At 40.4% G+C, this 576,716-nt stretch overlaps 1 protein-coding gene across 48 annotated transcripts; it reads left to right on the top strand.

Moving 5' to 3' along the window:
• Window positions 1-92,501: 92,501 nt before the first annotated feature.
• ZBTB20 (zinc finger and BTB domain containing 20) lies at window positions 92,502-571,231 on the top strand. 48 transcript variants are annotated; one of them, XM_038148570.1, is made up of 13 exons: window positions 117,602-121,820; window positions 121,917-121,961; window positions 167,934-168,014; window positions 180,488-180,547; window positions 214,365-214,486; window positions 254,898-254,973; window positions 337,016-337,079; window positions 405,720-405,820; window positions 453,699-453,753; window positions 537,550-537,646; window positions 544,365-544,552; window positions 563,223-564,833; window positions 569,940-571,231. In XM_038148570.1, exons 12-13 carry the CDS (start codon window positions 563,243-563,245, stop codon window positions 570,356-570,358), a joined length of 2,010 nt encoding a protein of 669 aa, XP_038004498.1. In that variant the 5' UTR covers window positions 117,602-121,820; window positions 121,917-121,961; window positions 167,934-168,014; window positions 180,488-180,547; window positions 214,365-214,486; window positions 254,898-254,973; window positions 337,016-337,079; window positions 405,720-405,820; window positions 453,699-453,753; window positions 537,550-537,646; window positions 544,365-544,552; window positions 563,223-563,242; the 3' UTR covers window positions 570,359-571,231. The 48 variants fall into 48 exon arrangements, 47 of the variants coding, with proteins under 47 accessions (XP_038005193.1, XP_038005515.1, XP_038004749.1 ...); XM_038148002.1 differs by adding an exon at window positions 487,775-487,916 and having other exon boundaries at window positions 117,602-121,961; XM_038147668.1 differs by adding an exon at window positions 408,642-408,757 and having other exon boundaries at window positions 117,602-121,961.
• Window positions 571,232-576,716: the final 5,485 nt, after the last annotated feature.

Genomic DNA, 576,716 nt, shown 5'->3' with positions numbered 1-576,716 from the left:
AAAATTAGACCAGGAGGTGACTAACTTATTTGCAAACACAAAATTCAAGAGAATTGTCCATTGCTTATGGGGTCTTCAGTATGGCAGAGAAAAAGAAACCAACAAATCCTAACATTAAGCTAGACACAGACAAATTCAGACAAGAAATGGGGCCTGTTTGGGTTTTTTTAACAAATCTAAGAATGGAGTACAAAAGTAGGCTGACTTTGGCACATTTTTAAATTTTCAAATCAAGATCAGATGCCTTACTGGATGATGCATTTTTTTAAGCACACACAAGTTATTGGACTCATTACTGAAACAGCTGGATAAATGTCTCTGGCATGTGTCAGATTAGATGATAGTATGTTATTCCCTTCTGTCCCTTAAACTGTAAGTTTGTGAGTGAAGAAATTACTTAATCCCATAAATGTAAAATAAAGCCTTTATTGTTTTACGGAAAAGATGTCTAAAAAACAAACAAAAAAAATAAACAAAAACCCCCAGGCAAACACAAAACCAAGTGACCCTTGTATAAAATGATGTTGTAGGGAATATGGTATTTTACCCATATAGTATAGGTAACATTTTGTGCAATGGGAGTTATGCCTTGAACTTCAAAAGGATAAGGTTTATAATGCCTCTGCCAGCAACTGTCCATTGTTGTCCCAGTTCTGAGAAATTTGCAACTATTCTTCAAGTAAATTCAGCCGTGCCCTGCCTGCTTGTCACCTAGCGTCAGATGGACTAACAGCAAGTGGAAGCCCCTCAGAGAGCCCAGGAACAAACATTCAAGGATGGTCTTTCAGTAACCTTTTTTAATTGTACCATCTTACAAGTTTCTGCTGATATTGATCCTAGAGAAGACTTTGACTGCATTTTACAGATTAAACAACCATTTTACAGATTAATTTTTATTTACTTGGAGAGGATTTATCAAAGGAGCTGAGAGAAAAAAAATCTGTAGAGTAAATAAACAATATGTGTCTCCTAGGATTTTATGTCTAGACCAGACAGTAGGTTATGAAATAATAAAAAAGAGAAAGAGGAGGAAAAGAAGGTGTTGTCAAAGGGGATAGAGGCAGTGTTATACCTAGAAAGGTCTGAAAGAAAAATAATGATGACCTAATGGTTCAGCTGTTATAAGACAAGGTTCAGAGAGGGGAAAATGCCTGAGTTACTGAAAAAAATGATTAAATTATTCTCCTTTTTACTGGCCTAAGGAAGATGTGAGTGAATATGCCACTCTTCAAGCCAGATTCAGGATAGTGGTGAGGAACAGTCCTTTCCAGCAAACAGTTTTAGCCACAACATAAAAAATAATCTGCTGGAAGATTAAATCAATAAAAGGCAGTTTTAATAAGTGTAGTATATTCATGTTATTTACTGAAACAAGATGAAGCAACTCTCTTGCATATTATGCCTTTTATTTCACAGGAAAGTTCTCATCTTTGATGCAGGGAGTGATATTATTTTACTTAAGGGTTGTGGTTTACTTTTCATCAATGACTTGGGTGAAGGAGCAGATGCCTCCTCAGCAAGTACACAGATGATACAAAGCTGGGAGCAATGGCTGATACCCCAGAGGGTTCTGCAGCTCTTCAGAAGGACCTTGACATCATGGAGAGATGAGCAGAGAGGAACCTCCTGAAATTCAGCAAATGCATGGTCCTGCATGTGTGGAAGAATAACCCCCTGCACCAGCAAAGGCTGGGCTGACCGGCTAGAAAGAGCTCTGTGCTGAAGGACCTGGTGGTCCTGGTGGACAGCAAGCTGTCTGTGAGCCAGCAGTGCCTTGGGGGACAAGAAGGCCAGTGGGATCCTGGGGTGCTTTAGGAAGAGCATTGCCAGCAAGTCAAGGAAGGTGTTCCTGCTACTCTGCTCAGCCCTGGTGAGGCACATCTGCAGTGCTGTGTCCAGTTCTGGGCTCCTCAGGACAGGAGGGATATGGAGCTCCTGGAGCCAGTGCAGCAGAGAATGAAAAAGATGATTAAGGGACTGGCTCATCCCTCTTAGGACAGGCTGAGGGAGTTGGATCTGTTCAGCCTCCAGAAGAGATGACTGAGAGGGGATCTCACCAGTCTGTCAGTATCTGAAGAGAGGATGCCAGGGGGATGGAGCCAGGCTCTGCTCAGTGGTGCTGAGCATGGGACAAGAGACAACGGGCAGAAACTGATGCACAGGAAGCTCCACCTGAACATGAGGAACAACTTCTTCACTGTGCAGGTGACCAAGCACTGGTACAGGTTGCCCAGAGATGCTGTGGTGTCTCCCTCACTGGAGATATTCCAGACCATCTGGACACATTCCTGTGCCATGTGCTCTGGGATGACCCTGCTTGAGCAGTGAAGTTGGAGCAGATGAACCACTGTGGTTCCTTGCAGCCCACCCACCCAGTAGTAAGACCTGTACACCTCCAGACTTGGGAGTTGTTCTTCCTGTTTGTTTTCATACTCAGAAATTAACCATCAGAAGAAAACATACAGGAGTTGTACATTGTCCAGATGCCAACACCATACCAGAAAGGTCCAGCTGGCCGTCTAAAGACCAGAACCAGTCTTCCTTCAAGCCCACTGTGTGTCCTCTGAGGAGGTAGGAAACAGCTGACTGAGAAGCACACTTGAACCTAAAAATCACACTTGGACCTAAAAATCAAACATCTCCCCCCATGACTGTGAAAAATTTGATGGTTAGAGCTGTGCATGTAGAAGGGGATGATACTGGCACCAAGCCTTCTTCTTTCCTCATAGACTCCTACCAGCAACCTAGGAGTTCCTCTGAGAGACCATGGAAGATTTCTGTGATCTCACCCTACCAGCTGTGGATGTAGGTGGCCAGTTCTGCTAAGGGGTTTTACAATGTTGAAGAAAACCTTGAAGAAAAAGCCAAGATCCTCCCTCTTCAAAAAAACCAAAAAAAAAAACCAAAAAAAACAAACAACAAAAAACCCCCCAACAACTACAAACAACTACAACAAAACAAACAAGTAAAAACAAACTAACAAGCAAAAAAAGAGCATGAAAGACACCAAAGACAACTGAGCAAAGACACGAATTAGTTACCTTTATACTAACAGGTAGTATGGGTAGATTTTATCTTAAAAACCCTTGCTGACCAAGACACATTACACAGGAATGTGTAGCTGTTTGTCAATGAAGCCATGTACCTTCAGAGTAAAATAACTATTGCTTTGCAGTAAAGCAAATAGCACCATAAACTTTACTATTACTGAAGCACAGGTTGGTAGCCATCTTAATCCTGTATCTCATGGAAACTAAGAACTTTTTTTCACATCTTGGATACCAATAAGGGCTCTCTCTAGTGTAGAGTTTCTGATGGCTAATAAGGGTTGAGCTCCCGTTGTTGTCCTTTCCTTGTTGAGATACTGATATGGTCTTTGAGTGAACAAAGTGAACAAAGCTTGTCTTTGAGACCTGCCATCCCCATAAAAGAGACAAGAGCTATCTGAAAGATACAACAAGGCAAAGACAGGAGCGAGAAAAACTAAGAATAAGTCACTGGAGAGCACGGTGTGTTTGGATGGTTTACAACAGGCTGCAGGGTGTAAACTGCAGACTGCCCATGACACAAGCTCCTCAAGTATCCTTAGAAGAGTGCAGGTGCAGGTCACAGACAGCAAAGCTGTAGAGGTCCACTCTGCTGCTGTCTTGACGTAATCTTTGCCAGTTCAATGGACAGGTAAATCCATCCAGGAAAGGTTTGTCCATGAAAAAGAAGATGAACATTACTTTGAAAAGCTAGAATGGAACCCGCTGTGATGGGAGAAGTGTCAGTGGAGGTGACAATGACTTTCTCACCAGGTGACAAGACCATAAATGTCAATGGGCATTTAATTAGAGGAAAGGAAGAAAAGTACAGACTAATAAAAGGCACAATGCTGACAGCAGCTTCTCCTCAGCAAACATTTCCGGCCCACTCCTCTGTCATACACACAAAATTTATTGACACTATGCAATGCATTAACCCTTACTATGTTAGCTAGGGTCCAGGGAATAGCCATTTCCATGAAAGCTATGTCCAGCCATAGGAAGACAATATTTGGCTGCAGAAAGAATGCTAGTCATATCCTGCCCATTCTGCCTGAAATCCCTCTTTGTCTGCTTACCCAGCATGATCCAATTCCTCCTCCCCACACCTGCTGTTATATTCTGCAAACCTAGAACCCACTTTGTACACAGAAAGTGTGTTCCTGGTCCTCACAGCCAGTCTCCCATTGCATGTGTTGATAACATGCTGGCTTCCCCAACCCCCAGCTCTACTTTTCACCTCAACCTGATACTAGATCAGCAATTGAGCAATTTCTCAGGCACTGCACTGCAAATGAGGATACCAAGTGAGAGAATTTGCTTGTAGCCCACAGCAGACCTCATAGCCTGAAGACAACCATGCTGTAAGCATGCAAAGATCCACAAACTTGGGAACTCTTGATATTTGGAACAAGAAAATCTTTCCCCACCAGATTTTCTTTGGGTTAATTGCAACCACTTCTATTGTTTTCTTGATGCCCTCCAAGAAGATTTGCAGGTGTGCAGTACCTTTAAAAAAATCTGTTCCAGTTTGTGTTCATTGCTCCTTTTTGCCAGTTTCCCCCTCCTCTCTGGGGACTTCTCATCTCCCCCTCTCCTGCTGCACTGGGGAAATACTAAAGCTATCTGCTAATTAAAGTGGTTGCAATTCCCCACTGGAACAGTGGCACCAGAGGCTGAAACCATCCTGTGTCTGTGTCTCCTAGAGACAGCCCGGCCGTGCTCAGACACCTTGCTGCTCACTCCTCCTATCACAGATTTTCCCATACTGGCTCCAGCAGGTTTCTTCTGTGTTTTCTCATTTGTGCTAATCTCTTTCCAGTGCTGCAGGCAGGGAATGGGAAGGTCACTCCACAGATAAAGTGAAGATCTCCCTGCCCTGAAAACAATGAAAGGGAAAAAGCCATGGGAGACAACATGAAGAACTAAAGCAAAGATACAGCTCTGCCTTGTGCTGTGTCCACAACAACCGCATTTCTATTGGATTTTCTGTTGTCTTTTGTGGAGGTCCAGCACACAGAACAGTGGCTGCCACCCAAACAACACCAATCTTACTGCCCAGATTAGCAACTTGCAGGAGCCATGTCAGCATGCACAACATATGGCCTGCCCCACAAAACAACAAAAATAAAAAGCTGGCCTGTGTTTCTCCCCATGCATGTTCTGCCCACCACATCCACAGTCGTGGCCCTCACTAGTGCAGCATAGAAGCATGAGAGCATCTTTTGTGCAGCACTGAAATGCTGTCACTGAGCTGCAGCATCACTTGTCATTCACAGCCACCAAACAGAGATCATGTTGTGTGACTGCACACACCACTTCTACAGCTACTGCCCACCATGACAGTGATGCCCTAAGTTTTAGCTTTCATATTTTTCAGATTCTCTGCTGCCTAGGTGTGTAGTTTTGAGTGTCATATTAAGTATTGGTAAGCTCTCTTCACAGAGTAGGTAGACAAAACAATTCCTTTCCTAGCTTGGGACCATGGAAAACTGTTACAAGTTTCAGGCCCAAGAGCATAAAGAACAGTGGACTGAAGAGAGAAGACAAGAAGGATGGGACTTCATGATCTGAAGCTGTAATTGGACAATTAACCCCAATATGCAAATGGACCAAAACATTAAAAGTGTAAGACCTTGTGACCGGTCATCCATTTTGTGACCATTTTAGGTTCATCTAGCGTGTAGCCCTGGCTGGGCTCTTGTACTGCTCAAGGTGTATCCATTGAGGCCTTTTAATAAAGACCTACTTTATTCTTTAACTCTGCCTAGCCTCTGTTCTAGGTTAGCCTTCTCAAGGCATCAACAGTATTATTACTCTGGCTAGAAATGTCCACCTCCAGTGTCTCTTGGAATAGGGAGACTCTTCATCAAGAGAAGACTTTGTAGCTGCATCATATACCTGCATCATCTTTATTAGAACCAGCCCAGGCAATGCACCAGAGGTACTGCAGTGTTTAACCACGGTGGACATCTCATCACCTGGCATGTGATACCTCACAGCCCCTGTCAGGAACTGGAGGTGCTCCTCTGTTAGGTGGGAGCAGGCAACACAGGCTTCAGGACCCAGGGTTGCCCCTCGGTTCTGTGAACTAAGCAAAACTCAGCTACAGAGTCACACAATCAATTTGGTTGGAAACCACCTCTGAGATCCTCAAGTCCAGCCTCTGACTGAACACCATCATGTCAACCGGACCACGGCACTGAGTGCCACGTCCAGTCTTTCCTTAAACACCTCCAGAGATGGTGACTCCAGCACTTCCCTGGGCAGTCCATTCCAATATCTGATCACCCCTCCTGTGAAGAAATTCCTCCCAATGTCCAGCCTGAGCCTCCCCTGACTATGTCCTCCCATCCCATCACTAATGGCTTGGTAGAAGAGGGAAACCCCCACCTGGTCCCAACCTCTTTTCAGGTAGTTGCAGAGAGTGATAATGTCACTCCTGAGCCCCCTCCTTTCCTTTGCCTACATAGAGGTGTCTATCCATAAACTTCAGAATATAACCCCAGAATCTGTGTTTTAAAACTTTTATGTAAAACATCATCAGACTCAATCAAATAAGCACACACTTGGTCAAAATCATGCTCATGCACAAATACATGTGTACAATATATATTCCTCCCATCAGTCACACACACAACACACAACTGTACACAGGGATCCAAGTGGAAAAAAGTTCAGAGGCAAATAACTGTTTTCTGAAGGCACCAAGGCTATGCCTGACAACCATTCAAATGACTTATGTGTAGATACAGAAAATCCAGTGGTAGGAATATTTTGTGCAGTAATGTTTTCCAAAGAATCTGAGAGTCTGAAGACCACGATCCTCATTTATAAATATAAGGCAGAACATCTTGCACAGCCCAGTTCAAAGCCCTTTTTTGGGGTAAATGAAGTTCAACTTTGCCACCTTACGGAGAAGTAGCACAGACAGGCTCTCTCTGCCTGGGGATGGCAAGCAGAGGGCAGAACTGGAGCTGGGAGAGCTCCACCCTCAGGGTGATGCCAGGAGAGTAGGAGGAAGATGGGCAGCGGTCACTGCTCCCAGGGAGACAGCGCACACCCAGGCATAGCCACTGGCTTGCACACCTTGGCCCGCGTGCGTGGAGCAGCCCCATCTCAGTGGCTCTGGTACAGAAAAGAAGGCAGAGGAGCAGTGACTGTTCTGCTGCCACCAGCAGTCTGCTGCCCTGGGCAACTGTCTGCATTAGCTGTGCTTAAAGCTGGCACTAATCAAGCTGGCCTTGATAAAGCTTAGGCTGAGGGGACTTGGCTGCTTTGGACATTGTTAACCTGTATTTTTCTTTCAGCTGTGACAGACAGTGGGGCAAGGAAACAAATAAAAACATTATCACTGAAGTTGCCCAGATGTTTCCATTCAATATGCAAGAAATTGATATGGGAAAGTCAAAACAGCTGCTTGGAGATTCAATTTAGCAACATCAGAAATTTAATGTCAGGTGTTTGAATAGAAAACCTCAATGAAAAGAAAAAAATGGAGGAACAATGTAATCAAAAGTTTCAATGAAAAAGTTTGAGTTTTCCTTACTGATTATTGCAAACCAAACAATTTTATGCCAAAATGGTCTAATTGACAATAAATAATTTTGAGATTAAAGAGCCATTATTTTTGATATTGAGGTGGTTTATGGGAAATGTCTTATTCTCCTATTTCATGTTACCTCATGGGGTCTTCAGGAAGACTTCCTATCCCATGAGACACTGTGGTGTCAATCCAAGAGATTCCATCACAGCTGTGTGCCACAGTCTCCATGAACCATGAGTAATGGTTGACAGGGGTGCTTGGCTCTTCAGGGAAATGAGACAGCCTGCTACTTCCTCACAAAAAAAAAAAAAGCAAATGGAAAAGAGGTGCAGAGACATACTGATAGCAAGAGGCATGGAAAGATCCTTGAGAGGATCTTGGGCTCGAGACCTTCACACAGTTCCACTGAGGAGTGAGTTTGCAGACGAATACTGGCTCTGCTAAACTGGGACCATCAACAAGTCTACGAAAACAGAACAGTGTTAACCAAAAGCCTAAATAATAGCTTATGAACAAAGTAATTGAAGATTAAGCAACATGACTATAAACAAACTTTATAAGCCAAGGGTACTTAAGGAACAATTAGTTGTTATTTCGCCAATAAAGAATCATAAGAACTGACAGGGTTAGGTAGAAGTAGTTGTTTCATGTAGTGTTTAAATACATTTATATCTTTTTAGAATCAATTGTTTGGGTAAAAAGAAGAAATGCATTCAGAAGGGATTCTGATAGTTGCACTGCTGGTAATAATGCAACTTTATTGTTTATCTGTGACTTTCAAATTTCCTTATCTGCTGATGATTGGGACTTTGGAAGCTGGCTGTAGAAAAGATTGCTCACTGCTTGCTTACTGCTTTTAACTGGTCATGCTAAAAACAAAAAATGGACAAGGCAATCTTACCAGCACCGAGGTGTCAGCTTTTAGGTTCTGTCCTACCACACAGCAGGACACCACATGGGCTGTCTTACACTGGAGTGAAAATGTCATCCAGCATCAGCTCAGCCAAGTACATCCAACTGCTGGTAAGACATGCAGGGATGTTCCCAATAATGTCTGTCTCAACTATCATCAAGCAGTAACTATCATTTCTTCCCAAATCAAAACATAGTCTGCTCAACAGGGAGCTAATAAAAAAAAAAAAAAAAGGAAACAAAAAATAAAAAAAACCCAACCAAAACCAATTCTGAGGGGAAGACTGACAGGGAAATTTTTAGGCATATAAACTATTAATATAAAAAGATGTTGTTGTTGTTGTTCAAAAATAGCCCAAGCTGCTAATACATAGTTTGGAGTTACTCTTTGGGCAACAACTGAAGCAGCCTGTCTAGAAAGGGATTCTAAACTCATACTTTCATTAAAGTCATGAGTAAGAAAGACTTACACCAGAGATTGGAGCAGATTTGTTACCTTTTTCTGGCTGAAGCTGTGCAAATGAGAAAAGAAATATCCACTTAGATACTGAATAAGCAGTCAAACTAGAACCAGATTTCTTCTCAAAAATAATTCTCCTCCTATGCAGAGAATCGCTCCTCTCAACAACCTACAGTCAGAAAACAAGATAGATTACATCAAGCATGCTAAAATATCTCCAAATAAGCAATTCCTACTGTTAGGCTCCTCAAAAAACCACACAGATATTTTGCTGGAGGCTGCCCATTATTGGAGCCACTTCAATTTGCAGATGGCCGAAGCAGAGAAGTCTAAAGCAAACAGACTGACATTCCCAACCTGACGCCTCTGTCTCAAGTTTCTGTGAAGTCTCATGCAGAAAACTACATGCAGTAAGAGGATTAAATTTTCAATCCCTGTATCAAAGCATATGGGACTAAATAATCCCAAACCTCTTTTTTTCTCACATTCCCATGCTGAGGGTCATGACCAGACTATAAAGAAAGGACAGAAAGGAGCTGTCATGATTCAAGGACTAATTCTACCCTACTTTCCTTGTGAAAGCACAACCCTGAGCAGTAAATTCACCACTGGTTTGCTTTTTTTCCAGCAATATTGACCAAATCAGGCAGTGCTACAGCACCTTCTGAATCTAAATCCCTAGGAAGCTGCAGAGTCCATTTCTATTTCACAACTCATCAAAGGGACTCAGACACCATGGTGCTGTGCCTGCAGACTGTAATGGGCACCAACACCCCAGATTTTCTCGGAGTTTGCTGAGATCTTGTTTGGCCTTAGACAGCCCATCTTAATCCATTGCCATGGAAACCATCTCGTTCCTGGGCACAAAGCCACCTTTCCCTGGGACAGTCTGGGTTTTCTCCAGCTCAAGAAGAAGCCATTATTCTAGCAAAAAAAGCAGGTATTAGTGGTGAAACACTGGAGCAGGTTGCCCAGAGGTGTGGCAGATGCCCTGTTTCTGGAAGCATTTAAGGTCTGGTTTGACACGACTCTGAGCAACCTGATCTGGTTGAAGAGGTCCCTGCCCATTGCAAGAGGATTGGACTAGAAAACCTTTAAAGGTCCCTTTCAACCTAAACTATTCTATGACTCTGTGAATAGTCTAAGTAACAACTTAGGGACTATAAACAGATTCCTCTCTCCTGTGTTTCAAGGAAGCATTCTGAGATTTATTGGCTGTTGCCAAGACAAAAAAAAAAAAAAAAAAAAAAAAAAAAGCACAACCAAATAAACAAAGGGAAAAAAATAAACAACCAAAACCAAATCAAACCAAACAAACAAAAAAAAACAAAACAAAAAAAAAAGAGTGGGCTTGCTGAGACATTGATGGCTTGTGGGATATTGACCTTACTATTTCTCACCAGATGTGAGACAAGAGGGATATTGAAGATCATAACTTCTAATAGTAGCTACAGGGAAACATACAACATGATAAAGAATTCACTGTACAGTAAAATACACCATAGCCATTCTGTCAGCAAGGCTGATTTTGTCAACATAACAACTGCCTTGCTCACACAGAGATGTGCCATATGTTTTTTACAACCAATTATCTTCTCCACAGCTAGAACATGTTCCCCTACTAAGCCAAACCCTGCAACTTCTGCTTGCTATCAAAGTCCTGAATGTGAAGCCCTGTTACAACTTTGTTCTCAGGGCTAGAGATCTTTGCCCAAGCGACTTGAAAACCCCAAACAGCACCTATGAAAACCCCAAATCAAACATGCCTGAAAGGAGGGAAGGGGAGAACGAGCTACCATCTCCTCAGAAAGATCCACTAACCAGACAAGGAAAGCAAGGCAGCGCTTTGCCTTCCTGTAGCTTCCAAACGGAGCATGTCATGAGTCCCATGACAAGGAGCAGGCACCCACACAGAGGAGTGGGCTCAGGGTCACACACTGCATTCCCTGATATTCCCATGCCATCAGGACATGCTAGTCTCACTGAGCTAGTGGTCAGCTGGAGACAAAAATACTCTGTCAAGAAATAGCCAGAAGGCTCCTTTTGCTTCTCAGTTTTGGAATCAAACCTAATTTTTAAGAGTGCAGATCTGCTGAAAAATTGAACTGTTGCTTTCAAAACAGCCACACTAAGGGCTGCAGGCATGGCACAAAAGTAACCATGTAACTCTTAATTTTGGCTTGGGATTGTGAATTCATTTGTTGTCTTCACTGAAAGAAAGAGAAATATAAACACACATATGCACACCAAAGCTGAGACAGAGTGAGAAGTCCTCTTCTCTGTATTCTCCACACATAGTCCTTCAGAGTCAGTAACAAGCACCCTTGGGATGCAGCAATGGTGAAAGGGAATGTTTTCAAGTGACACTGTAACCCAAGTGTGCTGAAGGGAGCATTAGTGGCTCACAAAAGGTGAACGCAGAGTGCCCAGCAGACCACACCAGGGCTGATGTGCCACCCAGCACACCACAGAGCAGAGCTCTGCCCAAAATACCCAATATAATAACGTGTTGCAATTTATTGCATGTCTTGCATGGCTTTAAAAGGCTAAAACTTTTGTCACTGAAGTCACCAGGAACGAGTGCAGCTCTGGGGAGACAGTAGTGAAATCCTTTTATCACAGGGTCACCACAGAGGGATGTCAGGCATAAACCTTGTGAGTGTTTCTGCCATCTTCTGATTTGCTCTTCTCTGGATGCTCAAGGGAAAGCAGTTTACTCCAAAGGGTAAGCAGGGCTGGAGCTAAAAAAAGATAGATACAACTGCTAATACAAACTAACTTGAAAGGCCAAGGGTTTCTTTTTGATTTGTATTGTCTCTAGTGATCCGTAACCCACTCTGACCTCTCCCTCTGACACCTCACCTCTGGCAGTCAGTGGAAAATTAGTCACTCCAAGTAAGGACACAGACCCTGGGTCTCTGGTCCATGCTGGTTTCCTTAGGATCAGGGAACTGTAATCCCCTGCAGTACGTGCTGCAGCTCATGGTGCTCCTCCCATTGGAGCACCAATGGAAACATTGGAACCATGCATCTTCCATGGTTCCTCAGCAGAAAGGCAATTTGCTGAAGGGTGCTCCTGTCAGAAGAGTTCTTGTCATATGGTGGGTGGGTGGGTAGGTAGGTAAGTTGTCCAGAATTGGCTGCCTGCTTATGCCTCATTTTTCCTGATGGGCAACCCAGCTTTGTAAGTTTGCTTCTCCAGTGCTGCCAGAAGGGTGAGTCACTGTCCATGAGTCGTATGCAGAGCTCCAGAAATTTTGTTCTGTCTTGTGACTGAGCCTTGGCTAGCCCAAACACAGCTGGGACGTATGACTGGTTTCTTGTGAAATCAGAAGTTAACCTCATCAGAAGGCTCAGTCAACAAATGCTGACTGCATTTCCTCAGGATCTGTCCTGGTCCCATGGGAGGGACAACAGGGACACAGAATTTAAATGGATGGCTTGCTCCCACTGTAGCGTCTCCAGATTTGCAATTCAATTCAACAGAAGTTGGAGCAGGCTGCTGAGCTGCCTTTGAAGGGGTCAGGGAGTTCAGAAGCAGCAGGAAAGGAATGGAGGCAGGATACAAGCAGCAGAAGGGCCAACATTATTCTTCTTCATTCCACAGTAAATGCTCTGCTCCTGAGGCAGAAGACAGAGAACACCTCTGACTGAATTACCAGCAGGACTAGAAAAATAAGGAAATGCTAGATAGCTGACACCCATACCATTTAGCAGACATACATGTAGTTTAAACTGGTGGTAACACCAGCTTACAGTGAGAAAACCTTTGCCCCAGGTGTACTGAAAACAACTTTCTTTCACTTTAGGTCATACCTCTGTTCTACAATCGTCAAAGCACCCAAAGCTTTCCATGTTACAGTCAAAGACAAAACAAGTGTGTTATATCAAAACATGAGAGACTGTTGATTTCTCTATGAGTTGCAAGGGGCTGGAGAGACCTGCAGAGACACAGAAATATACACTGAAGTGTGCTAGGAGACCATGGTGACGTCCTCATTGCCTCTAATCTCTCGAGAGGATGAGGTATTGCTGTAGGCAGCACTGCCTAATTGCTTGCATGAATTACATTAGGATGAGAGCAATCCAGTCAGACAGAAGAGGGCCTGACAAACTTGTGGATTAAACACCCTGATCTAACCACCAAAATGTACAAAATTTTTAGTAAGCAAGATCTCCTTCTGCAGTTTTGATTTGTCCCTGTCACTGAAGTTCAGATGTCACTAGTCCCAAGAAGTCACAGCAATCTAATGCAGTCTGTCACATGAGTTCGTACAGTCCTGTTCCATATCCATGGTGACAAAGCCATGGCTGCAGGTACTCAGCTCCAAGCCTGTGCTAGACTGCATGATGAGGACTTTCAAAATCCTGCCCTTTTGTTCAGATATGTGTCTCTGGATGATGCAGGGCACTTGGTGGATGTGGCTTCATGCCTGATGTTGGGATGGACCTCAGGCAAGATCATACAGATGGATCTTTCTGTCCTTCAGAGCTGCATCTTCCCCAGGTTCATTTCTCCATTTCTTTCTCACCCCTAGATCATGTATTAACATAAAATGATTTAAGGAAAGGAGGAAAAGGAATCACAGGACTTGTTTTTCTCCAGTTGTTTGTTCTTACAATTTCCCGAAACAGGGGAAATTATGACTAATTATAACCAATCATGGCCAAACACATGCCTGTTTTACTCACTTCCTCTAGCAAAACTGGTGCACTTTTTCTGCTTTTATCTTCAGAGCTTAGCAATGCTAAGGCTTGATTTCTTCACCACTTCTTAGTGTGAGCCTCCTTCATACAGCAGATTGTAAACTGTTGCTTAGATTTCTACTGAAATAACAATTCCTGAGTAAACTAATTCCATGGAACTAGACCTCTCCTAGCCCCACCACACTTCTACTTAAAGTCCAAAAAGGCAAGATGTTATTTCTCTTCTTGTATGCACTGATTTACCTACTTCTAGTGTATTGCATGGCAGGGTCTACCCAAATATTTAGTGGGTAAGTTTCATCTGTATTGGGAAACCATTTAGGCAAGACCGATGCCTTCACCAAAGATCAAGGGTAAAACCAGGGCCTCCTTCATTCTTTTCTATTCATCAGGATTTAACTCTCATCTTTTCAGATCATTCTGGCTCAGGCAGCTTCAGCAAAGTGTAAATTTCAGCTGCTCTGATCTCATGGATTTAAAACTCAACTATTTCCATTTTCATGGCTACATGTTTCCTGTACTTTGAACTTGCTTTGAACTTTGGATTTGAACAAACTTAGGAGCTTCCAGTCATAATCAGTGAGATTTCATGTAGGCGAAAAAAGAAAAAAAAAGAAAAAAAAAATGTTCTCTATGGATCAGACAAAATCAGCCTTGGGTTCAGTCAGAAAGGTCAGATGAACTTCCTAATGAGCCCTACCTGAGTTTTAGGCTTGTACCGACCGCTGAAACTAGTCAAATTTCACTCCATTTCAGGATTCATTTCAGATGTTCTTTGCACTTCTAGACCTCACCATTTTCAACATATATAATTTGGTTATTACTCCTGATTTGTAGAGTAGATGTAAATTATATCTGAAGAGAAGGAGGTGGCCAGACCAATAAATCTCTCCTCTGTTACTGAACTTTGACAAGGCCATTTTTTTCTGCAGTATGCCGAGGTTGTTTCAGTTGGATGTGAAGTCACAGATGTCCACATGGGAAATGTGTTTCAGCCACCCTGAATGGAGGGCCCATGGCTTCATGGAGGTTGCTGTAAGTGTCCACAAGAGCTGGGGCCTCCTGCAGGGTGAGACCTTGTCCTCGCGGTCTTCTGACCCATGCAGAAATTGTGCTGCTTTTTGGGCAGCAGCACATCTACCCCCTGAGACCCTGTGGAGCTACAGAGCCCTGCCTTAATGGGTGATACAAGAGTCTGACCTCATTTTCCTGTGACCTCCTGAACGGGAGACAGCACTGGACTTGCACTCACACTGTGAGAGGCCCATGGTTGTCTGATGCCAGCAGCATTCCAAGCATCCACCCTTCCTGGGTGCTGTCCTTCTGCTTGGCCTACTGAAAGCATCAAAAGCCCTAAAGCTGCTTTCCCTCACTGTTTCTACCTCACCTTACACCACCCTGATGGAATCAGTGAGGGTTTCTTTATCTCCTTTCTTTCTGAAGAGTATTGCACGGGATCATGTGAGCTGTATCTGTTTAGTTTAAACCTGAATGACGCAAAGTAGAGAGAGGTCGAAATCAGCATAGCTTCTCTGATATGCTTCAAGCTGAGGGATGGAGAAGGCATGAGTGTGTCGCAACAAAAAGAAGGCCAAGACTTAGCCCAGTGTTGCTTCATGAACAGCGCCCCATCCATGGAAGTGTTCATGGCAGGGTAGGATAGGGTTTTGAGCACCCTGGTCTATTGGAAGGTGTCCCTGCCCATGGCAGTGGGGTCAGAACCAGATGATCTTTAAAGATCCTTCCCACCCAAGCCATTCTACAGTTCAGTTCTCCTGTCCAGACCCCATGTGCAAACCAAGCTGAATTCCACTGTGTCCCTTCAGGCTGCTGCAGGTGCCCAAAAAGATGTGGTGTGATCTCTGACCATGGGCATACTGACAGCTCGCCTGGATGAGATGCTGAGCATCCTGATCTGCCTGGCCCTGCCCTGCTGAGGAGGTGGGTCTAGAGACCTCCAGAGATCAGTTACCACATCTCTTATTCTCCCATTCAGTGATTTTTCAAGTTGTTTCACCAATACATTTTTGGGCAGAAAAATAGAAGTGGAGTGCAAATTACTCATTCTAAACACATAAATATTAAAAATAGATGATTTCTCCCATATAACAACCTCTAGTCCTTATTAGAGAAGAGAATGTGAACTCTTATTTTAGCTGGCGGTGTTGCATCCCCTTTCCACTTATACAAATCAGGTAAAAATATTCAGCAATGTCTCATGTCTACCTTTTTTCTTTTACTAATACTTTTTAGCTACTTCAAAACAACTCAGATATGCCGTGGGTCTAAAGTTCAGCTCCAACTCAGATATTATTAGGATCATCTACTACCTAAGAGGTCCACTACAGAAAAGGTGAAAGAATTGGAAAGAAGAAAATTCCAATTAAAAAAGGAAGTGTGGAGTACAAAGACAGATTGTGAAATGGTGGCAAGTGAGTATAAGAAAGACAAGCAGAGACTGTCAAATAAGCAGCAGGAATGCAAAGAGATGGAGATTTTAATAAAAAAAACATGATAACTAAAGCTAGTCAGAAGCAATTGTATTTTTCTCTGGAAACGTTTTTTCAACAATATGAATTTCTAGGGTTTGGGTTTGGTTTTTTTTCCCTAGAAGCCCACTATAAAATAAAAGAGCTTTCATCAAACACAAAAGGGGTTTCAGTACAAATAGGAAAAATACCTTTTGAGATTTTTCGTATTTTTTTCTTGTAAGAAAGTACAATGTAAAATATTAATTATATAATTGTAACTACATCTTCCATTTTATTTTCCACAGAAAAAAGTTTCAGACACATCATGGAGTAATATGCGAGGTGATGGCAGCCTGGGACGGCTTGGCTGCTGTCAAACCAGTATCTTTCACTGGTTTTTCACATTTGATTGTAAGAATATTACACATGCCTCAGAGTCTTTGGGAGAAAAACTGTACCACAAGCAAATTATTAGGGAGAAATAATTTCACATCTCAAAAAGTAATTACAGAGATCTCCAAAACTGCAAATGAGAGATTTCCCTTCTTCCTCCGGTTCTTTTCCTCCAGTCCAGATAATTTCCAGTTTTCACTTCTGTCTTCTGCAGTCATTCATGAAATCTTTCTGTCTACTAAACCCCCAAATGAGCTCTTCTATGCACAGCAGACAGGGCAAATAATCCATCAGCTTGCCCATCTGCAACTCTTGATATCATGAGCAGCAGGCAGTTTTACAATATGAAATGCTGGCTTTTAAAATTTCCTAATGTAAGACTATAGATACAGGTAATGATATAAATATTGAATCAGTTCCTCTGCACTGTTTGCAAAAAAACTATTCTGTGAAATGGAAAATCTTGGGAAACCCCAGGTCCCAGAACACCAGCTTATCAAAAGCCCCAACTTGTAATGGTTATTGGTCCAGCAAAAGTGTTATCTGGAGTAGGAGGGAATACATGAAATTAGGATCTAGCTTCAGCCAGAGTTTCCTGCCTTCACTCCCTATTCTCTGCTCTACTTCTAGCATTAACTTGATTTAAGATTCTGCTATTAAAACACAGGAGCCTAAGGGAATGCCCAGAGCAAACATACAGATTCTTCTCACAGTTTTGCAGTATCATACACCAAAGATGTGCTCCCCATCTTTGCCTATGCAATCTTTTATGGAAACAGTTGCCAGGATTATTCCTGTTATGGTTTTCTTTTTCCTGGGGGTTTGTCCTTTCCATGTGGAGCAAGTCAGCTGGAGAAGCTGGCATCAGGCAGCCAGAAAGGTGTGTGGGGAACTACAGGCAATGTCTCTGGGGACAAGGAGGGAGAACAGTGGCTTTGCTCCTGCACTTTGTTTTCACACACCTCAGCCTTACTCTCTCCAGCTGAAGAACCATCACTGTGCCACACCCCCGGTCTGCATGATCAGAGCTGTCCTATCATGCAATCACACCCTCCCTTACCCAGTCATTCGGTACTCTGTGCCTCTGCATCTCATTTCCAGCAGGCCTCTGTAGGGAGCTATTGTTGCTGTTTGGCAGATAAGCATGAAAAAGAAAAAAGACAAAATGTTGTAGTAGTCCTGATCTCAGCCAAAATTCAAATGCTTGGGGGACTTTCCTTGCCAAATCAGTGAACAAACAAATAAACAAACTGGTTTTTTCCCCCTATTTTGGCTCCAAGAAAATATGTCATTCAATTCAAAAGGAATGCTCCCTTTCCATTTTCAGTAAGTTTAACAGAAACAAACAATGGGAATAAAAGACTGAAGGCAGACATTGCTTTATTCAGCGGCACAGTGTTAAAAAACACAAAGCACAGAGGGGCAGCTTTCTCCATCTGATGGGACTGTGAAATATTCATGTTTCCCCATTTTAAGTTTACCTCCTCTGCTATAGGAGGTTTACATGTAATTTAAGGTACATCTTCACATTTCTCTTCCCAAACCTAATCACTCAGTTCCTACTGATTATTTTATACCTATATTCTTCCCAGTCTGTTTATCCCAAGTTTTTTCATTATGCATAGGAGAGTTATTAGTCAAAATGATACTGACATTTGATAAATGTGGGTTAACTGATATTCTAAACTCAAATGAAAATCTCAGCCTTAGGGAAAGGGAACGGCAAAAAATAATCACCTTGGGAGCCTTCAGCAATATTAAGACTGGCATCCTGAGGCCCTGAAAATGGCTGGGGAGCCAAGCACTGGCAAGAGCAGCATCTCAACCACAGCTCACCAGCACTAAGAGGCAAAAATTCAGAAGGAAACCAAATACTGTTCAATGTAGCAAAACTGCAAGGCTAAGTGAGAACCACTTTGTGAGACTCTGCCAAGTCAGTCACCACAGACCCTGGTGAATCCAAATGCTCTCCAGTTACCTTTCTTCTACCAGGAAAAAAGCTAGGTGGGATCTGTCCAGGCAGTGCCAGCTATCTCAGAAAGCAATTTAGCCGCACCAACAGTGTGCTCCCCCACCCCGACACAGATCATCCTCTGCCTCTGCACATCTAGAGAGGTACATGCTGTGTGACCATTCTTTGCATTGGAGTTCAAAAAGCAATGAAATCCATTGCAGTTTTGCTTGTAACTGTTTAATTTCCACATTGTCCCTGTTTCCTGCGATTCTGGCTTTTCTCACTGCACTTTGCTCTTTAATGACTTCTTTCTGGATCTTAAAAATAGCAGTAATTACAGGAAAAGTTCTGTTAGGCTATTCTAAATAAATGAAGGCCCATTAAAAAGAGCTGTTATGAAAATGAAACAAAAGTATCATCTGTCTTGCTGTCCACACCCCATGCTTTCTAAAGGTGTTTTAGCCAACCTGCAGTATTAACTTTCTGTATAAAAGAGACTTTACATGACTGAATCTGGCCATGTCAAATTATGCAATCCACAAGATTTGGTTTCTGGACGCTGCATCCTTAGATCCCCAGGAGTGTGGCAGAAAGGATGTAATGAACTTTAGTGTAAAGTCAAATGCTCTTTTTTGCTTTCCCCGTGTGAGTTAAACTAAAAGTCGTTAAGCAGTGTTTCAGCATGCACACAAATACAGCAGGATGCTGAGCTATATTGCCAATGCTGTATGCAATGGCTGTGTGGGGAGTAATTAAATCAATGAAACCTGTTTGCAGTGCCTGGCCAGCACGTGCAAGGACACTGCCCAGGTTTTGAGAATGAAAGGTGAATGACTGGGAATGCCTGTCCTACGACCCGCGTGCGTGGAGCAGTGCGAGCTTTGAGCTGTGCCAGGATCAGTGCTTCCCAAATCTAATTTCAAGCAGAGAATTCCTTGAAAAGGAAAAAGAGATTTTCATTTTGCAGGACTCAAGTAGTCCCTGAGCTCTTCCCTGATACTGGCAAGCAGGCTGAAATACTGCCAGTAGAATTTTAGCTTGGTTTCTAAGGAAACAAGGCCTTTGTAAGCACACAGGAGTGTGTGCCTCTGTGTGTGTGTATGTATGTGAGCTTCTCAGATGCCCTTCACCTCCAAAAGCTTTTGAGCTCATTGGCTGATTTCAAACCAACTTTGCTGAAGCTATTGAAGGTACAGTATTCTTACAAGAGCCCTGAAAATAGGTGATCACATAAAGGCTGTGCTGTTCATGCTGCCACTGACAGAAAGGCTAACAGAACCACTCTTTCCAGACTTCAAGAAATCCAGGATACTGGATACTGTACTTCATTATTTCCGAACATCAGATCATGAATCTGGTTGTTGTCCCATGAAGCATTAGCAAACACTGGATTAAGCCCCATCAAAAGCCCATTCTAAGAGCCACTGAACACTGGCCCACACTGGATGCAAACTGATGCTGACAAAGGGACTATAGGGATAAACTTGATAAAGCCCTGCATTGTTAGTGCATTATGTTTTGCAAGGAGCAGAGGGCCTGAGCACGCACTTCAGTCTCAGCTTCAGGCAGCCTGAGCAGGCTTCAGGCTGTTGTACGGGTGGAGTATTTGACCAAAGCACCAAAAGTCCCCCAACTTGGTTGCTTTTACTGTTGCTTTTCGTCTTTGTGCTGACTCTGCTCTCTAAATGTAGCCAGAGAGTGTCTCTAGGAGAGAGGGAATGGAGGGCGCCAATGAAGCGGAGATGTACTTAATGCAGACACCATTAATAAATCACTGATAGTTAAGATATAGATTGGGTGATGGGTGGCAGATGGGAAGGAGGAATGTCAAATTGCTTTTCTCATATAGATTATTGGATTAACAAGGAAGCAGCGGGCATGTGGCAAACCAGTGTAACAAATTACTATCATAAAAAAAAAGATAGAGCTCATCGCAGGCTGGTAATAATGCCATGTTGGCCATTAGCTCTCTGGAGAGGTACTTAGAGCACAACATCCGTCTTCTGGAAAAGAGACGGCCACTGCAACACCAGAGTGAAGGAGATCCCCATTTGCTTCTCCTTCCCCCTCCCCCTGCCTCTGACACTAGAGCCCGAGCTGTTGAGGCAGGGTGGCCTACAGCAGCTGTAATGAATAATCACCATAGCTTTTAATAAGCGCTGCTAATTATTCCCCCCCCCCCCCGCCCATGACCAGGCATTTGCATTCCCCTGCACGAACACAGACAATATTGGCATGACATCAGTAGGCAAGCAACAAACTGGCAAATTGACTCTGTTCTTGGGTCCCAATCCTGCTCTGTCTGAAGTCAATGACTAAAATCCCATTTGCTTGCAATGAAAACAGATCAAGTCTTAGTTTTCCTGCTACTCCAGCCACCAAGCATGTGTACCTACCTACAATGAAAGAATTATGTACTTTTGTGCTGCAAATGATGGTCCCTGATACTCACTGGAATAAACCTCAGGCTGGTTTTAGTGCCTTCTGACAGAGTCCTCATTGCCTCCTATCAGGAACTAGGTATTCCTGTGTGCAGAGAGCAAACACAGCAGGGCTGTGGGCTACAGGTGTTATGCTGTTAGCAAGTATATCTCCTAAAATTAATAAATTAGCAGTGGGGCAGCTGTGAAAGTCCTATGCAGAGAAAAGAAGGAATGACTAGGATAGTATGTCATACCATAGCCCAGACAGTCTATTTTGGTCAGTAGTAAGTTATTTGTGGGTTCAGTCACTTGGTCTCACTGACTTCCATTTCAGCTTAGGCTGGGTAAAATCATGTTTTTCTTCCCTCCCCAGGCATGTCTCCATGTTTTGGTTTTGGACACCCTGCCTTGATATGTAGGAGGCTGCAACCCTCTCCCTTTAACAGCCCCTCCAGCTGCCCCAGCCCAGCAGAGCTCCTGATCCCCTAGCTCTTCACACAGGCTCCCTCCTTCCAAGGAGAGCAGCCAGTGTGACTTAAGAAGACAGAAATTGATTTCCAGACTTGGAGTGTTTTTCTTAGCCTTGAAACGTGCTAGAGCAATAGGGCTGGCACAATAAAGCTTTCCTCCCACTTAAGTGCCTTTCTCATGTGAGCAGGGAATACTGCTGCTGCAGCAGATTCCAGCTGCTGGCAGCTCTGGGTGTTCACCACCAGTGAAGCCTGCACGCCTTTCAGAGCACAGGCAGCAAGGTGTGTGTGGCAGGCTGCAAGGCAGAGCCCACCTTGCGCATAAAATCATTGGTAAACACATAACCACACATGATATTTTAGCAGCTATGTGTTGCAAAGCCTAGTGAAGGCTGCCCAGATGATACTTGGCTTGCAGTTGGTTTTCTCTGAGCCTTGTATTCCTCCTCACTTGTGTGTGTGATGAAGCAGGGTTAGAGCAGAGTAAGGCGCAGATCCCCTCCTGTGGCACCTTTCTGGTGCCTCAGACCCACTGCCGAGCTCCAGCATGAACCCCTCCTGTGCCATCCCTGTGTTTCCATTCTCACTCCTTCCTGCTGGTCTGACCTCAGCCTTCCCTTTCTCTCCTCTCCTCTGCCAGCTCCGAGTTCCATGCGAGGTCACTGTCCCTTGATCTCTGCCCCATTTGTTTCTCTCCTCCTTCAAACTAGGCCTTTGCCCAGGCAGCTGGGCTCTCTAAAAGCCTTGTAATTTCATTCAGGTGCTGACCCTTCAGCTCCAGGCTGATTTTGGCCTGAAGCCTTGGAGACTAGGACACAGAAAGGCAAGAAACACCAGGAAGTTTGAAGAGAGTGGTTTTCTAGTTTCAGTGGTCAACCTCCACATCAGAAAAACCACGGGTCCTGTTGGTACTCAAAGGTCATTTTCTTGAGACTGAGACGTCACAAGTGCCTTGTTGGTGCCACTCAAATCCCATACCAGATCTATGATCAATCAGTTTCTGCTTCCAGGGTGGTGATCTGGTGCTTCCCACATGCACAAAATTAAATCCCCATTAGAGATGAAGCGCGTGCATTTCTCCATGTGCGCATTCGTGCGTACACTTAATGTCTCAGAACTGGTGGCACCGAGCTGGGACTGTCATTACAGCCACCCCACAACCCACCACAGGCACCAAGGGCTACAGCTCTCCATGGAAACTCTAATCCCTGGAAAATGGGATCTTATTTTGCTTTTGTTTTAAGAAACCCTCAAAAAAATAGCCGAGAGATTGCAGAGCTAGATAGAAAACTTTACGAAGGCAAGAACGCCAACACCTTATCACACAAACTGCCCCTAGCCCTATCCCCCAAACAGTCAAGCTGGCTTTTAGGGTTTGTTTCTGAAGACACAAGTTTTTTATGATTTTCACCCACCTCTCAACATGCACTTGGTCTATTGTATCTCCTTTGTCATTAAAAAAAAAAGAACCAGATAAAAATGGAGTGCAATTTCATCACCTACACATTTTTCCTATATAATTTACCCTGGACAGATGAATAGAAATTATGGAAGTGGTTTAAATGTACAGTGGAGAAGCTGTTTGTCCATCATATGCTTAAGGGGAAAAAATAGCAACACCACCCACTGATTATGCAGCCAGTATTATGGCTTTACATATGCTTCTGTGTGGAATGAATTTTGGAATGACAGTATTGAGGATTCATTTTCTGGCTAATCTATAGCTCAGATCATTACTCAGAAAGCACAGCTCTAGCCTGGCTTTCTCACTGAGCTATAATAAAGTTAGAGAGTGCTAAATTTCCACACCCCATTTCACTGCCTGCATTGTGGCATTGGTGCCACAATTTCTGGGAGGGATGGAATAACAAACCCTCCATTTCCAGTTTCCTGTTTGGTTTCTCAGGATAGAACTTCATGTCCAGTCTGTCCAAGCAGCTGCACATCTGCAAAGCACTTTCAGGTCCCTGTCCTGGGAGCCAGACTTGCCCAACAGGTGTTGTCACCTCCTGTTAGCCAACATAGTGAGGACATCACCGACTAGGTGCTCTCAACAACCAACATCAGGCTGTGGCACGGGCTGGTAAAGTGCTGAAGTGCTAAACTTGGCCTGATTTAAAGGAATAAAAAAAAACCTAACCCTAAAAGACCCAGAAAATGCCCCAATTAAGTTCTCCATAGAAAACAAGGGTAATTTTCAATGAGGAAATGCTCCTGCTTTGAGTGTCTTTATGGTGTATGGCCTCCTGAGTTACAGGGCAGTGCAACATGGCCCATGTATAACACAGAGCAGCAGACTTTCCATGGGAAACAGAAAGGGCCACTATAAACATTTGATTCATGAGATTAAATAAAATGTGTTTATCAAGCCAGTGAGCTGCATATAAAGATAAGAAATTCTGCCAAGTGTAAAAGAAGTCCATCTTCTAACACCCTGGTGGGTTTCAAATCAAGACTTCAGCAGCAACATTTGGCAAAAGAAAAAGAACGCCAGGTTCTCTAGACATCCTTTGAAGGCTGTTTGTCGATCTATGGACCATGGGTTGTCCCTGCCCTCTCAGGCCACTGGGACAGGTGGTTCCACATCTTCTCTGTATCTGTTAAAGTGCCAGGTGCACCTGCAGGATTTAAAGCATATAGGTCTTTGTGCAGGAAGCTAATCTCCTGAATTTTATCCATTAATTAACTAGATGCCAACTGGAGAGTACAGGTGTTTGGCAGTTTCATGAGACACACACCACAGAGGCAGCAGCTGCTGTTGTATTACCTGAAAGTGCCAAATGTTCCTCACTTGTAGCCCAGCACAGAGGACTGTACTGGGGGTGACCCAAATGCTGTGACTCTCTGTGCTGCAATGAGATTTTGGTCAGCTTTAGCTGCAGAGGAGACTCAAGTCTCAGACTGATGAGTCCCAGCAGATCTAGCCATTGGATTTAGGATATTGCAGTCCCAGCTGTGTTTCTGCCTGAGGTCTGACATGACAACAGGAATGCTTCATAGGATTTGTGTCAGTGTCTCTGCTCCCACGGTGCTGGTAAACCCAGGGAGAAGCAGTCAAGAAAGCAGAATGACTGGCAGTGTATGGCAGCAGCAAAGGTCACAGCCCCCAGCTGGAACAGACCCAAAATCAGGGATGCGTAACATGGGTCATATGGTGGTGAGGGAAAGGAGCTGGAGGATCATTCATACTCCACAAACTAACACAAAGGTCTGAAAGATGACAAAGCATCCCCATATCTCATCCCCAGCCCTGCCAGTCCCTGCTCTATGCTTGAAGCAGAGGTTGGCAGCCCACAGAAGTTGAATGGCTGGGAATGGATCTAAATGCAACAGTCCTTGTAACTTCATGTCCAGAAAGTGAGCTGCCAGGACTGGCTTCAGGTGAAAAAAAAACAATCCAAGTTTTAACACAAACAGCCTCGCTTCTCTGAGGCCCCCCTCTCCCTTTCCCCTCTCTGTGTTGCCTTGGTTTTGTTTATGGTGGGGTTTCTGGTCTGAAGATGGGAGGTAGCTGCTGGGTACTCCAAACTGGAAGCAGTTCAGGATCTGTTCCCAGTCCTATGTCCCAGGCTACCATCTATGTCCTAGCCAGAGTTTTAAGAGGAAGGAGTTTGGAGGTGGTGTAACAGGGATAACTGGAGATGCCCATTGCCCTGCCATGAGCACGGGACAGCGATGGCCGCAGCTGAAGGGAAGAAGTGGTGAGACCCTGAGAGCATATTCAGTGAGCATCCAGGCCTGATTTTTCAGGGGATGCTTAAGATTACAATGCATCCAGCTCCCATAAACTTCCTCTGAAAACCCACACCTCCTGCAGGGTTGAGATCTAGCATGCACCCACTGAGTTTGTCTGCAGGAGCTGCAGCGTGCCTGACGCAGACACAGGGATGACAGAACAGCAGGGCTCCCTGGTGAGGCCACCAGAGCTGTGAACAGACAGAAAGGTCTCCCCCCCACACTGCTCCCCAGCTGATTATCATGCTTCAGGAAGGTTTTGCATGTGCAAGATATCTGTAAGGCCTGCTGCCAACTTTTTGTCAAAGCACTGATTTCTCGTGATGTGAGTTACTGCTTTCTTCTAGTAATTATTGATAATGCTCTTGGATGAACTACAGACATTTAAAAATGAATTAGACTGTATATGTGTGTCTGTCTCTCCTGTCCCCTTTCTGTTTCCACACCGCAGAATCTACGGCTTTGAAATGTTTATACATATTCATTACAGCTTCTAAGACTTGAAAGGCATAGCTAAAGGGAGAGCTCAGATCAACAAGAATGTGAAAGCAGCAATGAAAGCAGGATCCTGGCTGTAAGCACAGTGAGTAAGCAGCATTTGAGCAGTCAGCACAGGGGGCAAGGTACCAGGTCTGAATCCTGCTCCTGATTCTGCTACTGTCTCTGATGGCTGCAGACAGGACCTTGTGTCCTGGCTCCCTCGGCCACAGCACTGACGTGCGGATGCTTACCAGGCCTCTGAAGCATTTTGCGCCATAAATGCAATCTCAAGTGACAAATGAATCCAGCCATCACCTTTTCTGCCATTTCCGCTTGACAAAGCAATGAATCCAATGAGAAATTCTTTTGGGGAAATAAAAAAAGAGCCCTGAGCATGTACAAAAACCACAGGTGAGAGATCCTGTGCTTGTGGTGTTGAGAGCAGAATCCCAGTGGCAGATGGTGCACACACTTTTTTGTACAGGAAGGCACACATTGGCTCACGCGCTCCATGCTTCCACAGAGACACTCTTTGTTCCATCTTGTTTTGAAGAGTTCCCAACACAGAAGTTCAAACAACTTCGGATGTCTCTTCCATACCTGTTCCTATAGTCTGGGGTGTGGTGAGAAAAGGCACATGAAAGATGGTTGTGCTAGGGTGGTTGCAGTGGTGCAGGTATGAAGAGAAGCAAACCCTCTTTGTACCAGTGGAGTGGCATGGTATCAACACTTTCATCTGGCTCTTTTTTCTCCTTTTCCACTGCAGCTCCCTAGGTGAATTTCTTTGATGTGAAGGTATGTCTAGCACCAGAAGGCATTTGGCTAGTCATCTCCATTCAGGGCAAGACAGAAAATCATATTTGGTAGGAATTAAATAATTAATCTGGAAGAAAACCTTTCCAACTGAATTTTAACTACAGAGAAGTTTTGGATTTTAGCAACCTGGTGGGTTTTTTTCAATAAAATCAGTGCAGCTGGAGAATTCCCAAGCAGACATTGCTGTGACCTCTGAGCAGTTCTGCCTCTCCCTGGCACAGCTTCAGAATGCAAAACTTACATTTGGGAAATCTTCAAGCTCTTGTGTGAGGGCACATTCACCTGTTAAAACTCTGTCTAGATTATTCATTTAGTGCCTTTATAGTCAAGGCACCACCTGCAATTTTTTTTATTTCTTCCTGAGAATCACTTTATGCTTGTGTTAAATGCCAGGCTGGTGAAAAGTTTCATATTAACAGCAAAAGGCCTCAACACAGAGCAGGCTGAGTACCAGCACTACTTGAACAAGCTTTTTCCTTACAGATTCTGATGCTAATGTGTCTCCAATATTATCCCCAGAGATGAGAGACTCGCTTCCACTTCCTAGCCTCTCTGCCAGGCTTGCCAGTGAAAAAGGGAGACAGTTTCCAGCAGTGATGGTATTTCTGACATGCACTGATCAAGGAACTGGACTGAGACTAAGTTCATTTCCTATCGGCTGACAGCCAGTCAGCACGTGATAGAAATTTGCAGTCCCTGCTGGTGTGGGGGCTGGATTCGTATTGGCAAACTCCACATGAAAAGGCTGTCTAACCCATTACTAAACTGTTGATGCCAAGACATTTCTCTGTCTCCTGTGAGGATTCATTTTATAGTCTTTCTGATGAATAGCCCTTGATATAAAATAGTTGGGGATAAAAAGGTACAAAATAGAAAAAAATCATATACAGGAAGAAAGCATAGCTCTCTGTTTCTTGATGCACAAAGATCTATCTCTGAACTCTAGAAATATGCAGGCTGGATAAGAGATGCCATTAGATTTACAAAGGAGACTTTCTTTTGTCCCTTACACAAAGGTCACATCTGGAACATAGGCTCAAACCATCACGTGAGAAGAGGGATGCAAAGCAGGTTTGCAGGAACCCTGACCAGCTGCAGTCCCCAGGGATGCTCTGTGAAAATGAAATGGGACTTACCGTAGTAGAAGCGAAAGCACCTCCTTCCCCTGGTGCACCCAGAAGGGAGGTGACATTAGGAAACAATCCTCAGATAAACAAACACAAGTCTTACACTAGAGTGCCTGGGCTGAGCACTTTGCCATCCACAGCAAAGCACAGGGTATGAATTAATACTCTGACTCACCTTATCATAAGTGCCTTGTAGGAAACTCAGTAAACCCAACACCCAGCAGAAATCGCGTGTCAGCCCCAAGTTCTGCTTTCTCTTGGGTTTCTTTTGGGGTTCTTCCTCTGCCACTGCCATACAACTCCCTCTTCCCAGGGTAGAGATTGCAAGATCCTCTTGCTGACATGGATCAGGCAGAAGGCACAGGCCAGGCACTTGGCAGCATAAGCTGACTTAGTACCATGGGTCCAATGTCTCTGTCCCAGTTTTACACTGGGAAAGAGCATGGCCAAGTGCGGTGTCAGGTAAGCTATGAAGTGTGTGGCTTAATTTACATGCACTTGACACTGTAGAGGGCATTGAAGTGCTGTTCCTTAAGGTGTTCAAGAAGCAGCAGCTGGAGTGAAGGACCAGTAGTTTGGGGAGTCAGCCCTGCTACCCAATTGATGGGATGCATTAGGGCAACACCATGCCAGGTAAGGCACAGAACATGTATTTCCCCTTTACTGGAAGGGATGAACCATGGCCCAAGTGCTACTAGAAACTTTCCTTTCTGTGGTCATGCAATGCAGCTGATGTACCTTCATAAACCACCACAAGTAGGTCAGGCTTTGGCTTTTAGTGATGGTTCTGTTTGATGGCCAGGATTGTTCTGTTTGATCACTGACTACTTTAACGTAGCCTTCATCAGCGCCTTTCTCCCAAGATAAGGAGAGTGTCAGAAAGAGATCAGCAGTGGTTTAGGGGTAGCTGGATGCTGCTGTTCTGAATTTAATAGCAGGACAGCCTCCATTCACATGACCTGGTGTGAGGCAACCACAAGGACTGCAGTTCTCATGACACCAGTGTATGGTCTCCTTACAAGTAAACCTATCATGTCCATCAAGTTCCTTTCTAAGGGTAGATGAGGCTCCAAGCAGACTGCATATCGCCCTTTGGTAACAGGCTACTTGGTCTCATGCTGTCTCTGTCTGTCACCTCCCTCGGCCAGGCCACTCAGGAGAACAAACCACAACTGAAAGCTTGGACAGTAGAAGGACACATAATGCTGGGGGTTGTTTCATCCAGAAAGCCAAGACGTTTCATAACGTCTGCAATTTGAAAAAATCTGTGTCTCTAAAAAGACAACAAGAGGTTTTCGTGGACTCAGCCAGGGGATTTCAACGTAATGGCATGCCAAGCTCTGGAGCTGCAGTGGACTATCGCCGACCTAACAGACCAAGGCTGGTATAGACCAAGGCAGATACAGGCCCACACAGAGCAGAATGCAGGATACCAAAATACTTGATTCAGTCTTAAAACCACAGCTTCTTGCTGATATTGGAAGAAGCGATAGGCACATTAAGGATGGGGGAGCAAACTCCAGGTCATCAATAACAGGTCTAGTAATTGCAGGCTATGTATTAAAGGAGCTAGATGTTATGGGCACTGTGACACTATATCAGCGTGGGCAAAGAGAGGTGTCTAAAGAAGAAGTAAAATAAATCCATATTAAAGGAGTTCATTGCCCATGCCAGAGTGTATGCATATGTCAGAGCCTATATCTGTGCTGCTGGCTGCCTTCCCAAACCAATGGACAACACAGCAAGAAGGAAACAACAAAATCTATTTCCCTGAGATTCTGGAAAGGGAAACATTTTTTTCCTCAGAAGGGGAAGTCCAGCATGTTTTTTTTACCTCTTCAGTAAGCCACAGAACCAGCAAAGACACCAGTCTTCTCCCTTGGACAGAGTCTCTTCCTCCTTTCACTGCCAATGCCTGCCTCTGGCAGGCTGAGGTTTAGAGCCTCATGTGAGCTGAGGGACCCAATGCTCCAGTGCTTCTTCTTGATAGCACCTCATTTCATCTGTGCAAGAGAAGAACAGCAGGTATCTGAGCTGGAGCTGCCTTCAGCCACAGAAGTTGAGTGGTGTCTCACACTCTGTGCATGCACAGGTAGATGCACCAACACACTGTCACCACCCCCAGCCTCAGGAGGCCACAAGCTCTTTCCTCCTGGCAAGGGCTGTGCTCTCAATGTGTGTCAGAGGATGCCAGTCTTCTGCATGTCTCTCCTGCCATTCCAACCCCAGAACATGGAAAATTGCTTTACTGTCCAGGAGGTACTCTGTAGGAATAGCTATGGTTGCAAGACTTCATCACTTAATGCCTCAAGTTCCTGTCATTGCAGCTACTTGAGGCACATGAGTGGTCTTGACTGTTTCAGATTTCAGTGAGATGCATGAAAGAGCCTTTAAGCTATGCCCACAGCTCTCCTTCTTCATAATCCAAGACAGGTCTCCTTTCTTCTTTGGGGTGGATTAGAAAGCTGATCTGTTAATTTATCCTTATATGTTCTTGGATTCATCTATATATGTAACAGCTGTATCTTGGAATTGCTAACACAAGATCAGTTCTCATTATACTAAAGAAAAAGTGTAGGGGTTCATTCCTATTCTCACTTTTAAAATCAGACAAAGAATTCTTATAATGACTGTCTTTGGGCAAGAAAGTCATCAGCAAAGAAGCAGAGGACTGTGACTATCTATCTATCTATCTATCTATCTATCTATCTGTCATGTGTGTTTGTGTTTGTGTGCAGTGCCTCTGAAAAACAAACCCTTCTGTATGCTAATTTTTCCCTTTGAGTTTCCAAGACAACAGTTGCTTTACTCAGTGCTGTCCCCATATAACTCCCTGGTCCTCCCTCTTTAGAGATGACTGCATGGTTTGTAAGGACACTATTTTTTTTCTCCATTTCTGTACTTTTTCCATTTATTTCTAATCATCCATACTGAACTATCCTACCCTGGTATTTGTGGCTATGCTTTCATCATGAGGAGAGCATCACCCACTCTGGTGCAATGGCCCCATGTGTATATTCTTTCCCCATGTTGCATGTGGAGTCACTTATCCCATTTTCAAATAAACTATCTCACTTGACTGTGGGGCAGAAGTAGGTCCATGGGAAGATTCTGTGCTGTCACACTCTGAAGATTACCCCTTAACCTGAGAAACCTTTTGTCTGGTATAACTTGTTCTGCATCTACATCCAAAGGCGTTCAGAGGCATGAGCTTTCCTCATTAAATTTGCCCTCTGGGAAGCATCTCAGTAACAGGTAGCAGTGGTTGTGCCCACTGCATGCAGTAGGATTTAGCTATATTTTTCCTAGGCTGGCAGCCCCTCAATAGATGTCATTTTTGCATAGACAGGTAGCAGAAGTAATGTAAATTTATTTTTCCACTGCTTATGCTCTGCAGTTTGGAGTTTCCTGGTAATGCAGCTATGCAAGGGAAGCCCACAAAGTAATGCAGCAGTGCCTGTTTCTTTTTTCACTTTCCAATGGGTACAGGTCCTTCTAGAGTCTGAAGTGCTCACCTACTGTGAAACAAACCTGAAGGCTTGTCTTGCTATTCCCTTCATGAGAAGATGGTTCTTCAACTCTGGGATCTCACCTGTGGGAACACTTTCCTAATTTTCAAACTGTACTCTTCCCTATTGTTCATTTCCACGGAGAGCATCAGTCCAGCTCCTCTCTTCCTTGGCTGAAAACTCAAGTCATTTACCAGTTGCATCACTGCCTTCTCCCATGTATCTCTATTTCTGTCCCACAGCAAACATTACCATGAAAAACCTTGATTAGTAGAGTTTAGGAAACTGCAGATTTCTAAATACTGCTAAGAAGTAGTGGTTCAGACTGTGATTTGAAGGAGGCTTCTTCTCCACTATTGCTAGAAATTCTCATTCCTTATCAGTCCAGAAGACCAAACTTGCTCTCTGCCTAATAGGACATGAGTGCTGGTGGGATATAAGCAAGTGCTTATGAAAAGCAGCATGGTTCCTGGGGTGGTACTTGGAAGCAAAAGAAGAGAACTGAATAGGTGTATAATCTGTGAAGAAGCTGTGAATCAGGTGTTCCTGTTTATCGTTTCTCCAAACTTCATTTTTCTGCTCTTTAAAATAAAAAGCAGCAGTAAGACACATCCCAGGCCCAGGCCTGGTTTAGAGCACTTTGTATTTGGTGCATTCAGAAACTTACCCAAGTTTGATAGGGGCATGTGCAGCTCTGAGAAATACCCTGGAAAATGGATTATCCCCTCCAGAAAGTTGGAGAAAATGCTCATATTTATTGTTGAGGTAAAGTGAACACAAATATGTTCACTTGACATTGTGTAAAGTTTGTTTATCACTGCAGAGGTGGAAGGGTGCTATGAAGCACTGCTGGCCTGCACTGATCTGCCCATTGAGATGTTGTAGGATATAGGACAAAGTGTGTTTCAGAGCTCCATCCCTGAAATGCACATGACGAGACACATGAAACCTGAAAGATATCACTTGTATTTTTAAAATCTGTTGAGATCTTCTGCAGAAATTTTTAAAAGTGGACAAAACATTTTTTAATCTAAGTGTTATTGCTCCAGGCAAGTAGAAATACTGAGAGGATGAAGAGAACAGATCTATTGGGACATTCAGATTTCATTCTGATCTTGAACTTGGTACATATATCTTTGATTTTTAAAGTTGTTAACTTGTGAATGTGAGAACTATTTTAGGACCTTAACAAGGTTCAAGGAGAGCAAGATTTTTGACAACAATACATATAGGTAAATGCAGATGCCCCTTTCAGTCAGACGCTTCAATTATTCAGTTATAACTGAGAATTTTATGTGTTCTTAAAAAAAAAAAAAAAAAAGAATTCCTATAGGTAGCTAGTGTCATGCCACAATTAAAGGAGCTTGGTAATCAGGTGTCCTTAGCTATATTGTGGCCTTGGCCACTACAGAAATCACTCTGGCAGCCTCCATCACCCTAAGAGATCCTTGATCTTCTAGCACAATAAGCAGGTTATTACAGCTCTCCACTGTTCGTGCAGAATAGCAAACAATCAGATCAGCTGAGAAGCAGCCTGTACTTCTTCAGTTCCCAGAAGTGCTCTGTGCAAGATTAACAGCAAAATGCTTTTGTCTACAGGAGCATGCCTTAAGATCACACATCACAAACATGTGCTCTAGCTTAACTTTGATTATGTGCATTTATAAAGTACACACGATCAAGTACAAAGGAAAGAGGCAAATAATAGCAAATAGATATTAAATAAATAATAAAAAATTGAGCAGTAGAAAAAAAAACCCTCAATCAATCTGCAGCATTATTGCACAGCATGGACCTAACTGTTGAAAAACTGCTAATGGAAGCAGTCATCCTTGACTTGTCCAGGAATATCTGAGGAGATCACAAAGGTGACAGCTTGATTCTCAGCTTGTGACAAACAACACAGCACTAGCTATTTGCCTAAGATTAAAAAACTGTGTGTGAAAAGCCCCTTCCCAAAGAGGGCAAGTCCCAATCCGCAGACATTCCTCCTATGAAGACAAGTCATACCTGGTTCCTACAGCACACAACTTTGTGTGGAGCATAAGGGCTTACAGAATATTTCCCTTAAGTGGTATCAAAGTCAATTTTCATATGTCAGGCTCAAATTTTAAGAGAGCTAGAGATTTTTACATAGCTCTTTAAGGCATTTTTTAGAGTTCAAAAGGAGGTTAAGCTGCCCTATAGATATGAAAAATGATTTGTTTTGGCTGCATTTTGTCTAATCACACTTCAGAGGAGGGTCAGGCACAACCCAAGTCCTCTGTCAGTTCTGTTCACACCTGACTGTCACTAGCAAGTGCAAAGGTCTTTAACAACACCATCAGGCAAGGGAGGAAGCAATGCAGAGTGCAAAATGGCTCACAGTGAGTCACTTGCAGCTCCATGTACAACTGGCAGCCCCAAGAAGGAAGCATGTGCTTGTTGAGTGATCCTGAATTTACTACTATGAATTAACGTATTTTTTCCCCTACTCTTGCAATAGCTCACTGTGGGATTTACAATGTCATGTGAAGGCCCCTTTTATAAACTGCTGCCTGCAATGGCTGAAACAGTGAAAATCACCAAAGACAAGCCGAGATCTGGTTCAGAATTTTAATGCATTTTACAGGTGGGAGTTTATATTTGGAGCAGATTTTTGTAGTCCATATTCAGAAATTGCAGTTGAAGCTTTCACCCAGCTAAACCAAACTGTGTCATCTTTTACGCTAACTTCAGCTCATGCCAAAAAATCTGATGTGATAATTACAGATCAAGTTGACATAAGAAATTATGGTCAGCTATCCTTGGTTACATCAGAGGTCCATCTAGCCAGGACCCTTCAGTCCATCACTGAAGGGAAGAAATTACTTGGAAGGTGCTTGTTCTTAAGAGACCAAATATCAAATGTATATCTGGAATATCCAGAAAACCTCGATAATTCCCTCCAACACACTGCAACCGGATTTTCACAAGCCGTCATTGATGTCTCTGTAACCTTCTGTGGGTTTCCCTTCTCTAAACCTCAGAGTCCAGAGCCCTCTGAAGCCTACATGAGCAAGCACATAGCACCTACAACATCTGCAGCAAAGATTTTCACATGTGAATCACAGATTCAAAGAACCACATCCTTTTCATGGCTCTGTATCAGCTGTAAGTTTAATTTGGTGCCCCTGCTTCTCCCACCGGTGAGCAACAATTCTCCGTGCCATTAGTAAGAGCACAGAAACGGCCCTGGCTCACCTCTGGGCACAGCTCTCCAGTAGACACTAAACCATCCACATGCACCCCAAAAACAGGAGCTCATCTAAATTCTGAGTCACAACCAAGTCTGAGAGGTGTGAATGTGATGAAAGGGTAGAGCCAGGATATCTGGGTCCTGACTGCTGGTCTAGCTCATGGCAACTCTTGGCCATCCTTGTGCACTGACACTGCTTCTTTAACCCCCTCTGACACTCTGTCCAACCCTGGCAGGGACCCAATGTCCAAGGGCCCAAGGCCATTACAACAAGGGATCCTGGTTGTCAGCCACTGTCAGTGATGCACTATGAGGTTACAAATGTACCTTAAACTCTATCGTATGCTTCAAAATCAAAGGCCCCAAAGATATTTGCCTTGTCCCCTGCCTCCTTTCAGCCTCAACGTGCTCTTAGTTTGTGCTATAGGTTGTTCACTCAGAGCCTGGTGGGAAGATGTCCCAGGCAGGCATGTCCCTGGAAAACAAAGTGGAAGCAGGACACATCTCATGTTAGAAAATATCAAGAAGCGTGGTGCAAATGTTTCAGTTGTGGCTCCAAGGCTAAATAAGCTGAGCCGAGGGCTGAGCATTGAACTCCTCTCTCCCCACATCTCTATTCATAGATCATCACAACAGGATCCAGTATCTACAGTTCTGGAATAATTCTAAGCCTAATTTCAGGTGTGGTGTAGGAAGAAGTTATGGTCAGATGTGCTGAAGAAGTGAAATAAACCTTAGCCTATGAAGCTCATCTTATTCTCGCTGATACCACTTCTGCCCCATTAACCTAAGGGTAAATTAAAGTCAATTAAGGCAATTGTTTGTTGGAAAAGGGGAAAAGATAGCATTCTCTCACACAAACATCAGCTGCACCCACACATACTCACAAAAACACAGAGCATCTACTTAAAAGGAGGGAGCACTGTGAAAAGGTCAGCAATCTGTACCCATTTTCTGCCCTCAGAACCATAGGGAAAATAAGCTCATTGAGTGCTCCCCCTGCCCTCGAGCGTTGTTAGTGCTTGTATAAACTTTCCCTAATGATTGTCAGACTCTTCTGAAAACTCCCTGGTGCTGGCAGTTCCTGTGGTATTCCCAGGCCATATATTCCTGACCTCACATACATTTCCGTCAGCCTAAAAATTTGTCCTGGCGCTTAGCCTAAGTCTCCTTTACTGCAATTTAAACTCAATATTCCTTTTTATACCCTCAGTGGAAAAGAAGACTATTTAATTTCCTTTGTCTTAGTAGCGATTTCCTATATATTTAAAGACTTGTTTTCCTACTGCTTCCCTCTAGAGCCAGTCTTCTTTAGCCCAAACAACCACAAATCTTTGTGTCTTCCCTCACAGGTTGTGTTTTCTAGACCTCAGATCATTTTTATTCCTCTCCTCTGCTGTTCCCACCAAATAGCCTGTGTCTTTCCACTCTGGCTTCCCAGTGCTTCAGCAAGGCTGTATGTACCCCCACAGAGCAGACCATGGCCTCTTACATGTCTCTTTTTTATAGCCTGAAATGAGGTCTGATGTCTGCCTTTTTTTTTTTTTTTTCTTTTTTTTTTTTTTTTAGGCAGTATGGCATTTACAGAATACACATAAGGATCTTCAGATCTTACTGGATAGGATAAATAGTTCGTATTTTAAGAGGAAGAGGTGACAAAGTATAGAGACCAAGTAGGAAGAAAGGCAGAGCTTGGTTATTTATTTCTTGATCTCAGGAAATAATTATCTCCTTGTACAATTTTCTGGCATAAATAGAAAATATTGTGTGGTGTTTTGAACACTGCATTGTATTTTAAATGTTGGAAAACCAGGCAGAGATTGACAACATTAGAGAGAAGCTCATTGATGAACAATAAAAATGGTAAAGAAGGGAGAGAAATATTAAAAAGAAAGTAATTCCCTATAATTTAATCAAGTGATAATTTCAGGAGAGGATTAAAGGCTTAGACAAATCTTAAAGATGGAAACACAAGCAATGCAATGATTTAGAGTATTAAAGGACAACAAGCAGATGGTCATAAGAGAATGCATTGACATGAAATTAATGAAAATACTACTTCAGAGTAACCTGTGAGAGCAGGATTTTCTAGGCAGAGGAATAATGTCCAGAAAAGGTGACAGAAACTTTCCCATTCACAGCATTTGAAGCCAGACTGGACAAAAGAAAGAGTCAGTGGACAGGAACGGAAAAGACACTGGGGCAATTAGGGCTGGATCATTTTCTCTTGGATCTACCAATCCTGTTTTCAAAGAGAAAAATGTACAGATTATTTGCATTTCAACAGAAAGACCTCCCTACTACATCTTCAGCCCAGCTGATGGGGAGTTCATGCAATAGATTTTGGGGGTGTCATGGTAAGGAAGGACACTAATCTGTAGCCCCAACACATGAGCAAGAATCCCTCTTATGACTTTGGTGGAATTAGGGAAAACCCAAAGAAAATTGCCTCATGAGACAGAAAACCTCCTAAGGCAGATGGCAGCTTTTGTGTTATGTCTAACCTTGTCACAGACAAGAAGAATTTGCTACTGATACATCAGCAGCTGAGTAGAGCAAATGTGACAGGAAGAAGGCAGGTGAATTTTTTTCTCTGCTTTTGCTGAATCATTTATTTCCTACGAGCTGCATTTTCTGGGACGCCAAAATGATCAGCAAATTAAAGCTGAACTTGCTGAATAATTTCACGTGAAATAAGACTAAGGGAAAAGAGGCCATGTCAGTAGGGGGAAGAGCGATACACTTCCAGTTTTTACTGGTGAGCTCATCTCTTAAACAGGACAGTGAGGGAAGCCTGGAGGCACTGAAGTGCTACGGCGGGAGCAGCCAGCCATCCTCCTTCCACAACAGCATCCCCTTGGCACTGACACAGCATCAGCCTCGGGTTTGAACCCACGTTGCTTCCACTCCCAAAGCAAAGGGCTGAGCTACCCTGAACTAGGCTACTGTTGGTCTTCCTGGCTGAGGCTGTCCCACTTTGCACTGACATGCAGAGGAGCAGAGAAAGAAACCTTTTAGTCACTTGGCCCTCATGTGACAAAGTTCTCAGCAGCAACGAGAACATTAAGTATTCTTGCTTTCTCACAGCTGGCTCTTGTACTTGCACCATCACACTGTGAACCAGGGCAGAGAAGCAGAGACCCAGCTTAAAAATAACCTGCCAGAAGATAAGCTGTGCTTTAAAAGCCCCACAGATTTTTTGACATGCTTTCTAACCCAGCTGCCCAGAGACCTGTGCCATCACAAGCAGGAATGGGGGAAAAAAGATGACAGAAGACCAAGATAAGACGCTATCAAAGATATGGGGGAAGAGGTATTGCTGTTTCATCACTCAGAAAAAAAAAGTTTAACCATGGGAATAATAAGGCAAAGTTATAGGAACCCAGGAAACGTGATGACAGAAAAGTGTATGGTCCAGCAGGCAGGTGTAAAAAGAGAAGACATTGTCCCCTCACACCAAGAGCCCTGATGATATGGGCTGGTGCTGGAAAAGGGTGATGGACATCACAAGCAATTAGGTATTACACATTTATATTCCTCTTATAGCTGAGCAAATGGTCTAGTCTCCTTTCAGCTTCTGTAGCCTTCTACCAAATTTCAGTGTGACCCCCCGCCCCCCCCCAGTCCAAGTAAAATGCTTTTTTTGGTAGGAGTGGAAAAGAAAATTAGTATTTCCTGAGGAAAACCCCAATCCCTGCTGCTTTGTGTTATATTTTTTATATATGCAGACTCATGTGCATACTTCTCATCTCCTGACCTGCAGTAAAGACTGAATGAAAAGTCACGGCTGGCAGTCAGGGGTGGCAGCCCTTCAGAGACAGGCCAAGCCAAACTGTATTAAACCAGAGCACAGAGCACCCTGAGCCTGACCTGTCAAGTGTTATCACACTCATCTTCCTGGAGAACGGCCGGGCTCCATAACTCACATCAGGTGGTGGCTCTCAGGTCCTGTACATCTATGCCCCTGAGCAAGTGAGCTGGTTTCATTTTTGTCACAGGTCTTTTATTTTTTTTGGCAAGAACTGCTGGAGTAAAATTCTGTTAGCACATCAGCAGGCTTGTCACTCCCTCCCTGTCACATCAATCAGAGTCTCTGTGGACCCAGGCTGCCTTGCCATGCATCTCAGCACAAGAACAGCAAGTTCCTTCCCCTTTCACGGCTCATCCCCGTTGTGAATGAGTTGTTCTCCTACCACTGCAGGAAGGCAGGGGACAGGAGCCACTGAGCCCCACCATGCAGAGGAGAAGCTTGAGGTGCTGCAGAACAAGGGGGTCACCGAAGCCACATCTTTCATTCTGTCTGGGTTTGCAATCAAGGCTGATTCCAGACAGTATTGTTAATCTATGCTCCCTGAATCTCAGCTGGAAGAAAATGGATTAGCTTTACTCACTTGACTGAAGCCATGGCAATTTACCCTTGCTGAGCATCTGACTCTTATCCTGGCCATCAGTTACGTCATGTGTTTCAGTATATAGCACAAAAGCATCATTTTTCAAGCTGACCAGGCATCAAACATGGCTCTTTGGATGGAGGGAAGCAGCAGAGACAAATCCAGGAAGTAGCATTTCAATGTGCTGTGAGAAAAAGGGGGGAAAGAAAACCCTGTGTAACCTCATGTGTAAAACATTCCCCATCTCCCACCCCAGCACCAGCAGCTGAGGCACCTTTCCAACCAGCACAGCAGGCAGCTCCCTCAGTGAGGGCAAGCCAGCATAGATCCTGGCTGTGGCAGAGAGATGATAAACAGTACTGCAGGGCACACTGCAGGGAACATGGGAGGTTGTAAATTAAGGTCTTCCTAATTAGAAAGCAGTCAAAAGCACACAAGCGCACACAGCTTGCTGGTCTAGGGTAAGCTTCTCTTCTACAGGTTACAGTAATGCTGAAAGGCAAAGCATCACAAAGAAGACGGCAAAGAACAGAGCAGTGGATGAAGCAGCAGGTGCTTGCACGGCACTGCCAGCTGCAGAAAGCCATGAGTAAAGGCCAAGGAAGAGGCCAGAGTCAGAAAAAGACAGAAATATAATGGCAAATGCTCTTGAAACTACAGGAGCAATTCTGAACTGTGACAAAGGTTATTAGGAAATGGGGGAAGATGTCAGGAGATGAGTAAAGTGTTAGCATATTGTGCCTAGAAAGTCCACATGTCTGGGACTCTGTGAAATATAAATGTGCAATCATCAGGTTAGAAGGAAGAAAGTTTTCAGTGTGGTAAATCCCTTCAGCAAAAGAACAAAGGAGTGGAATTATGGAGATACTATGCTTCCTAGCTGGAGGCACATTGCTAAACCAAACTCGACACCCTAGTGGGGCCAGGGAGGAGGGATGCACATATCTTTGTGGTATTAAAAAAAAAAAAAAAAGGCAACTTTAGCTGCAAAGGTGAAGATGTTTTCTGTGATGTGCAGGTATTAAATGTTCTAGTGGAAAAAGAAGAGTGTCCTCCCCAGACACCCTTCTTGGGAATGCTGTGAATAGCTGTGATGCTGCACTCTCTCCACGTCACACCTCACATTCAGCCCTCATGAGGACTCAGATGCAAAGAGAAGAGAGTAAAGCAAAATCTCTCAGGGGAAATGGCAGGGATCCTCTGACATAAAACTGGCTTGGATAAAGTATTCAAAAGTGCTCGGTAGAAAAAGACCAAATAGGACCTAATATTCTCCTAATGAGGCAATTTAACTGCCTGTTATTCTATGTCCTCTGCATTGTGCTCTCCCAGCATAGAAGTTCAAAGGGTTGTCACAACAGGCCCTCAAAGGATGGGTTTTTTAATGAGTGGGATTTCTTAGGGACTCAGTATGGGGCAGATTTGCTGAGGAGAAGAGGAAAAAGGAAACATAGGACACACTGAAAAACTGGTCATCAAGCTGGGTAATTCACTGAGCTATATTGCTGCCTACTGTAAAGCAGCACTAAAATCAGTGACGTTCTCCCAGAGGCTGTGGTCAGTTTTGGTTTAAGAGCAGATGCAATCCAAATTTAGTTTGACATCTTCAGCAAAGGGACTTTGGAAGGTTTCATCTGTTCTGCTCCCCCATGGGCAAATGTTTCCTCACCATGAAAGTGCAATAAGGCTTTTCCATTGTAACTTGAAGGGAAGACCTGAATTCAATTAACTGGGAGAGAAAATGTTCTCTCTCTCCCCCGCTCTCTCCTTCTCTCTCCTATTTCCTTAAGACAGTGTCTGTCCTTAGTGCTGAAGGTCACCTGCAGAATGTGAGTCAGGGGGAAGGTACAGAGCAAGGGAGGCTCACACTGTGGTGCTGCCACCTTGGCAACCTCCACAAACATCAATTGTGCAGAGAACAGTAACTGGTTTAAATAGGTTAAAAAATAAAGCCTGGTTATTTAATTTAACAGACATGATACATGGGTCAATATCTATCACTCTATCCCCATCTTTCTTCCCCACCCCTCAGGTGTCTAAGGGCAGAGGTTTAAGTCCCAGCTGAGAAAACAGGGCATGCTTCATTTAGTAGCACTGCAGCAGGGCTGCTGGGGAAGTCATGCTTCTGATGAGACATTAAATCAAGGTAAGCACTAATCTCATAGACATCACTGCTTAAGAAGCACAGGAAGAAAAAAAATCACAAAATTTTCATGGCTCTTGTGCTTTGACCCTCACTACAGTGTATTTCAAAATGTATGTGGGATGGGAGGCATCAAGTTTTCCGACTGCCTGCTTATGCTTCTTTTTTTATCATTTGCTCTAGGGGAGATTTATTGTGTAGTTACGAGTTCTGTTAAACAAAATCTCCATCAACAAGAGCAAGTAGGCATCATGCCAAAACCCTATTAATCTTCCAAGCCATCAGACCACCCTCTTTTGTTCTTTGCAGCCCTCACTCCCTTCCTCTTTGCCTTACAACCCCGTCTTTCCTCCCGCTGCCCCAGCACGTGTGTCTCCCCAGTACCATGCCTCAGCCATCATCAGCCATTTGTCCTGAGTGGTGATTTCAAATCCTACTAGAAGGTCTGCAGCTCAGGTCAGGCTGAATCTGCACATCTGAGCAACAGCTTACTGCTTTTAGGAGCAAGAAACAACAAAGAAGTCAGCTGCAGTATTTCAGCCGATTCTCCTTTCTTTCCCTACCACCCCCAAACCCTCTCCCTGCACAGGCATTATTTTCTCTTTGAAACAGTCTTGATGCACCTGGTAATTGCTGGATCCTGAGACTAATGGTTCAACAATAATTACCTTGTTTTTCCATGCTTTACATTAATTCTTGTTTATTAAAATTGCTGCTCTGTGAGAGAGACTGAGCTGTCCCAAAGACATACAAGGAAGGCAAGTATTTACTGCCTCCAATGTCCTTACAAAGGCTTCATCATTTTCTTTTAGGTATTAAGCAAAGAGAGCAGAGGCTAGCAGGTTAGATCCTGTCTGGATAAATAAACAACTACTTACTTGGGTTGTCCTCCCCAGTTTCCCTTGTTTTCTGTTTAAAAAAAAAAAACCAACAAATGAACCAAATAATCAAAACTCCAAATAGCAATTCAACCCTATTTTTCTGTTTTATTTACAGCTTCCAGGCAAGAAATCATATCCAGGAAATTCTGTAATTGATTATGCTAAAAATAGAGATGAAAACATTACAATATTAAGTCCTACGCTTCATTTAGTCTTAGATCCAAGGACTCTTCCAACAGCCTTTTCTGCCCCTGGTGTGGTCCTCCTCTCACTTTGATGCCAGCAGGTATCATAGTCAAAATGTGCTACCCAGACATGGTCACTGGAATGAGCACCAGTTGCACTGGGAAGGAGGGACCTGTGATTTCCCAGGGGGATGAAGAACCCAAATCCAGATCCAGTTTGTTCCTTGATGATGGCTGCAAGATGGAGGCAAGCTACCACACAGTGTCCCACCTCTTTGCCAGGTATGTGTGCAGTGACAGGGCACAGGTACTGCTCTGGCCATCCCGTGTGACAAAGATCCACGTGTGACAGCGCAGGCACAGCTGTGGCCTCTGACAAGCACCACCCCAATGGTGGGCAGGCAAAAGGGCCACTTCCCCTCATTCTGCCTCCACCATGGGGAATTAACAGACACAGCTAAAGCCAGAGCTGCTGAGTTCATTAGACTTAATCCAGGCATGAGTTTCTCTCTGCATGCCAAGTAAGTCATTGTACATATTTAAAAGTTCCCTTTGACTAAGTCTCTTCACAAGTCCTCATCTCCCTAAACTCCTTGGATGGGCCATATTAATCTCTGAAGGGCCTTAGACTTGTTCCTGGCGCCCTTCCATCTGGCTTTTAGCACTTTCCAGCCTCACAAATTGCTCATGCAGAAGCCCTGCACTTGCTATTTACTGAGTCCCAAGACTTCTCTTCCTGAAACCTTGCAGATACCACAGGTACATCTACTTCCTGAGAGACTCTCTCTGCTGAAGCCCTCACAGCTTTCACCTTAATTCAGCTCTTTAATTCCCTTTTAACTTAACCTGCAGGGGACTTTCATGTATACAGTTCAGGGACTTTGAGATATCGTCCTCCATTCTGGACCTCTCCAAAATTTTTATTCTCATGTCTGTGTCCCCCCCCATCTCTTTAAGGTTGGTTTATGTTCACCAGGCTCCATGCCAAAATTTTCTCCAAATTTTTTTCTCCACGACTTGTGTTACTAACTTACCCTTGTTAATAAGGCTTCTGTCCTCACCTCATCTAAGCCAGGCACACAAGAGTCACCCTGGACACTCTCCCACTGCAGAATGTGGCTGATTTCTTTAGCAACATCCTTTATCCTTTGCATCTGCCACTTCTAAGTCCTTCCCAGATCCACTGTTACTTGCAGTAAAATTATCTCACATCTTCATGGTGAATTTTCAAGTTTTTCCTTCCTTCAGTCAAGCCAGTTTCTCTGAAGGTCTGCTCCAGGACATACAACTGTGTTCTATCAGTGTAAAATGGTGTCCAGAAGAACCAGAATGTCAGGGAGGAGAGAGCCCAGTGGGATTTTCTGACAAGTTAGAAAAAAACACAGGGAAAGTTTATGAAACCCCTGAGAACCCTTGGGAGCTTTGAGCATCTCTTCAGTGACTCCTCCTGCCTGACTGAGCAGTCAGACGTTTGACTGAGGAAAAGCACTGACCGATTCCCTTGGGATCCATGCCCAGGTATCTCAGTACAGAGTACATGCTCTGTGGGTCCAAGGGTACACACATGTAGAATTCATATGCCTCTTCATTCCCACCTGCCCCTGCCAGAAAAGGACACCATGAAATGACTTTGGCTGGATTATTTAGTGCTGCAGAAGTCTTTTCTCCAAGGTTTGCAACAGCAAACTTAATATACACTCCCCTTTCCCTCCATTTATCCGCCCCTTTGGGACGCCAGTGCCTCTGAGGCATTACGTGTCAGTGGCTGACTTTGCACAGATGACAGGACTGAATGTGAGCGAGTGTCTCCACGCAGCTCTGCGTGACGTGAGCCCGTTCTGCCCGTGCCTGTGCAGGCGCGCTCTCGGAAACAAAAGCCCGGGCAGCCGAGCGTCCCCTCTCTCATCCTAGGGCGGGCACACCCACGCTCCGCTTCGCGGCTCCTCTGCCGGCAGCTCCTCTCCCATTCACATTCGTAGCCATGCCCACGGACACGCTCCCTGCACACAGATCCGCTCCTTTCCTCACGGGCACACCCACTCCCTCACATGCGCTCTGCCTTTGTCTTGCCTTTCACAGCCACAGACGCTCTTCATCTCAGAACTACCACACCCCACTCCACCGCCCCCCCCCAATAGATCTTCAGCCCCCGAGATTAAATGAGCATTTCCTACCTAAGAAGAAAGGTTACTGCTCCTTTTTAAAAATATAATTTTTTAAATCTTTTCTGTGAGCCACAGAGGGGCAGAGGCTCGGGTCGCCTTATCGTGCCGACCCTGCCCGTGCTGAGGCGGTCCAGAGCACTTTTACCCACCAGAATAGCAGCAGATCCTTCTGTGAAAGATCAGGATCGCCGTTCATTAGGGGAATAATAAAACAGCCCCAAAGCTTCGTCACTGCATTGCAGCAAGGAGTGAGCAAAATGGGGATTCGGAGCCCTTTTCCGCTACGAGAGAAAAAATGTGCCGGCATTACCTCCCAAGGGCTGCGGATGCAGTTGCCGTAGCAACGCTACATCTGAGTCAGAACTATTAAGGATCACCATGGCAACAAGTGTCTCAGTTGCCATTTCCAGAGATCTGACTGGGTTTGGACTGGAACCATCACACCACAGGAAAGGGGCAGGGTGGGAACCATAGCCTGGCGGGTCTTGGGCGAGGGTAACTGCTCTGAGCCCTCCGAGCCACACTCGCTCCCGGGCGCATCCTCCCACATCCCGAGTCCCCTGCCCCGCCATCGCCAGGTTCGGCGGAGCCACAGCGTTGGTGCAACGGCCTCTGCACTCCAGCTGGAACCTGCTGGTGTCGTACCCAAGACGGGGCAGAGACTGGGTTCAGGGCGGGTGCGGTGGGCTGACATCCCCTGCAAAGCCTCGCGAATAAGCAGATTTTTTTAACCCGTCGACTCCAGACAAAGGAGGAAACAAAGCTCCCCGCTGTCTGCCGGCTCTCACCCTCCCCTTCGCGCAGGAGCCTTCATGCTCCTGTGAATATTGAGCGGAGACAGAAGCCCAGAGGGATTTGCATTTCACACTTGCCAGCAAATGAGCAACAGGAAGATCACACCGAGACCCCGGCACGGTGCTATTACCAATATGTGCGCTAGTCATCCACTCACTGCAGAGCCTGAAATTGCTCCTTTCTCTCCTGCTCTGCGGAGAGAGAGCGGGCGCTGCCTCAGTGGTCACGATGCCAGCGCCGTGGGAAGGCAGGTGCGCTCGGAAGGGCTGCGGAGAGCGGCGCATTCATTGCTGGGGCGGCAGAGCAGCCCCGCCGTGTGTGTGCCACGGCCGGGCGCTCAGACACACAGCGACGTGCGGAGAATGGCTCCGCACTGCTGCACAGGCTGGCGCTTCAGGCTCGGGCAGCCGGCAGAGAGAGGTGCTCTGGAAACGCACAGAGAGCTTTTAGCACCACCGTATATCCCTGTGGGAAGTTAGGTGAGAGGGGCACAGACTCCGGCCCGCATATAAGGAAAGGAGGCATCCCCGAGATGTTCGTGAGCAGTTCTCTTCCTTGCTATGTCCAAAGTGGTTCTCACCACCCTGCAACCATCAGAGATGCTGACATCACAGCTCTCACAGAAAATACATGAAAATCTCGTTTCTTAGTCCATGCAAAGCATTAAGCACATTTCAGTACCTGGAGTTTGCCTGCCCTGCCTTTCTTTCTCAGCACTGTCTCTGCTCTACCCTCCTCACAAACACAAACCCAAACCCTCTACACACAACACCTTTACACTAGGGAGTGCTTTTTGTAAAATGTACTCTTTTTGGAATAGAACAGCAATAAGGCAGAGAAGGCATAGTTTTATGTGACAAAGGCTGCCCAGGTGTATGGGGTCTCCAACTGGTCCCTGAGGCTGGTAGGAATGCCTGCACATTCCCACATCCCTATGGCCTGCATTGAGGGTAGATGTCTATTGATAAGGTCTGCTGAAGACCAACCTGCATCCTTCAGAAACCAGATGTGTCAGAGCCAGATGTGACAGTGGGTCCCTAACAACTATGACAGTGCCTGGTCATCTCTCACTCTGTTTTGAGCCAGGGGGACAAGCACAGCACAGGACATAGAATGCTGCTTCTTACAGGACCAGGTTTTGTGATCCTGGCACCCCTGGTGTCAGATTTTTCCATGGCTTACACAGCTCTGGCTGATTCAATGATCTCTATTCTGCTGCCAGAAAAGAGCAGCAATACTGTTCCACTTCCGCCTCCTTGCATCATCCTGCCTCTCTGAGTTTTGGTGTACCACCCTGCCAGTTGCTCTGGCACACCACTGACCCCTAAAAGGCCTAAACACACCTGCTCCACTAGAAAGGCACCTTTTTTTTTTCCTTTTTTCTTTGTGAAAACATTATGGTTCAGGAAACAGGAGGCAGAGTGAGGTGCTTGTTACTCCCTGTTTGTCACTACTGAACCTGCCTTTACCTTTGAGCTCTTTCAAGCCCAGATGTGAGGCAGCTCCCTGCTGGCAACCCTCTTGCCTGCAGCTATTGCAATTTGAGTGAGCTATCTTTTAAGATATTTTCCTACTGGGGTAACTAAATTAACAGAACACTGGCAAAGCCATAGTTGCTGTAGATCAGAGCACTGGTTGGAAGAACGAGTAGCAAACACTCTCCTGCAACTAAGACTCCTCTTCCACTTGGGACTTTGCAAATAGGTGAGCAGGGAGCAGTTGATCTCACAGTTGGCATTGTGAAATGAAGCAGATCTTTAAGGTCCTTGAACGACTGCCACCTGCTTTCCTCAAAACAAGATACAGGAGGAAGCAAGGTGGGGGTGGGGCTAGCCAGGGCACCAGGGGATTCCCGTCTTCAACAACGTTTGTCTGCTTGTTTCTTGAGTGCTATGAGCCAGACCGAGCTGTCAATTTCTTTACCCTGAAAAAATGGGAACTTGCTTCTGGAAAGAAATACCAGTGTAAAGCTTGCCTTGCTCTACTGTCTCCAAAGAGATGCTTAGCTCCTGCTTCTTCATATTTTCTGATTTTTCATAAACTTTTTTTTGTGACTGGTGTTTCTTTTTCTTTTAGGAGAAGGGAAGAAGTAGAGTAAAGTCCTAATGAAAAGGTAATGCCCTGGTTTTTCCCCCAGCAGCAGTGCCAGGGAGTGAGCAGGGAACTGCGCCATCCCTTCTATTTCTGCAATCATCCTGGCAGAGCTCTAGGCTTGGATTAGGAGTTTACAATCCTTCCCCATCCAGCTTTTTCACATTAATTCATTCATTTTGTCATTATTAGATGGTGTGCACACTACTGGCAGTAGAGCTGAAGAGTTCAAGATGTGTGCAGATAGTTGGCTTTAGTTCTGTTTTTAAAAAAAGCCCCCACTAAAATCTCTGCTGCAAAAAGCCAAGAAAAAATATAGCCTTATGATGAGATTTTTCTAAGTAAATAGGTCAGGAGATTTAACAAATGGATCTGAGGCTCCTAAGTCACTTAAGAAAATTTTATTTCATCACAAATCACTTTTCCTTCAATAGGGCAGAGGTGAAAGACGTTTTCAGGGTAAGAAAGATTTTTCTTCTTTATTTAACGGTGTGGTGAGTTGACCTTGCCTGGACACCAGCTGCCCACCAAAGCTGCTGTGCCACACCCCTCCTCAACTGGACATGGGGAGAAAAATGCACCAAAAGGCTTGTGGGTTAGGGATGAGGAGAGGTCACTCACTAATTACTGTCACAGGCAAAACAGGCTTGCCTTGGGGAAAATGAATTTAATTTACTACCAAACAAATCGGGGTAGGGGTGGGTAATAAAACAGAACCTTAAAACACCTTAAGTTCACTCCCAATTTTTTCTCCTTCCTCCTCACAGTGGGGCAGGAGCACAGGAAGGGGGTTTGCAGCTGGTTCATCACACGTTGTCTCTGCTGCTCCTTCCTCCTCATGGGGAGGACTCCTCATACCCTCATCCTCCGAGTGTGGAGTCTCTCCCACAGGCTGAAGTTCTTCATGAACTTCTCCAGTGTGGGTCCTGGCCTACAGTGTGCAATCCTTCAGGAACAGGCTGCTCCAGAGTGAGTTCCCATGGCATCACAATTCCTGCCAGCAAACCTGCTTCAGCTTGGGCTCCTCTCTACATGAGGCCTCAGGTCCTGGCAGGAGCCCGCTCCAGCATGGGCTCCCCACGAGGTCACAGCCTCCTTTGGGCATCCACCTGCTCCACTGTGGGGTCGTCCAGGGGCTGCAGGTGAATATCTGGTCCACCAGGTATGTCCATGGGCTGCAGGGGAGTCTCCGTTCCAGCACCTACAGCACCCCCTCCCCCATTTCCTTTACGCATCCTGGTGTCTCTTTCACAGAGTTGTTTCTCTCACATATTCTCACTCTTCCTTCCTGGCTGCTGTTGCACAGCAGTTTTCCCCCTCTTAAAGATGTTATCCCAGAGGTTTTACCACCATCATTGATGAGCTCAGCTTTGACTGGTGGTGGGTCCATCTTGGTGCTGGCTGGCATTGGCTCCACTGGACACAGAGGAGGCTTCTACCATCTTCCTACAGAAGCCACTCCAGCAGCCTCCCCCACTCCCCCAAAGCCTTGTTACACAAACCCAATACAGTTACTGGGTTATCATTAATCCTGAGGGTGAACACACCTATATAGTTGATCCAAGACCATTCACTTTTTGTCTGAGATTTCATTTAAGGTAATCTTTTTCCTGACAGTTCTGTGTCCAGCAGTAATACAAAAAGCTATTCACATCATTCTCTACAAATCAGTGCACACATGCTGACGTAACAGGCCTATAAAACATCAATTTCCTCCATTTTAATGCAAGAAAGAAAAGGCCAAGCTCTACTCAAAGTGTCAAATCACTTCCTGGGAGATTCAAGGCCAAGCAGCAGGCCTCTTCCACTCTTCAGACAAAAAATAAGAAATCAGGGTCAAACAGCAACTGAATGTGGCCTCTCTCCTGCTCCCCTGCTACAGGTGGCTGTGGCCACACATGCAGCCCAAAGCGTGTGACAGGGCAGTGTAGCTTTGTGCAGACATTTGCAATATTGATACATGTATGTGGCAAATTATCCTCCTCTAATGACAAAATGAGGCTACTGTCACTTATGAGTCACCTGTTTTTTCATATATATACCCCCACATGTTTGTTTTCTTTTATTAGAGGATTAACAGCATACCCACTGGCCAGAAAGCCAAGTGCCACAAAATAGCACCGAGATGGGTCTGGCTTGCTCAGAGCCTGCTGCTCCTTCACTTGTTCCCAGATACTTTTGATGAGCTGAGAAACACTGTGCAGCATCTAGGGGCATAACAAGCAGTGCAGCTGTCTCCCACTAGGTTTGATATCTGGATCCCTGTGCAACAGCACAGGGGTCTGGGGGCAGTAGGCATGGCACTTTGTCTTTCCTGCTTTCAGCTGCTTCATCCCAAAAAGTGTACGCTTTGCTCAGCTCCTAAGAAATGAAATACTGCAGGGACCAGCTGGCATTCTCCCCCTCCTCCATGGACACAGCCACCAGAGAAGCAATTTATTTCATGTGCCTATGCCAGGACTGAAGGAGGCTGCAGAGAGGCTCTGTGCCATGGCTTGGGCCTCTCTGCATCCTTGAAGCTCACCTTACCTTCAACTCCTGTTCATCCCAGAACAACTTTATAGGAACGTGGAATAACTGTAGCATGAGCCCAAGCCATCTCTGTAGATCTGACCCTCTTCTCTCTTCAGTCCTTGCTTAGCCCTATGGAAAACTCTGACACAGGGATGCCCTTGCCCTCTGTTCAGACTCCTGGGAAGCTGTTTTTGGCTCCAGGATTCCCATGTACAAGGATCCCTGCACAACAGTTTCTCAGAATGGACCCTGGGACTACAATGAATCATGACTCTTGGGTGTCAGATTTTTTTGCTATGAGGGAAGAGAAAGAGAGGGTCAAAAAAATGTACTGATCAGTGGACATTTTTGCTGCCGTGGCTGAGTCCTTGTTAAGTATTGACTAAGGCAGGCAAGCTGGAGGATTTTCGAAGGATTTACCATTCAAATCAGTACACAAAAGCTTTATTACCCATCCCAAGGCTGCAAAATCATGACAGTGGCTTAAATCATGAGTTTAAAAATAGATGTGTTAGCTTATTTGAAGTATGGTTTCTGGATCATTAGGTTAAACTGGCATCAAGTTCTTTGTTTTCCTCCATGTCGGAAGCTCTAAAAACACTGAAAAAATATTAATAAACCCTCTGAGATCCTCAAATAGTCACATTTTTCTAGAATATGATATTTGTGGGAAAAAAGCGCAACATATACTGTCATAAGAACTGTGCTAAAGCCATGAGAACTGCCAGCTTCTTTCTTCTCCTCAAGGGTTTCAAATATACGTTTTATCTGCTCATGTCTGACAGCAAAAAATACAATGCTGTGACAAAGCAGCACAAAGGCCAGGTTTACTTCTAGAGGAAAGTAACACTTCCAGTTATTTAGATGTTGGCAGAGAGCCCAAAGATGCTGCTGGTAGCCCTGCTATCAACAAACTTTCAAGCTACCATATTGTTTGCACACTGCTTAGGATCCCTCTTTTTAATAGACCCAAAGGACCAGAGCCTGAAGTACCTCTACTGGTACTGGGTGAGTGGTGTCCAGACCCAGAAGCAGCACAGCCTCTCATGGCAGAATCACAGAATGCCTTGGGTTGGTAAGGACCTTAAAGATCACGTAGTTCCAGCTCCCTGCCATGAGCAGGGACGTTGCTATGGGCAACGCTGCTTCTCTGCTGTGGGAAGGGGCACCTTCCATAGGCCAGGTTGCTCAAAGCTCCTCACTGACAAAGCAATGCCCAGGGATGCTGCCTCACCAGCAGCAGCCAAGCACCCTCCTTTGGGGCACTCCTCGCCTGAGCCAATACAGCAACACGGTTTCAGGGCATCAGATCAGTATTTAATCAGAACAAGTGGCACTTGCTTCTACTCTCCATTACTCCTCATGGCCTTGAGCCACTCATACATGACTTTTTTACAGTCAGCCATGGAAACCATCCTTTCCTGTAAGACTGGACAGAAGTCTCATACAGATGCATCATAGTGGCAGGGAGGGAAGGGAAGTAGGTTCTGGCTGAGGACAGAAAGGAGCAACAGAGACACACAGATGGTGGACAGCAAGTAGGGATTTTTTGAGTCTACCTGCAGCATTTTTAGCTGTAAAGCCCAGAGGGCTGAATAAGACTCAGACAAGCCACTAGCTGTGTCAGCAAAGCAAAAAACATAGTGACAGTGGTGAATGCCTCAAAAGGAAAGACAGAAAGCAGATTTCAGCCTGCTGTCAGACATGGAGCTCTGTCTCTCACGAGGCCATGGATACCCATGCAGACATTTTTAAACCCTGGATACACATGCTGGCTGGCTTCTCTCTTTCATCTGTAAGAGAGGGGGACTGGAGCCTTTCCACATAAATTGGGATTTCAGCTCTTGCCTCCTATTGGGTTGTAGCTGGCTTACCCTGTCCTTTGGCTATGTTGCTTTCTCCAGGCTGCATGGATCCCATTCAGAGTCCCTCAGGCAGCAACCTCCCTGCCACCACCTCTCCTGACAAAGCAGCCCTGAGGAAGGATGGTCTGGTGTTTTCTGTCCCCAGCAGATGTCAGGCTCACACCTCAGTCCTGAAGGTACATTTCAGAGCTGGGGCTGAACAACCAGGCTCTGGTTAACTCATTGCCACCTAACTTTCCTGCAAAGTGGGGAAACATGAATGCATCCAGATGCACCAGGCACTTGCTGCTCCTTCACACCAGCCAGCACTGGTGCTCAGGTGTTTGTTTATTTTTAACATAGCCCTTTTAGTGATTGAAAATAGAAAACAGTCAGGGAGCAGGTTACCTTTCAAACACAGGTCTCCTGATCTGAGGCAAATCATACACCCATTGCTGGCTGCCTGGGGTTTGTGTGGGCAGACATCAGAGACCTGCCACCAGGTTTGGTAAATGTCGGTGGAGCGGGCTGGTGAGGAGACTTCAACGGGCGCCGACAGCTGGTGCAGCTAAAGGAAGGACCCCGGGGAGCTCAGAGACACAAGAAGGGCTAAGATGAGCTGCTAGGGGATGCAAGCACTGGAAAATAAGAAATGCTGAGAGAGCCAGCTGGGGGAGGTTAATAAAGCCTGCCTGTCAGGGGAACTATCTGACAGGCAGACAGCCAGAGGAGGGGAGAAAACAGCTCACTCGAGTCCATGGACCCATAACTGGGTTATGCAGCTATGTAATCCACTTAAGCTCTAAAACTGTCCTGCCCCCTCCCCCAACCTCTACTCTCCTCTTCTGTACGTCTAATATTCAGAAATGTTTCCTCGAAGCTTTGCAGGAAGTCTTGACAGTGGTGCAATTTGATTAGCGCTGGCTGGGGAGTTTTCCCAGAGGGTCTCGGGAAGTACAGAGATGCATACCCCGGAGAAACCTGCAGGGTATGGGCGAGCTGAGCTTGTACACTGGCTGCAGCACTGGAGAGACCAGCTCTGTATGAGGGGCACGCACACCAGTAGAGACACAGGGGTGGGGGTTTTTTAACCTGCATTAGGAGATACATGTGGACACTTGATGCAGTTTATTCAAAACAAGCTGTCTTCATTATATGTCGTTCACCCTGAGAGAGATTAGAGAAGCGCAAGATGCAAAAGGCCTCTTAGATCATCTAGCCCATCACCCCACAAATGAAGGTTTAATCCCATTAAGGGCCACTGTTGGTTTCAGTGGCTTCAAGATTTGGTTCTAATTGCACAAACACAAAGCCATTACAAGACTGCGGTCTGACAGAGAAGCTTCCTTTTTTTACAGGTTATATAATTTCTTTAATTAAAGTGACTTATTTGAATGCTAATAATTAGAAAAATATTGTCCACTTCTATTCTCGTTTCATTCTGCTATCCTGGTGCGCTGGATATAAAGCGGGAGATGAGGCGCGTATGCACAGTGAGATCAACAATGCACAGGCACATTGTAAAGACAGGTCCTTCCCCATGAGGGGATTATAATCTAATTTATTATACAGATTGCAGCAGCGCATTACAAGAAAAAAAAAGTTCATTTTATAGGAGGGATCAGGAATGTACTATCAAACCTTGATCAAGAAGGGAGGGGTCCACATTGATTTTCACATGCTTTGCATCAGCAGCCTACAATAGCTGAACTCATTGCAGGCTATGTACACATTTTGTTTGCTCTCTAATTATTAATTTAGAAAGGACATTCAGTCAGGGAGGGGACTGGATGAGAAATGTCCCTGAGAGCTCTCTGGAAAAAATGAGCAAGAATGGATTTATGGAATGAGAGGGAGAGAGTCCAGAAGGTTGTCTCCTGTAGCCAGGGTGGTGTGGGAGAGGGTAAGAGGGCCATAAGGAAGAAAAGGACAAGGCTGAATGCATTGACAGTGCCAAGGATGCAACTGGCAATGGACCACAGGGCGGGAAAATGTGCAAAAAAGCCCCTTAAGAGAAGATCAATATGAAAGCAAAATGCAAACCTCAATGAAGGAATACATAGCCGGGAAATCAAGCTACCACCCCTGTTTCTTCCTCCTCCTGCATGTTGCAGATATCAACTAAAAGCTCAAAATCTTTATGTATTGATTAAACTTATTATGAAACAACAGTAAGAACAGAAAAAAAAAATATCAACTTGCATTTGTAAGATTTTAGTGGATAAACACCTTGGTCATCTTTCTTGGTAAAAAAAAATAGTATGCACCATTGATCAATGCTAATGGCTTTCAATAAAGGCTAATTAAATTATGCTCTAAGATTGGACAGAGCATTAGCCTTGTCCCAAGCATGCCCCAAAGCCAGTCTGAAGGGAAAAGAGAAAGGGAACTTACACGTATGAAGCTACAGGGGATTATTTCACCTACTGCAATCTTTAATATGACTATCAATCAGCCTGGAGGGATGTTTATCCCTGTCTCCCAACATATCATAAAGAGGCGTTCATTCCCCAGACATGAGCAAATTATGAATTGTTCTTTGAACCAAGATGAGGCCCATCTAGTCACCACCTCAATCAAAATTGAAAGCACCAAGCAAAAAAATATAACCCAAGGCACGACAGGAGAGCAAAACAGATTAAATATATGTATAAATATTCATACATAATAAGAGATGGGATTGGTACAAAAGAATAAATCTTAACAGACCTATAGAACAACCCAAGAGATGTCTTGGAGTTACTAATGGGAGAGACAGGTAAATTGTTACTGGCATCTTAACTTCTGCTGAACATCAGTGTAATGAGTAAAGCAAGGAGTGGGAGCCAAGACCACAGCAATCAGAACTGTCTCTGCTGCCTCACACTGCTTAAACTACTGAGACAGGAGACCCTCAGCTTTCTCTAAAAAAAAATTTTTTGAAAAAGCATCTGTTCTTCCTGTTTGCAGATAAAAACTTGGAAACACAAAGCAATTGTACCCTAAAAGCACGTGAAATGAACTCACACCTTGTTATTTCAAAATACATTATTAGCTTAAACTCTGAGGACTGATCTCTGTGGAGACAGTCATAGTCTGTGCATAGGACTGAGAAAGAGGTGGTCAGAGGTGGAAACAGGAACACTTCCTTCTGCACAGCACTTGGACCAGGTAAGGAGAAAAGGAGAAGAAAAGATGGAGGTGAGAGACAGGAGAAGGAGACCTTAGTCTTGTTAAATACAGGTGACTGTGACATTTACAACATCCTTAATATTTGTTTTGGCTCTTTTCAGTCTCTTCCACACAGCAATCTACAATCCCCAAAGGGGGTCATACTACCCAGAAGATCTGTAGTAGCTTGTACCTATCTCTGTGTGTGACTTCAGATCATTCTTCAGAAGCCTCTATATGCATTGTATTCACAACCACATTAGCAAAGATAATACCTTGACTTTGCTGATTGTGAAATCATTGAAACTTACATTTAAAGAGTGGCATATGAAGAAGAAAAGAATAATAATTTTCAAGCAAAAACAGATGAAGAGTGATGCAACTCTTGAGCTTCCTAGTACACGCTCTCCTACTTCAAACTGCAAAGAACAGTGGCCATTAGTGGTGCATTGCATATTACACTAGGAAAACGTGCTTGAGACTCAGACTGAGTTATTTTACTGTTCAGTTTATTTTTGGTACTGATCTTTACTTTTTAACAATTCTAGCACCTGCATCTTCATGTATAAATCGATGGTTCAAACCCTGAAGTGACAAGCAAGTATTTAAATTGCCTTTACTCAAATGTTAATTAATCTTGTTTGCTCCCTTATCCTTATGAAATGTGGTATGCAAGACAAGTTATTTAAATGGGTGTCAGTGGAGGTGTGCACTTAGAATGAATGCAGCTCTTGGTCCACATAAATTTTAACATAGGGTCATTGAAGTAACAGAAAAGATGGTCACAACAATCTAAGGAAATCAGCAAGACAAGCTGTTGGGGAAAGTAATAAATTTTTTAGAATAGTTGATAAAATTAAGAAAATTAGAAAGCTTTCAGGCATGCACACTCTTCTTATTGTCCTCCCTTCTCCTGCCTGCAGTATCAGCCTGTCTAATAAGAGATTGCAACTCCTTACAAGCCTTTATTCATTTACAGAGAGATGAACTTGTGATCAGGTGAAAAAAATGAGACAAGCAGGACTGGCCATGCGAGCAAACCACATCCTGAATTATTGAAAGGCAACCATGTGGCTGCCACCCGAGCAAACATAGACGAGCAGTGAGAGAGGAAGTCAGAGGAGCAGCATCTATGGTCGTCTGTCTTTCAGCCCAGGTGCCTGTCTTTCATTTGAAGCCATGTTTATTAGTGGCTTAATAAAAGAGATTGTTAATGTACACAGTCTCACATGCATTGCCTCTGTGCATGGGCTCACTCCCCCTCATTTTCTGCTGTTTGTCAGCTACAGCTGGGGAAAACAAAATTGAGAATTGGTTAGAATTTGGCCTGTGTTTCTACCCACATCCAGGTTAGACCTCTGGATGATGTAAACTAATGGAGAGCCACCAAACTTAGGTGGGTCTGCTGAGTTATGCCAGTGAAGGATCCAACTAGTTTACTTATCAGCTGCTTATGTCTTACATGATGAATTGGTCCTGTACTGACAGCTAATAAAAGATGTGTTTATATAAATGAGAGAGCACGCATGCTCTCCAATGTTAGAAAGGACTGTTTTCTCCACAAAATATATCAGTTGAAAGACAGACACACAGGTGTCACATTTATTTTGAAATACTAGGGCTTCCTGACATGAAAAACAACACAAGATTTTGTTGGGTTGTTTTTTGTCTGGGTTTTTTTTTTTGGTACAAAAAATGCAAACTTGTTATTAAAACAGAATTTTAATTTGGTGACAAAGCTGTCTTTTCAGGTTCTGCTAGAAAGCATTCAGCTTGGAGAAAGTCTTGGATTCCCAAAGTTTTTTCTTCTTTGGGTTTTTTTCCCTTCAAACATGTCAACTCATCTAATGAAGGAGACTTTCCCACCTAAAAACCTCACCTCACTTACACCTTGAAACATTCATGCCACCTCTATAACAGCTTATATCAGCCATTCACTAATGATGGTTTATTAGCAGTAAGTGGGGTCTAATATTTACCATCTTCAGATATGTGAGAATTGCATGTGTGTGTTGCAAATACCTGAGAACATTCAAGCTTGTGTTCCTCCCCAAAAGGGAAATTATGAATCAGTCACAATTCACAGCTGCAACATAACAATAACTGTTGTCCTTTCATTTTCTGTGACAACTGGAACACTGACAGGGAACAGCAGGACAATGGAGTTGTGTCAACATGCAGGAGGATTTCAGAGTGCTTACAGATGAGTCATCCTGGTCAGTTATGGAACACTAAACCTTTAGCATTACAAGATTTTCTCAGTGGCTTGATTCTCTTTATTTTTGTCTTAATTGCTTCACCCTGTTATTTCAGATGGTGTGAAAGGAATGCATTCAATGCTTGCAGAAAAAATGGGGCTCTCTCAGGATCGTGGAGAATGGTCAGATTTCCCCAGCTTCTCATTTGATTTATTAATTCTTACTCCCTGCCATATATACACACAATGTGCACTTAAACATAAAATCTTCCACTTGTGTTACAGATGAGAAAAATGTTGTCAAGATACAGGACAAGAAAAGCCTTTGGCATTAGTTATGGGTATGTACATTAACACAAGCATCTTCTCTGATTAAGGCTTTCCAGTGTGTTTAGAGTTTGACCTCTTCTATGTATTCATTCATACACTGCTTACTCTGTAGTGCCTCTTTCTTTACTACTAGGCACTTTTCCATTATTGTCTTTAACAAAACATTTTGTGTTTCTCCTCATAATTAAAAGAAATACTCATCTACCTTCCCTGGCCTTTTGGGACTTGAATGAGAAAGTGCCGCCCTACTTCTTTTCCCCATTCTTACTCTGGGTACACTTTTGTCATCTCTGAATGCAGTTTAAGATCACTGATTCTGTATTTGGTAACAATCTGGCAGAATCTGGCACACTGCTCAGGGGTGAGGTCATTTGGTAAAGCAGGGAATCCATGGGGATCTGTGACGGTCTTGTTTGTTATCAATCTGTTAATAATCTGTTCCTCAAAAGGAACTCTTTTGCTGTTTTAGCTTTTAATCTAACAAATATTTTGAGTGCCATTCCTTTTCTGGACAGATGATTTTCTCCATTGCCATAATTATTTGTGCTACAGCCTCAGAAGGACTTGTAGGGCTGGTGAGTGGGACTGTGCTTTCATTTGCAAGCTGTGTTTCCTGTTAGAGAGAGCACATCCAGCTCTTTGTGGGCTTAATGGTGGTGAGAAACATTTGCAACATCAGTCGTTTTGCACTGGGGTGTCCTTTCCCCTGTCTTGATAACACACAGACTCTCCCTCCTACCCATTCACCTCCTGCACTGCTCATCTGTCACACCTAGCTAATAAACTCGAGGCACCTCCTGCCCTGATCATGGCCTTGCATATTTAAGTCATTAGAGCCCGGCTCTTGGCACACACTGGGGCTGTGGTGAAAGCTGATCATACAAGAAATGCAGCAATCACTCTGCAGCCAATGCTGCCTAGATCCCCATCTCGCTTTTATTTGAGTCAGTGCCACGGGAGGTATTGACCTGAACTAATACACAGCAGAAAGTAAATGCTTATTGAAGAACTGCTCAAGTTTTATCTAGCCACATATTAAATGATCTTGAATTTGGGGCAGAGATGGGCAAGGCAAATGATCTGTCAAAGGAGCAAATGATCTGTCAGACAGGGCTTTGGAGTCGAGCCGCACCAGACAAGTCTCTCCATTCTCATGTATGCGTGCTGTGGGGGGAGAGGGGGGTGCACAAGGGGTGGGGCAGCCAGGCAAGGGGAATATATCTGTATGAGCTAATCTCTTTCTCTTGCTTTTGTCCTCCCCTCCCCATCTCCCTTTTCCTGCATCTCTCTCCTGGGAGATGACTCACACCTGCTCTGCCCTGATACTACCATTTCCCATCAGAAGCACACAACCACTCTGAAGTCACCCAGGCTGCTCTGTGTTAGATCCCTGCATTGCTTACATCTGCTCTTTGGAGGTGCAGGATTCAAACACTGGGATAGGTAGCATGCCTGTAACTCAGCACAGACTCATGAAATCCACCCACCTGCCTGTGACACACTGATGTCTTGATGACACCCTGGGCTTCTGAGTGCTCCATCCTAGTGGGAGCCCCATTTTAGGGCCAGCTGATGAATCTTCTCTTTATCAGAGAGATGGTCTTTATAAGGACTCAGGAGAAGCATTTATCAGTTGACATCAGATCCTCAGGTAGACAAATGACTTTTCAATTCTAAAGGTCTGAGTCATTTCATCTGCATCTGGCCTTATTCCACCTACACCTTCCACCTTGGTAACACAGGCTCTTTCACCTGCATATAAACCACCACAGTGGTGTCCTCTAATGCTTTCTATGCAGGATCCCAAAGTACTTTAAAAACATTAATGGATGAAGAGTCAGGACCTCACCACAATGTGGCTAACCATTATTTTAATTTATGTTTTAGGAAACTAAAGGCATAATCAGCATCTTTCCCAAGGCTACATTACAAGTAGACACAGAATATTAGAAAGGAATGGAGAAACATGGTCCAGCACTGTATTTGAGAGTCAAAACCATTCTCCAGTTCAGTGAAAAGGATGAGCAGGCATGTTGCACCTGTTAGTTCTGCAAAGTTTTGCATCTCTAAGTCTCTCTGTGAGTTTCAGTTTCAAGTGAGCCTGTACACTTTAGGGACATTCAGTGATAATAATTGAACTTGGCCACCTTTGTGGCTCAAAACAAGGCTACAGACTGAAAAAAAGCTCAGGAAATCTCAGAGGCTTCTGGGTCCTGATATCCATGGAAATATCCCATGGGACAAACTGCACATTATTTTGAAAGTAATCAAGAAGGTATTATTCACCCTTATTATCTTGCAATTTGTTTTCCTTCTTTGTTGGATACACATAAAATACCAATCATGATAGTATCCAGAGGTGCTTACAGGTATTATCAAAGACAGGAAAGATGGTTTGACTTGAGCTGTCAGCAGCAAATTCTCTATATGCATTGATACTGCACATATCCAGCGCACACTTCTACAGCAGACAGCTAGAATTATCTTAAGAATCTGACAAATAAAGGTGTGGTGGTTTTCCATAACTAGAAAGATGTTTTCCTTCAGATTTGATCCCTATACTGTGCTCTGACAGTTGCCAGCTTAAGGTTGGTCTCCAGGAGAAGCCCGATCTAAGATGTAGCCTTTTGTAGTGGCAGTTTAAGTTCCTAGAAGAGGCTCCCTGGGAGCATAAGTGTCCCCTTCAATCAGAGTTGTACCTCCAACTTTTAGGGAACCTGGTGGCCAAGCCAGCTGCCCAAAACAGCATGTATAATCTAGGTTTTGGAAGTACTAAGAACCTTTACTGACATAGATACAGACTTGCAAACAATCAGGAGAAAGAGGAATTTCCTTTCTCCTCAACACGAGAAAGGAAGCCATCCTTTTACAACTAAAATAATCATGAGCATATGTCTGACTTCTTGCATAAGGCAGTAAAATTACATCCACAGTTATAATTCACTCTTCTTTTCTTTGGGAAATATAATCCTGAAATAGAGCCTTGCCCTTTCCCAGTGATAATTTTTCTGTTCTGTTACAGGAGAACAACAGTTCAACACAAGTTTCCAAGAGGGCTTTTACATCTCTGTAAAGGGAAGGATGCATACTTTTCTTTCTAGAGATTTTTATCTCTGTTTGGTTCAGACATTCATTGTTCCAGATGTCACTGGAAGTCCCAGTAAAAGGCCTCTTTTTTATATACTCCAGAATTTTTCTTCAAATCGACAGTCCTCTCTGAGGCCCTGGATTTATACTCTGCCTTCTCCTCTGCCTCTCCTGGCTGTCTGTCTTCTTTATACCACTTTGTTCAAACTATCATGTACCTACTTCCTCAGATTTCTACCTCCTAAAATGCTGCTTTGATTCATCTGGTTTTGCTTCAGCTTTCACTCTGGCATTGATCAGCAGAGTGTCATATTGCGACAGCAGAGCTATTTGGGAACTACAATATCTGCCCCTTCTCTCCAGCTTAATAGTGAGCACACTTAGTAGATGGATCTTCAGCCTGTCCTGGTTTTACCTGGCACGGAGTTAATTTTCTTCCTAGTAGCTGGTACAGTGTTGTGACTTGGATTAGGTATGAGAATAATGTTAATAACACATGGGTGTTTCAGTTGTTGCTAAGCAGGGCTTACCGTTAAGTCAAGGACTTTTCAGTTTCTCATGTTCTGCCAGTGAGCAGATGCACAAGAAGTGTGATCACAGAGCACGTACAGGAAAACCAAAGGATAAGCTCCAGCCACCATGGGCTTAGCAGGCAGGTCCTGCTTGACCAACCTGATCTCTTTTCATGATCAGGTGATCTGTAGCAGTCATATTTTCTGGAAAATTCCCCTTACCCAGTATTCTTCTCTTGGGAAGCTGAGAAGCCTCAGAGAAAAAGGAAAACATTATTATCTCATTTGCTTCTCCTGTGTTTTGCTGCTTTGCAATGTTTTTGGACATTGTTTACCAACAGGTGGTTGCTTCATTGGTTTCATGAGAATTGTTTTGACTTAATGGCCAATCGCAGCCAAGCTGTGTTGGGGCTCAGGAAGGAGTCATGAGTTTTCATTATTATTCTTTCTAGTATTTTGAAAGTATCTTTTCTGTGTTATTTAGTATAGTTTAGTATAGTATTCTAAATATAAAATAGTATAATAAAGTAATAAATTGGCCTTCTAAGAACATGGAGCCAGATGCATCATTCCTTCCTTCCTCGTCTGGGGAACCCAGCAGATACAAGAGTGATCCACCTGGTTAATAAGTGAAAAGCTGTGGGTGTTGTCTACCTGGATTTCAGCAAAGCTGAACACCATCTCCCACAGTACCTTTGACACTGTCTCCCACAGCACTCTCCTGGAAAAGTTGGCACCATGGCTTGGACAGGTGCACTCTTTACTGAATTAAAAACAGGTAGGATGGCCAGGCCCAGAGAGTAGTGGGAAATGGTGCTGCATCCAGTCAGCCATCTGATCACTAGTAGTGTTCCCCAGGGATCAGTGCTGGGCCCTATTCAGTATCTTTATTGATGATCTGGATGAAGGGATTGAGTCTCCTCTTAGTAAATTCAGGGGCAACACCAACACCAAGTTGGATGTGAGTGTTGATCTGATGATTTGTTGATCTGCAGGGTAGCAAGGCTCTGCAGAGGGATATGCACAGGCTGAATTGTTGGGACAAGAGCAAAAGCACAAGGTTCAACAAGATCAAGGGGTGGGTCCTGACTTTTTGGCCACAACAGCCCCATGGAGCACTATGGGCTTGGGGCAGAATGGGTGGAAAACCAATGGGTGGAGAAGGACCAGGTGGTGCTGATAAACAGCTGCTGAACGTGATCCATCATATACCCAGGTGGCCAAGAAGGCCAATGGCATCCTGGCCTGTGTCCAAAACAGTGTGGCCAGCAGGACTACCAAGGTCATGGATTGTCCCCCTGTACTTGGCACTGGTGAGGCCACACCTTGAATCCTATGTCCTGTTCTGGGCCCCTCACAACAGGAAGGACATCGAGGTGCTGGAGTAAGTCCAGAGAAGGGCAACGGAGCTGGTGAAGGGTCTTGAGTGTGTTTCCTACAGGGAGTAGTTGAGGGAGCAGAGGGTGTTTAGCCTAAAGAAGAGGAGGATCAGGGGGACTTTATCACTCTCTACAACTCCCTGAAAGAAGGCTGTAGCCTGGTGGGTGTTGGCCTCTTCTCTCAGGCAATCAGTGACAGGATGAGAGAACACAGGTTGTGCCAGGGAAGGTTTAGGTTGGACATTAGGAAAAATTTCTTCACAGAAAGGGTGGTTAGATGTTGGAATAGGCTGCCCAGAGTGGTGGAGTCACCATCCCTGGAGGTATTTAGGAAAGACTGGATGTGGTTCTCAATGCCTGGGTCTAGTTGCCATGGTGGTGTTTGATCATATGTTGGACTCCACAATTTCAAACGTCTTTTCCAACCTAACTGATTCTGTGATTCTGGAGTCTGTGAGGGAGCATTGCTGAGACAAATGATCCACACTGGCCAAAGGGATATTCCTCACCACACAATATCATGCTCAGAATATAAACTGAGGGGAGTTGGCCAGGAGGGACTGATGGCTGGTCAGGGATAGCCTGGGCATTGGTCAGCAGGTGGTGAGGAACTGCATTGTGCTTCACTTGTTTCTTTTGGGTTTTATTCCCCCCTCTCTCTCCCTTTCACTACTACTATTATTATTATCATTAGTAGAAGTTTTATGTTTTACTTTGTTTCAATTATTAAAATGCTCTTATCTCAGCCCACGAGTTTTACTTTTCTCTGATTCTTGTCCCCATCCCATTGCAAGGGAATGGGTAGTGAGTGAGTGGCTGCGTGGCACACAGCCCCGTTTACTCAGCAGCTTCAAAACACAGTGGAGAATAGTCAGGCATCACCTCTCAGGGAGTAGTAGGGAATATGACAGCCAGGAAAATAACCTTTTGTAGTCCTGGTTTCCAAATCTCTTATAGATATTTTACATCTGGATTGGCTTTTATCAAGTTCCTGGCTATACAGGTTGTATCTCAGTTAAGAGAAACAAAGTCTTAAAGAGCTGCTCCAGGTACTACACGCCCAGTACTGGGACAGAAAGCACTGGCCACATCTATACTTAGCTAACTCTCTGAGTCTCTGAGGCACTCCCAAAAGCACTCCCACACAGCCTAGGACCTGTTCACATTTTGCTGCTAAGCAGCATGGACCTGAGCTGGCCATGCATTGTGTCCCCTTGCAGTCCATGATACTGGGGGCCTGCAGGGAAGCATCCTACTCTCTTTCTTTTAAAGGTCAGACACTTGATGTCATCCAAGGCTCCTGTGATAGGTGGAGGCTAGCAGTGCAAGTTGGGGTGACTGCAGCAGACTCACCGCATGCTGGCATGTGCTTCAAGGCATATGCCCCTGTCCTAACTTTGACCCTCCTGCTACCAGCCATGGAGGTAGTCAGTGATAACCACAGAGCTCAAACACACCAAACACACAGGTAGGCATTGTTTCTCAGCTGTCCCACAGGGCTCTGCTGTCTCTGTTCTGTGTAAGTCTAGAAAGCACCATTTTGCTTTGCTGCAGCACTGAAATTCTACTGTGCAGCAGCAAGACTGCCTACCTTGCTGCCTGACCTGACATGGCCAGATTTTACTGTCCACCTGCTCCACACAAACACACTGACATACACACATGATCAGTCCCTCTAAACTCCTAATCAGATGTGGCTGATTAACATTTAAATACCAGCACCAAAGCCTCTTTTGACCTGCACTTACACTGATCAATCTTTCCAAGAAAACTAAAACTCCAGCTTGCAGGTGAGGGAGCCTGGCCTCTGAAGGTTCATTTCTGATGCTCTACCACATCTTTTTGGATTAACACCTTTGGACAGTGTCCCTGTGGCTCAGGTGGATAGCAGCACTGCACCTGGTCCCTCTTTGAAAGACCAGGAATGAAAAAGCTCGTTCAGAAAGCACAGAGAGATAAAAGTCCTTGAATTGTCTGGGATCACGGGATGGCTGAAAAATAAGGGTTCCAATGGTAATACAAAAAAAAAGTATTAAAGCAGCAGGCTTGTGCTTTCTACTGAGTGATTATCTGGTTTTGGTCTTATGGGGCTAAAACAGGAAGGGGAGCTCTAATGCCAAGGTCATGGAATGCGTTGGCATTGTCTAAAGACCCTGTCCTTTCTGGCCACAGTATCTGAGATTCCCTCTAGGAAATACACAATTTTTTAATCTACTTTTGTACCTGTTAACCTTTCTAGATCACCACATCGCCTTCATTTGCAAGCTGCTCATGACATCAGCTATCAGCTGTGGCCAAGTGATCCTTACAGCAGGACTCAAGACAAAAGTCAGTGAACAAACACATTGCATCAAATGTTTACACATGGTTCTTATCTTCCAAAGTTGATCCATTAGTGTATGCTCCTTCTCAAAGTTTTCTTTCAGAGAATGAAAAGTAGTTTCAAAGCCTGCAGTAGTTTAAAATGTTAGTGCTTCCTAGGAGATGAACCAAGCAGAAACTATGGACTATCTGCAGTCTATTGTAGAAATTCACATTTTGTTCCCATGTTGGAGATTGTCTGCTGCTCTGGCTTGCCCATCTCAGGAGGGGACATAGCAGAACTGGAAAGGGCTCAGAGAGAGACAAAAAGGTTGTATGGAAAAGCTTACATATAAGGGATGACTAAGTCATCTTTAGCCTAGAAATGAGAAATCTGATAGGTAGACCAGTAAGTGATGTGAAGATGGTAAAAACACACTGACTGTGACCTGTCTTACCTGAACCAAGAATCTTGAACACCAAATTAAGCTGGTAGATAGCAGGAAAAAAAAAAACAAAACCAACAAAACAAACAAAAAAAACCCAAAGGAGGCACTTCTCTTCAAACACACAATTGAACAGGGGAACTCCTTACCACAAGGTCTGCAGTGACTGCAGTTAACATTTGGAAAGCAGCTGGAAAAACTGGTAGATAATAAAATTCACATGGACATAAATGGCGCCTGGTTCAGGAAGTCCCTGAGTTGTAAACAGAGCTGAAGGTATAGTCAGAGGTAGTGCTATACGTACTTTCTCTAGTCTTGACACGTTAGTTCAGCTATCGGCTTTTGGCCAACATTGCTCTAAGCCAGTACGGTTGCTCTTACATTCCTCTGTCATATGTGAGCCCCCCAAAGGGAGATCATCAGCTGCCACTCCACTACCAGCACCTTTCCCTGTGTCAGGCAATATGTGAGAAAGAGCCTGACAGAGTTAAAGGCACCATTTTCAAAAGCAGAAAGAAGATGAAGGGAATGGCGACCTGGTACAATGCAAGGCACTATGGAGAAACCGAAATATTGCTTGAGATATGGCTCACATACAGGAAGAGACATAACCGAGCAGCACCAAGTAAACCCTTGCAGCCATCACTATCCACCTCCAACATGACTTTAAAAACAAAAAAGAAAAAAAAAATAGAAGCTTGTTTTTGCTGGAAAAGAAGGGGATAAGCATCCATATCACAGAAAAGCAAAGCTTTTGGTTGGAACAATTTTAGTTACAGCTCCATGGGAGAAACTGAGACTTGGAAGCCTATGGAAAGAAATCTACAGCTCGATAGGAGAATCCCTGCAGCTGGGAAAGACAGCCTGTGATAAAACCCTTGGGTGTCCCATGTTTTGGTACTTTGGAGGGGCTGAAAGGAGACTGGATCAATAGCGTTTGCATCATATTTGCATTGTATTAATTCCATACGTCTGTCTTCCTCTGGTGGCCTTCTGGGCAAAATGTAGGAATTCTCTCCCCACTTTTCGTATTAGTTGTCTGTAGAATGACAGAAGAATTAACACTGCCTGTAACCAGTGGCTCAATGCAGGCAGGGCATGTTGTCATGCCTACATGCACTGAATTTTCTATTACCTGGCTGGTTTGTTTTCCACACACACACTCAAGGTTAAACTGGTCTCTGGATTCAGGAACAGGGGATTCCTTCCACTGGTCAGACTGCTTAGAACCACCTGGTGTGGGGCATTTGGTTTTTGGCCCGTAAGTTTTCTTTCAGTGTTCTTATTTTGGGTAAGAGGTTATTTGGTTTTTAATAAATGCCCTAGTGTATCAGCAATCTAGCATATTAATGGTGGTGACCTGTCTCCCCATCATCTTCTATGGAATATTTTAATACATTTTTTATCTTATAATAGGAAGGGCATAGGGATTTGTGTGATTGTTGTGAGCAGAGCAGATCATAGAATTACAGAGTTGGAAGGAACCTTTGATATTATCTCAGTCCAACCCCCCTTCATGAGCAGGGACATCTTCCACTAGAACAAGTTGCTCAGACCTCCATCCAAACTGGCCTTAAAATGTTCTATAAAATGCTCTGTAAAATCTCCTGAACTAGACCTTTAAGGCATGGTGGTCCTTCCCAGGTGTGTTGCTGGAAATAGACACCCTTCTCACATTCATCCACATTCTGCCATTTGTGACACAGGTCTCAAAACTTTCTTCTGTGGTAGCTAAGGTGGCTATAACCAGAAATGGAGAAGAAATAGAGAATTTTAAAACTACAAGGCCCAAGTCCTCTTCCCCATTTGCTGAGATAAGAGACAGTGTACCCTAACTTTGCTATTTCTTCTGAACAACCACAACCACCAGTCCTGGAGCTGTATTTGGCATCCCCCTCATGCCTTTTTCCACCACTAGAATTCCCTCCTTTCCCTTCAATTTTCCCATTATCTCCCAAGTATTCTGCCTGTTCTGGCCACTCCTTCAGTTGAAGGCTGTGACTTTGCTTCCCAAGATTCAAACAGGCTGCCACCTTTCATCAATAACAATCTCCCTTTTTTCCTCTCCAGAAAGAATTGCCTCTCTGGCAGACAAAGGAAAGCACCTCTCACATAAAAGTGGAGCAGAACTAATGTATTTACTGTATTTGCCTATTTTATTATTCCTTGGAGATGTATTAGTTTAACAGGTTTATTTATGGTACGTGAAAAGTTAAATATTCCTTTGTCCTTGGGATTTACATAAACTGGTGCAATGTGAGATTCTGGGGGTTTTAATGAGGTATTTGTCAAAATACTCTCCCTGGAAGATTTTTTTTTAATACCTCTGAGACCATAAAAGATCATTTTACTACAATACTCTGCTTCTATCAGAGCATGTGTGAGGGGCTTGGAATATCCTGTGGTTGTATTCCCTCTAGATGTCTGACTTTCCTTTCAGAGCAGTAAGAGACAAGAGGAGCAGAGCCTGGAGGATGCCTGCCAGAACCTCCCCTGAGCCAGGACTGAGTGGGGCAGCACAAGCTCCATACATCCTGCCCAGGTCCTTGGGGTCAGACCAGGGGTCCTGCAGAGCCCACCCAAAGGCCACGGGCCCCCACACCTGGAGTTAAGATGCACACCAGCCTTCATCCAAGCTGTTAGTGTAAAATCCTACAAACCAAGGTGTCTTCCTTACTGGAGCTTAACATCAAAAAAGACGTGGAAGAAAAGGGTGGTGTGTAGTTTTGCTCCAAGGAAAGAGCAGCCAACATGTGATCTCTCAGGTTTTCAGCATAGGGCAGCCCTTATCTTTACCATAAGGATATTATCCATAGGAGCTGGGCTTTACCATATGGTCAGTACCATAGGAGCTGGGGCAGACCCACCACTTCCATGGATTTCAGTGTTGGCCCCAGGAGGCACAGCACCCCTCCTGAACTAGCATGGCAGTAATGCCCAAGCTGGACAAGACATGGGCTCCAGGTGGAGTCAGATAGATGACCCATCCCTGATCATGTCCAGGAAGATGCAGCACAATTGCCGAAGCAGAAACAGCCCCTGTCTCACCTGCCACCCAAAAACACATGCCAAACCCTGCACCCACCAGACCATAGCTGGTAGCAAGCCCCAAGGGAAGGGTCACCTCTGCTGGGACACGGCCAGGGCAGGAGAAACAGGAAGGGTTGAAGGAACAGGCTCTGTCTTAAGACTGAAACCAGAAGGGAGAGGGAAATGGGAGTGGGTTATATAAGTGGTGCCAGTCTCTCTGGTTAAGGACACTGATGGAGATGGAGAGAAGGAGGCAATTATGTAACAGCAGTATTTACAGGTCTGCCAAAATCCTTCACAACTTCTGAGCATCCTTTATTGTGCAAAGCAAGCCAATTACAGCTAGTTAAGGCTAACTTAATGAATTCATTTTACTTCAGTAATTCTTCTGCAAATTAGTGAAACCCAGAAAGTTCTTTAAAAAAAAATATAAAGGAAAGAAAGAGAAACCAAAGTAAACAAAAAAAAAACCCTTCAAACAACAAGGAAAAAAAAAAGATGCAGAAACTAATCCCTAATATTCAACTAAGTAAAGTGAATCAATATTTACCTCAAAACACGCTAGCAATAACATACTATGTATAAACACATCCTCATTCTTTCTCAGTCTGTGTCATTGTTGATCTCAGGCTGTGGCTCAGTAGAATAATGTGAGTAGTTCTGAACCCTGGCTGATCCCAGGAAGAGATCGCGCAAGCTCAGCTTGCACCAGTCAATTCTAAATCACATGAAATTCCCAGGCACTGGGGACTGGTACAGAAGCCTTAGGTACAGAGTATTTCCAATTTGAAGTGCAATCCCTAAAGACAAGCAGAAAAAAGGCTGCACAGGTTGGGATAGGTAGCTCCTTTTTGGGTCTTTTTTCACACTGGCATGTAGAGAAATCACTGCACAGGACTGACAATGTCAAAGCTGTGTTAAGGTCCTTTCTTTGGCATGGTTTTGTTATCTTCTGTCTGTGGATTCCTTTCAAGCAAAGTGATCAAGAGCCCAGTGAAGATGGTCAGACTTTCCACTGGGCTTTAATGGGCTTTCTATCAAGACCCACAAGATCAATTCTGTGAAGATTTAACTTTTAATTCTGAGTACCTCCAGGTCTCATTGAAATGATAGTAGTCAGCATCTCCAGAGGTATCTTATAGATTTGGGCTCTAGAACCACTATGACATGCAGTGAGTAATTTATTTGTTTTTCAGGTGACTTTTCCAAGTCTCATCTGAATCACATGTGACTGAATGGACAAGACAGGCCATCTCCATGGGCACAAATGCCTCCTTATCCTCCTGTTGGCAAGAGAGGTCAATCATCAATGTCATAGTGACAGACAACCCTGCAGGTGCAGTAGTACAGCCAGGTTTCCAATGTTATAGTAGGGCTGTTACAGCTCCTAAAATATTAATTCATTCTTTAATAGGTTATCTGTTAAACTAAAAAAAAAAAAAAAAACAAACAAAAAACGGGGTGCAATTCTCTGAAACTAAACAAACACATTTGTTGATTGGAAGCTTTAAATTTCAGAGTGCATAGAGAGCTTTAAAAGCTTAAGAGTATCATTCATCATTTATCACCACTTACAAATTTTAAGTAATCTGCTAAGAGTTATTACCTAACACTTACTTTTCAGTGTCCAAAACAGACTTGCGGTGTGTACACAGTTACTGAGACTTTCAGTGGGGCAAAGAAATAAATCTGACTGTAGCCATGGTCTTCCAAGCATCCAGGCTCCCGCTGGCCATCACTATAGTGAAGGTGCAGTGCTTTTTACAGCAATTACAGCCTTTCCATCTAGAGGGGATGCAACTTGAAAGCAAAATAGGTCTAAGCTACCCCCTAGGTGCCTGCTACAGTCAAAAGAGGCAGTGAACAAAGCATCTTTTGAGAGTAGATCAGTCCATCTGAGGAGAAATAGATGAAATTATTTGGGGATGACATGGGGATGCAATGCTCTCCCATCTCATTCTGTAGATTGTAGGGGAAGCCTGGACAACTCATTTATTTCCCCCTCTGTTTTTTTAGGCAAGATTAGATTGTTCATAGCCCAGTCTAAGTGATATTCTTAGCAAAGACAAATGAAGAATAACTACAGTACACAAAGACAAATGCAGAAGAACTACAGTGCACAAGGCCTCCAAATATCTCCATGCTAGGGATGAGTTACTGGGATGGCATTTATCCAGAGATGCTAAAGCTCCCATCCCTCCCTGTCTCACCTCAGACAATGTGCAAGTTGGGTTGATTGAGACAAAGGACTGCAGCCCTGGACTTGGGCTTTTGCACATTCCTCCAGTCCTCTTCACATTTTTGAACGGTTTTTGCCAGTGCTCATTTAATCTCAAGGGCTGCCCCTTTGTCTCTAAAGGAGTGCAAATGTGAAGCTGCTCAGACTCACAGGGAGCTGCACTGCCTTCCTCGGCTGAAGGCCAGCACTCACATTCCCAGATTTGCCTTCTTTGCTCAAGGGGAAGGCTGGAGCTGTGTGTCTTGGAGCCATGTGCTAGGTGCAGTAAGTAGATACCTTAGGGGATTAAGAGTAGACATAGTGGGAAAAAGAAGTTAAGATCATGCATATCCTCACATCTTCCCAGCTGTGTTTCAGCACTTGGCCTGAAAGACTGAGACTTGACTGAAATAAAACAGAGCTGTGACTGTGTGAACAACTGTAGCAACAACCACACCAGGTTCGACAAAAGGTTCAGTAGTGAGGGGTTTAGCATGCAAAAAGGAAAAAGCAGTGCCTAGGAGTTAGCTACTTCCATCCACTATCCTCTTTGGTTGCCCTTCAATCCTCAGAAGTATAAAGAATATTATCTCCACAACTAAGTTTAAGAAATGAAGATAATCTCTTCCTCTCTCATGTGTTCACTCCCTGCTATTTCTTTCTGCCTCAGTCAAAGATGTGAAAACAAGCTTGAACTGCTGAGGAGAGAAGCAGCTGCACTGATGTCAGAGCTTCTCCGAGGACATTTCCCAACAGGCCTGGAAAAGGATTACACTGTAGCTGGTAGCAGTAGGGGATGTTGATTTTCAAATCCCTTTTATTCAGCATTTGTGTCAGCGTTTTCATGCGTGTTACCTCTGGGCTGAGCCAAACATAAATCTGTTCTTACCAGTCTTCTCATTAGCATGCATGAAACAAACATTAGCAGAGAGGGCATCGGCACCAAGCGATAGCAATCCATTTATATCGCTTTGGGAGGCAAGCAGGAGGTGGGGAGCAGTGGAGTCTGACACATGGGCATGGTAAGGCTGCTGCTGAAGCCTGTCCATGGTGCAGTGTCAGGCTGCTGCCTGCAAGGTGGGGCATGAGACATACAGGGAGTCAGAAGCAGGTATAGTACCAGAGTTTTAGACTCAGAGAACAGGGGAGGTCCATTGTTCGTTGATGAAAGAAAAATTCTTTCATAACAGGTTTGTCATCTGCTTTTACATCCACAGCCAGAGAAGAAATTATGTGGTTTTTTCTCAGTCACTGCCTCAAACCAGGCTCACTAGAAGAAGGTCCCAGATTTCTTTCAGCATTTTGATGGTGGATGACTTATGTATTTAAACTACATGGATGTCCTACATCCTCAAAAGCAGGAGGGATCACACGCAAAACACAGAACATTGAAGATTGTGAAGGTTTTCTGCTGTGCAAAACCCACTATGCTGGGAACAAATGTTGCTTCATATTAAAGATGTATCTTTACCCGTGAGCACATGCTCTGTGTTAAGAGTCCTGCTAAAGAACAAGCATTTCATACATCCCTCAAACTGTGGTTACTGGACTTTCTCTTTTCATGCAGCAAAGCTAATGCAAACAGCAGATTCCATATCGCTAATAACATTGGAAGGCTGAGAAACTGGTGTCTATCAACAACATCCCTTATGTTAAATTAATGACATGTACCAGAAGCAAAGTAGGAAGATTGTTATTTTAGTCCCATCTGGGTCCTGTGCTGGGGAAGGAAAAAATGATGGCATTTGTGGGGGGAGAAACATTTGGCTATCCAGTCAACCTTTTTTTTTTTTTTTTAGTAAGTCACAGCATCAAGCTCTGGTTGCTTTCCAATTCTTCTCCAGTCCTTTTGGAAATGCTGTAGTGAGGAAGCAAAGAATATTGCAAAGAACATTGCCTTGGCATGGAAAAGGCAGTGTTTTCCTACACAGCTGACCTGAGCATATGGAAATGGAAAGATTGTATCTCCATTCTTTAGTGAAGTAAGGGTTTGCACATGGGTGGAAAATGCTTGAGATGCAGCACCTCAATTCAAAGGTCTCACTCAGCTTGTCTGGAGGATCAGTGCAAAGCCTTCTACCTGAATGCAATGACTTCATAACTCCAGGAATCTTGGAAAGAGATGATAGAACAGGTTAATAAGGCATCCCTATTTATCCTTTCTGTGTTGTGGACAGCAGTGAAGTACTCCATTAGGATCTATCAAATACTTGTGTCTGTGATGAACACTGAGTCCCTTAGAGGTGTGATGGCTGTCATTTGACTTTCTTGCTCCCATAAGCAATGTTTGAGTCTTTCTCCAGGGTAGTGTCATACCCATACACCCAGCAGTAAAGTACCTCAAAATTCAGAATGCATTTTTAAAAGCAGCCAGGTCTAACATTAGACAAATATGTCCCTTAGTGTTACTGTCTGCAGAAACTTGTCCATCCCAGCACACTAAGCCAACAGCTTCGCATTGCTTATTTCATCGAGCTTCTGTAATGAGGATGCATCACAATCCTCCCACAAATTTTGTCAGCTAAATAATCAGCATTTAACTCCCCTCTGTCCACAAGTTGAGAACAGAGCCTTACCCTTTCATACCTGAGCAGATTCTCAGTTACCTTACACTCACAACGTTGAGTCCTTCTAGCACATCTATCCCATATTTGGTGGAAACATGCTTGCCTTATTACTCCCCAAAAGCATCTCTGGAAAAATGCAGGCCCCCAGGCTGTCTGTTTAGGTTGACCAGCACCCCATGAGCATCTGATTTTGCTTTTTCTAAGTCATGTGCAATAGTCCCATTCTCCTCAGAGATTCAGGGAACTTTGTGGTTCTGGTATGCATGCAAGTGTCATAGTTCTGCTCCCATTCCTCCAGTGGATGGCACTGGAGGAAACCTTCAGGAACTGAATGTTTTCCCTCCCCTCTTGTTCCCTGGCTGAAAAAGTACATCAACCTGCTGTGACTTCACCTACATTGGTTTTAGGGATTTTTGCCTAAAAGATGTTTAAAGTGGCTTACAGTGTATATTTTGTGTTATCTAGTACTATTCTAGTTATGGGATTTCTTACTCTAGGAAATTGCCCAACATCCCAAAGAAAGCTGCTTTATGGCAGATATGGATACATCTGGATTTCACCAGTGAAAGGTATCTACTGCTGGGCTAGGAATAGGAAACTTCAATCTCTCTTTCTTTCCTTCATTACAAATAAGTGATCTACATCACAAATAAGTGGTGTACATCACATACCACTACTCTTACTGCACTTTTCTGGCTTCCAAACACTGAGGCATCATCAGACTGCTGAAACCATCACTTTCCAATAACTTAATTGGTCAACAAGGTCTGCTTGTATTTCTCTCATGAATTATTCTCCTCCTTGTACAATGAATACATTCACTGCTCAGGACACATTGACACAGACTCCAACAGCACTTTGTTTTAAAGAACTGAGCTTGATGCTGAGAAAGCTCAGACTCTCTGTGGCAAGGTGCATTCAGAACGCAGCCTTTCAGAAAAGGCAACACAGGAGCGCTGTCTTAGTTTCAGTTGCCCCAAAAGCAAGCTGCTGACAAAAGGAGCAGCCTTAGCCTCATTTATTGGTTTTTTTCCCAACTCCATCCCTTGTTCTGTACAAATGTTCATGGGGCATAAGGAAGCTGGATCACAGGGCTGACCCAGCTGAAAATCAACCTGACCAAACACAAAAGCTGGCTGTATAAGTGCTTGCACTGGCGCAGGGCAGGCACTGAAACATGCTGCCGGGGTGTTAGTGAAGGGAGGAAAGGCTTCCAGACTCGACTTTGTCCAACTTCACCAATTAGGAAACCACAGCCTGACAGGAAACCATTCAAAGGAGCTAACAGGAAATGCTGCAGGAAACCTCCCAAAGGACTAATAGAAAATTTTGTGATTAAAGGCTTTTAACTGGGCTTTAGCATGAAAGCAGAAGGAGGAAAAGAGGGCTTTTATCAAATGATTAAATGCCCATCTCAAGAGTAGCTTCTGCTCTGTTCCTTACCTGAAAAGGGAGTCTGGGCGCCTCACATAATACTGAATATCTTAAGTATTGGGTACAAATCGGCCTATGAGAGCAAAGGCAGGGCCCCATGCAGCTGTGCTGTGTTACCCCTGTGTGACTTCAGCACCCCTGCCAGGTCAGGCCCCGCCAAGGAGGCAACTCTTCCTCATCACTTGCAGTGCCAGTACAGGGCCAGGGTCTGGAAGGCATTGAGCAGCTCACTGGCTTTGAGTTGCTGTAGTGAACAGCAGAGGTTTGAAGTTTTACTGATACCTCCACAACTATGGTGAATGTAAGGTTATTGTGAAACATCTGTAAGCTGTGAGTAGTGTGTTTCAGCATTGATAGTCTCCTTGTTTGACTGAGATTTTTGTGATTATTTAATTCTACTTCTGGTTTTTCAATCTGGAAATGTTTCGCTAATATGTGTAGATCTAGCAACTGAAGATTAATATGATGCATGCCAAGAAAAATCTAATCTCCTCACCTATTACAATTTTATAATTCTAGTCTTGGCATGCATGTATGCATAGATCTCTTTCATTGGGGGAGAGAAAAATATATCCTTAATTGAACAAGAATCATTCCTAGCTTGGTTGGCGTTAGATTTCTGGGTTTCCTTTTCTAGTTGACTCTTTTTTCTGTTTCTTATGTCTTAGTAAAATATCAATATGCTTGCCATGGAATGCATGAGTCTTTCTTCAGAGAAAAATTAATAACCTTCTGTTAATCAAAACAGAAACAAAAATATCTCTCTAATATTAATGTTTATAATCTACCTTTAAAAATACATCAGTCCCCTCCCACATACACTTCCTCCTGATTCTAAATAAATTGCTGGTGCTAACAGTGCCATCTCTTGCATGAAACATAAAATGGAGTTCCCAACCATGTACAGTCATTGATTCCTGTAGGTCTCTTATAAAGCATTGGCACTACAAATCTACACCTTTCCTTTCAGTTCAATCTGTTATGAAGTTATTTGTCAGCTTTTATCTGAAATTTTATAGTGTTAAAACTGTTGAGAAAGTGTTCTGCTTTGGAAGCAGCCATATTGCAAGGTGAGTAACATGGCTTCCTATAGAACCCCATGGAGAATTTTGGACTTCTTTGGGGAAAGATGGCATTCCACAGACAAGAATTAGGTGCTACAAATATATTCTGAGGAATAGAAGGGGTATTGCTGCTTGCAACTGATGAACCACCATTACACCAGAGATCTTATTTTAAAATAAAGTTCAGTAATTATAATGAAAGGTGAGTGGAAGTGAAAACATGTAAAGAAATGTTACTAAACTGGGAACTGCCTGGGCTGATGTGTAGGAGGCTGGAAGTACTCATTTAGAGAATAGCCTTCCCCTAAGTGCTAGGCATGCTCGAGCAATAAGCCATCAATGTCCTTTTTGTCTGGAAGTATTAACTAACAACACAAGATGTCAATATTGGAACCCGCAGGCAAAACTGATGCCTGAGTCTGTGCTTTAGTCGCCAGACCATGTGGCTTACCACTGAGCAGATCCAGATCCCATGTAGGAGGATGTTTTTCCTAGGTGTGGGTAAAACAGCTCAGAGTTTACGCTGTTTGCAAAAGTTACCAGCTGTGCAGAGAGAATAGGGTTCATGCTGCTTTTAGTGTTGAAGAATGCTGGGACCAGCCTGACTCATCAATCCCAGAGTTAAACTCTCTGAGGAAGAACATAGTTTCCTGACAGGAACTGGCACTGGCTCTAGTGGGTATTGATAGTATTGATAACTTATGGAAAGCTGTTGAGTTGTCATAGCACCACAGCTGGCCTAAAGACCTAACTGATATTCACTTTGCACTATAAAAGCCCAGTCCCACTTTTTAACAGTAGGGTCTTCTAAAATATCCCTTCTGAGTGTGTGTGGAGGTTCCTGCATGACATAGAGTTGTCCCTCAAGGTAACTCCTCAATGAGATTTGCCCCCTGTCATTGAAATGGGCGAATGACATCAATCTCTAATAATTATTTTGCTTTGCAAATAGGGATCTATACCAGCATTTTTAGCTATCCTATACCTTGAAGTAAATAATTCTTATTAATATCTTTTGATCTAATCACTATAATGAATTTAAATCAATAATTAATTTTATTTATGCAAATATATTTGGGTTGCTATCCTTATTCCTGCAGGACAAAGTCAAAGACAGGATCAATTACACCTCCCTAATGCTTTAGACAGAAAATGTTGACCAAGCCTTGGACTAAGATTGTATTCAGGTGCACCATAGACTCATCCCTGAGAAGGAGTTTAGAAAGTAAGGGGATCTTTTTTGCAGCTCATGATTCAATAGGATGGCCTCCCTGGTAAACTTCCTCTGAAGCTTCCATTCTGCCCATGACATCCCATAAAATGTGGGTGCTGCAGTGCTTAGTTTTTGTGGCCCTTGGAGCCCAGGCTCCTGGCTTAGTCTCCCTGTGCAGTGTCTGAGGGAAGATAAATGGCACAGAAAGAGATCTGCAGAAAGCTGCTCATTAAGCAAGGGCATATCTCGGGGTCAGCTGGCAACTGGCAAATCCCAGGCAACTGGGAAGTTCTGGGCTGAGCAAGTCCTCATCCCTGCCCACACAGTCATTACACACAGTGAGGCCCATCTGCTTGTCTAGGACTTGCTGCTCTGAGAGTGGGATTTGACTGTGGGGGAGTAACAGCAGGAATACTGTGTTGTGGAGCTTGCTGCTCCCTCAATACTGAGTGTGGAGCTTCTGCAGGTGTGTTGGTTTAAGGGCTGGACTGGTTTGTCTCATGTCAGAAAACAAAAAGTCAAGGGTAGGAGAGGGTTTAAGAGAAATGCAAACAGTTCCTTCATGGCCCCAAAGAAGACAGTCCCCCTGTTTTTAATGAGGGACAAATAAGTTGTGGCAGAGGGCAGGGCCTGTCTTACATATGCATAGCTCTCAGATCCTCTGCTGTTTGCAGGTGTGTATTGCTGTGCCTGTCAAAAGAATAAGCAAGCAATTCTTGTCCCTTAATGCATCCCGAGGGGAGCCTCTCTAGAACAGCACCATGGTCAGCAGTTGTGCATGATGTGGGGGAATCCAGGTTTAAGTGGTTCGTACCTACTACTTCAGCTCCAATCAGGGAGAGGCAGGAGCTCAGCACAGAGGTGCTCCCATCAGGCACACAGAGAAGCACAGTTTGGAAATCCATCATGTGCAGGTGTCACCTACACAGGAATGCAGATATGTTCCCACTGTTCATTCCCTCTATGAAAAAAGCAGTAGGATGGACTTGTCTGTGGAGCGGTTTATCAAGTCCATAGCTTTGCACGAGCGGCACTGTGAACATCCTCTGGGCTAAGGGTATCTATGGATTTGAAGCCTACAGTCTTGGTGAATGGGGGAGGGTGGGTGTATGATGGGAAGAGAGATTAGGGGTATTGAATTGCATTTTTAGATCTATGCACTTGTCTAATTGCCACTATAGGTGCTCCAGCCTATTACTGGATCTGCCTTGTCCCAAGTCCGCATTTCAATCCTTCTGGCAAGTGTTTTACTGCTGCTCTGTATTCTGCCAAAAGCTTATTGGATATTAATGGGCCTCCCTCTGGCTTGAATGAGCTGGGTCCCTTTAGCCCATTTAAGAAATACAGGAAAATGACTGATCACATTTGCTTTCAGCAGACCAGACGTCTTTGCTTCCCACTGAAACAGGTCTGAGAGCTGCAAATCCTCACATGTCTCAATACTTCACAGGAGACAAGCATATCAGATGACCTCTGTTCTGACCATGGGCACAACTGGTACAAAAGTTAGTTAATTGGGTGTGGTGTGCCTTTTTCCGTCTTCTTCCATCTTTCCATCAACCAGTCAGGGTCAGAGCTTCAGGTAAAGACAGACAGCTGAGTGTGGGTTCTTTTCTTCCCCCAGAACTGAGAGCACATGCGGCATCCTCTGTGACCCCAGCATGCACAGGCTGCAGAAAGCACTATTCTGCTCATACTCAGCTTTTCATGAGACCAAGCTCTGAACGCTCCCGGTTGCTTTTCAGCTGTCAGTTGTCCTTCAATAGGCCTGGTCAATAGATCATATCAAGCTTTTGCTAAACTCACATTTCATGGTTTCCACTGGGTTTCCATGCTGGGTTTGTTATACAGTGACTGTACTTGTCCCAGAGATATTTCCTCTTCATGCTTGAATCCAGCATCCAATGTCACAGCGACATTGAAGCTGAGAGCCATGTCTGTTCCAATAAATAAAAGTGGAAGTGCAGCATGTGCTCAAATCCTAGTACTTGCTTACTATTGGGACTGTAAATGTCTGGTTATGGGTTATGGTGGAGATGTGACAGTAAGACCTAGTAGACAGCACAAACTGGTGCCTGGCCTTTGGGCACAGTCTAGTGGCTAGGGCATTTTTATCCATAATCATATATTTTCACTGCTCTTTGGATCCCTCCTGCTATCTATGGCATGGTGCTTTGAGTTCTGCTAATCTTAAATTTATGGACTAAATTGGCGATTGTACTGGGAACCGTATGTCCCCAGTACAGTCTGACAAATGCCAATATTGTTGGCTCTTGCGTGTATATTCAGGGCTTAAGTCCTCCCATGTGGCTCTATAGAAGGATTGGACTGAGTCAGAGATGATTCTGTGAACTGTGCAGTGTTTGAGTGCATTGGTGCAGAGTGGCTCATCCTGCCTTTCCTTTGAAATTATTCTAATCAAAATGGTGAAAACACTTGCCAACTTAAATATAGCAGTCCTCAGAAACTGAAGGATTTGAACTTCTAACAACCCTTCATTTTCTTCTCTCTGTTAGGATAATTATTAATATGTAGCTTAAAAGGATCTCAAAGCATAATATAAAGGAGGTATTCCCATTTTTAAAATAGGCTGGCAGCAGGGTGGGGGGAAGGGCTGCGTGTCAGGACAATAGCAGAGATTGCAGTAAGACTTTCTTCTCTAGAACAATGACTCAATGTTCTAAGCACTACATCCAAGCCACCCTCATCCACCACTGTAGTTAAACTCATCTTCAGTGAGAAGCTCACATTCATAAAGGTTTGCAACAGTATAAATAATATGCCATATTAGGGCTGTAAATCAAATGCCATTTCCTTGAAACTATTTCAAGGAAAAACTTCTGCTTTTTTTCCCAGCATAATCTAAAAGAGCTTTATTGATGTCCTGTCTACCATCTGTTTTACATATGAACCTTGTGACTCCTAGTCTTTCAAGCTTGTTAATTAGACCAATAAGAAGCATACCACAGGAGCTCTGAAATGCAGCTCTGAAATTAAATGGTGGTGGAACATTTCTATTCCCAAGTATGCTAGTGATGGGGAACACTTCTGTGATCAGTCCCCTTTACTTCAGGGAGTGGTGCAGCAGTGTAGCTACTTACATTTTCTCTTTCCTTCTCACCTGTTGCAGAAGGAACCTGGGAAAAGAAAGGCTTTTGTGTATTTTTATCCCTTGCTGCAGCACAGGCTGGATTTTTCTTAGCTGCACCACAGCTCCACTGACATCATCAGGAGCTCAGAGCTTGAAGGCTGCCAGATGTAAGAGTATGAGCACCTGGGTGGATTATGCAGGTAATTGGAGGAGATGCAGCTCTAAGAAACAGAGGGCCCCATTTGGTATGCAAGCCACTGAATAGTGCTGGGGTCTCCTCTTATGTTTACTGACTGCTCTTTCTGAGGTCCAGTTTTGGTATAACCTATGCAAGAATATAAAACAGTAACAAAAGTGTAGGAATCTGCTCACTTGTTCTTCTCTTCTGCCTCCTTCTTCCACCACCACCTTGCAGTATAAAACCATATATTGTGAAATAGAGATGCAGTTGCCTTTCCCACTGTGCCACCACCTGTGGAGGGATGCTGGTTACCAGGAGACTGCCACGCCTTCTTGCTGGAGTAAAGGCAGGAATGGCAGCTGAGGATGGCACACCAAGAATTGGCTTGGATTTTACTTACAGGCGTGCAATAAATTGTCCCTAACAAATCTAAGGTGTAAAATCAGTTGTTATCTCCCTAAACAAATGCACAAAGTCTTAAATTGAAAGTCTGTTCTGAAATGCCATCTGACAAAGGTTGTATATTCCTAGAAAGAGACATGAGGTCAGGCAGCTCCCTCCTCCCCGCCTTCCCAGCAAAGGGAGAATGCTGCCCTCTCTTGGACACAAAGCCATGTTTGCCACCAAACTACCCCACAGGGGCTGGTGTTTCTGCCACCAGAAGGACATCAGCTTGCTGCCAAGGTGTGGCATCAGGATGTAGATTACAAGCTCCCAAGTAATGCAGTCCAGGCAAGTCATGTGATGTGCTGTACAGGGTTGGTGGCAGAGTATGGTATCCAAAAAGCTTTGGTGGGTTTCCATCTAAGTGGTCAGTGGAGTGGCATTTAAACAGAAAACACTTCTTATTTTTTTTTTTTTTAAACAAAAAAAAAAAAAAAAAAAAAAGTCTTTATATCCTCCATTTACACATAATTGCCTGGACTGAACTCTGAGCCCAGAGCCAGGGTGAAAGCTACACCAGATCAGTTTTCCTCCTATAGGTGAAAGGGTCTGGGACTCAGCTCAGGTCTACTGGAAAGGAAATGCTTGTGTTGTCTCCACAGACCAGTTGTGCAGGGATGAGGACTGGGTAAATTTCCTACGTCTTCCTCCACTGTGTGCAAAAATGTGCCGAGTGCAGGCACTGAAGGGGAGAGGTAGCTCTGCCATACATACCAGTGCAATGCTGGGGCTTCCCAAAGATTCACTACCAAGGGAGCTGCTCTTACCTTCCACTTTACAGAAGAGTCTATGGTGACAGGATTTCTGTCCTTCAGGTATTTAGGATCTGTTTAACCCTACCATCAGACTTTCCTTCTAAATGATTGCTTTCTTGCATTTCTTCATTATGAGGAGTTAGAAGTCAACCAGTCAACCATGCAACAGTTTGAGCACTGTTTTGCTCTTTACCTCTTTTCTTTCTCTGAGCTGCTCTCAACTTTCACCGTCCCTTCAACCTCAGCTGAAGAGTGCAATTTGCAGTTGCTTTCTCTCCTAAAAAAGTTGCTAAATCAGTTGGAGCCTTACTTTGAGGACAAAAGGGGGCAGACCAGCACAGTTCAGAGAGCTAGCAGAAGTTAAATTTATCACTAGATGTGAGCAATCTTGTATTTCTTGTACACTTGTGAGTGGACAGAGCAAGCTCAAATACAAAGCTGTCAAAATTACTTACTCCTCTCCCAATCTGCAGTTAGATGTAGTTATTCCTTGGTAAGGTGTGCTGATTCAAAGCATTCCCAGCATCTCCCAGAGTTAATAACTCCTTGGCTTCACACTGGAAAGCCATGTGTTACTCAGAAGTTTTGAATTTGCATTAATACATCAACAAAGCCCCTTCTCTTACAAAGAATCCAGAGCACAATACAGACAAAGGATCAAAGCTGCTATGGGGAAATTGCTGCAAAACTTACTGTTTAAACTCAGTCTGAATGAGATTAAGGAATATATGAGCTATAGCCCCTGTGTGCTGGAACACAACTACCCCTTGGGTCCAGTGCTAGCTCTGAGGACTCAACAGGAAGAAGCAATAGTGCACAACTGAACACAAAACTTTCGTAAGAGGCAATGGCAGAAGGGACTCAAAGATGCAGTTTTTCGCCTTGAAAAGACACCAAGTTTGGTGGTTTGGGGTGGAAGACACCCCAAAATTTGGAAGAATACCCTGGGAGTGAAAATGTCAACAATTGTTAGGGCCTTGCTTTCTGAAGGAGGTGATCATGGTGGAGCAGTCGCTCTGCAGCGATTCAAAAGGAACACTGCCATCTAGTGCACTTTGAACAGACAATTTTCATACTAAAAAAAAAGCATGATTTGCATCTGTTTGTATAAAGGCTGGAGGCACTGCCAGGTAAGAGAAGGCATTGTATTTTTGTCGTGTACAGAAACAGCATTTTAACTTGCAGGTGATCACTAAGTATGAAGATGAAGAGGAATGAACAAACCCTTTCTAACACTCTCATTAAGCATAAGAAATTATTTTAGCTGAAATCTGGGCTTGATCTATGAAATAGTCTTTCACCAGCTGCCAGTGCATAATGTGTCAGGAGGGTGGCGTGCTCATCTACCTTGTTTGCTCACTTGCACCCAGACTGTTCCATGTCCACAGGCTTTCTCTGTGTAAGAGCAAGATTCATGGTTGTAAGAAACTCCTATTTGTAAAACTGGATCACTATCTTTTTTTTTTTAGGAGAGGTGGCATGATAGACTCTATTAAAGCAGGAAGTGGGACAGCCCTTCCCCTGTTTGGGAATAACTCTTTTGCCCTGGCACTTGAGATTCCCAGATGCTGAGATGCAGGGTGGGAAATGCCTGTATGTGGCACCAACAGCAGATGTCTGCCTGGTGGCAGATAGCTGAGCTCTGCACTGTGCAGCTGCAGGGGGCCAGTGGGGAATGGGGCTCAGGGGCTGGCAGAATGAACTCTTCTCAAGAAGGAGCCACTCAAGCTCATTTTCAAACCTGTCAGAAACTACCCCTCGATTACTTCAGTGCAAGTGAAAATAATCTGCAGAGATCTGTACAGATTGTTGTCTACTGTCACTAGGGTGGTTTGTGACAAGCCCTGCTCACCTGACCTGTTGGAGAACAGTGCCTTCTTTCAGGTTAGGACAAGTGAACAGGTTTTGGCTCTGCAGCCTCTTCCACGGAGGAAGAAAGGCTATCTCACTCTCCATCCTGCCTATGAAGCAGATGAAAGTTCTTTCAAGTTGGATCATGATCCTTATGGGGCTGTAGGGGGGATTCAGAGGGAATTGTAAAGTGTTTGTTACCCTCAAAATGGCTAATTAGTTTTAATCATTGGCAGCAACTCAGAAATTACAGCTGGTTCTCATGCTGATGCCCTGGAGCAGCAAAGCTGTTGCCCACAGTTAAAGGTAGCCAGTTGTTCCTTCCTAGTGCAAATGCCTGACATAAGGGTAAACTTTCAGACTTAATTTTATGTCAAGAAATTCACTCAATCCATTCTGCATGGGGTGAATCACTACTGTGAGCGTGCTGTGTGAACTGCCTGCATCCTGACAAGGCTGATAGCTCTGCTCCTACACTCACAGCAGAAGTATGTGCTTACTTAACAACAAGCAGCTGATGAATTCATCTGATCTCTCCACTAGATGGGATGCAAGCACCATAATTTCTAAGCGTTTCTGGTTGAAATGTGAAGTTCCAGCACAGCCTGCTGAATATAACTGGCTACCATGCCAGACACTACTAGCCAGGGGCTATGAAAGGCAAAAGTGCTTAGTTCCAGTTCCTCTTCATCAGAATGAGCACAAAAATGAAAATGATTCAGTGTCCCAGAAATATGATACATGAGTGATTGGGGATGACATCATTCAGCAATCAGCCAACATGGTGTCCTGCAACCCTCTAGGTCCTAACCTAATGTGAACAGAACTGACCGAGCAAGCCAGGGCTAAGACTTGTCACTTCAGCATTGTCACTAGATACAGCAAGTGGTGTCATCTGTCCAGAGAGACATGAGCTTATTTTTGGGAGCAGTAAGAAAGTTAACATTTTTATAGATCTCTAACCTTAAGACAGTACACTATCACTCCATTACTGCTAGTAAAGTAATGTTCACTATACCACCAATTGTACTTACTCATTATCCTAGATTAATGATTGTAGATACTATGAGTAATAGCTCTATCCCTCTTCCTTTACACATTTAATTTTTTGTGCAGAAGTTAGGAATATTGTTATTATTACTTTCTGTTGGGGGTGGGGGATGGGGGTGGGTGTGGTGGTGAAAGACACAAAAAATAAATAATTTGTCCAAAAACTCTGAGCAAATGTATAGCACAAACAAGCAGTACCTGCATGTCCTGGTTCTCAGCCTCATGAACAATGTTGTGCACTATCAGGGCCCTTCATCACCACGAAATTCACAGGCAGCTAGACACAGTCCCTTTAGAAAGCCTCTTGGTTTTTTATCTTGACAGTGCAGCAGACTAGACATTTGATTGTGTTGACTCTAATCTTAAAGATATATGTTTACCAAAATTAAATGGGAAAATAAATACAATCTCGAGGTCACTAGGTCACGTGGTATATTTTAATAGTCAGGTTTGTTTCATCTCTTTACTTTCAGTTTTCAGAATGCCAAACATTTTCATCCACTCAGACGGGACTCATGTATTGTCAGTCCAAATTGGACAGCTGAGTAGAAAGCAACATGAGCTTGTGGGATCTGGAAAGGTGTAAGGAATAAGTAAGAATTCTAGTATGAGCATGAGTTGATTAGCAGTACAATGATTATATGCTTTGTAATTTAATGCCTAGCATTATGTTCCAGAGTTAATGTCCCCTGGAGAGGAACTGAACGCTTGTAATTCCTCCCAAGCTAAAGCCTTGGAGGCCACTGAAGCAGTTAGGCAATACTGCATCAGGTACGTTCAGCTCATGCTTTCAGTGCTTCCCTAGGAAAGACTTGCACTCCGAAGCAGTTTCATGGCAAAATGATGGATGATATTCCAGGGGAATCAGTGAATACCCATGGCCCTTTAGGTTATGTTTACTTTGAGCTAATGGCCTCTCAACTTCATTTTGGTACAGCTTTGTTTCATTTATCCCTAATGGTGCAATTGCAACCACTCTAACTGTTGCTCCTTTGATATCCGGAGCATTGTCACATATCAGATACCACAGGCAAGGCAGAATCTCCTTTGTTCTGCATGACAAAGGAATATTAGAGGGTCAGAAATGCAGGTACAAGTCCCCTGGAAGTTCCCTTGATGTGCTTACACCACTCACCTTTCAGCAACAAATGCAACTGAAAGGGCAACACCAGTGCCTAGTATATGCCTCTGGTATGCCTGGAAGCAGCATTTTCTCACACTATTACTTTTGACTATAATTGCTGTTGTTTCCCCACTTCCCTTCTCAAGAGGTTTGCAGGTCACCTTTGTGTTCTGCTGTCCAGCTATTGCTTCTTGAGATGTGTACCATTCATGTGTATTACGGCTTTCATATTTCACTGGTGTTGGCACAACTGTAAGGGAACTGCATTTTATTCTCATTGCAGGCTTCCCCTGGCTCAGGTGATACCCACCTTGCCTGTGGTGATTGACCAGTTAAGACAGATGCCGGCCACATTGCCTGTTGGTAATATTTGTCTGTGTTCAGAAGCTGTATTCCACAGTGAGGTCCTCATTTAGCAGACAATAACAAACAGATAGTTCCCACCCACCGAGAACTCGCTGCCTAGGGTTATGGAAAAATATATCAAGTGGAGGTCAAAGAATAGTAGAGGGCAATAATAAAACACTGGCCACCCTGCTTTCCATGGGCCTCTTGCCTCAGGGGTAACAGTCAACCTTGCCTGTGTAGGACCAGCTGTCTCTTGCTTAATACATACATACACACATGCACACACACAAAGCCTGAGCATAAATTAAACAGCCTGTGGAGGGCTAACAAAGAGCAAATGCTAAATTCAAGCCAGATGTGACCCACTCCTTAGACACCAACAAGCAGCTTTGGGCTGGAGTTCCATGCTCTTGGAGGTGGCTGGGATTGCAGGTCTCATGGAAAGCTCCAGCACTTAAAATCCAGTGGGGTTCTTGAAGGTCTCACCCTTCCTCCAGGATTCCTCCAGGATTCCTGCACCCAGACTATCCTCCAAGAGGTAGGCTGGCTGTCCTGATGTCCCTGCACCTTGCCTAAACACCATCCTTCTTGGAAGAAAGCAGGTGAGGCGGGGTTTATGCCAGTAATGTCAGTTTAACTATGTTCTAATTAGATACTTGGAAAACATATGGAGTAAACCTTTAGAGCCTAGCCTGAAAATCTAGAGGATCCCATTCCTATGTATCCTATTCAGTATAGGCATCTTTTGGGGCCTATGTAATCCAAACCTTTCCTGCTAATGTTGGATCCGAGTCTCTCACATCCATCGTAGCAGACAACTGAGTCAATGCAGGGCTGAGCAGGCAAGATGGAGCAGAAACCCTGCTGCAGAGTATCCTGCTCCATGGCTTCAAAATGCACAGCAAACCTTGTGAAAATATCAGTGGCCTTGGTGCTTAGAGAGAATGCCTGTAGGAAAAGAGCCACCAGAATGGATTTGTGGATTAGGAAATCTCTTGTGAACAAGTCCAAAGCTGTCCTGAAAATTACATTTTTAATTTCAAAAGACAGCTTCTTCTGAATTTTTCCTTTTTGATTAACTAGGAATTGCATCAGCATCCCCATTATTTTTGCTAAATAAATCTCTGTTTGAGTTTCAGTCCATAAAGCTTGATCAAATGCATTTTACTATTGCTGTCTAAACAGTTCATCTGGTTAATGTCTAACTTCAAATATTTTTAATATTTGTACTTACTAAATTATTCGGAGAGAAGCTACTGATCCTAGGCCAAATGCTGATGTCATTTATACCAACAATTAGCCCAGCATTGCCCAACTCCCCTCAGGTGCTGGCAGGGCTGGAGGCTCTGCTGTCCTCCCTCGTTCCTCCTACAGATGGCAGCCTCTTGATTTGGCTTTTTCCTGCTCAGCTGCTGGGCAAAAGGCGGCAGGAAAAACGGCCTGACTGTATTTTTGCCTTGAACATGAATGATTTTTGTCCTTCTTGATTTAACCTTCGCTTGTCAGACTAATGGTGGTGGGGGAAAGAAGCCAATCTCCAAAAGTCCAGAGAAGAAGGACAGGGTTTCACATTAATGCATGAAATATCAGGGGCAATCGCACAGTCAGTGTGTCATGAAATAGCTGTCAGAAAAGTCTGAGTCAAATGCCAAGTGAAATCTTCAAAGGAAAAGGAAGCAGGCCCAGCTGAACACACCCCGATATGGCACGTTTTGGGGTACAGCTACCTCTTGCAAACACTTTTTAGAGACTTAAAAAAGCTCTGTGACTGGCCAAAAATAAGCCTTGGCATATTTTGCGCAGACTTTGCAAAGCCCTATCGCAGATAGGAACTAAAGGTCACCAACCCTGCAAGGTGAGGTCTAAAAGTCTTTTCTAGATGGAGGAAAGTGAGACAGCAAAGGTGGGCTATGCACAGTTCAGTATTAGGCAGAAGTATTTTGGCAAGGGGTGAGATTTTTATCTTTTTGTTATAACAGTGCTCCCTGCTGTGCCAGCAGTTGTAATGGTACAAAGGTGTGTTACAGTGGTAAGATTTGCCCGACATGAGCACATTATTCTGATAAAAGTACTTGAATGCCAATATAGCCATGTTAATGCTAGAGTTTGTGTAGCTTTATGAACTAAAGTTGAAGCAGTACAACCTTGGTATATAGATAAGGACTAAGTATCTTATCCAAATACATGGAGCAAGTAAATGACTGATCTGAGAATAGCTCACAGCAGCCCTTCTTCCCAAGCTGCTTTTCAGACTGCCCAAAACTATTCTGTTCACATTTCTTCTCACCCAAGGGTAACACAAAGCATTGTTTGTCAAAATGTCATGGTTTAAAAAGAGATGTCACACTCTTACTTATAAAACCAACTGAAACAAAACACTGGAAAGTGTTTGTCTCCTGTCTGTCCTCCTTTCAGTGACACCTGTAATTCTTGTGTGTGCTTCTAGAGCAGTGAGTTCAGTCGAGCCTGGCAAACTACAGATGTTTCTGTGGAATCACTTGTGGTAGTTTGCATTGTTTGGGGTTTTTTAAATGTATATTTACCAATGTAAATTTATGCAGGGACCAGCATACCCATCTGTCAAGTGAAAGTATGACAGTGGCTTAACAGTATACATCTAACTATTTGTAATTTGTTCATTATTGGAAATGGCTCTGTCCCTGAGGAATTTCATGAAGTCCTGAATCTCAGGTTTCCTCTCCATGTAGGTGTGGCACTCAGCTCACGGAGCCCTGCAATGGAGACAGCCTTAATAAGAGAGCAAACAAGGAGGAATGCAGTCTCCAAAGGGAGAAGGAAGCGAGGGGACAGGGGACAAAGAAAGGCTTGGCAGAGCTACCCAATATGATCATCCAAAAGTATAATGGGATGTGCAGTAATGCCAAATGAAAAGGAAATGACCCTTTATTGGGGGAAGCAGTAGGGCAGATTCACCACTGCACCCCATGTGAAGGTTGTGTTTCAGTTGTGCTGTTCTCCATTTGAGCTGCTTTATTTCCATGGCTCTGCATTCCTGTCTGAGCCACCACATACCTCACTTTTGTAGCAGTTCAGATAATGGACCTTCCTGTTACCCTCTTCAGATCAGCCTTTGCGAGTTGTCTTCCCTGCATGTTACACCAAAACTTATCTTCCTTGCTCCCCACTGAAAAGCTGTATGGGCAAGATGGAATGGCTATGGAGCTGTTCTCTCCAAGGAGCACCATGAAGCAAGACCACAGAGCATTGGTCATGTGAGAGTCACTTGGGGCAGCTGGAACAGGCACAGATGGCTCTTCAGCTAAGCCAGACTGAAAAATTTCAAGACAGTTATCAAACCCAAATTAAATATTTCTGAAGTTCAGAATATTTTCTTTTTCTTTGCGAACTTCATTCTTCTGTGGAAAAACTCTGTTAATTCAGTATTTTGGGACAAAAATTAATTTTGAATTATCTGGATTTCCCTCAGGAAGGAAATTCTGCTTTTCTATGAGCTGGAAGTGATGTATCTTAAAATTCCCAGGCAACAATCTTATATTGGTATTTTTAATTCTGAGGACCATTCCCATGAGTTTCTAATGTTTTTAAAGTAGGTCAAATTTGGAACACAAAAAAACCTTAAGAGTTATGCCCCTTTCATCTTTTCTTAGGAGCAATAAGCCTTTTTGGTATTATTGCTGGCTTAAATATTAAACAGGAAGCAAATTACATTTCCAGTCATTAAAGTACAATAGAACAGCTCTATTGTCTGAATCAGAGCAATATTAGGTCAGATTGTCACAAAATGCTCAAAAATGAAGTCATATTGAAAATATGCAATAAATTAGACTTTTTATGCTTTTACTATGAGCTCTACCTGATGAGGGACTATTTCTTCATTCCTGCCAATTAAGGCATTCATCCCCCAAAATCTGAATTCTGTAAACATCCATATGGAATTTGATACTCACATGCATAAAGCTACCACAAAAACCCAACGTGTTGTAGCATTGCTGTTTACAAGAGTCCAATTTTACTTCACCAATAAAGGCATTTGCTTGCAACTCTATTGGTGTGAAGGGAATTGTTCCCTATGCGATTTGAGCTCAGGCAGCACAGAAATGTGGATCTACAGAGTGGCCTTTTGTTATGGTGCTCTTCTAGTCAAACTCCTGCTCACAAGAATGTAATGCTAGGACAGACCTGAAAGGTCTTGTAGGGAAAAGCATAGACACTCAAAGGGATCTGACACCTAGTGCATGGCAGCCTCCCAGAGTGCTGTCCTGACTGCAATTGTAATCTTGGATTTGCCATGAAGCTAAGCAGAAGCTGGCACATGTGCTTAGAGAGGTGACACGCTACCATGGAGCTGACTGGTGCTATCATGTCTTCAGGAGGAGCAGGAAGCCCTGGGAAGGTTTGGGTTGTTTCTTGCAGATGCTCTGTTTCCAGTGTTGAAGTTCCCTGCCTGTCCCAGCAAAGCAGCATGCCACTCAGGATCTTCCTGTTTTGCTGCCTTGGGCAACTGCCCAGAGGGCAGTTGACCCCAATCTGTTGTAATTTTAAAAGCATCCGCCATCAGGGATCACACAGCCTCCAAAGACTATTACAGTGCTGAACCCACAGAAGCTTACTGCCAGAACTTTGTACTGTTCCCCTCATTCATTCTTCCCTTTCCTAGACTAAACAAATCTAGGTCCTTTGTTCTTCTTTTGTAGGCCATGTTTTCTAAGACCCTTACTGTTGCTACTTTGAAGATTTTAGACTCTGATCTTTATAACCTCTTTTAAATGCAGTGTATGAAACTAAACACAGTATTTCAGCTGAGGCCTCCTTGGTACTGGCTATAGAACTATTTCTCCCTGGGCTTAGTTCTGGTATGACACTTGTGTTTGGATACCCTAGCATGAGATTTGCCCTCGTCTCCTTTGCTTTTTATTTCACTTGTGATTTAGCCTGACCTCTCTAGTCCTCTTATGCCACCTTTTTGCCTCCTCAAGGAGGAAATTTCTTAACTATAGTTCTTCTGCAGTTGATTTATATTTCTATATCAGGCTAAGCAATTCTATTAAATACCAGGTTGTTGGTTGGATTGCTTCCTGAAAGTAACAAGTGGCTCTCATCACAGCTTCTGAGATGTTTGTAACATATTTGAACATGATTTTTAACCATAAATTTTAAAAGCATGCTCGCTATCCTACATTTTTTAATGATAACATCACAAGAAGCAGACCCACATCACCACTGGAAACGCTGTTCCCTCTTGTGTGAGGAAATCACCACTAACTTGCTGGGCATCACTGATACAACTGCAATTCCCACCAGAAATGTGGCCTTATGAGCCATGGTGGACAATAAACGGTGTCTAAGGAGAACCACCTCTTCTTCTGCATCTCTTTGAAATCAGTGCCCTGTCCCTCCACAGCATGCCTCATAAATGCACATCCATGTATTAATTAATTGCCACCTCACACGGTGTTACCTGGAGTTACTAGCTGGGAGGTATCTGCTCCCTAATGGTCACATCATTTCTCACTCAGTGGAATAGCTCAGCTACTGGAGCCTTCAGCTCATTCTTGATACTTAGCTACAGACTGTGAAAGATTTAAGTATACGAAGTGTGCTCAGCTTTACTGTCATGCAACCTTGTTTTGACAGCCCAGATGAAGTTCCAGGTATGACATTATCAAACAGAATATGCCCTAGAGAAATTATTTTTCTGAGCATTTCATTTCACACTCTGTCTCATCTTAAAAATGCAGAACAGGCCACAAGAAATGAGAAGGAAATTAAAGCTTTGATTCAGCACAGAACCTCAGCATATGCTTATGTTTAAACAGCTATGCAGTCAGAATATGCCCATGGTTAAAATCCTAGTGCTTCACTACAATACTGACCTGAGTCTGATGGGAGTCTTTACCTTCCTTCTAGTACTAGATGAGATGTAATCCATGTAAGTGGAATAAAAATATAAAGCTAATGCCTTGTTCAGGGAGGTAATGGGGGAGGAAGAGAGATGGCCTTGTTTTTTATACACCAGTTTTGAAATTGAATGTATGAAGGGAGTGAGGGCTGCTTCAAGAGACGGTCCTGAGAATGAGGAAAGAAGCTAGGCCCTGTCCTGGCAAGGACCTCCCACAAAGCCCAACTTACAGACAGAGGAGTTTTCTCCAAACAGGTAGTGGAACCACCCAGGCTCACAGCAATGGGACACGTGGTTGTGCAGGAAAGACCACAAACAAGGGACGCTTCCTGGAACACCAGTGACAAACTTTGGCATGGAAGATGGAGAAACCATCTGGAATGCGAGCGCTTCCCTGCATGGCTCCAAAAGACACATATAAACACTTGTGACGGGAACGTCGGATGAACCTTGGGTAAGGGTGGCAACTTTACATTGGATGGTTCACGGTAACAGAATGACAGAGAAAAGCAAACAAAACCAATCACTAGGGTGAGGAAATTGGAGAAGTGTTATGCTTGATCACATGGGAATAGTATGGCAGGAAAAAAAGGCAAGTAGGAAGCTCAGCGTTCTTCAGAGAAATGACAACTACCAAATCTCAACTGACTTGGAGCACTGAAAGGAAGGATAGTAAGCAAATAGTTTAGATAAAGTGTGAGTTTAATTTGATCAGACATGAGAAGGAAGCATGCAGAAAGGGGAAGGTAGGTCAGATGGGCAGAGCTCTGGAAGAACAGTGCAAGCATCAAGGACTACAATCACAAAGACCTGTAAAACCCAAAAAAAAAAACCCCAAGAGATGTTGAGAACAGTTAAAAACTCTATAAATACAGTAATGGTGCAGCAACAAAGGAAGGCCTGGGCCTTCCCTTTAATGGGAAAGGAGGGAGACTGACACAGCCCACTGCTCTCCGGGCGCTCCGGGAGGCACCAGCGCTCTTGGGGCTTCCGAGAACGCTCCTGGGCCTCCTCGCTCCGGACCTGGCTGCAAAGCCAGCACCTACAAAGGCCGCCTTTGCTGCCAGAACACCCGTCGGCTCTGCCGGAGGGGCTCTCTGCCCCACTCCTCCGGACAGAGGCCCCGCAGCGCCCAGGCGAGGGATCCCTGGGCCAGAGAAGGGGCGAGAAGCGCTCCTGGGAAAACGCCTTCCCCTCGCTTCCCGGCGTGAGCGCATCACACAGGCTGCGGGGCGGGGGCGCTGCCGCGGCTCCTGCGTGCGAGGAAGGAAACGATCCTGTGTCCCTTCCTCCGCCCCCGGGACAGCGCGGCCGCCCTCCCTGTTCCCCCTTCCCCGTCCCCGGCCCCCCCGGCCCCGCCGCGGGCTCCGGGTGGGGGCGGGGGCGCCGCCCCATTGGCCGAGCGCGGCCCGTCTGCCGCGCTCCCGTTGGCCCGCGCCGCCGCCGGCCCCGCCCCACTGCCGCTCTGCCATTGGTCGCCTGGCCCGGGTGGGTCCCGCCTTGGCCCCGCCCCCTCCGGGGTCATTTAAGTTTATGGAGGAAAATAAATAAATAAAGCGGGAAATAGAAATGCGTAGAAGGCGGGGGGGGGGGCGTGGCGGGGGGGGAGCGCAACCTAACTTGCTGCCTGGCCCGCGGCGGCCAATCGGCACGCGAGTGCCGGCACGACTGACACCTCCGACCAGCCAGTCAGCGCTCCCGAGCGGCGAAGACGGCCCCCTAGCGTTCTAAAATCCGGCCAATGAGAGGCGCTGCCCGTGTGACCGACGTTTGCGTTTTCCAATAGGAGGGGCGCATAGCGGACCGGCTTCGCCTATCGAGAACTAGCCGTGAGCCGCGAGGAGGGGGGCGGGCCCACACGGAGGCGGGAGGCGGGGTCCGCCTTGAGTGGCGGCGCTACGAACCAATACCCATTGGTAGCGAGCCAACGGGGCGGGGGGGCCGGGGGCCAATGAGGGGGCCCTGCGAGGCGGCGGCGGCCGCCTCTGAAAGTGCCGCGAGCCGGCGGCGCCCAGTGCGGGGCAGGGGAAGATGAGAGAGGTACCGGCGCTTCCGGGGTCAGCGCGCGGCCGGGGGCGGGGCCTGAGCGTGCTCCGCCCGCCGGGGGCGGGGCGGTAGGGCGGGTGAGGGGCGGTGGGGGGCGAGGGGGGCTCTCGCGTCCCGGCGGGGAGGGAGAGCTCGTATTCCGGGAGGGAGCGGAGCTAGTAGTCCTGGAGGGGGAACGGCTCGCATCCTGGAGTTTTTTTTGTCGTCCCGGAAAAGTTTGGGAGCCGGCGGGGCCACTCCCCTGAGGGTGCGCGCGGCCGGCGAGGGAGACTTGGCACCGACTTTCCCCCCGCTTGTCCCCCCCACGCGCTGCTCCTCCTCCTACTCCAGCCGCGCCGCTGGGAAAAGTTGGCGGCGCTCGTTTGTGAGCGAGGGTCGGGGAGGGAAGAGATGCCCAAGAACCATCTGGACACAATCCCGTACAATGTGCTCCGGGATGACCCCGCTCGAGCAGAGAGGTTGGGCCGGATGACCCAGTGTGGCCCCTTCCAACCTTGCCCAGCCTGTAATCCAGTGGTTCTGAGAGGGCAGGTCGGGGTTATCCCCCGGGAGAAAGGCAGTGCCGCTGCCCGGGATGCCCCGCGGGATGTGGGCTGAGAGCCGGGCTGGGGAGGAGCTGCTCGTCCTCCCGCACTGAAGAGCTCAGCTGCTTGGGTTTTTTGGGGAGTTTGGTTCGTTTTCGATGCCGTCCCCGAGGGCTCACGGAGCAAATCGGCTGTTGCCCGTTTTGCCTGCGGAGGCTCTGGCAGCGCCGTCCCACCCGAGCGCCCCGCGCGTCCCACAGCGCTGCCAGAGCCATCGGTCCCTTGTCCTTCCTCCCGGCGCCGGGCAGCTGCCTGTGCCGAGGGGACAGCGTCGTGTGCCCGGCTTTCTGTGTCCCTGACAGCAGGGAGGGGGCTCGGCGTTTGGCACTGGGAGCGCAGGAAAGAAAAATGGATTGGCAGGTTGAGAAGGAAACAGGCTGCCGTACTGCCCGTCGTGTTCCCAGACATCACCTCCTTTTTGTAGCCGAGCGAGCCGGTGCTTCTCAGGTTAAAAACCCTCCTGTCAGCCTTGGAGCCCTCTGTGCTCAGTGGCAAATAGGAAATTGTGAGAAAGTAAGACTCATTGTCGAGTAAAGCAAATTAACGTGCAAAGCCTGAAGCTCGGCTCTCCGAGCAGAGCAATTATTTTAGGAGCAAAAAGTATCTCCATAAAAGCTGTTATTGTCTACAGCTGCTGGATCACAGTCCTGAAATCCGAGCGCCTTCCTGGGTCTTCCTGAATGTCTGGGATGTGCTCTCATACAGAAATGATGTTTTTGGAATTTACGGGGCTGAGGTTGTAGAAATCCATAACCATTTCGCATCTGGGAGTCTCAGGGTGCTTTGCAAGAACGGGTAACTCAAGACAAAAATAAATCTGTGATAGGAAAGTACTGTGTCCTTCTCTTACACGCACAAAAACCCCTCAGAGGCAAGAGCTCTTTCAGCTGTTCAGAGGATGCAATGAGGACACAGTATTAGAGCTGACTGGGAGGATCCTTCCCTCCCCAGTGGAAAATGTGGTATTTGTGAAGTTGCAGTTTTCTGCAAGAAAGTTCCAGTTTTACTGGGGAAAAAAAAGTTACATTATTCTGACCGGAAAATTAAAGTGATGGTTCATGGCTACCTGCCTTGCAGACTTCTGTCAATTCTGTTTTCTGCTTACAGGGAGAAAACACAGTTAAAATCTTGCCCTTAGAGACTTCCACCTTTTTTTTTCTCCCCCCCCCCCTCCCCCCCCGTTTTCCTGTTTTCCCTCCTTTAAAGGAATTGCTCGGAATTTTTATTCCGCAAAGGACGTGAGAGTTTTACTCCTTATTCTGAAACAGAACTAAATATTTTTTCACAGCACAAAAATTCCATTATTTGGCCAGCCTGATTCAAAACTTCTGGAAACTTGGGGCCAGATCTTTGGCTTGTACAAACTGGCTAGTTCCATTGTGTTTAGTCCACAGAGGATTTGGTCCTAGTTAATTAATGGTTCACCCGAGGTCATGCAGCGAGTTGATTTTTAAAGCTGGAAACTGAATCCAGAGCTGTTATTATTCAATCCTGTCATATATCTTGAAGTTTACTGCACAACATTATATTTTTCTTAGACAAGCTGGATTAATAAGAGGCAGAATCCACGAGGCTCTGATTGCAACTTTTCTTAAAAATCACGTTCTTAAAAAAAACCCTATTCAATCGTGATCTTACTAGAAAAGCGAGTAAATATGTTGTAATTAGTGCATAGGTGACACTGACTACTGAGGGAGAGAGAGGCCTGAAAAACTGCTTTTGTTATTTAAACCTTTCTTTCAAAGTACAAAAGCATTTGATTGGCACTTCACTGATTTAATAGTCCATTTGTAATGCAGGAAGAACATTACAGAAAATTTTAGCATTATTTTAAATCTCATCATTTAATCTGTAGGTGTTTTTTAAAAATCCTCATTTCTAGGAGAAGAAAACTTTCTGATCGCATGTGGAATCTGTGACTAGTCAGTTGTTAAAGATATGAATGCCTTGTATCTTCCAAAATGAAATAGTTTATGAGTCTTAAACTATATCGTATCCTGTTTGTTGTGGTAGCATAGAAGTAAGATACAAGAAAAATTCTTCTGGCTGAGGATTTAATGTTTGGCCTTACTATGATGTAACATTAGGAATGGAACCTAAGCACCCTGGTTTAAAATTAGGGTTGCCAGCATTCATATTAAAGTGAAGAACTGTTCAGATCCTGTGCTGCAGCAGTACCAGATGTATGAGATACCAGCTTGCCCATTTGATCGTCTGAATTTACAGAGGTGGTCTTTCACCTGTACTTGCATAAAGATGCATTGTGAACGTAGATTTTTTTTTTTCCTGTTTTACACAGGGGGAAGACACAAAGGCCAGAAATCCAAACAGACTGGCTGCACACACCCCTTTCCCCCAGTGCTGCTGATTTTTCAGGGGAAAATAAGATTTCATAAAGTTCATAAAGGCTTGTTTCTGCCTACCAAATGTTTGAGGAGTGACTTCATTGCTAAAATGTTATATGCTAGAAAGACTTTGAATTAAACAGCAGTGAAATGGCTTTCCAATGTCAAAAAGCAGGAGTTTGAAAAGACCTTCTGCCTCCCAGGCCACAGCTGCACCTATTGGCTTCATTGTCCCATCCCTCCTACTCACATGCATGCCTGGCATTGTTTTGGAAATACAGTAGAAATTTGATAATTCAAACTGATGACTCGGATAGCCACTTGTGGAATTAATTTATTGGGTAAATTAATGACTAGATATGCAGGCAGATTTTAAAATATTAATTAAAAAAGTAGTGTGTCATAGTGTATGGTTTGTTACTTCAGTGTGATTTATTGGTCACTGAATGAATTCAGTATCCTGGAAAATATTTTGTTAGAAATTTTGTAAGTAAAGTCTTAAATCTCAGCATGGTTCTGTTCTTGTTATGTAAATCTGTGAGGGGAATTGGGTTTTCAGTTCTTCAATGATGAGTTATAATTTGGGATTAGAAATTAATCCATAGCACCTTTTTTGTGGCACAGGATTTATAGCATGCCTCAGAGGTTAAACCATAGCCTTAGTATACTGATCTGTGCTGTAGGCTTATTTGATTTCGGCTGTCTGCCTAAAACAAATAGGATTTGATCCTTGCTGGGTAACCTTGGTCAAATTCCAGGCGGCCCTCAAGACTTACTATTTCCATCTTGGTATTAGAAAATAAGTGTGTTCATTCTGTTTATTTTTCACAGGACCTCAGTATTGTTCAGTATAGTTTGTCATGTGAGGCTGTAAATCCCTTCAAGCGAGGTGGAAGTTTAGATTTGTAAACTGTTCCCAAATGATTGCATGTGTATCATGAAGGAGAAGGCAGTCCTCTAGCCCAGAATGGACAGAATTTACTGAGTTTAGCTCATTAAGATTCCAGAGTGACTGCAGATATTAATGTAGAAGATGCTATGGAGAAAAATAATTATTTTTAATTTGCTCAAAGTACCAAATTGATGTTAAGTAAGCAGAATTCATCTGTAATTGCCCAAGAAATCTTACCAGCAGTTTAGGCTCTCTGAAGAGGTATTGCAGAGAGTGTGCACAAATCATTACATTATTGATAAACAAACAAAAAAATACAGTGTCTCAAATTGGCAGCTATTAGTAAACTTTGCTTGTTTACCTGTTGCCCTGATTTTTTAAGATTTTCTAAGCCTTCTGATGTTTACATTCTTGTAATGAACTTTCTCACACATTTTCTGTAAATAACTCATTGTTTTGCATTCCTTTATGGAGGAGGAGAAATTTGATGGACTGTTGGTTTGTCCAGTGTCATTGGAGAGGTGGCACTGTCACTGTCACATTTGGAAAACTATAAATGTTGGAGTGAGAAAATAAACGTCCCTTTTTTCTTCACCTTGAGAGCAGCAGTGTGCATTTGTGTTCTTTTGTGTCCTATAGTGACATTTACCCTTACATAGGCGTGCTGACCCTTGATCTTGGGTATCAGAGCAACCCAAGCAAGTCAAAATTCAGTTCATTAATTTTCATGAGCAGTATATTCACTGAGAGGAATCATTGAGCATATCTGAAACAGAAGAAAATAGTTGTCATTGACTGGTTTTCACAACCAGAGGTGATTTTGGAAGGTTTGTGTTGCTTTGGGAAGTCCCATGTTTGTGGCCTGAGTAGGGTGAGCAGGAAATAAAAAGATTTTGGTGTGTAGATAATTTTGTGCTTACTGATATAAATGGATCTCAGACTATACTCTGATTTTCCCAGATACTAATGAAAGATGCCTCGAGGAATACCAGAATAAGACATTTTGTTATCAAATATCTTTGTAAGAAGAAGTTCTGATTTTGACTCATTAACAGCATATTCAAAGAAATAATTATTCCTTCATCATTCCTTATTTTTTAAATCCAGTATGGGGTCCAAGCCAGTTATTGCTTCTTTTCTTGAAAGCATATTGAAGAATGAGTACTTGTTTACTGGTCTGGGTTCCTGGCTTAAAACTTGGACCTCATGAAGTTCTCTGCCACGAATAGCATATTTGACTTTAGGGAAAAACTGCGCACTCCTATCTGTGCAACAAGAATATGTGCTGTCATCACAAATATTTGCAAAGGTATGTACGTGGAGAATTCCAAAATGCAGCCATCAGGATTATAAATAATATCTAAAGTAATAATTTCAGATGGTAGGTGCCAATTTTTCCATTGGCTGTTTGGTTTGACAAGAAATGCCAGTGTCAGTACTTTTATAAACTTTGCTGTAGTTATTCTGGGTTTACATCAGAAAACAGAAGGTGGCTTAGACATGAATTTCCTCTTTGAAATAACTGAAGTGACATCAGTGGAATTATACAGGAATGATTTTGGCATTGATACTGCTGAAAGACATAGTGCTCTCTGAGTGCTTTGGCCTCAAAGTGAGCTGTATTACTAGTACAGGAGTTCAAAGCTCCTTTGGAATTGTAGTCTCCTCTTTACCATTTTAAGTTTTCAAGTACTGCAGCTAGCAAGTACTGTTTCTGGAAGAACCTCCAGGATACAAAAATGTGTGTCTCCCACCCAATAGTAATTGTGCACACGAATTGCCTAATTTCCCATATGACTTTTAGCATATCTGTTTGACTAAAGCTTAACAAAGTGGAAGTTTTAAAGCATTTCTGTAGCAAACTCCAGTCAGACATCTAGGCTGCTTTTCTTATACATAACACTTTCTATTTCCAGACACTGTAAATATTGGTCTTTAGAATAGCTTTGTACAGTGTTTACCCACATCACTTTATGGAAGATGAAGAAAGCAGAAAATACCCACTGTTTCCAAAACGGGTGATAATTTTTAACTGCTTGTATTTTTGTATGCATCTTTTGAGACCCTGAGGCTTTATTTCCACAACCACTGGTTCTGTACACTTCCCTCTCCCACTGGTGCTGGTTTTAAGTTGCAGTTATTAAGCATAAGTACCTCAAGGTAGATATTAAACACTGTCAAAACTTGTGTAGAAGTTACAGCTTTTAGGTACAGCAAAAACAAGGCAAAGTTCCGGGAAACAGGCTGGAAGTGCCTGAAGTTTGGTGGGCCTCTAGAAAAACTGTCATTCTTCTCTATTTTTAAATGTACCAGGATGAAATTAGGGATTGAAATGGCAGGTGCTGCTATTCTTCTGTTAAAAGCAGCAATATCTGTATTGTTAAGCAGTTTTCTGTTTCGTAACTATAAAGTAAATAAATAAAATCTTTGTGCTGTTTAGGTGGAGTTTAAATGTGGGTTCCAGACTGTCTCCAAAACAATTTGTAGGACTTCTCCCCATTGTAGTGTATGAATAACACCCACTGAACTCAATGTGGGGATTTTTTTATCGTGTGGCTGAAAAGAAGAGTCCCTATTTATAGCATTCAAACGTTGGCAGGTGCAAGACTGGTGAGAAATGTTAGTCTCACACATACAAACTAGTTGTTTAGGAGAGACTTCTACATGGTGGGAGCTGCTCCTCACTGGGCCGCTAGAATCAACAGCATTGCTCAGTGGCTGTCTTCTTGTTGAGATGAATCAGCTTGCATTTCCAGGAGGGTGTGTAACGAAGAAGGGCCTGATGGTGCTGATTGCAGAAATATACTTAGCTATGGCAGCCTTAGCTATTATTTATAGAAGTGCTAATTATATCAATAGAAATAGCAATATTAATACTGTTAAGTGTCAGAATCCACGCTTGACAGCATGAACTAAACACAGCTACTGTGAAACAAAGCAGCCAGCTTGTCTCCCTTGTCAAACCACCAATATGCATTTCAGGAAGAGTACACACCCACCTTAATTGCTTGGGGTCTCACCATTTTTGCTCATCTTGTTATATCACTATCATTTCAAGCTGAAAACTCACAAGACCGGCTGTTCCCATGAAGTGTAGACTGTATTCAAAGTCAGTCTGGAAAATTCAAACTGTGACTAAAAGTGTTACAGTGGATTCCAGTTTAAAGCTGTCATCCTAGAATGCTGGAGACTGCTAGTGTCTTGAAGTTCAGAATCTGACCCAAACCTTTTTTTTTTTTAGTCTGTATCCTACCACTTCTTGTTTACGACATAGTTGGTGTGGACTCACGTAGATTTCAGTACCCACAGTTACCTTCAGACTACGTTACAGCCAGCCTTAATTGGCATCTTTTAAAGGGCAAAAATCATATTACCAAAAAATAAACAAAACTAAAAGAAAACAAGAGCATGTTGAGACTTATTGTCTGGCTGCTTTTTTAACATTTAAAATATGCTTGATTTCCTGTCACAGCTCTTGTTGCATCTGCCTACCTCTTGTGACAGTGTTTTAGACTGACTTCCCACAGGAGCTTACAAATCAAGCAGGTTAATGTCTTCATTAAAACTGAATAACAGTTTACTTTGGGAAAAAAACATATTAAATATTTCAGGATATCGAACACCAAACTACTATTAAGCTTTAACTAATGCATTTACTTTGCTGACACTTGCTCTCCGATGGGACATGTAGCTCAAGTTAATGTCACTCGAAGTGATGTTTAAGACTTCATGAGAAAGTGTTTCCAACCCCTTCTAGATGATTTTACTCTAATTCTATCACTCTGTACTTGAGAAAAAGTTTTAAATAAGTTATTTCAGCAACTTACCATCCTTATTTTGGAAGTGTACTGGGTATAAATGTCTCCTTTAGAGTTTTAAATAATGCTTTCTATGTCCTAGATACATGTGGTGCATTGTGTAAAGAGAGTGACAGGCTGTTGGCCTCTGGACATACTATGAATGTCCTTAGCAAGCTTTGCCTTTGGGAGGAAAATACAAGGACTGTTACAAACAGAAAAGATTTGGGTTTTGTCACCTATGATTGCAATCTACCTTAAGGCATGACTGATCTAGTGGATCAGGGGGATAGAAATGGAGGCACATGGCCAGTAGGTCAAGGCTTCTCAGTTGGCAAGTGGAGATATTCTGCTTGGGCTGCTGTTACTGCAGAACTGTGGACTTGTGTCATTCTCACTCTCTGTAGAATCCATTTGCAGTGATACCATGTGGAGCACAGGGGCAGCCTATCACTAATAGGAATGGGGTTTGTTTGGGTTTCTTTTGTTCATGTTGCACTGCAAATTCTGTTGATGTAATTTGCTTTATCAGCTCTTTTGTTTTTGTTGGGATTTTTTTTGACCTCTTCATTTGGCAATCCTACAGTTTACTTATCTATTATCAGAGCTATGTCAGACAGTGATGCGTCATTCTTTCTGGATCCGACTGCAGCAGCATCCCAGTACATGATGCAATCAAACTACATTCCTCCACTGGTGGATTTAGACCAATCCTTTTGAAGTTTGTTAATGTATCCAAAATCAAATCCACTTTCAGTTCTGCGCTGAGTAAGAATACTGATACTGTGTTGTAACCCTTCCCACCCTCGGTCTGTAATAATCCTGGAGTTCTTCTGACATCTATTTAAACTCTGTGAACAGGTGATCTGTGAGTAAATCTCCCTGAGGAGTTACAAATTTTCTTGAATTATTTACATCTACTGTAGGAATTCTGTCTTGCATTGCATACTGGGCTGATGGCATAGATGATACAATATGATGCAGAAAGAAATGGTGGATGTGCCTAGCACATAAAGATATGCCTGAGACTCATGAATATATTGCATAAAAATAATTCCTACTGTAATGCTGCTGGCTTTTGCTGTGTTAACTTCAGGGAAAAAAAATTGTCCGCAAAACTTAGGATATTGGTTATAGCCAGAAAGAAATTGTTGAGAAAGATGAATGGCTTAGAGAATAACTTATGTAATAGGTCGAAAATAAAAAGCCTGGTTTAACTACTAGTGGGTATCTGAAAGACGTCATTGCTCAGTGGTGATGTTCTGGAATATAATGAGCACTAGCTCATCTCGTTTGGCAAACATGGTAATTCCTGGTAGGACGGGAGATAATTAACAAGTACACATGGAATATTAATTGTTTTGTTTTTTTTTTAATTTTAACTCGTGGTCACAATGCATTTAAGTTTGTAGAGTAGAAAAAAAATTAGTTTTAGTAGAATAATTCTGTGGAGCACTCCACTTTTTGAATAAACAAATACAGATCAACATTTTCTTGAATTTACTGATCATGCACATTTATTCAGTATATTGTCATTCACTCCCTTTAAGTATTCCATATGTCACATTTTTGGGAATTTTACATTTGTGGTTTGAAAACAAAAATTGTTGTGCCTAATCTTGTCTTGCAAGATAAATATGACAGACCTGTTTTTGTTACCAAAAAGTGGTGGCTGAGTACTTGTACTCTTGTGGTGCAAATACATACTCACGTTCATGATTTGCTTTCTGAAAGGCCTTGTGGATATTTGTTAAAGCTTTGCATTTTGTTCCAGTGAATTGTAACATTTTGGTCAAAGGGTGTTGACTTAAATAGAACAGAAGTTACCAAAAAGCCAAGGACTGAGATGAAGAGGGTTAAAAATTCCCCTTTTTCAATGATGGCTCTTCTTGGGGCCACTGGGAGACATTCACCGAGCCTTGCTGACCGGCCCCAGTCCTGTGGATGCCATTCACTTGGGCTGACAATGTGGTGCTTTTTACCTGAGCAACACTGCTCCTAGACAGCATGATAACCTGGACCTGACCTGAGAAGCACATTAACTCCCGATTCCCAATTAGTATTGATGTTATTTGCATGTGTCCATTCTAACAGGAACTGGGGAGTCCCAGATGAGATCAGTGCTCCATCCACTGCTGCTGGGTTTTCTACATGCTGTAAAAGCAGTGCTGCCTCAGGAAGCTTTTAGTTAAAAAGGCAAGTTAGGAGAGAGGTGAGGGGAACAAAATGTTAGAATTTCCACTGTTGTGGTTGCAGACCAAGACACAGGGAAAAATGGGATGATTTTATTGGGATAATCCAGGGAAAGGAAATAGAGGTTTTCAGAGGCAACTAACTCCCACTAAAGCAAGTATGGTAGTGATGTGCCAACCTGCCATTTGTGCCTTTGAAAATGTCCCCAGGGAGTCTATTGTAGAGCCAAGCATTGAACTCTGATCTTCAGTCCCCCATGAGACAATCATTCCTTTCTGCTTTAAGTGTTTTTAATTGAAAAATACCATGTGAACAGTGTCTGTAAAGAATTACTTTTCCTCAGAACCTCCAAAAGAAAAGCAAAATTATGTGCTGCAGCAATAAATTAACCAGGGATCAAAATAAAAACTACAGTCTTGTTATGAAAACCAGAACTGGTGGGTAAATACTGTGAATTTACAACACCATTGGAAAAATAAATCCACTCTGGTAAATGTTAATACTTTTAGAACTAAAGATTTTTGGTTTAATTATTAAACTATTCAAAACTCTTCCAAGCAGACTTTACATGCAAAAGCTAGAGAATGTTTAAAAAAAACATACAGAAGTTCACCCCTTGCTTTTCTGCAGGCACTATTTATATCTCTGTCGGTGTTTGTTTCAGAGAAGAGAATAAAACTCCACATGACACTATCTTACTCCCCCCAAATAGCAGTAACACTTTTCCTTTTATATAGGGTTGTACGTGTATTCACTCACACGTTCTCATCACTTTGTTAGGAGGTAGACTCTTCCCATTTTGCAGGTTGGGAAACCCTGGCAGAACTCAAGGTTACACAAATCCAGAGAAATCGTGAGAGTCAGATTACTCAGCTGGAGTGACCCATGTTCAGGCCACTCCAACACGTCCCCTAATAATATTTTACAAGCCTGAGCCATCTGTGTGTGATGAGATCAGAAGTAAGGAAGTCTGTAGTTGCCAAGAGAATTTTAGGAAGCAGAATTGTACAGCTACAAAGAAATCATACAGCATCAACAAAGCAAGCTCAGAGAAATATTCACATTTAGCTGGTGTTGACTCTTTTAATTGGAGAGTGTTATTGTTAAATTTTAAGGGTTTATTCTTCCTGTTGCATACCAAATTATTGATCATATTGTGAGCATGGAATACATTATTAGGAGTCTTCAAAATGGCTAATTCCATATTTTGCAAAAGCAAGAAGACACTACTGCTGCATCGCTCAGTGCACATGGAGGTGTAGTCAACCCCTGCATCTTGGCTGCATCCCAGGGGTTTGGCTTCCTTCTCCTCACAAACACACACACAAACACATAAGCTCAGAAGTACCCCAAACAAGAGACCCCCTGAGAATTCCCCACCTACTTCTGATCCATGGACTTCTTGCCATGTGTGGACTTCACATCAGTGAGATCGGGTATTACTTATGTCTTCCTTCTTTTACTTTGTGTAAGATGAACTTCACAAAAACCAATAAATACAAAGTATAGGCCTTTCAAATGCTCTCAGCATCAGTTTCACTCTTCTCCCTTTGAACACAACTGGGACTTGACTTGAATAGAGGTGGAACTAAGCCCACATTGAGCATTTTCAGCATTTGCAGTCATAGAAGAATTTATAATCTTACAAAAGAGATTCTGAAGCTCATCAAAGGATATGAATCTTTAGCTTCCAAGAATGGTTTTGATTCTGCAACAGAAAGTCCCTTGAGCTGCTTTCTTGGTTACTATGGGTTAAGTTAAGCTAGGCTTTCTCCCAGTTTGTTTTATTAGAAAATGGTATTTATTTGACTGTGGTATGCTACCTAAAATTGTTATAATTTGTTTCTTTATTTCCATAAACATTTCTCTGTTTGTTTTGGAAGAGTGGTTTCTTAAGGAAAAAAAAAAAAAAAAACCAACAAAGCAAGCTTACCAACAACAAAGTTTGCTTGACTCCCATATCAAATTTTCTCTTGTAATCAGTGTATATACTTTTCCTATAGCACCAATCTAAACAAAATAAGGCAAACAAAAGAAAAGAGAGGGAAGAGAGGCATTAGAATCTATTTTCAGGATGGCATATCAGACCACACACACTTATGGGGTAGAATAGATTTATTATTTTGGGCAGTACAGTGGAACTTATGAGAAGCTTTCTTTTTTTATACAAAGTTAGTTCAGAGTAGATTAAAGTTTATTTCAAACTCAGCATATTTGACCTCAAGCATCATAAGAGTCATGTAGAATTGGCTCATGCTATTAAATTCCTACAGTGAACTGCATAATAATGATTAATTTCTTTCATAAACTCTCTTCATAATTAATACAGGTTTCATTGTGAGCACTGCTATTCTCATATTGATTATCTCTACAATTTAGATTGGACTCGTAAAATGATGTCTTTGTTTACTCTGATGGCCAGACATTTATTTTACTTGGATAACTCTCATCATTTGCAAACTGGACTGGGGATATTGCTATCATAGAAATTACAAATATTTCAGACCTAATCCATGCAAGAGCAGGGATAATTCTTTGGCACCTGAGATTAATAATACTTTGGTGTTTTCTGATGCTTCTCATCTGAAAATCTGAGTTCTTTATGAACAATTAATTAAGCTTTAAGATACCCTTCTGAAATAGGAAAGCATTAGTAGCCTCCTGCACTGGATAACTCATATTTAGGGATGTTGACTGACTTAGTTCAAGTCACCTGTCAAGTTGTCTACCTTCAAGCTGGATATAACCCATATTTGCTGATTACCGGTCTTATCCTTCAGTTCTGAGTTTTTCTCACCTGGCATGACAATGTTTGATGTGGCATAGTTCCCTTTGGCAAAATATGCATTTTAAAAAATTGTAATAGCTGGATGTGCTTTAGCTGCTGAAACAAGTGTAGACCTTTCTTGTTACTTGTTTCTTTCCAAAAATAATTTAATTTTATTTCTAAGAGTCTTTTCTAAACTATAGTAAAATCAGTATACTTCTAAGACTCTAGTAATCCTTTGTGAAAAGCCTCAAAACACGACTTTTACGTTTCAGACTTCAGGAGAAGCAGCTTTAATTGGAAAAGCAGAAAATAGCAAATGATGGTATGGAGAGGGTAAAGAGCCACAAACCAGATTTTGTAACATTACCCTGTGCACTCCATGTAATGTTGTGCAACAGGTAAGACTTTCTCTTGGTCAGTCTTGTGTATGTTAATAATGTAAATCCACTTTATTGCAATATTAGAGGAAACCTTTCTCATGTAACTGAGAGATCTCAAGGATGGAGGCAGTACATTTTGTTTAGTTCTGTTGCCCAGACCCTGGAGGGTCCCGAGCCCCATGGGAGCTGCTGAGCTCTCCTTGTTTTCTTAACTTCAGAGGGTGCTGGGGGGAAGTTGCAGTCACTGGGATAAGTTAATCTTTGGAAAGCCTTGGAGACAAACAGGAATTCCATTTTTTTAGTTGAATTCCGCCATCCTGCAGTTGCCAAACCAACAAGCAGAAGGAAATGTGGATGTAAAAAGCAGCACGTATATACATATTAATGCTTCCAGTACAACATCCCCCATGCCTGAGGACAGTAAGTGCAACTGAGGACATGGTGAGGTTTACAAGAGTACCTCACATGTTGAGATGCTTTATAGTCCCCCCTGTGAATAGCCTAGCGAAAACCATATGTGAAATATAAATATACTGGGACTTAAAAATGGAGCTGCATTCCAGCCTTTTAAGTTAATTTTGTAACATGCAGCATCTGAGGGCTTAATGTGTGTTGTATCCAATGCTAGCTGAATACTGCAGGGCTTAATAAATGCAGTGTGTACTGGAGACACCAGAGGGTCTGATGGAAGACGTGAGAGGAGGAGAAGAAGATGGCGGAAATAGCACATTTTAGTGAAAGAACAAATCCGGTTCGAACCAACTGCGTGCTTGCTTCCTTCAGTCCAAAGGCAACAATGAACTCCCGTTGTCATGCTGAGTCAGTTGGCAGTGACTCATTTTATCAGTCTCAAAATTGTCCAGCATTTCATCAGACCTGGATTACACAATGGGTTTTTCCTTTTCCCCCTTTTTTTTTTCCCCAATACACTTTTAATATTAATAGGTAAATCATCTGATGTTAACATGTTTCCTCATTAACTTCTACTTTTTTAATTATAAGATTAATAATCATACAACTTCCCAAAGGGGGGAGTACAGTAATCCCAACTTGACTTGAAATTCTCAAGGAAAAACTTTTGTAGTTATGTGATTCTCTCAGTTAAAAATAAGTTAAAGCCTTTTGTTACTTTCCACAGGATATTGGCATAGCTAACATATGCTGACAGTTGTTCAGCTGAGGTATGTGTTCTCTCTTGGGTGTGGAGAGAAAACTCGTATGTGGAAACAGCAGCCAATGTATCAAAGTTGATTTTTTCTCCCCAATATGACTTTTTTGGTTTTTTTCTGCAAAAGCCTATTGGAGGAAACACTCAAATGCAGCATATTATCCACTGAAAAGCACACACAAATGATGTGATGTATTTTATGGGTGTATTTATCCCTTGAACACAAAAAGACACGTTACCTAAAATGCAAAGTGTGTGATTCTGTACTTAAAAACAAGAACATCTTCATAGTCTCTGTAGTTTGTGAAAAAATTTAGGCCTATGAGGCTTTATATCTAACTCTGCATATTGGTGCACTTCACTAGATTCTTTGATTTTAGCACCTATGCTGTTACACTGTTTCAATGAAAGTGACATGAATAAACTAAAAATGTGTAAAAAGTGATGCTGAGTTGGCTGGACAGCAATGCATCTGTTCTAAAATCCAGCAATTCTAAGTTCAGCCATCTTGTCTGCCCTAATTTAACATCTGTATTTTCCACCTGCATGATAAAATTAATTGTGTTCAATCAAATCAATTTTTAATCACATATTTGAGGGCAAAATATGTTTCTTCAGTTTTTAATCTTAGAATGTTGGAGATACCTGGAATATATTCAATGATGTCTTATCCTGGGTTTAATCCCTTCCGTCTGTGTTTTGAATCCATCCTGGTGGCTATGAAAGGGAAAGCTTCCAAGAGTCTTTGAATAATTTTTTAATTTTGTTCTTCAGTGGTTCTAGTTCTTTGTTGTTAATTAGATCAAACCACATTTCCACTGAGGCTGTAATGGTAGTGTCATCAGCCTGTAATCTGTCAAGTCCCTCTGAAACCTCCTTCAACTGCTTTTGTAAATTTAGTACCTCTCTGTAAAGTTCCTTGCAGAGAAAAATGTGTGCTATTTTTTGATCAAAGTCCTTCTTGTTCTCAGTGCAAATTTCAAGACACTTGTTGATGCAAATGCAGAATCACGTGTTTCTGAGAGGAACACTGAGTGTCTCTGCGAACCAGGGGCACTTTTTCACCCAGGTTACCCTTTTTCACTGGAGTTATCCAGCCTGCTGGTAATAGCAGATTTGTCTTTAGGCTCTGTAGTATGGGTTTGGAAGAGTTTGGCCTTCACTTTTTTCACTTAGTGTGGCTGAAATATAGCACTGAGCAGCCACATATCAGAAGCAGAAGAAATAGTTTTAAACATTCTTGTTTCAAATTTGGTTTTTTTCTGTCTAACCAAATAGTAAGGACAGCTTTCTCTTGCATTTCTCATTGCTGGATGATATCTTTGGTAACACGACACCAATATCTGTGATTTTCATTTTATAATAGCAGCATACAAAGACATACATTTCATCGTCCATAAACTCGTGGTCTTTAGGAGATCATTTGTCATGTTCAGATAGCCAATCTGCACTAATGTCCCTGTTCAATGCTGTAACTTTTTCTTTTATTATCCTCCTGTTTCTTCTCTTGGAGATTCTTGTAGTGGACAGCTGAATATACGAGTCTCTAAAAGAAATGTTTCAATCATTGCTATCAGTTGCTCTTTTTTGTGTTCCACTGAAGGCAACATCATTAAGACAAAATAAGGTTGTATCTGTCTTGTTAAGCAGAGATTTTCTTTACAGCTAATCAACTGGTAAGCTTATTTCTGGGTCTTCAAGACACAAAGGTGTCTAATGTTTAAGAGCATCTTGGAGATTTGGAACACAGATTTAAATCATCATTGCAGCTACGTTTAATAATGATAATGACAGCATTAAAACATCTCACTTTCAGGATCATGAAATTCATCAGAGTCCTGCATCAGTAGTTTCATTTAAAAGAACCTCTCATCTTGAAGAATCTACAAAAATGAATTGTCTGCATTTTTTGAGATGAATATGAAGTCATCCTAACTTCTTGAACAATTTTGACAATGCCTACACTCTACTGTTAAAGAATTATCTTGGGTTTTGTTACTTTGGTACATGCATTTGGTACTTGTTGCTTTCTCCAACTTCTCTTGAAGTTAGATAAATGAAAATTTTTACGTGTCTTAACCATCAAGCTCCTGTTTCTAATATTGGTATCTTTAATATTAACAGGAGAGCAAGAAGCCTGCAGTCTGGTTTTAACAGTTAGGATGGAAAACCTGTGTGAGAGTGCTGGCTTTTGTTAGACTTGTTACAGAATACTCAGATTAGTTAATGGAAGTTTTTAGATACTAGAAGTATTGTATGTTCATATTCAAAACTTGTTTTGTTTATTACTCTTTTTTTAGCATAATTTGAAAAAATATTCCATTGAGTAACAGCATCTCTCTCATCAGGCCCTGAAAGTGTTATTCCCCATGTAAGTAGGAAGGCAAGAGTTTATGTTTTTGCTGTCTTTTAGGAGGGACAGAACTGCTTTACTTGTGTCACTTTCCTGTTGAGTCTTAGAATGTTTAAATTTCTCATTTGCAGATAGAAAATAGAGCCTGATTTTTCAAGCATCACTTCTTCCTATTCTTTGTTATTTTCATGTAAACATTTCTAAGTGTCAGATCCTGAAAAGTCAGCACTGGATTGTTTCTGTATCTGACATTGTAAATATAGGTAACATGACTCATGGACTCTTTGCCAAACTATATATAACCAACTCCTGCAGCAAAATGTTGTAACATCTTCCCTGGGTCTATTGTGAGGGGCTGAGCAGGCCATCTTTGGACAAATGTATTTCCGCTTTTGAAACACCTCTAGCTTTGTCTGTCAGGGCTTTGTCTCACCAATCACATCGGTGTGAGTTTTGGTTTGGTGTTTTCATGGGAGAGCATGGGGAGCACCCCTCTAAAAGCCAGTGCCACTCAGATGCTTTCAGTTGCTGAAAAAATAAAAATATGCTAATTTACCAGTACCACACAATTTGTGCTGCTTTTGTTCATATTTCTCATATTTAGTGATCCTCAATAGTTCATGCCTTTTTTTTTGCCTCTGGGGATTTGTTTGTTTGTTTGTTTGTTTTCAGTCTCTCTCACAGCTGTAAAGTAGTGTGCATCCATGTGCCAGTAGTGTGCAAAGCCAGGTTGGGTGAGGCTTTGAACAACCTGGTCTATTTGAAGATGTCCCTGTCCAAGGCAGGGGGTTGGAAGTGGATGATCTTTCAGGTCCCTTCCAACACAAACCATTCTATGATGCTATGATAAGCCTCTCTGTGCAATCTTAGCTGTAGTTCTCTTAAATGAAAATCCAGCTATCAGTTTTATAAGTAACTATTTAAACTGTTTATTGACGTTTTCTCAAAGATGGAAGTGCATATACTGCTTTAAGAGTGAGAAGGATATATCGGGTACCACAGGAAATTCCAAGGAGCTTTCTGTGGGTTGAGAGCATGGCCACAGTGGGAGAAATGTGTAGAGTGGTAACTGTGTGGGATGGTTGGCTCTTTATCCATCAAGTCCTTCCCTGTCCCCACAGGGATGGTCTTAGGCCCAGAGCTCTGCTTAGAAATTCCCAGGACTTGATCTAATCTTGAGTGCACATGATATGAGTGAGGACTGAAAGGCTGAGTTAGCAGGGAGGAGTTGGAGAATGAAGGTGATAAGAGGAGCAGGGTAAAAGCTGCAACTCAGCCAGGGTGTTTTACTGTACTTTTTTAATTACATGCCACAATCCACTGCCCATCTCAGACATGTGCAGATTTCCATGATAAACCTAAAGACTGCTGTTGGAAATACTTTTTTAGCCCAAGTAGTATTGCCTGGAAATATTTTTTTGAGTAGAAGGATTTCAGTTCAAAGTAAAACCTGTGATGTTAGGGGTGCTTATGGCTACTCCTGGCTACTCCTACTCGAGCAATTTCTGGCCATTTAATTGTGACAATTGAGTAATTCATGATACAATGTTTTACTTCCAGCTTTATGGTCTGTCTTTGCCATGATTTTTAATCAGCTTCCTAGTCTTTAATATACACTTCTTTTTAGCAGTTAGAAAACAAACTTGAAACATCTTCTTTTACTCTAGTAGGAAGTTTTGGTTTTTTACTCCTTGAGGAGATTGAGATAACTTTATGCACTTTTTCCCTTACTTTATTCCCTATTTTGCCCGTCTTGTTCCTTGATGGCTTTCACTCTTTGATCAATTCCACCAGTTTTAATTGGAATTTTTTTTCCTGTCTTCTCTTGTGATACAAAGATATTTTCAAGTAATATCCTTTAGGCCCAGTGGTAAAAGGGCTGTCTTTGGGAATTTGGACATCTATTTTCCATTAAAATGAGTGGAATGAAGTGTTAGTGTCTGGCAGGGATTTGAACACCTTTGAGCTATTGTGAAGCAAGTATTCTCATTCCTCTGAAAGTGAACTCTTGTAGATAGGGATGGATAATGTTAAGCTTTGAGACCTGTGGATGATGTGGTAGCATGAATGTGGATACAACCTGTAAGTCAGATTTTTGGGCTTTATTTGTCTTGCACGTAACTTTTCTCGGAGGAGCAGCCGTAGTTTTCCCAAAGAACTTCCAGCATCATTAAGTACCTAACACTAAAAATCCATAGCAATTGTTACATCTTGTCTGCTCTAGAAAATGATGTAATTTATCGCTTATCTTCATATTTTGAAACAGAGGTCAGACTGAGTTGACTTTTAGCAGTATGGTGAACTGGTGCTTTTGTTCCCTGGTGGTTGACTTCTTGTGCTCCAAAATCACAGCTTTAATTTAGGACGTAAAAAGCTTGCAGCTTGCCTGACTGTGAGGTTCTAATTAAAGATTGCATTAGATGTGAGCTGACACTTGTTTGTTTCCAGTCAGTCTCCTAATACAAGAATTCTTGGATGTGTCAAGCAGTGTTGACTCTGAAAACTATTGTCAGTCATTTCAATGTAGAAACTATTTACTGCTTTACCGTTTTGTTTTTTTTTTTTCCCTCAAGAAATAAGGCAGGAAAAAGAAGAGATAATAATGTTACATAGACCTTCAGCATTGTCACATTTTGATACTTGGAGCCCAGAGTACTGTTTATGTTGAAACAGCAATGTGGGAGAGTAATGCCCCATAAATTCTCTTCATTATAACCTTGTGGCTACTTTTCTCATACCTGTTTTAAAGATGCTTACATGAGCTGCACATGGTGCCTAAACAGGCAGTCTCAGGTCTCATGACAGAATAGCTGTGCTGCACCAGGTGAGCATTAACAGCTTGCTAACAGTTTGCCCCCATAATCTTATATCTGAGAATCCCCCGTGAATTTTTATGGTACATTGTAGCTTTACTCTGGGAATCCCTAGGAATTTCAGGCTGAAACTCATTTGCTTACTCAGTTGGATGGATGTATGATGTATAGCTCAATATTTATGTGGGGTTTCTATCAGACATGATTTTCTTTCCTTGCTTGGTGCCTGGCCCTCAAATGATTTCCTGAAGCTGATGAGAATTCCATGTAGCTGTAGTGGTAGTACCTTTGTTTCTGAAACAGAAAGCATAAAGGTATACTGGCATTTGTGGTTCTAACATCTGTGATACTATCACAATGTGTTAAAAACAAATGTTGATGCATTCTGAGACTACAACAGAGACTCCTTACAGTCATATTTGTATCCTGATTCTTACCAATATTTTGTTGGCTTCAGGACAACTCAACAAATGGAACAGTAGGACAGCAAACTACCAGTTAATATGAAGTTATCTTTATTGCAACTTCTGTTTATTTTGCTGAATTTTTTTGTTGCATATTATCAAATGGTTTCACAATATGACCTCTGACTTTGAAACAAAACAAATTAAGTGTTAGTTAGTACTGATTAGTGCAGTGTTAACATTGATTCTTTATTTACTCAAAAATCAGGAAATTAACGTTCCTCTGACAAACTTAATTATGCCTAATTGCACAGATATTACAAAGGGGATCTCTCATTATATAATCATAGATAATCCTGGTAGCAATAAAAAATCTTACAGTCCTAGTAATATTTGCAAAGAAAGTTATAGAAGAGGAGCCCTTTGACCATAAAATAGTATCTGACTTGGGCTTGTTACAAAACCTGACTGAAGGGTGGCATTGAAGTTGGTACACTTTGTTTCTATTATATAATTTTGAAAATATTATGTCACCTTGTTCTGTATGTTCTAGTTCTGTAGTGAAAGGCCCTTTTGTTCAAACACAGGCAAAATAAAAGAGTTGTTTGTCTATAACATACCAAAGCTGATTTCTGTCAGACATACACCACCACTAACCTTGCTAGATCTTCCAATTGTTTGACAGGTTTGATTGAGGGAAAGGTTCTTATCTCTGTTCTTGTGTAAAACAAGACCTGAGGCTTAATTTTCAGTTATTACAACTTTTTGCTTTTAATTTCTTTGGCTTTAAATAATAAACTCTCTCATCTATTCCTTTCAAAATGAACCTCAATTAATACTTCAGGAAAGGAAATGCGCCTCTAAATGTGTCCTTTAAATCAGCTGAGCAAACAGTGTTTACTTTATCAAAAATATTCTCCTTTAGGCTAAAACAAAGGACTAATTTGACCCAGTCTAGTTTTTTCTAATAGAGCTTAGCTTACATAAAGAAAAAAAGAAAAAAAAAAAAAAAAAAGAGAGACCAGGATATTCCTTTTCTTCATTACATCTAGTGCATCTTGGTTCTTTATTCTTCAGAAACATCTTTGATTAAATGTTTCAAAGCCAAAAAATCCCGCCCACATACACACAAATATAATCCTGAGGTGGTCTACTCATAATCAAGGTTTGTGAACATGAGACTTTTTTACCTAGAGTTGGTGGCACTGCTTTTAGTAAAAGGATTACATCCTTATTAGTGTTTCCTGTGTGTTTGATACAGGGCTCAGCAGTTGTTTGCTGTTGGAGTGGGCTTCTGAGGCTGTCAAAAACAACCTGTGCTTGATGTTTTACTCATTTCCATTACTTTACTGAATGGCCTCACAATATTTAGTTAGCCCTGAAACAGAATCAGGCACATTTTGTACTCACAGGTCAGAGCCACGTGGCCTAAATGCCCCTAAGTCCCTGGGCTTTATGTTTTCTGTTAGCTGGCAGTGGGATTCTAGGGGTGCATATCCAGAAACACTAAGCACAGGGACTTAGCAGGAATTTAGGCCAGCTGACACTGGGTGCCACGGTGAAATTTTGGGTGCCACGGTGAAATTTTGGGCTGAACTGCTTCAAAATGAGAAACAAGCCAAAGAGGTTTGAGTGAAAGTCCAGACTTTTCAGTAACTTACAACTTCAGTATCCTGGTAAAAGCATTGGTTTAACATTGCCTAGAACAGATGGAGAAAAATCTTATTTAGGAACTTTCTCACTATATGACTGTGTTTGAGGAAAATAATCCTACATCCATTGAAGGGATGTCATGCTGAAGTACTATTCATATTAGATTAATAATGCCACTTAGTGTTGCTTCTTTCAAATATTATAGCATTATTGTACATACTATAATTTTTTTGGTCATACATCCTTAGCTTTAAGAAAATACATAAAGAAATTTCTAGTTTTAATAATTGCATAGAAAAGTTTTTAAAATGCTACTGATCATAACAGAGATTTTAAAAAAATCCCTGGCTTTTAAGAGAATCACATTACTTTTAGAGCCTACTGAAGAGTTTTTGAATGTTTGACATTCCAACACTCTTTGTTATTTTTTTCTGTAGAGAAGTTTTTGTCCACTTCATCTATAGTCAATAAATGTTGAAGTATGAAATTTCCATCTTCATACCTCTGATACACTTACATTACATTTCTGTTTTTATTTTTCCAGAAATGGCTATTCATCTGGGGGACAGTATTCTCAGATGTGATATTCTAAACTAGGAGATAATTACCTCTTGAATGAGTAGCATCTTTGAAAATGCTGACATAAATATTTTCCAGGTAGAATGGATTCATACTGACAGGCTTATGAAAATATTCAATTGCACCCAGAGGGTAAAATAACAGCTTCCAAAATATTGCTAGTGATGTGTCTCACTTATTTCCCCCATCTAGATCAGATCTTCATTCATGATAAACTTAGTGCATCTCAACTGCTACGACAATCACTAGAGTTGCAGAAGTTTGTGTTGGTTTGTTGGCAGTTTTTCCCCCTACTATTTAAACAAGGTAAAAGTAGAAATGCCGGCCACCTTGAGCTTCAGAATTTTCACTTCTGAAATTGTTATGACAGCAATCAATAGTCTGCATGCTCCTTAACTTTTTGTGGCAAAAATAGAAATCTTTCCTGGTTATCCTGGATATCTGGCAGAAGAGAGTCATGAATGTGCATCCTCATCTGTTTGTTATCAAAGCTCCTTTCATGTGATAGAACTACTTTTTACTATTTGTTGTTCTGTTTGGGATTCAGTGTGGATTTTCATAAATAATTGATCAAATTTCTACTCCTTAAATGTTGGCTGAACTGCAGCATGTCTCTATACTGGAATCATAGGTAACCTTTGGGAACCATATAGTTATATAATAGAGGGTGCACCCCCTACAATGCAGTGGGCTATGTAACAAGATATGCCTTCATTGTAACTGCCCAGCTTGCCTGAGGGCCTGGCATGTTAGCTCAACAGCTAAATTGGTCACTAATGGCCTGCCCATGCAAATAAAGGTAATATCCCAGCACCCTGTAAGTGGAGAGGATGAACATATATGTATAGCCAAGGCTACAGATAATTGCACCTTGTTAGGAGTTAAATAATTGCAACACAATCTACACAGAAAGCTAAATTAGCTTTCCAGGATGGAAAGCTAATAACACATGGACATGCCAAGTTCATGTGCATGTATGTCTAAAGGCTTTTGTATAGTTTTGGTTTTTGAATTGGAAAGTGATATGTTGGTATGATAGTGTCTTCTGGAGTTGATGAGGACTCTCAGTCCTTGTAGGTGGTGATTGATGTACACCAGTGTTAATGAATATAAAAGCAAGGGATTGGCCTTGCTGGGACAAAAATTGTTATGTTGTGAGGTCTCGCTCTCACAATTTACTGATGTAGCAGTAACATTTGCCCAACACAGCATTAGAGAAATGTATGACATGGGATGATTATGCAACAGGAACACCGTTTTGCAGCCTTAATACAAGGTGGCCTAGGGAAACAGTCATTATGCAAAATGTTCCTCCACTGAAGTACAGGTAATGTCATCGCAAAGGAAAGTGGGTATTTGGTACACACTACTTGCACACAGATTTACACAAATCTAACTTAACTGTTGGAGACATGTCAGCTTTGCTTCTGGTTTATTATTCAGGACATTCTGAGATTAAAAAAAAAATAAAACCAACCAACCAAAAAAAAAAAAAAAAAAACCCACAAAAAAAAACCACACCAAAAAAAAACCCCCAACAAAACCAAACAATAGAAAAGCCAGTTCTGGTTCAGTAAGTGCATGCCAGTCTTGTCGATCAGCTGGGTTGTCTGAGTGTCTGAGAGTCTGATCCAAGGAGGCAACACAGACTGAACTTCTGATCAGGAAAAATTTTACTTTCTGTTCTCAAATGGGTGATTAACTTTTTCCTTTTTTTTTTTTTTTTGCTATCTGTAAATTGAGAATGACAGAAGTTTTGTTGCCAAAAGAAGTTGTGAGATTTGATTTGTTTATGATTACGTGCACCTGAAATATGGTATGATGGACTAAAGTTGCTATATTAAAAGAAAGCATTACTTATTTGGCTGAGATGGGAGAATTGAGAATCTTTGCATATTGAAAGGCCCCAGAAGGGCACTGTATTTCCCCTTTCCTGTCCTCAGCATCATCATGAGTAAATCTGCAGGAATAAAGAGCTTTGTGTGGTCCTTCTACATTTTTTGTTGGCCCCTGCTGATGTAAATCAAACATACTGTTCTCCTGTTATCTTCAGGTTTAAAAAACCTATTTTTAATCACTTCATACAGGTATCTAATTTGAATCAGCCTGCCACACTGCAGGACTCTGGAGCTTTTTTAATTGGCATTTCTCTCATTACATTTGCACAAAGTTGCAGAGACACTGCAGGACACCAGTAGAGACATGTGAATCACCAATCTTGTTGGGCTGGCAACAAGATACTGTGATACACCAGGGGAGTCATGGAGACCCGTGGATGTGGTTAAGGGGATGGAGTGGAAGAAATCAAGTTCAGACATGTTGCTGTGACTGTTTCTAGATCCTGCTTATATTATCTGAAACAGAACTGTCATGGAAGCTTGCCTGTGATTTTTAACAGCAGTATGGTGTTAAACCAGCCTGGTTTCTAGGAAGAGTTCCTGGGATTCTGGAAATGCAGAGCCCCCTGAAGGTTTTAATGGAAATGTCATAGGGCAAATATGTGAAGTACATCAAAACCAGTGTTTTAGCTCATCACAGGGATAGGCAAGGTACCCAACCAGTTCATGGAGTCAGTCTTACTTAAATTTCTTCAGCATTTGAAAATCAACCCTTAGGTATCTGCTAAGAGGCTAATTCTTTTAGGTTTGGGTGGTTTTTTTTGGTTTTTTTTGTTTTGTTTTGTTTTGGTTTGGTTTGGTTTTGTTTTTTTTTTTTTCCTGAAGGAAGTAGCTCTTATCCTCAGACATGTTTACATGATGCCATGACTCCTTTTCCAGTTCTGGCTGCCAACAAGATATGTCTAAACTTAGCATGTTGGTGCACCTGGAGACATAAAGTGGAGAGAAGAGACTAGAGCAGTCTAGAATATGTTATTTGGCACTGAAGTACCTTCCTTCCCTCTCAGTCCATCATCCAGAATCTTGTCATTTGCAACAAAGTCTTTCACAGTTCTGGTCGGCACTTTGGTTTTCCCTATCTTCCCCTTACTACTGAAAATCAGGGCTCTGCAGCTCTCTGGCAGAACTGGAGATGGGTGCTCTGGCTGCACCAAATACGCTAATCTTTCACCTGCCTTTATGGTGCTAGTAATTTTTTTAAATTCTTTTGGAGGCTTTGCTAGAGGGATTAGGGCTCTTTTGCCTCCCTAATGACAGTTGCTAGAAACTAACTCTGAACTGAGAAGACAAGTTTGCAGAAAAAGAAAAGCAGGATTATCATCTACCGGGTAGACCAGCATTGCTTGTTTGTGCATTCAGGATGGATAATGCAGCATTTTACTAAGCCAGCCGGGAACCCTCTGTTCCAGCCCCTTTCTCGTGGTGTGACTCCGTGCGTGGCTTAACCAAAATTTGATGTCTGTGCCATGGGAGATGTATGATCCTGGCACATGACAAGGCTTGCTTGCCTGTTGTGCTGCATGGCCAGGCCGTGTGACTGCCATGCAGGCCCTCACTGTCACACAGCAGGTCTGTGTCCAGTCCTGTGACAGAGCTGAAAGCTGCCAGCAGCCACACGTTCTGCTTCTGCTTCTTGCAAATTATCCAAGTGCACAGCCATTGACCTCCTCATATAATGGAGAGGAGGAATTGCAGGCCCACAGGAGGTGTGGTGTGGTGGTGAGCAAGCTTTCATTGAGCATTTTGAATCAAGCAAATGGACAGTTTTATGTTGGCAAAACAATTAATCTGGAGTCTCCATTCAAACCACACCACTCAGGATTTTTTTAAATGGTTTAGATGGACTAAATGATTAATAAGACAACCCAGAATCAAGCCATTGATGGTTAGGATCTAAGTCTAAGAAAGACTTTAAGGCAAGGAACAAGTTGTGCAAATCACATCTTGTGGGTTTTTTCATTTAGGTCAAACATATATTTGGATTTTATTAAGATTATGGTTAATTTGATTAATTTCTGATTGAAGGCCAAAACTAGCTTAAGTTGGAATCTACTCCATATTTGCTTTCCAACAGTCTTGAGGTTTGAAAGTGTTTGGTTTAGTTCTATAGCTCTGTGAGTACACAAACCCCATGCGACTTTGGAAGGGGTGGCTTTGGGTTTCAGTTTGGGTCTGGCCTTAAGCATTGTTCTAAGTGAGTGGAACTGGGCTCAGTTCTAGTGTTCTTGAGATTCAGACTTCCTCAAAACATAAGGAAATTTGGCCTGTTACCCCATCTCAGATGCATATATGACATCTCTAGAAAGTTAGAGAAAAGTTAAGGATCTAGATGCCTTCCAGCTTACAGGTTGGATCAATTCCAAGTCTGAACATTTTTCAAACTTCAGTGTTTCTGACTCAGTACGCAGATTTCAATCTGAATATCTTAAATTTGAAGGGTTCAAGTGTGTTTTTTATGCAAAGTTAGTATGTTTTAAATATTTCTTCAGATTTGTATGTGTAAGATTGGTAGGACAAAGGAATTAATGTTAGTTTGGGGTCATATATTCCAGGCTTCTAAGAACTTCTCACATCTGATATTCTCATTTTGGTGTAGACCTGGTTTTTAAATTTTAAATTTCAGAGACTATTCCTATTATTTGAATATGAGGATATGAAAATTTGTGATTTTCATCAGCTGGCTTTGATACAAGTCCCCTTGACAAAGTATTTATTTTTTCCCATAATATTTGCCATAATAAAACTGAGAGATGCCAGGCCAATATGGGAAGACTCTTCATGTATTTACAGTACCATCTACTCAAGGAACTACAGTTGATTCTGTTTTACGGATGGAAAAACTGAGGCAATGACTGCTCAATTGGTACTTACACAGCCCGATCGAGTTACCACAGTTAGAAGCAAAGTCTACAAATGCCCCTTCTGCTTTCCTGACCTTACATACCCTCCAATAAGGTGATTATGGTCATAAAGTCCAGAGAAGAAAATATGTAATATGACTAAATTTTTGTAATATATATTTAGAGTAACTTGGAGAGCTGCCTCTACATATTCCAGGTGTGTATGTAGCTAAATATTACAGAAGGAGTTGAACTAAGTCATCTATTAGAGCTTTTTACTCTTCATATTTAACCCTAAGGTAAGAGAGCCTGTGTTTTGATGAAAAAATTAATGAAAATTAACCTTTTGAAATAAATTACTTAATCCTTCTGTATTTACTGTACATGTGGATAAAACCAGAATGTTTATAAGCGAAATACAAAAATGTGTACCAGTGAACAAAACTAATCAGATTCACCAGTCACCAGGCTGGTTAATATTATAAAGACTCTGTGAATCATGAATATCCAGCCAGCCTGAGGGTACAAATCCATGAATCTAGGGAGTTTACCTGTCTCTTTTAGTCAGTAGGCTGTCCCTTTGCCATCACTACAATTTAGGCATATATTGCCTAATAATAAATGTGATAATAAAAATGTAGTTTGGGAAGCAGGATGTTGTAATAGAGCTTTAGATCAAAAGAGAGATTCATTTTACTTAATATAGACAACTACAAGCTAGCTGCTTAGCCTAATCTAGTTGTGTAGGCTTCCTCTTTAGTGGGGAGACAGAGAAAGCTGGGATGAATTGAGTTTGGGAGGTGCCTGTCTCTCCACTGACAATAGAGGGAGCCTACTCAACTGGCTTAGACAGGACACTTAACTTTTACGTGGGTATGAGTTACTCCAGGAAAAGTCTGTTTTGCTTCAGGAGATTTGAGTTCTCATCTGTTTTTCTACTGATTAACAGCATAACCTTGGTAATATCACTTAATTTTTTTTCCTAGTATCTCCATCTAAAAAATACCCTATGGATAAAGTTCTTGGAGAACATTTGCCAAGGATGAAACACAGGTGCAAAATGTTTTTTTTTTCCCCCGGTCTTCCTATTTTGACATGTCTGTAGCTGTCATTAAAATAAATAGAATTTTTGTGACAGCATAAGTTAACGCATGATGAGAAGCAGAGCTGAGTGAAAATTATTTTAGAAGCAGCATACATCTTCTTCAGATGTGACAGATTATTGTAAAAATCAAAATATAGTAACTGGCTACATGTATTGTTTCTCCTATCTTGGCTTCTCCTTCGCACCTTCCACCACCCGTCCGTCCCCTCTCCTCCCCCCAGCAAAAATACAGAGGGAGTGGGGAGAACATTCTTCAGATTAGACCTGTATTTTAAATAACCTTGGCCTGTTTGCAACTGGGAAAATGTTTTTTTACTTGAGAGATTTATTTCTGTCCTTGTAACACCATGTACTATATGCATTGCACCTGTTCAGACATAAGCACAGCACATTATTATAGCTGTAGGGGCAGAAGCTTCCCAATATATATATTTTTGAAAGGAGGGAATGCTGGGGAGAATAGCCCTCTCTTTTCAATTGTTTACCGAGCAGTCTCTTAGGAAGACTTCTTCCTCATCAAGATCAATTTTCCCTGCTCCCCTATTGTCTGGGGAAACCTATCTCCAGGAGCGTCTTTCTTGAAAGATCTCATGACTTTAAAATCATCAGTGGGCTTTGTGTAGTCTGCCTGTCAAAAGAGATATGTTTACACCTTCCCTGCATGTGTTAGAGCTATAAGGTTACAGAGCAGAATGGCTGATACGTTTCAGCGCTCCATGCTAATATGCACAAAAAATGTATTTATGATAATCATATGGACTGTCTGAAACAATGCATTCCAACATCCTGTAACATAAATAAGAAAGGTGGAGCCAGCCGGCACCGAAGTGTTTATTTGCCAGCAATCCTGCTCAGCCCCGTATACCTTTGCTACGCTGCCTCAGCCTGGCAGTATTGAACCTGTTGCTGCATTAGCCGAGTTGTATTTTGCTAGATAGGGGAAGGAGGGTTGTCTGCTGTCTGGTAGGAGGGCTTTGTCTGCGAGCGCCTTTCTCTCTCTCCCTCTCTCGCTCTCCCTGTCTCTCGCACTCTCGCTCGCTCTCGCTCGCTCTCTCTCGCTCGCTCTCCCTTTCCCGTCTCTGTGGTTTGTAAGGTAGGTTGCAGTGTGTGTATATACACAACATCAAGAGCAGGAAAATGGACTCATTAGGGAGGCAGGCAGTCATTACCACTCACACTGTACTTCCAGGGAGACAGCGACTATGAGGAGACAAACTGAGGACTGGGGAGCAAGGTAGGCCAGTCAACTTTTATAAAACATAAAAGAATAAAGCCTCTACTCTCCTTAAACCACCACCAGTTCTTTATCCCCCCCCCCTCCGCCCCCCCCCCCTCGATTTTTAATTTAGAGATGTAAGTTTGCCAGACCCATTTGCTAGCTTAAAATTCGGAACATCTATAGAAGGCCTTACCCTCTGCAAATGTTCCCCCCCTCCCGACTTATTTAAGGGTGTGCCCCCTTATGATTCACTTTAATTACTTTTTTTTTTTAATCGTGAAAGAAACAAATACGTTTGTTTTCCAACGCTAGTTCCAAGTAAATCAATATCTTTCACTCTTTTAAAACAGCTCTCTCCGTATGTTTATGGGTCTCTCTGCTTTTTCTTTTCTGTTTATGCAGTTCCATCTGTCCGTCCATATATCATGTTTTCCTTATTTACTGCTAAATGGGGGTTTATTAGTATTCGCCAATGACTTTTAACTGTAATGCCGGTGACCAGGGTTAACGGTGACTCTCGTTCTTTGTTTTCTACATATATGCACACTGTAAGTTTGAAGTCCATGCCTGGCATACAGTAAATAAAAGCAAAAAAAGAGAAAGCAGGTTCCACTCTTTCTGACAGGATTTTTATTCAGAGATTTTGCTGTTTATCTGTTTTGGTGTGGGGGCAGAGTGGGTTAATTTTGGTTATTGTACATGTACTTTTTCCTCCTGGATATTTTTAACATCTATTTTTCATTATTAGTGTTTTTTGCAGTTTCCTTTGCTGAGAAGGAAGGAGACATATATTCTAACTTTTATGTTGCTGATCTAATGTAACATTATGGAGGCATCACTGGGTTAATAAGAATTCAAACTTTCTATGAGGGAGTTTGTATCCTTGGCTGCCCCCCACCCTCCCACTTTATGCATGGTTATGCTTGTGTTTCCGTGTGTACTGACGGGGAAGGGAGGGGGGGAAGGGAATAGATATTTTTTATGTTTTTTACAGTGGTGGCAAATTATGAAATCTGTTGAGCCGTTTTGTCCAGAAATAGCAACTATTTATTTACCATTTTTCATTCTGCTTATTTGTATTTTCAAACATCGAAGCTTTTCTCTGAATTGATTTTTTTTTTACCTTTTTTTTTTTTCTTCTTTTTTTTTTTTCTTTTTTTCCTGGGGAGGGATTTGTGAATGCATTTCATAGCCCATTTAGCATAGTCGAGTTTTTGGAGCCCAGATTTATCATGGGTTCTAAAGACTGCTTAAACTGATCCATTTGAAATGGTCTTTTTATCTGAGCTCTTGTCATTTCTGTTGGAGAGCAAAACTGCTACTCTGCTGGTAACAAAAAAAAAAAAAAAAAAAAAAAAAAAAAAGAAAAAAGGAAAGAAAAAAGAGAAGGGATAGTGGCAGTGAGTTACATAAAGTGTTCTGGAGAATCCTAAGTAATTATATAAAATGGACGCTGATTACTGGAGATCTCTGAACACTAACAATCACCTTTTTTAACAGAAAATTATTTATTTAATAGCAAGAGACAGACTTCTTCAAAACATGCATTAGGCCTTCCTTTTAGCACAAAGAAGTCCATAATACAATATTCCTAACCCACCTGAGACTGCCTAGGAGATTCTCCAAAACCTTCAAATCCTTTGAAATGTTTCTTAAAAATCCATTATTTTGCAGCCAGAAAGAACTTTTGCTGCCAACAGGTTTTTTTGCTGTTTGGTGGTTTTTTTTTTAGCTGTTCTTTAACTTGCGAGTCCCCATTTCTACAGAAGTGCCTCCTCGCTGAACAAACTAAGTTAATTGAAATCCAAAGCAGGAGATCTATTCACTGGCACTGTAACTACAGAAACTACTTGCTCTATTTTATTAGCAGCTTTTCCAGAACATGAGTGAAACTTTTCAAGGTTTTATATATCAGTGTGCCAAAAATTTGGTGGCTCATCTCTTAGCTGGAGAGTGACATTTATTGTTTACTATCTTTTTTCTCCTTATTTTTATTCAAACTTTTAAATTAATATTTTGTTGATAGACTTTAAATATGTATGTTGCTCTGAATGACCTGTTAACTGCAGCAAGGTATTTCCTCCGCTCTTAAAGTTTGAATCTCAGGCTTTGAAACTCAGATTGGTTGTAGAGGGGATGCTGAAGTTACGTCAAAAAATGTAGAGGTCTTAAAGGTGGATTTGCTGATGCCTCTAGATGGTGGTCAGCCTGGAGTGAGGCAGCAGGAGTGTTTTCAGCCATCCTGCTTGTGGTGGGATGGGTGAGGGGTTTTCAGGCACCTGTCATTTTCTCCTGCACCAGTGCAGGTGTATGTTCCTCAACAGCTCAGGTTTTTTGTAGGAGAGCACATGGACCTGTTTTCAGGTCCTTGTGCATGTACTTTTAGCAGAAGCCCAGGCTCATCTGAACATTTTGAAAAACTTTAAAAATGACTATGAGATACTGCTTGATTTTATGAAAACTCCAGGCAAGAAGAATTCAAGCAGAGAGAGAGAGTCACAGTAGCAGAAACATTTTTTCATTATCCGGTAAGATTTCTTTGTTATAGTAAAACCTTTTTCACTAGGAGGATATAATTTTCCTTGAGCCCCAACTATATTCTATCAAAAAAAAAAAAGAAAAAAAAAAGAAAAGAAAGAAAAGAAATAAAAAGAAAACAAAAAAACAAACAAAAAACCCAAACAAAACAAATCTTAGCTCTTTCAATAGCACAAAGTCCGTTTGCAATCTGGATACAGCAGCAAAGGGTAAAGTATGCCTGAGTAAACTTAAATCCAGCATATGGTGATGTAGCTGGAACTCGGGGAATGCCAAACCCGTTAGCCAGGGAGGTATGGCCCGCTTTGCTGACACGGGGCAGCGCGGGGTGCTTGGGGTCCCCTGCCTGCAGCCTGGGCAGCTGTGCGGGGCAGGGCTGGTGCTGTTCGTTGGGTCACACTGTGCTTTATTTTAGTGTTGGAGCAGACAGTTATCTAACACACCCACATGAGGAAGTGCTCTGGAGCAGTTATTTTATGCCTTGCCATGCCCTGTAGCTAGAGCAATTTTGGGCTGAATGGCGTGTGTATGTGCCGCTCTCACTCCTGGGAGACGAGAAGCAGTGCTGTTGGGGTTTTTGTGTGTATGTTTTTGTGCTGGGGTTTTGTTGTTTTGTTGTTTGGTTGGGTTTTTTTTTTTGGTTGTTGTTGTTTTGGTTTTGTTTTTTGTTTTGGTTTTTTTTTTAACAGGACCAGAAATGGGATATAAGACAGTTAAATTCAAATACCAAACAAATAGCAAGTCAAATTATTTTTAATAGTGGAGGATGTTGTTTTTCTCTTAAAGGAGGAAAAAATATCCATCTTGTTTATTTTGATAAAGACAGTTGTAGCAATTTCCTGAGTTGAATATATCATTATTATAAATATTACTCACAGTTTTCCTATTTTCACATTTTCTTCATAGGCCCAGCTTATTCATAAGGGAAAACAGTTGCAGAATATTAAAAAAATTGTAATATTATTTATATAAAACTTTGATCTAAATAGGAAATAGTGTCTCCTGCTAGAGAATTTTGTGGGATGGCTTACAAATCCTATACAAGAGAGATTACAGTCTTAAATAAATTGTTACTTAAATAGTTTCAAGGCAACCTTGCTCATTTTTGCAGACCATATGAGGTTTTAAACAGAATAATTTGAATAGAAGTTCTGTTTAGAAATTGATGGCATGCTGTGGCCTTATAGATTTCAGTTGGTTTCACTCCAGTCTGTTTTTATAGGTCTTCTTTAAACTGCGATCTCTATGGTAAACAGCTTCTGCTGAAAGAGATTCATAAATGTTAATGGGAATTTAAAGACTGAAATTTAACTTCAAGTTACTTACATTTTTTAACAAAACTTTTAGAAAATCCAAATCCTTTATAAAAGTTTTTTTTTTTTTCTTTTACTTGAAACAATGCACTGGAAATAGTTACTGTTAAAGAATAACTTGTTCCCTCTGAAGGGTCTAACATTCACACTGTGGTGCAGAGGGAAAATGATGGCAAATCACAGGGAAACAGACTTCACTGTTCTGGTTAGTTTGGTTCAATAAAATTTTAGAAAGTAAACAAACAGTATCAACTGTGAAAAATAACTTGGCTTTTTAATAATTTATCAATGCTGCTTTTCTCTTGGTGAAAAGTAGTGTTTGACCATACACCAAATTTTGAGATACTTTTGTAAGATCTGTACTGTTTTAACTTGAAGAGATTTTCACAGATGTATTAAACTTTCAGTGAGGAGTAAATAAAGGCAAAGGCTTTTGTCCAGGTGGTTTTTCCTTTGATAGTGTTGACTATATTCTTGGTTAGTATTTATTATAAAAGTTAATGTTTAGTTCTAACGGCACAGATCCAATTCTCCTCTAATAGGAGCATTTCAGAATGACTACTGCTTATGTCTTTCATGTTTTCTTACACTTCTGTACTTAATCCTCCGGCACCATCGAGTGCTATTACGGCATTTTGATCGCCCAGCGCTAGTGGGAGTTCTGTTTGCAGATGGGTCTTGTTAAATGGTCACCAGAGGCACAGGGCCATGTGCCACCTCCTCTTCCATCGCTGCTGGGGCAGCCAGAGCTGCCGGTACCACAGGGCAGGTTGCTACACGTCCCTGACGTTTGCAAGAGGAAAGAAGTTCAGCTTTTACCCCGTGCAGGGAAGGCTGTATCTTGAAGTAGATAGAATACAGGAATGGGAAATTGGGCTAATGGGATAAAGCTGTCTTTAAAGAAAAAAAAAAAACAACACTGCTTTTCTCACAGCTGGATGTTGGCTTTGGAGAAATGAGTGTGGAGGGTCTCAGATTGTTTGAGGGGGCAGATGTTCACCTCCCAGAGAAGCAAGCTGCTGGCTGAGTTGGCACTCGGTGGCACTATGGGAGGAAAGGCCATGGACTATTCCAGAACAAAGGCTGAAATCCTTACATGCCAAGAATGGCCTCATCCCATCAGTGACAATCTGCCCCGCCAGCCTCATGGAGGGTGGATTTGCAGCTTGTGCTATACTTGCTGTTCTCAGGCACTGCTGCTCAAGATCTTTCATGGCAGATAGGGACTCTTAACACAAACTAGTCCTACCTAATCAAACCCTGTCAGCGTCTGTAGGACTTCCTTCTACAATACCTCGTTCTTTCCTTGTGCTTTTCTGCAGTGGGTGGACACAGGTCACTAGGCAACATTTTATGCCCAGTTTGCACAAGTGTAAATGACTGTACCAGAGGTAAACCAGAACCTGTAGGATTTTCCAAAATATTTCAGCTACTAGCAAACAGTGGTTACAAAAGTCTGAATTAAAACCGGTTGCTAACTACAGCGAAGAAGAAAGGAAACCTGAGTAGGCAGTGCTTCCAGCCCTCTGCAGAGCACCTATGGGAAATCCTCTGCAGGACAGACATGGTGCTATTCTGTAATTTACACCGGTAGATGACCTTTTAATGTTACACTTTCAGATTGAATTTATCTTGGGGTTATGGTGGAGCTAAAAATGCAAGCAGGTATAGTGTGTCATTTGATTCGGAGGGAAATACAGCATGGGAATTACTGATTTTCCTTTTTTTCCCCCTTCTTAACTAAAACACATGCTTTCTAATATATTATTTCTAAGGTCATCAATGCTGTGTGATGAATCCCTTGAGGATACAAAAGTAGGACTGGGAAAGTTGTGTTATGGACTTCAGAGTTGTCCTTTCAGCTGACTGAAAGTTAATTATTGATTTTTATTTCCTTCCTAGAGATCCAGATGCCTCTCTTTCTGACTAGAAAGTTAGTGGTCACAGTGCAGGAATATGAAAGTAATTGTCATGTGGCAGTACAAGATTTCATGGGCAGGATGTCAGAAATGTGTAAGATGGAGGTTGACATGGGGAGAAAGTGAAGAAAGACAACTAGGTAACTTGTGTCCACTGTCATTTCATGTGGGTTGGATGTGGAGCCTGCTATTCTCCATGGCTCTGCCTCCTAAACTCCCAGAAATCTGAGAGCTAAGTGAGTCACAGGCATTAGTGACAGAGGAATGCTGAGAATAAAAACAAAACAACAACAAAAAAGCCAACCAAAAAAATCTCATTGTTTAGGCACAAACACAAGAAAACCATGGTTAATTGCTGATGTGCTCCCTCTGCTGGTTCTCTAAAACTAACAAATGCTATTCCCAGGAGGCCGGGCCACACCCTCTGGGAGACTGCCTGACAAAAATTGTGCCAAATGAATGGCTTTGAGCTCTCTTGCAACGAGCAGTAGTAACAGCAAAAGAAGTGTTCTGATGAAGAATGTTAAAGCCTTGGATGCCAGGCGTGACTGCTGAGAGGTCATGAAATGTTCAATCTGTAATTCCGCCTTTTTTCCCCCAGTCTTACATTTGAGAGGTGTTGCTTTTCCTATGATTTCCCAAAGTTTGTATTTTCTGTTTTGCTGTGGCAGCTTCTAGGATTTTTCCCATCTGAAGGTGTTTTATCAAATGTTCTCATTTATGCTTTTAGTTTCAATTTTAGTGTGTGTAGTGTCTGAAGAAGCCCTAATGTAGCTTAGGCTTTGGCAGCTTCCAATTTTTTCTGCCACTGTCAGTTAAATCTGCTCGTCAGCTTTATACTGTTGTGCCCACTTCATCCTGTCCTTTGGCTTGAATACAGGCTGTTTTTTCAGGATACTCTTGAACATCCTTTCTCGTTGTGATGAATCTGTATTTCTTTTCCAAACATAGACTGAATTGTTTAATATATTCCCTACACAGCATATTTCCCCAGTAGATAAGCTTTTAAAATCCAGCATTTTGCTCTTTTATGCCATGAAAAAATGTCTGAGTCCTGGGTAAGATTGAGTACTGAAGAGAAAAAAAAAATGAAAAAAGCTGTATTAATTTCCATAGAATATTTTGAATGTATGGAAGATTTCTGATATAGTCGTTATTCAATAAAAGATGGTCCTGTGTTTTCCATATTTTCCACCTATGTGGACTGTCATGAAAAAGAGCTTCATCTTGCAGCCATTGACACACCAGTGGGAATCAGCTGTGCAGAGCTGTTGCAGGACTGCGCTCAAGTTTTCCGTGTAGAGTAATGAAAAGTTTCCTTTCTGCAAGTCTCATGTTTCCCATCTAGGTGACTGCTTATTAAATCTTTATCCAGTAGGGACAATAAACCAAACAGCCTGGTGGGTAGCTCATTGTCTGGAGTGACTCAAGCCACGTATAAATCTCATTTGTACTCAGTACGTTGACTCTCTCTGGCCTCGTCGCTCTCTCAAGTATTCATTCATTTTGAGACATCTAGAATGCAATGCAAAGAAAAGGATCCCTGGTCCTTGTTTCTCAGTGTCTCGGAAGATACTTGTAGACTGATGCTCCTCTATTTCCCTTTCACAGGCCCTGCAGTTTGGGATCCCATCCTTCTGAAACGTAGTGCAGGGTCCTGGCCCCTGTGGGGGCAGTCACAGCACTGAGACCTCATCACCTTCCTCTCACCAGGTCCCTGGATGGGAGGAATTGTAGCAGGGTTTGGCATGTCTGTGATAGCCTGCCATCCTGCTGTACCTGCTCTGGGGATAAATAATGAGTACAGCGCCTGGGGCTACCAATCTGGCACCTTTTGCTGGTGCTAAACTAATACAAGTGATTAGAAGCGACATGAAGGCCCAGTCTGTCTTGGCGGACCATTTGAAATCCTAGCCCTGTTTTGTAATTTCCAGCATTTCATGAAAAAGCTGCTTTTATTTTCCTCTCCAAGCCATGGCCAAGTTTGGAAAGCTTCAAAGCTTGCTCCAATTGGGTAGAAAAAGTGTTCTTAAGATGGGTGATATATCCTAAAAGAGCTGTTTCCTTCTTGGCTATACCGACCTCAAATCCTTTATCCACCAAGTCAGTTAGGCTCATCCTGAAACATTTCACTGCTGTGAAAGCAGCTGCTCCTGAATGAGATTAAAAGCCAGTTGTGCTTTTGCAATACAATCAGATATGCACAACTTTGTGTCAAGCAAGAGAAAGCTCAGGAGTTTTTTCCCTAGTGCTGGGCATTTCTGGATTCTCGAATTAACTTAAAAGATGCTTTTTCTGCTAGTCTCTGAGTCCCTTTTTACAGGGGACTAGATCCAAATCCAAGCCTTTCTTAATACTTTGATAGACAAACTTTTTTTATCCCAATGTGTTTACAGGGATCTTAAGTATTTTTGTAAGCAGAAAGTTATAGTGCAGTATCACAAGTTTTAATCAGATTGCAGTGCAGTCACTGCTGTGTTCAAGGTACTGGTGAGGATACGGTGTGCATTAGGGAAGCCAGATTCACAGTTTGTTTCTAGTTTTCTGTGCTATTTTCAACCAGTCACTTCCTTTCCTAGTGTCTCAGTAACCTGTCTTCAGGACAGAGATAATGATGTCTATCAGTTTCTGAAAGCAGATAGAAGGGTGTTAGCTATAGCTGTACTAGCAAGTTTTATCCTTCCCTCCTGAGTTTGTGCCTTGTTATCACCCTGAAGTGCATTGCAACTTCTTTCTTTACTCTAATGGCTTTCCTTTAGCCTCCCCATGATGTTTTTGAATACTTGTGGTCTTTCTCTGGCATGTCAGACTAGAACTGACACCTGAAGTCTTGGGGTTTGGGTTTTGGTTGGGTTTTTGTTTTCTTTTTGGAAAGGTTTTTACCACATGGAGGTTAAGAGCTAGTGTTTACTTAGGTAGTTTAGATGACAGTGAAACTGTTCTGCCCTTCTCATGCAGGTTGTATTATGTTGTATCTCGGGTGAATTTAGCATGTGTTTTTTGAGCCATGTAATTTCACAGCATTCAGCCCTAGGTTATCTTGACCAAACTCCTGTTAGTAATTGAGGTATCTCAGTTAAAACTGTCTCTGTGCTGGAGTGAGAACCCTCTTGTCTAGATTACATCCCTATCCAGCCTTGTGATAATTTATTCTGCTACCAGAATTTATTTAATTTTCATTCCTTATCTTTTGCAGGTAAAAAAAGGTTGAAAGCAAAAAGGAAGTGAGCTAAAATGAACTTTTTTGGAGTTTCTTGGGGAAGTCTGCTTGTGCTGGAACATAGTTTAATAGACTGTCAGCTGTTTAGAGTCCATAGTAATGTTACTATGGAACATTGGCTTCAGTGTGGTAGAAGGATACAAATGGAGCATTTAGGAAGAAGGTTTGTGAAGAATGTGAGCAGCTAGAAGAAATAAAAGCTGAGACGCAGGCAGGGGGCAGAGCTGTTCAAAGAAAATGAGGACAAGAAGTCTGAACTTCACGCAAAAAGAGAGGCTAACTTAGGTCCCACTGGCAAGAGAAGGAGAAAATTTTAGCAGCAGGGTTCTGTATGAGTAGGACCAGAGAGGGGTGGGACGAGGCCACAACCCTTTCCTTTTTCATTAGGAGCAGTGGGCTGGAATAATCATCATAGGGTAATCCTCTTCAGAGGACTGTACTCTTAGGATAAGAAGTTTCACGTGAAATTTCTGAATGTCTGTGTATCTGTTAAAATGTTTATGGGTCGTTTTTTGCCCAATGTTACATTTTCATAAAGGTGGACCAATTCCATCAAATTTAAAAGAACCAGCCTTGAACCAAGAGCTGAATTTAGCTTTGTATTTATCCCTACTGGCTGCAGCTGGCATGTGTCTGAAGCACTAAAGATGATGCATGGTAGTCCACAAGTGATTTGCGACCAGGAGACAGTGTTCTTTAGGACAGTGCTGCTGCATTTGACCTCATTTCTGCTGTGTTAGATACTCTCTCCCTTGTGGCAGCATACATAGATGTATTAATAAGATTCTTCCAGATCTCTCCTTGAAATCTCAGTTTATGCACTTGATGAAATGGCTTGCTTTTATGAGGTGTTGGTGATTATTCTCATAATGCTCAGGCAAAGGCAACAAAGAATTTAGCATTCAAAATTATGCTTTTTTTTTTCATCTGCAAAGGTTTTATCCTGAGACCCTGTGTGATTTCTTTTTGTCATTGTTGTTGCTGGTTTTGTTTGCTTTGTTCTCATTAACCAAAAAAGTGAGGTGCCAGTTCTGTCTAAGTCTTTCCCAGGCTTTTTTAGATAAAGGAGTTACACATGTCCTTCAAAACAAAGAACAATTATCAGCTGAGTTCAGCGGAGGAGAGAATGCTCACAAAAGGTTCTAGGACAGTTTCGCCATAGATAGCTGCTGATATGGATAAATAGCATTTTGCATTTCTGAAGGAACTTATTCAAATATTTTACAGTGTTTGATGAAAGTAGCTAATTTAGTTTTGCCTAATTTCAGTAGCTGAATCAACATTATTATTTCCATTTTTTAATCATAAACAATCGAGGCATAGAGAGAAGAAGGAAGTGAGGCCTTTCTTTCTTCCTTCCTCATTGTATTGTACATGCAGATGGGAGTTGGTGAAGTAAAGACCATGTTCCATGAACAAAGGAAGCTCAGATGATTCTTGGCTATGTTAAAAGACTGTTAGGCTTCTTCTTTTTTTTCCACACCATTGTGGTATTGTAGCACATAAGTGACTTCTTTGCCATTAAAGTCTTATTTCTACTTCCAAAATGAGATATAAAGACTCTACAGTAACTGGATATTGAGGCCAAATACATTTAATATACCAACATGTCAACAAAGTCTTTAACAGCAGAATTTTAAAAGATAAAAACATTTTTTGGTGTTTTGTTTGCTTATTTTTTGTAATTACTCTCTTAACTGAGTTAAAGTAACTTCAATTTTTTTGTTTTCCCATGGTTGGATTTCTCTCAGCTGGATATATCCTGATGAGCTCCAGTGTTACCTTTGTCCAAGAAGTAGATATTCAAAATCTAGACCAGTCTAGCAAAAACTGGACCAGTCTAGCACCTCTTTTGTACAGTAATAATCAAAAGGCAAAGTTATATCTGGCTGAAATACATAGTGGTGTTGCTTGATCCATTAAACATTCATCAAGAGAAGACAGGAGCTCCCTATCACATATAAAGACAAATATACCTTCAAATAGTTACGTTGACCTGAACTTCTTGTGCATACGTCTGCAACGGCTGTTAATGTCTGAGAAGTGGACATTAACACTTGAGGAGAGGACAAAACAGTCCCTAAGGGTTCCTTGGGCATAGGCGTTTAAAGAGTGTTGTTACTTGTCTGTTTAAACTCGTCACTGGGGACAAAGCCTATGGGAGCCTGCAGGTGCTGGATCTGGGCAGAGCACAGGTGTGTTGCTGCTGAGGCATTTCTCAGAGAATGAACAGTGGGAGGAGCTGAGTTGCTTGTATATTCAACCTGAAAACTGTACAAGGAATAGCTGCATTTAACTTCTTGTTCCTCAAGAATGAGATTCTCAAGATCTTGAGATCTCAGTTCCTGAAAACTTGCAAACAAGTTTTGGGTTTGTACAACTCTCTGGTATTTTTTCACTTCCCAAGAGCCAGTTTAATGTCTGTTGATGCTTAGAAGACCAGATTGGAAGGACAGCAACAGAAAGTTTTATTAGCCAGCACAATTAATACTTTGTTCTTTGAGAGCCAAATTCATCTAGTGTAGTATGTTTACAAAAGAAAAAGCTGGAATGCACAATAAGGTTTTGCCTTTATCAGAGGCATATGGATTCACCATCACTAGATTTATTTGTGAGACTATAATAAAGAACATTCTTCAGGCATGTCTCACATTTCAGGAGTCGAAGGGCAAATTGGATGAATGTCCCTCCTAAAAACTGGATGAGCCAGTTTTTTTGTGTGCAATTTCCAATTTCAGTAATCCCCAAGAAGCTTATAAGAGCTAGGATGGAGTCAGTAAAACCTTGTCTTATTAACCTCCAAAGAGACACAAAGGGGTTTGGATCTTGAGGCTGGTCGGGATGCCAAGTGCACCTCTTAAGTACTCTCGTACTGTGTCAGCCTGCTGGAACTTTTGGCAGGTTCACAAAGTAGATGAATAGAGTAGATGGAGACCAGGTTTACTGGGATAGTTCCCACCTGAGAAAGGCAAGTCAAGCTTCTTTGTACAGGAAAGGCTGTAAATATCTTTCCCCCTCTATATCCCCTAAGCAGACATCTTTCCCCAGTTCCCCCTTCACACATATATGACCTTTTTTTTAGATTGAGTGGTCTCTCAGATTCGTTCTGCTGATAAGTCCTTTGAGAGATCCTCAAGTTGAATTGTATTTTAGTCCTTTTAGTCTTTAAGATATTGTGTCCACTTTACATGCAAAATTCAGACATGGGGATATTCTAAAAAAGTTCCCTATTGCACAGTTACCTCTACACACTGTTGTGGTAATAAAAAGAGTTAGCTTTTTTCTGTCATTAAACACCTTCAGTGTTATGCATTTACTTTAATAAATCAGTTTCTGGATTTGGTTTTTAACTTACTGAGGCACAACATTTACCATATTTAATTCAAATGTACGTCGTCTTCAAAAATGCCAAAGCAGTGCTTTATAAGATACACCATTTTTCCTTCTGGGTCCCATGAACCTTTATGTATCTCTAAGGGTTTGGGGGAAATATGGGTTAAAGAGTCAACAACTATGTAGTCATTAAGTCAGAAAATCTAGAGGATACTTACTGAACCATTTTATTGAACTCACATCTTTGTGTAGCCCTTCCTTGGTTTTTGATGGGGACCGCTGATGCGTTTAGGGGGAAATTCTGCTTGGCTGTCCTGTTTTCCTAAGTTTCAATGTGCCTAAAGATCAGCAAGGTGGGAACACAGTGGAGAGTTTGGAATCTCTCATTTGGATAATCATTCAAATGGCTAAACAGACCTCTTATTTGAAAATAAAAACAGATTGATGCAATCACAAACAAGTTCATTTGGAAGAATGACAGGCCACGGATTTCTCCAGACTTTCTGGGAAGCCTGAGCAAATGAGCTGAACTTCTGGGTGAACCTCTCTTAACCAGAACTGTTGAGGCTCCTTGCCTTGTCAGAGGGAATCTTGCCTCCTCTCAGAGGAAGTAATTCGGCATGATTTGAGAGAGACTTTAATGGTCTATACTCTCTCGATTTTTTAGGAAATATGCAGGAAAAAGCCTACTTTATCATATGCATAAAACTGTAAAGCTTCAAATCTTTATTGCTCTTTGTTTATTTTATAAAGCTTTTGCTTTTCTATATCCTTATTCTGAACACCTGCATATTTAACCTTAACAAAAGAAGCACAGTAAGCCAAGCAAATGGAGTGGTGTTCAATTTGCTTCCTTGTTTTCTGCCTCAGCAGGTCAGGAACCCACTCCTTGTGGCAGAAAGGGCCATATGCCATGGTTCCTGCTCTGCAGTGTAATCTCATCTGCTGTGTGTGCACAGTAAAACCGAGCTGGGCAGAATTCGGGCAAGGTGCACCAAGCTTACCACTTGTGTGCAAGACAACAACTGTAATAATGCCCATGTTCAGGAGCTCCAAAGCTTCCTAGAATCACCGGGTTTACTGAGAATGCACCATAGTTGATCTGGATGTTTGGAATACACCAAAGACGTCCCAGACTTGCTTGACTGAATTCATGGTAGTTTTCTCAGCAGCTGTGCTAGATTTGTATGGGAGTAGGTTCTTCTGGATAAAGCAGCATTAGGAGAAAGTCATGAGTGAGATATGTACAAATCAAGGATCCTGAGTACAATCTTCAGATTTTTAAATTCAGGTACTGTTTTTAATGACCTTAGATGTGGCATGTGCAAGAAGAGAAGATACGAAAAATATAAATAAGAGGATGTTTTGTGTCTGCTGTAGACTTTCATACTAAACTGGGTATTTCACCTCTGCTCTTCTGTTCCCTAGCAGTGAACTAGAATGATGGGAGAACCTTCTGCATGCCTTGAAGTTTCATGAACAGCTTGTGAAATGCTCCAAAACCTTTAGGTAAAAAAGGCTGGGGATAACACAACAATTATTGCCATATTTAACTTCTCTTGATCTGAGAGGAGTGAGCAGAAAATGCAAACACATATGTTACCATGAGAAATTAAGATATGTTCATTTCAAAAAAATTCCCAATAAGGAAACCATCTTCCTTGGCTTTAGTAATTTCCCTCCTTATAGTGTTTTGCCTGATGATGTCATCAGTGGAAGAATACACAAGTGGGAGAAAGGGTAGTAGGGCTGAAAGACAAATTTTGACACTTCTAAGCCTTGTATCCTGCTGATGTCTATGAAAGTTTTAATTCCAGTTCATGGTTGCGGTTCTTTTCAGAGTTGCAGAGGATGAGCAGAGGTGGGTATTTGGCTAGAGAGGAAAATGACCAGCAAGTGTCCACCTGGGTTCTGCAAAGTTCCCAGTTGAGAAGCTGATTCCCCAGTGATGGATGAACATGGCTTTGGCACAATGAGCAATGCTGATGTTGTTTGTATCTTAACCCCTGGCAGAGAGAAGGGTTCAGGAGGATGAGATTTAGAAGTAGGATAGAGGTGAATCTAAGTTAAATGGAAACAAAGGGTGAGGAAGAAGAGGAAGGCATGATTCCATAGTGCTGCGTAGATGTATATTCCTGTGTTTGTTCTGGAGTTTATGGTGGAGCTGAGTGTCACCAGCAGCACTGCTGCCTTTAGTGGGCTCAGTGTAAATAGAATCCATAAACAGTTTTGTAAAGTGTCAGGGCTTTGCATGTGAAGCCACGCTTATGGTGACTCTTGCCTCTGCCATTTCTTTCCTCACCTTGTTGGTGGGTGAAGTTACTATTGCTTAGCCCAATTTCACATGTATGGATATGCTTTCATCTCTTTCTCTGCTGCTTCGTTTATCTGTCTCTGTCTCTCTGTGCGCCTGCTGCTTGTCTGCCTGCCAGTTTTTTCTTTGTCTCTATCACTTCATCATTGAACCCATCTGTGTAGAAAATGGGATATTTGGCTGTCTCCTGTATTTTTTAATAATTTTTTATTATTTTTTGTCATTTTGTTCCCTCAGACTTATGAGGATGAAACTCACACTCCTGGGGGTGCCAGGCATTTTAGATCTTGCATTTAGGAGGAGCCGGAATGCTTTTTGCGTCTGTTTGTCTGTCCATCTGTCTGCTGGTCTATAATAAGCTGTGCAGCGAGACAGCAGCTTACTATCTGTGTGTGTGAAATTAGCTAATTGGTGTTAGCAGCAATATTTTCACATGTTTTATAAGCAAAGTGCAGCAAGGTATATAAATGTAGATATGATCCAGAGACACACACATACACACACACACGCGCACGCAAGCCTGTCGCTGCTCATGCATAGACGCTCAGAAGTAATTAATGTTAATAAGATTTTAATGTGCTTGTGAGATCATAATGAGGAGAAATGAATGCTCTGATTAGAAAAAGGTAACTGTGTGTGTGTTTTGGCTTAGAACAAGATTTCCTCTCTTTTTTTATAAATCACTATTTCAGAACTTGTTTGTGATTGCATCAATCGGTTTTTATTTTCAAATTAGAGGTCTGTTTAGCCATTTGAATGATTATCCAAATCAATGGGTAAACCCCCTGATCATAAGGTATCGTGCAGATTTTTTTTTTCCCGTTAGAAAGCAAAGCTGCTACATGACAGGGCTGGGCAGCCTCATCCTTCTAGCATTACATTTTTTGATGCTGCTTTTAAAGTCTCATCAGCAACTGCTCTCAGAGATGGTGCTCATTTTTTACAAATAGAGATGTTTATCTATAGGTGTCTGCAATGCATAATCATCCACTGAAACTATTGTGCCAAGGCATATTCCTGTTCATCAGTAATGATGAATCCTCAGAGTCCAGGTGATCACATGATACCTTGATTATATTTTGAAATAATTAGTTTAGGAAAGCAGAACTGTATTTATATTTTTTTTCATCAGTCAATTTCCAAATAAGAAGGATGGGAAAGTGTTTGCAGGAAAGATTTTACAAGCTGGGATGTTTTTTCATCCTGGATGCTGTGTAGTCACCAGACTCCAGGCTGGCTAAAATCCAGCTGGACACTAGGGGTCCTTCTCTCCAGCAAATCAATGAAAATATTGTCCAGAGGGCTTCACTTCCATTTGCATACTTATTTTTGTTATTAATCCCTTTGGGATTGGGATTTTTTTTAATTGACACTGAGAGATTAGATACTTTATTTTAAAAACATCTGGAATTGAAAATACAAATTTGAACAGTCCATGTTCCAGTGCATCCCGTGTTTCCTACTACACACTGGATTCTGGTGATGCCTGGCTTGGGTGGTGTTTTAAAGTGTTAGATCTATGACTGAATCCATGGAATATGGTTCATTTCCAGAAAGTGCTGGGGTACCGCACCAGCGGTCGTGATGAGAAATGTTAGAGCATGGTGGTAAGACTGCAGTTTCCAAGTTGTACTGAACAAAAACCAATGTCAGCAAATAGAGCTTTGATAGGATTTGAAGTCTCTAAAGATGATGATGTGCGTTTATAATGAATGAATTCATTTTGAGCAGAGGAAATGGCAGGCATTATGTATATTTGTTTATTCCTCTAAACTCTCCTTTCAGCTAGCTGCTGTACAGTTGGGCCTCTAACGCTGTTCATCATTATGGTAGCTCAGTCCATGAACTTACTTTTATGAAGTGCCTTGGGATATTGTCTGCACAAGTGTGTGCACAAGTGTGTCTGTGTGGGTACACTCAAAGCATCCCTGAAACGTGTACATCCATGCAGTAAGGCCAAAACAAAGTATTCCCCAACTACTGCCACCATCCAGGTAAGTTTTAATGACCATGGATGGAAGAAGGGCATCTTTGCTTTTCCTAGATGCTTATAGTCTGAGAAGTGCTTTACATTTTGACCTAAATAAAATGGCAGTCTGAGCTCTCGCAATAAGGAAGCAACTAATTTGTTTCAAAAATAATCGATCATTTCTATAGGTAACTTTATTAGAATATTTTGAGAAATATCAGCCCCAGTTCAGGATTAGTGTTGAACTGAAATAGTATTGATTGATGGGATATGATTCATTCCCAGAGAGTGCTGAGGTACCATAGCAGTGGTTGTGATGAGGAACAGTAGAACATGGTGATATGATTGCCATTTCCAAATCACGTGGAACAAAACCAGTATCAGTAGACCATGACTTCAACACAGTTTGAAGCCTCTGAAGAAGATGATGTGACAGTTCAAATCCCACTTTGGAATTAGTGTCCAGCTGCATTATTTTCATTGCCTGTTTATGTTTTTTTTGTGTCTGTGTGAACATGCCAGTCTTCAAGAACTGGCTTCCACAAAGTTGAAGACTGAAAGTAGAGGAACCAGGAAATTATAGACTACAAGTCCAATGGATTGTCACCTTGGAGCAGGAAGCAGCAAAGCAATGCAAGGAATTTCTCTTTAAATTTGGGTGTTTTTTTCTGTGTTCTGGAAGTAATATGTTGAGGAAAACATTCAGTTTGGTGTTCCCAGCATTGGAGATGAAGTAGCCAAGATCCCTTCAACTATGGGCTGAAAACTCCATAAGGCTTGGGGAGCTCAGAAAGAGCTGAGGCAAATTGGTTAAGTGCATGAAGTTAGTATGCAAAAATAAGTTGTGTTGAGTCCTTGGGGGACTGCTTTAATTCAGGAGTAAATTAGTCTTAGACCAATCTAGTTTAACTGAATAAGGAGCTGCAGGGAGCTTTGCTGTTGAATTAGAGCATCTACTCACAGCTTCAAGACAATTAAATGTGTGCACATTGGTGTCAAACCTTTAGTTGATTTGCCTTAACATTCTCAATGTCTCCATGAAGGCTTGGCTTAAGAGATAGATAAACTGTCCCAAGCAATTAATTCTGTACTGGGGATCCAAAACAAAACAAATTTCAATAGCTTGTTTGCTTTGAGGGAAATATCATAATGCCAACTACTGCACTGTTTTGACAGAGTAGTTCTGATTGCTCTGCCTCTCCTTGGACACCATTGTTTTCCTGTGCAGTTCTTGAAAGGTCCACAGATACTGAGGATGGGTTTCTGTTACAGTCAGTTTGTACGTAAAAAATTCCAATGTAAAACTGAACAAAGTTTGTGTATTTGGTACCAAAACATAACAAATACTGTGTATTTGCAATGAATTCTAGAATTATTACAAGAAAAGCAAGTGTATTCTCAAGTTCTGTTTGTGCTTTACTTGTATTTGACTACTCCAGGGTAGTTCAAAGATGGAGAAAAGGGTTTTGGGATAGGTTGGTTTGGTTGTGATGACAGAACAGAACATGGTGGGAGCACAGTAATGACAAGCTGCTTGGGAGAAACGCGTTCTCTCTTGAAGAGGCCTATACACAGTGTGCAAACAGGAGCTCATAACTGTAGGTTGAGATTGTGCTCTGAAGAATCTTATAGAGTACATTTGCCAACCTAACTTGTATTACAGCTATTTAATTTGACTTTGTTCATCAGTACATACATAAGGTTAAAGCACTGTTAATTCAGAAATTTCATAATTAATGAATAATTGTGAGTTAGTTGATAAAATCTCCATACTAAACAACATTGGATTTTCACAGTGAAAACCCTCTGCATAAAGATGGATTTTGAAAATATCTGTAGGTTCTAGTTTGGTCAGGCTAGTACAGAAAGTAAGTAATCAACTGGAAAGCTTCATGGGAGATAGTCCCCTGCTAGCATCAAAGAGAGGGTGTTTGTTCAAGTATGTTAACTCTTCTGAGATTTTTTCATATGAAGACATATGTCCTAAAACTGTCAAGACTTAAGCTCTGAAAGAACTAATTATCTCATCCTGCTTCCCCAATTCCGTATTTATGTTTCTGGATAAGTAGCCACTTTTCTACCAAAGTTCTTAATGCCCAGAAGCACCTGCTGAAGCTGCTGCATACAAAGAACTTCTACTGATGTATGCATTTAAAAGAGCAATTTTAGATAACAGTTGGCCAAAAGGCTCTTTGGTCTAGCAAGCTTAGAAATTCTGGATAAATGGTGTGACATTTCTGCCAAAAATGTTGTTTTAAGAAGTTGTGTAATTGCAGATTGTGATATTTACATGAAAGTAGTAAGTATGGATACCTGTAGGAAGGCAGGAACTGTTCAAGAAATCAAGTTGTGTGCATGCTTTGGTCCCCTCAGCTTCTGAAAGTACCAAACACTTCTGAGGTAGATAAGGAAAGCCTTCTCATAATAAGACTGGAAAAAACTAGCCATGGAGGAAGTTCCTACCTTACTCTGTCATGGCAAATTTGGCCAAGTCTTTGAACAGTGTATGTTTTCAATCAGTTTGAGTTCTGTTTGACTTAGTAATGGATATTCATACTTAGGTATATGAAAGAGATTTTTTGTTTGTTTTTTTTAATAAGTTCTTCATCTTGCTATTAATTTGCACTAGATATTATGCAATCTACAGGTTGATTCACACATGAAAGGAAATGGCTTCATTTTTCTGAAATTTTATATGTGGATATTGGGAAAGCTGTTTGGATATTTGAGGCTTCCAGTCATGTAGAAGCCGACAGCACTGAGCAACTAGACAGAGTCAGAAACATGAATCACTGTGGCATGCATTTGCTTCCTGATATTTCAGTTTTGTTACAATGTGGACGTGTCTTGTCATTAGCAGAATTTCAGTGGCTTCGAGGTTAGCTGCAGTCATCACAGAAATACACAGAGTAGTTTATATGTGTGCTTACTCCTACACTTAGGCCCGTGTTTACTAGTAGTGCATTTGGAAAAAGTCTGAATGTATAAGTATTTGTATAATGAGTTTGGGTAATGGTTCAATTTCTTAAAATGTTAAAACTTAATCTTGTTCTCATTCTCCAAATTCTTCTGCCACCACATCAGTAGTAACTGGTCTTTATACCTATGCCTGTATTTTGTTATTCAGCAAGAATTGCAAACTTCCTTTGTTTCCTGAGGCAATAGATACTATGTATTTACATCTCTTTGAGACATTGTCATTGTTATTTTATAGCTCCCTATCAAGTAGGTAGACTTTAATCAATGGGAAGAGTCTTTGTGTTCTTTTATGTGAAGGCCTTTCAGATCTGCAGGGCAGTGGGAGGTTTGGGACTTGCCCATAGGGTCACTGTCTGCATTACACTTCTCAGCCGTATTGTGTGCAATCCATGTGTTGGCAGAAGCAGCACAGCAGCATCTCTTCTGCTCTGGGTCTCCAGATTTGAGATGCATCAGACCACCCTGCTGGCCAGATGTGTCTTCTGTGTGTGATCCTGGGAATCAGACACCACGGTGCTTAGCAGTATCTGCAGGGTTTTGTGCCTCCAAGTGAAGTCCTGAGCTCAGGGAGATCTATGTGCCAGCAGGCATTTTGTCAGGAGTGACAGCACAGGTAACATGAACTGCTGTGTGAAGTCTTATACATTGGGACAGCTGAGGTGCCTGTCTACTAGGCAGGCAAAAAGCTATGAAGTCTGACTTGGGAAATCATGTCTCTGCAGTGTTCTTTCATGATATTTGCCACAGACTGGAGCAATGCATTGAGACATTTAAGCCACTCAAACAGCTAGAAGCTCCCAGCCCTCCTGCCAAGATTCTTATCTGACCACATGATAAACATTCTTCCTCAGGTATTTGCCCCAAACATCTGAGAAGTGGAAGTGCTTCAGGCAAGTAATGTGGCAGGTAGTGACTTGGTTCTCTTAGTGGTGGTAACCCAGCCTGCTCCACCCCAGAGATGCTGCCAAAACACTGACCCTGGCAGGGTCTGCGCCTTCTCCTCAAGGCACGGGAGGAGAACCAAGGCAATGGGGCAGGGGCCGTGGGGAACAGAGCAGGGAGTGGGATAACGGTAAGAGGAGGGAGTGAGGAAGGCAGGGAGGGAATGAAGCAGGGACCAGTGCCATGGGATTAGCCATGGCAGAAGGGCGTGGACAGTGATTTGTGTAAATAGCTGGTGTAAGTAGAATCTGCATTAGGAGGATGGGAAGGTGACAGGGTGTAGAGGTCTGTTTTGAAGGGAAAGAAGGAACAAAGACTTGTCTCCACCTGACCACACTTGGGATTCAACACAGAACTGGGATATGTCATTGCCAATGTGTTGGTACCAAGAAACTTCATTGCTTTTGGAAGAGTTTGAAAATATTGAAAGTAAATGGAGTTGAGACCCACTTATTAGATTTTCTGCTCTCTTAATACAGTACTGCAGTCTTGATGAATGTGCTAACAAACTTGTCAAGTTTTTGTTAAAAAACCAAAATACTGCACCCTGATGCAATTGATTTCCAGCACTCTACCTTTGTTGCTGCTTTCAAGGAGTTTCATAACTTTTATTCATTTTTCTTTCCCTGATAGTGAGCAGATGACCAATATTTTTGAATTTTCTGCTGTTTCTTTGGTGAGACTTGTTGCTGGCATCAGGCTAGTGGAAAGGTCTAGCAGGTATTGGATTCTGTTGTAAAGACTCTGTTAGTCTCTAATACAGGGGTTTTTTAGTGGATGCTTCACATCTAATTCAAAAGCACAACCCATAATTTGTCTTCTTACATCCTGAAACTTGCCCAAATTACATAGAGCTGAAAGATTACTTCTTCTGTCCTTGGAGTTACAAACCTTAAAAAGATGATTGACTCCTTGTTTGTCAAATATTGCTAACGTATATAAAGCTTATCATTTGCTGGAACTCTAAATCTTTTTCTGAAAAACTGCTGCCTGCTCAGTTATCACCATCTTGTATTAGTGCCATTAATAATTTCTGCCCAGGTAAATTACCTGTAGTCCTGTTGAATCTCATCCAGTGCCTCTTGAGGTTTCTTTTATTTGCCAAGGTAATTTTGAATTTTATTCAGCTACTCATTGCCCTCCTAGGCTCCTTTTTCTACAGGTTTAATAAAAATGTTTTCTATTTCATCATCTAAGTTATTAATAAAAATGTCAAATAGAACAAAACTTAGGGCAGAAACCCAGCTGATGCATTCTTGTATTTTGATAATTACTGTGTGGATTCCCTTACCCAAAATAGATCTGCATTTGTGTGATACCATAGATATGCTTGTTTTGCTCCTAGCTTGCATAGAAAAATATATAATATGTCAAAGGCCAAAATAAAGTCAAAGTATGTGACAGTTGCTTTCTACGAGGTTTCTTTTCCTGTTGAGAAGGAAATTAGGCTGTTTTGGCATGATTTGTTCTGAAATCAGTGTTGAGTGTTACTCATCTTTTATACTTAGGTACTTAAAAGCTGGTTTGATTCATTGTTCACTAGCTTTTCTGGGAATTAAGCTTAAATTTTGTGGTTTGGAATTTCCCCATTCTCCTTTTTTTTTTTTTTTTTTCTCTTCCCTCTTTGCATAGTAGGTACTAGATTTATTCTTTGACTCTTGTATTGTGTTGTACAGAGTCACAAAGTCTGCTTCAGACAATACCTTAAGGAGACCAGGATGAATTCATATACAAATGACTTGAAAAATACTTAACTTAGCTTAGTACTCTCTAATTTATTTGCCATTTCTTCTGGAGTAAGACCATACCCCTCTTTGTGGTTATTAAGTTAGAGAAGAATTACCCATGTCTCTCCACTTGAAATTTTGAATGAATGGTGGTAAAAAAGGTGTTAAGCATTTCAGCCTACTTATATCATCTGTCAGTTGAACTTCCTCTACAATGATTAACAGAGCCACGTTTTTCCTCATCTACCTAAATGTGCTAATAGAATGGTTTCTTTCTATTCTTGTCATTCCTTGTTAATTTTGTGCTTTGAACCATTATGATTTTGTCTCTACATGTTTGTGTAATTTTTATATTTATGTATTCTGATACCCTGTTTGCTTCAGGATTTTTTTCCTGTCATGGTAGCAGTAAAGAGCTTGTAATTTAGTGATGTTAAAACCCAGCTATTCTCTTTATTTCCTCTTTATTAGGATAGCCTGTGCTTATATTACTCGTATATTACATTATTGTTGTTGCTGCTGTTGTTATGTTTCATTACAAATTGTTGTTTATACTTAGCTGTTGGATTTTTTTTCCCACCTGCCCCTTTTAGTCCTTGTTAAAAGACCTTCCAGTAGGTTGGCAAGTTAGTGCCCAGGCATTCTCCTCCTTTTGTGAGAGGTGAATGTCCTCTTGTCCTTAACCACATTTCCCATGGTCAGATAAGTAAAATCTCTCCTTAGAGGTGCCGGTTGTATGCATGTGTGATGCAGTTATCTCTAGTCTTTGTGTCCTTGCCTGATCCCTGCCTCTAATGAGGAGCACTGATTCCTTCAGCCTTGCTTCTAGAAAATGGTAGTCACATTTGAGCCCTGATATCCTTCAGGAGTTTTTTTGTAGATTTTTTTTTTTTTTAATTCCTTATGGTCTCTTTGTTGTACTTTCTTCCTGTGTTGCCTCCCTGAATTGGAATGTTCAGAAGAGTACCCTGACCTCACTTAAAAGCCACTTAATTCCTTTGTAATCTAAATTTAGTGACCTATAAGTAGTTTCTATTGTCAATTTGTTATATTTCTTTTCTTACGTTTCTGGTTTCAATTTTCTTTTTAAACCCCTCCTTCTTTTATTCTTTAAGATTATTTCCTTTCTCTTAGCTTGCACATTCCTTGTGGCAAGTGTTTGTGTTTTCTCATGTCAGCTATGTCTTACTAGACTCACTCTTCTTCTCTCACTTTTCCTCAGACATAATTTTCTGGAAGTTTTTGGAAGTTTTGCAGATCAGTGCCATTGCAACCATATGGTTTCCTGTAATTGTCCTCTAAAACTTAACTTTTTTGCCCGATTTCTGTCCCAGTTTTGTGTGAGTCTTCTCTATTGAGTAACTTTGCTCATGTTCATTTTCTGTTTCAGCCTTTTGTGAACCAGATGAAGGTTGAATGCTCTTTCCCAAACTTTAGTCACTTAATAGCTACTTCAGAGCATTAGAACCCTTCCTCTAAAGGCAGTGACAGATTTCTGTCATCCTGATCCTGTCATGTTGCTGCAAATGTTCACAGGCTTGTACGGAAGGAAATCGTCCATGCAAGCAGATATTCGGTAGTCTTTGATTTAACACTTGGAAAGTTGGGAGGACATCTGAATATGAATCTTTAACTTTTTCTTTTCTTTTTGTTGTTGTTGTTGTTGTTTAGTTGATTGCTTGCTTTATAATACCAAATAATTGGAAAATTCCAGAGAAGATAATATTTAAAATGCCTGCACAACCTGATTGCTTACATTAATTCCTTTAGAGACCAGCTGCTATAAATGATGTTTGGGTACAGGTTACTTAACTTTAGTCATCTTCAAGGAAAATGCAGTCCAGACAGCTATTTATTCTCCCTCTGTTATCAGTGGAGAGGAGGAGAAATACCTCTAGAGAACTATTCATCCTAAATATATTACAGTTTTAGGATGGGATTAATGGCTCTCTGGAGATGACTGTGGTTGCTTCAGTTAGATATCTAACTTTTTGGAAGATAATAGTTAGATTACATGTGTCTTGGTCCCATGTCTGATGAGATTTACCTGAAGAATATTTCTACAGTCCCAAAATACAACACAGAAAGCTACCATGCTTTCTCTTATTTTGTAGAGATTTTGTGGCTTTAATTTTCCAGAGTTTGGAAGAGTTGTATCTATTTTAAAATATTTCCTTTTTAAAATGTTGCTTTGTCTCCTGAATCTTTGACTGTAATTTGCTTCTTAGTTTGGTTTCTGGTGAAGAAACTGTTTGGATTCTTTGTTTCTGTGTGGTCCCTTTTCTGTGGGTCCTGTCCTTTGAGACTTCCTTCAGCCGTTGCAGGTAAATACAGTTCTATGTCACCTTCCTCACAGATTACATGAAGGCTAATTAAACACAGGTTTGAGTATACTAAACTCTTGTCTCTGAGTTAGTATTTTTAGGTGGATATTTGTACTTGTATTTCAGAGTATTTCATGATGCAGCCACTAAAAATAAGTGATCCTGAACAACAGATTAGACATATTTGTTGATTTTTGGGGAAGAGCTAATGTCATTTTGGTGTTGCACAAGTTTCCGTCTTCATCTCTGTACAGCCGTGAGGTGTCCATGACACTATTATTCTGGCCACTCTGTTGCCAAAAACTTGTCAAGAATTTAGTGGAGAATTCAGAGAAGAGCAACAGAAGTTAAGAGGCTGAAGAGATTGAAATATGAGCAAAGATTACAAGATTTTAATATGTACAGTTTGGACTAAATGATGACTAAGACATATGATAACAATCTACAAGTATTTGAAGGGTGTAAAATATTAAGACAAAAAAGGAATTATTTTTAAGTGTTCAAAGGGGTAAAACTCAGCAAGGAAATATTTCAGCATGAATCATGAAAAACTTCCTGAGACTTGCATGAGCTGAAGTTCTGGAGTGTATTCTGCACAAAGGTGGTAAAAAGCCTACAGTCTCACATAGCCCAGAGATCACACAAGAGCATACAAAAGCTCTCCAGTGTGGTGCCACCCATTTCTGAGAGCTGCCGAGACCAAGTGATCATTCAATGGTGGCTGTTGGGCTCTGGGCAGGTGGGTTCACCTGTGTGAACAATCCAAGTTGGGCTTTCCCACGGGCTCCTGCAGGATGAGCTGCAGCTTGGAGGGTTCATTCTGGTGGCAGCACACTGCCCTCAGCTGCTGTTCTCATGAAGAAGCCCTTTTTCCATCATATGGCTGTACATGGACCCATTCATTTGATAAGCATAGGCACAATAAAGCTGTCACTAACAGAATATATGCAGAAGACTTAAGGAAATGTAATGAAGAATAGCATTTTGGAATATCCTGGCAAAGGATTAATATGACATCTTAGGTGTTTTCTTTTTCCTTTTATCCTCTCTTTTCATCTCTGCAATCACATTAAAAACTGTTTTTTTCGTAGACTTTTCCATGCAGCTTAAGAGTCATCAACACATACTTATTCATTCTGATAAAAGCTGGAAATTTAGACTGTATGTTTAGTTTAGTTAGGAGGTTCTAGTGAATTGTAGTGGACTAATTTAAGTCTAAAAATATTAAACTGTCATGACCACTGTATAATTGGAATAGCATTTTTGCTAAATACGGACTTCTTTACTGTTTACAGCTGGTTTTGCACTCGTAACAGATACAGACAGAAGGAGTGAGGACTACAGTTCTTGCTCCCCCCTTTGCCCTCTGTTCCTCATTTTTATTTTCCTGTGTGCAAAACCATCCTGCATGCCAGCTTGGGAAGCTGGCATGCCTCCTGTTAAGACCAAACTTGCTCTCTGTTGCAGTATAAATAGTGTTTGCTTCCAACTTCAGAGCAGCACCCAGCATTGCATGCATACTGTAACTCACTGGGAAGCAGTAGCTCTGTTAAAGGGTTTTCTGTGCATTGAATGAGTTTGTATTTGTGGCTTTGAATTCACTGCACAACTCTGAGCAAACATCTGGGCTAGGCCCTTAAGCTTGTGTGATATTAGGTTACTGTAATATTTCGGTTGTGGAGTGACTGACTATAAAGGAGGTCTTACTTCACAGGTATGTACAGGAGAAAGCAAACCAAATGCCATTCTTTGTAGTACTCCAGACAGAAATCTGGGAGCACGCCCAACTTCAGTAATTTTTAAACTTTAAACTGCTGGAAGAGGAAGGAGAAATTGCACCAGGTGAGCCAGATATGTTTTGAAATGTCCTCTAGTATGCTAGACTGGGGATTTTGATTTCATAAAAGCACATTGTTTGCTTTGTAAAAGTACCTGGTTGGGCAAAGCGGGAGATCGTTTTGTAAGACAGAGGTCACAAAGGAAGGCTGTCGAGGGAAGGCTGAAGGGATGGGCCATTTTCAATTACAGAAGAGATTTGTTCTGGGAAACCACTAGAGTCTTTACTGATGGCAGGTGAGGTGTTGCTGTGACCTGTTTAATTCTTCTGCTATTGAGAAATGTCTTTGAAGAAATTACATGCTAGAAAGCAGTTGCTGTTTTCCTTTGGTTCACTAGAGCTGATACCTTCCCAGCTGAAAATGCTAGGCTGTCTGCTGCAGTCATACTCTAGGGAAGAGCCTTTCCATCCCTAGCTGTCTGGCACATGTGGCCACCTACAGTCTAAAATCTCAAGAACAAGAATTATTTTATCCTTCTGTCAGTTGTATAATTTTCTGAGTGTGGATGATCTGCTTGTGCACCATCAGCCGCTGTGCAGCTTCAGCCTGGGTGCACGAGAACAAGCGCTGCCGAGAGGGATGCTGGGTTTTGGGGTTACACTGTGTTGCTACAGATCATGTCACCTCAGTGGGTAAACAGTCCAAAAATAAAACCAGCAAATGATACAAAAAGTAATCCAGTTATATTTTTATATCTCATTAAGTTCCGCTCCTCCTTCTCCTTTTATTGGCAGAGATATCGGGGGGAGTACATCTCCAGTGGAGAAGAGGTGAAAAGATTTGCAGTATCTGTGTGGGTGAACACCTTTTCTTTTTTTTTCCTCTGGGGATTAAGTAGGAAGGGATTTAGGATCTCCCACACCAGTCTCATTTAAGGAAATCCTTATTTTATCATGTTTGGAAAACGAATGCTGATTTCACGTTTGTTACTAGTGGCCTGCCTGGGGGTTCTTTATTTAGTTACTCGGCTCAAAGAGCTGCTGTCCCAAGCTGTCATTTAACAGAGATGATTACTTAATGTTGCTGGGAGCCAAAGCTATAGGTGGGTGGACTGTCTTTTGAACCCTGAACTTGCTCTGTGTCGTAGTGACAGATGAGCAGGGGTTGAAATAAGGTGAGATTCCACCATCACAGGCTTTGGGGTTAACATGTGGTCTGTCCCCAGAGCTCTGCATGACCTTAATTTATGTCTGCAGAATACTGGCTGCAAGAGCCTCTTCTCTTCAGTCCCCATGTTTCAGTGTTCATTTAATAACTAATCAGTAATATTGTCTTCTGTCATTTTTGGGGTGTCTCCGACTGCCTACTTGTCCATTCCAGGGGGATAGCTGAGATGTGGCTGGATAATTTTGTTGGAACTCAGCCTTCATTCTCCATCCAAACACTTAGTGCAGCCTAAGTCAAGAAAGGCAGTAGGAAAGAATATTGCATACCTTTGGGTTTAGTACACCTGGGTCCACTGAGCATTTCCTTACTTACCACGGGGCGTTTGTTGTTGTTTTTTCCTAGCTTTATGCTCCAGCATGCTCAGCACCTATGTGGTTTTTCTGGAAGTGAATTATGTCCATCAGGATAGCTAAGCTGCTGTCCTGGATATGTTTCCACAACATGTTTGGAGCTCTTTCTCAGATTATGGTCCAGCCAGCTTTTGTTGCTTGTAAGTTGTAATGGAGAATCTTTGTCTTAGGTTCATCTGTAATAATTTTTTTTACCTCTGTTCAGACTTAGATCTTGAAAACGCTTGCTTTTCAGATGGTAGCTATGGGTTTCATAGAGTGAGAGTTATTATAATGGCTATAACCATAACCCTGTGCTGTAAGAATTCTTTTTGTCTCATGTTCCCTACTTAGGATTTTTATATAGTTATTTATACCATGCCTACTGGACTGGGATGCATGCAGAAGGGGCATGACTCCCCAGTGTTTGGATCTGCAAGCATGATGGTGCAGGGAAAATTGTATTTAATGAACTTCTTCTTATACTCAGTATGAAGACATTGCTGAGAATAGAAGCCTTGACAAGTAGAAGTATCAGCTTTTTTGCTTCTTTTTCTTAAATACTCAAAGCATTGAACTTAAACCCACTTGAACTTAGTAGCTAGAGGAAAACATGCGATTTCCCTAAAGTAATTTCTGTAAGTTGATGTTGTAAGATGGCTTTGCAAAGGCCAAAAAATTAGGTATTCCCAGTGAAGGAGTTACCCCCCCCCCCCCATAATTACAGAAATCCTTTGGTATGTAGAAGTTGTGACTATTTTTTCTCTGAAAACACCACTGTTTCTGTCACTTCACTACAGGTTTCTTTGTACAGTAGACAAAGAAACATAAGGAAAATAAAGCACATTGCATCTGGGATTTAAAAAAAAACCAGTATTTTCTTTGTTCCAGCTAATCTATACTGCTAATTCTAAAAGTTAAATAGAATATTTTTCTAAAAACTTAGGATGCAGTTCATGCATTTTCATGGAATGTCCTTAACTATTCACTGACTCACTCCCTATTCATTTATAGCTAATATATGGCACTTTTATTGTGGTTTCTAAAGTATGGAGGTTATGTGAGTCAGATGCAATTTAGAATAGAGATTATCTTTAAATAATCAAAAACGTACTTTGCCAAAAATACTTAAAAAAAGGAAAGAAAGCATCCAGTGTTCTCAAAATATGAAGTGCTTTCTAAAAAGCCTTTTTTTTTCAATAAATAAGGGAGAAGAAATGTTGTGTAAACCTAAGTGTTTGGCAGACATCTGTTTACTTCATCCAAGGAGACAAGGGGTTTTAAGATTTTCTGAGCTCATGAGAAAGGCACATCCTTGAGTTCTTGCACCAAGGACGTGATGGAAGCATTTTTCCTTGAAAATTTTAAATCAGAAGACATAAGGTTAGAGGTGGCATGAATGATAACTTTATTGAAGAATTTAATCAAGGACATTGTGGAGACATTTGTCGGCATTTGAATCTCTCCTTCAAAAAGGGGGGGGTGGGGGGGGAACCAACCAAATACCCCTCTGCTTACCCTTTTTTTAAAATTATTTTTCCTTCTTAAGATGTTTCTTGTTCTTACAAAGTTTTTCATTAGTGATACAGTGTTAGTAAGGGCAATTGTTAGTTTTTTTGCTGTGACTTTTAAGTTCCTTTGTTGTGACAGCTGCTAGGCTGGCATTTCCTGGACATCAGTGGGATATGATGATAGCTTGCCTGCTTCCCTTCTTTCTGATGGATTTTCTCAGAAAGGATAGCAAACTGGCAGACTCAGATTCCAGTATGTAAAAAAGCAGACTTTGGATGATAGTGGGCTAGAGTTGAGAGAAATATGGCGATCCAAAGAATTATCTTCTGTTTTGTAACATAATCAGCAGTTTGATCTGCAGACAGGATCAAAAATATCTCAGACTGAGGAAAACATTTGTCCTCCTGCTTACATCCCCCACTCCTCCCCTCCTATCCCCACTCCCCCCGCTTTCTCTTTTAAGAGTTTAGTGCAGCAGCAAGTGGTGCAGGCCTGTCGACCTGATCCCAGCCTAAGTAGGAGCCACATTATAATAAATGCATATTTTCACTATCAAAAAATACCATACTGTTGGCTTAAAAAAATTCCCAACAGCCTTGCACAGAGGGCTTTTTAACAATATATTAAGCCTCATATTTTTCAATTACAACAGGGCTTCTTTTCCTCTGCTGATCTTTTTGAATAACCCAAGGAGCAAATATGTCTTGGTTTTGAGCTTTAATCTGGTGGTTTGTGTACTCTGATGACCTCCTAATCACACTCTCCATGACATGTCAATCTGCTGCAATGGAAAGTGAGTGATTTGGGCTGTCATGAAGGAGTTGATATGCTCATATATCCTCTGCACTTAGGACAGAGGAGTTCAAAGAAATGCATTAACCAAAGGAATGAAATGTTATGGGAACCCATAATTCAAATATCTAGTGTCCCTTTCCCAGTTCATGAGTGGTTCTATATCTGTGTTGTGACTTTAAATGTGAACACCAGGTGTGAAGATTCCTGTTTATTTTTATTTAAGCAAAACAAACACAAAATATTTCAGAGCTGATGCAGATGATGAAATGTAAAGATGTGTCATGTGTTTTGTAAATAGTCAGGGTGCATATGTCTAAACAAGGAAGGAGTTTGTAGAATGTGGTTTTAGTTTACAGTGCTCCCCTTTCATAACTATATAACCATCTGCCTCTGGCATGTTCCTTAAAATCTGGTGAGTCTAAACTTCAGTCTGTAACCTTCGCTGCTACACTGGTGTTTCCTTTGCTGAGCTAGTGGGATCATCGAGATCCCACAAGCTGTCAACATCTGCCATGTTATTCTTCATAAAGACTGAAAGGAGTGACCTTTGTTAGCACATGGAGACTGGCCTGGTGTGCAGTTTTAGAGGCACGATGTGAATGTGAGTCTGACGGTCTGCTCCCCTGGCTCCTGATAGGACTTGCCCTATGGTCTGAGGTGTGTCACCCAACTGTACTGCCTCGGATTTCCCATCTGTGGTGTGCAGGTAATGACATCTGCCTTCCTGGTGAAGTCTGTGTGTCACCATTAAACTGAAGACTGTCTAAGGGACCACTTCCACCTTCATAATCCAGCACCTTTTATGCTATTGTTTAGTGAGTAAAGCACAGATTTATGACTCTGTGGTATTACTTCCTCTGTTGTTTGAGGAAGGCATGGTCCAACATCTGAAATACACTTTTCTGGTTTTCCCTGAGAAACAACATCATCATTTAAAACATTATTAAATCTTTCCTCTGAAATGTTTTACTAAGGTTTTTCATCAGCTGTTATGTTTCAGCAAGAGATTAAGAGATGTAGATTTCTGGGTCTGCATCACAATCCATCGATGGCTTGGTAGAAATCCTGAGCGAGTTAATTCGGCTGCCATGCACTGAATCTTGACAGATCTCCTTGAACCTGCCTTTTGAATACTGTGGTGAAGAAAGCTGAAAACTTGCCCATGGGTATAAACTTGAGGCCTTAAAATTGCTGTTCCACTTTTCCTGTCCATAAATTGTTTACAAGGGTGAAAAGAGAATAATGATCTATAAAGTGTTTTATTCATTTGCACACCTCAATGAATATATAATGTGGCTTTAAGGGTTGTGAATGTTTCTTTTTGATGCATGGTCTTGGAAAAGGGGTTAAAGGATCAGGAAGGCTGAAATCAGATTAGTGGTTCTTGTGGTTTTGTGGTCCTTTTGTTGCTGAGACATTTTTTTATTTTGTTGTGAGGTTGGGGGTTTTGTGTTTGGTTTTTTGTGGTGGTTTTTGTGAGTTTTTAATTTTTTTATTATTTTTTTAAAAAAAATTTATTTTAGGTGCTTTTTGAAGAAACTTGAAGCTCCTTGTCTAGGCTGTTCTTGCGTTGTGGTGTAGATGCTTTGAGGGTATAAACCACAGAGGAAGTTGGGATAAAATAGCTACTTAAAAAGAGATTAAGGGATTTACTTCAGTGCCTCTATGGTTTGTGATTTAAAGGGAGAAGAACCTAATTTTTCATATTACAGCTGGTTTTATTAGCTACAGGTTTTAACTTTTTGGAAAGATTCTCACATCTTTCTATCGGCCAATTTTGGGAGTTAATCCATACCAGTCAACAGAACTGTATGTTGCACTTGATGTTTTGGTAATTTTAAAAGCTTTTCAGTGTCTAATCTGTCCAGTAGAACTCCCTAGTCCTTTGCTACAGATGGTATTGATCAACAAGAATAACAGATAACTATACTTAAACTCCATTTTCCAGAGTAAAAAATAAATAAATTTGAAATTGGGCTGTGGAGGGAAGAAGGCATTACATAAACCAGAATTAAATACAGAATGATGATTCCCGATCAAAAAACTTCAGACTTCTACTTGTGGTTAGTTAATATTTTCTTTTTCCTGCAGAGTTATATCTGGGACAGGAGCTGAACCTTGTCTTCCAACTTGCTTTGCCAGTGTTGATCCCAGCTTTTTCAGGCTTTGATTTGCTGGCACCCTCAGAATTTTATGACCACAGTTCTCAACACAGTATTTTTCTAGAGGTTCTTTACTGAAAACTGGTTTCTGTGTAAGAGATAAATTGAGGATGGCATGACATTGGTCAGTTGAGATGGAAAGCTCAGTACTATTATCACTTTAGTTAGTGGAGGATTTTTCAGTAGTCCCAAAAGAACAAAATTATATGCTAGGTAGTTGATGTTTGCATTTGAAATTGTTTTCTCATTGGTTCTTATTCACTTATATCTGCCTGTCCTATATGAAAACCACCTTGAACCTCCTTAAATTTTCTTTCACAAAAGCTTCACTCTAGAATTGGTATCCATTTGTACACATTTATTGTGTCTTTTTCACTTTTTCAAATGTCAGCTCAGTATTTCAATAGTAGATTCAATCATGCCTGAAGTTCTTACAATCCATTTTCAGTAGTGGATCATCCATTAGAAAATAATGTCCTATGCTTTTTTTTTTTTTTTTTTTTTTTTTTTTTTTTGTTCAGGCTTGATTTGTCTTGGGATCAGAAATACCCAAAGTCTCTTTTAAAATGAGTTCTAACTGGAATGTGAGGTTTCTGTGCTGGCCTATGTGCATCCCTCCTGTTCAGCTGCGTTTGGGCTACTTGTCTTGCCTGGGAAAGAGAAAAGAGAATTTGATTGATCCAGTGAGCACAATTGCTTTCTTTCCTCTTTGACATATGGCTATTTCTTAGACTAGTTGGAATGTTCTTTAGTGGGTTCCTGTGGAAGTCATTCAGTGGTAAAAATGTTTTCTTTCTTGGGGAATGTTTAATAAACGTGAACAGAAATCCAACACAATCCAACCCCCAGTGGTTTCTCTCATGTAACTTTTCCTTATTTCTTACATTTCATTGAACTTGCTTTTGACCAAAACCAGCTAGCTTTAAGTCTGTATTAAGTCCACATTAAGGTCTAACTTCAAATTTTGGTCTAGAGTTTGGAAATAGGAATGTCTGATGTTCAGAGAAATATATTTTTTTTTCTGTATAAATTAAACCCCACTTGATGGATTAAGTGGGGGTTTTTTTAAGGTAAATGGGATAGTAATAATGTTGGAAAACAAATGGAAAGGACAAAAGCTTTGAATTCAGGCTGTAGTCCAGAAGTCTTAAAGATTCTTTCTCATTTTAAGCTTCTGGAAATCTTTGGTTGAATATGAAAGCTCAAAGGACAAATAAGAAAATAAATCAAGAAGTTTTTCAGGTTAAATCTTTTCAATCTGTTTTTCTCCATACTGCCTTCCAGCATCCTGTGTTTTCTCTTTGCATTCCATTCCCTAAAAGCCTCTTCTAGTTTCAGGAACTGTTTAAATGCCTATTTTATGACTAGCATAATATTCAAAGGTCTTACAACTTTTGTGGCATTGAAACTATAGTATTCCTTTCACTGCATTTGTCTAAAAGAGAGGGAGAGGCATAGATGAGAAAAGTAGCTTCTGTGCATGTGTCCTGTAGGTTTTTTCCAATACACCATAAATTTAATCCTAACCCACCCTTGGTTTTCAGCATGGAGAGCCCTACCAGCTAGGCTGAAAACAAATAATTCAGTCTTCAGCAACAGGGAGTCTCTTACCTCTCTTACCGTCATATTTGCTAACAGAACTTTAACATGGTTGGTTGTGCAGCACTGATGGAGAGGCAGAGCTGTTGTTTTCATTTCTTAGATGATGAATTGAAGCTTGGTGAGATTGCCACTTGCCACAGCATTTGTGCAGAGCCTCTGGGTGAACCTGATGCTCCACAGCCTATGGCTGGTGCTCCAGAGCATTGATCATCCTTTTATGACAAGCTATTAGTACAGACAGCATGTGCTAAGCCATTGTGGAGAGATCTATCACAGCCACTTAGGAAATCTTTTGTACAGTTCTCTCACTCCTTTTCTTCCTAGGGAAGAAAAAAACATCTTAAGTCTTGTCTGCTTTGAAGTGAGGTTTCTGTGTTTATATGTTAAAACCCAACCTGTTTGTGTTGTGGAACTTCAGAAAAGTTCTAATCTCTGCAAAGATTTGAACTTCAGAGGTCTGTTTGGCACCTTTACAGAATCCCTTTCAAGCATACACCTTCTTGAGTGAAAATACACCATGAACTCACTGTAAAATGGAACAGACCGAGATTGAGAGCAGTAATTTCCTGCCCAGGTGACACCTAGAGGGCAAGTTCCGGATACGGACAAGCATTGTTCTTGGAAGCACCTTATGCCTGTGAAAGAAGAGGGGAAACTGAAACCTATCCTCTTACTATCTTTTATGAAATAAAAATACTGGAAATCGGTAAGATTTTGCCAGCTGTGGGTGCAGAAGTCACGGCAGGATGCATTTTACTGGAGGTGTCTGGTCCCCACATTCTCATTATTCTTCAAGGTGCGAGACAAACCAGGAATGCAAAGCATGCATGCTTCATTTTCTCCACTTCCCCTTTGCATCCCAAGGCTTTTATTTTCAAGAAACCAAAAAGAAATTGAGATTTCAGCTGTGTTGTTTAAAGACTAAATCAGAAAACTTGATGTCTGATTTGTTCCGCTATATCCCTCTGAAATGCATGTATGGTGAAAAAATTAGATCTGGTAAAAGTCCACTTGTCCAGTCGTTGTAAACTGGTGAAGGGTTGGCTCTGCAACTTCTGAATTTGGAACCAAGGCCTCATTGCAGAAGTGAAAACTTCTGAATTAGCTTTAGTAGCATTGGGCCCAGTATAAACCTTTGTGGTACTTCTGAGATGCCTAAAAGTTCTGGTGATGATTTGTTATGGCAGCTGGTCCCCCCACTGCTCCTTTCGTGTTCCGTCTCCTTCAATCTCCCCGTGTTTACAAAGGTGCTAAAGAAAGCTGGGCCAATCCTGAGGTCTCCTGGGCCACCTGAAGGTCTGTTTGGACCTCCCTCCTCCATTGGAGTCCCTTTCTTGTTTTAAAGAAAATTATACTTACTTCCCTAAAGTTTCATCAACTTGCCAGTGAAGCCTAGTAGCCAGAAAAAAAGGACTTGCAAACAACTGCATGCAAATACACTTAGAAAAAGTGATCTCCTCAGAGGAACTGACATTTAATGATAATATATGGTAGTACTGCCATTAGTGAAGATTGAATTTGGTTTCAGTGGGGTTTTTACTGGTTGGGTTTTTTTCCCAGTGTTTTTCTAGATCTTATTAATGATTCCCTGGCTTTTATAGCATTCATCAAAAAAAAACCCCAAGAAAACCTGCACAAACAAAGCCAACAAAAACAAAACAAACCAACCCAAGACAAACAAACAAAAACCCACCAAAAAAACCCAAAAAACAACCAAAAACCCGAGAACGGTCAGCTGCCATATGATCAAGTCACTTTACATGAGATGGGTACCAACCATGTACAAGTTCTCCTTTTAAATGAGACAGGAACAAAGTCTCTTGAAATAGGGGGAGAATTCTGCTCTGGTCTACGAAATGCTAAAGCAATGCTTTCAGCATAAAAGGACAACAAAGTTTCATAAAATGACTGTATTTTAAAACAAAATAGAGAATCCCAGCTTCTACTATACTGCCCATGAGGAGCAGAGTCAACATTCTTTAAAAAGCAAGATTGTAGTGAATAAGGACTTTTGTTTCCTCCAACACTAAGTTAGAAGTAAAAGAGAGAGAAAATAACTAAGCCCTTGAGCTTACACATATTTCTTGAAGGGAGTCTATAGGGAACTGCACTGAATTCAGTTGAGTGCAGGGTGTGAAGAGACAGACCTACCAACAGGACTGGGACCTCCAGATTTCATGGACAAGCTGTGAATCTTTTTATTACACAAGCTCTGAAATGCTCATGCACTGAAAATTGAATAATGGTTTCTCCCACTAGCATCTTTCAATTCTGTACCTTTTTAACCATATTAAGTACAAAAACTTGCAGAGAAATTTTTATTTTTCTGAGTAAAAAATAAAACCTCTTTTTTCAATTTTTCAATTATTTTAATAATCTACTTCTTAAGTACCATTCTGCTTGTTAGCATTACTTGGGCTGAGCAGGTGGCAGTGCAGTTTTCTGATAGGGAATTTTACCCAAAGTTCAGTGTCTGTAGTATACATCCACTCTCCATCTGTCCTTCCTGCAGTCCACAGTAGGACAGTAGTACTTTTTGCAGGATTGTTTGTTTTTGTTTGCAGTGATGGTCTTAGAGAAAGGTCTGTCAAGTAAGGTCCTGAATGAGGCTGAAAGGATGGGAAGTATTACCGAGTGATGATGGACATTTGCATGCTTCTGAACGGATCTGACTCTTTCTCCATTTTCTTTTCATAATGACTGCAAGCAAAGGCACAGTTAGGCTTCTCCAGTGACATTTATTTGATCCTAGTTAAGTAGGGATTTTAAGAATTGTTCTTGAAATCACTGTCTGTGCCAGAAGAGCATGAATTTAGACTGAGCGATGAAATAATATGAAAATATCCCTTGGTCTTAGCAAAGTAGAATATAACCTATCTAGGCACTGTTTGCTGATAATTTGCTTTTTAAGGTGTGCTCATAATCCATTCAAAAATACAGTTGAGAAGTTACTAGAATTGGAAAGAGAAGTATTTAGAGTTTAGGCAGTGGTGAAGTCAAGACTGGACATTTCATTGCCAAGGGGAGACTGGCAGCTTAAAATCACTTTTCTCTCCTTGCTGTTTTTAATTGTGTGTAGTGCTTTTATAGCTGAGTGCTGAAGAAAAGAATGTGTTGTGTATGGTAGATCTTCAGGAGAGGCAGTTTACCCCCTTGTTTTATGTATTTTACAGCATACCTTGATGTCTCACAGAGCTGTAGAAGAAGGCAAAAGCAATAAGAAAAGTGGTAAAATATTGATCATGGAAGGAAAAAGTAAAGACATGCTCATAAAACTCTGAACATTCGTAGAGCATCTCAGGACGTGCATTAAAACCAGACCTCTGTCTAGCTAATTTCATAAAAAAGGAATAGATTTCACATGGGTGGTACATCAAATGGCTTTATGCTATGACTTACGTGGATGTTGCAGTGGGATGCATGATATCTTGCAATAGTGAAGGAGCATATATTAGACTTTGTATTTTCTGCACCTGCTAGAATTTCTTTTTTTCATAGGTATTTGGCTTACCTTGGCTGACCCACACTTTTTAGAAAAGTTATACCTTTGCATTATGTCTCTTGGAAACAAAGTGGCATTTTTTAATGAAAAGACATTTATCTGCTATTAGCATTTTTTAGATTCAGAAAAAGGAAACCTTGAATTAAATATAAAAGGCATGTAAGTAAGTGGTCTAATGGTAAACTTTCTGAGCTATATTTTATCCTGCACCATGATTCCAAGTATTTTAGCATCTTTTTGAGGATTTGTTCCTCAGTTGTATCTGGTTATTCACATACCTTTTGGCTATACTTCAGTATTTCATCAGTCCACAAGGCATCCATAGCAAGGGCAGAATTGTAGAAATCCCTACAACATCCACATGTGTGGGCATGCGGCATCTTGTGAGGAAACAAGGATGTGGGTGGGAAAGAGAAGAAGGACTGCTGCATGTTCACTTTGGTTTGGGATTGAGATGCTCTTCTGAGTTTTTTCTTAGGAACTGTAATGAAGACCTGGGATCTGTGCCACTCATTCTAGCTCATATCCCTGTGGCCTGGGAAAGTCTGGCCTCCCCATTCTAACTTTTAGGAGCAAGCCAGCAGGAAGAAGAGCATTCAGCAAAGAGATGCTGGTTCAGCCTCCGAGACTGAGGTGGTCACCCTGTGTGTGAGGCATCCTCTCACACATCAGCTAACACAAAGAAAGGCACTCATTGGTCCTGTTTTGTGGAATCCCAGAACTCAAGAGCTGCTGTGTTCATCATGAGCCAGTGCCCAGCCGTGCATGCAGTGTTGGAGGGTCCTCCCTGGTGCTCAGTTGCCTTTCTTTGAGTGCTGATGGAGACAGATCTTGTGTGTGCCTTCCTCCACAGGGCAATCCCATCTTCCACCTCTGCTCATTTCACCACTACCCCAAAGGCAAAACCTCAGTTTAGTTACTATTACTGAGTAGGTAGTTTATTATTACATAGATTTTCTTTGTCTGAAGGTCTGCTATTCGTTCTGGGTGGAGGTGTTTGGCTCCAGTCACATTTATCTATCTGTGTCCACATTTCAAGGATTTCCATGGTATTGACATTTCCAGTACAGGAATTTGAGGAATGTTCAATTATATACAGGCCATGAAACATATTTACTTTTTTTTCCTAATGTCTGCCAACTGTTCTCTGCCAAACTTTAAACTAGGCTGCCATGGCTCTTAAGACTTAATTTTAATTTTTTTTTACATATTTGCTATGTTGTTATATACACGTAGTGCACGCACATACTGTGGTATTAGAAGACAGGACCAGATTTTATCTGGAGGATTATTGTAGGCCTGTTTCTAATTTATATAATGTTTTTTGTTAATAGCAATACCTCTTTTAAATGCCCAATAAAATACTGTAGCATTAATTTAAATAGAAATTTCAGTAATTTTAGTTATCCCCCCATTGTAACAGGTCAGGCTTTTAACAGATGTCTCAATAACTTTGCTATTAGCAGGAATATTTCATGAATTAAAATCAGGCCTCTTTGTCTCTGTCACTCGTTGAAATGACCTACATATTTGGCAGATGGAGAGGACTTGCTTGTGCATTAGTACTGCTATGGTAGGGTTTTTTCAGCTGTGTATTTTTGGAGAAGAGAGGAGGATTTAACATAAGTTAACATAGTTTATTTTTTATTAATACGATACTTCAGTTGCTCTTTACAGAAAAATCATATTAGGCACATCTTGCCTTTTAAGCATAGAAAACATCTAGGACATTTCTCCTGGGCACCAGACTCCTGTCTTAAATGTAAACCTTTCAGTGGACCAGTGGACATCTTTTTGCAGTCGTGCGGACTAATGGGGCTGGAGCAGAAGGTGCAATAACTCAGCAGCTGCAGAGATCCTAGAAGAAATCTCCTCTGGAGACCTGAGCACTTTCCAGGCCTTTTTGGGGTGTTGATTTTTGTGATTAAGTATTTTCATTCCCCTTCCTGGCATAGAGTGAGTTTTTAAGCAGTATGTGAAGGGTTTAATCTAATATGGTTCCCTGACACGTTGTTGTGCTGGCACATGACTCTGTTTTCTTTGAAGAATCAAAAAGGACCTCTTGACCTGAATGATGGCATCAGAGCCTGAGTCCTGCTGTGAAGAGGCGGACTCTAGAGACAGATTTAGTTGTAAATGTGGCCTGTTTATCTCCTGCAAAATCCCTCTCTGGCATCCTGTGTACTAGCGCAGGTAGAAATGATTTCTTATTATTTTTGTTGTAAGTTTGATTGAAATGTAACTAATTACATGAGCAAATAGAAAAGCTCCACACATGAATGTGCTGCCTGAGCAAGCAATATATCCCACAGTCTTCAACCGAGAGGTAAAAAACCACATGGGATCATGGGTAAGGGTTACATTTGACCCCCCAATTCTCTTTATTCTAAGGCCCAAGTCAAGGAATGATACTAAGTTTCTACAATTTCCATTGACATCAGAGAGAGCTGCGAGCTTTTACCGTTTTTCAAATTAGACTATTTGCTGTCAAGGATATCAGAACTGTCTGATCCAATTTAAGGGCATTTAGCCAACAAGTTCAGAAAACAGCAAAATTAGTATTTAGAGCCATTACAATGATATTCTCTTGCCAAGGATTCTCCCTGTTTGCAAGGAAATTTAACTTTTCCTGCCCAGTGAGAACAGCCTGTGGTCCAACTGGCAGCCAGGAGTGCTTTACCAGTCATCTCTCAAACCTTAAGGATGCTCCAGGAACTAAAGAGGCAAATCAGGAATGGTGTTATGTTATCATAAACCTGTCATGACATAGTACTGTTCCCCTAGCCTGGACTCCCTAGGACTTCAAGTGGGAATATCATTTGAATTGGTTATCTGGTTATCATGGTGGTGGTGATGATGATAGCAATGAATACCACAGTTTTCAGCTCTTAACTAGTCGCTTAGGAAAATATGAATAAATTCATACAAGAGACCTGGTTCCCCTTCTTGGAATTTTAGGTCTTTTTCTTCTTTTCTCTTTTTCTTTATTCAAGTAGAATCTTAAGTCTTATATCTGGAGTGAGATGGCCTAGCTCATTTAAACTCAAGTTGTACTATTTTAAGGAGTTTTCAGGGATATAGGAGTTGCCTTAATTCCACCTGGCCTGCTCTGTTATATGGTTTGCACCTGGGTGCTATCAGAGGAAAGTGGCTGAAAAGGAAGCATGCACCTTTTCAAAGGGAACATCAATTCTTGAGGTGAAAACAGTAAATCATTGGGTTAGTAATTGTCTTGCTGGGTATTGTGCTGTCTCTGAAATGGGAAAGGAGGTTTCTGATTTATTACAGATTTTCCTGTAAGAGGGATGGAAACACAGCCCCACAGAATATCACTGTATGTTTATTATTTGTGTGTCTAAGTAAAAGTGTTGTCTTTTAACTCTTTTTCATCTTGTATAAAGAAAGGCTGTAAGGACTGTGAAAGACACTTGAAGACAACAGGGGAAAGGATGTGGTACATCCTGCGCCCATTAACACTTTCAATTAGCATCATTTATCTTGAAATTTGTCCAGCTTGGAACACAAAGTATGTAGATCAGAGTTTGGGCCAGACAGAAACATAGAAAATGATGGTATTTGTGGAGACACCAGCCAATGTGGGGGAGAGAGAAAAGGCACACAGTAATTCTAGAAAGAGCTGCATTTTTTTTGTGTGTGTGAAAATTTGATTATAAGATTATTCTTTCAACATAAACACAATTCTCCAAAGACTTATTAATGCTTCAGTAGCATAGTGGAAAGACTCTAGTGCAGTCCGCTTTAATAGCTTTCTGGCTTGAACCCCAATACATAATGTTCTAGTAATAGTTTATGGGTGACTGCAGTAAATTGGTAGCAAGTGTTTTCCATTTTTTGGCTCTCCTTATCAGTTCTGCTGGTGGAACATTTTGTTTTGAGAATATTGCAAAGGCAATTGATCTGCTTTGGATATGCGCTCTAGAGTTTTGTGTCTTTTGAAATATATGTATAGATGAGCTTTTCCTCCATGTCCTGAGATGTACCGTGTAAAGCTGGGGGCCACTAAAATGTTACAGGGAATCTGACCAGTTGGCTAGACCCAGCAGTTCTCCACCTACCCTAACTAATGCTCTGCGAGTACTGCCGAAAAGGCAGAGCTTTGCTCCCCCCTCCCACTTCCCAATACTTTCATTGTTCTAGTCTTTTCATGCGGCAGTGGAATATTTGTTCCTGTCCATGCAGGAATGAAGATCTTTCACACAGGTTCACTTTAGATCCAGATGGCTTTTTGAAGTAGAAAGAAATGTGGAGTATTTTACAGTTAGTGGTTAGGGAAAAGAGCCACTTTTGATTAGAGGTGGGCCTTATATGGTCACCTTTCATTTCTATTGTATTTGGAGTTGAACTTAACTGTCATTACAGACTGAAATTCCATGGCCTCTGTTATGCAGGTGCTGTCCCTCTTGGTCTTCAAATTAATTTATTCACAGCTCCAGATCCATCTCTATAGCCAAGGTAATTGAAACAGCCTGCTTTTGTCTCCATTCCCAAGATAGAAGAAGAATGGGTAGCTGAACCCAGACTGGAAATGTCTAGCTGTTTTCCATGTGTAAGAGGCCAGACAAAACCCACTAGCCTGATTGCCTCTGGATTCCAATCCTCTGGCTATGATAAATAATATCAAAAGTACGGAGAGAGTAAGCAAACCTTATCCAGTGGATGTTGCCACTGATCATCTTGTGCTTGTTCCTGGCTCCATTTTATTTCTTTAAGCAGCTCTCATGCTGACTCTTTGCACCATCATCCAACATAGTTTGTAGATCAGATTCAAAATGAAAATAGGTACATTTCTCCAAGATAACATTAAACACATGTAAAATTAAAGGACAGCTGAGTGTTTCCTTTATTCCTTTAATCTTCTGCATGTACTGGAACACTTGTTTAATATAAAGGTTATATTATAAAAATATTGGACTTGGGGAAAAAATCAAATTTTAAAGAACGTAAACTAAAGTCTGGACATCACTAAAGCACAGAGTCAATAGATACTCGAGAAATATTTAAAGTAACTGAATGTGGACTTTGCCCAGTTAAAGTATCCCAAGTGACAGCAGGGGAGTCAGTTTGTCATACAAAGCTGCAGACAGAGAGCTGGAGATGAACAGAAAGTACTGAAAATCTGGCCTTGAGACAATAAATGGAAGTGTTAAGTGGATAAGAGAGAGCATTGACAAAGGAAGTTAGAAATAGAGAAGTGCAAAATGAGAGTTGTCATACCAGAACCACTTCTAATGGTGTTTACATTGTCATAAGTCTAATAAATGTGGATATTTCTTCTCTGATGCATGCTAGCAATATTTTAAAAACGTATTATGGTCTCACAGGAAGGGAAGAGCATCTGAGTAAAAGGGTATGCAAGTTGGACTCTGACCAGAGAGCTTTAGTGCTACTTCTGAGCCATTCCCATCCTGCAGCTCTGCGCTGCTTTCTCTGCCTGTTGTGAACTTGGATCTCTTTTTTTTGTTGCTTACTTATTTAACCAAGTTATTAAGATAATCCTATCAATTACTTGGGAATGCTGCCTTAAACTATTTGGTTTCCTTATTTTCCAAGGGGAAAAAACTCCGAAGCTGTGTTCAGATACAGTTCTGGGAATCTGTTGCATATTTCATTAATGTAGGATCTGCAGTTTTCCATCTTTCATCCTTTGTAACAGAGGACAGCTTACAAGCACTGCTGCTAATGATGCCCTAGGCTGGCTCTTTATCTCCACAAACTGAAATTTGTCCTGCTTCAAGCTAAGGATTCTGGGCAGCATTGTCCAATAGGTAATTTCCCAGGGTAAACATTATGGTAACTGGAGTTATCATTCCAGAGCACTGAACTTTCAGTTTCTTTTATTAGTGCATCACAGAAATCATGCAAGAGGAAACAGCAGTCAAATGTGGCCATTGTTATTATTTTCCCCTTGCAAAAGCAAATATACAATGTGAAAATTCAGAAACTAGAATGGTCCTGTATTTGTAATAATTTATATTATTAATATGCCCTTAAAGTAAATGTGCAAAAACAATCATGCAATTTCAAGAACAAAGAGGGTGATCCAAGAAGAATAGTTAAAACCCCATTTCCACAAAAAATACTGCTTTTTTTGTGCTTCTCTTATTTATTAAGTAGTTTGTTTATTTTTATTAAGGATCAGGTTTGCAAGTATATGTTTAGAAAGCTACTCACATTACAGACAATCAGTAAGGCCTAGTCTAATAGCTACTAAAATCAGAATAATATTTAAATTAGTAAAATTCAGAAATGTGATGATGTTGAGAATGAGCAATGAGTAGCCCTGCAGGAAGACTCAGTGAGTTTGACTTTGGGTTTGTTTTTTTTTTTTTCTTTGATAGGTCAGAAGCTCACAATTTGCAGGAGAATGTTCTTTTCTTTATGTGTGTTCCTTTTACATTAAACTGTATTTCTTCACTGCATAAAGTGGACTACTTACAATGCCATGATGTGTTTGGAATAAACAGCAGAGTGCTATATTTCACTCTAAGTTCTGTCTATAGAAAGTGCTGGCTCTCAGATCAGCTGTTTACATTTTTCTGCAAAAGCTTCCATCTGTTACGTCAAACTTGTTAATATAGGTCCTCAGGATACAATAACACTAATGCTTTAAGTATCCAAATGAAATGTCAGAGTCCAGTTGCAGATACCAATTTCAAATGTGTCAGTGTCCTGAATCCACCTCTTTTTACTAACAGGCCCTTTAATAATCCATGTAAGTATCTATGGATGTCTAAGTCTTTGAAGGGCTGTGGGGGTCCAGATGTACAAATGCTGTTACAGCAGCAAATCCTTACAAAAGCTTTTCCACCACGCTAGCATGACCACATAAAATTTGGCCTCTTTTTTTTTTTTTTTTTTTTTTTCCTGGCTTTGCAGCTACAGCCATCAAGACCTTTTTAGAGTGAAAGAAGGCTTGGTAAGGGAGGTCTCTGAGCTTCATGTTGTTCCCAGTGAAGTCAACAGTAAAGTGATTGCATCAATATAGATAAACCTTACTTGCATGTATATTTTGCCCCTCATTAAAAAAAAAAACAAACTGAAACCCCACAGACTTTACAGTTTGTTTTGTTTATTTTTTCTTGTTATGGTTTGCATTCCTTCAATTTAAAACATAACTGAATCCTTCATATTTTATTTCTTGTATGAGCTACTGTAATTTATTATTATAGTGGCCATTCGAGTAGTATGAAGATGTATGCCCCTCTTTTGATCCTTGTAAAGATGAAGGGTGAAATGTAAGTTTGTTTTATTACCTTTCTTGTTTCTACTCTTTTGTATCCATGGTTTTTTAATTTACATTGCATTGTGAATGAAAACCCTTATCTTCGGTAATGTTTTCTTCCTGCCACTCAAATTTTGCATGAACACAAAGGGTTTGTTCTTCACTTTCTGTTCAGTATTTGGTCACGTTCATTATGAGGTGTATCTAGAATACACAGATCACATTCAGAAAATATAATTTCTCACTGTGTTTTCCTTGATATCTTATTATTAAGGGCGGTTTTTTAGTGGATAGAAATCCATTCTATGCATAAAACTGCATTCAAATGAGGCTTACACATCTAATCATACCTATTTTTATTCTGAAATGCTCAGTGATCAACAGTAATTTCAAGTACACTGGATGGTTATAGATCATTTGAGTAGTAAACACAATGGCATTGGTTAAATAGGACCATGCAGAGGGTTAATGGTAAAATAATAATTAAAATAATCCTCTTCAATTCCGTAATAACTTTGGCCACATGCCTTCATCCAACCCCCAGCACCACCCTCATGTACTCTTTAAAAAATATTCACATTACAGACAATCTTGTGTAACAGATTAACATAACATATCTGGAACATTACTCAGATTTTTGGGCAATGGCAAGCTGAACATGTTCATAAGTTTAGCTTTTTCTCCTCAGCATCCTGCTGTTAACTCTTGACTTTTTCTAATTGGGCATGACTCTACGTAACTGGAAAGCGCTTCCTGTGTTGTCACAAGGAGGGTTGTTTAAGTGTGGGCATTGGAGGGACTCTGCTGAACAGAAATACTCAGTGTTTTAAGGGGCTCACACAGGTAAACAATATTGTAAGGACTGAAGTTTTAGACTCACATTCAGATTTGAATGGCTGTGATACCTATCTGATGGATTATTTTAATTGTGATAGTGGATATGAATGCAAAGGTGGATATACAAGAGAGATGTTAAAAAGGCAGGATTTTTTTTTCTTTAAAAAATAAGATGATGTAATGTCTCTGGGTTACAAACAGAAATTTAATCATTTCTTGCAAACGACTGGAAGTTAGGAAGCCTTTTATTTTCTTCTGTTCTTTATCTCACCCCAACTTGTTTTTCTGATCGCTTTTGCTCTCTTGTAAAGTAGGAATCCTGCCAGTGAGATTTGTGGTGGAAAGTGTTTGGGGCACCAGTTATTATTGTTGAAGTAGGGTACAGCCTTCAATTTAATGTCCCTATTTTTTTTTTTTTTTAGGTGACCAGACCTAAAGACAAAATTTTCATTACAGATTTCATCTTGCCCATTGGCAAAATAATTGGCCTCTGTAAAGAATCAGTAAGTAAACAGCCAAGCAATTTTTGCTGGTACATATTGTAATTCCCATTTTAAAAATTACTTAATAAAGATTGCCTTTTATAAAAGCTATTTTGGTATATCAGAGGCATGTTGTACTAAACGAAAAGAGGAAAAAAAATACCTCTGTCATTTGAAAAAGACCATTTAGCCTCTGAACATATTTGCTCCACACTAAATAATAGATGTTATTCTCAGAGAAATAGAAGATGTTCTATAGAGTTCTATGGAAACTGTTTTGTTTTTTCTGGATCCTTCACCCACTCCATCTGTCTGCCCCCAAAACAACAAATAGATTTGGCTGGTATGTGTTCTAGGTAAATTTTAGGTGTGTCATATAAATTATTAATTTAATAAAGTTAATATTTAATTAAGTATTTAATCATTAACAAAGGGGGAAAGTTCAGAGTTGAGGTATTCTTCCTCCCCATAAAAATAAACATTAACAATCAGTCTAATTCCTAATGCATAATGTTGATTTAGAAAGTTAACCGTAGTAGATGGATGTGAAGATACTACTCTGTAAAGTCTTAAGATGACTTTCAGGCCCTTAAAAGATTGTCCAAAGGTGTTATTGTACAGGGTCATACCTGCAGGAGGAATTGTTAGTGTTATGGATATAGGCATCATGTAATCACTGAGAGCTTTTCCTTTTGTTTTCTCATCCTGTTACCTGGAGAAAGACTCAAAGGCACTGTGGTTTTTCCATAGGTATTTTTTGTTGAGCACAGCTCTGTTTACAATGGGTAGGTCAAATGAATAAATTTTGCATGTACGCAAGGAGGTGGTAAGGTCTGCAATGCAAGTTTATTCCTAGGGAAGGCCATTTCACTACTCTTGCACTGGAAAATCCTTCTGCTCTTTGACAAATGAGCTGGTGGGGTGCTGCTGTGCTTCCCAGGGGCAGGATCTGCAGCTGGAGCCCAGCTCCTTCCCATCCCTCTGCCTTCTCTCCACTCAGCAGTGAAACAGTGAGAGTTCATCTTCAGCTGCTGCTTTAAATGCTGATTGTTCTCTGCTGATGAGAGATGCCCATGGCTGTTAGCACCTTGCTTTCGTTTTAAACTGAGGGGCCTGCTGAGGCAGGGAGGCCGGAGCGTGGTACTGGTGTTCCTAGCACTGGCTCCCTGGGAGCTGCCCTGCTTGGGATGAGCTTGTAGGATTCAGGCCCATTCGCCACGCAGCAGTACTTGTTTAAAAGCAAGACTTTAGTGCTTTTTCCACGTACCTGACTGGGTGCTTTTTGCCAGTAACTGAACAAAGAGAAGCTTGAATTTGCAAAGTCTGACTCTCATTCCCTTTGGAACTTAGAAAGTGATTGAGTGAAAGTGCTGGTATTTTTTCATGCAACTCCATTGGTATCCTGTGATTTCTTTAGAGAACTCCTTCCCAGGCTTTACTTGGCAAAAACACTGAAATACATTACTTAGCTTTCTACACATAGAATGGAAGCTGTTAGTCAAAGTCATTCTTTTTTGGGAGAAGCAAGAAAACGAATTTTTCATTCCCAGTGTCTGTTTTAATGTTGGAGGAGGCATCACTCTAATTTTGTGTTAACCAGTTTTCCTTTTGAGAGCTATTTGAAATGCCACTTCACAGTTACTTCAGAGCTTCAAGGTCCTATCGTGCAGTGTAGTGCCAGATTTTTCTGATGCGTGCAGATCTGCAGTAGAAAAGTCAAATGTTTTTGGATCCCTAAATCTCATCTTTGAGTTGACAGAGTATACAATCATTTCTGGCTTTTAAAAGTTGTTTCAGCCACAGACAGATTCATTTTCACTAAGATTCAGATGATTTCCTTTTCTGAATATTAGGACTTGTGATCAGAGTCTGATAGCAGACTTTTATCATCTTTCTTGTATTAAAAAAAATCTCATTTTGATGTGAGTTTTATTTATTAGCATTATTTATCTTGTTATAGCATCGTGGATATTCTTTCTGGGCTTGCTTTCTGGGCAGCACAAATCTCAGCTAGACCTAGAGATTTACAGCCATTTGTTTGTTTGCCAGTACCTCTGGAAATGTCTGGATACCTGGACACTAAGAAGCAGTGAGTTCTCTTTGTGTAATTTGTCAGTAGACTCACAGGTCTGGCAGTGTGCACCTAACTTTCCACACAGGTGTGCTCACTGGTCAGCACATACAGACCTTGGCCTATCACTGGTTTTGTCTCATAGGAAAAAGTGAAGAGAACATGAAATAGGAGTAGTTTGTGATGGAATAGAGATCTATAGCTCGCTCAGCTGAACATGAGGCATTTACTGTCAGCATCTAGGCTAGGTGGAAGGAGTAGGCAGAAGAGAGGGTGGCAGTTCTTTGGTGATAGGCTTAGCTGAGTATGTGAGAAGAGAAGGAATTGCCCTCTCAAGATGCTTGCCTTGTTCCAGTGGTGAAAGGAGCAGCCTAGGCCACAGTGTCTTTTAGATGGCCAAAGTTAGATAAGATGACTTTACCCTAATGCCTCTATTTTTTTATTTCCCTACTTGCAGAGTGAGGATAACCTAGTTCTATTTGGTTTTTCTTTAAAGTGCTTTGAGATGCTTGCTTGCTGCTCGAGTTTTGCAAATCTGAAGTAGCGTGATGTTTGGAATTGCTCAGTTAGTGGGGTAGATATAATTCTGGGATTTTTTGCTTTATATAATTCATAGAGAGGAAGGAAGGCTTTGTTGTTGAAGCAGTGGAGTTTACCCTGAGATAAAAGTTCAACACTTTATTTTGTCACAGATTTCCTGAATAACTCCAATCTGTGTGTCTCAACTCATTTGAAAAAAATAGTCCCTGCTCTTTTACCCTTTGGCTGGCTTGTCTGAAAAGTTTTTTTCTAGTGACAAGTGTCTTCCAGTCTGTGCACTGCAGTGCCTAATGCACCAATTTCACTGTGATCTCAAAACTCTACTGCAATATGAAGCATTTCTTAACAGAAAACATAGTTTTGTATTATATGAAGTGTTCCAGAAACTTTGTTTAGTCTCTCTTAACAAAACAGGACAAAACCCTACATAATCCATTGACCTGTATTAATTGAAAGAACGGTGCAAGTTTTAGAAAAATACAGATAGAAGTTATATATGTAGGTCCTATTAAAATAATATCAAGTGGATTGCATGTTTTGAGGGATATCGCTTCAAGAAACAGATTTTACTATGGAAACTATTTGTACTGAAGCTTTCTTAATTAAAAAGCTCTGCTGTGTAATAAGCAGTGACTTAAATGAATCTTATTGATTTTGGTAAGATTAAAGCATAGTAAAGTTTGATCAACAACTATCCCTGCAGTTTTGCTGGCACATTTTCAGCTAAATGAGGAGACCCTTTTGGATTGTTTTTTCAAATCTTAATCTCTACAAACTTTGTTCTATAAGATACGATGCATTCTTGTAATGGAGATATCTGCTAGCTTGCAGCACAGCTCCCAACACAGTTTTTAATCCAGATACTATATATTGATGTTATCTCAGCTACAGCTTTTACTTAATCAACTGTCCTCATGTCCTTAAAGCAAAATTAATGTTAGAACTAAAAATGTCCCACTGATCTGAACATCTCAGTCTTCATATTGATTAATATAATAGTTATTTTTGTAATATTATAAATACTTAATTAGACCCATTCTTGTTACTTGATTTCTATGTACTGGTTTTTATACATTAATCTTTGTAAAAAATAAAAATCTGTAACGAATGGTAGGAATGACTGGAAAAATAAGGGGAAGAGTGATGTCAGGATCGAAGATGTTTTGTGGGTGTTATTTCTAGTACTTTTTAAAGTGTGTATTTTTGTTCTAATTCCCTTTATGTTTAGACTAGACAAACCTACTGCAGCATGAAGGAACTGTTTTGTGTCCAGAAGTCACTGCAGAGTGGCAAATATTGAATTTTTAATGTTCCCTACTGAATATAACTGGGGAAAGACACATTTTCTAAGAGGTTTTGTAGATTGTTTTGTTTTGTGGGTTTTTTTCCTGGAGGAAAGGTGAACTAAATTTTTCTATTGTGAGGCATTTTAGGTATGCCATACAAGTCTTATACATGTATTGGAGTAATATTGAAAAATTCAGTAAAGTACAAGAATAAAAAGAATGGAAGATAGGCTCAATTTTGTTTTGTTTTTTTTTTTTTTTAAATAAAAATGTTTTGAATGTCAGTTGACAAACAGCAACTGATGACAGTGGGAAAAGCTTTGGAACTGATAGTTTGTCAGAGATTTTAATGAACAGTAAGAGTCCTTTGTAATAATACTGAAAATACTTCACCAGCAGAAAAAAAAAACCCCATGCTTTTGCTGTGATCATCTATTTTTGCAGAAAAGAAATTTGATATTTACTGAAGTCTTAGCATCTGTCTTAGCAACCTCATTGTGGAAGGATTGATAGATACATTGACAAATTACGCAGCAGAATACAAAAAGCTAAAACTGATTACAAATAAGTTTTCTTGCCTTTTGATCACCTTTTATTTCTTAACTGGGGTATTGTGAGCTTCAGAGTCAACTGGGGACCACTTGTCTTAGGAGGTTATCGTCCTTTCTTCACTCTGTTACATTCACCTGCCCACCGATACCAGAAAAATGTATTTCTGATAAATGTTAATGTTTCACTAGTTAGAGATCAAAAGCAAATGTAAGAATTGTACCAGGACTGCTTATGGGTGTTTTGAATTAGGGCTGATTCATGTCAGGCAAAAGGATTCTGTGATTTTTCCTTTTCTGGCCTGTACAGATGTCTGAGCTTTGATTCACTTTGTAAATGGAAGAAGCATGAAAACCAGTATACTTTTCATCCTCACTAAGGACTAAAGTCAAAATCTCCTTTTCAGTGGTAATTTCAGTGGTAACACCAATATAACTAAAACAGCTATAGCTATAGCAAGATAACTGGGGTCCATGCTCAGAGCTGCTCCCTAGCTCTTCAAGGCTTGGATCTGCTTTGGCTGAGCGATTCTCCTTGGGTACCACCTGCTGCTCATATGCACTGGGCATCCTTCCCAGGGGCTTCCAGCTAGCATTGTGTAAGTACACACTGGAAAGGCTGCATAATTCATGAGGACATAGCTAATGTATCTGCCTCTTGAAAAATGTCCTGAAAGCACTTCTAAACTCAAAGAAAGATCCTACTTTGTCTTCTGGGTCTAGTAAAATACAAAAGGTTTTGGGAGGATTTGCTGTTTGTTTTGTTGCAATTGTTTCCATTGTGAGACTTCAGCAATTTTGAATGAAAGTCCTTTTCCTTCATCTGAGGCTTCCAAAGGAAGATTTTAAATCAAAAGTTAAAGAAGGGATAGGCATTGTGTGTATATCGCTAATGCTGCATCTTTTTTCTACTGAAGTATTTGTAAGCTAACCTTTAAGTCCATCAAAGATATATTTTAGTGTTTTCTCTACATGTCTTCTGCTTATCCTTATTTTCTGTAGCATTAGGCATACTCAGAAAGACATGTATTACTTATACACGCTTCTCTATGTGTCAAACAGAATTTGTAAGTCATTTATGTGAGCACTACACAGTAAACCATTCTCATACAGTGTACTAAATATTAAATATACAGCATAATGTGCTAATAAAATGTTGTGAACATAAGTAGGCCACCTAAATTAGAGACTAAGCCAGCTCTGTGATTAACTGTCTCATCTCCTGAATTCCTGAATTGCACCTTTGGAAGGCTTTGGTGGGGAAAAAAAAGTATTGTATATAAATATTGACAAAATTGTTAAGTTCTAAAACCAGGGGGGGGAAAACAAACTATGTTTGACCATTATAACAATTAAGAGTAGATTAATAAATATGCTATCAGTTATCACATTGTACACGTTAGCGTCAAGGCTGAGGGAATAATAATATGTGAACTGGCATTGGAACAGGCTTCCCAGGAAACTGGTCACAGCACCAAGACTGACAGGGTTTAAGAAGGATTTGGAGAATGCTCTCAGGCACATGTTGTGACTCTTGGGGTATCCTGTGCAGGACCAGGAGTTGGACTTTGATAATCCCTGTGTGTCCCTTCCAATTCAACATATTCTGTGATTTTGTGATACATCTTCATTAATCCAGGGCTTCAAAAGCATTATTACAGAATCATTTCTATGAAAGGCTAGTTGGGAAAAGTTGTCTGAGATTCACAACCATGTTTCTGCCATGGTGGTCATGATGATATTACCATTCAGACAAAAAGTTGTGGCTGCGTGGTGGCCTGAGGTTACTGAGGAGGAGATGGGCGTTGTTTTACACTGCTGAATGCTGGGGACTTCAAAGGATCTGTGCTAACTTCAGCAGGTAAAGAACTGTCACTTGTTTTATCCAGCAAGCAACCTTGAACTTCCCTCCTTTTCAGCATATCACCTGGGAAGGCTGTGTCACATCAGCACTGCGTTGGGCAGAACAATGTGTCAGAAGGGAGAACGTAAAGATGGGCCCAGCTGGAGGTCTGGCCTAGAACAGCATCTTGTCAGAACTTCGGGAACCAGTGGTCATGACCTTTTTTTGTTTGTGGCTCAGATGAGGTTTGCTTCAGCAGGGTAGCTTTATTCAGTAAAGAAAATGTGACTGAACTGGGGCTGTTTTATCCTTTGTTGTAGAACTTCTGTCTGGAACTTTCACCAGGTTTTCCCTCTGAATCTAGCATCTTCCTAGCAGATGTACAGAAGCTGAGGATGGTGCATATGCCTCACAGGAACCTTATTTTTGCTCAGCTGCAGTTCAGAAACAGCCATCCTATTCACTAGCAAACACGTGAATACAGGATCTTTATACTGAAACTCTCATTTCTATATTTAAAATTTCAGCATGGTTTGGTGAGAGGAACGTGTTTGGGGGTTAATAAGAAACGTGTATTCTTCAAAGCAGCTCCACCTCCAAAAAAAAAATGTCCACAGCCTTGTAAAATACCTGATTTGTGTCCTAAAATAAAGCATGTATTTCATGCTCTAAAAGTCTGAGGTTTGTAGCTAAAAAAGACAAAGTAAATAATTCAGAATTTGTTATGTTTACTTGTTAATAATTAAGCAGGTTAGTCTGTGTACTTTTTATAGGCATTGAACTTTATTTATTTATTTTTATTTACTTGGCTCATGTTCTGATTTTTAAATTTGAAGAAGTTTGTGGCAAGGAAGAGATCATGAGAGAAAAGGCATAAAGGAGTTAAGTACTGCACAGGAAACAAAATCGGTAGGGAGATGTAATCTCTGGAGAGAATGGAGAATTGTCATCTCTCACTTCCCTTCTGCATTCCTCCAGACTAATCTCTAGTGCTGTAAGGGAATTAAATTTTAAAGTTGGTAATGATTTTTCGGACAAAAGCAGCACCTTTCATTCCTACTTTGTGTTTCCAGAGACAGAGAGGTCTGTGTTTGTTAGGAAGTGACATTTGGTTCATCTCAGTCAAAGGAAAGTTCCAGCTGTGTTCCATTTCAGACATAGCTCAGAAATTTGAAGGAAAAGATTGGTAACAGACACATCATGTGTCTGTTTTCCTGTTGTTTGAGTGAGTTACGGTCTGGGAAGATGCTGTAAACTGACAGATTATAAAGTCTGACATCTTTGTCTTTTGAGGAGGTACGGAGAGGCCACAGTGGCATGAGTTGCTGCTCTCCCAGCCACATTTGGAACCATGCATTGAGAGACTGCATCCTGTGGCAGGCGATAGTTCAGTCCAAGTGGATCAGTCTGGGCAGCTTTCAGTGGTAGTGAAGAAGCCAATAGCTTCCCAGTCTCCTCTTGAATTTCAATATCTGTCACTTGGGAAGAGAATGTGATGAGAAGCAAAATGATTCTGTGTATTCTGTCCAGTAATTTTTGCTTGTTGTTTTACACAGTCTAGCCCTGAGCATAGTTTGAAATAGAGAAAGAGAAGAGATTTGGTTCTCCCCTCCTCCCCTGCCCACTGCTAATCCCATTCCCTTCCAGCCTTAAGTAAGGCCACTGCCTAATATTTCTGAATGTTTGAACTGTTCCTTTGGTCTTGGCAGAATAAGATACCATTTGATATTTTCACTCACCTTTTCCAAAGGGGAGACAAAGCACAGGGTAGTGTGAAAAGTCAGCTGAAGTGATCGGCATTAAAAGACAAAAGCTGCTGAAATGTGAGAGTGATCTTTGGACTGTATATTAAAAATCAAAGATTTTAAAAGAGTGTGTTTATGTGAAAATTAATCGCCTGATTTTGTTGACAGTTGAAGTCTTCAGCTGTTACCATGGCATGTTTTAATTCCCTGTCTGCACTGGTATTTCCTTCTGAAGAAATACACAGGCTCATTGCTCTGATATTAAAAATGCCATTTGCTTCTCGTGTTCCAGGTGATGATTTCTGTTTAAGTAGACTTATGGTACATGAAGTGAAGGCACATGAACCTCGCAGACAGCATTACAGATGGTGCCTTTTCTCCATCATGTGACTGCTGCCTTCAAAGATCATTTTGTCCTGAGCCTGAGACGTGGACAGTTAATCCACGTCTTTCACAGAGATAAATGTGGGCAGGCAGTATTTTTCAAATAGATTTGAGTAGTGCACAGGGAACTTAAATTGTTTCCTGAATGACTTTTTCATGTGGGAAGGATGTAACTATAACACAGTTGTTTCTTTAAATTTTTTTCTGCACATGTGCGAAGCTTCCTTTCCCACAAAAAAGCCAAATGATATCCAGTTCATTATCATATACTTGCAGACCAGGTCGGTGGTCTGCTTTGGGCAGTTGTCTTCAGAAATTCTTCAGACAATGTCTTTATCATGGAATTTAATGCTAGTCACTTGATTTATTCTTTTTTTTTTTCCCCAGACAGACAAGTTTGACCCTTGATAAAAGTTACAGAGATCTCAACTCTAGTTCTCAGTGGACCAAAGTCCATATCCCAAAAAAAACATTACTATAGTCAGTAAGAGTTGCCCTTGGTTGTAAGTCCAGTGAAGGGTTGAAGCAGCCCCAAAACCTGACCATTCAACATGGTCCCTTAGTTCAAAGCTGAGGGGTAGTGGTGAGCCTGTGTGAGACAACCTGTTCTTCTGCTAGAAATACTGCCCTGAAAATGAGGGGATTTCAAGCTTTAAGTGTGCCAGATAAGACTTCCACAGATATTAAATTCTTGCACTGGTTTTTTTTTTTTGAGCGTTTTTGTCATGCACTGTCCATTTTGCTGAGAATATACTTTGCCCAAGTTTCATGCCAGGTTGAATCTCAAAAGAGACCAAGAGATTTACGAGTACTCTCACAGTGAATCATGTCTGAGCTTCTTTTTGGCTCCTACATTCTTAGCATTAATAAACTGTGATTTCTTTCATTCACTTGGTGCTGGACTTTAGTTTGTATGTGTGATGACTGTGTTTGGAAGGAATTGAACTGGAGTAATGCTAATATAATTTATCTTACTCTTTGAATTTTGTTCTTAAATGGAGGATCTCAAAAAGAGAAGATTTACCATCCTACAATATTCCCCCCTCCCGCCATAACCTTGAGAGAAAATGTAAATAAAATTGACACCTTCTTTACATCTTCTTGAATGGAATGTGTTTATTTCGGTTTCACTTAATCTGATGATAGGTCACTGAATAGTGTTCTTTTCATTAGCAGCAAATATCAGAAGGCCATGGAGCCTATAAGGCATCAACATAAGGAAATGAAAAAGTGTGTGTAGTTCCTCTTGTTCGCATTTTCAGCAGTACAAGATGCTCTTGTTACTGTACAAGCAATTAGCATAGTGGAGGAGGCATTTTTAATTTAGGACTGTTTAATTTATCCATTTCTATATTTATTTATTATATTATCCATTTCTATATTTTTTTACTTTTGTGGTAGATCTCATTCTGGTGAGATATTTAAAAAGCAGAGTTAATAAATGTACCTCATTTACTTCCTCCTGAAAAGCACATTTTGGTAGGAAATCCCCATGGCCTAACTTGAGCATTTCTGAGGACTGATAGACTTAACAGCTTTGAGCCCAGTAAGCCTCTAGTGGGCCTATGCTGTGAGGTATTCACCTCTGCTTTGTACAGGGAGTTAGCTTTCATGTAAAAGTAAAAAAAAAACCAAAACATAGTGGTTTCCTGAATTGCACGCAGAGTTTTTCACTCCATTGATGTCATGCAGATGCATCAGATTTTGAGGGTATTACTTGATATGATATAATTTGAATCACCAATAAGCCGTTGGTCTAAGTTAAACCACAAGGTTTAAACATGGAGGTTGGAATTGAAAATAAAGTGTATGGCTTGGAAACAGCTGGTTTGGACCAATAAATTACCATCTCAAGTATAAAGCTTGATTAATTTAAATCATGTATAAAAACAGTTATAAAAACTGTGGCAGAAATGTTGCCTCTAATTAAATTCAGGCATTCAAATGTTTAGAAAGGATCAATTAATGATTGTGAGAATAAAGTAACTGTAACAGTTATACAGACTCTTGTACAGCAGCTCCTAGGAAAAATTACATCTGACAAGAGGGTAGCTTGTCATCATGAGTAGTTGTACAAATATTCATATGCCAGTAAGCCAGAGAAGGGAAACTGAGACTTTTGACTTGGATTTAATCCTTTGCAGAGCTTGAGGAGTCTAAACACTGCTGGAGTTCTGACTGATCAATGGGTTTTAAAATAAAAAAAATTTCCTCTCGCACCTTATGATCAGATTTTCCCATGCTCTTCCCATGCTTTTCAGGCTCCCCAGTACCATCCTCTCTTGCTGGGCTCTCTCAGCAGAGCCATCTCTCACTGCAGCACGTTGTGTGCCAGCAAGCACAGAGTGGTGCAGCTGGTAGCTGAGGTAGACATTAGGCAAACAATACAATTTTGTACCTAATACAAACATGTCCTCATGCAATCCATCCAGCAGCATTTAAAAGTCAAAAGGCCATCCTCATTACTCAATATCTAGGCCTTCTGCTTTGCTTTATTCATTGTCTGTGCAGATCTGACAGACTGTTCCAGACCATCCTTGTGTAATGCTGGAAAGTGCTAACAGCCACTGTCCAGCGAGTCTCTCTCTCTATTCAGGCAACTGCAGACCATAGGAAAGCTGAACATTTGTTGCATAGCCTTACATCAAGCAAAATAAACCTTCTTCCCTGAAAACAGTGGAAGCTGCCATCCAGCAGACTGTGCCGAGTACACTCAGGATTGAGCCATGCGAGCTGGGGGATTGTCATAGGGAAATTTCTGCAAATGCTGCTGGAGGCATTGTTTGATTGTAATGACCACAGGTAGAAAGCACGCAGAAAACAAAAGGAAAATTACAAGAGCTGAAAAGGAATTGTGAGCATGTCTGAGAAAAGAAACAGAAGCATCCCTGCAGTAGCCAGGAACTGGTGGGAAGTCAGGCTTGGAAACAATGAGCTGAAAGCCTACTGTTATTATATCTTCTTTTTATGAGGAAGCAACACTTTGTGTGCTTTCTTTCTGAATAAGTAAAGGTACTCCAAAGATGAGTTCATTCTGATGAGTAATCTCTTCTTACCTATAATCCCAGTAGTTAAAATATCTTCGTGGCTAGCTATGAAAAACCCCTGCTAGCAAAATAGATATATTCTTTTTATAATATATAAACCATGTATTAATGTTTAAATTACTTCACTAATTTTTCCAAAATTACATTTTTGGAATTTTTTTATGTATATTATTAAAGACTACCAGTCATTTTAGTTAGTCCTGCCATACACAAGCTGGCATTAGCTTTGGACACAGGTTCTTAGGTGGAAAGTCCACACTTGAGAGGAACAAAGGGATCTCACTGCCCCTGCAAGGAAGCAGGAAGCCTGACTGGAATGGATTTGAGTGCTATAATCTAAGTGAACCTCTTATAACAGGGACTGGAAACTCTGCCAATCCAACTCTGCCAATATGGTCCCTAAACCATATTTTGAATTGGTGAAGGAGGGTGCCCAACTCCTTCTTTCAGTCTTCAAAATGCTTACTTTTTCCTCAGCTGTGTGACAGCCACTTCTGAACATTCTGGGAGTTAACAGTATATGGTACTAGGTCTCCTTTTGGTTCTTTGTTTCTTCAATGCAGCCTGTGGAGAGGTTTTCTGAACATTTTGGGCCTTAAAGCCATTTCTAGCTGAAAATATGGATATGTTATACATGTTTTTCATTAAAAAAAACCAAACAAAACAACCCTTTAGGCTCAACTGATTAGAGAACTTACCTCTAACTTTTTCCAAAATGCATTTGAAGCATGAAATCTTAGAAGTCACTCCCTACTTATTTTGTGTCCAGCTGTATAACTTCCCTTCCTGAAGCATGTGCAAAGCATGACATTTGAAATACTTGTACATTTAGTTTATGTTTTTTGTCACCTGTGCACTGCATGCAAATGTGCAGCACTTTGTTTTGTCTTCCTTCAGATAGGTGTATGTTTATATATATATACAGCATTCCACCCACTTCCCCCACTGAACACCAGCTATTTGACTGTTATGGAAACTCAAGGTTTCTTGTGTGCAAATCCCTAAACATACTCATTTCTTTTCTTTACAGGAGCATAAGAAAGAAGTGTTGAGAACTGCTCTTAACCCTTTTGGAGGCCAAAGTCAAAAGGTAAAACCAAATGCTAATGTTTGTGTTTTTGAAGGTGTTAACATCATAATTGTTTGGAAATGCTATTTCCTTTTTGCATCTAAACTGAGATTTCCCACAGGAGAAAAGCAGGGATACGGTAAGAGGAATCAAAACATTATTAGGCTCCTTTAAGAGCCACCAGCATATCTGGGCATAAATTATACAGGTAAGTTACAACTGGTAAACTGCAATTATCTGTTTTACTTAATATGAAAACATTGGCGTTGAGAGTCAATGGGAATTTCAGTAGGATTTAATATTGCTAAGGATTTAATGATTTTTGTCTCACTATTACTTGATAGTTTTTACGATATATAAAGTTTTTTCAAATTACAGTAAAACAAATCCTGTAGCTCTTTTCTCAAGCAAGAGTCCCTCAACGGGAGTTTTGCCTGAGTGAGAACTGAATGAGGTCTAAATAATTAGCAATTAAAATATTCAGTTATTGTGCTACTGTATATAACAAAGCACTGGAGGTATTAAAAATTGCTAATCTCCTTCTTATTAAAATGTTAACTGCTAAACATAATACAGTTTTGCATTTCTATCATTCATTTTTGCAGTTCATTAGTAGAGGTGAAATGTTTGTGACAAATAGTCATTTGAACTTTTAAGGGATTGACTTCGTTTTCCTGGCATTTTAGTTAATATTTCCAACTGAGTTAATTTACAAGCAGAAGTTTTTGCATAAGCCATGGATTTTAATAAAAAACCTAATCATGAGCAACTTCTCACATGCCATTCATGAGTATTTGCAGAAGAAAGCCAATGGTAGGCTACTCCTCAGGAGGCAGGGCTGGGCAGTTTGAGTATGTAATTTATATACATTTTGATCAGCAGCTTCTTGTAATGGACTCCAGTGATAGGTTAAGGGTTGTCCAAAGGGTTTACTCGACAATTTTCAGTGAGACAGTGGCATGTGAACAGTTCAGCAACTGACTAAGGAGCAAAGATGTGCACCCCAGGCCTCATAATTAGCACATGAGCTTTTTATTACCCTGCTAGTTAATGTAAGGGCCACACCGTGCTCTCATCCTGCTTCACAGTGCAAAAGAATGAGTGAGATGCATCTCCTGTCTCCTTCACGTAGCAGCAGAGGAAGTGTGGGAAGGGAGAGCCATATTTGGTGATAGAGAACAGAGTGGTAAGTGAAGGTGGTAACTGGTAGATGAAGAAGAATTTATGAAAAGATTTGGTGACAGGTGAATTTCCCACAGGAAGGCGACACCCTCAATGCTGTTTCCCTCCTTGTCACTCCCTGGAGTAGATTTTGTTACTTATTATGCCTAAAGGGTTTTGTTGTTTTTGTTTTTTTTCTGATCTTTCTGTAGAGACATTTTTCGACCTAGGCATTTAATTGTGCCATATAACTGCTGGAAATTCAGGCCATGATTCTGCAAGGATTTACACATGTATTTCACTTACAGCACTTACAGCACTATGAGTAATCCTGTTGAAATACATGAGATTAATTGCAGGACATAAAGTTAGGCATGTATATTTGTCTTTGTAGTAAAAGAGGTGTAGTTTAATTTATTAATTTACTTTTGGGGTGGGAAATTATTTTTAAAAATTCATAAATACATGGGATTTTCCACTAATTTTGTATCAATAAAAGAGATGAATGGTAGCAAAATAAGCTTCCTGCTTGCTCCCCAAAATTACTTTTGTCATGTTCTCAGCTGTAAAGTATGGGTAAGAATAGGCTTCTAACATTTTCCTTTTTATAAGCAGAGTTAAACCTCCAGGTAGAATGAGATATCATATGATTTATTATAGAGGAGTGAAAAGGACAGAAATCAAACAGGAAGGTATGTGTACTTGTGTGGACTCCTGTTTATAATTTCATCAGATTGGTGCACACCTCAGACATTTTATTTAGTGATAAGATATGCAAATTATTCTGGAGCCAGCAGCAATACCTTCACCTGAATGTCAAAACTGGCAGAGATTTTTAAACCAAAGCTCAATAACAACTTTTATTTTAAAGCAACTATTCCTAAGATATAGCTACCAACCACAGACAAGTAAGTGGAGCATTGTTTCCTACTTTTCTTCATAACATTTTCCTTCCTCTCTTGTTTACCTTCATGGAGGAACAAGTCTGCAGGCTTACCTGTAAATACTGGGTATTTACTATGGGCAACAGTGAAGATGAGCTACAAAGGTATGTGGAAGTTTGTGCAAAGCACAGGAATGCAGTTTGAAAATGGGGAGACCTATGGAATGAGACATACCAGAGGAGGTATTTTCTGTTTCTCCAGATGCCTACATCACATCTTTGTATCTCTGAAGAGATGGGTAGCACAGACTCTTCATTTCATCTGCTTGCTCTGTCTTTGGCTTTAATTTTCTCGCATTTGTGTCCTTAAATCAGAATGTGGTAGTAGAAGCCTGTGGATACAGTGGAGCATTTGGATGGTAGCTTTGCCATGAGATCGAGAACTGAAATTCCACAAAGCTGTAGATGTTTAGCTGCTGGGGTTTTGGTTTTTAGTGTACATACACTGATGAGAAAAAGGGTGTCACTGAATATGCAGCCTGGGATTTAAATGTTAGATGTTTTTATTTTTTGAATCCTTGTTCAAGTCAGTGTGCACTGACTGTAAAGTGATAATCCTGTGCATTTTCCCTGGATTCCTCTTCTTCTCTCTGTGGATGTGTGCACACAACTATGTCTAGATGCTTCCATCTGAAGTTTTCCTAGGACTTTCTTGGCTTGTTTTCTTCTTCTTTTTGTTTTTAGTGTGTGTACCTCATTAACCAGAAAGCTATCTGGACTGAAACATCCAATAAAGGGTAACAGCTGAAGTTCCTGATTAGAAAGACATGATCTGTCCATATTTTATGTTAAGTCCTATAATATGTTCTCATGGATCTGGGTGCTCTTTGTGAAAATGCCAAAATACTCAAGTCTTACTGCTTGTGCAGATTTGGGCCACTGCAGCAGAACATTTTGTTTACAACAACTAATTCTAGGACCTACTTTGGTGTTGTGGATACTTGATTTCTACCCACTCAAACAGAAGCCCTTCAAAATAATGAAAGTAAATTAATTATCCGCACCCAGAGCAAAACCTTTCAGGGGGAAAGTGAGTTTAAGGAAAGCAAGAATCTGGGGTTTTTTTGGTGTGTTTTTTCTAAACCATGTATTTCAAGGTCTTCTTAAATAAAAACGCCAATGCTTTTGCTGAAACATAAAAAATAAACCCAAATTTTTGATTGTCATTTCTGCTGTGGCTGATGAAGTTAAATCATTGGAAACTAGGAAGAAAGCAGATAAAATTTGTCTTTTCAAACTGAAGTCCAGGCAGTAGTGTATTGCCTTTCTACAAAATGCTTACTGAGGTAGCACTGGAAGAGATACAGTGGGTGTTCTGGTATGTTCACTTTTAATGCACTGCTGTAAGAGACTTGGAAAGATTTGGAAGTATTTGAGGGAATTTTCCTGATAGGCTATAGGAATTCTCCTGGTTTAGTCTTTCACCTGAATGGATGTACTTTAACCCTCTGTTGCAGTCCTGGTGCCATGGTTGCAGCTTCCAACACTGACACTTGGCCAGTTGCCACAAGAATTGATCAGTTGTTCCTGTATAGGGAATAGTTGCACAGATCTGATACCAGTAGCCTTGTTAATCCTACCAAAACCTATGCATTCATGTTTGATAAGTGTTGATACTGTCTGTCATGTTCTTTCAACATCAAACTTCACAGGAAATCTCTGCTTCCATGCAGAAGTCCTCCTTTACTTGCAGCTCCAGGAAGTGAAATTCAGCTTCTTTCTTCTGTTGACACTACATTTGCTGGTTTTTTTTCACTGCTGAATTAGATCCAGCCATCCAGTAGCATTTCAGGGAGAGGGGGGACCAGCACTGCAGCCTGCCCTGCTGTTTCTCTGCTTGTGATGAATAATAGCCCACTGGGCTAGTTAACCATTACACTGCCTTTTTCCTGTTCCTTCATAGCTGATTTGTGCCTGAGGGACATGGGTCACCAGAGCCTGAACCCAGAGTTCAGTATTGTGTGTGCATGTGTGTTTATGTTTATGTGCATGCATGTCTGTTGTGTTATCCAGCAGATATTCTAGTAAAACTAACAGTGCCAGGCCAGTGTGCCTGGTTTGAGGTATAAGTCACAGGTAATATTTTGCTCTTCCTCCTTTACTGTTTTTGATCATGAATGTGAAAGGATTGGCCTCTTAAATCAACACACTGGTTTTCTCATTCAGTGCTTTAAGCATGGAGTTTCAGGATGCTAAATTTCTCTTTCTTAGAGCACATTTGAATTGTGTGGCCTGTGCTTCATGTTGATTTGCCAGGGGCCACGACCTGATACCTCCTCTATCAAAAAGATAACGTCCCTCTTCACTGAGAGTGAAAAAGTGGGGGCAAGAAGTATATGCCAGGGAAGTTTTTTGAGATTCAGAACAAGATATTTAGCTTACCATGGTTTTTGATCAGATGTGTGCCGGGGTCAAAGCCAAGAAGAACCTTTCAGTCATTCTCATTTTCTTCTTCATCTGGTCTGCAGATCATCTGGTAGTATCTGAATGATGTGGCACAGGTGACACTTGCCACTTTTGCCACATGGAACATAATTTGACTTTGAATTCTTTGTTCTGTGCCCGTGACTCAGCTTACGTTCTTTGGAAAGGATAAATAGCAATTTTGCTGTCCAGATGTCACATTCAGGTGTCCAGACAGATTGAAGTACTGATCTTTAATATCTCTGATGTTTGTTTTGGGAAAGTTAATTTTCTTCAGTGGATAGCTCAAGACAGTGACTTTTTTTGCTTCTTCTCCTGGCCAATTTCTGTTCCATTGTCTTTAAAACAGAGAAGACTTGGCTTCCCTATTTTTCTCTAAAAGTAGAATGTGCTTGACAGGGAATTAATTGTAAAAGAGAGAGCTGAATCCTCCATCTGATGGTTCAATATTTTAACTTCGAATGTTATTGTGTCCAGCAAAGTTCAGGAGATACATCTTTCACTGAGTAGTATGGTGAAATAATTCCCTCCCTTCCTCCCTTCCTCTTTCCTTCTCTTTATTTCTCTTCTTTTCTCTTTCTCTATTTCTTTCTCTCTCTCTTTCTATGTTAGTATCTCCCTCTTTCTCTCCCTGTCCTCTCCTGGAGTAGAAGGACATCTGTTTTCCTGTTAGACCTGAATCAGACATTTCTGTGGGGACACTGTGCTGCTGAACACCTTCCAGGTGCTTTTGTTGTTCTTTTAGTAAGCCTTCCAGTCAAAGCCAGCCCTTAGTTATATAGTAGTTTGATGAGCAGAGTAGCATTCCTGCATAGCTTCCTGCATACCTCAGTGTTCTCAGAAGTGTGGGTTATTAAAAGACCAACCCAAATTTCTCCTGCACCACAAGTGAAATAGCAGACAACAAAATGAGACGGCAAGAAGTCAGCAGCCGTGGGAGCTGGACCACTTCTGTGGCAGCAGCACATTGGAGTGCAAGAAGATGAGATAGACCATTTTGTATCTGAAAAACAGCTTTGAGGCCATTTTAGTCATTCACTTTGGGTCTTTGGAATTAAACTTGTATCATTCTTACTGATATTAATAGGACTTGGGGGATTATACAAGTCTCTATGCCTTCCAAAAGCATATCTTTAGGATGGCAGAGAGAATTCATGAAAGTAGGCAGAGGCTCTTCTGAGAGAAAAGCAGCTGAAAACTTGTATTTTTTCTGGTGAGAAATCAATATTGAAAAAAGAAAAAAGAAGCAAGAAATCTTGCTCCTTAATCACTTACAGAGCATTTTAATTATCAATGTCTTATAAACCTGAATTGTGGTCATTAGCTGCAGAACTTTGGTCTGAAACTTTTTCCTTCCTCTGAATTAAAATATCTTTACAATTATGTTTATAGGCACATTTAAATGTTTGGGGTTTTTTTTTATGAGATGGGACTGCCCCAAGATGTCAGTATCTCTGTCTAAGTGTTCTCTTGTAAGTTATAATTTAACAGTTTGTTTGGTGTGTGGCTGAAACATAGTGTTTCAATCCCACCTTCCTGGCTGGACTATAAACATGAGATGCATTTTTTCCATATAAACGTCAAGCTTCCTTGAGATTCCAGGAGCCACCAGACTGAATCATTCTCAGGTTATCTCCTCCACCAAGACTGGAGACTCTTATCATGACTTCAGAGGTCATCAAGAAAAAGCATCTTTCTCTTTTCCAAGACATTATACTGCATTATACTAAATTTGTTCATTTAGAGGTAACTAAACCTCTCTAGATCGTGGAAAAAATGTTTTTTACCTAAGCAAACTCTTTGTGTTTGAGAAACAGCTTTTCTTTCGTTATTTTGCAATTAGTTTTTAAAATCTTCATCCTCCCACTATTCTTCATTATAATTGGCGACTCTGGGCAGAGAGATGTGTGGAGGCAACATTGCAATGTGAAAAACCTAGTTATCCAAATTGATCAAAATAAGTAAGCCCACCATGCTCTCAGGCTCTTCAGAAAAATGTGGAACTTTTTTCCCAAGCAGTTGTCTAGGGAGGAGAGCTGCACAGATTTTTGTAAAATGCCCCCATCCATCTATCTCTCAGGCAGATCTGCTTCCTGTGGTTTGGAGAGCTTCCTGTGGATTTTTGAGGAGACAGTTGCTCGTGTATGTACACTGAACGTCCATGGCCTACAGGTGATCCTGTTATCTCTGGGATTGTGCTTTAGTAAAATAGATTAATGTTCAGTTACCCAAGCTTTGTTTATGCCACTACTGAAAGGCAGCAGCAGGTGAGAAGTAACTTGAATATGCCCTCTCCTGGTGTTGTTGTATTAAGTGCTGTTTTCATTCTCCCGTTGGAGTTTCCATAATGTAGCCTTTAAATTATGATTTCTTTAAGTTTTTCAGATTCTCAGAGTCATTCTGTAGTGTTTTAGGATGCTGCACTTTGTATTAAAGAAGTGTCATGAGCTCTTTTCTCTCTTCTTGGGTACAAAATCTCATCAATTTTCTGAAGAATATATGTGCCTGTAAATAATTTCCATCTCATAATGAACTCCATGTTTATCTAAATATTGATGCCTTAAACAGCAAAAGGAAGAATATATTGAAAACAGGTATTTTTTCACTTTGAAAACAGGTGTATTTTCTTTCTTATGTAGCTATTAACAGTTTTACAGAGTAGTTAAACTTGTATTTACATTTTCAGATCACATTTTTTTGAATATTGTGTTGAGAGGGAAAAGCATCAGTTAAAAAATCGCACTTCTCCTTTAGAAACCTTTTCCTTAACATCTGGTAATATGGGTGTTAGGGTTAGTTTGACATGTTGTAGGAAAAGTACATATAAGCCTTGAGCTTAAATTTTGAAACCTGTACAGTCAAAGCTATGTACAGTTGATCTGGATATAGCTTGCAGAATTACAGAGTTTAGCCTTTAAATAAATTGTTACTTTACTTCTGTTTTGTCAATCAAGTAATCATAAAATGTGTGGTTTTTTTAAAAAACAAAAAGCGTGATTTAGCAGAAGTTTTTCCTGCTTTTTTGATCAATTTTCTAACCAGAGACTTTTTTTTCTTGAAGGCTTGCCAATGGCAAAAATAAGGAGGGAATGGGTGGACTCATGCAGAGTGCTCACTAGAGCAAAAAAAAAAAAGAAAAAACCCCTAAGCTATGTCTGAGGAAATGTCACATTTCTCTGATATGAATGAAATGCAGAACTCACTTTTTACTGCTTTGAAAAAATCAAATGAAGTAACCTCTCCATTTACAGAACAATTTTTCTCTGTGTTCCACTTCCATTTCTTATTGGAAATCAAACAGCTTTGTTTTTCAGCACTTCTCCAGCAAACTTGGTCCCTTGTGCACACACACAAAACCCTGTAAATCTATGCATCCTAGGGAATCAAAGATTTTGGAAGGTACATTTTAAATAAGTAGCTATAAATATGTATTAAAAATTCCCATTGCATGTTTTTCTTAAGGGGATAATACATGAAATCACAAAGGAAAATGTTATGGCAAAAAGTACTGAAGTAAACTGAAATTTAGATCTTCACATTAGGAAGACTGACTGAAGCAACAATATTACACAGATGCTGAAAACAGAGCAGTTGAAGTAGAACTGGGTTTCAGTCTGAGGCTTTGCTTTTGACCTCTTGCTGGTAGAGAGTTCTAAGACAACATTGGTATCATCTTCAGTTGCCTCTAGAATCTCTTCAGTTATGGAAGATATCTGCCCATGAAATACAACTAGAAGTCCTCATTCATTTGTACAACTTCAGGGTATTAATTTTTAACACAGCTTTCAATAAGGTAAAAGATCACAGTAACTCTTACAGAAAATATTCAAGCGGATTATCCCTGAAAATCAGGGAAAAATGTTTTAGTTTAGTTTAGTATTTAAGAGGAGGACCTTGAGGAACATCTGTGGGCTGAAAATAAGCTTTTCAGCTTCTTTTCTCCAGTGCACTGCATCCACTAAATGTGAGATGGTAGAACTTTTTCCTTACACAAAGCTGTCATTGTTTTAAGGCCATTCTGCTCCCTCTGAACGTGTATTGTAACAGGTGCCTCACTTGCTTGGCTCTCCTGGAGAAGTTTTATGGATTAAAGCACCACAAGTACCCTGCACAGTGGCACTATTAACAGTGTGGAATGAGGTTGGAAGAAAAACTCATATAGAAGCTACACACCTAGGTGCAGTTAGTAAACAGAGATAGTTCCCCTCATTAAGCATAATTAAACCTAATATTGACTGCAAACTGTTACTTAAACTTCTCTGCAGACATTGTGGGAAGGGGATTAACTTAGCAGATAGGTACACTAATTACTACTTTCTTCACAATAAAGTTACCATCAGCAAGGCCTATATTCATAAATAAAACATAGTAGGGGATGAGAGACTGAGAAATATGTAAATTCATTTGCAGAAAAAAAGACCAAATTAAAAAAGAAAGTTGAGTGATGCTACTGGAAGCAAAATGGCACTCTAGCTAATTACCATGAAAAGTATGATAAATCATGGACGTGTATCCTTGACTTCTGACTGATAGAGCCTGCAGAATGCAATCTCTCATGCGTAGCTGCCTCTGACTGATTTAAACCCCTACCACTATCGGGTTTGATGGGAAAGCACAAAAGTGTGTTATTTTATTTCCTTGGGTATTGTTGCTACCTCTTTCTTCCTAGAAATGACTTGCAATTATTGTAAAAATACAGTCTGATTTCTTGTCTGCAGAAGAATTGTTGTTTGATGCAATTGACAAACAAAGGCTCCAAAGATGGTCTACTTATGGTTTAATAGCTGCATTTTCAAATGCAATTGATCTGGTATATTGAGACAACTATAGAAATATAATAAAATGTCAAGGGAGGGTTTGCTTTTGCTTTTTTATACTTATTCTCATGGGATAGATCTTGAGTCCCACAGACAAGATTAAAAGTCAGAATCAGTTTAATTTATGAATTTCTATTTGTTTTCTGTAGAATTTTAAGTGAGTCATGTTGTTGCTCCGTGCTTCAGCTTTTTTATCTGTTCCCTCCCAAATTTCATAGTCTTCTGCACCTAACAATTGCTCCAGGGGACTGCACACACTTAGTTAGGATTATTCAGATGAGAGGCTTGCAGGATGAGGCCATACTATGTGTTATCATGTCAGTGCTGTTACTGCTTAATCCTGTAAATACTTTAAATTTGAATTCATAATGGTGGTGTGTTTGTGGGGTATTTTCTGTTTTCCTTGAATATCTGTCTGGAGTACTTTTTTGGTTGAGCCATATCAGAATAAAAATCCCTTTTGTTGGGCTAACTCACACCAGAATAATCCGAGGAGAAATTTATCCTGAGTTTCCTGAGCAGGGCATTGCCCAAGCCACAGGCATAGGAGAAGCTTGACTAAACTAGTATTTAATGTGCAAGATGGAAATTTACCATCACAGTGGTGTTCTTATTATGTAGATATTTTGACACAAAATTATTATTGGCTTCTACTGAGTATTACCCTTTAACTTTTTATGAAAAGAAATTCAATCTTTGTAATGCTCACAGTTCCACTCTGTGCTGAAAGAAGGGAAAAGTTAAGTTGTTAGTTGAACATCTGCAGATAGATTCTAAGCAATGAGTACCTTGTTTGTTGTTTATCTTTTTGTTTTTGTTTTTTTTTCCTAGAGATATTTAGCCCTGTAATATTGATATGATGTATAGGTAGGAATGTGTAGTTCCCAGGTAGGGGTATTATGCTTCAAGAAACAATGCTTATTAATTAACAGTGTTTTCCTGCTCTTAACGCTTACTCTTTGCAGCTTTTTGTGTAGCCAGCAGCAGTGTTTATAGATGTTTTGTGCTTTTTGCAGTTTCATTGAGTTTTGACAGCATAGAATTTGAAAAAATATTTCAAAATTGTTTCAGAGCTGCAAATTCCTTTCAGAATTTACATGGCAAAATTCTGCAGTGACTTACACATCATAACAGGTAGTTAGCAAAGCAAAGAGATGTCCTCTGAGCAACACTCCAAAATTATTGCTAGCTAGCGAAATCACTGGTTAAAGTAAGAACAATTTACTGGAGTAAATATAAATTTAAAGGCTAGTTTGTTGCAGCATACGGAAAAAAAAAAAAAAAAAAAAAGCATGGCTTCTCTTGTTTAGGACTACTCAACTGGAGCAAGGAGCTTTCACCTGAGATTCAATCTGAGGAATTTGTTGTGTCTGCTTCTTTGGAGAGATTTAGAACAACTCTGTTATGAGCTTGTTTCTTTTTTTTTTTTCCTGGTTCCCTTCCTTTTCAATGGGAAGAAAAAAAAGGTCAATGCATAGAAAACAGAGAAATAGACTTGAGACATGAATGTTATGAGGCTGCACAGCCTGTAAATTTCTGTTTATGATCAAGGTTCCTGACCCGACTTCTCCAGACTTATCAGCTAAATGTCATGGGGGGGTCTTACTCACATTGTGTCTGTAACAGTGGACAGCCTAAATCCTGGGCAAGCATTCCAACATTTGTCCTATTAGTAACATCTGCATGGTTTTTCTGATTAGAAATTGAAATTGGGTATATCCGTTTTATAGGGAAACATTGCAAACAAGTATTTTTTATAAACGGTGAACATTAGGAAAACTCCATTACATAAGAAATGAGAATATAAACTCCATCCATATTTTTGGGAGGAAATAATTATTCTACTTTGTATGTTAGTATTCTAAAACTAAGCTGTTTTAATTCTCATTTTCTGCCCAGCCAGCTGGTGTCCACTGGACGCTTAAAGTCCAGGGGACGCAATAGTAATTGATCTCTTTGATCTCTTGTCAAACTCATTCCCTCCAGTTCTTCTAAGAGCTCTTAAGCTTCTAGCAAAACTATTATCTGAGTAATAGCAAACTTGAAACCCAGTCAACTCTGCAAAGCATAGGCCAAATCCTGTGAATATTTACACTGAAGTCAAAATTAGGATCTTTGTCACTTGAAGGATTTCTGTCAGGCATAAATTCCTACTTACTTTCTTCCCCTGTGGTAAGGATGACTGAACACACCTATAGATTGTTAGAAAATTTGGACACAGAAAATCAATTTTTTTTTTAAATAAGGCATATATTTTTATGAGCATTCTTGTGGGGAGGGAGTGTCTCATTTAAGTAATAATATTTCTTAAATAATAGTTGAATGAAGTATTTGAAGATTATAAATTTCATTCTCATCAATATCAGGACAGCAGGATCCCATCACTGACTTAAGACAAAATAACTGAATATGGACATACTTCTGCCAAGTACAATGTAGAAATAGGAGAACAAGCTTTAAAAGATGGATGTTACTTTTTGTATGAATTGAAGTAATATTCTTAATCAACTGGTTTAAATTTATTTGAGTTAGGCAGAATGTGTCTGTTTTAAATACTCTTCCATTTTGTACTGGGTATGTAATAGGTTTCAAACCTTTATTCAGATATACTCAGGTCTGGGAGAAAGTCCATTATTTCTCCATCTGAAGTTGTTCCCAGTGGAATGCTCTCTAGAGTGACAGTAGTAGAGCTCATGTCATTGTCCTCCTATCAGAACCTAACAGCAAAAGTGTGTGGCTGTGAGGAGACTTTACCAGCATCTTGGCGTTTTCCTGGCAGATGTCAGTAGATTCAGTTACTTCTTTTGCCGTGTTAAATACTAGTGTGCTTTGAAACCTGCACTTCCTTGGTTCTCCTGCTCCCTATTCATTTTCCTGTTTATTCTTATCCTTCCCCCATAAATTGTGTTGTCTGATTTTTTTTCTCTGTTTCTGTTTTTCAATAGCTCTGCTCTTTTGTGACTAAAGCCCTGAATTTCATTGTCCTTACTCAAGTAAAACACCTCTTGAAGTCAGTCATGAGTTTATCTTCCCATGTTTTGGCCTTTGCTTGTTGTGGGGTAATTACATTATATCCATAGCAAACCCTCTGTATTTTGGGACATGGGCTTCAGTCAACTTAAGGCCAGCTGATTATACATTTACCTGTAGAATGAATCTGCTTACTTCCAGTACCCCGTTTGGAAGCTTGTTAGGAATGTGCATGCTGCTTTAACATGCAAATTCTAATAAGTAGGTGGAGAATAAGTTTTGTATCTGCTAGGTTAGTACCTATTTAAAGACAATGATGGCAATCTGCTTGTTTAATGTTCAGTAAGATCTCAATGTTGAGTGTCCAGGGGGTGTGAAGTGCTTAAAACAAAAAACTTGGGAGCTGCGGAGATAATTAGATGTGAGAGGAAATACTGGGAAGGACAAAGAATGCAAATGATGGCAGGCCAAGATAGATTCAGTGCCACAGACCAACTCCCCATTTACCCCTCCCTCAAATACACAGACAATACCTTCAATATCTTACGTGAGTTGGTGAACATTCTGCTGCATCTGAAATGTTGATGCATTGCTTCTACTGGATAGCCAAGTGTCTGAGCCCACCCTGGTTCTTTGGAGTCCCAGCTTACACTTCTTTTGTGTTGGGGATAAAGTAGGGAATGCTATTTCATTAGAGAAGGAGGATTTTATTTGGGTGTTGCAATTTTCTGTTAAGATTATTTCTTTCTGCAGTGACATGGAACATATGGGCCTTTTATACAAAAGGTATAAACTATGAATGTCAGGTAAGAGATACTCCAAACTAAATGCAGTTGTCCATAATTAGTCCTGTGCTTCATTTCTCTCTTTGCTGAAACAAACAAACAAACAAACAAAAAAAAACACCCAACAAAAACCACTTTCACCACTTTCTCTCTTTTCAAAACTGGAGAGTTTCTGTGTCTGCCTCTCTGATGTCTTGTTAGGCTGTAGCAGAATGCTTACAGATGAAAGTGTTCTTACCCCTCTTTCCCTTAGCAACTACTATTGGCAGTGGGACTTGGGTTTCTCAGTTAAATGATTTTTTGTCTGCTCCAGTTGCCTGTTCTTCTGCATGTCAGATCCATTACATTTTTGATGCAGTGGATTATGGTGCTTTAAGGACATAGAGTAGCTACTACATGCCTGTGAGTTAACGAGATTTAAGTGTTTAAATCATATAGGAAAATGAAAAGTGTTTTTTCCTGTGTTTGGAATGACTAGTAGCTTTACAGCCATCAAACCGAGCATGGAATGACCAATTGACCCTTCCACTCTGTATGTTGACTGGTGACTATAAATGAGAAGTCTTTCCACCCCTGCCATGAGGTTATGAGATGTGACTATGTAGTAATTAATGCCACTGTATCATTTTTTAACTGCTACGGAAATATAATATCAGATGCTCAGATGGCATCAATTGGCTTAACTCCACGGAAGGCAACAAAATGCGATGCCAGCTTATACCAGCTGAGGATCTGGCCCACAGTTAAAAGGAAAAAAGGGACAGGCTGCCAATATGGCAGGGAACATATTGAGGTTTATGGTAGTGACTTAATCAGTAAAAAGTTCTGCTTGAAGTGGTTGTCTCTTTGCACATTCCCATTAGTCACTTTAGCTGGAGATATTTGAAGCTCTAGCACAGCCTCTGCGGGCACATTTGTGCTCTTGCACTCTGTTCCACGCTCTATGCTCTTAAATATCTGAAAGCATCCCACATCACTCCTGTTCTTCTAGCTGGCAATCTCTCTTCAGAGGTCTACACAGATTCTGGGCCATATATAATTTTTGACATAATTTTAATTTGGATGACTGTGTTTTTTCCTTTTTGCCTATATTTCTGGTGTTGCTTTCTTAATCACACCTAAAAATTGGAGGAATTTCATGTCTTTTGTAATTCTTATCTAACTGCCCTGTTTGCATTTAAGTATTATGTTAATCTTGATAAGAATAAAAAAATCAGCTTGCTGCCTTTGTATTCAACTATGTATATAATTTTTTTACTTGGAGATAAGGTGACTGTACCTAATGTAATACTTGTAAATTTTATCTGCTATAAATATGATTGAATCATTTGAAGGATAGAAATTCTCTTGTCTGTATTACAAAGTTAGTGAATGAAATACTTAGGCAAGATGAAATGGCTGTAGAATCTTCCCAACTTTTTTCTCATTCAGTGATACAACTGTTTTAGCATTTGATTTATGATGAGTGCTGTCTCTAAACTTGTGAGCCATCCCCAGTTCTGATACCTTGTTTTTGATTGTTAGCAATGTTCAGAAAATGTAGTCTTAATAATGGCCAGAGAACATAATCTTCTGGGCCTAGCAGTTTCCATGCTTGGTCCCATCTGTAATGTAGTTTATTCAAGAAGCTCTGTGATCCAGTCTTGTAATACAAAGTTGAGAAAGCACTTCTCTTCTGTGCTGAAATACTTGCCTTGAAAATGTAACAAACTGATTGATGACTTGGGATTGGATCTACAATATTATGTACAGCCACTTTTGGATCACACCCTACAAATACATTTTTAAGCAAGATAAACTTTCAGAAGTAGAGGCGTTTGAATATCTAAAGCCTGCAAAGTTTGTTGAGTGTTGTATATGTAACGAATCTTCTGTGCTGTGGTCTAAAAGTACAGAAAAATAAACTAATTATTAAAACCTCTCCATATACAAAGCTCTGTTTTTTAAGAAGTTTCAAAGGATGCTTTGAATGACACTCAATCTTTTAACACGATATATTTTCTTGCACTTCAAAGTAAGCGTGAGTCTTCTGTGGCATCTGTATCATGTAAGTGCTGAAAAGAGTGCTGGAGAAGCAGGACACAGTGTTAACCTCTTTTAATTTGCTGATTATTGTGGGTTTCAAAGAATCCAGTGCTACCTCGTACCTGGAGGACTGTTGCCTGTTTTAGGAAAAACTACAGGACCCAGTCCATCTCCTACTGAAGTCCTTGAAAATATTTGTGTTTCAACCAAAAGTTGGAAGTTTAAACTTAAAGCATGTAGTATCTTCAAATCCCATATGCTGATAATACAATATTGCAACAAATGTTTAAAGCAGTATATATTCTTATATTCTTAGTGGACTTTTTTAGAAATTGCATGTGTTTTACAAGTTTCCAAATTATATTGATTTTTAGAAGAATCTTAGAGTGGTTTTACAATGTAGCATTGTCCCCATAGATGGGGAAACAGAAACATGGAACAGTTAAGTAATTTTCTCGAGGTTGTAGGATAATTCACGGCTAAAATAGGGACAGATTCTTCCTTGGCATTGAGTGTTTCATGCACTGTTCTGCTGCTTCTCTGTGTTAAAGAATGCTACAGTACCTTTCTGATGCATTTTAAAAAGAAATTGAACTTGTGGTCTCATGTTTACAGGTCTCTTTGAAAACCCTTTTCTTTAGCTGTACATCCTCTTCTTCTATCCTGACCTCTCATCAAAATTAAATTTTCATACACACAAACCCCACAACAGAGTGGAAGACTCAATGTCATCTTTGGCTTGCCTGAGATTAGAGTCAAAACCAGAGGGCAGAATCTAGCTAAGAAGTACTGAGTTTAAATTCTTATAATTGTACTTTATGCTTCAAGAATTGTTTCCTGTATATTGGACCAGAACAGAAGGTTAGTCGGAGATAGATGTCCCCAGTTATAAATAATTGTGACAACAACTAACAGTACAGTGCACTTGAAAGAACAGTTATGTCTTGCTGCAAAATGCATCCTAACTACAAAAATGACAGCCTGCATGGTGCTGTGGATGGAGGGCAGCTTGTACTGCTGTTCAGAATAAAAATATTAGCTTGTATCTGCTTAGAATATCCCAGAGTTTTGTAAATATCTCCTAGAAAGTAATTCAGTGTTTCTTATTCTGGTATTATGTAGGAGTGCAAGAAGAGATAGTTTGTAAAAAATTTGAAGTCAGATTATAGTACTTCTGTGGCACAATGTATAATTGATATTTTAAAATTACAGTAGCTTTTACCTTGCAAGCACAGTGTTGATGCTACACTTTGTGGTCTGGCTAGCACCAGTGAAGACTATGGTTAATCCAGTTTCTTATTTTACAGAAGTCACTGCCAGAAAGGATACATTCTTTTTTCAGGCTCCTCAAAGCTTTGCTGAGGTGCACACATGTGATGTAATTTGAAGGAAAGTTTAACTTTACAGAAAGCTTCATCCTACAGTCATTGCCAAAATGGTGAATCTTGGCCTGTTCCATAATGTCAAGGATCCTTACCTAGAGTTTAAAGAGAATTTTTTGAATCACTGTTGTCATTAAACTTTATTGCACACTTCTGTAGAGTGCTTTCTTGGACAACCTAAGAAATGTCTTCCCCTGCTACTAAGCCATTAGAAACAAATCTGACCTGCATTTACATTTGAATCCTTCCTACATGCTCTCATCATTCTCATGCCCATATCAGCCTTAGGAAAGACATTCCCCAGTGAATGGAAGGACACAGTTTCCCCTGCTACTGGAGGCTGTGTTATAACATCTGGTGACAAGTAGCATTATGTGCATATATTCCTAGGGTTGTCACCTTCGATCTCCCCCCCCAGCTGAATAGATCTACATGTGGAACAATGGAATGAATAGTTGGTATCTTCTCAGATTTTTCTGTTTTAGATGGGATAAGTTCCTGTTGTAACCACCTCTTTATCAGAGGGTAATGTTTATTTGCCAAGTACTGGGATGAGTATTGTTAGTATAAGTCCTCTACTGTGTTCCAATAGGAACTTCTTACTTCCACATCTGTGAAACTGGAGGTGCATTAAGGGGAATCAAAAGCTTGTCAGTATCTGTCAGCTGCAGATCTGGAGAACCTAAGAAATGCATCGTCTCAGGCACAGAGAGGGAAGGATATACCCTGCATTTAACATGGAGAAACATGAAGTAGCTTGTGTTGCTCTCTAAATATTTTGTAACTAATCAGATGAATAAAGCTGAAGTGGTAGCCAGTAAAATGCCTTTTTGGACCTTCATTACTGTATAAGCTATCTGAAGTCCATGCAGAAAAAATAGGTTAAAAGCTTCACTAACACTGACTTTTTTTCCTGAAATAATTGGTCTGTCAACTCAAGAGGAAAGTAGCTTTAGAAAAGCTGAGAAATGAGCGCATGTTGAAAATTTCTACAGCATTTATAGCCTTTTACTTTCCAGTCTCTTGCCCTTACTAGAACTATTAATTGTTTATCTCACTGAAAGTAAACTCAAATCTTAGTTCATGAGCTAGTCTTCTAGTAGAGCTCGAAGAGCTTCCTACTCTTACTGTTGAGCACAGCTCTGACAGTAGATAACCAAACCTCAGCCACGTAGGCCTTTTTGTGCTGGGGGATTTTAAGCAGCAAATTGAGATTATTGGGTTATTTAATGCCCTTCCCCCTGCAGCCCCAAAAACGTATAGGATACTGTAATGTGCTTCACTGGAGAAACTCTGATAATTAGGATACTTTATCCTTCACCACTCGGAGTTTCTAGGCCGAAGAGCTAACATATAACAGTGTAATCTAAGATCGCGCAAGAAAACTTGTTAGAGCCAATGCTTCTGTCTCCTGGTTCTACAGATGTAATTGGACCACCAAATAACAAAAGCATCATGATGAGTGATTCCAATTCAGGTTTAGATGAATACATCAAACCACGTAGTGCTGGATAAGACACCTCGAGAATTTACAATCTTCATCTAATGCCTAGCCCATGGCAATACTATCCACAATAATTATATGCTACTGCCAGCTATCTTCAGGATCACTTTAGGAAGAGAGCAGTTGCTTTGCCCAGGGAAATTTAGATTAGATGTAAAATTGGATTTTTCATAAGGCCTTGTTTTTACCTAGCTACGAATGTTTCCTTAGCACAAGTGAAAACTTTACACATTTTAGCTCAAACTGTACTCTACTAAGCCTCCCACATTTATACCCATCTTCTTGGCAGTCATCCCAAAATATGTTTGGGTTGAAGCATTACACATTACATTTGGTGAAGCTTTAGCATTCCCTGTTGCTCACATCAATCCTTATTTCTGTTTGCTCTTGTAATTTACAGTTAATGAAAATTCTAAGTTTACCTTTGTTTTTGTTGGCGTCTGTACAAGAGAACCCTTTAGCCTTTTCAGCCTCATATCCAAGTGAAAAGCTGGATCCAAAAAGGGAGATAAAACCTGAGTGCTTCCAGTTTACACAGAAGCCCTTAGCATGTGTGTCAGCATTGTAACATTACATTTCTGAAGGAACGGCAAAAGAGCCTTGCTCAAGGCTTGACCTGTGCCTGGGCTTGTGAGTGGGCTTGTAAGTAGCAGGTAGAGCAGCTGATCCCAGCGTGAGAATGCCAGATCTCAGTGGCCATCTGGTTAATGACCTTAACCAGTTCCCACTCCCTTCCAATTCAGGCAAGATTCTGCCTGAAATTAACAGGAATTTGCCTGATTACCCGTGTGGGAACGTGGCTAGTAACAAACTCGTACTGATGACCTTAACACAGCGTAGGCAATATTGACAAAACAAACCGTTCTGGAGTTAGTGCTGTCTTTTCTAACGAGCCTATTAAAAGTTGACTCACAGATTTTCAGTTCAGGAGATACAATTTGTGTTTACCTATGGTACCACCTATGCACTGAGCTGTGTATGTACAAGGTTATAATGTTAAGCAATGAGCTGTAAACAGATGGTACATGTAGAATTTCTGTACATACACACAATTAGATAATGTACGTGATTTGTATTATGCTTTTAAAGCCACTTATATGAAAGACAGTTTTGTGCATTAAGAATTCCTATGCAGCTATCAAATTATTATAAAAGTAAGCTTTGAAAGACACCCTTTTCATTTATTTTTGGTGCTCATTACATGTTGTGAATCATTGCTTGTTCAGAAATGTTACCTCCTAAATTAACAAAATATTTTGCAGGTGAAAAACACTGACAATTTTTTTTAAATGTGAAACCACAGTTATAATATGGTTGCATATTTCTGGGAAAAGCAGGTTTCACGAAGCCTGACCAAGCCTTCTTGCTTCTACTCATACTGCTATGTACAACCTGTTTTTCACAGGTCATCAAAGTCTTGCATCATCACTAGGAGCTCTGATCGTATTTTGAAAGTTCATTTCCTGCTTTCTGGTTCTTCATGTGTGACTGTTTCAGAGGCTGTGCAGTCTGACATGGGAGAAGAGCACTGTTTGAACCTGTTTAAAATCTCCAGTGCTTTGTGTGGTTCCTGGGCAACAGGCAGGAATCCTGAAAAGTTAGGCTGCACTTGCTCAATTGTTGCTGGCAGCTGTGACTTCGAGAGAGCACATAGCAGCTCGTTAGCAGGTTGCTTTTGTTGTGTGACATGCAGCAAGCATGTCAAACTCTTGAGCTGAGCTCGTCCGCCTTTGCTGCCTGCAGTCAAGGCTGGGTTGCCTGGGGTTGCAGACTTGGCCAAGGAAAGCATTATAGGGAAGTAAGGTGAGTTCCTCGTTGGTAAAGGGGCAGGGAGGTGAGACGAGGAGTTGTGAATAGGTGCTTTTTGATTACAAAAGCGGAACGGTGGCACACAAGTTCTCTGCTCCAATGTGTGCTCTTTTCCTCCAGCAATTTTGTTCTTTCAGAGTGTGTTTGCAGTGGTGGAACATAGAAATGCAGGGGATAAGACGAATTTGAGTGTGAAAGTGTGCACACAGGCACATCCTTACATTATATATGCATTACAGTGGGGAAATACAAGATTACTTCATTGGATAATTTTAAATTTTATTATGAGCTTTGATTTCTGGTCTTGTTTACTTTGAGGGATCAGGATCAAATCAGTCCTTTCAACCTTGATCTTGGCCTATTTAGACAGCATCCAAGCAGCAGATGCAGTCACACTGTTTGACTGGCAAATTCATACCATTTCATCTTCATATCTGCCCAGTTTGTGCCTCTTGGCTCAATAAAGCATCTCTTTGCGCTTGTAAAAGGAGTTAGTATGTGATACATCTAGTTAAACAAACCACAAAGCTACAGCATCCTTACAATCTGTTGAAATCTACATCATGAGATGGGAGCAGATTTGCTGTTGTCTTGAGATCTGTTTGCACTCTATGCAGTTTTAACCAAGAAGGAGTGATCTATAGACTGATCTCTTTTCTGCAGCTCCAGAAAATCTCCTTTAGACACATAGTGCTAATATTGACAATGGAAGTAATTATCCCAAGATGAAGAAAAAGCAGAAGGAAGTCTGGCTATTAGGAAATTAGATACACTCATGAAAAAGAAAAGCTTGTCTAGGACCACTTAATGAAAAAATAATGTAACAAATAGACATATATATATATTGTGTGTGTGTGTGTATATATGTGTATATATATATATATATGAAATACATAACCCCTTGCTCAGAAAATGCCTGGCCAGAGGTTTGCCAGCAGCTCAGCCGCTAGAAAGATTTAGTGCCAGGCAGCAAGACTTCTCATTTGTCCTGCCCACACATACAGTGAGTAACTGTCCTGGCTCAAGTCAGGGACATGCTCCTGAGCCTGTCTGCTCATCTGCAGAGGGATGTGTTGTGGGCATGGTAGGTTTTCATTTGAATCGTGTTCCAAATGCATGCTTCAGTGCTTATCTGTTGTTGTTGTTGTCTTCTTTATCTGAATATATAAAGCACTAGTTGTCAGGTACTGAGGGTAAACGTGGTAAAATTAATAGAAACCAAAGTATGACATAATCATGTACATTCAGCAGGAGTCCCTTGATTTATTTTGTGATCAGAGCTTTTTGTTTCCTCATCTAGAAAATTGTGATAATTGGTGTTTATCTCATATTGCTGTACAAAAGCAGTTATGTTGTAAACTCTCTTTTCATGGTTGTCCCTGTGTTTTTCTGTTGTAATTTCCTTTTCTGTCTTAAACTTGGGTTATAATCTGTCTCGCCATAAAGGGCCTTCTGAATTCATCTTCTGACATTAGTTTGGCTATCAAATCATTGAAGGGAATAAGCTGAGATATGTGTGTAAGTATGTGTGCTCTTTTTGCTGTCTTCTGTCATGCAGGCAGGACTAAAAAAACTTGAAAGTTGACATCCCTTTAGTGGGAGCTCTCAGTTTTTGTTCAAGAACAAGATACAGAAGTATTATTCTTTAGTAAAGTATTTGTGGTCTCTTTGGTTGGCCTTGTTTAGCACTGTTCTTGATACCGTCTCATCACTGCAGTAAGAAAATTGCAGGTTTCCTCCTTCTCTGCAGGTAATTTGGCAAATTCCTTTTAATATGGCTTCACTGTTTCTAAAATTTAAAAAAAATGAGATCTGTAGGACTTGCTATGTCAGTTTAGTACATGTTGTTAGCTGGCAATAGCAACTGTGCTGCACAGCACACACAAGTCAGGGGCTGGATGTTTATGAAACACGTGAGAATAGGTGTTACATTTTCTTATGTACTGCTTCATTTTACATAAACTGTATAGCGCCAAAAACACCCACTCAAAAATAAAGTGCAATAGAAAAATGGCATTCAAATGTTAAGGAAATGACTTAAAGTTCTTGCAGCCAAGTACAATAAAGTTGAGAGACTTACTCATTTTATAAATCATACTGTTGTCTCAAGTATTCCAGCTGATGCAGTGGGGAGGACAGACCCCAAAAAAAGGATTTTATGAGATGCTACATGTAGGTACAGTAAGATGAACTCAGTAGTCTGAAATTCTAGTGGAAATATGTCTGAGAAGATTCTCTCTTTAATTTCTAACTTGTGACCACCATATTTTAATTCATTCTGTAAATGACTCCTATGTTTTTAACATCCCTGGATTCTAACAGTCTACAAAATAAAATGTCCCCTAGCGCACAATGGTATCCTTGCTTTGTTGCCATAGACGATATCCGCCTTCAAATGCCATGACATGTCTTTCACTGTTTCCTCATGAGTAGAATTGTAGCAAGATGATGTGCTTCACTGGGAGCTTGGCTACACACAAACAGCTTGGATTGTTCAGGAAATACCAGACAATCTCCTCTTCCATAGGCTCCCTGGAGAGACTTTGGGGCTAGCAAATACATCTTGAGCTAGCCAGAGTGACAGTAGACAAGTCGGAAGTGGATGCATTGGAAGCTGAAGACAGAAGAGTTACGGTGACTAACTTGGGTCGCATCCAGGCATGGTTTTAAAAGGAGGAAGGGAAAGAAAGAAGTCTGCCTCTAGGGTTGTGAGCCTGGGCAGACCCTTTCCTTTTACCCTGTAGTCTCTCATCTTGTTGGGTTTTGTTGTTGTTAGTGGTGGGGTTTTTGTTTTGAGTGGAGAGCAAAGGAGAGCTTGTTTTCAATGCTGCATCTTCCACATGTCTAGACACTGATATATAAAGACACTTAAAGGGGAAGTGTTCCTTCTACTCTGTGGTTCCACCATTGCAGCCGGTAGTGAGTGATACCTGTTGTCATATTTCTGGTCCTTAAGTTTACTCAGAGCCTAGAAAAAGTCCACCTTAGTGTTTGGATACAGTGCTAGCCATCTTTGACTTTCACCTTCTGGCTTGGTTTATTCTAATTCGAATGTCAAATGGAGGAAGAGGAAAAGGAAGACAAGCCATGGAAAGAGGAATGTAAAATCATCTAATAAAGCGCCATCAGTACATGATATAAAACCAAAAAAAATAATTAGAATATGAACTTTCCTTACAAACTACACAGTCCTCTCATCCTGGGCTTCCCAAGTAGCCACCTGTTCCATCACTGAGTTTCCTTGTCAGTGTTTCAGAGGACGTGCAGCACTAGATGGAATTGTTACTCCACTCTTCTTTGGGTTCACAGCTTGGCTGTTCTGCCTAGTTACTGGTCGGTTATGTCTTCAAATAGTCCATCAGACATGCCTCACATCAGTAACAGTGCTTTAAAAGATAAAATAGTCTACCTCTCAGCACTGAAATTTCACTTCTGCTACAGAATGTAATCATTCTATTACAGTGATACTGTCTGGGCTAAATTTACTCATGTTTGCTGCGTTATCGTTCTCCCGCTCCATTTTGCTCCGCTATTGAACTACACTTCATAGCAAAAAGTTTCCTTAAGAAGCCAGACCCTCAGAAAACAGATCTCCATGGGGTAATTTTCTTCTTCAGTAGCTGAGGGTCACCTTGCCCAGTCTGTGGTTTCAGCTTGCCTTTTTTTTTCTCCAAGCTTAACTGAATTGAAAATTATTTGGAGACGGTGAAGCTAATTGTCCTAATTAATACAAGTGGGCCCAGGTGGGGATAGAACTTGAGACCAGTCAGGTGGTATGGGTAAAAAAACCTCCTCCATTTGTGAACTAGGTACTGAAATGGAGAAGGTCGGGGGGTCTTTGAGATTGTGATATTCCTCTGATAAGGTTTTGGGGTTTTTAGTTTGTTTTTAATTAATTTCTGCTTGAATTGTTGTGTAATGTGTTGAATGTATGGATTTTTGGATATGAGAGGCCACATCTGAAAGAGGGAGGTTACCGTAAAGAAAAAGCTTCCTCTCAAATAAAGAGCACTGAGTGGTTACTCCAGCCTTGTAGCTTTTGTTGATTCTGAAATAGTTAGTAGTGCATTTCATGCTGTGTCAGAATGTGCTAGATTCATCCAGCAGCTGGAAATGTATGGATTAGCCACCAAGTGAAGAAGTACAAGGGAGAGTGCAGGATTTTGTTGTCTTTGTACTATGCTGTAATTCTGAAATGAAAACTATGACAATGCTAACAAGTTGTATGAAGGGGTGTCTTTTTTTAACAGGAGTTTTTCATAGAAATGGTTAAAAAAACCTTGGAAATCTTTGAAGGTGTAGTTTTTGTGTAAGGAGATGGCAGAATATTATGCTTATCTAACAAGCATCTATCATTTCATTGCTATTTTCTCTGCTCCTTGATCATCCCTCTCCATTTCTGAGCTACCTTTATGTCGGTAGCTGTCACTGAAGACTTCTACTTGCTCCCTTGCATCTGACAAAGATTCTAAACAGGGCAGATTCTGGTTGATGACTTTGAGAGTAGATTTTAGCCCAATTTGCATAGATAAGATTTGGCGTGCTATCCTGTCCCGAGTGTCTGTTCAGTGAAAAACATGCAGCTATCTGTGCCTCTATGATTTTGTTTGCCAGCAACCTGGCAAGAAAAACTCTTTTCAAGTTCTGACCTGGCTGATGGCTATTTGATGGCATAGAAAGAGAGAAAATAAATAGCAGTCGAAGTAGTCCAAAACACATTAATTAGTTAAGGATTTAGACTAACATCCTGCATTTCCCTGTCACCTTCAAGAATGCCATTGAACTGTACCTCTAACCCCCACACCTTTTTTTGTACCTGCGGACTTAAAGGCTTTGCCCTTGAGGAAAATTACTTCCCCAACCCTGGCAATAACACAGTTAAAGGTATGGGAATAGGTCAGCCAGTGCCTGTTATAGTCCTGTAGCCACAAGACAATCCATCTTCCTCATCATAAAAATCTGGCTGCAGTATTATTGTGTGTAACCCATGCTGATTCTTAAAGCAGTATGAATTGTATACATCTTGCACATCAGTTTCAGTGTCTTAAAAAATGAAGAGTTTCTTTTCCTTCTTCCTCTTCCTTTGAAGTTTTAAAGCAGAACTTGCTGGTGACCCACTTTTGCTAACAGTTCTCTTAACTAACCCCTGTACTCACTTATACATTTTTTTTCTCTTCCACCCACTGTCTGTCTAGCCTAGTTTAAAATTTTTATATATGTACTTTTAAAAAATTGATTAGTTGGAGAGCTGCCCGTTCTTCTGTGCTGTATAATAAGGATTTAAAAACTGCACACTGAATTCTGTATAGTGTAATTAAAACTGACCCAGATTTGGACCTGAGAACACCAGGACTTAGCCAAACTTGCCATGAGCTGAGTTCTGATGGCAGATGGAAGCTAATGAGGACACACTACACTCCAGAATTTCCCAGCTGCTTGGCCCCTTTTTGTACAAACAAGGTTTGGAGTGAAGTCCCAATCCCAAGAGCATGTTTAAGCAAATGTACTGCACCCAGTGTTTTGGGAAACAAGGCACTGCTGCCGGACTGCTTCGGGAAAATTTTGAGGCATTATTTCTAATGAGCTTTTACTGTGTATCCCAGTGTCATGAATGTGCTCTCTTCCATCTTGTCCTAGTCTGAGTGTGATCATATGGTTCAGACCCTGTATGAATACCCTCCTCCCATTTCAGTTGGGAGGGTTTCCACTTTAAATTAATGGAGTCTTAAGATCCCAAACTACTGGGTCTCCCTTCGACTTGTGGTCCCCTTAAGTGGATTCAATGTCCTGGGACTGTTCAGGCAGATGTAATTGAATCAGTTTGAAGCAGCTGTAGCTGGCATGTGGTCTCTCAGATTGCTAGCACCTGCTTGGTTGGTTTTTTTTGTTGTTTGTAACTCACTAGAGTGAAAATAGTGCCAAAACCAGCATTGGTCTTGGAGCTGATAAAGCATTCCAGCTCCTATATCCCTTTCCCCTTCTAGCCCAGACACCTCATTACTGGTGCCTGCAATAATGTTGGTAGTGAGCAGAAACAGGTTTATGCTTCCACTCCAACTGCCTCCCTCCCCTTCAAGCAACTGCACTGCCAACACAGACTCTCTTCTTCATAAGCAGTAAGACTTAATCGTGCTCAGGTGTGCAGAGCGTCTGTGCCCTCCTTAGAAAATTGGGCAGCCCATGGTTTGCTGTGTCTGATGCAGGCAGCACCAAATTTATCTGCTGCTCTAAAGGTTCCACTGCTGGCACAACAGAGTTACTGTTCTTTATGTGTAACAAATGACCAAGGAGTCCTGGGAGGTTCTGTTCAATACTTCTGCTCCCTTCCTCTGGTGTAGTGTACATAGATTTTGGTTACTGTGTTCCTACTCCAGTCAAACTTTTAATATGGTAAGATTTCAGAAGGGACTGTGAGTCACTTGGTTGCCTCTCTGTATCCTGTGAGTTATTGTAATCAAAGTTCAAATTAAACACAGTAGTGCACTTGGCCAAATACAGTAGCAACACACAGTGGTGTGGTTTTCAGTGTAATATTACAAGATGGCATATTGCAATGTTAATTTTTTTAATATATCCCTCCATTGACTTCCCCTTAGTTTGTGCATGTAGTTTATGTGCCTCCCTTTTATTTTGTCCCTCCATGCCCCAGAGATAAAGGATGTATCTGGATTTTTAATTCCAGCTGTTTTCATATTTGGTATTAACCCCACATCTCACTTGCTCTTTTGCTCTCTATCTCCCCACACCTTTTTTTTTGGTATTACCACTTATTTCTAGGGTTGAGAGAGTTTTTTCCTCAGCTAATGTATGGGACTCGATCGCCTCCTGCAACAGCTTTAAAAATTGCTATTTTGGGGAATTAAAAGTCAATTACACAAGTGTTCCAGGTTCGGAAGCTCTTTCTCTTTTTCTCTTTCTCTTTCTCTTTCTTTCTCTTCTTTTAATCTACATCTTGCATTTATATCACATTGTGAAAGGTTTTGGTTTGTCTGTAGATATTTGGGATGTAGACAAAGTCTCTCTTCCCCTGGATTATTCCATCTCTGCTCCAGCACATGTGGTAATCAACAGCTCTCTGTGGTTTATTGAGCTCAGGCATTTGAAAGGTATTACTGAAGGCAACTTCTCTGGGGCTCAAAATACAATTTCAATTCAGTGGAAGTTACATGCCAGTTTAAACATATAGAATTAATTTGGTTTGGGATTTTTGCAGTATACAGGTGATGTTTCCCTTTATTTATTTGTTTTTGCAGTATAAAATACTTCTGGTTTTACCTTTTAATTTGCATTGTGTGCTTACATACCCTGATAAACTACCTTGTATAATGTGTAATTGTGAAAGTGGTGCAGCAAAACATTTTAATATTTGTCTGATGGAACTACAAGAGAAAGAAGAAAAATGAAATTCCAATCAGGACAGAATTGTTTTTACTAATCCAGTGAGATAATGTCACCACTTGATTTTTCTCTTGTCCTGTTGTGATTTGTAGTGTTTTGTTTGTTTGTGGATTTATTTTGTTTTCTTCTAGTCTACACTCTGTCTTTCCTACTCCCTTTTGGTTAGTCTGAAAATGTCTCCCAATAAAAACATCCATCTGTAATGATACCTTTTGCTACTCTTTGTAGTCTGGAAGTGTTGCAGCTGCAGATATCATCTACTGAATAAAATGTCAGCCACCAGTTCTAAGAGGGAAAGCTACTAAGGCTTAAGTTAAGAAACAGACAAGGACTGTGGCTCTCAATTTTTAGAGATACTATTTTAAAACATTTTCACTATAAGCAACACTTTTTGTGAATTAAATAATGGAGAGTAAATATGGAATAGTTTATCTTTTTCAGATGTTTTGAGTACCTAGCATCCTTTGGTGAGATCAGTAGTATTCTAGAAGGGAAGCTGTTCTTGACACCACAATGAGCATAGCACCCATGAATATCTAAATAAATAGCAACAGCAAATTCAAAAATGTTGTTTGTACCCAAAAATACTCAGGGGTGTGGAGGGGAAACAAGCAAAGAGTAAGTATGCAGGTGTCTATCTTAGGATTTCTTAGTGCCATTTGAAGCCAGCCAGAACAAGAAAGCATCTGCCACTCTTATGGTTGTGTTGAAAATAAATATAGTTTTAGGTCAGCAGCAAGTGCTAGTGGATATATTTTATTTCTAGAATGCTTTTTTTTTTTCATGTACTAAAGTTTACTTTAGAAATGTAGGCACTAAATAATTGTGAATTCTACACTAAGTACAAGAGGTAGTAGAGAACCAGCAGGATTTATGTTCTGAAGAAGTCTATCTGGCATAAGTGAAGAGAAAACTATATAGATGTTTTTTTCAGTCTGCTAACATCCTGACGATGAGTTGCAAATGAAGTGGTGTTTATTGTACTGAACCATGCTTTTTGTACATTTAATTTGAAGGTATCCATTCAGAGACTGTACATCTCTTACTTGGAAACAGATAACTGATCGATTTTATGTGAAGCATGCTAGCTTTTTGTGCCTATGGAGTACAGCAGTTTTCAAACTAAGATGTATTAGTAACTGTCACAGGAGGGTGACAGAAAGGACAACAAAGGAAGTTAATAAATTGATAATGAAGCAGGATTATAGAGGATTGAGCATGGATATTAGAACCATTTCAAACATACTTTTTAATCACTACCACTCTACTCTGATTTTGTCTAGTGGCACCACCCTGAAATGTATTATTGAGTATTTGGTAAAAGACCACTTGACTAGTCACTTGCTGGCAAGCATATCCACATCCTTGACAGGAGTCAAGAGGTTAAATGAGTGACAGGTAAGATTCTTCTGTGTACCATGCAGTCGGCCTTTCTAGAAGAGCCCTTACTTATTTAGGTTGACAAAAATATTTGGAAAACTTGCAGTACAATGTCTGATCTACAAACAAATCTTTTATTTTCTGGGCTTCGCCTTCTATCACTGCATCATAAACATACAAAGAAATATGTGACCAATTTAACACCGAAGTGAATATGAAAAGATACTGTGTTGTGCTTCTCAATAACAAATAAAGCTCTGTAAGCGAATCAAACTAATGCAAAGTACAGAGGAGGAGATGCTAACAAAAATGAAATGTGCTCTAAATCAGAGAGCATTTTCAAGAAGAAATCCCAACCCAATTCTTCCTGTTACATTGACCAGGCAGTTTCTTAAAAGACATATAAGCTCTCTCATACATACTTGTCCACTTCTCAAAGCTTCAGTTTTTGCTTTTCCCAAAATTCCGTGTTTGACAACTGGACAGAAGGCTATGCTGAATTAAATTTTATTGTTCTGGTGTTCTCCATCCATTTGCAATGCACATAATCAGGAATTCAGCTATGTCCCAAGAAACCAGTTTAACCTAATGAGAGCAAATGGCAATGGGTGTTCCTTACTCGAGACAGCAGTGCCAGCATTTCTGCTTAATTGGGACATATTTGGCTGGTTCCAGTGCTTCAAGTGGTTTTTAAACAGGTGTTTAATGGGTGTGGGATTCTGAACTCTGCCCTTTTGATACAGCAATTGCCAAATAAAGATTAACAGAAATAAAAAGATCTAATACAGAATAATAATTTTTGCCTTTGTATATTTATTCAGCATAATTTTTACTTTAAGTCGCAGGCGGGTGGGGTGGTGTTTCTTCTCATAATTGAGAAAGTCCATTAAATAGAACAACAGGATGTCTAGCAGGGTGTCCTAATTAAAATTACCCTGTAATTTGAACAAAACATTCATTTGTATGTAGCTAAGGTTGACCTAAACCCCATCTAAATCAGGAAAAATTATAATACAATTTTTTTTTCTGCTGAAAATGAAACTTAGCATTCTGCCAGCAAGCAGCATGGTTCTGTTATTATACAGTATTCAAGAGTAAGGATTTTCTCTTCAGTGTTCAAAAAATAATGTTTTGAGTAAATTTAACAAGAGGTTTCTCTCCTACCTCTACCCTTTGATAGTATTCGTTCATGGTTGTGTTTCTGTGGTATTTGAAAGCAGAGACAATTTTGTTCTGTGCATACTGTAAGCCCATCTCAAGCCTTTGGTCGTGGCCAGTGTACTGGTGAACTAATAAGCAACTGAGATAGCAGCTGCTTAGCAGGACTGATTGGCTCGGGCTTGACTTTGCTCTCTGCGACTCCACGGTTTCTGACTGGCTTGGAGTGTGAGCCGGGTAATTTTGTTATCTCAGGGAGTGTGGGCCTGCATACATAATCCAGGCTGTCTACACAACTGAGGAGATTGTACACTCTGTGTAAAAATGACCTGTTCGTGCTCTGGCTGTCATGCTTTGAAATGCTGCTGAGGCAAATTGTATTTAATATAATTTATCAAATCTAAATGAATGTTTGAAAGAACTAACTTCAGAAATATTGGTTGTATTTAAAAAGAAACTCACAGCATCCCTAACTTGACAGAGCTGCACAAACTGCAGCTTGTGGATGTTGCTTCCAGAGCACAAAGTGGTAGAAGTTTGTTTATTAATTATTTGTTTATGCCTGCTTTCTGGGCAGGTTGGAATGGGGAGGATCTTCAAAAATACTCAAAACTGGTCTGAATATGTTGTTGATGCATTCAACTTTGACTTCTTTGCCCTAATTTAAGTGGAAAGAGAATCACACCCTTGTTCCTTTTTAATAATCCCACCCATATGTACAAAGAGTGGAACTTGATAAATGCCAATGCTTAATTTGGTGCAATAGGACTTCCACTGAATTAGTCTTCTGCTTAAACCAGCTTTTACATTTTCATCTCTCAGCTTCAGTAGAGTATATAACAATAAAAGAAAGGGAAGGGAAAAATCTGATGAACGATTTGCTTAACCAACTTTAAGCTCCAAGAAGAATTGTTAAGAAGAGGATAAAATTTGAGGCTGGTGTTGTGGTAATACATTTTTCAACTGATCAAGAGCACTTGAATAGAAAGTATTCAAATGTTGGCATAATTTAAAATATTAGATTCCTGTCTTTGTTTTAAAGATAGTCAAAACTTATGTGGGCATCTCTTGCAATGTGGAAAGAATAAAATTAATTCAATCAAATAGGTATTGGCCAAGGTTATTTCATATGTGTGTCTGCACGTATGTGTTATCATGTGTATATTTAAGTACCCATGCTTTCCAATGGACAGTTATTTTGCAAAGAAACATATTCAGTGGCACCACAGGAAGAATATATGCACAAATGGGTTGTACTGATAACTGTACCTTAAGGAGTGTTGAAGGAAAATGGGAATCTCCTATTGGGGAAACCAGCCAAGCCTCTTGTCTAGGGGTTTCATAACTTGAACATGGATAGATTTGTGTAACAACCCCTGCAGCTGCCTGTGGTTGATAAAATAACTGTAACCATCTTGAGAGTGTGTGGAAGGCTGGAATGAAAAATAGTTGTTGTGTGGATACCATTGCTTCAGACTCACGTACTGGAAAGCATTGTTTTGTTATTGTTGAAGAAAAGTCACCAGATCTTATGCCTGGTCTGGTGTCCTGCCCTTGAGGCCTGGTTGTAACTTGGCAATACAAATTCTAACTGCAGTACTGAAAAGGTGTGTGTTGGTTGTTGAGCTGATGAAAACAGGTGAAGATCAGGTGTCTACACTGATTCTTTTTCTCAATTACTTTATTTTCCAAAGATGCTGAATCACCTGTGGGTGCTAACTGGCTAGTGAAGCTCTTCCTTAGTGACTCCTTCTCCTGAAGATATTGTGGGTGGTTGTGCCAGGTGATCCCCTACCACCAAAGGATCTCTCTTGTAGGATGTAAAATATTCCAATTACCTGGAACAGAGAAGCAAAAGGAATGCAACTTCAGTGTCTTCTGTATTCAGCTGAAATCCAGATACCCATCCTGCACGGCCATTTGAACAGAGTGGCTTTAGAGCTACTGAGGGTTACAAAATTAGTTTCCAGTCAGGACGGAATTGACGTTTCTTCCCTGGAAAGCAGTAAAAAGATGAGTAGTATGGTTACTGTAGAGATGTAAAGGAAAATTCCTGCTCTGTATCTCCAGGTGTATTTTCTGAAGTCCTTGAAAGATTTTTTATGAGCTTCACCATCTTCTGGTAACAGTGGTTCTTAATCACATGCTTTATCATTTGCCTTTGGCAAGAATGCTCAATTCTTTCCATTTGAGTGCGGGACCTTGCCTCATTGCCTCAGGGAAGTGTTACTCTGTAATGCATGTCACTTGAGGCTAATTCAACCTGCCACTTGGAAAATGCCCTTGGTGCAGATTGTAGCAGTGCACCATTATCTCAAGCTATTTTTCATCAGAAGCAGACTGCATCTGTTCTGTATGATCTGTGTGGCCCAACAGTTTATTTTAGGTTAGCATGTGAGGTAGGGTCTTTTTTACCTATAAAGCTGTGATTGGTTTGGCTTCCAGCTGTGTGATAGGAGTATTTCTCCCGTGTTATACCAAAGCAGCCCTAGACATCACAAGGTGTAGGTCTACATCAGCTTAAGCGAATCAGTGTTGATGCTGCTCTGTTGCTGTTCCTCTGCATGAACAGTTCTGTTGCCTCCCTAGCTCTAACCCCCAAGTTTTCAGCCGGGATCTTGAGCTGCAATGAGGGTTTGGTGTTGCTAAAAACACCTGGAAAAGAAGCCTTCATTCAGCTGAAAGCTCCCTGAATCAAACACTTATGCAGTCCTGGCTCTAGGGTGGACTTGGGGACATGTGACAAGGAGTGGAAGGAGGTGAAGGAAAGTTGGGATTGTGACAGCTCCAGTTAAAATCAGTTTACATCATAACATAGCCATGCTTGTAAGGTTCTAGAAATGATAACCCCGTGGTTTCAGCAAGATACAGCTGTGAGCATAGGATATGATAATCAGGGGAACTTTGGCTTTGGAATTTCCTTCCTCCACTGTTTTCTAATGCATCATTTTGGTATACATCAGAAACGCTGAAGATCACACACCTCAACCTTTCCACCCTTGAAAAGGGAAAATGATATGAAGGCATGATTAATTTCTTTTATGAGGTTTGGTTGCTGTCACTAGAAGCAGATCAGGCAGAGGAGGAAAAAAAAAAAAGAAAACATTTTTGTAAGCATTAGGGAATTTTCCCTTTTGAAAAAGAGCTAAAACTTCATGAACATTTCAGCCAGCTTTAAATTAAAATTTGCATCTGAACATAATCCATAATGTGTTTTGAGTGCCAGTGAGTCATATCAGGGCAGTATCGGCACAAGTTTCTTGTGTGTACAACTTGTGATGTGGCTCCTGTATGGTCAGTAACAGTGCTACCGTGCCCCTCATGCTGGAGTGAGAATTCCCATGGAATTAACACTTGGCCTTGTGCTGATCATACAAAGCCAGTGTGCCCCCGGCCACATGGCTGGGTGGGGCAAACGGAAAGGAGCAGATGACTGCTGGATCCTGAATTTTACGCCTGCTTTGTGTGCAGGCTCACTTGACCTAGTGCTTTTTACCAAGAATAGTCCTATTCCATTCCATTACAATAGGTCTGTTTACACCAGAAAAGGTGTCTCTTGTAACTCTGTAAATCTCTAATGTTCTCTTGTAATTTCTGTCGGACAGGCCCTTTGAACATGCCACCAGAGTGATTGCGTCATCATTCACCCATCCCTACATCACTGATTGGTGATACTTTATTTTTCTGCCCCACTGAGCGCAAGTCACTGAGTCAGATGTTGGGAGGAGGAGAGGTCAGAAGTGAAGCTAGCAGCTCTGCTGTGCAGGCAGGACAAATGGGAAAACTGCTCTGTAGTTTTGCTCATATGATAGCATGTAGGCATCTGCAGCATGCAGCCTGAAATGTTTTGGGTTTTTTTCTGCAAGGTTTTTATGTGAAGTCTACATGGATTAGATCTGTAGCTGTCCAGAGCAATTGGTACTCCAACTGCAGAGCCTTTGGAGATAAACACTTTGCTGATTGTATCATACTTTTGGTAGGGCATGTGCTGGAGTTCCTGACAACTGTTTCTAAATGGTTTTCCTTCACGCAAGGTCTTAAAAGATAATTTTCTCCTCTTCTTTTTCCCCCCCTCTCCTCAGGGAACTAGAGGGCTTGACGCATCCTTTACATCCTGCATTTACTCTGACCACAGTCCCTCCCTGTTCTCACAAGCAAAGCTCAGCCCTGCTTCCCTTCCTGTTGATTCCCAGTCAGCTACATGGTAAGTTTTCATTATCTCTAGACTTGTTGCCATGAGGTAAAGCTCTGGCAGACTCTCTCTAAAATCCATTAGCACTGGGCATTGAGGGCAGAGTACTTCATGCCCATCAGAGAGCGTTCAGTTGTATTCCAGGCTGACTGCAAGGAAAGGAAGATTGTATTGAATTAGCATTGGAGCTGAACTTCAGCACAGATTGTTATAGGAATAAAATATGAAGTAAAATATGTGACAGAATTAAATCCATCAGTTCTAATAAAAGAAACAGAAGAAAGCAAAGAAATATTGGACCCTTAAATCCCATTAACCAGGCCAGAGAGAGAATGCGTTAAAAGGAAGCTGCACTGTATCTTTTTTCATTGTTTGATGAAATAATCTTTTTCACCCTTTAAGTAGTGTGTTTAAAACTCCTAGTATTTCTGAAACAAAGGGAATATACAGCCACCGAGCTAGCTGGTTTTTATACCTTCCTTTCTGAGTATTGTCCTTCAGTGCAATACAGAGCCATTTCTTTGTTCTCACAAGCTAGCAGTTAAATTGTATGTAAATGTATGCAAATTAGATGCTGTCTAATAAAGAGAGTCATTAGATGGAAGAAATATTTAGTTTAGGGGAAAAAAAGAGAAGAAAGCAGGTGTATTTTGCAATAGAAAAATGTAAGATTGCAAAAGCCCCTCAAACTTTGGGTGAAGGCTTTTTATAAAGCAAATAAAATATTTTTTTAAAGGCTTGCCCTATTCTTGGTCCTGTTTTCTGTGTGGTTTTTTATGTCTATGCACTTCTGTGTTCCTAAAACTCACTGGCTGTTCTATACATACAGACATGTAGGTATTGTACTCATAAGTATTTTATTTCTTTAAATCATGTAGCTATGAATTTACACACATGTACCTTGTACTAGGTTGTGTTTTCTGCTTATGAGTAGATGAAGGTGGAATTCATGTGGTAAATTTTATTTTCATAGATTGATTCATTCATCGTATGCCCTGACTGGGTGCTTTTTCTCACTAAATCATCTTCATCCATTTTGTCAACCCTCTCCTCAACAATTTTAAAGCTTTTTTTTCCCCCAATTTTATTTATTCCCCAGTGCTCAGTGCCCGATGCATTTCCATTCTTTCACTTACATTTTCTGCCAAGTTATCCCTTTTGAGGTATGGACCTGATTTAAGCCTGAAGCAGCAGTGACCTTTCTAAATATGAAGCTGCAGCTTTACTGTCAGGTGTCATAACACTAAAATGCTCAGAATGTGAGGCTTTGTGTCATCCAAAACTGGAGATTCCACACCTATGGGTGGAGCACTTGTATCCATCTGAGTTCTGAAAGATTTAAAATACATGAACCTTATTTTCTTGCCACTTCTAAGGAGATGAAATTTGAGACATCTCTCTACCTTTTGAATTTCTACTCCTGATCTTTCAGCACTTCTGTTTGAGTAGACCAGTATATATAAAGGTGATATGGTTCAATTATCTTCAAGTCTTTGTTGCATTTTGTTTCTGATGGGCAGTTAGCATGGTTTCAGGCAGAGACAATAACTGTATGTCAACTTGCCTATTTTTTCTGTTGCAGTTTTGCAAGTCTGGAATTCTAAAGACATATATGTACATGTGTATAAAATATATGTATATAAAAATAATGTTGTTTAAATATTTACATACAAAGCCAAAAGACTGGCTTCCTTCCCAGAATTACTGGAACTACCTTCCCCAGGAACATTTGGACTTGAGAAATCTCTACAGCAACATATTTTTTCTGAAACTAAACAACTTGTTAAGTGAGTAACTAGCTCCGCACCCTTCGTTGTTCATTTGGGTTCTTTAGCTTAGAGTGATGGAGAGACCTCTCTGCATGGGTAGTTCATTTCCAGCTAATTATGAAAAGATTATCTTTTATTGCTATTTCCATCCCTCAGTTCCTCATTGGCTTATTTTATGAGAGGGATTGTACAAGGGAGGCTTGGACAGAATGGGAATATGTTTGCCACAGTTCTAGGACAGGTCCATGCTGTGTGCTGCATCTGAGCAGTGTGTGCAGTCTGCATTCCTTTCTAGACAGCTGAAGAGCAGTCAGACTGATCACTCAGAACAAGCTGAGCCCCAGCTGACCAGTGTCCCAACCACCCTGGCCTTAGCAGTCAGCAGAGAACCCACAAAGTGTCTGCTACCCAGTGGGAAATGTAGGCAGGGTGATTGTAAGAGCATGGTGGAGGTTTGGCAGTGAATATTTCAGGTACTCTTGAAGGCATGATAGAATATGTATGGTGAAGATTGGGAGGAATGCAAAGGAAATCTGAGCTGTAATATAAGGATGCTTGAGAGAGAAGATGAGGTTAAATTGAGGAGTAACATGGGATATATTGATGACTAGGAGGGATGAGCCCACGTTAGCAAGCAGAAAATGTTGGTGTTTTACTGACTCTCTTGGGGCACCACTCTTCTAAGCTGTATGGTATTGAATGTCCAGGAGAACTGAGTCATAAATGATGCAGGCATTTAACATGGATTTTACACAGAGTTTGCAATCTAGGTAGGTTATGCATGTTCTTCAGTTTTTTTGGAGGTGGTGATTAACCTTGAAACCCTAATTGAGACATTTACACTGGACATGGGACAGGCTAGCAAACAAAGTACCTTCTGTCTCTCACATTGCAAAATCAGGTTGCAAAAAATACACGTAGTGATACTCAGATGGGGGAAGAACTTTGTAGGCTTAGGGGCAGGGATCTGACAAATCCCATATTCCTTCCTATGCTTCCTGTGGTCTGGAATAATTGTTGGGGGCAGGAGAGAATTCAGTGCCTACTTACTTTTGAGGATATGCATCTTGCTGCCTTATCCATCTCAACAATAACAATAATTCAGCTTTCTTACACTTGAAGTACATTACAAGCATATATATGCATTAAAAGATGTGAGGCTTCTGTATCTTGTGATGATGAATCCAATAGCAGTACTGTAGACAGATATGGGAACCAAACCCCTGGTGCATCAGATCAGGCATCCATCCTGTTAATATCTTCAGCTTCAGCAGTGGGAGGCACAAGGAATCCTAAGTTGTAATAGTGGAACAACTACTTTTTTTCCTTAGTGATCTTGATAGTAAATAAGAATTTTTGAAGTTGTACCTCTCAGGAGCTTGTGCAACTTAAAAGAAATAGTTTTAAGAAATAAAATATGCCACACTAAACTAATCCTAGAGCTAACGAACAGGCATTGGGACTAGCAGCTTTTGCTATTACCTACTGCTTATTATTGTTATTATTATTATTTCTTTTTAATTATGCAAAGTGCTAATCAGTTTGATTATGCACAGTGCTAATCAGGTTAATTATGCAAAGTGCTAATCAGTTATTCTCTAAGCACACGAGGAGAGCAGAGGTGCTGGCAGTGAATGGTGGCTCTAGATGGGGGTAGTCACGGCAGTCATTCCTTATTAAAAGAGGAGTAGGTGAGATGATAGGGGTTTTTGCTTCCATTAAAAAGTAAATAATAAAAAAAAAAGAAAGCCGTGAGTGGGATAGTTCTGATGGGCAATTCTTCTTTCACAGCAAGGCAGACTATTTTTCTAAGTCAGCTCATGCTGTTGGATAATTTCTGTAGGAGTTTGAGTGCACTGATTTGGGCAAATGTATTGCTGGGGAGTCTTTTAATGGCAAGGGTGCAAGGTGTGCCCACTTAATAGGTCGGGGTGCACAACTATAAAAATCAAAATTAAGGGAGTTTGGTCAATCTAACAGAGTCACCTTTTAAGCACTGGTAAGTGGGATAGTAGTAATGTAATGTGGATGGCAGTTGTTCATGTGTTATTATGGCTGAAGATCCTGTATGCGCATACAAAATATGTTTCTTTCTGTGTAATACATTTAAAAGCTGCAGGAATGTAGGGTTCCTTATCAGTGGAATGTACGTTAAGCTGTGTTTCTTCTTCCCCTTTAGCACTAAATTAAAAACTAGAATTTTGGATTCCTGTGAAACAAGATCTGTTTTCACTAAGCTGTGTTCTCCCATCAATTACAGAAGATTCAGTGTGTCTCTCATACTATGCTCAGTGTCTAATATCTAACCAATATTCCTTATTTGATTATGTTTCACTATTGGTGTGGGATACATAAGCAGTACTTTTTTCAGTTAGTAATGGGGATGACATTCCCAGAGCAGAAAGCTATTTGCTCATAAAAGTACTGGGTAAAGGATCTTAAGAGATTTTTGAAGTCATTAAAACAAAAGACTGTTTCATATAAGGCTATCGGTACTAGAAGGTTACTACACTGGCTGTGCAAGAGAAATTTTCCTTGAAAAATTAAGCACTGAAGGCACTAACTTATGGGGAGGCATGGCAAATTTTAGAGTGCATTTAGGATAGAAAGTAAAGCAATGAATCACTAATACATGGCTTAAACTAGAGCCTGAAAATTAATAATATTTCCTTCTTGACTTTGTGACTACTCCACAAGACGCTGATCCTTAAAACAAGTTTACTACCAAATATGTGGTCACAGATGTTCATCTATTCTTATAAATTCTTTCTGGTGTTAGAAATCTAGACAAATCAATCATCCAGCATCAAGTCTAGTGCCTTAGATCTGGAGGAGGGGAGTATGTGATGCAAATAACTTAAGTGAGAGGGGGACACACCAGACACAGTGTTCTGAGACTCTGCATGCTTTGCTGTCTGAGCATCCACATCTTTTCAAGTGGGAGTCAATGAGAAAAAAAACCTCAGGTTTCATTTTCCTGTGGATATTTCCCTATAGTATCTTAAAGCTTCGATAGAATCAGAAAACCCTTGGAAGGTCAGCAGCATAAATTCCACTACATAGTATTTGCATCTTAGAAATAGAAATCTACCTGAGACATAGTCATAACTTCATTGAATTTCACCATCTCAGATGGCTGTCCTTCTGGCAAAAGTGGGGAACTAGAAAGGCAAAACTCACATTCTGCTCCTAATCCTACTGCTGTCTTTGTAACCGTGATAAATTGCATTACCTTGCTCTGTCTGAGTTTATCTTGGTGGCAAAGTATGGTTAACGACACAAACCTGAGGCAGTGGAGGTGGTTTGTGAGGCAAGCATATTGTTTGCAAAGTACTTTGATATCTCTGAACTAAAGGGGTTATAGAAATCCTGTGTACTATGGGGAATTGTATTATTAAGAATCATCACCAAATCTTGTGACATTGTGTAAATTAGTGCAAGATGGCACCAGAATAGTTTGTGTATTCCTAAAGTGTGAAATAAGTGGATGGAGAAAACTCAGTTGCCTTGACATGAAGCTAATGAGTTAGCAAGAAATGAGGAAACCCCAGTAAGAAAATCTGCGCCTCCTGTGCTTGAAGAAGTGTGCCCTGAGTGAACAGGGAAGTCAATTGTTTGTATGGCAGAAAGTCATTGCTTCAAAACTCCTTTTGCATTTTCTTGAGGACCTGGTGTTCAGAGGTGAAGGCTAACTGTTACTCAGCCCAGTAGGAGCCGAGTCTGCTCATTGGCATTCACACAACTGGGAGCTGGTGGAGAATTAATAACAATAAGATTTTAAACGTTCAGCCTGACCTTTTAAATTTACTGACCTGCATTCAGGTTACAAATACACAGCAATTTTCTCTTGAGCTGCAAAGATTCCAAATGTTACATCAGTAACTCAATCAGACTAGCAGCCCTTCTCCTCTCTGTTCTCTCATGCCTAGCTGCCATGACTGGAATAAAGGAACAAGAAAATTATCTAAACATATCCATATCTTACTGTGACACCAGTACTTGGAAGAAGCCCCACTGACATAAACTAATACAAAGTGACACATTGTTTAAAAAGTTGTTTCGAATGTCTTCTCCCATTGATCTTCTTTAAGGAAGATAAATAAACACTGTGTGTGGTGCAGCCAGACTGAGTATTTTTGCTCCTACAAATGTTTATACATTCTCTGGTGGTTGTTTGTAATGCTGTTTGTTGACTGTAAATTCCAGACCTGCATGTTTGTAATGTATACATTTACAGGAGCAGTGCAGTTTGGGGAGTGCAGTCAGGGTAGTGCCTCTTAGGAGCACTACCGGGTGAATAGTGGGTGGCTTGTTTTTCTCCTCCTTCCAAAGTAGTGAATTTGTCTTTGCCCTCCCAGTGAAAGGGATGGCTGCGGTGGCAGGAACTTCAGTAAAGCAGGACTTTCAGGTCCATGAGGAAAGCCATTTAGGGTTTGCTGGTAGCATCAAGTTGTTTTTTTTTTTTTTTTACCTTTTCATCTAATTAACAAATAACTCTAGTGCACTGTCAGTTCATTCAGTGGTGATGAGGATGATGTGTATTTTCTCTCAGGAGGAAGTGACTGAGGTTGTACAGATGACAAAATTCCTGTTGACTGAGACCCCTCCTGCCCCTCTGTTCCTGTTTCGCAGATCTCTCCCCGGTCTTTGAAAAAAAATCTTCCCTTTCTCACTTATCATTATTATCAGCATCTTAATCCCCAGGGCAGTGGGATTGTGTAGAAGATTAGGGGAATGATGCAGGCACTTTCTTCTGCTAAACTGAATGAGCATAGCTGCCTGAACATAGTGTATGTGTAGGAAGAGTTCAACTTAATCAGTCACCATTTCTCCTATTCGGTGGAATTTCCCTTGAACCCATGCTACTGTTATGTTTGTGCTAGTTAAAATTACATGTTTTGGATGTTCCAGCTTGCCTTGCACTTTCCTTTCTGCTCTCTCATGCACTTTATCTACATTTATTAGATGCCGGTTTTGCTGTCTTGCAGTCACCGTCACAGAAACCACTCTCAATTGAGTATAAGCTTTATTATCAGGTAACAAATTTTAATTAGTTGTGGTAGCTTTAAACATACATTTTAGGAGAGCTGCTTCTGCCTCAGGTGGGCTGTTTTTAAATCTGCTACTAGAAAACTGGATTTGGTTTTGCCCATTCTAAAATCTTCTGATAACATTTAAGAGTTCTTATGTCTTCATGGCTTGGAATGAAATCAACTGAAGCACCTTTGTGGCAGGGAAGTTGTTTTTGATTTATTCTACTCTATGCCTGTGCATCTCGGCACTCTGAAAATAGCTGTTCCATGAAAATAAGAAGGTCCTACTGTGATTATGAGTTTCTTAATGAAGCCTCTCAAAAGGCAGAGGTCTGTCTGGTGGTCCTGCAGCTCACCATGCTGTTGATGGCCACAAAGCACCGATATGTTGGTATGTAGAAGATACTCTTTTTCACTTGGCTGTTTGGAAATTCAGGGAATTAAATGCATGGGGGAAAAAAAAAGTGACATAATATTTCATTTACCTAAAGTCACACCTGTGAACACTGGAACTGAAATTGACAGAGCAACCTTAATTCAGCTTTCCTGTGCTTTTCCAGTTTTTATGTGATCACATGCTGGTTTTGGTGGGAACCAGTTTTCCCATAAAACATCTGATGGACCTGGTCTGTGGTAGAATAATTCCAGAGATTTTTTAGTAGGAGGCTGTTTTCTTTAGGGCCAGTTGCCTCACTTACTGCAAACACTGGTAATTGTTTAGTAAATAAGACAGAACATCGCAGAAGAGATGCTTTTATTCTCAAGATTATGGTGAGATCATGCATGTGCTTAAAGCAAAAAATATGCTTGAATTGAGTTGCTTGTAAAATCAGACATCTTTTGGTGGGTTGCAAAGCAAGCTAGTATTTCTGCTTTCTCTTGCCAGTTCACTTACTTGTTTTAACTCTTCACTATTTCTACTTTTTAAAACATTCTGTTTGATTTCCTTTAAAGAAAAAAGTAAGGTCAATACCAGTAGTGACAGCCTACCCTGGTCTTGCATCACTTTTCTGGTATGCGAAATACTTTTTTTTTTTCTTTCTTACACTCCCTATGAAGTTGCAGTTTCCAGGATTTTGACTTTCAGTTGGTAGGAAACGCACTCTGTTCCACATTTATTCACTGACAAAAGTGCCCACAACTCTTCCTGACATTTTGACAGTTTAGTGGGAGATGCGATTCTATGTAGAATGTGTCTACACATTCTACCTGTCTGTAGCCAGGTCCGTTTTCTAAGCACTGGGAATTCATCTGTTTTCTTGTGAATTCTTTTTTTCATATTTTATTACTTCAGAGTGAATACAAAGAGTGCTTGTTTCTTTCTTCGTTTCTTTCTTTTTCTTTTTTTTTTCCCTCCAGTTGACACAATCAGTATTATTTGAAGGAAAAAATTACACACAGAATGGGAAATAGGGTGGGAAAATGTAATAGGAACTGCAAATCTTTTCTGTCTTGTCTGAGTAAATGAGAGCTGATGAGAGATGCCGCACAATGAGGTCTAGGGAATGCTTGCTGAACTGGTATATAAAGATTGTTTCATTTTGCTTCATTTCATTTTACCGTATTGGATTTGAAAGGGAAAATTGCAGCGGACATGAAAGTTTGCTGTAGAAACACCTTTGGTTGCAGTACCCTTGACATGAACCTGGGCAAACATGAAAAGGAACGTTAAATAAAGTAGTGTATGAATTGTGTAGGTGTGCTTCAGAAGCTGCTTTTTGAAGAGTGCCCTTTCACAAAGAGTGGCCCTGCCTCTCAGGTTATTCTGCTACATCTGTTTTTAATCTCTTAAGGTGTCATTCTGGGTTGTCTTTTGGTTTTTTTGTAATTTGGTAGTGGGGAGAGAGAAGTCAAAACCATATTGTTTTGCAAGATTATGTGGTAACATTTTTGAATGCCAGTTTTCAAGAAGACTGGAAGAAGATTATTTCTTCCCCCATTTATGCCCACCCTAAAGGTTCTTCTTCCCTTTTCAAATGAGTGTAACTCAGGGGAACTTCGTTCTAGGTGGGAGACTACTACAGCAATGCGCTCCTCAACAGACAATTTTACTTTTACCTTTCATGTTACAAGCTGCAGTGCTTCTGTCCAACTGGAGTAACTGCGCATTGTTACTGGAAGGAGCAGGTGTGAGTCGGGTTAATCTGATTTTTTTTTTCTTGTGCTACCTTAGCCATTGTTAATTCTCAAAAAACATAGGATTTTTTATGCCTAAGTCAAAGTCAGTTGAGTATGTCTGAAGTAATGCATCACGAACAGCAATCATTGCTGCGTTATAGCTCTGACAATGCACAATGTAAGAATTGACACCCCTGCCAGAGCCATTAGCCTTGGGAGAGATCTTTGATGATAAAACATCTAAAAATTAAACTTTTTTTTCTATTCTAAATATGTAAATTATAATGTTCAGAAGCAAGATTCAGCATCCTTGTCTTCAGAGTTCAGCTGGTGTGTTCTCATGGCAGGTTCATGTCATGAGCAGATTTAAGACTCTTCTCCTGGAAAGGTTTTTTGCCATCAGGAAACTTCTGGATTTCTGTGAGGTAGGCATGGTTGGCAAGCATTTGCCTGGAAAGCATTGTGCTTTGTACACACCTTCCCTAATCAAAGTTCTAGAGAGTGAAGAGGTGGGAGTAACATTGGTGGGCACTGGAAGAGAAACAAAGGGAGGTGGTTTTACTCTTCTTCAAGCAAAGGGGTGGTTTAACTCTGAGGGTTAGGGAGTTGTTAGGTAGGTAGGTTAATTCCTCCCCCCTCCACCCCTGCCATTACCACTGCCTCTAAATGGAGACTTGCAAGTGCAAGGGTTCCCATAGGGATATCAGTGGCTCTGGATGTGATTCATCTCAAGGAGCGTCGTTCAGCTAAGTGTCTAAAATTTGGGTGTTGCTAAGTGCCATGGATTCATGATCCTAGTTCAAGCACAATCCACTTATTTTCATGGCTGTGGTTTTGGAAGTGGAAGGATTCCTCATTGGGTTTTTTTCCCACATAAACTTCATAGACTCAGACAGGGAAATCTTGGATAACAGAAGTGACAAAAACAAAATTCTTCCCGACCTAGGAGTGGATGGCTCATGGAAAAGGGACAAAGTTTTCCCAGTGTCATGAGTAGATGAAATGGCTATGGAGCATTAAGAAAAGATAAAAGAATTGAAAATCTGATTGAAATGCAGAACATGTTGGGATATTTGGGGGATGGGGTAAGACAATCACTCTTTGCTGTAAATTTTTCTAGTCTGAGTCTTTATGCTGTGCAGTCTGACTAGCTATGCTATTTCATATACAATAGTAATTCAAGGAATTTTCTTTTTAGCAGAATAAACAAATTTTTGCTGCTTGACGTGTGAAATGTTTGTGCTAGTAAATTCCACAGACAGCCTCTCCCCCCCCCCCCAGTATTGTTTTGTCTGATTATACAATCTTGAAAGTTTAGAATTGACTGGTTTACTGTAAGAAGCATTAAGTAAATGCAATCTCCCTATTTTTAATAACAGAAGCTCAAATTTCATGTGAGATCACACCAGTACTCCAGTGTAATTAAATTTATGATTTTCTTATGCACTTCAAATGCCTGTGATGTGCAGTTAATAGTATTTTTCAGACAAGTATTAGGACACCTCAGCAGTGATGCCAGTGTGGGATGGTGTCTAACAGCAGTGCAGACACCACAGAACAAAGGAAATTGCAAGACCCTGTTATAATTTGTCGAAAAATATGCATGACAGCAGAGCTCTTTTTTTTTACCTGAGTTTAGAGAGTGATAAGGCTTTAAATTAGAGTGAAGCTTCATAAATGAATCAGGCATGAAACAAGATTTCCAAGCGTGTCCTAAAGTCCAGTGTGTATTGAGAGCGAAATATGGCTGGATATCAGATCTTCTGCAACTTGGATTTTGTGTAATGGATGTACCCCAAGACTGTTCTGCTATGCAGATTTTTACCATGAGCAGTTATAAGACTGCATAGGAAGTTCTGGAGAAAAGCACTGGATGAACTTTTCATCTGTTTACATACATACGGATACATTTTTTGTTTGTTTGTTTGCTTGCTTGCTTGCTTAAAGGAATCATGATTTTTCCATACAAGAGCATTCTTTTTCTAAGGAAAGAAAATACTACTAAAGATGGCTAAGAATTCCAGAGAAGTGGGCTGGAATAAGTTAAAAAAACATTTTCTTAAAAAAAATATTTAATTTAAACTGGTGGAGATTTTTTTTGTTTACTTCAAATGTTTTGAAGATGAGGGCCAAAATTTTCATTTCATGAGGAGGAACAATGTTTCTGATTTGGCTCCATCTGACATGCCTGTTGAACATTGAAACTTAAAATTGTACTTACTCAGGCTTGGATGTAGAGCTGAATCTGCACATACAGTGTGTGACAGCTCTGTAAATTAGAATGAGACCTGATTATTACAATATCTTGGACTGTCTGGGCCTGAGTCTGCAGCATCAAGATTGCGTGGTTCTTGAGATTCAGCTGGGTGGTGTATAGAAGTGTTGGAAATGAGCCCCAGATTCCTTTCTAAAATTATTCCATCTGATACAATGGGACTGTCAGGCTTGCTGACAGTAATGGCAAAATTCTCACATGTCAGTAAAGCCTCTCATCCTTTGGGAAGCTGAAGAACAGCTTGCTTTATGTAAGTATTTAGGGGCACAGCAAAGACCAATAGGTGATATGTGGGCCATGTTTTCAGTCACCTTTTCAGCTCCTGAGCTAACTCCTGTGCTGTGTTGTGGGGACAGCAGATCTGGGAAGTCCCTGGCAGGTATCCATAGAAAAGCCTTTCCCTTACTTTATTAAAACAGCACATGCAAATGCTAACCAACTGTTTTGTTCATGCAAATCTTTGCCCATGCAAATTGAGACTGTTGGTTTCCTTCATTACACATAAAGAGGTTGGAATGTCCTTTTGAGTGGGAAATAACAGCCAGGATAATTCAGTAGCACCACTTTTTATTCTTTTTGCTCCTTAATCAAACAAGAACCACGCAGACTTCAGCGTGACTGATGCAGCAGGGAGGACTACGGGGTTTGGCCCCACAGGTATTAACTTGTGTCAATCCTTTGGGGAGCTTTCTTTGTGTGCTATCTGCCTTCTAGGGGGACTGTTGGGGGCAGGAAGGAGTGCAGTTGGGACAGGCAGTGGGAGTACTTGCTGTGGCTTCAACTGCCCATTGCTGGCTGGGAAATGCTAATTGACATTTGAGAGAACGTACTCTATATGAGAAAGTGATGAGTGAATGGAAATTAAAACAAAAGGGTTGAAAATAGAACTGTAATCAATCTAGCCCTGTTTCTCAATAAGCCAGGGGCAGTATTTCATAGTGAATTTGGGGCAGATATTGCAGCAAGTGACACAATAGCAGGGGGTCTTCCCCCCACTCCCTCCTCCCCTGCCATTAAATCTACGTTTGGAAGGTGGATGGTGCTGACTCATAAATTAAATTGGGGTAATACATACAGTGTATATATATTTCTGTCACTTTGTCTCAAATTAAACACGAACCTTCTCCCCTGACAAGATGATAGAAAAGTTAATTGCTCGCCCTGGCTTTAAATTGGAATTTGAATTTGCAAAATGCTAAAGGTTTATGAGATCTAAATCATGAGGAGCTTAAATTACATTCCTGTGATAAAATATTAATAAATCAATTAAAACATAAGCCGAGTATAATATTACTTTTTTTGTAGGAACCTTGAACACAATAATTCATTAGAGGGTGCAGTAACAATTATTGTATCTTTTTTAATTTTCTTTTTTATTAGTTTCTCTCTTTTTAAACTGGGGAAAAGGCAACATCAGATGGGAAAACACCACACAATGGTGGAATATTATCCTGGTACCAAATCTAGTCATCTCCTAGTAACGATGCATGTACATACAAAAGCATCTGCCTGAGCTCCACACATTGCACCATGGCTCCACTATAACAAGACTCATTGAAAGCTGGGGGCTGTTTTTCCCCTTTTCTCCATGGGAAAGAAGGGCAGTAGCATGGGAAGAAGGGAGAAAACCTTGTTGCTTCTGTTTTGGTTTTTTTCTTTTCCAGCTTCTTTCCATGCCATTTTATCCTTTTCTTATTTTTCCTTCTCCATTCTCTTTATTGGTATAAGATTGGTATGATTTTAGTGTCAAAGCTATCAAAAAATTCACAGATCTCTCTGTAAAACTGTCCTGAGTTTTGTGTTGTGGAAACTCAAGTTAGAATTGGATTTTTTTGCTAGATTTTTAGTTATGTTTTGAACAACTCTCACAGCTCTAATCTTTACATAACCCATTTCTGTGTACTATATAAAGAGCACTTCAGGCACAGTATGGAACTTAGTTATTATTTGAGGAAGGAGGTGTTATGCTGGCTCAGCATGCATTTCTTATATGCAAACATTAATACACAAGGAATGCAATTATAACGTATACCTGCACACCTCTAGTGCCTGTGAAGGTGCAGATTCCTTTGTCAAGTGCTTTTTACCTTCTGTGAAATGACTGGACTGCATGTCTCATACAGCTATGCTTAGTAAAGGGTCTAATTGCTATTATTACATTATTTGTGTTTGAATTCTTGAAAGGTTATTTAGTACAAATTATGTGTTAGTGCCAACTTGGCAGCTCTGAGGACTGAAGTCTGCTGTACACATCCATAGGGTAGGTCCTGTGGCTGAGTGCGCTGTGCCCACCCTTCCCTGCGCCTTGGAGTCGTGCACAGCCATTGCTCCTGGTGACCTTGGAGGGTCTACTTCAGACTCTCCTGGTTTTGCACTTTGCAGCTTAGACCATGGCTCGTGCAGATCTTGTGTGCTGCAGCCAAGGGTTTCTGATGAAGCTAGAGCATATAAATAGAAGCCCCAGCCTGGTGCCCCTCTCCAGGGATGGGAGGGCTGCGCAGGAGGCGGCAGGGAAGGGGTGCGCAGCTGCTGCTCCCGCCTCTCCTGCGAGCAGCCCCCAGCCATCTCCCTCCAGCAGCACGGGGCAGCTGCGTTGGCCAGCTGAAAGCAGCCAGGGCCAGAGTCAGCTGGAGAAAACAGAGACAGGAGATCCAGGAGCAGGTGGTGGCTTGTGCTTCTAACCACCTGTCTGAATAATGCTTTCCTGTGCTGCCCAGAAGCTATGGCAGGCTCCAGTTTTCCCTGGATATGTGATCCCTCATGGTGCTCAGGGCTCTCCTCATGGTGGGACCATAATGAGTTCATTGAAGGATGCTGCTTTACTTAGCTCCTGGCTGTCCTAACTTGGGAGTGACCTCAACTTAAAATTAAATATTAGTTTTCTCAGGCTTTTGCATTTGCTGTTCCTCTGCTGATAAGACCAGGCAGAGTCTGTTTTAGTGATGCAGAATAAAATCAAACTTTGTGTTTCTAAGCACATGTATGGTGTCAGTACTGCTAAGCTCCTCATCAATATTAAAGAGTCAGTTGTTAGTTTTTACATGCGTTGCTTTTCATTTTTCCTATTTCATGAAGGGGGAATGTGAGAAAAGTAACTTTCCACCAGGTCCCAGTGTCACATAGCGAACCAGTAGTGGCGATTCTATTTACTACATGACTACAGCTGCCCACCCTTGCACTGAACCTCACCAAAACTGGAGAAATACCTGTTTATCAGGAAGTAAATGATCGTTGAGCTTGTTTTATGCAGACTGAGAAGCAGCCATCAGATGCAATTAGCCTCTTGTGCCTACCAAAATGAGGTACATTTAAACAAACAAGCTAAAACGGAAGGTTTCTTATCACTAACATAGTCTGATCTTCCTTTGTTATGATTGCAATAGATTGTTGAGGGTTGACCCAGTATTATTTATTCATGGCTCTTGATAATTACATTCACTCAATAGATTCCATACTTCAAAATTTCTGTTATAGAGTGTGACTGAATCTTTGTGCATTCTTGTAAATAAATTTTTTAAATTGGATCAATCGAAGTTCATGTGTGTGTGTAGGGAGGTGTTCCAGATTTTTCTTGTGTACTGACATGACTTCAGCACAAGTAAAGAAAACTTTTAATACCAAGTTATTTGTCAGTGTTGCCTTTCATTGAATCATAGGAGTTACACTGGTGAAGTCATAGAATCATAGAATGGTAAAGAGTTCGAATGGACCTTAAAGATCATCTAGTTCCAGTCCCTCACCTGCCATGGGCAGGGACACCTCCCAAGAGACCAGGCTGCTCAAGGCCTTATCCAACCTGACTTTGAACCCTGACAGAGTTGGGCAATCCACAACTTCCCTGGGAACCTGTTGCAGTGCTTTCTCTGTGGCACACTGTCCTTGCTGGGAGGTGAAGTAGACTGTATGCACAAGAGCATTGTTGACTCCTGCCCTGTGCAGAGGTGGAAGATTCTTTTTCAGCCATGGGTGATATCAGGTGCTTGAGGTGGTGAGTTGAGGCTACATTTGGGCTCATAAAAATGGAGGAGGAAATGGACTGGCTAGTCCCAGGACATAGAGTACCCTACAGTTTTGAGGACTATCCTGTCAAAAACTTTACTTCCCTGTCCCACTTGAGGACTGCCATCTCTTCCTTACTGTGCCCCAGGGAGGCAGCCAGAGGACAATGGACAGACGCTGCAGTAAGTGCCTGTTGGGGGCACTGAGTTTCTTGCTGATGATGGTAAACATGATTTGGCTCCTGCGCTCTTGTAATCAGGCTTACTCTTGCTGAAGCAGAGATTGCTCTATTGCAGTGCCAGGCCTGTAGCAATACCAACTGTTTAATAATTAACAGGCCCTGGTTGTTGGCAGCAGCTCCCAGCCCCCTGCCCCCGCCAACGCGGAGTACGCGTTCCGTGGGTTTACCTGCCCGCCTGTGCTCTGGAGCACGGGGCAGCACCATGGTCGGCCGAGGTGGAAGCAGTGCAGAGACATCTGTCTCTGTCTAATCTGCTTGGTTTATTATTCTCCAGGGACCTGGGGTGATACAGCGAACATGCAGTGCTTTGGCAGCACTAACAATGGCTGGGCGATCGTTCTAGATAATATTGCAGACTTTTGCCTGATGCATGGGGTATTTTAGTCCTCAGCTCATTTAGTCCTCAGCTGCCCATTCTCTAAGGTCTTATTTTCTTTACCTTTATTTTTTTTCTTGGAGAGGTGAGGTAGGTGGTGGGAGAGGTGAGTTTCCTGCAAATTAAAAAATAAAGCAATGGACTTAACTAGATTCTTCTCCTGGTGCCAGAATGGTGCTTATTGTTTTATTGCACTAATAAGTATTATCAAGCGCTTTTCCAGTATTTTATTGTTAGAATGGATGCTGGAATGAAGAGCAAATTTTTTAGTGGATGAAGGGACTTCATTATGGAAGTCGCTCTACCAATGGGGTAAAAATACAACAGCAAATAAGTCTTCACTCTTACCTCCATTTTGGCCACTTGTGTAGTTTTTGTTTGATTTTCTTATTACTGTGTACAGTGTATGCATGTGGAAAACAGTATGTCGTGGTTTATGTGGAAGTGAAGCTCTAGCTTGGAGATCAGTTAGGAAAAATATTGTGATATTGTGAAGAAGAAGAGCTTATACTGCATAGTAAAAACGTAACTGCATGAATAGACACAAGCATACATATTAATTTCCCTTTCGTTCTCCAAATCATGAGTGGAACACAAGCCAGAATTTTCACTTGGTGGGATAATGATTTTATTTTTTAAAATCCATATATGAAATGAATTGTAAGCAAAGATTTTTTTCCATTCTATTCTGCTACAAAATTCTATATTTTGAGTCAGCTAAACTTTGCACAGTATAGACCATTTTGGTCTGTGAGGGAAATCGCTGAGCTATGGGTTAGCCATGACATGGATGACACAAAAGATCTTTGTGTTTTTAACAAATATTCCACTGTAAAATGTATGGTTTCTTCTAGCGTTCTGGAGGGGATTCTGTCATAAAATTCTCTGTCAATTCTACTTGAAGCTCCACCCTTTATCATAATTATGGCAGGTGCAAGTATAAGGAAGCAAATGTAATTAGTAATCAGACCTGTGAGTACTGCCCTGTCGCCAGCTTTTTATTTCCTCTATGTAGCTTTGCCATTACAGATCTGAGAACCCTGTAAAGCCCTTGCATAATTAATGTTTAGTTTCTAAACCAAGAAACCCCAGATGGTGAGGTCTGGGGCTCACTAATGCTGTTTCCTCTAAAAATAGAGGGCATTAATGTGAGCATATCCATCCATTTTCAATAGGTGAGTCAAGTTAAATATTCCAGAACAAGGTGGGAAAACTTGAGTTAGTCTAAATCCTTGGGCCAGATCTCATCACATGGGGTTTTCAGGTCATCTAGATGATGTTAGGAGACATGAGCAGTCTTTGCTTCCCACGTCATTTGTTTTCCTAGCATACATGAGCACTTCTGAAAATTCTTGTGTGTTTTTTTAATCATCCCTGAAGGCTTTGGCCTGAACAAGCATCTGGCATTTGACGCAGTCTGTGTTGAGATTGCAGTAATGACTTTTCCCCCTGTTTGTCATTTACTTGAGTAGATCTCTACAGACAGTCTTTTGATTTATTCTCAATTGGGAGCAAGCTGGAGTTCAGTGCTGCTGGATGTCTTCAAAAAATGGGAGAAGTACAGACAATTAACTTGTTGGTGTTCTTTCTGAAAGTTGTGGAACTGACATAGTTCTATACTTTTTTTTAAACTTTTTTTTTTATTTCATAAGAATGTTGACACGATGCCAACAGATAATTTTCAGGAGTCTCGAGCAGGGCAGCTACAGGTATGCAGGGAGCGGCAGTGCACTCAGGAGATTAATAAAGTGCCTTTGCAGCTGCTATTGTAGAAGCTGGAAATCTTGTTTCATTAAGCAGAAAAATAAACTACAGAAACAGAAGACTCCCTCTCCTTCTTTCTAAAAGTGTTTCCTTTCTTAAAATGCACATTTTTAATCCAGTGGGAAGAGTCTTTTCTTACTGCTGACATACTCCTTAAATCATATTGTTTTCAGGCAGTAGGTAGAGTGTGTAGATGAGTGACATTTGCTTGTAACTGTAACTAAAACATAGTTTTAGTGACATCAGAAAAAAATGATTGCTGAACCATTTACAGCAGGTAGAAGGAAAATTGAAAGCTTGAGTTAGGAATGGCAAACATCTCTTATCACTATGAGTGCCTGCAGCTGTTCCATCTTGGAGTGTGACTTACTTAGAGATGCTGGTCAGTTCTTGGTAAAGAGAATCACTAGGAATAACTGGAGGGACCCTTGGGAGCGATTCAGTAGGTGGTGCTGTCTTTTTTTTTTCTTTTTTTTTTTTTTAAATCCGTAGCAGTATTCTTAGACCATATGTGAACTTTCAGTAGCATGGGTGGTGGGAAATATAGTAGAAGATAAAACATAATGGTTTCAGAGTAATTTCAGAGTCATCTCATGTATGCTTGAACATGAAGCTTGAAGCAGATTCCAGGATCTATGAATTCCAGGAGTTGTAACAGGAAAAACAACCCTGTGGGAACAAGTGGGGACATAGGATAATGGCTTTAAACTGAAAGAGGGCAGTTTTAGATTAGATATAAGGAGGTGAGGGTGAGGTTTATATTAGATATGAGGGTGGTGAGGCACTGGAACGGGCTGTCCAGAGAAACCATTATGTTTTATCCTCTACTGTATTTCCTACCACTCATGCTACTGAAAGTTCACATATAATCTAAGAATACTGCTACAGCTGAAAAAAATCCTAAAATCACAGATGCCCCATCCCTGGAAGTGTTCATGGCCTGGCTGGCTGGGGCTTGGAGCAACCTGGTCTAGTGGAAGGTGTCCACATGGTCTTTAAGGTCCCTTCCAATTAGGTTCTGTGATTCTATGATTTTTTTCAACATGCTGTGTAGGTAGCAGAACTGACTTGGCTTCCACAAGGTGAAGTTGAATCCAGAAGCAGACCTAGAGAGGACTCCAAAAATTCCAGCTCTGGGAGTTGCTTGAATGTGAGCTCTCAGTGATGGCCCTCCACTGAGCTGTATTCTGGTAAAAAGCAGTCGCTCAACTAACTAACAAAGCAACACATATTTTTCAGAGGATATGAGCAGTGTCTTTCCAGGCTGTTTCCAGAATTCAGAATTCTTCTCAGAAATCTTCAGAAGCAGTGAAACCTTTCCTCTGTGCTGGACTCCTCTTTTGTGGGAGGACTGCTTATTATGGTCTCTCAGAAGGAAGAATGTTCTTTTTGACTCTGAAGGTCACATGAAGCATAATGTCAGAAATTTCTTTTTGTATGGTTCGAGGTCAGAAAAGTCATTCGTGTTTCGAACCCAGTTTTGCACAAACAGATTCTCTCCATCTTGAACCCATCAGGAGGTTAAAGCTCCTCCCTTCCATTGATGGTTTTATTCCACTGGTCAATTCCTTTGCTGTTTAAAAATGTGAGATTTTTTTCTGCTTTGATTTGACTTTTCTTTCTTTCATTCTTGGCTTCACATGCCAGACTTTGTTTCTTGTTATGCCTTTCTTCACCCAGCTGAAGATCCCTTTAGAAAACAATGCAATAGAGAAAAGTAAAATGCCTTTTAATGCCTACCCACTACGTCCTGTTTATGCCTCCAGGGATTGCTTTGGGCATCTTTGCCGCATTGCATTTCTTGTTCATGCTCAATTGTTTGTTTGTTGTCATCCTTCTCAGAATCTCTGTTTTTCAGGGTGCAGCAAACCCCACCTGCACCCATGTCCCCTCCTGTAATACATCATGCATTCCTTTTCCTTGAAGGCTTGCCCTACTAAAATTTTTTATTTGAAAGAATGGAAGTTTTGAAAAACCTGATTCTCCTCATCTCTTGATATCCTGTTCTCCTGATATTTTATCAGTCTTGCATCGCCTGGAAATTTTTATCAGCAGTGATTTTATAACTTATGAGTCATTGATCAATATGCTGAATAGTGTTGTTGCTATTACTAATTTTACCTGTATCTTCTTCAACCCACCCATGTTGGAAGACCCCTTAGGGTAATAGCTTTCTGAGGTTCTTCCATTAGTTAGCAGTTTGACACAAGCTTTCATTGATAGAACTAAAATGTTCTGCGGTAGTCCTAAGTCAAATGCCTATAAAACTGTAAGTGTATAAACTCCTAGGCTTATAAAATACATACCCTTACCAAAGAACGAAATCAAGTTTGTTTGACAAGACCTATTTTCCATAAAACTGTTTAAACTAGCATTAATCACTTTCCTACCTTTCAGATCTTTATCGATAATTTCAATCAGCATGCATCAGTGCAATTTTATTGGGGCCAGTAGATTTGTACATTTTGCTCACATGTAGTGTTTCTAATGAGTGTGTATTACTCAAGAAAGCAAAAATCAAAACAAAAGTCAGTGCTAAGGATACTGCAATGTACTTGGGCACTTCTTCATTTGGAGAAGCAGTCTGTAACTTCGCGGTGTGGTTGTGGATGGAATGCACTGGTAAGTCCCGGCAGTCCCCATAGGCAGAGTGGACACTGGGGAAGGTCCCTAAGTGGAATTTTAGTCCATCAAAATGTTTATGGGATTTCTTACAAAAATTTGAATTGGATCTGAAGTCTTTTACCTTGTATCCAGCATACGTATCTGCTTTGTGGGCATCAAGACACTACTCCCACAGTTTTTTCTTTTTTATACTGAAGCTCAGAGTAAAGCTTGATTTTCCTGAGCTGGTCTCTTCTTCCATTTCCTGAAGTTCACATAGGGAATCTAGTGGGGAAATTCTGCAAACATCACAGAATTGTAGGTACTGCTGAGATGGCTGTGAAGCAGCTGTGTTGGTGTGGAGGCAGGAGGCTGATGACTCCTGGAAACAGATGGGTCTTCCTTTCAGATAGCTTGAGACATGATTTTCTTTTCTATTAGGTCTTGAGATGCTTTGCGCTTTAAACACCCTATTGTGTCTAGTAAGCCTGAAATATTTACGATTTACATTAGCCTCCAAATGAAAAATGTTGAGAGGCTATGCAAGCAAAATTCCTGGACTACTGCATTTGACTGTCTAGTGTATACAAAATTGCAAGATGTGGGTGAGAGTTGTGTATAACAATGTTTGAATTTTGTATGAAATAAATATGTGGATTTTATTTTTTCTCGAGGGTGTGAGGACTTGGCCAAAATTGGGCTGGCATGGATGGCAGAAAAAAAAAAAAGAAAAGGAATTTGAGTATACCAGAATGACCTACTTAAAAAAATTAAATTGGAAAAAAAAGTAATGGCTTGTAGCTATGGGATAATGGAATTTGGGACACTTCATCGTAATCTTGCTTTTAATTGACAACAGGCGTGTTTGTGCTTTATTGTGGAAGGACTTTGTGATCAACATACCATTGCTGCATGAAACACTCCACTTTTTATTTTACTGGTCAGAGAAAACAGTCCAGGATTCCAATCTCCAGGTCCAGGATTTTCATTTAAATCTATTTGCATTGTATTCTGAGGGAGATTCACTCTTGATTATTGAAAAACAAACCCCACCCAGTCTCCTTCTCCCTCAAAAAATCCTCACTCTCTTTCTGAACATTGAAACTTCTTTCTGCTCAAAGGATGCTGAAGAATGGCTGGTGTTTCTGGAGAACACTGTGTTTAAAATATTTGGTAGGGAATTCCTATTTCTGTATGGTAAAAGGGATTGCTGTTTCTGATCTGACTCTGGGCATTATTGTAATATAAATATTTTAATTGCCATAATGTATAGATTGCAGAAGTTGAAATAGAATGTAATTGATTTCTGTGTTCTAATGATAGATAAAATTCCAGAGTCTTAAACCTACTCTTTTAGAGTAAACTTATTTTATTAAATAGCCATATTCTGAAGCTTCATAAAAGCATTCTGCTTTCAAGCCTTTACAAGAAAGATCTTAGTGATAAACAATTGAAATAGCATTTTTAACTAATTTTTAACTGAGTTTTCTTACCCACAAATTTATTATCATTTTCTCAGTCTTCTTGATGAATTTTATGTCTTAATTTATCTATACATTCAGTCCATAAGCCCTTCCCTTAAAAGTTCTCGGTACCTATTTGGTGGCATGCTATATACCTTGGGGAGCCTGAATGATTTATTAAAATCCCACCCTTCATCCCCTTCCAAATATGACAGTCAGAATTCAAAGTGAGAATAATTACAGCTGTGCCGTTACAGCAGTTCTGAAAGACAGGGTAATATGAAGACTCCAGAGGAAATGTTAACAATTCTAATAGTTTTTTGTAAAAGACAGAGAGTCACTGTCAAACCAGAGGTTTAAACAAAGAATAGGTTAAAAGAAAAAAACCCAAAAACTTAAAGGCTATCAAGGACTAGTTGAGCCATGAAACAGATGATAAGCAAGCAAAAACAAGTTGTCCAAAATATTGATATCTTGCTGGCAAAAATAGACATGTCTGTTATTTGCCCAACTAGATAAGTCACAGGGGGACACAGGAATGAAATTAATCTCTTTCAGTACCTCTCTCTGAAATACTAAATTAAGGTTAGTGGCTACATTTGACAAAGAAAAAGTATTTCGTCTGTGGTGCACATAGTGAACCATTAGTATGACTGCAGCATTTAGACAAATTGAATGGCATGCTATTGTCCATCATCTTTTTATTCTCCTTTTTTACCCTAATTTTGAATAATTCATGGGAAAAATGATCACTTTGTAATGCCACAAATTCACAGCAGGCAAAAATAATTTTCCATGGTATGAAAACAGATTTTATTTATTTAAGAGTAATATTTAAAGAAAACAACAACTTTTTGACACCAGCTGCTGGGAAATAAATAGAATATTTCATGACAGAAAAAAAAATCCAAATGCGTTAAAAGCTGTTCCTGAGAGATAGATTAAAAAGTAAAATATAGATGTTGGGCGGATAAATTTAAACTTGTTGGTCCCTGATGTAATTCTCTTCTTTAGGGGTAGTGAAGGATAGTTTTGTGGAGAAAAGGAAACTTCAGAGGAGTGCAGAGTTGTGCTTAAGAACTTGTCTGAATATCTGATCTCTATTCTGGTGACTGGGGGCAACTTGGATGACATTTCTTTAAGATCTTTTACATTCTCTAGACCAGATGGGTTTTTTTCCCCTCGTATCTGTTGCGTGAGAAGCAAGCCTTCTTTTATTTAATTTTTTTTTTCCTCCTAGTTTTTCCAAATCTGACCTCAGCTCTTTAGCAGGAGGAAACTTTGAACCTACAGCTTTTTTGCTGCTAGCTTTTAGGGGTTTTTTTTTTTTTTTTTTTTTTTTTCTTTCCCTCTTTCTTGGAGTGGCTTGATGAGTGCAGCAAGAAGGCAATCTGGAGAGATTTTTTTCTTCTTTTTTTTTTTTTTTTTAATGAAGCCCTGCTGCCCAAGAGTAGAAGGAGGGAGCGGGTTGCTACCCAGTTCTGGTGTCTCAGGATAGGGAGGAGGAGGTAGAGAGTGGGAGGAAAGTTGCACAGCATTTTAGCACAAGAGCCCTTGGAACAAATGCCATCAGTAATATAAATGTTGTGTACTGCATTTTCATGTAAAATTGTTTAACTTAAAAACTCTTAGTGACAGAGGGAATGTAAATCTGAGGCTGAGAGCCTGAGTCCCTAGCAGAAGTTTATTATTATGCCTGATAGCAGCTGAATTCCAGCCTTTTTGCATGCTATAAAATGGGGCAGTTTTGTCTATTATTGGCGCCGTGTGCACCACACAGTAAAGGGTTTGTCGGCAGTTCAGCTGTAAGCCCCCATTTTCACGGGTTTATAACTCTACTGTTAAAAATTCACTCCAGGCTGGAACTTGGCACATGAGATGCAGTCTCTGCAAGTTATGCTGAAACTTAGGCTGTCCTCAGGCAGCTTCCTGACAGTGTTAAAAGACACAAGGGGTGTGTATGGCTCCTTTCAAAAGACAAGAGAGAGCGAGGACAAGTCCCACCATTTTATGCCTTTGATTAAAAACTGTGTTGTTGGATTCTGCCTTGTTTAGAAGGAGCACCCTGATGCCCTTTGGTGTTCTTGCACATGTCTTAAATTTGGAAAGAATTTTATTTGAATTTTTATTTAACTTATCTGTTCTCTTCCTCATTATTTTTACATGGAGAAAAACTGATCAAAGGCTTTGTATACATTTCCTTTAATGGGATTTAAATGGAGCGTTGTTTTGCTGTGCTTTAAGTTTTAAACATTTAATATTTCATTTTAGCTAGCTGTCATTAGTTGGTATTTATATAGAGCTTGGGTTATTATAACAAGCCCTAGGTATATGAAATGTAATTTTTTTTAATGCTTCCAGTAATATTTTCCAAGAGATGAATTTCCAGACTATAATACGGCTCTAACTGCTGAGTAGTTATCATGATGCAACCTTTGATTTGACTCAGTCGCCTGGTACAAGGCGTGCTGTGATCTTGTGAAGAGAGCATGGGTTGGTGTATTTGTGTAGTCTCATTTATCAAGGTACGAGGGTCAGCTCTTTTTTTGAAGGGGCTTTCATTTTTCAGAGTGGTTGGGTGCTTTTATGCTGTTGTCATCTCGAAAGTAATGCCATAGGGATACTTCTGGTTTTGTAGCTGGTCATGGTGATCAGGGATCACCTTCAGTGCTGCAGACCAGCAAGAATCCTTTAAAGAGAGGAAGTGAATGGTGGGAACCCTTCATGAGATTGTACAGATTTGTAAGTCAATAGGTCCAGCTATGAAATTTGAAGTTGACCTAGGAAAATGAACCTTTTTATACATCACAATCAAAAGCATGGGCAAAAAGTTTCAAGAGCAAAGATCAATTTGAGATGTACCAAGAGGTAAAGGGTAAAAAAAAAAAATCAGTGGATTAGAATTCAGTCTCTGACATATGTAAAGATGGTGCTTGTCTTGTTGTCACTAATAAATATAAAATAATGTATCTGAAAAACCTGTGTCCATTCTTTGTTTATTTCAGCATTTGACCCATTAAATATCTAATTCTTGGCTTACATCCATTAATTGAAGAAGAAGACTAGGAACTAAATTGGTTCGGTGAAATGAATTCTCTTGTCTTTCCCAGTCGTAAATAAGAAATAATCCTGGATTTTTGTACAAGTGTCAATATTCTGGGTTTACTGTAGCCTTATATCTAAAATCAAATTTTGGCCATTTATCAAAAATTTGGGAGTTTCAATTTGTGTTATGAAACAGGAGTTGGTTGGCATTGACCTCCTCTTGCTGAGGTTATCTGGTCTGTCCGCCAAAATCCACATTGCAAGAAAATTTCCTTGGTGTTATCCATAATATGCACCTCTCCTGAAGGATGACTCTTGTGCCTAACCTTGATAATCTCTGGAGAAAATAGTTAAATGCAGTCTTCTGGGATTTGCTACCAAATATTTAAACTTCTTATTGCATTGGAAATAGAAAATCCATGTAATGAATTGTAACTAGCAATGAATCTGAGAGGCATCTTCTGAAAGTAACTTTTGCTAAACTTTATCTGTGTTTATCACTGTTGGCAGAGCAGGTGAAAGGGCTTGAGGTCAAGGGGATCCATAAGTGATAGAGTTCTGTGGGATCAGTCTTGGAGGTTTCAGTCTAAAAAGCATCATTAACTCAGTGTTACCTTTCCGTGCCTTTCTAAAATCTTCATTTTAGACGAGAGGCCTGCGTGCAGAATTTAAGAGGCTTATTTTCTTATACAGAAATAATGCTGCTAAGCTGCTAGAAATCTCAGCAGCTTAATATAAATGTTCAAATAAAAAAGTTAGTATTTTAACTGTATAACCTTCAAATATAATTAATAATGAAATCCTAAGCAGGAGCCTAGGGGAAAGCATTAGGATTTTTTCTATTTGTGGAATAGGTGCAGGTCTCTAGTGTGCAGTTGAAAATAGGGACTAAATATGAGCTGATGATTTGGAAATCACTCATGTGTGCTGCTGAATGCAGTCACAGTTGGGATGTAAAGTAGAGCACAGGAGAAAATGAAAAAAGAGGGACCTGAGCCACCAACTTCATGCTCAGATAAAATACCAAACTTGTGTACTAGATGGGGATATTCAGATTCTTTTTTTAAATTTAATTTGTCCTGAGGATTAAATTAATGTTAGCCTACTAGTGCAGGAGGTAGTAAATTATTTTTTCTTCACTCTTTTACCAGTGCTATCCAAATTATTATTATGGAGCCTAATTGTGGGGAGCAAAAATCACAGTAAGAGGGAGTGTCATGACTACCTTTGTGATAAGCCTGTTAAGATTTGTAGCACAGCAAGATGCTTTTCAGAAACACTGCTTCCCAGAAAAAGATGTTGTTGAGTGTTAATCCACAGATAGTGACTCAGGAAAGACAAAAAGAAACTGTTCAGATAATGAAGGGTGTTCTCCAGCGTGGTTGGAATGCATTGCTCTGTCTGTGCTTATGCTTTTCAGAACCTGTGCTCCACTTCCATGTATGAAGGTTGCATGGAAGGCCAGCAGTTCCTTCTGTAATGAAGTGCTTAAACTCTGCAGTACTGGGTGTAAACAGGAGCTATGGGATTATGGGCCAAAATTTTGGTCTCAGTAACGGAATAAGCAGAGAGGAAAACTGTCTGCAGATACTTCAGTCATAAGGGGTGACCACACAGTACTCTTCCAGAGTGCAAGTGGAAAAGGCAGAAGCCCTGGAAAGGACTGGTTCTTTTAATTTCCAGTTCTTTAGCTATCCTGAAACACATGGTGTGGGTTTGATTAAGGTATAAATGTGTTGTCAGGCTGGGGGTTACTGCATTACAATCCTTTGAGTCACATGATTAGGAAGGAAGAGAAAAGAAATATGGAAGTGGAAAGTGAAGTTTGGTGTACACAGTAGTCAGCATTCACACATCGCTGTCACACTGTGTGACCTGAGGTGTTGCAGTTATTTCCTATGTAGGTATCAGTTGCCATTTTACTGACAGCTTCTGGAAGAGTGATGGTATTGGCTAATGGAGCAATCATACTGCTTGTCAGAGAGGAAAAATTATTTTTAGACTTGTCTTTTATAACAACACCCTGAAATGGTTGATGATGCCTAAAAGAGGCAACACAGAAGTCAAACTGTTATTTCACATAGCCTGTTTTTCCAAAAGAAATAAGCAAAAAAAAAAAAACCTCATAAAATGTGGAAAGGACACTACATATTCACTCCCAGTCTACTCTTTTAGATTCTCACTCAAAACTTGGTAGCTTCCAGGGCTGCATTTAAATCCTGGGGCACTTCCTCTCTTGCAGACCATGATGTGTTCTACCCTGTCCATTCTCTTACAGTGGCTGCATTATTCCTCCTCCACTGCTCAGCAGCAATTACTCTTTGATGCAGGAGCTGTAGCCTAGGTTTTTGTGACCATCTGTGATGTTTATAAGAGTGTCTCTCCTCTATGCTGTCTTTTCCATGGGATAAATTATTTGCTGATCGAGCCAATATCCAGCCCATTGCTAACCAATTCATTAATGCTTTCAGATTATGGTAAATCCTTCTCCCACCTCAAGCAATTGAAGTATGTACTAATGAATGGCTGTTTAGCAACTTCAGATTGTTTATGTAGTCTTAAAGTCACTTATTTAACCTTTCCCTTTTGATGTTCACATCTGAATGTGCCTTGCACTATTGACACAGTTATGTGATTTCTGAAGCCAGAAGCAGATTGATTTGAAGTTACAGGAAGAGAAATAATGTAGAAATTAGGTTTTCCCCTTACTTTGGAATCAGAAGGATATTCTTCATATTTTAAGATATTAGTATGTAAAGTTACTAGGTAGCCAAAATATTAGGAGATTCCTCTAATAATGTATTTTTTATGTGTAGTGATGTTTCTTGGTGATACATAATCTTTGTTCCACCTCAAGAAGGTAATGAGAAGACTACTTCTCATAGGGTTCATTTTTATCAGGACTGCTGAAGGTTGCAGTAGAGGAGAAGAATACACTTCCAGTCATTTTCGAGAAACAGCTAGCAAGCATTGGAATTTAAGTTTTCTATGGATTTGTGTTGTGGTTGTTTTTCTGTGGATTTGTGTTGTGGTTGTTTGACTTCTTGACTAAGAAGGTGTGACCTCTCAGTGAAGTATTTCCTGGATTCTGAGGTGTTTATAAATCCAGCTCTGTGGTGCTTAAGGTATGAACTTGTACTGTTGGTTCTGTGTGGGAGAAATTATTATCATCTCTCCCTACCCCTGCTTATTTCCTTTTTTTTTTTTTTTTTTTTTAATTTTATGAAGTTTATAGGAATCAGCCTTTTTATTCAGGGTGTTAAGCCTTTAGCAACTCTGGTCGAAACTGGTAAATTAAGAGTACTAGTGAGAGGATGTAGTCAGGCAGCACAATTCTAGCCTTACAGAAACCAAGGGGAAAAGCTGGTGTCCAGAGACAGGATATCTTTAGTTATTCCAGGCTCAACCGATGATTTGCTCTATGACCTTTGGCAAACCACTTGTCTCTTTATGCAGTAAAAAAATACTGATTGACTGAATCGATCTCTGTGTGGGAAGAGGGTTATTTTCAGATTCCTGACTGAGGATCTCAGGGTTCTTTATTGCCAAATACTGAGAAGGTAGAAGGTAGTGGTAAACAGGCTGTCAATATTTTCTGAAGATACGCTGTCATTCGCCTTGATAATGATTCATACCGAAAGATTTAGGCAGGTTCTGCTGTTTGAGTAATTCAGGTGAAAATGTTTTTCTGATTCCAGGACAGTTTGGACTGTGCAGCTTGAAGAAAGGAGACCTAAGATCATTCGTAGGATTGAAAGGTTTACCTGAACACTACCTTCCCATTAATAAAATATCCAGAAAACTAGGAGAGATTTGTTTAACTCTTCCTGTACTATCTGTGACTTACTGAAATTTGCCATAAGAGAAACAGATTACTTAAGTTTACTTGCTTGGGGTGTTCTTTTGGTCATACACTGGCAAATTTGTGAAAAGTAAAGCACGAAGGCTTTTTTCATTCCTACCACCTGTCTGTAATGTATGCTGGAGTCTTCTTTTTTTACTTGATCATGGGATGCAATACGTGAGCCATGCAGTGAGAACCTGGGTGTTTGCATCAGTTACAGCAAACAAGTATTTAGAAGTCTGGTAAGTCAAGCCAGCTTAAGGTTTGAAAGCAAACCTTTACTAGACTGGCATTTGTTAACTATATATATATATATTGTAAAATAGTTCTTAATCATTATTAGCTATTGCCACTGGATAGTCAAACGGTTGTTAAGATCCCATATTTTTCCAAGTATTGCTTAAAAACTTGTATCTACAAAATTAACAAACAGTATTTTGACCAGCTGGAAGAATAAAAATCACTCTGTTTCTTAACACCTTTAAGTTTAATATTAGATATAATCATCCAGTGTTCTGCACCCACCAAACCAGGAGTTGTCCACAATACCTTCCAATAAAATAGTATTGTTGCATTCAAACTGCATTGGGACTGGATAAGAGAAAAGAAAAAAATAGGATTCCTTAAAATAAAAAAAATAGTAAAGGAAACTATTATACAACAAACAAAGTATAATGACAGCATTATACTTGTAACCTGAACTATGTGAATTTTAAGTTTTCTTATATAAGCCACATCTGATAAAATGAAAACATTAAATTTGCATAAAACATGACAAAATTTGGGATTGCTACAAATCTTGTCCCTCAGAGATTCCTACAATGCTATGAAAAGAACACCTGCATTTCTTTTATATATGTATTTATACCTATATGTGTATAAACAAAAACTTCCGAAGCAAAATTGCAGAAGTTTCTTTTCAGTCTTCTTCTTCACCCATCCCTACTTAGTCCTTTCAGACTCTTTTTTAGAGAAAACAAAAAAAGGCACAGATTTCAATTTTTGGGGTTACAAACTGTCCTTGAAGACCCCTTCCACTTTAATATTCCTGGCTTTCAAACAATTGCCATTTTACCTAAAAGGGCAACATGTTTACAGATCATATGTGAAATCATTTTCAAGAGTAATGTGTTTCCTGAACATTTCTAATTTTAGCGCAGTGATAGCTCAAAGTTAAGAACCCTTCCTGATTGAAACTGTACTTTTAATAACTTAAGGATAGGGTTTTTTCTTTTTTCCTGATATGGACACATTTTATTGTGGGAGACATCCTAGGAAATGAGAGACAATTCTCCTCTTATTCATAGATGTGAGGCTTCTCTCCCCTCCAGGTTAGCTTGTGTAGTTTTCTGTTCAGGAACTAACAGGGGTTGCTTCCAGTGCAAAACTAAATCTTGAATGTGCTTTTAGCTGGTTTTGCGGGGGATTTGTTGTTTTGTACTTTTGGGGCATGGGGTGGTGCTGGTGAAGTTGTTTTCAGATAAGTTTAGGAACTGGAAATAAGGTGAACCAGAGCAGTGTGACTAATTAGTTTTCTGCAGGCCATCAGCAGGAGTCTCTCCAATGGTATGTGGACTGTCATCCTGCTTTCAGAGAAATATTGGTAATGCATGACTCTTCAGAAGTCCTACCTGCAGTCTGGAACATTTCCTTAGGATTTTAAGAACAACAAGGGGATGCAGATTTAATAGGCTTAAGTGGCCTTGGTACCATCTTACGTAAGATGGTAGCTTACAGAGCTAGGAAATAATTCTGTACGCATTTACTGTGTAGTAGTTCCTTCTTTTGGAACTTTAATGTGGCTTAGAACTAAGAAAAAGACAAGTTTTCTCCTTAATTCACATTAGAGATACATTTATTTATTTCTGTGAACATCAGGCCCTACTGTACTGGTTTTAATTGCAATATATTTATTACAGACTTCCAGTCAATGAGAACAGAAAGGAGATCACTGACTACATAAAAACCTAGGCTGGTTTCAGTTATTGCTCAAGAAATGGAAAGTTTCTTTCTTGCCCAAATATGAAACTCAGTCAGTCAGAAAAATATAGACACATTAATGTCATAGGGCTTTGTTAAAGAGTAAAAACTTCAGCTAAAAGAGAGAAATGGAGGGAGATGGCTACAGCAGAAGATCTGACAGCTGGACTTCAGAGTTCTGCTCTAGCATCTGCAGATCTGCTGGGAGAGTAATGTATCTGTTGTTGGCATCACTGAATCTCTTAATGGAAAAGAAAGTGTGTTTCTAAAGAATTTTGAGATTCAAGGAGGAAAGGCTGAATTTGCTTGGAAATTTTAGCCTTGTTATTGTACCAACTGATTACAGGGACAGTTGACTACATGTAACTAAAACCAAACCTCCATGCACTAGATGTTAAATAATACGGTATTTTATATAATAGTCTCTATTAGTACACACAGATGCATAATGAGAATTTATAGGTACATGTGACTCCTAGAATATTCTTTTTATTGTAAACTATTGCCCTAAATTTTGGCTTCTTATCGTATTTAATTATTTTGCTTGCTTACATTAGAATAAATATCCAGCAATCTTTAAAAAGGTAGCACAGAGTGGAATAGCAGTTGGTGTTTTGTATCCTGGCAGGCTTCATGTATTTCACAAGTGCTTTTACTGTGGAAGGTACAGGTTCAAATTTGTTCCTTACGCATTGTTTAATGGGGTGGGGGGGCAGCAGAGCATGAGATGGTGCTGGCCTGCATTAATTCAGAAAGAGTTCCTCAGCACATGCAAAGAAACTAAGCCGTTCCTCCCTGATAGACCCACTTCTTTTTTATGGTTATTTGTAGAGAAAATGCTTGAAGAATGCTGAGTTCTTTCTGTGGGAGGTGCAGAGGAGGGAAAAAGAGTTTTAGCTCTTCCATATGAATTACAGGTGGGTTCAAATTTGGTAAATGTGGTAAATGTAGATGCATCTCAGTTATGGCAACAAAGGTCCTGAAGGATCTATCCTTTTAATTCTTTCAAGGCATATTGAAGAAATAAAAAAAAATAGTTGTATAATATGTAAATTCTCCTTTTCTATTTATGAATATTATTTTCACTGTCTCAGCAATTGGGCCTGAAATATTTTTCTGGGCTTCGTTGCAACATAAAGGCATTAGATCAAGAATGTTCCAAAATTCAGATTGGCTGGTATTTGATTATATCACCATGACTGAATGTTACCAGTTTTAAAATGCTTTTTTTGTTGTTCAGGAAATTTTAAAACAGCTTTGATTTCAAACATGCAACTTGGCACATGACTGGTCCATAATGTGTTCTAATGACTTCTGGTATTTTGGAAAAGACTTGAAAAAGATTGAAGTTGTTATTTTATTAGAAATTTAGTTACTATGCATATCTGAACTTCTCATCATCTTTACCTGGAATGCAATTAGCATATGGTCTTGTAGACTTTGCCCAGTGTTAGTGTTAACATGATGGAACTTAATTTTGTGTTTTTCTGTACATGGTTTTTTGTTAGAATTTTTTTACTGCTAAGAAATGATGTACCAGTTTTAATTCTGTAGTTTGGTTGACCACCAGGAGGATACATGTGGTCTCATCTGTTTAAACATACATTATTGAACAAGTTGAATACCCAACCTTTTTTTTTTTTTTTTTTTTGCTAATAATAACATTCTGTTGTATGTTAGGTGTGCTTTGGTTTTTTTGTAGGGCAAATGGAGCCAGAGTGAATTTTAGTCTTGGAACTTCGAGCAATTCAATTGTTGCAGAAGCCCCACGAACCTGAGCTCATACCATGTACTACTCATCTTATGTACCTGAAGCAAAGATAAATATTACATAGATTTAAGTGTGTGTCCTCCATATCTCAAGGTCCCTGGAATAACTACAAATATAATTTGTAATGGACCAGGCCAACCTCGGGGATGGACCTCAAGAATACTGAAGTCTCTGAACCTAGTACTGCAATGTATTTAGATAAACTTTGTCTTCAGAAAATAGTAGCCATTCTTTTCAAAAATCCATTTTAAACATATCTAGTCATTATGCTGTTGCTTTATTACCTAGATTTTGCAGGATGTGGCTGACAGTATAAAAATCTTTTTCTTGTTTTTACTAATATTGAAAGTAAATGGAGGATTGTTTTCTCCTTTTTTCTTCCAGATATTATTTCCGGTCCTGACACAGTGATCAGTTCAAATAATTGCTGATATATTCTCTTTTTTTTTTTTTTCCTTCTGCATTGTTTCTGGGGGAAAAAATACAATAGAGCTTTGCCAAATCACAGTGCAGGAGCTGAACTTCCCTGAACTTTTGTATAGTTCCAGCTGGGTTTGAATTTCTCTTCTTGTAGGATGATGTCTAATTAAACAAGAATTACATATATGGACTTTATTGGGAGCTGTTTGAGAGCTTGCATCAATGTTACATTAAAAGTTTAAGCAGCAGATTTGCAGTACAGTCTAAAGGTCTCCAAGTCCTCTGGTATTAAATTTGCAAAGATTTCTGAGATGAATGAAATTGGAGGGGCTTGGTAGCATTGTCCCTGTAATATTGAATCTCAATAGCCTGTACAATAAGATATTGTTCAGTATCCTCTTTGGGCCTTGAGCTTAATATGGCAGTTACATAAACTGAAATAATGTGAAACTTCTGGGCTTGGTTTGTGCATGACATTGTGCAAGATGGAGCTGCTTTTGGGATTCAGGTTAACAGCCTTCTCGCAAAAAGCATAAATAATGTGCTGAAGTAAAAGACTGCATTGATTTGTGCTTCTGCTTATGGTGGAATAAAATCTGTCCATGTGTAATCTGGAAGAGTCCTGATACCACTTGTGATGCACCTGCTTGTATGAACTCAAAACTTAGCCTGTAGTCCTGACTTTGCTTTTTATTAATTTTATTTACTCTTAAAAGATAGCATGCCCCTTCTTACACATCAGAATGCCAAGTTCCTCCCAAGATAGGCCTGTGGGGATAAGGCTTCTGCTAAGGGTAGCTAGCATAACAGTGATGGACCTACTGTTCATCTAAAGTCTGTCAGAGCCCCAGAAGCCACACTTGCACTTGCTGCTCTAGAGACCTGAAGTGGATATTGCCACCTCTGATTCTTTCCACCTCTCTGACATGAGACCCACAAATTCATGCCTCTCTGCTAATACACTTCCTTCACTGTCTCTTTCTCCTGTGAAGGAAGTGTCACACCTTCATCCTATTCCCTTCTCTGCCTGTAGCAAGAAAGGAAAATGGAAACTTTGCAGTGTGAACAAGGCAGATTCACACAGTGAAGACGGAGGGAAGCAGGTGCTGGTCAGGGAGAGGAGATGGGCTTAGGCTGCTGTGTGAGGGTAGAAGAAATATTGGAGATCTTGGGTGAAGATCAAAAGTCCCAAAACCATAGATGATGGATTTCATAGGTGATTGAGATTACCAGGTAGAGTCTCCTGATGTCACATATCAAGACAATGACCATGAGCAATAAGTCAAGAGGAGGAGTTGTGACAACTTTCCTAAATTCCTTACAATTGAAAATGTGTAGCTTTTGCTCACTCACTCAGTTTTGCTGTCTCAAAAAAGAGAACATTAAAAGTTATTTTTGCCTTGTTCTTGAAGGGTCACTAGTAAGCAGAGGCTGTGGTGCCGAGGGTGCATTCTCCACACAAGGAAAGAGAAAGAGGCAGGATATAGTGAACTTCACGTCCTGCTGATATGGATGAGTTTATGCTGGAAATAGTCAACTGCTGTGTTTAATTGCTCAACACTTCAGAATAGATAGACTTCCAAATAAAGGTTTATCAGTTTGACCTTCTCTGCCATATGTCCCATGAGATTTATGTGCATTGCCCTGGGGCTTTTCATTTCATCTAAGTATATTACTTTTCATCCAGGATCTTGCCCTTTCACAGGTAAGGGTCAGGCTGATTTTTTTGGGGGGGGCAGATCTGTGAAGGAAGTGGAGAGGTAGTACCCATTTGAATGTACACAGTGTCTCTGTGGGGATAGCTCAATGTCATCTCCTGAACCAGAAATCAGCAACAAAATGGCTTTAGCTGTACATGGCAGTGGAAATTCAGGAAGTACAACTAAAAGAGTCCCCTGTTTCCAAAGAATACTTTAAGGATGTCATATGTGATTACTCTAAACTTTAAATTTTTAATCATTACTACTGATTGTCTAAGAAAATAGGCCAGATGATTGTCCCTCACCACAGTGACTAAAATATATTATTTTATTTTGCTTTCCAAGGGGGCCAATTTCACAACTAGGCCATACCAGTCCATAGTAACATAATGAAGTCAAGCAAACACAGTCAAAACCTTCTATTTCTGAATTTGAAACAAAACTCTGTATTGGTTTTTGATAACTTTTTTTTTTTACATTTTAAGATACATTAAATACCACCTTGTTCTGGCTTGTGCACATCTCCCTTATTTGGATCTTACAATTTTGATACCTTTCACATTTGATTAATTTCTTTTTTCTGAATCATCTGTTTTGGATGCTGTCAATATCTACATTCTTTTTCTCATCTTTAATGAATCTCTGTAGTAATAACAATCCCAGCACCTATTGCACAGCATCAGAGTAGATTCTTCTTTCTATTCTTTTGTAATACCATTGATTAATAACTCATTGCTTCCTATCTGTCAGACAGTTCTTATCCATCTTATTGTAATAGTATTCAGACCATAATTCTCTAGTGCCTCTCTGAGCTTCCTGTGTGGTACTGTGTCAAAGGCCTTGCTAAAATCCAAACAAATTACATCCACCAGATTTCCTTTATACGCCCAGTTTGTCACCGCACTGAAATACCCATCACAATGAAACATTTATGTTGTAAGTTTCTCTGTTAAACCAGAATAAATGTGAAGGTTCTGCTGTGATTATGTGATAGAGCCTGCTTCTTAACAGGTATTATCATTTTATGCACTAAAGATAATATGAGCCATGGGAGATGATACCCATTCAGCAGGAGCAGTGAGGCTCTGAAGATCAAAGCATTATGAACCTTGAAAAGAAGTGGGAGAAGCTTATATGCTACAATAGCTTGTAAAAGACATAAGTAAAGTCTTCAAGCTATATTCCAAGAGATGCTCAGTGAATATCAGCTTCAGAGCTGCTTCACAAAAAAACTGTATCTTTAGAGAAAGAATTGTTTGGGCAAGGCCTCGTGAAAGCTGCATGCTGTCACTGTTCCTGTTCCTTGGGAACATAAACAGGATCTAGGGACAGCTTGTGCAAGAAAACAGTTGGAATAAGGAATATCATGGTTTTCAGCAGCCAACTTGATTGCCATCATCGCCCCTGCGTAGGAGAAAAGCTTCAAGAGGTATTTAGAAGGATGCTGGGTCCCACCTAACTATAACAGAACTACCCATTAAACTCCTAAACACTGGGAGCGCAGGTCAGATCCTAAGTGCAGTTATAGAAGCCAGCTCTTGTGTGGGTTGAGAAGTTCAGCTTCTCATGTGCTTTCGCAGCTGGGCTTCTCAAGTGCTTGTTGCTAACTCTGTTAGCAGGATGAATAAATGGAGGGGATGGACTGTGCTGTTAAGGGATCCAACATGTTTAACAGGTTTGAGGGCCCTTGTGGTGAAATTGCATCCAGTACCTGTTTCCCAGTGACCATTAGAGTGCATTTATGCATTGCAGCTTTTATACAGTTGATTCTCTCTAACTTTTTGAAACTGAGATTTCAAGGAGTCTTAGTCATCACCCAAAGGCAGGTTTTATCATACCTGAACAAAAATAGTTCAAATACTTTTGGGGGATGTGGGGAATTAAAGAAGAATTAAAAGAATTAAAGAATTAATTAAGAATTAAAATTTGTAATGGGTGTCATCTTCACTGAGAAAGTAAACTCAAAGGATGACTGCCATGAGGGAGACAAAATCTCTGTGGGCATTCATCTTTGCAGTGAACCAATAGCAGATGGAAATTTACCATTTTGACAAAGAAACCTGTCCATTCCTGCAATGGGAGGAACCCTTGATCCCAGCACAATGGTGTAGGTTGTGCTCTGCTCCCATTCTGCCAGATTAAAAAGCCCCCCAGGTTTCTCCCATCAGCAGCCCTCTGACTCTGGTTTGAACCACAAATCGCTATGAGTTTGAAGGCAGAACTGGAAATAACCTAAATTCCAGCATATTTTTGAAAGTGCAGTAAGAGCTCCAATTCAAACTTATTCAAACTTTTTGGGAAGATTTTTCAAGCACTGCTATTACATTTTTTTGTTTGTTTGTTTTTATTCTCTCCACTCAGGACAAGGAACAGGTGGCAAAAGTAAAGATGTTTATAGAGAGTTAATACCAACTAAAGTGCATTTACCTAAAAAATCAGTAAAGTAGTGCTATATCTGTGTTAATAAGATTTGCTCTTTTGTTTTACCAGTGAACCTGAAGAGAGCATTGTGCTGGTGTGTCTATACTGGTTCCAATTCCAGAGTTTGTATATTTGTTGCTAGATGAGGTACCTGTACAACTGACTTTCCTTTTTTGTTTCTGTGACACAATTATTCTGGGCCATATCCCAAGTAATTATTTTGATTCTGAAGTTGGAGTGAGGTCTCTTAACTGGCCCATGAGTGTTTTGGAATATTCTCTTTGTGTGTGTTCATTTGTCTTCCAGTACCCTCCCTTCCCTCATTCCCTGGTTGTTCCTTAATATTATCAATGAGGTTTTTTTCTTGAGTAAGGACGTCAGTATTTTACCTTCTTTGAATAGTTACTTGTGGCAGTGGCTTCATTGTTGATTTCCATTTCAAGAAGTGAGCTTGAATAAGATCAATTGACTGAGGTTGTAATTTCTATATCTAGAAATTTCTAAAGATATCAAAAAGTGTTGCACTGTATTCTCCTCTAGTCTTCCCTTCTCCTCGTAACTAATCAGCTATTTACGACTCTTAACTGACCTGCTCCAGCTGAGTTAAGGTACTCAAGGAAAATCAAAGCTTTACAGATATGGAACATCTTTTTGCTAAGAGTTTGCAGAAGGATGACATCTTCTGAAATGTTTCCCAATTACATGTTTTTCCCTTCTCTTTAATTTTTTAAATTGAAGGAATCTGATTCTTATCAAAGTGGGGAATTAGACCATAACCGTGAGTCAGGCAAAGTAGAGTCATGCAAATCATGGAGTATTGCTAATGAACTTCAGTCACTGTAGAGTTGGTAGCTTTCCTCTCACAGTTTTCACACTCTGCATAAGCTTTATGGCAAGAAGGAATTGTGAGAAAGCAAAGTGAAACCTGTTTACCTTCTGATATTTGTTTTTAAAGCCTTTACTAAGGGGCAACACTTGCCTTGTTTTTAACACTTTACTCATGTGCCTCATTCCTGACCTGCCAATCTCCTCATTCTTGCAATTCCAGCTCTTGGGCTTCTCTCAGGCAGAAGTTCATTGACTGTTCTTGAGCCATGTCTCTTTTCTTTCCACAAGGGGATTAGGGCATCCCTTTCACTTAACAATTATGATCTCCTGCCCCACAGGTGTTAAGCATCCTCACCTGTGCACAGGAAGGCAAGCTCTTAGAGAGAGCTTTTTCCGAGGCTCTATTTCTTGTAACAGAAGAACCACAGTGTGTGCTAATTATGCCTGCCTTGAGGAGAGGGACCACTTTATCTGCAGGCACTATGTCCTTAGGCTAACTTAGAGAGTAATGCCAAATGTTGCATTCCCTCCTTTCCCTTCCCAATCAGAAAAATGTGGGCAAAGCACAAAAGACTTCAGCTTAAAACTACTAGGAAGATACACTGAAGAGCAGTTGTCAGGATTGCGCCCAGCATGGGAAGGAGGTGCTCTGCCTTTGGGCTTTGACAGGAGACACCCATGTGTTTCCTCGTTCTGTAAAAAAAAAAAAAAAAAAAAATTGGAATTTTGGACAAAATTCACTGTGATGAACTCCATGCACCAATTTATTCCTATTTAGGTCATAGGAATAGGGCTTCTCTGTACTGGCTCTCCTCACAGGGATACATTTCACCCTCAGTGAATGCTCTTTGTTTTTTCCGTTGAGGTCAGTTTTTCACTGCATTCATTAAAAGAATTAGGATTTTAAATACCGCTGCCCCTCTCCTTCCCTGCCATCAAGCCAGCATTACAGTCCTGAAGACATTAGAAAAGGGGTAAATTTGGAAGGGGAAGAAAGTGAAAGAAATGGAAGTTCAGAGGCTTAAATTGTTATCCCATATGTGTCCGTTGTGCTGTTGCCTGCTGCGGATGGACTTACCAGTTTTTTGCCTGGATTTTTTCACTGTTTCTCTACCTTATTAGGTGTCAATCAGGAGAAAGAAGGAAAGTTGCTTGATATAAGGTTGTCTGAAGGAAGAGGAACAGAGGAAAGTGTGTGTCAGGTGGTTTCTTCAGGAAAAATTTCATCCAAGCCTATAAGGGTTATCTTGTGGCAGCATCATCCTAGTGCCTCTATCAGGGGGGTCTTGTTCATTCAAATGCTCAAGAATTGTTTCTGGTCCTTCCTCTTCTATCCCCTTCTGTGCTCTCTGTTTTGCCTCCTGCTCTTAAATACCTCTGATTTTGACAGAGTGGAAAAACTTAAACCTACAAAAAAGTTTGTGAGCTTTTTTTTTGTTTGTGGTATTGGTGTATATATGAACATGTTTGTGTGACAGTATATCGTCTATATGGTGCATTTCATTTTAAAGATCCATGAAGATGGATCGAGAAACCTCATATAAGACTGACATTGGAGGAATTGTATTTTTACTTATGGCAGAACAATGTACAATTACACTCAGGAATTGCTCCCAGCCTGTGGTACATTTAAAAACAGTATTAGGTTTGCATCTGGGATTTATTTGCTCATCTGCGAGTGTGCTGCTGGTGAGGAGAATAGCTTTGATTTTGAATGGGGTAAATTAGGCAAGTTCTGCTGTCACCTTTTAAAAATAAAATTTAATGAAGTTTTGATTTGTTCCTTTAATGAGTCATTGGTACATTGTATGTGTCTGTGTATATTGCTATATGGTTTGTTATTACGAGGCCAAATCCTGACAACTTATTGCAAAATTGTTTTAATTTATTATTAATTTTTTTTGTTTTTCTCATTTCTCCTGGTTTTGAAGCCTTTATAATTAGATATAATTAAAACCACAGGTTTTAAACTCCAGTCTAACATTTAAACTCATATTTATGGTACAACCCCTGGAGTTTTATTGTCATTCCAACTATTTCAACTGCATTTTGAAAAAAAAAATTTTTTTGCATCTGTTCGAATGCTGTGTCTGCAGCTACCACTTCTTAATTATCTGTTTTGCACAGTAATGTGACATTTATTTTACATGATAAGAAACCATGCAGTTTTATAGATGAGCTATTTCGTATCCCTTAACAAAGGGTTAAAAGAGACCTTTTTCCTTGTACACTTTAAAAACAGCTTTACTCTTTTTGAACTTGTCTTCCTCTGCTTCTCTATGCAACAGTCTGAAAGTGCTGCATGATGTAGAAAGAATTTGTAAAAATGTTGTTGGCTGGCATTATGTAAAACCATATTTTCCCTTTTGGTGCGTATGTTCTGGTCCTAGCAATGTCCTTGTTTTGCTGAAATTAACATTTTTATCCTCACAGTCTTTGGTATGTGGTGGTGTTTTTCTGTCTTTTTTAATTGTGGGGTTTTTTTTAATTAGTATAAGGTTGATTGTTAAAATTAAGAGGCAGAATGCTTCTTTCCAAATTATTCAGAGATCTTTTGCTGAAGAAATATATTTTGCTACTCTCAATTGCTTTTTTCCCTTTTTCTTTCATTGCAAACTACTCTGGGAAGAGCTTCTTTTAACAAAAAAAAGAAGGCTACGCTTGACTGATAATGCATTGCTTTGGATGGTGAAACATTATGAAAGTTTAATTTTTAATTAAATCTGAAATACCAATTATAACTGAAAGAGATTTTAACCTGTTTCTTTTCAGACTGCCTGAAGTTACATTGTAGATGCTGAAATCACTGCACCTTAAAAACAAAAAGATTAAGCCACACTGCATTCCTGTAAGTAAAAGCTTTTCCGGTACCTTTTGTCCGTATTTTTCCTCTATATGCGTCCAAAGTGTTAGCACAGTAGCTGGTCTTGGATAAAGGTCAGAGTCCCCTTGAATGGGATTTAGAAGTTCAAAGGATGTTTTATTTAAAAATTAAAAAGGAACTTACATCTTGCAGATTTTAATTTCAGAGCACTGAATAGATCATTCTTTCCTGCTTTGTTTTGAATACTGTTAGGAATACTGTGCATCTCTGTTGGTTTACAGTTGTTGTCGCTTTGTCAGAGAGGATTTCTGCACGTTGGTGCAGAGATAACAGAAAGTAGCAGAAGATTCCTTATAGCACAAAGTACAGTTTATTCTCTTCTCATGATGTCATCAAAAATTCTCCTCCTTTGTATGAGAAAAAAACAAACAACTTTCTGATGACATCACAGGGGACTTCAGCTGCTTTAGGGTGCAGATGAAGGCAGAAATGCCTAATTCATCTCTGCTGTGACACAACAAAACAGTCAAAATAACATCTACGTCTCAGCAAGAAAGGAGTCTTTTTCTAAGAGCATAGTTATTCTGTAAATGCAAGTCAGATTGCACATCACTCTGATCTACCCTTATTTAGAATCTGTTTATTGAGTGTATTTGGGTTAATAATTAAGATTTGGAACTTCAGTGACTGAACAACAGGCATGCAAAAGAGGATTGGAAAATACAGCAGATTCAGATACTCTTAATCAAATGAAATAATGTATCAAAAAAATCCAGAAGCTTTTGGAAAGGAGGGAAAAGATTGATTTTAGTTGAAGACTACAAAGCTGTGGAATATTACAAAGCACAGTCAGTTTGTTTTCTTGTTTAAGATCAAAATGTGCAGTCTGTAATGAAATCCAGAGCCTTCTTCCAAAGTGGTACTTTTATACTTCAGTTTTAAAATATTTTAAGTATTAGAGGGGATTTATCATGCCTTTACCACCACCCCCCACCCCCATTTTTTAATATATTTTAATGTTTTATTGTAAACTAGCTGGAGGGTACAGTTACACTGTGGGCAGCTAAAGCCTTCCCCTCCAGCACACAGCGCCAAGCATGACTCAGACAGGCAGATTGTGCCATTCTGGCTCTACTCCACTGTGTTTTTACATTACTGGCAAGGGCCATGCCATTGTGTTGTTTAAATATTGTGTATTAACTGCAGGCTGTGGCCAGTGAATGGTATTTAACATTTTCTGCTCTTCATTGCTGAATGTGAGCAGCTTCCCTGGCCACCAGAGGTTAACCTTGCAATTACAATGGTGAGCCAAGTTGAAAACAGTAGTGGATTTTCTGGGTTCAGCAGCAATTTAAAGGGAGGTGTTCAGGGAAAGATGGGGGAACCCTTCTGAATCTGTGAGTACCAAATTTCATGCTTGTCTTGCAATTTAGTGTGAACAACTGGGAAAATTTTTTGTTGGAAAGCAGGAGTAATTCTCTTTCCAAAGTGCAGCAGCAGTGTAAGAGTGAATTAAGGCAAGTTCTTTGAATCCTTAGGGTCCAGATGGTCACTTAGTCCTGCATGGAGAGCCCAAGACAAAATAAGAGTAGCAACTGGTGCTGGCTGGGATGAGCTTTTTTTTAGTTACATGAGACTCTAGATTTTGAAGGGAAAATAAATACACAAGTGTAAAACTCATGTTCAGGAAGTATTTTTGGTTTCCTTTTTTTATTAGGAGTGTCAAGTGCATTCACACAGAGATGTTGAGCAGCTTTCTCAAGGCCCAAGTAAATCAGTGGTCGAATGGAGAGTGGGATCGGGATTCTTAAGACTGTTCTGCCTAGGTCTTCTTTCCATTCCATGAAGTATAAGCCCATATTTTTAATCCTTGAGTTTCTTGTACTAATAGCTAAAACAACCCCACAAACAAACAAAAGAAACTACAACAACAACAAAAAAAACCTCATGAACACCCCCACTTTTAAACTTTAGCTTCTTTAAGTTCTGTAGCCTTGGCATAGCCTGTCCCTGGAATACAGAAGAACAAGGTGAGGAAAGTTTTACATAAGCACGTATACCCTGTAAAATGAGGATGTGGTTCTTGCTATACCTCTTGTCCATGTAAATAGTTGCTTGATACAATAAAAGTAGTGGCTGTCCTTTTGATAGAGGAGGGTATGCTTTGATTTCTTTTGTTTCCTCTATGTTTGCTGTAATGAGGTATTTCTAATTGTAAGATCCTTGAAAAGGTGAACTTGCCATTTGGGCTTTCCTGTATTAACCTAAAAACAGCAAAGAGAAAAGGCAAGCCATATCCTAGTAGTTTTGTAATTTATTTCTTTAATTAAACGGTGGAAATCTTGCTTTAATGTAGGGATGGCCCTAAAGTGAATGATTAATATAAGATGAGCCAAATTTTGTCTAATAAAAAATACTTAGTATGTGGCATTAGAAGAAGCATTAAGATACACATCACCTGAATATCTGTCAGACAGTTGCATGAAAAACTCCGCTTGCTGAATTTGGGACAGATATTCTCCTAATGCAAAAGGTCTGTGGGCTGGATTCTTGCTATGTTGGGTTCTCTGAGCTAAAGTCATCTGCGTTGATAGGCAAGCAGATCTTTGAGGTCAATGGGACTACTCAAATTCTTAACTTTAAGGATGTGGTTTAGTACTTTGCTGTTTGCAACTAACCCCAAATAGGATTAGGTCAAGCATGAGGAGGTACCTCTGCTCACACTCAGTGTCTGCATGATTTTGGAATGAGACAATGACAGCACACATATTGTGTCTGGAAGAAAAATATGTGCTTTCAAAGCAATAGTTTTAGTCATGTTGCCATGGGCTGAGGGCAATAAGGAGTATATGCCATGTTATTTTTTGTTAAAAAAGAGGTTGGTTTGTCAAGGGTTCAGCTTTACACAGCCTAATCTGATCAGTGACCTAGAGATCTGGTGTTCTAATCTTTATGGATACTGAGTGGATACTGATACTCATGGATAATGAGTAGCATTGGACAAGTCATTTAACCTCACTGTGCCTTGTTCAGCAGATCACTCTTTCAATCTGATTCAAACTGATACAGCTCTGTGAACATTACTGAATTTCTGAATTTGTGTTTGCAGAGCTCTTAGGGGATAAACAGTAACCATTGTTATTATAAATAAGTAAGTTGTGTAGACAAATCATGAGGAATGGTGATACAACCACTCTTGGGGGTGATCTTTCACAACTCACTTGTGCCTTTGTTTAATCCCATCACTCAAAAGTAGCAAGGCCAACTTCGATTTACAGAAGTATTTCTCATGTCACTCTCCCCACTTCCTAGTATTTTATTGTTCATGTTCTCCCTCTGTTTCTTTGCTACTTTCCTCCATGCTGAGTTAACCTTGCATACCAAACTTTATTTCTTTTTTTTTTTTTTTGCATTATACAGCAGAGGCATTTGTGTAACCTCCAAATTACAGAGAGCAAATTCCTTTTGTCTAGTGATTGTTTGCTGATGATGTATGAAACAGACAGAAGACAGTTTGAATTTTCATAAGTTCAATTGAGCTTGCAGGCATAAGGAAAGGAAGAGGCAGAACCAAGCCAATGTGACACAGTAAGCTGGCATCCCAGAGTGCAGGCTGCATGTGTAGCGTCAGGATGTCAGGGCTGGGAAGGCCTTCGTCCATCACAGCTCTGCTTTTAGATGAAGGAAGATTTTTGAAGCAACAAAAAAGCACTACGTGCACTACCATGTTATTTTCAGTGCAAGAATCATCATGATTCTTGATGGATCTGGGACCTGACTTTTTCTCCTATAACTTGATGTTTTAACTAGAATTTCAGGTGGGCTAAGATGGGCTTTGAGTCCCTTCCCAGTTCCTGGTCCTCTGACAGAATGCAGACTCTCATGAGTTTAAGTCTTTTTTTTTTTGATGCAGATATTGGCGTGTAGAAGCTGCGCTTCAAATGTGAAATGAGTATGGAAGTGTGCTTGCTTTGAGCAAAGATCAATGTCTTGGGGCCAGCTATCCCTGAGGAATAGCATTAGCACTAACAAAGAGAATTAATTTTGCCTTTTCCCCTTCCTTTACCAAGGCATTAATCCAGAAACTCATGGGGATAAATTCTGCCATGATTTCTACCTGTGAAAGCCCAGTGGAAATGTGGAGAGGTCAAAAATGTTTGTCAAGGCAGAAATTGTCCTAGAGTTAAAATAGTGAAGAAAGCAGAAACTGGTTGATTGTTATCTGGCCCAGGGGCAAGAGGATATGTAGGAGCCCTATCTGGCATTACATGCTTCTGAAAGTGTTGCTTTTGTTGTACCATAAGGAGAAATACTTTAAAAAAAAATCTATTGAGTGAAAATTTTTAATCAAGAGCACAGTGATTAATTGTTCTTCATGTCCACTGGGAGAAAGACCTAAAGAAATCAGTTCAATGAGCAGTGAAAATTACCAAGTTAGATATTAGGAGCCATGTTCTGACTGTTGGAGTTGTAAAGTGCTGGAACACAACCTATAGGTACTATGGAAGTAGGAGAGGTTTCTTTTTTAAGGAATGGCTTGGAAGATCACCTCCCAGACCGTGCTGGAACTTCCCATAAGACAGAAGACCAAACTGGATGGGTTCTGTAACTCCCTGGCATTTATCTGATTCAGTGTACCATTTGGGAATGTTGGTATGTGGCGAGTACATTCCTGATTAATAAAGCCTAATGTTCCCAAAAGATCTCCAGGGTTCTCATTTTTCCATCCTCTCACTGTGTCTTCAAAGATTTCATTGGGCTGCCAGCATTTTGCTGTGACATTTCTTTTTTTAGAGAAGGATAGAGGAAGGAGTCACATAGACACAGAAAGACATTTTCAGTCATGTTGAGTCTGCAGGGGTTTCTTTCCAGCCAGTGGACAAATACTGATTTGTTTCAGTTACTGGTTTTTAAAATTTGTATTAATGGAGACACTCCGGGAATTGCCTGATACAAGCTCCTCTGATAAAGAACATGGAGACAGTTGAAAGTTGCAAATAGGATTGATGATCAGAGCAAATATGTAATGAGGCTGGAGTAAAGCCTGCTACAAAAAGGTAAATGTCTCAGGAGATTAGGAGCTTTGTAATTGTCTCTCTTTTCTTATGATTGCCGCTGTTTTCTGAATTTTCATGCAAACATCCTAGAAAGATGTTTTCACTTAATGAAACTGCAAATCTCAAAATGCAGTTGGCCAAGAACTAAGAGAATTTTCTTAGTTCTCAGGTTGGTTTTAATCAGTCTCATTCACAACTTAGCAAAAAAAAGGAGTCAGGAATTATTTTTTATTAAATCATGTGGGGTTTTTTTGTTTGTTTGTTTTCGTACAAATGTTTAAGGGGTTTTTTTTTGGGAGGTGGAGGGGTTATGTGGGGCTTTGTTTGTATGTTGTAGGTGTGGAGGTTAAGGGCATCAGCTGTAGTGTACAAATGGGTAGAATCATTACATTTTTCATAGATGGAAGCTCTTTTTCTTGCAGAATAGTGGCCACAATAGATGAGAATAGGAAAACGGCTCTCTGGTATGGGATTGTTTTAGTATATAAAGAAGTATGGGCTGTGATTCACTCATGTTAAAAAGGCATGGGAATATAAGCATTGATTCCCTGTGTAGCACTGCTGTAGCAAGTTGAAGTAAAACACCTCAACATTTCAGCACCTGAAGATGTTATGGTGAAAGTGGAAAATCTTTCACTCCATTTACCACAGCATTTGCTACTCTACATCAAGGTAAAATAAAGATTAAATATTATTGAGCAAGGAAGGTTATATCAGACCAGAGATGTCATTAGATAAACTATGAAAGGAAAAAAAAGCAACACATACCTGGCCTTTTCCAAAGTACTCCTATTTTGTTCTATCTGAAACAAAAATATTTAGTTAAACCAGTGTATAATGGGAGGGCCTCCAGAGAAAGGCATTGTGGTTACTCCATATTTACATCAGTGTCCCTGAGGACACTCTTGCTGAAACATTTCAAATTTTAGAGTCTGATGTAGGGCAGTCTGATGAATGTAAGTTACCCAAATTTTCTGGTCTGTTTTCTTCACTAGGCTAAATTGTCTAGCTCTGAATTTTACTATAGAGGATCTCATTCGTACTGGACTCCTTCCTGCCATTACTCCTGAACTATCTAGGTAACAGATTAGGAAGAGATTTTAATCTGTTGTGCCAAAATGGATCTGTTGTTTTTAACAGTTTCCACTGGCATGAAAGAGATCAGAATATTTGTTTTATTTGTTTATTTTTAAATAATAACCAAAAAGAAGTATTTGACTGTGCAAAATGTTTTGGTGTCAGCAATAACTGAAGGCATCTCTGAGTCAAAACCTGCATTAACAATTTTTTGAACCTGCTGCTTTCTTTGGCAGATATTTTTCATCGTATTTCCTTAGAAATTTCATTCTAGTTCATGCAGTGATTTTATTGAAATTTTGAATAATTAAAATCTTTTGTAGAATGGAAGAGTGTTATCTCGTTTCTTCCAAGATTTGCAGCAACTAATCAAGAATCATGTGACTCTTACCAGCAGAACCTTTTCAAGAAATAAGGTGTATATTTCTCAACAGCAATGATATCAGTTGTGTACCAGATCACTGCATGTCCTCTCTGAATACAAACCTGATTGGATTATGATCATGCAGCCCCAGTTCATTTAGGTAGGGTAGAGTGGCACAGTTTGTATGTATAGAATTTGTAAGATCAGACCATCAATGGAAAAATCAGAGTCAGAGACAGATGAATTCTCATTTCTTCCCAGTTCCTTTTTCCATTCATTAGAGTTTCAAATGAAGAGGATAATCTGTTTTGTCATGCCTGTTGCCTTGTTTTAATACACAACTAACATTCTTATGTCTGAGTAGCTGTCACTTCCCCAGAACAAGTGACACTAGATTCCTGAAGCAAACAGCTCTAAAATGATCATCTTTTGGGGTGAGTTTAGTGCCTTACTGACAGCTTTAGCCTGCATGTTGTTAGCCACCAGAGGGAAATTCCAGTGGTCAGGGCATCACAAAAGCCTGAGGAATGCAGACAGAGGATGCTGAGGGACCCAGGAACCAGGTGACCAGGAAGGTATAGAATTAAATTAGTCTATCAACTTGACTGGAAGCATGATTAGAAGTGAAAAAGCCCTGAGTCAATAGGCAAGTTTGATGTAAGTAGTGATGCTCGTGGATAGCACCTGAATGTAAAAGTTTTGATTCCTCACAACTGTTTCAATCCTGCAGGAGGGAAAGGATTATTCTTTTTACTTTTACCAGGGCTTCAGTGCTATTTAATTTGTCTTGGTGCCTCTTGGCCATGTGACATCACTCCAGAAATGCTCCCATTTGCAGTTTCTTCCTGTGTCAGAAATTGATGTATTACTACTTCTCAGCTTCTTTGTGTGTGTGGCTTAGAAAACACTGCTCTTTTACAGCTACATCTGCCCTTCCTCTGGTTGTGCTTGCCATTCAGGAACATATTTATCATGGCAAATTCTTGTTCACTTTAGCTGTTTTTATTATGCTGTGGTGTTCTTGTGCCTATGTGCTGATAGTCATGGCTCCAGAATGGCACTGAAGAGAACATTCAGACATTAATACTGCTCTAGATGTCTAGCAAAGACTTATTTTCTTCAGAATACCAGTCATGGTCACCTCAAGTGTTTTGCTGCCCTGTCCAGGGAACTGTCCTTTGGCAAGAGTTCAGGAAAATTCTTAGAGCAGGAAGGTAATCCCAACTAATAGTTATGATTATAATCTATAACAAAAATAAATAGATATGTTTTTGGACTGGTATTGAACTGAAGTTTTGCGTTCAGATAGTCCCTGGACTTCTGTGATGCTCAAAACATCATTCTCTTCTCATATGTAAGTCTCAGACTATTGCAAAGATTTGGAGATAGGTGGTGAGAGAACACTGTGCTACCAGGTCCAAAGCTAGATGCAGTAACATTTAGGTTAAGGACTCTAAGTGGAATTCAAACCCCAGAGTTAGAGGCACTATGCAGTACTTGGGATGTGTTAAGGGCAAAGGGAAGCATCTTGTTAGATGGTGTTTAGCCTAGAGGCAACCAGAGGGAAGCTCTAGAGATGAAAGACTTGATGATTCCTCCATAGACAGGATTTCTTACCAGCAAGATATTTTTTCCTTATTGTGATCCATTCGTGTCCTAGAGAATTCCAAATGTACTAGGTACATTTTACTTTTTCATGAATGCATTTTCTCTCCCCTTATGGAATTTGCCTTTCATTAACATGAGATAGCCAGAATTTTCCTGTGCCTTAGAATGGTGGAAAACAATTCTGATGTCCCTGCATTGTCAGACTGTCAGTGGCACAGTTTTCTATGTGATTGTCTTCATTATGACTTAATCACATTTAAAACATTTAATTTCTAAAAATCTCTCACACTATCTCTGTCATAATGTTTAGAATGTATCCATACCGTATAGTAGCTATTCTTTAAGCTCCTTATGCTTGTATTTCTTGTAAAACAAATATACTGTAGAACATAATAGAATTTCTTTATTTAATGCTGAGCTAATTCTCAAAGCTGTGTTGTAATTAATTATGGGTGCACTGGTGGAAGTTTGGAAGGGATGGTAGGCTTTTCTCCCTTTTTCTTTGCTGACACGGTAGGAAGCCTGAATGTCCATGCTATGAAACACTTAAGTCTCACTTCTACTGCTGCCAGTACTTGATCCTACTGCCTGAATGGGATAGGACTTTGTAATTCCCTTCTGCTGCTTCCTAGAGCTGGCAACTCAGGACTGTGGAACTGGGAGAAATTCAGGGCTGCAGGTAAGCCATTTGACAAAGCCAGTGCTCTTTGTCCTGCCCAGGGAGGTACTGCAAACTTAATTATCACCTGTGATCCCTGCCAGATCTCTGCACACCATTTCTGGATGAAGTGCTGCCATTTTCTGATCACTTCTTTATAGATAAAGAGGGAAATCCTGGCCCAAAAAAAGTCCCTGGGATTCTTCCACATTCCTTTCAGTGGAGAAAGCAGTCATTGCAAACATATATGCCTGAGCTGGGCCTTTACATGGGTCAGGTTATGGTCTGTCTGATGCATTTCTGTATTCATCTTTTCCCCCTCTCCAGAAGTCCTGCCCCAGGTGAGGGACAGACACCAACTGCTCTGATGGAGAGGAAAAGGTCTTACCTTTTGGTAAAAAAGTGGAAAAATAAATACATCCTGAGAGAGAGCCTTTTTTTTAAAAAAAACAACTAGATTTATCCTGTTTTAATACCTCAGTGACATAAAATTTGTCACATGTACGTTTGTGCCCAGTAGGGGTTAAATGAAGTTTTATTTTGGATTTATTCCTATTTTCAGGTGGAGTTCTTTTGTGAAAGATTACAATACTGTATTGGTTAGAAATTATTCCTTTTCCCTCATTTTATCTAGCTCAATTTTAATACTAACTTTTGAAACAGTTCTTCAGTTTGTGGAGTTGATGAGGAACTGGCAAATTTCACATACAGTTCAGACAAATCGGTTCTTCACGGAACTGGGGCTGGGCTCTTGCTTGCCCTGAATCCAGATGTAAAAGTCCCAGTCTCTGTCCCAGTTTGGCCTTTTTATTCCTCTGCATCACTAATACGCAAGTGGAAGCTCCTGTGCCGGTCTTTCTTAGTGTTGAGAGCTCTCAGAACCCAGTCTGCATTTGTCCTGTGTTTCTTGAAATATAGAAAGAGATGATGGAGCCTGTTCTGCCCTTTTGAAACCTCGATCTTCTTGCTTAAAGCTAGGTCAAATATTCTGTGTATTTGCAACTGTAGCACAAATTCATGTGCTAAATGGATAGCAGTGGGGGTGGTACTGTTGCCCTTTAAATAGGGACTCCATTTACTTTAGTGGGATTTTCACCAGTTTCAGTGTTTGGAAGGTAAGGTTTTGTTTTCTTTCCCCATTTTGCCAATATAGTACTATTGTTATGATTCCTCCCCAGTTCATTCTTAATGGCCATGTCATTAGGACTTTTAGGTTCTAGTAAGACATTATTGGTGTGGAGGGCAAGAAATAGTAGGAAACTTAAGAAGAAATCCTAGTGCAAATCTTACCTAGCACAAATTATAGAAACAGGCATCAAATATAATGGCATATAGTGTCTGTTCAGTTACTAGTCCAAATTAAAATGTGCTCTCCTCCACCCAGTAGATCTAGACCAGGAGAGATGAAAACAAATTGTGTCCCCTCTTCTCCCAGCTCTCCCCACTTCATAACTACAATCCAAATTATCTTGTCAAAGTGAAGTTTTTATGGGAAAAAAGGTAACATATCACCACAATAACTTCTGAACATAGCCCATGCCTCAGGACTTGGTGTAGCACAGAACCTCTTATTTCACCTCAGGTCCTGTACAAATAAAAATGCCTTGAACAATGATCCAGCAAAATGTGAAATTAAACAGGGGCAAATGTACATCTATTTTATGTCTAGTCACATTAATCAGACATATCATTTTTCTTTGGAAATGACTGTTTCAACAAAAGCAAAATTACAGCAATTAAAAATGTAAGGAGGAAATAATAGTATTGATTTTTTGTGTGTGGTTTTGTTATTTTTTGCTTAATTTTGTGACAAGTAAGTAGTAATGCATATCTTATTGCACGTCAGTCTGTTTGTTAGACTGCAAGAGGCACCTAGATTTCAGAAAGGTGAAGGTTCAGTAAGAACTAAGCTAATGCTTAGTGACTTTTTTCATTGCACGAAACACTGCTAGTTTTTCTACAACCATGTGCAATAATGCAAATACAGAAGTAGCAAAAAATGAAAGGGCTTACTTGGAAATTCTAATACACAGAACTTTCAAAACAAATTTATTTTTGGCTTTTTAATTATGTGAAAAGGTTCAGTATCCCTTCTTTTTGAATCCTGACTTCAAAAGGAAATGAAAAGTCAAATTTTCTCCCTTTACTTATAGCTTTAAAATGCCTCAAAAGGCCTAGCAGCTCACTAGTAAAAGTAATCGTATAATCATAGACTGTCCTGAGTTGGAAGGGACCCACAAGGATGATCAAGTTCATCTCCTGGTTCTGCACAGGACACCCCAAGAGTCATGCCATGTGCCTAAGAGCATTGTCCAAACACTTCCTGAACTCCGTCAGGCTTGGTGCTGTGACCACTTCTCTGGGGAGTTTGTTCCAGTGCCCAACCACCCTCTGGGTGAAGAACCTTTTCCTGCTATCCAGCCTAAACCTCCCCTGACACAACTTCAGGCCATTGCCTCAGGTTGTGCCACTGGTCACCTCAGAGAAGAGATCAGTGCCTGCCCCTCCTCTCACCCTCACAAGGAAGCTGTAACTGCAGTGAGTTGTGTCCTCAGTCTCCTCTTCTCCAGGCTGAGCAGCCCAAGTGACCTCAGCCACTCCTCATACGGCTTCCCCTCAAGGCCCTTCTCCATCCTCATTACCTTCCTTTGGATGCTCTCTAACAGCTTTATACCCTCCTTATGTTGTGACCAGAACTATACACAGTATTCCAGGTGAGGCTGCCCCAGCTCAGAGCAGAGCAAGACAGTCCCCTCCCCTGCCTGGCTGTGATGCTGGGTATGATGCGCCCAGGACAGGGTTGGCCCTCCTGGCTCCAGGGCACTGCTGGCTCAGATTCAACTTTCCATTGATCAGGACGCTCCTCTGAGGCACAAGAAAACAGTCTGGGATCTACTGCTTTTTGAAATTCTTTAGGGATGCTGTTCAGAGAAGTTGTGGATGTCCCATCCTTGGAAGTGTTTAAGGCCAGGCTGGACAGGGCTTTGAGCAAGCTGCTTTAGTGGAAGGTACTGCTGCCCGGGGCAGGGGGAACAAGATAGAACAATATAATCCTGAAGGTTGCTTCCAACCCAAAACATTTCACACGTTTGAAATTTCATTTCTGTGATTTTATTAGTTTCTAATGTTCTTTGTGATGTTACAAACTGCATCTCTCTCTCCCATTTTCTACTATCATTCTTGTGTCTAGGTGCATCTGATTCTTTCTAATAGAAAAATTAGGGTGCTAACCTCTGTTTTTGCTGACAAAGGCTACTGTAATAGATAGTTGAATATTTCTTGTGGATGCCAGGAGGAATGACTATTTTGTGGACAGATATTGTAGTAGACAGAAGTATTGATTTGGTTTCATTGTAATAAACACTGCCAGATGTTATCTCAGTGTGTACTGTTTGCATTAGTAAATAAATAAATTCTCCAGAGCACAATTATTCCCTATAATGTTTTTTCAAAAGCTCACTGTTGTCTTACTGTTGAACTTCCTCTGCTTTCTGTGCAGCTTGAGAAACTAATTGGAGCATTTGAAGCTAATTGTAAAATTAAAATCTTGCTGGAGGTTCACATACATCGCCAAGGCCAAATCTGGCATGTATAAGTGATGGCATCTTCACTTGAGGTAGTCCTTCTTCACCTGAGAATTCTTCCTGCAGGAAATACCTGAACAGGTTTATTTACTGTTGTGTTATTCTCCATACTAGTGGACATGTTGTCATGGGAGTGTCACAGTTAACGTCTGTGTCCTCTGACTCTTGGTAAGGGGTCTCAGCTTGCAGGTCACTTGGTACAAAGTGATGGTCCGGTTCCAGCCTACGTGCTATCACTGAAGGCTAGTTAAATGCCAGTGCTTGAAGACCAGCATGTCACCTCTCAAGATAAACCAGCTCTGAGTAAGCATCTGACCTTCCACAGAGACCAAGAATTCCGAGAGTCCAGATTCAGAATTGAAATGATCAATCACATAAAATCAGTTTGAAAAGCACACTGGTGCACAGCACATCATCACAGTACTTTTTCCTCACAATAAGCAGGGCACGTTGAAGTAGACTTAGATCTGAGTTCTCTCTGATTCCTGGAGCTTTCAGCTTTCCTGAAAACACTGAGCAAGTCCACAAGTGCTTTCCTGAAGTGTAGTCAGTGTCCATAAAAACTCATGTTGAATGAGAGCTGAAGTTGTATACTGCATATTCTGAAAATTATTTATTTTTATTTTCAGTGAAAATTATTTATTTATTTTATTTATTTATTTTATTTACTGTTCCCTGAAATAGTGATTCCTTGCTCTGCTGGACTAATGCATGTAATTTATGATTTTGAGTCATGTACTGAACACTGGCTTTCACTCAGATACAGGTTCCCTTGACAAGTTGGCTCCTTCCAGAGCCTCCCCAAAATATACTCAAAACAATTTAAAAGGTTTAGGAAGATGCAATGTGTATTTGAATTCTCTGCCAGTGAATAAGCATTATTAACTTTATGACTCCTAAATTAAATTAACATTCTCTGTGTCGCATCTTAAGTTTAAATTCATATAAAAGGTGTGGTTTTTTTCCAAATTATTAATAGTTTTACTATTGTTTGTCTGCTTCTTCCGGTTTAGCAGCTGAATTTTTAACTGATATGTCTGCTTAGGTATATTTAGAGTTTTTATACATTTTACTGGAACTTTATGTAATAGAAGCATTTACATGTGTTTGTATTTACAGCTATACTTTACAATCTGTAAGGCTACTCCTTCTCAAAAATTTTATTTTGGGCAAGGATCATCAAATCAATCCTTTTTTTTCTTTCCCCCCCCCCATTTGTCAGTGTCCTCCTTTTTCTTCTTGCCAAAAAGGGAAAAGGAAAAAAATAATGAAGAGCAAGGGAAGGAGAAAATGGGGAACCTTCCCACCAACTTTTTCTTGCTGTGTACATGAATACTTTCAGTAATGTCTCTGAAAACTTTGAGAATAACTACTTGCTCCCAAAATTCCCCATGTAAAATTAGCAATATTTGGCCATTTAAAAGGCAGCTCTTTTTCTCATCTCACTTCCTTTTGAATAGTCAAGTGCATGTCCCAGCTACAGCCACTGAAGAACAATTCCAAGTTGCATGCAAACATGGTGTGTCAGCTGTGCATTTTTCCTGTTTCTAAGGAATAAAGATCACAAATGTGAAATGAAACATAACAGAGAGGCACCTGAGTGCAGGCCCAAAGGTAGAATCTGCATTGGCTCCATTTCAGCATAGACAGTGGGAAATCTACTCTTGAGGCCTGAGATCTTTACCTCTCTCAGGTTAGCAAATGTATCTGAGGGAGGAAGCTGGAATAGCTAATTCCCAAGTGATTTTAATGATTCATGCTCCCTGAAAGAAGGAGTCATGGGAAAAACATCTGAGCATCACTATTTTGTTGTGTGCTATAGGATGTTTGTTTAGTGAAATGGCTTTGCTAATAGATTTGTTAATCAGTCGTGTCCCAAATAAAATAAAAAGTGCAACACAACCCTCCTTAGGTTTGGTCTTCTGCAAAATTAGATGCCTCATTTGTGTCTTTTATCTAGGCAGGGAAAATGGAGCAAATAGTGACCAAAGCCTTCAGTAGCTCTGAGGGTCTTTTGATTTTAAGGTTTAAGGACTGCATGAGCTTGCTGTTTCTTCCTCAGGGCTTATGATGGAAAACCTTTGCTGTATTCTCTCCTCTTGCCCTCCCTGTCTCTCAGCTCTCAAGTGATACATGGCCACAAGGTAAAACACCTCAGGCAAATGTTGCAACAACCAGCTGATGTGACTACAAGGGGGTATTTTCTGTCTGGTAGGTAGATATATACATTTCCTTTGCTCCACATTTGTGTGGAACAAAATACCCTGCTTTTTAATGATTGTTTCCTAGGATGAGGTTGGAAGTTTGTCCCCGCACCCAGTCTGGTTTTTGACATTTCCCTTGTTACTGTGTGCAGTGGTGCCACTTAATGCTCATTCAGGCAGTGGATGTGTGATTCTGGTTCTTGGCCTAAAGTGGATTGAGATTCATGAAAAATAATCTCAAATCACAAAGCCATCATGGGAGGCTTCTAGCTTCTGTGACTATCTCACTTGGGCTAGATTTGAATCAGCAATCAGGAGGTGAATGGTTTTGTTCTTATCCTACTGCCAATTTCCTGAACTAACATAATCTGAGTGTGTGTCACAAAATTTTATTTTCCAATTGAATGCATCCATCCTTTAAAAACAGGTTAAAAAATAAGAGACAAAATGTAAAGGAAATTTAGCATCCAAAAAAATAGAGAACAGTGCTCAGGACTTTAAAATATATGTAAACACCAGTTCCTGCCAAGTTAATCATTACTAAGAGTTGTTAACACGGGGGATTGATTGAGAGAATGATTGTTGCTGTAGAATGATGATTTAATAAGGGAAAAATCTGATAGATTTGACATGCTACACAAAATGTGCAGAATGGTTATTCTTTGGTAAATTGCAACTTTCGGTTGTACCCTGTACAGATGTGTTTGTTCTGTGCCTTGCCACATTCCCCTTTTTTTTCCTGTTATTCTCTTTAATTGCTACAAAGCATTGGTATTCACCATTGTTACACGTCACCCAGAAAAACATACACACACCACATTTTCCTTCCTCTTGTTGTCTTCTCTCGCCCCGTTGCCTGGCCTGTGCTCACCTACCTTCTGTGGTGTTCAGTAGAACACTGCAAAATGTCCTGCTCTCCATCTTTAGAAGGTGTCTACCTTCTGGTTTTATTTGCTTCTTGCTAGCACTGCCTTCACATGCACTGTTCTGGCAGAAGATTATTTATCTTCTGCTTAGCCCTAACAAAATGCTTAGTGCTTTATAAGCCAGAAAATGAAGGCTGTCTCACCTCAAGGAAGTTGTACAGGACAAGAAGATGAAACAGCCCTTTAATTATTCCCATCTTTACTGACAGGCTGTACTCTGTCCTTCCATTTTTCAGCAATAATTTATGAGAGATTGGTTTGTTTTGTTTTTTTTTAATCTGAAATGACCAGTGCCTCTGTAAAGATCCTATTACAAGTGTTGTTGGTGTCTTTGGTCTTCTGTAAAGCCTAGTGGTTCATACAGGCCATGCCCAAATAATAATGATCAGCTTGATCTGAGCTGCTGCTGGGCCTTTTTTCTGCAGATAGGGGAGGCCAGTGTCAGAGGCTGGCAAGAAATGGGCTTTGGCTTGTCTTGAGAAAATGTAGGGCTAGCCCTGCTGCTTGTACCCTATGAATATGAATAATAATAAAAAAGAATTCTAGAGTCTGATTACAAGAAATAAATTCTGTAACGCCCTCTGCACTATGTTGGTTGTGCCAAAGAGCATAACCTAAAATGACTGAGAACAACAGCAATTCAAAACAGCAGCACACAGTGGTGTAATTGGACCCTAAGCACATAAAAATAATGGTTTTAAAGAAAGGAGAAAAAGGCAAACATGGGACCATGGAGTGGTATCAGGGACAGTGTCATGAATCTTTGGTAAGATGCATGAGCCTAGTAGAAAGAAAAAAGAGGGGGTGGGGGGGTGAGTTACTTATGAATCAGTACAACTGTGCTTTGTTCTGCATGAGTGTTTTAATAGAGCAAGTGTAATATAAGGATCAGGTGGGCTCGTGGGAATGGAACAAAAGGTTTTGTAAAATTAAAGCAAAATAATTATAGCTCTAGGTGTAGAGTGAGCACACTCCAGCAGTTGATAGCAGGAACCTGCTCAGAATGGAGAAGGAAGGAGGGAGGAAGATGCAGTTGGAAAGGTTTTTTGTTTTGTTTTTTTTTTTTAATCCATGCATACACATGCACATGCACATACATACATGTGCACGTATACTGCAAACAGATTCATACCTGCATAGTAACAAAGACTTTAAATCAGTGACAGTTTTATGCAGGTTTAGAAGTCACTAATAGACCCCCACAAAAAATGCATTACAACGAAAATTTAAGGAATAGTCTCAAATGAATTAATTAACAACAACAAAAAAATGAGAAATAGCACCAGAACATTGCTTTCTGAAGGAATAAAGGACTAAAGTGTAAAACGGAGACTGTCATATGACATGTGAGATGTTCTTGCTGTAAAAGCCCAGTGATGAATATGTGCAGAGTGCCCAGTATACTAACAAAGCCAATTCAAAGTCCCAACAGTGGTTGTGATCATAGGGGGTTCACAAGAAAGCTGTCAGCAATGCTTTGTGTTACAGAAACTCCCATATTTGGGCAGAGCATTCTGCTGTGCTCTCGTGAAGAAAAAGCTGTTTCCTACCTGAATTTCGCAGTAGTTTTACAAGCAAGGTGAGAACCTGGTTGATCACCACATGGCCTCCCTGTGTCTAGTGTGCTTTTCTTTTTGACTGCCTGCCTGTATATGTACCAAAGTGCATGTAGATTCGGTATAAAAGTAGAAAACAAACCAAAAACCTGAAAAATAGTCCTGACCCACCATGCACTTTCTGTCTAAGTTGCTGATTGTCCTCAAAATGTAATTAAAGAGGAGATGTCCAGGATCCAGGAATGGAAAAAGCCAGTACTCAGGTGTGCATTCTTTTCCTTCTGTCAGGTTGGTCTCACACTGTCCAGAACATGCTCCTATTTTAGGCAGTGACTTCCAAATAAATATTTTTTTTATTTGTAGATATGCTGAGAGAGAAAGAAGTAGTGAATTTTAACACCAGCCGCACTGACTCCCCCTAGCACCTGTGGGTTAGGATGAGTTTCCTTGCACTTGTGCATTGCTGCATGGAATGTTAGAAAGAATATGAGCAATTACCAGTGATAAAATGAACATACAGCAAGAAACTGGTTTTCTTACAGCACTCAAATCACTTCCCTTCTGTGGTGGACGGTGTCTGGTGGGCAAGACAATTGCACCTCATTGTGGTGCAGTTTGTGGAAAGGAGGTTCAGTGTAGCCCACAGAACTGTAGTTGCAGGCATAGCTACCACAGATGGCTGTCGTGCAAGATAAGGTCTTGGCAAGGGAGGGGGACAATTAGCCTGCCTCCCACCACATTTCCCCTTATTCTGTAGTCAGATTTCCCTTATTCAGAGTTTTTTTAGGGTAATTGTTCACAGACAATATATTTTTGTGTTCACGGTGCAATGAGAGGCTGTTCTCACTTGAAGCAGAGTACATCTCTTAGGTAGTGCTCTCTGCCAGAATGTGGAGGCTGAGATCAGAGCGAAGCTTTATGAGCTCCATTTGGTGCTTTTTACTTCCGTCTTGTTTCTCTCTCTGCAGGGGATGTGAAACTAGATTTGTCCTGTTTCCACAGCAGGGTTTTGGTTTATTTTGTTTTTCCAAAGCATTTCATTCGGTGGCGCAAATCCAGAGGAGAGTGTGTTGCAGAGATGGATTTGAATGTCAGACAGAAAGAGTTGTGTTTAATAAACTCTTTGTTGTAAACTATAGAAACTTGAGAGCAGGAGGCCCGTGTTTAATACAAACATTCTGTGGCTAAATTATCACTCTAAGTATTTGCCGTGAAATTTAAAGAGCAGTGAGACAAGGTAACTTTGCTAAAATGGATGTTTATGAGGTCTGAAGCTCAAATTTGAAACTCTGGTTCTGGTTCTCCTCTAAACTCTTTCCACCTTCCTTCTGCCTTTGTGTTTTGTCTCAGAGGTGGCTGCCTAATAGAACTGAGTGGATTATAGGACTAGTTAAATTCAAAAAACAAAACCAACAAAAGCCCTAGCAAAAAGAAAACTAAAAAGAAAAAAAAAACCACAAAGTTTTATAGGCTTTTAGAGAAAAAAAAAAAAGGAAAAAGATGCTTTAATAGTATGATGCAGTTTTTGATGATAGCCCCATATGTAAACAGCTGAACATGTAGCTCCCATTATGTGTGCCACTACTGCCTGTCTCCTCTGCTCCCCTGCTTTTGAAAATTCTTTTCTGTATCACAGCACAAGCTACCTACCTGTGTTGATCTCATTTTGAAGTGTTTTGTCAACATGAGCCTGTTATGAAATTAAAGGTCAGTAAAAGGCCAGGCATTCGTTGGGGCGAGCACTGCACACTGGAAAGGGAGGGGTCAAGAATGCCTCATCACATCCCAGGCTTTCAGATGTGCCTCATGAGCTGTGCATATTCCTGTTTGGGAACAGGGATGCTCTAAAGCTTCAGCCGACCCCTCATTCACAGCAAGATGCAATATGCCAGTATCTGTCACATTCCAAATCCTTGAAACACTGTTGAAGTCAGGGAATTCAAAGTCCCAGATTCTTGGCTTCTTTTGCGATTACCTTATTTTCTTCCTTGCCATTCTAGTAAATCCTACATACATACATACATACATGCACATGCATACTCGTGTAGACATACTGACATCTTTCCAAAGCAGGAAATTCAGAAAAGGGAACAAAAGCATGGGTTTTCCCCCTTGTTCTGTCATATTCTGACCGAAAAAAGGAAAAGAAAAGAAAAAAAAGCACTTAATAAGTTGTTCATGATCCAGTTTTATTTTCTTCTATTCACTCTTTGCTGGAAGCAAAGCATAAAGGATTATGACAAGAGCAGCCATTTGTATTTGTATAATATATTTCCATATAATATATATCATTTAGATAATAATAAATAATAAAAAGATAATAGATAAATTATAAAACCTATTCTAAATTGTACCGGAAAAAAAGAAATATTTCCAGATTTGCTCAGAAAGAACTCATGCAGCACTGCTCACATTTTCCTGCTTTTCCTCCATCTATTTTTGAATGTGATGAGCAATAGCATATAGGCATCAGTGAAGTCTGCAGTCCCTCCCTTTGCTCTTTTGTCTGATTATCCTTTTCCTAGTCTGTGGGAGAATGCATCTAATCTGGCTGGAGAATTTGCACCCTGATTTTCTCATACAGCACATGAAGTTTTTTAGATAACAGTAGGGACAATTTCTGGTCCTATTGAAGTTGTTGGCAGTTCTCCAGATGATTTGTTATGAGATTTGGCCTTGAGAAAAAGGATCAGTCACACTCATCTCCTTTTAATTCTGAACTAGAATGACCCATATCACTGCCCACTGATGGCTGCCTAGGATACTAGTAGTGAAATTTTGGAAAATGATCAAAAGTTCAAATATATGCAAGAATGCATGAAACCCACTGTGTAAGCAACCAGAGAGAACACAGTTTGCCACAGCAAAATATGTGTTTAAATAGAACCAAGTAAAACTGAAAGCTTGATATGAAAGAGATCTATGTCCATTTTATTATTTTCTGTATCATGTCAGTTTAGGATGAGGTCTGGAACAGTTCTCTCAATTTATGTTTGTGTTTTTCTGGTTTTTTTTATAATCTTTTGATTGCAGAGCACTATAAATGGCGCAAAACAAAGTCTCTTTTCCAAGTTCCCTACAGTGAGCAACTGAAGAGCATTTTGTTTTAGCGGGTATTAGGACTTTGTGTCCCCAGAGAACAGATCCTGTCCCTTTGATCTCTAGATATAAAAATCACTGTTTCCCAGTGGTTACAGAAAATCACCGGGGCCCCAGAAAGGTGTCATGAAGATGCAGAATGAGGACCTCGCAGCTCCAGTCCATTTCCAGCATTGCTGTTGCTTCTTATATGTTTTGAAAAAAAAATGTTCATGATCTGAAATAATCCCCATTTCTGAAATTAATTTATAACTACTTATATAACTTAGAAACATGCATTGTGGAAGGGAAAAAATAATTTTAAAGAAATAGTCATTCTCTCTAACTTTATCATAATTTATGTGTTTATGTGTGCAGGTAGTTTGCAAAATAAATTTACAGGCATATAATTCTGTATGTCCGTATCATATGCAGTGGCCCTTCCCATGAGAAGGTCTAAACCAATATTCAAATCCAACCATTTTCCCTGTCTTTTGGAGGAGAGGTAGAGAGTCAAAATATAAGATTTCATTACAATACAGTTCTGTCTGCAGCTGAAGATGTTTCTCTAGCATATTGCTATCTGGAGTTTTCCCTTTCAAAATTTCTTGTAGGAGGTGAATTTTCCAGTTGGTTTGACTCTGCTGTTAAAGAAAAAAGCCAAGCTGATTTTTTTTTTCTTTGATTAAATGAATAAAATGTTAAGGGTAATTAAGCCAAGGAGAGTTTTAAATCTCGTTGATATTTTTTCCCTCAGTTCCTAACCTGGTAAACAAACTGCTTGTATCCATCTTTGCAGAGATAATTTAAAACCACTGTGCTAAAGTATAGTGTAAAAACACCAGTTTTCACTTCAGAGACAAAACCATTCTGATGACCTTCAAACCTCGTGTGTTAAACTTGCCAGTAAAACTCATGGTTTTCCTTATTTCTGTTACCTCAAGGTTACTTCAGGGCTAAGGTTTCCTATGAAGATCAAACAAGAGGTTTTTCCTATCTTGCCCATCCATGTGTGTGCCCAGATTATGCCCTCTGTGAAAATACTAAACCGCAGACGTTGTGGCCTTGAAGCTGGAGGGAGGATTGCTTGGTGTTATTAAGGCTCTGATCAGCAGACCAGACCAAGATCCGGCTGCTCCTGTCTGGCTCAGTAACCTTGGAAAAGTCAATAATATACTTGTGCCTACATTCCCCAGCTAGCTGCAAAAGGAAGAGGATGCTCTTTCCCTGCTGCAGAGGTACTTTGGAGATAGAGCTACTCTCTGATGGTGACTACAGAAAAACGTGCCTGTGGATCGGGTTCGCAGCCCATGCCACAGTGCCAGATTTTCCTGACAGCACATGGTCCTGAAGATCCTCCAGAACATTATCCACACTTCCAGGCAATTGCAGCAGGCCTCTCCACTCCTTCCCAAGCACACCTTGTCAGCAGCTGCTTTGGGAAATGTCCACATCTCCCTCCCTGTTGCATAGGGCTCTTGGCACAGAGGAGACTTCTCTGTGCTCCTCTCAGCCTTGCAGGATTGCGAGCGAGCTTGCCCAGCCTGGCTCAGTTGGAGTTTTTGATAATCTGCAGAGTGAAAGTGGTTGTTTTAGAGCAGCAGTGTAGAGCTGCTTCTGTGGTATATTATGTCCCTGATACATTTCTTTTTACTTGTTTTGCTGTAACCTTGTTCACACAGGCTGATCATATGTGCCGCTGTTACAAATAGGAAGACAAAGTTTCCAGTTCCATCTGCTGCAGTCTAGAACGATTTTATCCACCATTCACTGGGGAAAAGCAATTCTGATTTAAATGGCACAAAAACTGTGTATTATTAGTTTGATAGGATAAAGTATTACAGGTTTTTTCCTAGTGGGTTTTTATATTTGAACTGGGAATAACTGTGCTGCATGAACTCTAAGTGGAGAGGTATAAAACAAAACAAAACAAAAAATACTTGTGAAATAGCAGAGGCTAGAATTCTACATCAGTGATGTCTGCTTGTTAAATCTCCCCAGAATGATTCTTCCACCAAAATACCCAACCAGCTCTTCTCCAGCAATTTTCAGCAGAAGTAGGCAGGAAATCCCATTAAAAAAAAAAAAAAAAAAAAAAAAAAAAAAAAAAAAAAAAAAAAAAAACCAACAACAACGACAACAAAAACCAAACAAAAAAAAACCCCCACACACAAAAAAACCAAAAACGTCCAAAAAAAAAAAAAATAAAGCAACTCCCTTGAAGCTGTTTGGAAATGAACAGTTAACAAATGCAACCTTTTCACTGATGCCCTAAATTCCTTTGTCACTTAGTAACAGCCTCTACAAACTACGCCTCCACGCCTGACCTAAGTTACATCATATTGCCAATGTTGTGGAATAATCTGTTGTTGAATGTGTACAGAGAATTGGTTATAAGATCCATGATATTATAATGAATAATTATAATTTTTTTACTAAATAAGTGACAAGGTTTATTTAGTGAAAATATCATGTCAGTGCAGAGAGCAAAATGAAAAATAAGTTCACGTGCTGTGCTTGGATGGAGAGACATGTCACTACGTACCTTCTTAGCTTCTTAACACTGCTAATGGGAATAGTGACGACTTCTATCTCCCCACTCGGCTGCAGGAGACCTTGGTGTCTGCCAGGAGATAGCTTTCCAGTGGAAAACTTTCTACAGCAAGCTGGTTCTTACTAGTCATCTTGTCAGTCCTCCCTAAGGCATCGTTGCCTTGGGGCAGGTTTGGGGCATGATCACACCTTTCTAAATCTGTGGAATTTTAGTAGAAGTAGCTCAGGTTTGTATCCGTGTTACTGTCCAGAAGCTTGTCTGTTGATTTCAGTAGGAATTTACCTGGAAAAAAGTGTATCCTTAGGCAGCTGAATTTTAACTGTTCAGGATCAGCTGAATGCTTTATGTTAGCAGGTTAGCATACCTAAGTGTGGGCTTAATTTGCTTTTCTCTTTTCCTCAAAATTAATGATTTCTTTAAGTTTATTGTTCAGAGTTCTGGTTTCTTCATTTCTAAGTAGGTGAAGATGCTCATCTGTGTCTAATGTTGTGGTACACATTACATAGAGAATGCTGAGAGTTAATGTAATGTGCAGATGGGATGGAGATGGTAGTGCTGGGAGTCTTTGTGACACGGAAACAAAAGCACTGAGTTCTTTCGAGGGAGATTTTACCTGCTAGAAAAAGCGCTGCAGAACGCCTGTCCAGCTTTGGGTAATAAAAGTACATTTGAAAGTGAAAGCAAATTGGTGCTGCGAGCGGGGGGGAACAAACGCGAGGTTCAAACGGCGGAGCAGCCACGCAGTGGGCTTTGAGTCGCTGGGGTTTGGGAGGGATTCCTGCCCCAAGCGGCGCGTTGGGACGGGGCCGCGCTCCGCTGGGCCGGGGCTCCGGGAGCCACGGGAGCGCCCGGTCCCCGGGCGAGCGGGGAGCGCTGGGCTGGGCTGCGCCGGGCTGGCAGCCCCGGGGGACCCGCGGGAAGGAAGGAAGGAAGCGGATCACAGCGTATGAAGTCTGAGATGTGACAGCTTTTGCACTGGAGGCAGCTGTGTGGGGTTACCTGAGGACAATGTCTGGCTCTACTGGCTGATTGCTAAGAGCATTAAAAAAAAAAAAAAAAAAAAAATCATCCAATTAATGGGGGCACCTCCTAAACAAACCAGATATCCCTTTCACCATGCAGTCCCTGTTGAGAAGAATATAATTTTACATTAACTACACTGGATAAGTAAGAATTTGTTATGTTCTGACTTTATCCAGGAAATTCCCTTTTAACCCAATTGTCTCTATTAAGTGTGTCAGCTCTTCTTTCAAAAGCTCTGCTCTGCAAAGGCAAATTAGTATATTAATGCGGAAGCACAGAATTTTAAGACAACGAAAAATTGAGAAGCCCTTATCCATTTTTTCAGAAAGAGTTATTTATTACAAAATATTGCAAAAAACTCTGCTTGCGTACAGTTATTTACTAAACTTAAATTTCTTTTTGTTCATATTTACTTTCTCTTTTAAACCTTAACAGCAGAATTATACTTGCCACTTTCATTTTCTTTAATGTACTTTAATTTTCTTTAAAGTTGATTTAAAGTTTCATTTTCAGATTCTCATCTAAATATTGAAAATCTAACCTGAAAGTACCTCCTAAGACTGATCTACTCTTCTTTGCCCTCTTCTTAAATTATGCATAACATAAACTTGACAATAGTCAGGTTTAATTCTGAAACGCTTTATTTATGGCAGTGTAATTCAAAGCCTAAGGGAAAACAGTTAATCTTATGTACAATTAGCATATAGCTCTTTAGATGAAGTTCAGTGTATTTCCCTCACAAATGAGCATCGGGGAGCCAGGTCCACTGCTGTCTTCTTGAAACCTCAACCTTAAACTCTTGGCTACTTCACAGCATCCAGGATGGGCCCTACCTAGTCTCTTGGAAGCTCTCCTGTTTCCAAGGCACTTGTGTAGGTAGGTATGTTAGCCATGGGATATATTATTTATACACTGGTTTTAGAGCTGTCAGAGGAAAATCAGTTTTAGGGAAGAAGGGAGCAGTGCTCTTGAAGTGGGGTTTTCAGCTTTCACATGCTGTTTGTTTCCCCATCCTATTTTGGATTTTGAGAGTGCTGTCTTTTGTGGAGAACATAGTCAGTGCTCCAGAAAAATGGACGTGAGGTGTTTGGGAAGAAAAGTTAAATAATTTTTAACATGAACTCACAATCAGTTTGGGCATATGGCACTGTAGGAGAGTGTGTATAATGTGTGTGTGTGTGTGTACAATATTCCTAAAGATGATGGAGTGGTTTCAGTATGTTTCTAATTTGCCTGCTTCTTAGCAGTAGATGTAGGATATGCATGACATAAATGCATTTTATTAGGAGTTGTTTGATGCCTCTGATGTAGTTTGTGCTCTTAACATGTTGTTTTAAAATGCTTATTTGTATGTGAAGAATTGTTAACGCATTTTATCATACGATGGTGTGGATTTGTGGGAATTCCATGGTTTTCTACAATATCACTGCATCATATGAAATGCACACAGTTCTTCTAAACACAGTGAAACATTTATGATGTGATGTTAATCTTCATTTTGGGGCCCCAAAATTGTTTTCATTCATGTAAGAAGTAGCCAGACCCAAGGTGATTTTAACAGATGATGCATTTATATCCTAAAATGGATTCAAAGGGATTCTTTATCATACTGTTCCATCTCAGGTGTGTAATTTTTTTTCTTCTGCTCCCAATATGGGTGTTCCTGTTTTGTATTTCAGAACCTAGATTTTCATTTAGCATTTAATGTGCGTGATTCAAGTCACTCCTTCTGTATTTTATGAATTTTTTCCAAATATAGTATTTCTCTGCCTACTGTTGATTGAGCAGAATGGGACTTGCCTACACAAAGTTTCTTAGGAAATACAATTTGCACATCCAGATTTCTGACTACACCCACTCTCCCCATTATTGCAAGGTGTTAATCTACTTGTACCATGGTTCTTGCACAGATGCATACATACATACCCTCTTTAAAATTAGGCTGTGTACCGAAATCCTTATGGGAGAGCTAGGTCTGTATGCTCACTGAATATTTAGCCCTTGTGGTTACTGCAACAGAGTTTTTGTGAAGACTCTTCCATATTTTTAGAAGGTGCTTTTAGTAAGCAGTTTAATCTTAAGTAACAACTGAGGGTTTTTTTCACAAATTTTAATTTAAAACTAATTTTAAAATTACACATCTCCTTTTTAACAGCACTTTGGATTTGAGCAGTTCCTGTCCAGAAACCTATCCTGGAGAAAATGTTTTTAATCAGGTTAAAATGGAGGCAAGATAGGAAAAAAAAAAATGTTTGCTGTGGCGTGACTGGAACAGTGCTAATGAGCTCTGCTCTAATACATGAAGGAACATATGGCCCCCATCTGAATACAAACTGGACACAAAGCAGTAATTCAGCTGAGATGTCCTGAATATTGTAAACTGGGTGAATGTGGTTGAAGGTGTTTATAAATGGTGGCTGAATCCCACACACTGACTCACTGCCTTCTAATGTCCGGGGCTCAAGGTGCTGTTTGTAAGAGTATAGAAAATGACCAGTAGAGGGAATTCTTAATTAATGCTAACAAAATAGCAAACTGAAGTGTTATGCTATGAAGAAAAGACTTCTTGTGCTCATGACGCAGCAAGAGACAGATTATGGAGAGGGCGAGTTAGGAGAAGAAAAATCACAGGACAAGCAAATTGAGTATTTACTGGCAAATAATTGCTCTCTTAAGCTGTGGCTCTCTTCCTAAATTCTTGGCATTCCTGAGCACTAGAACCATTTTCAAAAAATGCATCGTTACAGAGTAGATGTAAAAAAACCTCTCAAAGGCTGATGGTGCAGGCTTGTGCAGGTAAGAATGTGTGCATTACTGCCTATGTTTCTTCTAAAGCTTTAGATTGCCATCCTTTACAGGACTGCTACTTTGCTCTGTCTCCGATAGAACTGGTATTTTGGTTTCACAGCTCTATTTAGTCTGAAAGTTGGGGAAGTAAGGACTGCTTTTAGGCAGGCTGCAGTGTGTACTTTTCTGTTAGCACAGCGGATGGACAAGGAAACAAAACAAGCTGGGAAAAAGTATATGGCCTGGTTTTATTTTGTTTAAATGGGTGCTGGCTTTTATGGAGGTGCCTCTAATTAAAAGCCTACACATCAGCTTAATGTGGGGCAGGAACTTACTGCCTGTATGTGCTTTTATTGCCACGCTGATTTCACTGGAGGAAGGCTTGTGAGATGCTGCAAGGAAGGAACTTTTTATAAGGGACTCCTAGGGACTGCCTACATCCCCAGGGCTTCCCTAGGTGGGGATCCTCAGGGAAATGAGACTTTTGGGAGCCCACTCTCTTTCCTCCTGTCTATAGTTTGCCCACCTGTTTCCTACTCCTTTCCCTCCCAAATTTCACCACTTTTATCCAAGTTTATTGGGTGAAAGTTTCCAGTATAGCTGAGCTTCCACATTTTTTGCAGTAGACAGCTGTGTAAAGGGGAAAAGTTGTTTTAACAGCTTCTCTGTGGGACAAGTGGCCTTATAATTAAACCCAAAATTATACATCAGATACAAAACCTTTAACAGAAGGGTTTTGTAACACAGGACGCTAATTTGACTCTTCAGGAGCTGGCTCAAATTTCTCAAATTTACGGAGGTTGGTTTTTTTTTGGGGGGGGGGTTGCTGTTTTGGTTTGGTTTGGGTTTTTTTTTTGTTTATTCCATATGCAGAATTCATTTTCTAATACTAAAAAAGGGCATGGAGATGTATAGGTAGTTAAGAATACTTTGTCTTACAATATGACTCTTACTCACGTCTTAATCATCAAACAAAACTGTAACACTGCCATTTTTTATCAAACTGACAGAATGCTGTCCCTCATTTCTTCTCTCCACTTTATCATGCGCATTAAAAGTAATGGCTAAAAAATCTCACTTCTCAGAAGTTAATGAAAACAGCATGTATTCCTGAAGACCTGACATGTTCCCTTGATTTTATAGGGGGTTAATTTTGATTGTACTGACACTGTTCAGGAGTGGTGAACAAGCTGAACACTTGATTGATGGGGGCATATGTGTATTGGAGACACGGCTCTGGAAAGCCACACAGAAAGTGTCACAGAACCCAGTATCAGATCCTTCAGAAAAATTTGCCAAGTTCCCCATAAAGAATAATGGTGGTTTAACTTTTAACACAGGGGTAACTTCTCATTAATAGGTATCAAATTAAAATTGACTTACGTATTTAAACATGGGCGGGTTTTAGTCCTCATCATTTATTGTACCATAATTGTGGATATTCTGTTTATTCAGTATTATGCTAACTATTTCTGTAATTATATTATATTTATTATTATAAAGGCCTTTCTTATTATTATTGCAATAATTAGTCTTTTTAAACTGATAAAATCTTGACCCATCTGGGGTTTTGTGTACAGAGTACTGCAAGTTTATTACATAGTATGTGAATGAAAACTAAAAATCCTTTTATTGGTTTTAGTGTTCAGCCTTTTAATGACTGTCCCCTCTTTTCTTGGGAAGACAGATTTATTTTCTCTGTGCAGTTTTATTTATATCACTTCCACTGCATTCAGTCTTCTTTGTTTTCTTTGTCATTTTGACACTTTCTTAACTTTTCTCATATGAAAAGCTCTTGAGGGTTTTAATGAGTCTTTTACTCTCTGAACCCTTTTTGTTTCTCCTCTATCCTATTTGAGACGGGGTGATCAGCACTGACTGCAAAACCCAAAGCGATGGCATTACAGCATCTTACATAACCACATTATGGAAGTCTCAGAAGTATTTCCTTTGGACCCCCTGTTGTTCAGTGTGAGGCCCAGAATAGCCCCACTAAATCCCTCCATTTCATTTTATGTGTCGGCTTCTGTGTGCTTATCGAGCTACAGGAGATGGAAGCACTGCAAATTATTTCTTTATTTCTCCTAACAGAAAGGCTAGCTACAGAATCCTATAGAAAGTGAGGGGTTTTAAAGTGAAGTATCTATGGAGAAGTATCCTTGTACCTTGTGTGCAGCAAACTGGAAGGATTCCATAAGATAGAGATGGTTGACATGGAAAGGAAGTACAGCTTGTTCTGTGGCTTCTAGACCATCTGCAAGTGACTTGCAATAGATGAGAGGGTGCCAAATAAAAGCACAATTGTGATATAATGGAGGTATGAATCAGTCATTGGTCTACTCTTACTGGAAAAAGCATGCAAAGCCCGGGACTGTTCCTTGGGTGGTACTAGGATACTTCATTCCTTTGAAACATGTGTTTCAAGCCCTAGCTCCAGACCAGCAATCACTTAAAAGTGTCTGGAAAAAAAAAGCTTTTTTTCCGTATAGATTGTCAAATCTTATCTTTCTATTTCTCTAGATATATAGAGGCATGCTATAGAAATATATAATAGAAAGTCCCTGGGTCACAGTAGAGCATATCAAGTTCACTTTTGCTGGAAGCAAATGAGTTTTATTCCTGCTTGTCTCCTTTCAGTTCACCCCCCTTCTCTCATCTTTTACCTCCTATTTTTGCCTCTCCCTGCCTTCTACTGGAAATTTTCTTCTTTTTTTCCTTAGTCAAAATTCTACCTGGCATGGTATATTTTTCTAGTGTAAATGATCACTTTCAGCATTGAGGTGATAAAACATATTTTATGCCTTCTTGGTTGCCCAAGAGAGAACAAATAGATTTTGAAAAGCAGATGGTTGACTAGAGAGCCCTAAGGTATCACAGAGCTAACAGGTGCAGCTCCCTATTCAGACGCTGCAAAGCAAAAAAAATCCCGTATCCAAGACAAACCAGAAAAAAAAGCAGGAAAAACAGCAAAAAGAGGGACTTTAGAGTCCAAATGTATATATTTTTAATCATGTTTATGGTAAGTTAAACAGGCACAATGCATGTATGCTGGAAGTAGCCATCCCTTATGAAGAACAAGGCAAGCTTCACAGCCAAAGCAGAGTGCTGGAAGGTAGGGACTGCGCTGAATTCCATCATGGCCATTGATGAGCTGAACCATTTGCAAAAAACTCTTTTCATGTTTGTTTCCCACACAAAAGCAGGACAGTAGCAGAGGAATAACTAATACATCCTTCTACAGATCATTGTGAACCCTTTATGGAAAAGGCAAAGGAAAAAAAAGTGTATCCTAGTGTTGAAATGCTAGATACTGAGTCAACTCAGTGCATGTTTATGAAATAGAGTAAATTGTTGAATACCTGAAGCAAAACAACTCATGTAGGTCACAAAGAAAGAAAAATCATATCATCGTCATTACCTGTTTCTAGTCATATCTGTACTATCTTACACATTTAATATGGAGTAGACAAAGTATCTAGTCAGCCTTCCAGTTGTGAAGGAGCTATTTCTGCACTTTTTCACTTCTTCTGCAGCTATTGATAATTTCAGATGTAATTTATACTGGGTTTTGCTCACACTGCCATAAATCCTAATTCAGAATGAAAATGAGAATATCAATGCTTCATTATCAATAACATCATTAGGCCCTTATTTTGTGATCTGAAGCTTGAGCTATCCAGCTGAAAATCCCTGGGGTGTGCTTACTGAATCCATGCTGGGAGCACTTCATTGCTGTGGGTGCTCTTAAGTACATTTGGTCTTGGTATAGCAGAGGACTATGAAATGGTGTCTAGAGGTCTGAAAAGTTATCCTTGCAGAAGCAAGTAACTTATACCAGTCAACAAAATAAGTTTTTTTGCATTGCTAGAGGTGGAAAAAACGGAGACACCAACTTTTTGCCTTCTAATTTGAGTACCGGAGTACTGGTCTTCTATTTCAGGGCAAAATAAAGGAAAAGGAAATCAGGAGGATACCTAATCAGAATTTTACTACTAGCAAGAAACAAGGAAAGGGCATGTAATGAGCATGGCTCTTTTTGCCCAAGCATTAAATATTAACATCGTTAAAATCTAGATTGCAAGGAAAGTATTTCAGTGCTTTTAGTCCAATTAGAAAACCGATTCATAACCATAATCACATTTTAAAATAAATGTATACAGGAATAAGAAAGGAATATAAATCAATAATCTTATGTAAAAGTTTTTCTGGGAGTTATGGAATCTGGCGCATCGCGCTCTCAATTTTTCCGTAAAAACATTTTTCCATTAGTCATCAAGTTGGAGCAAAGTTTATAAAAATTGGAAAAACAAGTCATAAGAGCAAAAACACATTTTGAAAAGTTGAAATGAAGAGATGAATAGGATGGAAAACTTTTTGAGGAGTCGGGAGAAAAGAAGGTAATAGGGAGATTTTTTTTCTTCGTTTGTTCAAAAGATAGGCTCTTGCTGGAGAATTAAGTTGTAAGAATACTGTAGCCAACTGTGAATACCTGTAATACTGTTAGAGGAAAGATTGCTTTCCTGCTCCTGTTTTCAGGCAAATTGCCTTAGTTGTCGTGGTCTTTCTGTTCCATGTACTTATCAGCTGAGTTGAACGAGATCTCCTTACAGCTATGAGTAGTAATGAGGCTTTAGCATTTCTTTGCACATCACTACTGGGACGTGACCTCTCTCCCTAGAAAGTTCACTTTTTCATTATAAAGGTGTTACTTCTTTTCTGCGTGTTTAAGGCATTACTCAGGTGATACAATCCCTTCCATCTGCAGATGTAGAAAATGCAAACAAACAGAAGTTCCAGAGAGCTTCTTTAACCTTGGATGTGAAAGATGGTCAGGGATGGAGGTTTTGAATTTTTGAGGCAGGAGTTTTGAAGGAGAGCAAAAGAATGTATATATTTAGGATTGTACTTAGAGTATTGCATAAATGATGCAGGAAATGCAGAGAAATGCCACAAACATCTCCACACAGGGAGGTGTCAGAGATAGAATGACAGCAGCTGTTCAAAACTCTGATGACATCTGAAATGTAAATAAATGTAAGGCAGTGATGGTATCCTTTTGTGAAGGCATTTGTTCTTTCCATGATGATCTTCCTCCTCACGCCTTCCTACTCTCCTGTGATGCAGAATTGATGTGACATCATGAAATTCCAAGAAGAATAGAAATCAGACAAAATGGATGCTTCTACAAAGGGCAGATTATCCTGTCTTTTTAGAAATAAATTAAGTTATGGTGTGAGTCAGTCCTCAGAAAACAATGTTAGTAGTGAGATGTGTAAAAGGTGTAGAAATACAGAAGCTCGAGTCTTGTGGAGAGGTGATACTGCATGGCAGATCTGCCTGGGATTTATGTGCTGGCAGGAGGACAGGTGTTGGAGGTAGGAAGGCTTTTTATGAGCAAGCAGAGTAGCTCAAAGCAGCATGGGTTTTGTTTGTAAATGATAGACAGTAGTAAAACAGAGTATAGCAGAATCCTAAGGCAAGGGTGGGCAAATCATAGGGGGAGTCTATGTTCCATGCAGCTATGGCTCAGATGATTTGGCTATGCTTTATCTTTTTCTCACACTTTTCCCAATTTATTTTGTATTATGTATCATGCCTGTAATTGTTTCTCTTTCTCTTGTTTCTCTCCTGACATGTTTAATCCCACAACACAGTCTAGTTTTGATGTTTTCCTTCTCCTTCAAAGAGTCCCAAGAGAGAGAAGCAAGGAAGGTAGATGTATTTGACTTTGGAAAATGATTTGATGCCACTTGCAAAGGAAATAAAATATATCACAGGGGTCTGCCATGGGGTGTGGAGTGAAAATATTCCTCCTTGTTTGTGACAAAGGATTGCCTTGAAGACTGCTTCAGCTTGATCAGTCTGAAACCCATGTCTCACTGTTTCCATTACAAAGACTTTAATGTTCCTGTTTCTTTTGGAAAAGGACTTCATCTATTTTGAAATAAATCCAAGGCTCCCCAAATGTACTGTTTGCTTTCAGGCCCAGCACATGAGAGCTGTGCATCAGGGTCACATTACAGAGGGGTCAGGAGAATAGTCATTCTTTGGGTAGTGAGCCAGGTTAGCCAAGGAGTCTGCATGGGACCAGCCCCTTGGCAGCAGAGGATTGCAAGGACTTGGGATGTGGGGACATTAGGGCAGCACAGCTGTCCTGCAGTTCCGGGCCGTGGCTCCTCCCCAGCCCAGGGGCACCAGGGATCCTGCACAGGTGGTGCTGTGCTGCACTGGGCATCTGCAGGGCTGTGGTAGGATGAGGGGATCTCAATGTGACTGAGTGAAACCCAATAGATCTTTATTTCCCGTGGGACTCATCTGGTTTGCATGTAGATGGCAGGACTTTAGGACCTGTGTTATGCATGAAGGCAGAGTAATATCAGTATGATGCTCTCTTGCTTTCAGATCTGTAACTCAGTGCTAATCATTCCTTCAGTGGATCTCAGGCTGGATATGTTCACTGGAGTTGATCATTACAGAGGCTTAGTATATTAATTCAAGTTCTCAGCAAACAGTGGCTCAATATTCTCCCCAAACTCCCAGTGGCTTCCTATCCTGAAGGCACAGCTTTCTGACATGTTTTTTTTCTTTCCCTAATCCTCAGATATCTCTAATCTCTTCCATCTTCAATCCCTGTTTTTCTAGTTGGCAGCAGAGAACTATTTCAGTGCATACCTGTGGAGCTTATTCCCAACTTATCATTTTTATATTATTAGTTTCACCTAGTGTTAAAATACTTCTACAGTTCTAATGTGTAGCAAGAAAGAAAGTAAATTTACCCTCTGAAAGGGACAATAAAGCCTTTAAATTTGTGCTAGGCATCTCTCGTGATGTATCCCTGGTGATATGCTTTAAGTTCGAGTGTTTTTATTTTTGTTTTTCTTTCTTTAGTGTGTTTCTGTATTTGCATCAACTGCTGATGCTTTTACATTAGATTTTTTTGTTTAGAAATCTTACAAAGTTTTCATTTTTAGTTTCTATTTTTCTAATTTGGCTTTTAAAAGAAGTTCTAAAAAACTCATGTAAGATGAGCTCACATGAGCTGCTGCCAGCTGGTAATTTCTTTGTACTTTAAGTGGGCTTTGTATTTCTCATGGGTTAGCCATTGTGGCCTGAAAAAACTTGTTATACCAATCCATGAATCCAGAAAAATACAAGTAAAGGTGACAGGGCACTGCACTCCTAAGTTACTGATATGAGAAGATGCCTCATTTCTAGGAGACCACCCTCCTCCTCCTTTGTCAGTTTTAAACTGTCTCAGTTTAAGCAAGTTTGGCAGAAATGACCAATTCCTACAGGGTTTTTTAAACCAGAAATTAGGCAGAGGCAGAAATTACTCCTGCCTTCAAGAGAGGCTGCAGTGTGCACTCCAGAGCCCAATGTGAGGGTTGTCCTTCCAGCTGGACCAGTCATCTTTCCCAGATGGGTCTGGTGCTTCCTCCTCCCGAGCACTTGCTGGGTGCCAGCCCTTCAGTGTGGAAGAGGGAGCTGGAGGAGCTTTGAGTGTTGGCCAGGGGAAAGAGCAAAAGAGCAAGAAGTGGGAGAGGGCAGTCATAACTGGGAACACTATGGAAATCATGGCCAGAACATCATAAAGGAAGAGAACCCAAATCTAAAGGAAACCAAGCCTCACTGATGCTCTTACTTGTGGGCTAACTGGCTTAATTCACATAACCTCTTGTCTGTCACCATCTGCAAACCCACTTCAACAAAAAAACTCTTTTTTGACATTAAAGAGGAGTTGGAGGGAAAAAGACACAGGCTCTGGTCTTCAGATAATACACATGAATTTGACAAACTGATTGTAATGTCTGTGTCTTGAATTCTTTATCTCCAAGTGAAGAATTAAAATACGTGTGCTTCAGAGGGGAGCTGCGATACTTCATCCATTTGGAAATTATTTTTCTCCTTTAAGAGACAGATGCTTTACCTTTTTCATGAAAAGTTGTAAATGTTTCAGAAACAATTAATGAAGCTTCCTGACATCCTCTTGGGTGAGGAAATATGATTGCTGTGGGAAAACTGAGGCAAAAATCTGTCATGCGAATATTTTATTTTAATAGTTAATGAACAGGGAAAAAAGAAAGTATTACTGTAAAACACATGAGCAAGATTGTGGAAAGCTTTGGTGGAGAAAGGTTCTGAGACAAATTCTGTCTTGATTGGCATCTCCTGAAGGTCAAAGCATCTATTCAGCGTATAAGGCACAATTAAATTTGGCTCATGGTGTAATATAATCAGGATATTTACCTCTTAGTATATTAATTTCAAAATGTACATGCTGAATAAGGCAGGCTTGTAGAGGAGAAGTAAATACTTTGAAAAGTGACTACAGGAAAAGGTAAACTATCATTGGTTTCATGACAGCAGTAGTGACATTACTTTTTACATAAGAGCCACCAGTCTCTTCAGTCAATGGCAAAAGAACTTCAGCAAAATGCACCACACCATCTCAAGATGTGTTGCTGTTTGTGTAGAAATTAACAATATCTGTTTAAGGATTTGGAGATTGAGACACAGAAATGTAGCAGGCCACACAGCAAATAAAGTGGCAATTGAGGAAGAAAAAACCCCAGATGCCCCAACATTTTCCTCTCAGAATCAGAATATCCACAGTCCTTGGAAGCACGTACATGTCCATAGACTTAAAGCTGGTTTTTTGCTCTCAGCCTCTGTGTAACCTCACATGATCCAATTGTTTTGACTGTGTCATCCCAAAATCCAAGTAATTCAATCAGTATTCCTAGGCAGTCTCGTTTCTTTACCATGAAAAGCCTCCCTTTAAAAAAAAAATCTCCAGTAGATTTTAGACTGAATACACATGAAGCAACAGTTTAAGCTGCATAACTACATGTTACTGGCAGATTGTACTCATATGGATGTGTGTATACCAGTATGTATTGAATAGGTAATGATAATATCTGTGTCAATCCCTTTCTCCTCTTAGACATTTTGACTTTTATATCAGTTCATTTTGTGACTACATCTGTTAGTCAAGCATAATATAAATCAAGGAAAAAGTAAAAGATTCAGCTGGTAGGAAATGAAATATTTATGGTGAGAAAAGAGAACCACCCATAAGCATTGGATACATACTGATGCTCAATGATTATTTTAGATTTTTTTTTTTTTTTTTTTTAGGGTAAGCTTCTCAAGAGTCAGCAATTACTTTATATTCACGGAAGTCAGTGAGTGGTTTACCGTGCACTTTAGATGAGACAGACCAGTACTCCACATTTTGAAAATCTCACTCCTAAATACAGCCAGGTTCATATGAAAAGAAAAACTGAACTAGCAAAAACACCCAACCCTGACAACAACTGTACAACTGATACACAACCTTGCTTGTGTGTTCCTGAATAAGATACAAAAAGACAATGAATAGAAATGGGCATTATTTCATACCCAGTGAGACTTTATGCTTTCCAGCACACTAGCCTTATTGAAAAACTGCTTGCTTTTTAATTGTCTCACAGCCCACCTCATCTGTGCTCCTAGAAGATTTTCCTCCGGCCTTTTAAAGTCCACAAAGTTGTTGGGAATACTAGATAAGAACACTCTTCTCTTTCTACTTGCTTATGCAATTCCTAACTGGTAACAAAAAGAAATAAAAGCTAATTCTTTGAAGTTCTTCTTGAAGAGGAAGGTTGATGAGGGGAGCACTTGACTTCTGAGACCAGAAATCGCAGACTAATTACCCAGCAGTGTAACAAGTTTTGGGCTGCTCAATTGCTCTCCCTGGATAAGGGCAACTCTCCATGACAGCATTCTCCAGTTCTTGAGTTGTCTAGTTGCCATATGTGCCTGAGCCCTGAATATGCTGTGGGGTTAGTTATGATAACTGAGATTTATCCTGATTTTACTGTATTTCTGTTGTTCAAAGTGTGTTAAATGGCCATAGTTTCCTCTGACATTCAAAATGTGTATGGTTCCTTAGGTGGTAGAGAGGGGAAATTCACTGGTGGTTCATAACAAATATGTGAGCTGACCACTGCCATTATGGCCACACTGGAGTCTAGATTCTCTGATAACTGTATCAAAAGAAGGCATAAGACGAGGAGATCTGGTTACCAACTGGTCTATAAGAATAAGAAATAGACATTTGCATTCTTTGTCCCTGAGCTGTAAATCAAGAGGGACAATCCTCACTTTGAATGCCATGCCTATTCTCAGCATGATGTGTATGGTGACAGAGGCACTGAAAGAAAGTATTTAGGCTAGGATAACATCAAAGAAAATACTTCAGTTTTTATTCTCCTTTCTATAGTGGATAAATGAAAACAGAATGAAACACCAGCAAACTTGAAAATAAAAGCAAATGTGTATGTGTGGACCATAACAGTTTATTCTGAAAATTAAATTCTTCCTCCTTCCAAGGCATTGTTCTAATGACGTAATTCTCTGACAACCTAATCCTCTACCTTGCTTTCTTTGATTTACCTCCTCAAATTCACTGGCCAGTCTGTATGGTGGCTTTGAGATTTTTGATGTCTTCTTGCTTGGTTGGCTTTCAGAGCTACACCAGGTAACTCTGCTGATCTTACATTGTGCTTGGAACAGGATGTAAAGGGATGTCACTTTATTGCGCCAACAGTCTCAGCAGGCATTGAAATAAAAAGTTCAAACACACCCCCACTCACAACATGTGGTGGTGACTATAGAAAAATGGGATGTAGGAGCTTTTCAGGAAGAAGGAGTCTTAAGTAGACAACCTCAGTCTATACCCTCCATTGAATTAGAAGTCACATGGCACAGTAGCTGTTTTATATTTAAAAAAAAAGTGTCTAATCCCTTCCCCCACCCCATGGCTTTGTGCTTTATTTTATTTTACAATAATTACACCCTGTATGGCAGTATCCCTCTAGCAGGCAAACACTGCTGCGGAATACAGTCCACTAAACCATTCCCACTGTCCAGACAGGGCTGCCTCGTGCCTCGGGACACACCAAGGCAGTCACCACAGTGAATTCCATTCAGCTGGACCTAAGAGACACTTTTACCATTCGACAAAAATAAATCCAGAGAGAAACTGAATGAGTTCTGAAGTAGCAGTTGAGGTAAAATATGTGTGCATTAAAGGGATGTAAGAGTCCAATTCTAAGTGTGTAACATAGAAGCCAATTGTAGTCAACAGCTTACTTCTCACATGTTTGGTGAGGAAGCATTTAATTGTTTTCCCAGCTTTATGAGGGAAGGTGCCTGGTGATGCATTTCCCCCATGCATTCTGCCACAAGGGGTTTCCCATGTGTTATGTGACAAGGGGGGCTGAAGCAGGCATTGTGCCACTGAATTCCTCTCTGTCTTGGGTGAGTTAGTGATTCTGTTTGGGTTTTGTGAGGGGAAAAGAGTAGGAAGGTTTCTGCCATAAATAACTTGTGAGAATTGTTGATATATTAGGGGACAAAGAACATTGATCTTAGTAATACATTTGTCTGAATAAGCACATCAGTACTTGACACATTGTTATTAACACCTTTGTGCACTCCTTTTCTTCCGCAAAGACAATGTGCATTATACAAATAAACCTACATTTTCAACTTTTATGTCAGTGCATGACTGTGGGGACAGAGGAGAGACATCCAGCTATACAAATATACTAAATATGTCCTCCATTATTTGTGGCAAAATTAGTTTTTAGACCCTACTTCTTAGAGCAAGACGCATAGTTATTACTGAGGATATCAGCTGTAGGAAAGAAACACTGTCTCATCTTTATACTGCATATTCCATTCTTTTGTCAGCTTACATTATAAATAAATAACAAAGCAATTTGACACATGCCCATTGATTAAAAATAAAAGTTGTCAGAGTGAGAGGAGAAAGACAAAAATATGAATTATTAATAACAATATTAAGCAATGCAAAAAAGATGCTTAACATGCAGGAAAGTCCCTGAAAAGTCACTTAGTGAAGGGGAAAGAAAGGACAGCAGTGAAGACCTTCCCTCTACTATTAACTTTGTCTTTTCTTCACTACTTTGGCCCTTGGAGGTCAGGGTGACATATAAAAGAGAGGGATGATTCTGTTAATTTGTGTAATCTTGTTTACCTCATCTCTAGTATTTCCAACATGTACTGCATGCAAACACAGAAGTATCACATAAGGAATGGAGTTAAAGTAAAGTGATTGTGTGGTGCCATGATTTGGTTTGGCCATTTTATATTACTGGGCAGTCTTCCTGGCACTGTGTTTGAATGACCAGTTGACGGCCCTGGCACATCATTTGGAGAAGCTAAGGTAATTTTTACTCTTTCTAAATTTTGTGTATCCCACATACCTGTGATTTAATATGCAGATATTAAGGTATACAAAATTTATAGCAATAGTTTGTGTTCTGTACTTTGTCATACTCCAAAGGATAAAACATAAACAGTATCCTCGTAGCTGGCTTAATTATGCATTTCTTTTCCCACCTTCTGTCGCTTATTTTGGTTGCAACTATTTAAATGCTTTCATTTATCAGACCAGTTTGAATGGCTGTTGGGTATATTGACCATCCTGGCAATACTTAAATTTCCATCTGTGAAGATCAGATTTCTTTTTCACTGAACAGGGCAGAAAGAAAAAGTACACTGGTGAAGGGAAAAAGAGAGAATTGCAAAATTTTCACAAAAGCTGAAGGAAACCCCTTGGTGACAATCCTGTTTGCTGAAGAATGCTCTTGCCCTAAAGTAGGTAGAGAGTGTGCTACTACAGCAGAATAGCTAATCAGAAAGTTTTCCTGGTGGCATCAGAAGTCCACCGTGGTTGAAGTCATGCTGTCTCTAGAGGGGCATTTTATATTAGACTTCCTCAAGGCCAGTCTGAGCATTGTGTTATTTGTAGCTGGGGAGATGACATCATCTTTAAAAAAAACCCCAAACCTACAGGAGCAGTAAGGCTCCTACCCTGTGCTTATGATGTTAATGTTTTGAATCAACAAACTGTTAATGAATTCACAACATGGTCTCCCAATTATTGTGTGTTAATTCCCGAAAGCTTCTTTTTATGCATCTTCAGTTCACCTAAGAGCTAAGCTCTTGCAGGTTCTATGGATTTAACAAAATTCCAGAAGTGCTGCTTCTGAATGCCAGGGTCAAAGGATCTTCTCACTGGCATAATTTAGTTAACCTGTGGTGCAGGTACATCCATCCTCATTTGGGCTTCCTTTGCAGTCAGCTGAAGAATATTGGGCACTTTGCGGTGTCAGTTGGCCTATCACTAAGAAAGGCATCTGAAATACTTCCTCATATAAGGGGTTACTTCTGTTCATAGGTCATAAAGTCTGGATGAAGACTGTAAGCAGTTCAAAAGTTATCTGAAATTCTTCTATGCATGTTGTCACAAGCTTAGTAACCAAAATTAGGGAGTTGCCCTAAAGATGTTAGTCTTCACTTCTGTTTCTGTGTGTACAATGGCAGCATTGTGCATGTTTGGTTATACAGGTTATGAGAAGGTGGACTTCTCTGGGTACATAATGGTAATGATGCAACTACATTTTAGGCTCTAAATGGTTTGCATTTACATTTTATGAGCTCTTTTCAGTTCCCACGTACATAATGTGTAAAGATTAGCACTGGGTGGATATGTCTCAGCATGGGTACCTTACACTCTTCCTGAATTTGGCTGAATATGAAATTATTGGTCTTAAATATTAATTGATGTAGCCTGACTCCCCTTAGTGCTTTTAATCTGCTGTATCTGATCCCCAAGGTTTTGATGAACATTAATTTGTGCATTAAAAGACTGAATTTAAGTTAATTTCCTTGGTTTGGAAAAGCCACACATACCAATACTTGCTTGAGAGGGCTCAAGTACAAACCAAACCAAGTGGAAGGGAACAGCTCCTGGAAAAGAACTGAGATGACAGAGAGGGAGACAGCTGCCCTTTGTCACATACCCAGAACTATAAGCTAAAGTCAGAAAAAAAAAACCATCTAAAGAGATGCTAGCATATTATGCTACGCTATGTTGGAAATTAAAGGCACTAATTTCTTAAGTTGTTTTTGTCTACTTCACCATATGTAGCCTTATTCTAAAGTCTTGTGCTACTGTCTGCAAGGAAATCTTTAGACAATCAAAAATTTTTTTCTTTGAAAAGGAGATTCTTAAGAATGTGAGTAGGCTTTAAAATTCAGCAAGGCAGGTTAAGACAACCTTTGATTAGGAATTTTAAAAATCTGGGAGAAAGCACTTTCATAATACTATAATGGTACTTTTCATCAGCCTTACTACACCCATGTGCAGTATTTCAGCTCTGTAAACTGAAGCTTATTTATGCTAAATGATTTGCCCAATATCTTATCATGGGTAAGTGGCAGGCCAGAAATGGAACCCAGGAGTCTTAATTTGATTTCTTGTTGAATTCAGAGACAGTTTAATGCCCCTGAAAGAAAAACACTGAAGAATTCAACAGGAGCCCTCTGCTTGAGGAGTCTCCCATTTCAATAAGCGTGTGGTTATAGCATGTCTGTGCTCCACTGACCGAGGTCCCCGAGGCTGCTTCCAATCCAAACCCATGTCTCCTCTGTGGGTGCCCATTGCCCTGCTGAGTGCTTCAGTGCTCTAAACCAAAAGTCTTGTTCTTAATGGCCGTACTGGGGAGAATACAGCCATGGAAAAGTGCCACCACTGCCAGCGAAAAAAGCGAGTACGGTGAAACAAAAAGAAGCTGTAGAGTCATAAGAATATAGGCTGCTCTTTGAATGCTTCTACCAGTGTTGGGCTTCTTATTTTAGAGTAGTGAAGATGAGACAGCAGATGATATTATTTATCTTCAAATCCCTGTCTAATCATATTTACCAACTCTGTGAGATCTTTAATAAATATGGATAAGTCTCTGTGTTTTTAAATTAATATTTTGAAATTTGACAATGCATTGTGCAAGCTTTACAGGGAGGTATTTCTAGTTTGCGAGAGAAGCCTCTTCGTGTCAGCCTGTCTTCTTGGTAGCTTTCACAGTGTGTGAAGAAGGAAGGTAAGAACTAGGGCAAACAATACCTTCTTCCTGCAGCATTTGGGCAAACATTTCAAATCAGTGGGTTAAACGTGTTGGCTGGTGAAAGAGACTAGTGTAGACTCTGGATCTAGTCTGGAAAATTCAATCACATAATCTTGAAAGGAAAATTCAAGAGTCAGGGGAAATGCAGTACAACACAATTTGTTCAGTCAGGACTTTGTTTGTGAATTTCTGTCAGGATTGACCTCAGTGTATTTATAAAACTTAAAAGGGATGTTTTTTCTTACAATTCCAAATTCTCCCTTGTTCAGAGGAAATTTTGCATACGTTACAGCCAGCTTAATTTGTAGAGACAGAGTACGAATTTTCTCAACTATGACTTGGAGGACATAACATGAAGTTTTGTGAGCAGAGTTTTTCATTAATGTCTTTTTTTATGTCTAGCCAGAGACAGAAGCAATCTGACTTTTTTACATTCTTGCTGCGGATAAGAAGTTCTGAAACCAGTGAGTAGATGGAAAGGTAGCCATGAACTGGGTGCACAATAAAGGCTTAAGAGTGGGTGTTTGTTAACATATGAGATGCTGTAGGATACACCACCTGGCCTTCAGCTGCTTTTCCCAAAATACATTTATCTCAAAAGTGCTAAGTCCTGTCTGCTAGCCGTGTCCAGATGTGATTAAACCAAAGTGCTCTTCTGAAGGCACTTGAAAGCTATGTTTAAACAAATTCTTTGAGCCCTGAGCCCCAAACTTTACATACTTGAAACCACATCTGGGGTATGATGTATTGATGATAATCCTACCACAGAGTGTTTTAGGACAAATCCTTTTAAAGCAGTTATTAGATGAAATGTTGGACTTTGTTAAAAGGGTGTATAATATAAAGAATACTTGATTTCATTAATGCTGGTTTGATACCATCAGTTACCCTCTGGCAATTTAGGTGACCCCATAGGCAAAAGTTTTTACCTTTAAATGCTTTTTCTACTTGTACCATGTACTGGGGGTATGATGGGCACTTAAGAATAATTAGCATATGGTTTATACCTGACAGTATAAAAGCTATCTCAGCGCTTTTGCTGAGTGTCATGAATATGACTTGGGTTCCCAGATTGGCATGAGCTCATGCCTACTGGTCGTAGAAAAGTTTCTTGGAAGTGGAACTGTTTTGTTTAACCTCTATATAAATTGCAAGGCATATCAAACAAAAATGGAAAACAATTTACATTCGTGTTACTGAAATCTGTGCAGGATACGAGAGGGAAGTATTAAATATCTGCAGTTTGGTGAAATCTGAAGCACAAAGGAAAAATATGTATCATCTGCAGTTACTTAGGGTGAATAGCATATGTTTTAAACAGTTGGATTAAAAATCTAGATAGTGTATAGTGTGAGTTGATCTTGTCCTAGTCTGTGGGCATTATTTTTTTATAAGCTGGGAACATAAGGTTATATGTCAACTAATCAGATATGATCAGTCTGATCTGCTGGGTCTTCTTTTTGAAGACATAATCCTTATTAAAAGTAAAATTGTGAAGTTTGAACCTTTTTCTTCCACTTCAGGCACTGATATTTTTCTGCAGGTATTTTTTTACTGTAAAAATAATCTTTTGCAAATTCTTTTCTCAGATTTTATTCTAGCAAAGTTTCAATTGACTTCAGTCTCTTTACCTAAGTAGAAACCAAATCAAAAGTTAGCAAAGCATTTCAGGATGATGAGCTCTATTTAGAGGGACTTGAAGTCATAAATTTATTTGGTAGCATAATCTGAGGAGCTTTTTAATATGGGCAGTCCTTTTTAAACCTTTTGCAGAAACCTATATTTTGTTGACATCATCACTGACAGGTTTAGTTTCATGAAACTTCATCCTCGAATCAAACTTAGAAATTATCAAGGTCATTTTATTTATTTTATTCTCCAGGTTTTTTTTAGTCTTCCACAATGGGCAGTCTCATGTATTGCCTGTAAGCATAGCAGAGGAGAGAGTGAATATAAACCTACCTAATGGTCATGAATGGAATAAGAAACTGTTATCCTGGCAAACTTGATGTTGATTTAGGAAGCTGCAATCTGTGCATTTTCTTTCTTTGATAGTTCTGTTTTTCATATGCTCTATTTTGGTGAAAGCAAAGTTTATGATCTCTGTTCACTCTGACAGATTTATTTTGATTGTACTAAGTACTTGGTGAATTTGGGGAAGCCGTTTTTACTTGGTGTTTTGTCTTCTGGTTAAAGCTTGGTTTGGGAGGTAGAAAAATGAGTATCACATCTCCAGCTATCATCCAGGGTCATTAAGTGGACATCAGCCAACTGTTTCCAATGCACAGGTGGTGGTAGCATTGATTAATTCATGATCACAAAGTGCTTTGGTCTGCTGGCATAGAAAGCAGAATAGAAGTGTAAAGTGTTATTAATGGAATGACTGCTTGACATATTTAATATATGATGTTAAATATCTTTTGAGGCAAGATACATTATGAGTGTGAGTGACTCGACTGAAAGTAGTTACGGCTATTTCTTTAATTGAGTAAAACAGATTCTTACTGAGTGCATCCTGGTTAGGATTATGGGTCGATTTGGTTGATTTTACTAACATATGACCTAGGAACTGGGTGCTGGCAGCATCTTTAGAGTTTTGGGAGAAATTGCAGTCACTTTTTGTGTTGATGGCTGGGAATTTCTCTTCCACTCCTGACTAGTTTTATCCAAGCTTTCAGCTGTGATTTCATTTCAAAAAACATCATGCTGCAAGACATGTATATCTCCCATTTCCAGGTGGAAGAAATTTGTAGTTGTTTAGGAACTGTGTAAAACATAACATTAATTCTGGTTGTGTTTACACTGGGACAAATCTTACCCTGGTTTATGTTAATATGAAATTTACCACTCTGTTACCAAAGCCAGGATTTGGCATGTAAGAGTCCTTTCCTGTTTAGTGGGAAGCACTTGCTGATTGACCACTTTGTGAAGTCATGGACATGTTAACGCTATCCAACTTTTCTCCAGAGCAACGCACAACTACAAGGCTCTTTTTGTGGAATTTCAGTGTTTACGCATGATGTGAAAACCAGAGGATGTGCACACCTAGATTAATGTTTCACTTTGCTGGCAGTGGTTGCAGTTTTACTGAAAGTGTCATAATAGCTGATGTTTTTCTTAAAGACTGTACTCTTGAAGTAAACAGATAATGTGAAGTTCTTTGTTTTTTGTTTATAAAATAAGTTTCTAGTCCTTGTGATTGGAGGGGAGATACTGAATTTATGATCAAAGCATAATACAAAGACTCAGAAATGAAAAAATATAAAGTCTGATGCTTATTCGATTGTTTAATAATATTTTTAAAACTTCAGAATTTTCAGAGGAAAAATGGGGAAAATTCTGAAAGGCAGGAGGAAACAGCAGGAGCTCAGGATCTGCAGTAGTTCATTTGCATTTTGTTTTCAGCTTGGTCTGAGGAATAGCTTAGTGGTCTGAATACTAGCTTTGAAATCCCTATGCAAGTTGGATCTGTATCTACAGTATCAGCAGCAGGACTAGGAATAAAATTCACACCTTCACACCTCTACAAAGAACGAGTATAGTAGTGAAAATTTATTGCATATTTAGCTAGCCATTTAAACAAAGATTACTGAGACTGTTCTGTCTGGTATTACTTATCTGCGTCTTTATTAGCTGACCAAGAAATGCACTGTTTGTCATTCATCTGTGTGATGTTTCTCTGCCTCTGCCTGCTTGCTTGGCTAGATTTCCTCTTCTCTCCCCACTTGTAAGTGTTGGGAAGAGAAAGTACTTAAAACAAATTTCCAAGGTATTTTTGATATTCTGCTGGTTTAATTCCTTAAATTAGGATCATCACTGTTGGCAAATGCTATGTGGCCATACACGCTAGTCATTAGAATTGCTATGGGAATTGCTGATTCTATGTTCTTTATTTTGTGGGAATCAGAGTTCACGATACTGAGGATCTTCTATGACTCCAAGAGCTGTGAAATAGCTTTCAGGACTTAAAATGAATGGTTATGAATAATTTGGCTTTCTTCTCTGTAAATTCCATCACAAAAATAACAATAACAATAAAACTACAAATAAAATACTTTGTTTGCCTATGGAATTGTTTAGTTTGTTATTTGGATTGTAGTACTACCCAGTCCCCAGACAGAATTAGGGTCTGTCTCTAATAAATGCTTGGGTAGAAATTAAGAGATTGCCCCTGCTTTAGAGCTTCATAATCTACATCAGAGATTCATACATATGAGAAGAAACATTGCAATAGGCAAAATATCAAAGGACATTATGGCAGTTATCGTTTTGTACAGATGGGCCATGTAATTCTGAATTGTATAGAATGTGGTGGGCCCAGGACTATTCTGTGGAGGAAACAAAACAGTGTAAATTGTGACTTTTTTTTTTTTTTGGAAGACTAAAAATTTTAAAGAAACTATGCTGAGAATCGACTTCAGATAGAATTCTTTTGATTTTCAGCTTCTTTCCACAAAAAAGTTCTTTAAATTTCCAGTAAAAGTATTTGTCTTTCAAAAACCTCATTCAGCTGCAAGTAAAATTTTTATTGATGCTTTCACAAATACATTTCTTTTTTTATCAGCCTTTGCTGGAGAAAAGTTGGAACCTAGCAATAGTGGCCTGTGGGACATCAGTTTTTGTGACTGCCATGGCTTGAAAACTTGTTGAAAGTAACCTAAAAATGTACATGATTTCCTAAAGGCAAATGTCAAACCACTCCCATACACTTTTGGAATCTCTTGGGATTCTTACCAGGGAATTCTCCATGGAGTGTAATTCAAAACAGCATTGACTGCAAGAGATTTTACGTAGAGAGTATGTCCAAAATTGTAAGTCAATTCCTAACTGTGTTTTGTTGATGGAGGGAGAAGAAGTGTTTTTCTTTGTCTTACCTTGATTTTTCTGTTTCTTAAAGATAATGACTTCTTGCAGTAGAAAATAAAAAGAGATATCCATTGCTTTTCCCTGCCTTGCTTCTACTTGTAGAAATTCTCCTTCCTCTAGTGAGTAAATCAGGGCAGGTGCTAGGACTGCTGCTTCCCCAGCCAGCAGCATAAGAAAACTGGCTGTACTGAGAAAGTTTTCCCAGCTCTGTGTTTTTTAGTCTTGTGAGGAGAAGCGGGAGCATTGAAAGTTTTTGGAAACTTATGGGGGGAAAAAAAAAGAAAAAAAAAGCTTTAGCTGGCATTTTATGTTAGGGATTTTATACAATGCTGACAAAAAAACCCGAATCCTTAAGACTCTATTTTCATCCAGTAAATCTTTGGAGTGCCTCGAAAGCTTGGAACTTCTTTTGCTAGACCACTTTAGAGCAGCTAAAAAGCTATTGTATGTAAAATTTGTACTGTTTAGTTTCTGACAATCAGGTGGGTTTTCCTGGACCCTGAAGAATAAATTTAAAGGTACAGAGAAAATTGTGAGTCTGTAGACTACAGACTACAGATAGTAGATACAATGCAGTTTAGGGTGGGGGCAGGGTTATATGTTAGCTGGTCTGAAATGGAAATCTTTGTACTGCCACAGAACGCCAAAGGACACTGTAATATTTAAATCAATCTGAGTTTCCTCCAAGTAAAAATAAAATAAAGGAAATGGTCAGACTTGGCAAATAGATCTTGACCTCGTGCTATTTTTACAAGTCAGACAGATGTGCAGTCTCTGATAAGCTGGTACCCAGGACGAGCTATCAAATCAGAAATCTGTGGAGTCACTCTTCAAATCCCAGCATTAATCGCAATGATAAAGAGCTACCTTTAGATTAATCCTGTCCTGGACTTTAGACGAAAGATACTGCAGTTTAATTACTGAGTGAAATCCACTTTGTCTGATCTGCCAGTCTGCACTGTAATGTCATAATATAATCAGCCTCACCCCTGTCTGAAGCTCCAGGGCTGTGAAGTCCAAGGACTTGTTTGATTGGAAGAAATAAAACGATGTTCAAACAACCACCAGCCACAGGGCTGTAATTACCAAAATCTTGTTTGCATCTGTCTGTCATTTTCACCATTGGTTTTTTTATGACATGAAGAAGCAAGGAGAGATCATGGTGGATAAGAACAGCAACCTGACAAGTGACAAATCAAGATGTGGGATGGTTTTCTTGTAGAAAATAATCATTGTAAAATATTCAGGCTAATTAAACTGGGTCTCTTTTTTACATCTTTCCAATCAGCTTTGGTGACACATGCTGGTTCAAGCAAAGCCAGCTATCGGTACTGTCATTTCATAATTAAAATCTGCAACTGAGCTGGGAGTGCCTCCATCAGAGGTTCCAGCACCAGGATGGAGTTGTGTGAGTGTGAGAAATCGTATTTCTACTCGTGTGAGAAAGGCAGCAGGTCTGCTACACAGGAGATGTTTCCTCCCACCCCTCTTATCAGATTTAGTCATGATTTGGAGGGAATGTTCCTTCACACAAAGAGAGAGGCCATGGCTTGCTATAACATGTTACTTCGCATGCCTTGCAGAGGTGCATGGCTCACCCCCCCCCCCCAGCTGTGTGGCAGCTCATTGCACCAACTCTCACTGAAAGCAGTGGGAGAAATTAGGGTGCTCCTGATCTTTTGATGTCGGGCCTTCTTCCCTCCACCTCTTTTATTAAGGGTGCAACCAGGGAGCGTTGGTAGAATTTCTTTTTAATGTACCATGGAGACTATTGTTCTGGAAAAGTTCATTACCTTTTCCAGGCTCATTTGACAGAGCTGACTGAACAGTAGTGCCTTCCTCACACTTCTGACCTCAGCAGAGCTAGATTGTTAGCAAGAGGTGAAGAGATCCAAAGTTTTGAATAAATGTTTTGTTTAGTTATTTTTCTGGCCATGCCAGGGAGGTTGCAGTTGTGGTGTGGAAAGAATAGCTGACAAAGCTCTCAAAAATTGTTTGTTCTCAAGTTATTGCTAAACATAGATGCTAATGGCCAGAAAAGGAAACACACCTTTTTTCTAGCTCCATCCTTTAGAGAGGGTGCTCCTAACCTGTGGTTGGGTTAAGTGTGGTTGGATTTGCTGACATCTTTTCATTGCTTAGGTTTTCTTCCCCCAACCACTTCAAAATCCTCATTTATCTCACAGTATTTTTTTTATAATTTAGTTTTCTCTGCTTTTCCCTTTGCATCTTCTTTGTCTTGTGGCCATTTCTGCACAGATCTTACTTTTTCTTCTTACATGATCTAGTCACTCATCTCCTTACCATCTCCTTGAAAGTTGCACTTTCAACTCTCTATTCCACCCATCTAGAATGGAGTTCTCACACTGTCACTTTCTCCCAGCTCTTCTGCCTAAAAGCATTCCCAGTTTCCATTTGTTTTTATAGAATGAGCTGGTGGGTTATTGTGAGTCACAGCTGGGGTTTGACAATAATCCCTGTGCTGCTTCCTCCTCACAGAATGGGCTCGTTCAATAACTCTACCTGCAGGGGCCAAGTATGGGGTGAGCTGAACACCTTCTGGGTGTCCTGGAGCTCTAGCCTGCGGGTAGATTTGTGTGCGTAGACCAGTTCTCTGTACTGCAAAATCAGAGCAATGTCTTGGGGCAGAGACTGGGGGTGAGGAAGGATAGCAGACAGCAGTTGTTAGCAGTATGTCTCTGTGCCTTAAACTTGCAGTACATTTAATTTCTTCCTCTTCCTTTTGTAGCCTGTGGCTGACAGCAATGCCTGGCATTGCCTGTCAGCAGGGATGGCATGCAGGGTGTTTTGCAATGGAAATCTGGCTTTAAACATAACTGGGTTTGTCACTACTGTTTTAACTTCTGAATGGTTTTTAAACATTACAGCCTGCAGATTCCATTCCAGCAGGATCTATCCGGAAGAGGCTGTCTAGAGAATCTTCTCTGAAGCAGCTCTGACCAGCAGCAATGGCCCTAGCGCTTTGTGTACTTTCACCCTTCGTCTAATCCTTTCTGTTAGAAACAGAAATGTCAGAAGGAAGATGTGCACAGCTTCTTTTAAATCTCAAGAGTATTTTTCAGCATGAGGAAGTCCATCCAGTTATGTAATCTTGCAACAACCACTGGTGTCTTGCTTCCCAGGGGAAAAGTATCAGCGAAACGTGAACAATAGTTGTATGGCCAGTTGCTACAGGAATTATTTCTTTTCCAAATGCAAGGATAAAGGAGGGCATAGGGTAGCATATAACAGTACCTATGAAGAAAAGAAGAAATTAGTCTATATTGATCAGAATAAATTGTGTTAGTTTCTAAGAGAAAAAAGATACATGCAGGTAGAGTACAAGTTTAGTGTGGAAATGCCTTGTTACAATATACAGTGATGTGAAATTCCCATCTTTCTAAAGACCTCAATTCATACTCAGGTGTTCAGTGTGCTTACAGACACAAAGATGGGGCATCCTTAACATAATGGCTCTCACAAGCTTTGGTGTGGGAAGTTTTGTGTGCATGATGCTGTACTGCAGCCCAGCTATACCTTTGGGGCTTTCTGCATAGATGTGGCACAGGTTCTGGGGTACTTTGTATTACCACCACATTCTTTGGACTGACACAGACACTTGTCAGAAGATCCAACTCAAAATTTTCGTGTTTGTATAGATTATTTTAGTCCCTTACCTGCTCTGGAAAAGTGAATTTCTCTTCTCTTTATCATTCAGTGATATGTGTAGGTTTGTTTTCTTAGATACCATGGCATCTTCTGCAAAACTATGGTGCTGTTAGCCATAGTACTGTGTGAATTAATGATTTTTGCAAAGCAGAAATGATCCGTAGTTAGAAGACATAGCACAGATAGAAGGAGACTAGAGGAAAAAGAGAAGCAGCAGGCAGAGGAGTGATCTGAAGACTGGAGAGGAAAAGCAGAAGACTCAAATCCTGTCCTTCATCACCCATGATGCTGTCTGTTCATATTTACTCTTTAGCCCTCATACTGCTTGCTCACGCATAGTTTTGTGCCAATGCTCATATTAGCCCCACAGCTTAGGCTGAGCTCCACATGCACATGGCTCACTATGACATTTTCACAAGTACTTTGAAGTGCTATCAGCACATTCCTAGATCCCACATGGCACAACCAAAACCTGTTGGAAGTAGAGTAAGACTTGTATATACTGGGAGCAGTTCCATTCAGGTGCATGAATCAAATCCAACTCATGAAGAATCAGGAACAAGAGTGAACCTCAAGTCTGTTCCTCAGATGTTTGCAAAGTACTGGGAAGTAACTAATTTTCTAATTGAAAATTATAGAATCATAGAATCACTAAGGTTGGAAGACTCCTCCAAGATCAAGTCCAACCGTTGACCAAACACCACCATGTCAACTAGACCATGGCACTAAGTACCACATTCAGTCATTTCTCGAACATTTCCAGGGATGATGACTCTGCCACTTACTTGGGCAGCCTGTTCCAATGCTTAGCCACCCTTTAAGTGAAGAAATTCTTCCTGATGTCCAATCTGAACATCCCCTGGCACAAGCTTGAGGCCATTTCCTCTTGTGTTGCTACTTGCATGTGAGAAGAGGCTGCCCCCCACCTTGCTACAACCTCCTTTCACGTAGCAATAGAGAGCATTAAGGTGTTTCCTGAGCCTCTTTTGCTCCAGGAAAATTGCACCACACTGCTGATGGGAACACTTCAACATATCTTCATTTCATCATATCACCCTCTTTTCTCTTTAGCAGAAAGGCTTCGATGAAGAGAGCTTTCTGGTCACTTCTGGTGACTTAGAGATTGAAAACTTTGGGGGTCTAGATCTGAACGTACTTCACCAAGTTTTTGGTTTTCTTTTTAACATTTGAGAGTTTGAGACCTAGTACTTCTGTCCCAATGAAGAAAATTCTTATCCACTGGCCAGCCTTAGATAAACTTAACCTCTCCCCAGCAGCAAGCCTGATGGCAGCTCACTCTTCTCTTTGTCTAAGCATGTCAGTTTGTGCACCAGAGAGAGGGGTGCTAAGAATCCCAAGGAAGGAGGCGAGCCAGGTTTTCTGCTCAGCATAGAGAAGGTAAAGCATACCCCAGAACTGCACAGAGTGCCTCCTCATCCATTTACTAATGAGCACCTTGCTGACATCAGCCAGCCTTGGATGTCCATCAGCCAGGCCACCCTGGCATTCATCAGAAGGTGGGGCTATGTTTGTATTGCATGTGGGTTGTGCTTGCCCCACTTGTTAAATGGAAGTGAATTCAAGCCCACACAATTCTGCAAGAGTCAGAGGAGAGTTAATATTTTTGGTCTCCAGTCCTGCCAGTGCTGTTAACAATGTTTTAAGGGCAGAAGGCAACTGTTAATTGTGATGTAACTTGAATGATTTCATCGCTTCACTTCTCTCACCCTACTGGGACATTCATCAACTCTTCCTGGTCACTGTTGACCTGGGATGCCAGAAATCTGGCAATCTCAAATCACAGCTTAGCCAACCTGGACCTGATTTATCTACTCTGTAAATGTTTGGGGGTTTTTGTGCATATATGTGCAGAATAATCTCAAGCTTAGAATTGTGTGGAGACTTCTGGTTTTTTGTGTTTTAGAATTGTTTCTTTTCCACACAGTTAAATGATATAATGTCAAGGGTGAGGAGAAACCTCATTTTAGAATCTTTTTGCCAGTTCCCCAAGTTACACATTTTTTCTTAAGCCCACTTGTCTCGTAAATCATAAAATACTCTTTTAAGAATAGTTATCAGTTGTAGACTCTTTCTCCCCTTCAGCATAAAGAGTAGTTGAGAAACCAGGGTCAGCTTACTTGACTATCAGAGCCTCTACTGAATTCATCCACAGGTCTAAAGAGATCAAAATTGTTTGAATTGACCCTATCTGTTGCCAGTCTGAAGAGAAATCCCTTAAGCTTTCTCCTTTTTGTCATGTACCATCTCCCTTTGTCAGTTCACGTCCAAGGTGTTTTTCTTAGGGATAGCAGGAGCTCTAGCAATATCTACCTTTATAAAGCCTTCAATGAGGGAGCAAGAGACTGAGGAGGAGGGTGTGGGGAGAAGGGTGAAGTGTACTGGGTGAGTGTCTGACCCTGGAGTACCTTCTGCTGTCTCTGAGAACCTCAGCCTTATCAGGAAACACACTTGTAGCTTCTGTGGCAAAGGATGGCAACAAAAGCAACTTTGTCCACCACAATGACTATTCAGAATTGAGGCCTGGATTTTAAAACAAATGTATTTGGAGCATAGATGTGGAAAGGACGAGAAGCACAAGTGTTGCTTACTGGGGGCCCTGCAGACAGAAAATTATTGTGTTTCTAACGCTATTGATTTTTTGCAGCAGCTGATATTTCAATCTGAGTGCAGCATGTCTGAGAGTCTACGCACACTGTCAAGAAGAAATATGATAGTGTCTTAAAAGATTAATAATATCACTGGTCCTCAGGAGGCCTGTCTTAATTCACTGGCCTGTTCCTTGGCATGTACTGTAATTTATCTAGTCTGATTTGAATAGCAAATGGCAATCGGCTGCCATTAGGGAAATAGGCATCAGTCTTATTGATCCAGGATGGGCTGGATTTTATTTAAGGAGAGCTGCAAAATGTTATTAACTTCCGGATGAGAGGCTGGAGGTGGAGAATTTTTTGCAGTGTTCCAAGGCAGAGTGAATTACACTGAATCCTAAAAGTCCTGAAATAGATAATAGGAGGGGGGTGATCAACTGCTACCACTTTGTTTTCAAAGACACCAGTTATTTCCAGCACTGCTGTTCTCTTTCCTGGGCTCTCTGTCTGTCTGTGTGAATGACTTAGTTGTCTTTGTTCGAGGCAAGGGTACTAACATTTGGGGAGAAGAAAAAGGGATGGATGATCTTCCTCTTGGTTCAGGTAAAGCTTTTTACCTTTGTGAGATTCACTGTGACACATGAATTGTGGGTTTTCCAGGTCCCTCACTATGCTTCACAAGAGCTCTGCAGTTTAACCTCCTCATGGGGAATATGTAATCCTTGCTGATGCTCTGCATTATGTGTTTGGAATGGCCAGCAGTGCTTCCTGAGGGGGGCAGCTGATGTGGCTAGAAGGGAGGTGATACTGCATTGGCTGTAAATGTCCTGTCCTGGATCCCTTTTCATACCAGTTCTTGCCAGCAGTCACCATGAAGAATAAAAAGAGGTTTTGGATAATATTTAGGTGCTCCAAATCCAGTTTTATTTTTTAGTAGATAATGTTGTTAAGTATCATGCTGAGCTGTGGATGTGAGGAAGTCTGATGCAGTTTCAGTCTCTACACTTACACAGAAACAATATCTTATGGCAGTATTTGGAGTCTGAAAACTAAAGCCATTTTTATAAAACTAATCATAAAGAACTAAAATTACAGCAAATACCTTGGGAAATTTCCAGTCTCATGGGGTGCCACTGTGGAATAACCTCCCCAGGGAAGAGGTGGGAGCCCAGTTATTTGGCACTCTCTAAAGTTAGACTAGATAGAGCATTGGGAAAAATAGCATAAGGAATACCCCAGCTCAGGTGGGAGGATGGACTAAATGATTAAGTACCACAGGTCTCTCCAGCTTTAATCGCTGTAACTCTTTGATACATCAGACTCTCCCAGCAGGAATCACTAAAAAGAAAGACCCAGGAGTGCTGTCTATTAAAAGCTCAGAGCCACTTCTGCTCCATCAGGAGACACTGTAAGGAGCAGTGGAGGAGTGTGGTACGTAGGGGGAGTTCAAAGCTCCCCTCCAGTCCCACTCTTCCTGGGAAGCTGGCTCCTCACGGAGCAGTGTGGGAATGGTGACTCCGGGGAGCTCACAGGCTGTCCTGCACCAGGCTCCCTGCAGGAGGCACTGGGAGGACTGGGCTGGGGTTCCTTTTTCGGGAGGTGGGAAGCATGCAGTGGAGAAAGGGATGGGGAATGGAGGGTGCTCTGGTCACTGTTGGCTTTTTACCTTTGTGAGATACAAGCAGTGTTACCTTTGAGAAGATTCTTGACGCTCACAAGAGAATCTTACCGACCGACATCTTTTTCCAACAGTATTCACAATAAAGAGGAAAGTGCAGCAACATTTCAGAGAAGTAGCTTCTTGTTGCTTGCATTCATTTTGTACCTTAAACATGGGGTTAGAGAAGAAAGCTCTACAGGAAATGACCACGAACAAAAGCAATAAAATAAATTGAAACTGACTTCGGGGCTTTCTTGAGCAGTGGTAATTGCTATACATTGTGATGTTTGCATAAGAAATTAGTTAATGTGTAAGAGAATGACATGTGATATATTTTATTTGCCTGATGACTGTAGTCTCTGAGTGAATGACTTATTAAGGTTAATAAAAAAAAATTTGCTTGTGACTTGTAATAATTCGATTGCTCGAATTTAACGTTCCCTTATGCACAGTTGCCTAAAGGGGGGAAACTAAATTATACATACGTTCTAATGACTGGCTGGCTATGCTTTTATTTATTCCTTAATAGCGGTTTGAGAACAAACAATGTGTTCTAAATTGTTGGTCTGTCTGTCTTTCTGCCTGCCTGGGCAGGGACGTTATGGCTTTCTTAATTCTCCTGTGTGATTTATCATCCCCAATTCATTGTTTTGCATAACTCTGCTCAAAATGAAGAAATGTCATTATTTTGCAGTGAAAAAGTTGTCATTTGCATAATGCCTGCCATTAATTATTGTGAGACTAATGCAGTTGTTGATATTTTTAGGGCACAGTGGTACATCCTGCACCTTGTATAATGTCATTCTGAAAACATGGGTAGTTAATAGGTGCCACAAAACTCCACAAATTCAAGAAAGGAAGAGAAGAAGAAGAGGAAGGGCACATAATGGAGCAGTCTGTGATCTTTATTTAGATTTTTCTTTTCCTGAAATACATATTGAGAGATGACTATAAACAGAAGCAAAGGCTAGGAAGCTGTGACACCCGAGAGAATGAGTTAATGAAGAATCAGAAATGTTCCTTTCTACATATGTTAGTCAAGGTAGACCTAAATAAACTGTCTCATGCTGATGTTCCCTGGAATTTGAAAAGACTCCTGGCAGTAGTTAGTGACTATTATCCCATAACTGGCAGTTCTTCCTCTCAGAAGAGTCATTTGTTATTTGTTTTAGTGGCTTATTTATTTTTACAATGGAGTTATTTTATGATTCTTTTTCAAACATATAAAGAGAAAAGGGCAGCTTTCACGTGACAACCTTCTGCCCCATGATGGTGGGCCGTTTCTGAGCCTGTGGTTGTGATTGTATGCTAATGGAAAGAAATTACTTCAGAAGACCATTAAACATAACAGATCCTAGGGCTTTTGGTATCTTTACTAGGAAATAAGAAGCTCTTCATCCCTTTGCCATTCTACAGGTCTACTATGTCCTTTCTCTGTTTGCTGATGTATCTTAAAATGCCAGAAGGAGAAAACATGGCCATTTAGTCCTCAGATCCTGAGATTCACTGCTTCCAGAGGGATGTCGTTTTCTGCCATTAGAATTAAAACAACAACAAAGGAAATTAAACCACAAAAGTTCAAATAATGCTAAGAGTCTAACTGAAACCCACAAAGGGCAGGAAATTCATCTCCAAATATTGCCAGTCTGTCCTCAGCTCACCCTATTGTCACAGAGAACTGAAAGTTGTTTCTACAGTGTATGATCTTACAGACCACAAATGCTGCAATATGTAGGCACAATAAGGAGCACAATAGAGGAACAGACACTGAGCTTTATTCTCAGTTTCTTGGATGTGGTAGGTGTGAGACAGACACTTAAGGTAGCAGAACATAAGGCTATTTTTTAATGTGTTTTCATGCACTTTGAACACAAGTGCAGTATATAAAGAGTGTTTCATAAAGTTGTCATTCCTAGTTACAAATTACACCGCAACTATAAATTACAATCTTTTAACATTACAGAAACTGTCCGTGTGTCAGTGGTTGATTTCTTACATCCATACCACTGCCCCTGCTTGAGACTTTTTAGAAAAATATAATTTTAAATACCTTATTCTGGCAAGAATCCTAGAGAGTGCAAATCAGAAGGAGAAATTTCTGCATAAGATTGTAACAACAGAATGTCATAACTTCACTCTTCATTGTACCAATGATCTGAATGCCTCCATGGGCTTTGCAAATCTTGCAGCAATGTATCCTTTGAGACACTTTTCGTAATTCATAGGATTAGAGAGATGGTGTGGTAGGAAAGAGGTCCCTGTCCATGGTATCCCACCCCCACTGGAGAGGTTTATGCTACAGATCTGTAGAGCTGTAGATCTGATGGAAGAGCAAGAATTCTTGGAGAGAATTCTGTGAGATGAGTTCAGGAGATGCTCAGCACCCCTTAGAATGAACAGATCTTTGAAACAGGCTCCCTATGCAGCCACAAAAAAAATTCACATAATTTCTCTCATAATTTTCATCAATGAGGAATTAAAATAATTCCAGACATCTGAGGGTACATTGTAAGGATTAATTCAGCAAGATTGTTAAGATATTCAGAGGCTATATTGATGAGTACCACAGAAAATCCAGAAACAAAACCCCATCTTATTTCATGCAAGACTTGGATGCCACTCAGTAAACAAGGCTTGGGGCCACACACTGAACAGAGAGGATAAAAAAAAAGAGTATTTGAATTAGTCTCATTCCCTGGATGCTATCCATTATACAGAGCACAAAATATACAATCATAACATGGAAGATTGTATTGTAACACTACAGCTGTTGTGACAGACTTCATTTCGATATTTTCATACTTTTGCGTGCTTTGCTCTGTGACCTGAATGTTTTTGCTTGGTTTTAAAAGGCATTTTTGAGCATAACATGCAAAATAGAGTAAGTGCAGCTCCCACACAAATCACTCCATAGTGTGAATGCTGAACAGCCATTAGAGCCAAAGGGGGTATCATCACTGGTAATTCCGTAAGTTTGGTGGTTTTCATCTCAGAAACGAATATCACCTATTGGAATCTCATCCAGCTAGGAAAATATGTTGTATCTCTATATCAAAAGTCTCCCAAAAGAATATCTTGTTCTCCAAACTTTTCTCTGTTTCACTCTTAACATTTTGTCCTTAATGTACACTTTAACTATGGTTGTACCTGGAGAAGGATATTAATCAACATCTAGTATGTTGACAGTGCAATTGTAAATCATCAGTTGCAGCCATAATCCATGTGTTCCATAAATTCATTTTGAAGCCAGAATCTCTGTAAGCTGTGTGTTAGCCATGTAGAAGCTTAGCTGCTGTCTGATACACATCAGATTGGTTCATTCTGCTCTACAGAAATGTACATTTCTTAGTGTGGAGTAACATTTTCTGCTTTTGCATCATTGTGTTAAATAGCCCTGATGGAAAAGCCTAAGCTCTAAGCTCTATTTTCTGATTTTGTCCGGTTGCTTTTTGAAACCATTTTTCCTTCTGGCATCGAAAGCATCCTGTGCTGATGAATTCCACAATTTAATTACAGACTGTGTGAAAACATACTTCCTTTTGTTTGCTTTCAACCTGGTGCTTGATAACTTCTTTGGATGCTTTCTAGAAATGTGTAATGAGAAATAGGGAGCAATTATTAACAGTTCACCTTGTACTTGTTTGTTATGATTTTATCAAGCTCCTTTATATTTCTCTCAATCATTCATTTTCCAGGGCAAAGAACCCAACTATTTTTAATCTGTCCTTGCACAGAAGTTGTTTTGTGCTTTGAACATCTTTGTGCCCTTTTCTTCATCTTTCTGGCTGCTTATTTCCTCTTTCGTCTTGAGAGTTGAAACCCACATAGACTGTTCAGTATGTGAGTCTACAACGGATTTTATTAAAAGGATGTCATGATTTTAGTTTTATTTTCTAGTTCTTTCTTAATAATTCCCAAGGGGTTTTTTAAGGGTTTTTCTCCTCCTTTATTATCAGTTCTGAATATTGAACTAGTTCTATTTCATAGGTATATCCACAAGGATTCCATGCTGTCTTTCCAGTGTAGCAATACCTAAATTAAATCCTATTTTGTTGTATGAATATTTAGTATTTTTTTTCTCCTGTGTCATGATAACTTTCTTTTAGAAAATTACTTTGGTGAGGATTGTCATTTTTTTTTTTAATTTTTAGCATCATATACCCATTGCCTCCTTTTGAGAACTCTATGGATTTGTGAATCAAAATTTCCATCTGCAAAAATTCATGTTGTATCTTCCCTGCTTTATCTACTCAAGTGTCTGTGATTATTTATTATAATTTCTACCAGCTTCTGTGGCATAGACTACAGACCGAGTGATCTATGTGGATCTTCCTAAAGCCCTTTTTTACTATTGCCATTAAATCACTTTCTGTTCTTTTGTTGTGGAAGAGTTATTAGTTAAGCTCTTTCGTGACTGAGTTTTTTTATAACAGTTTCTTTTATAACTATTAGATGGGAATCATTTATTCTTTCCATTGCACATTTTCTCAGATTTAACCTTCCAGGGGAGGGGTTTAACTTGTAAGCCTTTTAAAACTACTCTGTAGTGAACAGAACTGCAAGGAATTTATTTGGGATTTTTGTGCCTTGAACACCCCTTTTGCACCTCATCTGTTGGCAGAAACAGATTTTATATAAGGTGTCCAGAAATGTTATTTATGGCTTTAAACAGTTCTTCCTCAAGATTTTCATGTGCCTGCCTTAGTCAACATTTTCTTTATAAAAAATTAACAAAACATACACTTTTTTTCTGCTTTCTGTGTTTCAAAATAACTTCCTCTTTTTGAATGGTGTCTTTTTCCTTCTAGTAAATCCCTTCACTTGGCTTGCTTTAAAAATCCTATTAGTTTCTTATTTTCACATGTGGCTATACATTTGTTTTGTGAGTTATAAGTAGAAATTAATTACTGCAGTACAACTTGCAAGGTTCTTGCATTTAAAGGAACTACATTATGCATTTCTCCTGGAGATTTTTGCCCTCTTGCATAGGATTTTCCATCTAAAGTGGCAACTGAATTACGACAGTTTACAACCCAGCATATTCAGGTAAGTCAGAACTGTTTAGGGATCTCTTTAGTACATCAGGCTGTGTCTACCGGGCAAACTGCTGAGATGTTCCTCAAAATTATTGAGGCAGATGACTGGGGGTCAGGATTATTACAGCTGTTCTAAGGAAAGGCTTTCCTGTTACTTGTAAGAGAAGTGAATCTCTGATAACATATCTTCTAACAGTAGCATCTTAAAACATTGTACCCTTAGCTGCTTCTTTTTAATTTCCTTTCTTCTCTGTTCCTTATTCTAAATAGAATTTTGTTCCTGAAATGGTATATTGCTGTAGTGGATTATTTGTTGTTATTTTTTCAGTCCTATAGAGAACTGAATTTTCTTGTGTTATGTTCATTATTACAAAGTGGTTCTTTAATATGCATATATTAAAGTAGGCTTAGTTATCTTAGCTCTAAAACAAAGTTGCTCATTCTTCCTTAGGTTTTCTGCCTCTGAAGTCTTCCATTTTGCTTTTCATAGTCACTATCAGCATTTTAGTAGGATGGTCCATGGTATGATTCTAACACCATGCTCTTTCTTTGTAGGCATGGAATTAAAACCCATGGAGATTTTTGTTACTTTTTAATTTTTACCTATTCCTTTTATTTAGATATATTGTAATTTACAGCAGCAATCCCTCATCTGTATATCCTGCTCTGATTATTATGAAGTGTACCCTAGTATTGCAATGTACAACATCTTCTCCAGCTGCTGAACCTGTCCTTTATGTCCTTTTTTTTTTAATTAATTTTGCATTCCTCTTAGTCCTTAGTTTTTGTATGGAGGTGCTGGTTGTTTAAGATACTCTACTGAGAGTGACAAGCAGATTTGTTTTGACTGTTGAGGCAGTTCTTTGCTATATTTGGTATCTGATTTTTATCAACTTATGTTCTTTTGATACAGAGTTCTCATGGTTTCACCCAAAGTTGATGCATTTTTCTGGTCTGTGTACAGTTCTGTACCTCTTCCCTTAAAATCTCTCAGACAGCTTTTTTTAATCTGCTCCACCTTCCCTAGTTAGAAGCATTTCTCCTTTGTATGATCCCTCACATCTAAAGGATTCTTAAGCTAAACTTCTCCTAAATAAAGACTAGCCTCCAAAAAGAGCAATTTTAATGTACTAGCTGAGTTGCTAGCATCCTATTCAGCCAGTCACTCATTCAAACTAATACACTTCTGGGATTAGAAATTTGTCAGATTGAGCTCACAAAGTAGTTTTGCTTTTATGTTACATATTGGCTGACACATTTCCCTGTCTTTTGGCTTGTCAAATTTCCTGCCTCCCACAATCTTGGGGATGCCTCTACCCCAGAGGACCTACAAGACCTGGAAGCCCTCCCAGAAATACACTGTAAAATATATTTTAAATGGGTTTCAGAGTACATCAGAATCTCAATTATCTAAAGAACATGGAAAGGACACTGAATAGGGCTTGATAATCGCGTTTACCAGTAACCAAAATGTCCTGCATGCCCATGGATCTGTGGAAATAATTAGTAATAGAAGCAATTTACCATTTAATTAATAAATGACAAGGGGCAAAACCTTGTCTGGGTTCACTGAATTTGGATAATTGAGGCCCCACTGTATTTTAAAATCTGAAATATTAACTATTATTCTGTATGCTTGAGATAATAATCGTTTAAAAAGTGCGCACGTAATAGGACCTAAGCCTGGTTGTATTATTTCTATAAAGGAAGAATTTCATAATGTCCTACATGCAGAGCTTTGCCCTGTAAGAAGAGATCACTTTTTTTCTTAAAGTATCTGGACTCTCTGTCCTTAAATATATAGATCTGTGTCATCTTTGGATCTGTAACTACATTCAGGAGCCAGTGAGGGATTACAGAGGGCAATGACTAACCTCTCACCACGATGAGTAAGAACTAGGGCAGCAGAACATCTTCAGAGTGGTTCTTATCTCAGCTGCCCACAAAGGAATTTAAGATTGATGGAGATAACTCAAATTTTATAATGAAATAAGAAAGACACTAGAATTGGTGCCTACCATAAATAGCCATTCGGAATAGAAAGTGGATTGTGGAAAGCTGGGATTCAAGACAGACATTCTTGGCTTATAGTATATTCTAGTGGATTTAACTGCCATAAAACACTGGTTTGCTGCCTCTTCAAGTCCTTGAAAAAAGAGTTCCAGGCTTCTGCCTTCCTGAGTTTTGCATGTCTCTAGTGCCATCTCACACATTTAGTAGTTCCCACCTCTGCCATTGAAGCAGTATGACTGAAGAAAGAATGAGCCTGTAAAAGATGACATCCTTAGCATCACTCCTAAGATGTCAATAACTGTGATTCCCTTCTATTTCTCTCAATCATGTTCTCTCAATCAATGCATGTTCTTTACATTCTATGTTTTTGTCCCCCCAAATCTCCTCCATTCTGCCATGGTTCTAAGGGATACTGCAGAAGAAAATTGATGTGGTCATAAATGAGACTCTGCATTTAAATCTGAAAGAAGGGAGAATGGGAAAAGTCTAATCTCCTTCAGAAGGGCTGTCCACTGTTAGAAACCTGCTACTGGAAGCAATCTATTCCTGTCCCCAGGAGGCTGACTGTAAATCAGTTTGGTTTGTACTATCCTTTTCAAATACACAATAAACATCAGAGAATAGGCAGTCCTTGCAGAAATGTAATTCCAGCCCCACACAGATATTTCATTCATAAGAAATCAGAGAAACTAACAATAAAACCGTGCTGTGAAGTTGTAGGTGTCAGGGAGTTCTATCTGTTGCTTCTGAAGAAGAAAGTAAAATGGTTCGTTTCAGTCAAGTTGGTGCTGTGCTCACCACATAAAAAAGTGTAACAGAATTTGGTGTGTACAGTTGTTTCTGCTCAAGAGATCCATTACCAGAAAAGGGGGGCATTGCATCAGAAATGATGAGTTGGCACCATTCATGGTGGTCAGGGAAGCTTGGTTATGCAATGAGCCATATCCTGCTCTCATGACTCTGTGAGTAGCTCCGTTGAAGTCAATAGTAATTACATCCACTAAAATCAGTAGAACTACTTGCATCAATAAGATAAGTAAGATTTGGCCCAAAGGTTGGTTGATATCAATGTTTTTAATCTCTCATTTTCATAAGTGCTAGGTTCATTCAAGCAATTTAAAGTGAGGTGAATAAAGAACATTCTGTGCTTTGAATAGTTTGGCATCATACGCAGACAGAGGATGTGATTAATACCATATTGTTGGCTTTGTTCTTTGCTTTTCAGTTATGGCTGGCAATGTCCTTTTCAGAATTGCTGGTATCCCCCCAAGCCTGTATAAACAGTCTCTACAGATTTTCTACGATGCCCTAAGATTTTTTCTGTACTCAGTGTACTATGTTGCTGTATTCATTACCCTCCCATCAGGACTATAATGTTCCTGATGTGCTACTCTGACACCACCAGAACTGACATGGAGCGATGTGTGTCATGTGTTAACTTGACAATATTTCCCAAAAAGATACGTTATCAGAATTTTCTTGAGCATAACCATGGCACTCTTTTGTAGTCGTGCTCCTGGGAAAACCTGTGGAAGCACACTGGTTCAGTCAGTGGTGGTAGATAGGAAGTTTGGCTTGAATTTCAGACATTATAGTTCACGTGACTGCCTAAAATGATAGAATTAGGGCATAAGCAATGAAAAATGGAGAGTCTTGTTCTTTTCGTAGATCTGCAAGCATAGAATACTTGGAGCATGATACTCTTGATATTTTCTACTGGAAACAGTCAATATATGAGATTACTGTTAAAGCACAGCTATGATTTCTGCAGAAATATGAATGAGGAATGGCATTGCTGAAGATTGAGCTATAGTGCCAATGTTGGTGAAATCCCATTTTTAGCAATTCTACCCTCGTTTTACATTTTTTCAAGAAGTAATACACCATATTTTTATTTCCCTCCTGCATACTTCCTGACAGTAACTTCTGGGATGGGCCTTTTTTGTCACCCGGAAAATACTTAAAAAAAAAAAAGCAAGGACTGATAGTTGTCTGTGCTATTTAGCATGTGTCAATAAGTGAAAGCCTTACCACAGTCAGAAAAGATTCATTAATATGCCATGAAATCCTGCATTGGCTTCTCAGAAGAGAATTCCATTTTGTTGTGTTCTCACTGATGTGACATTCAGGACAAGTTCTGCTTTCAATGTGAGGTCATTTGACTGATATGAAAGGATTTTTACTGATTTAACAGCAGAATACATAAGTTATGGTTACACAGGGGTAAAGGGAAAAAAATGTTACATAGATAACACCTGCCTGTTCATAGTATTAATACATTCACTTGTTAAATTCCTTAAGGAGTTTCATATATTCCCCCTATGTATATACTCCCTGGTGTTCCTTAGGTTGGAATTTTCTCCAAGGTTTTGAAAATCTGAAACTATACTCCCTGCTGATACTCTGGGAGTTCTGGCCCATATGTCTCTGCGGATACAATTTGCTCAGTTTTCCTGGATGTTTGAGGTATCTTCAGGTACTATGCAGGAGGGGGAGGTAAGATATGGATCACCAGATGAGGGATGAGAAGGATTAATCCTTGTGAAAGCAGAAGACTGTTACTCAAGTCTTTGCACAATGAAGTATTCCATGTGAATACAGCTACAGTGAATAGCCCCCTCGCAAGTTTTATCTTGCATTGTTTATCCCGCTACACTTATATTTGATGACCCACTTTATAAACAATTCATCGAAGTTTATAGTTGATTTATCAGCATTTTAAGATCATTTTTGAGATGGATAGTAAGTATTACATGTTTTGTAAGCACATCACAGATCTATCTGTAGGTTGTTATAAACATCAATTGGCTTCTTCCACTCAGTCCTTTCTAACAGCTAATAATAATTTATTGAAGCCTTTATTAATAATTTTCTAAACTTTCAGAAGTAGCATTCTTGAAAGTATGACCTACTGACTATGTAAGAAATGTGTATGTTCTGCGTGGAGAGTAAAAAATGGACATTACAAATGCAAATTCTTCCTAAAACAGAATTGGACAATAATGATAAAAACTCTTTTTAAGTTACACTGCTGTCCAAGCATTTCTTCCAATCAGTTGTTGTCGAGCATTATCACATCTTTTAGCAATCACATCTGAAAAAATTCTCACTTGTAGATACTTACAGAAATCATAAGAAGGTAAATTAATTTTAATCCTGAGCAGCTGAAAATTCAGTAGGGTTGTGCTCTAGTAAAAGCTTTTAAAGATTGATATGCCTCAGAACACTGTCTTTTATAATTAAATCTTTCAGACTGGTAGAATGGCCAAAGGATTCTGACTGTGTTATTATATTTACCATTTATTACTTTTCCCTGTATTTCTGAGGAGATGAGAGCACTGGAGGTCAAGAGTATGAGAGGAAACTGGCCTTTGCTAAATTTCTTTTCATCGCTTTGGCATTTTTGACTGGATTTTATTCTTAAGAATATGGGTATCTCTATATACATCCAATTGTGGCTCTTCAGATTCAGGTTTTCTGGTCATGGTGGCTGGTATTTGTCTTTCTGGCTTTGAAACTTCGATTGAATGATTACTGCTAGGTCTCTTTGTGCTGCAATTGCTTGTTTCTAATTCTTAGTTGTACCAAATAAAAAGAAATAATAGAAATACTTCTTAGACTTTTAGGAATTGTATCACTGTAACCAGTGATATAACCAGTGATAACCTTGGCTTATAAACCATTATTTATATATCTATTTATATACTGTTATAGATAAATATATAATTATATATCTACTTATAGATACTATTTAGTATTTATAGTATCATTATACTTTTTGGAAACTGAATTTAGGGTAACTGAGAACTTGCATATAAGTTTTAATGATGTAAATCAGTTCAGTCAGATATGTTCATTTACAGGTTGGATTTGCAGAAGTATCTATTAGCCTAGAAAAAAGCACCTAGTTGAATGTGTACAGAGAATTGTTACTTTCTTCTTGGACATATTTACATCAGGTGGATCAAAGAGTCCTTAGGCTTTGTGGAGACGCACAATGAAGATGTGATCTCTAAAGCAAGATGTCATTCCGAGATAGGGAGATCTGATAGTGTACAGATGATGGTGATCTGAGTCTCTATTAGTCTCCAGCAGCTATCACAAACAAAATACATGATGAAGGATGTGCCTTTGCTGCTACTGAAGGTAGTATAAAAGCATACTGATACTTCTATGATCTGCTCTGTTAACCTGTGCAGCTTGGAGTCAAGCTTCATATTTCTCAGCAGGACCTAGTCAAATAAAGCCATACATAGGAAAATACCTTAATTTGTTCTGGTGTAGCTTCTAAATTCCTATCTGCAAAGATTTCACAGACCCACTAAGGTCTAGTCCAATCCTTCAGCTCAAAGCAGCTTTACCTGGAGCATATTGCTGAGTGCCATGTTGAGTTAATTTTTGAGTATCACCAAGGATGAAGATTCTACACCCTCTCTGAGTAGCAATTCCAATGTTTGAGTACCCTCAAGACCATTTTCATATACGAAAATATATTTCATATATTCAGAATTACATAGATTTCCACTTGTGCCCATCCTCTCATCCTTCCATGGGAAGACATGGTCTTCCTTACTGCCCTACACCAGGTATTTGCTTTGGTTCCCCCTGAGCCTTCAAGAAAACTTTCTGAGATAATTATCTACAAAAGTCTCACTCAGTAACTTTTAGTGCTTACAGCAGGGAGTAGGATACTTTTCTTCCATTGTGTTAGGACACAGATAATTTTGCAAAAGTTCTGAAGGAAATTTGGGATGACCAATTTAAGTTATGAGTGGTAGGATTAAAATAGTCAGTTCCTTAAGTTTTTGTCAGCTTTGGTTGAGGTAATTCATTATTTTGGTCAAGATAATCTACGGAGTTAAAGAATTTTTTCTTTTCTTTTTGTTTTCCTCTGTTTCAAGAACTTTTTTTCTGCTGGCTTCTAAGGGAAAACAAGGCTGTTTTCTGTGTTCAGAGAGTCACAGAGTATTTAAGAGCTATAAAGAACAAGGAGCTCCCACCCTGTTTCCATCTTCAAGTGTTGCTGGCCATGTGGAAGCCTCTACTTCATGAAGAAAGGATGAGGGTGCCAAGTTGCGCCTGTGTATCTGAGGCTTAAGGCTTTGTTTGTTAGAAAGCAGCATTGATCAGTCCTTCCTGAGAAGGTTTCAGCCCCTTCTATGCAGAGCTGCTAAACAGACTTGGTTGGTTTACAGCATCCATGTCATTCTTTGAATTTCACTGAGCTCATTGAAAGAATTCTCTTTTATAATTTTTCATTGCTGTTTATGTGTTGATTAATTGGGCAAATATTTTCTTCTAATATTATGAATGCTTATAGTTGGTCCTTGAAATTCTGATTCAACACATTAGTGCATGGCCTGTGTAATTTATTTACTTTTAAACTGACATATTTTGGGCAGTTTCAGCTTTTTTAAGATTATTCAAGAATGTGAACATTGGAATGGACAGCTGGTCTTTACCATTTTGTCTTAGAAGGTCTCAGACATATACTGAGGCCCAATATGTGGCCCCCTAGATGTTAGCTAATATAATTGCTCTATTTGAAAGGATTGATATTTTTACTAAAGTAATTAAACCAGATCAACTTCATGCATGTGTATGGTTATATTAATGTAATATTGAGTTATAAACCCATAGAGTTGCATCAGTATAAAATGACATAAGTCCTTTTTTTGAGGGAAAGGAAGGATGGGGTTTAAATTTGTGTATTTTAATTTATTTGGAAATAGAGTGTTACTTTAATTTCAATTTTAACATACCATTAAAGCTGCTCCACTTGATAATGTAGTGTAAGATCCTAGCTATCAGTTAGTAGCTATCTAATAGAAGGATTCCTAAGGAGGGATAGATGTATGTCAGATGCTGAGTTCACTTAAGCAATGTAAGATGTATTAAACATTTGTCCCAGCCTGTATTTTTCAGTGCAAGGTATATATACAGAGAGAAGGGTACATTTCTTGAACTCCAGTAATATTCACTCTCTTTGTCATAAGAAAGGAGAGAGTTTACATTTAACAGGTTCCTTTTGTGTTCTACCTACAAAATTTCAAAGACTGCTGAACAAATGATTCAGGAGTTTGTACATTTGTGCATCAAAGAAGTGCTTGAATACTTTCTTACACATAGAAAGGTACATTGTAGGGCACCCTCAAAGAAAAACTATATTCTGTAATCAATCTGCCTCCACGTGAATAATTAAATAATGTTTTCCAATTTAGAAATCCTCTTAAACACACTACAACTATAACTATCCTGCTGAGAAAAAAATTAATGGACTAGTTGCTAGATGGTCACTGCTAAAGATGTCATAAAGGCAGAGTCATTACAGTAATCACAAACTGTCATTCGTAGCAGTATTTAGTATTTTCATAACAGATCCTGCCAGACTGATGGTGCTTAGATAATGCAGGAGCTAACAAAAATTCTTTCTCTTTTCTTTCAAATTGGCATTTTATTTGTAGATGGCAAAGCAGCAAAACTTTTCAAGTAGAGTGTATCTCCTGTTACTAAGTAACTTGAGCTGGGCAGTTAAAAAACTAGTAAGTTAACATGATGGAATTACATTTTTTAAAATTTTGAGATGGCTGTGTCAGCCCCTGGGGTAAGGATAACTTTAACAGTGAGGAAAGCCTGAACAGAGTTTTGTTCAGTAGCTGCAGTACAGTGTAATGATTGAGAAATGGGAATATTAAGACTAAAAGAAATTAAATGAAGATACATAGCAAATCTGTGTGAAAAGTATATATATTATATTTAAATACCATCTTGTCAGCAGATTTTCTGAAAACCCTTTCAAATGGACCATTTAATACTGGATAAGCATAAAATTACTACAGGAGCTGTTCTTCAGTGTGATCAAGTGAATGAAAGAATTATCCAAAAGTCTTTGATTTTGTAGTAGTATTTCTGGTTTAGTTATTAAACATGATCTTGACATAAAAAGTCGTCTTAAGGGGTTGGAGTTTTTTTCTGATTTTGAGTTACAGAACTTGCTTGGCGTTTTTAAACACACCCTAATTATAATTTGTTTATTTCTTAAGTTAATGTATTTATTCTAAGTTAATTCCTAAGTTAATGTACTTATTACCTGGTTTTCAGAAGAGACTGGGTTTTTAGAATTAAGTATAGTTTCTTACTCCTGGAAAATGCCGGGATATGTTGTTGTACCCTATTTGAAGTTTTGCAGGATTTAGAAAGGATTATGGGTAAGGCTGTCTTCTTCAGCTGCCCTTGATACCCAGAGGGTTCTTTGTATCTTATTTCTTTAGCCTATATACCCAGTAGTTTTTGACTTAGGGATCCCTTCCCCTTTCAGAAGAGTCACGAGGTCATGTATTAAATCAGTTCATTTTCACTGCCTTATGAACAACTGGGAAGCCAAAATGTCCCCTCTTCTGCAATGAGGGGGACAGAAAGAAATCCCCAGTGACTTCTTGCCTGGCTTTGCTCTCATATTGTGGAAACACCTCCTCCACCTTGGAGGTGTGTTGCAACTTAGGATTGGTAGGATATGAATTAATCAAGTACTGAATTAAGGTTATCCCATAGAAACATGCTATGATCTGTTAAGATAACTGGCCTGGTGGAAGCTTTATCACATTATGGTAACACAGAGAGCATTACTGTCACATACTCCACTTCCATCATCTCCCCTGGCAGCTCTCATTATCTTAAAAGAAGCCTCCCCAGCAACCAAAAAGGTTGAGGTGAGCTATAACTCCAATCTAAGTAATAGGACAGAATACCTGCAACTCTGTCTGGTGATCCGGGGAACTGTGGCATGATGGTTCTCCTCATGTGAAGATGAATACTTCCATTTATTCTCTGTTAATTTGGGAAAATGATGTTTATTTTTAAGGCTTAAGGAATGTTTGGTCTTAAAATTGCCAGATTAACCTGGGTCTGAGGTTGTACCTTCTTCTTTCCCTTTAGGGAATGCTCTCCTGGACTGGCATAGGGCAGCCTAACTCTTGCCTTTTAATGACTAGCCTGAGGAAAACTGTTAGTGGTACCAACAGGGAATCCATCTCCTGACAGGATGGCAGTGATTTTGCAACTGTGCCAACTATGCTTACACAGAAAAAAAACTGCCAGCAAAATAACAGCATAAATTGCTACTGCTTGCAAAGCTACAACAGCAGAGTAATGTAAAGGAAACTAATTGTATACAGTCCTCTTGACTAGGCAGCCTGCTGAATAATAAACCTTCCCAAAGCCAGCAAGGCATAGTCATGCAATAGCTGATGATTTTCTTTGTGCATGCCTTGGTATGTTGTGTGCACTGCATATGTTTATATTTATACAAATGTTGCTGCCGAACAGAAGCCTGCTGTAAGCACCCATATTTTGGGTATGCCCGTATGTGTGTTTGTGTGTGTCTGTGTATTTGTGTGCATGCACACATGTGTATGTATATATGTCTGTGTGTACGAGAAGCAGATGCACTGTAGGCAGATAAAGCAGATAAATATAGATTCAGATAGAAGCAAAAGCCTATAAATATAGACACTATATAGAGTGAAAGCAGGCAGATCAGCACAGTTTCGCTATTACTTGCCTTCTGTGTAATAAAAGAGTAGCTGACACTGACTAAGGGGATGACACTGTTGGCTCTCAGCAAACAAAGTAAAAAGGTAAGAAAACTTCCTTCCAGTATGAGCAGCAATTTTGACAGAAGATTTACTATATCTAAGAATTTGTTTAATACAAGTCAGTGTGTAGTTGCTTCTGAAGTCAAGGCATAGCATTTGCAATTTTGCCTTAAAATAAGTGTGTAAAATAAAAATCCTGACCCACAGTCTGAAAAAGTGCTACCTCTAGTTTCTATTTTAATTTTAATTTGCAATAAGCGTCACACACCGTGCTTGTCAACTTTCTGCTTCTGCTGTACAACCAGTCTTCTTCGGTTCAGGTCCTACAGTCTCTCCAGATGAACTTGGGTGGTAGAGTATTGAGGAAAGCATTTAAGTGCAAAATTAACTTTCAGCAATAGTGTTGAGTGTGTCCACATATATGTGTGTCTAAGCCTTCTGTTTGTAAGTCTCTGATGCCTGTTTTAACATCTTTCTCTCTCTTAGGCTAATCCATAGCTGTAATATAGGTAGTTAAAATCAGAAAAATTTTTACTAGAGATAAAGAAAACTTCACAGCTATTCAGAGGATGAAAATTCAGTTTTTTCTTATTCTGTAGCTCTTTGATGAGGTTGTTCAGATAAATCAAGGTTGATGGAAAATGCCTGAAACTTGTCAATGCTGTATTTTATTTTTCTCTGTATAATACAGGTAGTATTGAGGAGTTTGCAGCAAGAGGCTGGCAGCTGCAAGTTTGGCCTTCTATTTCCAGCTTGACCACTTGCTTAGAGTGAGAACTTGCACAAGATAGTTAGAATCTATGAACTTATTTTCCCATTTGTGAGTAGAATTAATAGTAAATGTGTCACAGAGTTGGGTAATTGAATAATGCCTTTTTTGGTTAATTGGTGTCATGATTCCACTGGAACTGCTCACAGGATGTTGATAAGAGTCTGTCTTTTTGTACAAAGTGCTCTGACAGTCCTGAGTGAAAATGAAGGGATAAAAATAGGAAATACTGCTGACGATGTTTTGTGTTGTGTTACAAACAATTTACTTGTTCTTAATTTATTTGTGTTCAAAATAAATTTAGTTTATATCCTTATTTATCATTAATTTTATTAATTTATTTGTGTTCAAAATAAACTGATTGGCTGATGAGTATTTTGAGAAACTTGCAGCAAAGTTCCTCAGTATTCTGAGGAACTTGCAGCAAAGCAGAGGGAAGGCAGACACCAGCATGTGTATATTCAAATTTGGACGAGCCATACTTAGTATGACAAAACAGAACCAAAGACAGAAAATTAAAATGTCAAGTGGTGAAAGACTTACTGTGGTATTTAGCTCATGTAATGCAGGTTTTCCTGAAGTATCTAGTTTAAAATAATTTTTCTCTGCAGATAAAAAAAAGAAAAGGCAGCTCAGAATATCTGGGTTTTGCTCCTGAAATTATTACTTGTTTTGGTGCAAGCCATTTTCTGCTCAGCTTTCTTATTTTGATACCTGAAAATTATCTCTTCTGGGTATATTTTAACAAACTCAGTTTACACCACAGTTTCCTCTCATCTATGTGCTTCTTGAAAATTGGATTTTCGAGCTATATGAAGTGTCCTGTGAAAGTGCCTGTTTTTACTGTATCTGTTGAGATACTTGAATCAAACTCAAAGAGCAGTTTGAAGTCATGTGTATATGATCAATGAGAAGCTGTGGGAAATGCCTAACTGATACAGGCACTTTCTCTTGTCCCTGAGCTAGTGATAAAGCTTCATGAAACAAGGAGCTGAAGCCTTGGTTCAGGTGCTGCAGCTCGTGGTGGCTTTGGCAGCAGCAGCTCTCAGCTCTGCGCACAGCACTTACACCTCTCAGTGCCCTCTGCACTTCAGGGACGCCTCAGGTGTGTGATCTATGCATTGTCTGAATATGCTTGAGTTATTCAGGCTCCCTCAGGATAAAACCTGTGTGTTTTAGGAATGGTGAAGGTGAATTAGTGTGATAAATTACAGTACTTCAAAAATTAACTGGCCTATCCTGTAAATTCTTCTGAATCCCTCCTAGTATTTTCCTCTGTCTGCTGCACAGTATAACAGTCACACTTGCCTCAAAACAAGATATTGCTTTTAGGGAGCAAAACAGATACTAAGGTTTGTTGGATGAGAATTATACTGATCCAACAATTACTTTAGAAATTTGCTCTTTTCAAAATCTCACAGGGAATATCTGGAAGGAAAGTTATGCAATCCCAGAAAGCATTTACAGTGAAATCTGAATTTTGTTTTCTGCTTCCTCTTCCTAATTCTGATAAATTAGTAATTACTTACCAGATTAAATTATAACATTAGATTCCGTTTGCAGCAGGGGAAATATAAGTTTAAATAAAAAAATTACTCTTGATCTAAAACCCCACATGTGCTGATTTCAGTCTGGATCAGATCTTTGCAGCTGAGTTATAATCTTGAAAACTGATGTTTATTATGGAAACACTGACATAACCTCTATTCTTTTGGTTCTGGCAGACATGGCAAAACTATCCAGAGACCATTTTTTCTGAATTATTTTCTAGTCTCCTTGGACTTTACTTTCTGAGTCTTTGCCAATTTTACTGCCATTCATGTCAACTAAAACCCTCTTGGAAATATATCAGTCTGTAGGAACCATTAGGAAATAACACCATTACACATGTTTAATAAGTTAGCTGAGGGGTGGGGAAATTTTAGCAACTTCTGCTGTGTCATGGTCATTCCAAAACAGCGAGTCCAAAAGGTTCATGTGAAAGAGAAGTTGGTCGGAGAAAAGTAAAGGTAAATTGCCAAGAAAAGCATTCTTGTTTTGAATTACTTTTGTTGCAAGTAAAGTCATGTTGCACAAGGTCTGCAAAGGTTTATTGATTCTTTAACTAGCAGGAACAGTTGGCAAGCATCCCTTGTATATTTTGGTTTTGTCTCTATCATTTTAATATATTTTTATTATTCAATTTGCCATTAAAAGCCCATGGCAACCCAGCACTGGGCTTATGTCCTCCTACAGTCATTAAAAAGACAGAATCTGTTTTGAGAAACATTAAGCTTACATACAAAGTCGTGAAATCCTAGAGTAATAACTTGTTTATAACCTTAGTTTCTCCCTTATGATAGTCTTTAATAAGAAGTCACATTGTTTTTCTGCAAATACAGAGCTATAGTATCTTTGACACATGCAAAAGGCATCTGCTATTAATGTGTTTCACGAATCAAAACTCAAAAAATCTATCCAAACCAGCTGTCTAACATAGTGAAAAATAATATTACTTTGTAGCTATGTTCTCTTGTTGAGAGAGAATTTACTGGAGACATTAAAGAATGTAATATACAATTAGATACAAATACAAGGTTTTTTAGCATCCACATGGACGTTCATTTAGGATTTTTTGACCTGAATGCGTATCCAAGATGGTACTCATAAAAGGTCTGGTAGAATTTTGTAGGTGTGTGTAATTTTAAAAGTTGAAGTGTTTTCATCAGAGTAGAAACTTTTTCTTGAAAGAAATCTAGCCAGTATTGACTTTTATGAGTCCATTCATATTTTCTGTTGTTTTCTATGCTTTTTCTATAAATAATTTCAGCTCTCTCTTTTTTCCCTTTCCCTTAAATAGCTGGATTTTTTTTCTCATTCTGTATGTGCAAAACAGATGAACTTTTGTTTATTCAAGTTTTCGTGAAATTTAAGATTAGGTAAACATTAGGAGCAGAAAATTTGTGTAGTGAAGTTTCCAACATTTTTGAGTGGTTGAAGGGAAGTGGGGTATAATGGAAACTTTATTCAGCTTCTCTTGATAGCCCCCAAGAACAGAATATATCAGCTCTGAACTCCCTTATTTGTATCCTCATATTTTTAGGTTAATCAGATCTCTGTTTGAACCTGATCTGTAGAGTCCACAGCTAGTTGCTTAGAATCTGACATGCTAAGAAGGTCTTAAAAATAGGTGTACTCTGGACAATGATAAAGCAAGCACAGCAGCGTTGGAACTGCTCTTACCAATATCTGAGCTTGGCTCCCCTTAGCTGTTATTTCTTGAATCTCTTTCTTTATCTATTTTGTATAACATCCAGTAAAGCATTTTGTGCTTGTAAGATGCATCCCATAAGATGAGGATATACTAAACATCAAGACTACGTGTGTAAATGGTGCTGAAAATAATGTTCTTTTTCACAGGCAGTTCTTGGCAGAAGAGAGCAGGCTTTCATTGTTTAATGTGCCAGTCCTCTGGTACAGTCTTCATGAAATACTCACTTTGCATAGCATCACTCAAAGTTTGCTTGTGGAGCATCATTTCTAGTGGCTGCATGACAGGGAAGTAGAGTTTGCCTTCTGGGTCTCATTTCTTTCCCCCAGCATTCCCCTGGTAAGCAAAGGAAATATGCCTGAGCAAGTTTTGAGTTGGCCCCATCTGTATTAGTAAGTGCTTCATTCAGCTTGCATGACTAGGTGCCATTTAATGAAGACCTTATTCTTTTCCTTTAAGGGTCAGTTTCATTTTAAGACAAATCAGACTAGTTAGACTGCACATGACTTTTTGTGTAAAACGTTTCTGGGTAATTTCAATGCAATTCCAGTTATGTGCAAACAAAATGAATAAGCATGTGCAAGACAGTGAATGAATGTTTTCCTTTCCTAGCAGCCTGACAGAGATCCTGACTGCATGCTGGCTGATAGTACCACGTTAGTAGATGTGGACCTGGGTAAAAGAAAAAAAAATAAACAGAATAGTCAGAAACATTGCATATCTGTGTAATTCCCTTAAAATAGGGTTTGTCTGTCTTATAACATGGAGGTTTTGTTTGCTCACTGTGCTATTTTAGGACCTGTAAAAACGTCTGATGTCAGATCTGTGAAGAAAAAACATGTAGCCTATTAAACACATTCTGAGGAAAATAATACGGGGAATGTGTGTTTTCCTGTAAAGATAATGCAAAAGCAGTTTTAAGAGCATTGATACTTGATTTTTTTTATTATTTTATATTTTTTTTCTTAATCAGCACACTCAGTTTCATTTCTGGTACGAGGCTCAGTGCCTGCTGTGGTTTGTAATAAACTTCTTTTTAGTCTTCAAGCTTTCAGCATCCTTTAAAGTATATTAACATGCTTTGAAATCCCACTGACTTCATTAGAGAAATTCCCCACCCAATAAATAAATGGATGCCCAGGAATCCAGTGTTGTGCCAGCCTGGTGGTGGTCCCTTGCTTTGTAGGACCTAGTGTGAAGTAGGAGCAGGCAGAATCTGCCCAGCCATGTCTCACCTTGGAGGCAAAGGATTCAGCCATGTGATGGACATTCACTGGTGTGAATGACACAATTCCCCCTACTGACTCAAAATTATCCTCATTAATGAGCTAGAGGCATGTCTGTCTAAACTGATGACTCCAAGTGTGTGAAAAAGAGAGAACAACATGAGTATTTTGGCGGGCTTAATAAGATAACAAAATAGGTTGAACTTCCCTTGTTTCCAGTCTCTAACTCTCATATTTCCTGTCTCCCAAACATCTCAAAAAATCCAAGGCTTTGTATTGCATACTATGCATAGTGTCTATGATTTCTGTGCTCCTGAAAGACTAAAGGAAGTCCTAAAGAAATTAGTAAAAGGTTCATGTATAGTATTACTTAAAAAAAGAATTCTGTTTGTAAGCTTAATGGACCTTCATGGTCAGTGAGAGCTTTCTAGGCATCTTTATACCTGGCACAAGTGTCACAATGGCATTAATTGGTAGGGTTTTGTAGTTTCTAATAGGATTTGGGCATGTGTGTGTGGGAGGGAAACCTTACTTTCGGACAGAGGGGTTTTTGGGGTTTGTTAAGCATCCGTTCTTCTACGAAAGAGCATGAAAACAAAAAGGTTGGGAAAATTGCATTTAGTTCAGAAAGGCACAGTTCTGTTTTTACATGCTTGGCTTCCCTCTCTCCCTGGCACATTCCTTAAATACACATCCATGTCGCCTCTGTGCACTGCTTTGCTTGTGTCTTGCTGCTCAGTGTGAGGAGTAGTGTAAATCAATAGTAAATGCTCGCCGCCTACTCCGTGCTGGGTTACGCAATAGCTCATACCGCGTACACAGAGACAAAAAGGGAAAAAGCACACACAGGCTTTACATTCAAAAGCTCTTGCATAATTTTGCTTTTCTACAGCCAAAGAGAGAAAAAAAAAAAAAAAAAAGGGAAATAACAGATGGGGAGACTTGCAGGGTTTTTTTTTTCCCTTTTCTCAGACTGTACAGAGGCGAGCTTGTTTAACATCCATGGTCATTTCTAATGGCCCCGTGCTGCAGATAAGTAAGGCAGGCTTGCTTATGCTTGAAAATAACACTTTTTTCCAGCTTCCATGATGTGGTGCACTTCTCAGGTAATACAAGACAATCTGTTATGAAGTGTTTAAGGCTGAATTGGTTATTTGTTTAGTCATAATGAAAAAAGAAAAAGAAACACCTCACTTCAGCTATTCGATACATGCTGCAAAGTGAAAGAGGGACAAGGAGTAAGTGAAGTTGGATTGAATTCTCTGACGTTAGTTTGAGCATTTTTTTAAAAAATATTTTTTCCTTTCTGAAAAGCAAAATATCTCTCAATGTAATATTTATGTAAAAAGCCAGTTATGTAACTCTCGCCTGCCTTTCGCTTTTGTTACCTCTCTGGACTGTACAGCTCCACTGTTTTTCCTGACGACAGATTGTATTAAAACCTGCAAATTCTGATGAAAGGAAAGAACGACTGGGTGCCCACAGCACAGACTTTAATTTTGAGCCTTTTTAAGGGCTTCAGGCTGGAAGACAATGGGTCTATTTAAGATCTGGTTTTGGCTGGAGGAATTCTTATTGAGTATTTTCTTGTCACAGTGTCCTCTGGAACATCCCTGGCTTCTGCACAGTGTTTCTGCCTCTCTTCTCCTCTCTCTTCTCCCCCTCCCTCCAACTTTTGGATATATGCAATGAAAGCTTTTTCCCTTTCCTCTCCTGACCTTATTGCAAGTGTCAGGTCAGTCTCTGTGTAACAGCAAGTGCAGAAGAACAGTGAAATTTTCGGTTGTGTTGAACTTTATTAATTTCTATTTTAAGTGATTGATGTCCATAAAGATCCAGAGATTCTTCTAATTAGAATTGGTGAGGATATTTTAATTTACTTCCATCAAATGCAAGAAAAAGTACATATAGCCCTGCTAAAATAATAATAAGAAAAAAGAAAAAAGAGGCATTCTTCGGCTTCAAGAAAGGGAAGAAATGGGTCAGTAATAAAGAAAAGTTCATTCTTTCTTTTCTGTTCATACTACAGGAAGAATTTATTCCTGTAGCTATTGCAACCAATTTATTCCTAGTTGTATCCCCTGAGGATCTGACCTGTTTGTGGTTGTGTGCATTGTGTCAAGGTTTGTTTTCTTCTGCCCTTTACGAATTGTTCTTGTCTGCATGCACATTCTTGGACAGATCCTTCCCCAGCGTAATGCTACTAATTCTGTTGATATGATGTCAGGAGTCTATAAGGTCAATTCTAAAGTTATAGGGCTCAATCCTTAGTTATTTTAAAGTGTTTTTCTGGAAATAGAAAAGAGCCATAAAATGAGTCTGAATTTGAATTATGCCCACTTCAGGAATAACAGAAAAAATATTTTGAAGCTGACATCTTTCAACAGTGATCCCTTAGACAAGCTTTAAATGAAACAGGGTTTTGTGAAAACGGGAAGTGGAATATTTTAAGCTCTGTAAGTATGTTTTAATCTGTGTAAATATATTTCACCAAACTGCTGGGGAGTACACATATATTCAGAAATGTATTGGAACACCTGGATTGTGAAAGCAGCCCTTGATTTGGCTCTGGGCAGTGAAAACTTCTGCCTCCATTTGTGTCTCAGTAAAGAATCACTTAGGGAATCACAATAGAACAGATACTGTTCTATTGTGCCTTTCAGAAGCATTCTAAACCTATTTTATTAGTCCTTATAACATCAATTCAGATACATAGGGAGAAGGCATTGAAATATTTTGTAGAGGTTAAAAAATTATTTAAATTTCAGGCCAGTGTTGTCACACAGACCAAACTGTGGGCACCAATCATATATAAGATTCAATAACCCTATATAATGTAATGACAATATATAAATGAAAATAACCTTAGTCATACCATTATTAAATTCTGGAACACTATCCTGTAGGAATTATAGGGCCTGATAACCTATGTAATTGTAAGGCGTGACTGAATCAGCATATCAGTAACAGTTTATAACATAGTTGCATGCAGAGGAGGAGTAACCTCCTTAAAATCCCTTATCCTGATGTCCCTCAAAGCTGTCAGCCCTTTATAAAATGCTTGGAAGATTTAAATGGTGTAACTTTACAGAGAACATGCTCAGTAATGAGTCCAGTGTTTGACTTAATCAAAAGAGTGATCATTTGTCTTTGAGTGAAAATTACTTTCTGCTTGTCTTTTCAGAGTCTCAGTCTGTAAGTTTTTTGTTGGCACTGATTGCAATGGGAGACTTATTTGGAATAGGTGTACAAAACCTGACAACTTTTAATGGCAGACAAGCAATTTCCCCTCTTAAAGGCATCTGCTTGCTTTTCAGTTACTGAGACATTTCTCTACGTGTCACTGGGTTACCCTTAACTTCCCAAGTCTTCAGTCCCCAGCTTTACCTTTGTATGCTTGGGTGGGCTGCTGTCAAGACACTAACCTTCCTTAATGGTCAAACAAACATTTAATTATTTCCTGAGTATTTTCTAATTTAAAAAGGGAAAAGCCATTGTAAATGTCTGCTGCTAAAACTCTGGTTATATATGCACGGTTGAACGGCAACCAGAACGAGGGAATTTTGTGTGTTCTGCAGAATGGAAATCTAATTTTAATTTATGGAGGAGAGGGTGATTTGACTTGACCAGATGCTAGACATGCAACCTGTGAAACTTCTGTCTGCCTAAATTCATAGGCAAAATAGGCAAAAGGGATGGTTTGAACAGTTTCTCAAATGAGATGTTAATATTCAGTTTTAATGAATAAGTCTTCACTTCACAACTTAAAAAGACTCTGCTATTTTATTTTTAAACATAAGCTGTTTGAGTCCTGTCTCTGTGAAGATCTGTGCCTCAGTTTTCTTAAATTCAAGTTTGTTATTTTATAGAAAAGGTTAAATATGAACCTTAAAGATTTAAAAACAGCAACAAAAATGAAAAGAGCTCTACATTAATTTTTATTTCAAAATTTCATTATTTCTCTTCCCTGACACATACTTAGGGTTGGGTATATTTGAAAAATAGCTAGCTAAATTATTTTGCTGTACCCAGCAATGTGCTGAATTAGCTATGGTAGGCTTTTTATCTAGCAATTATTCTGCAAGGTTTCCTTCCTCCCTCCCTCCCTTCCTCAGAACAGTCATTTTTGCAACTCTCACACTTTGGTTGAAGTTTATGACAATTTTGTGTCCTTCACTATCAGGAATTCATTGCTAGCACCTTCAGTAGTTCCACTGGTCTTTTTGCCTTCAGAAATCCCTAGGAAATGCTGCAAGAAGCAATGTTTTTGGAGTAATTGTAACAAAAGTATCAGGCCTAGCTGCACTGAATGTTCCTGCAGCCCTCCTTTTCAAAGCTGTCATCTTCCACATTCACAGCAAACAACACAGCTGGTTCATTTCTCCTGGACAGAACCTGTGTGTTCTTGCCCCTGCTGTTTAACCCCTAAGTGCAGGTGGGTCGTGACACCTGCAGGGAAGGGTCACCCGAGTCCAGCAGTGTGGAGGAGTTGTGGGCATGTGTGCAATGCCTTGAGCAGGGCCAGCACCTGGATGCTCCTTGCTTTTGCCTCTGTAGCATGGTTAATGTTTTCGTGTTGTCACTAAACGAAGCCAGGACTCTGCTTGGACTGAGCACCTCCATCAGGGAGTCCCAGGAGAGGATATTCCGTGCTGTCTGTCAGCACCCCTGTGGTGAAGGAGAGCATCCTCGTTTTCTCATGGATTTGTTCCCTGGATGTCTGTTCTCATCATTGCCAGCTACTGAATGCTCATGGCTGGGGTGGGAAGGATGTTTAAGCTCTCTTCACCTTGTTGATGCAGAGGCTTAAAAACAACTCTTTAAGAAGTGACCTTTAATATCTGTAGTAGAAGAGAGCAGGGAGCTGGACTTGATGATCTGGAAAGTGTGCTTCAGGGTAAAATCCTGTAAAAAAACTTAAACATTTCAGTTAGTTCAGTTTTTGTGGGGACTCGATTTGAGGTATTACTTCGTAATTTCAACCGAAGAAACCTCTGACTTGTGTGACTTTTTGGACGTGTGATGAAACTCACCCCTTTAGGGAAGTTCTTGCAGAGACAAGATACAAAGAGAGTTTGTCTCCGTACGCAGCTGAGAGGATTGCTCGTCCTGAGTTTCTTCTGATTTATATGTGACTGGTTGCAGCAGAATAGATGGACTCGCTGCTTTGACTGTACTGTGAACAAGAGAAAAATACACTCAGTTGATAATGTTTCAAATCAAAATAAATAATGACGCTCTCCTTCATGGAAGGACTGTGAAAAGATACTAACAGAAAACAGTGCAGAAAGCAGCTGAAACCACCTTTGTCCATAGTTTCCACTACATATATTTCTTAAACTGTTTTTTTTCTTCACGTTTTTTATTAAATATCTTGGTTGCCTTCAGCCCCTTACACCACTGGAACAAAAAAATGACAAAGTTTCAATCCCATCTTCTAGGTTCCATCCAGATACACATTCCTGATTAAAAAGCATCAGTTGCTGCTGATGCTGGCTGGAAATGGCCTGTTCTGCTTTGAGGAAGGGGGAGGCAGATAACTAATAGTTGCTCAGGCTGTCATGTTTCTGAGAATCAGCTTTTTTTTCTTTATACTGCAAAGATTAAACAAAGAATGTTAAACATTTCCCAATTTAGCGTTTATAATGGAAAGCGGCTGTAGGGCCGCAGCTTGCTGCTTCAAGGGCAGGCGTTCATACGAGGAGTCGCTTAAAAAAGCTTTCATTTTCTTTGAAGGCCTGTCCAGCCTCCCGGCCCGGCTGCTGTGCTTGCAATCAGGTGGAGGCAGCTTTAAAATTTTTACTTTCATTTAAGTAGGAGCTAATTTATGTTTGGAAATGAAAGTTAAAACATCTCAGCCATCTGCAAAGTGGAGGAGGAGGAGGCAGTGCATTTCTTTAACTTTTCAAATTTCTACAATCCTTTTTCACATCAACAGGCAAGCAAAAATTATCTTTCAGAGCTCCTATTAGTAATAATACGTAGTATTAATGATCCAATTTCTTAACTTCAGTTCTTTGTCTTAGTTTCTAAGATACCTGTTGGGTAAGTTCAGTCACCTTTATACTTGTATCCAGCTCAAGAGTTTAGAAATAAAAAGTTGTAGTGCAGCAAAATCAATTTTTTTTACCTCCAGACAGCCCAACTTTCTCTGTACTATTTCATTAGGGGTTAAGTGGAGCACTCTGACTTTCTGTTTGTCATAGTAAAGGCTAAGGACACTTTAAGGGTGACTGGTAAATAAAAAGAAAAAAAAAAAGAGAAATGACATTTTCGTATACTGTCATTGTATATACTTCTATCATGTATGTTTATCAACCTTTCTTATTTTTCAGTTTTACTTGAACAGTTTATAGTGGAGACAAATAAATTGTTCAGTCTTTCTTAGTTAAGAACTTCACTGTTATGCTAATATGTATCTTATTTCCTGTCAGAATGAAATAAGTGTCATTACAGTTAGTTGGGTTTTATTAAAAGAGCAGGTAAAAATGTCCTTTCCCTGCCTCTCCATTGGCTAGTTTTCAGAAATTCAGTAGTCCTTTGTCATCTCATAGGGAGAAGAGCTAAACTTCTTACATAATTAAAGAAAACATTTTCAGAAAAAAATATTTCTGGTTTCTTGTATAAACTGTAAGCACTGTAAAGAAATCAGATATCCATTTTCTGCCTTCTCCAGCCTGCCTGCAAGTAGATATTGTCTAAACAAAATAGCCTTGTACTCAGCTATCACAAACATTTGTGTATTACTTGGATGTCTACATGTGTAATTTCATTTGCCTCCTCAGTAGCTTAAATGTGTTTGTAGACACTTGCCCACCTTTTCGTTTCTTAAGGCAAGCTTTTTGCTGTGATTTTTTTTAATAACTCAAATCTTGAGTATAAAAAATAGTTCAATCTTCTTGTGATTACATTTCTTACAGAATGTTGGAATTTTTGGACTGTGCATCTGTTTAGGCACGTGGAGAAAGACAAGACTGAGATCCTGTAAGTCATGAAACTGAGGGTGAATAATCCATACTTTGTTCTTTCATCATTTTTTCAATTTATACCCAGATGCAAGTAATAAACCAAAATGAAGAAAAAAACAACTAGTTAGCTTTTATTTTAAAGTGATTAATGAAAAGCAAAGTTCAAATGAGGCCACAAATCCTGGTGGTGCACAATGGGTTGATTTATTTTGTAAATAGACCATGGATAATTAACCATAAAACAAAACTTTTCTCTTTTTTTCTTTCTCTTTTTTTTTTTTTTTAATTGCATAATGACACTGGTTTCTTTTAGTTGCTGTGAGTTGCTAAGAGGGATAACGACTTATTCACAACTGGTTACAACTAGTTGCAGCCAAGAAAAGAAAAATCCCAGAGCAAAGAGAGGAAAAGGGCTATTAAAACCTTACTGCACTTGCAGTTTCATAGTAAGGCATTCGCTAGTGGCTACAGACTGGGAAAAGCAAGAGTAGATATTTACATACTCTGATGGTGCTTGCCGTGTTATCCCATGTTTTGGCTCAAAACTCACAATAAAAAGACAGCTCTTGCAGCTGGCCTTGTAGTCCACAATTTTGTATTGACTTCTAAATAGAATTATTTGTGCTTTGTTGCAAGTTTCTATTATGTGTCTTCCTACTCTGACACGGAGGGAAGAGTCTTCTGGATAGTCATAGTCTGACTTGCTGCCAAGTCCTCTTGTGAGCCAGAGAGTGATGCTAGCTTTTCAGATATGTGATATGAGAAAACTGTCTGCCCAGCATCCCCAAAATTTGTCTCTTCATAATCCACAGTCATCTGTGGAAGGGATCTCTGATGCCCAAGAAGGAGAAGGTCCAATTCCTAGTGAAAGTACATTCACTACTAATTAAAACTGCCAGCTGGGATTACAGCCCTGGAGACTGTAAATAAAGTAGAGCATGAGATGTTCACATGATAATATGGCCACTTTTGTGGTGGTTTGTATTAGTTGCCAGTACTTAGATTTGCTCATCTCATGCCAATTTATTAGAGTGTAGCGAAGGATCATGTAGGTAACAGTCAATATCCAAGAGCTGCCACACAGCAGCTGACTATGGACACCTTAACTAGCTCTCACATGCCACATGTACCTTAAAATGCTTTTGACTGTATTTGTAAGACCTGCAATTCACACAAAGCTAAAATCTGTGTTCATGTTGCCTGTTCGTGCAGCTGTGCTGTGATTCACAGCTGGTGACTCTAAGGGACTTGCAAAAAGCCGTCCTCACTCCCAACAATGGCCCCGGGCAGGCAGAGGTAGTGGGTAAAAGTGATTACCACTGATATTGTTTTAGCAGTGGTGACTCAGTTTGTTACAGCAAGGTTACAGACTGGTGTTTGTTAAGGGTTCTCTATCTGACCCTGATTTGTGGGCATGCAGTTTCTTCTGCGAATATTGAGAATTTCTTTGTCAGAACGTACTGCAAGACTGAGGAGAGGAGAAGCAGATTATTAATGTCTGACCATCACCTCTACCTGCTTGAGCTTAGTGGAGATAGCTGGGAATAAGGACTCCGTGTTTTTAGTCTAGACCCCAGTAATAAGGCAGGATCTTAGATCAGGGCTGTAAACCCACAACTAGAGAACTGATGAGTTCCCACTGTGTTACTGACACTGGTAACTACAACACATGGGCTGCCACTTGTAATCTGCTTTTAGGCCAAAGAGTCAATTTAAAATAGCACTTAGTTTGAGCAAGAGGCTTTTGTTGTGGATGAGAGTCATGCTGGGGGCAACATTAGCATTGTACTTACAAACAACATTGCAGTGAAGACAAGACCCCAAAAATAAGTTAATTCTCCAAGGCTCAATACAGTCTTTGGCTTCTCTACAGGTCCTCTTGGAAGGGAAGCCGGCCAAGGTCCACTGTGGTAGTGCTAAAAGGATGAGCCTGGCCCATGGCAATCCCCTTGAAACTGCTTTTTGTCAGGCTTGTGCTTCTGGGAAGTGTGGCAATGTATGGAATCTGCTCCATACTTCCTGTTTATGAGTTAGAACTTGATTTTATTGACTGACAGAGTCCTTGTATCTTGTGACCATCTTTTTCTGTGCTTTGCATCATGCCAAAGAGACAGGGGAGTGGTGTTGGCATGTCTTTGTATGAATAGGTCTGTCATTAAATATTTGAAATAGAAACATCTGAAATAGATCTTGCCTGAAAAGAACAATGGGATAACTAGAGAAAGCCAGTTTTCTCCAAATTTGCTTTTGGGGCTGGGAGTTTTAAGCAAACAGAATTTAAAAAAAAAAAAAAAAAAGAACAAAGAGAGCAGGTTAGTGCATGGGCTTAAAACCAGCAAACCCAGGGAGGTGTGAAGGGAGACACAAGGAAAGTTAAGAGTGGAGGGATGCTTAGCAGAGGGAGGGGTTTTCTTGTTTGTTTGTTTTAATAACTAAAACCAGCTAAGGGAGGGGGAAACTGCTGGTTGAAGGATTAAAAGTCCTTCGTTCAGAAGAGGCACTGTTTTGTAAAGGGAACCTTTTTCACTTGATGTGTATCTAAGCCCAAGGACCACTGACTGCTAGTGATGAGGACGCTGAGGCATGGGCATGCATTTGGGTATTTCATCTTCTGTGGTCTCTAAATCTGTATTTTTATTTTGTGCAGGTTGAGGATTCAGTTATCTTCCTCAGGCAGTTCCTCTGAAATCTTACTGTTAGGAAAGGGTTACAGGCAGCCTTTGTTGCAGGCACACACAAGATGAAGGGCAGGGTTTCAATTCCTTTCAGATTGTGGAAAGTGTCAGCACATGGGTTCTGTATGCAGAACACAAATTCAACAGTCTGCTTGGTGTGCAACAGGAAAAGCTCTGTTAGAAGTAATTGTAGTTCAAGCTTTTGAGCAAACCTTTGTGTTTTTCTCCTGCGCTAATAACCTATTGGTGAGGATATACAAGCCAAACTCCTTTTATTTTAGCCACTCTTATCTCCTCCCAAGTACCTCTCCCCAAATCTAATGCCTAAAAACTCCACAATAAGGTTAAGCCCAACAGTTTCCCCCAAGACTTTGCCCATCTCAGTCTTGCCAAGTGTGGCATCTGATGTTGTTGTAAACAGGTTTAAGTTCTGTTTTAAAATGCTTTCATGGGGAACTGAGCAGTACAGTTGTTTGAATACTTCTTCTCCAAGCACTGCATTCAGAAATTCACTTTATAAGAAACAAAATTTTTTTGGTTCTTACTGAGATTCTGACCATGTTACAGAAACCCCTTACCAAATGGCATGGGAGACAACCACTTCCCATAAGCATCTCAGTGCTGAAGCAGCCAGGGATGGCTGGGAATGATGTGCTGTGCTTCAGCTCTCCTTTTGGTTTTCCTAAATGAACAGTTTCATGAGTTGGCACTCCTGCTGCAATGTGATCTGGGTGAAAGCCCTCAGTTCTTCCCTGTTTAGACCAAGATTTTTCTTATCGTTTCAGTCAAGCTTCACATGACTTCATGGTATTTTGCATTTTAGTAATTTGCAAATGTATGAGCAGTGATCAAGAGCTTTCTTAGCAGGTAAAGCAAACAGTTAAAGGAATTCTAGATGTTAAATATCTTATTAATCACAACTCCTCTTACGTTTTTCTACTGGTTAAGTTTGAGGTTAAAGGGCAGAGCAGAAACAACTGACATTCCCCTCATTTCTCCTCACTTCAGGTTCTTCTGTAGGAATAGGACTGTCTGTGACTCTCAGTCTGCTGCTTTATCCTGCTCAGAGCTGGTTCTGATACTTCCCCAAATGGCAGCAGTAATGAATGGTACCTGACCCAACAAGTTGTGTGTTAGTTGTTACATAACTGGTTGTCTGAAAAAGCCTCTTACCTTTCCTACATCAGTAAGCTCGACCAGTTCTTGGACAAAAGCCGCATAACAGCTGGATTCTTAATAATAATTAGATTGTCGCTGATATATTGGTAGTATTGCAGAGGTATCACAAGCTTCTGAGGCTCACTAAGGTGTACTGAAGGTCGGGACTAGAAGCACTAAAAAAATACATACTCGTATTCTCTTTGTGTGGAAATACTAGTTCATTTAAAAGAAAATACTTCCAGAAATCTTACTTGTTTTTTCTATTCCTATTTCCAGATAAAGCGTTTTGGCATTTGTGAAACATAAATGCATTTGTTTCAAACTTTTATTTCAAAAATGTATTTTATGTTCTAATATAAAATTTAAATCATAACTGAGAGTAGCTATCAAAACAAAATTATTTTGTCAAAACAACAATCAATTGATTGAAATGATTTTTTATTTTTGTTTCATTGGTAACTTCGCAATGCAGTGTTTAATTCAACTGTGAAACAAAAACAAATTTCAAAGTCTAGCTATCCTGTGAAGCAAAAATACTGGGTTGTGTTTGGGCCCTTCTAGATGGTGCTTAAAGGAGTGCTTAATTAGAATTCTACTGAATCTTTTTAATAATAAAAAAAAATTAAAAAGTGTGAGGACTCAACAGGACAAGAGGAAGGAGGCCTCAAGCTATGCCTGGGGAGGTTCAAGTTGGACCTCAGGAAGATTTTTTTTCACTGAAAAGGTTGTAAATCATTGCAATGGGCTGCCCAGGGAAGTGGTGGAGCCACCATTCCTGGAAGCACTCAAGAAACAACTGGATGTGGCACTTAAAGCTGTGGTTTAGTTGACATGGTGGTGTTGAGTCAAAGGTTGGACTTGATGATCTTGGAGATCTTTTCCCACCTAAAGAATTCTCAGACCCTTAGTCTATGCTGAAATCTTTTTGTGTTGATGTTATCCTATCTTTGTTCAGTAACCATTGATCAGAATCCATCTCTCTAACTGTGTGCAGATCTCCCCTGGAAATGTATTCTGTGTTTCTGCTCAGCAAATTGGGAACCCTCTGATACTGTGTCAGCTCTCCTGACTCCCATCTCTGTGGGCTGGTTACAAATCAAATTCTGGGTTCCCATCTGAGTGCAGCTGCTTGCAGAGGGAGCAAACAGTTGAAGGTGATGATAGTGAGTGTAAAGCTCATGTTAGTTAATGTTAGTGTATTCACTTTATTTGTTACTTCCTAGATTTGATTTTAAAGGGTCCTTCCCTTAGAAGAACACATTCTGGTTATTGCTTCGCATCTTTTCTTATCCTGTATAATACCCATAACACATTATCTCTTTTTCTTCCTCATGTAGAAGCTGTATACTTAAATAGTGAAATTCTTCTGGCAGCAGTCTTGTCAAGGGCCACAATGTGGTAGATGCCTTGGGGACATTTTACTTTATAGATTACTGCTTTTTCTAAGTTTAAATTCTTCTGGATTGGCCTAAATCTCTCTCAGTGAGAGGACTCCACAAAAGAAAAACATGAATAGAAGGTGGGGTATGTTAGATGAATAGGGTAAGGGTGAAGATTAAAAACACAGAACATAGTTAAGAATTGTTCTCTTGCTGAAAAATGTAAATCATCCTGAACCTTGTCTGAACAGTGTGATGATCTATATTTTTCAAAGGACTGAGCTACTTAACCCACTTGTGACACCTTGGTTGTTCAGGTCTGTCTGCCTTGAGCTTGGATAGTTACAATGATCTTGTGTTCCTTGAAAATATCAGCTGTGCAACTTCTGTAAGTTTGTGAGATCTGTTCACTTCTGTAAGATCAGTGAACATTTGATCACTCATTCAATGGAAGTTGTGGTTCTGCAAACATTGGAGTTCTCACTCCCATTAGAGGTAAACAGAAGGTGACAAACTAATACCAATTGAATTTTTTTTTCCATTCATTTGACCACCTAACCTATTGTTTATGTTTTTCAAACCAGAAAAGGGGTATTTTGTGACACAGAAAAGCTGCTTTAAGTAAATATGTATTGGGGCAATAGTGCAACAGTGCAACAGAGATGTTGGTTCAGTATTTCTTTGTAAACAGGCCTGTGGCAAAACAGACAGAAAGGTATGGTTTGTCCAAAGGTGTCTCCTGTATTCACTAGCATTTTTTTTACATGCTTAATCACATAACCTACTATATCAACATAAATTAAATTTAGTCCTAAGAAGACTGATTTAATCTGAGGAATACATTTTGCACCAGTCTTTGACATTAAGGGTTGGGATACTAATGTATTTAGGCCTTAAAAAGTACAAAAATAAAAGTTCCCCCACCTCAGAGCTCAGTAAGTAAAGAAATAAAACAGTTTATGTTGTGGACACGCTCTCAATATTTCCTGCACACCAGTGGAGCAGCGCACATCACAAAGATAATAATATAAGCAGTAAAATACCCCAAGCAAACAGAAAGCATCTGTAGGTCTTGCCTTGCTGGCTGATATTACTGAGATGGTTGTTTTTAGCTTACCATGCCATTAATGTTGCTTTGCAAATGTATATGTACATGAGGAGGGTTGGTCAGGAATTGAACTGTGTTTATAATGGTTCTATTCAATTGCTGCATTGTGTCTGGATGCCTGCAGATATGTAAGAGCACAGGAAGGGTACTCAAGAAACTATTAGAGCATGGCTGGTCTACCAGGCCTAGTCACAGGAGAATGTGATGGGCCATAAACAGGATGTAAAGAACCATTTGGAAAGATGTTTGGAGAAGTCCTGGCATGTAACTCATGAGGTGTTTGTTAGTGTCCCCGCATTTCTTGTAGAAAACAGATGAAGTTCTCTTGGAATGTGTACTGAGCCTCATCTAAGCTCTCTCCTTGGCTTTAGCAGGCTGGGGATCAAGTTCACGTTGGAAATTCTCAATTCCCACTGCTGGATGCAGTCAGAACCCACGACTCTTGTTCAAGCTGTTGCAGCCTGTGCTGCCTTCAGCCCCAAATCAACACGGCAGTACAGCTCTCCTGGCTGCAAATACAGAAGTTAGAAAATTTCCGATGTTAACTTGGTTTTAAGTGTTACTTGATGGAATCACCTCTGGTAGTATGAGTTAGGGGAACCCTGAGATCTCCTGATCTTTTTGTTCCGTGTTTCCTTGTAGAGGTAAATGGGCCATTTTGCTGGCAAATGGCAATTGTAAGCATAATTCCAAAAGGGTTCCTCATAGGAGGATTTTAGCTACACAGGTAATGAAGCCCCACTAAGAAGGCAGGCTCCCTTTCAAGAATCAACAGTCCTCAGGTCAAGAAGTCCGAGACTCTCCCAAAAGTTAACTTGGGCAAAAGAAATGAGTTAATCTCACTGGCTCCGAAAAAGCTATTAGCAGTACACACCCCTAGAATTGTCTTCCTGATTGTGTGCATTTAGGTTAGTTCTGGATTCCCTTTTGAGACTCAACTGTTTAACAGAAATATGGCAGCAGCTTCAAAAATTGTTGATTCCTGTCTCAAACATAAAGAATTTCACAGTATATTCTTTAATTCCTATTTCTATAGCAATTTGTAAAGCATCTTCACTTACAAGTTTTTAATATTCAGTGAGAAATAAATTTCGGAATAGGGTGTTTCAGGTAAGGGGCCTGTTGCAGAAATGTCTAATTCCTTTGGTCATTGCACTGTACAAGAACTTCAGATTTTTACAACTGAAACTTCTGAAAGGTTCATATAAAAATGAGATTGCTGTATTTATAGGGAAATCTTGATATCATCTTGCTGTTATGTGAGGCATTTAAGAAATCCTTAAATATCTTTAAAGATGAAACAATGGGAAGCTGCTTACCTCATGACATAATAAGGCAAAATAAGGACAGGAAAAAAGTTATGGTTGCAGCTCCAGCAACAGAACTGAATGAGTTATTTGTAAGAAATAATTTATTTGCCAAATACAGCTTTTCTTGTCCCATCAAATATACACAAGTTGATCAGTCTCTTTGATTCAGGAATCGTTGGAATTTATTCGATGACTGCTTTCAAAACTTATATTCTATGGACTCTCTGTAAAGGGAGGTGAAGGAAGGATGGCTGTGGTTTTAATACTATTTCCAAAAGCCTATTCTGTAATTTTCCTCTCTGGCATCCATCTTATAAATTTGCATTACATGATGCCAGACATTTAGGAGTCTGTAGTTTTGATGAAAGGGAGTAACAAGTTCAGCTTTCATACAAAAGTTAATGTCCATGCAGCAAGAGTTAATGTTTAGCAAATAGGAGGCTTCACACAGGTTTCTGCATCCTCAAACATCCTTCATATTATATTTATTTTATTAACCCTATGACTGAAGTAGTAAACAATAAATAGAAAAAGGAGGTCATGATGTTGCATGGATGAAGTGAGGAACGGGGTGTGATTTTTTCATGAGTGCACTGATGCAGAAGCTCAGGGTGAAGCTAGATGCTTCTTTTCACTGCACGTAAGGGCAGAAACATGTCGTAAGTAGTTGCTGGTGTGCTGCATTCATGAAAGGAGCACAGCATTCACTTTCCAGCCACCAGAGAGTAAAGGAAAGACAGAGCTGCAGGCATCTGTTACTGTGTTTGCTTACCTACCCCTGTTCCTGGAGGTTTTGAAGCAGGATATGAAAAGTGCATGTGACAGTCATTGTTTCTGGCCATACTTTACAACAACCTACTGACTTTAAAGGGCCAAAATTTGGACCTGCGTTATTTAGCCAGTGGTGCACACAGGGCACTGTCAGTGAAAAGGCTGGGAAAAAAATTTAGTTTCTAGTTTCCTGCCTATTATTTAGTACATATCTGATTTGAAATCTATTTTCTGCATACTCTTGCGTGCATATTTGTCGGCACATGTGCTTCTTGCCATTATGGGGCAGATCCCATAGATTTTCTGCGTCATTAGTACAGAGAGCCAGTCATTAAAAAAACAAAACAAAAAGCTTATTTGCCTGAGCCATTAGGAGTTTTTCTCACAGTTCTGCCTGTGGCGCCTGTCACTAGCAGTCAAATAAGGACAATTTTACCATTCTCTCCTGCTGCTCTAATTTTTTTTTTCAGTGCCAGTACATGTATTTGTTATTCTTTATAACTCCCTTTGAAGTTGGGAATCCAAGGGGAATCTAAAACCGACCAGATGTTTCTGCTGCTGGAGACACAGAAGACAGCAAGGATTAAGTTTAACTGAAACTTAGTTCTCTACAAAACCCCATTACAGTGAGAATTCTTCCTCAGTTAGTTTTATTTATTATTTATATTTGCACTTGCTATCCTGGGTAGGTGATACCTCAAGTCATCTGGCCTGGGAGAAAAATGGATGATTTATCCAAGTAAATAGTGTATCAGCAGCTGCCTGCGTTGATTTCCCTTATGGGGTTTCAGTTCCATTACACCGCATATTTCCCACCCACACTCTTTATAGAGTATTTCATGTTGAGGAAAATCATTCCTATCTCTGCAACTTCAGAGAACAGATACGTGGAACCATCCAGGGAGAGGGCAGTGCAACTCCTGTGTGCGTGGGGAGGAATGACATACTTAAGAAGGTACTGGCCAGAAAACAGCATGAGATTTTTAACTCCTTCTCCTGTCATGGCTGAAAGATGAGAGAAAGGAATAAAAGCTGACATAGGAGACTGGGTATGAGAAAGAAGGGTTGTGCTAACCTCCTCACAGTGAGAGCAGCAGTCATCTCTCAGGTGGGAAAGGACAGGAAGAAATGGTTTTGTTTACTTCTGAGTTCAAGTAAGATGCTCTTGAATCTGCAAGACAAGAAAAAAACAACAAAAAAGTTTTAAAACAGTCTGTGATATGAAATACGTGTTGTCCTGTGCAGTATCCTTCTCCAAATTAGGCAGTGGGCAATCCTGCTGGCCTGCTTCTGCAATCATGAGAAATAGCCCACGAGAGAAAGGAGTGCATGTTCCGGCCTCACGGAGGTCCAAATGGGAAGGCAGAAGCAGAACAAGACCTTGGTCTCTCTTTATCTTGGGCATGACTTAAGATAAATTTTGGATTCACTTTCAGATTTTAAACACTTAAGATTTCTGGAGTACTGGTTATCTCATCTGAGTTTGTGGGACTGACTGTCCCTGTTCCCGTCTGTCACACTCATAAGTAGCTGTTGAGCATGCTGATACCATTCAGTTGAGTGGGAAAGAACTAAGAAGCTGATTAGTTTTCTACAGAATGGGTATCTAAGGAGAGGAGAAGAACTCAGAGCAGTGCTCCTGCTGAGGGAAAAACAAGCAGAACTTATCAGCTAAGCATGTTTGCCAGAGGACAGTTGTCTGGCCAGCACAGAAGAGCCACAGCACAGGCTGTCTTCTGCTCACCGAGAACATTATCTTTGTTCTGGGAGAGAGGACCAGAGACAATTGTACTCCTCTTGTCTGCTGCTTACAGGCTCTGATTCCAAATCTATAGGAAGACAGACTTTATCAGTATCTGTTTCATGTCTGAGCTGGTTTGGTTTTTTGAAGTCCAGCCCTCTTTCATGTTGATAAGTCAAGGTACCTCTCTGGCAGATAGCATTTTCCCTTTCCTCTCTGCTGTGGGATTCCAGCAGCTCTTCCCTGGTTTTTCTCTGTATGGATTCACTTGATTGTTTCACACCAAATCTCACTGCTTCTCAAGTCTTGATGTCACAGCCACCATAACTGAGAAACTGTATTGGACTCTGCCTAAGTTTCTCTTCTAATTGGCCAGATGGATTGCTAACACCTTCACTGAGGCACTGTCCTCCATCATTCACTGTTGGAGTTGCTGCCTAATATTGCAAGGCCCTGCACACCACCCTAATTTGTTTTTAAACAGGAAAATCAAAAGGCTGGTAATTGTATAGAGCTTCCCAATGAACACCAGGTAAAATGCATGCACTGTAACAAGCTCTCTTCAGAATAGCAAAAGGGAGCGGAGCAAATGATTTGCTAGTGCCTATTACTTACTTAAAGCTGCTTTTCTGATTTCAAAATATAAAAAGAAACTAAGTCCTGGAAACACTGGGTGATTTGTATTTGGGATGTTCTGTAAGGTTTTGAGGAAAGATAAAAAAGGAAAAAGTAATCACATGTTTTTATATTTTTAAGACCTGAATTTCCCAGCTTTGTATTAAAGGGAAAGAGGTTAAAATCAGAGAATTTTGGACTTATGTATTTTCTCTTCTATATTTTTTTGTCAAGACATCAAGGCAGATGGTATGAAAAGCATTTATATTGGTCTCTCTGCTGACAGAGCTTAACCTAATAATCCAGGACTTGGAACTGGGTGCTTCAATAAAAACACTTTCTGAGAGATTTTTCCACTCAAAACACCAGGAGAAGTTTTTTAATTGACAACATCAAAAATTAGTATCCTGCCAGGAGTACATTTCTTTGCACCTTATTACTCAGAACAAAAAGATTAATATGTTCTCATTCTGAGCAGGAGAGTTTTCCATAAATTTTTCCTAATTAAACAAAAAATGAAGTGAAATGGTTTACCACAGGATTGTGAGAGTGAAATGACGAAAAGCCCAATTCCATGTGTGATGTGCTGACCCTGGCTGGTCTGTAGGGTCCCACCAAAGCTACTCTATAAGTCCCCTCCTCACCTGGACAGGGAAAAGAAAATATTACTCTTGGGTCGCGATAAGGACAGGGAGAGATCACTCAACAATTACCATCATGAACAAAACAAACTCAACTTAGGGAAAATTAATATAATTCCTTACAAGTCAAATCAAAGTAGGATAATGAGAGATAAAACCAAATCTTAAAAAAACTTCTCCCCACTCCTCCTTTCTTCTTGAGTTTCTCTTCACTCCTGATTTTCCCTAACCCCTCCCTGCAGTGACACACAGGGGGAATGGGGAACGTGGGCTGAGGTCAGATCATCCAAGTTGTCTCTGTCAATCCTTCCTCCTTAGGGGGAGGACTCCTCACACCCTTTCCCTACTCCAGTATGGGGTCCTCCCCATGGGAGACAGCCCTCCATGTACTTCTCCAACCTGAGTCCTTCCCACAAGCTACAGTTCTTTACAAGCATGGGTCCCTTTCACAGGGTGCAGTCCCTTCAGGAACTGGCTGCTCCAGTGTGGATCTCCCACAGTGTCATGAGTCATGCCAGCCAACCTGGTTCAGAGGGGACTTCTCTGTCTCTGAGGTTCCAGGTCATGCCAGGAGTCTGTTCTAGTGTGGGCCTCCCAAGGGGATGTAGTCTTCTTCAGGAATCCACTGGCGCTACTGTAGTGTCTTCCATGGGCTGCAGGTGGATCTTGCTCCACTATGGACCTGTGTGGGCTGTGGGGGCACATTCTACCTGACCATGGTCTGCACCAAGGGCTGCCATGGAATTGCTGCTCCAATGCCTGCAGCACCTCCTGCCCCTCCTTCTCCACTGATCTTGATGCCTGCAAAGTTGTTTCTCTCATATATTCTAACTCCTTTGTGCTGCTGCTGTTCTTCAGCTTTTTTATCCCCCTTTTTGTTGTCCCAGAGGAGCTGTGACAGTCACTGGTGGTTTCAGCTTTGGCCAGTGGTGAGTTCATCTTGAAACTGTCTGGCCCTGGATCTCTTGGAGGTAGGGGAAGCTTCTGGCAGATTTTCAAAGAAGCCACCCCTGTAGCCCCCTTGCTACCAAAGCCTTCCCATGCAAATCCCATATCCATATCAGTTATTTCTTTGTCCTAGTTTAAGCACTTGATTCTCTTCTGGTGATTGCTCTGTTCTCTTGTTTTTGATGGTTCGCTACATATTTTGAAATTTACAGACTTACCTCAGTCTTTGAAATTCAGAAATCTCAGCTTTGAAAATCCCAAATTGAACTGTGATTCTGAGTTCCCCTTAATTGTGAGCACCTTGACATACAGAAAAGGCAGCATTCCCCTTTGTTCACTTACAGTCTAAACTTCATCCTATAACCCAGCTGTAGTGGAGAGAACTGAAAGACTGAAGCCAATGGATAAGAAGATGGTTCAAATCTAACATTTGAAGTTCAGCACTGTGCAGGCCCCACCTGCATTTTTAGATTTTTGTATGTGTGTGTTCTTGAGACATTGCATTTGAAATATATACAGGAAACTAAGCTTAGCTGGAAGACTGTAACTTGTAAATATTTTCCCATGTATGTTTTGATAGAATGGTATGGGGGCGTAGGGCAGGGCTGTGGATTTAGAAGATACTTTTATGCTTTTGTAACACAATCCATAGTCCATTTTAGACTTAGTTCTGATTAAACAAAGATAATCAGATGTGCCATGAAAGATAGCAAATAGTGAAACAGGTTCCTCAGTATTGTGACACCAGCACTTCAAAGCAGCCTGACCAGGTGGGAGGTTACACCCTACTTTGTTAGGTCAGTTTGTGATGTTTTTCCAGCTGCCCTGAAGTGTCTTGAAAGATAATTTAGTGTCACTTACAGTAGTCTTCTTCCATATAGGAGCACTGCAGGCAAGAGTGTGCAGTGGAAAGGGCCAATTCTGCCAATAGTAGGTGCCAAGGACATGGCTTTCCTATTGTCAGTAACATACTGTCTTATACAGTCAATCAGGAATCTCTCTTTTATCTCTTGCAGTCTTGAGTGTTAGATTATATAGGCAATGAGTCCAAGCCAACAGGGAGCCAGAGGGTAGATAGCACATCTGACGGTGAAAGTCATCATCAGGCCAAGTACTCCATCAGGCCAGTTGGAAAAGCATCTTGTTACTGAGAGGTAGGGCTGGATTTATGTTGTGCCCAGCCTGCTCAATTAGAGAGGGAGGATTAGATAGCCCATAATATAGCTGTGATACTCTTGAGCACTGATGGGTTACAAGTCCTTCTGCTGTGCTCAGAATAGCACATGTGTGAATAGAGTATGGAGTTGGAAGCAGCCCCAGCACCCCCAAACTGTCTGAGTTACTCCAACAAAGTAGCACAGACCTCTGTGAAGCACATTCTCCACCAATTTGCAGGCATTCGTGTTCTGTTGGTCTTGGAAAACATTATGCCTCCTGTTCTCAAACAGTGTTCCTGTTTCCCTCATGGTTTAACAGCTGCCTTGCAGTTGTGGTCCTTAGATCTACCTTTCTTAGATCTCCAGTTTGCCCCATGGCCTCTTTCATCTTCCTTTCCCCGGGCCCTGGACAGATTCTGAGCTCCCTGCTAGCTTGCTGTTGCTTTGTATCTGCCCTCTGATTGCAGGTGCTGGTGTTCTGACAGTCTACCCAAATCCTTCGTTGCTCAGAGGAAATAATAACTCTCATTCAGCTGCTTTCTTAGCATTTATTGTGACATCCAAAGACAAATGCAAACTCATCTCTAGAATCATTATTCTCTTTGAAGAACAACAGATTGTCAGGGGAGACATTTTTTTTGTGTGGATTCACTTAGAAGTTCTGTCCCCTAGTGTGGTTCTCCAGCTGCCCCTGTCATATCCTCCGCTGTTGTTTATCCAACTTTTAATAATTTCCTTTTCATGCTAGAAAGGGCCACATAATTTTCTCTCTGTGTGTGCATGTATTTGTATCTACTTCAGGTTTTTTCATTTCTCTCGATTCGTAACATGCAAAATGTATAGGAAAAGGCATTAATTGAACTAAGTACATTTACTATTTATGCGTGGTTTATATTTTTTTTGGCCTAAATTTTGTTGAGTGTCTAAGGATTTTGTGCACCTCCATTTAGTCATTAAGGTATTTCTTAATCACCTCACATCATGACTAATTTTTGGAAGAGACACACTGATTTGTGAATAGGGCACACCTGCTTCTGTGTAGAAACAAATGGAGGGGACCCTTCCTGGGGTTGCTAGGAGAGGTAGAGACTATGAACTTTGTTCTATGTAATCAAAAGAAAGAATATCACTTAATATATTGCCAACTACATTGCTCCCCACACTGAACATCAGCTATTTATTTATGTTTTCTGGATCACCAAAGCTACTTTGAGATACCATTGTAATACCTGAGTGGCTTTGGTTAAATTATTTTGGTTTCAAGTCATCTCTGTTTCTGATGGGAGATCAGGCCTGGTCTGGAACCAGCTAGAGGTGGTAGCTTAATTTGCTCTATTAACATAAGCTTTCACCTTAAAGTGTTGAGGTCAGCATAAGTCTTGTCTTTACAGGAACATGCACAGATATGAGGGTAGAAAATTTCTCAGAGAAACTGTCATTCGAGTTCTATGGGTAGAGTAGGAATGTTGTTTATTCTGCTTCCAACAGCAATGGCACTTTACCTTGTAGCAAAAGGAACAGATGGAAGCAGCAGAGGGAATGTCCCTTCAGTCATGACTCTGGTTTTGACAGTTTAAGCTTTGGGATAGCATTGGGGGTGGGGACCAAAGAAAAAACCAAACCAAATCAAACAAACAAACAAAAAAAACCAAAAAAAAAAAACCCAAACAAAACAGCAACCACCAAAAAAGATTACTTGCAAGTAATCAGGTACAACATCGCAACATCACTGGTTGTGGCAGGGGACAGGGAAAAACAGAGGAAAATCAGTGGGAAGCATTAGAAAGTGCAGCCCTTGTCCTGCTGGAGTAAGCAGGACTTTTTTGGCATCCTTTTTTTTCAGTACTGTGCCCCTGAAACATCCCAAACTGATGTAAAATGTACTTAAGAGGAAACCTCAACACCATAGCAGCCTGAAACACCTCAGCCCTGAGCTGTCCCACACTTTGGCACCACTCTCCCAGAGGACCTGAGGAAGCAGCATGTTCTGCCTCCCAGGGATGGTGGGATGGAGGCACTGGGCATCAAGGGCAGCTCAGGCACAGTAACAGAGGCCTTACAATGAAGTTAGATAGGTACCAAGGTTAGATTGATCTGAAGGTGAAAATTGTGAATCTGAGATGAAAATGGGTCCTCATACTGGGGTCTGTTATGTGAGCACCAGATCTCTGCCTGGCTGTGAGTCACTGCACAGCTTTTCTTTCTATGTTTTGTTTAAAATTTACCCCAAAGTGTTTGTAGTGTAATAGTGATTTTTCTTTCTTGCATTAACACAAGTGTAAGCTATGTGCTGGATTTATAAAATAAGGCTTTTACAGGCATGAAGCACATCCATCTGTATTACATAAACATAGATACATTTTGGTTTCTTTTTCTTTTCCTTCCCATGTTTATGCGGCACAAAGAACTTACTAAACCAGATACAGTTATGGCGTTGTTGGCTTTAATCCGCACAAGATTTTTAAATTTTTTCTCACATTATAACACATTTAACTGCTGCTTTAATGGCAAAAAGAAATTCTGTGGCTGTGAGCAGAGGAATATGAAGGGTATAGTGGCTTTCCTATGAGAGGAATATGAGAATTTTCACTGACAGAGGAACTCTGAGGAACAATTATCCCAAGCTGTGTCTTTGACAATGCTGTCAGATTTTCCACTTCCATGAGCACAGCTGGGCATGTGGTGCCAGGGTGAGAAATTCCACAGTGGCTGGAGGCAGAGTGCATTGGGTGCTGGCCTGGCTGGCAGTCAGGAGTTGGAGCTGGAAAGAAAAGAAAGATGACTTTCTACACCTTTGAGACAGTAACAGGAAAAAAAGCCCCAAACCACTAGTTTGGAATGTAAGGAAAGAGTCCTTGAAAGATGCCCCTTTCCAGACTTCTGTGCCTCAGAGGCTGAGTTTGATCTTGACATTCAGATTCTTAAAATACCTGTACTGTCTTCTAAAACATTTGCTCCTCTACCTCCAACTACAGATTTGTTCTTCTGCAGCTTACTTATAGATCTGTTGAAAGCTTTGGAGGTTGGTTTATGTATTTATTGAATTTTCTGTATCACTGGTACCTAGGGTTTTTTGTGGTTTGGGTTTGTTGTTGTGGTGTTTGGGGTTCTTTTTAGTGGGAAGGGTGGTTTGATGGGTTTTGAGGGTTTTTTTGTAATCCAAGTATTTGGTAACTGAATGTGGAAGCACTGAAGGATGAAGAAGTGATGCGGGTCTTACCCTGGTGGGCACTGAAGTCTGAGGTCTGTTTGGATGCAGTTTCAGCCACACCTGGTTTTGCTGGGGTCAGTTAAGGATATTGTTTCTCTGACTTACACCAGTGTATGAGCTAGACTTCAAGATGATCAAGTTGGTTGCATCTAGAAAGGCAAGGAATTGAAGAGGTTCCAAACAAGCAAGAGAGGAGACAGCAAATTCCTCATTTTCTAGTGCTCCAAATAATAGGGATTGTTTCTCTTGTATCCATCCCATTTTATATGTTGCTTGAAATTAAAAATTGGATTACCACATTTTATACTTTCTGTTTTGAGCATTACATGCTGTTCTTCAAAACTTTTAGGATTTCTGGTTAGGAATGGTTTACTGAATACTTGAGTTTGATAATCTTTGGGACTCTATCTAAAAGATTGCCTTCTTAAATGATCATATAGATTGCTTGCTACATCAGATTGCCTTGACTTTTAGCCACTGTTTTGTCTCAGTGTTTGGAAGGAACGGTCTTTTTGCTCATTCTTTGTATGAGTTGTTTCATAGAGCTGTTCCCTGGCCTACCTTTTTAATGTTTTCTAATTTCTCTGTTGAAAACTTGGGAATGCTGGATAATTCCCTAATCAGGCAGACAGCTAAAATAATGGACCCCAAAATGTAGGCTGTTAATTATTTTTCTGTGCAGCATCAATGTAATGTGTGACAATGGAGCTTTTTGGTAACAAGTGAAATAATTTTGGACATACTGGAGACTAGAGTGATTAGCACTTAAATAACACCACACTTCTGAGGATAGCAAAGCACTTCATAGCATTTAATGAAGGAGACCTTCCTTTCATACCCAAAGGATGTACTCTGCTGTCTCTAACTCCACTCACAGGGAAGAGAGGAAACGGTTCAGGGAGAGGTGAGGGACAAGGCAAAGTTACAATTAGTGGTTGTACTGTCTGATGATAGTAAAACATAGACCAAAAGACTCCATTTTAGTCCTTTGCATGGATGCTAGAGGGACTTATTCCCAGCAGGGCATTTCTGCAGCAGCTGCTGCCTTACTAGGCTTGACACAACCTGACAGAATGGTGGCTGGGGGAAAAAGCCCTTCTGCAGGTTTATGCCATGGCTAAAGTGGGGAAGGAGAATATAAACACTTCATAAAACCATGAGTGGAGAGCTGCTTATGGACGCAGAGGTTGGAGGAATGCAAGAAGAAGGAGGAACGTAAATGAGCTGGTGTGTATCTGAGGGGGAGAATTAGTGCATGTTGAGCCCAAGAATGGGCAAAGGAGAGGTGTGGAATACAATCATATTTGCTTTCAGCAACTCAAACACAAAAACTTATTTTGTTTCCTGTATAATCAGCACTGAAAACCCAAGTATGCTGTTGGTAGTGCTCAGCTCTGAAAAACCAAGTTTTCTACCCATGTTTTGCAACACCTTTGAACTGGACACATGCAATGAATATCACCATGCTGTGGCCTACCAGGATTATTTCAGAGTAATGGTCAACTTGAATTTGTTAACCTTTATGTGGAAAGGGTTGAGGCCACTGGCTTGTAGTTGCTCTAGCTAATTGTTCTAGCAGTTTAAGTATATACCATACTGTGAACATCTTCCCTGTGTGCTCAGCCTGTCCACAAGGCATGGGTATCAGACCCCACAGTCAGTCTTAAATTCCTTTATAAATAGCTACAGCTGGTTTGCTGTGATGTTTTAACTCGGTAATTACAGTAAATATGAACTTTAAGTTGTATTAAGTCTTAATGTTTTGGGGTTTTCTTTTTACTTTGCCTTCAGCAGTAGTTTTAAATCCATGAACTAAGGATTTGTTTCTAAGTTTTAGTTAGGAGAAACTTCCCTAAGCATAGAAACACAGAACTAAATTTGCTTTCTGGACATTAATATAGCCTTAAAGCAAGCAAAGTGGGCATGCAGGGTGATAGCTGTGCTTGACTTTAAGGCTTGACTTTGGTGTATTAGATAAGCTCCCTTTAAATTTGATATTCTGGTCTTATGAACAGCCAGGGAGGAAGGCAAATATCTTCAGACATATATATGTGTGTATGACAGTTAAAAATTGTCTTACTTGAAAAAATACCATCACTGTTACAATTTATTCACTGCTGAAGCATACACAGAGCTGAAAAAGGTCTGTGCTGATTAATGAGACAATTATACACATTAATACCAGATTAATCAGACCTCATACTTTTAAGACAACAACACAAAGACAAAAATACAGTTTTGAAAAGCATTATCCTTTGTGTTGTCCCTGGCTGGCTTGGCTGAGATGTACATAATGATGGTTGGACTTCACAGTGCTAAAGCACTGTTACTCAAAACAAGTCCCACACATAACTAATTGTGAAAAGGAAACACCAATAATCTGAAAGACTTAACCAAGCCTGTGAAGGACCTTTCTGGTTGGTGGATGATACAGGAATGCCACCATTCAGACCCATGCCATGGGTTCTAAGCTATTATGTCCTGGATCCTGAATAGATGCAACATGAAAAGTCTGTCTTTGGGATCTGTATGTTGTAGCAGGATACACTCTCCTGCCCTTTTTGAAAACTATGAGTCTCATGCAGTTGAATCTGACCCCGACATAAAATGCTGTTAATGTGAAATAATGAAAGTTTTAGAAGAGGTTATCAGAGGTTTTGCTCTGAGCAAGCAAACGTACACTGAAGTCCCAGTACTGCAACCAGCCAGCAAAAGGCTACCTCTGAAAGCTCACACATTTACTGCTTAAAACACATTTTCAGGCAGAATAATGTTTCTTTAATTATTCCTGTCATAGAAGGTGGTCCTTGGCCTAGTTTTGTATTGTCTCTGCAATATGAAATGTATTAGCCTTGAGCATGTAGCATTTGCAGCTGAGTTTGCAGGCAAACCTTAAGAACCTTAGTGTTTGTCATTTCAGGGAGTCTGGTGCACAACAGCGTTGTGTTTAGTTGTGACTATCAGGTTGAACCACCATTCTACAGGGCTGGCTTTAGCACTCCCATGGTCCCATGGCTCCTCACTTGCTCTTGAGAGGCCTTTTGCCTGTATGTTTTTATTATTTCTGTTTTTTCCAGTCTTATTGCAGTTTTCTTTTCAAATGGTAGACAGAGCTGACTCGTGCTGTTGACTCCGTGACCTGCTTCTCATTTCTACCCCCACCTGCGTAAAAAGTTTAGTAGCTGGCAGAATGTCTTCTGGGACTGATGTCTGAGCAATGGACCATCGAAAAGCAAAATGAAATATAAAACTCCTTTTGTGTCAGGAGCTCTGGATCTGCAAGTGAACACCTGCTCTGCTGATCACTGAACCTAGGGAAGGGAAGAAAGAGGAGGAATCTCTTGAGACTCAAAATGGCCTACTGAAAGTCAAATCCCCATCTTTCTGGCTGCATTAGCTAATAAGAGTAAAAGTGAAAAATGGCACTTTTTTGTTGTTCTTCATATGAAACACATTGAAATGTCAGGAAGAAACTAAGTAGTTCAGTTAGGAATGAATGGTGCAGGCTATGGATTTTTGTTTTGGTTTTATTATCAACCCACTGTGTGACTTTGATCATGTGTCTTAGTTTTACCCTGTACAAAGTGAAGCCTGGAAAAATACACAGTGTGGTTTTTGATGTTTTGAGATTCCCAGGGACCCCGTCGTGCTTTAGTGACTGTCCCCCTATTATGGCAGTGCCATGTAGACTTCAACAACTTAGAGTTGAGCTGAACTCTGACAGGTAGAAACTTCATTATGCTAACTTTCCCCACAGCTAGCTTCTCCCATCAAAAAGCAAGCCTTGCTTTAAGCCTCAGTGAAGTAACAGCAAATTTCTGGTTATCTGAAGAGGCTCAAATATAGCGGAATGAATTTATTAATGATGCATTCCCTCACAGCAAACAGATTTGTGCTCTCCCATAATTAAGCACTACAGAAATAGTACTTGTCACCTTCCCTTTAGAGAAAGTGAAAATAACCACCATACAATGTTAGGCAGTTTTCTCCAAAAATAAAGTTTTATTGTTGAATCCTTGCAAGTCTTATATTAACAAAAACATATGTTTTATTTTCTTGGATGTTAATACAGTTTTTTGTTTGCATATAAATGTTCTTGTGAAGTGTTTATACCACTCTGAAGGAAGAACAGTGTTCACACATGAAAATCTGTAAATGAAACTAACTTAAAGCAAAAGTAAAGCTAGCACATCTGTTTTAATATCTCAGAGAGTAAAGCAGATGTGTGTATATATAATGTATACATGCTAGTAGTAGGTGTTAAATTAGATTTTAAGAAATTGTTCCAGCTTAATAGCCTAAAATGTTATTAGTAACATAGATAAGGAAATTACTTAATAAAAAATATATGATTTTTAACCTGACAGTGTCCCTCTTAATTAAGTTTTGAGATCCTTAGATGAGTGATGTTATAACAGTGCCGTGTGTAGCTTATATTATTTATAAGACAATGCCAAAGAGCTAGCTCAAACTGATTAAAGCTAGGAAAATCTCATTGAAACTTGCCATTCTGAGCAAGTGAATGCTGAATCTTTCCAGAGAATTCATGCAGCTTTGGCATCTCAAACATAGTACCAAGCTAGATCTTTCCATGTAGGCATTGCCCATTAGGGGAAAGTATTTATAATACTAATAAATGAATAAAAGGCAAGATCTTGGCAGGTCTTGAAACATGAAAAAAAAAATCCCAAGGATTTCAGTTGTGGTGATGGGTACAATATAAGTTAGAAATCTGGGTATCCTCACCTACTGCAGAAAGTCAACCCTACCAGTGCAGGGAAGGTTTTAGCACGGAGCTGTGCTGAGGCCCGTGAGCGCTCCGAGCTCCAGGCAGCTGCCGGGCTGAGCAGGGAGGATGGAGTGTGATGGGAGGGTGGTGTGTGATGGGAGGATGGATGCTGTGTGATGGGAGGATGGAGTGTGAAGGGAGGATGCTGTGTGATGCACAGCGGGGCTGTGTTGGCACTGGGCACCACTGAATCATTTCCATCCCTCTCACTGTGATAACCAGGGAGGCCAAGATTAGCAGCTAACCCAGGTCCCAGCTGCAAGCCCAGCCCAGCCCAGCTGAGCAGTAAAAGAGCAGGATCCTTGAGAGAGTTTGTGGTCTCCAGCTTGCAAATTGGTTTTGGAGGTCCCGTACCCTGTGGAATGTGTTTTATGGTTTTCACTGTACAGAAATTCGGAATAGTGCCTGGGTCTGAAGGCAGGAAAGCTATTGCTCTTTATGTGTTTTTAAAAAGATAAATATTGCTTTTCTTGGTGGTTAACTTATCATTAGTGATATTATTTTTACCTCTGCCCAGTTATTTTATCAATTAGGTACTTTGGTAATTAAATTATCTACAATTTAAACAAATAAATAATAAGAAATCTTAAGTCCCAGAGATATTGAAATCAACCATAAATATTTTCTTTCTGGGTCCCTGATTTTATCCTAAATGTCAAAATCATTGAAGTATGATTGATTAATATCTCTTACTTTCTCTTTCCTGTTCCTAACATTCTTGAAGGCTGTAAAAATCATAAATTAGGTGGAATTTCAATTAAACTGAATGCAGCATGAGCAGGTTATAGAGAAGAACTTGTAACGTATTTGCAACTTTTTTCCTAGTTTGACTTCAGAAAAATTCTTAGCAAATAATGATGTAGTTAATTTTAAAGGCTTGATTCTGGGAATATTGTTGAAGCAGTTGAAATATGAAATTGCTAAGCAGATATTTAAGAAAATACGTCTAATATCTTAACATGATTATAAATTTAAGCTAGTTTTCCATAGTAGTTCAAGCTCTAACCCCTAGAACTGGTAGACTATAATCATGTCTTATACTGATCATGCTTGGCATGGAAAATGAACGTATGCAAGGCTTAGATTAACCATGCACCACAGATGTATTCAATGAGCCTGTTTCCTGTTTTGCTTTATAAGCCCCCCCAAATCCAATCCTTTAGAGACATTTTTATCTGCTAATAAGCATAATTGCAGTCATTCCTGCTGTCATTTATAAAATTATAAGACATTTATTTAGTCAGTTGTGGTGTTTAAGGCTGTTAAGTTTCCCTGACCAGAATTGAAGCTCTGCTGGCAAATGTTTCTCTAAGACTTCAGTGGTACACCTGCTCTTCTGATTCTCTCTCCAACAGATCATTAGTCTCTGATGAGGCATTTACCATATAGAGGTTTGTACCAGAGACAAAAAGTTCTTGTTCCCACCTCTATCTGCTTTTATACTATTTGTCGTTGCATAGAGATGATCCAGTTTTCCCTTGAGTCTTGCAGGTTGTGGATATAGACCCTAAAGCCTGGAAGCTTTCAGCACTGTACATCTGTGTGAGCAGAAATGCAGATCCAAGGGGGTTCAAGCAGAGAAATAAGGTGTGTGATGTCTTACAAATTGACTCAGACCATTTCAGAGGAGTGTAAATCTGCTGATGAGGCTGCCATAAATGTCACATCTCATCATAGAAACATAGAATTGTTTGGGTTGAAAGGGTCCTTAAATTAAATCATATAATTCCAGTCCGCTTGCCATGGACAAGGACACCTTCCACTAAATCAGGGTGCTCAAAGCCCCATTCTCAAGGGAAAGGATACTTTCTTGCAGCCCTTCTGCTGCTCATGATAGCTTCTTGGTCCACATCTAATTTCAGCCTTCATTTCTCCTGTAAACCATTTCAAAACTTTTTTTTTTTCCCTTCTGCCATAGTTTTAAACTGCAAATAAGGAAAACAATTTGATGGATACACATGGAGACTGGAATTTCTGTATTTATTCTGATGTTACACACAAAGTGATTGACAGGCTCATTCCTTATTACAAGAGTTGAGCATATCTTTTTAAATCAATAGGAATTTTGCCATTGACTTGAATTTGAATTGTTGAAAGGACTCTTGTTTTCAGGGAAGATATCTAAAAGTGTCAGAACAAGCACATCTGTTAGCCAGACATCACTTCAAAATCCTGAATTTAGTAGGAATTTAAAGGCTTTGTGGGAAATAGTGGACTGCTTTGGGGAACTGCAGAGTATTCAGATTAATCATCTAGGCAGAAGTTTGTGAGTTTAGGGACTTTTCAGTATAGAAATGCTGGAATCATGAGCTAAATGTTACGGTACATCACTTGGTTCTACTAAAAAGGTATATCATCCTTTTAACTTGTGAAATCCTACTGTCTAAAGGTATGTCAAAGTAAAATACTTCAGGCAGGGGCAACATCAGCAAAAACTGTAACTACTACTAATTTCACCCTTACTGGTATTTGTTCCATACAATTGCTGTTTATTCTTCCTTATTCACAGTACAGATGATTTTATTTTATTTTTTGTGGTTGTTGTTCCTTATCCACATGAATAGACAAACTCATGAAATGGTCTCAAGCAGCAAATGGCTTTGGAAGTCAGACAAAATGAACTAATCTCCAGTTTATAAACGTATGGAGATGCTGAAAGAACAAATGCTTCAGCAAGCAACTTTAAAGAGGAATTGGGATGTGGAGTTTCTGAAGGAAAGGAATTGGAGGTGACAGAGCACAATACAGCCTGAGCACAATGACACACTGAGTAGAGAAATTTAATTACATAAAGAGGGATAATAGATGAATCAACTAGAGAAACAGACACCAGAGAGAGCAGGGAGAAAAGAAAAGAAAAGAACCATCTGACCATAGGAAAACAAAATGGAGAACTTTGCAGTATCTTACTAGCCAGCCTGTGCAACCAAAGAGAGTATGTGAAATTTTTAAAAACTCATTTGTTTCTGAGACAGCCAGGAAAAGGACACTGCGAGGCAAGAGGGGACTCTGCCCTCATTCGGTTCAAACTGCTTCAAAGTTCTGCCCGATGTGATAAATAGAGCAAACCCCTTTGTGATCTCTGGATGAAAGTCACGATAGTAAGTCAAAAAAATCTGTCAGAGGTCAAGTCCAGCAATCCTCAGCCCCGATTCAGGCAAAACTGCCAGTGTTTGTTTCACACATGAGTGTCTGGAAAACAGAGGATTCAGGGGCACTGAGCCAACTGGTTTTTTGGGTTTTGGGTTTTTGTGGGTGTTTTTTTTTTTTTTTTTTTGGTGTTGTTTTTGGGGGTTTTTTGGTGGTTTTTTTGTTTTGTTTTTTGTTTGTTTGTTTGTTTTTTCTTTTCTCCTTCTTTTTTTTTTTTTTTAATTTATCGGGGGGGGGGGGGGGGGTGGAAGCAAGCTGAACAGCTTTTCAGCATGGAGAAAATTGTGAGAAAGGGCAGAGGCCACCCACTTGTGGTGCCCAGTCAAGGCTGAGCAGATCCTCCACTTCTTTCTTTCCACCTGCCCCCAAACTGCTTTATGCTTTGCAAGAATTGGTCTTCTTTCTGACCAAAAGGAGAACTTCGCAGAAAGTTATGGGCAAACAGTCTAAATGGAAACTGCTCTGCAAACATAATATTAGCATTTGCAGTTAAATGCAAACTAGCAAAGCAGTGGGAACAACTGGGTGTTCAGCAGAGAGAGGCCAGGTATAAATGCTTTGATATTTAGATGGATTCGAATTAAACACCTTTTTAGCATCTTAAAAGAAACAGTCTCACCTCTGGTTCAGGATATATTCCTTATTTCTCTCTCTCTTTTCCCCTCCTTGCCTGTGTGTACAATAAATTCATAGTCAAAGCAAAGCAAGCAGCTCTGGTTCTCCTAAGGGCTGCGTTGAAATCAATGAAGCATCTTGGTGATCTATTGTTCTTAAAAGTGTTCACACTGAGTCACTTCCTCAGCGTCCTCTTCTTGCAGCTCGGCGTAGAATTTCACCTCAGGTTTCAGTGATCGTTTGGGAGGCTGGGGGTGAACTGTGGCTGCTTTCCTTTTCCTTGGGAATAAGCTTTCCTAGTTCAGGTAACTTTTGCAATTACTGAGTAATAAGAGAGGCAGTTATTTGGGTGCCATGCCTTTCAAGTGTTGAAGGCAGTGCAAGTTTGGCAGAACCCAGCAGGGCACCTAACATATTGCAGAGACAGGCTTCACACTGTGCTTCACAGGCAGTCTTAACTCAGGCAAACTCATACCAAAGTCAGGTGAGATTTTCCCTGAGTAAGAAATGAGTTAAAAACTGAGGCAAGATCCTGATCTTTTACCCAGGCACAATTCCAACAACTTTAGAAGAGTTGCTTTTGACTTACAGCATTGTAACAAAGATCAGAATCTGGGCTTCAATAAGGACTTCAACATTTGGCCACAGTCCCAGTAAGGCTTTTATTAATTTATTTATTTATTAAAAAGGACAATTGCATCGCCTTTAATAACCCTTACCTCAAAGTTCACTCGAAAGAAAACTAGTAAGACTTTTTACTGAGAGAAGGAAAAAAAAAGTTTAGCTATGGTCAGCCAGGGTGGGAAATTCCATTGTGGCTGCAAGCCCATGGCAGGTAGAGTGGAATTTAATGAAGGAAACTGCTGTGTTTTTGTGTCTTTCTGTATGTTTTTCCTTTAAAACCAAGAGCTGGGCAGGCTTCCCATTTGACCTGATGTGACCCAAGCAAATTGCTTCTTATATAAAAACAACTGCAGACTTGGAGAATGTGAAAATGCACTGTATCCTTTTTCCGACTCAGGGAAAAATGAAAGCCTGAGAAACAGGACGGCCCTGTCAATACTCGTTGAGCAAAACTATCACTCAAGCCCTATAAAGAGAGATTAGAACAGGCTTCCTTATGCCAGAGGGATTCATTATAAGTTAGATCTCTTTAGGTGTTTTTTTTTAAAGCAGACACACCATCAGTAAAAGAAAAATCTATTTTTCAGATTTTTTTTTTTTTGTGAAGGGAGGAGAAAAAGAAACTCTCGTAAAGGCAGAGAAAGGGGGAGTGAGGGGGAAGAAAAAGACTTTAACTAATGCACCCAAACGAAAAGAAATAAATTGGTAATTGTTAAAATTTGGGCAAAAAGCCCAACTTTTAGCCTTTGCTGTAACTTGGGAGAGCACAGGCGCAGGGATTCAGGGTGTGTCTACTGATATTGTATTCAGATGTGTCGCCTTGGCATGTGTACTGACGGATTTATTTAAAAAACAAAGCAAAAAAAAAAGGCATTGTGTGCTCGTGAAATGACTTCATAAAATCCTTCCCTTTATGAATTATTTTGATCACAGGGCTTGTTGTTTAAATTTCTAAAGTACTGTGCTTTTTTTTTTTTTAATTGCCTTCTTTTCAGAACTGTCTGTTCTCAAGTTGGCACCTTCCGCATAGCAGCATGCAGAGATTAAAGGAGAGGGGAGGGAGGGGAGGTGTGGAGGCTTTCATCAGACCAAGGGGGTGACGTGGTGCATAAGCAAACTCACATCTTCTGTTGGTCACCCCTGAAAGGAATCCTGAGCTCTGAGCCACTCTTCTCCCTTGCAGCCTTGTCTAATCTGCATCACCCACTCCAAGGAGACACAAGCAAACACTTGGACAGTCACATGGTGCCATGTTAGAGGAGACAGACTTTTGTTTGCTCTGTCTTGCTTAAAATGGAGATGAACAACTTCCTACACAGGAAAGCAAGATATGGTAATACTGTCCCGGTTCAGTGAGGCCCATTTTTCCAAAACACAGGATTTTGCTTGTGTTCCATGGGTTTCTGACTGTTGCTGGAGGCTTTTTCCTGCCGTGGCTCAGGAGTGCAGCTGAGAGACACCATGAGCACTCCCAGCATTGCACACTAAAGGGTGGTGGAACGGAAACTCCTGATTGTTTTGTTCCAGATATGGTGTTAAGGATCTGCAAAGTCAGTGTTAGTTACTTCCACAAGATCAACATTCACCATCATCATCATCATCATCATCCAGATCCTGTATTTATCTATAAGTTATAATGGAATTTTCAGATGAGGCACGAAACCTACAGTTCAGGAGAGCAAGGGTTCACTTGCAATGTTGCAATGTCTTCTTTTTATTTTCTGGGGAACATTCACAAGATCCTTATTATATTTTGTGTTACTTGATAGAGTCTGATGTAACATAGTACTTGTGACAGCCCGCCCAGGACTATTACTGCTTGTGTAAAGAAGGAGGTCAGTACTGACCTGAACAGGGCTGTGAGCTTTTTCATGTAAGGTCGTATTTATAGCATTCGGATTTCCAAAGAAAGGTGGTATTTCTGCCCAGAATGCTGGAAGGAAATACCCTGATTCATGGGCCTGGCACTGATTTGAGGTTAGAGTTAAGAGATTTATGTAACACATATTGATTTTTTGGGTCTGTTCTCATTGCCCTATCTGCTGGGCAAAGAGATAACAGCTGCACATTTAAATGGGTAAAGAGACAGCAAACAGTGATTCAGGGTCCTAGATTGTGTCAAAAAAGATGCTGATTTCCATGGAAGCAAAGGATCCTTGTTTGGTTGACTGAATGCATTTTGAGAGGTTTGTCTCTGTCTTTAGTGGTAAGACCAGTTGTTCCCCTGGATATCCAGCCCCCTGAGCCAGAAGACAGGGATGGTGAGCAGAATGAAGCCCCATAATCCAAGAAGAAATGTAGTTAGCAACCTACTGCACCTCTCAGACACGCACAAGTCTTGTGGGGCCAGATGAAATCCTCCCAAGCCTACTGAGTGGAGGAACTGGCTGAAGTGCTCACCGAGCCACTTTCCATCCTGGGTCAGCAGTCCCGTCTGAGAGTGGTTTAGCACTGGAATGGGCTGCCCAGGGAAGTGGTGGAGTCACCATCCCTGGATGTATTTAAGAGACATGTGGGTTTGACACTGGGGGACATGGTTTAGTGGTGGGCTTGGCTGTTCTCAATTAACAGTTGCACTCAATGATCTTAAGAGTCTTTCCAACCTAAATGATTCTCTCACTTTTTTGCTGCATGGAATTTTTCTACAAGTGGCATAGTAGACTGGTAAACTTGTTTTTAACTGTACACAGGAAAGTTCCAAGGATACAAATAGTGGAAACCTTATTATCTTATTCTAGAGAATTTTCTTCATAGTTTAGAGACACTTTTTTTCTCGGAAACTCTTTTCCATAGCCTAACAGATCATTCTGCTACAGAGGAATACAAAGAGAAGTACATAGAAATTTTCTGTTTACTTCAGGTCTTTCCCCTTAGCAGATAAGACATCATTCTCTTCTCCAGACCTACACTTTGTGTGACAGGAGATGAGTGTCATTCAGCAAACTTTCCTTGATAGCAGCTCTTCTTGTCCCTTAGCCAGGAGGATGTATTGTCCTTGACATTATGAAGTTTATGTAAGACTATACAAAGAGCAAAATGTGCTTTTTTACTTCCTGTGTGTAAACACTAGAACCCCTTCATGCACACTCCATGACAGACTAGAGACCATGCCATCTAACTTTTCAGTGTATATATATAAATCAGTGTATATCACGAACATATTTATTCAGTGTATATATATTACACTGGTAATATATCTGGTAGCAGCTGAATTATTTCTTTAAAATATGATTTTCTGTTGTTTCAGTAATTGTTTTTTGGGATTCACTGTCCCCACAACTGTTTTTCAGCATGGAGTTTTTCTGTGGCATCTAATGTGAAGTGCAGTGTACCAATCAACAAAATGTTATGACATTCTTACTGTGCAACTTTGGAGAGGATGCCCACTTTAAGAATATGTTGGGACATAAAATAATTTCTGTGAATTATACCTTTTCTTAAAGAAAATGAAATAAGTAATGAGCACTGGTTTTAGGTTAGTCTTAATGTTACTTATAAATGTTTAGCAATACATAATTTCAGCAGTAGAATGCAGTGCCTATCCTGTCAAATCAGTCCTTTTGTATCATTTTACTGGACAAAGCATTTGGAAGGGTGAGGAGAATGGTTTAGGTGCACAGATGTCTTCCTGAGATTTAAAACTGGAGCACTGTAAGGTGTCTCCATTTTTGACAACGGACTTCAGAACTCATTTGAATTCCAGCAAAAGGCCTAAAGAAATTGCTAAAAAGAGGTCAAAGTGCAATTGGCAGTTCATGGAAGAAATCCTTTTGCACGTCACTCCTCCCAGTTTGGGTGGACTGTCACAGGACCGTGTTGTAATGTGTCATCCATTTTTTGAGTTAGATAAATTCTCAGCAGCTTTTTTTAGCCCATACTCTTTTATGGATCTCAGCAGGGATTTTGACCAAGAAACAAGCAAGTAGTGCTTGGATTTAATGCTAGATTTTTACATTCCTGATCTTGACCATGTATATGACCAGATTTCTGAGTGAAAGGCAGGATAAAATGAAGATGTTGCTAAGTGAAAAGCAGATGAAGGAATTTCTGGTTTAAAAATTCAAATGAAAGTATCATCAGGAGATTTGCAGTCTGTTTAGACTATTTCTAATTTGTATAGGCCTGTGTGGACCTATTTCTTTCTCATTTAATGGCACACCCAGAACTTTATTGGCTTCAATGCAATTCTTGTTACAACTCCAGGAACTTTCCCAAGAAGTCTGCAACAGAAGCCATTTATCGAAGTGAGAATGCTTCCAGAGACACCTGTATGCCATGGGCTGGGCTGTAGGTACCTCTAGGCTGATTGTTATGGAAAATAGTCTATGTTCCTGTTTAAAAAGAATGTAAAACAAAATACATATTCTGATCAATAATACTATTTTTTTAATGGAAAAAAGTAGCAACAACATGAAAAGCTACCAGTAAGAATTATAAAAATGCTATGAAGGGCACTGCAATTTGCAGTATGTAGTGGCTCAGAAAGATTTGATTTTTTCTGGAATTTCAGACTATCACTGATTTTGAGATGTCTCAGTTCTACTGGGAACTGCATTTGTAAACATGGAAATATTTACCTTACATATGCATTTTATGTTATATGTATTTGTTATATTTTCTGAGCAGTGACAGAAATATAAATCCTGGCATTAGTATTTTGAATTCTGGTAGGTTTGTCCACCTGAAAAAATTCTAATGGAACTTATAAACTCTTGTGAATACTTCTAACTGCATGTTATTTAAGCGTGTGACTAGTCCTGTAGGACTAAAAATTCAGGGGAATAGCTAACCAGCTGTAAGCTGTAAGTATATGACTGCATGTTTTCATAATCAGAGGTTTAAATTTTTAAAGAAACTGCACAGGAATCTTATAATCTGCTTCAAAAAACCAGGACCCTTTTTGGAATAAGAAACAAGGGCATTACTAACCTAAAGTATAGAGGGAGAAAACTTAGCCTGTTGAAACTGCGAAATGGGCTGAAATGAGGAAATTGTATTTACCCAGGTTGGAATCTGGCAAGTGCACTTGAAATACTTTTATTTTTCTTTCTTTCTTATTCACAGAGTTGCAGGATTTGAGTTGGGTCTAAAGTCAAAATAAATATGATGTCTCACTTGAGAAGAACTCTACCTCCTTTATTTAAGAATTTGTATAAAGCATTTGACAAGGTTGAGGAGTATTTTATTTGGTTAAATTAGGGTGCGAGGTTTGTAAAGTTTAAACTTGGTCCCCTTTTGAGAATGATTTAAAACAGGAATGCTATAATCATCTAGTTACATGAGGCTAGAGCAGGTGCTGGCAATGGAAAAATGTTTTTTTCTCCTTCCATCTGTTCTCTGAAGAACTGCTTAATTCTTCTTGCAGGAATCTGTTAAAAGCTTTTCATAAGGTTTCCCTGTAGGCAGACAATTCACTGCAGAACCCCATAGGCATCACATAGGCCTTTGGATGTACTGGGAGTAACTCGTGCACAAGCTCAGCCTTCTTTTCCAGGTGGAATGAGAAAGACAAGAAAGTATGCTTAGGGATCCTCTGTATCTCTCTTTTGAGTGCAGCAGAGATTGAACAAACTGAAGAGTAGCTTTATGATCCATTTCTGCTAGGGGGAATAATATTACTTTGTGTTGTATTTAAAACAATGAATGGAATTGGGTTGCTTTCCCTCCTGTGTGAATTTGTGTCAGTTATTCCAGTTTTGGTTTTTTGAATATTCAAACCAATAATAAACAAAAGTGAAACTACCTTGGAAATGTTTAACTTGTTACAGTTTCTGCTTCTGAATCAAGGCAACTTGAGTTTATTAGAGTAGATGTCCTGCAGTTGGGCAAATAAGTTGTCCTGCATTCCTTACTTCTTTGTTTGTCTTTGTGACAGGGGTTCCTAGATGTCAGAGCTTTGATTTTTTTTTTTTTTTCTTTTAACTCAGGGCAATTTTCTCTTCTTAGTGCAGATTTCTTCACAATATTTCTGCTAATATTAATGGGATTCATAGATAAATCCTTTCTGTAGCTACAGAGGAAGGGATCCCAAATGTTTGAGTCTTCCCATCTGTATAGTGAGAATGCCATCAGATGAGAAGGTAAAAAAGAGTACCAGTTTACAGCAGAAAAGTATTAGAGGAATTCCCCCAACACACACCTCCCCTGCAGGAAAACAGGAGCGTGTGTGTACAGGAAAAGACTGACAAGTTTGGTGTGAGTTGGGATTTAAACTTCCTCCAAGCTCTGAAGTTCAGGAATTTGGGTCTAACCCGTAGCAATTTTCTTAGCTGACAGGGTCAAAGTTGCAGCTAAGGGTAAAAATCCTTCCTGCTTAATTTTGAAAATCTGAAAGTCAGAATTTTAGACTTTTCTCTAATATAAATGAAGATAAATTGGCCCAGGGTGAATTAGTCTCCTCCTTTGATAGTCCTGTTATGATATAATAGATTTCTCAAGAACCTTTAATAAGTTCTTGTCTACATGCAGATTTTATTTTACAGATAGCTTAAATAAGGAGGTTGAACAACACCCAACATTGCCACACTTGTCTGTAGTCAGAAAAAGAACAGATATTCTTTATTTCTGATTTGAGTTTTCCTCTTGGGTTTCCCCTGAGCTGACATTGCTTGACATGGACACAGGTTTTAATGTAGGGTAATCTTCCATATTTCTGGACTGTTTAAATTTTTGTTTGTTTCTCTCTATTTCCAAATGCCCTGTTATCACAGCTAAATCACTGAATGGAAGGAGAATATTCTGGGAGGTATGATAAAAGGCTTGCTCTTGTTTTATACATTTTTTTTCTAGATGATTACTCTTGACCTCATTGGAGAGGGAGGACTGGGCTAAATGGAGAATCTGCCCCCATATATTCCCATTTTATTCAGGAGACTTTATGCATGTATTTTGCAGCTTCAAGTCAAATTACCTGGTAGTAAAGGCTTGAAGGTAGTTTGGACACCCAGAGCAGTCCTCCTTTCTTCTCTGCAAAAGGACTATGCATGTTACATGTATCAAAAGGACCATGAGTGTTATATTTATCTGTCTTGCAAATTAGTTATTTCTAAATACTTTTGAATAATAGGATCAGGACTGTATTTTTCTTACAGAAGTGTGGGTGATCCGAGCAATTATTTCTATAATAATGAAATCATGTTTCAGATACAAGAAAATTTTCTGGGGGTTTTTTGTGGCCTTGAGCAAATCACAATGGCCCTTTACCCCTGTTTTTTCCACTTCAGCCATTGTGAGTCTTGAATAACTAACATTTGGAAGCATTTTTGCAAATGAAAGCTGGTTATGAAAATGCACGGATAGAAAAGCAAACAGTATGATCCTAGACGAGTGTTTTCTCAAAGGCATTCTGATGAACTTCCCCTGAAATTTAGCTGTGTATATGTGAGCTTCAAAAAAACAGAGACAATATCTGCAGTATTACATTTAGTTTTATTCATTAAAGAAACGTTTTAAATGCATTATTCTGTTTAGTCCAGCAAGGAGCCCCAAGTTAACTGATGTGTTATGGGCTGCTCCATGGCACAAAAGCATATCAAGAGAAAATACTCTCTTTTCGTTTCCCAGTTTTTGCATTGTGACCTGACATTTATGCATATTGCATAAAGCTAATTCTGAGTACTACAGCTTCACTGACTTGATGCTGACAAATACTTTTTCCCTTTTACTTGCTTTTTGTTGTTTTGTGGTAAGTTCAACACACGGTATACTATGCATGTCTTTCCAGATGGCACAGAAAGGACAGGTTAAAGATTTTACATGGCTGCACCATAACTTTTGTTCATGTCCAGCTTTTCAGTACAAAAGTAATGTGTACCTGAGTTCAACAAAAACGGTTGGGTCTGCCTGATTATATTGTCTACATAACCAAATAATCTAAAGTATGCATGGTTTGATAGACTAAGCATCCAACAAAAGCTTCCTTAAAAATGAGTCATACCTTTGATTCAACAGTCACATTAGTTGAAATTAATCAGTCTTCCTGTTGCTGGCACTGGGAAATTTAAGAAGAAAAGCAAAAGAATTGCTGCAACAAAACAATGCCATCCATTGTAAGGCAGTGCCAGCCAGGGATACCAGGCAGCAACCAGCCAGGCCAAATCAGCGCTTATTTATTAATTCCAGGAATTTCTCAGATATTTGAGGGCAGCTTCCGGACAGAGCAGTGATGGCAGAGGGTTCTGGCATTTCAGTTTGTCAAGGCGTCATGGATCTCATGTTGAGAAGTGTTCACATTAGGGCACTGATTTCATTACACTTGAAGTAGTTGTCCTTCATGCTGTTCTAGCAGGAGTGGCAAAAAAGATGTGTGGACAAATAAAGGAACCAGCACTTCTTTTAGCATCCCATTGGGAGGCAAAATTCATTTTTTGCTTTTTCCATTTTTGAAACCTAATTTAACATCAAGCAAGAGGTCAGAATTCAAGCACGATAGTTTAGATGTGCTCACTTTAAAAGTATGTATGATAGTTACTATGTCCTTGGTCATTTTTAGGCATAAAGGGAACCTGTCTTTATACATCCTTACTCCCTTGTTATCCTAATGCTGCCTTCTCTATATTTGCATTACAGATTTATTAGGTCTTTTGAAAGTACCTCCAGTCAGTGTACAGGCACCTATTCTTTCAAGTGTTTCTCTCCATCCATTACTTCTTCTTAACTGACAATTATTCTCCCATGCCAGGTCTAGTTCTCATTTCCTTGGTCTCTCTCTTACCAGTTTTTTCCATTCTGCTTTCACAATTCAAATACTCTTCTTGCCTTATGGATTGAATGCAGACATAGCCAAGTGAAATTCTGTGGCTTGGAGGTAAAACAGTGCTACTTGGGCAAACTGTTTGAGCCATAAATCTGTTAATTTATTAATGCTGATTCCATGGACAATTTTTTTCTCTCTGAACTCTGGAGTTGCATCCACACTTTTGCATGAGCAATATTCTAGATTTCTTTGTACAAGCATGATGCGTACACATGAGTCAGTCTTAACCTTGGGAGCATAAATTGACACAGAAAAACGAAATTTGATTTTAAGAGCAGTAAAATACAAGGGGAAAAAACACCTTTAAAAAAGTTTTTAGATCTATTTTATATATTACTATTCTGCACTCATAATGTGAGCATGTTGCAGAACTTCATTAAGCAATGCAGTTAATATCTGAAATGAATTTATGGACTTGTTTGGCTTTTGTTTTTCCTCATACAGCAATAGAATCCAGTACCAAACTTATATCCTGCATTTCTGTCACCATACCTTTTCCAATTCTGTTTCTGCTCCATCCTGTTTACTCACTTCTCTCGCTATTTTCCCTAATTTGTCACTATAGGTCTAGCTTGTTTCCAAGATACAAATCTCCATGTCTTTAGAGCAGGCTTTTTGCTCTTATATAAGTGACATGGTTCTTGTCCACTTCGCATGTATTCAGGCCTGGTGTTAGGACACTGTTCTTCAGAACTGCATGAGTGGTGCTCACTGTAGCCCACTTGGCTGCTGAGAAATGGCCTCCTACTTAATTTTTCTCCACCAAAGGCTGATGGAATTCGTGGTGTTCCTGGGTTTGCAGCCTGCTCCAAGTATTGGTTAAGGATGACTGTTTCCCACTTCACACTAGCCTGGTCTTGTTTGCTGTACTTCTCCCTTCCAACTGTGAAGTGCAAAATAAGGCTAATATTACTGGCTTACCCAACAGTAGTCTGCAGTGCCAGGCCAGATACCCAAGAGAAGCACGGCTTCCTTCAGGCTCACAAACCAACGGGTGATCAGAGCAGTGAAGGTTTGCTGGGGTCAGGTCAGAGGGGGAAGGCAAAGGCAGGGTGGCCTTATAGTGAGCCAAACATGGTGACTGCAGCCTGACATGGAAAATTATCCCAGGAAAAACAGTTAAAACAGGGAGAAACTATAGCTTAATATTTTAGGAGTGGTGGAGGAAACAATGGACACTGTTCATTAATAGACTGTAGCCTCAGTAAAATGTAGGGATTCTTTCTGAATGGATGTGTAGATCTTGGCCCATGCAGGCTGTCTTCTTCCCAGTTTTTTAATGTATTCACCAAATGTGTGAGAAATTAAAACTGCACAATGAGCAGCATTTCCTCCCTGCAAACTTGCAGTGCACCAGCTATGAGAGAAAATGGGTTCCTGGGGATATGCATCTTTTATACTCTTTTCTGACTAGCCCTATCATTACATCTTCAGTCAATAAAAGTATGTGTCTTTAATATATATATATATGTGTATATATATATATATATATATATATATATATATATACACACTCATGCACATATATATCATGCCAGTAACTAGATGTGGAAAAGAGGGAAAATAGCTACAAAAACAAGAATTCTGAACAACAAACAAGCTTAGGAACAACTAAAGGAAACTTTGAAGAAACAGGCCTTCATGAAGGAATAACACTGTTGGAACCGTATGTTTTCCATGTACCAGAAGACTGTTTTAATAGTTTACAAATGTATTTAGCCACAGAAAGTCTAAAATTAGTCAATGTTTTAAAGGGCTAAAGATTGACACAAGTCATTCCAGTTAGTGAAGGACTTCTTTTTATCCACATCAAGTGAATAAACTTATATAACTGAGCAGATGTTTATGGAGGACTGGTGCTCAGTGGCTGCTGATTAGAGTTGTACAACACTTTGCTGCTAACTTGTAGTATTAATTTGTTTCCGGCATTGTGTCTTGTGGGAAATATGGTGGCCTAGACCACAAGTAACTCAAGTTCTGTCCCTGCTCTGCTGCTGATACGCTCCATGGTCTAGAACAAGGTGTTCCTCCAACTGTAGTGGTTTTGCCCTCATGAAATAGGAAATCCCTTTGTAAAGTATTTTGAGAACTGCTGATGAAAGATGCTGACTATGAGCTTTGCCAGTCTTTTCTCCCACAGTTTGTTTGAGTTTAGTAGCCTAAAGTGAAACTCAGGTGAGTCTTCAGGGCCTCCAGGGTTTGCACTGAAGTTGTACAAAACCTTGTATACAGCATATTTTCACTTTAACAGCTTCAGGGTTACTCCGACCCAGGCTCCCCATTTGTTAACAGGGCTTGCGAACCTCAGGAAATCCTTCATCTGATCTGAATTATGAATTGGCAAGGAAATCAACATCTTCTGCTGAGCAGCAGAGCTTTTTTTAGGCTGTGCAACACTGTCTTCACAAAAGCTTAGTTCTATTTCAGCTGTGCTCAAACACCAGTTCTGCTCTGTTGCACACCCTGTGCATGCTGCTCATCATCCTTAGATGAACTTCATCCTAGGTGGCTTCATCCTTGATTGACTGTACTGTGCATGACCACAACTGAGGCATATGTACTGATGTCACAGTGTTCTGTGATGTCACACACCTCTGCTGAGCTGGAGGCTGCTCTGGGTTCCTGCCTCCATGATACCATATTCTCAAATGAAACAGAGGTTTGCCCTCTCAATTCAACTGGGCATCTTCCTCATCACACCAGCTCTTTTAATTGTGGTTTGAGCTACTCAGAGAGAAAACTAAGTCACAGAGCTACCTGGCAGTGTCAGTCATTGAACAGTGTTCAAGCATGCTTTCCTGTTAGTTCTGTAGTGGCTCTCTATGCTCACTTGATGGGTTTTCATCCCAATGGCTCTTCTAAAGGGTTTCAAGTCTGTAAAGAGCTCATCTCTGTTCTATACACACGTTGGTAGGAGCAAGCTTAAAAAAAAGATGTACCTAGAAGAAAGGAGGAAAGGGGACTTGATCCTCAAGAGGTCCGGTACTTTACCAGAAATCTGGACATGATTTCCATCTTTTTTCTCCCCGGGGTGATAATGCAGTAATGCAAAGAAACCTGAAAACAGAAAAATTTTACTGGATTTTCTGCGTTACTGGAATCCTCTTCAGATATTTTATTTTGAAAATGGTCAAAATGTACATAAGAAAAGGAGCTATATTAGCTCCTTTAATAAAGTATTTCTTTCATTCTCTGTCAAAAATGGTCACATGCTAAACATCGAACAAAAAATTTTGAAATGTTAAAGGAATAAAACTCTTCAGGGAATAAATTATTTTTACAACTGGCCAATATAAAATAATACAGTACAAGTCTCTTAAAGTAGTAATTGATAAAGGAATAAAACTGCTAAAAGAGTATATTTTTCATTCACTGGAGCTAAATGTATAATAGCACTCAGCTGTACTTAATCTCTGGGGGCCTACGGAACAGGCACAAAAATGAACATAACTTAAAATTGACAAGTGATCTTTCATGAGATCTGTGCTACCTGCTGCCTGCTGGCAACAGCCCCATTCCTGCAGCAAGCCTACTTGCTCAGCCCCACTGTAGTTTGCCTTTCAGAGCCTTTTTTTACCTGTATGTTAAGTAGGTAATTCCCAAGACATCCCTATTAAGTGAAAAAAATGACTCTTTCAGCCTGACACTCAGGGAAACTGAGATACAGGAAGGATGACGCCTTTGCCTGGAGTCAGGCTGGCTCGCTCTACCATGTAATACGGCTGTAATGGGCCTACTCCTTCCACAGAACACTGATTGAAAACATGCTAGAATGAAAGTTTGAAACTGTGATTTCACTGGATACTGCAGAACAGGAGCATGACTGTGCTGGGGCCAGGTCCTTCAGTTTGCTGTGTGCACCTGAATCCCAGGATAGAAATAAAGTTTTATATTAGTGTCTGGTTGATTAAAGAATCCTTACATTATATTATAGAGCTATGTGAGTGGGCTTCAAAGGCTGACCTCACAGGGGCAAAAAGAGAGCATCCCAAGAGGGAGACTATTCCCCCACTGTGTGGCCATCATTTGATTCTTGTTTGCCTTGGAAACAGGTGTGTGCCATGAATTTCTTAGATTTTCCTTAAGGAAAAGAAGATAAAGTTTTCTTCAAGTAGATACATGCAGAGATTCTTGGTTGAAGAAAATGGAGAGAGAGTGAGGACTTGGAAGAATGCATGCAAATGGCATTTCATTTATCCTTCTGCTGTCTTGATGGGTCTTGGAGAGGCCAAGTGATTTCTAGCTTGTACAGTCTTCACCCAAGTGACGTTTTCTCCCCAGAGTCTCTTCCTGTTTTTCCATCCACTATTCAGTCTGTCTGTCCCAGCAGAACTGCTTCATTCTTCTTGAGATCAGTCACACTGAAACAACTGAATAGAATTACAGTTTCAACTGTATTTGTCAACTAGTTTGGGTTTGCTTCTCTCCCATCACCGATGAGCTCATTTTCCATTAATTTATTTAGAAGTAAGACCAAGGGCTTTTATCTAAATAGTCTTAAATTTGGCGTGTATTTTAAAACTGAATCCTTCTTTACGTTAAAGTTATGAAGCTACCTTCTTTTCATAGCACTTCCTTATAAAGCTATTAATCTAATTTTAATGACATTTGAAATTTAGAAATGTATCTACATTTTATAGGTTTTCTGGGTTTTGGTTCCCTAAGAAAGGAAATAACTGACTTCTTTATTTTTTTACATTGTTTACTTTGTTTAGTTCTAGAGGAGACTATGACAAAAACTTTGATGAGTGGGTAAAAATAGTAGAAGATATATGTGCCTGTGTAAATTTCCACCCCATGCCTACCTGTGCCCTTGCATCATATTGCCTGGTCTGTTTATTGTAAACAGACTGTATCAATTCAGGAATAGTAGCATACTTATATCAAAACAGAGATAGTTTCTCTTTATAGTCCACAGAATCAGTTAAAATTTCTCTCACTAATTATTTTAGGATAGAAATTATTATTATTTGAGACCTGGTGGGTGAAATATGAAAAAAAAAAAAGGGCAACTAGAAAAAAGAAAAAGCTTTAGTCTTTTTCTTAATGGTGGTTTTAAGCATATAGAAAGAAGTGAGGAGAGTAAGAGCAAGAATAAATTGCAGTATTCCTAACTTAACAAATAATACATTTTGTTTCTGCCTCACTTCAAAAAGACCAAAAGAATGTTGTTTAAACTTGGCTTATTTTGTAGATACCCTTGAGAGTCTGCTAATAAATCAAGTGCCAAACAAGTTAGTTCTGTAGTTTCAACGTGGTACATACATAACATATGTAGACAGAATATCACTTGTGCCTGAACCTCACTATTTTTCTGTTGAGCTCTGTCTCCATTCTCATGGAAACCAACCACTGATTGACAGTAATGCTGTGAACTTCTACTTATTAGCTAATGCTGACTTTTCTTGAAAATAGGAGCTGAGTGTAGCATTATGGAATATTCATGGAGCAAAATTCCAGAGAGAGAGGTCTCAGGGTCAGGAGAAGGGAGGGAATGAGAGACAGATGCCAGATTGCCTGTAGAGAGTCCAAGCATGTGTTTTTGTTTGTAGCAGTGATGCACATGCCTTTTGCGGGTGCAATTATTGCTTTTGCCTTTGAAAGTTTTACCATAAATCTGTTTCTCAATCTCCCTTCATTTTTGACCCAAATTAACCTCTTCTCTATGTAGTTCTGTTACTTAACTGCAGTTCCACTTTCGAATATCCATGCTCCACCATGCTCCAGGTGTTCTCCCCTGAATTTCAGAGATCACTCTGAATTCAAATCTGTTTCTGATCAGGTTTAATCCATTAGTCTTTCTGTCTTTTCATGATCTTCATGCACTGGATTTTATCCCTCACTGAGTCATTGCAATGAACAACACCACATGAGTGAAAAAAATAATTTGCCCTTTATTTTTGGTCTCTGCCTACCATGCCGCTTTAAGCAAAGGCATATGATCAGTAAGCAGATGAAAACTGAGACCTAAAGTATTTGAATATCCATTTAACATATCGTGACACTTTCCTTTTAATCTATCAAATGCTTAAAAATCTGAATTCTCTTGTTCTAGCAATAAGCTTGTCTTATTTGAGTGACACTTCAGGTCTAATGAAGCTGACTGCAGGTGAGTCACAGCTAACTGTGCAACAGATGTGGGGTGAAAGCTTTTAGCAGCCATGCACTTCCAAGTGGGAATTCCCTGCCTGTAGTATTTGTGACATTGATACTGTGCTATTTTCTCGTGTCAGACTCAGGCTTTATTGTGGACCTGACAGGTTCAAAGTCACAGAAGCCACTTCTTGTCATAGAGTGTTTCAGAGAGAAGGCATTTAATAGTGTATTAGCATTTGTTAGTTTTATTTAGGAAATGGAGAAAAAAATGCATCTCAGTATTCTTGTACTCCTGGGAAGCTTTCAGCCCTCAGAGAATTTCCTAATCTTGCCCTCGTCCCTTGGCTGGGGTGCTGACAAACGTGCTGCAGCTTACCGGGGGAAGAGGTGGATGTTCAATTCAACTGCCATATCTGGATGAACAGAATATGTCCTGGTTTGAAATGTTGTTAAAGTAACCATAAAACAAGCCAATTATCAGAATATAGATTCATATCATATTGTGTGCACAATCAGTAATTTTCCATCACCTCGTCTTCTGGAAGGAGAAGCTTTCAATAGCTCAGGAGCTTTTTTTTTTTGGGAGACACAGCGTGCTGCCTGTGAGTGTCCCCAGATGCTTTGGGGAAGCTTCCCCTTTGGTGAGTCCTGCAATTTGCAGGACTGATGCTGGGAGAGAAAGAGCCGTGCAACAGCTGACAAAACATGAGCCTTGAGGTGCTGGGGAAGTCAAGGAGGGGCAGATGGGTTGGCACAGTTTCCTGGTTTCTGGTGGGCTGCCCACAGTGGTTTGAAGTAATTGTAGCCTGCATGAGTTCTGTCACAGCTGAGTGGTAGACTTCATCCCACGTGGGATGCAACCAACTAAATGGGGTTGGTCACTTGGGGTAGCTGTTGAGTGTGGATGCCCACTGTCCTAAACAGACTATGAGCTCAGTGGATTCCAGCCAAGAGCTCTCTGCAATACTATTTATCAAGAAAGCCATATTTTTGAGCCACAAGTGTGTATCTGGGCCCTCAGAAGTAATTTAAATGCATATATATGTACTTTAATTCTATTTTATATAGGGCAAAGTTGCCTGAAGCCTGTTTATTAGTTAATAACCCCCTCCAGGTTACCGTCTCTAATCTTGTAATGAAATTGAGTTAATAAATCCAGGATATTATTAAATAAAGTAAGTATTTAATATTGCTTGTCCTCTTTGAATCCAAGTTGCAATACAACAGAATTTCATTTTATAAATAACACCTTTCGTGCTAGCACCACAGGGCATGATTCAAAAGAATCTAAATAGAACATGAATGCTGTAATCAAATGCAGACCCCAGGAACGCAGATTAAAAAGGCATGTTGCTGGTTAGCACAGCAGACAGGGTAAGTATAGCAGGTCACAGCAGAAAAGCTAGTTACAAAAACAAGGGCACAATCAAATGAAAATTGTTTGCTTGCCCACTCCAAACCATGACTGACAACTTCTGTGTCCGTGACCTATTTTCTTTAAATAAAGGAAGATTTTGAGAGGTTGTTACATTTTAATTGCTTTGTACTAAACAAGAAAACAACAAAAAAAATTTTCTCTACTCTGTGTTTGCATGTGGAGGACAGCAGGAGAATATCTATTTATAGGTAGAGACCCTACAGCTGGAGAAGACTTTTTCACTAGGTTTATTTAATCTGTTTATCTCATCTGTTAGCACCCACTGCCAAAGGCTGTGTGTCTTCTGCTATATGGAAGAACATAGAGCAGAGGGAAAAGCTGCAGGGCACTGCTATGAAGCTTGCCTTGCAGAGAAGGACAGTACTTGCATCCTGCAAGTGTTCAGTGCTGAGACAGAAGTGGCAGGAGCAAAGCAGATGGGTCTCCAAAGCCCATGAAGCCCAGGATCCAGAGGCAGCCCTGTCCTGGTACCATCCTCCTGCAGCGCTGCCTGGCCACTGGCACGTGCCTGGCTATTCTGGCCACGCTGTTTTCCTGTCTTTCTTCCTTGAGGGTGTCACAAAGGTGGAGCAGAGTTAATGGAGCAAAAAGAAGAATTAACCTCTATATGATTATCTGCAGCTGCTCCCAAGGTTTGGTTGTAGCATGGCCTTTCTCTAAGCACAGAGCTTTAGCTCATGGTGGGATGCATGGAAGGGAGGAAAGAAAAGTCAGGGTCTCCAAGCACTCTCCTTCCTCTGCTGGGGTTCTTCTCTCTTTATTGCTGAGATGGGAAAAGCATCACCCTTTTTGAGGCTTGTCCTCTCTATACTGACACAAGGCAGGCAGAGAAACCCTCAGAGGTTATTGAGTTTAGCCCTGTGTTCTCTGTGTGTGCATATGTACAATTGCTGCAAAATGCATTTGGTCTTCTAGTTCAAGGACTAACAGTCAAGACAGGGAGAAGGAAAAAACCTCTGGTGATTTTATTTTTTTTTTAATATATATATATATGTGTGTGTGTGTGTGTGTGTGTGTGTGTGTGTGTGCATGTACAAATGTACATCCACAAATGTATACATTTATATTTGTGTGCATAACATGGTTGCAAATATAAAAAAATATATTATATACAAGAAGCTTGTGTTATAACTAGGTACCACCTCCAAGACTCTCAGTTATTTCTATATAGGAAATATGGAAATTCCCAAGAAAAAGGAAAGTCAGTACAGTTAGCTCACTGAGCTACTTAAAGAATTAAAGTGTTTTGATAGGCAGTATATTAATTTACTTTAACAGGTAGAATCAAACTAGCCTAATGCAAATAATGAGTCACAAAATCTAGTCTGTAAACAGTATAGTGAAAAGAAAAAAAAATTAAAAATTAACCTTCCAGAATGATCTGCTGTACTCAAGGTAAATGAAATATTTAGTGGTGGCAGCAGCAAAAAATGAAATATGAAATCTCGCATCCCAAGTTATTAGTGACCTGTTAAAAGACAGGCTGAAAAGTGCCTTTACCAAATTAAAACTTTGAAAAAGGGCAAAAATGGGAAATGTCAAAATAAAAAATCTGAGGAAAATGATTGTCCTCCTGGCTCATATTATTTTGCAGTTCTGAGGCTCTGGCCACTGTTAATGGTTGTGAAGCAAGAATGGCACAATTCAGTCTCTTGAAGTCTGTAATGGAAATAGTCTACACTGACAGGCAGACAGTTGGAATTTGCTGAGATTTTGATTACAATTGCGTGATCTGTTCACTGCATGTGTTTGTTTTTTTTTTTGTTTAGTCTAATTTTCAGAAACTTCATGGGCTTTTTTTTTTTAATAGATTTCATTTGGTTCTCTGTTCCCTGTGTTTACATTACAGCCATCTTTATTGCTTAATGATACTAAATAATAAGAATGCCAGAGTGCTTAATTTAATGTCAGCTATTGTTGGGCTGTTCAGCAAATGCCTTACTAAACACCGAGGGCTATATACTGTCCCCACTTCCATCTATGTAAATCTCCTGAAGTATTTGGAACCAAAAGTCAGTTGATCAGCCTCCTAATTGTGTTTCCTGCTTAGAAATGTTACAGGTTTTCCTCATCACAGATAGGAATTATTATTTCAAATTCTGTTCCATTATTCTTTGTGTGCCTCTCCGCTCTCTGAGCACTCAGCTCTCTGGACACCTCTCACTAATAAGGTTTTACTTGCAAGAGCTCACATTTGTCTCAGTTCTCTTCAGTATTTCTGGCAATGCTGGTAAACATAAAGGTATTGAGAGAAGCAAAGGCTGAGCTGATTTGCAAATGAGCAAAGTATTTCTTAGTGAGGTCAGATCAGCTGACAGCTTCTCTCTGTCACACAGCACCCTTCCAGGGTAAGGGCCTTCATATAAGCTGGATGGTCAGATTGACAATTTGCCAGTTAATGTGGCAAGATCAACGAGACTCCAATTCTTCACACAGCTCTCCCAGTGCTGTGTCACTGATGTCACTTCTACTGTGCTGTCTCAAGAAATCTCTTGGAAATGCCTCCTTGTTTTATTTTATTGAGATCACCGTGGTATTGCAGAGCTACAAATGCTTTACCAGTCTCTTTTCTTAAAGATCTGAGCCTGAAGAAGCTGTGATTTACTATAAATTTTGCATTAAAGCTCTTGGCTTTTATTTTCAGCCATACTTCAATCTTAAGCTTTCTCTGCCTTTCCCACCTGCATTGTAGACTAACTGTTGCAAGCAAAATCTATGACAGCGTTACTTTGCCAGCAAGAACGCATAGATGTAAAACTAATTAGTTTAAAAAATATGTTTTCATTTGTGTCTTGTGAATACAGTAGTCCTCAAGAATTCAACAGATTAGAAATTTTTTTGAGGCTTGAATTTTGGGGTGGGCACTATGTTCTTTCAGCACTGCATCTCTGTCTCAAATGGTGGAGTACCCTAGAACAGAAGTGCAGGTTGAGATTGCCAAGCCATTTTCAGTTACCTCATGGTCTTTCAGTCTTTTGTCCCACTTCTTCTCTCAAGAAGGTCCTCACCTGCTGTACTCTGCTTTTCTAGTCATGACCCAAAACCCAGCACTACCAAGCACCTCAGTTCCCATCAGCAATCTCTGATCTTTTATTGAGGCGGGTTTAACAAGCTTGCTAATAATGACTTGTAGCATACTGGTTTCTCATAGACTCGGGCCATCCCCCATTCTAGGTCTCCAAATGTGCTTGATAAATTATTTGAATTACTCTTTCAATTGCCATCTGTAGTTCCTCATAAAGAGACTGGTATTTGCTGTGCGTTGTGCCAAATCACGCAATAGTTTTTTGCAAAGCCAGGGACTGTACTGAAATCACCAAACTCGTGTCACTTGTGAGCTGCAGTACAATAACAAGTTAGCTTTAAGTAGGTTACAGTTGCAGTCCTGTGAGATGAGAATGAATACCTTAAAACTCTGACCTGTAAATCTCAAAAATTATGGGGTGGTATGAGAGAAGAGAATTTCATGTACCTCAAGTTTTTTAATACATATATAAAATTATTCTTATAAATATGAATCATAAAATGAATAAAATGTCAGTGTTATGCATAAATAAATATAGAAACATATGCATACAGATTTACACTCACACATACATATGTTGTGACCTTCTCCTCCTTCTCCTTGCCTTGAACTTCCTCCTTGAATGTGTCCTAATGGTGGAGTGACTATCATCAGGTCTAAAGAAATTTTGTGCTGCGTGAAACCTTGGAATAGTGACGTCTGTTGAATGTGGACAGTTTTGTTTGTCTACTGGGAAATTGCATGAACTTCCCAATTTTTTATTTTTTTTTCAAGTTTGCATTGCCCTCCTCCTCCCCACCCAAGGGAGGGTAGCTTCAGGAGAAATGGCTGCTTTCTTGCTTTCTGGTGTGGTGTAAAGTTTTCCGTCGAGAGACAATAATGTACATTCCTCTGGCAGGACGGGATGGATTTTTTTTGTTTCTCTTGCTGTTGTTTATTTATAAGACATTTCCTCTTGCTTAGTGGAAGTTTGATCGTAAGAGGCTCCAGTGATTTTCCTTCCCACCTCTCCCCTCCCTAATTTCTCTGCCTCGGCACTCGCTCTGGAACAGAGCGAACTCAAAAAGCCCATCGGCGCAGGGCGCGCTTCGCAGCCAAGCCCTGCCACTCTCCAGAGACTGTGAGGTGATTCTCCTTCGTCACTGCTTGGATCAGGAACCACAGCCCTGGTGAGTGGCGAGCTCCCAGAATCTGATGTGTCAAGGCTTCTATTCTCGGGGCCGCTGTGGCGAAGAGGAAATAAAGGGTTTTTTTGGTGTTTTTGGGGGTTTTTTGGTGTTTTGGTTCTTTTTGTGAATTTTTTTTGTTTGTTTTGTTTTTTGCTTTTTGGTTGGGGTTTTTGTTTGTTTGTTTGTTTTTAATACGAAAAGCAGAATCAGCGACAAGCGCAGAAGGAACACGGAGCTTGGAGCGCGGCGGCTGCCGAGCCGAGCGCGGGGAGCTCGGCGGAGCAGGGGGGCCGCGCCGCCCCGGTGTCCCCTCGGCCACCAGCGGGGGTCGGGGCGGGCAGCGCGGCCGGGCTGCGGCGGGGGGGGCGCTCCGGCCGGGGGGGGCACGGGGCGGGGGAGGGGGGTGGGGGGGGAATGCTAATCCTTCGCTTGGAGTTTCTGTCTGGCAAGTTTTCATGCCTCTGTGTTCTGAGCATTTGCATTATGCTCTGAATACCTGATTGCCCAGCCAAGCAGAAAAGAAACTCTACGGTGGATGCATAGTAAAAGAAAATGCTTCTGTGGAAGCCACCTCTGGGAATAGGAAGAACTAGTGGGTTTATAGGCTCCTGGTCCATTTGAGGGAGTGGGAAAGGTTGGATTTTTTTTTCCCCCCCTCTTTTTTAACTCTCTCGCTTCCCTTCTGTTCTCTTTGTGTCTGTACGGGGAACTGGGAATCAGAAAAACAAATATACTTTTGTAGAACTTCATATACGAAATCTTAGGTGCCAAAGAACTGAGTGTCTCAGCCAACATCAAGGTACTTGGAATTATTTTCAGCTGTTGGATAGGGAAGATAAGGCTTAGAAAGCTGCAGTGATTTGTTCATGGCTGCATGGGAAAGGCAGGAAAAAAATAAAAAGGAGTAGGATGAGCACCTCTAGCTCCAGGCCCCCAGATTGTCTCCTTTTGTCCTCTCCTACCCTGCTTAACGTATCACTTCTGTTAATATTTTTCTGCTGTAATGCTCAAGAAGGCCGGGCAATGTGTGGGCTGTTCCATTCATCCCTCATCATCTTCCATATTATCTGACTTGAAGAAATGAATCATTTCTTGACTAACATTTTCTACTTCTAACAATGTAGGCATATAAGAAACAGAGGGTAGCAGTCAAAATATTTGTATTTTGAGTTATTATCCTGTTCTTTGAAACATGTCCCTGGCAAAAGACCAAGATCTTTAATGGAATCAACATATCTCATACAGGGTATTAACTAGGCACATTCTTCTCACCCTTGTCTTGCTTTTGAGTAGCATTTATTCAGCAGGTGTTTCAACAAGCTTGTCTCTGTGATACCCAGGGAGCCAGCCCCTCTTTGACTACTGCTGGTCTCCTGTGACGTACAGAGAACTCCAGTCAACTTTTCCCTGGTTTCGTGCCCATTCTAAGTCCTAAGAACTATACATAGAGGCTGGTGGTGAGCAGTCCTCTACTGGAGTTGTCAGAAGCTTTGACACTGACTTTAGAACTGAGCTCAGCATCCAGTCACGTCCAGCCTGTATTAAGGTACTTGCTAATTCTTATAACCCGTAAGTAATGTAGGACTTGATGGCTTTACTCCCTGGCAATTTTTTGGAAATGTTTTTGTTGGTTTCGATCCATGTGGGGTTGTCAGTCCCTCCCCATACTTCAGTTTCAGTCTCAAGTTTTACTAAGCCTGAAAACTTCAAGTAGAAGACAGAACCTCAGAGTTCCATCTAGTTTTGCATTAGAACTGTAAAGAACTGAGAACTCCTCCTTTTTCATGTACAAACCCCCAGGTTGACTGCAGACGATTTTCAGCGCTGAGCAGCAAGGGTTAGCTGTTTCTCTTCATTCCCTGGTGCTGCAGACCTCTCTCTGAACTTAAACTAAATCACCAGCTCTCAACAAAACCCGCAATTAAGTTGGCTGATCCCTTCAGTAAAGAGTATTACATACACATAGAAATAACCTTTACATACATCAAAGCCTCAATCCGAATGGTCCCAGCTTTTGACTAAATTGATGTTAAGATCCAAACTTGGCTGTTGCATCACCTTTCTGCAGTGAACTCAAAGCAGCTGACAGATCAGAACATCCCAAACTTTCAGGCAGTTCACATCACAGATAGAAACATAATGGATTTTTTTCTCTTCTCTGAATGGGCTATACTGAACGCCCACACACACTTTTGGGTCTGATCTTTGAAGCTTATCTCTGATTTACTTTCTCCCTCCAGGCAGTGCAAGTCTGAAAGACATAAGTACTTCTGAAATGGAAAGTTCTCAAAGCATAGTGCTAAATGTCTGAAACTTCAAACTTCTGCCTGTATAACACTTGTTCTCTGGATACACTGAAGTCAAGGGCTGTCACTCTGGCATCTTTCACCAAGAAGGAAAAGCAGTGTTTAATTTCTTTTTTTTAAGAGTCTCTGTGTTGCTCCAAACGTCTCCATGTTTAAATTATTTCATTAATTTATTTATTCTCCAAATCTCTCTGGTAGCAAAGGAACTTGTCTTTGCTGGTATTTATTTATAGCAATGTGGAAAAATTCATCAGTCTTTCTTATTATGGTATAAGCTGCTTATTGATGGTAGGCCAAGGTTATAATGGTTTGTCTATGGTCTAAAATCATTAGGGTGAAAATCTGCAGTTTCAAATAATATTCTAACCGTCTGTTTAAACACTTTAGGATGGCAAGATGATAAATTGTCTCATTAGTAGTAGCTCCTTTATCTACTGCATAATAGTTTATCATAGTTGCTTTAAAAAAAATGAAACTCAATACTTAAGGTCATTTTTTATATATTCACTGTTTGCTTCTAGCAGTAGCCATTTTAGTTACAGCATCCCTTCCAACTAGTAATCTCAAAGTGCTCTGCACGCACTGCCAAGTTAAACCTATCTCTTTTACCCGTAGATAAAGTGGGAAAGTTATCTTCCTTTGCCTGATGTTAGCAAGAACAAAATTATATTCTTTCCCTCATGTTCAAACCACCAGTGGGGAAGAGAATATATATTTATGTAGGAGAATGGAAACTACTGTTTTCTGCACAACAATTGTTTGACGTGATATGCTTGTTGTTCTGTGAGTGTTAACTGCATCAGACAAGAACAAAGCACAGAAAAAGATGTAATGATAAAGGTAGGCAGATTCATAGGTACTGGGATGCTTCAGAAGTACAAGAATTTAAGCAGTATCCAGAGACAATTTTTGCAATAAAAGTACATAAAAGCAACTGCCTTGTTTTGAGTACATTTCACATTTTAAGGTATTCTCAATTTGTTTTCTTATTTTTCTTATTGTAAGCCTCTCTTTTCCAAAAGTTGAACAACAGCTTGTTTTCCCGGGTAACAACATTGAAACAGCACTAATTTGCCTTTCTGTAATTCAGAAAAGAAAGTGAAACTTGATTTTGAATTAAGTCATATGATGAGGAAAGTTAGGAAACTAAAACAGATTGCAGGTTACTGAGGTAAAGCAGCCACTAACCACAGAAATCTAATTATCAGCTGCAGTCAGTCCTCACCTCAAGGATAAAGAAATAGCAAGGTTTATGAATGGTAAGATGAAGGGGTTTTCTTCCTGTCCTTGGCTGAGAAGGGGAATGTAGGGGTAACATAATGAAAGCGGAGAGAAATGGGGAAGGCTTTAGGAGACTTGAATCTGTATCCCAGCTGCATCATTATGATCTTTACCTCTGTCTATTTCTCACTTACCCATCTGAAAAGTGGAATTTTTTTCCCCGCCCTCACGGGACTACTGGTTAGGTTTAGCCAGGCTCAGGCATGCTTAAAAAATGTGTCTGTAAATACAGCATGTAGATCCCCCCCATTGGTGCTATGCTTGCTTTTTCATCTTTGCAAGCTTCAAGTTCCTGGAACCAAGGCAAGTTCCAGAGCTACCTAGCATGGGTCTGTGCTGCTGGCAAAACAAAGCAGGTGCAAATTACGGTGGAAATGAAATAGCTGGTGCTTGGAGGCAGTGGAGTGCCCAGTTCACCTCAGGGTATATGTCTGCGTTCACAAAACATGGCTATCATGCATACCCTGATTCATTAGAAGTGTTATCCAGCAAACAAGAAGCCTAATCATATTTTAGTGCGAACATTCTTATGATAAACTCGGCTTTAGTGAAACTCTGTGTATAGCGCAATTTCTTCTGGCCGTGTATATTACACAGTGAAGAAAAGCTACCCCGCTGCGTATCAGAAGGCTGTAATTTCATTTAGGGGTTCTATTGACATCATAAACTGCAAGAGCAGAGCTCAAGTGGCTATTTAAGTCATAGGAACTTCAGAGGGAAATTACTGCCTGGCAGCAACTGGCCCTCCCCACACGGGCCCCCATGAATGCACTTCATGTTTTCATCCCTCTGCCTATAAATAATAAATCTCTTCAGTGGCTTCACAAGAGAGCATTTCCAAAATACTGGTGTTATCTGCCACCCTCTCGGTCAGCAGCGCGTTCCCGGCAGGCCGGGGAAGGAGAGGGAGCCCCAGGCCAACGTGGGAGATGCCCGGGGATAGCTGGTGCTCTGCTCCAGCTCCGGGGGCACCCGCTGGCCCTGAGCAGCGAGATCTGAACACACCCGTGCCTGCTGGCCAGGCTGTTTGTTGCCATCGTAGCTGGCATGGCTGACCTTTCCCACTCCTAAGCTGTAGATATCCACCCTGGAGTGTGAAGGTAAATGCTCTGTGCCACCTGCGATCCACAAGGCTACAGCACATATCCTGTTTGGTCCCTGCCTCACTGGAATTGCTGCCTACAACCCCGGGGCAGCACCGCTGCTGGGGGAGCAGAGCAGGAGAAGGGATGGGTTGAGAGGAGAGGGCTTGGCACTGCCCCACGTCTGTGCCTGGCAGAGCAGGGCTGCCCTTCCCCATGGAGGGACCTGCTGCACCTGAGTGGGGAAAAAAAAATCCCCCTTTTTTATTTTAGCATTTAAATAATGCGCAGGCAGCAGTCACATTGATAGAAGTTTGTATATTTCATACATATGGACTTATTTCAAGAAAAGTGTGAAATCGGGGAGCATTTGCTTTTTATCAGGCAAGCAAGGTTAACCATTTATTAGAGCTTGTCAAGAAACCTCAAATTTAAGCCAGGCATTGGAAAAAACTTTAAGTAGGACAATGCATAAGTTTTGTGTGCCGTAGATACCCAGTGCAGGCATTTTAGTTTGTCTGTCTGAAAACCAATGCATCTCAAGTTCATGTAAATGTTTAATTTCTCTTATCCTCATCTTTTTTCCCAGATAATAGGAAAGAACTATTTTTGAACCCTATGTCTTCAAGACCTTTGCGTACTAGATAGGTGTTAAATGACCAATGGGAACAGAATTACTATTTATGTATTTTCTCTGAACTGGTTTGTCTCTTCTTACATTTAATTTAACAAAATGATGGTTTACAATGTGAAATTTTAAAAAGTGTTCAGTTACGATATTAGTATCTCCATTCTTTATAAAGGAAACTTTATTTTGCTTTGGAACCTAGCTTTTTCTCCCTGGAAAAGCAATTAAATCATTACCTCTACTTCTTAAATGTCACTATCTTCTGATTCCTGAGACCATGGTACAACTTAAGGGAAACAGGAGCTTTGAAATTAAATAAACAAGGTTTATACAGTTATCAGACATGGCAGTCTGCAGTAGCTCTGGAGGTAAGCTGTTCACACTTCCATTTCATCTGACTTTGAGCACTAGTGAGTCTGGATAGGCAGTTATCCTGGAGAATATGCTTTCAGTGTTCTCCATGAGTCTGCAAAAGCAGCTTACACATTGCAAATAAAAGTGAATTTTGAACTCCACATTGCTGGCTCTGGGGGTAGGGTTGCAGGTATCAGTAGCATCTTTGCTCTTTCTTCTGCTGTCCTGAGAAGCTCTAGCCAGGTCTTTTTGTGCCATTCCTCACCCCCTTCCCTTTGCTTTTGGGACTTCTGAAACTTGTTATGACTGAAGTTACTGTGCTGGCTGTGTTCATGCTCCAAGTAAGAAAAAAAGAAGTCCACAAACAGTGAATAACAGCAGATCCCACAGTACAGTGAAATCAAAATAGGATGTTGTATGCCAAGGCACAAAGTTCTCATGGTCCTTATCTCTGTATGAAATAACTGGAAGCGGTTGCAGTTTCCTTCATTTAGTATAACTGAATGTATTGAGGGCTGCGTATCTTCAGTGAGATATTAACTGCCTGATGGCATGCATCCTAATTTCAGGACGTGATGTCCTGGCATGAAGATAGAGTAGCCTATTGTCCCACTGAGTCTTGAGTGCCTGAAATCTAAAGCTATGTTACTGTGTTGGTGTCTGTCCAACAAAGATGTGTGTTCTACTTGTACCATGTGGAAAAATGAATAAAATATCTAAAGTTAAAAAACAATTCATAAACACCATATGCACATACATACTGCATGCACAACTTCTCTTTGAAAATATTACAATGGGACACCCTTCCAGATTCTGGTTGTAAAAGACTGTAACAATTTCTTCTACAGGTTTTTAGTCAAAAAATACTACAACAGTCTGTTTTCTTTCAAATCAGCAAAAGTATAGTAGACTAGAAACTGTTCTTTAAAATGAAACATCGATCTGTCTCTCTAACATACAGTTCTTCTAAAAGCTGCCACCCTCTTAACTTGTAGGTGCCAAAAACTAATTCACACTTGGGGATACTGAGGCAGAAATTGGTGAGGTGACTAATCTAACACCGTGTCCTCATGGAGCCCATCTGGCTCTGAGTTGCCTGCCATAGCTGCTGTGATTAACTCTCCAGAAGGGCTGCTGTAGCCTGTGTGTGATGTGTGAGCGGAGGGCTCTGCAGGTCCCCAGTAATGTTGTGGGTTGCAGCTCGCTGTGAGGACTCAGAGCCTTCAGAGCAATAACACCTGACCCCAGGGCAGAGCAGGGACTGATCTCAGCTCTGAAGCACCAAACTTACTGTTACATGTATCTTCTGGGGAAGGCATAATCCTTTCTGCTGAATGTCTGGCTCAACAAAAAAAAAAAAGAAAAAAAAAAAAGAAACCCAAACAAAAAACCACAGAGAGAGCCTTGAGTGCTCTTCTAGTCCCATCTCCTGTTTGCTGTAGAGCAAGACCATCATTTGTTTTGCTGGCATACTGCTGCAGTGTCTTTGCAAAACTGGAGAGAAGCTGTGGCACTGGGTTAGAAATGAGATAGATGATATTGCCACAGCAGGGAAAGAGCAGAAAATATCTGACATGCTTTTTCTTCCCAACCATAAGGTCTGCATCTGGGTTTAATATTAGGTAGGATCACTGAGGAAAATTGTAGTTGCAAATTCTACTTTTTAATGACTTTAAATGACGTGTGATGTATTAGGCTCAGCAGTGTCACTCTGTAGCATGACTTCATTGTGAGATTTCCTGCTTCCACTAGAATGAGTGGTACCACTGATGGTACCACTTCATCCCTATTGCTGCTTTCAGTGTGTGGTACCCTGCCATGCAGCTACAGCTGGTTTTGCTTTAAAAATATTTGTAGTCTGTCTGATATTATGTCAGTGGGGCTTGCTGCTCTGTAAAATGACTGCTTTGTAGAGCGAAGACACAAGTACAAGGGCAAGCTGAGTCATTGGCCGTATTTGGATGTTTTCACATACTTTTGTGGGGAAAAGATGTATACCTGACAGGAGGAAGGCTAATTCTTCTCTGTCAGTCAATGCTACGCAGAAGGTTTAGTGAGAATAGATCAGATGGGCTTGAATGAGTTTTGTAATTCTGAACGTATCTAGGAAATGGAACTGAATGATGTATAGAGAACTTCTCTGTCAGTGTGGAAAATTAGAGATTTGAACAAGATGAGTTTAATACTGAAATGAAATGAGAAGAAGTTTATGATTAATACGGTCTGGCAGAGACAGCATACTTATATATAATTTTGGAGTCTTAGGAAATGATCCTTGGGTAGATGTGGGTCTGGGGACTTAAGAGAAAAGGGGAAGAGTTGTTTCATCTCTTTTCAGTAAAAGACCCAAAAGTTTACCACAGCAGGCATAAAATGGAAGAGGTAAATCTCCCATTTCAGAAATTCAGAGCATCTTTTAAAATGCTTTACAAGGTTGAAAAGATAAATTAGGAATGAATTATGTGTCGAGCTGAAACAGGATTTTGGTTCATCTCATCTTTATTCCTGGTTCTGAAGCAACTGCCATCAGTTGTTTCAGGGCAAGACATTTTCCTTGAGGATACTTTCCTTCCAACTGAGTAGTACTGAATGCTGGACTAGGAGGCTAGGTTTGCTTACCCCTGTGACAATAAACCTGTGTCCTGAAAAATCACTTTGTTACCGTCATTCATAAATGGCAAGATATGCAGATAGACAAAATTTGTCTTGTCTTACATGGCTACAGATGCAGCTCATAATCATTAAAATTACTCATTGGCCTGTGAGGAAAACATAAAGAAAATTATTTTGTGGAAAACTAACAGAATAGGGTAAGATTCACAGCTTACTCATGATCTTCATTCTAGGCAGACAATTATCTGTTTTATTATATTCTAAGGGACTTCAGAAACTTGGGTTGTATTCTCCCACCAGACATGGTGAGGTTCTATATATTTTACCTTGTACACTCTTATCTTGAAATTTTCCTTCAGAGTGAAAATTATTTCTCCTGTGAGCACCTTTATATTTTTTCCCTGTGCAAGAGAAAAACCATGTTCCCATACTGATGTTTTCTGACTTACAATTGTCCATGTAAAGTCAGCAAACATGGAATAATTACTTCTAATGCAGACTTTGCAATAAGTTTTATTAAAAATGAGGAAAGTACAACTCTGGTCTTTGCCCATCTTTCTACAGAGTCTCATCCTAGTGCACTTCCCTTTAGGTGGCACTCCCACATTAACTTGTGTATGACCCAAACAGCTGTTTGTGATCTATCATCTGTCTCCCAAAATATAATGGAGAGACTTAGAAACTATACTAATTGTGGTGTCCACATCCTCTCTTCATTAAAAGTTGAAAATTGCTGTTCAAATATTTCATAATCAAAAATTAATCCCAGTCTACCTGTTCCAAATCATATATTACACCCTCTGGGAATGAATCCCAAATCCCCATTACAATTTGGATGCTCTCTCCTCTGGGTATTGATTACAAATTCTGGTTATTGTTCACATACTTTGTCATAGGGGGAATTAATCTCAAGTTCCCGTTTACTGTTCTGGGACTGAAAGCTATCTATAATTAAGATTTTTCTATTAAATGGATATTGACAATAAGCTTTTTTGTCTACATTTTTGGGGTTGTCTTCTGGCAAGGAAATTCCGTCAGAGCTCGGGGAGAAATTCTTCAGGCTGAGTATTCTGACCAGCAATTTTCATGCAACTGGGGGTGCAGATGCTTTGCAGGAGCCAGTGGCATAACTGGACTGTTCTCTAATGTTGATGTTGGGTAAGGAGATGCAAACATTTTCACAAAGGCTCAGCAAAATGGAGCAAATAAACAGATGAATAAAACCAGAAGAGTTGCTTCAGAAACGTAGAGGAAGATGCAAGCATGCAATTGTGAAGTGCTCTACAATTGCAAACCTTACGAAATCATAACAATCTTAGATATGTAGAAGGGAGGAATAATTTGCTCTCCTTTTCAGCAGTGGATAAAATAAGAATGAAAATACTGTGGTGAAAGGTAGCAGTATAAAAATACCAGAGAGACAATGTATTTTTGATAAGTGAATCTGTGTTCCATCTGATTAGTTTTAGCAACTTTGACTACAAAACTAACTGCTATTTCCACATAGTTTCAGTTATTTTCCAGGTAATGATGAAAAGCACATAGGAAAAAAAAAAACCAAAAAACTCTTTAATTCCATAGCTGTGTCTATCTCTGTTTCTTCACGGGCAGAAAATGGGATCAGAACAGCCCTGTTTTTCATGGAATCTGGACTCTGGACATAGGTTTTGGTGTTTCAGACCCACCGCTGCTGCTAATAGACATGGTGTTTCCAGTGGCAACAGTTGTCTCATGCATTCTTTCACACTTCAGAAAAGATCCCCGTTTCCTTTTTTCCCTCTCTTCTTTAGCAGTGGGCAGCCCTGCAACCTTTTGATCATACCGACTTTGTACGTTACATGACTGAACTCAGCTATGCCAAACATCCTTTTAGAAAGTTTGACATTTGTGCCATTTGAAAAACGGGAGGGAGAGGGGAGGAGAGAGGGGGAAGAATGAATCCTGGTGGCTTCCTCCTGCCCTTTTGATTAAGAGTGCAGTAAGTCAGCAGAAGAGGTGGGACTTCTAACAAGGAGGCGGGGGTGTAAGCTGGTTGTGATCTGTGATGTATGCACAGGCATGCACATGGAGGAAAGGAAAGAAAAAGACAGAAGACAGGCAATCAGGAATTACTACCAGAAATTAAATAACTGATGTTAAGTTTATGGTGACAGTCAAAGGGACAAGATGAGACAAAGGAAAATGGCCTTTGGTACTATCCTAAAACTGGTGAGGGAGGTTCAACTTAGGGACTTCCAAGGGCCCCTTAAGACCTAATAATTTTAAATTTGTAACACATTTGTTTCTATTCACTGCTTTGCATCTGCTGTTTTCTATGCATATTGTATTCTGCTTTTTTCTGTTCTATGATAAATTTTATGCAATCATTAATACTTCCAGTTTTTCTAGATTTTTGCCCACCTCTGCTATCCCAGTCTTTGAGATGGTGCAGAGTTTGTGGAACTGGAACATCTGTTCATATGTTGGCATGCAAAGGGAACAGGGACAAGGCTTATTATGTATTCTATTGTTTGCAAATGAAGGCAGGGCTTTGCATAAGTTCATAACAACGTCATAGCTTGGGCACTTGGGCTTCTCTGTGTGCTTCAGACATCATCCCAACCAACACTCAACTTCAGTCTCCAGACTGAAGCTCATCTCTGCTAAGGTACATGAAGGCTTTTGTAAAAGGGAAATGCTGAGGTTTTTTCCATCTTCCTTCAGTGTAATCAGTGCTGGCCTTTGCTGAAAATGTGATACTGGATAGGGTAAAATGCTGGGTTAGTGTTTCGTGATAGCTCCTCAGTTACTATTTTTTTAAAAAGAGGGAAAGAAACAAGAAAGGAAAAGGGCTATGTGAGGAGAAATAACAGGCCAGAATATGTAGTAACGTTGGAGAGGCTTTTTAAAAGTCCTGAAGAAAGAGTACCAGCTGTTTTAAAGTAAGTTTGCAATGATGTGTAAAATAGTTCTCTGTGTGAAAATCCATATTGATTTTCTTTTGCTTTGTTTGTATAGAAATTGTTCTCAGAATAGAAAGGCTTTGACATTTTGTCTTCTCCTGTGCTTAAAAAGTCATTTGTGTTGTCCCCTCCTACACACACATGTGCTGTGTCTTCTCCCTGGCTGTTGGAAAAGGATGGCTACTTGCTGCTTCATCTGGATTAATGGATAATGGTGTTAGAGACCCTACTACAACTCTGGTGGTCATGGGATCTGTGATGGGAGGGAGGACATGCTTTGGGTGGTGACAAGAGTGGTTAACACAAATGGCTGATACAGTTCATTGCCAGGTGAGCTGGAAGTTGCCATCAGAGTCCTTGAAGAAGTTGTTTCCACTTGGCTTCACACACAGAAAGGCAACTTTGGTTTTTTCTTTGGTTTTTTTTTGGTTTTTTTTTTTTCTTTTTTGCTTTGGCAAAGGTTGACACAAATAATCTGACTGGTAAGATGATGTGAAAACAAGCATCTCTTGAACACTGCACATGTTAGTCCCTGTTCTTATGGTAAGATTTTATAGATGCTGTGGTGAGCAAAGACTCGTGTGGCCAGAGAGAGAGGGAACTTAGGAGAAGAGTTTTCAGTCAGAAGAACATTGGCTCTTCTGCAGCAATAATCATAGAATCATAGAATGGTTTGGGTTTGAAGGGGTCTTTAGATCACCTAATTGCAGCCCTTCTGCCATGGGCAGGGACACCTTCTACTGGACCAGGTTGCTCAAAGCCCCATCAGGACTGGTTTTGAATGCTTTTGGGGATGGACTGTTCACAGCATCTCTGGGCAACCTGTACCACTGCCTGACTAGCCTCATCATAGAGAATTCTTCCTCATATCCAGCTTAAATTTACGCACTCTCTCAGTTTAAAGCCCTTACCCTTTGACCTATTTATGCCCTTGTAAAAAGTCCCTGACCATCTTTTTTGTCAGCCCCATTTAGCTACCAGAAGGCTGCTCTGAGGTCTCCACAGAGCTTCCTCTTCTCTGGGCTGAATGACCCTGGCTCTTTCAGTCTGCCATCACAGAAGTGCTCCAGCTCTCTGAGCCTCATGGCTCTCCTCTTGACTTGTTCCAATGGAATGGAAAACCACAGAGTCTTGCTGCTTGGCTTTACTTAGAGCACTCCCTTTGCTTGTCAGGGTGCTGCCAGCTTCCCCAGATTTTCCTTCAGCAGGCCTGGCTGTTGTGGTAGCACCATCTTCCATTTCCCAGTCACTGGTGTCAGACAGCTGTGCTTCTGAGGTGGGAGGAGGCAGCCAGCGAGGAGCTGGGAGTGTTGGTGCTCACCCCACTTGCTGTCATTGCATTGAAGACAAATCCTACGGGACAGCCCAAGGCAGTGGGGGCAGTAGAGCCTTGCAGGAATCCTTAACTGTGGGAAAGAGGGAGAAAATGGCTCATGGTGCCCCACCTACAAGTGGCTCCACGCAGAAGGACTCAATGAAGCTGTATTTTTAACACATTTGGGTATAAATGACCCATTTTTACCTCTGCATACATCATCTGCATCATCCCTTCACTTCCTTCCTCTTTAAGTGATGTGTTATGCATAGATTTGTCATTTACACTCCAACTGCATTTTGCATTATTACATTTTAATGATATTTGAAGTTCTTGCATACATATTTGAGTTCCTGATATAAATGAAAAAAGAGAAATAATCAGCATACTTGGTTTATCTGATGGCATAAAAATGTCCTATCATAACTTTGGCAATTTCTTGAGTAAGACCAAGCACAAGATCAAATACTAAGAGAAGATCCAAGTACATCTGTCTATCTCAATGTCTCTAAAGTTAGGGTTGTTCAAAGTCAACAGCTCAATTTTGCAGTTTGGCACCATGTGTACCTCAGATCAAAAAATATTTAACTCTCCCCACTCTCCTCCTTAAGCTTTGTAACTTGTGGTTTGGGTTAAAATGAAACAGAGGTCTGAGTGGTCCTTGACTCTCACTATTTTTTTCTAAGAGAACATCTCACTTATAAACAAAGCATATTGGCTTTGTTTGAGGGTGCTCTGCGTGATCCAGAGGGTCTAACCTCCTCCATCCCATATCTCATGCCGACTTACAATCTGTTATAATCTATTAGGAATCTTGAGGCTTGAGGGCAGAATTTTGTGTGGGGATAAAAGATGCTTTCATGTTGGTGCTATGGGATATAAGTTTTTTTTTTTTAATTCTTTCTCTCATTCTCCCTTTCATGAAAATTCATTAATCTGTGACATTTAAAGACTCTGTCTGAGAGGTGTCTGGAGCAGCGGCCGGCTGCATACATCAATAGTTTCTCAGAGTCTGGCACTCTGTCAATATTTGGGGGCCTCAGTAGCAGCACTTAAATGCACTGCCTGCCTGCCTGCCGTCACGCTCTTAGCGTGCCTGTAAGAGTCTGAATGAGGGGATATTAGCACGACGAGTCCTTTCACAACTGGCAACACTTTAGAGACAAACTGCTTGGTAGGTATCTCTCCTCTTCCCTCCCCTCCTGTTTTCTGGCATGTCTGCTTTGTTTATCTGATGTGATTTATGTATTTACACACAAATATGCATCCTATGAGGGGGCATCATAAATCCTGAGGCTAGAGGTGGTATTACGGCATTATCTATATAACAATGGAAAGGGGCTGAAGCTGGATTTGGACCCAGAACCAGATTAAGCTTGGGTTGACTTCTGGGCCAGTTGAGTCAGGAACAGAGTTTTGTTTGGATTTCATGGTGCCAAAATCTTTAGAGTTCAGTTCCAAATAATGAGGATCTTGGACTAAAATATTACAGGAAGTGCTACTGTGGCAGTATTTCAACCAGCTCCAAACCAGAAGTGGAAAACAAGCCATTTCAAGACTTGGGTTCTATTCAAATCAAAACTGTTACAGCAGGTTCAGAATCCAGACCTTCTGTTCCTTTTTTAATCCTATCCCACTGCATAAATTGGATTCACAGCTGAATATTACTCTGGATTATCCATGAAACCTCCCCTTTTCAGAGTTAAGAAAACCAGGGAAGCAAAATGCAACATTTTATTTGTTTCTCTGGTGGAATGAGAAGTACAGTAAAATAAATTTGAACTTGCATATGTTTATTGATATCCTCCTTCTCCCTTTTGTTTGGTTGGAGCATTATGGCTACAGAGCAATCACTGTATTTTATGATACCGCCATTTTCAGTTTATTTTCTCTTTACACATTGTGCTTTACCTCTTGCTTATTATGTTGATGGCTCTGAAACCAGGTTGTCTAGAGAAGTGAAAGGCCACGATGTCTGGAAGTTTGCATTGGCTTTTTAGAGCTGACTTGTGGACAGAAATCAGGCCATGAAACTCTGTCTGAATCTTTCTATTTCTAGGTCTCCTCAGAATACTATCTTTTTCGACCTATTTTATACATATATACTAAAAGGAGATTAAGGGATGTAAGCAAACTAAGCCCTCCCATTATGAACATTTTCCTGACTGAATTTTGGGACCAAATTCTTAGACAAATATTTGAATCAGAAGCTCTCTGAAACCACTTCCTTATCTTTCCTACTTTGCAAGTCCAGTAACACCAGCCAGTGTTCCTTAGCTGTGACCACCAGCCCATCCTCCAGTGCTAGCTTGAGTTGACAACTTCTTCATCCTTTTCCAATAAAGTTCAAAAACCTTTTTCTCAACAAACTTCCCCTGGTAGCACCTGCAAAAATTTGGCATGGTAACAAAATAGATAAAATTATTGTGTTAGAGCTACCTTTCAAGAGTAAGTTGGCAACAAAAATAGCTAACTACCATTCCTCAATAATTTCTTTGTTTGTTTTAGCACTGTCTCATCTGATGCCTTTACCTTGATTTTTCCCTTACTCTGACTACAGCTGCATATGATCTCCATGTTCCTGTTTGTGTCCCAGAGCACCTGCAGTTATAGAGCATTTTGTCACCTGTTGGAAAAAAAGGAAAACCCTGTAAAAGTTTACAAATGTCTCTGCAGAGGCAGTGAGTAACAAGGGATGCATTTATCCCTGCTTCAGGCCAAGCAGCAGTGCGAAAATAAACAGGCTGAAGGCTTCTGAGAATGCTGGAGATGCATCTGGCTAGATGGCAGCAATGGCCAATAAGTGCTGTCAGTCGACAAGGAGGAGGATTTCTTTTGAATGACAATAACTGCTCCTTGAGCATGGTGGGGGGGACACGTGTGTGCTGAGGGGAGTGGTGGCCTGCAAGTGCTGCCCTTGGACAGAGCAGGACTGCCTTGGCACTGGCCGGCTCAGGCTGTTCTCTCCCAGCCCCTCGCAGGAGCCGTGGCTGAGGTGCAGCCTCAGGGCTGGGAAATGGCAGTGGGGTCTCCTGGAGCTGAGCAGCAGCCTCAGGGATGGAGAAAACTAGCATGAGGTTAAAGCTGCCATGGGACTCCAGGACTCTGGGGACACCCATGATCAGGCCCCTAGGGCAGGAATTCTCATCCCATGTGCTCCGCAGTTCCGTCCTTCTCAGTGTGCGCTTTGCGCTGCCTTTCACAGTCTCAGCAGAGGAACGCACAAGCTTAGCGTAACCCACGCACCTTTTGTACCCAGGGAGTACATCTCAAGGCATAATGGGGCACATTTGAATTCTGTCCCCAATGTTTCAAAAACGTGACTGACTTTATTGTCGGTGACAGCCATGTATGCTGTGAGAAACCTCCCCACCCCCAGCCTCGAGTGCTCTATGTGGAAGTTGAAGAGTTCATAGTATTGCAGTCCTTTCTGTTTCTGTGCTGTTTATTTTCCAACAAGTTCCAGTTGTCTTTCTACTAATCTGGTCTTGTGAGATGCATGGGGTCCTCAAAAGAGAGGCAGGCACACCTCTTCCCTGAAGTCCCACGGCTGTTTCCACCTCTCTGCAGATACTGAACTTTCATTTCCCATTCCTGCTGGTGACAATTGCGTGCCTAAAGCCCTGCACAGGGAATTCGAAGGTTGTCTGTGAGGCTTTCCACTTTTTCAAGCTCTTTAAATCCAACTAGTCTTCCTTCCCTGGAGGGAAGAGAGGATTTGTCCCCAAGCAATGGGGGTGCAAAAGTGCTGAGGGGATCTTGGGGCTCAGGCTTCATTCATTACATGTCCCTGTTGGTTCCTAGTAGCTGTAAACGAGATGCTTTCTTTTGAGTGCTGAAATGGATGAAGCAGGAAAAATCCAGGCTTACTGTCCATTCATATTTTACATCTATTAATAAGTAATTAATTAAAAAAGAAACTGATATTCCCATAATGGGCTGCTAAATATATGTGAGTGCAACTATTGGCATTAAAAAGAGATTTGACTGCAGTTGAGGAGTTATTTATATTTTAGTAAATCATGTAGGCCCCAGTTGAGATGAGCAGTCTCATCATTGTTTTAGGCACTGCACAGACACACTGTAGGAGGTGCATGTAACCCCAACAAGCTCAGAGACTGCACAGACAAACTGTGGACAGGGAGACCACCATAAAGAAATTAAGTAATAACTCACATTGTGTGCAAAGATGGGGGCTGAATCAAGAAGGGAATGCAGATCCCCTGCTTCCCTATTCTTTCATTAAGTCTAGAGCTGGTTGACTTACAATTCAGCCCTTAGATTTACATCTGGGTAAAACTGTTGAGTTAATTTTTTAATTTGCTGAAAGGTGCTCACCTCAGATATGGGAAAGCCAAAATTATGCAAGGAAAAAAATAAACAAATTTAAAAAAAAAAGTTTTGGAAAGCCAGAAGATTTTGTTTTGATGTATCTAAACAAGGTTTCTGGTTTTGCTTTGATATTTCCAAACAGGGTTTCTGGTTTTGTTTTGAGACTTAGTCAATTTTAATTGAAATATATTGAACACAAACAAAAAAAACCTGACCCATTTCATTAAACACATAGGTAATTTTTGTTTGGTTTTTTTCTCCTTTCCATATTCTCAGTTTAGTAGCTAGCCAAATAAATCAGCTATTTGCACAACTGTAGTTCTAATTAGAATGTTGGGCCCTGGGGACTTGGGCTATATATTTCAATACAGTACATATTTATAATAGCAAGAACCCTGCCTGGTACACCATATATAATAATAGCAAGCAGTCAAGTGCACTGGGGAGATGGGGGCACTAGGGAAGACCAGTGCCTTTTAGCTCTTTAGATTTTTACTTTCAGTGGTAGTTATATTTTGGAGGGTATTGCTTGCAAGATAAAATTTGCATTTATTTGAGCAACTCACAAATGGGATTCACTGCAAAACTATCATTAAAGGGAAATAATGCAGAAGAAGGAACAAAGGATACGTTCTCAGCCAAGGCTGACATGCAGACACTTTCAGAGATCCTCGACACCATAGGAAAAATGCTGTTTTCTCACTCTGCCGTGGCCTCCCAAAATCCTGAAAACCAAGCAGTAAGGTACAGGGGCTGCTCATAAAGTGCTCTGACTGTTCAGCTGTATTTTTGTCTGTTTGCAGTGTTTCTACCTTGCAAGCAGTGTAGTCATTTCTGTGATCATTTCGGTCTAGAAGCAGTTTCTTCTGTTCCAGTTCAAAGCTGCAGAGCCCATTTTCTGTGAATAGCTTCCAAGGAGGAGGACTCTGGCGTCAGGTATTCCTGATGTGCTTTTTGCTTGTGCAAGTTTTGCCACTCTGCTGTAGGTAGCTGGTAGGAGCTGAAGGAGTCACTTGAAGTATGGCTGTGTGTTACTCTTCCTCATCTTCTTTTAACTGATCTGGTTTGGTGTTTTCTCCATTTGCATGTGTCCATGAGCAATAAACCCATAAATTTATTCAGCCTTATAACCATGTTAGAGAATCTCTAATAGTAGAGGGCAAGATGTTTTTTTCCCAGCACAGCCAGTGTGGTATTCATCCTGCTTTTTTCTTGCAGTGCAGCCTGAGCTCTGGCACACAGGGTACTGTGCCACTCTGTCTGCAGTGCCGCATACTGTGATTTGGCAGTGGTGATGCTCCCTCCAGGTGATTTCTCTGCAATGTGCAGGGCCAGTGCTGGTTTTGGTGCTGCTCCAGTCCCAGCTGAAGGGCTCAGGTGTATTTCTCATATGATCTTCATGTAATGAGACAGATTTCTTCTTATGAACCTGTAGTGGGTGTGTAGGGAAGGAATATGCCTTAGGATTGCTAGGCCTTGACTGCCAAGTCAAAATTTACAGAAGTAACAGAATTTTCTGAGTTGGGAGGGGCCCACAAGGATCATCGAGTCCAACTCTTAAATGATTGGCCCACACAGGGATTAAACCCACAATCTAGGTATTACTAGCACTATACTCTAACCAGTTGACCTGATCTCAGGGTCAAGTCCTTGAAGATTAGGATCAGGCTTTCTAGTGGAGAATTCTTCAAGTTTCACTTTCCTTTGACTGAAGAATTGTCACTGTACAATGCACCAGTCTTGGTCTGATAGTTTAGCTGCAGAATGACACCCAACTAGGGAGCCATGGATAAAATCCAAGAAATGAGACTTGATCAAGCCCTCTCTGACTCCCCACAGGTATGCTTTGATGAGGTTGACTTTATGCAGACTTCTGAAAACATCTTTTGACATTTTTGAGGGCCTCATTTTACTTAGTCCTTACCTTCAGAAGTCTGGAGCATTACTGGACAAAACAAGGATCTGCTCCAAGCTGTTAGATTTCTTTCTCCGTTACCTCCCAGCTGCCCCATGTAATATATGGCTGATGGTGAATATCTGAGGGTGAATAAAGCACTGAAATGGGTTGGAGAGAGAGGTGGTGGGTGCCCCATCCCTGGAAGTATTCAAGGTCAGATTGGACAGAGTTCTGAGCAAGCTGATCTGCTTGAAGAGAGGGGTCCCTGCTCATTTTAAGAGGGTTGGACTAGATGACCTTTAAGGGTCCCTTCCAACTCAGGCAATTCTATGATTATGATTCTATGGTAGATACCACAGGATTCAAGGTAAGTGAGAATGTGGTAGGAAAAAAAAGGTAGATAGGATGGATGGGGCTGGAGACTTGATATGGGGAGCTGAAAGTAGGCTGCAATATACAGGAGGGTGGTCAGGCATTTTTCCTGAGAATATAACATGGAATCATGCATATAGGGGTCTGCCTCTACTACTCTTTCTTTGTTCAGGAACTCCACTATTAGATTCCAGTGGTCCTAGCACTCAACCCAAACATTCCCATGAAAAAGAAATACAGGTCCTCCTGATGTTGCTGCCAGTGGCCTGGGGTAGAAAATTGTGGAGAAGTGAAATTTTTATTTCTGGTTGTTGCTGTTCTTTTTGTGCACTTACTGCTACAGTACCAAGCAAAGGTTTGTCTAGACCAGGGCTCAGGGCTACTTATTTTCCTGATAATCCGTTTCCTTTTGCCAACAGCAGTGGCTTATGTGGCTAAGTCAGAAGGGAATGCTCCCATCACAGGCAGCCTCTTTTCTATGATCTTCATTAAGCTTTGGGCCATTAACTCAAGATGCGTGATTATTTTGTTTGTTCGAACAGCAAGACAAGCAGAGTCTCCTCTGAGTGTTTCTTTCAAGCAAACCAGCATGACTGAAAACTGGGAGCTTGCCAGAAAGCGTTACGTGAGATAGAAGTGGCAGGTTCATCTTAGTGTGGGCGGAGAGGGAGCGATGTACCCTCTCTTTTACTACTTCAAACATGCAGTGTCCATATGCCATAGATGAATTGGTTTATGGATGGAGAATGAAGGATACTACTCCATCTCCTTCGTGCAAACACTGAGTGAGTGCTGTGGAATATAGAATCCGAGGGATATGAGTATCAGCTGTTGCTGCAGTCCAAACACACAGCATCAGCATGCAGTATACTGTAGACAGTACCGTTTTCCTTCTTTATATTTAGTGTTAGTACACAGAGCCAAATACTAAAAGGGGGGTGGGTGGGTCACATGATGAAATTAATACCATTAATTATTTAGAAACAATCAAAGGAAATACAAGACATCTGGCTTTAAGCCCAAACAACTCATGGCACTGCTGTTGCCTTGTAACCTCATCAGCTCTCAGTCCAGTCATCTCTCTTCTTTCATTATGAACACAGGAGATGCTTCCCTCCTACCCCCCCCTTCCCCACCCCTCTTTCCTGCCTTATTTCTGGCAGCTTGGAATACAGATCACAAGACTGAACTATATAGTTTACTGATTTTGTGTGTATAAACCCTGATTAGTTCTGTGGTGAAAAGACATCCCCTCACATCGTCACGCTATACAATAGTGTTTGATTAGCTGTGTGTTGCAGCCATAGGTCACGTTTTTCTCCTCATCTTGATATTGGGGAGTAGCTGCTGTAGGAGGAAAAGGCACTGTTGGTGCTGTAGTGCTAAAAGTCACCAAACACACATGTTGCAGTAGGCTGTGCACAACATGCGGTGAGAGACAGTTCCAGCCCTGAAGAGAGGAGGGTCTATGTAGGCAAAAAACTGGAGCAGAATAAACATCACAGCAAATGTTGTGAGAGAGACATTGTGCCCATGATTCTGCAAGAGGACTGTGGCAGACCCAGTCCACTGGCTTTGGCATTCACCTCCCCCTGGCTGAGGCCAGTGGTCTTATCCTTCATAGCCGTGGCCAGGCAAGTTTTTCTATCAGACTGATCTTTCAGTGAAAATTCTTTTTCTTGAAATGAAAATTTTCTTGGGGAATAACTGTTTTACCCAAGAAAAGTCAAATAAATATTTGCCAACTGCTGGTTCTGAAAGACTCATTACTCTTGTTTTCCCCCTCCTTTTTCCAGCTTGTTGAAGAAAAAATTCTGTTTTGGTTATCTGAGAGGTGTATTTTTGTGGAAAGCCCTTCTCATGAGGAAAAAAGACCCACTTCACTGATTCTTCCAACTCAAGAATAGAACATTTTGGAGTCCTTTTCCCTCAAGTGATTATATCATCATGATAAGATAGTTCCATTGTCTCTTCAGCTCAGTCTTTCTTAGTATAGATGATTTAATACAGTTTTATTGTGAGTTCTCATCTTCCATAGGCAAATTAGTACATACAACTTCCTGAAATGGTTTTATCGGGACAAAGCAAAGTTTTTGCTGGTCATTCTACTTTTCTGTGCATTGGTGAATGTGGGCCCATTCTGATGGCTCAAATGCTGATGTATTCAAGTCATTCTCATTACATCTTTGTCTGTGGAGAAGCACTTTCATTTTATTTCTTTTCTTGCTTTAATCTGAAAAGCAGAGATTCACTGACTGTTCTTTTAATGGTTGTTGAGAGTTGCTTTGAAGAACTCTTAGTTTATGAAAAGGCACTGAGACTTCTGTCAAAGTAAGCATCTCCTGGCAGTCTTTACCTGCTCTTGACTATTATTTTGAAGATGCAGATTCCCAATTATCTGTGAAAAGTATTGAAATATGCTTTCTTGGTTCTGGGAAGCTTGCTTTAGACTCCTGCTCTCTATTATTTGTAGTGTTCCATAGCCTACTCTTGTCCTCAGGAACGATGGCATCAGTTGAACATATTGGGTGTGATTTTTCAAAATATGCAGTTACCCACATTTGGTTCCTTCTGCATTCAATGTGTATTAACACTACATTCAACAAAGGCAGTTAGGCCTATGCAGAAGGCTTTAAAAACTGAAAATGAAACCCACCTCTTGAACTCTGGGCTGTTTGCAGGCAAGAACATATGTTATGAGTGCTTCTGCTGCTTTTCAGAGTGTTTGTTAAAGGTGCTTAGACTCTTCTCTGAGTAATGGAGTAGTTAGTTTTGATGCTATGATAGATTTGTTTATTTTATATTGTCCCTTTAAATTTATCACATAAAGGTGTTTTATCTCCTGGAACTAAATGTAAACAGAAGTTCTAATAAACTAAAAAACTCCAAACAAACAAACACACACAACAAAAACAAACAAACAAAAACCAAACAAAAAACCCCACCCCACAACCTCTTAGATTAAGCTGTTCCAAGGTTTAGTTTATTTTTTTCCTTATACTAAAGCCAGTACTTTTTATTTCATTTTCATTATATGTAGTCATTAAGTACAGTTTCTTGTTTATATAAAACTTACAGTTTTATTTTCTTTTTTTCTTCTCTCCCTTGTCTTTTCCCTTTCCTGACATCTGCATTGCATGTTGATGTCAAGAGCAGCAGTAGTTGGCAGTTTTCCTCAACTTTGTGAGAGAGAGAGAGATTGTGTTGGAATGAAACCTTGCTCTGCGTACAGCCTGCTTGAGATGCAGCATTGAAAGGTATAATCTCATTTTCTGTCTTGAAACCAGAGATGAAAACCACAAACAGGTAGAAATCCTGGTGCCAAACCACCTGTTGAGTTGCAGCCGAAAAGCCTTTGGCAATACTTTCCTCACTGTATCCAGTTGGAACAGTTACATGGCTGATTCCCACAGTATCTGTCTGTACCTGCGAGTTTGGTAAAGAGGCTAATTCATTGGAGAAGATTGGGATTGAAATTCAGTTAGAGTTAGCATGGCAAAGAATCTTCTGCTATTAGTCTCGCTTTTTGCCTGGAGTAGCCCACGTTGCCTGTACAACTCAGATCAGCATTGAAAATACCAATCCTGAAGTCACATGCTGTGTATTAGAGAGAAAAATGAGATTTGTTGAAACAGCTTTATGTGAAGTCCAGATCTGCAATAGCATGATATCCTAGAGGTCAGAATTGAGGTGACTGGATGAAACTGTGAAGACAAAAGTTGTGAAATACCCTGCCAGCAGCATCAGTGCTTTATCTTTTGAGGGTATTACAATTCAGAAAACCACTTGAAATCAAGTTAAAATGCTATCCTTGAACTGCTATACATATGCTCCCTGTGTACTCATTACAGAAACAGCCACTGTGTGTTAATATGGCATTACAATTTTGGACTCCACCCACAAAAATTAATAACATTCTTCAAACAAGAGTGATGTAGGATGCTGACACATCTAAGCCCATATGTTCTTGGACTTGTGTCCTCCAGTGCATGAGGGAACTAGAAATCCCATAATTTTTCTTATATCCTGTAAAGCCATGCTGGTAAACTAGTAGTATATAAGTGCTGGCAGGCTGGCAGGGTTTGGACCATGAATAGCTGAACAGTAGAGCCATATTTTATACTTTTACATGCTCTTATGTGTCCTGTTCTGTTAGTGGTACTAGTTGACTTTCATGGGTTTGCACAACCATAATTTAGAACAGATTTGGGCCACGCTATTTATATTTGTGCAGATTGCCTCATGTTTGTGAAACAATTATTTCCTGTGGATCTGTAGCATTGTCCAGTGTTGCAAAAAGCTTTTATATGTATATATGACTGGTTAAAACATGAAATGTGTTTTGAAGCAACATGACAAAGAGCAGTAAAATCTGCACAGTAACTGAGCTTTACTTGGCTGCCCATTTAATGTCCAATTAATGCGGTTACTTTGCTCAGAAGTCTCTCCAAGGCTGAATAAGACATGCTGTGGGCTTGTAAAAGATGCAGTTTTTCCCTGAATTTTCTAAAGATTTCCGTTACAGATGCTACAATGACATGAGGACCGTGTAATCTGTATCTTTAGTAGCAGTAACAATGCAGGGTGGGAAGTATATCCCCAAAATCTGAAGGTGTGAATTCTAAACCATCAGTGAGCTGTGTGAGAATTCTATAGAGTAAAACCTAATTTTGTGCTGAAGAGGAACACTGTGAACACCCAGCATAAAATAGAAGATGTTCTGTTCTCTACTGCACTATCTTGAGCCAAACTTGGGATCTAAAAGCCAAGCGAGGTTCTTTCATCACCAGTCATAAAGATGCTGTAAGTCAGATTGTCCCCTCAGGCTATATTTTGACAATGTAGTAAATTGAGCTTTGAGAACTTTCTACCAGATCGAGAACTCTGTCACCTCTAAATGCAAAGCACGGATCCATTATAAATTCTCTGATGCAGTTTTAAAAATATATTTTGATGTGTTGACTTCTAGCAGCAAGCTCTGTGCCTTATCTGATACCTTTTGTTCCTTGCTGTTAGCGTTAACACATGTAAGGGCTGGCAGGAATGGCATCTCGTGCCCTCACATGATCCAGGTGAAGTCTGTACTGTGGAGTTCTACATTAGTGCATTCTGTTAAAGTTTCAATGATAAAGCACTATCAACTCAGTTACTTCCCTGCATTTTGTTGTCTTTCTCTTCTTCCCTTAGTCCTGGAAGGTGACACAAGCATCAGGAAGTACAAAACTTGATTTATGTTGCAAATGGAATCAGAAAATGTCATGGATTTTGTATATGTGTACCAGCACTTCCAATCCCATGAACTGTGTTGAAGAGAGTGAAAAAACCCAAGTGCTGTTTCTTGCGCAAAATGAAGACAGGGCACTACAGAAAAAGTGCATGGCCAAATTCCATTTGCCTAAACTCTAGAGAAACTAATGAACAGGCCAACCTTCAGAGTTTTGATTTGAGGATGAGTTTGGCCAATATTAAAATTTGTCAAAAAATTCTTATTGTTTTCTTCTGCCTTCCTCCCCTTTGCTTTTCTCTGGGTTGTGATGAATGTACCTTGTCCACATCTTGTGACAGTGACTGACACTGAGCTTTGTGTTTAAAGCCACACTAGCACAATGAATGTCTTTAGTAAATTATGTTTCAGAATTCTTCCAGTGAATCTGCAGTTTGGAAAGGCAGAGCTGATTGCAAAATCTTCAATTTCAGAAATGTTCTATATTTGAATGTAAATGGTTTCCTTGACCTTGGTGTGCCAAAATGATTCTCAATCTGAGGATCTTGGTCTCCTAAAAAGAACAGGGGAAGTGGAGGGAAGAACTTTATAGTGAGATTTCTGACACTGCTATGTTTAAAACTTACTGTTTCCTGGAGTTTTAAGAAGTTTTCAATTTATTTTCCTTCCCTCTCTAACCTAATTAATTTTTAGCGATATCCCTAGGAATGTAATTTATAAGACAAATTAATTACATTAGAAGTTGCTGTCGTGGTATAAGCCCCCTTGTTTAGGGTAAATTTAAAATGTTTCTGTGTTCTTTCCATCTATAAATACTAATCTACCAGTGACAGTCTGTTTTCTTTGTTTTTCAGAAAATTTTGTTGTCACTGTTGAAAATAGAAAAAACATGGAATTTAAAAAGGAGAAACATTGCTGTAATTTAGCTGTGGCTAGGAAAAAAACCTTCTGAAGTGGCACTAGCAGAGAGGTAGGGCTCTTTGCTTTGACTTTTTTGTCCTTAAAAATACCCTTTGTAGAAAATAGTCAAATAATAACTAGTAGACAAGACAATAGTTTTCCACTTACTGTAAAATAAAAATATTCATCCTCAAGAAAGAATTTTTAGGAAGGAAAAGCACATACCAGTTGCATTGCTCTGTTCAGGACTGTCCCAACTGCAGTGTTTGTATTGGTGAAGCTGCTTAACCTTTTGAAGCCCGTGAATCCTTGTACTTTACAGCATTTTTTTTCATATCCATGCAACCTACTGACTTCAGCAAGCTAGTACACACATTGTACCTTGGGCTTCCTGGGCTGTGCATTCTTTTCTGAAAGATTAAGGAGACACGAGGGGTAATTGCTGCTCCTGGTAAAAGCAGTAGGCGTTTTGAGAGCAGGAGCAAGTTTGCTGTAAATTCAGGCCAAAATAGAAGTTTGGAATTTATTTGGATTCCAAAGTTTCCTGGTAGCATTGCAGCTAGGTCCTTATTCCTGAGGTTGGATAGTGACACTGACTTTCCTTTACACAGAGAATGAAATGCCGAAAATAGCTTAAATGGGGATAAAACCAAGTATGGTGCATCTTTTGCTACTTTTGTTTTGACTGGGTGGAATAATCCAAAGAAGACAACTTCGTTCATAAAAGCATAGTAAACATAGCAAAACATCCCAACATAAATACAGCAGAGTATCTAAGCCAGTATGTAAATCTCAGCTTGTGCTCTAGTGCCTCTGCCTGGCATGGGCTTTCTGACCCCACCATGGCCAGGTTCCAGCTGCTCACCCCCTCCCTCAGCAGGATATGGGGAGCATCTTTTGCAAAACTGTGAGGAACTGCCTGGGAAATATGTCTCGGGAGATGATAGCAGGGAAAGGGTGTTGTGCAGGGAGAGTATTTTGAAACACTGGATGCACTTTTTTTAGTTTTCTATTTTCATCTTGTGTTCCCAGCTTTTCTAAAGGAATCCTAAGTAATTTCAAAACAGAATTACTTCACTAGCAGTTGTGTGGCCCTCATGAATATGGTGAAGCCTGACACTCCCTGTCTCGTTTTTTCTGGAGGTGTTCGACACAATCTTACAGCATTTTACAGATCTTCTTTCTATGTCCAGATAGCATTGTCTTTACTTAAAGATAAGGTTCAGAGGTAAATATAAAACATTTATTAGGTCTGCTCTAACTCTGACTTTTTCTTTTTTTTTTTTTTTTTTGAGATGCTACATTATTTTCTTTTCCTTACACAAATTATAGCAAACACAGTGCTATCCCACAGTCCCCAGCTTCAGTTTCAAAATGGATCAAGTTTAGGTTCTGACATAATTGGCAGAGTACCATCGTTTTTCTACCCCTCCCTCAATCTGGGCCATAATTGTGGATATCCTGTGGACTGCAGCCCAGAGACTGCCAGTGCTGGGAGCATACAGAAGGGAAGAGATGATGGCAATAGCTCTGTAGTTTGACCTGACATTTGCATTGTTTCTCAGTCGCTCAGTGTGATGAGGGGAGCAGAGGGTTTGGCATGAACTGTAAGAAACTGGCCATGATTTGGAGGAGCAGTCTCCCCTGCCTGGCTCTGATGTTATTAGTAGGTGCCGTTTGCACTTCAAAAAAATACGATACAAAGAAGGGGTATTTTAAATAAAGGAAAAGAAAGCAAATAGATAGAGAAAGTCATACTCTAGGTAATTCCACTGCTTGCAATGAGGTTTCACTGGGGATAGATATTGACCCCATAAAATCCCTGGGTCACAGACAGCCTTATGACAGACCCTGATAGCTTTGTGAAGACAGATTATGTCAAGCCCTCAAATTTGGAAACATAGCAATTCCTCTGTAGTACGATTGCAAATGAACACCCATTTGGAGATTGCCAGCATTATCACAGTTTGTCAGGGTGATCTCACAGCCCACAAAGCGCCGTAAGAGATTGCTTTACAAGTTCTGAAAGACTAGAGCGTTGAAGTATGTGACACTGGAATGATGCTTTGATGCCTGGCTTTGTCAGTCAGCCAGACAAATAAATAATATCCAGTGTTTTTATTAGTGTAAAGCATAACAGGTAATAAAAATGTACAGAGACACACTTTCTTGTTGCAGCTACAGGGAGCACAGAAATGCATGCTAAGAGAAAATGTGATGTGTGAAAGTCAAACCCCTCAAACAAGCAGTTGAGTGTATGGGTCAGTAACTTATTGCTATTTCAGCAGGTACTAGTTAAAAGCATTAAAATTATTGCATGACTAAATGAAACAGCAGAAATATTTGGCATTCTAGGATTTTGGTCATCTAGAAAAGCATGAAAACATATATTCTTGTAAAATAAGGATGGAGTGTTAAGGGCCTGGGCTACAGAAACCATGGGCTCCTCTCATGAGTTGTGAGAGAGAGCAATGTAGGAGTGCACATAGGTAGTGGCATGGAATTAAATAGCAGAAGAGTGTAAAATCCAGCCTTTATTTACAGCCTGGAATTGTGGAAAAGCTTTTGGGTAATATGACACACTCAGATTTTTGTTAAGAGTTTCAGATCTCTTAAAACTTAAGAGATCAATGTGAGAATAGTCTACAAGCATGAAATTGGTGTTTGGGACTCTGTATAACAATTGAACATTTTAGGCTACCCTTTTCCAGATTTCTTCCACATTCAACCCAGATTTCCACAAAGGATGTCTAGTCTGAAGACCATTTGTGGAGCCTCAGATGAAAACTATTTGCACTGGTAAACAGTTCCAAACAAGGCAAATTTGTTAATCTTTGTGCTTTGATACAAAACATTGGTAGGTTTTTGTATATAGCAGTTTTCCACCAAGGATGGAACATGGATCTGATTTATGTCAATTTTCAACCTTTAGACTTTGTGTAACAGAAGGTGTAAGATGTGCATTTGTTACTCTCCTTCATTCTTAGAGAGCACAAAGTTGTAGTAATGTCAGATCAGCTACAAACCCCTGCACCTCAGATCCGCTTGTAGTTAGAAGATGATCATCTGCATTTATCTCCCACTTGTAGAGCAGCTTACACTTTGTCCTTGACCCTGGAGAGCTTTTGCCCCCATTTCTCCATCCATAAGGGCAGCAGAGTCCTTATGGGTACCCAGGCATTAGTTAATGATTGCTTACACAAACCTGGAGAAGCTTGGCTGAAAGACCTGGTATAAGGGCATAGAATTATTATGACTATTATTAGGTGAATTCCTAAACCTAGACAATGTATTTGCACATGTAAGTAATTACGATGCACTTCAAGGCATTCTGTTTGTAATGCTTTGTAATGCTTTGCTCTCCATTTCCTACAAATCAAATTACTCAGGGATAGATTTGATTTCCACATCATTTTGAAAATATTTTCTTTTTCTTTTTTTAATTTCCTTTGTATTAATTTTTTTCAAAGTTCAAAACACAACCAACTGTGACTAAATGCATAAACCCAAACAAAAAAACCCTAAAGTATAACAAAATTAAAGACAGCCTAAGATGATAGGCAGCAAACAATGTAAATCATACCTAACAAATGTGGTTGTAATAATATACCTTATCCATGTCTGATCCACTAATAACAAATACTTACTCAGAGAACAAATAACTCATTCTTCTTCTCAGCGAGAGAGAGGCAAGACCAAAATTCAAATTGTATCTTACAGTCTAAACAAATATGAAAAACCTGCCAAATCTTCTTATAGAAATCCCAACAGTCTTGTATTTTCTTGGTATCTTTTGGGAGTAAGGAGACTGGGAGGAGGGGAAAGAAAGGCCAGCTTTTACTGGAAATGTGTGTCCTTATCCTGTAGCTATTCCATGAGAATTCCTTGGTGCCTTCTGTTGAAAGGTTTCTCTTGCAGGTACTGGATTCAAACCAAAACCTGAAGGGTTATTTTTAATAACAGCCTAGGGTTATTTTTAATAATTTGGTATTTTCTCCTCCCTCATAAAAAGTTTCTTCAGAGTGTTGGGTTGACAAACAGATTACAAGTGAACTCTGGTCAGTTTATAAAGTTTGTTACAAGAATAAATGCTGTTATTAGAAATTAATGAATGCTTTCCTTTCTCCCTCATGTCAGAAGAGGCTTTTGACATTTTCACATTTTTCCTTTTTGGTTACATAAGCAATTAAGCAATTATTTGCTTAACAGAATAGCACCGTCCTCCCTGTCCTACACTGGGGGTGTGACACCATCTTCCCCCGGTCCCTTCCCTGTCGTGGAGTCAGTCGGGTTTGGTTTAGTTCTGGTCCACAAGTTGCCACCGGTGGTAATTGGCACAGCTGCTTCCCAAAGTGGGAAAAGGCAGATGTGCAGGTATCTTGCAAGCCATGGATCACCTTCCCTGCCACACAGAACATAGGTGTTGTTTGTGACCAGGTCGCAGCTCAGCTAGCTGCAGGGCCAGCTTTACCACTTGCCCCATCAGTGTGCGAGGAGCTCTGGCCTCACTTGCTGCTGGAGAAAGCTCATGTCTAATGATGTCTAAAGAAGCTGAGTACTTTCCCTCTCATGTTAGACTTTAGGGTTTAAAACAGTTTTTCTACCCCAAAGTTGTTTTTGTCTCATGTCTCTTCTGTTGCCATTGTTGCACCTCATGTTCCTCACTCCTCCTCTGTGGGCTGTGGTCCTTGTGAGGAGAAGAAATTCAGTCCTTTCCCTGTGTGTGCTGGTGAAATCACTGCCTTGCAGGGGCTTTGTGCTGGGAGGTGTAGAAAGGTGTCTCTTTGTGTCTTTTGATTTTGCCTTGAGGCCTCTTGTAATTCAGCAGCACCCCCCCAACTCCTTGCTCCTCTCCCACTGTCCCCATATGTCCCTTTAGCTGCTGGTCTACCCAAAATGCCCCCTTGCCATGCCCTGCCTGGGGTGGTCCTGCAGGGCTATTCTCTTTGCCAGAGGGGTTATGGTTCATGAATTTTGCAGTTTTCAGATGATGCTTCTAGTCCCTGTTATTGCTTATAGTTTAAAAGGTTCTGTTGGCTGGGTCCAGGCTGCCTCCTGCAAAGATCCTCTGTCTAATACCCCCAGATAACATGCGCATATAAGAAACAAATGGGAGATGAGTGGGATCACTAGAGTGACGTAAGGTAAGGAGGCATTTTTAGAGCCTCTCATATGGTATTTGGCATCATGAACTTCAGTTTAAATTCTATCAGCAGCAATTTGCTCTTAAAACCTAAGCCATAGAAATTTCTTAACATCATAGCTGATGAGAAACATGCCTTAAAAATGTGAGCCAAGATAGCTGGTACAGTGTCATGTCCCAGTGTGTAGGATCCCAGATTACTGCCACTTAAGCTGTTTTGGGGTTTTTTTTGTGTGTGTTTTTTTTTTTTTTAAGGAATACCCAATTCTGCAATCATGACTTCCAGCAAAGATGTTTTCTTCCCAGACCAAAAATGTGAACCTTATTATCTGGAATGTAAAATGTAACAGAGAAGTGGCTGTACCAGCTGCAGAAAGAGAGATCCCAGTTTCAGATACAGACCAATCCCCTAGCAGTGGGCTAACAGCATCCACCTCCTTTTGAGTACCACTGAGAAAATCTTAATGCACTTTGTGTGTATTTTCTTTGAGATTCTTTTTAAATGTCAGATGCTAGGCCTTTTTTCCCTATTCTTTTGTATAAAGTCCTGTCAGGGGAAGGAGGGGTTTGGGAAAAGGGAAGGTGTTTATAGAACATGTTCTGAGGGGCTATGCCGGGCAAATTGACTTCTGTGATACATGGGCTTAGGAGGGAAATGGGGTAATGAGAGAAAAAATGAGAAATTAATGTATAGGCAGAACCTCAAAGGTCAGAATTAGATTATATTCTTTCTTTTCATAGTAAAGTTACCTGCTTTATGAAGCAATGTCCTCAGTATTTAGCTTGTAATATTTTCATAAGAATGCATTCCTATTTTCAAAGAGACAAAGAGCCCAGAACATGGTTTAGGGATTGGAGAGAATGTATATCAGTTACATATGAATAACTGTTCCTTGTACTGAAATGAAAATTAAATTTTTGATACTGCTGTCATTCTTTGATTGAGAGACATAAAGCTATGGAATGAAGCTTGCAGTGCCTGTCATTTAGTTGGGCTCGGCTTCAGTCATGTTGGCCAAACTATCAGAGAAAATTAGGCTTCTGAATTTAACTTTCTAACCTCTTGTTTGTAGCACTGCAGCACATCACTGCGCTGCCCTGTAGCACAAGAACTGTTCAAAGTATTGTTCTGAATTTGAACTGGTGGTATGCTGGTCCAGAGCTGCACTTTGGCACCTGCAGTTAATCCTTCCAGGTCAGGATAGTAGTTTAAATGTCTCTTGACATCTTGTGTCTTGTCATGTGTTTGCATATCTCTCAACCTGTCCATGATTAGGGTTGTTTAAATGGTTTTGGATTTTAAACTTGTTAGATCTTCCTTTAAAAGTCCCATTCACCCAGTCAGTGTGGAGATGGTGCCTCTGCTAGAGCCCCACGAGGGTTTCCAGTTGTGTCTGCTTTCTGGATTCTCACAGGGAAGAGGTGGCATGAGATTTGTTCAAGGAGGCTGCATTCATTTTCAGTAGACAGATCTCCTGTTGCACAGTGATAATGTGGAACAGTTAAGGTTGCATTTATTCTGCAACAGCTGAACTGTAACCCCCAGTAGCAGAAGATTGGGGTCCATGTAAGCAGGAAGGGTTTGCTTATTTTTTTGGAAGACTGTGCCTTAAGATACAAAACCTCCTCTACATCACAGCCCAAAATAGTGCATTGTCCCCAGAGGGTGGCAATAGCAGATGTTTGTGAATGGCAAGACCAAGCCTCCAACATGATCAGCAGAATCATTCTCAGTGGAAATTTTACTTCAATGTGATGAAGGGAAGTGAAGCACCATTTATTGACACAACTGAGAAGTTTTACACTCTGCTGGGTTGTGGATAGAGAAGAATAGTAAAACAGCTTCTACCTGGCATGTTATCAGTCCAACGACCAGTCATAGGGAATTCAGTCATGCACAATGCCTGCACACTAGGGAAAGTAAACTTCTGTAATATGTAGCATAGTCATCAAACTCTCTGTGTGCACATCTAATCTGTGCAACTGTTTCCTGGGTTCAGGTCCAGTGTGAATACAGGTAAACATTATTGCTTCCCATAATCATGCCAGTGAACCGCAAGAATGGAATTACAACATCTTGGGAAAGCATCAGAACAAACAGGCACATGTTCTTCATCCTTCCATGCAGTCACCATGTATCAAAAGCACAGACAGACAATACATTATACATGTATACATCATACATGAGGGCAAAAAAACCAGACTATACTCCATGCAGCCATCACACCTTGGAAATAGACATAAAATGTTATGTCAATATGAATACACAGCTCCTAACAGTCTAATAGAATAGATCATACCACAGCCAGGTACATCTGTTCTCAGCACTAACCATTATCATTACCTTAAAACACTTAAAATCACTGAGCTTCTTCAGGTCTGGGGACAGATTATAGCAGGAAGAATCTGCTAAATAGATTTAGCAATGTTGCAGGCAGGGACCTTGACTACATTAAAACGATACATTTTACATCTCAAAGGCTGTAGGCTGTTTTCAGAGGCACAGTCTGAATAAAAAATGACACTAACACAGGATAGCAATTTCTTTATCACTGTGTAAATACGGAGCTTGAAACCCTTGGACAAACAACTGTGCCAAACTGGAAATTAATTTGCCTGTGAAAAATCAGGTTTGCAATATATGGCAAGTCATCAGCCATCCTGTGTTCTTGTCAGACTTCTGCACAGGCTGGAAAGACTGAACTGTGACTGGACTTCAGACTGTGTGGCTGACAGAAAGGATCAAATCTCTCTTCTTTACCGAAAGAAACAAAAGAAATAGCATACTTCTCCCTGTCTCTCTGTGTTCACATGCTGGTATCTGACTGCTGTGAAATGTGAGATATGGGTTCTTGCAGAGACTGTCTGTCATGAAAGCTTAGAGGAGCTTTCAAAAGCAAACAAACAAAAAACCAGTTTGATATGCATGCAGCAGTGACTACTAAGGTGGTAGGCTGCTTCTTGTTTAAGACTTGCTCTGGAGGAGCTGCTGAAGAAGGTATGTGACTGGTTCACTGCCTGGCTCTTCAAAAGAAATGAAAGTGGAGATGGGGAATAATGACCATGATAGAAATAAATGGATGTAATATTATTTTTGATGATGAAAATTTCTGGAAGATGCAAAAGAGAAAAAAGGAGAAGACATGCATGTTTTGCACACTAGCTAAGAACAGGTCCAAAGAAATAGGTAAAGGTTCAGCCTGTATTCTCATACTTATTGTCAGCAAATTGTTTTAGCTTTATGAATGGCCATGAAGATATAGCTCCTCTGGTAGAACTTCAGTGTGTAGTTCCATACACATCTTCACCCAGACTAGGAATTCTTCGAGAGCACTTCAGCTATTCAGAGGAAAAGCAAGAGCAAATACACACAGAAGGCCATCCTGGTCTTTAATCAAGCTCACTTTTTTTTGTACCTAGTTAAGGTACAAGAGAGCTGAGATCCCTTCTTCCACACTGTCATCTTTTCCATATCTCCCTCCATTCTGTCTCATGGCACAAATTTCCGAGGCATTAAGGCTATGAGGAGTTTTGTGTTTCCCCACAAAAGAGCAGGCTGGGTGTGTGGAATCCCCTTCCCCATTTTGATAAGGTGAAATGTCCTTGTTTTCACCACCTTGACCTACCGTTTGTTAAGCTGTTTTTCCTGTGTCTGAAAGGCCAGATAACCTTCCCTTGCAAGGTCCTGAGAATGCTTTCTGGGGAGGGAATCCTTACCTTAGGGATACCAACATACCATGCACACAATATGTGGAGGTCCCCAGAAAACTGCAGTCAACAGCCAAGCTTCTCTGGCACAATCATTCTCTCCGTGCTAAAGGACAATCTGTCGCTTGCTTGGGCGGCAGTCTGAACCCATGCAGTTATATCCCTGAGAAACTGGTGGTTAATGTGTACCCCTTACCACCCTTTACTTCCCATGGGAAGTGTACGTCTTTTATCATGTCTTCTTAAATATAAATAAAGAGCATAAAGCACATTTAAAAAACCCCTGCCAGAACAGGAAACAGTATTGCACCCAGTTCTGACTCGGGAGAAAAGGAGTAATTCATGGTAGTTATGTTGCATGGCACACTCAAAGCAATATCCAGGTGATGTTCTGGTGGCAGGGCCATGGTCAGGGAATCAGGCCCAGAGCAGGACAGGTGATTACCCTGGCAGTTGGGAAGGACAGCTTATGACAAGAAATAACCCATGGTATATATGCCTGTTCATTCAGCCCCAGAATGGGGATAGGTGAGATATAATCTTTTTAAGAAAAAACAACTAATGAAGTTGCCAAGAACAGATATTTTATAATCTGTGCTAAATCTCTGCTGGAAAACATGAACAGCAATGAAACTGAGAAGACACTAAAAGAAATTCGGGGCAAAGTGCCAGACGCCCAGACGGAAGCAGAATGTGGACCAAAAAGCTTGCGACAATTGGGTAATTATGGTTTATGAATTTCAGCTTTAATCTGTAGTTCAGTGAGTCCTGATTAAATATCTGTTAAACACAATTAAAGTTTGTTTTTGTATTTCACCGTCTTGATCAGAATAATTAGAGACTGCGTGTTTCATGTCAAAAGTAGCAAGAGGAATTTTAGTGAATGAACATCGTTTTTAAAAGCCATTTGTAGCACCAGCTGTTGGCATTATTTTATATTTTAGTGTTATCAGCATAAAGATGGGTCCTCTCAATGCTGAATGCTTTCCAGCGGGGCTAAGATTCCGGGAAAGGCGTGATACAGTCGGAGCTGTGCCGGGCCACGGGGCTACGTGGAGAGCCTGGGCTGGGACTCTCTTGCTACAACGTGAGACTGCGCACTTAAGCGGTGGAGGGTGAGAAGTGCTGTGAACGGGTCATGTAGCGCCCAGCCTGTGCTTCTGTGCCAAAGATGTTTGAGATAGCAAGTGCAAGGAGTGATAGGAGGGATCGCTGGAGAGGGCACGGATCTGATGAGCTGCATTTGGATTCTCTTATCACAGCGCCTTATCGGATGCTCTGTGTGTCCCAAGGGTAAGGTGTTAGAGTGTTAGCCCAGAATGATAATTGGTGGCAGCGTTATGAGTGTTTTGGGAAGGAACCCTTCAACTGTGTGGTGGTGCCTTAGCAAAGGCAACAGGCTGCAGTGATGGCCCTATGCAGTTACTGAAAAGGATGGGTTTGCCCATGCCAGCTGCTGCGAGCACTGCGTGCGTTTGTCTTCATCAGAAGCAATTGTATTTAACTGAGGAGAGAGGATAAATTCTACTAAGTGTTCCTCAGAAAAATAGGGGATAAACGTTGTCGTGGAGGAAAAGCAGGATAGTTTTAAATGAAGGAGAGGCACACTGAGATACAAAGCTCTGTCTACAGAAGCTGTTTTTTTTCCAAGAACCTGAAATGCATCTGAATGTCACCTGAATGTAGTTAGGGTGTATAAATAAATCTGGGGGTGGGGAGAGTGTGCACGGGTATATGGCTGACCTGGTTTTACCCTTCATCTGTCTCTTTATACCAGCAAAAATGAATCTTCAGACACAGTTAGTGGTGCCTGAGGAGGGGGAATAAATTTCAACTATCATAAACTAAAAATTGAAAATACCTACTAAAGAGACTTGAAAGACACTGCCAGTTTCTCCTCTTGAGAATGTGTTTTGCTGCTCTATTGTTTAGTTTACTTCAAATTATATGGTTCCTTTGGCCTCTACAGTTTCAGCATTTTTGCTGAGTGTCAAAAAAAGGAGAAATGCAAGTGTCCTGTGTGGAGGAGACAGTCTTCAAGCACAGGACTGAGACCACAGTCCTACTGAGTAGTCATCCATTAGTAACATCTCTCAGTCACCAGTGGCCATGTGGAGGGTCTGTGTGGCTCATTATCATCCTGCAGAACCACTTCATTTGCTGGCAGCTTAATGATTCAGTAAGAGACTTGCTCGAAAAGAACAACTCAAAATTCAACAAAAGTATTAGCTTATCTATAGTTTCTTTAGTTTTTTTTAAAACACTGGTCAGTTTCTTTGTACTGTGTCACTTACCTTTCCAGCTAAGAGGGGAAAAACAGTGCCAGAGAAAACAGAATTTCTAAATTAGCCTTCCAATAAAACTATAGATCTATTAATTCCTAAGTGAAATCAAGGTTACTGGTGAAAGAGTTGAACAGAACTAAAAAATCAAAGATACTTTGGAAGACAACATCAAAGGCATATCAAAATATGGTGGTCTCTTTATAAGCTGCAAGCCCTGAAGAGATGGTGCCCCTAATAGAGCTGAGGGAGAAGGGATCAAAGCGATGATCACATGAGTCTTTAAAGTAGAAAGAATATGTGGAGTGAATCTATGAAGAGACAGGTTTTGGATGAAACTTGCATAGCAGTGGGATCGTTTATCACGTCTTGAAGCCGGGGTACAGTACAAATGATCAGATTTCACCAGGGAAGGAGGTAAAAGATGTTCAATTCAGAAGAAGAAAACTCAGACCAAATTTCTATCAGTAGAATGACAATATCCAGGTTTAAATATGTGTATATTCACATATATGTGTGTAAACAATTGCATTTTTAAAATGTATATTTTATTAATATTAGCTATACTCACTTTTTTTCAGGAGGAATATATTCTGGTGAAACACAACAACATCAATGGTATTTGGTTGAGAGCATGTGGGTTTTTTTATTTTTACTTCATAAAGTTATAAGGAGAGCAGAAACAGAGTTAGAGCTTTTCTGTTATCTTCTGTTACATTTCTGAATTACTCTGATTTTCCCTTGGAACCAGCTGCTTAAGTATATCTCATCAAATGGCTGAGCTTGTCCAAATCCACTACCCTTATGTCTGAGATTAAAAATAAAACAGGGCAGTGTGTAGGTCTTAATACGAGTTGCTTTATATGGGGGTGGGGAAATGGAAATACTGATTTGTAATTCAGTGTGTGTAGACCTTTCACAAAGTGTATACAAGCCCAGTGGAAAAAAAAAAAAAAAGGAGCTATTTGTTCTTTTGGCAAAGGTGTATGTAGTTCTTCCACAGAGTTTTATACTGCGCCTGAGGGTCATTTCTCTTTTAAAGAAGCACTGACAGCTGTGATGAATGGCATTACCTGGGAAGAGGGAATATCTAGATGTTTAAACAGATCAAATTTCTTCTTATAGAAGAGTAAACATTAGGTCACAAATCTGACTGTTCTATTTTCATGGACAGTCAGGATCAATTGTATGCTACTTAAATGTGAACTGGAAAGGCTTAAGTGTAGCTGCATGCTAACATTAACAGAGGAGGGTAGTTCACAACCTATGTACGTTGTCACAGCTATCCTTTTCCATGAAGTCATGGATGAAGGCCATGTGCCCATGTTGAGTTGCTTCCTTGTCAGCAGGCGAGATTGCCCGTCCATCACTATTATCTACAACGCGGCCCATTACCTGCCAGCCAGTAAACATCTCACTCTTGCCATCTGCAGTGAATTACAAAGTGACTGGAAGAATCAGGATCAGTTTGCCTTGCAGAATGATTGTCAAGTTCATTTTCATCTTTGGACACCCTTTGGAAGCGGGAAACATGGTGACTGGGATGGGAAAAAGATGATGTCCATTACCCTCAGCTGTGCAAGCTGACTGATGCTATTTTTTACATGCCTTGAAATTTTCACAGCTTGCAGGTGAAATAATTTCTTTTATTCTTGACTGGCTGTATCATTTGTGATAAATAGTGGTGCCATTTTCACATGAGAGGACAATGTGTTCCCTCATTCAGGAAATATTTTTTTAATAAAAACATTAATTGTACTCAGTACAAAGACATCTCCCATTGACAAAGTTCATGTCCAGCCCATCAGTGATGCATTCAGAGAGGAGGATAGTGTATTATAGTAATTTTTGCTGCTAGCATTTTGTCAGTCAGTGGGGTTCTTTAAAGCTTCCAGGTAGCTTGACAATGATTGTAAACCTTGTTGTCACTGCATGGGCTTACAGTGAATTTCAAGCATCTGCCTTAGGGAAGACAGAATCTATTTCATATGGCTGTTAAAGGAAAACATTAAATAAGTAGAGTAGATCAAGAATCTGTCAATAATCCTTGGTATAGGGTCTGTTGGTAATGTACAGATAGATTAGATGTCCTGCTGTTGGTAGTGGGAAGGTAGACAGAGGAACAGGAGTGTTTGGAAACAAAAGCCATTCTAATGGCTCTTCCCTTTGCCTTTCAGGACACATCAGGTTTGTGCAGAACCTGGGCCTGGGCTTGTGTGTCTGTTCTTTTCCTTCGGCCTCTTTCTCTCAGCAAAATGCAGAGTTAAAAAAAAAAATAGAGTGATATGTGTTTGGTATGTCAGCCAATGGCCACATGTGCAGTGAGGAAATTTTCTCTGAGAGCTCCCAAAGCTCATAATCATTGTGCAAGACATAATTATACTCTTTTAGAAATCCAGATCGGTCCGCAGTAAGAGGAGGATGGGAGGGAATGTTACAGACGGATTTTTACAAGTGTATGTGTCTCCTTTCTGCAACAATTTTGGTCTTAAGTGCACTTGGCTAAATTCTCATTCTCCCCCGGGAGGGTTACTGGAGGGATTTCCAGGCTTTTCTGTCTGCCTGCAGCAGGCTCATGGGGAGCAAACACGCTGACTACCATTCTTTGCACCTGCTTCAGAGAGGGGCAGCGTACACTCCCAGATGCTTGCCTCAGGGTGCCAGCAGGAATGGGGGAATAGGAGGAGGCTGGCACTGCTCTTCAACAGACAGTCATCCCCCTTGGGAGTCTGGAGATGCCAGTGGGCACGATGCACCCAGGACTTCAGAGCTGAGCAAGTGCTGATGACAGTGTTATACCTGATCCCAGTCAGATAAATAAACAGGTTCAGAGAAGAAAGCTCTCCTGAATCTTTTTTTCACTCTCATAATGCTTCAGGAATAGCTGGTATTTAGCTCTCTGTAAGAGAAGAGCCCAGTGCTCTGTTTTAGAGAGCAGAATCAAATTAAACTGGAGAGCAACACCGATTTCTGGGTTTAACCGTTTGCTTATCTGAACTAATCATTGTTTTTTAGGCTTTGTTCCTTTTTTTGTTTTACTTTTTGCATGATCATTTGAATTGCAAACAACATTTGCTAAAGGAAACAATTTCCTGGCCAGTGATTTTTTCTGTAAAACAGGAATTCAAAATGATCTGCCATCCCGATTTTTGGTGATACCCAGACATCTGACTGACTAGGCATATTTCCTAATTCTTAGATTTGCAATATTTTGAAACTGGAACAAATGCTTACAATAAAGCAAATGAACAATACTAAACTAAACGAACAATACTTTCTGAACCCGTGAAGCAAATGGAAATTTTGCCCTGGGCAAATAATGTCTGGAGCTTCACAAACACCCTCACTTCATACAGAAAAGAAATTGATTGCAGCTATTTATGTAGCATGCAGGGATGATCTGGTACCTAGAACCAGACTGGATTGCTGCATGATGGACAGTGTAGCCTCTCTGGATCATACCTTGATATTCAGGATGAGAGATAAATGTCAGCCGTTACAGCAGGGTTTTGTGTGTTGCATTTGGCAGCACATGCATACTGTTGTCACTTTTCCCATCTCCAGAACTCCGCAATGAAGGGATCTAATTGTTGGATGTCAGAGTATCAAAAGCATTTAGATGTTTAAAGATGTCACTGATTGCCTGAAGGTACTTTAAAGAGTACATTAGCACGTTAGGGTTGTTCCTTTGGCACTGGGTGCCTTTTGAAATTCTGGTCACTGCCTGCTGTTATGTTTGATTATAAGAATTTCTCTAAAGATCTTTGTTGCCACCTCCAAGGCTTGCCAGCTCCCCCACCTGAGTTGAGGGTGCCCTCTAGGCTTCTCCTGAATGAAGCATGTGAGGATGTGATATGGCCTGCTTCTTTCAAAGTACCAAGAAGCACAAAAGTATTGAGAAGAGGGCATAAATAAGAGGGAACTAGAAAAATATTAAATTTGAACCAACTTTGCAAAGGGTATAGAAAGCCTACAATGAACATTGCACTGGGAGCCACAGTGTTGTCATCATGCTGTGCTTGCTGAACAGGGATGAGCTGGAGCTGAAGGATGGCAGGCTGGCTGTGGGCTTCACGTTCATACCAAAATACTGAGCACAAAAATCAGCTGCAATGTGAACTTGAGCCATCCAACAGTCAGCATAGCTTGTCTTGATAAACAGCCTCTCAGAAGAAGATACCTACGTCGCCAGTCCAAGGCAGAGAGAAAAGCTCTCCTTTATGCTGTGTTTTGACTATTACGTGCTTCCAAATGGTACATTTAGTGACACTGATAGAGAAAAGATGGCCCTAAGTATCAAGCAAGAAGGAAATGATAGAACACCAAGCTGTTGAAATAGCATATCAACTAGCCAAAAGAATGTCTGGCCACATTTTAAGATGTTGTAAAATCGGTATGATTATTAGATCTTAGTTGAAACATGCTAAGTTATACTTCAAAAATATCCAGCCCTTTGTTTGTGATAATTCATGTAAGTAAGGGCTTTATCCCTGTGTGTTGTTAACTATTTCTGTAGGGGTGTTGATTTTCTAAAGTTTCAAACACAAGTTTTTAAACCAAATCAAATGGAAATGTTTCTCCTTGTAACAGGTCTCATTCTTTGGGGTTTTTGAATTGCAAAATATCTAAATAAATATCAAAATATCTAAATAATCCCCTGAAACAAATCTGAATCTAAAAATTGCAAAGCCGTAGATACCCTTATTCTAGTGACTGAGGCAAAAATACAGAGATTTTCCAGCAAAATAGCTCTGCCAAATAGCAATAGAATACTTGCAGTTACACAAGGAGGAATTCAACACACTTGAAATTTTTCAAGAATTTGGGAGTCTTCATAGTTTGGAAAGTGTTTTAGAAGTGCTTTACATGGCATGCTATAGGAAATAGTTAAAAGATGAAATAACATACCATACCATGATTTCATATATATCTTTTTTATTTGCTGATATTTTCCAGAAGGACCACATAAAAAAATGTTGGGTCAATAGAGAAATTCCCACCAAGTTCACTTTGCCTTAAATCAGATTCATGGCAATTCAGAACTCCTAAAAATAGCAAGAAATAGGTTTTGGGCACCTTTTAATTGAAAAAGGACATTTGCAACACAAGCATTGAATTACATTTCTCCCTAGCCTTTGTTTGACAGAGTCAGTTTAGTTCTCTGACAACTGCCAACACACATTTTTCAGAGATGAAGGTGGTATTCTACACAAAGTGTATGGCAGAGTGAATTACAGAATGAGACATCTGTGGGATTTTAGCTAGTAAAACACCTGCAAAAGGCTGCTTACATGTAGGATTTGAGGAATACCTTGACTGAACTAAAGCTTTCATATTTAAATAACTGTGGCACTGTTTGCTAGTACAACACTTGTTAAGGCAATTGTGGGTTATATTGTTATGTACTTTCCTTTTTCTGCAATACAGGAAGTTCAGCAGAATTGTCTAAAGAAATGGTGGTCCAGAGCATCCTTAACAGCATCTTTCTTGTAAAGGTTGAGATAATACAAGGACTCCACCATCTTTTCCTCATTCAAATTCTCCCTTGACTTCCCTACCTGGAAGGTATAAATATCAATTGTGAAACAGAGTTCTAATTCCTTTTCACTCACAATTTCACAAGTTGAGCATCTTGTGATAGTTTATCACAGTTGGGAATTTGTTTGATTTTGTTAGTTTATTTTGGTAGAGAAGTTTATAACATCCGGGCGGCCGAGGAATAAACAACACCTCTCTCAGTTGCCAAATCCCCCTCAAATGACACCTTAGGACGGGGAGAACGATGTTTTAATTGAAGTACCACATTCCACAGCTGAACTAAAGCAGGTCACGCTGAAGTATGGATGTGGCTGGATTTCAAGGCAGAATCAATGGTCATATTGAAGTTTTTCTTGTAATTTTATGTCTGTATGTCTTGAATCCAAGTGATATAGGATTAGATTTTCTCACAAGATTTCTACACTCAATTTCTCAAGAACTATTGGTGGAGGAAAATTTGGTGGTATCTACATGGCACTAGGGAATGCATTCCTTCTGGTTGTTTACAGTTGAAATCAAATATTGTATGGGATTTTTGAGACTGGACATGCATGCATATAGACAGGCACTTGTGACTGTGTCATAAGATGATAAAGTTGTTGGGAAGCAGTGCCTGAGTCTGTCTGTCTGTACAGGTCTAGAGCACAAGGATGTGATGTGTCCACATGATCGTACTGCAGATACCCCAGTTGTCTAAAGCAGGAGTTAGGTTTGAGGGTTGCCACAGAAAGAGCTGCATCTGGAAAGAGTATCTGGGTATTTGTGCAGATTGGTACTGTTTGAGCATGGAAGCTGCAGAAGAGAAAGAAGGTAGGGTCTTGTCAGTGTTTCAGCTAGACATAACCAGTGCAGGGAGTTCAAATGTGTGATCTTTGAATGAATCATTATCGCTTGCAGGATTTGAAGACAACTGCTGTTAATAAATGAAAAGAGGTTTTCCTTCACTTCAAAATGTAGCTGTCTTGCTTTTGGATCCTGAGGTCCTTCACTGAATCTTGCACTGAGATGAATTCTTCAGAAGACAGGATCATCCTTCATTTGGCATTTACTCACTCAATTACCTTCCTGCATTTTGTGCAGGCCACATTAGACTTTTCATATTTTATTTGTTCTTGCCAGACCACATTTATTCATTAGCTGTATTTATTGTAGTTATGGTTGAGACAGCACTTTTATTGCAAGCTCCCTATCTTTGGTGGTTTATAACTTTCTGAAACAATTACCTTTTTGGCTGAAATTTCTCAAGCTTGTTCTAAGCTCAGGGGTGAATAATGTTTCAGTAAGGTTGAAAAAAATCCATTAAGCCATTTATGAGGACTAGACGTTCCAATAAACATAGGCGCATTTATTTTTTGATGACCTACTTATTCCAATAAAGTACATTATTATTCTGTTTTCTCCTGGTTTAAATTATGTTGTCTTTTAAAAGAGAATGAGGACGTTTTATACCAGATTTTTAGACGGGCTTCAAGCAAGGTTTGTTCACATACAGTTTTGTGCAAGTAAGCACACTTGTTTGCTACATTGAGCTCACAAAACAGGACTATTTATGGGTGCAAAAGCTTTTGGAGTTCAGCATATTGTTCTCTGCAGGAAAACAACAGCTAAGTCCCTTGTGGGTCTGGTGGATAGCTGGCACTGCAAATGCAAGTCTGACTACACAGTGCAAGGGTAGATAGACAAAATGAGGCTTTCTTTTGAATATAGGCCTTTAGTTGTGCAATGATGCTAACTCAGTGTGAAGATTCAGATATTGCTTGTGCAACAGTACACTGAATATACTTCTGCTCTCTTGCAGGCATTGGATACAATTTTTCATCGTGCTGTCCTGGACAATATGCAGTAATTTGACATGTGATAGTCTTGTGCAATTGAAAAGGCAGTGCTTTTTTTTTTTTTTTTCATTGAACTTCTGCATAGACAATGTAATTAAATTCAACTATGCTTTGTCTCATGTCTACAGTGCCTTTTAGTACACATGTAAATGTTTTTGTGTGTGTTGCATACATTGTGAGAAAGTCCTAATGTTTATGCACGCTGATGTAGCATGAAAATATAGCAACCTTTACTTACTAAAGTAAAGATATTGTAAGTTTATGCCAGTGTAACGGAGAGCAGAATATGGCCCAGTATGATTAGATGCACTGATGAACTTTTATGTTAAACTCCATGACCTTTGCACAATTAAAATCTCAACTTTAACATTGCATTAGCTTAGGTTTTCATTTAATTACACATATTGGCTGAAAGCTTCAAAAATGTTAATATTTTAAGTCTCTTCTCATGTTTGTAATTGAACTTTTTTGTGTGATTGTTTTCTGCAGTAATCAAAAGGACATTAGCATGGACAGGAAATGAATCTGGAACTCTAGAGATTAATATTAATCTGCTAATGTCCTGTCCTGATGTTCTCAGGAATCCTTTCTTCTCTAGCACATTATGGTACTTTAGTAATCAGCAATTAGGGCAAGGTTTTCTCAGGCCTGAACTATGTCCTCATATGTCTCTCATTTTTCAATTGCTGTGGGAATGGTGGTTCTGTCCCCCATGGAGTCAGAGCAGAATGCAGTGTTTCTTCTCCAAGAGCCATACTGCTTAGACGAATGCAGGGCTAGAGGCTTAGCAGATTTTAAGGACGGAGATTTGAGAGTTAGTTAGGGGAGCTTAACCTCAGGTTATATTTCTGTGTGGGATTTGCCATGCTTCCATGCTTGGGAATACTTACCTTGAACCTTGTACTATCTCTGCATGGAGCCATGGGCTCAGTAGTGGTGCTTCAGGAAGCACAGACCCAACTGGCCCTGACCCACAGCAGCACATCACAGCCTGGGCCATGCTGAAATCTGCATCAGGAGGCAGTCTCATCCTCTGATTGTGTGCTTCAGACAAGACTGTTTTGCAGACCCAGTCCTGTAGTGTCAAGCAGAAGGTCAGAGGGACTGCGTAACCTCTGCCCATTTACCAGCTCCTGCAAGGAACTTTGTTATCTCAGCCCACTGACACACTGATGCCACTGCAGAAATTGTAGCCCTTGGACTTCAATGGACTTCATTGATAGTGCTTAAGTTTTTTATATATGTAGCATTTAGGCAGCAGATCCTGTGAGCCACAGTATTTCCTCCCTGTTATTTCCTCCACTTGCCACTCCCAAGATGGTCTGAAACATTGCAGCTCCATGGCATTTAGGAAATACAGACCTGTCTCCAAGTATCCCACTCTCATTTGCATAAGAAAGCTGTACGGATTTTTATTTCTTTTAGCATGTGCACAGAACGAGAGGTGAACAGAGAGAATTCATTTTCCGGTTTTCAGAGCTCTGTAGGATTCTGTGGGTTGGTTCAGGGGGAGGGAGGGTTGGTGTGTGTTTTCTTCCTTTTCTGGCATAAGTGCCCCTGGTTTTGCTCCAAAAATTTAATTGATAGTCCATTACAAACTTCCTACATTTGTTCTCACTTCTACTTTTATTTTGAATTTCTATTGTGCAGTTCTATCTGAATAAAAAACCCTCTAGAAGGTGCAATATTGAGATGCAATATTGACTTGATTGTAACAGATCATTCCATTTTCTTTCCCTAAACAAAATTTCATTGAAATTGTTGTATTTTCAGTGCTTCACTTTTGATAAATAGGCATCTTCCAATGGCCATATGTTCTATTGGAAAAATCTCAAGTCGTCCTAGTTGTATGCACCCAGATGATACTCAGTTTCATGATATGTTCCGTTGTCTGGTATGTGGTGCAGAGAGAGGAAAACAAGAAAGTGATAGTGGAAATGACACTGAGGCCTGTGCTTGCACTTCAGAATAGGCAGATTGGAGTCCAAGCACTGCTTAAAGCTTCAAGTTCAGTAATTTTTATTTTGGTTTAGGATACAGAATAATTTCCATTTATCTCAAGTTGGGTTGTTTCCTTTATAGCCTGTTTATTCCAAAGAAAAATGCCTACATTACTCTGAGCCTCTTACTGGCCAGATACTTATTAGTGGTTTTGCATGATATTCAGTTAATTGAGCTTCCACTTTTCTTAGCAGATGAAGTGGATAATACAGTTGGTTTGAATTCTTAGGAAATAGGAATCAAAATACCATTGCAAACCTCAGGCTTATTTTTTCCGTCCCACCGTTTCCCACCTGTACATACATCTCTCTGATTTATAAAGGGTACTTTAAAAATATTTGTTGCCAAAATTGAGAAGTGTGGGCTATGCAAGTACCTAAAAAGGTGAAGAGAGTGAGCCCAGAGTCTGGGGCCATTTGCAAGGGAGGGAGGGGAGAGAGGTGAGAAAGCCCAGATTTCTCTGGCTGCACAGTTTCTGCTGTGGCACTATGGTTAAAAGGGGAGAGATTCACTTCAGGTAGACAGAAAAGCCAAGTATATTTTGACTCATGAGTGCAGACAGCTTGCATTGGTGTGGTAAGCAAACCTACCTGCCCAAGCTGCCAACCTCTATCCCAGCACTACAAATACCTAACATTCTTTTGAAGCAGCAACCCCTGAACTGTACCAGTTTATTACCGAACATTTTAAAGAAAACCATAGCCACTTATGATTTGTTTTATTACCTTGAATTTTGAGCCATAGCCCTTCAAAATCTGCTGTGTGAGCATTTCAGGCAGCGTAGTAGCAGTGGTGGATAGAGAGCTGGGTGGCAGCAACATTTGACATCCCAATGCTTAGGACTAATTCTAAGTCATACCAATTCTTTTTGCTCTAGCACTGAGGTCAGGTGCATCCTCCATCTGTGCTCCATCTGCTCAGCAAGAATGCTGATCTGGTGTTCTGTACCTATTGCAATGTATCTGTGTTGATATTACATATAAAAAGGACAAAAGGCCCTTGGGACATCCACAATGTGTACGTATTTTTAAAGGTTTGGCCGAAAACATTTAAACTTCAATGGCCAGCAGGAGACCTGCAGCAAACAAAATTTCTTTAAGCTGCCTTTAGAGCCCTTCTTTTCTCTGGTTTTCCTTTTCCAAAGGATTCCTGGTTCTCAGAAATATGAACAGAAGTTGCAAGAAAGCTCATTCCAAGAACAACCTTTATGCTGAGGTTCTCAGTATGTCAGATATTGACTGTCTTAGGGCTGATGGCACTTGGGTCTTCTACCCTCTTTGAACTGTGTTGCAGGGATCCAGGTCTTTTTCTTATGACAGTCACATATTGTCATTTTAAAACAACAGTTTATTTTACAACTGAATTTATTCCCTAGTGCCAAGGAAAACTGAGACAGAAAACAACTAAATCATACAATGAAGTGGGTATCAAAGCAGAAAATGAAATCCCGCATTTAATGATGACTTCTTGAAATCCAAGGCAAAGCTGACTGATGGGACCAGCTTTTCTGAGGATAGCTCCAGACTCGTCATCTGTTTTCTGTCTGTTTCACCTTTTAGTACTTACGGCTTAAATTCAGGAAGTTCAGTTTAGCTAAGTATCCAAAATAGTAGGAATTACTTTGAATATTTATATTTTCAAAAATGGACTGTAAGTTACTTAAGAACTGTGTTGAACGGGGTATTTTTTTGTCCCTTAGCATCATAGGTCTAGCAAAATGCATTGTATGTGTAAACAAAAAGTTCATTACATGTTTTTAGTAATAATTAGCTCAGAAATTTCATCAGCATTTTTAAAGTTTGAAGAAGATTCAGAGTCCAAACATGCAAGACTTCCCAGAAGAAAATGCCTGTTGCCTTTGTTGTTCCCTCCCAAACTGGCATGGTTAAAGGATTAGTTACTCAGCAGTGTTCTGGGTAAAAGATCAGGCTGGTTTGCATTTTTTTGTAAGGCAGTCCACCCTTCCCTATGACAGAAAAGGACAGTTGTATTTATATGGACAAGAGCTGTAAATCAGAATTGGAATAGTTGCTGGCACTGGCTCCTAATCATTCCTGGGAGCTGGGATCAGGTATGGCTTGCATTTGTACTCTAAAAGGCCACAGAGTACTTTCCAAAAACTGAACAATGATGTGTCCATTTTCTGTGGGTTCAGCTATAGCAGGCTGCAGCCCACTGCTCAAACATCTGTTGAAGGAATGGGCCCATTAAAAGAACACAGCGTCGCTGTAGTGTGGTGGTGCATTTTAATTGTCTCCTGCTATACTTTTTCATGCTTTTTCAGCCCTGTGGAAAACCAAGTTCTCCTCCAACTGGTCAGAAATGTTCACACAAACTTACTTGCCCCAGGATTCACTATGGGTCACCCTGATTTCAGAGAAAACTGCCCAAGTGTTCTTGTTTCTTAGCATTTTATTTTAAACAGGTCTTACATAATCTCGGTTTTTTCTAAGGTGCAGGAATGTGGGGAGTTTGGGGTTTGGCAGGTTGTTGGCAGGATGGAGGGCTTAAAAGATCTTCCCTTTCTGCTGTTGCTCATCACTGACCTATCAGGCCAGTGGTGCCATGTTGTGATGCACTAGATTGTTATTTGGATACTGCACTGGGTGTTGTGTTATACAAATGTTTCCCCCCTTTCCTCAAATGGTGTATCCCTCGGATAAGGTGGTCTTGTCCCTTGAAGCCCCTCCCTTCGCCCCTCCCCACTGGTATCCCCTTGGCTGTGGACTTCCATCCCCACCTCCCTTTCCGCGGGTATAAATGTCCCTTGAGTTTGGAGTTCTTTGTCTCTTCTTCACCTGGAAACCCTACGATGTAGATGTCCCCTTCCACCTAATAAACAGGACATCAGAACCACGTGGAGAAAGAGCACTTCTTGTCCTTTACTTCGTCCATGTAGGATCCGTACGGGCTTTAATCCCAAGCTAGCCGGGGGGATTTACAGCCCGAAACCCACGGTTCCTTCAGTGCCAGGTAGCTGTGGCAGGCTAACAGCTCTGGAGTGTCAGCCATTGACCACAGGACTGGTGAAAGTTTATAATTCTGCAAAGCCTCACTAGCCCCTAGACCATCCTTCCTTCTCTACTTCTTTTTAAGGAGGTAGTTGTAAGAAAAGGCTTGCACATTCTATTGCAAGCTATCATGTTTTCTGAAGCATTTACAGATTTCAGTCACAGCTTTCCCATATCTGGCAGTAAATACCAATATGAAAAAGGAAAAGCTATCACTCCCTTGATCAAATCTTTTTTTTTTTTTTTTTTTTATTTTTACATTACCCCAGCTGGAAATTACTCATTTTCTTAACACAGCCTTGGTCTTCTACCTAGAAAGACACTTCTACACATGCAGAAAAGATGAGGGAGCTGAAGTTTTGGTTTATTGTTATTATTTCATTTATTAAACAAAAGTGTCAATTTTTTAAACTAAAACTTGGATGATCTGAATATGCATGATGCTTTCCATATCATTATGATAGAGTGCTGAGCACTCACAACTTTCTTGGAAGCTCGTAAAAACCAAAAGCATCAGGACCTTCTAAAATCAGTCATTTAAGACCTTTTAAACAAAAGTCATCCTCTCCTCACACAACTTCACACAACTATACAACTGGAAGCTGTATTTCAGTCTCTTGTCTTGCTGATATTTTGTTGTATAGTATAGGTCAAATGTCCATCTTCTTTTGGTATTGAACAAATCCCAGGGGTGCTTAATCTGAAGCACAGTGTTTATAGGTCAGGGAAGTAAATAATGACTTACCAAAGCATGTGTTTCCTGCTGTGAAAGACTGTGAGAATGGGTTGATTTTGCATGGGTATTTTGTTTTACTGCCACTTGCCCTAGGGATTCCCAGTCTCTTTTAAAGGTTTACTTAGGATCAGTGGCCAGACACACCTGGTACAACTCCTCCCTTTGGGGATGATGATGAAGGCATATCACAGGGTCATTAAGGTTGGAAAAGACCTCCACGATCATCAATTTCAACCTTAATATCCCTTGGTAATTCCTAGGTTAAAGTTATGGGCACAAAGCAGTACTGAAACTCAGATTAGACCTAAGTCTGAGCTGGTGGCCACATACTGTTGGGACTTTGCAAGAAACTCTTGATCCAGACTTTTCTTTTGGGGAAATGAGACTGAAAACATCACGTCCTTTGCATGCACTTGGCAGCAAGTGGCAGTGGTTCTGTGCCATTGGGAGAGACATGCCCCCTGGAACACAGATCTTCAGTGCCTCACATGAAGGGATCTCAATCCAAACCAGGAATCTAAAGAAAAGTACTGCATGTGCCTGTATAAACAGTCTGCAAATCCCATTGTAATTAGATATTCCTGAGGTGATTTCTGAGCTCCTTTGTCCCAGTCAGGTGAATTCTCCCTAGGTCACACCCATGCTTTTCATGGAAGGCAGTGGGGTAGAGAACGCACCACTGATAGTGTGTTTCTTAGGCCTTGTGGTTGCAGAAGTGTGACTAAAAGAAACATCTGCAGATGTCTGGGCTATACAGGAGTTAACAGAGAGAGTGATTTAGACCACCAAATGTGGATATTTTATTGTGGCCCTATTGTAACTTCTCATATATTTTGTATCTTCTAGTGACTGCACAATCCTGGGACTTGCCTTCTGGCTATGATTTATTTTTCTGTTAAGTCATTGTTCATCATTATGAGCTGAGATTATTTTTCTGTGTAAATTTAACAGAGAAGCATTCTTGAACTTGAACACATTTTTAATTTTTAAAAAGCAGCAGAACTCCCTTTGCTCTCCTATGATTATGATACTAAACAATTATAACTCTTTACCCTTTGGTCTTCACAGCATTCTTGTCAGATTAGTACTTAGAGAGGCTTAAATCAGGACACTGCCCCTGAACCCCCTCATGAGCTGGGAGCTTTGAAGGGGTTTTTAGGCCTGGATCCAGACACAATCTTGTCTGAACACCGGAAAGCAAGCGCAGAAACGTGCCGGGGAAGCAAGGCTGTGCAGTCATCGATGCAGATGTAATTTTGTTGTTATTGCTAACGCTGAAATCCTAAAGGAACAAAATTTAGTTGGGGAATCTGTTGAAGGGGAAAGAAAGAGGCCTGCTAGTAGTTGACCTTGGTGGATGTCAGATGAAGGAATGCAAATGACTCTCAGGAAGACTTGGAAGGTCACTAAGCCAGTCCGAGAGAGGGTAAGCAGGTCTTCCCGGCCACCCAAAATTTGGCATGAATAGAGAGGCAGGTGCACCTCTGAGTAGATCAGAGAGTGTTCACTTGGCCTTTGGCGAATTTCAAATGGACAGGTACAAGGCAGGTCTCACATCTCAATTCTTCACAGTAAGTTGTGTAAGTGTTGTTGCATGGGGTTGGAGTATCAGGATAGTTTTGACTTTTCACAGAGGAAAAGGACAGTTTTGCCTTGCTACACAAGAGGCTGAGTAATGCTTTCTCTTACCATTTATATTTTCTTGTACTTGCCTAGAAGAATGCAATGATAGCCTCTTCATTAAAGCAAAACCTGGTATTTCCTAGATATCCATCTAAGAAATCCGAAAGATGGATCAGATATACAAGTATTTAATTGTCATTCACATTTTTCTGTTCATGTTACTTAACAGTGTTTTCCTTACCACTCAGTTCATCTCTGTCCTGGTTTACAGTCTACATTTTTCTGCCAACCCCAAAAGCTCCCTAACCTTTGTTACTTCTTGTTTGACCTCTTTGTGGATTTGTATTTTACTTTTCCCTCACTCACCTCTTTTCCTTTTCTGTCCCTTTGATATCTACATGTAAGTTCATAATTTTTATTATGGGTGAGGAAGCCCATATGTATTTGTCCCAAATGTTGAGATCTACTGAAAGGGGGCAGGGGGAGAAACTAAACTGAAGTGAGTCATCATTCTTGGCTCCTTGAAAGCTGGAACCAGCTTCAAAGGGAGTCTCAGCTTGGGGGCAGTTGCACAGATGAATCCCAAACCTTTTTACGTCTTTCTCCTTCTTTCCTCCTCCTCCCTCCTCATGTAGTCCGAACAGATTTGGCAATTTCAGTTAAGCACGTCTGTGCAGATTTTTAAAATCCATTACATAAGTTTGTTAGTTTAAGACTCTCTTCTTCGACATATGAGCCTAAAATGGCTTTGATTTAAAAATGGAACTTGGCAGGGAATTTGTTCATATGGTAAGATATGTTTTTTTCTTAGTTTGGTTTCATTTATAATATGTTTTAATCATTTTTGGTGTTTTCAAAACAAATGGTGAAATATGGGTTTTTTTCTTCTATTTCTGGCTACCCTCCTCTGAAAGGCCTTACTTCTCTCTGTGTGTTTAATTTGGTGCTTGAAAAAGCCTTTTTAGACAGAGGCTGCAAAATGTAGTCTTAACATGCCTGTGAGGAGGGAAAATTCAGACGTGGATCCTGCTGACCAGAACTGTGAATCTCACAGATCTTCTCTAATAGCAAGTAGAAGGGTCACTAATTGGGTCTCAGAGTATGTACAAATATAAAAATATTTATAAGAAAATAAGTGGAATATAAGGAAAAGAAAGGAGGGAAACCAGGTGGGACAACACTGTTTCTATATTCATGGTCGGTGCATCACAATTATCTGAGCAATTATAATGTTAAGGAATTTTTTTTTTCACAATCTGAGGTGCAGAAAAGCAGATTGCCACCAAGTAAAATTCTTTCTTCTCATTCCTATAACTGGGGGGATCTGTATTCCCTGATTGGCCCAAATATCCTGAATTTTCTGTATTTTCTTAAAGAAGTTTTTCTTTGTGATCTTCTTAGTATATACAGTAACCCATAGAAGAGACTTTTGCCCTTTAGGAGGTAGTTCAGACCATGCATCTTGTTAAAATCTGTACAATAGAATTGAGTCCTAATTTTTCAAGTGATCTTGTCTTCGTGTGCACAGATCTCAACTTTCCTAGGGATGGGAAAGCAGGATACAAGTTAAAGTTGTGTTCAGTCTTGGAACCTCAGAGCAAATGGTTTTGAAAGAAATGCAAGGCTGACCACCTGGTCTGCCTGTTGCACCTAGCTATGTGGAAAACCCCAGCTTGTGTTTATGGCCAAAATGACTGAAACAAAATATGTGTTGCTTTTGCAAAGGACAAGAGCAGAGAAGAGCATCATCAACCTAAAGAGCAGCACATTTTTTGAAAATGGTCAGGCCCAAGGAAAAAAAAATCTCCTCTACTCATCCTCTGTGGGAAACCCAGCTGCCATTGCTGACAATTTAGGATGAGAAAGAGACAAACTCTGCAAAACTAAAGCAAAGGATGGGAGGATCCACTACAGAAAGCTGTGGTAAAGGAGAAAAATTTGCAACTGCACTTCATCCTGGTTAAGGCTGAAGTATGAGGTAGAGGGAAGAATCTTTCAGGCTCGGAGATGGGCTTTAGAAGACCAGCCAAAAAAAAGCACACACAAAAATAAGAAAGCAGAAGGCGTGGGTGGTTATGGGGATTAGTACTGACATATGGAGCCTATCAGCTTGAAGTTACATGTTTAAATCTGACCTAGGTCAATCATGCCCCAAAGTCATTACTGTTGAGCAGCTGTTGGGTGGCCTCTGTGAAATGACTTCGGGGTTTGAGCCCAGTTTCTAGTGGCAGGTGTCCACATTACACAAACCCATCTGTATTAATTGCCTCCCTATATCTGGGAATCTCACCAGAAAGACTAAGGGTTCATCATAGAGACTGAGCTATCCCATTTTATCTTGGGTGGCCCTTCAAGGAAGGGGCTGAAGAACTTTGGAAAAGTGTCATAGGAGAAGAGAACAGATTTCTTTCTCTGCTGTTCAAGTCAGACCACCAATTTTCAAACCCCAAGGACCTGCAGATTTCACTGGTGCTGCATTTACTCTTGAAGTCAGCAGAAAGTATTTCATAACTGGCTGCTTGCATGATATTGAATATACATCATTTGGTTTCTACTTTCGGATCATAATAATATAAACAGGAAAACTACATTTTGAATTCATTAAGTTCTTCCTCCGCTGTTTATAAAAGATAAAAACTTCTCGCTCCTTTTTTTTGGTAAGGATTGATTGGTGTCATGTACATATTCGTTCACTTCTGTTTATGCAAGATAATAAGAGTATTAACATGGAGGTGGAATAATGGTGTTTATAGTTCCATCACCACTGTTTATATAAGATAAAAACAGTTTAAAAACCAAAAAAAGGGAAAATACTGAGAGAACATTTGCTGTTACATACATATATTATTTTTTCCCACTTCTATTTGTAAAGAATTAAAAAAAAAAAGTGTTGCAAGTTGAAGAGGAGTTGCTTCTGTTTATAATATTTCTGTGCTGTTTACCTAAGATAAATTAATTTAGAGTTGATGTAATGAGCGGCTTGGAAGAAGAGAATTGGGGTGAAAGAGGACCTGGTGGGGTTAAGTCTGATACTCTTAGTACCTTGTAATCCTTTCCTTTATTAAGTTACATGAAAGATGCATACTGAATCTTTCTAGTGGGAATATGATACCACCGGTGAGGCTGGGGACACATGGCGCTGTCACAGCAGCCAATGCAGTGGCTACCAGAGAGCTTGGAGGCTTTCTCTGGCAGGAGAGCTCTCAAAACAGAAAGGATTCTACAATAGCCTGAAAAGATCTCATGAACGTTAAACCCCCTGGTATCACTGTCCATAGGCTTAGTCCAATAATTGTGTGCCTGTATGACTCTGTTTTGTTCTGCAGCTTTGAAGTCTAATCCTAATTCCTTCAGGGAGAAAGGCTTGTAAAATGTCTACATTTCAGAGAGACAGGGAAATACTACCTTTGATGCAAGCCCTATTGTCAGTCCCGCTCAGTCCTTCTGAGTCACCCCTGTTCCTACCCTGTGCACGGGCATATTGACAGATTAGGGAAGCTGGCAGATGTGCGTATTTCCTTGGGATGAGACTGATGCTCTGGTTCACAGTGTCAATCAGAAAGGCCTCTTATACCTAATAAAAGAACAGCTGTGTGGACATTAATGCATGCACAGGCAAAAAGTCCAGGAGTATTCGCTTACTTTTCCAAATGAATTTGCTCCAGATCCAGTCACACTCTTTGTATGTTTGCTTTGGCCAAACATTCAAGCAGGCAGGCTTAAAAAATCAGGTGTTCGTACTCTTTCAGGTAGGGAACTATCAGCAGCTCACTTTCACCCTGTAAGTGGTAACTGCTGTGAGAGATGGCTTTTTGCACATAGCTTCTCACCCCCCTTGTGCAGGTAAAGGAATCAGCCCAGGAGTTGGCTTGACCTTCTCCAAGTGGTGATGGACTAGCTTAAAGAAAAATAGTGAGAAAAAATCTAACTGCATCCTTAACCAGGAAGCTATAGTGTATCAGTAAATCTAGACTTGCATCAAAAATGCTTTTTGTCTTCTAAAAGAAGTCACCATCTTCTATAATTTCATAGTAGCATTTTTTTCCTCTCTAGTCCTGTGTGCACCTAACTCACAATGATGTCTTCATCTTTTCTTCCCAATTTTTACTTCAACCCAATAAATGTCTTTACAAGGCAGACCATTTAAACACATGCATAAGTCCATTTCTGTTAACAGGATCCTGAAGTAAAGGCTGAATTTTAAAATTACATCCCTGAATCCCATTTCATTCACACATTTGAATTTAAGCATGAGCTTGAGTATGTGGTTTGAGGGCTCAAGGTTTAACATTAATGCTGTCAGGATGCAAAACAGTGCTGTATATCAGTTGTGTCATGTGGTCCATTGCATTGCTTGATGCCACCTATGCACCCCTTCTCCAAATGTCAAGTACTTGAAGCAATTGTATGTGCTTAGTGAGCAGCATTGCCCAAGGTAGATTAAAAAGGTTTTATTGGATAAAACTGCAATCTACACGTGGATCTTCCAAAGGCAGATAAGGGTATGAATTTACCAGGTAAATGAATCCTTGAAAATTTCTCTCTACTAATTGCCAGCCCTTACTTCCCTTAGTGCTGACATGGATGCAAAGAGAAAGGATAGATCTGTCAGCAAGCTGAGAAAGAGTTTAAAGGAACTTCAACCAGAAAGTTTTGTTTTTCACATGAATATATATTGTCATGGGTACAAAATAACATTTCTGAAGTGAAGGCCATTCTCATCCCTATCCAGAGCATTCCAACACACAGTAATATGTGTCTTAATTATGGTGTTCCTGTGTCTAAAAACAGCTCAGAAATTTCACTTTTCAGACTTGTATAATCAAGTTGCTCCACCTTGCTATTAGGCATGAATGGCAGTCAATGCTCCAGGGAAGCCTGAAATTGAAAAAGCAGCAGGTGGGGAGCAATGGGTCAGGATGGGTATGCATTTAAGAGAGGTGTGTGGGGAGTCCAGAAGTAGAATAGCGGGAAGTGCTGTAAATTGGATTGAACATGTTGCTAGTGGACAGAGTGAAAGATTATACAGCATTTGTCTGTGTGACCGTAATGAGCTTTTTTCCCATAAAAGATCCGGGGAGAAAGTACTGTGTGTGAATAGGGTCCCTTTAAGAAGCACTTTTAAAAGAGCTCATTTTCGATTCCAATCATGTATATGCCCCAGCAAGACTGTAGCCAGATGCTTGTAGATCTGAGGAAAACAGCCCAACCCTTTTCTTATCATCTACCAGAGATGACAGACTTTAAAAACTCAATAGCACTTTCAATAACTACTAACAAGAACTGGGACTTGCCTGGCTTCATTTGTCTGGTCAAGGCTCTATTTCTGCAATTTCTGCAGAACCTTACACTTAGTGTCTAAATTAATGATATTCCTTCCTTTTTGCCATGACAAAAACCACTCTGCACTATATACATTATGTTAAAGTTTTTGTCAGGGACACAATCTATAAAAGATTTTCAGCTTCATCATTTTGACAAGCTGATTCCATTAAACTCTTCCTACTGATCACATTTGTGTGGTGCACATGGGAGAGATTGTTTGTTCACATGGTTTTCCCTTCTTTGAAGCTGAGAAACAGTGATCATCTCTCAGGTTACACATTATGTCTTTTTCCTGTCCCCAGGAAAATGTATTTTGAGGGAACACAGTGTAGCTCTCTTAGTAAATGAGTCTTCTCTGTGGTATAGTCCTTAACTTTTCTTTAAGGTTCTTTTAGGATAGAGACATGGCCTTAACTCTTAAAGTGTGTAGGTTGGTCTGTTGATATGTTTGCATTAAAAAGCCCTGAACACATGAGACATTTCTCATTGTTGTTACCATTCCACTTGCACTAAAATGGAAATACTTGAGTGCTTTGAATAACAAAACTCTCTAGTTTTTCTCAAATATGTGGTTTACTCAAAATCCTCACAGTCTAGGGATACCTGTGCTGGATACCTTGCGCTATTGGAGCTTTTAAAGGGGTCTGGACAAACACTGGTAGTTCTGATCCTTCCATACTGGCAAGTGCTAGATGCTGATGATTAAAACTGGAAATGATAACTGATAGAGCTGATAATGAAAGAAAAGGATGCTTTATTTTAAAATGCATTCTCTCACAGCATACTTTCTAAGTGAGTTATTTTAATATCAGTTTTTGGCAATAAGGAAACTTAAAATTTTGTGGCTAAAGCAGATAGGGGCCTAGAGGGGAATCAGATCCCACAAAACCTGTGTTTGTCTTCAAGGAATGATTTTTATCAGCCTTGGATAAAAATGAGCGTGGTGTAGAGCTACTTCTCTATTTTACACTCAGTAAAGCCAGTAGGATGTTTTATGCCAGCCTCAGTGATGGGCACAGCCACCAGACTTTCTGGGATAATTGTCAGTGCAGAATAGCATTGCCTACAGCCTGCTTTAGCATAAACCCAAAATCTACCTCAGTGGGCTTCCAAGGGCATTGAAGCTTATCAGATTCATTACTTCATAATTGTAAGTGCTTTTTGTTTGTTTTTTTTTTTTGTTTCTTTGTTTTGCAACTGCTAATAATGTCACCTTCCTTCCTTGTCCAGGGCATTTCCACAGATAGTCATATTTCTCAAGCTGACAGATTTCTGATCCCCCAGACTGAATTGCTGTGTATCTCAGCTTCCCATCTTACATGAACTTTATGTCCCTCATTTAAAATAGCAAAAGCACTGTCTACATGAACAGACCATTATCCTGGTTAGGTTGTTAAAGTTACTGTAATGCTGACTTTATTTTCTTGTAACAGTTCTAAACAAAATGCTTCCTTTGAAAGGTCTCAGACCTCTATCCTCCCAACTCCTAATCACAGTAATATCCAACCTCAAGGAGTCATTAGTGAAGACGCAAACAATATCCTGTAACAAGTCAGCTATGAAGAAATTGGCATAGTTTATCTCTCTGATTCATGTTCATATGAAAATAATGGGTTGCAAAACCCATTATTTCCTCCCCCACCAAGACATCTCCCAAACTAACCCTGAGTATAACTCTGCAGTCACTTGTGAGACAGGGTCCATCTACAGAAGTGACATGTTCTTAGACTACAAAGCCATTTCATTGTGCTTCTTCTTAAACTGGCTCACCTATAAACCTCTGTGGGGTCATGGTAAGCTGTTGCATTTTTAGATAACTGGGAAAATGGTATAATGATTATATTTTAAATCCAAGCCTCAAAGAGGGGTTTACATTTCTGGACCAAATTGATGCAGTGAGCTGTGTAAACTGAGTGTGGACGAGTTCTTGGAGTTGTTTGGTTTTTGTTTCATCTTTGTGAAATGGACACTTAGCTTTGCAGGAGAACTGATAAGTAGCGTAAACTATGTCTCACCACTAAGAGACTTCGTAAAATCTTGGTGTCTGCTGTTTGGGCTTCAGCAATAAATGGGATTTTCTTCACAGGAAGGAGCATGCAGGTGGCTTTTCAGGTTTCTGTGAGGATTTCTCTTCTCATTTGATGGGATACAGGTTCTAAACTGGGCATCAAAAGATGTGAGTTCATTTCATAGTTCTGCCTTAGTATTGATCAGCTTCAAGATCAGTATAGCTTTCTCCTTTTCTTTTTTCATTCCATGAATTGGGAATAAGGAGAATTACCCCTATAAAGCAAAATGTGATGTTCAGCTCATTGGGAGTTTGGTTGGGTTTTTTACAAATAAAGCTCCTGAATTTATGTATATTGAACTCCACAACTTTAAGTCACATTGGTTGCTCTCTGGATGAGCTGTATAAATATGGATAAGCTGTACTGTGTTAGGGAAAACTGGGAAGCTTGGAAAATCTGAGAAATAATTCAGTCTTTCACAAAACATATCCCACAATTCATTATAAGTATTGTTTTTACTTGTTAACTGGGTCAGCAAATGAAATTACCAGGCTGAGATAGCCCAAGATGTTCAGGGGATGAAGTTCAGGACTGGAACAAGAGTGTCACTTCCAAGCTAAGTCCTACTAGGGAAGGTGCTAGGTACTTGCAGTGTGACTTCTTTTATATTATGTCTGAGTTTTCCCTTCAATTACATTTTGCAATAATTTGATTAAATCAACAGCCCTGTCTCGCCCTCTATATTATCAAATGGATACTCCAGTTAGGATAGAAGAGTTGGTGAAAAATTCCATCTAAGCTTCTCTGCTGTTGCACTACTTAAACTCCCTGCAGCAGCACCTTGGTGGTGAGGGTCAGGGAGGGAGGCATATCAAGGTTAAACTGATATAACAAGGATACAAGGGAGGAGGTAGTTTGAATATATTGGCAGTAAAACTTAGAATTAGGAACCGGTTCCTATAAAACAACATCATGTTTGGTGATAAGAGGGATCAGATTCTGTGGTAAGAGACTGCATTCTTGACACTTGAGCCACTCATCCCCATACAAAAGGGCAATGAAAAGTTTGGTTGCCCAGAAACTCAGTTTTCAGGGCACACATCACAGAAGTAAGAGCATGCTACAGAATACGCTGTTCTCATACCAAATATGAAATGGAGAGTATTGTTCCCAGAAGCCATTTTAGTGGAGCTTTATAAGGTAGTTTTGATTTATTTTAACAGGCATAAAGTGAGAAGAAACAGGTGAAAGGTAAATTACAAAGTATTGATTATGGCCTTGTAGGAAAAAACAGTTCTCCTGGAAGACTCAGAAGAAACACATGCTTAACCTGTCTTTGTAGATGCTGAGGGCATAACATGGCTCACAGAGGTACAGCTGCATGACCCTGGTGACTTCAGTGTGTCTGCAGGGGTTTAAAGGCAAGTGAAATTTTTCTGTAATGCTTTTAGTCTTGTTCCAAGTGTTGTGTACTCTCCCAAGAACACAGGTCATGTTCTAAGCAGTAAAAATTTTTAAACATTGAGTATAAGTCATACGCTCTCTTATCTTTCAAGGATTTGCTGCTCTTGTCTATGGTTAGATATTCCATATATCTTGTCAGGTTAAGATATTCCTATAGGTCTTCATAGAGTCAGGTTATGATTTCTTTATAGATAGGCAGTCAAGAAAACATCCTGACAATTTCTTTAAATTATTGTGGCAATGGATCTGACATGCTCACACTTTTCCATAATGATCTTGCTGCCACTTTGCTTCTGATTTAACAAACACCCTCATAGTCAAGTCCTAAACCATGCAGCTCTCACCCAAGAGAGCAAGCTGCATTTTTGAAGTCCAGTGTAACTCCAGCCTAGGGCTTGCCAGAACTCTGCTGATACCCTTTTGTGGCCCACCAGCCATAGAAAATGCAGACCCCCAAATCCCTGCACAGCCCTCCAGTCCCTTTGCAGCTCAGGCTTTGCAGTGTTCCCAATCCAACTTAGCGCTCCAGCCCAACCTGTTCTCGACATACTGCAGTACTCATACACTCAGCCAGTGCCCTTTAGTTCTGCTCTGCAGTGCCATCAGGGGAAAATGATATATCAGAGTAACTATGTCCCAAACTGAATGTTAGTCAGTTGTTAAAATGAAAGAAATATTATGGAGAGTCAGCACGTCTCACTGTGGAAATCAATTACATCCACTGGAGTGTCATGCTTCTTGGGACCACATATGATCCAAAAACACCATTTAGAGAAGTGATCACAACACCACTGGATTTATCAGTTCATGATAAAGGAACATTAATACCTAGAAAGCAAATAATAATTAGCAATAGAAAGCTCCCAACCAGTAACTTAAACTCAGTTTTCAGGGTCACTTCCTCACATTAGCAGCCTATTTGTATGTATCACTAGATTTTATAGCAATTCTCTCCTTATTAATAGCAGCTTCACTAATTGCTATTATTAATAAAGATGCATTAGTTCCTAGTACCTTGCTTTCTCAGTTTAACATTTTGGTTATTCAAGTGTCATCTGCCTAAATAATTTAGAAGTATTTGATTGTATTTTCTCATGCTGGGCTGTCCAGTTTTGGAACTGCAGAATTCAGGACAGGTACTTGAGAGGGTGTAGGGAACAGGGTACCATGCACTAGGACTGCAAACCTCCAAGCAGTGAAGCAAAGATGCTTCATTGCTTATCCACCTTGCAGTAAGGAGAGCATGAATTGATATGGCTATGGTGTAACACAACAGATCCAACTTGTGAGCTTCTACTTCAGCCACACTCCCTCAGAACAGAAAATTCACCTACAGGTATAATCAGAGCCAAGACATAATTTTGAAGTTCCGGTCCTGAAAGGCAGCCAGAACCTTTAGGTATATATTCTTGTATGGTTCAGTAGATATGTTTTCTGTTTTCTTCTGTTTAAGGTTTCAAAGCTGAATTCTAAGTGCCAAGAGAGACCAATATTTAAAAAAATGAAAATGCCCAAGTTGCTTCTGGACCACAAAGAGAACTCATCTGGTCAACAGCTGACTTATCTTTTCTCTCTTTTGCAAGAGTGAACAGGGAGCAGGCTGTATGCTGGGTGGGAACAGCCCAGTCTCAATGCAACCATTATTTTTCCATTTTTGCTCCTTCACAGTCTCTTGATGGGAGCACACACAGCCACACAGTGATGGAGAAGAGGGTCAGGAGCCTGGGAAGGATTACAGACAGGAGCAGGCAGCAGCTGCCACCAGAGCTGTGAAGCTGGCCGAGAGCACAGTCCCCCTTGGGCAGTCGGAAAGGGGCATTAGGAGTTATTTCAGCAGTGGCCATCCCTTCCCCGGTATTCTGTTCCCAGAATTAGTCCCCTAGCAGTGACCTCCTTGTCCAGGGTGGTGGTGGGCAGCAGGAGCAGGGCAGTGCTATGGCTCTGGGAGGTGATGCTGGACGGCCTCCTTCTGCCAGTGGGCTGAGCTGGAGGCTGCACTGGCCGAGCACCTGCCAACAAAATGCCCTGGTTTCATTAATTGTAACAAATCCATTAAAGATGTAGTCAGTGGTTAGAGTTACAGAAAGATAAAAGAAGTACTATTCCAGGCCATCTTTTAAGTCAAGATGCATACTCAAAATGCTACATTTACATTATAAAACAAGAATATATTTAACCTTCTTTCTTCCTCACTTTTTGCTAGCTTTGCCCTCACCCTGGGCCCCTTAAAGCAACTGCTACTGAAGCTGTAATGTGCTGTTGCTTCCAGAGAACTCTCCTGCTCTTCTTTTAAAGATGTTTTCCTCTGAGGTGCTTTGTATAGAGACTTTTCTTGACTGAAGTTCTTCTTAGGGAGCAAGAGACCTCCAATGGATGTTAATTAGAGTTCAGTTTGCAGATGCAAGAGATTACTGTTCTTATTTCATCTGTCCCATTGTTTTCACTGAGAACAGCTGTTAGGACTTATTTTGAGCTGAGTTACCTGTGGAATGAGTCAGCTTGATATCTTTTTGAATTAGCTTACATATACATGAAAGTCCAAATTTGGGTTGGATTAATTTATTTTGTCTTATCAAAACATATTATCCAGCCTTCCTGGCAGGCAGAGTGTGCTGAAAAATCTATTCCATAAAAATTTTTCTTTTGTGTTTTCTAGTTGTGGGTCTGTAGAGTTTTCTGGTTTATAAAAGCATTTTTGTGTGTGTGCATTTGTAATGCTCATTTAAAGTCTGTTTTTCCCAGTACATATTTGTTAATGTGGAAAAGACAAGGCTAAAATTATAGGCATTCTTAATTACAAAAGAAAACTTTAAAGTCTCCTTTTATTGCCCATAACAGCCCAAATTTAACAATGATTTTAAATACACTACTGACATTAAATACACTAGTGAAAGAAAATGTAAGTTTGAGCTGTGTTTACAGCATGTATCTTCCATGTTACAGCATTCCATCTTCAAATTTGAGAGAGGAAACAGGAGAATAAACCTTTTCTATTACCTTTGGTGGACTATAGCTTGTAAACAAACTCTATCTTTAGAAAATGAGTGATGGAAGTATTATCAATAAATTCTGACTCAAAATTGTTGTCAAGTCATCACTGCATTCTTCACAGAACCACAGTTTGGCTGTTAATTTAATTAAAAAGAGCATATGCAGTGGTAGTTGAGTAGATTTTTTTTTTTAATTCTTTCATGATGCATGATGAAAATACATACACATATGGCAATGCATACAGACGTGTTAATTCTAATGTGCATAGAAAAACTTGTTCTCCTTTCCTGAAGATCATTTTATTTTGATTCTCCAGTATTGCAGACTAAGGGTTTATACATGGCCATATAGCTGGCTCTCAAGCTGTTTGCAGTGTCCTCTCCCATATGAGCTTTCTCCCTCCCTGCAATAAGCTGTCAGATGTAAAACCATCTCCTCAGTTCAAACCTTTCCAAGCACTAGCTCCACTGAGTGATGTTCATTTCCTGTCTTCTTAAACAGCGTAGCCAGCCCTTCTCCTCAGTCTTGTGTGAGTGAAGGAGTCCATGAGAACAAGGGCTGAGCTGTGGGGCTTCCTCTTCCTGGTGGGCACACAGAGATGAAGATGCAGAGCAACAAAAGGAATGTACCCTGTTAGCCCTCTGCAAAGACTTGCTTGATTTCAAAAGGAGCAGGATTGGGCCCGTGCACGGGTCAAGATCTGCTGAACTGCTTTTTTTTGGGTGTGACTTTTGGACCATGTCTCTGCTGTGACACACTGCTGGTGTCATTTTCAGTCCCCAGGCAGACGCCAATGTGCAGTGAAGCCTGTTAATACAGGTCACTGAAATTCCAGATATATATTGACTGCTACAGAAGATGGTCACTTCAAGTACCATGAGCACAGGGAGAAAAAAACAAGGGGGAACCTGAAGGTCATTTTCCTCTCTACGTTGCCATGTTGCTTTTCCTGATGCGGCCCCTTACCTCACGTGTGACATTTGTGGCTAAGGTGTTGTCATATTTCTGGTATGCTAACTGTCATGGTTTGACGCTGGCCCAATGCCAGTGCCCCCATGAAAACCCATTCTTCCCTGGTGTCTGCTGTGAGATGTGATCAGAGACAGAGCAAAGCAGGCCTCCACTTGCAACAAAAGGAAAAAAAACTTTATTATTACACAATTACAATAAAATTAACACACAGAGCAGAATGGAAAACCTTTTAAAACATTTCTCCTCCCCCCACTCAATTCTTACAGAATATTACAGAACCTTAGATCTTAATCCAGTCCATCACCCTTCAGATAATCAACTCAGTCCATCTCCACCCTTCAGATAATCACTTCTCATTTCATTAAGGAGAGAAGGAGCCCTCCTTGTGCCACCACAGGTAAATCCCCGTCACTCAGCAACTACACGTCGTGACTTCTTCCTTCCATGTTCAGTGCTCTCACCACTGCACATGGACCAGAGCTGCTCTTAGGGTTTCCCCTTTCAAGGACGCCTTGCCCAGTTCCAGAAGAGAACGACAGTCTCTCTCACCTCATTTTGGGACACCAGTCCCCCCCAATACACCCCCTGGGGCCGAGTCTCACCATCTCTTCATCAAACATCACTCCTTTGGCGCAGCCTCCCCCTAAAATGCAGGGAGAGGTTCTATCCATGGCTAATACAAGGAAAGTCCAGGCCACTCCATCATCTCCTCTAGGATTCTCTCAGCTTCTCCCAGTCTTTCTTCTTGCACCCCTCTGCATCACACTTGCGCATTCCTTCTTATCCGTCTCTCTCCTCTCTCTCAGCTCCCGGAGGATCAACATTTGCAAGGTTTCCACCTTGATCACAGTCTCTGCTCATTACGAACTCCCACACCAGTTCCGCACACTCACGGTTCCCATTGCCTCGGCCCGGCCGGTGCTATCACGTCCAAGATAGCACTGGCACCTCTCTCTCACTCTCTCTCTCTCGAGGAGGGGGGGGGGGGGGCTGCCCACTGCTTCTCTGAGTTCCTCCACCCCTCCGTCTCTGTGGGGAACTCACTCTTATCCAAGCCATCGCCTCCCGTCTCCGGCCCATGGCTCCGGCCTACCTCCCCCGGCCGCGTGGCCTTCCCCTCCCCCACCCAGCCCGAAGCTGGGCAGGGGAGGTCTGAACTCTTCCATCCACCGGAACCAAGAGGACGTTCCCGTTGGGAGCTCTCGCTTTTAACCCCCTGTGTTCTCAGAGGCGGATCCATATCCTCAATGGTCAAACCAGGTGCCAATATCCACATCTGGGCACTTATTGGTTTGACCATTACCACCTCCCAAAAACTCATTTCCTCTCAAACCACGACATTCCACCCTTCGCCTCTGAGAACACATTAAAATTCTATTAAAACAACATTAAACACACTCCTACCAAAACCATAACTTACACTACATCTCTATTCTTAGAATTCTGTTACCAATCTACTTTAACCTACTACATGCTTTGCTCTTATCTCTCTTTGATCCCATCTCACAGTCTCATCTCATCTCTGGATTTCCCGGTCAGGGAACCAAAAATGTCATGTGCCCCCATGAAAACCCATTCTTCCCTGGTGTCTGCTGTGAGATGTGATCAGAGACAGAGCAAAGCAGGCCTCCACTTGCAACAAAAGGAAAAAAAACATAACATTTAACACACAGACTGCCTTCCAGAATATTCTGCATTCTTGTAATTAATCTCTTCAGATAATACTTCTCATATTAAAGCCCTCCTTGTGCCACCACAGTTCAGCAACTCCATCTCTGGATTCCTCAGCAAGCCTTGATTCCAGAAGAGAACGAAAGACACCAGTGATTCCGCACACATCAATTGCAGCACAGCATTGCTAATACTAAGCCACTCCATCATCTCCTCCAAATTCTCTCAGCTTCTCCCAGTTAGCACCCCTCTGTGATCCGTCTCTCTCCTCTCTCTTCCCGGAGGATCAACATTTGGTTTCCACCTGTCACAGTCTCTGCTCATTAACTCCCACAAGTAATGTGCTAAGTCCAAGATAACCTCTCTCTAGAAGGGGGGGGGGGGGGGTATCACAGGGAACTCACTAATGGCTCCGGATTTTCCCCCACCCAGCCCGAAGCTGGCCTGAACTCTTCCATAGCAGAGGTTCTGACTTCAAAAAAGGTGCAGATGATAATCTACTATAGATTCTGCACTGAACTCCAAGTTTCCATCTGTCCTCAGCAAGCTAGTCACTGTGATTTTGGCTGAGCTGCTCTCATTAGCTATTGAAATTACTTGCATATATGTTCACTGGATTTTGGCTCTCCTATTCTCAATGGAAATGGAAAGGACACTTAGGGGAAAAGGGTATAAATCAACAAATAACTGTGTAACCTGCAGAAATATAAATCTATGTAGATTAATCCGTGTTTCCTAAATTGCGTACTAGACTGTAATTCAATCAAAGGGTAGGGGTCATGTGACGTTTATGAACATTTATGGATGGTATAAGCACTCAGATTAAATGTCAAACCTGGTATTCAGTTTAGAATCATGTATTATTGTTATTCATTAATATATAAAAACAACAATTATATCCACTAAAATCCTCAATTTAATTTTGCTGTAATCTGTCTCTGCTGTGTCAGAGATGCAGTGCAGTCTCTTTGCCCCCCTCAGATAATTTAAAGGGCTCCACTGAATTTCAGCCCAGCCTGCTCTTTCCCCCCAGCATGGCACTGGCTCCGTTTGCCCTCCTCTGAACTGAGGAATTCTCAAGTAAATTATTTTCTTTATCTTCCACTGGGATTAAATTTTAGTTTTCATACTGAGCAGGTGTAGTGCACCCAGAAGGGGAGGAGAGGCAAAACTCTGGATCTTAGATCCAGTTTATTGAGTATATTAGACATGATAAAGCTGTACCCCTCACTGGCTCCATATCAGTAAAGGGTGAAAATGCTTTGAGGCAAAACAGTCATTTTAGGATTATCTAAATTTGTTGTCAGTCCTTCAAGCCTGCTTCTTCCCAGTCTGGGGCTAAAGGACAAACATTGCTCACCTTGGTGTGCTGCATTGCATCAGAGAGATCCTAAATCACTTTGCAAAATGGAGCAGAATCGCTGTCCCAATTTACTGCTAAGAAGGCACTTGAAGGAGGTTAACTCAAGCCACTTAATGAATAAAGTGGAAGAAGCAACTGAATGCCAATTGCAGAAATTACTTTGGCACCTAAGATGTTAGTGTTGTTGAAAGGAAGCAATCCTTAAGCTAACAAAGGTAATATATTTCATCTCGGTTTACAGACAAAATTTTACTGACTTTCAATAGACTTCAACATGAATGCCTCAGTCACTTTTGAAAATTGTACTTAGCATCATAAATCTGTTATCTGCTTATATAATGTAACACATACCACTGGTTTTCACCATCTTAACTTCCCATAAATAGATATTCTTCAGTGTTTAGGAACCTTATTCGCATTAAGCTCAGGGGTACTAGATTCCTAAATAGCCTTAGCATGTAGACCTTGCTTGTCTTTTAGTCTTTGTGATTTAAATGGAGTTTATTCATATAGCAAAGAAAGAGAAAAGGAGAAAAATCTGACCACAGTGAAGCAAGGACAGGTTTAAGATTAGCCCTTGGCTGTTCTCTTCAATGGCCAAAACATCTTCCAAGTAATAATGATAAATTAACACTGGAAATTCAATATAAAAAAAAAAGATCAATGGATTCCATTTGTCCATTCCACCAAACAGAGCCATAGTGAGTTGAAAACAAGAGACATAAATAGAGAAAGGTAACTATTCTGTTTATAACATAGAAGCATGGGGAAAATGGTCAGCTTTCTTCAACTTCATTTTCTCATGTTTTTATATAATAATATGTCTTGAAGAAATCTACTGTGTTAATCGAATGTAATTAGGTTAAATGTCTCTAGTGACCAACAGTGTCATATGATAAGAAGTTTCACCCCAGCATTTTAATGGTTCAGGTTCTGCTCATGGTTTCAATTAAGTCAGCATAATTGCACAAGGCAGTGAGAACAGGATTTGGCCCATTTCTCTCCTGCATACGTGTTCTGCAGTTATCTAACCTGGAATGAATCATAACACATCTTGTTTTTCCAGTACTTTACAGGGAAAGTCTTGTTTTCATATGTTTTCTTTTGAACAAAACTGATAATCAAGTGTCCAGACCAGTTGCATTTTTAAAAGTACAGCGTTTCAGTTCTGGTGATTTTGCTGGATTCTGGTGTGCAGCTTCTAGTATATTGTGCCTGTCTATAATTACCCCACAGTTTTAATCAGACAGGACAATCTTGTTCATTTCTTTGAGCAAATTTGCTGGTAATGTTTGTGTAAGTCATTACTCAGCACCTCCATAATCTCAGGCCACAATTTGTAGAATTCTTTGGCATCCATGTTGTCAAAATTGCTTGATGCTTTCCCTTTTTCCCTTAAGAGACCTTGTTTTATGTTGCTTATAACAGAGCCAAACTCTATCCTCAGCCTAAAATTTTCCATTCTGTGGTTTTTTTTCTCCGTACTGGATGTCTCCCGCTTTTTTTTCCTTTTTTCTTTTCAACTCTGGGACTCCAAGGCGCATTCTTTGACTCAGACCTCTTGTCTCAGGTTCTTCTCTGGTTTGTAGCTCACTGTCCCATGTGCCTAAAACTCTGAAAGAAATACTACCCGACTACCCGCCCCTAACAGTGCTTCACTATCATTTATTACAGATGAGTCCATAGGCTTCCATGGTTAAGTCTTCAGGAGAAATGTAAGAGGAAAATAAGGGGTACGTGCTTAGGAAAGGAGATTTTTCTCCACCAGGAGAACTTCCCTGTTACAGTTCATTAGAATAATGGATTCTTGAAAGCAAGATAGTGACCTTCTCTTCACCAGCTTGATCTTGCCCTTCCTTTCATTTTATGTCATTTCAGCTTTTCAGTCTGTGCAGAATCCGTCCTGTCTTCTGTCTCATGCAAATCTACCTTACATGTGGGAGCAGTCTGCTCCTTTAACGAGAAATTTGCTGTTAAAAGAGTCTCTCTGGGTGGCCTGTCCAAAAGATGGTATAGGCATCTTGTTTCCTGCCCTCCAGTTTTTAGGATTGTCTCTGCTCTTTGCTGTATTTTCTCCACCTCCTTTACAAACCAAGCACTGGATTTGTACACATGCTTTCTCTCACACTCTCCTCTACCAGGACCATAATTCCCACAAAAAGTAGCCACAACTCTGAGCTGATTTTCTGCCTGCCTTCCCTCTCTCTCTCTCTCCTGTGACAGCTCCTTTCTTTCCCTTTACTCTCTTAACTCAGGTTTATATTTCTCAGGTTTATTTTTCTTTTTAAAATTGCTTTGAGGAATGACAGAGCTAATCTCCCCCTGTAACTAGACAGGAAGCAGAAGTTGAGGGCCATATCTTAAGTGCTGGAGTACACCACATGGATCCCATAGTCGTTTTCCACAGTGGTCCTGGTCCCCTGATAACTATCTTCTGGAGAGCACTGTCTGGCCTGATTACCCACATTTTTTTCAGCTTGGCAGAGGGAAGGGGAGACAGGACTGATTTGTAACTTTGAACATTTGGGGAGCATCTGCCTTTGTTTTCTGTGTCCAACAGGAGTGTTTTTTCTTGTTACAATTCAGAGCATCAGGCTTTGATTAATTTTGTTTATTGCTTCATCCCAGGTTATTATGTTTTGGAAATAAATATGGAAATAAATATGTTGGCAGTAAAGCTTAGATACTCTGTAGTAGACCTGTAGTCTACCAGAAGTTTGCAAACCTTTAGCCATTCCACTTACATGCCGTCGTTTTTTTCTTAGGGGTCTCAGAGTAACAAATCAATCAAGTCCAAGATACTGTGTTGACAGAAGGAACTAAGACAACACAATTTTTCTGTGCAGTTATCATCTGTAATGTAAGCATTTTCAGCCCTAATAATAAGCCTAACCCCTCTTCTGTGAAGGTCAGGATCAAGAAGGCTAGCTCTGTTTCAGAGTCCTGTATCATCTGGCATGACTGCTAAGAAGGATGCTTTTCAAATCTGGCAGTGGTTTTGTGATAAGAGCATTTGTCCATAGGAGCCACAAGCCTATTTCACGGAGACTGTTGAACAGCCACCAGAGGATATTTAGTCTCTGCTGGCCTGGAATTATCCCAGGACTGAAAAGCTTTTTAGCCATTACCAGTTTTCTCAGCTACGTGGCTCTGGGGTCAGGTAGTTTCAAAACTTCCAAGATCTATGTCTGTGAATTTAAAACTTTTTTTTTTTTAGCTCTCCTGTGGAAATTGCCACCATCTGTAAATCTCTTTGATCCCTGTTTTATATTGTTACATTGGTATCATTTAGTGTGTTTATTAACAATTTGATTTCCTTTTTTCTTTCTTTCTTCTCAGATCACTCACAGTCAGTTTGTGGCCTTTCTCTGGACAAACCTTTCCTTTCTCTTGTGTAAGTATTTATAACATTTTATACTTTTCATTGATAAAGTTGTGCCTTTTCTTCAAGTTCCATCAAAGTCAGCCCGGGGCCTCTGTTGCTTCCCATGGTCACAGGACTCAATACTGAATATTTTAATGCAGTCCAAGATTTTAATGCAATGTCACCTTATGGGACTCAGATTTTAGTTCAGTGACATTGTGTGATTGATTTATCTGGGATTGATGTGTGCATTTCTGGATGACAATATGGAAGATTTCTGTTTATATGTGGGGATATACGTGTTCTGATGGACATTATGCTGTTGTGTTCTAGTTCAGAATGAAATACAAAGTATTCCATTCTGTGCAAGTGCAAAACAAGTACAGAAAACAGTCAACTAGCATTGCAACCTGTGCATGCAGAAGTTTGACCCTGTGGTGAGGGACCCTTCCTTACCCAGTCCTGGCTGCTCTCTGAGCTGCCCTTCTTGTCTGAGTAGATTGAATGTGCTGTATTTTTACTGACATCCAACAGTATCAGGTTAAAGATCTGTCAGCGATTTCTTTGGCAGGTGTTATGCAGGGTTCTTCCCTCACCTAGTCACATTCACTTGAGTTTGGCTGCTGCTATGTAGGTTAGTGATTCACTGACCTTTTTAGTTGAAGAAAATACTATGATTATCCAGGTAATTGTGTTTTCAAGACCCAGAATAGGAAGAATTAATTTTTTCATGGTTTAAGTTGGTTTTTTTCCCCTTTTTTGGGGGAATAAGGGATGGAGCCTTTGGGAGTGTTTGTTTGTTATCATTTGAATTTTAATTTTGTCAGGTTCTGACACACGATGGTTTTGCGCATTTGGAACAAAAACTCACATTTTTCTGGGATTCCTTCATACATATTGGCAGTGAAATCTAGTGCTTTTGAAACAATGACTCTTCTTGTTGAAATATAAGGGGAAATATAGCACCACCACTTCATAATATTTACTATAGTTAAGTAAAGACAGACCAAAGTTTTCCAAATGTCCACCAGCATTTTAAGCCACTGTTTTGGGATGTCAAAGCTGAAGCTATTTAGTGAATGCCAAAAATAATGAGGGCTTTTAAATTTAGGTTTAGAACTCCACGTCCAAATGTACCTGGACTTTGTGTTACTTCAGATCTCTACTTTGCAATTTAAATTCATGTCTCCTACCTGTTCAGAGAGAAAAGTAGATGACTGTTAAAATGCTGCCTGAAATTAAAAAAAAAAAAAAAAACAAACAAAAACAGCACAGTAAGAGAAATAGCTCTTTCATGTTTGGGGGAGGGATTAAACCTGCAAATCTGTAAATTTATGTTCAAGTTGTGTTTTGATTGTTGGGATTTCTTTAAAGAGATGTGAACGTGCAAATGGACATTCATAATTTTTTCAAGGTGCTTGCTGAAACCACAGAAGAGCTTTATTTTCCTGATACTAGACCTAAAATATGTGGCTTTAACATCTAAAGTTGACCCACTACTTTTGCAGTGCAGAAGGAAAGGGCACACTGGCTTCTCCCCCACCCTGTGGGCAAAAAGAGGAGATTTGCTGCAGTGGCTGCAAAAGATGGTATGACAATGCCAGCTCCCAAGGAGATGTATTTGAGTTGACCTATCATGCCTATGATGTCCCCATAATTCTTTCCCTTCTCCTTTGCCTTTCATTATAAGGTGTCCCAAATCTATAATTTATAACATGCTGCTCCAGTTTTGCTCTGATATATTTGCTACAAATAAGTAGGAGCCTATGTGTATCTATAGCTGCCTGTGGCGGTGTCAGGCCTGCGAGATGAGGGGAGCAGAGGCGCCCACAGAATGCAACATGGCTTATGTCTAATGTGACATTTATTTGACTCAGAAAGGCAATTGATTAAAGGCCCATCGGACCTTTGCCATCATGTATTATGTATTTATCCAGCAGGGGCATTTTATAACGGCCCCTGACAAATCCTATTACTTTTGTTGCAGTACTTCATAATATCAATAAAAAGCATTAATGATACTCAGGAATGGGAAGCGTGAACGCAGCTTGTGTTAACGCTTCCTGCAACAGTGGCAAAACTAATTATGTCTGTGGCCGACACCATGTGCCTTCAACATTTGCACAACAGCACTAGTTAAACATGGTTCTACCTCTGCAGGGCAAGGCAGTTAGGTGGAAGCAGCAAGCTGGCTTCATGATAGGTAGGCATGTGGAAACCAGGAGCTGAAGTCCCTCTTTGACAGTGCTTTGCTTTGTGACCATGCATTTGTTGTTCCCCATCTGGCTGCCTTTTTTTCTGGACATGTAGGATTAGAATCATTTGCTCTCTTTCTTCTTTAGGTCTGGCTTATTCCACAGCCAAGAAGTGCTCTTCCATTCCTAAATTAGCAAGCTCCATAGGAGCCCTACTGTATCTCAGGCATGTGTTTTCCTGTACTGGCCCTACCCTTTCTCTCTGGAAGGCAGGTCCTTCAGGCCATTGATAGTCTGGGTTCTTTTTGGTAGCAGAAAAAGTGTAAACGGGACATTTTTACATTAGAAGCTGTTAATGGTACCTGACAAGCATGTTTCTGATCTAGATAAGTGATTTGTTCTGCCCTCTGTCTCAGTGTCCAGCACTGGGCTCTCTTTTCATATCCCTTCCCACAACTTGCTGCTGATTCAATCTTCATCCTTCTCCCAAATGTTACATACACATCTGCCTAATTATATGGCATCAGAGTTTTGGAGGTGGAAGGATTTCATAGATCTCCCCCCCAAACTGTATTCCCACTTAAGAGGAATACAGTTAATCTCTGTTCCCCTTGAATGTCCTCAGGACTTCAAGAGACACAGGTGTGTTTTCTTTGTCAAAATCATTCTTTTCATGGAAGAAGTCTTCCAACCATCCAGTAGCAGTATGGATATTACTAAAGTGCTTTACAGTAGGAGAGATAGCTACATAGGATAAATAGCTACAGCAGGACACTTCTTTAACTTGCTGAGCACTACCTGTTCAGATGGAACCCATACAAAATTGAAAAGTTATCTGCTGTTAGCATTGGTAAATGCAAATCCAAAGTGTACCAAAGTCATCCAGATACAAGGAAGTTACAGGACATGTTAACATAATTCCATGGATACCTGTCCATCTTGTTTAAATAGATTTCTGATGTAACCAGGTTGTGCTGAGCTGCAGCATCATTCCTATCAACTGAGGACTGATTCTTGTTACTTGACATCCTGGTTCAAAAAAGGAAAAAAAAGAGAAAAAAGAAAAAAAAAAGAAAAAAAAAAGGGAAAAAGTGCAAAAAAGTGCAATTTATTACCCAGCCTCATGAAGATATATTTGGTCAAGTAATGATGACCTAAGGGAAGCTGAGAGGCATCTTACTGATCTCACCATAGTTATGAGAACCATCCATCATATGGTCAGTGATTTGTATGTCAAAAGATACCCAGCAGTATTCCAGCCTGCCAGTAGCTAGTTTCTGAGAATGCATATCGACTTTATCAGACATGATGATGCTCAAGTAGTCTTTGATATCTATGTATATGTCCCTGCTTTGGTACTTGTTCACCACCAAACTGTCGTCTGTTACCACTCCGAACCATTATCATCAAATAGCAACTAATTAGCCCCCTCTGAATTCTGTTATCTGGTTCTGTGCTTAGTATTGCTTTGCAGATGAGGAACAACAACAGTGATTGCTACATTAGGAACAGGGAGGAGGCATCTCTTCTCAGTCTTCTTAAGAAGCTCTCTCTTACTTGAGAAGAGGATAATAACCTCCAGGTCAAGCTTATTCATGAATCAGAAATGAACATTTGCAAAATGCCAAAAAAGTCTACATGTAATAAGCCTTATGTTTACAACAGCTTTCAAGAGTTAGCGTTTTTCAAGAATTATCATAATTAATGTAATAAATAGGCATGTAAATTATCCAGAAGAATCAGTTGATCTGTTTCTGAAAATAAGGAGGTTTAGGAAGGGAATGGTCACCTAAAGAGCAATCTGAAACAGGAAAGGAATATTTTTTCCCCAGCTATTACATGTCTCCTGAAGGGAAGGGAATGTTCCAAAAAAGAAAACAACATGAGCAGAGGCAAATGAGAGAAATGGTGAAACAGCCTCAAAATGGCATCAGAGCTGAAATTGTACTCTGGTGTATTTATAGAAATGAAACAGTATAACCAAGAGTACACCTTGGGATGAATGTCCTTGAGCAGTGCCACAATTTTAAGCTTTATTCTTTAGCTGAAGATGTAGCCATCAAATAAGTAATAGATGTGCATGGGAAAAGACCCTCATTATTTAAAACAAATCTGTCAAAGTTCACAGGTTTGTTTTAAAACATCTGTCATAAAAATAGACCAAATACCCAGAAAACTCAAGACATAGCCAGATTTACAAAAAGGGGCAAAATTTGGTCCCAGTTTTTCATTCAAGCATTAGTTTAAGTGTTGGCATTCAAATTGTTTAGCAAGTAATAAAGTCTGCACATAGCTGTGAAGTTGATGTGTGGAGGCAAGTGTGCAACCTGCCTTCTAATTGCAATACTAACAATATGTCCACTGGTGCTGGATGAGATTGAACTCAAGATTGGGCAGCATGACAGCTGAAAATGTCACACCTTTCTGCCATTATGCATAGTAGCAATCTCTTTGTTCTGAGTTATTTTTCCTTTACTTAGTGTAATAGAATGCATTGAGTGTTAGCTGTTTTTCAAATATAACACAGTACAACAGGGGGAAAAAATGGACTTGAACTAGACAGTTGTAGGAGCGTAATATTTTTGGTTTAACTAAAAAAAAAAGAAGGAGACAGAGAGAAAATGGAGTTGTTCAATGCACTTTTACCCCACACTGGCAGACTTTAATATATTCCATATTTGAATGGAAAAGACCACCTTCTGAAGCAGTAGTAGCATTTCCTACAGCAGTTTGAACGTCAACCATCAAAATATTAAGACAGACCAGTTTGTTAGGTCGAAATAACTGTGCAAAATGGAAACAACTACAGAGTGCAGCAGAGTTTTTCAGAATATTCCCTTTGTAGTTATGGTAAATTATCTTCCAACTTTGGCAAGCACATTGCTCTTCTACAGCTGTATCACCAAACATCTTTCTCTTTTCTGAGCTTTATTGTGAGTCCTTCTCCTAGTGCAGAAATCCTCTCTGCACCCTGCTTTATCATCATGTTTTGTATCTGCCTGCATCCAATGTATACACCAGATATGGGGTAAAAATGATACCAAGAACAAGTTTTGCAGGAGGAGCGGTTTTTACAAAACACAGCATCCAGAAATAAAATGTTTCCCAGAAGTCACCTTCTGATTGAGAAATTGTAGATTTGTCTATTGAAGCTGGCAGTGAGATATGAATACTCAGGGAGGTCCAAATGCCTGCCCATGTGCTCATGTTCATGCTGAATGTCCCATGTGTGAGACACCATAATGGAAAATGAGCTTGTAAGAGCATTTCCTCCATCTCCTTTTCCTCTCTACCAATCCCACTTAAAATAGAAGCAAATCATCTGCCATGTAGCTCGTTTGTGTGCCATTACACAGGTAGGTGCGCATGTCAAAACACATGTGAGTAATCTTCAGGCCGTGCTTCATGAAGGCTGCTTTGCCTCTTGGTGGGAATGGGAACTCTTAGACATAAAAGATCATCGTGTATTGAAAAATAATGATTCTTTCCTCTGAAGTTCTTGTTCAGCTTGAAGGTTTCCATCATTTTGGATAATATCATGCTTCATATGGTTCACAAATTCAGCCCCCCAGCTAATACTTCCATTTCATGTGTTTGCATGCCCAAAATATTAGATTTTTGCGTACCACTGAAAGCAAATGCTTTTGGATCTGAATAGATCTTGCTCTCTGCCATTCCATCGTACTGTTTTAAGTTTAATAGAATAGCTGTATCAGTTTTCTGAATTATGTTTTCTAATGTTTTAGCTTCTTAAGCATACTCTAAACAGCTTGAATTTCCAGGGCCAAAATTGAAATCCCAACTTCAAATAGCATGCAGTTTAGAAGTATTCGTGCTTCACGCAATCACCAAAGTAAGGATCAGTTGCAACATTTGGATCTGGGTGTGTATTTAAATTTCATATTTGTCCGTGTTCATTTATCCTGGATGTCTGTAAAGAGATTAATTGCTTTTCAATTTTTGCAGTAAATCTACTTCGACATGAAAGACAAAAAATAATTTGCAGCATTCTGGATGCTCTGCAATATGCACTGTAGGTTGTGAAGGAGAACTACTATGTGTGATCAGCATATAACCAACTCTGAAGAATGAAGGTTTTCCAACAATTTTCAATTTTTGCATTAAAGAAATCTTTTTATGTTTTGGGGTTTAGGGCAGATTTCTTATGTGAATGTCTGTGCATGCTTAATGTGGTCCAGTCATGACATTAAATACTTAAATTCTGCCACAGAAGGCTAAAACAAAAATTCATCTTCTCTTCCAGTGAACTTTAATGGAAAGGTAGCAAGTTTAGTCACTCAAATACCTGCAGACTGAAAAATGCCTCAGGGAAGAGTGTCAAAAATCCTGTTTTTTCTTAAGTTGTTGAAAATAGTTTGGCAGATCTTTTATTGTGGAGCCTGCAATTTAATCTCACATTGATACTGTGACTTCTGTGGCAATGTCTTCACCTTCCATCCTGCCTTGTGCCTGTGCAACATTGCCACTCTGCTAGTGGGCAGCCCAGCTTTTCCTATTGCAGGAATTTACAAAGTGTCATAGCCTGACTGGATCTAGAAAAGTACGTAGTGTGTTCAGGGAGAAGCAATGCTTTTGTAAGTGCTTCTGATCACCAAGTATTTCTCCACATCTTACTCCAGCAGCATTTTCTTGGGAGGCACGGTCCGGAATTCAAAGGCATTCAGCAAGATTTTGTCGATGAATGGGCATCCTGTTCTGGGAATAAGAATATTTTAAAAGTATGAAACTGAACTAGATATTTAATTAAACTGTACAAGTAAACTGCTGAGAGAGTTGCAGCATCTCTGAACATCTCAAAGAACTGAGACAGAGAAATAACACTTGAACATTACAGATGAATGAGAACTAAATATTGTTAATGAGCAATTTATTGGTATTGATTGATCCTTTTATAGCCGTTAAGCATGCCCCCACTTTTTCCTAATCTATACTCCCTCCCTTTGAGGGGCCATGTAAAGAAATATTACTGGCTCCACCCAAATCTTATTAGATAGACAAAGCTATTTTGTGTACCTAAACAATTGTGGAAGTATAGCCTTCATCTTGCCCAATAATTCTTTCTTCACCGCTGCTCAATCTCCCCTTCAGGTAAGCAGTGGCTCACCTTACAGTCCTTTTGCAAATCTTGATCTAAACTCATAATTTCCCTTGTGATACTGTATCAAATGCTCTACTGATAAATTAAATTTACTGCATTTCCTCTGTCTGGATAATCAGTTATCAAAGAAAGTTATCAGATTAGTCTACTACAAACTACCTTTGGCAAACTCATGTTTTGTTTCATCCCATTTTCCATTTACCTACATGTCTTTTCCATTATTTTTTCCTTTAACATTTGCTGCACTCATGCTGTTGAAGCTCCTGATGTTACATCAACATCAAAGAGGTGTAAGTGAGATCAGAATCAGTTTCAATACGCTGTAGTAGAGCCTTGCAAAAGCCTATTCATTCTCATGACTGAAAAAAGCTACGTTCTCATCTGGCAGACAACTGAAACATCAATTTTATTTTTCATTGTCATTATAGCAAAGGGCAGGTGGGCTGATTTTGAGGCTTGGCTGGTGAATGTTTGCAATGATGTGCAAAAGGGTTTCTAGAGATAGGATCAGAGACATCTACCTGCACATTAGAGTGCTTGGACACTTGCATTCGAAAAATCTTAATGTATGTATCAGTAATGAAAATCTTAATTAAGAACACTGCATCATTGTCCATGAACTCACTTTCTTTCTCTGTGTGTGAAGCTCTTTGTGTATTGCAGCATCTACCTGGTCTAGACAGACAGAGCCCTCAAAGAGTGTGTCTGGCAGATCTCTTGATTATTAACAACTAACAAATGACAAACCCTTACTCTTCTTTTGTCTCAACACTGAAACTCAGAATAGTAGAGCATATAGCGTAACTTGGGAGTTTGTTTGGACTTTTTACTTTGTCTATGGCTTTTTCCACTGCATTGTTATATTGGTGAGTTTCAAAATCCAGTAGCATTGATTAGAATTGAATGATGTAACTTAGAGCTACCAAAATGTGCAGAGGCTATTTACCCAATAGTATATTTTTTCCTTTAGGAACAATGTACTTGCCTGGGCCATGTTCTGTATGCACAAAAAAGTACACTAATGGATGTGACGACTGCAATGTTAATCTCCCCAAACTCAGAAAATTTAGAGTGAAGGCTCCCAGAGCAACCTTGCCTCTGCCCCTTGCTTATGATAAGGTCTCTTACTTTCTTACTTAAGGTCTCTTACCTTGGCTTTCCAAGGGAGACAGTACAGAAAGAAGACAGGGAGAACAGGGAGGAACTGCTTGAGGTTTTTTCCCTGTAATTGTCTTCCAGTGACATTTGTTTGTTGAGCACCACTTGTATGTTTGATGTGGTTTGAAACACATCCAGAAAACCTCTCCAAGTAGTGGACATACAACTGATTTATAGGTGTACTGATAGCAGCACAAATAGTGTAAGGTAAGGAAGAGTGTATGCATGCCAGAGTTGTCTCTTTTGCTTCCAGATGAGGGTGAGTCAGTCTGTCTTCTCAGATTCAGTGTCATGTCACTGACACTGGTGGTTTCTGTGGACTCACACCTGCATGGTAGGAGGATGTGTCTCAGGAAAGGCAGGAGCATGAGATACTGCTATTTACTTTGAATAAGAAACAACTATAGAGTCTCTTGTTGTCTATACATATCATCACTGTTGAGACCCATATAAAAACCTACACAGGCAGTGACTTTATTTTTTCATCCTTAGAAAGAATTTCTTCAGTCTGACAGAAGAGTTCATGCTGAGGCCAGTAGTTCATGCAAGGCACAAAAGCTGCATATGCCTTTATATTGTCACATAAAAAACAGTTCTGAGAGTGAAACCCATGTAATCCAATAATCCCTCAGACCACAGCTGCTGTTTCAGCCATCATTAATATTCTCAAAACCAACACTTACTTCCCTAAGACATCAGAACCTGAAATATTCCAGATTAAATAAAGTGGGATACAAAGATGATTAGTGGACTGGAGGATCCCTCTTATGTGGAAAGGCTGAGGGAGCTGGGCCTGTTCAGCCTTGGGAAGAGACGGCTGAGAGGGAATATTATAAAGGTATGTGAGAACAACAGTGTGTCCTTGTAGCCAAGAAGGCCAATGGGATCCTGAGGTGCATTAGGAAGAGAGTTGCCAGCAGGTCAAGGGAGGTGATCCTGCTCCTCTGCTCAGCCCTGGTGAGGCACATCTGGAGTGCTGTGACCAATTCTGGGCTCCTCAGGACAGGAGGGATATGGAGCTCCTGAAGCCAGTGCAGCAGAGAATGAAAAAGATGATTAAGGGACTGGCTCATCCCTCTTAGGACAGGCTGAGGGAGCTGGGTCTGTTCAGCCTCCAGAACAGATGACTGAGAGGGGATCTCACCAGTCTGTCAGTATCTGAGGGGAGGATGCCAGGGGGATGGAGCCAGGCTCTGCTCAGTGGTGCTGAGCATGGGACAAGAGACAATGGGCAGAAACTGATGCACAGGAAGCTCCACCTGAACATGAGGAACAACTTCTTCACTGTGCAGGTGACCAAGCACTGGAACAGGTTGCTCAGAGAAGTTGTGGAGTCTCCCTCACTGGAGATATTCCAAACCCATCTAGACACACTCCTATGCCATGTACTCTGGGGTGGCCCTGCTTGAGCAGGGAGGTTGGAGCAGATGACCCAGATGACCCATTCCAACCCTTCCAACCTACCCAGCCTGTGATTCTGTGAAATTGCTGATTCTTCACTGCTTGGTATCAGGTCAGTGCATTTCTATCTAGGCAGAATACAAGGGAGGAATCACCTCCAGTCTGATTTGATTTCATTCTATACTAAAATGCAAATATGCAGTAATTAGAACTGTCCCCTAGTCTTCCTGCTACAGCTCAGTCACAGATTGCAAGAAGAGTATCTTTTTTTTTAATCCTTTTTCTTTTTTTTTCTTTTTTCTTTTTTTTTTTTACTGGTCATTTACACAATTGGCTGTCTGCAGTTAGAAATGTGTAGCTCAGTGTCTGGAAGAATTTTTAAGAAAATAAAGATATCTTATTATGGTAAAAACCTTGTTATTCCAAAACCGAATGGTTTCAAACATGTCGGTGCTGCTACTTCTCTTTCAGGACTATGTACGTGTCAAGTTTGATGTTTTAAAACAAAGCTGTGTTATAATTATACAAGCATGTTTAAGAAAAAAAAGGCTTATGGAAAACTTAACAGCTGGAAACTGTTTTTTGAATACTTTGATGACTCAAAAGCAGCTGAATGGGTTTTTGCAAAACTTTACCAAAAATGACATTTCTGGATTGAGACAAGGCATGAGAAATAGCAGCTGAAAAGGTAACAGTTTCACAAAGGTATGAGCAAATATAGACAGAGATTATTTAATTCATTAACTTCCACTGTACAGTTGTTAATGTAATGCTATAAAAATAAAAGGATTCATATTTATATAGTTTTTCAAGGATTTCAAAGATCTGTACTAGACTTTAAGGAATTAAGCTTTTTAGCTGAGCACTAATCAAATCTTAATATTTATATTTCATTGGAATACCTCATATTCAAACAGGAAAACAAAGACATAGAGAAAGGTGGAGGGTTTGCCAGAGTCTGCACAGAAAGAGAAGACCACATGTAGCACCCGTGCCTTTGGATTGCTCAGCTTGGCAGTGTGGGAGCACACTTGGCATCAGAGAGCTCCTGACTTCTCTCTCCATCTGACTACCGCTTCAGGCACACCCAGCTTGTAGGTGAACAGCCTCTCTCACACACATAGGCTGGGCTCAGGTATCCAGCTCACTTCTTTCTGTCTCCACACTTCATTCCCAAAGGCAAAGTCTGCCAAATTCTGGCTGCTGTGATTGTGAAACTTGACTTCATTCAAGTATCACTCCCATTTCAAGTGTGCATACACTCCTTCTCCCCCTGTTCTCGAGGACTGCCAAGGTGGGAGAGCTGTCACCAGAAACCTCTTCTGGGGTCTTTTTCAGTGCATGGTTCAGTCTATAACTCTAACAATAACTTCACTGTTTGAAACCTCAGTCACTGAATAAATATGATTTTACTGCTGCTTAGTTTGGATGTTGAACTGTATTGGAGGAAACTGCTCTACTTTCGTACTGAATTTTTTTTCAGGGTGGTGTGTGTGAAAAATAACACAAATAGGAGTGTTTTTGGATGGTCACACTGAGCAGTCAGCAAGAAGAAAAGTACAGGATGGTGAAGGGAAATCTGTAGTAAAAGCAGTATAAGCTTGTGGTTTGCTTGCAGGACCAAGAACATGAATTTTTCCCTTTAACCCCAGCTGTAAAACTCTCTCCCCATGGTGGGGAAATCACTTGATGTCCTTTTGTTGCACTTCAATTTCATCTTCATGGTGTGAACCATCACCCAGCTCACCAGAATACCATTCCTCTTGAAGTTTGGATATCAGCAGAGGTTTTGTAGAGATACTTTCCTAACTCAACAAGCCCACTCTTTGTCAATGTTAAGAGTGTCATTGTCTTACTTTTCCAATTAAACAGGCTTTTATGGCTTTCATTTTTTTAACTTGGCAAAGTCACCAGTTCTGGGAACAAAGATTCAGTGCTGCCTTGTGCATTATGCAGATTTCCAGCAGCAACCTCAGATTAAAACTTTGGTATTGATATTTTCAGTGGGACATAGTTTCATTTTCTTACCACAGTTGATCTGAGCTTCTTGAGAAATGGTAATCATGAGACATTGCTATCTTTGTAGGCACATTTGCAGTAGCCCCAGATTTGGTTCAATTTAATCTCTGTACCTAAACTATGAAGTTACATGAGGAAAAACTTGAATTTAGCCAGGTAGGAGCACCTAACTCCACAGATTCTCTCAGCAAAAGCAGTTGTCATCAGTCTTTTCTCAGCTTTACAAAAGTTTTGGCAGTGTGCCCTATATATTGACCATTTTGCTCGCAAAGGGCCTCAGTTTTGCTTTCCCTTTATCATTTCCACTTTGAGCTGTCTAGTATTGCAGTGGTTCTCACAAGAAGCTGTCCATGTATTACTGCCAAAACCAGAATCACAGCCTATGCCAGCCTTTAACTGGTCATTAAAAGGAAATTACACTCTTATCATTTTGCTAGCAGTATCACTTCCTCAGCTTCACAAATAATTATCTGATCCAAAACTTCTCCACTATTGTGTTTAAGTGTTTTGCGAGTCTTATACCTAAAAAAAAATTCAAAGACTGAGCAGTGTTGTTATGCGTATCTCTCCTTCTTGTATGTGAATATCCTAAGCACCAGGAAGTGCCAGGTTCATGGATCTTTTTGTCAGAACTCATCAGTTCATGCTTTCTGAGTCATCTTTTAGATTGTATGAATTTTAAATATTTGTTGGCTAGAGGATGATATGTTGACATTATTGCATAGAGAAAAGAGGAGAAGAACTACCAAAAGGCAGAAGCCAGCGAGTTGGGTAGTCTGTTGAAGATATCCTTTCCTAGAGAAAAAGTTACATCCTGTAATGCCCAGGTCAGTTGGATATAACAGCATTGCAGGCTGATAAATTCTTTGCTTTCTTGCTAAGTATTATGAACAGAATTTACAAAAAAAAAAAAAAAAACAAACCCAAAAAACAACACACAAAAAAAACCCCCAAACCCAAACAAAAAAAACACCCAACAAATAGATGATTTATTACAATTGCATTTCAACTACGATTGAAGTAGGAGGAACAAATCTAGTAAACAGTGTTAGAAAGAATTTCTCATTGTAGTCCATACAAGAACTGGCATAATTTAAGTAGCATGGGTGCATATGGGATGCATTTAGGCAGCAGCAGAAACTTCACAGCATCCTCTTTGCTCCCACTCCATCAGGTTTTTGTTCTTCAGCTCAGCTGCCTTTGCAGGACTGCATCTTAAGGTGTTGCCAGTTTTGGCTGAAAGTTTTCAGAATGTTGCTGAAAAAAAAGGAGACAGAAAAGACAAGTAAAATTTTCATTTCTCTTGCTGAATTGAAACAGCAAAACTGGTTTGGCTGTTTTGGTGTAAGAGGCAAAGCAGAAAGTACAGCCCCTCCATTTAAAATAAAATTACTACTTTACAACCCACTTTGCACACATGAGCCAGGAAGGCAGGCAGGATATGGGTTGTGACAGAAACAGGCTGCAAGGAGAAGCAATGCAATCTCTTGCTCATCTTAAGCAACAGGATGACCCTTTGATGCTGTCTATCTGCACAAAATTCTGTTGAGCTGGCAGAACAAGGTTGTGCTAACTTTGTTTGCACAGTCCACTTGTATGCATGTGCTATTTGTGAATTTGTGAACCTTCCCCTCAGCCCATTTACAGTTTGCCGAGGGATTTAGCAGAGTTTTGAAATCTCACAGAAGTCTGGCTAGTCAGATGTAACATTTAATGAAATTGGTTTGTATTGCAACAGGATTGGTGGGAGGATCAAAGGCTTGGTGTAAAATAAAAGGTTTTTGGTTTCTGTGTGCTGAAATGCTTCTATTTTCCTTATATTTTTATTAGTGTATATTAAGTAATTGAATTCTCCAACAGTAAGTAAAAAACTCTACTAAAGCAGTTATTAAAGAACGCCTCTTCAGTTTCTGTGACAAGGGCTGAGTGTTACTGCTATAAAGGGTCTCAGAAACTGTGTTCTTTTAAGGCTGATCAAAATTTAGTTTTAAAATCAGAGGTGTGCAACTGGACAACACAGTATATCTAATAATTTTGGTTTAGTGTGAAGAGCTTAGGGTCAGCTAGAAATTTGGCAGATTGTCTCTCAGGTCAGGAAGTAATTTTGGTTTACAGATTTAAAAGCCAAATTCTGATCTAGTATTTCTTAAATGTCAGAACAATCCTCTGACCTTGAAAATTACTTTCTCTGTATACTTTTGGGGCTTTTAAGTAAAAAAGGCCTTCTTCATAGTGAAATGTGGTAGTCATCAAATCTGAGAACTTAGAGAAGGGAGGGTGACATTAACTCCTCTTTTCTTTCCCTTTGCCAGTGCAAGAATGGGCTTCATTCATATCAATGGCAACTGGAGGGAAAAAGATGTGCTAATCTTTGACTGGGCTTTGAGTTTATTTCCATAATGTGCACTGTGGCTTCTCCAAGGATGAGTCCTCTGTCTGCAGTCTTTCAGACTTCAGTAATAAGAGGGGAGGACAAGTTTCTCTGCTCTCTTTCAGAACTTAACCTCCAATGCCTTGATTTCACTTTGTCCCCACCTAAGCACTGCAGGAGGATAAAGGCCATATTTAGTGCAGCTGGCCAGTTGCACACTTCTGATCATTCCTGGCCCTTAATAATATCATTGGTTGAACTTAAATATGGCATTTGAGCAGCCCATTTAGTTTATGAATCTCCAGTATTGTCCTTTTCTGGAAAGTAATTTTGCTACATCTGAAATTATGATGAAAACTGGAAATCTGCCCTTCCTTCATCCCTTCTCCATCCACCTTTTCTTCTCACTCTTGCATTTCCTTTTGGAAAGGAGGTATCTGTGTGGTGCCCCTGTTTACAGCAGAGCAGAAGCAGCCTGCCCTTCTCACAGTGAACGAGAAATTGAATGGGAGGGAGCAGCCTGAAGCCTTTCTCTCTCCCCTGAAAATGAAGCCTAACTCATCCTCATGGCTCCCAGATGCTGCTGCTCTATGCAAAACTGAGTTCAGATCTTTTTGGTTCTGATATGATGAACCTCAAAACTTCCTATGGTGAGAGCTCGGAGCCTCTTCTGCCTCAGTTATCCATAGTATCTAATGTTAAGGCATTCTCCAAGACTTTCTGCCCAAGGATTTGCAATTACTAAGTGATTGTTAATGACTTAGCTTTCCCTGCATTTCTGTGAAGTAGGGAGGTCATATATTCAGCATTTAGCTGTAGGGGAAACTGAGACACAGGATGAGTCTGGATTTAGCAGAATACCTGAGCACATAGTTCTTTGAATTTAAGGGTCATTTCAAGAGATTTTCTGAGAAGTCATTTGAAATATGTGAAATATCAAGTTGTTTGCGGAAAAGCATCTTATAAATAACTGCATGGTGTTCATAGCAATCAATTAATTAGGTACCACTGTTACATAGAAATGGAAAAACCGAGGCACTGCATTTGTTTTAAGGTCAAGCAACCTAAGAGCTTATGGTCACAGAGTTAAGCAGCTTTCTTTACTTAGTGTTTGTGGTTACATTCCTTCCTTTCTCCATGTAGCTGACCATTTAAAAGAATGAACAAAGCTTTTTGGAGAAGAGATTAAATTTGGAGGTGTTGGCTGTTGTGTTCCAAGGTGATGGTTATTCAGCCAGCTTACAATGTAGTAGTATTATAAATTATTAAGTGCATTGGAACCTTAAAAAGTAATATCTGCTCAATTATATGCTAACTTAATGTAGAATAAACACCTACTACTGATCGGTAGTTAAATTATTTAATCTAGAACTAATCTACAGTTCAAACTAGTTTTGAAAATTGAGTAGTTCTATATCTGAAAATAATTAATTGTTCAAACCCATAGAGCTAAATCCAGCAGTGACATAAATGATAGGAGAGAATAACACATCGGACATCAGTGTGTGGGAAAATAAGTAACAAAATAATAGATGTTGCCCTGGTTCTCTCTTATCCTGGCCAGTATCACACACTTTTGTTGGTAGAGCTTTTTTCTGGTGCTGGCTTTGTCCAATTCCTCCCTCCAGCATTTGAGTTCCAGCACTTTTATGATTATTTCACAGGGAGATTTGGTAGAGGTTTATGTTTTCTTTGCCCTGCATCCATTTACACCCATTCTGTGACCTGGCATGGGGCGTGGGCCCTGGCTGCTCCTGCAGAAGAGTTTGGCTTGGCAGGGCTGACCCCTCCCTCCGGCTAGGAGAGCTGCCTTCCAGAGCACTCCTGGTGACCTCATTGGAATTGTTACTGATTCATCCTGATGTGAAGATGAGCAGATGTCAGGCCAGTAGTCCTCAGTGATGAAGTGTTTCCAGGGTCCCGTTTCAGGAAAAATACCAAGCTCCTTTGATGAAGAAGAAAAAAAAAAACTTTTATTTTTTTTCTCTCTTTATCTCCAAACCCCTCCACAGAACAACATGGGGAGAAGGAGAATAGCAAATGTTCAATGGGAAATTTTGTCTTAATTTTTTTCTTCTCAAGAAAAAAATTCCACACGCAAATCAAAACAAGATGGGGCCCTGGAGCCCCACCTGCTGACTTGAGGGAACAGAGAGAGGGAAGGAAAGATGCCTGGTCATGTGCCAAGCATTCAGCACTGGGCTTGTAGCACTGTGATGTGGCACTTGAAGCTCTAGGGGCCTGGAGCCAGCGATACAAATGCAACAAGAACTCTTATGAAAACGAGCCTCTTAACAGCGTGTGGAGCTGGTCTGTGATGGCCTCAGGAAATCCCCCTGGCTAGACAGGGCCTTTTTATCCACTACATTGCTCTGACTCAAAGAGAAATCTCACGTAGCTTCCTCGACCAGAAACTATGCATGCATATAATCTACAGCGTGGGGATTTAGAATTTCATTATTTTCAGGTAGTCATTCCCTTCCTTCTGCTCTGAAGAAGTCTTCCCTACCTCTCTTTGTTGTCTCATCTCGGGTAGAGTCCGGTGCTGCAAGCACATGGCGCGTCCTCAGCCACAGGGCTTCGTGCTGTCCTTGCTTTGTGGTCACACCCTCAGCTGATGGACACTGGCCTAGGGCCACTGGTTGAAGTTGGGATTTTCACTCCTTGTACATTTGGCCCTTTAAAGACCTGAGAACTACTTTTGATAGCATCACAACTGGCAACACTTGTTTTCAGGCTCAGGACCATCTACGAGCAAATGCTTGCGTATTAATTACAACAAAGAGCAAATCTACTTGACATTTGATTTTGTTTTTCTTGTTTCCTTGCAAGCTTGAAAATGAGCTGCTTTTGCCAAAGGAAAAAAAAAACCAAAACACATTTCACGCCTTTTTTTTTTTTTAACTTGAAATAGGCCCCTTGAAAAAAACTGACATGTTAAACACCAGCAAGAAAATTATTATTTGGACATATGGCTCCTCTTCCTGAACTTTGCAGAGAGGTTAGATAACGCTCTTTCACATCTTAAAAGACTAGACTGCTGCTACATTACTAACATATTCTTATGTAATAATCTGGCACTGATGATACTTTATCCACTCCCAGTAATTTAAGACTCATTTATGGTTCGGTCAGTTAGGAGGGATTTTGTTTTTTCACAGATTATCTTCCAATTTGTTTGTTTTTTCATTACACTGTCCAGAAGCAGAAATAGCATAGCATAGCATAGCACAGAATAGCATAGCATAGCATAGAATAGAATAGAATCATATTGTGTCTGTCTTTCAAGAGGGCTTTGCATTGTATAGATTGTTTCTATTAAACACGGCATGATTAATACAAAAGTAAAACTAAATTTTAAAATCTAGTTTTTAAATTAGGAAAAACTCATCAGAACCCATCCATTTACTTTTCAGAGAAGCCTGTTTCATAAAGTGAAAAAATCTGTAAGAATTAATATAAGATTGTCAAACCATCTAAGATAGTGAAATATCACAGAAAGATTGTCATTGCCCTTGACACAACAGATGTTGGCACTGATGTAAGGTCTGGAGATACTTGCAGAATGCAGAGTTATATAGGTGAGCTGGCCAGAAGACAGTGAAAATATTTGCAGTTTTGGAGTATGAGAATGAAACCTTAGGAAACTTTTTCATAAAGAAACTAGCTTTGAAAAGACTAGGACCAGGACCCTACTAGTGGGTGAGGGAGAATGGGAGCCTATTAATTTTGAACTAGAGTTTCTATCCTCATCCCAAGAAACTTCCCTGATAATATTTGCCTTGAAAATTATGTTTATCACAATTTGTTTTGTGTTCAGTGACAGAGATCATTGGAAAATTGTGGATTCACAGAATCCTGGAATAATAAAAATCAGAAAGAACCTTCTTAAGTCATCTGGGTCCAACCCTGACCCTGCTCAAAGTAGAGCCAGTGAGGATGAGGTTACTTTTTTAACCAGCTTGTTCATCTGTGCATGTATGTATGTGTCTTTATAGTGATTTTAGAAGTGCTTGTATACTACTGTCCATTTTTTCAATAACTCTTTCTGAAACTTGAGATTTTTTAGAATCATTTTAGGTTCTCTCACTGATAAGCAGGAACTCTTGTTCAGAAACTGGCCTGCACAGAAATGAATGTGCAGGTGTACAGCCACTGTACCCAGCTCGTGATGAGCCTGGTTCCTTCCTTTCATTGCAAGACAACTATTTTTTAGTGACAGTAGGGGCTTAAATATCTCACCTAAGTAATAAAATAATGCTGTTACCAAGGACTACCATTGACTATTCTTAGACTGAACCCTTTTCCTGCACAGAGGGGGGACCCTAGTTCTGCTACCCTGCATTAATTGCTGCTGTTTGTTGCACATGGGATGTTCTACCAGATGGAGTAGTGGTCTAATCTGATGTGGCAGCTCCTACATTTTTATCTTGTAAGTGCTTTCCTTACATGAATTAATTCTGAAAACACTCTTGTGATGTTAGTCATTGTTATGATTCCCATTTTAGAGACCCTGAGTCTAATTCTTAATTATACTAATTCTTCCTTATGCTAGTGGGGTTCCGGATCTATGAAAGGGTCTCCCAACTGAGGGAGATGGATTGCAGAAATGTCAATGGCGAAATGAGAGTTTATTGCCCTCTAGCAATTCTCTGTTTCTCTGAGGTTGAAGAGAAATACTGGAAGACAAGTATAAAAGTGGTTCTGTTGATTTGTACTAAGGGGTACACAGGAGCTGCATAGCTCAAGCCTGTAAGAGTTGTTGTATTAGACAAAATTAAATTATTTAGATTGTTGACACTTCTTTCACTGTGGCCACAGTCTCATCAAAAGAAAGGGAAAGCCACCTCTGCTGGCCCGTTTTTTCCTTTAATCAGGATACATTATCAGAGTATTGACATCCTGCCTCCCCAAAAAAAACCTCAAAAACAAAACAATAACCCCAGAAGAAGAGGCAGTGAGCTTGAGGAAGGGAGAAAGAGACTGAGGTTTTCCCAGGAATGAATAGCAAGCCATTTTAAAAGTATTCATTATGTGCTGTAACCAGAAGAAAGACCTTCTGTCTTTCTGTATGATAAAACTACCAGTGAGATGTATTGCAAGATAATTAGGAGCAAACAGGCAGGAAAAATGAGTGATGTGCTACTCTTCATTTCCTGAGCCGCTCGTGTTCCAGTCACTGTGCAAGCTGCAGCTCTGTCTGTGGAGAGACTGGAGATGGAAATCAACCCTCTCTGTGTCCTCTTCCCTTATGGCTTCACCCAGCTGAAGAATGTGATGGACGGTTATATCTGCTGCAGAAAAGAGTCAGAACTCTACACCCTCCTCTGAGTTTTTGCTTCCCACTCTATTTATATCCAAGTCTAAGAGATTAAGTGGTATGTGCAGATAGAGACCCTTCTGCAGCTGTCCCTGAGACAAAACTAATGGTTGAACAGAGAAAACAAAAGGCCTCAGTGGGGTTATTTTGGTGGCAATCTCATGTTTTTGGCATGCTGTGGCTGTACAGCTCCCCACATTGCAAGCAATGTTGTTGTTCTTACAAAGGTTTTGTCTAGAATGAGGAATATGAAAATAATTACAATTTTTCCTCGATGTTGAGCCCTGAATGAGCCCTCGATGTTGAAAAGCCTCCTGAAACAAGGCATCTTTAGATAAGACAGGCTGGAAGCAGAGGCACAATACCTATCACCTCCAAATGCAGGAAGTAAGATTTGTGACTATGTGACAGCACCAAAGTTAGCAAGAGGGATATGTAACATGTTTCCCGTCAGCATTTAGAACAGAAGTGGGGCAGACGTCCGCTTCAAAGTTCTTCAAATCAGAATTACAATTGTCTACCCGTGAACATATAAGAGAAAATTAAACCTCCTGACATCCTGAGATACTTATCCTTCTTTCAAAAATCATAGAATAAGATATAATAGAACAGAGCAGAATAGGCTGACTGTAACACAAGATGCTGATTCAATAATTTTAATTTTGGAGCAGAGATGCAATTGGTAACAATAGTATGGATCATGATAGAGGGTAGAGAATTAATGTTTTCAAGTGTTTAAAAATCTTTGTGAGCCTTCACAATAAACTTCCTTATAAATGTACAGAAAACATGTTACCTGCAAAAATTGTATCCTCATTGATCTGCTTTTTAACCAGTGATCAGATTTCCCTAATTTTTTGTAAAATCACTCTTTCAAAATGTTACTTTTTGACCCAATGCAGCTGAGGAGGGAGAAAAGCAGGAGTCCTGCTCTTCTCATGTCTTCTCGACCAGATGTTTTATGGAGTTCCCCTAGGTTGCACTGTTGCTTTTCCAGTGAAGGCAGGGGGATTGCACTGATGCCCAGGAGGGTATGGCTCACTTTTCAGCACATCTTACTGCGGTGGTAGTGCACTAAAACAAAAGAAGAAACATGTCTCTCATAGACCAGTTTGCAGAATTTTCTCCTTTTTTTAAAAGAGAGGCTCTTCTGTAAATTAGGCCATTATATTTGGATTGTCTGAGCGAATAAAAATATGGAGACACTCTGATATTTCCCTTTACAGTTCCCTATTGTCAACAAATCTCCCAAAGGAATTGCCTTGGGAACTGAGAATTGAACATTGTAGGTAAAAGGTGCTTTAGGAGCCAATCCTGGACATTCCATATAGTTGGGGCAGGAGGAGGGTGGGGGGAAGTGAGGGATGAGGAGGGCTGATTCTGGTAATCAGTGCAGGAAGGAACAAGCTTGTTTGTTTTGCCCCAGAAAATCAAATGGCATATATGACAGAAATGACCCAGATGCAAGGCACGGTACCTCTTTCTCCCTTTAGCATGCAGAGGTACCTACTGAGCACAGTGGTGCAAGTTAGGAAGGATGCTTTCCCAAAAGATAAGCAAGGAGTTGATTTCTCTAACAAGTGGACCTCCCAGTCTCTTTCTCTAATTTCTTACATACTGAATAATAACCGTGTATTCACCCTCTCCAACATGCTGTGCTGGTTTACATCTCTGAACAAAAAGCACAGACTCACAGCTGTTTATGAAGACAAGCCAATAAATCTAGAGGAATATATTTATACAACTCATCCTGAGATTACACAGTTAAATTCCATTTTTTCAAATAGACAGAGCTCCTTCTTTGCAAAGGAACCAAGTTCCTCTCCGTGCCACCCAGATCTGTTGATTTGCCATTAATGTCAGTTCTTGTCAGCTGTACCGAGTACTACAAGTTGCATTGCAGAATACTTTATATACATTAAAGGAGTAAGTACTCTGACATTTCCCTGTCCTGCTTTTGGCTGGTGTTAAGTGATTCATATAGAAGTCAGAAGGTGAGGAGTAGTTCTGGTGGCTTTTCCTTTCATAAATACTGCCATTTGCCAATGGCAAATCCAGGTGCAGTTCTCATAAAGATCTCTTCCAATTCTGTAGCAACATACGGAGAGGTTGTCATACATATGAGTCTGAAAACTTGTTGCAGCACTGATTGCCTTTTCCATAGCAAACAGCAAACTTTTTTCAACTGATCCGAGACTAAGCTTTCAATTATTGATCCTTTGGCTAAATCTCCCTGATACATGAAATAATTTATATGAAGGAAGAGCAAGCAAGAGGGTACCATGCAAAGCTAGAAATCATCATTAAGTATCTGAGTTAAAATCTGTGATAATAATCTCGAGAGGGGAAGGTGATGTACATTTTCTGGAGCTCCTCCTGGCCTTTTGCATTCATTTAGACTTCAAATCAGCTCTTGGATGATATTCATGTAGAAAGCAGGAGGTCCTTGACTTCTGTAGCTTCCAGTAGAAGGGGACCAACTAAGAGCAGGACTTAACAGTAGTGTTTTCTACATTAGGTGCTATAGGAGATTTGAGGATCTCTGTATCAGGAACAAATGCTAATAAAATATGTGCCACATAGTAAAAACTCACCTGGGTGAAGTGCTGCTCCTTCTGATATCAATGGAAATTTCCTTTTGACCAGGGGTTGCTATGGCAGCAAGCAGTGGAAATGAGAACAAGGACATTTTGATATGTCTACACTGTGGATTGCAAATTATGATACCCGAGTTAGTTTTAAACAGTCTTGCAAGGAGTGGTCTAGTTAAGGCAGACTGAAACACCACGTGGCCTAATTTACCATGCTAAGCAGTTTACTTTCCTCTGTGCTCAGGGTATGTTGATGCCTTGGGTAGAGCAGAGGGGAAGAGGTATTTGAGGAAATGCATCTTTTAGGGCGATGGGGTAAGGGCCAGACTGTGGTCTAGGGAAGGAGAAATAGCATGGGATTAAGTAAGCTAGAAAGCAAGAAGAGCAGCAGTCCGTGGAGTCAACTGAATGGAAGCAAATCCAAAAGCAACAGAAGATGTGCGGGTTTGGGGAGCCAGGTTCCAAAGAGTCTCATCCTGTGGCAGTGTACTTTGTTCTTCTCCTTGAAGGTCAGCTTAGGGCTTCTGTCTCTCAGCAATTTCTTTGTCAGGAAGACACAGTCAAATCACTCAATGAAGTGTCCTCACAGTCTTCCAGTGGTTGATCCCCTCGTCAGCGCCGTTTTAGTAGAGCTGCTGCTGGCGCTGCCGGCTGAAGTGGTGGAGTCCTGTATTACAGCTCCACAGGTGCCAAGCCGCCCCAGCCTCGGCAGTGACATGGAACAGCTTTTAAGTTGACTTTTAAGGAAAACGCTGAGAAATTATACTGAAAATGCACTACTGTAATGCTAATGTTACTAAGCCAAACACTTAAAAGTTAGGAAATGCCACAGCTAATGTTGTCCATGCAACCTTAGGGAGGGCCCTGTGTACCATTACCACAGCTTGTAATTACATGACAGCACACTGTTTCTTCAGTGAATATCTGCATAAGGTGGTCAGGTCCTCTGCATATTTTATTAGAAGCGTAGCCCAGAGCTGTTTTGCACTCTGTTGGATTATTACATTGGTACTGACCCAGGGAAGAGACTTGTCTGTGTCACCGTGCTCTACAAAATCCCATCTGAAAAGGAGTTAAGGCTTTTGATGGTGCTGTATTTCTCTTAAATCTCCTTTTCTAATCTTTGGGACATCTACCTTCCATTATATTCGTGAAAAATGCATATTTTGGGGAGGCTGAGCAGAGAACTCCTAAATAACCTCATTAAGCCCAATGTCACAATTGTTTCTGCAATGTGTCCCTTTCCTATTGACTGTTTGGGTCTTCTGTAAACTGTGCTGAGTCAATGGGCCCCAATGAGGCTGGTAGGCAGATGGGATGCAGCCACCCAGCATGTAACATTTAAAAAGGTGAAAAAGGGCTGGAACCCACCTTTTCCCGTAGCAGAAGTTGATAGAAGGAATGAATAATAGTGACATCTCCCATCAGCTCTCCATCATCTCACATAAAAGCTAGTGCCAGATTTGCCTGGAGACCTATGTCAAAAAATGATAAAAATAATATAGAGACATTGATAGGACTTCTGTCTTTTGTTTCTTCCTTCCTTAAGCATTTGTACCTAAAATACAGAGTGAGGGGAGAATCCCACCACTCCCTCTGAAAGGCCAGCCGTCGGCTGCATTGTGAGTCCCTTCTCTACTTTCTTCACATGCTTTTGAGTGGCACTGGCAGGTTAGTTATGCCCATTTAAAAGTTTATATACAGCAGATGTTCATGGAGCTCATCAGGAATTATGGATTTGCTGTTGTAGCTGTAGCCCTGTACAAAATACAGAAAACGTATTTGGAACACAGAGAAAATACCTGCCTTGCGCAATAAATTCAGACACCTCCCTTGGTGCTGTTTGCTCAAGAGGGGACATCTGATCCCCTGATGAGGGGACATTCAGTGTCCTGAAACCCAAAGCAGGTCCCTTGCATCTAACAAGGGAGAGTTCTGGCAAGGGCAGAGGTGTGATGTCCAGAGGGTGAACATGCTGACAGCTCCCTCCCAGAGCAGGGTGTTATCTGCTGGCTTCTTTCTCAGAGGGAGAGGCCAACTGGCCCACACCTTTTAAGAAGCAGACTTTGCACAAGTGTCATAAATCTCTTGCCTTGCCTGCTATACAGTGCTGTCAGTGCACTGGGTATCACTAGGAACCATCCATTTGAACTGTACTTCATTTTGCAGCCCAGGGTAGAAGAAACAGATTACTTTGCCACCTATGTGGGGGGATAATTTCTCCACTTCCTTGGTGCCTGAGACTTGTCTTACCCCAATATCCAGTCCTGCCTTTTCACAACAGCTTCATCTGTACCCTCTCAGTGCTCGATTTGTCTGTGTTTGTGCAGACATGCATGGCATGGAGCTTGTGCAGTTCCAGAATCATAACATTCCGGTGATCCATCAGGAAAATTTGACTGAAGGGCAGCATGGTCTTGCTTTAAGTGAGCCAAGGTAGCAGGCAAACCTGCACACCCTTGCCCACCCTGCAACACAGGTAGTATTTGAAGACTGAGGGAAGGTGCAGGTGTTTATTTCGGCAAAAGCTGCAGTGATGTGTTAAAAAGAGAGGGAAGGGATCTCCCAGCTTTTTGGAGATGGCCTCTGTATAATGCCATTTGAATCTTACTTTTTGTTTGGTGGTAAGTTTTAATAGTTATCCTTTGAGGATTTTTCCTGCGAGCTTATCTGAATACACCAACAGTCTTTTTTGTAATATTCGCATTTCCCCTTTGGTTCAGCCGAGCCCACTGACAGATCATTCAAATTCAATTGTTTTATGTCTAAGCTGAACAGCTAATTAAAGTAGGGATGATTAACCTGACTGGCAGTGTCGCTCTCTCTCCCTCGCTCTCTCGCTCCCTCCCTCCCTCCTGTTCCAATCAGTCTTTTTCTCACACTCTCCCTCTCCCTCTCTCTCTCTCTCTCTCTCCCTCTCTCTCTGTCTTTTGCTCTACTCTGTGTGTGTGTGTGTGTGTGTGTGTGTGTGTGTGTGTGTGTGTGTGTGTGTGTGTGTGGTTTTTTTTCCTCTCTCCTAAACGTGGTCTGCTTGCTGATGGCAGAATGGCACTCGGAGATTTGTGCATTGTGTCTGGTTTCCTACGGGCAGGCTGACCCAGTGCCTCTAGGGACTTATCAATAGACCACTCAGAAGAGACAGAGACAGGAGAAAGGAGGAGGGGTGGGGGGGGAGAGAAAGAGAGAGGGAGAAAGAGAGAGAGAGAGAGAGAGAGAGAGAGAGAGAGAGAGAATCAATATCAAGAATAGAAGGAGCTCCGAAGCCATTTTTTATTTTTTTTTAAAGAAGTATCAGGACTTGGGAAGAGGGTGACAAAGAAGGTTTTTCAAAGAGGCAGTGGAGGAGGTTCTAATAAATTTGGAAGGAAACAGTTCCCTGTCTTGGGAAAAAAGGAGAACTCCTGGCTGATTAGCATTCACACCAGGTATGAGATGTTCCCTACCCCTTATCACTGTCGCAACCGAGATGGAAAAAAGCGCTTTACCCCCCACCCCCCCCCCCTTTTTTTTTTTTGGTTGTTTGTTGGGTTTTTTTTTTCTTGCCTTCTTTCCCCCCACCCCCTCAGCCGGCTCTGCTCTTTAAGTAGATGGAGCGAGCGTTTATTTTGGTACGTTGGTTGGTGGTGGCAGGGGGAGTGCGAGCTGTGGGCATTTGTGTGCTGGGAGCAGGGAGAATGGAAGCAGGGCAGCGGGGAGGGGGCGGGTGGGAGAAGAGCCGGGAGTGTGTTACTGTGTCTCCTCTTTGTGCACCCCTGGGGGGGGTTACCCAAGTTCATTTCCAGCAGGTGGATTTAGACAGGGAGTTACTTAACGCTTGACCGCCAGTTTTGAAAAAAAGGGGAAAAAAAAAAAAGGGAAAAAAAAAAAAAGACCTGCTTCCTATGTCTATTAAAGGAAGCTCCAATTTTTTCCCTCTCTCCTCTCTCTCTCTTTCCTCTCTTCCTAACCAGACAGCGGGAGGGTTTCTGGCTCCTCGCCAGCCCAAAAGCCTCTAAGTGTTTTGCACTTGTTTCAGGGAGCCCGGGGATTTTTTTCAGCATTTTCACTAGAGAACAAAGAGTTCTTTACAAAGGAAGGGGGAGAGCGAGCTTAACGCCTGAGATATGTTTTTCTATTTTTATTAGGGATTTTTTTTCCCCCTCCTAAAAAGAATGAGGGAGAAGTAAAGCACAAAATGTGTGGCAGCAACAAAATAGATTGAAAGGAGATGCAGTTCCCTTACCTCCAAATTATAATTTGGAAATAATAAGAACAGGAATGGAAAGGGGACAAGAAGAAGTGAGTTTGGTATGTCATTCTTTTCTCCCTTTTTTAAACTCTCTCTTTATATTCCAATTGCTGTTTTGCCAATTTACCTAGCATCTTTTTTTTTCTTTTTTTTTTCTTTTTTTTCTTTTTTTTTTTGTTATGGCATATAAGTTATACTGCAAACAGTTTCTGTTTACTTAAAAAATCAACCAACAAATTTTTACAGGGAGAAAAAAAAAGAGGGAAGTGGGGTGGGTTTGGTAATAAAGAAGCAAATTAGTGGGAACAAAAATCTTTCACTTTCTGTCACTTAGAAAAAAAGTTGGTAATGGCTTGTTGAAGCTAGGATCCTAAAATACAGATGGGGCACTAACGTCTGTGTCCACGGACCCAGCTTTCCCCTGACCATCTGTCTAAAAGTCACCTCTCGTTGGCGCCTCAAATGATTAGTAAGAGCTCAGGGATTTTTTTTTTTTTTGTTTATGTGTTTGTTTGCTTGTTCCTCTTGTTAGGTGGGACTTTCTTTTAAATGGCTCCATTTCACCTTCTGAGTTTAGTTCTTCAGTCGAGCCCCAGACTGAGGGTTTCAGGATGGACTTTCTTGCACTGTAGATTTTTTGTCCTTCTGAATGTGTTTCTTATAGATACACTCTTTGTCTATTTGTACGTGAAATAGGTACATGTAACTTTCAAGGGAATAGCGCATCATGTTTAAGGAGATGTTTGATTTGAATTTTGTTGCATACAGTGTATAGCACACAGGATCTTCCCTACAGCATCTCCTGTGCAGTGATTAGAATATAGTTTGAGAGTATATACTGTTGCAAATTCAGTAGCTTAAGGAAGTGCTTTCTTTAGCCAAATTCTGCCTTCCTTCCTATATTGATTTGTATTTTCCTGGCTTTGACAAATTGACAATCTAAGAGCAGCATCATATGGCAGAGGTACAGAAAACAAGAGAGGAAACTGCATGTTATATCCCCCCTAAAAATCCTCAGCACACAACACACAAAACTAGATAAAATTATTAGAGAGTTATGATGCTCTTTCTGGCTACACTACTACTACAATACGTTGATTTTTATTTTCATGGTGCTGGCTTTCCTCAGAAGAGGTTGTCTGTTACAGCTTCGTAGGCATCGCATATGTGTTGTAACACTGCTTTTAAGCAACACCTATGCATTGTGTAAGTGTACACAGGGAATTAGTCCATTTACATATCCTCATATGATGAGGGGGAGAAAAATCCATCCTTGGGCTCTACTTGCACCGCTTTAGAAATCCCAGTACCCTACAGTGGCAAAACATGCTGCAGGATACAGCGCGTCCCGTGCAGAAACTGGGGAACGGGGAAACTGTCCGTGACAAGTGAAACTACCAGTTAAAACTCAGTTTTGTTTTCATACCAGTATCTAGACTGAGGGCTTGCACTCCCACAGCTTCATTCGCTGGGACTCTTCCCTCTCCAAAGCTGTGGTGGGCACAGCTCTCCCAGCAGAAGTTGGGGATTCATCACAGGCTGAAGTCCTCCGCTCCAAGTACAGGTTCCTTTGCTGCAGGTAACCCAGGTGTTCTGCTTTTCCATGGGTAGCACCAATAGTGGTGCCAAGCTAAAAGTACTCAGCGGGCTCCCCAGTTAAATGTGGAATGCTTGGCCGAGAGGGATGGACTACCATAACAAATAGAAAAACTTTTGGCAAATTACAAATGCCTTTCTTTCACTTAAAATCCTTGCTTTCCTCATTCCTCCAGAGAGTTTTTCCAACTCCTGATGTTTTTCATGGTCTGAATATTTTCTGTGACTTTCCTCTCTTGCTCTCTCCAAAAAAGAAAAAAAAAAAAATCACAGGAAAAGTAAGCAAAAGAGAGCAGAAATGGGACTTGGCCTTTGAAGTTTTCCATAGGATAAGCAGTCTCGGGTTTTTCTGCCTGAATATTTTTTCTTCTCCCCCCCACCCAACCTCTCCATCCCCTCTTTACTTTTTTTTTTTTTAATCTGACGTTTTTGGTGAGAATTTTGTATCTGCAACCCTGGAGATGGTAATATATGAGAGAGGTCAGAACAGAGCTGAAAACTAGATTTAGCCCCCCAGTCTCTACTAGAAGGCATCTTCCAGTGGCTGTCACTGCATCCAGAAGTAGGGAGAAGGACGATAGCTGTCTTTTGGAGACTCCGTGGACCTGACCTGAGAGTAACACATTCACAGTACAGGAGAAAAGAGAGAGAGGGGGAAAAAAAATTTAGAAAATGGGGAAAGAAAAGCTCTTTGAGCAGTAACACACTGGCTCTTTCTTCCTGCAGGCAATCCGCTCCAGCTCCTGGCGACGTGTCCTGCACTATCAGATATCATATGACTCTTTATTTGGACTCCCGTTAGCAGTATGGGCCTGTTAGGAGGCTGTTTGTTTTCTTTTCCTTTCATTTCCTTCTTCTTAGTTTCTCCCCTATTTTATGTGTGCCCGTGTGAGCGTATCCCCTTTATAATCTCTCTTTTTGTGCTGAAGCTTTATAGAAAAAAAAAAAAAAACCTTAATCATTTCCCAGGGTTGTTTTTAATCCTCTGCCAAAATTGAAGTTCATTGTCGAGTTGTAAAAATAAATAACACCTTTTGGCTTTATTTCTCTCTTTTGCTTCTTCCTGTGCCCTTTCTGGCACTTCTCGGTGTGTCCATATGTACCCGTCCGTGTCTCCCTGTGTCTCCTGCCTGCGTGGGTGAAGTTGGGATACACCTATGTCAGTCTAAGGAGGAGTACAGAGCTGCCTGCTGCCGCTCCATGCCGTTCCTTTCACTTTCATAAACTTCCCTTTGTTTATTTATTTATTTCATTTGGGCACCTTCTCCACACCGAGTTTGAAAAGCTGTCAGGCAGCGATCCCTATACTGGGGTTTTCTGCATTTAGGTGGGGAAATGGGGTAAGTTAGGGCTGTGAGAAAATGAAACCTGCTGGAGGAAGAAAGGATGAAGTGAGAGTTAGGAATTAGACACGCTTTGTGTACGCCGCCCATAAAAGTTTCCTGCATCAGAACTCTGGTGCCTAATAATAGGAGGAGGGGAGCCAGACAGCAGCTAACAACTGAAGGTGTGTAGCAAAGTAGCCTTGTGGCAGCAGCATTTCTGATACCGGGTCACATTTAGTTAAGGGAGGTATTTTTCCCTGTTCGTGCTGTCTTTAGTACTGCATTATTTAGACAAAGACCGCTGCAAAACTTTTTTGTCTGAAAATGGTAAGTCATGTCAACAGAAATACTGAATTGAAATTGAATTTACTAAATCGTTGCAAGGAAAAAGGTTTGTCTTTCCAAAAGAGCGGTAATGTTTTGTTTTGATACTTTCCTATGCAATGTTTTAATTTCTCTTTGTGAACTAAGGATTAATGTTGAGAATTGTCAAGAATTGATTTTTAAAGTTGGGGGGGGGGGAAGGAAAATCCTTAAAACATTCCAAAATGAGAGGTTTTGAAGGGAGGAGATTTAAGTTTTATCAGAGGAATTTAAAGCGTTCAGGTTTTTTTTCGTTTGCTTCAGTCTTTTGCAACCTGAATCATAATATACTTTGTCAAGCAAACCAGTAAATGAGCTTTTTTCACAACTTTGCTTCGTCTGTAATTATTGCTGTATTTTTATGGAACTTGGTGCTTTATTTGTCTGAATTTGGTAAGATCAGCAAAGCCAAAATCCTTTTTGCACTGTAAAGACACAAAGGAGTTACTGATACTTTCTATCAGAGGAAGGTGCTTTGGCCAGCGAGTCCTTCTACCAAGTTGTGCTGTTCAGCAGTGACTGAGTGCAGGCTGATCGCCACGCTCCAGGAGAAAGTATGGACAGATTTTGGGGTGTGATTTATATGCATTTTGGGCTGATATTCTTATTAACACAGCTGAAGAACTGTAAGTTTTAGCCTTTCCTCTCCAGCGTATACTTAGGCCAGTGTACAAAAGCAATTTTGTAAGTCAGGCAAATACAGACCAGAGGGTTTTTTGTTAAGAATCCAGAAACAATTGCATTTCAGCTGTACCGTAGGTGTGTAAATTGAGGTTGCCCAGCTAGTTGGTGATGTTTCTTACTTCTCATCTAAGACACCTTCCCACTGAAATCAGTGCAGGTTTTCCTGAGAAAAGGAAATTAAAAACAGAGATAGAAGATTGGGATTTAGGGTGGTCCCCTTGAATCAGTGTTGGAAACCAGAAACCCCAGTGTGTGCTTACACAGCACAGCTTCCGTCTGGAGCCTGCAGGGTGCACTCGCTTTAGTGGAGGTGCTAGATCTGAGTTGAGATGAGTCCTGCAGTCTGAAGCTTTATTTGTATAGTTCAGTTCCTCCAGATAAATACCAGTGTCTGCTTCGCTCTCAACAGCACACCATTTCTTTTTACTTCGTTTTTGCCAATTGTCCCAATGAGGACTGAGAGACTCTTTGACCAGAGGCAACATTTTCAGGCTTCTTTCCTTTTCTCTCTTCCTTGACCAACTTAAAACCAGCTTCACTGTAACGTTTCATGCTTAGGCACATTCATGCTCCTGAGGAAGCAATTACAAACTTTGTTGGAAGAAATCTGGTTTTGGAGTAAATGTTACGAATGTTTAAGAATTGTGTGTTCTGTGTGCACGGTACATGATGTTCCCTGGTACTCTACGCGTGCTCCAGTGCTCTGAGCAATCCTTGCTGTGGGTATTGTATTTATTTGTCAGCTCATACAGGTAGCCACCCATGAATTTAGTTGACTTGACAATCAGTAAATAGCTCCACGATAAGGCTGAAGTTTGAGAGCAGTGTAAGTGGGAATTAAAAGGCTTCTTTCAAGTTTTTGGCCATTTCAATGAATTGTTGCTCAGCATCTTTCTTTATAGGAAAAAAACCCCACGCTCTTCAGATTTCTTCAACATCTCTGCAGAGTGGATTCTTTCATTTCAAAGATCTTACAAGCTTAAATAATTACAAAAGACATATTTAGCTACCTCACAAAATAAATATAGCAAAGAGGTGCAGAGAGCTGAAAGCCAAGTGCTGTAGCTAATGCCTGAAAGTGGTGCTCTGGGCTGGGCAGAGGAGGACAGGCTTGCCACTGCTGAAGTTTTGTTAGCATAACTAGGACTTGGTGGAATTGCACCAAAGTTGTGTTTTGACTTGGCTTAACTTCACTGCTTTCATCTGACTTTTTTTCTAAGCCAGCCCAATCCAGATCTGTTCAGCGCTCAGGAGGGTGATAGCCAAGGGACAAAACAGCTTGTCTGACACATGTCTCTTTAGTGCACCAGTGTGTGGCTTGTGAGGCCTCAGACTGGATCACCACTGTCAAGAGAAATGAGTTTTCCTACAGCGTAATAAGTTGTCCTGCTGCTTTCAGATGTCAGAGATCCCCAGTTCAGCACTTGGTGAAAAGGTCTGCTCTCAGAAGAGGTTTGCCTTCCATTTAACATTTCCTTAGTGCATGCAAGTAATGTAAATGTGATGTGGCCAGTAGGAGCAACAAATTCTGGTTTATTTTTGCCAGGATATAAGTATTTGCTCTATGTCTATATTAATGTAATGGTGAGATGGTATTTCAACCTAAACACCAATTTCAGTAGCTTACCGCTAAAAAATGAGCTTTATTGAAATGTCAAGTAGTTGTTCCAAGCTCAGAGGTGAAGCTTATACTGTTTTGGAAAGTATGAGGAAAGTCATGGTTAGTTTTTTTTCTCTTTTTTCTTTTTTAATGTGTTGGGCAGCCACACTAAGGCGCATTTTCTGATTAACTAATTACTGAAACCCATTAATTTTTTCATTCTCTTTCTATTTTTAATTTTTCTTACTTCTTCAATACAAAATGAAAATTATAAAGAGCTAATTTCCTTAAACTAATTAGACTCACAATTTTGATCTCGCAAAACCCAGGAAATTCCAAGCCATGTTTTTTTGTAACTCTGCCATGTTGCACATGCCTCTCTCCTCTTTGAAACCCTTGTCTTGGCCTTCAAAAAATCCTGGGACAACACTCAACACTTGCCTGAGCCAGCCTTCTTGGTCCAAACTCTCCTGAACTTCTGGCACTGCTAGGCATCCAGATCCAGATTTTGTGATTTAAGCTCATCACTTTTGAAAATAACAACATGGAATTTCCAGACATTTCTTTGTAAGAAATAAAGGGTATAAAATAAACCAAAAGAAATTAATATTTAGAGTGAGTCTGTTTCCAATGAAGCCAGCACAAGCAGAATCCACATCCTCTGGCTAAAATTTCTCATGGCACTTTCCAAAACTTGATTTTTGCTCAGATGGCCTTTTCAGTTTTGACCATCTGGAGAGCAGTTCAGTTAGTTACATGGAATATTCTTTAGGCAGTCCTCTGAATAGGACTCCTAAAACTCTTTGACCTGTTAATCTCAACTACATATCCCGTCAAGCCTGTATGAGAAATAATTTTTGTTCCACGCTCCCAGAGAAGAGGGTTTAGTAATAATTTCTTTGGCTGGAGAATCAGGAAATACCAGTAAAAGCTCTTTGAAATGAAGATGCCAAAGTCTTCTTCAGTGAGATCAGCTGTGATACATAGATAGATAGATAGATAGATAGATAGATAGATAGATAGATAGATAGATAATCTCTTTTTTTCTTGTTGAAATATATCCCCACAATTTTCAGAAGGCGCAGAAAATTATCAGTGCCGCAATAACCTTGTACAGCTGGAGAGTGCTAAGCAGGGTGGATCTGAGGCAGACATCCCTGCTAATGAGAGGAGCCACCAAGCTGGTTTCAGGCTTTAGTTTGTGCCATTGCTTGCATACTGCTGAAGCACCAGGGTGTATCCTCCAAGAAAACTTCCTCTCTGTAATAATTTTTAACATCCTGATCCAATTCTTTACCTTCTATTTTCATTAAATTCTCAGCAAAGTCATTTCTGTCTGACAAGCATGGCAAAAATGGACCCTATCTAAGTAGTCTCTACTACTCATACAGTTAAAACTTCCACCCCTCATAAACAACAAAAATAACAACAACTACTACTACATCAAAAGAACATATATAGTAGAAAGTTAAGGGGAGCATTGATTTTCAGCCTATTCATTTTGTATTATGCTCATGTCATACACCGTAAGACTTCTCTGGTGCTTGCTTTGGAGAACCTTTTTGAAACTCTGTAGAACTGCACCAAGTAAAGTCAGTGAGTGAGAAGCAATCCTGTTTCTGATCAAAAGGAAGTAATCTGTCAACTAATGATGACAGAAACCTGGAGAGCTTAAGGTGCTCCTTTTTATCAGAGACACAAAAATAGAGATTCAGATGGCTGCAAAAGATTGCATCATGTCCTGGCTAAGTTTCAGTGAAGGTAATTGTATTTAGCCTCCTTGGATTCCCTCTGAAGTGTCAGTTGTGCAGAGCAATGTTCAGTTCCAGACCTCAACCTCACCATAAGGGTATGGATCACAGTTAAGCAGCTGCCACCTCCCACTCTTGGGATGGCTGTATTAGCTCAGCTCAAAGTAATCACTTTGCAATTTGATCAATGACTGACTCAACAATAACAACAGTCAACACCTCTCTTCCATACCTTCATCTGTCTAAAATGCTTGTTTTAAAATCTGACAGCTTGGGTCTCTTCCCCTCAATGGTCTGGTGATGTTTGTAAGAACTATCTCTATTTTGCAGATGAGGAAACTGAGGCACAGAAATGTTTAAGTGACTTTTCTAAATGCACGCAGCAAATCAATGGCAGAGCCAGAAGAATAACTTGGGAATCCTGGTTCTCAGTCTCATCCTCTGAGCACTAGGAAACACTACCCCTCTGAATGTAAGTTATTGTTATTAAGATGTGGTTTATCTTTCATGTGAGTCGCCATCTGTTATATTGCCTACTTGCTATTAGTTATGAAAGCTATTCAAATTTTAAACTGTTTTGCATTCTCACAGCTACTTAAGCCCACAGTAGACTTTTTGACAACAATAACAGCGCTTCTCATGTGAAAGAACTGGACAAATATTAACTCATGTTTTTTCAGTAAATTTTTGCAATGCCATAAACCCACAGTTTAGACTGAATTTAAACAGACCTTGAAAAATCCATGTATTCGATGCTGATTGGTTCCATTTCTGTCAGTTGTACTTCAATTAAGACATGACTGTATATTCTCATAGATATGATTAAGAACATAAATATCCAAATGGTAATTTAATGTAAATTGATTGCTTCATAACTTTACGTATCTTGGGCCTAACAGCTCTGTGGCTTCTACGGTCCTTTGAACATGTAGTTGGAAATACGTATTAATCTTGGGCTCTTAGTGATGCTTCTAGGGACCTCAGTGAGTCAAGGAGAACTAGGCAGTTGTACTGGAGGCAGTCTGGAAAAGCCCTGAGCAGGAGGTGGGGTGGGGACTGGAGCTGTAAAATGAGAAAAGGTTTTTGAAAACTAGAAGTTGTTTTTTTCTCTCAGTGTATAGGTGGATGCTAGGGCAATACGTCCATTCAGATCCTCACAGTCCCTCTTTTTAAAAGAGCTGTGATGCCCAGGCTTGAGAACAGCTAACCCCTGCAAACAGGGAGAAATAGCCTTGTAGCTGAAGAGGGAAAGATTTGTCTCAAATTATCCAATGGCTGCTAGCAGGTGGAAGAACGAGGACACTGCCAGGAAGAGTCCAAGAAAGACTGGACACTGATGTCTTTTTATCTCTGAAGATGGTCAAGCAGGAAGGGCACTTCCAATAGTCGTAACTAGTTACTTTTACAAGATAAGCCTACTGAATTTCTGGAAACGCTTTTGTTCTGCTGAGCTGGAACATATCTTTCAGAGAAATAGATAATCCTAAAGTTTTTAACTAATCAGGATATGTGGTCATCAGGAATGACCACATACTTAAGACAATTCTTCTGAAGATTTTAAAGTTTGTTCTACTTGTTTTGAGTCTGAAGTTGAGTTAAATTCAACTATGCCTTTGTCTGATGTATTAAGGAGCCCTCTACTGTCAGAAATCTTCTCCCCATGCTTGGATTAATAAACTTTGCTGGTCTGTCTAACAGGTGGTACATTTTTGACACCCAGAATAGAGTCAGAGGAAATGGGGACGTGAGTAATGGAATTTGAAGTGAGAGGTGAGGAGGTACTGGTGGCCGAAGAAGAGGGTGAATAGAGAAGAGAAACAGTATGCAGAGCGGGTTTCTTTTTGTACTTAAATATATAAGGCAGAAATGAAAGAAAGATGTGGCTAAAGTCAAAGATTCAGTTATAAAGAGGGAAAGAGATGGGAACAAAAGGGAAAAGGTCTTGAGAATACACACAGAAAGTAATGTGAAAAGAGAAGTATCATGAAGCTATTAAAGACGGGAAAAAGAAACAAATTTAGTCTGCAGTAGTCAATAAGGTCAAAACAAAAGGTAAAACATCAGAGTATGTTAAGAATGTAACAAAAAGTAGCAATAATTCACCTTGGATTAGGGCTTCTCAAGCAGCGGGTGCTTTCCCATCTCACAGGAGGCCAGTGGGTTTTGCTCATTATGGCATTGAAAACGCACTACTTAATCTGAAGGTTAGAGAGGGGTTGGTACAGTTTTGGAAGGTCTGAACACATTCAGACTTTGTGAAAAAGACTGGCCAAATTTTCTGCCCAAGGCCTCTCTGTGCTCAGGATTAAAACTCCAATATTCAGGGCATAACGAAAGGGAGGCCTCATTAAGCAAGAGAAAGCTCTTCTGACACACATAGCTTTTGCTTCTTTTTTTTCTCCCTACCAACAAAGGAACAAAGAATAGGGTAAAACTTTATTACGGTAAGTGTACTATTCATTTTCTCTGGTTGTTTCTATTCCAGCCCTCTCCAGAGCAGCACCTCTCTTTGCTCTGGTGGCTGGGACACCCGTGGAATGGAATCATTCCTCACCCACTGCCCACTCATGGTGTAGCCTGGAACAGGTCACTTAGCCCCTGGCTTCAAATTACTCCAGCCAGCTCTAAAACCAGCTGGTGGTTTCCTGTCTCAGAGGCAGCTGAGAAGATGGCATCAGCATGGCCTGTGAAATGCTTACAAAATAGTTAGGTGCAACTGGCAAGGTTGTCTCTGGATTTCACGCAGCTCAGTATGACAAATTCTTGCATCTTCAAATATTGTAGCATTTCTCTCCTGTCCTCCTTTACCTGTGAAATATCTCTGGTAATGCTTGTTATAGAGTGTGAGTGTAATGAGGGTTTCATGCTTGGAAGACATTAATGTTTTTCTCTTAAAACTTGATAAAATCCTCTGGCCACAGTAAAAGTCTGGTTAGTTTTTATTAAGAAAGGAAAAAATATTTTTCTGAAGGACATTTGCTTGTGAAAATACATGACTGGTCCTAACCAATCTGACAAAATAGAGTAAGAGAAATGCTGATTTCAAAAATGGCCATTGTAGGCCATGCACTGAAATGAGGCCAGTATGGATCATTCAGACTCACTTATAGGACAATAACATCCTTTTTAAAATATCTAAAAAAATAAAAGCCATCCTTTCAAACTGGTTTTGTGAAGTTGACTTGTCTCCAATGTGAACAAAGTGCATGGAAGGAAACGCCATGACACTCACTGCTTGAAAGAAACATATCTGGATATTCTTGTTGATGGATGGATCACTGAGTGTTGTATTCCAAATTCTTTTTTTAAAAGGCTATTCTGTTGCATCTGTGCAAGCAAAGAAAAAATATTCAAAAGGACAAAAACCCAAAAACTGTTAAGAAACATGAAAGTCCTTTCTAAAGCCATTTTTCCCTGTCACTGGTATGAGAAGAATTTTCATTCTCTTTAAGGCTATTTAAAATATACTTTGGGGCTAAAATAACAGAGAAGACAATCCAATGCATTCTTAGCCCTGAAACCACAATCGGTTACAGATCCTTGTTGCCACACCGCATCCAGTGAGATAGCTTACTGGAAGAACTGGTCAAAAAAACCTCGATATTGATTGGGGAAAAAAAAAAAAAAAAGAAAAGTAAAAAAAATTAAAATGTTCTCTTTCTCCTTCCTCTCATTCTTTTTTCAAAGGAGAAAAAAAATGCAAAACACTGGGTTTTTTTTATTTAATTAAATTAAATCCCCATTTTTCAGTGATTTTGCTTTCTGTGAATTTTACTTCTTGTTTTTATGTGAGATGAAATACCAGGAAACTGGGCAGGCCGTTAAAATTTTCTTTTTTTTTTTTTTTTTTTGGTTTGGTTTGGTTTTAATTCGGTATGGAAGATTATTCTCTGAGTTTCTTCTGCCCTCCTGTCTCTCTTTTCCATATTCATGCACACTCCTGGCTGACTCTGAATGGCATTTAACTGTTCACTCATTAGAGAGAACAAGTGGTGGTTCCATAACTTCGTTGATTTAAGTTGAGATCGCGGTAGGGATGACACGGGATTCTGGAAATTATACCAATTCTTGAAGATACTCTTTGTAAAGCAAGGAAGGAATATTATAGCATCTCTTCCAGCCAGGATGAATATCAGTGCAGTCAGCAGTAGGTGTCACAAGCTGTATGGCTACATCAGGGATCTGACACTTGTGTTCATAATGTTTCTGTCACTTACCCAATGAACAATTTCTGACTTATCTATTTTGGCTTGTTTTCCATTTCAGGATAACTTGGCACAGGTGATAAACTTAAATTTCTAACATTTTTCTGACAGACTACTTGAGGAGTTTATCTATATGTATGGCACCAGTATTTGAGGTCATTCCTGTTGGAAGGCCAACACCACCGATTTGGTTAGTGCTAACATTTATCTGAAAAAAGCATGTTGAAAGCATGATTTTTTTTCAAAACATTGAATAATGCTGAAATAAGGATCCTCTGTAATGATGGAATTAAACCCCATAATTTTAGAGTAGATGTTGATACAGGCATTGTTGTCCACCTGTAGCATCTTTCCTATTAAGCCAAGTGAAATGGCAGTAGCCTTAAGGAGGAAAACTGAAGCGGGTGTTATTGACCAGATGGATGCAGCTGTTCTGTTACATTCCCACCATTTTGCATTTGAGCTGTTTATTTTCACTCTCTGGCTGTCAGTCATCACATGAATTACCACTGAGAAACTCTTTCCCTACTGCAAGATCTATAGTCATGGGTCCACAAGTCTGCAGAAGTGACTGTGCTCTTTAGTTTTGTCTTCTTTGGTGTTTCGCCTCTCCAGGTAGGGGTCTGCAGATTGGCATCACAGTTTACTCTACTTCCAATAAGTGCCAGACAAAAGTGAGGCAGAAATTTGTCCCAGTAGGATTAGAGGAAGCATTGAGTGATTTGACCCAGTCAACAACTGTCAGGAAGCATTGCCACTTGAGAAAAAGTAAATGCCTCATTATTGCTGCTAGACAGATGCACCTCCATAAAACACCTGGAAGTGGTCCACAGACCACAGACAGAACGTCACCGAGGTTGATTTTTTTTTTTCTTTTTAAATGGGGAGAGAGAGCAGACCTTGTATTTTTAGACATAAATTGTTCATCAGCAGGAGTGAGGAGGTAATCTGTTGCAGTTGAGTCTCATGCAGAAACCAAGTGTGTTATAAGGTGATGTCCCTTTTATCAGATGTGGACTGCAGTAGGGGGAAGGACATCAGACTGCCTGGGCCATCACTTTGAGCTCGCAGGGCACGTGTGACTTGTGGCGAGGCTGAAAGTGAGTGAGGTAACCACAGAGTAAGCTTCTAATGATGTGGATTGTGGGAAGCACTACTGATAGAAAGCAGACAGTTGGATTGATTAGGGCAGCCCCAGGGACTAGTTGTTTTTCTTCCACCATCCTGGGGTGAACTTAAACCTGCCATTGATAGTAATGAAGGACAGCTAATACCGATCAGACCCTGCCAAAGTAACAACAGTGGCATCAGAAGCAGAAAGTTTTGCAGATTTGTCTGTGTGTGCACTTGCTACTGGTGTTCCTGGTGGGTGGCTGAATCATCCTGATGGCATTCAACAGGAACCAGCTGCTGAGAATATTAAAATGCAAGCATTTATTCCTCTAGAGAGACAGTAGCATCTGCAAAGTTTTCCTGTCTTGATAGTACAGATAATCCCGTGGAGTATTCTCTAGTAGTTTTTAACTCTCAATTCATTTATACATGTATTTTAAAGCTGTAAGTGCTTAATGTCTGCACAGAAAGGAGAGCCTAGTCTTAGATCTGAGGCCACAATTGTCCTAGGCAGGTAGTTTGCAGCCCTATGCTCAGGCTGAGGTACCTTACATGGCAAAAAAGAAGCTGGGCTTTGCCTCCTTCTCTCCCTCCCACCTTTTTTCTTTACCCTTATCTTGTCAGGAAGAACTGCTTTGCAGCCTGGTAATTCACAGAGAAAGAATCCTTGGCTATGATTCTGTAACTTCCATATCAGGGTAAGCTCTGTCTTGAAATTTATATTAGCAACAATTGTAAGAAATTATGAAAAATGTGAAAAAGCAATTAAATGATCTGATAGAGTAGGATGTTCAACACAACCATTATTGTTTGTTTTTATTGTTCCCAGAGAGGAACATGTCACTTCTCAAGCCTGTAAGGAGCACTCCCCAGGCCTAAAGTGCCTAGGGATACCTGTGGAAAGGAAACTGGGCCCTAGAAGCTTTGAGTAACCCATCAAAACTGGGGAGCACTAAGCACCCATCAGAGGCTGGCCCTTAGTCTGACATGGTCCTAACAACAAAGGTCATAACCATCACAAGTGAGGGAAGACAAAAAGCAGATAGTAGCAACAGTGGGGGGAAAAAATGGTAATTTCTTCTTTTAAGTCTTTGCTTAGCTCTGCATATCTCTTCTGCTTTCCTTAGAATATGTTCTCATGTAAATAGTGTGTGATTTCACATACTAACAGTGTTTACAGGATGGGAAAGACAGAGATTCTGCACATAACATATGATGTGAGTAAAGGTGCAGGATTGCTTTATGGAGAAAGAGAAACTGAGTTCTTTTGCACTGTGGCTGCAATGTTGGCACAGAGAGAAAAAACAAGCTGTATGCAGCCAGAGCTGTGTAGCAAAAGAAAGGGTGAGGTTTATGATTTAATTTTAAAAGGAGCATAATTTGGTGCACTCATCACAGTAGCATTTTACTAAGGTATTTTATCCATATCCAAATAGCCTTGTGTAAAATGCCTGCCTAATACCTCGTGGCTGTGAATAGTTGGGCTGTTTTTCTAAGCCTGAATATTAGTACATGGTGTTGAAAGAACAAACTCGCCCAAGGCAGCAGACCTCCATTCCTGCTTCCACCTTTTGTCATTTCTAGTCATCCTCAGAGCCTGTCAGGGTGCGTCAACAAGTCAGGGTTTTGACAGGAACTTACAGACACAAGAGGGACCACAAACACCACTCTACAAAGTTTATTGATAGCCTCTCTCATGATGTGACGGGCCAAGGAAAGCTGTTGCAGGAGAGGTGACAGCAACGGCAGCACGTTATAGCCCTTCCTGATTTCAGCTTCTCCTTGGAAAGAGCTGTTGAAACCTCTTAGCAGTGTTAGACATACAGTTTCATCTCAGTAAGACATCACAGTGATGATGCATACATCAAAGACTCTGTTGTGTTTTCCCCTTTTTATGTGAGTTATGTTTGCTCATTTGTTTAAAAAAAATAGCATAATGATTTCAATTTTAAGAGGCTTAAGCCCAAAGCTTTGGAAAGTCTTAACAAAGAATGATTTAATGAACTGGCTATTGTGTTTATTGTTGTGCTCAGCTACTTAAGTATGTCATAGGCTCTGCAATACAAACAATTAATGGTCAAGCTTCTGAGCTCAAGTGCTACGGTCTTCTGCCTTCAGAAAAGGAGTAGCAACATCTGAGGTCTGTTCCCACTTAAGCAGTAGTGCAGTAAAAATCCAATGGATTAAGACTAAATGCCTTGGGGTTGGATTTGTTGTTTGTTTGTTGGTACAGCACAATAAAGTAGAACTTAATCCTGAATAAGAGCAGCACTGGAGAATTTAAGGAACGTAGTGAATAATACTTAAACATTTTCATCCCAACATTTCCTCTAAGGACACATCTCTCTTTAAAAAGTCATATGGAAGAAAAGACTCTTGAGCTTTGTCTTGAATAATGCTGTGGGTGAGAGTGAGCTTTGCCCTGAGAAGATCATGCCCACCAAATTTAGGAATCATTGATATGCATTGCATACCCTGCTGTTAGACCATGGGGCATCATATGGCTCCTAATGCTGCTCAGCTGACAGTATGATGTTGGTACCCATCCTGAAAGCCACACAGGATGTATCCTAACAAATCCTGGGGACTTTGGTTCTCCAGTGAAGTACAGGCTATGAATAATCTTTAAAAATTATCAAATCACCCTTTTTTTGCTGAAAAGACTTTTGCTGTTCAGTTTTATGATTTCTGTGAAGTCAGCTAACTACTGTTCCAAGTAAAGGCAGAGAAAGTGTCATTTTAATGCTGCTTCATTTTATCATGGGTATTTCACATCTTCTATTTTCACTTCTTATTTGCACTTTGTATTTATCACTGCAAAATACTAATGAGAAGGTGGGGGTTAAAGAAAGTAATGAATTTTTAGAGCTGTTTATTGTCCTCAAACAGCATGATCCTCTAGGGCAATACCCCCCCACCCCCACCCGCCCCCCCCCCCCCCTCCCCCCCCCAGTTTAAGCAGGCAGAAAAGAGGCATTTGGGAACAAATTCAGCCACTAAGAATGAAGTCAAAGCTCAGAGCTATCATAAAAAATTCCACCCAGAGAAAAAAGGAAAGGCTGAGGCCACCAGTGGAGCAACTGAATATCTCCAGAGCTATGACTTGGTTTTCTCTTTGCCATCCCATGGCTGAAATCAAGCTATGTCTCTGAGTTATTTACCTCTCTGGCCACAGGAAAATGGCAAACCTGAAAATGCAATCAGTGCTGTCCATGTAGCAAGAACTGCCCCTTTTTTCACCTCTTAATACTGTCACATTTGAGTAGCAAACTACACTAACTCTGTAATAAATATTATAACAATGGTTACTGCTCCCAGTCCCATCAATGAATGCTTCCCCTGACAGCTGCCTGTGCAGTCAGCCCTGTACTGGGAGTATAGCTGGAGTACTGCACTGGATGGCTACAAGCTCTTCAGAAGACACAGGAAAGGAAGAAGAGGTGGAGGGGTGGCCCTTTATATAAAGCAGACTTTTGATGCCGTAGAAATTGAAACTAAGGAAGATGGAGTTGAATGTCTATGGGTAAGAATTAAGGGGAAGGCTAACAAGGCTGACACCCGACTGGGAGTCTGTTATCGTCCACCCAACCAGGAAGAAGAGGTAGATGACTTATTCTATAAGCAGCTAGGTAATGTTTCAGGATCATCAGCCCTTGTTCTTGTGGGTGACTTCAACCTACCGGACATCTGCTGGGAACTTAATACAGCAGAAAAGAGGCAGTCCAGGAAATTCTTAGAGTGTATGGAGGAAAACTTTTTGTTGCAGCTGGTGGGTGAACCCACCAGGGGAGGGACTATGTTAGATCTGCTGTTTGCAAATAGAGATGGGCTGGTGGGAGATGTGATGGTTGGAAGTCGCTTGGGGCAAAGTGATCATGGAATAATAGAGTTCTCAATATTTGATGAAGTCAGGAGGAGCACCAGTAAGACTCTTACATTGGACTTCCGGAGGGCAGACTTTGGCCTGTTTAGGAGACTTATTCAGAGCGTCCCTTGGGAAGCAACCCTTAAAAACAAAGGAGTTCAGGAAAGGTGGGCATGCCTCAAAACAGAGATCTTGAGGGCACAGGAACAGACTGTCCCTGTGTGCCGAAAGATAAGTCAACGGGGTAAACGTCCAGCCTGGCTGGGCAAGGAGGTTTTAGAGGAACTCAGGAATAAAAAGAGGATGTATCAGCTTTGGAAGGAGGGTCAGGTCTCTAAGGAAGCATTCAAGAGGGCTGCTAGAGCATGCAGGAAAAAAATTAGGGAGGCCAAAGCTCAGTTTGAACTTAGAATGGCAACTTCTGTAAAGGATAATAAAAAATGTTTTTACAAATACATTAATGCTAGAAGGAAGGGTAAGACCAGCCTTTGTTCTTTATTGGACAAGGGAGGGAACTTAGTATCTACAGATGAGGAGAAGGCAGAAGTGCTTAATGCCTACTTTGCCTCAGTTTTCAGTGGAAAGATGACTTGCCTTCAAGACACCTGCCCGCCTGGGCTGGTTGATGGTGTCAGGAAGCATAATGGTCCCCCCTTATCCAAGAGGAGGCAGTCAAAGAACTACTGAAATGCTTGGATGTTCATAAATCTATGGGACCAGATGGGATCCACCCCAGGGTAATGAGAGAGCTGGCAGATGAGCTTGCAAAGCCACTCTCCATCATTTACCAACAGTCCTGGCTCACTGGTGAGGTTCCGGATGACTGGAAGCTGGCCAATGTGACACCCATTCACAAAAAGGGTGCAAAGGAGAATCCTAGTAATTATAGACCAGTCAGCCTGACCTCAGTACCAGGCAAAATAATGGAACAGTTCATATTAAGTGCCATCACACAGAATTTACAGGATGGCCAGGGTATCAGACCCAGTCAGCATGGGTTTAGGAGGGGTAGGTCATGTTTAACCAACCTGGTCACCTTTTATGACCAGGTAGCCCGCCTAGTGGATGCAGGGAAGGCTGTAGATGTTGTTTATTTGGATTTCAGCAAGGCCTTTGACACTGTCTCCCACAGCATACTCCTAGATAAGCTGGCAACCCGTGGCTTGGACAGGAGCACTCTGTGCTGGGTTAGGAACTGGCTACATGGCTGAGCCCAGAGAGTGATGGTGAGTGGTGCTGCATCCAGCTGGCGGCCAGTCACCAGTGATGTCCCTCAGGGGTCTGTGCTGGGGCCAGTTCTGTTTAATATTTTATTGATGACATGGATGAGGGTTTAGAGTCTTCCATTAGTAAATTTCATTATTTCAAAACTTTCATTAGTAAATTTGCAGATGACACTAAGCTGGGAGCGTGTGTCGATCTGTTAGAGGGACGGAGGGCTTTGCAAAGGGACTTGGAACGGTTGGATGGATGGGCAGAATCTAATGGGATGAAGTTCAGTAAGTCCAAGTGCCGAGTCCTGCACTTTGGCCACAATAACCTCCTGCAATGTTATAGGCTGGGGACGGTGTGGCTAGACAGTGCTCAGGTGGAAAGGGACCTGGGGGTGCTGGTTGACAGCTGGCTGAACATGAGCCAGCAGTGTGCCCAGGTGGCCAAGAAGGCCAATGGCATCCTGGCCAGTATCAGGAATAGTGTGGCCAGCAGGAGCAGGGAGGTCATTCTTCCCCTGTACTCGGCACTGGTGAGGCCACACCTTGAGTATTGTGTCCAGTTCTGGGCCCCTCAGTTTAGGAGGGACGTTGAGCTGCTTGAGTGTGTCCAAAGGAGAGCAACGAGGCTGGTGAGGGGCTTGGAACACAAGCCGTATGAAGAACGACTGAGGGAGCTGGAGTTGTTTAGCCTGGAGAAAAGGAGACTCAGAGGTGACCTTATCACTCTCTTCAGCTTCCTGAAGGGTGGCTGTGGTGAGCTGGGGGTCAGTCTCTTTCTCCGGGCAACAACAGACAGAGCAAGAGGACACAGTCTCAAGCTGTGCCAAGGGAGATACAGGCTAGAATTCAGGAGGAAGTTTTTCACAGAAAGAGTGGTCAAATACTGGAATCATCTGCCCAGGGAGGTGGTGGAGTCACCATCCCTGGATGTGTTTAAAAAAAGACTGGATGTGGCACTTGGTGCCACGATCTAGTTGAGGTGTTAGAACATGGGTTGGACTCAATGATCTTAAAGGTCTCTTCCAACCTAGAAATTCTGTAGTTCTGTGATTCTGTGATTCTGTACTGTGGTAAATAAACGTGCTATCAGCATAAGGTGTCCCACCAACTCCCCTCTTCATCTTTAGTCCGTTTACATTGAGTGTAATTCTTTGACTCAAACCATCTCACTCACAAAACTCTATCTCTTAGCCTTTTATTCTTCAGTTCTCACTCTGAGGGTGAAAGGAATAAACAGCAGTTGCTGGAACCCTGTGGCTGAAACAGTTGAGAGTTTATATTTCTTTAGAGGCAGAATCTGTGAGGATTTTTGCTCCAAACTCTTTTTTTTTTTTTCCTATTGAAGAATTGGAAAGAGTGTCACACATGTGTGCCCTGGCATGGTAATTCTTTTTTTCCACCTGAAACAGTAGTTGTTCATACTGACAACTAAGAGAAAACATGAATTCAGCAAATATACGAGGGCCACCAAAGAAGGGCTGCTGTAGCCCACAGACTTTCTTGCAGCCAGTTGACATTATCTGGATTTTCTTAAACTTCCTGGATAGTTTAAGCCCTGAGACAACTATTCACATAGCAATGGTTTTACAGAATCTTTTCAAATAACATTAATAAGCTTCCATTGTATTTTGTGGGAGAAAAAGACAAAGATGTGGATGGAAGAAGAGTGCTCTTTAAAGCTCTTTAGTTTATGGAGCTATATTGTCTTTATGCCCTAGAACAATAGAACATTTTCTTGCATTTTAAGAGGGGTGAAAATAAAGTGTGAAGATAAACACTTTATACCCTTAAGCTTATATTTCAAAAGTAACTTCTAAAATTGTGGGTAGTATGTTTAGAAATGTGGAATTCTGGAGCAAGTGAAATTTTATTCTAGGCCCATGGGGAGTTTTATTTCAAATCAATTTCTTTATCCAGAACCTGGTTGTGAGCAAGTATGTGAAATTTAGCATATCAGATTGTGAAAGTCTGGCAAGACTACTCAAGGCAAATAGGGATGGATAAGAGATCAGGACACAATACTGTGTTCTTCATTAGAGATTTTGGAGAAATCTGAGTGAGCCTCCCCCAAGGTTTAGCAGAGAGTTAAAGAATCCAAGAGACATAGAACAGCTTTTGGCTTCTTGAGGTCTGTGATGTTGAAATACACACAACGCTGTGAAGAATGAAGAACAAGTAAAAAAGAACATTTCTGCTCCTATAATTTCTCTAAAAAAGCCACTTTTGTACAGTAATTTCTTCATTAGCTTTCAGTTACAGCTATAAGGTACAGGGATAGACATTCATTCAAAGATGATGAAGCCTTCATTATTTTTAGAAAGTTCGTCATAGCACATTTACTTGTACACTGCAAAGTATTTTCACAATTAAAACCTAAGGAGTTGTCAAAATAAATGAACAAAGTATGCTCTGTGACACTTTATCCTTTATTTATTTATATTTTGTATTGTCTGTTGAACTGCTTGTTAATTTGAAAAATTCAGTTATTTGTGATAGGTCAGCATCCTCGCTGTTCCCCTTGAATTAGCGAGATCATGTTCTTTTCCTGACTATCTGTGCTCCTAACAGCAAACACATTCACTGAGACAGTTATGTTTGGGCTGGAAGATCCATGGCCGCCTCAGTTAATCCAAAGGATTATTCCATGACAGATTATCCTAAATGAAGGTTTTCCCAAAGCGCCTGCTTTCTGAAAGGTCACATCACTTCTATGCAGCTCACAGTCAAGCCACATTTCAGCACTCACAGAAGGAGGAATTCCACAGGGAAGGGACGGAGGTGGCAGAACTGGGTGCCATGTGGTAGGCATGTCAGCACAGGGAACGGCATGCCACACACCTGCTTGGGGCTCTGCCGTGCCACAAGTTAACATTTTGATGAGCAATTTCCATTCTGTTGTTTTCTCTCAACACATGGGGTTCAAAAAACAGTTAAAAGAAAACTGTACCCATTTGCTCATCTCAGAAGCCTGTGATTTCAGAAGAGTCTGCCAGATTAATTTTCACATACAGAGTATTTCAGAGTTGAAATACACAGAGGAATGCAGTTTATCTTTTGAAATTGTAGTGTGATGGCCAGAGAAGAATAGGTATGTATTGCTCAAACTTCATGGAATGACACTGACTGATGGCTTAGAATTGTTTTTAAAAAATCTATTGTGTAATCACAACTTCAGAGATTTCTCAAGTCTATGTAATAATCATGAATACTTGCCTCTCTAGAAAGGGGTTTTTCAGTGGCTGTATAAAAAAATTAAAGACATGCAGCAATCATTTTGCTGGCTGCACATCTGTGAAGAACCTGCTTTCTCTAATAACTGTACTTAAACTAGTTTTCCTTCAAACTTGCACTTGGATGATAGAATAAAATCTATTAGTCTGCTACGTTAAAATGCTTCATTTTTGTCCATACTATCTCCATAAAACCCTACTGGGTGCGGGCAGACAGGAGGGCAGGGAGGGGAAATATCTGCAGAATTCCATTGGCATTGCTGCGGAAAGGATGCAGGTCTCACAGAGCACTTTTACTTAGACTTTATATTTTAGTCAGAAATAGGCTAATCCTTTGCTAATTTACCCTGAGCAGTAGTTGTCATGCGGTTGAGGAAAGCATTAGACATGTATTTCCTGGTTAAGCCTCTAATCTGATATTCATATAGCCAGTTTGGTTGTAAATTTTGGCTACTGAAAATTTTGTGGCTTGCGGTAGGCCTGTATCTGTCTCATTGGAAGACAGAAAATATTCTCTCCCTTTAATCTGATGCTTCTCTCCTCTTCCTTAAGGCAGGAGAACAGCCAAGGGATTTAGCATCTTCCTTGTTTTCTTGCAACCTACTGAGATTAACTATGGTTAGAAGCTCTTCTTGATGCATTTTGTAGCAGGATGTCCATGCTGCTAGATACCTTTTGTTGCTGAAGTCTGAAGCATTAAATTATTCAATAACCCCTTGTTGTCTTCCAGGAGAGTATCAGCTTGTAAAAAGCAACATGATTAACACAAAAGTCATCGTCTGACATGCCCTTGCACCCACAGATCATGTTCATGCACTTGCTTGTAGAGCAGTTTTATAGGTTTCTCAGTAACCTCTTACAGAGTTAATTTCACTGGTCTCTTTCAAGGGGTCCACTTGATTATATACCAGTAAAAAGAGATGGTATTTGAGAATGGTTGATATGCTTACAGTTTTTGTAAGCAGAGACCTTGATGAGTTCCTCTACAGTCAGTCTCCTTGGGCTAAAATTTCAACCTATTACATGGAGATTTAGCCACTCGTTTCCCACAAACATCATTGGGAGTCATGTGGCTAAATCCCTGTGCAACACATTGAAAATGTATTCCCTTATGTTTAAACTCATTTTGATGTAGATGCTTTCTTCTGCAGGAAACAAGTGAAATGTAGAAGCCATTTATTTCTTTCATTTGTCTTCCCCAGGTCTCCAAACTCCCAAATTACCTTTCTTCTGCCTTAGTACCACAATATCTCACAGGATTTGCTGAATCTGTATGTGACACCAAGTTGGAGGCCAAGCTTCAAGACATTAGGACAATGGGTGCTAATTGGTATTTACTACCTACTCATGTGTGAGGAAAATTAGACAGATGACAGGCTGTCCCTTCACCCATGAGAATGAGATTTTTCATTTCTCTCAGTCCTCCGTCACCTGCTGTATCACATATTAAAGGAGGGCCCACATGCTGTTTTAAACTAGTGGTCTTCGATGATGAGCTGCAGTGTAGCATCATTGCTTGGCTCTCGGCTGATGCGTGCTTTGTGGTACTCTCCCACAAGGTTCAGGGATCTGTTATGAACACTATATGGAGACTCTACTAACTTCCTTAGTCAGGAAGAGGGTCTTTTAGAGTAATTATTGGAGGGAGGGGAAATGAAAGGCTATCAGGATGTAGGCACAAATGTGAATATAGTATTTCAAAATCACTGGGCATGATTTTCAGTAATGGCATATGTGTGTTAAGATGCAATTTTGTGCCTGGAAAGAATTGTGTTCATTATAAATGGCAGGTGCTTTTAAAGCATTTAAATATTGCATTTTCTATTTCCACCTGCACACCAGGTAACTGGGTATTAATATGCTACTAGTTGAGCCCATGATTCATTGCAGGTGCAGTGCTTGGGAAATCAAGGATTGCATTGAGGTCCTGATGAAAATCATGCCCTCAGGCACATCTGAGCTCCATTTTGATCAACAAGCCAAAAATAAGACTTTTATTTCAATTACAGTTCGTCTGATTTTGAACTTAATGATGCAACTTGAAGTCTATTGGCTTAGCTCCTGAGACCCAGGAAGGAGGATGTCTGGGACCTTGCCTATTCAGTGGAATAGAGGTTCCCATTAAATTCACTCTGATCTTATTACATGTCTTTTATTTGGTCAGAAGCTCTATTTTTGCTCTTCCTGGCCTTATTGAATCTGTTGTTGATTCATTGTGCAGACTTGGTATAAATGAAAAAGACTGCCTCACTCAGGTCTCTCTGGAGGGTGAGATTTTCCATAGCCCTGTGTCTGTAGCACGCGTTGGAAGCACAGACTCTGATGGGTTGCCTTGTGAAACTAGATTCGAGCAGAGCTTTATTAATAGGCTGATGAGATGTATCAGCCTGGCTAGGCTGCCTGCCTCCATAATGAGCGAGGGCTGTATTTTACTTCACTTAACGAAGAGAAAAATCCTCAGCAATGCCTTTTCTGTACCCCACTATCCACACTCCACATTCCACTTTCAAAGACCTCTTTAAAGTTCTCTATTATTCCAGCTGCCTTTAGGTGTCACTCGAAGCTTTGGGTTCCTCCTGTTCAGCCGTGCCTTTGTGTGCTGAGCCCTGCCCTGCCACTCAGCTGCCCCAGCAGCGTGGGGGTCCCCTGGTCACCCCCCAGCGACTGCTTCCCTTGCTTTGTGGTTACATTGCTTGTCCACACGAGTTGCACAACATTAGGTTGAATGAAAATGAAAGTAATTCATTTTGATAGGTTTTCTCATTTCCAGCAAATCTGGATGTCGGAGGCTGCCCTGCATTATTGAATTGGAAACTCTGCCACAGGAGAGGATGGTTGTCCTACAGTATGTTGTAGGCTGAAGAGCTGCATTTTCAGCTTGCGTAAGAGTGGAAGGGCTGGCTTCTGTCCTGCTTTTGTCAGCCATTGTCAAGGTGTCCTAGCTTCTTTTGCCACTAAATTTCAGGAACTGTTAATCTGGTCTTTTCTGTTTCAAGATGGATATGAAAATTTTTGAGTGGGCCAAATACGTTCTTGGCCTTCTGACGAAGCTTAGGTCGCTCATATGGTAAATCATTAATTTGGAGATTATATTCTGCCTTTGCTGGGAGTTAAGAGTGGTGTTCTAATAGCTTCCTTCCATCTGGAACAGTCATAAACCAGATGGATAAGGGATTGGCACCACTTATTTTGAGTCTTTACCCAATTCACCCTGTGTAAAGGGACCTTGCAATATTTCCCAGACAATTGTTGCATGTATCCAGAATCACACGTGAAAAATATCAGACTACCTCTTGGGAAAAGGTTTGAAGGGAGAGCAATAAAAGTTATAGCTTTCTTGAGCAATGTTATATTGGAGTCCATGATTGGGAACCATACATAAGATTCTTTTGTATCTAAGTATTACTTGAACAAGTAGTAATCTAGTTTCAATTCCAAAGCTTATAGCACCTTGGGTTAAGCCATTTCAATGCAGAATGTGTATCTGATACAGAATGAAAAGAGATAGGTTTTCAAGGATGTTGTGTATAAAGATGCTGGCATCTTCTCTTACCAGATTCATTGTCATCATCCATGTTGTCCTGAAAATGAATTCATCAGACTGCATTTCAGCACATTCCTTTAATATGATTTAGTAAGAATGGAAATATCGCCAGAAACTAGAAGTTGCACCTATATTTATTTATTTATTTTGTTAAATTAGAAATATTCTTGTTTTCATTAGTGAATGGCTGGAAGGAAGAAGTCAAGTGGTTGTGCAAATAGTATTTATTATGGAGAGTGTTTTCATCTATGCTATGCCTTTAAAGAAGTGCTCTTTGGCCCAGGCCACACTGCAGTGTTTAAGAATTGCTTCAAGAATACTTCTGATGTTCTGAATACCAGAACAGATTTGTAGTGGTAGCCTATTTTATTTTGGCTTAAAGAAAAGAAAGGAAGGAAAGAAAGATAATACAAGAAAGATCATAAAATTCAGGTGACAAAATTGAAAGGTTCACAAAGACTTCTTACACATACCAGAGACATGGTATTGCAAAGTGCAAGAAGGAAAGCAGGAAGGTGAGTGTGCTTAAATGGGCAAAAGTGGAAGAGGTTGTTCAAGTCAAAAAAGCACTTTTCACTAAGCTCAAGTCCAGGACAAGGAGATCCATAAGAAAGGTTTATAAATCTCCAATAAAATTTACAGAGAAAAGGGTATAATGGTACAGTGGTTGGAAAAGCAAAACGGAAACCCATAAAAAGAAAAAGTTCTGTACTTTAACTGCAGTTTGAGGGGGAATAGATGGGGACGTTATCAAAGAAAAGAAGAAGGATATAAGAACAGGAATACTAAAGCATTGTAAAGAATTTATTTTCATTTGTCATCATTGTTTGTATTGAAGACCTTTTTGATTTTCAGCCAGTTAAGAGTCTTGTAGACACCTTCCACAGAGGTTGTAGTGGCATATTGTCTAGGATCATGTTGTGTATGAATCCTAGAGCATGCAGGAAGCTGGGATGAGTGGTGTTGGTGCTCCTAACAAAAAAAAAAAAAAACAAAAAAAAAAAAAGAAAGAAAAATCCAAACAAACCAAAAACCACAATCTGTTCTGAAAGTTAGATGGAGAAACAAGGAGATTCAAAAATTGCTCGATTACTTTGAAAGACCAGGCGGTTGTCTTATGAATTAATTTGGCAAACCTTGTTTCAGTGGTTTATAAATTGTTTATCATTACAGTTAAAACCATAAACAATTTTTTGTAGGCTGGTTAGTCTTTAATGACTCTTTCCACTTGGCTGGAAGAATCTGTCCATGCCTGAGTGCCTCAATGCCTAATGCATCCTGTGCTGAACAGCCCATCCCTCTGGTCCCAGGTGCCATCTCTGTGCATGGGCACCTTTTGAAGCAGTAAATGCCAGGAGGTTCTGTTGCTTCCTGCTACCAGCTCGACACTGCTCTGTGAAGCAGTAATTGGCAGCCAATGTTGTGTGTTGCATCCAGGATCCATTTCCCAGGATATCCGTGAGGATAGAAGAGATGGGGCAAATGTTATCACTACAGAAGTTAAAAATTCATTCCAGTCTGTCTTTGTGATTTCACAATAAGGAGTGTATTAGAAGAGCCAGTTCCTTTTAGCAGTTTCTCCCTGAAATGTGCTGGAATGAGAAGCGTTCAGATGAAATCCTTTGTGCTAGCACCTCTCTCTCTTCATCTTCTGCCATTCCCAAATTGCAAATTTGTCTCAAGAAAGATTCTAAACTGAGGTAGTGGGTCAAGAAATGGGTCTCTTGGAGCGACTCATGACAAAACACTTAAAATATAGCTGTGTCTCTTGTTATAAAATCAAATCAAACTGAACTATAACAAAAAATTTAAGAGAACAAAAGCACCAAAGTAATAAGCAGAAACATATTGGCATTCAACATTAGCTTACCTGATCCTCATAATATGGAAATACCCAAATTAACCAGGTATTTGAAAACTGAAGACAAGAGCACAACCTGTTGACAGCAGTAGTCCAGTTTCCCTATTGCCATGTTTGTAACATGTACCAGTACAAACCAGGGAGTAAAATTTAGACTTGCACCTAGGTTTTGCTGCTAACTCCTTAAATTTGCGCTGGATGAATGCCAAAAACTCTGCTCAAACATGGGACCAACAGGAAATTAAAAGCTTTTCTCTCTTCAAATGCTGGAGATATAGAAGTTACACATCCAGTGCTGTGGTTCTCAACTTCCTGAAGGCATATGGACTGTTTTTCCATTATTTATTCTAATCAGTATAGAAGTTACAGTAGTCTGGTGACAGTCTCGCTCTTTTGCCATTTTGTTTCAATTTATCTCCAAGTCATCTCTTGCTAGAAACTAGAAAAATTGTTAACAAAAGGCCAGTTTCACTGATGTCAGTGAGAGTACCAAAATAAGAAAATCTTGTGAGGATTAGGCTCTCAGTGTTCATACCAGCTGGAAATAGGTTGGGATCCCATTCAAATGTCAGATGGTGGTGGCAGCTAGTGCTGCTTGATTTTGAAACCTGACATCTTCTGCCCTGCCTGTGTTAGAGGCAATTCTGTGGCCCCAGAGCACAGATTTCAGGGCTAGTTCCAGCATCAGTTCCAGATGATGATCCACAAAAAAAAAAAAGGCCATTTTCTGTCTTCAGCACAAATTAACAGCACAGAAACACAGTCTTGCAAATGGTATCTTTAGTTAAGAGAAACAAAAGGCTGAGCTGGGAAGGTCATTGTTTTGTCTTTTCTTGCTTATACTTGCCTGATTTCTAACTTTAGAATTAATATGAAACATATCTCCTTTGCTCATCTGTTTTCTTTGACTATTTGTATTATCTGTAAAGAATTGTTAATGCCTTACAAAATACTTTCATAGCTCACCATGGAGTATGTTGGAAATAGGGATCTTAAAATATGGATTACTGATGTGATCATTTGCCATAGCTATAACCTTTCTAGACAATCTCTAATGTAACAAGCTTTAAAAATTAGCGCATGTGATAACAGGAGCTGCTTATTTGCTCCCTAGTAGAGCTATGAAAAGCTCTGTATTTTCCCTTTGCAAACCTTGGCAAAGATATAATACTGTATATGCCAATTTTTGTTTTTTAATTATGGAAATTTGCTTTCATGCCGAAGATTAAAACTGCCTAAGGTACCACCAATAGAAAACTTTACAGTGGGGGAATACCCCAGGAGCCTTATATGCTATTTTTTGATAGATAGATAGACTTTAGACATTAACAGATATTATTAGAGCAGGACAAAGAGTTTTCTAGACTTTTTGCTCTGAGAACTACAAAAATAAGTGTCTGACATTAAGTAAAACAATAAAATACCTTCCCAAATTGTATCATGATTTGACAAATCTGAACTGAAAGTAAATGAGACAGCTCAAATGCCAATACCCTGACAAAAATGGAGGAGAGATGTTACAATAAAAAAATGTGTAATCTGGGTTAGTAATTGCTCTTTCTGTTTTTAAAAAAATTGAAAAGACAATTTAGCAAGCCCTGGATCACTCACTGCTAGCTTACTTAATAGATTGACACAGAAGTTTTCCAAAATTCTCTCAATTTTACAAAACACCGGTTCATTGCTGCGACCTGGAATGAAACTGTTTACAGCTCTGTGCTAAGTAGAAAGTTCAAATCAATTCTTGTCCATTAGAGTTAGGCATAACTGATGAAATATCCCCAGAGGAGTATTGTAAATGTATCAAGATGTCCTCCCCCATTACAGAAATGGGAAGGCATGGTGAATTACTTACCTTCTCTCTTACACTTAATGTCTCTGAAATGCTGCCAGGCAGAAAAGGCTTATCTTGTCTCACTGGGTTTAAGAGAGGTCTATGCTGTAGTCTGGGATACAGGGAAGGAAAAAATGGTAGTAGTACTAAGGGCAGACCCATATTAGGCTTTATTCCCAAACAGGACCAAAAGAAAAAAAAAATAGGGAAAAAAGCTGCTCAATAACCAACAGTGGATTCAAAATACATGCAGGAAATATCTGATCCAAAAATCAGTACTAGGGAGTTTTTAATAATGTAACTGGAATTTTTGTGCAGTGAGCTATATAATAAATTCACTCATTAAAATATACACTGAAATAGCATTGGGGCAGAACATACAAACAATAGAAACCAAGAAAACCATGCTTAAGGATGTCTCCAAATGCCAAGGCACAGTGTGCCTGGTATTGAAAGTAGCTAGCATTCACAATTTCTTTCCATCAGGAAAAGAGCCTTCAGTCTACTTTTCACTTGCTATCAATTTGGCTCTAGGATTGTACTTGAAGTTGTAAAGAAATATGGGAAGTCTAGGTTCTTGCATCAGGAGGCCTTTTGTATAAGGCCTTTGCTAGGGGTGTAACAAAGCTTGGGGCTGCCAGACACACTTTACAACACCTGACTGAGATGCTCCCAGTCTACTCTTGCTGCTGACAAACAAGAGTGCTCAGTTATGGGGTCCAAGTGATCTCAGCTGCATGAGATAGTCTGCCACCAAGCAGAAGACAGTAGAGCAGAGGGGAAAACACAGAATAGTGAGACCTCTTGAAGACTGAATAGCAGAGAAGGGAGAAAAGGAGACACAGAACTGGGAACAGCCATGTTCCGAACTGGTCTGTGAAACTGATCTTGACGTAGCCAAAAGAGTTCAGGTTTATAAAAGACTCAATAAATATCCTGTGCCCTCTGAGCATTCAAAAGCAAATCAGAAATTCACAATTCAATAGGAAGAAGGCTGCATCTCCCCTTAACAGCCCCAGAAAATGCTGCCATAACAAACTATAGTCTATGTTGCCTACAGAGAAATTAGACTTGCTTTGCATGGTGCATGAAATTTTAAGCAATTTTTCAGCTAAGCAAAGGGAGAAAATTGGGTCAGAAGTTTAAAAATCCTGTGTGTGGTTTTTCTGGCTCCTGGGACTTTTTACACAGCAGCTTCTACTGATCTCGGTTGCAACAAGTGGATGCAAAAGGAAAAGCAAAGGCAGAACAAGAATCATGGAAGTAGCTGAGAGGGGAAAAAAAGTAGCATTCAGAGCAAAATATTTGTTAAGTAAAAGCACAGGACAAAATCTAATGAGAAATGGAAAAGCTTCAAGGTCCAATTTAATTATGTGGGAGGGCAAGAGGAAGAGGGTCTTCAGGGCCTTCAGTCACAAAGTGGACAGTGAAACTATTCCAAGAGTTAAATCACTGGCTTGGAATTGTAAAGACTGATTTTCAGATTTTTGCCTATTGCTTTTTTTCTGTGAGCCTGGCAAGTAACATTATCTCCAAGCCTTAGTTTCTAGCCTGGAAGTTAGGAATGTCTGCACTTCAGTAACCTACAAGGACTTTATGAGACAAAATACTTTGAAGATCATGTCTCAAAAAAGGTTTTCATGAAGGTGAAGATGATACCTCAGCTGTATGGTTCACATAAGTATCTAGAGAAGAAAGAAATATTGAGAATGCACATCACAAGTGAGACCTAACTTGAGAGCAGTGGAATGTAGATTTGGTTGTAAAAAACGCTCTTCCATCATAAGAGAATGATGATAAGGTGTAAGGTGATGTCCAGCTCTCCTCCCAGTCTCAGGCATTGTTTTCAAAGGATTTGACTCGTATCAGAATGCATTAAACACACAACTGATTTTTGGAATCTAATGGATATTGAGGCACAAGCAAAATTCCCCTTATGTCAGTAGCATATGATCCTAGCACTGCTCATAATCAGAAGAAATCATTGTTGACAGGCTGGACTTTATGCTTTGTATTTTTCTCCCTAATTTTCCTTCCAAGCCATAGTGTCTAAGACAGCCTCTGTTGAGAATACCCACCAATGCATTAGCAGCATAAGGAAATGGTCTGATCACTCTACATAAGTATAAAGAAACAGGTTTCATTTATGATGGATGTAGTGGTGTTCCTTCCCCCTCCAGCAGAAACCCTTCTGCCTCCTCTGTGCAAAGCACCAGAGCCAGCTGCCTCTGCCCACCTCTCCCATTCCCAGTCTGGGCAGTGTTTTCCCCACAAGCTGCTTTTTCATCCTGCTGAGGTCTTTGGGGGAAAATGGCTTATTGGAATGCTCAGGGAGCATAGCACAAATGGGTCCAAAGGCTGCTTCTTACAAGACCAAGGAATAATCATGTAAACTCCCTGCACTCCAAGATGTATTTCCCCGCCGACAATACTGTCACATACTGCTGTATACATCTTTGCTCGGGGAAGAGAGCTGTATGTTGCTTTCAACCAATCTCCACTTCTCTCCCACTCCTTCTGGATGGAGAAGGCTCAAGGACCTGAAGTGGGGTTGCCAGAAAACAAGTGCAACCACAGGTTACACTGAATGATTAGTTGGAAGGCTTCTGTTCTCACTGCTGTGATGTAGCTAGAGAATGTTTGATTCCTGTCATAACATGTTTAAATTTAAGGAAATTTTCCTGGAAAGTAAGGTATCTGATCAGTTAGTAATGTAAGTTTTCCCATATTAGTGTCAGAAAGCCTTAATCCCACCCTATTTCCCTCTCTAACTCACAACATGCAATTCTTTGTGAAGTAAAACCATTTGCAAAAATATTAAGAGTTCCTTATTTCAACTTTTTATATTTTGAGTATTTCATCTTAGGCCTGACAAGACACCACAAAATGGCATCTGTGCATACTTGTCCAGATTCTATTTTATTTTGCCATATTTCTCTCCTAATGAACATTTTCAAAATGTTCAGGTTAAGATTTTTTTTATTATGAATACTTATGCATAATTTGGAATCTGTCCTCCTGCTTGAAAAGTTTGTCATTCAGTTAAAAACAGGAAGCATATGACTTAGATGACCAGACTCATCATAAAAATAACAAATAGTAGAAAAAGAATCTGTATATTGCCAAAGGAATATATACCATTTATCCAGACTGTTCAGCTCATGCAACTGAACAGAAGCATCACTTGAAAAATAAAGACTAGGCTACCAAAAATAAAAAGGGGGCAAATTTTTCCATTCTGAATCAGTTGTACAGTCAAGTCTACTAATCCTTCTTGACCAGCCTTGGAGATAGGGAACAGCTGTATATGTCAGAATAATTGAATAATTGCATATGGCTTTTCTGTACATTGCATTGCTATAAATAGCATTGCTGATCTCTCAGGACTTTACAAGCCACCCTTAACCCTATTCTGCATATCCTCATTGAAAATCAAAGGAATTGTATTGCTTCAATACAGAATTCTTTTCTTTCTTTTCATCATGAATTGCAAAATTCACACCTTGTATTTGTCATTGCTCCAGGAATCAAAATTGCCACTAAGGCACTCTGGACCATTTTAGTTTATGGCCTGTGATAGTGGTATGGTATAAATAAGGAAAGAAAAATTAATTAGGGAGCAGGAGAAGAGGTTGCTTTCTTTGTAAGCATTAAAAAACTTGAAATATTAGAAATTGTATTATGGAGGAGAAACTTGTGAGCAAAGGCAGAAGAATCACTACCTCCTGTAGCTCTGCTTTAGGAGAGTGCTGTGGTAGGAATGGCAGACATACTCATGATAAGATACAGATGGTTTTGCTGATATGAGCTTGGGATACACATTCTCTCCATTTCCAAGTGATGCTGCTCAGCCCACATAAAAGAGAATACAGGTAGAAGTTTTGGAGTCCTTTAATGGAGTATACATACATACATACATATATATACAACAGAAAGTGCTTTAGGTAAGCTTTGGGCATAATGGGTCTCTCTTCTATAATTACAGGAGTATTTGACCTTATCCCTTCATCTTCAACCAAATTCTTCAGATATCACAAAAGAGACATCACAAAGCTGTGTGTCAATGACTGTCAATGTCAATGACTGTCAGATGCTTCCAAGTTGCATATGTCAGTGTATGTGTAAATACGTATACAAACATGCCAGTAAATATATATATGTAAAAATTAAATAGTTGCTTGCATGAATATGTATAACTGTTGAGGTTTGGTGGGTGTGTGTGCAGACACATATATGTTATATATGTTCAATATGTGAGATATATTCATATAGTCACTCATTTCAGTCTAGTAACAAGGTCAAAAATAAGCATGGCATGTCTGATTAAGAAACCTACTCTCTTTTCCAAAGCAGTGACATTGACCTTCTTCTAATGCAAAACAGAAATTGCACGTGAGATAGAATTCTGGATAAAGACTGGACCTCAGGTTTCTGTGGTTCTAATGAAGGATATTATATCTGTAACAGAGGAAAAACCTGTTTCCTTGTCTAGGAAGAAGCAATTGTTTGAAGGTTTCGAGAATTCTTTATCTAATTCTTAGGGGTAAGCCTTAGCCAGCAGGAGATGCTAATGCAGGACTTTCAAATTACTTCTGGGAAAAATTAATTTAGAATACATGTATATGATTCATAACAGGGCAATTTCTTTTACATACATGACATATGGTGCTTTCTGAAACTTGGTTTTGTGAAGAGCTGAAGTTACCTGATTGAGAAAGGTGGTGGCTTTATAGACTCCATTCTACGAGTTTTGAGCATTGGAAGCCATTAAACAAAAATCCTGAAATTCGCAGATCATCTTTGAGTGGCTGTGAACAATTTATTTTGGGGAAAACAGTAATAATGGATACCATAGTCCACAGGTATTCAGGGACACCTGTCCTCCATCCTTTGGGCCTTGTATCATCTTGAGGCAGATGGATTCTTACTGAGATAATGATGCAACAGAAGTTCTTGCTCATGTATTTCATCCAAACCTGCTCTAATCCACTGTGCTCCCTGTAGCCCTTGGAGATCATCTTCACTGGAAGGAGGAGTTGAGGGAGCTATAGTATTTGGGGCTTTGTGATGAGTGTGTAAAGTCCCTTTCTGGGTGTTTGGGGGATAGACTTGGTGTACCCATGGGTCATCTCTGTGCTGTTATAAATAGGCTGCTGTAAACAAGAGGACAAATTACTCTGACTTATTCCAGACAGACATCCAGTACGTGCAGCTCAGCAGGCAGCTTTCTGAGTCACTGTATGCAAATGAAGCTTCCCATGAGACTTTGCAATAAAATAGAAGAAAGCTTCTTGTTATTTCAGTAATCATGAGCCACTGAGCCAAATAAACTAAGGCTGTCCATAGAGCCACCCTTCACCTGGGAGAAGGACTGTCTGTGGCTCCTGCTTTCTCTTCCATCACTAAAGGCACTGGAATTCCCAGGAGTCACTGGGCCATCTTGATTTAGCCAGCTTTTGTGTTTGGTTTGACTAGAAAATAACCTCTTAAAAATGAGCCCTATCCTGTGCAGTCAAAAAAACTTGACCACTTTTGAGTCAGAGTCACCGTCCAGACTGGCTGCTGCTGTGCTTTTCTTTCTGGATTCCTTAGCTACCAGAGCCCACTTGATGCTTAAACAGCCATTGAAAACAGTGAATGATGTCTTGGCTCTGAGCAAAGAACAGTCAGAAGAGTCTGAATAGACTGATCAGCACCAATAAAGAATTCCAATCTGACTGAGTAGATATAGGAACAAGCTTTTTCCATAAATCCAAGATATAGCCACCCAGGATAGATGTGCTCATGGAGGGAGCTCAATATGTGAAATTGCAGGAATCATCTGAGAAGATGTTTGCACAGATAAATGTAATGAATTTCCTTTTCTCTCCTTTTGCTTTGTCATATTCCCATCCATACAAAGCCACAGTTTATCTTTCTGTCCTCAGGAACAAGGAAGCTTCCAGGCACAAATTGAAGAGCCCACACTAGCACAGAATGGAGCAAAACATTCTCCATCATCTGTACAGATCTGACCAGCCTGTATTTAAGCTTTCTCTCTGTGCAGGCACAAATGCAATTAGAAAACCTGTGATTTCTCCTGAGCCTTGCCAGTCTGACAGCTTGGGAGAAAGAAGTGAGGAGAATGCAGGGAGTCACTGGGCTAACAGTGATCGGCAGCCACACTCAAAATGTCTGTTCAATCAAGGAGGGTGTACCGGGCACCCAGGTCTCACTTCACAAACTGCAACATCTCAGCACTTGGAGGCACCGTGCTCATTGTCAATCAGTCTGTGACAGCCTGCGCAAGCACTTCATTGCCCCTCCTGCCTTTTCTGGAGTGGCAGGAACTGAAGATGATAGGAAACCAGAGTTAGTGAAAGGTGAGGGTGTCAGACAAGAGCGTTATCCTCCTAAATGCAAGACAAAGGTAAACACACAAATGAAAGTCCAGGTATTCTGATGGCATGGAACATTGATAGTGCCAGGAAAGGTAAGTAGGAGAAACAGAAAAAAGATGTATACAACAGAGTATTACAAACTAAATATGTGGAAGTGAAGAACAAGTGGCAGGCTAAGGGACTGACCAGAAATTAGTAAAGAGAGACCCAAAAAGGCAGATAAAGGGACAGGCAGAAAGGAAAGTGTGGAAAAGGAAGAAACGCAATGGAATGGATAGGTATCATTTATACTGCATCGTCTCATGAGATTCTGTGCCCAAAAAATAGAGGTGATAGGATCTTTGAAACCTTCAAAAGAGATTAAACACACAGTTTACAATAAAATAAAATGAGGGTTGTGAGTGTAACACAAAAAGATGGTCTTAAAAATTCTTCTCTGTATTCATAGCAGCATACAGTAACATCAGAACGAGCTGAATGACTTAGAGCCCTGCAAATCAAAGGTAGCATGGGCCCCAAACACTTCATTAAACTCCTATGCATATACTATGCAATGTCAGTATACACCAAGAGGTTGGGTATTTTTTCTCAAAAGCATGTATGTGTTTGTTCCCTACATGCTATAGATAACTTCACATAGATGAAATTGCCACAAATTACTCATTCTAAGATTTTGGATGAGTTGCCACTTACTTTACGGTCTTCATACCATGTAAAGACTGTTCTGAACACATACATGCTGCATTCCTGTCCTGAATTTCACCACAGATTTGCTTTCAAAGTTGCATATATGCCATTCCTTAAGACTTAAACCAGAAAGACATTTTTATGCATTTCTTAAAGAAATTGTGATATAAAAGTCTTTTTTGGAGGAAGCAAAGGGCTGCATGTAAGAAAACAGGCCCATAATTTCCACAAGTGAAATTCTTACCAGAGAAGTGGCAAATGGAGTCAGCTCAGCTCCCACTTAGCAAAAAGTTTCATTAGAGCTGAAAAGCAGCATCTCATAAGACACTTCTCTAGAGCCCCCTAACCTGTTAACAATGATAGGAAAATCTTTAAAGCAACTGTAAAGAGTTTTACACAGTGTACTGCACATAGCAAGAACCACAGCCATGTAACAATACTGAACTTGTATGGCTTTGCCTCTTGTACATGAATCCCAAGCCAAGTGATCATTTGAGGCTTTCCATAGTAGGATATATTCCTTTCATTTACACAGGTATCTATAATTGCACATTATAGTAAGTGGTGAAGAATATGGGAGTTTTAATGTCCTAAAGACTGCAGTGGCCCCTCAGGCTGAAGCCTACTGCTCGAAGTTTCAAAGGACAAGATAATACAATGACAATTACAATCTCGTGAAACAGAAGGTTCATTGTGTACAGCCAGGGCAGATGCTCACTTAGCTGTAACTGAGCTGGTAAAACCAAAGCTGTGTTTACCTGCTGCTGCTCAGTAGATTTGAAGTCTGACAGATCTCTTTGCTGCAATGCGAGAGGAGCCATGAGCATGCGTTAGGTTTAATGGCACACGTCTTGATGAGCCCTGAAATACTAGTCTGGGAGGTGAAGAGGAGGTAAAAATACTCTTCCCTCAGTAAGAAACCATCACCAGACCATGAAATACGCTTTGGCTAGGAAAAGGTGCATCACAGGGCTGTCAAAAAAGTACAAGGGTCAATAAAGAACCATGGACAAAATCTGTCAGATTTACCAGAACGTTAATTCAATCTGCTAGTCTTTAAAACCAAGCTTTTCCTTAATTGATTTTGTGGGAATGTAAACTGAAGCCCAGCTGATGAATCCTGGCAACTGTCATATGATTAGTTTTTGTAAATGTAAATAATAAAAGGATGTTCACTAAAAGACAACCTTTAAGTTAGCCCTATTTAGAACCAGTTGCTTTTCTAATATATAGCACATGGATTTCCATTAGCATCATTGAGACGACTTCATACATACCCTGGGTTTTGGCCCCAAATGCTCTATAATTAAGTGCTAGTGGCTCACTCAGTAAACTTGAGATTTCTAGATAACTTACTTAAAGCTGCTAGCATTTAAATGGCCACAACTGCTAGGGTCTTAATGTTAATGTCCCGTTAATCCCTCTGCTCTGGGAGTCAGGTTTGCCTGCTTTAACATCTGTTGCACCTACAGTAGGCGGTACCTACCCTGGCACTATGCAGACAGTCAGCAGCTACACGGTGGGGGGGGAGGGGGGGGGGGGTGTCTGCAGATCTCTGCTGAAGGGACTGCTGTAGCAGAACCACAGTTTGTGTTGGGTGGAGCCATGCTCATTGCTTCTGCCTGAAAAATCATCTCTATGTATCATGTCCAGCCAAGCCCAGTAAGGGCTAACATTTTTTTAAAATGTCCTAGACTCCCATTTGAGTCCACCGGCATCTCTTATTTTAGCAGGAGCTGAGTCAGCCATAAAACAGAGATTAGGTTTCTAATACCTAATACATTCTGAGCCAGAAAAAAAATTCTTTGCACCTTTTGGATGTCAAGATTTTATTTATTTATTTATTTTAAAATTAGGATCTACTTGCATTTGACTGTCTTTTATTGCTCTGGTCTCAGAAATCTTAAACTTGTCAGAGATGTAGATGCTTTCTGAATATAGAAGCATGGTGTTGTTTGCATTAGTATTTGGGAGGTATCGTCATGAGATCTTTCTTATTGTGGATCCTACTATGATTATCTCTGTGGGAGATGGTTTGAAAACAGCTCATATACAGAGCAAGTGCTTGCTTGCATAGAATTTAATATTTTTGTGCTCTTTGGATGACACTGACTTCCAGGTCATACTCAGACATAATCTCAGAGATAGTTTTTGACCTTTGAGGGGCTTTCTTTATGGGGTTTGGTTGCTTTCTTAATATCTGAATTAGACTAATTAGCTCTGCCATTCATTTTCTTCCATGCCTTGTCTCACTGGTTTACAGTGGTGCACCCTTCCTTGGGGAAAGTCCAGTATTGTTTTCCTGGGGGGAAGAGCCCTATCTGTTTTCCCAGGCTTGGGTGGAAGGCTATGTAAACTGAGGAGAGGAGAGCCAAGATTATTTCTGTGAGCTGAGAGGCCTTTTTTTTTTTTTTTTGTTGATATGAGGCAAAGTCAGACTGTTCTTTCTATATGATTTTAGGCAACATTTGCATGCACACATGAAACTTCTTAGGTAGGCTTATTTTCTAAATCTTAGTAAATTTTAAAAATCCACACTTAAAGAAAGTTGTCATAAATATTGCCAAAGGGATAAAAAAATCACACCACTTTAGGCAGTTCGAGTTGCTACTGACTGTAATGTTATGCCGGGTGTTTAGAAAAGCTCTCAACTGTCAGTCATATCAGCAGTACACATAGGGGTAGGAATGCTGGTTTGGACAGGCTGAAGGTAATTAAAACATCCCCTCGATAAGGACTCGCAGGATGAACTCTAAAATTAGCTTGCACTTAGGGGAGTGAGCAACATTGTATTTCATGCTCATATTTAAGTGTTTTCCTAGCCAGAATGGATGTTGGAAGTGTCTGTCAGCTGCTTGGAAGGTCCTCTGTGATATACGTGGGGCTTTAGGATGCTGGCCCTGAGGAAGCTGGGGTAAGCCATGAATTGCTACAGGAATCTTGTAACTGTAGAGGTCAGATCCATACACATCAGCTGGAAAATAAACACCCAGCCCGCAGCCACCTTTTTCACAAGACTCCTCAGCACTAGGCAGACACATGGTGGGCTTGTCTTCTGTCAGGCTCAGCAGGAATTCCTTCTATCCTTTAAAATAACCTATATTTGGCTCTGCAGATGGACAGGTTGCCATTAGTTATCAGGGACCTGCAGAAAGCTAATAAGAGCACAGGTTGTGGTTGGTCAATACATGGTCTTCAGAGACAAAACCAGTTGAATAAATTTCCCTTTGGCTGCTCAGATTTGCCAACATATTGTAACTCTCCCACTCAGCACAGATGTTTGTAAAGTCAAGCTACAAACGGAGACCACCAATCTTTCTTTAAATAATGAATTTTTGCAGGGATCAGGGACTAATTTTTTTGTCATTTCTTACCCAGGCAATGGCCTGGATAGTAATGAGAATACCTTATCTGATACTGCTTCTGAATCACTGTTTCCTTGGACCTCCAGCCTTGGGGTATGATTTGCAATGCAATCAGTACTGCATTTATGTTTACCATTTTGTGCAGGAAGCACCATTTCTGGTACAACTGGCTAAACTTCTTCAAAGATGTATCTTAATGCTGAATTTGGAGTTGGGCCCCTGAAGGTAGAGCAAGGGGAAAGTTTTCTGGATGTCTTGACCAGTGAGGAGAGTTAGCAGAACTCAGATGCCAACATGATCTTTGTATAGTGTCACCTGAAACTTTGTGAGATGCTCTCCCTTCACACCATGGGAAGAACCACCAGTCAGCAGTGCTGTACTTGTGAGACCTTGGGCTGAGTGAAGGGTCAGGAAGATGCTGCAGTGGTCAGGAAGGTGCTGCCTTGTCAGGACTACATGGCAGCATAAAATTGGAAGTAGCCACTCCTATGTAAGGCCAGAAAGGAGTTAAATCACTTAGTGACTCTGTTTCAAAGAAGGTTGTCTTTTTCCCCTTGCTTCCAGAAAATATAAAACCAGACGCCACTCAAATGAAGATATCACTAACCTAATTTTTTCTTTGATAACAGGACTGCTGCAAAGACAGACTTTGTTCTTCTTGCTGAAAACTGTCAATAAAAAGTTTATTTCTCTGTCTCTACTTTCCCCTTGCTTCTCACCCATAAGGTCTTTACTTTCCAGTTAAAAAAACTAAGGATTATTGCCAGTGCAGGGAAAAATCAGTCAGGATCTAATTTATTAGATGCAGTAACTTTGATGTCTCAAGTTTAGCGGGTGGTTTTCCAGTCTGCACTCCTTGCTTCTGGGGAGGTTATGGATAGGAAGCGACAGCAATGTTTCATCTCACTATGTCCAGACACTTGCACTCCCTTCACTGCCATCCCCTGCATGTCTCTGTCATACTTTTTGTCTGTGTGTGCAGCTTTTTGCAGTGTTTCAATACTCAGGTAAGTGGAGTGTTATTTTTTTCTTTTATAGGCTTATATCCATGGTTCAGTACCATGGAAGAATGCAAAACTCGCTCTGTCTGTTGTTTACTTTCTTAGGATACTTTCTAGAGCGACAAGCTCCCTTTTTGCACACTCAGGTTTCTGGATTTTTGACACAAGCATTTAACCTTTTCATAGACTAGCCAACTCCTGATTCAGGAGGTCATATATGCTTTAAAGTCATTTCCCCAACTCCATTCTCACATCTTGTTGCCTGATCCATATAATGCTCTCTTTTTATGCATTGGATTATCCACACTGTGTGGCTATTCCTCTTTGGGAACCTGATGCCATTTCCTCAATGTGGTAGGCTTTACTCTTTGCTGTTCTACTTCTTTCTTCATATAGAATTCTGCCTAATTCACAGGCTTATCCAGTGAACATGAATTTAGTCTCCTTCTGGTTAATCATCTTCTAACCTACCAAAATGTGTTTCATGGGTTTCCATATTTTTATGGATGGTTTTTAGACCAGAAAAACACAGTGTACCGTGGATTCATTATCATCAAACTGGAAAAACAATCAAAACCTGCTCAGCCCATCTCCCCAGGGCCAATGAAGGATGTGTGCATTGCATGTCTAGTGTTTTGTCTAGGTCAGTTTTAAATACACAGTCAAACTTCAGTTCCTTCCCTACGGAGACTACTTTTCAGGTTTATGATATTTTTCTTCTTGGAATTTCAGCTTCATGTTACTGGTCTTAATTTTTTTAATATACCTTCATATTTTTAGCTACATGGGGTTTTTTTTGTTTTTTGGTTTTTTGCTTTTTGGTTTGGTTTGGTTTGGCTTAGCTTGGTTTGGTTTGGTTTGGTTTGGTCATTCACACCTTTCAATTATATGTAGCTTGTTTTATGCCTTTGCCCTCATCTGATAGTCACTGCATGTAACCAGGCTATTGGAGATGTAGCTCTTAATTTCTTTCCCTAATAGCTCAGTCTTTCCATGACACTGGTTGATTATGAAGCTCTTCTCTGAACTGTCTTAAATCACACTGATGAGGAGCTGCCCAGAAACAAATGTCACATTCCAGGTGCTTTCACCTCACAGAGCAGAGAGACTGTGGCTGTATCTTGCTGTTATTTGATGTGATTACTTAGCTTTTAATAGTGATGATTTGTCTTGACTTTTCTCTGTGTGTTCAGTCTAGACTGTGGCCATTGTCTGTGGCCCTTTCAAAGATTCTCTTTAGAAGCCTCCAGGCCTGTTCCATTGATCTGAATTGTTCATTTTCCTTTCAGACTCCTTCAGACCCTTTCCTCCCTCTTTTTCCTCAAGTGTAGCTATCACAAAGCTCAGTATAATCCTCTCAGTGTTGGTGTGTTTCAAATACTCCAGTTAACAGTTCAGCTCCACCTGATTTTGGGGCCAGTTCTGTGGGGCCAGGATTTCTGAGGCTACTTGCTCCAATGTGTAGGAAATGCTGGCACTCACCTTTAGGTAGCTAAGTCTATCCAAGCCTTCTCTGAAAACTTTCATGCCAGTAATAAATCTTCATGACAGTAGGTTTTAAAGTAACATGCACACTCAGTGTGGGCACTTCCCAGGCGTTTGGTGACTTGAGTCTAAATATTTCACTTGTGACTTTATCTATACAACTACACAGAAGGAACCAAAGAGAAATGCCATGTTGAGATACTCTGGAATTTTGAAGGTGTTTGTATTTCAGTACAAATTTTGCTTTGGCACTTCCTGTTAAAAGAACGGATGTCAGGTTAAGGTAAACAAATAATCTGAGCAACTTCTTAAAATTTATGAAATGTAAAAGTCAAGGCTTCATTTCTCTCCAGTGCTGTCCATCAGGTAAACCTACTTTGTCCACCTGTCAATTGCATATTTTGATCCTTGTTATGCTTACAAATGTGGGGATGTTTCTTTGTTATCATCTTGCTCATTCCTTAAATATTTACTCTTGACATGCATTTATGCAGATATAAAGAAAAAAAAACTTTAGCATTTTCATATGCCCAGAGTGCTTTGGCTTCATGTTTAGCTCTGGGTAGCAGCACTACTTGTGACCTTTGTGCTCACTGCAGTGTCCTGACCTCTGTGGTAATTGTAGCTTGGTATTGAAAAGACAGAATTTATGTGCTTGCTAGTGAATCCTGTTCAGGGTAAGATAAGAAAAAGATGCATACCTCTCCACTGTCTGGTAATTTTGATAGTGCAAGATAAGAAAAATATGCAGAATACAGTGGAAGGCACCATGAGCTGTAAACAACCTGCTATAAATATATTTGTGTTGAAATGCATATTGAGTTCTCTCTGTCCTGTAGCTGAACATGGTTGTTCTAGTCTTTTTGGGCTGGTAACACATCATTGCTTAGTGGTTTTAGTAGATATATTCCTAGTCAGTGAATTGATTTTAGCAGTTCTGGTTTTTGAGTTCTTTCTTAACTCTTACTAGAGACAGAAGTTGCAGCAGACATTGATGAATACATTTGATTCTGCAGGTCTGACTCATGGCATCTTAGTATTTTCTGTTTGTCATTTATGTCTAAGTAAAAGAGTTTGGAAAAGTCGTATCAAAGTTATCAAATCAGAATAATTGTTTTGTTTTTATAATTCTCTTCATTTTAGTGTTCTTAATTTGTATCTCTCTTTCTTTCTAATGCCTAGTTCACTCCATCAAGGCCTATTCCACCATATCTACTATTACAAAAACTCAAAATTTTTAGAAAGCCGGGCCTATTTTAAACACAAGCAAAACAGGTTGGTGCCTGAGGCTATGGATTGGTGGAACAGAGAGACCAAATGGTTGGTGCCCAAGGTCTTAGAGCGATGTGGTTTCTTGCCTGAACTTCTGTGTCAAGAGTCTGTGTGAATAGACAACTCTCCAAGTAGTCATAACTCCTCATCTGTCTTCCCATCAGGTCATCAGTGTGGTGTTATCTCGCAGGGAATGGGCACATGTACACAGCATTGGAAGGCTGCAGCCAGCCAGGGCTCCCTTTCACCATTTAGATTATTATGTTTGCAAGGGCAACTTCTGTGCCTATTTAGCTGGGAAGCTGTACTCTTCCTTTGGAACTAAAATGCAAAAAAGAACCATATTTGTTCTCTTCCTGTGATTTGAGGAGGTGGTTAAGTTGTGGAATTTCTTTTTTGAATGTTCCCCAAATCTTCACATTCCTTTTTGTCTTTCCTGCCATTTAATGGTTTCTACATAAAAAAACTTAAAGTGTTTGCTCAACACCCATAAATTAGGATGCATGGGAAGTTGATCTATTATTGTCTTGATTGGTCTTACATAGAAGCTGAAGCACATAGCTCAGAAATATCTTTCTCAAGGCCAAGCATAGGTTGCCCAAAGGAGGACCCAGATTTCCTGATTCCTAATACTATTCTTTAAAATAAATAGAATTCCCTTTTAACTTATGAAGATGTTCTTTGATGGTCATGACAGCTTTGTTCATATTTATAAATATTTTCTTTTACTTGTTGATCTTACATTCTATTATTATTATTATTATTATTATTATTATTATTATTATTATTATTATTATTATTATTGGTGGTGGTGGTGGTGGTGGTGATGGTGGTGGTGGTGGTGGTTGTTGTTGTTGTTGCCAGCTCTAAACAATTTCTATTTTCATTTTGGCAGTCAAAAGTTTTCCATCAAATTGGTGGAACCATCACTTGCGAAACTTTTTCATAGCATTACAATTGATGAGATTGAGTTGAGGCTGCTTTGACTCTTCTTTTTTAACTTTATTATTTCTCTTTTAATAAAGGAAAATCAAACTGATATGTTCCACGTTTACACCTGTACCTTCTTTTACTTGGTATGATTGATGGCTCTGTTTCTTACTACTCCTTTTCTATTATCACATGTATCCATTTGCAGTGAAATACCCATCTGTCTTCACTGTTGTATTTTCACACTGCAGTCAAAAATCTCATTGCCTCTCAGGCACCAATTGCAAACCCTTTTCTTTTCCATCCTTTTCTGGAGATTTGTGTGGCAGCTCAGTCCTGATGCAGATTAAAACCTTTGCCTGTTTTTTCCTTACTCATGCCATGAAGTCATAGCTGTCTGTGATATCACAGTGGGCTGTCCTGGGAAGTCTTGTGATATCTGAAGGAGAGGATTATAGCTAGGTTAACAAAGCAGTGGCAGGACTGAAATGATAAAGGTGTTTATCATACCATAAAGCATCTTGGAAATTAGAAATGTAAGCACAGACAATTCCTGTTTTTTGAGGGAGAGCTGGAGTATTATCTGCTTTTCTCTCATGCTTCATCAAGGAAGTTCACATTTATAAACCAAGAGGAATTGAAGCTGCACTTTGTTTTTCTCACTGTAAGAGGGAAGAGAAAAATGTGCAGGCAGGCTAGGTCTATAACATTGATTTGTAACCAACAAAGGAAATGTCTACTTATAGGACACAAATCAATGTGACCAGACTGTGAAAGTGCAAACAGGGATGTGAGAAAATTATTTGATCGTTAGTCTTTCTTTTGAAAAGACAGAGGGTCAAATTCTGCTCTCATTTATGAGGACGTAAGTTCCATGAAAACCAGAGGAGACTTGCCAATGTAATTATGAACAAAATTTTATATGCTGTCTTTCTGATGGATGGAGGTGTAAGGCATTAGAGTCAGGAAGGGGGCTAGGCAGGAAGGGAAGAATGCTGTAGTAAAGAGGATATGAACCAGGTTTTGCTGTTAATGAACAGTAGACACAGAAAACATATTGATGTTCCCTGCTATGCAGAGGTGACTGGTATTTACTGTGCACCTGCTTAATTCAGCTGAAATCATGGAAGTTTTCATTTACCTGAGAATTTGTTGCCACAGGCTGAGATATTTTCTTGGAGACAGACTTGTCTCCTGAGAATTAGCTAATCTTGCAGATTCTAGACAACCAGGGTTCATTATCTAGGAAAACCGTATATTAACAATAAACCACTGTATTTTGAAGGCAGGAAGAAAATTTGATGGTCTAAGTCCTTTTGGCCCATGAAAAGCAATAGATACTGATTTGGAAGTGAACCCCTTTATTCTTCCATGGCTTGTCTTTACAAAGACAATGTGGTTCCCAGTTTGGAAGATTTTGTCTCCCCTTGAGCTGTTTGCACCCCCAGATTTACACTGTAGATTGATAGCATTGGTTGTATCCATGCAAAATCAGTTTCTGAAGCTGAAGGTTGACTGCATAGTAGATCTCAGTCATAAAACCATATCAAAACTACTGTAGTTGTGTAACAGAAAATGTTGATCTAGGATAAATTTATCACACCAATTTGAATGTTTTCAGAACAAATGGATTATCTTTATGTGGCAGGCTGGATGTCTGATCAGGTGTCACCTGTCTGTGCCACTGTGACTTCAGGCTGGATTAGGTATCGTCTGCTCTCTTGCAGCAACACAAACTCCTGCTAATTGTAACAGTGACGTGATCGTGTGCCTATGCCCAGACCAGGTCAGATCTACACTGACGACTGAGCTGAGTCTGTTCATTAGTGAGGAAACTCATCTCGACTTCAGTTTCAGAAACACCCCCAAGTGGAGGCAAACTACCTCCTTTAGCTGCACACCCTGCTTCAGTCAAGGCTACAGTCCCTCTTCAGCAGTTCCCTGCATTTGCACAGGTACTGGGATTTCCCCATGTGTCTCCATCCAATTCCATTAGTGCAGTCACTGGAAAGAGAAAGGCCAACACATACATACATGCACAGTTTTAAAAGCTTGGGACTCATTTGGAGAGGTAGACATTTTTATTCTGATTAAACTGTCTTAATTCCTGGGGATATTGTTTTATTTATGCCACAATACAAGATTAAATCAGGCCATGGCTTCCCAACAGACAAACAAAGCAAGTCTAAAGAAATTATATTTTTGAAAGCTTTTGGAATAAGAATAATTTTGAATCTAAAATGCATTAAAGTGACCTTAAATAACCAAAAAAACCCTTACATTCATTACAAGTTAAACTCCCCTTTACAGAAGGAGGTGCTACAAGTTCTGTCATTTTACTTTGTAAACTGTAAAATGTCTGCTTTTTGATTTTTCTGAACTACTCTTTGGCCTTTTGAGATGGAGGCAAAACTCTCCCTGGCTCTTGCCCCCAACTCAAACATGTAGTGAATATCTCCTCTTGGGTGCTCTTTGTTTTGTGATATCTTGAAATAAGTGTCTTTCTATCGGGCATTGCTCTTATATAATACATGTTGTCATCTGGAGTAAGGCACAGTTGTGCATATTTATCTGGTTTGCTTTGTAATGCGTCATTACAAGTGACTGAAAACACGGTACAGGAAGTTGTTTGTGTGCTTTTTTTTCATTGCTTATGCAACTCCCAAGCAGAAAATGTTCTTGAGAGCAGATGGTACAGAAAAGTCAATGGCAAGTTCCATTTTCCAGATGCATAGATGTTTCATGTCTTCTTGAAGCCAGTTCAGATAGCTTTGGAAACTTGAGCCTAACTTTTGCTTAACCTTTACTAGGTAACCAATTAAATTGTGTCCTACTGGAGTTTCAGTCCTAATAAAAATAGCCTGACTGCACAAGATCCATTGTGTTCTCAGATGCTTAGCTGGGATCTGGGACATGGTGTTATAATCAGCAATTAAAATATTAATACTGCTTTTCTAGCAAGAATGCTGCAAGTTCAGCATCTGATGCATGTTCTATGGTTTCCATTCATTTCTCTCTTTCAACTTTCCAAAGAATGCACTGTAACACAGAGGGGCCAACATCTGAATTTCTTCCTACTTGACAAAGGGATTACTAGATGGTGAAGGCAAATTAATTTGACTTCCTACAGAGAAGGTAAGAACTTCTTACCCTAGGGCAGTAACACAGTCAGCTCATGACTGCATGATACTGATAAACTACAGTTTACAACTCAGTAGGTTTCTTGTTTGATTTAGTTTTTTTCACTTGCTCAGGTCTTTGGACTTTTCACTACAGTCTTATTGTGGCTGAACTGTAGGCTTTTATTTGATAACAAATAAAAGTATCAGTCCAATTTTTTTCCCATTGCCCCCACAGAAATCTGTAGGAGATCAGATGAGTGTTGTAGACTAACTTAGTGGGAGGGCATCCATGAAAGTTGATCTGCAGTTGTTGGCCAGACGAGTCACTTTGTGAGTTCAAACAACGTCTAGGTTTAGTTTAGGTCTGACTTTATTATAAGGTGATTTGTAGATCCAGGGATTCATAAGAAGTAAGAGACTTGATCCTATAATAACTATACCAAATTGTCAGTTGTTGTCCATAGATCCCGAGAAAACAGAAAGTAGGATTTCTCTAAAGATACTGCCTGGCATGCAGCATGGCATGCCTTGGTCAGAGGTAGGCATAGAACCAGAGTCTTAACATCTGATCCACTGAGTTTTGATGTTTTCAAGTACTCTCAACAAACTTTCAAGAAAGATTATCTGAGCTAAGGAAGATAATAGATTTAGAAATAAAAGCTGAAGAACATTTTTTATTATGTCACCACTTAAGTTTTTAGCTGTTTCTTCACGTGTGCTCTATTCATGCAGTGTGAAAAGATGAACCTAAACTGAACTCTCAAAGCTGAACAAATTCAGAAGTGAACTGACTTTCCAAATCCCTAGCTCCAAGACATCTCTTAAAATGAGAGAATACAGGTGTTTGGGATGACTGAAATCTTGGTCTTACATTGGTAATAGCATATAATTCAAGTTTAGATGCCCAGAAATGGTGATTGATGGTAAGAAAGGTCAGAAGGAACTGGTTTCTTTGGCAAACCTTGTGAAATAGTCTAGAACCACTCCATTTGCAAACAGGCTCCCGAGGGAAGTGGTCTGACACCAATTCCCTCATAGTTCAGGAAGTCTCTGGACAGTGCTCAGTTATATGATTTAGTTGTAGGTAGTCATGTAAGGATCACCTCTGACTGAATGAAAGTTCAGAACTTTGTGACACCAGAGTAATCTTCAGAAACTCCTTCCTTCTCTAAACCCCTTCAGGGATTACAAAAATAATAATATTTTCAATTTATGGAGAAGTTTCATCTGAAGACCTCATTATTGATTTGCAGCATTATCTATTAGCCTTGCAGTAATGAGGGAGTTGCATATTGTCATTTACTTTTTCAAGGGGGAAACTGAGAGGTGTAAAAACAAGGGCTTCTCAGAACTATGAGAAGTACTTTATTAAAACTTGGGCCTTCCCTAAGAGACAGAGGAGAATTAACAGCTAGAAAGACTCGAGCTTTCAGGACAGGATCCAATCATAGCCTCCACCATTCAATGTTCTCTCAAAACCAAACAGAGCTGTTGGGGTTTTGTTTCACTCCTTCTTGCTGCTTGGCCTGAGAAGCAAATTGTACATACCAGACTGGCTTCTCAAGGCAGTAAGTGAAAATGGTATTTTAAAATAATAGTTGCCATGTCCTGCAGCTCAGAACTGCCATACTGCATGTGAAAAGCTCATTCCTTATCAGAAACAAGGCGCAGAAAGTAATAGGAATATGTCTGTGTGTGCATGTGGATGTGTCTGGGTCTGGGACACAGAATCCCTACCTGGGAATGGCTTGCTGTTATCAGACATGCAGTTACCAGGGGTTATGTAAGACAATTGGAGCTCTGTTTTTTAACAGAGATGTGATTCATACTACTTGTAGTAACAGTAGCCACCTCCAAAGGAGACAGAAAGCAGGCACAGACAAAAGGCTGAAGAAATCAATGCTGGCTGAACACAGCCATCCTCCTGATACCTTCTGCTTGCAAACAGATTTCAGGTTATCAGCTGTGGAGGCTGATGCTAATTCCAAAGAGTTCTGGAGTTACTGCGCTGGTACATCTGTATTGGCGGTGTTTTCAGGGCGTGATTGAGGCTGCAGGAGCTGTGAGGGGTGACAGCATTGGGCACACTTTGCCATGTTCCCTGCAACTCTTTGGTGTTCTGCAGGAGGCTGAGGGAGCTGTGAGCAGAACTAGCACTCCTACTCTATTTTCTCAGTTACTCCTGCTGGGAAAGACTGGAACCAAAACAACTTTTGGCTCCTCTGCAGTTAACACTTCTACAGACATTTTTATAGTAATGTGGAGGGAGAGTCGAGACCTGGAGTAGCTTTGAACTTCTGCCAGCACTCTTCATTAGAGCAAATTGTGAAATCTGATTGAACTAGAATAGCTCTAAGCTCCCCTACAGCTCAGATTCCTGATCCATCTCCTGTGGTACTTCTTGCCGATTGTGGCAGAAATCAGAATATCTGCAAGAGCCCTGATAATTTTGTTCATCTGGGCCATTTTCTTATAAGTTTTTCTGTCACAAAATAGCAGGAGTAAGGTAGCTGCCAGATTGTCTACAGTCAAAAACTCAAATCACCTCCTCACAGAATTTCTTTCCTGATAAGAAAAAATGTTGAGTTCAGACACTGGTGCAGTGCTTATTTACAGAGTCACTTTCCAGAAATAAAAAGTGGGGAAGTTGCTATCAGGTCCCCTCAACTCACTGCCATTCCCTTCCATGCCTCCTCTTGGAATATTGTGGATCTCCTATAAAATTTCATTTCAGTATCATCTAAACCATTCTGCATAGTAACTTCTGCTGTCAAGGAAGAAGACGCTGAAGATTTGCAAACGGTCTTTTTAGCACTCGGGAGACAGCCCTCCTACGTTAGCAGAACTTATTCAACAACAGAGCCAACTGCCTTCAGTTTCATTCAAAAAAGTTTTCAAATGACCAGAGAAGAGGCCTCTAAAAGCCACAGAAAAGAGCTAAATACAGAATCAGGATAAATCCCAAGAGTTTCACTTGCTAATACTGAAGTAAGAGTAACAGTTATTGCTATGTTATTTTCCTTGATGCATCATGCTGCATATACTGCACAGAAGTCACTTCAGCTACTATTAATGTTAGTAATCATTCTCCATCAGCCACACCACATATATTTTTAAGAGAACAGTGAAAAATAATTCAGAGTGCCTTAAAAATGGCGTTTTAGTCATATCCTGACTCTGTGTTTTCTTGGCACAGGATGTTTAAAACCCAGATCTGAATAATGCAACTGGCACTCACATCTCTACATTTCAGGCAGACTTAAGAAAAATCCTGGTTTGATGCAGATGCTACATAACTTTAAAAAGCAAATAATTATCACAAATATATATCACACCTCAGGACACACTGCTGTCAGTGACTTGACATTTCAAATGATGAGTTTCACAAATGCGCATAACCATCAGATTTGATTGAGCAATGTTTTAGAATAATTCACATGCTCATCTAGAACTTTTTTCATTGTGTTTTGGCACTGAAGCATGAAACAGGAAATCTACAGTGGTTTTCTCTTTGCTTGTGAGGAAAGCAAGCGCTTTGATCACTTCTATGTACTCCAAGGCTGTAGTCAGTTATTCCTCAATGGATAATGAAACTAAAGCCCAGAGTGACTCGGTTTCTCTGTGGATCCCTGTGTGATATTTTATATATAGTTTTTGACATAAATCAAACAAGCTTTCATTTGTACAGTTTGAGGCCAGAGGCAGCAAACACACTGAAAGAATGGTATGGGAAAACACGTTTGTGGTGCTTTTTACCTAGTCTTTTCACTGTGTTGGTTACTGACTCTTTAATGAATGACTGGCAAGGGATCTCTTCAGAGATGGAGACAGTCATGCAAAACAAAACAAAACAAAACAAAACAAAATTATTTTTTTCATAACTGACAGTAACACAGTTGTTTAGCTCAGCATTTGGGCAGTGGGGGTAAAAATGTTAAAACTTAAGGAAAAGATTCCTTGTCTCAGACTTCACCCCTCAGAATCCATACAAATGTGATTTTTAATATAATTTTTCCTCCAGTAAAGGCAGATAAAAATCATGCAAGCATTTTCATCTCCTTATAAAACAAGTCACATAATGAAAGCTCAGGGAGAAGAGGGAATTCTATCACGAAAATCTAAGGTTTTTTTGGGAGGAAGGAGGGTGCTCAGTTTTTCTATTTATCTGTTTGATAACCTGGGTCTTGGTGCTTGAGAAAACCAGATGAAGCAGAGAAACTTTTATTTCTTAGTTTGCCTTGAAAGGGATAGTCCTGTAACAAATGGGTCAAATCTATTGAAATTTATAGCTGAAATTTCCACTGTCCTACATGGAATTCTACCTTTAATTCATGTAAACAGTATATCATAGTTTCCACAAGCAACAAGCCATGAAAAAAACAGTATTTAATTACTTTCATCCCTTACCATTTTGTACCGTGTTCCATATTCATGAAAGGGTACTTCCAATTTGTGATTGAGATCTTTAGCTTAAGGACCACATGCTCTGTGGCCAGACACTGATGCATCAAGTGCTGTACCACTGTCACAGGAAGGATGGGGGTATGGCAGAACCAGTGTCAATGGTGTTAATATTGATTAAATTGTTAAGTCCTGAGATTACACAGTCCCTGCACCTTTGTGAAAATACATTGTCTGTTTGAAAACCTGGTTACTGAAACAGGGAGATCTATTCTTTGAGGACATTCAACACTTTCTACAATTCACCAGTATCTGTGGGACTAAAGGGTTTCAGGGTTTATGCCAAAGTATTTGCAAGGACAGCATTTAATGAAACCAAAGCAATGTGCAGGGGAAGCAACTCAGCTCGTTTTCTTCGTATGCTTTCATTGTTTTTATTCTTCCTGAAAAATAATGTCCTTTCAGATTTCGTTTGACATCTCCATGATGTTGAACAGATTCGGAGAAATCACCAATATTTTGACAGGGTTCCTTGGCAATGAAATGTTCATGAAGCTCATCTGTCATGAGCTAATCTGGCTCATCTAGCCAAAGCAGTAGCTTAGGCGGATATATTACTGTAACAATTTAATTTCTACACATTTTCTTCGTCTCTGGTGATTGTAGTAATGGCAATTCATATTTCAGCTTCAGAAACATTGGTATTAATTGCAGAACAACTATACCTTTAGTTTTGTGAGAATCTTGCTTAAGGCAGCAAGGTAGTGGTATGTTGTCCGAGTGCCACCTTCTCGTTAACAAGACAATATTGCACTGGCCATCCTGAGTGTTCATGGCTTCAAAACCTGAACCTCTTACTTGTTCCCCTCCCATGAACCTTTTGAGAATCATGCCATAATGCTGGTGCCTTGTAACCTACAGCATCAGCACATAAATGCCTGAGGCTTTTTATACCCTCAAACTGCTTCTAATAATACTAAGTATGTGTAGAAAAGTAGCACTCAAGATTCAACAAGACTCGCAGTATACAAGCACTACCCACAAATCAGTCTGTTCCCAGGAAAGGTTATGTAGGTGCAGTTCCACTGAGCACAGATTATTTACTCCATATTCCACACCAACATCAATAAAATTAGGACTTTATCTGTTTGCCTCAGTCACACCCCACTTTAATGAACTGCTTTGAAAATTACGTGGTTTCACTCAGCATTCTGTGGAGGCTCCAAAGTAGGAATACACAGAATTCCATGTTTTATACCCAGCAATGTTCTGCCAGAATAAGATAATTTTATAATAATGATCATGCATATAACTCTACATACATACATACATAAATATATGGTCACTTATATGTATATATCTGTGTATGTGTACAATACTGTTTCTTCATGTTACCACATGTGAGAAGTGCTCTGGTGTAGCAGTGCACTGCTATGGTTCAGTCTGGCATCACAGATTTTTGTATTCATTTAAACCATTAGCTGAATGTTACTGTAGGGCTTTTGGAGACCTGCTCTGATTAGGCCTACCAACTACTTACATTTAGTTTCCTCTTCCAAGTAGAAGTTATCTTCATTTCAAATCAGATGTGCTAAGTCCAAACAGTTGCTTAACATTGCCAAGCATGGTTTTATCCTGCTCCACCCCCTGCGAGGAGCAGCCAAAAGAGCAGCACACGTTCTGCCTGGGCACCTGCCACATCTGCAGGTGTGGAACACCTGCCACATCTGCAGGTGTTGGAATACACACCCAACATACTGAGCATGATGAGATCTTCGTTAGTGGAAAGTAGGCAGCACTCAGAGTTAGATCTTAAATGAGAGAGAATGTTCTGGGCTGAGGCCTTGTACCACTGCCCCAGGTAGGAGGGGATTTGGCATGGGAAGTGGAAAGTCAGAAGAAGGAGAGTCATCCTTTTCGAACTGAACTCTTAGGCATGGTTAGTTGTTACACTCAGAGTACTGCTTGCAAATAGAAAGAAATATCAGAAGAATCAACAGAACAAAAGTGAGACCTCAAAAATGCCTATTCCAAGTGCCAAAATCAAACTTAAGAATTGAGCTTAAGAGCAGTGAAATTCTGTAGTATCAGATAAAAGGCCCTGAAAGAAGGGGAAAAGAAACAGATGCAGGCAGGTAATAAGAGGGCCTCTGAGTGAAAAAGCGGGAACATAATATAGACTTTCCTACAATGTAGACTTTCCTGCTATTCTGGATTTCAGTAGGTACCTCTGGAACTTCAGGGAGAGATTTTTTTCTCAAGTGTTATTGCAAACATGTCCCGGTGGGAAATTAGCCTTTACCAGGCTAGAGCAGTCCGGCCTCTTTAAACAGTCTTTCTGTAAATGTCTAATCCATTAACAAATTAATTTCTGAATTTTAGGCCATAGTGATAGGGGACATACAGCATTCCCAGTAGAATACAGAAATTAGCCATTTTCTCTTGGAAATAAAGCCCTGACTACTGTGAAAAATCCATACTTATGGCCTTCTCATAACATGTCCTGTGTTGCTAAATTTTTGTTGTTTTTTTAGCACAAGTTCTGGCCTCTGCTGGAACAGTGGCTTTTATATCTCAGTCTGGCTTGATCTCTAAGACATTGGGGTTGGATATCTACCTATAGATAGGCAATGGCCTAACCTTGTTCATACAATGTAAATGCCATAGTCAGTCCTAGTCAGACAATGTACTTTCTCCTTATAAACAGTAAAATATATCTGGAATAACCCAATTTATGCAGAAAATTGATTCTTGAATCATGTTTGTTGATGGCTTACACTGCTGTTTTCATCTCCTCCTTCTTGTTGTGGCCTTAAGAATTTAATCCAAAGTCCTACTCCCAGAGAGAAAAAGTGACCAAAAAGAATGTAATTTAACCTAGACAGCCCAGTCTGAAAATATATCATGACTGTGAAAGTATCAATTAAAACTCAAACCCCCTGACTCAAGAGAGCTGTACAAGATCAGACACACTAACTTCCGAGGCACTAGCAAGTTACTTTCCATTGCCTCATGATAGCACTGTTCCAGCATAATATATAAGAATAATCAGAAATAAGCTCACAAGAAGCTCATCTTTTAATTTCTCCTTTACTAGGGATCAGAGGAAAGGCAGAAGGAAGCATTCTGATGATATCAGAGAAAAGACTGTTGCAAAAATAAAATAAATAGCAATTAACTAAAAACTTGAGTCTGCTTGATTGGGAATCACTAAAAAAAAGTAAGAGAAGATTGTGGTACCAAGTCTCAAGTAAAGAAAAGGAGCTATTTTGCTGATTGTCCCTTGCTGGTCAGACATGGGAGTGTTCCTAACAAGCAGGGAGTACTCAATGTGTTTGATGGTGTCTCTGAGCAGAGAGAAGTACATCCAGGGGGAGAGACAGAAATATCCTGCAGGGAACTAATCTAGAAAAAGCCTGTTTCAGGACCAAGCAACAGCAGTAAGTTGATGTTTATAATATTTAAGTCATCTGTAAAGGAAATATGATGGTGTGTTGTGTAAAGAGCAGAGTCAGGCCAATGCTTGCTTTCTGAGTGTTTTAGGTAATACAATATGATAGACCACATCAGATCAATGGTGCTGATTAATGAACAGCCCTGGAAAGGTAGCTAGCAAGAGATGAAAGGGTCAAGACACAAATTTCAGGAAGGAGAAGGAGGATCAGTGCCTCAGAATATAGAGTTATGGTCCAGAAGCCCATTAATCATCAGCATTATTATGTAAAGCACCACATTTTCTCCTGACTTTTATGCCCATTGCTACTGCACTGAAGTAAGTATAAAAGTGACCTAAAGTGTACATCTTAAATCACAATCTGTAATACATCACTATTCTCATAAAATGGACCTTCCTTAATAAAAACACTGATACAGTTAATGTTCCTCACACCCTCTAAATTACCAGATAAAACTTGGAAAGAGCAAGGTGGAATAAAAGTGAGCATATATAAAATGCCCAAGTTACTCTCATTAGTGGGAATATTTAAGTAATAAAGTCTGCATTTCTGGAATGCATTCATGCAGAACATGTATCTTCTAAAATCTTAATTAAGCACACAGTACCCCATGGAACAGAAATATAATGCTTTCCTTTTCTGGATAGAAGAGCCCAGGTACACAGGGGAGAAGTTACTTAACCCAATGTCACACATCCCATTCCTCTGTTGTCCTTCTTGTCTCTCTTTCTGCCAAGTCTTCCTATGGTTAAAGATCCTTTTCCTCTAATTTTTCCAAAGCTAAATTAAGTCTTTTACAAAATTTGCAGTATTTCATTCTCTGTTGCGATACTAGTGTCTTAAGAAGTACCATCAGCTTTGTTGATTTTATGTACTTAAAAAGTGCCTAACAGCTGCTGAGGATCTCAGTGCTTTATGCTCATCCCACTGGAAGAAAGAGAGATATCTTCCCAGGCCATAGCAAAAAACTTGGAGAAAAATGAAGATATTTTAAGTATTGCCTTTCACAGAGATTTTTGAGCCCAGATTTTGTAGAAGACTTCCAACAGCCCATCTCTAACAACTTGTCTGCCTGACCCTTGTTGGGAAGCCAGATTGAGTGCTAGGCAGTGCTACAAAAGAGAGCCACTTGGATTGGGATCCCAGAGACTGGAAGAGCAATAATGACACAAAAAGAGAGGTGACAAAATATGCAGGATTAGTACATGCAGTTCTTAGGCTTCTCTTGTGTGAAATTAGGAGTGAAGTGAGCAGGAGTTCTGCTGAAGTAAAGACTAAAGACCCGATCCTGTGATTTTTCTGCTTCTAGTACAAGTTAAAAATGCATGTTATCTGAAGTACTAGGAAGTCTGTAAGGCACATGGGATTTATGCCTTAAAAAGGTGAGCAATAGCCAGATAAAAGACAGACTGATGTGTGCAAAGTGGATGTAAGAAGCAAGGTCAGCATTAACAGAACAGGTGGGGCATATATGGAGGTGGGAAGGAGAACTTGAAAGTAAGCCATGCTGAGTGTTAGCAAGGACTTAAATCTACAGAATCCTTGGGCGTTACTGCACCTTTGAAATTCAATCCTTGGTTCTTGTCAAAAGTGTCACTACTTTATGTAATTCTTTCAAACTAACCTGATGCATGTGGTTCCTCTTCCAAGCCCTGGTGAAACTCAGAGGTTCAGGCTAAGTTGTAGATTTTGTGTGTGTGTGTTTGAATTTACTTAATTTGCAATTCAAAGCAGACTCCAAGAGGGGAGAACCTAAAAAAAAAAAACTGGAATCAAAGAAAATGTTTGCTTGAACCCCTGTAAAATATAGCTGTAAGGTTTCATGTAGCCTGTTGAAATCAGAATTTAGTACATATCCCAGTAGCTAAGAAACATCAGCATTACAAAATGTGTGAATTGAACATAAAACTGAATGTATATTTTGTGAAGTACATTATTACAGTGTCATCTAAAATCGCTCATTGTGTCTGTTGGTGCTTATTGGAGTGTTCCTGCTGCACAAACAGTGGGGTTTTTTTGTGTTGCCTTTTCAGACATAAATTCCACCTTGCACAGTGACATTAGCTTCCTGTGAAATAACAATTACATCTCTTACCATTTTTCATTCACTTTCTTGATTTCTTTGATAAAACAAATCTTTGCTTTTCTAGTCTGCTCAGAGTAGGCAAGATCATTTTTTCAAGGAAGTGGCACCAGTGGCTTTACTGTGAACAGGACTGAATATGCTGATGTCTCAAGAGTTCTCTGCATAAGTGAACTGAGCAGGATTTAATTCTGTCCCTGGATGTCAACTTCAGACATACTCCCAACATACCCACAGTGAGCCACCAAAGGAAAATAAGAAGCTAGCAAAGGAGGAGTTCTCTTAGTCTAGAGAAGGATTCAAGTCCCCCAAAAATGTAAATACTCCCAAAAACTTAGATCTGGATGGGGAAATCACCATCTAATAAATATTGGAATGGAGGTTTTTCTGTGGATCCCTTCCCATTTCAGTCCATTGGTTCCAACTATCTCTTTATCTCAGAAGATTTCAGAGATAAAACTGCTGCTGAGCCAAACCTTTCCTGCAAGGCTGGCAATAAGTTACTTCCCTGGTGTCAGTGCAGTAGACCAGGTGTCTGATGAGAGAAAAGTGGGGTTTCTGCTTTGATATGAGCCATACTTTTTGTGATGTAAATACAGCAAAAGACATGAAGGAGGATTCTTTCCTTCTTTTTCCTGCCTTTCAGTCCTGAGGCAGTGTTTGTTGCTGCTCAGAACAGGACTGGCGTTGTTGTTCTGATGAGATGCACTTGAGTGCCAAGTTTGTGCTAGCTCTCCATCAGCGCTCCATGCTCACGCCATTGGAGTGAGCGACTTCTCAGGAGGAATCCTGCTGGTAGCCCTTTGGTGGCCAATCCTCCCTCTCCTCCTTGCTTCACTGGATTAGGTTGCATGGGCAGACTGGGGTAACTGGGGACTGATTCTGTGGTCATTTGCAGCCAGGGCTGGAGGGGTTGAAGCAGGAATTTAGCACTACCAGGCTGCAGCCAGCTGTACTCACAGCACAGAATGCCAATTAGAGTTGTAGCAAGTTTTCTTGCTCTCAGTAAATAATTATTATTTCCCCCTGACCTTTCCTTCTGATTCTTTCTGGTACAGACACAGCCTCTCTCTGTTCCCTGCCCCAATGAACGTCTGCACTAGGTCCAAGGCTTGGAGTAATTTACCTGAAGAGTGATACCATTTGGAAACCACTGTAAGTATATTTTATCTCTTATAAAAGACTTCTTGTTCAGCAAAATAAGACATCTTACATACACAAAAACAAACTGGAGCACCTGTGAGCCTTACTGATGAGGGTAAACTAAGTTTTGCTTTTGAAATCTGCAAGGAAATATGTGGGCAAAAAGTATGTCAGTAAAAAACTGTTAAATATTTAAGTCATAGCCTCACAGCATAGTTCAGCAATGGCTGGTTTGATCTGCTTGTATTTTTTACTTTGGCAGGTTCTCCCTACTTACTGCTCTAGTTCGTGCTGTTCTAGTTGGTTCATCCATGTTTATCCTTGCAGTGTTCATCTTCTTTTTTATTCTTATTATTTTTTAATGAGACACCTTACTTCTCATTGGTGTTTCAGGCAATACAGGTGGAATCTACTGCAACTTCTTAAAGGGTTACACTGTTCTTTCTGGGCCCTAAGACATTTATGACTTAAGGCCATTACAGTTTGGTAGGTTTGGCTCGATTACATAGGTAAGGTTGACTGAGAGAATTCTGACTTTGCATTGTGGTTTTATTATGCTCTGAAATTACCATTTGCCTGATATTTGTACTTTCTCCCCCATAACTATAATAGTTTTGAATTCTTTTGATCAATTCTCAGTAGTTGTCAGTATTGTCATAGTGTTAGTACAGCTGAGATGCCCTGATGTTACAAGTCAGGCAAGCTCTGTAGCCAGGACCCAACTCTCATGAGACTTGTGGTTCAGATGGAATAAATGGACAAATTTTGGGCTGTATAAACCCTACCTCAGGCCTGAAAAGGACCCAGCAAATTTCAATCTTACTTTAACCTAATCTCTGAGTTTAATTTAATTATGTTAATCAGTCTCCTGTAAGGGATTTTGGAGTTTATTTTACTTTTCTGTGTTGATTAAATTTTCCAGGCTTATTGCACTAGAACATTGGGTCTCTCTTGTCAGTTTTCTGTGCCTCCCATTCTTGCTTTGCAGTGTTCTGCTGGGATTTCTCTTTCATATTACATTTTATGGCAATGTTTTCAGGAGTTTGTGTTTTCCATTGTATGACACAAACTTGCAATCAGAGATTTTAAACAAACTGCCAGTCATGTAGCTGCAACAGCATGAAGATCAATGTGGCTGCAAAATCATCAGAGAAGCTGTGTGAATATTCAGGCAGTCAGCCTGTGCAGGACTTTTAACTACTGAAGCAACACTTCTGGCAGGAAAACTGTGATGGCTCAGGTGATTTAAAGGGACCTTGTCTTGGGAAGCTTCACCCTCAGCTCTGGCACTCAGTGTGCCCTGAATTTTGGCGTGAGGTCTCTGGGCAGATTTTAGGGAGTTTTTTGTTGTTGTTGTTGTTCTTTCAGTCCTATTTTTTTTATATTCAGTGATTGTACTCATCTCTCTCTCTTTACTTTGTCAGTTTCTAAATATGTATTGTCAATGTCATGTCTGGAAGAGACACAACACTGGCAGTGATAAGCACTGATATCAGGATCTGTGTTAGTTGCACACAGGCAGAGGAAGAATGTGCAGCAGAACACTCAGGGAAAATATTGCTTAAAATCAGATATGAACTATTTTCACACTCTTATTTTTAGGATTTGAAAAGCTGGAGGTTTTGTTTTTGTTGGGGGTTTTTTTGATTTTTTCAATTCTATACAGCCCCTGTGAATTACTAAGGTTACAAACTAACTGTGCACCAGTAAGTTAAGTGCAGTGCTTGGACACTTACAGGCATCTCTGACCTGAGGGCACTTAGTATTAAGGTGATGCCATAGCTGTGAAGAGGCGAAATAATGCCTGGAACATGGGTGGGCAGACTCAGCCAGCAGCAACACTTACAACAACATCAGCAACCCTGTGGCATGTTCTCTCTGTGCTGCTTAATATGCGACGAACAAAGGTCTAGTTGGTGACCCAGCCCTCCCTGTATTCAGAGGCTGAAAACTGCCTCATTATTGTTCATTATGTAGTATTATTCTCATGCAGTCACATTATCATAGCTTCCCCTGAGAGCCATGATGCTGCTATGGGCTCTGCACAGCTACACTGGTTCCTATACCTGAGCTAATTTGTTCAGTGCTAACCTGATGTCTCTGCAGGACAGAGAGCTATTCCCCTTGTAAGGGAAGGTTCAAGCATTAGTTATAGCTGCTGTGTGAGAAGTACAACACACACTGTCTATTTTTGACAGGGACCTGGTTTGCTGGCCCACTGTGAGAACATGTTAACTCACCCTGGGGAAATTCATTCCAAACTCAAGTAATGGTTGCAAGGGAGGTACATGCAAGGAAATCAACTGTGGAGAGCAAGTGGAGGGTTGAGGGAGAGAAAGTTGTATGCAAGAGTGGCAGCAAGAAAGGGGAAGTGTGGCAGGGGTTTTAAAGGCATTCCAAAGCTCAGAGGCAGTAATTAGTTTCTAGATAGCTTTGAGGTTAGGACATACAAAATATTACCCATTCTGCCTTCAAATGAAACAGAAATGAGCCAGTTCTAGTTTACAGCCAGTGCCCAGATCATTGCAGCCTCTGCATCATTGTCAGTTGGCCGCCATTTGAGATCTTGTTCTATGACAGTGAAGTGCTAAGGTACATGGAAAGGAGCGAATGCCTCAGTGCAATGAGGATGCTGACAGAAAACAGAAATAATATAATGGCAGTGATTGTATACGTTTTGCTTTACACATGAGCTGACAAGTACTGATAACACACAGTTCAGTTCAGGAAAGACAGGGAAGGCAGTTAGCCTACTGTTAGATACTGGAGAGCATACAATGAAGAAAGAAGATGATATATTTCAAGTGGTGTAAATTAGCATCACAAAAAAAAAACCCACAATAAATATAAGGAAATGCTTAAAGTGAATTCCAACAAAAGGAAAGTATGCGGACATAGGATAGAAAATTAAACTGATAGAGTTGGTAGGATGTTTAGAAATAAACTGGATAAATCTCTTGTAAATTAGTAGCAAATATAAATTCTTCAGGGACCCTCTAAACTTTGAAAGTCAGTATCTTTTCTGTTCCCAGCTTGTGGGCTTCTATGCATCAAGTTCATGTAGCAAAGTGTCATCTCTTTGCTGTATTGCCCTTCTGCCATTCTTCACAAGGAGCAAGGATGGTGATGGCTCTCTGATAATGTTAAGAATGAGTTCAGTATTGGAAAGGACTTGTAATGCACCACAGGTATGTATAGAGAAGGAGATAACCGAGACCAGAACGGAGCTCTTTGCTCCAACAGTACATTCTCAAGTCTCTTGCATTCCAAACATGGCAACTCTTGCCCTTACTAACAAGTAAATAGCAAACAGCTCTTTTCCAAGATTAGTATATAGATAAGAAGACAGTCATAGGAACTAAAGCAGCAAGGTAGATTGACCCTTACTACTGAAATAATCACATAGGATTGCAAATCAATGAAGTCCAGAGATGGGATATACAAGGGGGTAATTTGGGAAGGTTCCCCAGACAATATTTATTACTTGTTTCATTCTTGCTCCTGCTCTTGTTCTTTCAGAGTTTTTGATGTTGCTATAACAATTCACAGTTTTCCAAAGTTAGTGTGTCATTTTTACTTTCTGGACCATAGAGATATATTAGAGAGCTTGCTGATGGAAGTGTTCATAGAAGTAGTGTGCAATCAGAAAAAAAAATAGGTTGGAAGGGTCCTCTGGAGGTCTGTAGTCCAATTCCCTGCTCAGAGCGGAGCTGACTTCCAAGCTGGATTAGGTTATTCAGGGCCTTGTTCAATTAAGTTTGGAAAATCTCCAAGGATGGAGATGCCATAACCTGATTGAGTACTTAACAACTCTCCCTGTGAAGACTTATAGCAAAAAGATAGCAATAGAAGTAGACTATATAAGAGAATGTGAGAATATTTAATTAGAATATATAGGTGAAGATCATGGCAATAGGAGCTTTCTGTATGGGTGAAAAGGTAGAACAAAAGAATTGCAGCATACTTACAGTAACAGCAGGATTGCTGTGGCTTTGCCTTTGCTGGCAACAGTAGTTGGATGTTGCCGCCTGGAGAACTTTGTTTGGGTTTCTTCTTAGGTAGTTTTGATCACAGTGTCCCCAGGATTTTTCTTTTCTGAAAAGCTTTCTTTAGATCCTTACTGGACTTTGCTTATTCCTTAGCTTCCCTCCTGTGGAAGCCTGCATCCCTTTCAGGTGGGAGTGACATACAGCCCATGTCTGAACAGTGAGAGAAATGAACTCCTGAGGAGAGGTGTCATCTCCAGTGGCAGTCAGCATCACTGCTATATTCTTACCTAGTGAGCAAAAGTCATCAAGCTGCAGGACTGCAATGTGGAAAAATGATCACACAAGAGCATCTTGATAACACCGTGTCAGCCTTAGGAGCAAAGTAGAAAAAATATGGGTTTGGATAGGAAGAAGCAGGGGATGCTTTGCACAGCCTTCTTGGTGTCACTACCTGTTGCTATAGTGTTTTTTAACCTGTCCCTCTAATGAGTTTTGAAGGCTTGGGAAGCACAGGCAGGATCAGCCACAGGATGAAACATCAGTCAGTGCTTGATTTAATAACAGAACTATAACTGTGCTAGTTGACTGACAAGTCTTGTTCACACAGACTTAGCCCTCACTCTGCAAAAAACAGCAGTCTCCTGCCCAGGGTAGGCAGCATTGTGTGTGGATAGACCTGGAGTCAGAGGCTGTATTCCAAGCATATAACTTGGGCTAACTCTGAGCTGAAAACAGACCTTAAATACAACAGTTCAGCTCCTGGGTACAAGGAGCTTCATTGCCGGATGCATCCAGAGTCCAAGCACAGCAGTTCAGCTCCTGGGTACAAGGAACTTCATTGCCGGGTGCATCCAGAGTCCAAGCCTACATACAGCCTTTTTCCCTGTCCAGAAAGGTGTGCTATCTGAAAGCTGCTTGGGTAGCAATGCTGTAAAAACCCACTGGTTTATGCACAGATTTCCTGCAGTCCCCACTGCATGCTGGCTGCATATGGAAATGCCCTGGGCTCTGGAAATGAGGTGTGTGAAGGTGTGTCAGAGTTCGTTTGGATCATGCCAAAGATCCATGAGGACTGTTACAAACAAAACATATGCAGTCCACGTACTTTAAAATACACGTGCCCACATACAAGCTATAGTTTACAGCAGCAATACCATCCGCCTATCCCGTGATGTGGAAACTGTAGTCCCGGTAACCCAAAACGCACCAGGGCTGCCAGAAGCTGCGGGGTTATCAGTGTGACCCCCTCGCCGGCCGTGGTTCACCTGCAGAGCTCAGCTCAGCTCCCCGGCCGCACCCCGAAGCCCCGGCCAGCTGCCACCAGGAGCCTCTTGCTGGCCCTCGGCCGATCCAAGGCATCCCTTCCGCGCCCACCACCTCCTGGGGGGGGGCTTTGCGGGAGGAAGGGTGGGGAAAGGACTTGTTTTCTTTCTTTCTTTCTGGCCCGTTTAACTTACATTTTTATTCTAATTTTCTTCCTCGGGCCGTGCCGGGCCGTGCGGGTGCTGCCTCCCGGCGGTAGCCGCAGGCAATGGCGGCGGGTCGAGTCCTGCCCCCGGCCGGGCGTGCCGCCCTTATATAAGGCCTTTATGTAAGCAGCCTGCTCTGCTCCTCGTCGCCCCCCGCGGGATTGGCGGTCTCCACGCTGGACGGTCGCTTTAGGAATGGAGAGGCCGGCGCAGCCCTCAAACCGCGTCCCGGGTGGGACGCAGGAGGGCAAAGGCTTGCGGGGAGAAGGGGCTTCCGCTCTGGCCCCCCGTGAGGAGAGTCCCGGCCTGTGGGAAAAGGCTCTGCCGGCAGGCAGGACGTGCGCCCGGGGTGCCCCGGCACTGCTCGGGGGTCGGCAGGAGATAACGGGTTCCAGCGGCACGGCTCCAGCCTGCCCGGCTCCTGCTGCCCTCCTGCGAGTGCCCACGGTTCTCCCCCCGGTATGCGGCAGCAGCAGCCGATGTTTGCCCGGTGCCCCAGCCGTATCCCGGGCCGGGCAGCAGTGTCCCCTCCGGAGGCCGCATCCCGAGCTGGCGGCGCAGCTCCCTGGCTCGAGGAGCACCGAGGGAGCACCTGCACCTCTGTAGCGTAGGAGGGGGACAGTGAGGCGGGTGCTCGCTGCCCTGTTTGGCGTGCTCGCTGTGTGATTCAAAACCTGCCGCTTCGTCCGGTGCCTCGCCTTCTCCATCGTGAAGCTAAGGTGGTGACTGATGTACCACCTGCTTGATGTACCACTGAGGCTGTCTTAATGCTTTACTTAGATGACGTCTGCACCTCAAAATTGCCTCAATGCTTTTCCCCACAATGCAAGTCTCTGCACTGATTAGTTTTGAACTTGAAACTTGCATATTTGTTTGCTTTTCAGACAATTCTATTATATTTCTGTATAACTCTCTGTATTCAGAATGCTACAGCCTTGGTTAGTATTTGTCAAACGGCACTCTGACTGTCTAAACTACTGGGAAGAGTTTCACTTTATATGTCATCAGTAAGGGCAGAATAAGGAGCTTCGTGCTTGGCCTATTTGCTGTAACACAGTCTCAGGGCTGTTGCATCAGAGTCAAAACAAGGAGCAGCTTGTTTCCAAACAAGAAGTATGGAGGAAAGTCTTCTCTGTGTCCTTCCCTGTAAGGGAAAAGAGAGGCGAGAGGGGGGTGGTGGTGGGGGAAGAAAGTTATCTTTAACAGATTCTAAAAATGCCTTTTCCCAAATATGCAGTCAGTCCCTTCAAAGGTCTCTTTGTTTATTTTCAGGAAGAAACCCAAGACAGCTGAAAACCAGAAGGCATCTGAGGAGAATGAGATTACTCAGACGGGTGCATGCAGCGCCAAGCCAGGCCTTCCCTGCCTGAACCTTGAAGCTGTTCCTTCTCGGAGCCCAGCCCTCATCCACTCTCCACATTCACCAACAAACCTGCACGCACACACAGGGTCATCTGATTGTGAGTACACCAATATGCTGCTGGGGTTCTTGAAAACACCTCCCTTACTGTGCACCAGGTTTTCTAGTTGGATGTTCTTCCCATGATGTCATAAACAGGGCTTACCTTCTCCCTTCTTTGGGAATTACATCTAAAGCAGAACATTTTTGTGGTAAGGTTGTAATAATCAGCCAGAAAAAGCTGAGTGTGTGTTGTTAGGTCAGGTTGCTGCTTATTGCAAATTAAAAAGGGAAGACCTCTCAAGCATGTCCCTCTCCAACTAGAACTGTTGCTCCTCTCCAGGTGGTCACAAGCTTCTCATTACCCAACCATATTTCCTGACTGGGGGGTTTCAATCTGTGCTGAAAACATGTGCCTGGCTCTGCAGCCCAGGACTGTAAAGTTTCCATGAAGAAAGGGGAGCATTTTGTGGAGAGGATCGGTCTGTGAGAGTCTGGAAAATCTTTGTAGACCTGTGTGGTTATACCGGCCTTAAAGCTGGCCCTTGTTTTTGAGGGCATTTGCTTTCAGATTACTCAGGATGGGTTAATTGCCCTTTAGAAAACGTTCTCCTCCATTTGGCCAACAAAATACAAAAATAAGGGAGGGGCTTATTAAAACTGGTTTTTGGAAAGTCACTTGACCTTGCCAGCTCTTCACAATATTGTCATTTCACAGAGGTCCTTGCCTGGAAGTCTCTTGGGCAAGAATGTGCAGGGTAATGTGAATTTCATCACTAACTAGTTTAGAATATATAGTTTACCTCTTCTGCAGTGGTTTAGAATGTAAGTTTACAAAATGGGGGGGAAAAGGAGAAGATGATGACGCCAGGTTTCAACAGCTTGGAAGCCAACCAAACTTTGCAAAAGCCTGTAAAAAAAAATCAGGGCATGACAATAAAAAATCAGATTTAAAAGTATGTGTATTTTTTTCTTTCTTTAATTTAAATATCCTGCCTCAGGGCCGAGCTTGGAAGCAGTTGGGTTATAGGGATCATCACTATCAAAATCACTTTAGCTGCAATTTATTCCTGTTGGCTTCTGACTTTATTCATTATGAGCTTCTGCTAGAGATCTTGATTTTAATAGAGCTGGTAAACATTGGGGAGACTTTCCTAAATCTCACCTGGTGATTTGGGGAGAAGAAAGAGCTGTGAAACAATTGAACAGCAGGCAGCATGCAATTTAGTATATACAAGAATTCTTTTCAAATTGGAGATGTCAGGCTCTTTGTTAAAACTGGGGTGCAGTTTTGTCTTGTAATGTTTTCTGAAAACAAAAAGCTTGTGCAAAGATGCAAAAACGAGCAGAACAACAAGAAAAAAATAATCCTTATTTTCAAACAAAGAATCCCTTTATCCCATTCACAAAGATGAAAGAGTTCATTAGTAAATGGGATTTGAAACCTCACACTGATTTTTTTGACAGTACAAATGGAAACCCATGAAAGCAACCTTAGGACAGAGGCCAGCAGGGATTGTAGGGAACTTGAAGAATGAGCTCCTGCTTTTGCTTTCTGAGGTGGCCAAGTTCAGGGTGAGGAATATTGGCAGAGGGCAGCAGGGGAAGGTGGAGCCTGAAGTTGTTCATGTTCTACCTGTTCTGTGCACAGTGTCTTCTAGACCCCTAAGTTTTTAGCATCCCCAAGTCACCTTCCAGATGATGTCAAAGGCCTTTTCCAACATAACAATTGTATTATCCTGTAAATAGGAGTAAACTGCCAGCCCAGGTTAGATGCTCCTTTCACACTTCAAGTGCAGGGTTTTGGTTTTTTTTTTTTTTTTCAGAAAATGGGTTTAATAGCAATTTCAGCATTAACATTGTCCTGTCTTGTGAATTGTTGAAATTTAGTTCCCAAAATATAGCTAGAGTCCTGCAAAAATTCAGGAAATAGTAAGACCTCTTGTGGTATTGATCTCTGTTAGCTGAAAGCAATAGAAAATTTCAGTTATTTATGATGGGTTATGACCTTTATCAGGCTGTATTTGTTAGGGGTGGTATGCATATAATTAGTGTTTGGCATGCCCTTGCAAAACAGCAAGAACCCACATGAACTGAAATGAGGCGTGATGAATATTTACTGCATATTTACTGTAGCTTTCTGCCATGTTTTGTGGTATTCTTTTTTAATACTGCCTCAATCCTAGTACTGGAATATGTTCATGGATACAAAAGATTTGTTTTTGTGGCTGCCAAAATTAGATACGGGTTTCCCTGCAGTTACAAATGCTTTCTCCATAGCTCTGATATGCCCTGTCTTTTGGGTCAATTCTTTCCCCTCACTCTAGAATCTCTTTCTTTGTCCTTCTCTTCCTTTCCCCTCAGAGCTACATTGTCACAACTTTCTTCCTCCCAACTTTTGGACCCATGGTGATGCTTTTCTTCTTTGGGCCGGCAAGACTTTCTGTCCTTCCCTCTACCTTTAGATAGCACAACATTGCTTTTCTTCCCTTGCCCAGACCATCCTACTGCCTGTACCCCCACAGCTGGGCAGATACTTCATTTTTAAAGGACATTCTTCATTTTGCTGGGAGGTTTTCTAGCGGATGACAAATGATACAAAAATACTTTAGAACTAAAGTTAGACTGAAAGTCTGGGAGGAGTTTTCTCTGAAAATATCAGAAGCACCCAGAAAGAGTCAGCATGGTAGGGTATATCAGTTCTTGGAAAAATGGACAGATGTACAGATGGTTTCATAAGGCCTCATTTATGTATCTGGGGAAAAAAAAAGGCTTGGATTTTATGGACCACCTATTCAAATCAGTTTGAAATCTTCACTGACCATTTTGCGTGCACAGTCACTACTGCTTGGCAGAAAACAACACCACATATTTATTATTATGAGAAACGTTCAGAAGCCAATCTACTTTAAAATATCAGGGTGCTTTTGGAATGATTCAGATTTTTTTTTCCAAGCAGAGGAAATAAAAACTCTGTGATAGCCATCTGCTCCTCAGCTGTAAAAGGCAGAGGTGAAGAAAGCCTAAAGCAATAGTTTGAATGCCAGTCTTACTGATATGAATACTTAGCAAAAAAAAAAAAAAAAAAACAAAAAACCAAACCAAAAACAAACCTGGTTAAAATCATATGTGATGCACAACATAATTTAGTGTTTCATTCTGTAGCATAGTATATTCTACATGCTGCTTCTGGTGCCACTTATTTCAAATGAAATTGCATTATTCCTCAGATTTGTAGGACTAGGTCCTAGATTTCTGGGTTTGAACACTATTTCCAGCACAGATGAATCCTTGAAGCTAAATACAGAACACAGGATGCACTGTGTACAGTTCCATCTCTTTTAGTCTTGGGAAATGCAATACAGTTGGAGAAAAAAGTTGGAGGAAGAGGTGCTTCCTGAGGTAACTATTTTCATGGAGGGCTTAGCAGATAAAAAACACCACTTTGAATTAATTTGGAATTAAATGATAGAGTGAGCTGATAGAACTCCAGCTGAGTTCTACATCTAGCTGCTCAGCTGTCACAAACAGATCTATCTGCTTACCCAGAAGAAAGGTGCTCGTGCAAGGACAAGCACAAGTTGTGGAAAGGTTATAGAAAAGCAAAGGAAAGCAATGAGATTTGTTCTATTCACATTTTTTCACATATTTCCTTGCTTATGGATAGAGAATGCATAAAGTGCATAATAAGGTTGTAGTTCAAAGGCTGAACAGCCTCAGGTAAAGTTTCTAAAGATTTCGGTGAGAGGAAGAAGGTCATCAGGAGCTGGCTGTATTTAAACCAGTTTGGTCTGCGTAGGCCACTTATTTCAGGAGCTTTTCAGAAAGCATCTATAACTACATATATTCTGCAATTGTGCCAAGAGATAAGATCATTTTGGCATAAACTTTCATGAGTTCTCTAAGATACAATCAGACAAAAACTTCATTCAGGCTCTGATGTATGCATCTTAACAGATGTGTCCAAACTCAAAGGAATCCCATGGGAACAGTGCAACTGAATCTCTTTGTCTCTATTGATAGTTAAAAGAGTTATTCTTAGACATTGGATGGTCCATCTGTGAAGGAATTTGTTCCAGACAAGACAAAAGCAACATCTTTGCGGAGAGTTTCCATGGGACTGAGAGGTAGGTTGGACAATCACTGGAAAAACTTCTGAAGCAGTATTTATGATTTTAGAGAACACAGAATTCTTGCAGAAACCTGAGATCTGGTAAGGAATGAGTTGAGAAGAAAAGTAAGGCATGAATATTTTGTTTTAATCTGTTAAACAATCATTGGCAGGTTGTCGAAATAAGGGAGGACTTTCTAAAGTTATGTTTTAGCAAGGGACAGGGGTGTTTTTCTGCATTAAATAGAATGCACTTTATAAACAGTGTCAGTGATAGACCACATCTGAACTCTTTGCCCCTACGTGCTCAAGTACCATGGCTGACTTGGTCCAATTCCAGCATTTTTCAGCTTTCACAGGATGGGAACTTTGAAGCAGAGTATTTGCTTTTTTTCCTTCTAAGTACTGGTTTTTGTAGCTTCTTAGCCTTCCAGCATGACAGGTAAAGACAGAATGGGAACCTCACAAGATTCCTGAACTCCACAGTGCATTGAGAGTCAATATGGAAACTCTGGGGTTTTGTTTTCTTGAGCAGCTAGAGGGACCCACCATTCCTTTCCCACGAATCTGCCAGTTTGATTTGCCTGGGGCTAGTGTAGAGGCTGGGTAGATCTGAAGGTGATTTGGCCTCATCTTTACCTTTTAGGTTCCCTGTGTTTCTCTTCGAGGTTCTGTGGCAGGAAGGGAATGGTTACATGCCCTGATGGTCTTCCCCCTATCCCTGGAAATTTGTGGCTGTGATTCCCTAGGAGCTGCTCTGGAGCTTTCAAATAGTCTTCACTCTCAGTGAAGACAAGAGGCCCCCTGATTCTACCAGCTTCCTTGTTTAGAGAGTCAGGCAGTATGTCAATAATCATTTCAGCTGTATTTTTGCTAATCTATGTATGGCATGTCTTAGCTAATGCCGAATATTTTTAGGTTGTTTTTGGTGACCTAAGAAATTATGTATGTTTAGATATCTATTTTAGATGATATAATAATAATGATAATATTTTCTGTAGAAAGCTAAACTGAAAGCAAGGATATCCATAGTTCTCAAATACTGATGTTACAACACTTAATTATACTTTCATCTTGCAGAACATTTGAAGTTTTGTTGGGTAACTGCTTCTCTTTTTAGTAGTTGTAAGTGATTTCTATGTCCTGTGCACTTGTATTTTTGTTTGTAAAATTATCAAAGAAGTATCAGTAATAACTTGTGTTTTCATAGAAGCAGATATGTGTTGCTTGAATTGTGTAGAGACAAAAGTAGGTACAAGTACAGCTATGCAAAGCTATAAGCTGAGTTCACCCTGCCTCTTGAAAAAGCCATCATAATACATTGAAGAACTGGCAGTGAAAAATGTGCTAGTGGTGGGAACTGGTCTGTATATTCTAATCAGTGCACTAAGTGAGTTTTGTCAGGTTGGTCTCTTGGGCTTTTTGTCTCTTGAGAAATGACTAATGGCATATGGTACTTCAGTTACAAAGTCAGTGAGTATGTTTTCAGAAGCAACTGTGGAGCCCAACTTTCACTGATGCATGAATCACTTATATTTGTAACACACAGATGCCTTTGAAAATCTGTCTAATTATCCTAAATGTTGGTTCTGTTGTTTTATGCCCCTGTAATACTGTGTTGGTGTTAGGTTGTGGTGTTCAGTGCATTTCTTGCTGCTCTCCATTTAAAGAACTGTCAGTGATAACATGCATAGTCTTGGCTTTGGTTTAAAGCTGCCATGCATGCTCCTAACTCCCATGATTTCAGGGGACATCTTGAAGATATTTCTACAGTGTATCTATCCTTTCTAAGTACCAGGTAGAAGGATAAGATTTACTGCTCGTTACAGTTCCATAGCTTCCATTCTTGAGGTGACTGAGTTGGTAATTCTGTAGTGTTCCTCTTTGTAAGTCATGCTATAGCCAGTGAGAGACACACTCTAACTGTCCATTAAGATGTCTGCTGTCTGCTTCTGAGTTTACTTTGTTGTGTGTTCAGAGTCAGCTCCCTCCAAGATTTCAATTACTGTTCTTTATGTTCATAGTCTTCAGTAAATCCTTCTTCTGTATGTATATCAGCTGCTTCACACGTGAAGTGAGGGACTGATGGATATGTACAAGTATATATCACTGTTCGATGTATCAAGATGTTCTAGTACTTTTTGTAACATTTGGGATTTTGTTTGTGTGGTTTTGTGTGTGGGGTTTGTATTTGGTTCAGTTTGGGGTTTTTTTTTGTATGTCTCCAGAGTAGTGCTTTCCTCTTCTCCCCTTGAGCTGGCTTACCTTCTTCCATCGTACTCCATCCTGAAAATGAACCAATAATGTCAATTCCGCAGTAGAGTTTCTGTAATGTCCTTGCTTACCTTTACTGCTTTCATAGACAATAGTCTTGTTAACACACTGACACTGCTACTTGCCTACCTGATCTCTCAATCCACAGTCTGCTACACTTCATAGATACCAGTCATTGTTCTGTTGACTTACTCTGATATGTTTAAATAATGTTTTATTACAGTATTTCTCTTTATGCTTTTAGTGAGGGTTTTTTTTTTTAAATTTCCTCCTCACCCTAGCTAATCTTTATTTTACATCTAGTCTACTACAGTTTATGCTCAGTTCTATTAATGTCACTTGGGCATGATTTCCATGTTTGGAAGAATAAATTTTGAGCTTTAATGAACTCTTATACCTTGTTATTTAACCATTGTAGCATTTTCTACTTCCTCATTTTTCTTTTGTTGTCCTTGGATATGCATATGAACTCTATTAAAGTGTTATTAAGGCCACCTCCCTGCTTTTCTTAGGGATTTTACTTCCTTATCTTTTCCTTTCTGACTAACTTCCTCTTCTTTTTTTCCTTCCAATAGTTCTTCTTGAAGTTGTACATACCAAAACTGTCACTCTGAGATCTGCTTGAAGCATGTCAAACTTAATCATGCCAATCATTGTTATTTCGTGTCTTAACTGTACATGCTACTGCTGTCATCTCCTCTATCTTAGTTGGGTGAGAAGACTTAACCAAATGTGCCATTTCCCTAATATGGTCTTCTGAGGAATACTTCAGTGTTTGACAGGTGACTCTTGCTTGAAGGAAACTAAAGCAGCTGCATCTCCATCTCCTTTTGTCCAACTGTGGGTTGTTAAAATGCTGTGCAGCTCAGTGCTTGCATCTCTCACAGTTAGTCCCTTGTGTGCTGTAGGGAGACACCTTCCATGCACTGAGAACCATTGGCTGGTGTTGTAGTGGCCTGGTTTGTTGCAGCTACACAACTCCAAAGTTACAGGTGTAAAAATATGCTTGATCATCTCCTGCTCCTTTTCACCACTACGATCTGTTTAGCATTGGAGCTTTTTGCTCTTTTCCTCTAAGCTTCCATAGTCACCTTCTCCTCCTTTGTTTACCTGTGGTAGAGTAGCCATGTAATCTTTGTGCTATGATCCTCTTCAGTAACTTTAGAACAAGGTATGGCCAAACCAGTATTCAAATTAGAGAAAACCAAAACAATTCTTGCACTGTTCTCCACTGAACGACTGAACAAAGGGAGCTTTTTCATTTGAACCTTTTTTTGAACTGAAGCCTTAGCATGGTAGTGGGAGAGAACCTGAAACATAAAACCATGGGATTGTTTCATACCACCTACTTATGTTTATAAAGAGTGCTTGGAGGTGTTGCAGAGTAAAATCATGTTCACAAGAAATGTGGTGTTTGATCTACTCCATGGGTGAGAGTCAGTTGAAAGCCATCAGAATGTCACTGAACTTCATTTGCATCAGGCTGTTTGCCTGGCATCGGTACATGGAGACCACAGCAGCATGTTCTGGCTGGTGCTGTGCATTTGAATTCCTGAGGAACACCAAGTGCTGTTGTTTCTAGAGGGGATGCCATTGTGCCACCCATTTATATTTTCTGTGGCTGTTTTCATTGTCCATGGAGTCATTCACGAGGCTAAAATAACATGACATCCAGTCTTCTATATCTACCACTCAGGAAATGGAGTACGATGAGAATTGACGAATCTGTCAGCACAAATACCTCCTTGAGGAATTAACTGCACCTATGAAAAAGAGATAAACAAATCCTAGAACTCCTACTCATCCCAGCTTTGTTGAGTTAAACACTGAAAGGATCTCTGCCCAGCTGGGATGTGCAGTATGTACTCTGTATCCATCTGTGACACCTGGTGAAATGCTTCTTTGAAAGCCCACGAGAGGGAAGTAGTGTAAATTGAGAGTTATCTCACAGCAGCTATTTTTACATTCTTAACCAGTGAAAATGTAAGTGTAGCAATATTGTGCATCTATTAAAAATCTTGAAAGGCTCTTTATAACTAGATTACAGGAGTGATAGCATGTAATTTATTGATGTTACACAGATAGAGGAAGAAATCCACAAAGTAGCAATTTTTGTGTGAAAAGGGGTATGATACAGGAAATAAAAACATAGAAAGGGACTTCTCATAGTTTCATGCCTCTTTGGGCAACCATGTCAATTTTTACATGAATACCTAGTGCTTTGATCCTGTGTTACCTTTCAAAACACGACATATTCCCTGTATTCAAAAGTAAAACTCCCAGATGCTGTCTCTAGTGGTTTTGGATGAGTAGAGGGTAGAATGTGCCTAAGGCAGACCTGAGAAGTAACTCCCATGCACTGCATTAGTATCACCTGTTGGTGTCTGAATGCTTGCATACACATGTAATTCCAGGGCCTTTCCCCAGGAAGTGGGGGGAAGCATTGGAACTGACAATGTACATTTAATACTAGAGTTCCATTTGATGGTATCAAGCCATCCAGGAATGTTGCTTATTGCCTTGATTGATTAAAGTGTTCTGCCATACATTTCTATTCCTATCAAAGCTAAGTAGGTGGTTTTGGAAATAGGTCTAGTCCCAGAGATTGCAGAGGTCTCACTGAAGACAGAAACATTTCCTGTGGCCTTCAGTATTGTAAGACATGAGTATGTTCTGTTTCCCACTGATATTTAAATCTGTATTATAAGCAGGTCTGACCACTCATCCCATAAATTCAAAATAAAGAAACCACAGTCCAAAACATTATGAATATGTGTCTTGTGATATTTCCAAGTTGAAATATTCACCCAGTTGTACTAGGTGAAAAGCACCCAGTTGTACTAGTTACAATTACCCTTTCACTAGTACATAAAAAAGACAAATGGAAAAAATAACCAAATAAGATCTAGCATTTTCATGTGATAGCTTTCCTCTACTCAGGGCTGAGACAGAGACACTGGATGAGATAAGAATCTTTTCTCAGCCCTGAGGACTGGCATTTACAATTTTTCATCCATCCCTTGTTTCTCCCATCAACCATAGTTCTGTGACCAGAACAAAATCTCTTTCCAGAGAAATGCCTTTCAGTGTATCATGGAGGAAATAAGCAGTGCTCTTCCACAGGCTCTCCCACAAAATTCAACCATAACTGCCCCTTCTCTCTAACAGACTGCTAGAAACACTCCCTGTACAGGATTCTAGCTTGAATGGAAACCTTCTAAACAAGTAATTACCTTAGGAGGTTTTAATCTATATTTTCCTTTTAACTAAAGCCCACAAGCTCTCAGGCTTACTGTATTTAACCACACTCAGGTTGATAAGCTTTTTCTCCTTGTCATTCTGCCTGGGGGAATACCTAACACTGTTGGGCAAACATGAAGGAGTTCATGAAATAGCAGGTGTCTCTTTTGGAGACATGTTTTAATATATTTGCACCTATTAGCCTTTTAATTCATTTCATCTGCAGACACAGCTCCTACTTCCAACCCCAGCCCCTTCTCCTCCCTAAACAAGGTTTCTGAGAGAGGATAAAAGTTTATACAGTCTCCCACAGCAAGACAATCAAAAGCAATCCATATCCACTTTCCTTATGGGGATTCAGTCTGAAATACACTGTTAGGATTTAAACAAAAGCCTGTAAAGCAGGTGGAGGTATTCTTAAGGACTAGAGTCATCTTTTAATCAGGACCATAGAATAGCAAAACAAATCATCTTGTTTATCTACATTTTCCAAAGAATTTTTTTTCCCAAGAAGCATCCCCCTAATCTTTTTTTGAGAAGCGAGTGCTCACACCAGCATTTCTGGCCCATCTTCCCTTTTTCCCTGCTCAGTGACTCTCTTGCTGTGGGTCCTCCAGTGAAACATGCACTCCAAGTAACAGGACCTGGCACTAGGAAGGAAAACAAGCAATAGATGCACCTATTTTAAAGAGCCAAAATGTTTCACACTTATAGCCAGTTAAACCAGTTGGACCATGCTGGGGCTTGGCAGGATCATGCATGAGCTCTCTGGGAACAAGAGAGTGTAGTTGAAACAGATTTCATGTAGAACATGAAAATGTTCCCTACTGAAGAAGGTATGAGCACAGCATCATTTTTCTTCCTAGGAAATGGTGCCATCATGTGGAGACATTGTTTTCTCTGTTTCTTGTTTTAAGAGGGCAGTTGGGAGGTTTTCTCCCTCTACATTTTAAAGAAGTGCATTAAAATGCTATTTGGCAAACTTATATTTCACTAGCATAAATAGATTACAACTGATTGGGGCACAGGAATTAACACCCTTGAAGTGATATGGTAACATCATGTTGAAATCCCTGTTAATGCAGCTGTGATGACAGCTCCAGGGCTTCTTCTGTAATGTTATAAATGTTGCTTGGAGGTGGTGTAGATACCCACAGAGGTATCCCCCATCAATGCAGTTCATTTCTGTGCTATGGAGATACAATGGCATGGCTGTAGATAGTCTGCAGACAAGGTGTGAGAGAGGAACTGAGATAATGAGAGTGTGTGTATAAGTGTGCCACTGTTTAGTGTGGAGGTATATTTAACTGGACCCCAAATACGTGCCTGGGAATAAAAAGTTGCTTTGCCTATGTACTCTTCCAAGTGTCTTTGGAATTTCTAAAATAGCAAATATACAAATTGGATTAAAAGTGAGGAAGTGAATATCCTGGCTCAAAATGTAATACCTCCCTAACTTAGAAATAGCTGAATGTGCTGTAACACTGGCTTTGGTCACTGCATGGCTATGAATTTGAGCCAGTTTTTACCTGGTGTTTTACAGTTTTAAGTAGGATGCTGACCATAAAGAGGAATGGAAGAATTAAGGCACTAGAGTACTTGGATAAGAAAACTAGGTTTTTTGTAGCCCTGGAGAATAAAATTTGAAGAAACTTTTGGAATTAATTCTTGATATTTCTGTGGTATTCTTCATCCAGTGATGGATTACAATTCCTTGAGGCAGGCAACATGATGCTGTCCTTGGTCTAGGTGTGGAGCAAACTGAGGCACAGACATTGCCCCCTGTGGTTTTCAGAACAAACAGGATTAGTGCCAATGGACACCTCTTGAGGTGTGTCAGGCAAAGCACAGGAAGGTGACCCTCTGTCTGTCCCCCCCCTCCCCCCCCCCCAGGCCTGGAGGCTGAAATAGAGGCTTTTGTGCTTGACACTAGGGATTTATATCCACTGGGTACAGAAGCCAGTTTATGTACAGAACACCCATGGTTTAGTCTTCAGTTTTCTGTAAAATGGGTATCTCATCATTCAGTAAATGCTAAAAAGGACAGAGCAATTAACTAAATAAATCATCTATAGGAAATGTCCTGAGTATTTTCTAGTCTACAGAAAAAGTCTCCTGAAATAAAGTTTAAGCAAACTCTTATTTGCCATCTCCTTGGTGTGTTTTCTCCTTGGAGAATAAGGTTCTGTTTGTGTGCGCACACATTTCTGTCTTTCAAACAAATGTAGTTATTAGCTACAAAATTTAGAGAAGTTTGACAGCTTTCAGAACACAGTGATTTTTTCTTCCATAAAGTGTATTACTGACACATTAATAGATGTTGTGCTGGTAAAAATACAGTACTTCCTGTTAAATGTAGACTGCTACATATTTTGATTCTAACAACAATCTGGTAGGGTTAGGGCAATTTGTGTAGTGTCATCTGGTGTTTGTTTTGGATAGATATTATAGAAGGAGATACTGATTTTCAAGATGTTCAAGCAGATGATTGGGTGAAAACTCCAGCAAACCTTTAAAGCAACAGAAAGCAAGGGCTACTCCTGGTCAGATCTCCTGCTGAGGATACAAATGTTCTTCTGTGTTCCTGAAACTCCATACAAGTTTTTCCTCTTGCAGGCCCCTGTTTAGAATGAAGCCAGTTCTTCTCAGAAGAATCAGTCTGAGCAGGCGTGGCTGAATTGCTCTCTGCCCATCTTTGAGATGCACTGAGAAGTCACTCATTGCCAGGTTTTCAACATTTGAATTCTGGTCACTTCCTTGAGTGGAAGAAATGCTTCTCCACTTAATTGGTCTCAGAGAGTTGGAAGGTGATACAGGACTAATGTGAAGTATGGAAATACTAGATAGGAATTTTTTGCTCTTTTAATCCAGTTTTATAGTAACTAACTTGATAACAACAGAAAATAAAGCTTTATCAACTGGGATAAATCAGGTCATTGAGGCTGAAGAAAGCACCCACAGTTGTTGCGGTGCAAAGTTTGGAGTATGAGACACTAATGTATGGAAATGAGAACTTCCTATAGGAATTGTGGGGCTATAGTAGCTTTCACATTGTGATGGACATGCTGTATTTTGAGTGAACTGTTGTGTTTATGAAAGAGTTGAGATCTTCATTCCAACATAAGGATTCTTTACTCACATACATCTTTCTTACGGAAGATCTATTTTGATAACAGGGCTTTGTTTGCTTGGGGTTATTTATTCTGTAATGTCTTTAAAGAGCATCATAGACAATGATATATAGACAACTCCTTCATTCACCTCCTTCAGCTAGAATAATTTATCTATGTTTGGACTACATTTTAAGTGGAAGAAGATAAGAAGGAGGAGAATACCTATAACCAATGAGGATGATTTGGAGACCTGAGTTTGTATTTTCTAAAAAAGACAGGTCTAAAGAAGAAAAGTGAGACACCTTCCAGTATATAAGGGAGTGCTGTAAAGAGGAAAATGGTCAGTAGCTCTCCCTATCTGTTAGGGGAAGGGGTTGAGTGATCAGTTTCAAATTTAAATACTAACAAATCTCTCTGGCTAGAAAGATAATAGACTGTCTGGGGAGAGAGGGGAAATCCACAGTGTTGTTTTTGCAAACATGGTAGACAAATTTCTGAAGAGATAGTGCAAGTAAATTATTCCCACATGAGGAAAAATAGTAAACTAGGTGACTGCCTGAAGAGCATAATGCATCCATTTGATACAAACAGGAGGCCATCCAACAGTTGGCGTGGAAACCAAGGATTAAAGATTTCCAAAACCGCACATGGTTGAGGAAGAGAGTAAGGATTAGATGATACTGCTTGTCTCCAGCAGCAGGAGGTTATTAGGTTTGTTGTGCTCCCAGGAACTAGTGGCTGGATTACTGATGCACAGAAAAGCAGTTTCAGAAGTAGGAAGGCCACCTACCAGGCCTCACTTCTACATCTTTGTCCTAGCCCAGGGTGTTCTCCCAACTAGGGAAACACCTGTCATTTTGATAACAAAAACATAAAGAGACCATATTCTGTATGAGATACAATGTCTCAAACTTTTCCATGGTCTCTCAAAGTGTGCATTCTTCTCAATGCAAGGCTTGGGAAGGTTATGAAAATACCAAGCTCATTGATCTTGTCTAAGTGGTACATCAGTGAGATGTTTGCCAGACAATTCTCTATATCCTCCTGCGGAAGATTGAGGCAAAAACTAAATCTCTAACTGTCTCAGCAAGCCCACCAGTTCTCAAGGATATAGAACAATTATTCTCTATTCCCCGTAAGTATGAAAGCAAGATACAGCCTTTGGGTTTCACTCTGCTAGTCATTCCTGTGAATGAGGACACAGTAAGTTTCCAAAAAAGGTTGGATTCCAGCATCCTAGGCAGTTTTGCTTCAGGTGAATGCTGTGCTGAGGTGCTGAGCTACTGCTGAGTTGCAGTAACTGTGATGGGTTCATCACCACTGTGTTTCTAGAAATGGTAGTCATTACTGTGCAATGAGCTTTGAGATACCATGATTTTGAAGACACTAGAGAAAATCAAATTCTCTGATATCCTTCAGTTATGAGCATTAAGACTTTCAGCAATTGGCTTTGCAGAAAAGGACATCTAGTGGCTGTACAGAAAAAAAACCTTGCAAAACACATTTTCAAATGTACAATGTAGCCATTTGTGTATGCCCTGCAGTGTTCAATATTCTGTTTATCTTTTTGGTTCTACTACCTCATGTGTTTTCTGGGGGTAATTTTTTATGGTTTTTACAAACAAACAAAAAAAAAATCACCGTTTTTTTCACCGAGCCATTACTTTCTAGCTTCATGTAGGTCTGTGTATGGTAACTCTGGCAAATAGAAAACTGCCTCAAGCCATGCTTCATGTACCTCACCGCTGCACTTCCAGTTTTCTATAGCATCTTCCAGGAGTCCACTGCCTGCTGTTTCCTTCTGCCATTGCCTTCCCCTTTGGTACTGTACTTGGAGAGCTTGTCATTGTTATTGTCATGGTAAAACCTACTTTATTTTGAAAGCCCATAGCATAAAAGTCAGCAGGAGGGGTGGATGAAATTCAGGGAAACACTAATCTAAGCATTCAGTCATGTATTACACAACAAAAGTTTTTTCCTTTCCCATCCACCTTGCGCTCCTTCTTACTAGTTGAGGATGAATTCCATGCATGTTTCTGTGAATAGCCTGACAGTTTAATCGGTACATTTGCATACGGGCAAATAAAGCTTTTTTCAAAGTTGCACAGTAATATGTTTCACCTTTATACCATGCCAGCTTCAAATTGTATCCCAGGAGGATTTCAAATGTGCATAATCTGTGCAGTTGTCTGGGCTTTTTTCCTTTCTTTTTCTCCTGCCTTTTTTTTTTTTTTTTTTTTTTAACTGGCAAATGCCTATTCATTGCCCATCTGGGTAAGAATGGCCTTAGCATTTTCACACCCATTCTTTCCTATATGGTTTGTGAATACCCCTCCAATCAGAACTTATTTCACAGAAAGGGGACAAAACCATTTTAAAGGAGTTTCTCAGAATAAGTCCATTGGGATCTCTACGTCATGTTTACTGGACAAAAAAAAAAGGGAGTACTTAACAAAGACCACTTGAATTTCACAGAAGGTTTCCCACTGTCTCGAGTTTAAAAGAGTGGCAGGCCTGAGGAGAGCCCTAGACAGGAGTCTTTTTCCTGAGCTGGGCATTCTGTACAGTGATGAGTAGGTGAGAGAGACTGTGTGTGTGTGTGTGCAGCTGGGCCTTGTGAGGAGCTGACACACCTTCTGGCTTGTCCAAGGCTCTAGGAGTCTTTGTCAGAATGTGGCATTTACTTAGAATCAAACCTCCATCGGCGAGTCCATGTTTTGTGGGCAACATCACCTTTGAACTTTTAGCTTAGAACAGCATGAAGTAGGGATCAACCACAAAACTTGGATCTGGACCCAGCTTCGTGCAAAGAGGGAAAGGATCTGCCTTGGATAGCAGGTTTTGCTACAGACCAATCCCTGGAATTTGTTAAAACTGCTCTTTATACTGATGTGGCTTATGTAGCAGTGGTTCTGACACTTATGCAAATTATTTGTTTGCCTGAACTTTGGATAGATATGGTTTACAGTGTTGAATGTCAAGGAAGGTGGCCTAGAAAAGTCATCCTCAAAATCTGTATTAGCTTTTTTTTACCATTTATTGTGTATCTCTTCCAACCACCCTTCTTCTTTTATCCTCAAGGAGTAAATTTCAGTTGCTTCTCAGTTGAAGAAGTGGTAGATGTTCCAACAATGAGAGGATCTTTTTAAGGCAAACTCTAACAGCAGTAAAAAATAATGCCATTTATGAAGTGGTTCAGTTGGTTTTCAGACCAGCTCCTACACCACAAGGAGCATCCTAGATCAGTTCCCATAGAAGAGCTATTCACATCACTCTTACAAATGCTTTTGTATCCAGGATCAATTTCAACTGCCTGTTTTCATTAAGTTTGCTAAGGATTTCCCTAAATTCCTCCCATGCTAAACTATGACAGGACCAAATACACTGTGGCTACACAACTCTTGATTCCCATAGCCAGGACCTGAGAAGCACTGTTGAAACTTACAGATGAACCTCGCCCTTCCTCCTTTCTGTCCATGATGTGTGGGTAAATGGCAGAATTCACATTCCCAGGAAGTCATTCAGTCTCATGATGCATGTCATACCTTTCTGGAAAGGAGTTGTCCTAAGTGTGAGAAACAACTGCTCACTTTGAAAATTTAAAAAGGTTTATGAAACCTTGACAAAAATACAACAAAGGACTACATAAGGAGAAAGCTGCAGTGCTGGGAATTGCCCTCATGGATACCATGCAGCCCTTTCATCTTCCAGATGGATGCTCAGTCTTTTATACCCCTGGGGGTTGCATCAGCCAGCCCTGGCCCCTCCAAAGTCTGTCAGTCAGCTCTTCTTTGCCATTTATCAGTGGAGACTGCTTTCTTGTAACTTGACTGGAGATCAGGTGTTGCCGTGCTGCACCCCCTAAGCACCAAGCTTTGCCATTCCCAACTGCCCCATGTAAGGGACGCATGTGCACGCCTTCTTTTTATGTGTCCTAGACAACCCCGGCTGTCTGATGGTCACAATACAGGGGGGGAAAGGGAACTGTAGGGAGAACAGAGGACATCGAAACTACAATAACATAACTATCCATCACTAAAGCTTTTCTCAATATTCACACAATAGTTATCTTTTAATTGCGAGAGCCAATCATCTCATTATCCATCTATAACTTGAACAAGACAGATGTATTTCACAACCTCCATCATGGTGTTAGTGATTTCCTCCTTGTTTCTTCTGTGTGAGCATCCCCTCAGCATGCTAATCACACATAGAAATTAGTAACCTTCTGGTACAGGTTGGTTTACATCTGTTAACATGGGACTTTTTCAGACAGCTTGGCCCCTTTGTGATTTCCAGTTCCTGACCTTTGTGCTTCCCTTTAATCGTCAGCTACTTCAGAGATAACCACTTGTGTCCCTGGTGGTTTCTCTTGGAACCACCAGAAGAGAGGGTGCTTGAGATGTTGGTTGTGAATAAATTGTAAGAAAAAGGCAGAGTAGATGTTGGTTGTGAATAAATTGTAAGAAAATGCCACATTTGCCTGCAAATTGCAGTGAGTAGTGTTCAACTGCCTGTGGATGAGATGTAAAGCACTCCTTCGGGTGGAGCAGAGATGTTGGCTAAAAGGCCTGTGTATGCCTATCAACTGCTTCTAGTGCTATTTATTTTCTCTCTACATTTGTTAGACAGTGACAGTAAGCTAGTTAAATTTACTCACACTTACCAGCTTCTATTTTTGGATGCTCACACATTACCAAATTATTGTGGCAAGAGTGGCTGGATTTTTGGTGGGAATATGCAAGACAAACTGCCTGTAATACTAGTGGTGATTTAGCATTACTTTGTGTAATTTTCTAGAAACCAAGGTGCCACATGTACTACAAATGCTAAAAAGAATGCATTAAATGCTTAAAACACTTAAAATAGTGTTTTATTTGTTTACCGTTCAAGGGACAATTGATTCTTTATAATTAAAAGGTGAAACCATAGTTTCTGCCTGTCAAAATCCAAATAGATGAAAATTTGGTAAAGAACAGGAAAGGAAATGGGAAAGCATTGAAACCAAAGCAAGCAAGATGAAGATAAGGAACAGTGGATTGGGAGATTGAGAAATTTCTTTTTAAGTCAATTGTAAATTTTGAAGATTATGTTAGCTCTGTATCCAAATTGGTTGGATGCTTTTCTAAACTGTTCTCTATTTAGATTATTCAGCCAAACTCAGACAAAATCTTCCTTGGAGTAAATGTCTATAATTTTCCAGTTTCTGTCAAGTAAATAACAGCAAGAGAACATTTGTTTTTATATGATGATGGTCTGATGCAAGTCAGAACTTGGGATATGCTAAAAATGAAGGGGACAGCTCATGTTAACTTATTGCTTTGGATTCTTTCAGAGAACTGTTTGTCACTACTGGGTAGCAAATGTTCTAAACCACAACCCCAGACAAAACTCTGCGTGGGATTTTAGGAACATTTACAGCCTAAATCTTGAACCAGATTTGGATTTTACAAAGTCACTGCCAGTTTTTTTGATACAAGTATGATCTAAATTCCTTAAAATACCAATCTAGATTGAAATCACATTTTCATATATACTCTTTGTATTAACAACTTAGGGTCATTACAGATTCTTATGTCTTCTGGCATAAATCTAATCCAGAGCTTAAAATCCAGCTTTAATCCATGTGTTCAGTGTTTGCAGTTGGCTGGCTCTAAGCTTTTTAAAGCCAGATAAACTGATAGGAAGTCCAAGACTCAGGACTGTGATTGGAATTCAGGTCCAGCCACACCTGTCTTCATTTGGTTTTGTCCAAAGATTCAGGACTTGAGCTTCTGGAAATGAGTAGGGAAGTTTACTTGTAGCCTTAATTAAAAAAAAAAAAAAAATTATGTGTTCTTACCAATGCTTTTGTGTGTGGTTTTTCCAGTGCTATTAGTTTTGTTTACACAGTGGGAAGTTATCTTTGCCAGCGCTCTCACTGTGGCCCTGCAGAGGACAAGACTCATTCTGTTCTTTTTTTTTGTTTGCCTTTGTCACCTGCTTTGCTCCAGGTAACATCAGTTGCAAGGGGATGACAGAGCGCATTCATAGCATCAACCTTCACAACTTCAGCAATTCTGTGCTCGAGACCCTCAACGAGCAGCGCAACCGTGGCCACTTCTGTGACGTGACGGTCCGCATCCACGGGAGCATGCTGCGTGCCCACCGCTGCGTGCTGGCAGCTGGCAGCCCCTTCTTCCAGGACAAGCTGCTGCTGGGCTACAGTGACATCGAGATCCCCTCAGTGGTGTCGGTCCAGTCTGTGCAAAAGCTCATTGACTTCATGTACAGTGGGGTGCTGCGGGTCTCCCAGTCAGAGGCCCTCCAAATCCTCACAGCTGCCAGTATCCTGCAGATCAAGACTGTGATTGATGAGTGCACAAGGATTGTCTCACAAAATGTGGGAGATGTCTACCCAGTGATTCAGGATTCTGGCCAAGAGACACCCAGGGGAACACCTGAATCAGGCACCTCGGGGCAGAGCACTGACACAGAGTCTGGCTACCTGCAGAGCCATTCACAGCACAGTGTGGACAGGATCTATTCAGCCCTCTATGCCTGTTCCATGCAAAATGGCAGTGGGGAGCGCTCCTTTTACAGTGGAGCCGTGGTCAGCCACCATGAGACAGCCCTGGGACTCCCCAGGGACCATCACATAGAAGACCCCAGCTGGATTACCCGGATCCATGAACGGTCGCAGCAGATGGAGCGGTACCTCTCCACCACTCCAGAGACCACACACTGCCGGAAGCAGCCCCGCCCTGTCCGAATTCAAACCCTGATGGGCAATATCCATATTAAACAGGAGATGGAGGATGACTATGACTACTACGGCCAACAGAGGGTGCAGATCCTTGAGCGCAATGAATCTGAGGAATGCACTGAGGACACTGACCAAGCAGAAGGCACTGAGAGCGAGCCCAAAGGGGAGAGTTTTGACTCGGGTGTCAGTTCCTCCATTGGCACTGAGCCTGATTCCATGGAGCAGCAGTTTATGGCTGGTCTGGGCCGGGATGGGCAGCAAGAACCTACTCCAGCAGATCAAAATGATGTCCCTGCTGATGGCACTCAGCCACAGCAGCAGCAGCAACAACATGTAGATGCCAACTCTTCCTCACCAGAGAGAAGCAATGACGTTGAAATGGACAGCAAAGTGCTCACAGTCAATAACAGCACCGAAAAGGGGGCTTTGCAGCCTTCTGTCAACACATCTGTTGCCCAACCATTGCCAACCACACAGATCTACTTACGCCAGACAGAAACCCTCACCAGCAATCTGAGGATGCCACTGACTCTGACCAGCAACACTCAGGTCATTGGCACGGCTGGCAACACCTACCTGCCTGCCCTTTTTACCACGCAGTCTGCTGGCAGTGGCCCTAAGCCTTTTCTCTTCAGCCTGCCCCAGCCTTTAGCTGGCCAACAGACACAGTTTGTGACGGTGTCCCAGCCTGGCCTGTCAACCTTTACTGCCCAGCTGCCAGCCCCACAGCCCTTGGCCCCATCTGCAGGCCACAGCACAGCGGGTGGGCAAGGCGAAAAAAAGCCTTACGAGTGCACTCTCTGTAACAAGACTTTCACCGCCAAACAGAACTACGTCAAGCACATGTTTGTACACACAGGTAAGAGTGCTTCCCTTTGGCTTGCATGGGGAGCCACAGAAAGCCCTTCACACCCATGGACTTAGATTTTGTTTGCCAGCCTGCCAGCCCCCAGGATAAACAGAAGGGAGGGCTTATCCAGGGAGCTGGTGTCACTGAACACTTCCTGGCCTTACTGCACTGTAAGTTGAGTCCCTGCAGAAAAATACAGATCCCTGTATTTGGGGCCTAACTGTGCATGGTGCACAAACAAGTTCGTTTCTCTTGGAGTAAAATGTGTCTTGCATCCATCCAAAGAAATAGTCAGCATTCATTGTACCCTGCAAGCTGACCAGGCAACGTTAAATGGAAGAGAGGAAACTAATAGGTCATAAGAAAAAATATATCTACTAAGAAAGGGCATCCCCCTGTAGGTTTTACAGATATTGGGAGGATTAAGCTCAAATAGTGGTGAGATTAGGGTAAATTCATTACTGGTGGAGCTGCAGCAGTAGGTCCAGGCCTGGATGTTACACACACTGCCACAGATTTTCTAGATCTCACATACTACTATAAGAAATTAAATCTGGGGTATTGTCAGAAAGTCTTTCTGTATTTCACTGAGGCCAATTGCTGTAATCCCTTGTCTCTTGGTAAGTCAGAGGCGTCACTAGCTGTGAGTACAGAAACACAGGGTTCAACGAGAAGATATTTAAAGAATATATGTGGAGCCCAATGGAACACAATATTAGCATCTTTCTGTTTAAAACTGCAGCTGCTTTGGTACATGGTTTATGTTGAGATAACATAGGTAACCATATTTGCCACTGAGCCAAAACTGCCTTTTCTAGCTTTGCCAAGTTATGAGACTTCAAAGCAAGGATATGTATTTTACATGGAGGAATTGTCTTGGGTTCAGGAGTGCTTTGCTTGCTTTAGCCCTCAGCTCTTCCTGCTGTTGGAGAGTAAATATTTAATTTTACCAAGCAGTGGCTTGTTAACATCAGATCTTAAAAAAAATGCTGGGTTTGTGTCACATGGAGGAGAACCTGGAAACACTGCCCAACATGCCTCTCTGTTGGATGCAATAGATTTCAATTCCATGTGTATATGTAAACTTTTAACTTCAATTTACTTGTATTTATCACTTAAATGAAAAACTCCTCTAGACATCTACAGCAGACATGTACATGTACATATACAAAAAGATCAACTTCTCACGGCTGGTACAACATGTCTAATTCCAAGGATCAAGAGTCCTGAATCCCAAGATTACCTTTGTGTCTGTTTATGTTCTCCATCTCTCTGTTGTGGATGAGAAACTAAAATGCTACATAGATAGTGTTGGTATTCAGAAAAATATCCCCTTCAGAACACAGTCAAATATATCTGCTTGCATCCTTGTTCTAAAAGCTAAAAAGACTGTTACAAATAACTTCACTGAGATTAGGTATTTTATTTCCCCTACCACTGCACTTGGTTTTTCAGTCAGATAAAGAATAATACTGGGAAACCTGATCTAAAACATTCTTAGCTACTACAAGTAATACCAACCGAGGAAATTGATAGGCATCTTGAATCATGAATTAATATTTTATTTTTGTGGGTCTGAGAATGCCCTAAAAATGAACTGTGGTGGCAAAGAAAGATTTGGGTAGATAAATAATTTCAAAATTCATTTAGGAGCTAACTGGCTCCTGGGAGAATAGTTTCACCTTTACCCACAGAGAGCTAGGCTTCAAAAAAACCTCCTGAAAATAATCATTATGTGTGCAGCCCCAGAGAAAGTCTGTCTGCTACCCTATCTAGTGCTGGACAGGATCATTTCAAAAATAGAGGGGAGACACCTATTCCCAATGTCAGGGTGACTTTTCCTTTGGCCTGTTGAAAGAAGCTAGGCAAAGTGGCCCTGAAGAAGATCCACAGAAAAAAATGAGAGGTTTGGGAGATGCAAATGTTTGAATTAATCTTTCTGTTTGGAGGGCTCACAAGAGAAGTCATGGAAGAGTCGAATCATAAACCTGAATTCAGTAACTTAAAAGCCTTTATATCTATGTATGTTTTTATGCTTCCAAAAACTACACTCTGAATAGCTTTCCATGCAACAGAAACCGACATCCTTTTCTTCTTTCACATGGGTGCAAACATATTAGATATTGCTATTTTTCCATGTTCTGTGTAGACTCAATTTAATATATTTCACAATATTGTGGAAATGCAGTGCCAGAGTGTATGCAGTGTCTGCACTTTATAAGGCACCACTACCTTTCCCACATATCACACTGTGATTAATACTGGATTAAAGGCTGAAAAAGACATGCCAAGGGGATCACAGCAGAGCACCAACTTTGCTGCCTCCATACGTTTCTAATCTGGTAATAGGATGGTGATGGGATGAGGACAAGTCATTTGAGAAGTGGCTGAGGTCACTTGGCTTGTTCAGCCTGGAGGAGATTGAGGGGAAACCTCATTGTGACCTACAGCTTTCTAATGAGGGGAAGTGCAGGGGCAGGAACCGACCTCTTCTCTCTTGTCCAGGGATAGGACACAAGGGCTGTGCTGTGGCATGAACCTGTCTCAGGATAGGTTTAGATTAGATATTAGAAAAAAGGTTCTTCACCCTTTGGTTAGGATTTTTGGGCACCAGAACAGGTTCCCCAGGGTAGCGGTCACAGCACCAAACCTGGCAGAGTTTGAGAAGCTCTTGGACAATGGTCTCAGGATCATGGTGTGATTCTTGGAGCAGTGCTGTGCAGGACCAGGAGGTGGAATTTGATGATCCTTGAGAGTCCCTTCCAACTCAGGATTCTATTATTCCATGACCTCAGTGTCAGCACCAAGTATCCATTATGGTTAGGGTTCAGAGAGCCACAGAGCCTACATCACCAGGACCACAGGGGCTAGAAAAGGGAACCATTACCAGGCGCTGACGTTACTTCTTCCCCCTTTCAATGCAGGATATGCTCTGATTCTATTATTCTAATCATCCCATATTGCAGTCTAATACCAGCCAAATACAAAATAAAGAAGCAAAATTTTAATTCACTGAGCAGAATTTTCTCTGACTTGAAAAGGAAGAATCACAGGACTAAAGAATATACAGTGCTCACTTAGGAAGCACAAAAATTTGCATACAAAAAAGAAAAACTGAAGTTTTGCAATTCTCTGGAGAGGAGAAATTCCAGGAAGGCTTTGAAGCTGAGAATAAAAAGCCACAACCCAGTGTATCTTAGAAACATAAGCAGGCAAAAATTAAGGTGTTTTTATAGCACAATCTTAACAGGGTCTAGAGTGGAGGAGACCAACTTACTACAAACTCTGGGACATATATTGCCCAAGGCAAAAATGAGCTCTTGTAAATACAATCAGCCTCTTGTAAGTTAATCAGACGTTATTCTAACTGACACACTATCATTTTCCCCATCACGTGTTGTGCATATTGGCTTGTCTGCTCACAGCACAGTACTGTGTGTGGCAAAGCCGTCAGGAAAGCAAGGACGTAGTGTTTTGAGCAAATGTCTTTCACCAAGTAGGGACAAACTCCTCACGAGTGCAAGGAAGAGCAGCAAGTGGATTTCATTCATGGATGTCACCATCATACATGCAAACCATGAAATAAAAAGAAACAGAGACTTGAGGGAGATAAAAAAGTAGGTCTTTCACATCTAATCCATTTTAATTATCTTCTCTTAAAATTGAGTGTAAGTAGCATATGGTAATCTCACTATACAATGAGTGAATTATATATTACCACAGGCATGTCTTGGTCTCTGATGATTGACTCTTCAGGATTTAAAACAGTTCAAAACAGACTGTAAAAAGAAGGAAGGAGGATGTCTGTGGAGGAAAAAAAAAAAAAAAGAAAATATGAGAAATTGCAGAATAACCACAGGAAAATAAATTTCTCAATCAGTGAAACAGAGGATCACTTTGATTCTTACAGAGCTATAGTAGCATCTCTATCCCTGACAGCTTTGGAGATGATGAATTCCACATATGAAATATACTGCGATTCAGAAAGCAAATTTAAAAGTAGCTTTTGATGGGGCATTCAGGGTGTTGGTTATTGGCTACATTACCAGTGCAGCAGCGTAACATGAAAACATTGCTTGATACCATGAAACATGAGACCTTTCGGAACTCTGAGCATGAGGAGGATTTAAGAGTAGTCTGAAAAAAACAGTATATGTGCTCAGCTAAGTATTTTTCCCAGTTAATCCTTGTAGTCACTGCTCTATCTGAACATGATCAGAGTTCAAGTACACGAGTTTTACGATTTTACTTTTTAATAAGTTTTACAAGTCTTGGGAACACAAGGCAATGTGGAAGATTACATACATGTTTTATCTCCCTAGTTTACCTCATAAGGTGTTTGATTTAACTGGCAGTCAAAACATTCAAGTTTCCTGTGTCTTACACTGAAAGTTTATCTGTTAGGTTGCCCTTTGCATGCTGCTGGCTGGTCTAGGCAATTCTGTGTCCTGAGGTTCCCTTTTCCAGTACTCCTTGTACATGCTTCAGCTATGATATTTGACCAGAACAGGGAGCAACAAATGTTAACCTCTTATAAAGTGTTGGATTCCTCTGACAATCTCTGTCTCTTTCCTCCTGAGAAATTGAAAGCAATTTGACCAAAATGAGTCTGGCCCAGGTCAGCTGTCTGGTAATCACTGATTTGTCCCTGTTTTTGTTGCATGCCGGTAGGGAAACAGAAGCACTGGAAGATGAAGTAGCATGGCTGAGACCTTCCTGTCTAGAAATGAACATGACAGGAGCACAGACAGGAGAGGCCATGCCATTGAAACTCTGTGCAGATGCCACGACCTTTTAACTCTAGTCCTGTCTTTGTCAGTGTCTACCTACTGTGTGAACTTGAATAAATCACCTGAGCTCCTTTTTACTGTATGTGGATAGGGAATTCCTACAGCCCCCTTTTGTAACGCATTTTGAAACCTCTGGTTGCAAAAAATGTTGCGTGTTAAAACACACTGATTAACAGACTTACTCTTTGTTAGCCAGAGCATCTCTCCAAAGACCCCCATGAGACTTACCCTTAGTTTATTGCAAAGAGTTCTACCGAACTGATTTAATTTTATGATTTTTTTTGTCTGTTTGTCTTTCTATCTCTCTCTCATTGGTAATGGGCAGGTGAGAAACCACACCAATGCAGCATCTGTTGGCGCTCCTTCTCTTTAAAGGATTACCTAATCAAACACATGGTGACACACACTGGTGTGAGAGCCTACCAGTGCAGTATCTGCAACAAGCGCTTCACCCAGAAGAGCTCCCTTAATGTGCACATGCGTCTCCACCGGGGAGAGAAGTCCTACGAGTGCTACATCTGCAAGAAGAAGTTCTCCCACAAGACCCTGCTAGAGAGGCATGTGGCTCTGCACAGTGCCACCAACGGCACGCCTGGAGCCGCCGGCACCGGCGCGAGGGCTGTCCCCGCCGGTGTGGTGGCCTGCACGGAGGGGACCACGTACGTCTGCTCTGTCTGTCCAGCTAAGTTTGACCAAATTGAGCATTTCAACGACCACATGAGGATGCATGTGTCAGATGGATAAGTAGAATCTCTCTCTCTCTCTTTGTTATGAACAACAAAAATAGAAACAACAAAAAAAGCTATGGCACTAGAATTTACGAAATTATTTTTGTTTCATTTTTATCTTTATTTTCCTCCTTTTTTGGGTTCATTTCATTTTGTTGTTTTTTGTACTACATGAAGAACTGGTTTTTGCCTGCTGGTACATTACATTTCCGGAGGCTGGGTGAATAATAATTTTCCCAGCCTCCCTCGGATGGTGGCCTTAAGGCCAGGTAGTGCTTCATGAGCTCCACTGGTTGGATCTCTAGCTACTGGCCTCTAAATACAACCCTTCTTTACTACAAAAAGCAAACAACAACAACAAAAAAAAACCACAAAAAAAAAAACCAAAAAAAATTTTAAAAAACAGACAAAAATAATAAAAAAAATCTTTTTTTCTCACTTGTGAAGAGCACTACAAATAAAGAAACAAAACAAAATATATTACAAATCTACAAGGCCTACTGTCGTTATAAGTACACCGCTTGCAGTGTTTCAATGGACATGATTCACATTGCTGACCGCTTTTGGACTTCACAGTATCCAGTTAGAACTGTGGAATATTTTGCTTCTGGTTGAGCAGCAACCAGAGGAAACAAGGCCCTGCTGGTTTCCGCCACGTGTCTGCTTTCTCACACACACACTCATCCACAAACACACAAAAAGGGCTGAGGGGAATGCGAGGCAGTGTGGCTTGGATAGTGTGGAGTCCCTGTAGGGTGAGGTGAAAGAATCAGAGGTTCCTCACCTGGATTCTGCTCCATCCCTCGCTGTCTGGCGCACCCTCCCCGCTGCTTTTCTTGTACCACCACCACTTTATAGCAGAAACCAAGAAGATTCAGACAACGAGCAACGGTGGCTTTTTTGTAATTTATTCAGTGTCTTCGCTGAGCACAGGGCCTCAGCACAATCAAGAGGGACTTTCACAGAAGGCAAAGAGAAACACAGAGGAAAATCAAAGATATCAGAGGTTGCAACCTATGGATCTAGGTACAAGAGAAGGGTTAGTTCCCACAATCTTTGCAAAAAAAAAAAGTTGCATCAGGATTTATTCTTGTGGAAGAAAGAGGAATAGAGGGTGGGAGGGAGGGGAATAATAATTTAAAAAAGAAAAGAGTTGTTGGGACTTTTTTAATTCAAAATTTTATAGAGGGGCAAAAGTGACGTTTACCAGAAAGAATGCTGATTTTTTTAATATATTTACAACAGTATTTGTGTAAAAAAAAACAAAAAAAAGTGAGATGGTTAAAAGTAATTTTTCTTTGTTTTCTTTTTTGTTTTGCATACACTGCCACTAATATCTTCTCTTTTATTATATATATGAATATATATTAAAATATATATTTTATTTTAAATTGAGACTGTTAAGGTTAGCTAACCTGCTTCCAGATAGAGGGGGGGAGGGGAGATGATCTTGATTTTTATTTTAAAAAAGAGGAAGAATGTTTTCTTAATTTTCTTTTCTAGTATTATTCTCTCTGTTTTCTAATGGAATCAAGAATTACCTGGGTCGATGAGGGCTCTGTGAAGTCATCTGTGAGATTATCTATTAGTGTTTGTGCATCCTGCAGTATCATTTGAACTGCTACTTTGGTTTTTTTTCATTACATGGTTCTCTTTTTGGCTCTTACCAAGCTTCTGTTGTTTCTTTTTTGGTTCCATCTCAGAATTTATTTCTGCTGAAGGAGGTTTCCTTTTGAGAAAGAGATTTTTCTAGCAATGATCCCTTGGTTTTGGGGATGATATAAACCGTAGTCTTTCTTCTTTGAAAAAGTAATGAAAGTTTTGAAGTGTGTAATAACTAGGATTTCCCTTTTTTTTTGGTCACTGGACAAGAATTAATCTGCTGTATTGTTCTCTCATCCCTGCCTTGCTCGCTAGAGAGCTTCCATATTTGTGTGGGAATCTGATCCTGCCCCCGATAATTTGTGCTGATGCCAAAACAACTTAAAATGTTACCATTGCAAATAATCTTCCCTTCATTTGCAAAAAGTCTGACTGAAGAGCCACATCCCACATTCTCTGCATAGACAAAGCTATGGAAGGAATGTAGGATCAATGTGAAAGATTGATTCCTGATCTGCATATATATGTTGGTGTTTTGTATTTTGTTTTATTGTGTTTGGACTGGTGTTCTACCTAGTTGTCTTCTGTGTATCTGTGTAAGAATTTTTCCCCCAAAGCCAACTCCCAAAGTACGTGGGTCCTTAGTTCAGTTGGATCAGTGTTTGACACTATCTTTGTCTTGCTTGAAATCCATATGAGGACTTACACCAACTGCACTCTGGACTTCATATTTTAGGCAGAGAAGAAGCACCTAACAAAAATATGCAAAAAGAAAAAAAAAGAAAAATTGCTAGTTTAGCTTTTACTTGTTTCTATATTTAAATTAAGCTTTCTTAAGTTTACAAAACTTTTTGCTTGTGAACACTGAGCATTTCACATGCGACATTCTTTTATGCTGGACAACTTTCTGAGTATTGGCTTGGTACATCTCCATATACAGTTTTGCATGTTCTGTACACCTGTGGCTTCTCTATCAGATGCCTGTGATTCAGTACAGGTAACTTCATCCATATGTTCTGTGCCTGTTCCATTACCATTTATATGGGGGAAAAAACCTGACAGGTGGTTCAGTTTCAGAATCTTTCTGTACCATGCAAGGTGCTGTTCAGCATATCCTAAATGCTGAAGCCCAAATTCTTGGCTGCAATATGCAACATAGAGAGACCTTGAGGTGAGTGCCAGAGCAATTGAGTCTTTTATATGATAACGTCTTTCTTTGTTGCCAACTTGTCTGGGTAGTTCAAGGGGCTGGAGAAGGAGCACAAGTTCATTAACAAATATTGTTCTTATAACCACACTGGTAAAAGCAATGCTGGCATGTAAATCAAGACGTGAAAAGACAAAGCCCAAGACACAGAGGGAGAACTGATATCTGCTATTTAGACACACTAAATCTATACAGAAAATAAAGGTTCTGGAGACTAGAATTCAGAAGAAAATGAGGAAGGTGAACCTAGACAAAAGGACTGAAGATTTTTCTTTGGGGAAAGGAAGGTTTTTTCTGAGATCTTTGGTATCAAAAAATATTCTCCCATATGAGGAACTAGTGAGAATTTTACCCATCTTACAAATATGTAGCTGCTCATTTGTCATCTGAGGTCTGGGGAAAAGCTGTTTGATTTGCCGTTGTAAACCTGGTGAACTGTAATCAAGAGGTAGTATATTCTGGAATATACTTCTGATACCAGAAGAGATATGCCAGTAAACATGCAATAAGAATCAGGATCTACGTCCACCAAAATCCAAATACTATCCAAATTTTAATCCTTCAGTTTTCATCCTTCCCTAAATCAAAGCATTATCTTTGAAATGCCAATTTTTATAAGGTCTAATAAATTTGAAGTGAATTAAAGATAAGTTGTGAATGAATGAATGAATTGATGAATGATGCCAATTAAAAAAAATAAATATAGTTCTTAAAGTAAAGCAAAGGCATACTAGATTGAATTCTAAAACACTTGTCCAAGAATTTAGGCCTAGGTCTTCACAACTGACTGTCTGTAATATAAACTGATTTTGTTGGACTTCCAGAATTGATCTTGTAAAACGTGGAGCAACTTGCAGCATGACTGCAGATGTAGCATAAAGTGCTCGTCAAGTCATTCTGAATTTAGAAGCTCAAACATAGTCCCCTTTGTCTTTTAAAATGTTAGATTCTCTTTGGCAGTTCTTCCTCCCATCTTTGAAATACTTATTTGCTACTTGGAAACAACTATAATATCTGAATGTTACAGGTATATTCAAGCTTCATATATTGCTACAATATGCCTTTGCAAAAAGAATAGCAGTCACTGTAATCTGGAAACTGCTGCTGACAATGTTTGAGCGAATCTATCTCAGTATGCTTGAAAGGCTTCCTTCAAAACACCCGATGAAATGATGCAGATGAGAAAATGCAGACTGTAGCATACATCCTTTTGCTGAAGCATGCAATATCCTGCATTCCTTGAGCTTGATTCTCACTTTCACTAAAGCTCTCTTTATATTGCTTTGGTAATGGAAAAGGCCATTAAATAGAACATAAATTCAAGTTTACAAGTCAAGGCCTCTCTCCAAGACATAAGTGCAATAAAGGTAGCCTTAGAGTGAGTGAGAGGTGTGCCTTCTTGCACTGCTGCTGAGGCTGGTGAAGTGAATTGGAAATGTAGGACTGGCTAGAGCAGATCTCCCTGTGGTCCATCTCACCCAATACTATGTCTCTGCCATATGGCAAGTTAGAGATTATTTGAATGAAGATGAAAGACCAGTGTTGGATTTTTACAAAGCAATAAGCCTAAGGGAAAAGATTTATTATATAATCCTCATTAGCTATTTCTACGTATAAAATACATATAAATACAAATACAAATAAAACATGTATTTGCCTGTAACCTAAAGGCATAATAGTTTATGGCTTTACCTTTTTATCCCATATAAAAATTATATATTGTGGCAGATAATTCTCATTGTCCTTCAAAGATCTAGCTTATTCATTTTTAGATGGCCTCCATGATGTCCTGTGAAAGTGAGTTCCTCCTGTTAATTACCACATTGTTGAAATTATTCCCTTTCAAATTTATCTTGTTGTTCATTAAAACACCCTTATTCTTGTATTATATGAAATCACAAATCAGAGAACCAAAAGTTAACTTCTCTTGCCTATTTCATTGAGGTCTGCCTCTCTCTGGGAAGCTGAATCCACAAGGAATGCAGGACCACAAGCTCAGTGTCTGCTGATTAGCAAGGAGAGCGCAGCTCCTGAGCGTGTCCATGTGTTTCTGGGGCGTGTGCATTAGCATAGTTCTCCTACAGTGATCTCTTGCAGGGTACTGGCAGGAATGACTGATAAATAATGGGAACCTAGCAGCACAGTAACCAGTCTGTAAAATGTAATATGATACTTCAGTCTGGTCCCTCCTCTCAGAAAACCCATATTAATAGTCTCTCTTAAGGGAAATAGGTGTAGGTGTTTTGCAGGAACTGCTCTGAGGACACTTTCTCAACATCCATCATGCTTCTACTAGGCCTACTTCTGGCCCATGCTGTTACCTTCAAAAACAGCTCAAGTTCCCAGTAAGGTAACAGGGGAGAGAGGCATTTAATTGACTTTCTAAGTGAATGAGACTTCCCTTTGCTCTAAGATCAAAGAGCCCAAGTGGAGCCTGTTTTTCTTCTTTCGATTTCTTTTTCATCCAAAGGAGAGCTGAGTAATAACCCACATACCATCAGCACCCCACTTCTTGTCAACCCCACTGACTGGGTTCAGTTGACCTTGAGTACTTGATTAATGCTGGATCACTGACATGGTGAAGGAACAAGTCTCTTGCCTTTAGTGAGTATTATCCCAACATTTCCTGTCTCCCTTAGTAATGAAAACAAGTCCCATAAGGAGAAGGTACAAGACATACTCTTTGCAGGGGTGTTGAGTCTAGTGCAAAATCAGAAGCACCTAAACCATTTCAAACATAATCAGTATGTCATAGACCTATGACTCTCCAGTTCTATGCTAAGGAAATCCTCCAGCTCTCACTGCTGAAAATTATTTGCTGCTCAAAAGGAAAAAATAGCATGAGCCTGGAAAAGAGAAGGTCCAGGTAGACTGTTGAGAGCCTGACAAGAAAGCTGGAGAGGGACCTTTCACAAGGGCAGGTAGTGATAGGACTGGGAGGAATGGCCTTAAGCTGATGGAGTATAGGTTTAGATTAGATGTTAGGAAGAAATTCTTTATGATTAGGCTGGTGAGATACTGAAACAGATTGCCTAGAGAAGGTGTGGGCTGTAGGTGTTCAAGATCAGGTTGGATGGGGCTCTGAGTAACATGGTCTAGTGGAAGGTCCCCTGCCATGTGCAACTAGATGATCTTTAAAGACCCTTACAACCCAAACCTTTCTATAATTCTATGATAATATCAAATTAGTGCCTAGTGTTTGTTCTGCCAAGAAGGACTGTGCCTTGATAATCAAATTTAATTCAGCATCCAGGTCCTCTGAGCCATTGGAATAAGCGCGATAGTAAAGACTCAGCAGGTAGCCCAACTGAAGCAGTGTCTGATCGGCCTGAAACAAAACAGCTGCTTTTCACATTCCCTCATTTGTTCTTATACTGGCTGTGAAAATTCATGAAGGAGGTATAAAGTGATGAGAACTTGGTCCTGAGACGTTTTGAGCCTCCTCTTCTCCCAGAAGGTTTATCTTCATCTGACCATGAAACAATCAATGAGTTCTGCTGAAAAAAGGCTTATGAGGGAAACTACAGACAACACATTAAGTCTGGAATCTTGAGTTTTGTAAATG

Source organism: Motacilla alba, chromosome 1 (assembly GCF_015832195.1).
Source record: "Motacilla alba alba isolate MOTALB_02 chromosome 1, Motacilla_alba_V1.0_pri, whole genome shotgun sequence".
Classification (NCBI taxonomy): Eukaryota; Metazoa; Chordata; class Aves; order Passeriformes; family Motacillidae; genus Motacilla; species Motacilla alba.
The sequence above is the reverse complement of the archived record's forward strand: the minus strand, read 5'-3'. Positions and strand labels throughout refer to the sequence as shown.

Coding starts and splice junctions, on each gene's coding strand:
- ZBTB20 (XM_038149265.1), top strand. CDS start 563,243: ATGACAGAGCGCATTCATAGCATCAACCTTCACAACTTCAGCAATTCT. Junction 564,834..569,939: donor GCACATGTTTGTACACACAG/GTAAGAGTGCTT, acceptor GGTAATGGGCAG/GTGAGAAACCACACCAATGC.